A 436,405-nucleotide genomic window follows, 5' to 3' on the forward strand; every position below is an offset into this window, starting at 1 on the left:
TGCGATACACGAGGAAATGTTGCCAGTATCCTTGTCAACCTATTTTAGACATTAGCTAGCATTTAAGTTTAGTCTTAGTTTCTTATATAATTATGTAAATATGTTCATGTAAATAAAGAAGCTTTTTAAATCGAATTGAGTTACGTCACGGTTCAGTTACCTGACTTATTAAATAGAAATTTTATTTAAAAATACCTTCTGTCCATGTTTTTCTTATAAATTATCTGATGCTTTATTTCGTGCATGGTATATTTTTTTTTTTTTGTTTGCAATAAAGTTCAAATAAATAAATATTTATTAATGGGGTTAGCCGTTAGGGGCATTTTTGTTTTCTTTGTCCAAAACCAATTTATTACCAAAATTTTAATAAAAGGCATACTAAGACACACAACCTCAATTAATAACGATCGATCATATTGTTTGTTCCTCCGCACGCATCGATCAGCGCCGCGTAAACAACTGTCTCACAAGTCTCACAACTAAACAGAACGTGAAATAGAACGATTGTTTTCAAGAGGAAAGAAACGGTCGCTAGTTGATACAAAGGTGGTCCCGGTTTTCCTCTCTGAATATCAGTGGCGGCTGGTGAAAATTTTTGCTAGGCAATCTCAAAAAGAAACCTATTTGACATTAATCAATTTTAGAAAATCGATAATGGGAATATTGTCAACGGAAGATATCAAGGAAGAATCAACTTATGCTATTCTTATTTAAGTAAAACTTAAACACGACGTAACTTCTGGATAATCTTAGGAAACCGGAACAGTACAAGTATTATTATGACACAAGTGTGGAAAATAGGAAATTCAAAACGAGTGACTATACATTAAAACGTGACCTAAGGGAGTGTTTAAAAAAATCGACATGATTTGCGATGCATGTGTATGTGTAGTGTAAAATGTTTTACAACGGCTCTATTTATAGGAATAAACGTGCCGTACATAAATAAATGTGTTTATTTCTTTCCATCTTGTCCTCTCCATATTTCATGAACTATTGATTCCAGATAAAAAGTGTTAATACCTTTTTTGTAGGGAATTTTATGATGATTGCTTGTATCTCAGAATATTTTTTGCTATGTGCCACAGTTTAAGAGCTATTCGCAAAAAAAACTTAAAAAAGGGACCTTTGCACCTCCCTCCACCCGTTAGCTCCACCCCCACCCCTCAGCACTTTTGAGTATGTGGATTAGAACAGCATTTCATACAACTATGCCAAAATTCGCTTATACATGAATTTTTTTTCGTTGAGGTAGGCTTCGTTGAGTGAGTTATATAAGTTTCGACATAGGCTGGTAAAGAACTAGGGTACTTTACGTCATAGGGCGGTAAGGTAGCGCCATATTCACTTACTATACTTAAAATAAATATTTTCAATAATACATATAGTGGGGGGGAAGTTCAGGACTACGTTTTGTATGAAAAGGCGATTTTGACCGGATGACCGGGTCTCGACTTAAAAAGTTGGTAAAAGATGACGTGTTTTGGCGATTGCTAAGTGTCGCTGTCATGTTTAGTGTGATTTGTTGTTTTTCGTGCGGGTAATGGAGCGGTAAAGCGATTTTGACAGTCGATAGAAATAAATCTATTTACTACTCTTCTTAAATTTATAAAGGTACACTTAGAGTGCCTGCCTTTCCACCAGAGCATTTCTATTTAAAGTTGTACCAAGTTCTTCTTATACCCCCTTACATTTTTTGCCATTTACTCTTAAGATTTACTTTTCAACTGGACAAATGCCATTTTTTATTAAAATATATTAGATTGACACATCGTTAATTAAGAAAAATGCAGAATTAACCACTTTTTTCCTACTAAAAATCCAATTTTAAGATTCCACCAATCAGCTTAGTCGAACCCGTTCCCGCCAGCGCTAAGCTAATCGGTTTGACTAAGCTGATTGGTGGATACTGGATAATATCCAGTGGATAACAATCACGTTCACGTAGTGCATATCTGGTGGAAAGGCACACTTAGTACACCTAAGTGCGTTTTCACATTATCCGATCCGATATCGGATGTCGGACCGATATCCCATACATCACGGGCGCCATCTTGGATTTTTTCCATTGAAATCCTTCCGACATCCGATATCGGATCGGATAATGTGAAAACGGAGTAAGATGGCACATTTAGGTGTAGGTAAGTAAAATACAGTAGAGTTAGATCAAGCTAATTAATTGCATGACATGTTCAAGGATTAAGTATGAATAATGTCATCAACACAGAACTAGATTTAGATAGAAGAAACAAGTTCGTCTATTTGTATGGCGGCCGAGCGTGTCAGATTTTGTACTAAAGTTGTTACTTGCCTATGATTTTAAATATATCTCAGGCCCTAGAGTTTTCATAATTTTTGTGTTGTTGCAATTAAATATCACGTAACGAGGCATTTTTAATGTTTTTGTTGACTTCAACTTACAAAAATTGACGCTCGAAAGCTGCAAGCTGCGAGTAAAGACGGACAACTCAGTGGATTTTACTGAGTTCATTTGACACGCTAAATAGATACGTTTGCTTGATCTATGGTATATATGACATCTGTGGTCATCAATATTTTTTTTTTTCGATGATACAACACTCCGTCTTACTTTGTTCTATTTATGTCGCTGCAAAGTTAGTTTAGACAGGATCTATTATTATTATTGCTTATACTGCCAATACTCTACGGATAAGCAACACATACATAACATCTGTAAGGCCGTTTTCACATTATCCGATCCGACATCGGATCCAAGGAGGCGGAAAATCCAAGATGGCGCCTGTAATGTATGGGATATCGGTCCAACATCCGATATCGGATCGGGTAATATGAAAACGCACTAAGGCACAAATTCTTTGATTTTAATAATGAATTATATCCTTATTGACAATGCCTTTAGGTACCTGAAACGTCATCGTTACGTCAGACGTCCTTGTTCCGGAACGCGAATTACGAGCAAATACAGGAAAAAATATCATTACTTACAACATTCTCATTCCACTGAAACTCAAAGGAAAATATGAATGTTTTATACCTAGATTTCAACACCAGGAAAATCTACTATGTTTTTTCCTGTGTCTGGGCAGTGAACAGGTATGTAAAACTATCCTTGCATAATTCATCAAGTTCCGGTTATTTCCGAGACACCCCCTAACAAGGTCAGTGCTGCCGGCAGATTTCGGAATTCCATCCCTTTCTAATACACCTAGCTACTATAAGTGAGAAAGAGAAGGAATGACGTTGCGTCTTTGATGTGACTTTAAGGAAACGTCATTATGCAAATGTATATAAATACTGGAAATATTGAGAAAGATATTAACAAAGTTATCCTTAAGATTAGAAATATAAGAACGTTTAATCAGTAAATAATGACATAATTAATATTTAGATTGCCTATGAGCATTTTCATTATACTTTGTAACATTCAAGCGCGGATCCAGCTTCATGCCCAGGGGGTGGGGGGGGGGGTCACGTGGTAAAGGCCCGGGGCCCCAGGGGGGGTCACGTGGTCTATTTGTATGGCAAACTTAGGCTCCAGGGGGAGGTCATGACCCCCCCCCTCCCCCCTGGATCCGCGCATGGCAACATTGAAGAGCGAGGGCATGGATGGACAGTTGTGTGCACTTGAAGCATAAGCGCATTAAATTTTCACATTATCCGATTCGATATCGAATGTTGAGTGGATTTAAATGGCAAATGTCAAAGATGGCAGCTTAACATCAGTCCTAAAAAATTTAACTCATCATCTGTACTGAAAAACGTCGTACGATACACGTGCGAAAAGGAAATTCGTAACTCGTGTCGATTTAAAACACTCCCTTCGGTCGTGTTTTAATTTATCGCCACTCGTTTCGAACTTCCTTTTTTTCGCACTAGTATCGTAATGTACTATTTCGCCATATTGTACAACTTTAGTCGGGGAAGTGCCCTCATTTTTTAATATTCACTTAAATACTGGTACCTACCTAGCAATATTTTTAATATTCGTTGTGGTCCGGCAATAACATCATTATAAAGAGATTTCCTTAACGACCGGGTCGTTTTGGCCGACGGACTCACTAAACGGTCTATCTTGTCTATGCTTCCTTTAATCTTTCGAGTTCGAAACGAGTGGCGATGAATTAAAACACGACCGAAGGGAGCATTTTAAATTGACACGAGTTACGATCGTTACGTTTTTCAGTACAGATGGCCCTCCGAAGTTTCGACCTGGCATATAATGAACCACTTCTCGCACTAGTGCGTAAAAAAAACACCATCTGTACTGAAAATATATTAAATTTAGTTATTGTATTACGAAACTTTAAGATATAACCCCCGCACTAATATTTTTATGGGTATAGGAGGTTATTGTATTACGAAACTTTAAGATATAACCCGCACTAATATTTTTATGGGATAGGAGGCAAACGAGCAGACAGATCGCCTGATGGTAAGCGATCACTGCCGCCCATGGACAACCGAAACACCTGAAGTGTTGGAGGTGCGTTGCCGGCCTTTAAGATGGGTGTACGCTCTTTTCTTGAAGGTTTGAAGGTCGTATCGTCGTATTAGAGATAACAAGGTATCTTTACCTATCTATTAAGTCAATACAGCAGTCAAAATATATTTTAGTGTGAATAATAAGATGATGCTATGTTACAGTGTATATCATAATTCTATGAAACTGTAAAGCCTAATTTTCTCATTATTTTTACGGGTATGTCAGTCTTCAATTCCATTACGAGTTACGTCTTAGACAATTGTAATATCCAAATAATTTACTTCAGTAATCCGGTATTTCCCAGCGTCTTCAACCCAAATGCTATTTTCCTCATAAACGAGCGGTAAAACTAATTTAAATAAAATCAGAAGAAAAGCCACTTCACAGAAAAGTCGGAACTATTTCTGTGGAATGTGCGTCAATCACAAGGTCGCGCGATTCTGTGGAAAAAGCGACAGTTTTACAATAGATATGTAGGTAATAATTATTAGAGATATCTAAAATTCTAAGACTGCCAATCTTGTTGCGTCGTGTGGTACACCATCCTCAAATATTTGCAATGATTTAAACATTTATCGTGATACCATAATAGTTATTTGTTATACAAGGGGGCAAAGTTGTATTTTAACGCCGAGTGTGGAATTGAAAAACGAGCAAGTGAAAGGATTCTATAGTCGAACCACGAGCGAAGCGAGTAGTTCGAGAATAGAATCCTGAACTTGCGAGTTTTTTAACACACGAGAAGTAAAATACATTTTCAAACATGCAATGAAATATTGTCTTTACGTTCCTTAAAATGGGCTGGGAAGTATCGCTTTTTGGGCGCAACAACTCGAGAGGACTGTAAAGGGATTTCATATTATTTTTTAGGCCTAGGCCTGCAAAGTAACTTTTTTTTATAAAATATTGTCCTTTAGAGCATTTTTTTTTATTTCATTGTATGTTTGAGAAAAGCACTATACATGCCTCGGCGTGAAAACGGATTCCCGGCCTCGTATCCCTATCCGGACGCTCGCTCGGCCGTATATACCCACTTGGCCGGAAATCCTCATTTTCCCGGCCTCTGATGTAATGTACTATTGCACCCGAGTGTAACACAAAAATTTTCCCCTCACTATAGCGAGGAAACTACAAAGCAAAAAATTAGTTTATCACTGCTTCCAGTAGTTCCACAGGTGGTAAATCATCTTTATTACTAGATTCACCTACTTTTATCAATTTTAAAGCAGTTAAACTTACTTTATTCAAGGTCAAATTACTTTACCCACTAGTGGATGAAATGCGTTTTTACCCGCTGGTATTAAAGGACAAAACACGTGTTTCCGTGCTAGTGAGGGGAAAACGAAAATTTTCAAAGTCCAACGCGTAATCTAATTATTCTAATTGCCTCTATACTTTCAATAAAAGTCAACGATAGAAAACTATTAAATATACAAAAAAAAACATTATATTTACCTAGCGTGGAAAAAATTGTCTCTAGAAAATGTCGCTTCATTCAAATTCTTATGATCTTATGACGAAGACGAGACGAGACGATAACAATATGATGCGACGTTTTGATGCATTTTTTTCTAGTAACTTGTAAACGGCTTGACGGGCTAGAGCAAATCCACTTAAGAATTTAACTAAACGTACCGATCTCCTATTTTACAGCTAATAACTACAACTACAAGAATGTACTTTTTTTTTTTAGGTTGATATATGAAGCTTTTATTTAGTTACATAATCTTAACAAAAATATATAATTACAAAAAGACACCAATTACACACTTACAAACTAACACAAAACTACATAAACCAAAAAAAAAAGGAAAAAAAAACCCTACAGTCTATTCATATAGGCCTAGTAACTTTGCGCGAGGCATTGTTCCCAGGAATGTACTAAATTAGTCACAAACTGACCTAGAGCTTATCATTCTTTCAGGAAGCCGTTCCACGTTACTGAATGAGGGAAAATACTGAATGAATTCTACTGAACGAATGCTATTGAATGATATCTGTTTACTCTGAATCGGATGAGTAATTGTGTTATTGTTATAAGGTTCAAGGTCGTGATAAAAACATAGAAATATTTTATTTTTTATCATCGGGATGTGATTTTATGAAGTGACTCATATTAAGTGACTGTCTAGTAGCTGATTGTAGTTATGCTTGAATTGCGAACGTTCGATTTCGTCACAAATATGTGGCCCGCTATTTTGAAATTATGAGCTAATTAATGACTAGTTTTCAATTTTACTATAAGAATTCTAAACATCCATAATACCAACATAGTATTTTTCCCCTTACTAGCTCGGAAACACGTGTCTTGTCCTTTAATACCAGCGGGTAAAAACGCATTTTATCCACTAGTGGGTAAAGTAATTTGACCTTGAATAAAGTCTAATTAACTGCTTTGAAATTGATAAAAGTAGGTGAATCTAGTAATAAAGATGATTTACCACCTGTGGAACTACTGGAAGCAGTGATAAACGCATTTTTTGCGATGTAGTTTCCTCGCTATAGTGAGGGGAAAAGTTTTGTGTTACACTCGGGTGCAAATGTATTTTACTTCTCGTGTGTTAAAAAACTCGCAAGTTCAGGATTCTATTCTCGAACCACTCGCTTCGCTCGTGGTTCAACTATAGAATCCTTTCACTTGCTCGTTTTTCAATTCCACACTCGGCGTTAAAATACAACTTTGCCCCCTTGTATAACAAATAACTATTTTTCTTAGTCTGTTGCAATGTCCCACCGCTGGGCAAACGCTGGCCCTTAGTTTTCGGGAATAAAATTCGAATATTCTAAAGAGAATTTAAATTTTAAGGAAAAAGGTTATCAAGAAATCGAAAAATTAATTAATTTTATACTTAATAAACATTAAATTATATAAAAATATTTCATAATATGTAACGTTCATATACGAAGAGAAAAATGAGCAATAAATAAATACTTACTATACTTAGGACATTCTTACACAATGAGTAATGTCATATCGACAGTCCCACGGTAAGCTCAAGAACGCTTGTATTGTGAGTACTCAGACAACGATATATATAATATACAAATACTTATATACATAGAAGACATCCATGACTCTGGAACAAATATCTGTGTTCATCACACAAATAAATGCCCTTACCGGGATTCAAACCCAGGACCGCGTCAGGACAGGAGCATTATGTTTGTACGGAAAATAATTTTTCCCCTTCATTTGAACCTTGTCTCAGTTTAAGCATACTAGTTGCGTCATCTATGACGCTAAACAATAAAAATATAGTTAAATTTGACCCGAAATCGAGAAAAACTGGGTCATTTTCAATAACGGTCTATAAATACGCGTCTATCGGATATTTCCTTAATGGCGTGGAATCACTTTGTGGTATAGTTTATAGTTATTATTTTCCTTGACCATCATCATCATCCTCCTTGCGTTATCCCGGCATTTGCCACGGTTCATGGGAGCTAGGTCCGCTTTTGACAACTAATCCCAAGATTTGGCATAGGCACTAGTTTTACGAAAGCGACTGCCATCTGACCTTCCAACCCAAAGGGTAACTAGGCCTTATTGGAATTAGTCCGGTTTCCTTACGATGTTTTCCTTCACCGAAAAGCGACTGGCAAATATCAAATGACATTTCGCACATAAGTTCCGAAAAACTCATTGGTACGAGCCGGGGTTCGAACCCGCGACCTCCGGATTGAAAGTCGCATGCTCTTACCGCTAGGCACCATTATTTTCCTTGACCATCCTGAGAAATTGTGATCGTCATAGCGTAGCAGATTCGATATAGTTATTTATAGACGAAGTTATTTATACCTAATAATTACCTATCTCTGACAGATTTTTCGTTTGCGTATTTTCTTTAATAACAAGTATATGGCAAACAAGCATACAGCCCGCCTATTGGTAAGCAGTCACCGTAGTATGAACAGTCAAGCTCACAAACACCTTTACAAACCAACATTCCAAATAAATGTATAACACGCACAGAACTAGATTTTGATAGAAGAAACAAGTTCATCTATTTGTATAGGGGCCGAGCGTGTCGGATTGTGTACTGAAGTTGTTCTTGCCTGTGATTTTGAATATGTCTCAGGTCCTTGAATGTTTATAATTTTTGTGTAGTTACAACTGAATATCAAAGTGACGAGGCATTTTTAGGGTTCCGTACCAAAAAGGTACAACAGGAACCCTTATGGTGCGACTCTGTCCGTCTGTCTGTCCGTCTGTCACATTCCTAAATATCTCGAGGACTACTAATGCTATCAACTTGAAATTTGGAATAGTTGTGAACATTGTAAACCTTTACAAATAGAAAGTATAATTTTTTAAATATATTAATTTTAATTGTAGAAAATGGCCAAAATGAAAGGGGGGCAAACTGTAAATTTCAAGTTACTAGGTCAAGTGGGGTATCGTTGGAAAGAGCTCAAATTGAACATAAATAAACTATTTTTTATAATTTTTTTATTGTGAAAAAAAAAAGAATTTTGAAGGAAAATGTAAAAAAAAATACCGTGAAAAAATAAGTGCCTATACTTTTGTCTTCTAGTCAAGTCATTAGAGTTATATGAAAATATGAGATTATTTTTACTAGGTAGTTTGAAAGAAAGTTTGTACGGAACCCTCGGTGGGCGAGTCCGACTCGCACTTGGCCGGTTTTTTTTATTTATGTTTTTGTTGACTTCACTGACGCCTGAAAGCTGCAAGCGGCGAATAAACAACTCAGTGGATTTTACTGAGCTCATTTGACACGCTAAGTAGATACGTTTGCTTGATCTATCGTATATATCAATATGACATTTGTGGTTATACGACCTTATTGTGAGTTGTCATAGACGTGTTAATATATTTTTGGCATATTGGCAAGTTTTAAATACGACTATAAAGCCTTAAGTGGGTGATAGACGTACGAGCAATTACGCGTACTACCAGATTTCAAAACGGTTGTATCGTCGACGACTATGCGCGGCGGTTTTAAAGTAGGTAAGTAAGCGTACTTTTACGGTGACACACAATCGAAAAAGGTCATCGAGCCATAAGTACGCGTACTTGCTCGTACATCTATCACCCACTTATTTCTAGCCTAAAGACAAAACGTTTTGCGCATTGCTTTGTTCCAGTCCAATGAAGCTACATATCTCACATATCAGCCAGTCAGCGGTCTGGTTCAGTGGATTAGAACTGTCTGAATGGAGACACCTTATAGATCATACTGGATGGATCGATGCATTTGAAACATTCATAAAGGGTTAAAGTAAGATGGGTAAGGGGACGCGAAACATTTAAAAAAACTTTGAGAACCCATTATTTTTTTTGCCAGCATAAAATTTTAAAGAGAGAAGACGATTGAGCTTAGTTTTGGGGTCAGCGGTAATGGTGATATAAATAATATTATTTACCTACTCCAAATTAATGTTGCTACCTAATTCACAATGAAAATTTAGAAGTTAATTTTGGTTAAGTAAAAACAAGAGGGATTTTCGTTAAAATATCTCTCTTTCTCTCTCTCTCTCTTCCACACAATCTTCGGGTAGAATCTGTTCTTGTGCCAGACCCTGGATACAAATAGCCGTTTAACGTACTTTTTCCTGGAGGATTCAATTTGAGAACAATCAGTCAGCTGACCGTATATCGGAACAGCTGCCGGCCCCCGCTGTCCCGGTTTTGTCCGTAGACACTATAATGATGACACTATAAATGACAATCGTTGACGCTGAACGCCGATGGAGATGCAGTGTTCTAGCGTCAATACGATAACGATATTATTACTCGCGCTCGCGGTTCAATTATAATAATATTATAAGGAAATTCTTACACAGATTGACTGAGTCCCACGGTAAACTCAAGAAAGCTTGTGTTGTGGGTACTCAGGCCACGATATATATAATATATAAATACTTATATACATAGAAAACATCCATGACTCAGGAACAAATATATGTGCTCATCACACAAATAAATGCCCTTACCGGGATTCGAACCCAGGACCGCGGCGCAGCAGGCAGGATCACTACCGACTGCGCCAGACCGGTCGTCAAATATTAGAATCTTTCGCTTGCTCGGGTATCATTATTGGCACCTGCAGTTAAACAACAACTTTAAGGCCCACTTGCACCCAATCACTTAACTCAGGGTTAGTGGGCTGTCATCCGTCGAGTTCCATATAAAATGGAGGGTTAACCCTCCCATTTTCGTTGGTTCAAGTGGCCCTAAAAGGTTAAGAGGGCAACTCTTTATAAAACAAATAACACTATTTTTAATTTTGAAGTTTCTAATATAATTTAAAAAACAAATGTTTATCTCAGACCATTTAAAAATCCATAGAACTTGTTAGTAAATATCATGCATTAATAACCACATGGTATCGTTAATGAAACTTATGAATGAATGGCGTTGTTGGTAAAACGAAAAGCAATATGTGAAGCCTGGCGTCCACTAAGCGATTCGTCACTAATGCACGCACTTTCATAACAAACTCAGAAGGCGAATTAACCCTTAAGAGGATACGATACCGAAGCACGAATTCAAATTTGGGATTTTTAGGTCTTTATCGCCGTCGCGCTGACGGGGCCCGGGGGTGGAACCCACAGAGAGGCCCTGTCCTCGCGTCCGCCGCCGGCGCAAGTAGCTACTCGCGATCGAGCGCTCTCTATATTTCTCTAGTTTCGGACTTCTGGCTTTCTGCGGGCAGCCGAGCGGCACCGCCCCCGACTGCGCGATGGCAATAAACACAAAAATCACAAATTTGAATTCGTGCTTGCCTACCTTATCGTGTTAGTTCTTCATTATTAATTAATCATTTTAATTGTTGAATGTTGATTAGAACTGTTATCTGGGACATTTTTATTTTTGTCAAAGTTGTACGTCCACCCGACTTTTTTTTTAATTTGAAAATTTTTATGTGGTTTCCACTCAGAATCGTGAGCTCTTTCACTCCTAATAGGAAAAAAAAGTCTCCCAAGTTTTTTCCCATATCGTTACCATTTTTTTCATACATTTTGTATGGCAGTAACGGAATGGAAGGTTTGAAAAATGTATGGATATCTTAAGACATTGTTTTTACTTCCTATCAGGCAGGATCGAAACACCTTGAGATTCTGAATATGAATCGCGTAAAAAACACCCATGTTACAAAAAAACAGGGGTGAACAACTTTAAAAAAAATGGCTCATCTGGCCGGCAGCCATAAGGCCATAACAGATAATAGTAATTATGCGTTGAAATGAAATGAAAATGAAATATTTATTTTTCAAGTAGGCATATTACAATGAACATGTGAACGTCAAGTTTCAGTAAATAACTAATTTCGGTGTTTTTCTCAATTTCATGAGTAAAAATTACTCTAGACAATGAAATAAAACTATAGAAACGGTAATTAATCCGTTTCCATAATTTTATTTCATGAGTAACTATCGCGGTAACCGAAGACAATATTACTCTAGAAAATGTTTTGTCAAATACAGGTATTTGACAAACTCGTAATCTAGCTACATTACCTTTTATTTTTTATATTAAGTACATGTATTTGTTTCCTTAATAATATACATTTCCATATTTATACATTGAAATAGATATCATACACGAAAGGAAAAACGACACCGACGACGGTTTTTTTCCCACATTTCTAATTAACTACGCGCCTGCTTTCGAGTGCTTTAAATTTTAATAAACCAACGCATTCTTTGATTGGGGGCTCGGGCCTCTCAAGGTCAGTGCAAATGTGATGCGTAGAATAGGTTAGTACCTATTCTACGCATCACATTTGCACTGACCTTGAGAGGCCCGAGCCCCCATAATCCATTCGTATACAGACATTACTAGTGTATAGGTAGGTAGGGGCGCGGGGCGCGGGGCCGCGACTAAATCTTGTTCATTCACATCTGCTTGCATGTGTCGCGGATAGAGCGAGTACGTAAGCGGCGAGCACACATACTAACCGCGCGGAGGCCGTTTGCCAACCTGATGTGTATACCTCTATGTACCTAAATGAATTTATTAGTGTGAGAGACCCTTACGAATAACATTCAAGTTAGTGTCAAGTGATTGACTGCACATGTCAAACAAAAAACATTAGGAATTGGTCACACACGTGTTCAGTAATTATCTTTGGTAAAGGCAGTCACACACATGTTCAGTAATTATCTTTATTTTTTAATAACTCGATAACCGTAAGAGTTAAGTTTCTTAGAGACATTAAATTCATTTGATCTTCCCTTAAAGTTAACGGAATTCAATAAAAACAGTGTGTATAACAAATAACAATTTTATTTACATGATTTATTTTAACTTGCATTAATATGCTGTTCTCGAACATATTGTATCGATAAACTACCTCTCTAGTCGATCTGTGTCGATACTAACCCAACGAAGTAACTTTTCTAAGACGTCACCAGGTCACCACGCGTCCTTTTCTTTAGGGTGCTATAGAAAAGGATACCTATAGTTTTCTTTGTTCTTATTTACTGACAGACTTGTTTGACAGATTATATCAATTTATAGAGCAATCAATTTGATTAGTGAAACTAAATAATTTGTTATTCATGTTACCTACTTAAAACTGGAGTTTTAACATTTGGTTTAACAAGACGTCCTTACGAGGTTATATCAACAACAATGTGCCACAGGACTCATAATAAAACGGCTCAACATAATTTTTAAGTAAAACCGTCGCCTTTCGGGTTCTGGTGAAAGCTACTTGCGAATGTTGGATTATGTAGAAATGTGTAAGTATTTTTTAAAACTGCTTTTAATGCTTTAATAAAATTATTAGATGGCAACACAAATGAATATACGTATAACGTTAAGGTTTGAGGAGTTTCCTCAATTCCTCATGAATCCGATTACATTATAAGAAATCGAAGCTTGACAAACTTTGACTTGAAAACTCAATATGCTTAACAAACATAACTAAATAAATGTCACTGCTTTGGACTTAAATGCAAGCCTTTCTTCCAAAAATACCAAAATTCGGTTCTGATCATCATCAGCAGTTCCACTGTACCAAATGTCACTGTTCTAGACGTAAGCGCATGCTTTTCTTATAAAAAACCGGCCAAGAGCGTGTCGGGCCACGCTCAGTGTAGGGTTCCGTAGTTTTCCGTATTTTTCTCAAAAACTACTGAACCTATCAAAATCAAAATAATTTTCCTAGAAAGTCTTTATAAAGTTCTACTTTTGTGATTTTTTTCATATTTTTTAAACATATGGTTCAAAAGTTAGAGGGGGGGGGGACGCACTTGTTTTTCCTTTAGGAGCGATTATTTCCGAAAATATTAATATTATCAAAAAACGATCTTAGTGAACCCTTGTTCATTTTTAAATACCTATCCAACAATATATTACACGTTGGGGTTGGAATAAAAAAAATATCAGCCCCCACTTTACATGTAGGGGGGGGTACCCTAATAAAACATTTTTTCCATTTTTCATTTTTGCACTTTGTTGGCGTGATTGATATACAATATACATATTGGTACCAAATTTCAGCTTTCTAGTGCTAACGGTTACTGAGATTATCCGCGGACGGACGGACGGACGGACGGACGGACGGACAGACGGACAGACGGACAGACAGACATGGCGAAACTATAAGGGTTCCTAGTTGACTACGGAACCCTAAAAATGGCAAAGTCACTATAAGCGTGCCGTTCAGATTTGAGGAGTTTAGGTTCTGGCCATCATCAGCAGTTCCACTGCACCAAATGTCACTGTTCTGGACGAAAGTGCATGCTGTTCTTATTAAAATACCAAAGTCACTATAAGCGTGCCGTTCAGATTTGAGGAGTTCAGTTCTGACCATCATCAGCAATTCCACTGCACCAAATGTCACTGTTCTGGACGAAAGTGCATGCTGTTCTTATAAAAATACCAAAGTCACTATAAGCGTGCCGTTCAGATATGAAGAGTTCCGTTCTGGCCATCATCAGCAGTTCCACTGCTCCAAATGTCACTTTTCCGTACCTAAATGCATGCTGTTCCTTTAAAAACACAAAAATCAGCATATGGATGCCTTTCAGATTCGAGGAGTTCCCTCGATTTCTCCAGGATCCCATCTTCAGAACTGGGTTCTGAGAAAAATGGGACCAATCTGTATGCATATACATTCAATCAAAAAAAATTTTTTCAAAATCGGTCCAGAAGCGACGGAGATATCGAGGAACAAACATTAAAAAAAATAAAAAAAAACATACAGACGACTTGATAACCGTCCTTCTTGAGAGATGAGGCGACGGTTAAAAATAATACCAATAATAATAGGTGCGTGCTATATTTTACTCAGCAGCCGGCGTAGCCGAATGGCAATTGTTGACACCATATGCCGACAGAAATGCAGTCTAGCTCTGTCGCGCAAGTACGCAAGAGCTATAATTAGAGGTAGATAGATACAACGAAACAAATATTACGTGAGCACGTGTGCATTCGACTACGCACACTGATGAGCGGACCCAGCGCGTACGTACATTGCGCACCACCTGCACGCACACATACAAACCGCGCGGCATACAATCCACTGGTAGGCTATGTCTACAACGCCATCTAGTAATGTCTGACTTTAAACGTGCACATGACGTTGTATGTTTAGTGCGTGAAAGCTAAAACAGATGTCGCAAGATGTTGCAGTTTGATGACTATTTCGACGTAGGATACTGATAAGAGTTTTGTTGGCCACGCGTGGCTACTGGCGCCATCTAGCTCTTTGAGTGTGGATTAAATTTAGTACACAGGTCTAGAATACTTAGGACGGCGCCCATTTTTAGTATGGGGTTAGGTATCTGTACTAGTATTATTTGATCTGTGGTAAATATCAAGGTTGTTAGTTACTTATTATTCTACGGGTAGTTCTACAACTATACTTCGAGAATAGAATCTTGAACTTGCGAGTTTTTTAACACACGAGAAGTAAAATATATTTGCACCCAAGTGTAACACAAAACTTTTCCCCTCACTATAGCGAGGAAAGTAGAACGCAAAAAACGCGTTTATCACTGCTTCCAGTAGTTCCACAGGTGGTAAATCATCGTCATCGCTAGATTCAATTAAATTTTAAAGCTCAATATGCTTTATCCACTAGTGGATAAAATGAGTATATGTTATTAAAGGACAAAACACGTGTTTCCGACAACGTTAAATTAACTCATGGTGTATTTCAAACGTACCAGACTCAGACTCAGTAGGTACAGGACGTACTGACGTCGTCTAACGCCGTGGCTTGTGTGGGCGACGGTCGCGCGATGGTCGCGCGACGGCGATGCGACGCATACGAAATCAAACCTTATCGATATGGAAGTAGACGATGCGCAAGACACGGCGTAAGCACTACAAATACTAACTACTAGCGTGACAAATACGAACGTTTCCGTAAAAATACGAAGGCAAAAAGCTTTTCGCACTACATCCTGTATAGGGAACTTTACTGTTCTTAAAATAAAATATTTTATACCTTGCGCGAAATAAAGCATCAGATAATTATAAGAAAAACGGGAACAGATGTTATTTTTAAATCCAATTTCTATTTAATAAGTCAGGTAGAAATATACAAAGTAACTGAATTCAGCAAATTACGAACCAAATGTTTATTATCGTATACACATTTACAGAACCACACAATAAATACAAATTTAGGACCTTTAAGAACTGATCACTTTGTTTGAACTTTTCTTTCATAATGACCAGTTTATCTTGCTCTTGAGTACACGCGCGGCATGCATGAGTTACCGTGATTTAGTAGGCGAGTTTTAAAATAAATGCCCAACTTTTTTGTCGGAAGTGGGCTTTTATTTAGTATGCTAAATAGACAAAGTTTGTTCATGTTGGATATTATATGGTGAACATTATTCAGTTCTCCGACCGGAAAGAGTCAAATTTCAGGCCGCTGCGCTAAATTACAAATAATATGAGTCAAAATCATCATACGTATACAATCATCATCATCATCCTGTCCCGGCCAGTTTCTGCTTCAGCGTTTGGACATTGACCTATACATACACAATAATATTGTAGCATTATTGCAAGTGGACGAAAATGTTGACCGAATGGTGGCCGCTATCGGATGTAAGAAGCGCCTGGCATCCGTTGGCTCGTTGGGTGGATGGCATTCGAAAAACTGCGGGGCACTTCTGGATGAGATTAGCCCAGGACCGGGATAAGTGGCGTACACGAAGGGAGGCCTATGCTCAGCAGTGGGCGATTAATGGCTGAAATGATGATGATGAATGAATATTGTAGCTGAGGCGGAAACCGTCGGGGGCAGTATGATGACGATGATTGTATTGGTATGATGATTTTGACGACAGGCCCCGTAGCCGAATGGCATTTCTCCGACGCCAAACGAAAGCGATACGCCGCTGGCTCTGTCGCGCCATGAAGCGCGATGAGATGATATTGGCTTCGTTTCGTGATTTTGACGATTGTGCCATTCGGCTAGCCACCCTGGTCTGGCCTAGCGCGTAGTGACCCTGTCTGATAAGCCGCGGTTCCGGGTTCGAATCCCGGTAAGGGCATTTATTTGTGTGATGAGCACAGATATTTGTTCCTGAGTCATGGATGCATGGATGTCTTCTATGTATGTAAGTATGTATATCGTCGCCTGGCACCCCATAGTATGTACAAGCTTAGCTTTTTTGGGGCTAGGTTGATCTGTGTAAGATGTCCCCCAATATTTTTTTTTATTTATTTACTTTTAGTGTAGTCTTTGACATTGAAGTTTTTGAATTAAATTGAATTAAATAGTAAAGGGTACCAACATTTCAAGATCTTACGTAGGCCTGTAGGTATATTAAATTACGATTGAACTTGAACACAGATTGACTGGATTATAAGCTATAGTCGGACTATGTAGGTAGAGTTCAAAAGTCTTTTTAGATTTAAAAGTAACTTCGCTGTGACAAATTGCCTTCTCGTTTTTTTTTGTTTCTGACAAAATATACTATTAAAAATACGTGGGCTTGTTTGGAGATAAATTGTAATGCCCCGAGGACCCGAAACTGCTATGAGACAAAATTAAACGTCACGCCCTGAATAAAATATGGCGCGAGAGTTTGTAACACGTGTATAGACGCGTGGCGAATATATGTATATCTATCTATCTATATAATATCTATACATGTAGAAAGAAAAAAAAATCATTGAACTCATCGCGCGTCTTATACAGCGCGCACAAGTTGTTTGCTGACAATTCTGTGTTCAGCGTCCATATTTCCTTGTGGAACAGGCAGTGAATGGCGAAGTGTCACTGTTGGGCGACAATTGTCAATTTGTCACTATTGTGAAATAAACCACTGGTTGTCGTAACGTGACCGAAGAGCTGGCCACTTCTTCGCACAACGTATTAGGATAACGATACAGCGAGGAACCGTCCTAAATTGCCGTCAATAGAAATTGTCAACAATGTAAACAAACCATTGTATAAAATATCAATATTCAAGCACAATTTTATTATTTTAAAGGTTGAGGATCATAATGTGAGATGAATTGATTAAATAACACATGGATTTAGCCAGTATCTGATGAGTTAGATTGGAAATTAAAGACATTTTGACTACAAGGTTTGTTTACATTGTTCACAAATTCTATTGACGGCGACTTTATTTATTTATTTATTTATATGAGCCTAGAGTGTGCCACTGCTGGGCAAAGGCCTCCCTCTTCCCTTTCCACGTATCCCGGACCTGACCCGTTTCCCACTAGTTCTCATCAAAAGCGTCAAGGTCATCTCGCCAAGGTTTGTCGAGGTTTGCCGCGACCCCGGATTCGATTTGGTGAGACCCAATTGGTTGTCGTTTTAGCCCACAATAAGTCATCAGGCATACGAAAAACGTGTCTTGCCCAGTCCCACTTAAGCTTGGCGGCTGTTTCAGCTACGTCAGTTAACCGTCGTATTTAATTGATTTAATCTTTATTATTTTTTTTACTTCAAAATTAATTTTTTTGCTATAAATAAATCTGCACTTTTGAGACTGTCCTCTAAAGTTGAAAGAAAAGTGAAAATCCCGTGTTCGGTAAAAGTTGACAGGCTCAGAATAGAACAATGAAATGAAATTAGGCAGAAAATGGCGACGCATAAAAACGATGACGGTTTTTGTGGCGGTTAATTAGAGATTGCACAGAAACAAAAACAGAGGGATCACTGCAAGACAAGTGGCAAGTTTTTAGTACAGTCGCCGGCATAAAGATAATAATTTCTGTACCTTGTCGCTTTTAATCGTTTGACTATTTTGTATGACATTTCAAACAAGACGTTAATATAACAAGGTACATAAATCATCTCTTATTTATGTCGGTGACTGTACATTATGAATATTATGATAGGCACAAGTGCGGAAAAGAGGAAGTTCGAAACGAGTGGCGATAAATTAAAACATGACCGAAGGGATTATTTTAAATCGACACGAGTTACGAATGGTTTTTTAATGTAATTTAAGGGTGAAAGGTTTATGATTCAATTTTGTTAATGCATTAAAAGTACCCCACTATTTTTTTAATAATGTGGTAAATAAATATCTGGTCTAATTAAGTATTTAACCAATGGTTCACCAGTTTAATCTATAAACAAGTATCAATGCCGATCTTCATTTTGATATTTTCTCAGATTTAATTTGTCCCGCGTGTCACATACATATTATTTTCTTTGAACGAAATAAATAAGAGAGCTTTTAAAAAGTGGACCCGCTGTTATTATCGCTGTGACAGAGCGACAATGATCTAAGCCACGTATCAAATAAATTCGAAGCCGTTTTAGACACTTTAGACAGAACCTTTGTCATGTGTTTTATTAATTTTATCGTGTATTTCAATTTCAGGAATATATGTAGGTAAATATGTTTTTGGAGGGGGCTTCAGGAGAAGCCAGCCGCTCCAATTCGTAGATCTGCTACTGGAACTGGTACTGCTACGCTAACATAACTAGGTACCTACTTGTGTCATGTTTTCTATGGTACAATATTTTATCCGTATTTTATATAAAAAAAAACAAATAAGGTAGGTACGAGCAGATTGGTACCCAGGGGATAAAGTGATACCTAACACCCGATCTAAACTGAACTCTCTACTTTTCATTTATTTCAAATAGGTATTTATACCAAATAAACATGATTAGGAATAAATAAACTTCTATACTATCTGTCAAAGGATTATAAAATATTTATAATTAATCATTATTATCATTGTATAATATCAACTTCTCGGCTTTGCCTAAAGGTTGACTGGTAGAGAATGCCTTCTGTATATTCTTTGTTAAATAAATAAATCAATAAATAATTTTAATATGGTCGCAGTTCTAACCTAACCTAACCCACTTTTCTAGCACAAGTTTTTAGGGTTCCGTAGTCAACTAGGAACCCTTATAGTTTCGCCATGTCTGTCTGTCCGTCCGTCCGTCCGTCCGTCCGTCCGTCCGCGGATAATCTCAGTAACCGTTAGCACTAGAAAGCTGAAATTTGGTACCAATATGTATATCAATCACGCCAACAAAGTGCAAAAATAAAAAGTGGAAAAAAATGTTTCGTTAGGGCACCCCCCCCCCTACATGTAAAGTGGGGGCTGATATTTTTTTTCATTCCAACCCCAACGTGTGATATATCGTTGGATAGGTATTAAAAAATGAATAAGGGTTTACTAATATCGTTTTTTGATAATATTAATAGTTTCGGAAATAATCGCTCCTAAAGGAAAAAAAGTGCGTCCCCCCCCCTCTAACTTTTGAACCATATGTTTAAAAAATATGAAAAAAATCACAAAAGTAGAACTTTATGAATAATTTCTAGGAAAATTGTTTTGAACTTGATAGGTTCAGTAGTTTTTGAGAAAAATACGGAAAACTACGGAACCCTACACTGAGCGTGGCCCGACACGCTCTTGGCCGTTTTTTTTGTATGGTCGCAGTTCTAACCTAACCTAACCCACTTTTCTAGCACAAGTTTGTGTCTGAATGGTCGCAGTTCTAACCTAACCTAACCCACTTTTCTTGCTAATGTTTGTTTTTGTGAGAGTCGCAGTTCTAACCTAACCTAACCCACTTCTCTAGCACAAGTTTGTTTCTGTATGGTCGCAGTTCTAACCTAACCTAACCCACTCTTATGGTAAGGGTTTGTTTCTGTATGGTCGCAGTTCTAACCTAACCTAACCCACTTTTCTAAGCAAGTTTGTTTCCGTGGGGGTCGCATTTCTAACCTAACTTATTTTTTTTGTAATGTTTCTATAAAATTATATAAGGGGAAATGACTTTTCGATGTCGCGTAGCATCGGATTTATGAAAAGGTGGTTAGCGAAAATTTTAAGTCTTTGAAACATACATACATACAAACAATGACGCCTGTTTCTCAGAGGGGTAGGCAGAGATCACGGATTTACATTTGCTACGATCCTGGCAAACCACTTTCGCTTCACACACTTTCATAATGTTTCTCATACACGCTCGATCGTCGGCTCATCTTTGAAACAGTAGGTACCCATAAATTCAAACACAATCGCATAAAGTGGTGAAAATTAGTAATTTCTATAATAGAACATTCATCACGAAGTTTCTGCGTAGCTTAAATGTAAAATCGCAACGAACAATCCTACATCTAATTCAGTAAGTGAGACGTAAATCATATGTTCAGCGGAAAATGCTGTTTACACCAAAAATCGGGCGAATTTGGAGGTAGTGGCAGAGTATAACAACGATGTAGTGTGAACAATAGGTTACTTGCTTCCTAGTCAAATCAGCTTCTTTTTGAGAACTGTCAAAACGAATTTGAACGACTCGCTAATATGGAATTAATATGAAATCGAATTGAGCGATGCGACGTCACGGTCAATTCAGTTACTTTGGGTAAGGTGCCCAGAAGGCTGGCCGCATTGCCCCGCTGGATAGCTACACTTATCCGCTGAGCGAAATACTGGCCAGCCCTCTGGTCACCAGATGCGTCTATGAGGCGCTTGGACAGCTCCTCATAAAGGCGACGCGCACTAGGCCCCCACGGCCCCAAGGTTTCAACCCCAAACGCCGCAAATATGTAGCTACTTCCGAGGTTGGCATACTTGCGACGTTTGAGGTCTTCAGCCGAGGATGCAGCCGCCCCAGCACCAACTTTAGTGCTTGGAATATGGGACGGAGCTAGGGTGTCTACACATGTAGCATCCCAGATGAGCGGCCGACCCTTACTCCAAGGCACCAGCGTCATCCCATCAGGCCGCTTTCCATCAACCCTGGCCAGGCCGTTGGGTTCGAGGACGGCTGGCACTTTTGCGCTAGCAAGGGCCCTCCGGATGACGTCGTTGAGGCTAGCGTGGCGAGGAATTCTCCCGGCACTTCGGCTGCATGAGAGGCCGTAGTGGCCAAGACTGTCCACCGTAGCTCCACACTGGCAGCGATGATACAGTGGCCTTGAAATTAAAGCTGAGTCTAATCATGGAACAAATGTCTCAATGGTTCTCTTCAAATGGCATGTTACTAAATGTAGAAAAAACAAATATCATACATTTTAGTTTAAAAAAGAAACATAGCCCTCTAAATATAACCACAAAAAACACCACTGTACCTCAGGTAGACTCAGCTAAGTACCTAGGCTTCGTAATCGACTCCGGGCTGACTTGGTCGCCACACATCGACTATATATGCGACAAACTGTCCGCAGCGTGTTATGCACTGTCAAGACTCGCACCTACTTTATCTCCCAGTAACTTGAGGAAAGCGTACTTCGGTTACTTTCACTCCATCTTAATTCAAGGGGTAGATTTATGGGCAACGTCTACAAATCGTGACAGGGTCTTCAGAATTCAAAAGCGAGCGTTGCGCATCATAGACCGAAAACCTGTAGACCACCCCGCTAAAGACATATTCAGAATCCATCAAATCCTTACCTTACCTAGTGTTTGGCGCGCGCGGCTCTCGGCGTCGCGGGGATCCACTTATATAACCGTGTTCCTCAACTTGCACGGAGGCAAGGATGTTTGGTTTGGCAAGGCCTAACGCATTCACTGACGTTACAACGAGTAATTCTTGTATATTTATTTATTTATATATACCGGCGATTTCGGAAACAGCTCTAACGATTTCGCTGAAATTTACTTACTTACCTGGCTGGCGCGATAGCCCATAATGAGTTTAGGCCTCCAACACAAAGCACGCCTTTGACTCGGTCATGAGCGGTATCGCTCCAGCTTTCGCCGACGCCGAGCTCACGGAGGTCTACCTCCACTCTATCCGCCCAACGATATTTTGGGTGACCAGTAGGACGGCGTCCAACGTCCATTCGGTCTTCCCAAGTAGGCGCTGAAATTTGCTATGTGGGAATTTTCGGGAGTGATAAATCGATCTAGCTTAGTCTTAGGTCCCGGAAAACGCGAATTTTCGAGTTTCCATTTGTTTTTTTTTCGTATTATTAAACGCAAAATATGTTCCCTAATTTCAGAAGCCTGTCCGCAAAGTGCGTACTGCGTAGCTCCGTCGTAAGAGCGTTGCTCTGACAATCACAGGTGTCGGGGTTCAAATCCCGGCCAGAAATAAAGTTTTTTAATCATAAAGCTTCATACAAATTTGTATGGTCCTTATATCATTTAAAACACGATGTACTTAATAAAATAGAACTCTGAGCGAAGCTCAGTCGCCCAGGTACCTCTACCTACAAGCCTTAAAGTAAAAAGAGAAATAATAATTCATTATTTGCAAACTTTTGTGGTCGTGGTAGGCCCTCTGTGTTTATGTCACGTGTTTAAAACTTGCACGCGAAAAACTTTACAGTTAATAAGTACTGATTTACATTTAAACTGTATTTAAATTGGACAATAATATGATGTCAATATTTTCAACAAACGTATCTACTTAGCGTGTCAAATTACGTTGGTCTTTACTCGCAAAATTTTTGTAAGTTGACAACGTCGGCTAACAAACAAAAATGCAAATCAATAATTAAAATAACTATCATACAAAATTTTCGGCCCCTATACAAATATATGAATTTGTTTCTTCTATCTAAATTAAGTTCTGTGTATCATACACTTTTTGAGTATTATTGATACTTACATACATACAATCACGCCTGTTTCCCAGAGGGGTAGGCAGAGATCACGGATTTCCATTTACTACGATCCTGACAAACCACTTTCGCTTCAGACACTTTCATAACGTTTCTCATACACGCTCGTCGGTTTCGAGTACTTCTGATCTGGCCTTTTTGCAATATTTCCCCGATTTGAACAAGAAAAGTTCGCCTAGTCTTCCACTTCCAACTGACCCTTCCACTTTTTTTTCATATACTTTCTTCGTTACTCTCCTCTCATCCATCCTCTCTACATGCCCGAACCACCTTAACATACCCATCTCAATCTTTGTCACCACATCTACATCCACTCCACACTTCTCTCTTATCACGCTATTTCCGATCCTATCACTCACCTTCAACTTATTGATACTTATATTTTTTATTGCTGTTTTTCCAACATTCAACTATAGACGGTCAACTAAATCTTGGCACTTGACAGTCTATGATAATATACTGAATTAAGATAATAACTAAGATAATAAAATAACAAACACAAGCAAAATTAGGTAAAATTTGTGCACGAAGAGTTGACATCTCGTAATTTGAATTGCGCGCCTTTTTCTACTGACAAGATGAGTGTGTTTCAGTATAATAAATCAACATCAATATTTCCTTGTTGACCAGGCAATGAACGGGAGACAGTTGTCAGTATTGTGAAATAATCCAATGGTAAAAAGCTTTTTAGGGTTCCGTAGTCAACTAGGAACCCTTATAGTTTCGCCATGTCTGTCTGTCCGTCCGTCCGTCCGTCCGTCCGTCCGTCCGTCCGTCCGTCCGCGGATAATCTCAGTAATCGTTAGCACTAGAAAGTTGAAATTTGGTACCAATATGTATATCAATCACGCCAACAAAGTGCAAAAATAAAAAATGGAAAAAAATGTTTTATTAGGGTACCCCCCCTACATGTAAAGTGGGGGCTGATATTTTTTTTAATTCCAACCCCAACGTGTGATATATTGTTGGATAGGTATTTAAAAATGAATAAGGGTTTACTCAGATCGTTTTTTGATAATATTAATATTTTCGGAAATAATCGCTCCTAAAGGAAAAAAAAGTGCGTCCCCCCCTCTAACTTTTGAACCATATGTTTAAAAAATATGAAAAAAATCACAAAAGTAGATATTTATAAAGACTTTCAAGGAAATTTGTTTTGAACTTGATAGGTTCAGTAGTTTTTGAGAAAAATACGGAAAACTACGGAACCCTACACTGAGCGTGGCCCGACACGCTCTTGGCCGGTTTTTTTTATTATTATTATGGGATAGGAGGCAAACGAGCAGGCAGATCGCCTGATGGTGAGCGATTACTGACGCTCATGGACACCAGAAACACCAGAGGTGTTGGAGGTGCGTTGCCGGCCTTTAAGATGGGTGTACGCTCTTTTCTTGAAGATTTAAAGGTAGTATCGGTCCGGAAATACCGCAGGCGACAATTCATTCCATTGTTTAGCTGTGCGGGGCAGGAAGTTTCTGGAGAAACGCACAGTTGAGGACTGCCAGCCATCTAAATGATGGCGATGGAAATGTTGTCGCGTAGGACGATGGCGGAAAGAATCCTGAAACTTTGAATCGTCCACTGAGTTTTCACATATACAATCCAATAGCGGATGTAGGACCGATATCCCATACATTTAAGCCGCCATCTTTGATTTTTTTCTTTGAAATCCTTCCGACATCCGATATCGCAATCAGATAATTTGAAAACGCTCTAATTGTCACTATAGTCATACTTTCGCAACAAACACACAACTCATAATGAACTTTAGAAAATCAATTACGTTTAAAATGGCTCTCGTTAGTGCATGAGTGATGCCACCTGTCGGTGCTAATGAGGATTGTGTTATGTATGACTTGTATGACACGTGTCTTGTCTTAGTACTAGTCTAGTAGGCAAGGTACAGTAGGTCTGACTTCGTGCTGACCGACGAGAAATGGTGGAAAAGTACTACCTCACCCAAGCATAGATTAAATATTATATCATGTGTGTGCACGGGAAAACGGCCCACTTTGTTGATTGCTATATCCTCCTAAGGCCCAAGGTCCTACCTAATAGTACTTATTCAGTTCGATGAAATTCAAATCATATTCAATTGGAACAGAGTCGCATTTATTTTGTTTAGTTAAATTTTCATACAAAACCAAAATCAACTCTATAAATAGGTATCTGGACTAAAGGTTCATATTTCAGTGGCAAATTCTGGATTTTTCATTTGTATAGCTGGGCCTTAGGAGGATAAAGCCGCTTTGTCAGTTTATTTATCCATACTAATATTATAAATAGGAAAGTGTATGTGTCTGTTTGTTTGTCCATCTTTCACGGCAAAACAGTACGACGAATTGACGTGAATTTTTAAGTGGAGATAGTTGAAGAGATGAAGGGTTGGAGAGTGACATAGGCTACCTTTTGTCTCTTTCTAGCCCCCGCCCCCTTCCCTAAAATGGGGTGGATGGAGCATTTTGCAATTTTAGAATTGAACGAGAGCGAAGCCGCGGGCAAAAACTAATATTAAGATTAAGATACAAGTAAATCTCGCCTTAATGGCAACCGACAAAGTGGGACGTTTTATTCATAATTCATAATTCATTTATTGTCTGTAGAACATGGGTAAACACAATGATGGAGCATAACAATAAATACATAGAATGACCATAGTCTTGCCAATAGGCGTCCAAACAGTGAAACTTAAACCTACTTAATAACATAACTACATAAGGCACTGCAGCTAAGGCACTTTACTGAACTTACAGTACATATAAAGTCGTCCTACTGTAGTCCTGTTTCTACTACATGTAATATTGTAAGGGTCAGAGCCCACTTACTCACCACCCTGCCTTTGTCTCGAGCTTACGAAATGGCATTGTGTAACATGTTTCTCCGTCCAGTAATTACAAGTTAATTTATTGTCATACATCACTCGCCTACAACAAATTTGTCATTCGAAATTTAAACTACATATTTCGAAATTTAAATGTATTCGAAATTTAAACTATTTGTATTATTATTAACTATTTGTATTTTAAACTATTTGTATTGTTTGGAATTTAAACTATTTGTATTTCTTATTGTATTATTATTTACCTAGCGATTAAGCTTAACCCTTCGTATGTTTAGACACGGATCGTGCGTGGGAATTTTAATCTATTGTTTTAAATGTCAAGTTCACTATTTCAATTATCAAAATTGACAGGCCGCATACGAAGGGTTAAAAACAGTATCAATTTAAAGGGCATTTTCGCGAAAAAAGATTCAAAAACTTTTTTCTAATAGGTAAATTTAACGTTTTTCGTACCTAATCAGAATTACGAGCCCGTTTCATCCTACTAGGCGGAAAAAAGTGTCCCAAATTTATTTTTTCCACTTCGTTACCATTTTTCAAACACTTTGTACAGCGGTTACAAAGTGGAAAGTATGCAAAATAATAGAAAATTTTAGGACCATTTTTTGTCTCTCGTTTTCTAGATCGAAAGGGCTCGTGATTCTGAGTAGGAAAAACGTAAAATTTACCTACCTTAGAAAACTTTTTATGGTGATTGTAGTAGTAGTCATCATCATCATTTATAGCCCTTCGTGTACGCTACTTATCCCGTCCTGGGCTAATCTCATCCAGAAGTGCCCCGCAGTTTTTCAAATGTCGTCCACCCAACGAGCCAACGGATGCCAGGCGCTTCTTACATCCGATAGCGGCCACCATTCGGTCAACATTTTGGTCCACCTGCCATCACTCTGCCTGGCAACATGCCCCGCCCAAGTCCATTTGAGTTTGGAAATTACGTCACCCACGTCCCGCACCTTGGTGCGGCGTCGGATCTCTGGTGCGCTCCATCGCTCCATGTAGTAGTAGTAGTAACTCTTTATTGTACAAAAACACATTAAAAATAACATACATTGAGATGTGAAGTACAAAGGGGAACTTATCTTCTCGCGAAAATGCCCTAAACAGTTAAACACTCCCTCACTCTGCCAAGTAATCTTATTCAAGGGTAATAATGCTTTCAATTTGTATAGGTTAACGATGTTCATAATTATTTCACATTTCAGATCGATAGCATAAGTAGTTCTCGAGATATTAAGTAATGTAACAAACAGACAGACGGACAGAGTCGCACCCACAGACCTATCATTTCGCTTACGTTTAAAGACTGCTGAAGCGTGCAAAAGAGAAGCTATCACGTATATGATCAATTGATCATCCTATAAGTGGAAAAGAGGCAGACTACAAATGAAAAAACCTGACCGGCCGTTAGCGGCCTAGTACAATGTAAGTTAACGGATTAATCAGACCTTTCAGTGCAAATAGTTGTATTTAACGCCGAGGTGGATACAGTGGTTGAACCACGAGCGAAGCGAGTGATTTCTTGCGTTTCGATTAAACTTTTCCCTCATATAGAAAACGCAAAAAATGCAAAGTTATTCACGTTATCTTTTATCAATTTTAAAGCATAATTTCTTTATTCAAGAAAATTACTTTCCCACTAGTGGATAAAATGCGTTTTTACCTGCTGGTATTAAAGGACAAAACACGTGTTTCCGAGCTAGTGAGGGGAAAAGCAAATTATTCACGTCATCATACATAATTTCTAAATTTATTACTCCCAATGACACTTGACATTGGTCCAGTTTTGGTCTCACTTTTGATATTCGACAGTTCTTCTTTGTCATCCTACTTCTATGGTCGCACCATAAGAGTGCCTTTTGTACCTTTTTAGTACGGAACCCTATAAACAACGTTTATTAATGAAATAATGCCTTTGTTCGCATAGTTTGTTCGTCTGTTTTTCGTTGTTACCATTAAATCACAAACATTTTCTTAGGTTGCGTTATTGTTATCGTCGTGAATTTTAATTTTTCACACTTGTAACTGATTACTTTGTGGCGCTACTTTACCACTCTAGTGCAATAATTTGCATTTTTTGGCGTTGTCAAAAATGACGGGAAAAGCTAGAAACGGGAGGAAGCAAGTATTAAATATCACGGTAGGTACGATATAGCGTCTCGCGTGGCACTTAGTGCCCGAGACAGATTTACTGACTTTTTATGTTGCTTTATAACGAACGCCGGGATATTGGAGCATAGGAGCATCCTGCGGCGTTACTTGTTTCTTTAAACATGAAATAGTTCATTACGATATAAGTGTGGAAAGAGGAAGTTACGAATATCCGTTTCGCACGCGTGTCATACGACGTTTTTCAGTACAGATGGCCCTATGAAGTTTCGATCTGACAAGGTGCCGTAGCCGAATGGCATTTCTGCGACGCGAAACGAAAACGAAACGCCGCGAAAGCGCAAGAGCGATAGAGATAGATATCTACGAGCGTTTCGTTTCGTACGCTATTATGTACCAAGAAATCAACCACTTTGCGTACGCGGGCAAAAAGCACCATCTGTAAGTACTGAACAATTTATTAACATACATACTTACTTCACGCCGGTATTCCCAAACGGGATGGGCAGAGCATGTGAAACTGTGAAAGAAAACGAAATTGTGATATTGCAGTTACAGGTTGCGAGCCCATCGCCTACACCACAACGATAAGAGAGGGATCTGTCGAGTCGTCACCACATTTAATTATTTCAATATTATTTATTTATTATTATTTAGAGCCCAATGTGTCCCACTGCTGGGCAAAGGCCTCCCCCCTCCTTTTCCACTCGTCCCTGTTTGGAGCAATATCTGTCCAACCTTTCAAAAAGGAGTCCAAGTTATCCCGCCATCGCCGACAATATATTATGGCACTTTAAAATTTAAATTAGTACCTAGTGCATTTTCAAAAAATATTAACCCTTTCATTGAGTAAATTAATGCATGGAAACTTAGAAACTAATTTTCAAATAGCAAACATCGCTTTAGTATGAACTCAGTCAAGATTTTATCACACTTCTAACAATGGTGATCAAAGTATACATATATGAAAGAGGCGCGTTCCTACGCACACAGTCTAAGCTCGTGTAGGTGAACGCGTACCTACTACCATGCTTGTATGAGTGAGGTATGACAAGTCGACTGGTCGCGTTTTTGACTGTGAAGATAGACTGCGGACGGCACTTTCAGCGGGGAGCGGAGTGGCCATACTGTACGATCATCATCATCATCCTTGCGTTATCCCGGCATTTGCCACGGCTCATGGGAGCCTGGGGTCCGCTTTGACAACTAATCCCAAGATTTGGCGTAGGCACTAGTTTTACGAAAGCGACTGCCATCTCTGACCTTCCAACCCGAAGGATAACTAGACCTTATTGGAATTAGTCCGGTTTCCTCACGATGTTTTCCTTCACCGAAAAGCGACTGGAAAATATCAAATGACATTTCGCACATAAGTTCAGAAAAACTCATTCGTACGAGCCGGGTTCGAACCCGCGACCACCGGATCGAAAGTCGCACGCTCTTACCGCTAGGCCACCAAGTCCACCAACACTGCCGGCCATACTGTACGATATTAACTCTTTATTATACTGTGCTTTTATTGAAGGATTGACATTAGCAGACTAAGGCTTTGCTAAACTAGATATACGCGAACACTGAACGAAATCATGTTTAATACATACGGAATCGCAGACTGCCGCCGATGATGTAGCGAAGTCCACAGAGTATAAACACTGGCAGAGGTAAATTGCTAAGATGACATAACATTTTTTCAAGTCTTCTTTTTTATTAATTTTTAGAGTTCACATTACCACATTCACTGTGTAAAAAGTCCAAATCGCACGTCTACACTGTTTAATTACTGCATGAAACACGCACTTCTAATATTAGAAGGTTAAAAATCGAATACATATTCGTTTTATAGATTAAATGTTATTTTCTTGCTTGATGCATGCATTTGTCAAATATTTAAGTGTCATTAATTGACAAGTTAACTTTTTCTTCTTTATCTCGCCTTAACGTTGTCATGTTGTCGCCTTTGAACCCCGAAAAAGGTCATAAATCTATAAAACGGTTTTTATAGATTTATGACATTTACATCCCTTCTCTCATATTTATTGACAATGGCAGTGTAACAGTAGATGTTACTTTTATTCTTAGGCCAATAGTCCACTATCATATGTTTATCATAGAAATATGATCATATGTCTGTATGCCTCCCTTTTTCTCCAATGTGAAGAAAAAGGATGGCAAGTTGCCTATGATCATATTTCTATGATAAACATATGATAGTGGACTATCGGCCTAAGAATAAAAGTAGCATCTACTGTTACACTGCCAAGCACTGTAGTCGGGTAGCGATAACTTTTGAGGTTTCGATAATATTCATGTTGCTTATTTTTTGCATATAGTTTTTAGACTATTGATCAAATATAAAAATAATGTTTTGTGCGTTCCTAGGTACTTGCTTAGCACGAACTTTAGGTATTTCTCTTTTTAAGCAGTGTTCAGTCAAAAAAATATTCGAGAAGAAATTATTTGTATTTGTCTAAAAACAAAGTGGTTGCCGATGTATATATGGATTTTGTGCAATTTTCATCCATGGGTTTAATGATATTCAAAAAAATTCTAATATTGATCCTAAAACCCTTAAAAAAATATTAGAGTCAGTAAGTGAAGTCTTGTACGATTCAGGGCATTAAAATATCTTATTTTTTTAAAAGTGTGCGACATTCATAGATTGCTTTTATTTAAAAAAAATATTTTGTAATAAAAACCCGTTCAAATCCTCAAAAAATTTTTCATGTTCATAAGTTGACGTCTATATTATTATAATATAATATCGAGTCATCAAATTTAATTTGTGCGGTTTTGATCAATGGGTTTTCAATATTTGACGATATTTCAATAGCAAAGTATTTTAAATTTTCGCGCAGTGTGGCGCGCAACCGATAACCAATCAGGTTGGCGCGTGTCACTGGCGCGACGCCGCGCTGCCTCGCGGCGTAAGTACATACGTCTCGTGCTCAGTCATGCATAATTTAGGGTTGCCAGATGTTCGGGATTTGACGGGATTCTCCCAATTTTTTGCATGTCTTCCCAATTAAAACTTACACATATATTACTGAACTTTATTTTATTACATTATTAACGACAAGACCAATCTGTATATTTCGAAAACACGTGAAGGTATCGCATCGAAAATATGATTTCATTTTACATTTCCCTACGAAATCCTCGTAATTGCGGTAAATTCGCCTTTATCCCAATATGGGGTAAATTTGATCCAGTGTCCTATTCATACACCGTGATTAGATTTATTATTGTAACTATTAATTTCAGTTATTCGTTACACAATACAGGGTGTAATTTTTATAACGGGAAGTATTTAAGGAAGTGATTAACTGATCATAGAGCTGATGCAAAACCCAAAAAGAGTAACGTTTTTTTTTCTATATTTTCCTAGATTTCCAATTATAATGCAAATTAAACGCACGGCGGTACAGTAAATGGAGTATAAAATCTTTCGCGATTTCTTTCCCAAATTTAGTTCTGCCAGGCACTATTGTCACAAAATGGACGACAAACCAGGTGTGTATGTATACACTGTGTTTTTAATGAATTCCGTTAACTTTAAGGAAAGGTTCTTTAGGTCAAAAACAATTGTTTATCTATGAATCTATATCTTTATATATGAATTATCTATCGTTTCTTGATCAAATCAGGGAAATATTGCAAAAAGGCCAGGTCAGAAGTACTCGAAACCGACGAGCGTGTATGAGAAACGTTATGAAAGTGTGTGAAGTGAAAGTGGTTTGTCAGGATCGTAGTAAATGGAAATCCGTGATCTCTGCCTACCCCTATGTATGTATGTTATCTATGAAACCAGCGTCTTAACTTGTACGGTTATCGATCTATTTAAAAAAATAAATTTAATTACTGGACACGTGTGTGACATCCTATAAAATTTCCTAAAGTTAAATCCGTGTGAGAAACAAGAATAAAATAACATTCAACCAGTGTCTAGTAATTGACGTCACATGTCATAATAAATAGTATTCTGAAAGTATAAAGGCCGTACTACACTTTTTTTTACTACACTAATTGATTCATTAAATTTATTTTTTAATTACTTTCTTTTTCTTAGAGAAATTAATTGTAATTCACCTAAGCAAACTTCCCTTAAAGTTAACGGATATCAATAAAAACACGTCGTATACCAGGTGGTTCCCGATAATGAACCTAACTGCATGTCGAATTTCATGAAAAACGAAAAAAAAAACACGGTGTATGAGTCATACAGTCAAATTAGACTAACTTGGTTCTTGCTTAGAAATAAAGTCATACCGTTGTATAAACTACTTACGTAGGTACCTTAAAGACAATTGACAGATTTTGACAGTTTTGATTCAAAATGTCATTTTGACAGTTTTGGCCCAAAATATAGTTTTGACAGTTGATGATGATGATGATGATGATGATGATGATGATGATGATGATGATGATGAAGATGATCAAGATGATGTTTTGACAGAGTTGACCCAAAATGTCAATTTGACAATTTTGAGCACAAATGCCAAGTTGATCGTTTTAACCCAAAATGTATTAATTAAATGTATGTATTTGACATTTTTGACCCAAAATTTCATTTTTACATTTTTGGACAAAAGTGACATTTTGACATTGTTAACCCAAAGGGCAATATGACCGAATTGACACAATGCAATTTTGACAGTTTTGACCAAAATATCAATTTGACAGTGTTCCGTCGAGGAACAGAGATTTTTAGTTTTAATTTCTTTTCTTGACATAGTTAAATAGTTATTTCATTTTCATACATACAAGGCAACACAATTTTGAAAGAATACTTTTTTCCATGTATATGTAGCACAGTTTTTTGGAGCTGGCAATTACAGAAGTCCCAAAGCGACTTTCCGGTGCCCCACCACGCCACCTGGCGGATATATAGAAAAAACTCTCTCTTCGACCGTGCGAGCGCCATGATCTGCGCTCCCGTTATTACGAATTAAAAAATAGTTATCGGTGCACCGGCGCGACACAAACGTGAAAATTGACATTTTAAGTGATATTCCGACCAGTGACCTAAGCTTCCGTTTATATGTGACAATCGTTTTAGTGTGAGGATTTTCCCAAAGTGTTTCCACGTGGCCCCACAAGCGCCTCTGGACAAATGTAAGTAGCCTCACCAATTAAACGCCGCTACATATAGTTTTTTGATCCGTTCGATCCGGATTTTTCTTTCTCACGTTGTGTTGCCCGTGTATTTTGCGGTATTACGTACCCATCATTCCAATTACATACGTTTGTAGTTCAATTTTTCATTGTAATTTCCGCCATCTTTGCTCACGGCAAAATGGTACCGAATCCTACAGACGGTGTCGAAACCGACACATCGTGTATGACACAAGATTTATTCGAGCGAGATCTAATTCTCGACGAATTAAAACGAACATTACAGTTCGCAGCAACGAATATAGAACAATTTCGTTCAAGAACTTCCGATTTAACAGCGCACCAGCGAAAGTTTACCAAAATTCAAACTAAGATCGAAAAGGCATTAATTAAGTCTAATAGCTTCAACAAAGAAGCCAACATTAAGATTCGAAATGATTTCAACGATTTATATTACGCGATAGTTACGCATTTAAATAACCTAAAGGAGGTAGATGTAGAAAAGCGGCGAGCGAGCCGCATTCCTGTGCCTAGCCAACACGACACGTTTATGAACGACCGTCGAAACTTGCCTAAATTGTCGCTTCCTGAATTTCACGGTGAACCTACGGGCTGGCCCGCCTTTTTCGACTTATTTCAATCGTTGGTCCACAACAACAATGCCTACACTGACGCGGAAAAGTTTAGGTATTTACTACTTTCGGTTAAAAACGAACCATTTAATTTAATTAAATCAATTCCCATAACGGAAAGTAATTATTCAATTGCGATCGATGTTCTAAAATCCCGTTATGACAACAAACGCATTATTGCGTCACAACATCTAGATAAATTATTCGATATCGATTCTTGTTCCGCGCGCTCATCAGTTGTTGCTATGCGAAATTTGCTTAATGTTTACCACGAAAATATTAAAGCACTTGAAGTTTTGGAGTTTCCGGTTAAAGAATGGGACTTCGTTCTGTTAAATTTATTATTACGTAAAATTCCCGTTAATACGCGAAAAGAATATGAACGTTCTTTAACCAACCCAAGTGAAATACCTAAAGTCCAAACCTTAATAACATTCTTAGAGCGCGAACTTACGGCGGAACAGATGATTACAGTTTCCCATATACAGTCCACAAAAAATAATTCCTTAAGTACAACAAATAAAAATAATTTAATTTCAAATCAAATTACACCTAAACGGGTTTTAATTACGAATACGTCAGACCAAACTCGACCGTATGTCGATACGAATAAGGTTCGATCTTGCGTGAAGTGCAAAGGCTCGCATGCCCTTCACAAATGTTTGGAGTTTTTAAATTTGTCTACTAAAGATAGATTCACATTTGTTCAAACAAATAACATTTGTTATAATTGTTTATGTTCCGGACATGACTTACGTAATTGTAAATCAAGTTTTAAGTGTCGTAAGTGCAATAAGAAGCACCACACCTTAATTCATTTAGATTCGGACCTTACGCGTACGCGACCCTTCCCGGCGAACAATGAAGCCGCGGAACTAGTTGCCGTCTCGCTCGCTCTAACGGAGCAGTCGCAGCCCGGCGCGGGCGCTGTCCCGAGCCCATCAGCTGTTCACGGCGTGAATCAAAATAATCTAGGTTTAGGTATTGAGCCTCATACGGTGTTACTGTCAACTGCGTTGGTTGACCTTTATTACGAAGGTAATAAAATTGCTACAATTCGTTGTATGTTAGACGGGGGCTCACAAGCAGCTCTTATTACTGAATCGTGTATGCAACGATTAAATTTACCGCGACGAAATGTCAGCGAGCCGTTGGTAGGTGTCGGTGATTTACCGCTCAACCCTAGGGGTACCTTCGTGTGCTCAATTTCGCCCAAGGGCAAACAAAGTCCAAGTATTCCTTTGGAGGCTACTATTTTGTCAAAATTAACCCGTCAAATGCCTAGTGTACCACTAGCACCGTACGGGGAATGGCCTCATTTGCAAGGGCTCGCTCTAGCCGACCCTGAATTTCATAAACCTCAGCCGGTTGACATGATACTTGGCGAGGACATTTTAATGGATGTCATTCGCGAGGGTATAGTCAGGGGTAAACCTGGCACACCCACAGCAATCAATAGTGTATTTGGTTATTTACTAGGGGTAAAGTCAACTTTACTTCTAATATTTCGACTCCACGCCATACTTGTTTTACGTCGTTCGACAACGACAATCTCGAGAAGTTTTGGGAGCTGGAGTCAGTTCCAGAGATGCGGAGTTACACTCCCGAAGAAAAGCTATGCGAATCCTTTTTCCAAAGGACGCATACGCGCGATGAGACAGGGCGATACATAGTTGCTCTGCCATTCAAGCCCGATGCACCGCCCCTCGGCGAGTCTCGGCAAATTGCTCTAGCACGTTTCCACAAACTGGAATACCGTCTAGAACGAAACCCCCAGCTGAAGGCGGAGTATCACGCGTGCCTCCAGGAGTATGTGGATCTTAACCACATGGAGCTCGCGGACGATAACCCCGCTGGCGCGAGTTATTACATCCCGCACCACTCGGTGTCGAAGATTTCCGACACTACCCGAACTCGTGTTGTCTATGATGCTGGTTGTCGCACAACGAGTGGCTACGCGCTCAATGATGCGTTGCTAAAAGGGCCTAAGTTACACTTAGACATAGTAGATGTACTTCTAAAATTTCGAGTACATAAAGTTGCATTTTGTTCTGATATTAAACAAATGTATCGGAATATTCTTGTACGTGAGAGTGATAGGGACTTTCAGCGCATCCTGTGGCGCAAGTCGCCAGAGGAACCTCTGCGCGATTATAGGCTGCGTACCGTTACTTTTGGTATCAGTAGTTCCCCTTATCTCGCCTTGCGCACAATTAAACAGCTCGCGCATGACGAAGCCGAGCGTTTCCCGCTCGCCTCGCCAGTCCTCCTAAATGACGTGTTCGTCGACGATGTGGTGACCGGCGCAGATACCTTAGCCGAAGCCCTCAATCTGCAGCAGGAGCTGATAGGTATTTGTGCCACGGCCGGGTTCGAATTGCGAAAGTGGCAAAGTAACTCGCCAGCCATTCTCGCTGCCACGCGACCGACAGAGTTTCATGGTGAGCGGCGCGAAAATGTTCATTTTGCCGAAATGGAAAATGACAAAGGGGTCAAGGTCCTTGGACTTCAATGGAATCCAAGATCTGACGCATTTAGTTTCAAAGTTCAAAGTTCTTCGCAGGCCTGTACAAAGCGGGCGATTCTTTCCGAAATTGCAAAAATTTACGACCCCCTCGGGTTATTATCTCCGGTGACATTGTTTGCCAAACATTTAATTCAATTGCTATGGTTAGCCAAAATTTCCTGGGACTCAGAACCCCTATCGATATTATTAACTCATGGACGAGTTTTATTAACGAGCTACCGCTCCTATCGCAAATTTCTTTTCCTCGTCATATTTTCAATACTGACGACTTCGATTCAATCGAAATTCACGGATTTGCCGACGCAAGCAAAATTGCATACGCAGCATGTGTTTATATACGTCTGACGGACAACACCGGGCGAGTTCAAACCTATTTAGTCATGGCTAAAAGTCGCGTTGCACCTCTTCGGGTATGCCTTACTATACCTAGAATGGAATTGATGGGTTGTGTAATCCTATCAAAATTAATTGAAAAAGTTATGCATCTTTACGGTGGTCACATTCACCCCGATCAAGTGTACGCATGGTCTGACAGTTCCGTCGTGCTCGCGTGGCTTCAGTCACCCCCGCACGAATGGAAAACGTTTGTCTCGAACCGCACTAGTGAGATTTTGTCCCGTGTCCCGGCGCGCTGTTGGCGTCACGTCCCGTCAGCTGATAACAGCGCTGACCCGGCGTCTCGCGGTCTGCTCCCCGCCGCGCTCGTACAAAATGACTTGTGGTTCCATGGTCCTACATGGCTCCAACAAAGTCGCGACTCCTGGCCTATACCAAAACCGGTGGTAAACACGAACGAGGAAAAACGCAATACACATGACTCGGCAAGTCTTAGTTATGCATGTGTGTCCACATTGCCTCCTTCCCCGGACGACGACACTCTTATAACGCGATTTTCGTCGCTAGGTAAATTAGTTCGCGTCACGGCAGTCATATTTCGTTTCTACAATAAATGCAGGAAACATAAACAAACATTCCCAAAGTACGTCACCGTACCAGAGTACAATTTTGCATTAAATCGACTAATATTGATTACACAACAAAAAGTGTTCGAAGACGACATTAAGAGGATTTCGTCAAATAAACTTCCGTCAATTCGTTTGCGGCGTCTCACGCCCATTATAGATAGGGATGGTTTGTTACGCGTCGGCGGACGTATTCACAAATCACTTTTACCTTTTGAATCAAAACATCAATTGATTTTACCTAAAAGACATCCTCTTACAAATCTTATCATTGACGATGCGCATATAAAGGAACTACATGCCGGTTCGCAGTGCGTGCAAAACTCGCTCTTACAGCGATACTGGATTATCTCTGGTCGTGATATTGTTCGCCTCCGCGTACATCGTTGTATCAAATGCTTCCGCGCTCGACCGACTCGCTGCCAGCCGCGCATAGGAATGTTACCCTCGGTTCGGCTACGCCCCGCACGTGTGTTTAGTAAAACGTCTTGTGACTTTTGTGGGCCATTCTACGTACGCGCTAATAAGGTTCGTAATGCAAAAATAATAAAATGTTACGTTGCAGTTTTCGTATGTATGAGCGTTAAAGCTGTACATCTTGAGTTAGTTTCCGAACTTTCCACGGAAGGTTTTTTAGCTGCGTTGCGACGTTTCACGTCCCGTCGAGGATATTGTACGGATATATATACCGATTGCGGACGTAACTTTGTTGGTTGTAATAATTACCTTCAAGAGTTATATATTTTTTTACGTAATGATTCGGTCATGAGTGCCCTTAATCAACAAACTTTAAAACAAGGATTAACTTGGCATTTTCAACCACCTTATGCTAGTCATTTCGGTGGATTATTTGAAGCGGCTGTTAAGAGTTTCAAAACTCATTTACATCGCGTAATAGGTACACAAACGCAAACATATGATTGTATGCACACTTTGACGTGTCAAATCGAAGCTGTATCAAACAGTCGTCCGCTCTGCGTTCTAAGTTCGGACTCCGCGGATCCTTTACCTCTTACGCCGGCCCATTTCTTAATCGGTGAGCCCTTAACGGCCCTACCGGACGTTTCTCTGATAGACGAGAACCCTAATCGTCTTACACGTTGGCGCTGGATACAGCAAGCTGTCCAGCATTTCTGGCGTCGATGGAGTCGTGAATATCTCCATCAACTGCAACAAAGTACAAAGTGGCTTCAAGACCGCGGTCCCGCCGTTCGTGAAGGTACTGTTGTTGTGGTATGCGACGACCACCTGCCGCCGCTGCAGTGGAAACTCGCGCGCGTGCATGCTGTCCATCCGGGCAGCGATCAAGTTATTCGCGTCGTAACATTGAAAAGCGGGAACACGTTGTTCAAACGACCTGTTGTGAAGGTCTGTCCCTTACCTTTAGAATAAACTTATACAATCGTTACGACTCTTAATGTTAAGTTAAATATAAGTTTCATAAAATATTTTGGTATACTTTCGTATAGTTTCTTTTTTTTATTTCTTTTAAAAGTCACTCCGTGTCTTTTAAGGTGAGCGGCATGTTCCGTCGAGGAACAGAGATTTTTAGTTTTAATTTCTTTTCTTGACATAGTTAAATAGTTATTTCATTTTCATACATACAAGGCAACACAATTTTGAAAGAATACTTTTTTCCATGTATATGTAGCACAGTTTTTTGGAGCTGGCAATTACAGAAGTCCCAAAGCGACTTTCCGGTGCCCCACCACGCCACCTGGCGGATATATAGAAAAAACTCTCTCTTCGACCGTGCGAGCGCCATGATCTGCGCTCCCGTTATTACGAATTAAAAAATAGTTATCGGTGCACCGGCGCGACACAAACGTGAAAATTGACATTTTAAGTGATATTCCGACCAGTGACCTAAGCTTCCGTTTATATGTGACAATCGTTTTAGTGTGAGGATTTTCCCAAAGTGTTTCCACGTGGCCCCACAAGCGCCTCTGGACAAATGTAAGTAGCCTCACCAATTAAACGCCGCTACAGACAGTTTTGGCAGCAAATGACAATATCATCGTTTTAACCCATAAATACCCAAAGTGTAAAGAGAAGTCATTCCGTTGTCAACACGACAGATTACACATACCATAAAGGCAATTGACAATTTTTGACAGTTTTGATTCAAAATATCATTTTGACAGGTTTGAAATTAGACGTCAATTTGGAAGTTTTGATCAAAAATATATTTTAACAGTTCAACAGATAATCGCCAATTTGATCGTTTTAAAGCAAAATGTTAATTTGACAGTTTTGCCCCTACATTTTATTTTTACATTTTTGACCCAATGTGACATTTTGACTCTGTTGAGCCAAAATTTCAATATAACAGAATTAACACAATGTCAATTTGACAGTTTTGACTCAAAATGTGAATTTGACAGTTTTGACCAAAATGTCAATTTTAATTTTTGGACCAAAATGTCAATTTGACAGTTTTGAACTTTTGACCGAAATGTCAATTTGACAGTTTTGACCAAAATGTCAATTTGACAGTTTAGACCAAAATGTCAATTTGACAGTTTAGACAAAAATTTAAATTTGACGGTTTTGACCAAAATGTCAATTTGACACTTTTGACAGCAAATGTCAATATGATCGTTTTAACCCAAAATGTAAATTGAAGTCATTCCGTTGTATAAGATATAGTACCTTAATGGCAAATGATAGATTTTGACAGTTTTGATTCAAAATGTCATTTTGACAGGTTTGATCTCAGATGTTTGACAGTTTTGATCCAAATATATTTTGACAGTTTGGTCCCAAAATTTCATTCTGACAGTTATGACAGCAAATGTCAATAAGATTCGAGCCAAAATGTCAGTTTGATAGTTCTGACTCAAAATTACGTTTTGACAGTCTTGTCTTGACTCAACATGCTTTTTTTGACATTTTAGACTCGTAATTCCAGTTTGACATTTTTTACCCAAAATCACATTTTGACAGATTATATTATGATCAAAATGACTTTTGACAATTTGTTTGTAATAATTATATAATAAAGTTACTTTTCACTACAGATGGTGTTTTTTTTTACGCGCTAGCGCGAGAAGTATAAGTAGAGGAAGACTTCGAAGGGCCATGTGTACTGCAAGACGTTGTATGTATGATACACGTGCGAAAAAGGAAATTCATAACTCATGTCAACTTAAGATACTCCCTCCGGTCCTGTTTTAATTTATCGCCCCTCGTTTCGAACTTCCTTTTCTCCGCACTTGTATCGTAAATCGTAATTATAAAAATAAAATAATGTACAACAAAAAGCGATATAGCGGGTGGATATGAAAAATGTCATTTTGATATATTTTGACAAATGTCAAAATAAATTATACAGATTTCGATAAATGCTTTATGCCGGCCGGGACCATAATATTCATACTAATTCGTGTTACGAGTAACAAGGCACGCTAATTTTTAATGGAATTATTTTTTGCCTGAAATAATTTATATCTGGGAAACATAAATATTATTTAGTTAAAATGCTACTCTAATACCGAACACAACAGGCTTTGAATTAAATAGCTTCATTTGGGCGCACAGTTTAAATAAACTTGCGTTTTATACGCAACGCGTCGTTTGTCGATTGCCGAGAGAGGTCATTGCCCTTCCCCGCTGCCGCGCTGATACCTACACTACCCGCGCCGCGTGGATTGCGCCCGCTTGACTCGATCGTACGCAAATAAAATTAATATTAATATCGTATTATTTAGGGAGCAATTGATTAAACTTGCACAAATTCATGTATCTTATTTATCATGTCTTTTAAGTTGATGAGATGTGAACTCTAGTAACTCTAATATTTTTTTGTAATGTTAAGAATACATTTTAGCTAAATTATTGCAATTTTAATAAAGCAATTGTTTAAGACAGCACAATATCAGTTTATTGGCATATTTTAAGGAGTCAACGCGACGTTTCTTATTTTTTTTAACATGAATATTTTTTTGTATCTGTTTCACTAGGTATGACATAATACCATATCGCAATTGACAAAATTTGCACAAACTACTTATACATGTTAAAAATATCATTCTAAATCCAACACAGTTACATGTTTTATCTCGAATATTTTTTTGAGCAAATTAGGTCAAAACAAAAATTATAACGACAATTTACCAAATTACTGAAAAAGCAACTTAGGTACTTTGCACAAAACGAAATGTAAAATGTATAAATTAACAATGTATCTATTAACGAAAACAGAATCGACTTTAATATTATTTTAACTTAGGGCTCAAAATATAGCCAGCGCCGCAGGACTACTGGTACATTTCACCTTAGTGCGTTTTCAGATTATCCGATCCGATATCGGATGTCGGAAGGATTTAAAAGGCAAAAATCAAAGATGGCGGCTTCAATGTATGGGATAGCGGATGGAAGGATTTCAATGGAAAAAATCCAAGATGGCGCCTGTAATGTATGGGATATCGGTCCTACATCCGATATCGGATCGGATAATGTGAAAACGCACCGACGTTTTATAAATTCACAGCAGTTTTATCTGTCCATCTTCACACTCTGTGACCTGTGGAAGACATATTATATTTAGTGTCGGCTATCGTCTGCAAGAACACACTTCATTTATCACATCGCTGCGCTTTCCATCAAACTTTTACTGTTTATTAACTTACCTACCTACCGCTTAAAAATACTTTGAAAGTGTAGCAGTAAAAATAGTACATTAATACGATACAAGTGCGAAAAATCGGCCAAGTGCGAGTCGGACTCGCCCACCGAGGGTTCCGTACCTACAAAACTATTAGGTACTTTTACGTTACTCACATAAGTCTAAAGACTGGGCTAGGCTAGAAGTATAGGTTCTCTAATGAGCATAATTGTGTTTAGTGCCACCTCTCGACGAATTCGCGAACTAATTAGCACAGCTTGCGTGAGGTCTTTTATAATGTTAACCAAATTCAACATTTTTTATTTTATTTTAAAGAAGGTGTTTTATGTAAAATTTTGTAGCTATAAACTTTAACACCTTTATTCATAAACATACACTAAAGTTATCCAGCCGATAAAGTTCGTTTGTCCCTTTCTGTCACACCAATACGTCGGAAAGGCAACCGAACTTTATCGGCTTGATAACTTAGTGTACGTTTATGAATAACGGGGTGAGTATTACCGTACTGTAAAAATGTAATGTATACGGATTAATGAATTTAATATAGATAGGTAATTATTGATATGTGGCAAAACGAAGGATATTGTTTACACCTTCGCAATAAGTATCTAATGATATTTTTTTAATTTACCATGTTACTTCACGTACCTACTTAGGTACTTATTTTAAAAACTCTACAAATGTCTATTGAGTTTCTGTCGCAGACCACCATGTGGCTTCTGCATATTCTGCGCTGTGATAGAGTTGCCATAGTAGGTATGTATATATTGTATAATTAGGCAATAAGAGGCAAAAAACATATTGTGCTAAAATATTTAAAATACCTACAGTCATTTCCGAAACGTGTGAATTCATGTCAATACTTTCTTTTATCAGTATTACACGGAGTAGGTAAACGTTTCATGGCAGCGGCAGCGCAAACTGCAGAGAGCGCACGTGGACACCGGCGCGGCGCCACAGAATATATAATAGCACAAGTAAAGAAGGCCCACTGCTTTGATGTTTCCGAAATGCCGCCTTTTTAAATACCTACAACATTCTTACAAAGAAACAAGCCGCACGTGCGCGGCGTCCGGTGATAGGGTTACCAATGGATCCAAACGAATTCATACTCACATTAAATGTTATATTATTATATTCAAGTCTTGAGTACTTTCTAGGTATATACGCTGTATTTATATATTTTTGTTCAAGGTTCCAACATCACAAGCCTTATTGAACTTTTCCGTGGGACTTAATCAGTAGTAGATCTGTATAAGAATATCTTTTGGTATTTATTTTATTCAATATGTCTATTTAATTAAGTATTATTAGCCATTCCACCCGCGGACATCGCTTAAAAAACCTCGTGACGTAAAGTAACAATAGAAAGTGCGAACGTGCATTCCGTAAGAATGTGCGCCACCCCTGAGTAGGCCGCGAACTCGCGGCCACAGCTCGCGGCCGCCAGGATATACTTGTAGCGCGGCGATAGGATAGCGGAGTGAGCCGCCCCTGGCGGCGCCAGCGGAGGCGTCTGTGTGCGTGAGCTAGGTATGCATACAACTACAACTGCTGTAGGCACCGCCCCCCCCTCAGCGCGTCCTCTGCGGCGCGGCGATAATCACCTAGCCCTAAGGCCCTGGTTTCTCTGGCCCGTCACACGCGCCCGGCGGCGTTTGGATGTGAGCCGCATGTGCCGCTGTGCCACACGCTGTCGGTCGCGGGTGCGAATACCTACTTTAATTGCCCTTGAAAAAAATCATAAGTTATTATTGTATGAAAATATCGATTACAACTCGTGTTAGAACTGTGTAGTATTCTTAAGTATAACGTGAAATAAATTTAACATTTCTCTTTTATATATTACAAACAGAATATAATCACAATTACTATACTTCATTACCTACATGTCAAGTCTGTGCGATTATGATGCGATTAATCTATGATTTCGTTCAACAAAATGGCAGCGATAGCTTCGCGTTTGAGGAGCGCGTCCCTTCATTGAAATAATTACTTAAATAAAGATCGATTAACATAGCGTGTATACTAACCGATTAAATGTGACACGTCAATTTTATTCGATTTTCTCGTATGGCTTAAACAGCATCTTGTTGCGCAGGAAGGCATTTTTACATTTTATTTGTGTGCAGGCAGAAACATAAGTCCAATGGACTTATGTTTGTAGCGCAAAGGTTTTGCTCACAGTGTCTTCTCTAGTATTACCTCAATGAGTTCATCATTATCTTTAGTGAAGTCAGTCATTTTCCATATCAAGACGCCACCCGCCGTCCGTTGCTATTGTACAAAACGAATACAGACCATCGCGTGCGGCGTGTGACCTTCGCACGTCGAACCACCCGCCGCCGGCGACGTTTCAAAGAAACCACCCTCAAACATTTCCGAACAAAACATTCGAACGTCGTTAGTCGCGGACCCGCGTAAAAAACCACAACACGTTCTATGAACATTGGTCAAGTGCGAGTCGGTTTTCGACTTTTCCATGCAAAGAACTCATGAGCGCCTAAACGACTGTGATGGCAAAGTTAACTTTTCGCACTTTCAAGACTTTACGTATATATCTCGGAAACGATAAGAGATAGAGCAAAATGGACTTCAGATTTGGGCTGTCGTTGGCACAAATTCTATGTTTTCGTCAACAGAGACCTTTTTTTGGACCGATTTGAACAAAATTTTGCTCAGTCCACTTACAAACGGGCTTAAGCGCCTCCTTTTTAGTAGGAACTTAAGTCATTTTGGCAAATGAAAAAAAAAAATTGAACAATTTCTAAAAAGAAAAAGACAGAAATGAATTTCTTTCTACCTGTCCATCACGCTTACAAAATTTTAAGACGTTTAGTAACTGCTTGCAGCGTCAGTGAGTGAAAATCTTAATTTGAGTTTTTTTCTCGTAAGTCCGACTTACGCTTGACTGTAGATTTCTAATAGGTTTTCCTGTAATCTACAGGTAGAGGGCTATCTCGTGTATTTTTTTGAAAATTTTACGCTAAGTAGTTTCGGAGATAAGGGGGGGGGAATGGTCATTTTTTTAGGGTTCCGTAGCCAAAATGGCAAAAACGGAACCCTTATAGTTTCGTCATGTCCGTCTGTCCGTCTGTCCGTCTGTCCGTCTGTCCGTCTGTCACAGCCGATTTACTCGGAAACTATAAGTACTACAGTGATGAAATTTGATGGGAATATGTGTTGTATGAACCGCTACAAAATTATGACACTAAATAGTAAAAAAAAGAATTGGGGGTGGGGCCCCCATACATGTAACTGAGGGATGAAAATTTTTTTTTCGATGTACATACCCGTGTGGGGTATCAATGGAAAGGTCTTTTAAAATGATATAAAGTTTTCTAAAAAACATTTTTCTTAAAGTGAACGGTTTTTGAGATATCAGCTCTCAAAGTCGTAAAAAGTATGTCCCCCCCCCCTCTATTTTTATAACTACGGGGTATAAAATTCTAAAAAAAATAGAGGTGATGCATGCTAATTAACTCTTTCAACGATTTTTGGTTTGATCAAAGTATCTCTTATAGTTTTTGAGATAGGTTGATTTAACTGTAATTTTGGTTAAGTTATTGGTTTATTATATTTGCTGCTACGGAACCCTTTGTGCGCGAGCCCGACTCGCACTTGGCCGGTTTTTTTTTGTCTATTTTCTTAAATTACTTCTAAAGTACCAAAATTAAAAATTAAAAAAATATATGTTTCAAATGCTCATAAAATGCTCTTTCATTTGATATATAACACAATATAGTTTTAATAACTTTGATTTTTAATTTTCAAGTTTACCCCCCAAAAGTGACCCCTATGATTAAATTTCATTTAATTAAATTACATGTCCGTCTTTGGGCCACAGGTTTACATATGTGTACCAAATTTCAAGTAAATCGGTCCAGTAGTTTCGGAGAAATCGGCTGTAACAGAGGGACAGACAGACACACGAGTGATCCTATAAGGGTTCCGTTTTTCCTCTTTGAGGTACGGAACCCTAAAAAGGAAGTTCGACCGAAGGGACTGTTATAAATCGACACGAGTTACGAAGTTCCTTTTCGCACGTGTATCGTACGACGTTTTTCACCTACGGGTGGCCATCTGAAGTTTCGACCTGACATATAAAGAACCACTTCTCGCACTAGCGCTTAAAAAAAGCACCATCTGTACTGAAAACACTTTGAACATGTACATAGATCATAAAAGTAACATATTTACGTAACATTTAGAATGACACTCGTAGTCGTGTCAAAATAAAATATACCAAAAATTTTATTTGACAACAGTCTTAAAATAAAAACAATAATACTAATCATAAAGTAAACCTTAATCTAAAAATAAATACCTAAAGGAAACTAAAAAATATTAAAAACTAAATTAATTTTGGTAAATAAATATTTTTTTCCCTCACTAGCTCGGAAACACGTATTTTGTCCTTTAATACCAGCGGGTAAAAACGCATTTTATCCACTAGTGGGTAAAGTAATTTGACCTTGAATAAAGTCAAATTAACTGCTTTAAAATTGATAAAAGTAGGTGAATCTAGTAATAAAGATGATTTACCACCTGTGGAACTACTGGAAGCAGTGATAAACGCATGTTTTGCGTTGTAGTTTCCTCGCTATAGTGAGGGGAAAAGTTTTGTGTTACACTCGGGTGCAAATGTATTTTACTTCTCGTGTGTTAAAAAACTCGCAACTTCAGGATTCTATTCTCAAACCACTCGCTTCGCTCGTGGTTCAACTATAGACTCCTTTCACTTGCTCGTTTTTCAATTCCACACTCGGCGTTAAAATACAACTTTACCCCCTTGTATAACAAATAACTATTACTTTTACTTTTTTTTAAATAACCTCCAAACCAAAATCAAATAGTTGCCTTATCAAATTCCTAATTCGGAACCGGACTCATCTCGGAAGCTGGTTCTATTTTTAAAAGTCCGTTATTTCAATGGAATTGTAAAAGCAGCTGAATGAACGTGGTCTACATTCATGCGTTGCAAGAATGGCCGGGCTATGTCTAGGTTAGAAATGAGTACATTTCAATATTATAGAATGGGAATGAATGACAATATTTTCACCACACCAACTGGTAAAGGCTCTCTTTGCTATTCGAAAACAGATAGAAAAATTGCATTTTATCTACAAGAGTGCAAAGTAATTTCATACAAATTTTAAGCTGGCTGGTAGATTTTACCTATAAATGATGATAGAATAAATGGATGGATTTGATTTAGTTTGATGTTTTATAGTCCGTATTTTGTTCGTGTTGGTGTGGTGAAAAATTTTGTGTTTAACTCGGTGGCAAAGTTTGTTTAACTTTCGTGCCTTGAAGAAACCCTCGCAACGTTGAACATTCCACAATATTGTAATCTTTCGCTAGGGTATCAATTTTGGCACGTGCGGTTAAACAACAACTTTGCCCCCTTTGTAAAACAAATAACTATTAGGTACCTTTTACTACAGGTAACGTCGGTAAATACAATAGATTGTGTTATAAGGGAGCAGAATTACATATTTATAGCAAGGCCGTGGCCCGTGGGTAAGTTGAATCCTGAAGCAACGCATCCTATTATTTAATCCTGAGAGTAGCGAGGCATTCTATAATATAAGCCTGAGAGTAGTGAGGAATTCATGAGTTTATCGCCTAAGGTGGATTTTTTTTTTTGCTAGACGCAAGCTTAGATTCGCAATTTAAGCAGCTTTCTTGAAATTACTTTTTTAATAACATTAAACTATCAATTTTGTCAAAGCGGATCCCAGGCTCCCATGAGCTGCGGCGAATGCCGGGATAACGCAAGGATGATGATGATGATTAAACTATAAATTTTATTACAAACGAACTCAGCTCATTGTATTTTAAGAAATAATCAACACTCAAGTTTCAAGTGCGTAAAATGTACCCGTGCCGTAAAACTCATAAATCTGTAAGCGGCGCCTTAACTGCTTGGGGGGCCGTTAACTCGGCAGTTCGGGCTCAGGTGGGCCCTTAATAGCCAATAAAGACGTATGGGTCTAAAGCAAGGCAAGTTCAAGGTGAAAATGCTGACTATAGTTTTTTAAATTACTCTTATCGTATATATCTATACGAGAAGCTGTCCATACGCAGGCCACGAGGGGGCCGGCGGTCTGAGACTCGACTTCTTACTCCTAGGCACGCATCGGCAGCCTTCCGGGGCAGTTATTCCTATTCAGCGAGCCGTTGCTGGAATAATATACCTCCTCCGATCAGGAACCTGCAAAGCATTCATAGTTTCAAGTTAACTTTAAAAAAATCCATGCTTGAACACCAAATGAACGAGGAATGCCTAAGACTCTAGACGAGCTTCATTTAAAACACTCCACACGCTGCGTTACTTACCATAGTTTTTGTCCCAGTTAGCAAACGCCCTTTCACATAAAATTATTCAAGTGTAGTCACAATAAATGTTGTCTTTGTTAATATTTTTCGACTTTTCTGCCATAAAAGATTGCTATGCGTGAACTGCGGCCATATTTGTTATTTTTGCTTCTTCAGCTGACAGCTATACGTCATTAGTGTGTTGCCACAGATGCTGTTAGCTGTTGACGTTAAATTATGGTCGCGTTCACACTTAAAAATGTTTGTCATTGTTTTGTTCCCTTTATTTTAATGTATAATTTATAAACTCTGGAAATATTATCTTATTTTAAATTGTGTACTTTTTTGCAACTTTTTATCCTGTTTGTGATGTGTGTGTGCTTTCCGTGTTTTCACTCGCAATGGCCCCGACGGAAGATCAGCGTTGGCCCTCCCAGGCTAACACCATGCTGAGTCGGGACCATTTCGTGGCAATTATTATGTATGTACCAGTGGCGGGGCGTGAAAATTTTCGTTGGTAAAGCCGGAGGGGTTTTTGGAATCTGTTTTGTATGGACTTCTACAGATACTAGAAAATTTTATCGAGTTGTATCGACGCTCCGCCACTGGTATGTACCTATATTTTTGTGTTGTGTAAATAATTTCTGTTTTCACTTGTCACGAATAAATGATTTCTATTCTATTCTATTCTATTCTTTTTTTTAATACTACGTCGGTGGCAAACAAGCGTACGGCCCGCCTGATGGAAAGCGGTCACCGTAACCTATGGACGCCTGCAACTCAAAGAGTGTCACATGCGCGTTGCCACCCCATTAGAAACTTGTACATTCCCTTTTGCTGTGTTAAATACACAGTAAAAAGGAGTGCACAAGTTCCAAGGAGGGTTCGGGTTGCCGACGACTCAAAGGACAATAGACGGAAGAAGTCAGTTTTATACTTATTTATGTACGTCCTGGCAAAACAAGAGTAGAAATTAATTGGAGCGCCACCGCCTGTAAATCTTTATTTCTTTAATGCATGTGGCAACGCAAAAGTCAACTTTTGCATGATATGATAAAAAAGAGTTCAATTTTTGCTCTTCTTTGCCCTGCACGGGAAGCACGGTCGTGCGATAGACGATAAAAATATCAGGCCGTCCCTATCGCACTTACAAATAGTGCGATAGGGACGGCCTGCTATTTTATCGTCTATCGCGCGACCATGCTTCCCGTGCTGCTGAAGATCATACTTAGTAATAAAAACTAACTTTAAGAAACGTAAAAAAATTGCCTTCAAGAAAACGGGCAAAGCTAAGGCATAAACAATGGCACATTATTGAATACACTTGCATGTTAAATTGTATCTTTTAATGCATGTTAATTATAAGATGTTATGTTTTGAAAAGAAGTGGCCCGCCGAGTTTCTTGCCGATGCCGGTCCCATAATGGATACCCCCCTCCAACTGAGGGGGGACTGAAATCTTCTCGAGGCTGAGGCGTAGGGTTAGAGCCGGCGTAGCTTTATTTGACTTGACGTTCATATGCGCATTGTAATATGCCTATATATTGAAAAATAAATATTTCATTTTATTTTCTACGACGGTCTTATCTTATTGGTTATTATTTTCAATAAAAAAATCTTAAATTAAAAATCTTAAATCTTTATTTGGGTTAAATTGTGGCGTAGGCAAGAGGCTGGCAACCTGTCACTGCAATGGCACAATTTCGTTTTCTATCAACCCCTTACTTATTTGCCAAGAGTGGCACTGAAACTTGAGTAGTTTCATGTGCTCTGCCTACCCCTTCATGGGATACAGGCGTGATTGTATGTATGTATGTATGTAAAAAAAATCTTTTCTGACAGACTAATTTTAACTAAAGAAAATAGTTGAATAAAAATAACACACCTAGTTATAAGTATAATAAAACTAGCGTCTAAATCTGTTAGAGTATGCTCGGGAGTGGTCCCCGCAAGTGGCCAGTAAATATTTGCGGGCGACAAACTACGAGTAGAGGAATTAACGCCCCTCCTCGCCGTGCTAAGTTAATATATATTATCTATATGTAGCAATATTCTGATAAACTAATATTATTTTCCCCTCACTAGCTCGGAAACACGTGTTTTGTCCTTTAATACCAGCGGGTAAAAACGCATTTTATCCACTAGTGGGTAAAGTAATTTGACCTTGAATAAAGTCAAATTAACTGCTTTAAAATTGATAAAAGTAGATGAATCTAGTAATAAAGATGATTTTCCACCTGTGGAACTACTGGAAGCAGTGATAATCGCATTTTTTTGCGTAGTAGTTTCCTCGCTATAGTGAGGGGAAAAGTTTTGTGTTACACTCGGGTGCAAATGTATTTTACTTCTCGTGTGTTAAAAAACTCGCAAGTTCAGGATTCTATTCTCAAACCACTCGCTTCGCTCGTGGTTCAACTATAGAATCCTTTCACTTGCTCGTTTTTCAATTCCACACTCGGCGTTAAAATACAACTTTGCCCCCTTGTATAACAAATAACTATTTCACCACACCAACTGGTAAAGGCTTACTTTGCTATTCGAAAACAGATAGCAAAATTGCATTTTATCCACAAGAGTATTTTAACTTGATGTCTTAAGCTGCCTGGTAGAATTTCCCTACAAATGATGATTTTGAATCATAAATATTGAATAGATTGATGGGTTCTATTTAGTTTGATGTTTTATAGTTAGTATTTTGTTCGTATTCGTGTGGTGAAAAATTTTGCACTCGCTGCGCTCGCGGTTCAATATTGGAATATTTCGCTCGCTCGGGTATCAATAATGGCACGTGCGGTTAAACAACTACTTTGCCCCCTTGTAAAACAAATAACTATTAAACTTCTAATTATCTTATCCTTATAGGGGGTCTTGTACGTAACTCTAAAAGAAGTAAGCAGCAAAAACTAGTTGCGTTGGTCCCTTTACGATCAATCAAAAGCTGTAAGCGATTACATACTCTTGTTGGCAACTGTCGTAGTACAAAATAATATAATAATACACATATTTAAAAATATTTTAAGCGGGTTACTCACGTGTTAAGTCGATATAACGTTCGACATGTTTCGATCCATTTCCATTTTAAATATGTTTGAGTCTCACGGGAGTTTTATAATAATAATCAACTACTTAATCATTTTTATTCTCAAAAATATCTAATTCATAATACATTAGCAAGTGTTTCTAATAAAATCACTTCTAAATCTGCTAGAGTAATTTAGTCGTCGAAAGCCGTCCATCTTAGCCCTTCAGCAGGAGTAGCAGGACTAATGGATTGAGATTCAATATCCCGATTCCTGATGGACAGACAGAGCTAAGTATATATATGCTCTCTGTGACAATCATGTAGATGTAGCTAACCAGACAATCGGCAATGCGGCATCGCTTCACGGTTAGTATTCCAAAAATACGCACTAAGCGTTTCGCTTCAACATTTCTTTTGCGAACCGCCAAGGAGTGGAATGCCCTGCCTGAGTCTGTGTTTCCACATGAGTACAATCCTGGTCTCTTTAAAGCAAGAGTAAATAGGTATCTCATAGGTATTAAGCGTGTTCTACCGTAGACCGCATCATCACTTTACCATCAGGTGTGGTCGTGGTCAAACGTCTATTCATACTAAGAAAAAACTGTAGTTAGCTAGAAAATATAATTTCCCCTCACTAGTTCAGAAACGCGTGTTTTATTCTTTAATACCGGCGGGTAAAAACGCATTTTATCCACTAGTGGATAAAGTAATATTGACCTTCATTATAATCAAATTTTCTGCTTTAAAATTGATAAAAGCGAGTGAATCTGGCGATGAAGATGATTTATTATCTGTGGAAATATAAGTGCTGGTGGCCTAGCGGTAAGAGCGTGCAACTTTCAATCCGGAGGTCGCGGGTTCGAACCTCGGCTCGTAGGTACCAATGAGTTTTCGGAACTTATGTGCGAAATGTCATTTGATATTTGCCAGTCGCTTTTCGGTGGAGGAAAACATCGTGAGGAAACCTGACTAATTCCAATAAGGCTTAGTTACCCTTTGGGTTGGAAGGTCAGATGGCAGTCGCTTTCGTAAAACTAGTGCCTATGCCAAATCTTGGGATTAGTTGTCACAGCGGACCCCAGGCTTCCATGAGCATGACCAAATATAAAAATTATGTTATGTATGTGACGTGTAAAAGTGCCACTGTGGCCTATTTGCTAAATAAATTTTATGAATTTTGAATTTTGAGCCGTGGCGAATGCCGGAATGACGCAAGGAGGACGATGAATGACTTTGTATATAGAGCTGTCCTATTTGCTCCTAATACTTATAAGTATTATGTAAGCTTCATAAATAGGCACTCCCTAACTATTTAGCAGCGTTCCCGAAGCGTCCTAATAACTATATTAACATGAAAACTATCAAACTATGCTCCGATCGGATATAGTTAAAGCAATTACCGAGCTATCAGCGAGCTGACGCTTGTTTAGTGCGGAGCCTTCTGAACGACTTTACAGGTGACGACACGGCGACGTGAAGATTTATCAAAACTATTCCCACAGTATAGACTAGTACCTACTACGATAGTACTCTTTATTATACTGTGGTATAGAGGATAGGCAGCCAATCAAATCTTGGCACTAAAAAGGCGCGAATTTAAAATTTTCTATGGGAATTAAACCTACATTTTGAATCATTTTTTTAAGTGTATGGCTCATCGGTGATTTGAAAAATCCCTTAACACACATCTAATAAGCAAAACCTTCAATACATTGTAAGAGTTTTTTGATGACATAATGTTTAATTAATACCAATATTATGATAAAAGTAAGTAGCTTAATTAAGTAAGTATTACTAATTAGCTGTAAGATAACTTGTAAGTACAACATAATTTGTAATTTACCTACTATTAAGTAGTTGTAAGGTTGCTGCGCCCTTGCAGGGTCATATTACTCGCACATGTTATACAGAGTGGGGCCTGTATGTTTGTAATATGTTAGCAATAAATGCTTTGTTTGTTTGTTTTGTTTGTTTTTTTGAAAGTGCAAAACCATAGAATGTAGGTAATGTAGGCAATTATGTTTGTAAATTGATTAAACCTTCAAAAGATTAAAAGAGGTGCATCGTAAAGTATAAAGAAGGCTCTACGGCTGTATCCTGTGAGTAATGTTATAAAGCGGAAGATGACTGTGGTAGTATCACCACAATATTTAGGAGTGTATTTCACAGACGAGTCGCACGCTCTGAAAAACCAGTGTTTGCTTCAGAGTTAGAATACTATGCATGAATACCTCGCTAACTTGAACTTGTATTTAGCCCCCCACCACAGAATATATAATAGTACAAGTACAGAAGGCTCACTCCTTTGATGTCACAAAATATATATACCGCCATTAGAAATTCTTACCTACATTAACAAACGGACCACACGCGAGTACCCGACATTGAATTTAAATTCGCCGCACGAAGGTCGTCACCACTGAATGGGCCGCGAACTCGCGCCCGCCGGCACGTACTTGTAGCGCGGCGATAGAATCGCGGAGTGAGCCGCCCCTGCCCCCACATACGAAGTTCTCAATACTTTTGTAGGTGTGATATTGTACTTAACTTCCATATCACGCAGCAGTTATCAGAAAAGATTAATTCGTGTCTACTTATGCAATTTTTTCATGCTGGGGGATTACCGTAAAGTACTGAAGCCGTTCAATTCAGGTTGACAGAGAAGGATGGAGCTATATAACTCGTATAGATGTGTCCCTTTCTCTCGACTTAAACTGAACGGCTTTAGCATTTCATGGTAACCCCCCTGGACCGCACTCGGACAATGACGATCAAATAATATATGAAAGAGGCGCGTTCCTACGCACACAGTCTAAGCTCATGTAGGTGAACGCGTACCATGCCCATGCTTGTATGATTGAGATATGACAGGTCGCGTTCTTGACAGGCGGTAACTGTAAATGCGTTTTCACATTATCTGATCCGATATCGGATGTAGGACCGATATCCCATACATTACAGGCGCCATCTTGGATTTTTTCCATTGAAATCCTTCCGACAGATGACAGCGGGTGGGCAGCGCTTTCAGCGGGGAGCGGGAGTGGCCATACTGTACGATAGTACTGTTTATTATACTGTGCCTGAACGTGGCCTGAACTGTGCTACGCGTATCGTGGTCGGCGGGTCGCCATGATTGGTTGTGTCCTGGCCCCGTAGCCGAATGGCATTTCTCCGACGCCAAACGAAAACGAAACGTAGTCCGGCTCTGTCGCGCCAATACGCAAGAGCGATAGGGATAGATATCTACTAGCGTTTCGTTTCGTGAGCGTTTGTGCCATTCGGCTACGCACCCTGACTGCTCGGCTCCCTGACATGGCAATGTGAATACGGCCTTATGAGGGGTGATAGCTGATAGCTATCTTATCGGAAGATTGCTGGTTGCGGGCGGCAAGTATGTGTTAATACGGCATACAACATAAACATACCCAGTACCTACGCGTAACTTTTTTACATTATCCGATCCGATATCTGATCCGATGTATGACTGATCCCACACAGTTAAGTTGCCATCTTTGTTTTTGTCTTTGAAATCCTTCCTACATCCGATATCGGATCGGATAATGTGAGACGCACTAAGCCCATCACTGAGGTAGGTATGGGTAAAATTGAGTTTATATTAAACATCTAGACACGCTGCACCAACCACTTAGCTCAGGGTTAGTGGGCTGTCAACTGTCAAATTCCATATAAAATGTAGGGTTAACCCTCCATTTTCGTTGGTAGGTCTAGGTACAAGTGGCCCTAACAAAAATATCTGGATTCTGGACACGATTTTATGGTCAGTTTCATATGCTCCGCCTACCCATTTTGGGAATATCTACAGGCGTGAGTTTATGTATGTCATTGTGACCATGGTCCCTATGTCTCAAAATCCGGGCCTTGGCTAGCGCCGAGTTTCTAGTAACAAACTACTACACAGGGTGGAGGGCTTTAGTCCGTAGGCGGCTAGGAGGAAACCTCCAGCATAGCCGAGTCGGGCATGCTGTCGAACACCGGGTCGGCCGTATCCAATGAGGATTACCTCCACCTCTGAAAAAAAAAAAGGTATAAGCAGGGTGTAAGAGAGCGCGCACACGGGCAATTTTGGCAGCGACTTTTTTGTCGCTCACATCATCGGTCTATGGGCTAGTATGAAAGTGCGCACACGAAGCGATGCAACTTTTCATACAAATACGTAAGTCGCCGAGCAACTTTGTTGCCCGTGGGCGCGCACCCTAAGTAAGTAATATTAGTGTAAGGCAGGCCTGAGTGGACGCCTGGAGCGGAGCGTTCGGCGGGGCGTGCAGCGGGACGGGCGAGCGTGCGTCCACCCTATGCAGCGTCGACTCAGGACACTTGTATGAGCTTCAATTGTTTGACATGCACGCCGCACGTCCTCCCCGCTGCACGACCAATATGAGCGTAATATCCCAAAATCAAAATACCCGATTTTCGAACGGTAGGAAAAACAAAAGCATCTAAATATATATATGTTATGGACCAAGTGATAAATCGGGCACTATACATAATGCCCGGGCATTATGAATAATGCCCATTGTGAGTGGGCAGTTTGATAATAACTATTCAAATAATTAAATTGCCCGGGCATTATACATAATGCCCATCCTCTGTTGGGCAAAGTAATAATAATACATCGAATAGCTGAATTTTGCCCGGGCATTATACATAATGCCCATCCTCTGTTGGGCAAAGTAATAATAGCACACCGAATAGCTGAATTTTGCCCGGGCATTATACATAATGCCCATCCTCTGTTAGGCAAAGTTATAATAACATATCGAATAGCTGAATTTTGCCCGGGCATTATACATAATGCCCATCCTCTGTTGGGCAAAGTGATAATAACATACCGAATATCTGAATTTTGCTCGGGCATTATACATAGTGCCCATCCTCGGTTGGGCAAAGTAATAATAACACACCAAATAACTGAATTTTGCCCAAGAATAGAAATTTTTTATTTTATTTACACAAAGAAAATTACACAGTATGAGAATCAATACTAATATTATAAATGGGAAAGTGTTCCGGCGTTCAGCAGGCCGTCATAACGTTGGCGGCCTGCTGAACGCCGGAATCTGGCTACTGCAGTCTCACCTCTCGACAACCTTTCAGCACTCTTTAAGTGTTGCTCTATTGTCGCACCGTGTGTGCCTTTCAGATTTGAGGAGTTCCCTCGATTTCTCCAGGATCCATCATCAGAACTGGGTTCTGATGAAAATGAGACCAATCTGTATGCATATACATTCAATCAAAAAAAAATTCTAAATCGGTCCAGTAACGGCGGAGATAACGTGGTACAAACATTAAAAAAATACAGACGAATTGAGAACCACCTTCCTTGAGATTTAAGGGCGGCGGTTAAAAAGTATGCTTATTCAAGAAAGCGCAATTTACATTTCATTATTTGTTAGGAAACACCCTGTATACTTATTAAACTTATTATCAAATTGCCCAACAATCACGTAGCAGTATCATAATGCCCGGGCAATGTTGTCAGATGTGATCATCTGTTATGATGTTGTAGATCTGTTACAAATATGATTATCTGTGGCATGAGGTGCGGAGGCTCTCTTGCATCTTGGACTCAGCATGATGGCTGACTTACTATGTAATTATTTCTAATAATACAAATAAAACAAAGTACATAAACTACCAAGTGTTTAATTACGATATATACAATCGTAACATGGCGCTGCGGCAATAAGATCCCATAGTAAGTAACAAAAAACTATTGGGAAAAGAAAACTGGTTTGGGACGCCATATTGGGTAAAGAAAATATTCAAAATGGATATGTTAAGACCACCAACAGCACTCAATTTGACAGGAAATAATATAAAAAATGCTTTCAAAAATTGGAAACAGAAATTTCTACTGTATTTTGAGGCGAGCGGTGCAAAAGATAAATTGACGGAGAAACAACAAACGGCCTTACTGTTGCACAGCATTGGGGATGAAGGATTAGTCATTTACAACACATGGGAAGACAAAGAAAAACTGTCGTATCTGGAAATACTAAAAAAGCTTGAAGAGCATTGTAGCCCGCCCAGTAATGAAACATATAATAGACATATCTTTTTCAACAGAAAACAAAAAGAAGGGGAAAATATAGAAGAATTTGTAACAGAGTTAAAAAAACTAAGTTTAGATTGCAATTTTGATAAGTTGAAAGACGGACTAATTAGAGACCAAATAATTATAGGACTGATAGACAATGAACTTAAGGAGGAACTACGAGGGGTGATCCAAAAGTAATGATAATCAGTATGAAAGACACATAAAATGTTTAATAAAATAATTTATTTTTCTACGTAATCTCCTTCCAAGTCTACACACTTGGACCATCGTTTCTCCAGACTACGAATTCCTTTAAAAAAAAATCTTTTTCTTGACCCTCCAAAAATGCCTCCACAGCGGCCATTACCTCGCCATCATTCAAAAATTTGCTGCCTCTAAGATCTTCCTTCAGCCGTGGAAAGAGATAAAAGTCGCTGGGGGCTAGGTCTGGCGAATATGGGGGGTGTTCCAGCAATTCGAACCCTGAATCACGGATGGCAGCCATCGCAACACCGGCCTTGTGGGGCGGTGCGTTGTCCTGGTGAAACAGGATGCCAGCTCGAAGTTTACCCCGCCGCTTTTCTTTGATTGCCTCTCTCAATCTGCGTATTTGGTCAGCGTAGTAGGAGCCCGTAATAGTGGTTCCCTTTTCCAGGTATTCGATCATTATGACTCCTCAGCATCCCAAAACACTGAAGCCATGACCTTACCAGCGGAGCTTGCTACCTTGAATTTCTTCGGTGTAGGGGACGACGCTCGCTTCCAGGTCATGGATTGCTGTTTGGTCTCAGGATCGAAATGATGGATCCAAGACTCGTCCATGGTTACAAACCGACGCAAAAATGTTTCGGGATCAGTTTGAAATTTTTCAAGATTAGACTTCGAAATCTCACAACGTATTTTCTTTTGTTCAGCCGTTAACATTCTAGGCACCCAACGAGCGGAGACTTTTTTCATATGTAATTCATCAGTTAAGATTCTTTGAATGCTGCCATACGAGATGCCTGTGAGCTCAACTAGATGCCTGATAGTCATCCTTCTATCTGTTAAAACGAGATCATTAATTTTTTTACGTTTTCTCCAGTAAGGGCGACAGATGGACGGCCTTCGCGGTGTTCATCTTGAGTGGATGTTCTTCCCAAGTTAAACTCCTTTGACCAGCGTGCCACTGTAGAATACGGCGGAGCGGACTCCCCAGTGTTCCCACTAATTCAGCGTATATATCTTTAGTACACATTTTTTTCAAACAGAAGTATTTAATAACCGCTCTCACCTCAGTTTTCTCCATTTTTGCGATATTGTTCCGACTGCTCGTGAAAAAACAAATGCAACTCTCTGACAGATACATATTTTTTATTTTTATTTTTTTTTATTTACTAAGGAGTCTTTGTGGACAGTAACGGCATACCTATTTATTTTAATCCGATGCAAAAAGTATTCAGTTATCATTACTTTTGGATCACCCCTCGTACTAGGAGTGACAGATTTGACTTTAGAGAAATGCATAAACATGAGCAGAGCGGCAGAAACAACTAAGGCTCAGATGGTATCTATAAAGAACAAAAGCGAAGTTGCTAGGGTAGAGATCGGAACAGGACAGAAGAGACCAAGTAGACCAATGAAAAAGGAGCACTATAGTGAGAAACGGCAGCCCTCGAGGAGCAGAGAGAGAAAACCGAGTCAAGCAAACCACACCAACTCTAGAAGACCCTGTGGCAAATGTGGAAGACAGCATGGCTATGCAAAGTGCCCAGCGTTTAATAAGAAGTGTGTCAAGTGTGGCAAATACAACCATTTTGCAGCCATGTGTCTTAACAAAACTTGTGGTTCTGTAAGTAAAAGAGATTGGTACATGAAATTAAAGCTAAATGATGTAGAAACTATTTTTAAAATTGATACAGGTGCACAAGTTGACTTAATAAATTTGGATATTGCTCGTAGATTAAATTTGACTGTGAGTAGACCCGAGGATGAACTTACAAATTTTGATGGTTCCACAATAAAAATAGAAGGAAAATGTAAAGGTACAATTAAATATAAAGATAAAGAAAGTCACACAACTTTGTATGTTGCAAATTGTTGTAGAACAGGAGTCTTAAGCTATTATACTGGAGTGAAACTGGGAATTGTAATACCTGTAGAAAGTGTAGAGATAGGTAATGAAAATGTAAAGAGTATTGTGCAAAAATATAATAATTTGTTTTCAGGTCTAGGTGAACTTCCATATGAATATAAAATTAAATTACAAGACAATAATGTACCGATAGCTGAGCGACCCCGGAAAATACCATTTAAATTAGAAGAAAAAGTGAAATCTGAGTTGGACAAACTGGAGCAGGCAGGTGTCATAAGGAAAGTTACCGAGCCAACGGAATGGGTAAATTCAATGGTAGTTACTAAAAAACCTTGTGGAAATATTAGAATTTGCTTAGATCCTCAGAATTTAAATAAATATATAATTAGAGAACGGTATAAAATGAGCACTTTTGAGGAATTAGTAGCCAAAATGCCTTCTGCTAAATACTTTAGTGTTTTAGATGCATCAAAAGGATTTTATATGGTGAAATTAAGTGAGGACAGTCAATTATATACAACATTTAATGCTGGTAACTTTGGTAGATATTGCTACAAACGCTTACCCTTCGGTTTGAACTCGGCCCCTGAAGTATTCAGTAAATATTTTGCAGACATCTTTAAAGACATTAATGGAGTAGAACAGTATGTTGATGAGCTTATAGTATGGGGGGAAACACTTGAACAACATAATGAAAGATTAAAAATGGTGTTAGAAAAAGCAGAAAAATCAGGTGTCAAATTTAATAAAGATAAATGTCAATTTGGGGTAACAGAAGTAAAATATGTAGGACATATTTTGAGTGGTGATGGTATAAGACCTGATCCAGAGAAAGTTAGAGCTATTGTAAGTATGGAAGAGCCTAATAGTAAAAAACAATTGCAAACAATATTAGGAATTGTCACATATGTAGCAAAGTTTGTACCTAATCTGTCAGATGTAACTTTTTCATTGAGAGAACTACTTAAAAAAGATTCTGAGTTTATATGGGGTGAAAAACAGAAGAATGATTTTGAGAAACTAAAACAAGTGTTAACTTCACAACCGGTTTTAAAATACTTTGATATTGATTCTCCGATAACTTTATCAGTGGACAGTAGTAGTACAGGACTAGGCGCAGTCTTACTTCAGAATAATTCACCGGTAGCATATGCATCTAAAGCTTTAACTGACACACAGAGATCATGGGCTCAAATCGAAAAAGAACTCCTAGCCGTGGTATATGGATGTCATAAATTTCATCAGTATATTTATGGTAGACATGTACATGTAGAGTCAGATCATAAACCGTTAGAATATATTTTTAAAAAACCAATGAATGAGACTCCATTGAGGTTACAAAGGCTAAGACTTCAATTACAAGGATATGACATAGAAATTAAATATAGACCGGGTAAAGAACTTTTAGTGGCGGATGCTTTATCTAGGTCTTATGTAAATGACACCATTTGTAACAAAGAACTTGATGAAAAGGTAGAATTACATGTATGTTTAGTGAAACAAGGCATAAATTTAAGTAATGAAACATGGGATAAATTAAAAATAGAAACGCAAAAAGATCAGGATTTATGTTTATTAATAAAGTACATACAAACTTCATGGCCAACATCTAAAGAAATTCCTTTACAATTAAAATACTATCATTCAATAAAAGATGATCTATATATTTCAGATGGATTAATTTTCAAAAATACTGCAGTTCTTGTACCTAAGACATTGAGAAAGGAAATGCTTAAAAAGATTCATTACAGTCACCTAGGTATTGAGAAATGTAAAAATAGAATCAGAGGTTTGTTATTTTGGCCATTTATGATAAAAGAGTTAGAGGATTTAATTCAAAATTGTGATTTGTGTTTAAAATACCAGAAAAACCATTCCCATGAGCCACTTATGTTAAGAGAGTTGAGTAATAAACCTTGGGACATAGTAGGAGCTGATATGTTTTTCATGAATAATAAGATTTACATGTTAATTGCAGACTATTTAACTAAATATGTAGAGCTTGTAGAGTTAAAAGACCAGTGTTCAGAGTGTCATATAAAAGCATTAAAGAGTGTATTTTCCCGTTGGGGCATACCCAAAATATTGTATACTGACGATGGTTCCCAATATAGAAGTTGGCAATTTAAAGAATTTTGTAGAGAATGGGAATTTAAACATGTAGCTTCTTCTCCTTATTATGCAAGGTCTAATGGATTTATTGAAAGACAAATACAGTCTATAAAAAAGATGTTTAAAAAATGTACAGAGGAAAAGAAAGATATTTACTTGGCCTTATTAGAATATAGAAATATGCCTATTGATCAAGAGTTAGAATCTCCTAATGAGTTGCTTATTGGAAGACAAGTAACATCTTTCTTACCTACTAAGGATAAATATAAAAAAGTTGATTACAATAATGTGAAACAGAAAGTTGAGAAAAGGAGAGAAAAATATAAGTACTATCATGATAGGAAAAATAGAGGGAAAATTAATAATTTCAGTAGAGGACAAAATGTATATTTTCATGATAAAAATTATAATAAAAAACTTAAGGGACAGATTATTTCTGAAGAAGATCAGTTTAGAAACTATATGATAGACACAGGAGACTCTATAATTAGAAGAAATAGGTTCCATGTGTTTAAAGGGTCACCTGGTGAAAAACATAGATATAGAAAACATGTAACTTTTAGAATCAAGGAGAATGAGAATATGTTAAACAATGTGAATGATAATAATGTAAATGAACCTGTAATAGTTAATGAGAACTTAGGTAATGCTGATGTGATTGTTGATAATAATTGTAACATAAATAATCTTATACTTTTAAACGAGCAATTCTTGTATATTTATTTATTTATTTATTTATTTATTTATATATTTATTTATTTACACTGACGATCTCGGAAACCGCTCTAACGATTTCGCAGAAATTTGTTATGTGGGGGTTTTTGGGGGTGAAAAATCGGTCTAACTTATCCTTAGGTCCCGGAAAACGCGAATTTTCGAGTTTTCATGCGTTTTTCTTCGCGCGCCATCTCGTGTGCAGTAGTTGTACTGTTAAGACAGAATTCTTTCGGTCGATGTAAGTACTATTTATTGCAAACACTAGATGGCGACACAGGTCAAGGCTAAAACGAATAGAAAATACACTATTTGAGTTTTTGTGGCGAAATGCGCGCCATCTCGTGTGGAGTAGTTGTGTTGTTAAGGATGAGAATTCTTTCGCTCGATGTAGGTACTATTCATTTTTGAACTAGATGGCGACACATGTCAAGGATACGAAACAGAACCGAGCGAAGCTCGGTTGCCCAGATATTAACTATAATGAGGTCAAGTCACGCTCAGGAAGAGTTATTAAAAAACCTAACTATTTGAGTGACTATGAACCTTAAGAAATTTGCATACCTACTTCAGGTGTTTTAGAATACTTATTTTTAGTTAATGTAAAGAAAGAGGGATGTCAGATGTGATCATCTGTTATGATGTTGTAGATCTGTTACAAATATGATTATCTGTGGCATGAGGTGCGGAGGCTCTCTTGCATCTTGGACTCAGCATGATGGCTGACTTACTATGTAATTATTTCTAATAATACAAATAAAACAAAGTACATAAACTACCAAGTGTTTAATTACGATATATACAATCGTAATGGCCGCTGTACACACATGGCCAACAGTTCCACCAACCCCCTTGGCCATGTGTGTAGAGGGCTACTTGGCCGTAAGTTGGCAGTTGGCGCTTGCGCTTGCCGGCCAACCGATTCGTGTCGGTTTTTTGTCCACACATCAAAGGATCTTGGCGCCAATGGCCAACTGCGTTTACACGTTGGCGCTTCATTCAGTTGGTCGTCAGCCGTCAGAGAGGACAGTAGTGATATATTTACGAAAATAATAAGTTTATCTATGCCAATAATAGTGTAGATTTTAGGAAATAAAATAACCTTGCAAATGTTTAATGTATTTCCTAAAAAAGATAAATGTTCTTATCAGAATATTCAAAAAATTGTTAATATTGCAAATAATTTAATTTTACTACGGGGTTATTATTTTTTAATATTTTTTTTCTGACAACGTCTATGACCAAGAATTTCCTAGATTTTTTCATTACACGTCCATCTTTCATGAAGAGCCAATGCCAAGTGATTGGTTCGCCAATGTGTAAACAGCGGCTCTTATCTTGGCCAAGGGGTTTCACAAAGGGCTGGTGGAACCGTTGGCCATGTGTGTACAGGGGCCATAACAAATGTGATAAAAATGGTTTTCATGCAAACTTGTTAAACTTATTATCAAATTGCCCAACAATCACGTAGCAGTATCATAATGTGATAAAAATGGTGTTCATGCAAACTTGTTAAACTTATTAGGTATCAAATTGCCCAACAATCACGTAGCAGTATCATAATGCCCGGGCAATGTGATAAAAAATAACGTTTAGAAAAACCTGTTATAGTTATTTGTTATACAAGAGTGCAAAGTTGTATTTTAACGCCGAGTGTGGAATTGAAAAACGAGCAAGCGAAAGGATTCTATAGTTGAACCACGAGCGAAGCGAGTGGTTCGAGAATAGAATCCTGAGCTTGCGAGTTTTTCAACACACGAGAAGTAAAATACATTTGCACTCGTGTGTAACACAAAACTTTTCCCCTCACTATAGCGAGGAAAGAACAACGCAAAAAAACGCGTTTATCACTACTTCCAGTACTTCCACATGTGGTAAAACATCTTCATCACTAGATTAACCCACTTTTATCAATTTTAAAGCAGAAAATTTGCATTTATTCAAGGTCAAATTACTTTATCCACTAGTGGATAAAATGCGTTTTTACCCGCTGGTATTAAAAGACAAAACACGTGTTTCCGAGCTAGTGAGGGGAAAAACTTATTATCAAATTGCCCAACGATTACGTAGCAGTATCATAATGACCGGGTAATGTGATAAAAAATGGCGTTCATGCAAACTTGTTAAACTTATTATCAATTTGCCCAACGATCACGTAGCATTATCATAATGACCGGGCAATGTGATAAAAAATGGCGTCTAGACAATGATTAATCACTTTGCCCAATACAGCTAGGCATTATTCATAATGTCCGGGCATTATACATAATGCCCTTATTAATCACTTGGTCCATAACATATATACAGTATGTAAACCAACGAAAACCATTTACTGAAGCCTGTTAATATTTAAGTTACACAGAGCAACTTTTACTATGGGACCAACACCCAAAACGCGAAATAAAAATTTACTCTCCCATAGGAAATACTTACTATAAAATAAAACTACCTATGAAACTGTCAGAAGATATTTTCGTGATCTCGGGGTTTATCCCATAGTAAAAGTTTCTCAGTATCACCTGGACATTTACGGGTTACAGTAAATGGTTTTCGTTAGTTTACATACTGTATATATATATATATATATATAATTTATATAGGTATATGAGTACCTATGTATTATATAACCTATCGTTATTTATGTAAAAATAGTATGTAATTGTATGTACGTTAATATATTATATGTCTAAACTTTTGATTGATATTTCAAAATCGGTCTCTTAATGCACCGCCTACAATCTTCTCTGCTTTGCCCAAAGGTTGACTTGTAGAGAATGCCTCGTGGCATTAAGTTCGCCTTTTGTACATTAAGTTGTTCTTTTGTGCAATAAAGTTTAAATAAATAAATACCTGCCTGTGTGGTGACGGGTTAAGAATTTCACCACACCCTTTCTTCCCGTGGGAGGCTGGCAACCTGTCACTGCAATGTCACAGTTTCGGTTTCTTTCAACCCCTTATTTGCCAAGAGTGGCACTGAAACGAGTAGTTTCATGTGCTCTGCCTACCCCTTCATGGGACACAGGCGTGATTATATGTATGTATGTATAAATAAATAAATCTTCAAGAAAATCGGCCTAAATACAAAATATTCCGCCTAATGTTATACATGTTGACCCGTGCGATGAGTTGGCATAGTTTTGTCCGACTAAATCAACACAGGGTGTTTGCCTTCCACTGACCTCTACTTCTTTCAGCTAGTCAAGCTAGGCAGAAAATAGGTTAACCTTACACTTTGGGATCATCCACATATTACGTCACACCAAATTTCAGGTTTTTGGACCCCTCCCCCCCCCCTATGTCACGCTTTTTTGTATTCCTTTAACAGGGCTTGTCACATTTAGTATGACCCCCCCCCCCCTCCCCCTTACACTGTGACGTAATATATAGACTATACCACACACATACAGAGTACCTATCTGCATTCCCACTTGGTAAAAGGGGGGGGGGGTATCATTTCTTGTAGAGTCGAAACTTCGAGGAGGGTTATCTGTACTGAAAAAACATAGTACGATACACGTGCGAAAAGGAAATTCGTAACTTGTGTCGAATTTAAAACTGGAAGAGTTTCGGTTGAGTTTTAGTTTTTCGCCACTCGTTTGGAACTTCCTCTTTTCTGCACTTGTATCGTTATGTAAGTACCTACTTTTTTTCAATGTCTTTAACCCTTAAATGCATAGTGATGTATATAAGCATCATGCATTTTTGACTCTATTGACAGCATGTCAAAATTCAAATTTGAATAAATCTTTGTCAAGGTCATGCATTTAAGGATTAACAACAAAAAAAAGTGTTAAGTAACAAATGATCTACAATTAGTAATTTTATTTCACAGAAATCGCGAAGCGTCTGGTTGAGGTAACTGGTGACCGAAGAGCTGGCGACTTCCCCGCACAACATATCAGCATTGCGATACGGCGAGGAAATGTCGCCAGTATCCTTGGTACAATACCTCAAGGGCCTATTTTAGACATTAGCTAGCTTTTAAGTTTAGTCTTAGTTTCTTATATAATTATGTAAATATGTTCATGTAAATAAAGTTATTTAATCGAAAAAAAAAGTAATTTTATATAACTCTTATATTCATCAAGTTACATAATTCTTAAACTAAGTTTCTTTGATTCAAATCGTATTTATTACATTCATGAAAGTACCTGTCAGTAAATTCATAAAAGTCTTAAAAATTAGCTTAGACTTTTAATAGTTTTTCTGACTGTACTTATCCACATGTTTTTTCACGTAGGCTGTTTTTCAAGAGTTGAACTAAAATATCATTGTTCTGATTTCATTGTGTACTTAAACACAAAAATAAAGTAAATATTTAAAACTCGCCCATCACCTAATCAAACAAAAATTTGACAATCAGAAACTGAAGATATTTTGTTGTAAATGCGTTTAACTAGGGTTAACTCAACTATTTAACTAAAATAACATAAGGTAACAAAGACCTAGAAGATTTAATTAAAATACCAATGTATAAATTAAAACTTACATAAATAGTTTCAATACATTAAATTGATACACAAATAATATTACAAAAGAATGTAGTACTTTAAAAATAGGTTTGAATATATGGTTTAGATTGCTATAATATTTATTGCTTCTTTGCAAATTTTCAGCTGATAGAAGAAACAAAAAAATATGCCTCATGTAATCTAGACAGACTATATTTCCACACTCATATCTACACCTCATTTTATAAGAATGTTTTTATAATGCAAAATTATTTTTGATGCATGGTATATTTATATTAAAAACTACTGTCTTGTCTGGCAACCTCAACTTTGATTAAATGTGATTTCACCTTTATCCTTTTAGAACACTGTTTTCAATTATTATTTTTTATTTTAACTTTAGGACTATGTGTTCAATTAGCTTGAATATCAACATATCGTCACTACTTTTAAAAAATCTCGTATCTCACGCTGTTCCTCAAAGTTAAAACGCAGTAAGCCTATATGCATTCCATACATACTACAAATTTCTTTTCATTGACAGACGAAGATACAAATTTTTTTAAAAGTAGTGACAATATTATTATTATGTTTTTTTTATGGTCTGAAATCAATGGCCAACTGAAATGCTACTTTAATAAATAATTGAACTTGAACTTTTTATGCTGACTTTACAGGGTCGAAGTTATGTGTAGTGCAGTATCACAAATCTTTGTTTGATTTTATTTGTTTAATACACCGAATCTTGTCTCCTATCTTAACATTATACTTCATTAATAAACATGAACCATCCCATAAATAAAGGTCCAGAACAGTACGTAAGTGCACAGGGATGCGAAGAAGCTGTTCGTAAGCAGCGCCTGCCGGGAGATGTGGTACTTGTGCCAGCTGGGGCCCGTCTTCACCATGAACATGACGAAGAGGACCACTACGGAGAGCACGTAGAACATGAAACCGTAGAGGCTGGTCAGCCCGAGGACTCCTGGAATGGATAACGGTTAATGATTAATGGAAGAAATTATTTTTAAAAATATTAATGCATTTATTTAAGAAAAATGGTTATTTATTTCAATGTTTAACATTTTTTTGAAATATCTATTATATGTTAGGCAAATAAGTTTCAAAATAATTTTAAAAATAATTTACCAAGTACATGTATAGTATCTCAAAATGAACTAGAAAGAGAGATTAGGGTAAACCTTTAAGTGTTTTGATTACCATAATCACTATTCAATTATTCATTAATTTCGTTATATTAAATCACATAACGTTGTAGCTGAGAATATTGGAAAACTGCCTCAAATTAGCGTTATTTCAGACAAGGTGCGACATTTCGTCACTACTTTTAAAAATCTCGTATCTCACGCGGTTCCTCAAAGTTAAAACGCAGTAAGTCTATATGCATTCCATACATACTTACTACAATTTTCTTTTCATTGACAGACGAAGATACAAGTTTTTTTTTAAAGTAGTGACGATTTGCTTTCAGCATTTCAGAATTAATGTTAAAGGTCATGTAAACGAACAAAATTATAAAAGTGCGACTTTTTATATAACTTATAATCATTCAGGGTGCGTGAGAAATGCGCTAGTTCATTAAACATTACCCGCTGTAGAGCCCGAAAGGGCAGCCATCGAAGTTCTGCAATACTCAATAACAGCACCATTATTCCTGAGCGCTGCTTCACTGTACGCTATGGGCTCCGGTTTGATATCCTTCGTTTTTACAACAGTAGCCATTGTAAATATTTTTCAATTTCTTAGTTATATTAACATTAACGAAATACAGACTCGCTATCTCGCTATCAACCAATTTGGCAACTAATCGACTCAGAAATGTCAAAAATGTCAAAACTGACATTGACATTGACAGCAACGGAACATGACGTCGTCAAAAGACAATTTATTCCGGTAGCAGGGAAACACGCAAGCAATATTAATAATAAATGTTTCTGGACTTCCACTTCCCTAAAACCTTATAAATATGTCTTTAATATATAGTTGATGCTTCTCAATATACAAAATTAATTACTTTTATATTATATTCATTACAACGGTGTTTTTGAAAAACAAATGTCATTTCATTACAAGTCGACATTGTAGCGGTCTTAAATAGTTTAAAAAGAAATTTTAGCACGCTCACTCACACATGCGTTCTACACTATAGAAACGACAAAATCTGACTCACACTAATAAAACGTTTCCATGTTGGTTTTCGCGGTACTGGAGCGTCGTTGAACTTATTTTCATTTAAAATCTGTGTATTTACCATTATTTTTCTGTTTTTTTGTGCATATATTGAAGAAGTGTGTTTTTTGTGTCTATAAATATTATCATTACTTATTCGGCAATGGCTTTTCATCGTTAACAGGCCTGTGAATATATCATGGCGTGTCTGGGCCTAGTGCACTAGGCTGATTCTCGTAACAAAATAGGACTTTGCACATATCATATCGGGACGTTCTATTTTCTGGTTATTTTTTCAGTATCAGTGTTACAGGTAGGTTCAATTGTGATATTTAGAATAATCCTACGATTTTGTGTTGTTTAGCAAAAAAGGAAATTAAGTTTTTCGATGTACTCAGTTTGATAATGTACCAGACAGACCGCCTATCACCCATTTTGTCTCAGTGCTTATTACGTCCGCTGGTCGTTGAATTGGCACAATAACGCCTCGGTAAGTGTTTAAGAGCTGGTCTTATTCATGATATGCTCGTATTTATGGCTTAAGCGATTTAATTTGTGCAAATATTGAATAACCTATTTTTCGGAAATGTGAACTTCATTTTATTTCTTTTGTTTCAGTGTGCCAACCTAGCTATAGTTTGACTATTGCTACTCGACTGCCGTGATTTGTCGTTATATCACTCAATTTCATATTCCCCTAATCCATGATCAGCAGATATTGTGAAATACGAAAATTTTACATAATATATGTGAAAGTTTAAACAGCATTTTAAATGAGTGTGTTGAGCGCCTGAATTGATTTACAATGGATGAATCTGAGGAGAATATTAGTACTGACGATATCAATAATGATGACAGTCCTATGTCTGTCAAAATAAAACCCAAGAAAAGGTCACAGGTTGAGCGGGAACTTGAAACTAACTTGACAGCCCGAGTGACATCTCCTGCCACCGGTGAAGGTTCTAACACTAGCAGGTATGGCCGGGCCCGTAGACTGAAGACTACAGAAACAGATGCAGAGAAAATCATAAAGCCATTAAAAGTTGATGTTTCAAAGCAACCGCAGGCATATAAGATGCATGCATCCAATTCACCAATAAAAACAGAATCTCCTAAAAGAACTATATCAGTGGGTTCCAGCATTGAAGATCAGATAGAAAACATTTATAATGAGAACATATCTTTAAGCCGTTTTGGGTCTGAAGAGAAAGCAAAATCTCAATCCCCTGCCAAGAAGTTCAGCAAAGTTTACATCCGGAAAGATCTGATTCAAAACCGGACACAGATAATGTTGTTTTGATAAAGAATTTATTTTCGCCAAACAAATCAAGTTCTCATTTGAACAATATCCTGGAAAGGTCATCTGAGAAATACTCTTTAAACGGGCATGGAAAGGCTTTGAATGGTTTTCCGGATACTTCTTCAGTTGTTAAAACATTAGATTTTGATGGTAAAAAGAAAAACAAACCGGTTACTCCTGCACAGCCAAGTAAAAAAGAAGTCAAAATAACTAAAGAAGAAGTCAAAATAACTAAAAAAGAAGAGAAAATACCTAAAGATGGAAAAGAGAAGTCTAAAGAAGTTAAAGAAAAGGCGGTATCTAAGAATGAGTTGTTTGAGATGGAGGCGACTTGTGAGTACCAAGTCGGAGACTTGGCTTGGGCGAGGGTTGGCACATACCCATTTTGGCCTTGCATTGTCACTAGGGAGCCTTTTAGTGACACCTTTGTTAAGAAAAAATGTAAGTCACATTTTTATTACTATACTAAATGTTGTTTTATTGATCTTTTAACTTATCAAATACCTACATTTTGAACTGTTGTCACTGGTAACTAACTCCAATAATTGATAATTATATAACATCATATTATAACTACCATTATTTGTTCTCAATTTCAAATTTATAAAAAGTGTTTTTTTATTTACAATATTTATACTGGCAAATAAATTCATACTCACCTCTTTCGCCACCAATTTGACATTGGTAAGACTTTTAATACTAAATCACATTATCATGGAATGTACCTACATGTAATGAAATCTTTATGACCATTTTCTAATAAATAAAATAAATAAATATTGGGGACACCTTACACAAATCAACTTAGCCCCAAACTAAGCAAAGCTTGTACTATGGATGCTGAGCGACAATATACTTACTTAAATAGATAAATACATACATAGAAAACATACATGACTCAGGAACAAATATCTTTGCTCATCACACAAATAAATGCCCTTATCGAGATTCGAACCCAGGACCGTGGCTCAGCAGGCAGGGTCACTACCGTCTGAGCCAGACCAGTTGTCTGTGGTCGAATAATCCCTACAACCGCTCTTTCAAATATATTGGATGTGCTTCTAGTTAAAATTCAAAATTATAGAATAGTTTCCAAAAAACATCCAAAATTTTACATAATGGCTTTGTCAAAAAATTAAAACTTAGGAGGCCATCATTTAATGCAATCATAGGAGTGGTAAAAATGTATACCAGCCTTTATACTTACGGCCCGGGCACAACATTGGTCTAAGTGCAACAGCGGTGAGCGGCGGCCATACATTGAAGCAAGACACAGCAATGGGACTTTACACTTGCATGTATGGCTGCTGTTCACCGCTTTCGCGCTTAGACCAATGTCATAGCCAGGCTGTTATGCTATATGGACTGAGCTGGAACGAGGCCAAGGCAGTGGCTCAAGATAGAAAGGTGTGGAAGGATTTTGTGGAGGCCCTGTGAACCTATGGGGTGCCTTAGGAAATTCAACAACAACATACTTATGCCGATATTTTTTTTTTTTTTAATACTACGTCGGGACAGCCTGCAACTCAAACAGTGTCACATGCGCGTTGCCACCCCATTAGAAACACAGACATGACAGAAATGTTTCAATTATTCTTTATCTAAAGGAAATAGCATTGTCACTACACTGTATACATAATTACTTGAAGGAGTTATGTAATGTTAAGGTTATTTAAATGTATGTAAATATTGATTGCACATAGAATGGGCATTTTATATAAAAAAGTTAATCAACATAGATAATTGAGTTCAACCTTATGTGTATGAAAATAGATTCAATTTGCATCTCACCCTTAAATGCATAGTGATGTACATATATTTATTTATTTATCTTTACGCACAACAAAATAAGGTACAAATGGCGGACTTAATGCCTCAAGGCATATATGTAGATGCATCTTGTGTTTTTAACTCTATTGACAGCATGTAAAAATTCAAATTTGAATAAATCTATCAAGCTCATGCATTTAGGTAAAATAGCATTATTGAGCTTATTGAGAGGTTAGGTTTTGCTACAAAGACTAGTTCAATAGCTAAATATTATAATTACACTAGCCTTTGCCCGCGGCTTCGCTCGCGTTAGAAAGAGACAAAAAGTAGCCTATGTCACTCTCCATCCCTTCAACTATCTCCACTTAAAAAATCACGTCAATTTGTCGCTCCGTTTTGCCGTGAAAGACGGACAAACAAACATACACACACTTTCCCATTTATAATATTAGTATGGATGTACTAATATTTAGACAAATTTCTGTTGCATAATAAAGTTGGTTTGGCCAACATATACCCAGTAATTTTATGAACAGAAAACCCATATGGAGCATATTCCCAAACTCCTAGCTACAAATAATTTATAAGGAAAATGTGTATTCGAATGATATTTCATGTCCTAACTCAAAAAAAGGCACAAGTCTCATGCAACATGTATCTAAAAAGGCATAAGTGTTATGTGGAACTTCCACCATTTTACACCTGAGCTACCGGAGGATTGTACCAGTTATATACCCTTTTACACAAATGCCACAATGCCCTTCAAATCAAGGGTGAACAGGCATCTGGGCGCGCTCACTCCATCGTAGGCCACGTTTTTGCCTTTGACTAGTCTGTGGCCAAGAGTAAGCCCATTTATAATTAAAAAATAATAATTCATCTATCCCTGCTCATGTTGCTCATGTCCAGAAGCAGAGATCAAATAGAAATACACCAAAATCAGGCTACCATTTTTTAAGAAAAGACCATGATACTGTTTTCTATTTTTTTTTCTAAAGAAAGAATGAAAATATTTATTTATCCACACACCTCAACATAAACAGTAAGAACAAACAATAAAAAAATAAACAGACTTATGTGTGTCAGCAAAAAGGATAAAACTCAGCATTGTGCTCCAGCATGGCTGCTGCAGCGCTGATTTTCAGCTTGCTCCTTGTAATATTTGTGTTTCTAATATATTGTAATAAATATTTCAGTGTTCGGCCGCGTAGAACGCTCGGTCATCCACGTGACGTTTTTCGGCGACAACGGCCGTCGTGGGTGGATTGTAGACAACATGCTACGGAAGTACCATGGCAAGACAGAGTTCGAGGCCTGCCGCAGCAAGTTCACACCAGAGGTACTTGTTTTTTTTACTACTTAGCTACACTGGCCGCACACGCGACTATTCTGTCTAGAAGACTCCCGCGACCGTGATGTTGGAATTAGGCAGCAGCGCTCACCGTCCAGTACTAACACGTCGCCATCAAATATATCTGAGCGGCCAAGGTACTCCCAAATATCTGAACACGTCTGTATTGTCAAGGCGTTAAGTGTCTGTTTCCATATTTTTGGATTTAGGCTGAACAAAAAATACTGGAAGAGCCTCACGAAGGAGGGACTCGTAATAATTAAAAAAAAATGTTTGCTAAAATGAATTAGAAATCGGCTTGCACCTACATAATTGATGTCTTGAATCTTTGCTTACTTTTTTGAAACACACCCTTATGTTCCCATCCATTAAGTTTTATGATAAAGTTTATTTTTGATTACAATTAATTTTATGATAAATGATAAGGTAATATGCTCTAAAAGCACTAATATTACTACATCAATTTTAAATTGTAATTTCAGTCAAAGAAGAAGGATCCACGCTTTTATGCCGCGCACTTTGTCTCAGAGAAGAAACTGCCATTATGGAATGTGTCAGTTGAAGAGGCGGAAACACTCATGAAAGAGCCCAAAAGACTCCGAATTGATGCCCTTTACGATATGCTCGAAAAGGCTAGAGCCGCCAAATCTACCCCCAGCAAACGCGATAAGGGAGGGAAGCTCACACGAACAGACAGCGACGTATCTTTAAGCGAAAGCTTATACGATACACTCTTCTCTGAAGATGACGGCAAACAAGATGATAGCCGCTCGAAAAGAGCAAGAAACAAGTCTTTGGACGTCTCCGAAGTTGTCACAGCTTGCCTAGACAATATGGCGGCTAAAAGTGGCATTATACAAATTCAGAGGCAGTCACACATGGACAGGTGGCTGCAAAAGGCTAAATCTAAGACGCCAGAAAAAATCCAACCTAAGTTACATGTCAAATTAGAAAGGGAAAAGAGAAAGGATAGATCCAAAAAGAAGAAAGAAGGTAGAAGAACGCATAAAGCGAGGAAGAATGAATCTCTCGGTTCTGATACAAATTTGCTTCCATATCAAAATGAACATGATTATAGTAGTGTTAATTTTGAAAACCATAATATCAATGACAGTTCGAATAAAAATACAGACTCTGCCAGTGGACTTGACAGTACATTAGATACTAGTACAACAGTTAGCGATATTGGTGTTACTGTAAAAATAGAAAGTCTTTCTAGCAGTATGGAAGACTTTAGTCAAGATGATATCATAACATCAATAGTGAACGACGACATTGTTATGACAGATTCAGTAAGTATTAGTAAAGATGATGAAAGTATAAATAGTGAAACGAATGCTAAAGACCATAGTAATAATAAAATAGAAAATAACTATGAACATAATCTGGGCACCAGTAACAAAGATAACAGTAAATGTGTAGAAATTAGAGAAGAACTTCCATTGACTAACTCAGATTTAACAAATGCCTTGCAACCTAGACGAAGTAAAAGAAAGAGACAAACCTTTGAAGGCTTAAACAATAGCATTACTGAAAACAAAGCTAAAGAACCTAAGTTAGATTTACAAAACCAAAAACCCTGTGAGGAAACTACTCCCATTGATGTATCTAGTATTAAAAATGAAGAAATCGAATTATTAAGTGCAAATGATTTCGAAAAAATGGAAATAGTGAATGATGAACCTACTGTCGAGAATATTGAGAAGGAAACACTTCAGGACGGCTCGGTTGAACTAACAGCCTCATTTCCTGATCGGACAGAAGACCCCAGTGAACATTTAAAGAACTATGTACATAATAAAGATCAATGTGAACAAGAAAGACTGCAGAACAGTGATTTAACTCCTGAAGTTCATAAAACACACACAGGGCCAGAAAATTGTGTTGATGAAACTGTTCCAACCACCAATGTTAAGGATATTTCTACTGTCAGGCGTTCTAGACGTTCAAAAGAAAAACAAAGAACTACGCAGACAAAAAGTCATGTGAAAGGAAACGAAACCGTTGGATCAGCTAACCTTACTGTAGGTCATGATGCTACACCTATACCTGTTGCTGACAATGCACTACTTAGTACAGAAACCATCGAAATAGAAAGTAATTTATCTGAAAATAATACTGCTGATTCAACTGAGCTTATACCATGTGATAATGATATGACTAAATCTGTGCTAGACAGTGTATCTGTGGATAACAAAGATCAATGCGAAAGTTCATATCAAGAACAAGAAGCACTGAAGCACAGTGAATTAACTTCTGAAGTTCATAAAACAACACACACAGAACCGAAAAAATGTGTTAAGGAAACTATACAGACCACCAATGACAAGGATATTTGCTCTGTCAGGCGTTCCAGACGTTCAAAAGAAAAACAAAAAGCCAAGCAGACAAGTCATGTAAAAGAAAACCAAACAGTGGAATCAACTGATCTTACTGTAAGTCATAATAGTACACCAATACCTGTGGTTAACGATGCACTACCAAGTTCAGAAAACACGAAAATAAAGAGTAATTTACTAATTGAATTAGTACCACAAATTGAAATATCTGAAAACAATAGTGCTGATTCAACGGAGCATATGCCACGTGATAGTAATATAACTAAATCTGTGATAGACAATGTACATTTAAATAACTCTGAACATAAGAAAGATGAAGGCGAAAGTGCCTATCAAGAACAAGAAGCACTGAAGAACAGTGAATTAACTTCTGAAGTTCATAAAACAACACACACAGAACCGGGAAAATGTGTTAAGGAAACTATACCAACCATCAATGATAAGGGCATTTCCACTGTCAGGCGTTCTAGACGTTCAAAAGAAAAACATAAAGCCATGCAGACAGAAAGTCGTGTAAAGGAAAAAGAAACAGTTGAATCAACTAACATTACTGTAGGACATGATAGCACACATGATAGCACAGCTGTTGTTGACAATGCACTACTTAGTCCTGAAAACACGGAAGTAGAAAGTAATTTACCAATGGAATTAGTATGTAACATTGAAATACCTGAAAACAATAGTACTGATTCAAATGAGCATATGCCATGTGATAGTAATATAACTAAATCTGTGATAGACGGTGAACATTCAATTAAAGCTGACCATAACAAAGATCAATGCGAGAATTCCTATCCTGAACAAGAAGCACTGCAAAACAGTGAATTAACTTCTGAAGTTAATAAAACAAGGCACATAGAACCGAAAAAGTGTGTTGAGGAAACTGTGCCAATCGTCACTTATAAAGATATTTCCACTCTCAGGCGTTCTAGACGTTCAAAAGAAAAAAATGAAACCAAGCAGACAAAGAGTCATGTAATAGAAAACGAAACGGTTGAATCAACTGACCTTACTGTAGGTCTTGATAGTACACGTGTTACCGTTGTTGATAATGTACTACTTCGTGTAGAAAACACGGAAATAGAAAGTAATTTACCAACCGAACTAGCATTTAAAATTGAAACATCTGAAAACAATAGTGCTGATTCAACTGAGCTTATATCATGTGATACAACTAAATCTGTGATAGACTTAAAACCACCTGATTCAGAAAACGCATCAAGAGAAAATAATGAACCATGTTCCACAAATATAGAAACAGAAATTTCTCAAAACAGCAAAGCTACATCAATGAAAATCTGTGGTAGTAAACCTGAAGATGGGGATAATAATAAATCTCTTAGTTCAGGGATCACGGTAACAGAGAGTGATTTGTCAACTGTTACACTAAATGACAAAGAAGCATCTCAAAATAGGAAACTTGAATCTACTGAGCCTATGCCGAGTAATAGTAAATCTGAACCTGTGGTTGTTATTGAACCTCTAAAATTTGGAAATACGATTTGCGCAAGTAATACATCAACTGTAACAAATTTGGAAGAAACATGCAAAAACATCAAACCTATATCTACAGAGCTACCACTGTTTGATACTAAATCTCAACCTGTGGTTGTAATTGAACCACTTAAATGTGTAAACATATCAACAGAATGTAACACACCGATGATTACAAAGTTAGAAACAGAAACATCACATAATAACAGACTTCAGTCAATGGAACTAATGGCATTTCATAAAAGTTCGAAACCCGTCGTTGTTATTGAACCACTTGACATGCAAGGTCTTGAAACACAATTCATAATCAAAGGGTCGAAACCAATGGTTACAAATAGGTCGTTAGATGGTATAAATAAAAAAGGTAACTATGAAGACAAATCAAAAACCACAAATTTATCACCAGATTCGGCTCAAAATAGTGTAAGTAATGTTTTAAAAGATGTCAACAATGGAACAGAAGTGGGTAGCACAGTCGATGTTATGTTACACAACGTGAATACCAAACCAAATACTAATGTGATATTCAAAACATCTGAAGATGTTTCTAAGAAGGCTTATCAAAAGACTGAAATAAGTTTCAATGACTGCGAGAGAATGGAAGTGGATACCGCACCGGAAACCAAAGAAATTGAAGCTCCCAAACAATCTTTTGTTGAAAAAGATGACGAAGTTCCTAAAAATAATATTCAGACCAATGTTGTCATTGGAGAAGAGACATACGTATTTGATAGGACATTATCACAAGATTATGATGAAATTGATGGGGACTGTTACGATGAATATAGTCACTTACCGGTTATCATTAATGAAGAAACTGAAAAGGCCATCTTAATTCAAAGTAATTTAGTTGGTAATGAAGAAAAATCATGTCCTATGACTTTTACAAATACTTCAAACAATAGTACTGAAAACATTTCATGTGTAAGTAATCATAGTGAGCCTGAAATTGTTAAAAACGATTCAGAGATTGAAGGTAATGTACAAAGTGATTCCAAAACAGTAGACCACAGTGTTCCTACAGGTGATGTAAGTAGTACAGTGAATGAAGAAAGTAATTCTAACGAAATCTCTCAAGACAATAATGACAAGTGTGTTTTTTTAGATCAAAGTTCAAACAAAGCAGATGCACAATCAGCTGACAGTGTAGAGAAAAAACCAAAGCCGAGGTTCAAATTAAATAGAAACAGAAATCGCTCAATAACATTGAACAAAGCTGATGCTGCATTGGAAAATTCAAAAATAATCATTGCAAAAGTAAATACAGAATCAGATCATCTAAAGCCAGCATCTGCTATTTCTAATCAGAATCAAATGTTTATTAGCAGTAAGGGAACAAAGAGTGACCCAGAATTTGTTAAATATATAGAGATTCGCCAAGATGCTCTATTGGATGAACAACCTGACTTAACTCAAGATGAAATTGTAACATATTTATATAAAAATTGGCTTTATGAAGAGGAGAAGAAATCAGATATGAAAAAGATGGATGACAATGAACAGGCTAGTTTAGTTCAAGGTTGTCAAGAATCAAAAGAGACGAAGAAAAATAAGAGAAAACATAAAGTTGAAAAAACAGCCAAATCGAAGAATAAAGACATAAGGGCTATGTTAGATAAACAGAAATCGTTACCTCGTCCTTCAAATCATCCAAGGGAACCTCTCAATGACAGCGATAACAGCATAACTTCTGACAAAGGTACTAATCAAGCACTAGAGGCAAATCGTAACTATGGTTTACAAACTGTTGGAAGTAGTAAGGATTCACAGACAGAAGCGCAAACATATGTCAAAGAAACAGGTTTAACCACTATCGTACGTCCTGGGCAGTCAAAAGACGATCACGATACAGTAAACGAATTAAAACAAAATGTGAAAGATACATGTGCAGTTAAAATAGATTCTACAAATACTGCCGTCAGTAAAGTGCCTACAAGTTCTAGACGTTTACGATTACGACTTTCAAAAGACAAACAGATAGTAAAAACAGACCCCAAAAAATCTGTTATAGAAACATCTGAAACGAGTCTAAATATCATTGAAATCCCTTTTACTAATTGTCTTGATCAGCAACAAAAAGAAGACACTAAAAAGGCATTGGATGATACAGAGTTTAAGAAATATTTAGAAATCCATCAAGATGCTTTATTAGATGAACAGCCTGATTTAACGCAGGATGAACTCGTTACTTATTTGTACAAAAAATGGCTTTACGAAGGTACTAACAAATCTGAAGTGAAGCAAATTGGTGACAACCAAGAAATAGATTTAGTCAATGGCCAAGCTAGTCCTAACAACAGTAAAACTGCAAATACTGAAAACCATGAACAATCAGATATGAAAGATGAACCAGATATCGTAGAATCATTAATCACTGACTCTGAAAAATGTGACTTGGAAATGCCACCATCGATTGACAGTGAAATTTTAGGCATAAAAGATGATTTTGAAGCTGAAGAGACAATCGCTACAAAACCAGTCATATCTACTTATTCTAACGACAGTGTAACGAAAAATAAACCCACAGTTTCAACAAAAGAAAAACAAGGCACAATGAAGGCAATGAATGAGCCAGAATTTATAAAATATCTAGAAATTCATCAAGATGCTTTATTAGATGAACAGCCCGATCTAACACAAGAGGAAATTGTTACTTATTTGTATCAAAATTGGCTCTATGAAGAAGGTAATAAATCTGAAATGAAAAAAATAGATGATAACGAGCAGTCTACTTTAGTTAAAGGCTTAAATCAGTTGCCAGCGCCACAGGTAAAGAAAATTAAGAAAAAATCCAAGGCTGAAAAAGCGTTGGCATCTAAAAACGTAGACATAAGAGAAATGTTGCATAAGGAAAGTTCAAAGTCATCTTCTGGGGATTCTAAAGTTTCAAATGAAAAAGGTACTAAAGAACTCAACAATCTTCCTGAGCAGGACGAAAATGGCATAAGTCATACTAAAGATGCCCAAATCGATATACTAAATATTATTATTGATTCCAAAACGGTTAGCAGGAAAGAAGCTATCAGCCTTACAGAAAATACATCGGAGCAAGTCGGAAATTGTGATAATATATTGACGACTATTAAAGCAACCAAGTGCCATGAGGAAATCTCTTCTATTGAAACTTTAGCAATCAAACTCCCAGAAGAACCTGGAAAATTAATACCTGCTAAAGAAAAGTCTCAAGAAGAAATTCCTGGTCATCAAGAAAGCAGTAAATCAGATCAGAATATAATAAATACTGAAAACAACAAGTCCGATAATATTGAAGACATGGAGTTTGGTCTAGATGAACTTGAGAACAAAGGAGGTAAGAACTCGATAGAATCTGCACACACGAAAATAATCAACGGTTTTATTGAATATGAAGAAAATTGTAAATCTGCAACTAATGAAGTTGATCTGGAGACTGTGTCAATGAACTCCGAAGACAGCGGAGTCTCTGCTACAACACGTAGAGCACGAAAAGATAAAGCCGCGAAGAAATCTATGGACGATCCTGAATTCTTAAAATATCTGGAAGCTCGTCAAGACGCTCTGATAGAGGAACAACCTGATTTGACTCAAGATGAAATTGTAACCTACTTGTATCAGACTTGGTTTTACGAGGAGAGTACCAAGTCGGACGAGAAGAAAAGCGATGAAACTGAACAGTCCAAATTGGTGAAAGGTTTAAATCAAGAACCAATACCACAAACAAAGAAAATTAAGAAGAGATCTAAAGAAAAAGAAACAGTTGAAAAGGCGAAAAGCGTGGAAGCCAAGGAGATTCAAGTCGAAAAGTCTGAGAAGGTTTTGAAAAACGCCGATATACGCGACATGATACAAAAACCTAAACGAAAGGCAACACAATCGAAACCATATTATAACGAAGATGATTCCGATTTGGAAGAAGAAGATTTAGAAACGTTTAAAATATTTGACAGAGGCGAACAAAATGAAGATGGGGAGGTTATTGATGAAGTAGAATTGTATTTCGAACAACTAGCCAAACCGAAACCTAACGTTTTTAAAGGTTACGTCAGAGAGCGGGTTTGCGAAATATGTTTTAAAGCTAGCAACTTAGTGAAATGTAAAAGCTGCCATGGAACATATCACGTGGAATGTGTAAAGAAGGAAGTCGAAGCTACCGAAGTAATGGGACCTACGAGAGGCCGAAAGAAAAAGCGAGGTCGTAAACCAAAAGGCTACGATCCTTCATTAGACAGCCAAAGCGACGACCGTTCTCAAGGTGCTAATAACTCTGAAGAAATGAACATTTCTCTTGAAGACGAAGCAGAATCTCATATAGTAATTGACCAGGACAACTTCGAATCACTATGGGAGAATAAAATGAAGGAACTACAAACTGAAACTCAAGATGAGTACGTTAGCGATCAGGAAATAGACTGGGAGGTCGAGCCGGGGCATTGTGAAATAGTCGATCTAAAACATAAAGAAAAACCTATAGATTTTTCAGACTACAAATGTAATAACTGTGTCAAATATGAAACACCCGTCTGCTTTGTCTGTAGATCAAATAAGTCTCCTAAAGCTTTAATAGAAGTGCGTCAGAAATGCCAAGTGGCTCACTGCCACAGATACTACCATTTAGAATGTTTGGATCACTGGCCGCAGACACAGTTTAACTCTTGGGAGCCGTCGAAAACTAAAAAAAATCAGATAGAGTACATAGAAGCGTTGTCGTGCCCCAGACACGTATGCCATACTTGCGTGTCGGACGACCCTAGGGGTTGTAAGACGAGGTTCTGTGGTGACAAGCTGGCAAGATGCGTGAAGTGTCCAGCAACTTATCATTCGTATACGAAGTGCTTGCCGGCGGGTACGCAGATACTGACTGGATCGCAGATCATATGTCCAAGGCATTATGAGCATAGGTGAGTTGGCTTTTTGTTTCATTTTAGTAAAAAAATCAAGGTACTACATTCCGGTATTTGATTGCTGCCTTGAATTGTATGTAACCTGTAAGTGTAAGTAACCTCAACTGTCCGCAATGTTTGTTTGTTTAAGCGAATGCTAGTTGTGGTACTGTGTAAATGAGCCCTTAATCTCTATTCCTGATGATGTTGTGCCTTGAGTGGAGGACCCCAATTATAAAATCCTTACTGGACAAGGGATATCTTTGCAGTGGTCTCTTCAACATACTGGTTATATAATATCTACATTATTTTTTCTAGTCGAGGTTTAACATCGCTTTGTATTAGATGAGAAAATAGCTTAATATTACGCTATCTAACTAACCTAACCACAAAATTACAATTTTGAAAAAACCCCCGACTGTGACATAGCAGACCGATTTTCATGAAACATGGCTAAGAACACTCCCGACTAACTCAGCTTTCAGACAAAAAAAACTAAATCTAAATCGGTTCATCCGTTCGGGAGCTACGATGCCACAGACAGACACACACACAGACAGACAGACAAACAGACAGACAGACATACAGACAGACAGACAGACAGACAGACAGACAGACAGACAGACAGATAGATAGACGGACAGACAGACAGACAGACACGTCAAACTTATAACACCCCGTCGTTTTTGCGTCGGGGGTTAAAAATGAGGAAAAGCTCAAAAATTCACCGAATGAAAACATTTGATTTCACAGAGACAACAGGTGATGTTAATGAGGCCACATGTCGTGATAATGTGTCAGATTGCTTCTTCGAAACTTGCGAGCATTATAAGGCATCGTTCCCACTTAAGCGTCGCGTGTCTCGGGGCGCGCAACGGACGTCCGCGCCACGCCGCCTGAATGTAATTCAAAAAACGTCTCCTCAGTACATTTTGTATAGGAAGGACGTAAGACGCGCCCCCAGGCGGCGCGGCGCACGCCACGTCACCGCCACGCCGCCTGGGGCGCGTCTTACGTCCTTCCTATACAAAATGTACTGAGGAGACGTTTTTTGAATTACATTCAGGCAGCGTGGCGCGGACGTCCGTTCCGCACCCCAGGACATGCGTCTCTTAGATGTGGCCGGTCCCTAAGACTAACTAAGAAGCGAAATACCTCAATTTCATCACACAATAACTCACCTTCCCACCCACAGGCCGGGCAAGGTGCCATGCCACGTGAACACAGGCTGGTGCTTCATTTGCGCGCTCGGCGGGACGCTTATCTGCTGCGAGTACTGCCCTACTTCGTTTCACGCCGAGTGCCTCAATATCAAGCCGCCTGAAGGTAATTATACTGATAACTTTTGCTGAGTAAAAGTCGCTAAAGGCACTTGTACTTTTATATTTATACTAGCTTTTGCCCGCGGTTTCGCTTGCGTTAGAACGAGACAAAAAGTAGCCTATGTCACTCTCCATCCCTTCAACTATCTCCACTTTAAAAACTCGACAATTCGTCTAACAGACACACACACTTTCTCATTATTAATATGGATTATGTGCTAAAGGGTTATGGATTATGTGCAAAACCCAAAATTAAATTTCGTGATCAACTGATCATATGCGTTCAATGCATAAAAACCCGCAGATATCGTACAAATTACCTTGAATTTAGATAATATAAAAAAAACTAAAATATTAAAATTGTTACTGAATTTACTGACGACCGGTCTGGCCTAGCGGGCCACAGGGCTAGGGATTGCAATCCGGTCCGGCGGATCCGGTAATCCGGCCGGATCCGGTACTTTTTTCATGCTACCGGATCCGGTAATGTAATTTAATATGTTAGAATAGTGCAAAAAAATAACATTTACGCTAACATTTGAACGTAGCTCAACAGGGGATTGCAATCCGCTCTGATTTCAATCAAAAAATAATTTAATACATACGTTTTTTGCATTACTAGATTTACTAGGCCGTTTGGAAGTAAAATAATGTGCTCAAGTGACGCGTCAAACTTTCCGTCTTTGAATCTTTAGTGAAATCTGTGCAATTGTTTGCTTGGATGCAAAATGTGGAATAGTGGAGAGTGACAAAGGGCCATACGACAAAACTTTTCGTTAACATGTCACTGAGGTCGATCCTTCGCGTTTCCTGGCCAAACACTATCCGAAATCAAGACCTATTGAGTATATGCCAGCAAACACCCATTAGTGAGGAAACCGTGACACAAAAAGTACATTGGTAACTAGCACACAATTCCAAGAGTTCCCTCTAACGAAATAACGCAACCATTTCTTTCGGCTGGAAATCGCCTGCCGCTGGAAGGAGCCTTGGCTCCGGGCGCCCTGTAAACTCATGGAAGCGTTCCGTTGAGGATGAACTACGAGCGACCGGGTCGAGCTGGAGCGAGGCCACGAGGGTAGCTGAAGATAGGAAGGCATGGCGCGAGCTTGAGAAGGCCCTTTGCATCTCTGTGGTGACGTAGGACTACAAGAACAACAACGTTTTCAGCATGATATAAGAAGTATGAGGGCACATTGCTACAAAAATCATAAAAAAAACAATTCAAAGATTAAATATGAACATTTTTAAAAGGTATCCAGTAAGATTGTGGTTTCAGCAATAGCAAATAATACTAAGGTCAATTACTCTTGATGACTTTAATTTAGCTACTGTAGTTTTTTTAGTTCTTCTTTGCGTGTGAGAAAAGTTAACTGTAAAATAACACAAAACATAATTATCTCTTTTTAAATAGTTATCTCATAATGCATGTAGGTAATGTTATAATGTCCGTTCTTAATAACTTAAAAGCTCTATAGGTATGAGTATTACTGTAAAACAATACAGTAAAAATAATTTTGTTATCCTATGAAAGTTTAAAAAGAACGAAAGAATTTTATTTGCAACTTATTTTAGTAAAATTTACTTGTTACCTGGTAAAAATGTTGATTTCTAAGCTTTCAACTTTTGGTTTATTAATCGTGAAGCAAAATACCATCATATTCCTCATATTATGCTGAAAACATACAAAAAAAGTTACTATTTGGGCACTTATAATCCTCAAGGTCAATCCGGCCGGATCCGCCGGATCCGGGACCAAAATCCGGCCGGATTGGATATCAGACCGGATTGCAATCCCTAATTAGGAGAGGCCTATGTCCAGCAGTGGACGAGGATAGGCAGATAATGTTGATGATGAATATAACCTACTTTTGGTCATCCTACTTATAAATTTTAGCTTAGCAGGCAGTCCTGGGTTCGATTTTTTTTTAGGCTACCAGACTCATATCTAATTCGGCACAATAAATGATAGTCTTCTGTAATATTTGACATAATAAACCAATATTTAATGATGTTGGGTATTAAATGTGTACGATGACTACGTACTTTTAATTCAAAAATGTGAGTAATTTTTTTTTTATTTTGGTCACCGAAAACGCTGTCGGCCGTGTAGTGACGTCATAGAATTCATGACAAATCAATCACTGACATAATGACCTTTATGCCTCGTACTTAAAGCGTCAGAAAGTGATGTCGCACTGAATGACTTCATTCACAGAAAATCTATAGATGACATGGCTGATGTTGTTTTTGACTGATTAAGTAAAAGTATTCTTTAAAAATATTTTTTGCGGTTTATAAGTCATAATAAAATATAGTGATATTGGACAGTACGTAATAATATAAGACAAACTTTAAATAAAAAAGGGTGCCTTTTGTGTGATGAGCACAGATATTTGTTCCTGAGTTGTTGAATGTCCTAATGCCATTAGATACTTGCCAGTCGCCTTTTGGTGAAGGAAAACTTCGTGAGGAAACCGGACTAATTCCAATAAAGGCCTAGTTACCCTTTCGGTTGAAAGGCAGTCGCTTTCGTACAACTACTGCCTACGCCAAATCTTGAGATTAGTTATCACAGCGGACCCCAGGCTCCCACGAGCCGTGGCAAGTGCCGAGATAACGCAAGGAGGATGATGAGATTGATTGATAATAACCTAACCACAAAATTAAAATTTTGAAAAAACCCCCTACCACGACATAGTAGACCGATTTTCATTAAATATTGCTAATAACACTCCCGACTAACTTAGCTTTCAGACAAAAAAAACTAAATCTAAATCGGTTCATCCGTTCGGGAGCTACGATGCCACAGACAGACACACACAGACAGACAGACAAACAGGCAGACAGACAGACACGTCAAACTTATAACACCCCGTCGTTTTTGCGTGGGGGTTAAAAACTAACAATAATTAAGTACTTGTAAAACCTGTAATGTACATGTGAATTGCAATAAATAAATATAAATACAAATTCCAACATTTATTTGTTCCCAGATGGTGGCCAGGAATAGTTCTTCATCCCACCGAGATCCCAGACAACATTCTAGCGGTGAAACATTCGCCGTGCGAGTTTGTGGTGCGATTTTTCGGACAGTACGACCATTACTGGGTCAACAGAGGCAGAGTGTTTCCTTTCCAAGAAGGTATGATATTTTTTAACCGACTTCAAAAAAGGAGGAGGTTCTCAATTCGACTGAATTTTTTTTTTTTTTTTTTTTTTTTGTATGTATGTTACTCGATATCTCCGAGAATCGTAGACCGATTTTCAAAATTTTTTTTTTGATCGAACGGGTATAACCCCGAGATGGTCCCATTGGCACCAAGTCGTGGTCTGATGATGGGATCTTGGAGAAATCGAGGGAACTCTTCAAATGTTATAGGCACATGTAATGTTTTTTGTGTATTTTTCAAAGGTGCACCAGTATTTGCGCCTGATGGTAATAATTTTATGTGGCTGAGCTGATGATGGAAGGTCAACTCCTCAATGGTTAGGAGTTAAAGGACAATTCTTTCACTACTGTACATATATTCGGACTGATACATATAATATCACTAGGAACCACTAAAAATCAACAAATAAATTAACTTTTTAACAAAAAATAAAACCGCCTTCAAAAAAAAAGCGTGTTACAAAACACGGAGAAACTAAAAAGCCAAAAATAATAAACCTTCGAATTCAGATTTCTTATCGGATTGCAATAATCTAAACATCCAAATTATAAACAAATCAATTATTTTTGGAGTCGGGACCAGCCTGCGTATGGTTAGGTAGGGCAAACAGGAAATAGCAAGGCGACGAACAGGTCTGGTCTATATGTCTTCGGCCGGCAACCCCCTTTGTCCCGGCCTCTGTAGTAATGTACTATTTTTATATATGTACCATTTATCTTAGGAAGGCGGAGACTTTATGCACAGAAGATGCCATGTTTCCAATAATGGTAATTCACTAAGCAACCTTTTTTTTTAGGTGATTCTGGCAGAATATCTAGTCAGAAGTCCAAGATAGATGCCGCTTTCACAACTGCCATGGAACACGCGCAGAGGGCCTGTGAAATACTGAAAAGTAAGTAGTTACATAATCAGTAAATAAATATGATAGGAGACCCTTAGTGCGTTTTCACATTATCCGATCCAATATCGGATGTCGGACCGATATTACAGGCATTACAGGCGCCATCTTGGATTTTTTCCGTTGCAGTCCTTCTGATATCCGATGTAGGATCGGATAATGTGAAAACGTACTTACACACATTGATATGTCCCACGCTAAGCTCAAGATTTAATGCTTGTGTTGCACATCATATACATAATGTTTATAATAATACAAACAAATGCTTTTACTAGGATACAAACCCAGTACCGATCAACTGTAGGTAGTTTGAAAATAACAAGCACACCTAATATTCAAGCTCAAAACAATTAAATGGTCCGCATTACACGGAAATGAATGTAAATTAAAATACATTTTATTGCTTATGAATAGAAAACTATGATATATTATTAAACTTAAAGATAGGCACATATATTAAAAATTAAAAGTTTGATAAAACCCCCGACCGCGACATAGTGGACCGATTTTCATGAAACATGGCTAAGAACACTCCCGACTAACTCAGCTTTAAAACAAAAAAAAAACTAAATGGAAATCGGTTCATCCGGTCGTGAGCTACGATGCTACAGACAGACACACACAGACAGACACGTCAAACTTATAACATCCCGTTGTTTTTGCGTCGGGGGTTAAAAAAGGATCCAATCCACAAAAATCTGTCAGTCTAATTTGAATTTGCTATCAAAAGGAATCGTATCATAGGAATTTTTAGAGGATAGATCATTTTGAGCTACGTCTAACGGCCCAGCCACGACATTGGTCTAAGCGCGACAGCGGTGAGCGGCAGCCGTACGTGCGAATGAAAAGTCCCATCGCTGTGTCTCGCTCCAATGTATGGCCGCCGCTCACCGCTGTCGCGCTTAGCCCAATGTCGTGGCTGGGCCGTAAATACTCTAAATGTAGGCCGTAAGTTCAAATATCACTAGTAAATTTTAGTTATTTTTAACCCCCGACGTAAAAACGACGGGTGTTATAAGTTTGACGTCTGTCTGTGTGTATGTCTGTATGTGTGTCTATCTGTGTGTGTGTCTGTCGGTGGCATCGTAGCTCCCGAACGGATGAACGGATTTAGATTTAGTTTTTTTTTTGTCTGAAAGCTGAGTAAGTCGGGAGTGTTCTTAGCCATGTTTCATGAAAATCGGTCTACTATATCGCGGTCGGGGTTTTTTCAAGATTTTAATTTTGTGGTTAGGTTATTATAAAAGCAGGTTGTAAAGCAGAACAAAATGATGAACACAAACCATTCACAGACCGCGAGCGCGGCTCCCCGGGAGAGCGGAGCGGGAGGTTTTCTCTCGCGACGCGACACCCTGGTAGCTTACTCGTGCCATGGTTCAGATTATGGCTCTGATTGTTTTGCTTTATTTCTTTATGGTCTATTTAGGCGTGAATGTACCCAAATTTTCATAGTAGCTTAGCGGTTAGAGCGTGCGACTTTCGATCTGGAGGTCGCGGGTTCGAACCCCGGCTCGTACCAATGAGTTGAAATGTCATTTGATATTTGCCAGTCGCTTTCCGGTGAAGAAAAACATCGTGAGGAAACCGGACTAATTCCAATAAGGCCTAGTTACCCTTCGGGTTGGAAGGTCAGATGGCAGTCGATTTCGTAAAAACTAGTGCCTACGCCAAATCTTGGAATTAGTTGTCAGAGCGGACCCCAGACTCCCATGAGCCGTGGTAAATGCCGGGATAACGCAAGGAGGATGATGATGTTGTACCCTAATTTTCATAATTTGTCAAATGATTAATGCTTATGTCTTAGTCGTCCTGGAGCAGTAGTTAAGCTTGCTAGCCAGCACTTTGACTCTTAGTATTAAATATAAAAGAACTAGCTTTTACCCGCGGCTTCGCACGCGTTAGAAAGGGACAAAAAGTAGCCTATGTCACTCTCCATCCCTTCAACTGTCTCCACTTACAAAATCACGTCAATTCGTCGCTCCGTTTGGCCGTGAAAGACAGACAAACAAACAGACACACACACTTTCCCATTTATAATATTAGTATGGATAAGTTTGATGGTAACGATGTACGAATATGTATTACGTATATTATTAATTTATGACGCAAATATATTGTCTATCGTTTATATTATTAGAAACCTATCAAACCTACGAACCACCTACTATATCGAACTACGATATTGTACGAAACAATATCGTATTGAAAGTAGAAATCAATTGACTAATTTGCTGGCAACTATAACATTACGTACAATTTTCTATTCCTTTTACAATGAACAAACACAAAGTGCCAAAAATATGTAGACATACCTTAATGTACAGTCCGCGCACGAGTTCCGTGCATTCGGGGGCTGGGGTAAAGGGAGAGTGTACCCCGCGCCCGTGCGTCGCATCACACCCCACGCTCGCCCGAAAACAGTGTTGGGGACGAATTGAATGCAAATTTATCGAATCTTGTCGCTACACACTCTCCCAAACTTAGTCTCTTTTTAGTTTATTGTTGAGGTAAAAACCACATATTTTTTACTTATTCTAGTCGTAAAGTTTATTGTTACGCACCATCTGCAATTCTGCACGTTTGTGTTATTGATGTTAGCGTCATATTATTATCGTTACGTGTTTATTACCTCTCTTTTTTGTTTTGTCTAATACCTTTCGTCGGGTCTTTATCGGCGTGAGAAAGCGATGCCATCTGCTTGCAGTATGCAATTAAATAAAATATATTTTATATTTTAAGCAATATACAATTAAATAAAAAATATTTTTTTAAACACATACTAGAGGTAATCCGGTTATTATGATTAAATATATAACTATATTATAATTACACTAGTTTTATTTACTTCATTATATCAATTGTTCGTACATATAGAATTAAAAGTGGATTATTAATTTTAATTTGATTAAAATATGATCAAAATAACTTGTTCATAGTACCTAATCTGTCTGACCAAATCAATTATGTACCTAGTTATTTTTTAATATGCATAAAATTAAAATTATTTTTGCTTGGTTCTTTAATGTATGACATAAACCCATCCCCTTTCGTGTCAAATTTTAGTCAAATATGAACCGCGAATTCTTAGCTGCCAGTACGTACAGCAAGAAGGTTATTAGCCGAATAAAATCGCTGATTGGTAGTTTGTGACATTATATGCATTTCAGCTACACTTATCTGTGTGCATTAGTATAAAAGAGATGACTATTGTTTTGTTTACCAGTTTTGATTACAGGGCCTGTAAACGTATTGTCTTGTGTAAATGTAGGCGTAATTGACAACGTTTCAAAATTTTCAATGTCCCTAAATCGAAAACCATTTCGAGATATACGCTTGTAGATCACATAAATCATTTTTTAAATTTTTTTTTCCGCATTTTTAGTATAAAAAATCTTAAAAATAGTTTAAAGGGGAAGTGACGTCAAATAGCTGATTTAGAGCTGCCACTATATCAAAAAAATCTTCCAGTTGGGATGTCACTTGAGTTTGACAGTGAAACTTATAACAGTTCGTAGCAAAGATATTAAAAAAATCATGGCTTAGTCTATGATTCGTAGTCATTCACTAGTGGTTGACAGTGACACTTGACAGTCAGACATACCGGAATGTTTAAGCTGACTGTTAAAACTTTTTTTTTAGGAATGATTTTGTCGTTTTCTTAGGTGTATGAAACAACACATGTGACGTCACGAAGCTGTGTCTTGACGTTTGTAACTTACGCTCTTTCTGCTCGAAGCAGTAATAAAAAGGGAAATTCTCATTAAAATAGCAGTTTTTGGAAAAATAAAAAAATACGTGTATCTTTTAGTATTGAGTTCTTTCAAACCAAACAATAAAAAGTAGTACTCAAAAATATGAAATGTTGTCAATTGTCTATGTGTGCTAAACGGTGCCAAGAATTTGAACGGTAATGTTCTTAAAGGCGGCTTCCATGTTTATCTTAAGCCAGGTTTAGACGAGCAAGTTCTTGCTGCAATAAATTGAGCAATAACTTGCGTTTTTGTTTACACTACATGCAATTTTTGTAGCACAAGTTACATCTGCAAGCTGACAAGCAAGTTCTTGCTGGAAGATTTTGCAGGACTGTTTATATTAGCAATAACTTGTGGCAACTTTTGTTGCATCAAATCGTTGGTCTGTTTAGACTACCTGCAATTTTTCTGTCGCAAGTCTTTTTTAGAAGTTATTAGCAAGATCTTCCTGGCAAGTTCTTGCATACGTGTTTAAATGGGATAAGTGTGTTGGCGATTATACCACAAGTATTTACAAATTAAAAATGCCCGCTCATAGTAAAATGCGTACAGCTGCGGCGATAATAATAGTAGTGGGGAAGAAAACACGGAAGAATAGGAAGGGGGTAAAAGATTGGATTTTAAGACGAGATGTTATAGGAATACAACGCAATGTATTAATCGAACTACGAGAAGAACCTTCACGGTATAAAAAAATTGTAAAAACCGGCCAAGAGCGTGTCGGGCCACGCTCAGTGTAGGGTTCCGTAGTTTTCCGTATTTTTCTCAAAAACTACTGAACCTATCAAGTTCAAAACAATTTTTGCTGCCTGCTTTTTGCTGCTAGATTAGCTGCAGCAAAGCTGTTTTTAGGGTTCCGTAGTCAACTACCCTACCCTTATAGTTTCGCCATGTCTGTCTGTCCGTCCGTCCGCGGATAATCTCAGTAACCGTAAGCACCAGAAAGCTGAAATTTGGTACCAATATGTATATCAATCACGCCAACAATAAAAAATGGAAAAAAATGTTTTATTAGGGTACCCCCTCTACATGTAAAGTGGGGCCTGATATTTTTTTTCATTCCAACCCCAACATGTGATATATTGTTGGATAGGTATTTAAAAATTAATAAAGGTTTACTCAGAGCCCGACACGCTCTTGGCCGGTTTTTAGGGTTCCGTAGTCAACTAGGAACCCTTATAGTTTCGCCATGTCTGTCTGTCCGTCCGTCCGTCCGTCCGTCCGTCCGTCCGTCCGTCCGTCCGTCCGTCCGTCCGTCCGTCCGTCCGTCCGCGGATAATCTCAGTAACCGTTAGCACTAGAAAGCTGAAATTTGGTACCAATATGTATTTCAATCACGCCGACAAAGTGCAAAAATAAAAAATGGAAAAAAATGTTTTATTAGTGTACCCCCCCTACATGTAAAGTGGGGGCTGATATTTTTTTTCATTCCAACCCCAACGTGTGATATATTGTTGGATAGGTATTTAAAAATGAATAAGGGTTTACTAAGATGGTTTTTTGATAATATTAGTATTTTCGGAAATAATCGCTCCTAAAGGAAAAAAAAGTGCGTCCCCCCCCTCTAACTTTTGAACCGTATGTTTAAAAAATATGAAAAAAATCACAAAAGTAGAACTTTATAAAGACTTTCTAGGAAAATTGTTTTGAACTTAATGGGTTCAGTAGTTTTTGAGAAAAATACGGAAAACTACGGAACCCTACACTGAGCGTGGCCCGACACGCTCTTGGCCGGTTTTTTTTCCTAATTTTGTTTCGATAATCTTTACACTTTGTGTCCCATAATTATCCATGTTGCTCATAGTGCAATATCAATTTGATGACTTTGTCACGGATCTAAACTTTTCTATCCGACATGCCAGCAAGAAAACTTTATTCCGTCGACAAAATAAACACAGAAGTTATTGCAGGGATATCTAAAATGTGTTTACACGTTGTACTTGCGGCAAGTGTTGCAAGTTGTAAAACTTGCAAGAAGTCAACTTGCAGCGACTGTTTACACATGGACATTACATTGCAAAAGTATTGTTCTGCAAGTTTTATTGCTCGTCTAAACGTGCAAGTTGTACAACCTACGATAATTGCAGAAGTTACTTGCCGAGTCTATTTTTTGATGTTTACACGCAGAGCTTGCAGCAAGCTAGCAAAAGTTGAAAAAATACAGAAGTTAGCTGTTTACACGACGCAAGTCACTCGTGGAAGTCAACTTCTGCAAATTTAAGGTGGCTCGCTTAGGTTACCCGAAGCTCAGGCTGCGTTAGATGGCGTTAATCTTCAAATTACCAGTCTTATTTTTTTTGTGGAGTCGTACAGGCATTTATATACTTTCAATTATGCTTCGCGAACATTTAATATTAAAATTGACGTATTACAACAAACATTCAACTTCTCATTGTAACGTAAATCCCCTTAATGTAGATAAATTTACTATTTTACACTATTTCTAAGTACCACTCACACATACAAACAGTGTTTTTGTATTCCTTCTAGTCGATAATTTCACGCGGCGACAGCTTGTTTAAATAGCCTTGCGGTAAATACGTGCCATCGCATGATTTGCATGGAAGTACTGGGTTCGAATCCAGGACTTTTTCTCTTTTTTTTTTAATACTATGTCGGTGGCAAATAAGCATACGGTCCGCCTAATGGAAAGCGGTCACCGTAACCTATGGACGCCTGCAACTCAAAGAGTGTCGCATGCGCGTTGCCGCCCCATTAGAAACTTGTACACTCCCCTTTGCTGCGTGTGCACAGCAAAAAGGAGTGTACAAGTTCAAAGGAGGGTTTGGGTTGCCGACGACTCAAAGGACAATAGACGGAACAAATTAGTTCCGTAAGTCCTCCCGTCGTCAGCACCCCACACCCTCGTTGAGCTCTGGCAGCCTTACTCACCGGCAGAAACACAACACTATGAGACACTATTTTTTGTTTTATTATTTATACATAAATGTATATGTACCTACTCGTACAGTAGTTACTGAGCGTTTTCCACAAAAAAGATTAAAAACCTATTCTCTTACATGGTAATAATTTTTGGGTTCGTCGAACTCAGAATTTCTAACATAATTATCCTAATCTGATATTTTTAAAAATTCCAAAAAAGTATAGATAAATTTTAGTTTCTAAACTACGATTCGAATGATTTTTTTTTTCTAATTGTTTATTTTCGATGGAGCAAGGGTATTCAAATCGCTTTTGAAATCTTAAATTAGTAAATGAAAATGCAATAGTTAACTGAGTAACGTAATACTTTAAAAACTCAAGTGGACTTTTTTTATCTAAGGAGTAATTTCGATAAAATATTATATTTAGCGAGGGTATTAAAAGTTGTGTTTTATATCTCAATTTAATAAATATATAGAAAATCAAAATGACAATAAAAATATCAATAGGTTCTCTAAGATAAAATTGATACCTTCGGCTCTCCATTCTTGCTCGGTCAATAAAAAATACGAAATTTATATCCAAAAAAAATACAAAAAGTTAATAGAATCCTGGGAATCGAACGCACCTTCACGGCGTGACAGACGACTGTACACCAACGACGCCATTACATAACACACTGTTCCCGACGAAATTGGGCTATACATATATAATTAATTAAATATAAATAATAATGTCAAATCCATACTAATATTACAAATGGGAAAGGGTGTGTGTCTGTTTGTTTGTCCGTCTTTCACGGCAAAACCGGAGCGACGAATTGACGTGATTATTTAAGGGGATTTAGTTGAAGGGATGGAGAGTGACATATGTTACTTTTGTCTCTTTCTAACGCAAGCGAAGCCGCGGGCAAAAGCTAGTACAGCACGGGTAGCATGGTCACGTGATAGACGATAAAATATCAGGCCGTCCCTGTCGCACTATTAGTAAGTGCGATTATAGGGACGGCCAGATGTTTTATGATTTATCGCGCGACCATAATTGCCTGCCTGGACCAGATTATATTGATGATAATTATTATTTGTAACCATTTAGTTAATATTGTCTTCAGTTACCGCGATAGTTACTCATGAAATAAAAACTATGAAAACGGATTAAATCGCGTATAATGAGTTTAAAATTCATCCCGATGTTTCAAGCACTTTACAGCGTTCGTGGTCAACGGGTGACTGAGGAAAAATTACAATGTGCAAAAGCTACCCATATTCTTGTATTTACCCATTTAGTTGTTGAAGAAAAACATTCACACAACAATAACATAGGTCAACCAGCTCAGTAAATGCAATACTTTAGTAATACTATGCCCACACTATGACCTATGTATAATGTATTATACCAGACGTGTAATATTTTATTTTATCAACAAAGGCATAATAAAGGATTGTATTGTATTTTTGTATGAAAATAAAAAATAGGAAAGCAATATAGTAATAGTCAAATATTCCATAAAAATAAAAAATACTTAATAAATCCATAAAAGTTCAAATGATTAAAAAAAACTTCGGATTCGAACCCACGATCTTCTGCATCATAGTCAGTCGTTTGACCGAGACGCCATTTAGATTAACGTTAGCAGTGTCGAAATACACGATATGTATCTTTGTTGACAAAATGCGTCATTATTTCTGAGTCTGCTTGAGTTAACTAAACCAATATCTTTAAATAATTACTTGTCAAGAGCCAAATGTCACTGATGACAATGTCAACTAAAAATGCGCGAAATATGACGGCTCTGTGTCTGTACACAAAATTTGGCACGCACATTTACGTAAAATTAATAAAAAATTCACAAGGATTTGTCCATGATTTCTGTATGAAACAATGTATTTCATTCACTACCGCGACGACGGATAATGTATAGTAGATGTATGCGCATATTTTTATTTAGTTGTAGTGTGCGGTGACTAAATAAATGGTAGATGTTTTTTGTATGGAAAGCGAGCCACCTTAATTGCTCGTCTAAACCTGGCTTTACTTCGTTGATGTAAGGCCATTAACTTAAAACTTAACTAAATGTAATTCACTTTAAATTACACGAAATCAACCTAATACTTGCTTCTACGTTTATTTTATTCTTATATGTACGTTGTTTTTCAAGAAATGCAGCCCAACGAAGAAGAAGACTTAGACATCGCCTCTTCCCTCCTACCACCGCACTACGTCAAGCTAAAAGTGAACAAGCCAGCCGGCAGCGTCGTTAGAAGAGATGTAGATGCCAACTCGCTCACTCAGTGCGACTGCGACCCGAACCAAATGGACCCTTGCGGGATATACTCTCACTGTCTCAACAGGTAAGAAGGAGGGAGATCGACTATTATAATTTAATATCCGATGGAACGTGGATAAAGACGTAGTGGGCAAAGACTTGAGTATTTATAAACCATTTATAAACAAACTTAGATCATTGTTAATACGAAAGGCATATTATACAATACAATCGAGGAATTTTTATCAGATAGTACACTAGAATAAATAAATACTATATATGTAATAATCAATTTAATTTAACTCTTTTTTTTATAAATATCTTTTTTTATCATATTTAATTTAATTTAATTATTTAATAGTTGAGCTTTTATGATGACGAAGATAATTATTGACTGACATGTTCTTATTTTTATTATCACATATTTTGCTTATTTTCTTTATTAATATTTTATTGTGTAATGATTAATGTAGTTCTGTTTATAACATGTAAATAGCTACAATTAGTTTTAAGGTAATTGCAACGCCCTAACAGGGTATCATGTACCGACTTATTGTAACTTTACCACCTGTATATGTAATGAACATGAATGCAATAAATGATATGAATATGAATATGAGTACGTGTATACGGGGTCCATACGGGTATGCGACGCCGTCGATACGTTTCAGTGGGCAAGGTAGTCCGTATCGCGTAAATTTCGTGCCGGATACGCTCCTAGCGCGGTCATGGTATGGTACAGTCTAGAGATGGGCCGAATATGGACTTTGCCGAATACGAATATTCGGTTACGCCATGTTTTAAAAGGGGATGTTCATTAAAACTATTAAATGATTGATAATGGTTACATATCCCATACAACCATTTCGGTCGCAAAATCTTCAAATCAGTAACTAACTGTCAAATGTGACATAACGCGTGGTAATGTCGTGCAAACAATGCGACCGTATTGATGCAATAACAAAATGTAGTCGTCGTGTGCACTTGTTACGGTAACAAAATGTGTACGAATCTGTGGCTGTCAATGTCACTGTCAGAACGATTTTTAACGACACTTTATTAGTCGACGTATGCACACATAACGGTAACAACATGTGGACGAATTTGTAGCTGTCATTGTCACTGTCAGAACGGCTTCTGACAGTGACATTGACAGAATTTGTACACACATGTGTAGGTCTGATTACCGAACTGCTCCTAAACCACTGTATCCGCAAATGACAATCTGAAATACGAAGGTTTCTCAAACTGTCTTGTGAAGTTGTGGACTGGTCGCTTTGAATCATTTAAATAAGAGCGAATTAAATAATAATAAACGACGACGACCATTTAAGCACTCTTCGACATTTTACAGAAATGTGGGAAAGTTAAGAAAAGTACAGAACGATAATACAAATAGATAAGCACTTTATAGTTACTTAATGTATTAGATATATAATTTTTAATTATTATTGATAAAAAAGATGTGTAGTATTGCTTTACACAATAAAAGTAGGTATCAAATGAAATAGAGTATTTACTGTGATATTAATAGATGTCTTGTGAAGTGCATACTAGAGTAAATTCCTATACATAACGTAGTTCATTATTTTTAGGCAGAAATGGCACAGAAGTTCAGATCGCTGAAATTAATGTTGATAGTAATATTGGGTTGGCACAAAAGTAATGAGACACTTGGTTTACGTTTTATATTTTTTATTATTATTACAATACAAAAAGCTTAGTCGATGATGTAATCACCATTAGCATCTATGACTTCTTGCCAACGATCCGGCAAAGTTTGGATGCCTTTCGCCCAGAACTCTGATGGCTGTGCCTCGAAAAAGTTGTTCAACTCCACCTGTACATCATGGAAATCATTGAATTGTTTACCCCGCAAATGTCGTTTCAGGGCTCTAAACAAATGAAAGTCTGATGGTGCAAGGTCTGGAGAATAAGGTGGGTGGGGTATCGTCTCCCAGCCCAGGTTCTGCAGCTGTTGGCGAACGGTAGATGCGACATGAGGTCGAGCGTTATCATGTAGTAAAATTACAGTGGCTCGTCTTCGTCGTTTTTTCTTGATAGCAGAAGATAGTCGATTTAAAACACTCCCTTCGTTCGTGTATTAATTTATCGCTACTCGTATCGATTTTCCTCTTTTCCGCACTTGCATCTACAAGTATTTTGTTTGGGTTACAAAAAAACAAATTATTTACTCTACTACGTTTTATTTATCTCTCTTTAACATTTCAAATTTGTGGACACTTATCTCTACAAAAATCTTGACAAAAGAAGTTCAGATCGCTGAAATTAATGTTGATAGTAATATTAATGACGACTACTTCAACAAGTGTCAATTGTAAAATGCCGCAAAATACTAGTTGCTCTATAGAAGACCATAATAATATGGTCCCCGATCCTTTACAACCCAGCAGCTCGGTACGCATGTTACAATTTTTTTAATCTTCTTCAGTGAGGACAACTGAGTACGACGGCATATTTAATTGTTTATAAAGTTTGAGGATACCTGGAAAAAATGAATACAGGAAGCCATTTTGTAAATCCAATAAAGATTCACTGCTTTCGGTCACGCGTGTACGCTACGACCATTCTGCGACCGTTTGTTGACCGTTTGGTGACCGTTTGTCGACTGTTTTTTACATAGAATATTACCCAGTCTTAATCCATATTTTAACAACTTTATTGGTTTTCTAGGCATTAGTTTTATTATTTCAGTATAGTATATGCACCGAAGCACTAAAACTTCACCAATCAATACAGTTATGTTATATATGTACCAGTGGCGGGGCGTGAAAATATTCGTTGATAAAGCCGGAGGGGTTTTCGGGATCTGTTTTATATGAACTTCTACAGATACTGGAGAATTTTAGGGAACCCGTAGGGAATCGAGTTGTATCGACGCCCCGCCACTGATATGTACACAAACACCGAGTAGTCAATAATATTATTGCTGGTTAAACTGAGATAAATTGATGGCGCGTTGATAAATTTAGACTTATTTTATGAAATCACTCGAGCAATTTAATTGGCCATGGTAATTAGCCCACATTATATTACAAATGCAAACAATATCTATTTATCTTTAACAAATTCTTACGCCATTACATTTTAATGTCAAATGTTTTTATTTCTTTTTTACTTTGACGTCACTGACAGTCGCCATTTGAAAAGAATGAAATGAACGAATGATTTTGTGAAAGTAGTCGCCAAACGGTAACAATGTGTGCACGCGTAGTGCACACTTATGTCACTTCTGTGACCATTTGTGCCTGTTACCAATCGTCCCCATTTGGGTCGCCTCGACTAAACGTCGACCGTACTGCAACTAAGCATTGAGACCCGAAGACCTGTGTGTACACAAAATAGGACGATTTGCGTAGGAACGACGACCGATTATGGTTATATGGGATGTTACTACAACTATGTTTTTATGATTTAGTAGATAACTAAAACTTCGTTAAAAGTGTTAAAACCGCTCTAAACTCTTCTCAACTCTTAAACTAAGGTTTTTTTAACTTTTTTACACAATATTTTGACGCATAGGTTTCTCTCTTTTTAGCAGTTCCTTAAAAAGCTACTAAAATAGGAGCGTATTATCCAATGGTAATTTACATTTACATTAGTTAGAACGGTAGATTTACATTAGTTATTTACTTTGTTTATTCGGTAAATATTCGGCAATGTAACCGAATTATTCGGCCGAATACGAACATTGAAAAACTCGCCGAATACCGAATATTTACCGAATATTCGGCCCATCTCTAGTACAGTCTAGTGCAGACCTTTATTCACAGAGGCAACTTTTTTCTTGTAGGATGCTGCTAACGGAGTGCGGGCCGACGTGCCGCGCGGGCGAGCGCTGCAGCAACCGCGCGTTCGAGAAGCGGCAGTACCCGCGCCTGCAGGCCTACCGCACGCCGCACCGCGGCTGGGGGCTGCGCACGCTGCAGGACATCAAGCAGGGTACGTACATGTCCCGACATGTCCCGCATGCGACCGCTACAACCGCGCGTTCGAGAAGCGGCAGTACCCGCGCCTGCAGGCCTACCGCACGCCGCACCGCGGCTGGGGGCTGCGCACGCTGCAGGACATCAAGCAGGGTACGTACATGTCCCGACATGTCCCGCATGCGACCGCTACAACCGCGCGTTCGAGAAGCGGCAGTACCCGCGCCTGCAGGCCTACCGCACGCCGCACCGCGGCTGGGGGCTGCGCACGCTGCAGGACATCAAGCAGGGTACGTACATGTCCCGACATGTCCCGCATGCGACCGCTACAACCGCGCGTTCGAGAAGCGGCAGTACCCGCGCCTGCAGGCCTACCGCACGCCGCACCGCGGCTGGGGGCTGCGCACGCTGCAGGACATCAAGCAGGGTACGTACATGTCCCGACATGTCCCGCATGCGACCGCTACAACCGCGCGTTCGAGAAGCGGCAGTACCCGCGCCTGCAGGCCTACCGCACGCCGCACCGCGGCTGGGGGCTGCGCACGCTGCAGGACATCAAGCAGGGTACGTACATGTCCCGACATGTCCCGCATGCGACCGCTACAACCGCGCGTTCGAGAAGCGGCAGTACCCGCGCCTGCAGGCCTACCGCACGCCGCACCGCGGCTGGGGGCTGCGCACGCTGCAGGACATCAAGCAGGGTACGTACATGTCCCGACATGTCCCGCATGCGACCGCTACAACCGCGCGTTCGAGAAGCGGCAGTACCCGCGCCTGCAGGCCTACCGCACGCCGCACCGCGGCTGGGGGCTGCGCACGCTGCAGGACATCAAGCAGGGTACGTACATGTCCCGACATGTCCCGCATGCGACCGCTACAACCGCGCGTTCGAGAAGCGGCAGTACCCGCGCCTGCAGGCCTACCGCACGCCGCACCGCGGCTGGGGGCTGCGCACGCTGCAGGACATCAAGCAGGGTACGTACATGTCCCGACATGTCCCGCATGCGACCGCTACAACCGCGCGTTCGAGAAGCGGCAGTACCCGCGCCTGCAGGCCTACCGCACGCCGCACCGCGGCTGGGGGCTGCGCACGCTGCAGGACATCAAGCAGGGTACGTACATGTCCCGACATGTCCCGCATGCGACCGCTACAACCGCGCGTTCGAGAAGCGGCAGTACCCGCGCCTGCAGGCCTACCGCACGCCGCACCGCGGCTGGGGGCTGCGCACGCTGCAGGACATCAAGCAGGGTACGTACATGTCCCGACATGTCCCGCATGCGACCGCTACAACCGCGCGTTCGAGAAGCGGCAGTACCCGCGCCTGCAGGCCTACCGCACGCCGCACCGCGGCTGGGGGCTGCGCACGCTGCAGGACATCAAGCAGGGTACGTACATGTCCCGACATGTCCCGCATGCGACCGCTACAACCGCGCGTTCGAGAAGCGGCAGTACCCGCGCCTGCAGGCCTACCGCACGCCGCACCGCGGCTGGGGGCTGCGCACGCTGCAGGACATCAAGCAGGGTACGTACATGTCCCGACATGTCCCGCATGCGACCGCTACAACCGCGCGTTCGAGAAGCGGCAGTACCCGCGCCTGCAGGCCTACCGCACGCCGCACCGCGGCTGGGGGCTGCGCACGCTGCAGGACATCAAGCAGGGTACGTACATGTCCCGACATGTCCCGCATGCGACCGCTACAACCGCGCGTTCGAGAAGCGGCAGTACCCGCGCCTGCAGGCCTACCGCACGCCGCACCGCGGCTGGGGGCTGCGCACGCTGCAGGACATCAAGCAGGGTACGTACATGTCCCGACATGTCCCGCATGCGACCGCTACAACCGCGCGTTCGAGAAGCGGCAGTACCCGCGCCTGCAGGCCTACCGCACGCCGCACCGCGGCTGGGGGCTGCGCACGCTGCAGGACATCAAGCAGGGTACGTACATGTCCCGACATGTCCCGCATGCGACCGCTACAACCGCGCGTTCGAGAAGCGGCAGTACCCGCGCCTGCAGGCCTACCGCACGCCGCACCGCGGCTGGGGGCTGCGCACGCTGCAGGACATCAAGCAGGGTACGTACATGTCCCGACATGTCCCGCATGCGACCGCTACAACCGCGCGTTCGAGAAGCGGCAGTACCCGCGCCTGCAGGCCTACCGCACGCCGCACCGCGGCTGGGGGCTGCGCACGCTGCAGGACATCAAGCAGGGTACGTACATGTCCCGACATGTCCCGCATGCGACCGCTACAACCGCGCGTTCGAGAAGCGGCAGTACCCGCGCCTGCAGGCCTACCGCACGCCGCACCGCGGCTGGGGGCTGCGCACGCTGCAGGACATCAAGCAGGGTACGTACATGTCCCGACATGTCCCGCATGCGACCGCTACAACCGCGCGTTCGAGAAGCGGCAGTACCCGCGCCTGCAGGCCTACCGCACGCCGCACCGCGGCTGGGGGCTGCGCACGCTGCAGGACATCAAGCAGGGTACGTTGCTCTAAATTATAAGCCCGTTAGAACTCGTTTCCTCTATGTCGGGTGTAGGATCCTGATGTTAATTTGGTGTCAGCGCCTCTATTCCCACTTGTCGAGTGTCGGGTATTTCAAACGGTTCGGTCGGCGGTACGAGGGGTGCGGGCGGCGCGGTGTCGGATCCGAATAGTGTGAATAGCACCATACTTACTCTTAGGCCGTTTTCACATTATACGATCTGATATCGAATGTTGGAAGGATTTCAATAGAAAGAATCCAAGATGGCGCCTGTAATGTATGGGATATCGGTCCGACATCCGATATCGGATCGGATAATGTGAAATCAATGTGTGTAAGTACGTTTTCACATTATCCGATCCGACATCGCATATCAGAAGGATTCCAATGGAACTTGAAAATGGTGCAACTTTTACTGGGGTCATGTTAGGTTGGTTGGATTCCTCTTGGGCTGGTCTACCTCTAGTGTCACTGTGGCGTGTCCTTTTTGAGACACCGTGTCTCTCTTTGCTTGTTTTTTAATTTAATATTTTTTTTTCCCATTCAGGTCAATTCGTAATCGAATACGTGGGCGAGCTGATCGACATGGAGGAGTTCCGCAGAAGGATGTGCCGCAAGCACGAGATCCGGGACGAGAACTTCTACTTCCTCACGCTAGATAAAGAGCGCATGATCGACGCGGGGCCTAAAGGCAACCTAGCCAGGTAATAGGATTAAATAGTAGGGGGCCAAGTATTGAACCCTGAGGTACTCCAGGAATTAGGAAGTGTATAGGTTCTAGAAAAGCACCCTTTGGTACTCCAAGATAAATCATCAAATTCTATCTAATTGGACAGGAATTATAGACGCAGTCTAGCCAGGTAAAATCTATTCAAATATGCTATTTTTATGTTAAAACATTAAGGGGGGCAAATGTTGAACCCTGAGGTACTCCAGGAATCAGGAATTGTATGGCTCCTAGAATTGAACCTTGTGGCACTCCAAGATAAATCATCAAAGTCCGTCTAGTTCGATTATTTTTTAATTGGTGGTTGAACACGTGGGCGAGCTGATCAACATGGGTTCCCTACTTCCTCACGCTGGACAAGGAGCGCATGATCGTCGCGGGGCCTAAAGGCAACCGTGGTCAACGGGTGACGGACGCTGTACAGTGTTCGAAACGTCGGGATGAATTGTAAATTCGTTATACGCGATATAATCCGTTTCCGTAGTTTTATTTCATGATAGTTACGCGGTAACCAAAGACAATATTACGAAGGAAAATCTTTTCGCACTACATCTGTACGTAAAATAAAACTTTTAATTTATTATGTCAATGTAAAAGCCCTTTGCTATTGTTAGGGAATAAAAGCCAGTGTAAGGAAAAGAAAAATAATGTAAAACAGTAGGGGACCAAGAACGGAACCCTGAGGCACTCCGCGGGAAACGCTATTGCTATTAGTGCAAATTTTCACTAAGTCCTAGTTTTTCACCTATTTACCTGGAAGATGATTAGTAGAAGTCTAATTAATAACATTTATTCGTACTCTGCCTTACATGTCTCAAAACAACGTCTGCCAACCGTATCAAAAGCCTTGGACAGATCTAATGTGATTTTGCGTATGTTACAGGTTCATGAACCACTGCTGCGAGCCGAACTGCGAGACGCAGAAGTGGACGGTTCTCGGCGATGTGCGAGTCGGGCTCTTCGCGCTGTACGACATTCCTGCCGTGAGTTACTTACAGCCTAGACTCTAGAATCACACCTCGGACAATGGCGATCAAATATATCCTCGTAAGACCCAATGTACATTACAATCAAATCTTCAAGAAAAGAGCGTACACCCATCTTAAAGGCCGGCAACGCACCTCCAACACCTCTGGTGTTTCGGGTGTCCATGGGCGGCGGTGATCGCTTACCATCAGGCGACCTGTCTGCTCGTTTGCCTCCTATCCCTAAAAAAAAAAAAAAAAAAAAAAACCAATGTACACAGTTATTGCAAAAGAATTTGAATCTTTCATGAACCAAATAAAGTAGAATTTCCCTTGTTATATTACTTTTTGAAACAAACGAAAATATTATTTACTTATTAAACAAGGTTCAAATTCGAAATGGGAAATCTAACAATGGTGGGTCTTACGAGGATATGAAAGAAGCGCGTTACTACGCACACAGCCAGCTCGTGTAGGCGAACGCGTACCATGCTTGTGGGAGTGAGATAAGACAGGTACTGGTCGCGTTGACAGGCGGCAACTGTGAGGCAACCGAGACACAGTGAGCACAGGTACAGTAAGCATAAAGAGTTGCAGGTTCATGAGCCACTGTTGCGGGCCGAACTGCGAGACGTAGAAGTGGATGGTTCTCGGCGATGTGCGAGTCGGGCTCTTCGCGCTATACGACATTCCTGCCGTGAGTACTTGCTCACAACCATGGTGGTGACGCCCTTAGAGTTGGTCAAAGGCGCCTAGCTTTATCAGAGATAACATACACTAGAGAAATTTCGTCGGGTACCACGGCGGGCGGGTGGTCTAGTGGTGAGGACGTTAGCCGCGTAAGCTGAAGACCCGGGTTCGATTCCCGGCTCGGCCACCAGTGGGCCAAAAGAGATGTTGGGAGACCATTGCTGCGCTTCAAGGACTGCGCTAAGAGGGACATGGCAGCCTTTAAAATCGACTACCAAAACTGGGAGAAGCGAACGGAATGGCGAAAGCGCGTTGGAGATGGTCGCAAGTTCGTCGATAAGACCTGGTTTGCGGCACTTGCTGACAAAAGGGAAAGAAGACACCATAGCGGAACGACGCAATCGGTTGCAAGCTTCCCTTGTCAGCTATGTGGCAGAATATGTCGCTCTCGCATAGGTCTCTTTAGTCATCAAAAGCGATGTCTCTCTGACATTGCAACATAAATCGTCTGAAACAGACGCTAAGGCCAGTAGTAGTATCAAAAAATGACCCAATTTCCAGGTTTACTCACAAATATATTTTTGTTGTATTACAGAATTCCGAAGTGACGTTCAACTACAATTTGGAGTGCGCAGGCATAGAGAAGAAACGGTGTCTGTGCGGCGCCAAGAGGTGTTCCGGCTACATTGGGGCTAAACCGAAACAGGTGACTTTAAATAATAACTTACTTCGCAAATCATTCTGTTGTTTATTATAAGTAGATACGCAAATATGGTCATTTTCAGTATTTGGGACTCCCCAATTAGCGTAAGTTGTTAACAAAAATTAACTCGCTGACAGTTTTGTGACGACATTTAAGCATAAAATCTGTCTAAAAAATTACTTTTTTTTTACATTCTGAATGTAGATTATTGCTTAAACTTTATGTAATTAACACAAAAATATTTTATTGAAATTTCATGCTTACTTATCGTCACAAAACTGACAGCGAGTTAATTTTTGTTAACGACTTACGCTAATTGGGGGGTCCCAAATACTGAAAATGCCCATATACGTGTGACGTATGCGCTGATAGTTCAGTGTAGCAAAGACTTACCCCCTTATCCATAAACGTTCACTAAAGTTAACAAGCCGATAAAGTTCGTTTGTCCTTTTCCGACGTATTGGTCTAATAGAAAGGGACAAACGAACTTTATCGGCTTGATAACTTTAGTGAACGTTTATGAATAAGGGGGTTATAATATGTAACTCCGTATAGACAGCTACAGTCTAAGAAAAAAACGTACCTTAGAACCATATAGAAATAGGTACAGTCACGGACTTTAATTTTTGATCCACTTCTAGCTCATTTTATACTGGAACGTCATAGCTTAAGGTGGCTCGCTTTCCATACAAAAAACATCTACCATTTATTTAGTCACCGCACACTACAACTAAATAAAAATATGCGCATACATCTACTATACATTATCCGTCGTCGCGGTAGTGAATGAAATACATTGTTTCATACAGAAATCATGGACAAATCCTTGTGAATTTTTTATTAATTTTACGTAAATGTGCGTGCCAAATTTTGTGTACAGACACAGAGCCGTCATATTTCGCGCATTTTTAGTTGACATTGTCATCAGTGACATTTGGCTCTTGACAAGTAATTATTTAAAGATATTGGTTTAGTTAACTCAAGCAGACTCAGAAATAATGACGCATTTTGTCAACAAAGATACATATCGTGTATTTCGACACTGCTAATGTAAATCGAAATGGCGTCCTGGTCAAACGACTGACTATGATGCAGAAGATCGTGGGTTCGAATCCGAAGTTTTTTTTAATCATTTGAACTTTTATGGATTTATTAAGTATTTTTTATTTTTTTAATGGAATATTTGACTATTACTATATTGCTTTCCTATTTTTTATTTTCATACAAAAATACAATACAATCCTTTATTATGCCTTTGTTGATAAAATAAAATATTACACGTCTGGTCATAATACATTATACATAGGTCATAGTGTGGGCATAGTATTAGTAAAGTATTGCATTTACTGAGCTGGTTGACCTATGTTATTGTTGTGTGAATGTTTTTCTTCAACAACTAAATGGTTATATACAAGAATATGGGTAGCTTTTGCACATTGTAATTTTTCCTCAGTCACCCGTTGACCACGAACGCTGTAAAGTGTTTGAAACATTGGGATGAATTTTAAACTCATTATACGCGATTTAATCCGTTTTCATAGTTTTTATTTCATGAGTAACTATCGCGGTAACTGAAGACAATATTAACTAAATGGTTACAAATAATAATTATCATCAATATAATCTGGTCCAGGCAGGCAATTATGGTCGCGCGATAAATGATAAAACATCTGGCCGTCCCTATAATCGCACTCACTAATAGTGCGACAGGGACGGCCTGATATATTATCGTCTATCGCGCGAGCGCGACCATGCTACCCGTGCTGTACTAGCTTTTGCCCGCGGCTTCGCTTGCGTTAGAAAGAGACAAAAGTAGCATATGTCACTCTCCATCCCTTCAACTATCTCCACTTAAAAAACATGTCAATCCGTCGCTCCGTTTGGCCGTGAAAGACGGACAAACAAACAAACACACATTATCTTTGGTGAAACAACGAATTCTTCCACTTCAGATTATAGAGTAACCAGCTTTATACCGCTTTATACAGCTTTATACCGCTTTTGATAAACTAGCTTTTGACCGCGGCTTCGCTCACGTAAGAAAGAGACAAAAAGTAGAATCAAAAAATCACGTCAATTCGTCGCTCCGGTTTTGCCGTGAAAGACGGACAAACAAACAGACACACACCATTTCCCATTTGTAATATTAGTATGGATTTGACATTATTATTTATATTTAATTAATTATATATGTATAGCCTAATTTCGTCGGGAACAGCGTGTTATGTAATGGCGTCGTTGGTGTACAGTCGTCTGTCACGCCGTGAAGGTGCGTTCGATTCCCAGGATTCTATTAACTTTTTGTATTTTTTTGGATATAAATTTCGTATTTTTTATTGACCGAGCAAGAATGGAGAGCCGAAGGTATCAATTTTATCTTAGAGAACCTATTGATATTTTTATTGTCATTTTGATTTTCTATTTATTAAGTTGAGATATAAAACACAACTTTTAATACCCTCGCTAAATATAATATTTTATCGAAATTACTCCTTAGATAAAAAAAGTCCACTTGAGTTTTTAAAGCATAACGTTACTCAGTTAACTATTGCATTTTCATTTACTAATTTAAGATTTCAAAAGCGATTTGAATACCCTTGCTCCATCGAAAATAAACAATTAGAAAAAAAAAATCATTCGAATCGTAGTTTAGAAACTAAAATTTATCTATACTTTTATGGAATTTTTAAAAATATCAGATTAGGATAATTATGTTAGAAATTCTGAGTTCGACGAACCCAAAAATTATTACCATGTAAGAGAATAGGTTTTTAATTTTTTTTGTGGTTAACGCTCAGTAACTACTGTACGAGTACATATACATTTATGTATAATAATAAAACAAAAAATAGTGTCTCATAGTGTTGTGTTCCTGCCGGTGAGTAAGGCTGCCAGAGCTCAACGAGGGTGTGGGGTGGGACTTACGGAACTAATTTGTTCCGTCTATTGTCCTTTGAGTCGTCGGCAACCCAAACCCTCCTTTGAACTTGTACACTCCTTTTGCTGTGCACACGCAGCAAAGGGGAGTGTACAAGTTTCTAATGGGGCGGCAACGCGCATGCGACACTCTTTGAGTTGCAGGCGTCCATAGGTTACGGTGACCGCTTTCCATTAGGCGGACCGTATGCTTATTTGCCACCGACGTAGTATTAAAAAAAAAAGAGAAACAGTCCTGGATTCGAACCCAGTACTTCCATGCAAATCATGCGATGGCACGTATTTACCGCAAGGCTATTTAAACAAGCTGTCGCCGCGTGAAATTATCGACTAGAAGGAATACAAAAACACTGTTTGTATGTGTGAGTGGTACTTAGAAATAGTGTAAAATAGTAAATTTATCTACATTAAGGGGATTAATGTTACAATGAGAAGTTGAATGTTTGTTGTAATACGTCAATTTTAATATTAAATGTTCGCGAAGCATAATTGAAAGTATATAAATGCCTGTACGACTCCACAAAAAAAATAAGACTGGTAATTTGAAGATTAACGCCATCTAACGCAGCCTGAGCTTCGGGTAACCTAAGCGAGCCACCTTAACTATGCTTAACTATGAGATGTCCAATATAAATTGAGCTAGAAGTGGATCAACAATTTAAGTGTGTGACCGCACGGTGGCCTAGATGGCGTTACACCTTTTGGGAACGCTCGGCTAGATGGCGCTAATATTAATATTTGACATTTTAACACATATCAAGAATATGGGCCAAATTGTCAAAACTGAGGTTTAAAAGTTTTAAGCTTGTGTCGAGAGATGGCAGTCTATGCACTGTAATTACACATTTTACTTTGACAGTAACTCTCTATAATACTTGATCCTCTTTGAATGTATAGCCTGACAAGTTTTTATTTGACCCTCGCCACGTTGCGGAATTTCAGTTGAACTAATTTCTTTTACTGGCAAGGATTACTATTTGACACCCGTCGTCGAAAGTCATCGAATGTGAGTTATGTAAATGAGAAGTAAATATTATACATTTTCTAACGGTTTCATCGCAAATATGCCCAAAATAATATTTAAAAAAGTGAAAATAGTTATACTTAACGTGATAAATATACTAACAACAAAAGAGGATGAAGGATTTCACAGTATTTCGATAACAATGTTCCGAAATCGGTTGTTGACATGTCTGGTACTGACAATTTATAGTGCGGTTCTCCTGTACTGATTATTTGGTTTCGATTTAGCTTAATATCTTTTTTGTTCTTATTTAAGATGTCTGTAGCTCTGCCCGTAAAAAATATTTATAGAAATAAGGAGGTCACATCATTGACACCAGTATAAAACAAGGTCCCACGCAAAAATAATCGACGACTTCGATAAAGACACAAGATTTATGGATTTTGGGCTGTGCGGAGACAAGTAGCGAGTATTTAAACCTTGCTTATTAAACTTGGATTCTCTAAAACCATGTTTTCATTCTCTTCAAATATTAACGCGAAACCAGTATACGCTGTCCCCATTATATATGACGTCCGCACATTATTGCCATATGAAAGCGGTTTGTAGCGACACTCTTTCAGGGTCAAATAAAATGTTGTCAGGCTATAGTATGAAGAAAATAGTTTTAATGAAATTCCGCAACATGGCGCGCAGTCATACATTTTTGGTCAGGCTTTAATCGATAACCTTCTATTACTTGCAGGGCTTATGTTTCCGAAATAATGGTATTTTCTGTCTTCTTTAATAGCTAGCACCTCACTTCCACTCAATCAAATATCTTTGTTGGTAATGATTTAAATTGCAAGTGTTATACCAGCTTTGGAATCATTATTTGATAATCTAGTTTCTAGATAGTTCGTCACTTGCTGATTTTTGAAAATAAATCACAAATTACTTATTCGCAAAGTGTATTTTACAAACTTTTAGGTTTATAGATCTTTATTTTCTCAAAGAAATTATACATTTCACTTTAGAGAAATACATATAACTAAAACAGAAATAAAATGTTAGGTAGTAAATAAGTATAACGAGTGCACACCCGCTTTAAAAAAATAAGTTAACTAAAACTTAAATTAAATAAATTATAGTACAACGCGTGTTTTAATAATTCAACAATTACAATTATTGTGTACAAACTATGCCAGGTATATTTAATTTTTACATTTTTATCTTGCTAATAACGTCTAAGTACTTACTACACACGTAAAGTATATTTTACAGTGCATGTATCCCGTAAAAAAATCGTAAAATGTAAGTGCATGCTTAGTATTATATGTAATAACCCCATGTTATCTCAGTTACAGGAAGACAAACCAAAACTACCCAAGCGCACATACAAGAAACGTAAACCCGCCGAAGATCCCAAACCAAAACCACCTAAAATCAAAATAAAGCCGATCAAACCTCGAGAACTGACCGAAATTGAAAAAGATCTACTTATAATCAAAAACGCTACCAACGGTATGTCTAGCGATTCCGAAGGCAGCAGGGCCAGTCTGGACGATAAGAATCCTAAGGCGTTGAAAAGGAAGAGGGTAAGTTTTTCTACGGACGAGTTGGGTGCAAAGAAAGCTAAGTTGGATAGTGATGACGCCGTCTGATTTCATTTTGTGAATTTAAGGGATATCGATATACCACAGAATATAATACTACAAGTCAAGTACAGAAGACTCACTGTTTTGATGTTCACAAAATGCGTTAATAATTCTTACCTGCAAACGGACCGAGAACAGCCGATTGAGTTCTATTGCGTCGCGCGAAGGTCGTCACCACTGAATGGGTCGCGACTTCGCGGCCGCTAGCATATACTTGTAGCTCTGTGAAATAATCGAGGATTGAGCCAACCCTGGTAATACGTGAAAGGCTTAAGACGTCTAGGTACTTGTTAATAAGTGTTGAAGAAATCTAATGAAAATGAAATATTTATTTTTCAAGTAGGCATATTACAATGCGCATATGAACGTCAAATAAAGCTACGCCGGCTCTAACCCTACGCCTCAGCCTCGAGAAAATTTCAGCCCCCCTCAGTTGGGAGGGGGGGATATCCACTATGGGACCGGCATTGGCAAGAAACTCGGCGGGCCACTTCTTTTCAAAACATTAAATCTTATAATAATTAAGCCAAGGATACACTGAGCTACGGCACGTGTCGAGAGAAATAAGTGTGTTTTTGTTATATGTTATAACAATGATTGGACGGATATTTTACCATCAAACATAGATATTTCTTTGATGAAGAGTTGATGACTGTCTAAAGACAATACAGTCAGCGGTACTTTGACTACGATGGAGTCACTGTTATTTACAGTAACTTGTACAACATTCTTGAAAAACCGTGCTTCTAGTTTTATAACCTTCACTGCCTGCGCGAAGACGTGCACTTGCAATGAAATATTGGAAAACTGCACGCAAGCTATGTGCCATCTCTCACAAGGATCCGTATATTACAACGCGTGCGTGTAAGAACGTTTTCACGCACAGATGTGTACAGGCCATGTAGCCGAATGGCATTTCTGCGACGCGAAACGCCACCGAAACGCTGCGGGAATGTAGTCTGGCTCTGTCGCGCCAATACGCAAGAGCGATAGAGATAGATAGCTACGAAAGCGATATTATCGTGAGCGTTTCTGCATTCGGCTACGCAGACTGGTCGATTCATGAAAGCCGGCATGAATGGAATGAACGAAACTTTTACTATGTGAGATCCACCACTTTATTAGTGAATGTTATACACAGATAAGATAATTTCACTCACTTTCGCTCAATTTCATTCACTCATTCGTTCCATTCCTGCCAGCTCTTGTGAATCAACCTGTGCCGGAACCCACAGCATTACTTAAGATGCCAAATTCGACGTACAATCTAAAACCTGACCAGAAATATATGAGTACGCGCCATCTTGCGGAATTTCAGTAGAACTATTTTTTTCATACAATACTGAACTGTCACCCCATACATCAGAATAGGCTACTAGCCTCCTAGTCAAATCAGCTTCTTTTTAAGAACTGTCAAAACGAATTTGAACGACTTGCTAATATGGAATTAATATGAAATCGAATTGAGTGACGTCACGTTCAACTCAGTTACTTTATATATTTGTACCTGACTTATTAAAAAAAACATAAAAGACATTTATTCATGACGATCACATAACATGTACGGACATGTACAGACATCAAACATAAAACAGCAAAGAACAAAAGGACATAAGTGTTCATCACGAAATGGACCCAACTCAGCATGATGCCAGCGCTGATCTTCCGTAGGGCCCATTTGGTGATGCCACGACAGATAACACATTAATATAAAAACAAAAACAAATACAAAAGTGTAAATAGAAACTGGATTTAAAAATAGCTTCTGTCCATGTTTTTCTTATAATTATCTGATGCTTTATTTCGTGCATGGTACACAATATTTTATTTTTCCCCTCACTAGCTCGGAAACACGTGTTTTGTCCTTTAATACCAGCGGGTAAAAACGCATTTTATCCACTAGTGGCTAAAGTAATTTGACCTTAAATAAAGTCAAATTAACTGCTTTAAAATTGATAAAAGTAGATGAATCTAGTAATAAAGATGATTTACCACCTGTGGAACTACAGGAAGCAGTGATAAACGCATTTTTTGCGTTGTAGTTTCCTCGCTATAGTGAGGGGAAAATTTTTGTGTTACACTCGGGTGCAAATGTATTTTACTTCTCGTGTGTTACAAAACTCGCAAGTTCAGGATTCTATTCTCGAACCACTCGCTTCGCTCGTGGTTCAACTATAGAATCCTTTCACTTGCTCGTTTTTCAATTCCACATTCGGCGTTAAAATACAACTTTGCCCCCTTGTAACTATTAACTACAGTCAAGTTCCCTATACCAGCGCCCTCTTAACAATAGTCCTATAGTTCTGGTCAGAATTTATATTGTACGCATTTGATTAAAATAAAAATTGAATCAATGTTGTTCACTTCAAATATTTACCAACGAAGATTGTACTAAAGTTACATTATATTATATACTTTGAAGTATTATTGCCCAAAAGTACATAATGAGGACGGATTATAACCATATTGCTATTAAGATTCAATTTCCAATAAAGATTTGTCGACAGAATTTTATTATTGGGAATGTGACAAGCTACTTTTTTGTTTAATTTTGTAAATAATTCTATGGATTTTGTATATAGCTACAATTATGTTTGACACATGTAAAGAATAAAAATGTTTTTTTCCTTTGTTACTATTGTTTTGGGTGAATGTGAAGTTCACACTTATTCTGATTTTTGTTTTGTATAACTTTTGTTAGGTCATTAAATCATCTCAGTGTCAGTGATAGTTTCTCTTTAGAGTTACATGTGCTAGAATAAAATAGTACATTATGATACAAGTGCGTAAAAAAGGAAGTTCGAAACGAGTGACGATAAATTAAAACACGACCGAAGGGAGTGTTTTAAATCGACACGAATATCTTGTTCAGTACAGATGGTGTTTTTTTACGCACTAGTGTGAGAAGTGGTTCATTATAATCAGGTCGAAACTTCTGGGCCATCTGTACTGAAAACGTGCGAAAAGGAAATTCGTAACTCGTGTCGATTTAATTTATCGCCCCTCGTTCTACCTTTTTTACGCACGTGTATCGTAATGTACTATTTTTTTACCGTAACTTATTTGGTTGCATATATTGCATTGTTAATAGATTTGATTAGCTTTTCCTATTTTGTTAATTTGACATTTTTAAAAATCGAGCCGAATGTTTGTAATAGATATATAAATAAATGTACAAACTTATTAAGTTAATATTAAATTATACTAGATTTTTGGATAACTAGACTGATTGTTAAATCATAGAGTCGCTAGCGAATTCAATTTATTTTGGTACTCTTCTGTAATCTGTAAAACAGATACAGATGTATTGCGAAAAGCTTTTCCTTCGTATTTTTCGGGAAACGTTCGTATTTGTCATGCTAGCTCAGACAGTGTTAGTAAGTCTTGTATAGCCTGACAAGTTTTTATTTGACCCTCGCCACGTTGCGGATTTTCAGCTGAACTAATTTATTTTACTGGCAAGGATTAATATTTGACACCCGTCGTCAAAAGTCATTGTATGTCAGTGATGTAAACGAGAAGTAAATATTTTCAATTTTCTAACGCTTTCATCGCAAATTTGCCCAAAATAATATTGAAAAAAGTGAAAATAATTATACTTAAGGTGATAATTTACTAACAACAAAAAAGGATGAAGGATTTCACAGTATTTCGATAACAATGTTCCGAAATCGTTTGTTGACATGTCCGGTATTGACAATTTATAGTGCGGTTGTCCTGTACTGATTATTTGGTTTCGATTTAGCTTAATTTATTTTTTGTTCTTATTTAAGGTGTCTGTAGCTTTGCCGTGAAAAATATTTATAGAAATAAGAAGGCCGTTACATCATTGACACCAGTATAAAACAAAGGTCCCACGCAAAAAGAAAATAAACATCGACGACTTCGATAAAGGCACAAGATTCGTGGAAAATCTTGTCAGGCTGAGACTGACTGAAATAGCATGACACGTCCGTACGTTTCCGTAAAAATACGAAGGAAAATCTTTTCGCAATACATCTGTAATAACTAATACCGTCAAGTAAAGCATTCACTATGTCATGTTAAAAATACTAAAAGGTGATATATGACCAGTAAGTATTATGGTGATATTTCACTATGTACAAGACATTTAAATTGTGGATGATTTTTAAATAAAATATTCGAATAAGTGTGGATTTGGTTAAATAACGCATTATATGATAAACTGCCTTCTTAGCATATCTAAAGACTATAGATTAGATTTTAGTATGTACATTTATCAAATAAAGTTAAACAAATCAACTATCAGTTTTTCATTGAAAGTAGAAAAATCTAAAGCATTATGGCTATGATTATAGAGATTTTATTTTGATATTTACAATCTTGCAATATATACATATTAAGGTTATACACAATTATACATAAGAATGGAGGTTTATGGGCATTTTCAAAAGAACAATCACAAAAAATATTTTTCTGAGGTAGGTAAATCTGTTGTTTTTTCCTACTCAGAATCACGAGCTTTTCGATCCAGGACAAAAAACAAGAGACAAAAAAATATATATAAATGTTCTATTATTTTGCATACTTTCCACTTTGTAACCTCTGTACAAAGTTTTTGAAGTGGAAAAAATGAATTTGGGACGCTTTTTTCGGCCTAGTAGGATGAAAAGGGCTCGTAATTTTGAGTAGGAAAAACATTAAATTTACCAATTAAAAAAAAAGTTTTTGAATCTTTTTAGCGAAAATGCCCGTATAGGAATAATTCCGAAAACCGCCCAAAAGCTTTGTCCTTTTTCGGAAATGTCCGATAGTTTTCGGAATTACCCCAATACACCTAAAGTCAACGATAAGTCCATATTTCAGGCAGGCAATTATGGTCGCGCGATAAGTGATAAAATAGCAGGCCGTCCATATGGTGCGATAGCGCACTATTTGTAAGTGCGATAGGGACGGCCTGATATTTTATCGTCTATCGCGCGACCATGCTTCCCGTGCAGTTTAATATATATATTTACTTAAAACACCCACAGTCCTAAATACTTAAACTATCGATAGAACCAATGTCACTAGGAGAAGGTACACTAATATTTCCTCCATCTGTATCAATGTCTACAACATCCAGATTTACGCTCCCAATATCATCATCATCATCATCATTGGCCACGACATCTATTGCAGATGATTGTAGCAGCGTCCAGTAAATCATGTGTTGTGGGGAAGTTGATAGCAACGTCTTCGGTGGCTAAAGAGACCTATACCAGAGCGGCATCTTCTGCCACAGCGATCGCAGACATGATCAGAATTCAGGGGAGGAGGTCTGGCAGCGCGTAGTTTTTTCTGCCTGAGGCTTTCTAACCAATCCTCGTCATGTTTGTCTACCCCCGCTTTAAGATCACGGCGCCACTCTGGTCTCATCTCGGCCTTAGATTCCCAAAGGTGAGGTTCAATATTAAAGCAGATCAGCAATCCTTATATCTAAGCATAGGGCGCCCAACCGGCCTCTTGGCATTTGCAACTTGACTCAGCATGACTTGACGCCGGGAGTCTGGTATGATCCATTCTATGCACATGACCAAGCCAAGTGAGCCTTCTTTGCTTTAACATTGCCGTTATAGAAGAATAATTTGTTTTAGCTAGCACAGTTTGATTACTTATATGGTCTCTCCACGTCACTCCCAGTATGGATCTAAGACAACGCATATGGAAGGCATTTAGTTTTCGTTCTTGCTTTGCATAGGTTATTAGGGTCTCTGACGCGTACAGAAGAACACTCAAAACGCAAGTCTTATACACAAGAATTTTGGTGTTAATGGACAGCTTTTCGTTTCTCCAGACGCGCGAGTAAAGCTTTCCGAATGTTGTAGATGCCTTACCAATACGAGTCTCCAGCTCTTTGTCATTGGATAGCGTAGGCGTTGTAGTGGAACCAAGATAGCAGAAATGATCCACGACTTGAAGAACAGAGCTACCGAGCATTATAGATGGAGGGCGAACATCTCCTTGTACCATGACAACGGTCATTGAAAACTGACGGCAAGCACGATCAAACCTTGTAACCAGTTCCTGTAGGTCTTGCTCAGTGTTAGCGATAAGTGCAGCGTCATCGGCGTATAGGAGTTCACGTGCAATGATATCTAGACGCTTTTTCTTGGATCTTAGGAGTCTGATATTAAATAATTTCCCATCGTCTCTGGTATGTAGATGCACTCCAACATCGCAGTTTCCAAAAGCAGATATAACTAGGGCTGAAAAAAAGATTCCAAAAAGTGTTGGTGCCAGTACACATCCTTGTCTGACACCACGATTAACACAGAAGGGCGATGAGGAATCGCCATCATAGACAACGGAACCACGCATATTGTCATGAAAGGCTCGAACAATTGAGAGAAGCTTTGGCGGACATCCAATTTTCTTTAGTACCTCATAAAGGCCGTCACGACTCACCGTGTCAAAGGCTTTATTGAGATCAACAAAGGCAATATACAAAGGAATGCGTTGTTCTCGACACTTTTCCTGGATTTGGCGCAGAGAAAATATCATGTCATTCGTGGAACGACCTCCACGAAATCCACATTGTGTTTCTGGGTAAATACGGGCAGCTAGTTTTCCAAGCCTTTTCAGTACTACCTTTGCAAAAGCCTTCCCAGCAATACTGAGCAGCGATATACCCCTGTAGTTGTTACAATCGCCTCTATCGCCCTTGCCCTTGTACAGTGTGATTATATTTGCGTCTCTCATTTCCTGGGGTATTGTTTCCTTATCCCAACAACGCAGCAATAGAGCGTACAGAGGAGTGGAAACACATCCGAGTTTCACGAGTTCAGCGGGAATGTTGTCGCTGCCAGTGCTTTTGCGTAGTTTCAGGCCCCTGACTGCAGAATGAAATTCATCGCCAGATGGAAGGTCATCAAGTTCATTCATGATTTCAAAGGACGGTATATCATTCAGAGCCTCAGGTCTAATATCCACCGGCTCGGAATATAGGCTAGCATAGTGCTGTGCCCACCTCACTAACTGGTCCGACTTATTGGTGATAGGATGGCCTTCGCTGTCCTTGAATGGGGCACGTTTCCTACACGTCGGCCCTGTGGCGCATTTTATACCCTGGTACATCCCTCTAAAGTCTCCAATATTCCGGCAGTGCTGAATTTTTTCACAGAGGCTAGTCCAGAACTCGTTTGCACAGTGGCGACTGACGCGTTGGAGTTCAGATTTTGCTGATTTATAAGCTGCCTGTTTCTCACGGTTCTCTGGATCACCTAAGAGACAGATATGAGAAGCTCTTTTCTAATAACATCCAATCAATAACCAATATCAATATCATCAGGTACTGTATTATCCACAGCTGTTCTAGTGGTCGAAGTCACCCCAGAGGGTATAACCACAGGGTTCGGAATCACCCCGTTACCGTTCTCATTCGCCCCACTATCACAACACCCACAAAATATTGTACTCCAACAACTTGCACAGCCGTCGTAAAACGCTTCTATACATTTGTTTAAACTAGTACAACAAGAGAAGCAGCAGTCTATTAAGCATTTACCGGATAAGAACCAACAACGGGTCAGTATCGTAAGTTATGTCTAAACAATTTGAGCAGCAGTCTTTTGACAAGTCCTTCGGTTCCTCTTGCCTCACACAAGCTATATTTTCATTATTTAATGTAGTTGCTTCACTGCGTAATGGCTGTTGCCGTATTACTTCATTTTCACAAGTTGCTATAACAATATTTTCGTATAATGTAGTTGGTAATGCATTGCGTGGCGCTGACTGTTGCCGTATTACTTCGTTTTCACTAAGAGTTGTTATATTTTCGTTTGCATTGTATAACGTAGTTTGTGCACTTCGTAATGCTGGCTGTCTTGTTGCTTCTTCGTATGATGGCGGCTTGTCTTCAAACGAAGACTGGATCGGAGCGTTCATTTGTTTTATTTTTGTACGAACTAAAGTGACACCAGATTTGTATTGTGATTTGTGATACTGCTTATGTTTTTGCGAGGTTTTTAAACGATTAGATATGAAGAGCGGCATTCGACTTTGTTTTTTGACAACTAATGATGTGATTTGGTCATATCATAATATTAGCAAGTGAAGATAGTCAATAAAGCAGATACAACATACAACCATCAGGCCAGACGAGGAGGGTTCATAAAAGGAACTGATATGTGCATAATACATGTTTTTGTCTTCGAAAAGATCTGTTACCTACTCTTAGATGAACTTCAACACTTGGTGAAAAAAAACTACACCCTATCCTAAGTATCCTAGGCTACTGTAGTAACTTTCCACAATAAACGTCAGTGATCTAAATACCTACGGTAAGATCCTAATTAGTTGACCATCACCATCCTACGAGATATCCTTTCTTGAAGTGTCAGGTTCATTTATATCGAAAGTTATCATTTAACAAAGTCGAATTGTGCCTTGCTTGTTTATCAGATTATGAATTATAATCATTAATCATCCAAATTATTGATTAATCGAATGACGAATCATTCGTCTGTCGTGTCCTGGTGCAGATTTATTATAGCTATCACTGCTATCAACTTATTACTATTATCAGGGAACATCATTTAAGTATTCATTAGGACAACTTACGATAAAGCGATTGCTGGTGTCCGTAAATGAAAACACAATTAAAGTATAGAAGCAGCTAGTGGATTATATATATATATGATAAGATAATATTTAATCGCATTCCAATAAAATCTTATAAACATGACTCAAAGTACCTACTTGTTCCGTTTAATATGCATTTTATCTGCAAATTAATCATCCTCTCAAGTAGCTATTTAATTTCCTAGATATTCTAATTTAGTTCTGTGTTCTACTTACTACAAATACAAGCATAATCGGACTTAACAGTTCTAGAATCGCTAAAATATTGCATCACAATAAGTGACATTTGGAAATTCCACTTTGGAATCTACCCGCCAAAATAAAACTGATTTTGATATTAAGCTAATCAGTCAAAGTGACATTTTATGTGTATAACCTATTAGTGAAAACAAACTCAAGTGTGCAAAATGTTTACCATGTATAGAGGAACATAGTTTAGAAGATACCAATTCTTAATAGATGGATTATCTTGTGCAACGCCATAATACGGTCGTGTTGTTCCAAATCATACGCATTTTAGTTCATGTTAAGTATTTATGAACATGTAGTTTCGATAATAGAAGAAATAAAGTGTGACTACCTATAATAAACTTGGAACTTAACGTATACTTCTTATGGCAACTGCCACATCGATGTATTTACAACTACATCAATCATGTAAGACAGAACATTGGATCACAATAATGGAAGAACTATCTTACTGTTTCATTGATTCTAATTGGTAAGTGTGAGGTCATACGCCTGCCGAGATGGTCGGTAGCGCGAGGCTGCCTCTATTTCCGCGCCAAAAAACGGGAAATATATAACCAAGGACATAACTCTTTTGAACATGGAACAAAAACCGCGCTGTGCTTGTGTTGAATTTAAGTTTCGAGCAAATAAGTTCTACTTTTGCTTGGTTACGTTATTAGTGCACTAGTTTTTTCCATATAATTTTAGAGTTCGCAATCAGAATGGAACGCGAAAGTGATACAGATTCAAAGAATAACTCGACAGAGAGCAGATTGAAAACTAATGATGAATGTGGAGTATGTTCAACGCAAAACAATAAAGATGAGGTCATAAAACATTTAAGAAACAAAACAGATAGTGATGTGTCAAGTTCTAAGGACAGCTGTCCAAATGGTGTATCTTCAAACAGCGTTATTACAGAAGATATTGAACTAATAAGTAGAATAAAACAGCCGGCGAGAAGTTTAATGACGGCAAACGAAAGTGATAATGACATCATATCAATTTGTGTGGGTAAACAGTTGAAAGACGGCGGCACTAGTGATGTGACAAAAGAGCCAGAAACGCGAAGTTTAGTCGAAAAAAGTGAAAATAATAGTGACAGAATAACAAGTAATTTGCGTGATTTTATGAATGATAATGAAACTAGTGTTGTCAAAAATCAGATAGAAGAGCGAAGTTTAATTGCGATGACCGAAAATAATAATAATGACGTCGCAGGTAATTGTGAATATGGTGACAGTAGTGTTGTGACTAAGCAGCCGGGACGTGTTATGGTGCAAAATAGTGACGTACCTAATAAATGTTATGACAGCCAGTGTTGTAAATGTTGTCATTGTTGTAACTGTAGTTGCAATGATATTGCTTGTTTTCAAACGGCGCAGGCGTGTGCCGAATGCATAGTTTTAGTTTTTTGCGTACAAGTTTGTATGCTATGTTGTAAATCTTTACTCTTGTTATGAGTGCCAAAGTACTGTCACAGTCACAAGTACTAACATTAGATTAGGACATAGTATAAAAAGAAGGCTGCTTAAATATCTGGCACACGGCTGTAGAAATAAGTGCGCTGTTATTGCCTGTGACTCATGTGATGTGACTGTACCTCTAACCGACTGTAAATAGGCATAGATTAAATATAAGAACATCATACCATCCCATACATTTAAATTCGACCGCCTAAGAACGCGCATACTCTACACCACACATAGATGGCGCCACAAAAAAATGCCTTGATGCCATCGATTATTTGTAGATTGGCGTTAAGTGTCACTTTCGAGCCATAAATCTATGTCAAAAGTGACACAACGCCATCTACAAGTATAATCGAAAGCTACAAGATTTTTTTTGTGGCGCCATCTATGTGTGGTGTAGTGTACCTAATATGCGCGTTCTTAGGCGGTCGCATTTTAATGTATGGGATGGTATGATCTTATATTTTATCTATGAAATAGGATAGCTTGTTGGAAAATTGGGAAAACGTCCCTCATAGTCTGACAAAAAATGTAAAAAAAATAAAAAGTAGTGTCGTCATTTTCCAATCAATTTATTTAAGAAGACAGGACGACGCTAGCGCTACCCTATTTTGCAAGACTGTAACGTGAGTTTTATGGCAATATTATTGAATCTAAATTTAAAGGTTTAAAATGTCTGCATTCCCCTTGAGTGAGACTCGAACTCACGGCACGGCCCGGTATCCGGAGACCGTGAGTTCGAGTCTCACCTAAGGCAGACATTTTCTACATTTAAATATATTCCCAGCCTAGTGGCATCCATTGCAGACGTTTCTGCTAATAAAAAATTATTGAACCTAGTTCACTAATTGAATTGTAGGTAATTAGGTAGGTACTTATTTAAATAGTTCCATATAATGGGATATGTTACTTTTACTTAAAAAATAATAATAAAACAATCGTTAAATATTTAAATTGTTTATTTTATAAATACAAGTAACTCTTTAGATGCCTACAACTAGATATAGAGCACTTTTAATTTATTAATTTTCTTATTTATAACGAATATTTATGTACACGGGCACTTGTTCGAGAGACTAATAATGCGCATTAAATGCACAACGTAAAAAAGGAAGTTCGAAACGAGTAGCGATAAAATCGTCAAGAGTTACGAATTTCCTTTTCGCACGTGTATCGTACGACGTTTTTCAGTACAGATGAGCCTCCGAAGTTTCGACCTGGCATATAATGAACCACTTCTCGCACTAGTGTGTAAAAAAACACCATCTGTACTGAAAACTAAGTTACATACATACAAGTAATTGAGGAGTTATCGTAATCTACAAACTCCTTATTATTTTTATTTAAATTTGGAATTATTTATAAAACGCCTTATGTCAATTCTTTTAAAAAAACTTGTATCTTCGTCTGTCAATGAAAAGAAAATTATAGTAAGTATGTATGCAATGCATATAGACTTACTGCGTTTTAACTTCGAGGAACAGCGTGAGATACGAGATTTTTTTAAAGTAGTGACGTTATGTACAATTTAATTTGATTGCATATTACGAAACAAAATTCTTAACACGTTCACTGTCCAGTGTGCGTAGATAGTTAATGACTTATGTTGTGTTTTAGCCAATAACTATCCTGTGTCTCTTTTGTTTCCTTTATGTACAATAAAGTTTATACATACATACATATTATAGCAGTCAGTCTATGAGTATTTTTTTGTATCCGGACTCAATTAAATTGTACAATTTAGGTCTACATAGCTTTTTAATATCAATTGCAAATTGCAAATGATTGCAAATCATAGTTAAAAGATAGTTTTGAATTAATAAAAATCAACTATTTTCAAATGAAATTAAGATGAACACGAATTTGCATCATTACAAAAAGTATATTAAATTACTCATTTACGCTAGAAACGTGTTTCATAGTTCAGCATTAAAATGTCGGCAGTCAATACTTAAATATAACTTGAATGTTTTTTATACTTCACGCGTCGAATGATAATTCTTCTAAGTCACTTTTTGATAAGGTTGTTAAAACATGGGGTTGGCCGGTCGAATAATGGAACAGATGGCGCCACCTGTCTGTCTCATCTTACCACCCCATCAATCCTTAGGCACTGGTTCCACCAAAAGCGAGTAAGCGATGAGTTATCAGCGATAGAAACGAAAAAAAAGATAGGCGCTCCCGTGTAAATAAAAGAGAAAGCGAATAATTTAAAGTTCATCGCTCGGCCACACCTCGGACACTGGCAATCAAATATATGAAAGAGGCGTGTTCCTAGCACACAGTCTAAGCTCGTATAGGTGAACGCGTACCATGCTTGTATGAGTGAAATATGACAGATCGACTATTCGTGTTTTTGACAGGCGGTAACTGTGAGGTAACCGAGAGGGGGTGGGCGGCACTTTCAGCGGGGAGCGGGAGTGGCCATACTGTAGGTACGATAGTACTCTTTATTATACTGTGGCTCGGCGAAGAACTATTCGCTCGCGCTATCATCGCGTCCCTTTTATTTCCACGAGAGCACAGTATAATAAAGAGTACTATCGTATAGTATGGCCACTCCCGCTCCCCGCTGAAAGCGCCGCCCACCCAGTCTCGGTTACCTCACATTTACCGCCTGTCAAAAACCGCGAACAGTCGACCTGTCATTCCTGTCAAGTCTCAATCATACAAGCATGGTACGCGTGCACCTACAGACTGTGTGCTATAGAAACGCGCCTCTTTCATATATTTGATCGCCTGTGTCCAAGGTATGCCCAAGGCAGGTTGCTCGGCCACTTGTGCGATAAAGAATACCAGCTGCTCAAATGTTTCTCGCTAGGGGAGGGGAAAAAAACAGCAAGTCCCACACATCGTGCGTTGCATTACCACTCCGTCAAATAAAAAAGGTGGAGCATTTGGGCCGATAAAAATAAATAAATACTTTTACATGCCACTCTTATTATTGCAGTCTTTAAAGGACTTTACCGACAGGCTAAAGGCCATTTTGATAGTTGCGACATCACCTTGTAAGGCAGTCAGTGCTGGAAACTTTCCTGTCGTGGAATGCCTGTCTGGCCCTGCAAAGATCACCTGCCAAAAACCCAACATACGATTAGACGTTGCTCACTGCCTAAATGCAGCATGCAGGTGGAGCATTTGGGCCGATAAAAAAAGAATTAACGATTTTTACACCGTGTCCAATAAGTTCGAATACAGCACAAATAGCCAATAAAACAAAATGAACAAATAGTTACTACATTATTATTATATTTTATGAATGGCACTGTTATTTACTACATTCACAACAAATGTTTTGGAATAACTCCAGCATTAACTTGTTTACCAGCCTCAAACGCTTCTCAAACGGATCACACGCGGCACGCACCGTTTTCTTCACATTTCATCTCAAATACTCTCGATAACCTTTTTGAAATGATGTAGGTTTATGATTTTATAAAAATTTAGTCTTCAAAGCATGTATGACCATACAAAATAGTCTAATACGCCTAAACCTGGAGGCCTGGGTGGCCACTCATGTTTCGGATAAAAAACTGACAAATTAGTCTGAAACTACGCTAGAATACCATTTGCCGAATGTGCTGGAGGTGCGTCTTGTTGGGACACATGATACTCATTCCCAAGCATCCTTTTTAACTTTAAGGCATTTTTTCTCCAAAACCTTGGTTTTAAAGAAAAAAACGTTGATTTTAACGCTTTTATCTGTAAGTACTGAAGGTAGTTTACCTCGCTTACATACTGCATCCCACACCTGGGCCGATGGTGAGCTCTGGAACCTAAGCACATTTTCTAGTTGCCCGGAACGTTATCTATCCTCGGTACCCATAATAGTTTATTTTGGACACGTGGCGTCTGTTTTATCACATACAGATTCTCCTTATAAAAAATTACTCGTCACCTGCGTGCCGAGCAAGTATTTTGTTGGCACTTTACCTCTTTGTTTTTCTTAGACACTTCGGAAATTTCATGTACTTTGTGCTTGTATTTTATTAAGAGGAATATACTCTTTAGTTTAAATAAGAATTTGATGGCCTGTGATCCCTATATCTTTAGAACTGAGGTAAAATGTGAGTATTCGGACTTATTGGACACGGTGTACATGCGATGCGAGATACTCTTATTATTGCCGAGTCTTTAATAGTTATTGCAAAGTTGTATTTTAACGCCGAGTGTGGAATTGAAAAACGAGCAAGTGCAAGGATTCTATAGTTGAACCACGAGCGAAGCGAGTGGTTCGAGAATAGAATCCTGAACTTGCGAGTTTTTTAACACACGAGAAGTAAAATACATTTGCACCCGAGTGTAACACAAAACTTTTCCCCTCACTATAGCGAGTTAGCGAGGAAACTACAACGCAAAAAATGCGTTTATCACTGCTTCCAGTAGTTCCACAGGTGGTAAATCATTTTTATTACTAGATTCACCTACTTTTATCAATTTTAAAGCAGTTAATTTGACTTTATTCAAGGTCAAATTACTTTACCCACTACTGGATAAAATGCGTTTTTACCCGCTGGTATTAAAGGACAAAACACGTGTTTCCGAGCTAGTGAGGAGAAAAGGACTTTACCGGCAGGCTAAGGCCATTTTTAAGGTCGCAACATCACCTTGTAAGGCAGACAGTGCTGAAAACTTTCCCGTCATGGAATGCCTGCCTCGCCCTGCAAAGATCACCTGCCAAAAACCTACATAGAGGGTGAAACGCCGGAGTGGGTTTAGTGGGCCAAGTTTCCCCCTCTCGCTAGGGAAAAGAACGGCGAGTCCCATCGTGCGTTGCATTCCCACTCCGTCAAAAAAAGGTGGAGCATTTGGGCCGAAAAAAAAAAGGATTATATACTTTTACATGCGATGCGACTTTACCGACAGGCTAAAGGACATTTTGACAGTTGCGACATCACCTTGTAAGGTGCTGGAAACTTTCCCGTCGTGGAATGCCTGTCTCGCCTTGAGGTGGGTCATTTTCGCGAGAAAAGATCCACAAAAACCTTTTTTTTTTACATTAGGTAATTTTTTTTTTCAACTCAGAATCACGAGCCCTTTCCATACTATTAGATGAAAAAAAAGCGTCCCAAATTTAATTTTTCCACTTCGTTACCATTTTTCAAAGACTTATACAACGTGGAAAGTACTAGGCTTGTGTAGGACATGTACTAATAGTACAAAAGACACGATTCCCTGCACTGTACTAGACCACCGAACTACTCCCAAATGATTCTGCTCTCTAGTACATTTAGTACACTCACACACGCGCAATAGAATGAGAGCGAAAGGAGCGAAGAGCCGAGGAGTGACAATGACAGCAAAGCGATCCGTGTGATCCGATCGCAACCGAACTAAAACCGACTGACTCCGACCGAGAGCGCGCGAAAACGGCCGATCAGCTCTTGGCTAGTACGAGCAAGCGTTACTGTACGCCATATACACAATTTGTCTCTCGCTCTCTCGGTGTACTACTGTCCTAAATGTCCTAAAAGAACGAACTAGTACACTTCGGAGATTGTACTAGTTAGGAGCGATCTTTGCAGTGAACGAGCAGGCACAACTCTAGAAAGTACATATAAGTATACGAAATAATAGAAAATTTTGGGACTATTTTTTGTCCTAGATAGAAAGAACTCGTGATTTTGAGTTGGAAAAAAAAAATTTACCTACTTGCTTTAAATAAAAAATTTTGGTGATTCTTCTCGCGAAAATGCCCAGGTGATGCGCGACAACAAATATCAATATCAAGAGACCGAGGCTGAAAAAGGTGTACAGTCAACCAATTGGAACCCTAGGCCACTCTACAACTATGTCAAAATGACAAGCAGTAAGAGATTTCTTACAATCTCATTTATTACGTCACTATGACATATAGTTCTACAGTGGCCTAGGGTTCCAATTGGTTGACTGTACGTCTGGCAGTTTGGGAGCGATGATGGGCTGGCCTCGAGCGTTGATCAATTGATAAAAGACGTTGAAAAGGAAGTGTATTATACGATGAACCGGAGGGCGAGCTCAACCCCTACCATTTGTCAGATGTGTGACAATATTTTTATAGAATTGCGGCAGAATGTATTTTGTTGTCCAATATTGAATCGAGTGACTTTGGCTCGCCACAGTCGGTCACAGTATAATAAAGAGTACAGTATGGCCACTTCCGCTCCCCGCTGAAAGTGCCGCCCACCCGCTCTCGGTAACCTTAGTTACCGCCTACCAAGAACGCGACCAGTCGACCTGTGGCATGATACGCGTTCCCAGCGTACCTATACGAGCTTAGACTGCGTGCGTAGTAACGCGCCTCTTTCATATATTTGATTGCCATTGATCGAGGTGTGTCGCCGTTCAAGACAGGCACTTCAGGTCCTGTAGTAAGCGCTTTTTCGATCTTGAAGTGGGTTATTGAAAGGAGAGTCAAAGCCACAATTCTCACAACTCAAAGTCGACAATTATGTGGCCACACACATCAAGGCAAGATTTACATAACAAAATTTTCTAATATTCCATCAAACAATAAAAGAAAACAAAGAGAATTCATGTAATAATTTAGTTTTTTTTTTGTATATTGTGTGTGTTACTATGATTGTTTATTAGTTATGATTGTCTACTTTTAGGTATAATATAGTTATTATTTATATTTTGTATTTTCACATGTTGTTTTGATATTAAAGATTTTTGAATTGAATTGAAAACTTGGGTTTTGGGCGCTCCCAAGCGCTCTAAGTATTTGTCGGTCTCGAAGCGAATGTTGCTCAAGCGTCCGCAAACTATGCAGTCTGACCAGGGGCGGCTCACTCCGTGATTCTATCGCCGTGCTAAACAAGTATAAAAAAAAATAAAACGACGCGAGTTCGCGGCCTAATCAGGGGTGGCGCGCGTTCTCACGGAACGCACGTTCGCACTTTCTATTGTTATTTTACGTCGTGAGTTTTTTTTGTAAGTTTATATGCGATGTCCGCGTGTGATTGTTTAACAATGCTGTTAAATAGACATCATGAATAAAATACGTACCATAGGACATTATTACACAGATCTACTATGATTTCCCACGGAAAAGTTCAATAAGGCTTGTGATGTTGGATATTTACTGTATATATCACAAAGTTGACTTAAATATAATAGATATAATTTTATCTGAATACCTAATTAATTCGTTTTAATCCATAGGCGCCCTATCATCCGACGCTGCGCACGTGCGGCTGATTTCTTTGTAAAAAAATTGTAGGCATTTAAAAAGGCGGCATTTCGTGAACATCAAAGCAGTGGGCCTTCTGTACTTGTACTATTATATATTCTGTGGTCTGACCAAAAAGAGCAGAAATTAAAAAGTGGCAACATAGTGTCGTCCCGTTTTCACACAAATATTGATTTGAAAGGTATGACAATACAATGTTGCTACTTTTTAATTTCAACTCTTTTTGGTCAGACTGTCAGTGCGACAGAGGCCACCTGTGATGACGCCATCTATGCAAACCTTTGACCGTTGCCAACCCCATTGAAGAAATAAAGTTTTACAGTGTTTATTAAGTCCTTCAATTTACATTTCTAAATAAAATAATATGTTATCATTGAAATGTCTAAAAGTATTTAACGTGACAGCTACAGCATATAAGTGTCACAGTGATCATCATTAGACGTGTACAGTCAAGGCCACAAACATGTATACATTTCCATCATTATTCAAAATAACACAAGACTTAAAAATCTTAAAATGATCTGTACTAAATACTTGCAAATAGACAAGACGATTAAATAAACCTACCTATTAGGGATCATCCACATATAACGTCACACCAAATTTCAGGTTTTTGGACCCCTCCCCCCCTATGTCACGCTTTTTTGTATCCCTTTAACAGGGATTGTCACATTTAGTATGACCCCCCCCCCCCTTACACTGTGACGTAATATATGGATACCACTGAGTGGTTTTCAAATTACTAGCCGTCATTATTCAAAAATAGCATTACGTCGTACTCCACAGACTTTAGAACGGCGAATTCGTGATTTCGAAATTCAAAAATCGATCCCCTGTTCGTTGAGGTTTCGCGTGACGTCACGCCTTATAGGTACAAATTTTACTTAAAAGTGACGTCACAAGCCCCACTATTTTATGTATTTTTTCATTAATTAGATAAAGCGAAAAATAATATAAGAATAGATAAATGTAATTGACCGATATCCCTATTGCGACGTAAATGTATACACGTTTGTGATTCATTGTATAATAGAGAGTTCTAGCTTGAGACTAAACACCTTCTATATCGGTACAATCTACAGCTTTATAAACCAATTATGGTATTTATGGTACATAAACCATAAAGGATGATTGCAAAAACAATATATCTCTATACAGGTTATAATCTGTATAACCGGCAATATTTTCTAAGTATGGCTATGTAAAAAAGTAATAAAATATCAAAATATAGCATATTTCGTTTCAATTTAATCTTTACTACAATCATTTTACTGAAAATTACAAACAGGACATAATCGCGAAAAACTATATTATTAGAACAGTTTGTAATTTTCAATATGCGTAAAAATCGTGAATGTTCAAAAACGCGAAGTCATAGGCGTAAAATACACACGGGCGGCGAGGGACGTGGGGCGTGGAGCCCGCGCCGCGCCGCCCGAGTGTAATTTTAAAACGTCTCCTCAGTACATTTTGTATAGGAAAGACGTAAGACGCGCCGCCTGGATGCGCGGTGGCGCGGCGGCGGCGGCGTGGCGCCGCGTCGCTTGAGGCGCGTCTTACTCCTTTCCGTTTTTTTTAAATTTCACTCGGGCGGCACGACGCTGACGTCTGTTCCGCGTCTTAGTGCATCGCCTGTGTGTAGAGCTCCCCATAGATGGTACAGGGCCTCATTTATTCGACGACGCTTTTTCCGAACATATCTTCTTTATCAATCATTATCAGCGAAATAATAAAGAGTAATACTGTTTTTACAACACCCAATCAACCATAGAGGAATAAGTAAGGGAAGGGTTGTAATGTAACTCCATAAGTATACATCAGTAAATACAAGTTATTTGTAGTGACATCTAGCGTTATTCACGCATCAATCACGCGTCAAATAGCTTAAATTATCAGTACTACTACTCGACACTAAGTGCCAAGTGTTGCGTCTGCCATCATCATCGTTCTCCTCGCGTTATCCCGGCATTTGCCACGGCTCATGGGAGCCTGGGGTCCGCTTTGACAGCTAATCCCAAGATTTGGCAAAGGCACTAGTTTTTACGAAAGCGATTGCCATCTGACCTTCCAACCCGAAGGGTAAACTAGGCCTTATTGGAATTAGTCCGGTTTCCTCACGAATAGAATAGAAGAACTTTATTCAAAAACGCTTAATTTAAACTTAACTAATAATACTAACATAATAAATATTATTGTATTAAAGCTTAACTGAAATGGTCTCCACTCAGCTTCATGCCAAGGGACCCTGGAGGACCCTGACGCTGGTCTTCCGTGGAGACCCTTCCGAGAGAGCGCAGCTACAAAATATACAAAACAAATCATTTTATAGTTTTTGTATCTATATTTATATAAATTTTAATATTATTATAATTTTAATAATATTTTAATGCAACGATGTTTTCCTTCACCGAAAAGCGACTGGCAAATATCAAATGACATTTGGCACATAAATTCCGAAAAGTGTTGAGTCTGCCAAAAATGTAATATTAAAACATTTTACAAGCAGAAGGAATTGAAACAGAGTATTGATTAATACTATTGTAATATTAGCTAAAAATTGTTGAGCATTAGACTTTTTGTTCGTCGCGCCATCTATTGAAAAGTAACAGTACTGACAATTTACGCTAGATGACGCGTGATTAACGCGTGAATGGCGCTAGATATCACAAATTTTTGGCAGACGCGACACTGTTGACACCTAGTGTCGAGTAGTGGTACTGATAATTTACGCTATTTGACGCTAGATGTCACTACAAATAACTTGCATTTACTGATGTATGGTTAAAACTCTGCCCTTTACTTATTCCTCTAAGCAATCAACATAACATTAAAAACATAAACGCTCGCCTACCGTCATTCCTTAGGCGTCCCGGAGCCACTGTCCTCCGCTTTCCTCTTACTTGCATGGTGCTTCCTATCGGGCTTATACTTCTCCCACTTCTTATGATTCAACGTATCAAAGTCCTCACAATACTGAGCAATGTCCCGGAGGTACGTAGATAGGTGTAAAAGTTCTCGGTCCTTGTCTCGGTTGAGATGGGCCTGGCGGAATGGTCGGATCTTGAGACCGCTCTTTGGGTTCATGATGAAGTTCCTCCGGATGTCATCGAACATTATGGTGTTTTTTGAGCTGTATTGCGGGTATTTGCCCCATATTACGCCTAGTGGTTTTACCTGGAAAGATTTGTAAATATTTTTATTAAAAACCTGTAAAAGTCAAGTAATGGATCTTATTATAGTAAGAATTAGAAATGGGCCGAATATGGACTTTGCCGAATACAAATATTCGGCCAAACATATTCGGTTCAGCTCCTACCGAACCGAACATTCGGCCGAATATTCGGTTACGCCATATTTTTAAAGCGGATGTTCAGTAAAACTATGAAATGATTGATAAATGATAATGGTTACATATGTTACTACAACTAAGTTCTTATGATTTAGTGGATAACTAAAACTTAGTTAAAACAACTCTGAACTCTTCTCAACTCTTAAACTACGGTTTTTTTAAACATATTTTGATGTATTAATTAACTCTTTTTAGTAGTTCCTTAGAAAACTACTAAAATGGGAGCTCATTATCCAAAGAAATACGAAAAACTTCGATTAGTTATTTACTTTGTTTATTCGGTAAATATTCGGCAATGTTACCGAATTATTCGGCCGAATACGAACATTGAAAATCTTGGCGAATATGCCGAATACCGAATACTTACCGAATATTCGGCCCATCCCTAGTAAGAATCTTCTGAGATGGTTTTCTGGCTTTTGCCGTAATCTGTTTAAATAATAGCTTTTGTTTCTATTATTCGCGGCGGCTAGCTCCCGTCTCCACGGCACGCGCTAAAGTCACAGTTATGTTGGCGACTGGCTGGTGCGCGACCTCCTTCATAGTTTAAAATTATGTCACTTTCAAAAACTGTCCTCATGTTATGAAATATAATCAATCGGTGTTCAGTCTGCCTTCTGTCACGAAACTTTAAGCTTGTGTTTGTTTACCAATAATTAAAATTAGTGCATAAAGTATTACATGTTTTCAATTTCACGTCAATAATAACAGTCCACAACCCCGCTAGCTATCAGTGTAGTTAAAAAGCAACTTTTGTTTAACGGATTACGGCAAAAGCCAAAAAAACCATCTCAGAAGATTCATACTATAATAACCATCCAAATGCTAACTTTAGTTAAAACTCAAATGCAGTAAGTTACTTCTTGAATTGTTCAAGTAAAATGTTTTTATTTTTTATAAGAACAAATGACATGCTTCTTTATTTTAATATCATGATATTATGTCTGGACCGGGAACAGTGGAAATCCTTCCTGAGAGCCCTATGAGGTCCCCCTGATGAGGGACAACAGGATAAAATCATCATCATCATCATGTCTATACACATTTTGAAAACAAAAAAGAAAAATTGTAGGCATCATGTCTGTGGGAAAAAGTACAGTAAAAAAATACTTAGGTACTGGATACCGGAGGAAATACTTAGGTGGATAGTAGACCGATTTTCATGAAACATGGCTAAGATTCCCGACTTACTCAGCTTTCAGACAAAAAATAACTAAATCCAAATCGGTTCATACGTTCTGGAGCTACGATGCCACAGACAGACACACACACAGACAGACACGTCAAACTTAACACCCCGTCGTTTTTGCGTCGGGGGTTAAAAACTGATTAGTATAAATGGGTCCAAGCCATACTTACATCTATGGTACCATATTTGGCCGTATGCACCGTGATCATAGCCAAGTAGTCAAGGTAGAACATGATCTTATAATCCTGGTGCGTGGAGACACCCAATAACCTCATTTTCTCTTCTATCCATTTCATGCCGGTCGCAGACCAGATCACTATATCGTAGTCCTCATAGGCCGAGGTCAGGAATTCGTGGAGGAAGGGACGCATTAGTTCGTAACCTGGAATAGTATAATAAGTGTGAACCAAGGTAAGTTAGCAAAGATAAGTAAACATTATAATTTTACTGATTTGACGATTTTATGACATTTGCTGCAAATACAAATCACGAGTGTGCGTGAATAAAATGAAGGGACTATCATCTTGTGGCCTCAAAATCAACACGAGACTCATTCAACATGCTACACCTTGTGAAACAAAGTCCCCCGCCGCGCGTCTATCTGTGTTGATAAACTCAAAAACTACTGAACAGATATTCATGCGGTTTCATTTGATTGAAGTATGACGATATTTGGTAATCAAATCGCCAACATCGCAAATGGTTTAATCGAATATGTTGTGCATACTCATTCTCTGATATATGTCTATTAGCTATTACGGATACTATGGACTTATTATGACCATTTTTATGATTTAATTTTAGTTCTTAGGGGCGGGGCCGCTGCTTGTAATAATATACATTTCACATAATTGTTTCTCACACATGACTTTTTCTTCCTATCTAGGGGGATCAAAGTGTCACTTCTCTACTCTATTAGGATACTATCTACCTTCTTACTGCTTCTTTTACCTTAAATAAGCTACAAAAACCATGCATACCTGTTTCAGCGACTGATCTGTGGTCGAACAGTGTGTAGTCTATATCTAGGACTAGCAGCTTCTTGTCCGGCCGAGGTTCGTTCAGCACATTGATCTTGTAGTCTTTCACACGCTTGTTTATTTTAGCTAGGTATACCTGGAACATTTTTTTTAATTAGTAATAATAGACATATTACAAGGAGTTATTTTAAATACTTAACACTATAGGTATTTTACAATAGAGAAAATTCTAAATTGTCACTACTTTGAAAAAAACTTGTATCTTCATCTGTCAATAAAAGAAAATTGTTCATATGTAAATGCTCTTATCAACTAAAGCCTAGTATGAGATTTTTTTCAATAGTGACAAAATCTGTTCAAACTCATCATGAACCAATTTAAATTTGAATAGCAAAAATCTATAAAAGATATACACCATACACAGTAATATTAACATACATACATAACCTCACGCCTATATTCCCAAAAAAGTAAACAGAGCACATGAAACTGCTAAAGTTTCAGCGCTACTCTTTACTGTATATCCCACAGTTGACTACTACACAGCATGAGAGGAAAATTGATGAAATTCTTAACTTGTCACCACAAAGTCTAATAAATTACAGATATAGGGAGGTACAGTTCTAAACAAATAATATTGAGAATTCTTATAATTCATCATCATTTTCATTTTAAGAAATACTTTAATGTCTAATATAACCTAACCACAAACTTTAAATTTTGAAAAAATTTCCACGAAGTGGACCAATTTCCATCAAACATGGCTTAAGAAAACTCCCGACTAATTCAGGTTTCAAACAAAAAAAAACTAAATCTAAATCGGTTCATCCGTTCGGGACCTAGGATGCCACAGACAGGCACATACACAAACAGGCAGACAGACATGTCAAACTTATAACACCCTGTCGTTGGTTAAAAACATTTATATACCTCTTGATTCTCCACATCCACCTCCTCCTCCTCGATATCCAAGTCGTTGACCACCTCGTCTCCCCCCTCAGGCTTGGTCTGCGCCCCCTGGATGGCCTCCTCCAGCGACCCCATCATCATGATCTTGAGGTTCGGCTTCAGGTTCAACTCGGCCAGAGTGTAGTTGTCTGTTGCCACTTTGCCTGTAATTTTTTTTCGAATTTAGCGAAAAGTGATACAGAGTGGTTCCTGATGATGAACTTAACTGTGTGTGGAATTTAATGAAAACAATAAAAACATGGTGTATATGCTGTACCAGGGTTGCAGCATCTGTTCTCCATGATATCATACTTATCTAACACGGTCTTTAGTATGCCTCGCATAGATCTGACACTCTTTCATCATGAGTGGTATTATTATTATTTCGTTTTAGACAGGCAGCTGATGCTGGTGCGTCTAAATCATAGTTCACTTTGCACGATTTCACTACTTAGATAGTTTGTCTAGTCTATTTTTAAATTGATTAACACTGGTAGAGTTCACAACTTCAGAGGGTAATTTGTTCCAAGCTTGCACTATTCTGTTTGTAATGAAGTTTTTACCGATATTTGTTTTGTGCTTTGTTGTTACAAGTTTTATGTTGTGTCCTCTTGTGCGCGTGTTTGAATTTCGAGTTTTATTTGCACTACTTATATGTTGTCTAAAAGATAGCTGATTATACTAGCAACAAGGCTAGAAAACCTGCCTGGAAACGATTACTTTTCAACCATCCGGCCCGCCAGTTGTTTATCTTTGTCTTTGTTTGTAAATTGATTTTGAGGTTGTACAATAAAGAGGATTTGCATTGCATGTCAGCATAATGAGTGATTTAAAAACAAGCACGCTGAAATGTTGCACAAATTTCGAAGCAACATATTGCGCCATGTGTAATACATTGTAATCTCACACGATTCTGAGAACACACTGACGATTTAGAAAGCCGAACGGAAAGCAACATCATGTTATGTAAACCAACCTCTCCTCTCAAAAATAACATGAAGTAACTTTGATACCAATCAATTAACATTTCAGCCAGGTTTTCAGCAACAAATTTCATTCCAAAAATGCATAATTACCCTGGAACTTGACATTGAGTAATTTCTGTCGGTCCGGACGGACGCCTGTAGCATTTTCGATTGCGATCTTCAACATCGCTACGGAATCCGACGGAGAGAACTCCGGGATATTAAACTCCTTTCCATTCCATTTTACTGTTAATTTCAAAGAGCTATCGTTGAAATCACACATTTTTTCATGAAGCCAAATACGGCTAATACAGAAAAATAACGGCAAATATGACACATAAACAAAACAACTTTGACGTTAGTGCAGTACTCTTCGCATTGATTTTATCATTTTTATGACGGTAATAGTGATGTCCTCGGAGAAGAGAAATCGGTGACGTTTATGTGACCAAAGACTTTTATTAGGCTAAGTACAGACGTGATGGTAGGTGGACTAAAATGTTAACGGAATGGTGGCCGCTTACAGACGTAAGAAGCGCTTGGCATCCGTTAGCTCGTTGGGTGGACGACATCCGCAAGGTTGCGGGTCACAACTGGATGAGACTAGCTCAGGACCGGGATACATTGCGTACTAGAACTACCAGAAGAGAGGCCTATGCTCAGCAGTGGGCGATAAAGGGCTGACATGATGATGATGATGATGAAGTGCAGACGTAAGAAAATTTCGTTTCTACATGAACATTCTTTATTGACCGAGCGCTAGCGAAGGTCTACGTTTCAAATTTACATTTTAATTTTTTACATGTCCGAATGTTTCTTTAAGCTAGGAACATACTACGCGGACGTCCGTCGTAAATCGACCGCGACTGCGACCGATCAGTATGCACGGTCACAAAACATCCAGCGAGCCAGATTTCGATCGGACGTCCATGCGCTCAAGGCCACGTCGACGTCCGTCGACCGATAGTTTGCACGGTTAAGCTAGGAACACACTACGCGGACGTCCGTCGTAAATCGACCGCGGACGGGAATCTGGACAATGGAAATACACATAACCGTGCAAACTATCGGTCGACGGACGCGGACGTGGCCTTGAGCGCACGGACGTCCGATCGAAATCTGGCTCTCTGGATGTTTTGTTCCGTGCACACTGATAGGTCGCGGTCGCGGTCGTTTTACGACGGACGTCCGCGTAGTGTGTTCCGAGCTTTATGTGTATTTCCATTGTCCAGATTCCCGTCCGCGGTCGATTCACGACGGACGTCCGCGTAGTGTGTTCCTAGCTTTATAAGTTGCATTTGAGGTACCGTCATCACAATTTTATGGTTAATTTTTTTTGGGATAGATTTTGCACCTTTGGAGTTTGGACCAAAGATTTTTATTAGGCTAAGTGCAGACGTAAGAAAATTTCGTTTCTCTATACTCTGTCAAACAAGTCTGTCAGTAAATAAGAACAAAGAAAACTATATGCATCCTTTTCTTTAGGGTGATAGAGAAAAGGATACCTATAGTTTTCTTTGTTCTTATTTACTGACAGACTTGTTTGACAGAGTATAAATGAACAATTGAACATTCTTTATTGACCGAGCGCCAGCGAAGGTCTACGTTTCAAATTGGACATTTTAATTTTTTACATGCCCGAATGTTTCTTTATAAGTTGCATTTGAGGTACCGTCACTACAAATTGCTCCTTGCCCCTTGGTCACTCTTAATTAAGTTGTGTTTTATAATAACAGAGAAAGATGACCGCAAGTTGCAAAATTTATTGTTCAGTTATTCACGATTGTTTCTCCGATTTTAGTAAACATTTCAGTTAAGAACGTAATTCCTTTTCTTTATGCTACCTATAGTTTTCTTCGTTCTTATACACTGTTTGCAAAGCATTTGAAGCTAATTATACACTGGCATCGCGACTCTGTCAATACTGTCGATAAAAATATGCTCTAGGCAGGGGCAGCTCAATCCGAGAATTCTATCGCCGCGCAACAAGTACATGCCGGGCACGAGTTTGCGGCCCATTCAGTGGTGATGACACTGATGACCTTCGCGCGGTACAATAGAATTCAATGTCGGCTACTTGCGTGCGGTCCGTTTGTAGTTAAAAATATTTAGAATGGCGGCATTTTGTGAATATCTAAGGGCCTTCTGTACTTTTACTATTATACACCCTGTTTTTATTGATTTCCGTTAACTTTAAGGGAAGATTCTTTAGTTCAAATACAATCAATTTCTCTAAGAAACTCTCTTAATTCTTACGGTTATCGAATTATTAAACACAAATTAATGACTGAACACGTGTGTCATCCCTTACCACTTCCTAATGTTACTTGTTTTGACATGTGCCGTCAAAAAATTGAAAATGACTTTAATGTTATGATTTAGGTCCTCTCAATTCTCACACTAATTAATCCATTTATGAGCATTTCTTTTTTTTTTGCCAATAAAATTTTTTTGATTGTTTTAAGGAATTTTAGGTCAATTGTACTCAGAATCACGAGTACTTTCAATCTCACTGGGAGACAAAAAGTGTCCCAGAATTTCCATACATTTTTTTTTTACTTTCCTCTTTTGTTACCCCATACAACATGTACGGAAAATGGTAACAAAATAAGAAAAAAATCGTATGGGACAATTTTTTTAACTACTAGGATTGAAAAGGCTAGTAATTCTGAGTAGAAATAACATATTTTTTTTTTTAAATATCACACTTCATAAAAGTGGCAAAAAAAGATGCTCTTATTATGACTGTATGGAAACGAAAAAAAAACATTTTTTTTCGAATTTAACAAAAAGCGATATACAGGGTGGTTCCTGATGATGAACCTAACTGCATGTCGAATTGAACGGAAAACAAAAAAAAAACACGGTGTACCTATATTCTGTGCTTTAGGTGGCAATTTAAAAAAAATATATATAAAGACTTAAATAATATATCGGTCACACCGGTTTGAGAAAAAGGCGTGAAATTCTAATTTCAAATGGAAGAAAAACATTCGCAATTATATTTTTAATTTTGTCGTTTAGGGTGAGGTTGCCAACAATGAGCCACCAAAAATTTAAATCTTAATAAGTCAGTCATAATAGGTCCAAATTATTTTTTTTTTTATTCAGTGCATTTGTTATTTATCTAGCTCTAAATTTTCATCATTATTTTTTAATAAAACTGAATAGAAGTCGAGATATTTTAGTTTTTTTAAAAGATGAACAATGGCTCATTGTGTACAATCTCTGGTACAGACTGAACCGGTACTATGTATTCAATGAACCGGCCTAGTACACAATGAACCTACCATTATATAATTGCATAGTTTTTGATAAATAATTGCAAAATATACAAACTGATTTAGGTAAATATGGGGCAATTTAATAAACACAACATTTACAATGTCAAAAATGCTTATTTATTTAAACTAAGAGTAGTTTACTAATGTAATCGTCACAATATTCTTCGTTATATGAAAAATAAAGTCTTGCACTTCAAAAAACTTAAATAATATATGTATTATCATATATTTTTGTACTATATAGTAACGTTATATTAGATATATTTATATTAACTCTTAAACATGGCAAAAGTTGTACAAAATAGACCTTCCAAAGGCTAACTAGAGAATTACCTAGAGAACCTCCTGGTTCATTGAGTACTCTAGCCTTGTGGTTCAATGTGTGCTAGATATACATTTTCACTTTTTAAATTCGGTAATAAATAAACGGCACAAGAAAGCCGCATCAGTGAATGTCAAAAAGATAGAGAAATAGTCACTCCGCATAACTGATTAATTAGATAAATCAAACATAACTACATTCTGAGAAAATAAAAAACTAAATACTTAATTTTTTTCTGTTTTCTTGTCCAAAATCACAAAAAACTTCACTACACGTGCAATTTCAACGCGGACCGGCCGCCGACTGGGGAGCGAGCGGGGGAACCTTAGCGGCGCGTGCCTATGTTCGCAGTGCAGTTTGGCAACGTCGCATTTTCGAATAAAACCGTTGGTTCCTTGTGTACCACTGGTTCTCTGTTGCCCACCTTACCCTACTTCTGGTTTCGGAAACGACTTAACAGACTATAGAAAAAAAAATTGGTTGTCTGTAAAGTCGGTTTACGGACGGTAGTTTAATGTACATGTTAAATTGACATAAATAAAAGCACACACTTAAAAGTTAAACTATGGTTATTACATTAATCACCTAAGGAGTGTAGAGTCTATGAACCTTAAGAGTTTTCTGTAAAACACACCAACACTATCAGCAAATATGTCAATATCGTCTGTCTCCAACATGATGCGGTTAAGAGCAGCTCGGGCTCGAGCGGTGCGCCGGCCGCCGCGAACAGGCGCCGCCGCCGCCGCGCCGGCACCGCGCCCGGCATGCCAACCACCACATTCGCTCTTGGCACTTGCAGCCCCATTCTCTCAAGCACGGATGCGTCATCTACTCTATGGTGAAACAGTTGAAAAATGAAAAATATTTGAAAAATATTTTTTATTGCTTTAAACCATACATTACATTTCATATATAATGATAGTAACACGAAACATACTTATGTATTAGGTTTGTAACACAATTAGGTAAGGGGTTGAGCCTCTGCCTCCCGAACTAGGTCAAGCCTGTGACTCGGGAGTCAGTGATTCTTCCTACTAAGGTGTGAGCTCTTAAATTGGTAACGGTGGTAACAGCAATAGGAAAATATAACACTTTAAATATAGCACTTTGGAAAAATAACAATTAATCTTAGAGAAAAAAAAAAAAAAAAAATGAGCAATATGAAATCTTAAACAGTAGCACAGTATAATAAAGAGTACTATCGTACAGTATGGCCACTCCCGCTCCCCGCTGAAAGTGACGCCCACCCCCTCTCAGTTACCTGACAGTTACCGCCTGTCAAAAACGCGAACAATCGACCTGTCATATCTCACTCATACAAGCATGGTACGCGTTCACCTACACGAGCTTAGAATGTGTGCTAGGAACGCATCGATTTAAAAGGAACGCGCCTCTTTCATATATTTGCCTCGCTCTTTCTGGCAACATATCGGTAGTCTAAAAGCCAAAGGAGGTTTTGAGGCGCAAGTTACCTATGATGGAAGGGAATACCAGGGGAGGGAGGCGGCACAAGCTTTTGCAGATTTTTTCTCGTCTGTATTCTTGCCTAATGAACCTAGTTTGGACTATCGGAGTGCTATTCATGAGGATCGCAGTCACGATTCTCAATATATCCATATTGCTCGGTTTACCCCACTAGATATAGAAATGTCAATTAAACATTTAAAGCCTCAGAGCTCTCCGGGGCCGGACAACCTCCCGGCTTATGTATTAAAAGGTTGCAAGGAATGGCTCATTGCTCCTCTAGTGCACATATTTAACTTAGCCTATACTTTAGGGGAGTATCCAAGTCAATGGAAAGTTACGAGAGTGCGACCTATTCCGAAAGTGAGTAATTCAACTCGTGTCGAGGACCATCGACCTATTGCCATCCTGTCTTCGATAGCCAAGCTGTATGAGTCTACCATAAATAGACTAGTAGCTCCGCAAATTAAGCCTTTTCTCTGTGACTCTCAGCACGGCTTTAGGGCTCGCCGGTCGGTTGAAACGAATTTATTAACCCTGACTGACACCATCTCAGATCATTTGGATAAAGGCATACAGGTAGATGTGCTGTATTTTGACTTTAAAAAAGCCTTCGACCGAGTAGATAACGATGTGTTACTGAGTAAGCTGTGTAAAATTGGATTTTCCCCCAGCTGCTCCGCTTTTTCGCTAGCTATTTGCGTGACAGGCTACAGTACGTACAGCATGGATGCTTTGTATCAAAGACCTATCAGACTCTATCTGGCGTCAGTCAGGGATCGATTCTTGGGCCATTGCTTTTTGGAATTATGGTCAACGATTTACCATCTGTTCTTAGGTCTGCGAGAAGTTTGCTTTACGCTGACGACCTCAAAATTATTTACGGCGTGCAAAACATCTCTGACTGTTTATCTCTCCAGGATGACGTAGACCGAGTTCACTTATGGAGTGTAAAAAATAGGCTGACTTTTAATTCATCAAAATGTGCAGTCCTTACATTTAGCCGAGCTCGTAATCCCCTTATCTGTGAATATTTTCTGGATTCTGAGACTATTACTCGTGTCAATTCCATACGAGATTTAGGCGTAATCTTAGACTCCAGCCTCAACTTTCATGATCACATTACCTCATTGGTGCGCGACTGTTATAAGAGGTTGGGGTTTATTATTAGGAATTCTAGGGATTTTAATGACCCCGATACATTAAAGATCCTTTACAATTCACTAGTGAGAAGCAAAGTCGAGTCGGCCTTCGTCGTTTGGAACCCTTACGAAGCATCTTACGTCTTACTTCTAGAGAGAGTGCAAAAAGTGTTCTTACGATCCCTTTATAAAAAAATGTATGGGTACTACCCGTTTTTATATCCCACCAAATTCTTGCTGGGTGTGCTGGGTTTTCTCTCTCTGGAGGTAAGACGTAATCATGCACTTCTCACTACTGCCTGTAGCGTCCTGCGTGGGGAGTCGGACTGCCCCGAACTGGTGGAGCAAATGGTGCGTCTGTACGTCCCCTCAAAGACCAGAATTGATTTCAGACCTCGGGACCGTTGCCTACTGGCAGTCCCGGCTTCACGTACTGTAGCGCGCAGGAATTCCCCTCTGGTGCGTTCCTTGGTCCTCCTGAATGCGTTCCTCGCATCAGCCCCTCAGTGCGACTTATTTGCAAGCAGACAGGTTGTTGTGCGTGATGAGTGTCTGAAGTTCTGTGAGAGGATTGATGCAAGGCCTACTACAGTTAAAATGTAGGTAAGATAAATTGTGTTTAGATATCTTTTGTTGTTATTTACTGTTGCTGTGTTGTATGTTTTATTCTATGTAGTTAGCAGTGATTTAGTTTCGACTGTTATGCTGTTAACATGTTTTGTAAATAAATAAAATAAATAAAATAAATTTGATCGCCAGTGTCCGAGATGTGACAGTAGTAAGTAGGTATATAAAACAAAAGGTAAAAAGAAGGATCAAGACAATACAGAAAGGAAAAGAGAAGGAAGCCTACTAAATTAAATGGCATGTGTCATTATGAGTTAGGCCATAACAGTCAGTGTGTATATGTGTGTGTGTGTGTGTGTGTGTGTGTGTTTGTCTGTGTGTGTGTGTGTGTGTGTGTCGTAAGTAATGTGTAGGAGGGGGACGGGACGGGTGTATAGGGAGCTTAACACGTTGTACTTTTAGGATTATTATTTTAAGCATGATAAAAGGTTTTCGGTGTCCTGGTATGTTAGTGTTTGTAAGAAGGCACTTATTTTAAGGCTGCTTTCAAAAAAAACGTCAAAAGAATGTAAAATTGATAGTTTTAGTCGGTGAAATACTACACTTTCCTTTATCCAATAGATTTATTTAATTCAAGTTCCAGTTAGAGCATCTTATTATCTTGATTTTTATAAGACTGGATTTTTGAAAACTAACTTACTAAATTAATTATGAATTTTTCTCTAATGCACGTTTAGAAAAACGCACGTATAGAGCTGAATGAGTCGGTCTTATTTGTAAAATTTGGACAATTTTGAATATTAAAACGGGTAAATTTATAATTCGTATATCCTGTACCACAATCATTTCAGACTAGATTTTTATTTTAAGTTTTTGAAAAAGAGTAAACTAGCCTAAGGCGAATTCAATTTTTTCAGAAATTACCTAAAATTAAGTGACAATTTCTTTGAAAATCTACAACACATCGAAGTAAGTTTAGTACTAAATTAATCTGCAACGTTTACTTAAATTGCTGTTATGCCTTAGTGATTATAAATTGCTATTATTGATTTTTGCCAATTTTTTGAAAACGAGCCTTCACCGGTACAATTATTACCACTTTTGGACATTTTCTCATATTTTGTTAGACCAAGTAGAAAAAGTCCTATAATGTGATATATATTTATAAACTACTCGCAAAGCCCTTTAATTTGATACCACACACGGTATGATAGAGCGCTCGGTTGCGATTTCACTATTTTTAAAACGAAAGCCCTCTTAACAGTTGGCGGTAATGCATAATATGCAGCCACAGAGAACCTCCTATAGAGTAGCAATCTTGTATATTTTGTTCGCGATACGAGTCACCAGTGCCAGGGGTGCGAGGAGCGGGCGGGGAATGTTTATAAGCGCGCTGTGATTGGCCGTTTCAAGGACGGCGGGCAGTCGCGCCAGATGAAAGGGACTGTCCCTCTACTGACGCGTAAGTGGCCAATGTAAGTTGACCTATGCCGGCTCTGAATAAATTATAAATATGACTTTTATGTGGAATGTAATGACGTCTGTTTTTAAATTTGAGCTTCTTGTTACCTTTCCACACCATTTCACACTACAGGTGGACATCTTTAAGACATCAAAATACCCTTTTTCAATTTTTTTACTGCGAAAAACACGCGCTGCTATCGGGTCTGTTACTTGGTCGCTGAGGCACAGCGAGCGCCCGCGCTTATATCAGTGCAAATACTAGGAAGGCTGGCGACCGCGAGTCGTCTTGTAATGGATGTCTATAGGGGTTGGTCTGTGTATGCAGCAGTTTCCGTCTGGTTTCTAGAGTTTGAAGACCAACCATTCCTGTTACGAATAGAGATATGCATTAAAATAAGCATATTTTATAAATTAAAGTTTTTTTTAAAACCTACTAATTTAGGAGTTAGAGTGGTGCAAAGTTGCAAAATTTTCCCGTAGCATTACTAAGGCGCCAGAGACAGAAAGCGATATCGACATAGCCCCGCTTATTACAGAAACTGCACAGAATAGGAGCCTTCGGCCGTTTGAAGATACCTAACGAACCTAACCTATACCTATATAAAAGTCGTCATTTTGTATCCTAGACCGTTTGCGAGACACGCGTTAATTTTATTAAAGTGCTAGTGCCATTTACTAATCTTAGAACCCTAATATCTCAGTAAATATTAATGGAGAAGAAAAAGTGTATATAACAAAACATCCTTATTTAAACGTGTTCTATATGATTTATCAATATTAACATAGGTTATATTGGTAAAAAAAATCATCGTAAATTTATTAAGTCTCTGGCGCCTTAGTAAATACTATGGGAAAATTCGCAACTTCGTACTGCTCTAACTCCTAAATAAGTAGGTTTTTCAAACAACTTCATTCTATAAAAGATGCTTATTTTAATGCAATCTTTCATGTTTTTAAATTACAAACACTCAAAAATAATAAACACGGGCGCGCCATCTGTCGCAGCTGTGGTGCTTTACTCAGGCCACACGCTACAACCATACCGAGCGCATCGATCAGCCGCTTAGTTCCAACGCGCGCCAATAGATGGCGCTTAAGCTATATTGGGAAACGGGACAATGACGTCATCTTTTTCGTGCATGCTGCCCGTAGTAACGAGTTATTAGACGTTATCACGTCAAAAATCTAATTTCTATGTTCAACAGTCGTGAGTACTATGTTTTAATCGGTATTTTTTTTACCGTGCTGTCATGATGCTGTCAATGCTGTGCTGTCATTGATTGTCTGTGGTTTTTTGCAAACACTCTTTTCGTCAAGTTTTTCAAAAAGTTCAAACGACTCGCGATCGCGTAACAAGTGTTATTAGACACTTTATTAGTTCAGCTCATAGAGCTTTAGAGATTTTAAAAAGTGTGCGGTTATAAGATTATCTTTGTTATCAGCCGAAAACATGGAATGGCTCAAGGGAAGAAACATTGAACAATTTAACGGCAGCCGGTATGGAGCATGGAAAATCCGCATAAAATCTCTTCTAGAGGAACTCCAAGTATTGTTTGTAATAGAAGAGCCTCCGCCAGCATACCCGGACGCCGTGTGGTCTGCTAAAAATTCTGTTGCAAAGTGTACAATCGTAAATTTTTTGGGCGACGCGTTTTTACATGTTGCTGAAGGCAGCTGTACCGCGAAATCTATCATAGACCGCTTGGACAAGTTATATGAAAAGCGAACCTTGTGCGCGCAATTATCTTTACGACAGCAATTATTTAGTTTGAAATTGCAGCCAAACGTAAGCCTTTTGCAGCATTTTACAACATTTGATACATTAATAGCCAAACTGTTAGTTTCGGGCGCAAATTTGGACGAAATGGATAAAATTTGCTATCTGTTATTGACACTACCAGTCTCTTATGGCGAAACTATTTCTAAAATAGGACTTCTTAATGAAGATCAATTTAATCTGGCGTTTATAAAGACTGTCCTGCTGGATCATGAAGCCAAAATGGAAATGGAAGCTATTAAGAGGTTGAAAGAATCAACTGTTCCTAACAATAAAAGACCGGCAAACAATTACGGTAACGGTCCTGGTCCTAATAAACGTAGGAAGTATAACAATTATAATCAAAATAGAAACTATTATAATTCTCAAATGTATTGTAATTACTGTGGTAGAAATAATCATTATATACAAAATTGTCGCTATTACAATGGACAAATGAATGGCTACAACATGCACCCGAACCAGAACCGGAGAGTTCCCATTAACGGGTACAAAGGACATGACTTCCCAATGATGTTCTCCGCAATGTAAGTAGTTTAAACTACGTCTTGTTTATATTGTACTTATACAAGTATAAAAGTAGAATTTCTAAATTCTAATGCATTCAATTAAATAATTGGGTCAAATAAATTCTTGCTTAATTTTTTTATTTATTTCTTTATTTTTGCTTGATATAATTTTTCTTGGCCTATTAGATGACTTACAGAGAAATAAAATACTTATTGCTTACTGCTCAGAATCATGATGAAAATAATTGCTGAAATTTCGAAAAAATTGTGAAACATACTTAATTAAAGTTATAACTGTTATAAGTTACTATTTAACACACTTTATTTACTTTCAGTTGCTCCTAAAGGTAAGGGGCAGAACAACAATAACAACAACAACAACCCACGTCCGTCTGCAAATATAACCATCAAACAAGAACCAATAACGATAAAGCAGGAACCCGTAGAGATAAAACAGGAACCTGTAGCTATAAAGAAGGAACCCACATGGGAAGAACATCTACAGCGAGTTGTTAAGAAAGAACCAGAAGATAGGCCGGTGATGGATTCAGAAACAGCAAATGTGTCGACGAGTTCTAAAAGGAGTCGTAGGAGGCGGAGAACAAGGGCTAGTATTATTGCAATGTGAGTATAATAATTCTACATGGCAATCATGACCATTGATTGAGTTTTGGTTGCAACTCAAGTTTGAAACTGCTAGAAAATAATTATACTCTTATTTGAGTGTAGGTAATACAGTAATACCCCGCTTTACGCGAGTGATGCGTTCCAGGGAAAATCGCGTATATCGGGGTTACTTAATGAAGGTACTAAATTTAAAATCAAACCGATAAAAGTTTATATTTTACTTGAAAAATTACAATCAAATAGCTTGTTTAAAGAAACTTTAACATTTTACATTTAAAAAACAATAATAGAGTGCTATTTTAATTTTAAAAAAACAATCTAATGTTGTCTGAGTGGCGTTTTGCTTCCGATCCATCAAAATTTAAAAGTCGCGTTATAGCGAATCTGCGCTAAACGGGGTCGCGTAAAGCGGGGTATTACTGTATTGTTATGTATGTATAATAAATTGAAATGTAGATAAGCCTTTTGGCCCAGTTACAACCAAATCCCCTGTCCTGTATTTTCTGAACTGAGAATACCAAACCGGGCTAATTTTTAATTTTTTTCTGAAATTCAAAATTCCTTTTCTAAATTTATTTGACCCAAAAAGTCATGAAAGAGTATAATTTTTTTTTTGCTTTTTAAAAGGCTTAAGGTCTAGCGCAGGTTGTAAAATTACCGACAAACTTTGGGATAGGTTGTGTTTTTTTATTTAAGTTGGTATTTTTTCATCTGATTTGCATCAAAGTGAGGACGCTGATATTTTTCGGTAAATTCGTCGTTTGTTGTGATGATTTTACAAAAATAAACTATTAAAAAACCTCAACAGTTTTTTTTTAATATTTTAGTTTCGACAATTTTAGACAAAAGGAAAACTTTCTGTTTCAGGCACATACAAGCAGACAACGCTGGGCAGATATGTGGGAACCAGCAGGCTACTACCAGTGTCCAAAATTAAGGACATATTCTAACTGTCCAGCGTAAGATAATACGTTCCTTTTTAAAGATCTCGTACTTATTTTTAGTGCATATTCACACTATCCGATCCGATATCGGATGTAGGACCTATATCCAATAGGTTTACATAGGTATATAAATGGCGCCATCTTTGATGTTTGCCTTTGACATAAGAGTTTTTGTCGAGCTCCCGATATCTCGACGCAGTTGCATGCAACATGATCACGGAAAACTGAAGAAGGCAGGTGGATGTCAAACTTGCGTAGACAGCGCGCAATCTACCCTCTTTCGCGCGCGCCGGCTGCGTTCTTTCAGTGGAGAAAAAGGGAGGCATACAGACCTATGATCATATATAGTGGACTGTCGGCCCAACAGGCCCCGTAGCCGAATGGCACAAACGCTCACGAAACGAAACGCTCGTAGATATCTATCTCTATCGTTCTTGCGTAATGGCGCGACAGAGCCCGACTACCTTTCGCGGCGTTTCCGTTTCGCGTCGCAGAAATGCCATTCGGCTACGGCCATGCGCGGATCCAGGGGGCTTGTACCTTTCGAGAAACGGGCCCATGGTTGTGAGATAGTAAGTACAGTACAGTACCCGGCCATAAATAATGCACATCGGCTTTTCGTCTTCGTAGAGCATTGTCTCTTTCTTGCTTATGTGATGTCTCTTTCCAAAGACAGATCTGTAACTGTGTCTCTTTTGTTTCCTTTATGTACAATAAAGCTTATACATACATACATACATACAGATATGCATTATTTATCGCCGTTTACTGTAAATATAATATGCTTTATGAAAATTGTATCTGCCAACAAAGTTTATATTAAGTGTTTATGTTTAGAAGTTTTTAATTTTTTTTACTAATGGAATATGTAGGTACGCTATATATATCATGTCAATAACGATGACGCGCTAATTCGTCAAATGTAGCTTTTAACCCTTCAACCGCTGTAGTCCGTATATAAGACAAACAATATTTAGCTTATTTCGCCGAGATCTGATTAATAAACCAAATCTTCTTTATAACTTTGTACCATAGAGGTAAGAGGTAAGTTAAGGGAAGACTTGCAACTCCATACATCAGTAAATCGAGGGTTTACTGGTGAAACCCGATAGGCTAAGCAAACTGGTTTTTAAAATTCGAACTATGAGGTGTGCCAATAAAGAGTATTCTATCTATCTATTCTATCTATCTATCTATGTGTAATTTCCACAAACTTATTATTTCAAGGACAAATTATCTCTATTTATCGGGTTTCACCAGTAAACCCTCGAAATGCGAGTTATTTGTATAGGCATAGTTATAGTGACATCTAGCGACAATCGCGCGTCAATTATCATAAATTATCAGTACTGCTACTAGTCAATAGATGTCGCGACGAACGAAGAGTCTAATGCTCACCAATTTTTAGCTAATATTACAATAGTATTAATCAGTACTATGTTTTCAATTCCTTGTGCTTGTTATATAAGTTGTAAACTATTCTAATATTAAATTTTTGGCAGACGAGACACTGTTGACACCTAGTATCGAGTAATGGTGCTGATAATTCACGCTATTCGTCGCGTGATTGTCGCTAGATGTCACTATAACTATACCTATACAAATAACTAGCATTTACTGATGTATGGAGTTAAAACTAGGAATAACTAAAACTCTTCCCTTGTTATTCCTGTATGCTTTATACTACCGCCGGCGACACGAACTCGGCTCGGCGAAAAATTCAAAGCGGTTAAAAGGTTAACAGCATGAAAAAACTGACCCAAGGCACGCGCCATCGTAAATGACACAATATACAAGAAATGCATTCAGGTAGGTACAGTTTGTACAGTCAGCAACAAAAGACAAGAACTCCTTGACGATATTTGTTGCTGACTGTACTGAAACTGCTTTTATAAATTTTATAATGTTAAACCCTAAACGTAAATTGAAACGTGATATTTTATAAAACGGGTAGTTGATCCTAATATCTGCCTATGCTGATTGTTTTAAAAAAATGTTTGATTTATGATGGAATATAATTTTAATTCTTACAAAATACTTTTTTATTTTATTATACTTTATTTTACTATTATATTTTACTTTAGAACACTTTAGAACATGTGTTCCAAAAACTTGCGCCTCGTTGGGGAGAGAGGGGCTTAATCGTCGGTGATAAGAGGTTAACCAACCTTCGTTTCGCCGACGATATCGTCTTGTTCTCCTCAACTGCATCTGAGCTACGTCTTATGCTAGAAGACCTCAGCAACGCAAGCCTCGATGTTGGACTAAAGATGAATATGTCAAAGACCAAGATCATGACCAATCAAAGCACACAACGTAGGATTGAGATAAACGGAGAACACATCGCATATGTCCAGGAGTACCTTTATCTGGGCCAAATAGTCTCTTTCCAGGCGCGACAGGACAAAGAGATCCAGAGACGCACTGAAAACGCCTGGAAGAGCTATTGGTCGATGAAGCACTTGATGAAGGGAGACCTACCTCTGTCACTCAAACGTAGGCTCATGGACATGTGCGTACTTCCAGCTCTCACCTACGGTGCTCAGACTTGGTCTTTGACAAAAGCTCAGCAGTCCAAACTCGGGGTTTGCCAAAGAGCTATGGAGCGCAGCATATTAGGTGTAAAGTTAAGGGACCGGGTCCGAAACACCACGCTGCGCTCTAAGACTCAAATAATAGACGTAGCTCAAAAAGCGGCTAAGCTAAAATGGGACTGGGCTGGCCACGTCTGCCGAATGCCGGACGACTTGTGGGCCAAGATAACCACGGAATGGGAGCCCCACGAGTCAAACCGGGGAACCGGCAGACCACGTCGGCGATGGCGGGATAACTTGGACTCCTTTTTGAAAGATTGGCCAGATGTTGCTCCAAACAGGGATGAGTGGAAAAAGAGGGGGGAGGCCTTTGCCCAGCAGTGGGACACATTAGGCTCTAAATAATAATAATTTTATTATTCCCCTGGGTAGGTACCCAGATTATATAGATTATTGATTATATAGATAGCGTCTTGAGCGTTTGTGCATTTGGCTATGTAGCCAAATGCACAAACGCTCAAGACGCTATCTATATAATATGGTTAGTAAAATGCCAAATTTTATAAAATACATTTATTTATAAAATCGTGCCCCATATAATATATTGCCTCATGTTTCTTCGTTAGGGAGAAAAGTGAAGGTTCTGGCGGTTTGTAAGGTTCGAAGTTCGACTCCGGGGCATTGCTCCTTATGATCTCCTTGTAAATGAAAGCTGACCTCCTTGGCTATGTCGTCAACAGCCCCAAACAAGCTTTTTAGTTTTTACCTGTTGTCTCTGATCAAAATCAACCAACAACTGAATTTTTCATTGTCAGGATTTTTTTTCCAGATTTTCCCAAGTAACATTTTAGTGCTATAATTTTGGTTTTCGACGCCAAAAGCTACTATAGATGTCGTATAAAGGTTTTCGGCGTGACCGCCTGTCGTATAAAAGCCTCCAGTAACACCTTTTAGCTCTATAAGCTTATACCGCTAAAAGGTGTTATTAGGAAGTGATGTAAACGTTTATATCGCCATTTTATAGAGCCGCTATAGGCCTGGTCTATAACAGGATCAAATATGACTACTATAGATCTATATTATTGTATAATAGTGTTAGGAATCACTGCTATGCAATCAATTTGCGCTATTAAGGTTCCCGACAAGCCGCTATAGTTGTTGCGTTATACAGCTAAAAGGTGTTATTAGGAAGTGATGTAAACGTTTATATCACCATTTTATAGAGCCGCTATAGGCCTGGTCTATAACAGGATCAAATATGACTACTATAGAACAATATTATTATATAATGGTGTTAGAAATCACTGTTATGCAATCAATTTGCGCTATTAAGGTTCCCGACAAGCCGCTATAGTTGTTGCGTTATACAGCTAAAAGGTGTTATTAGGAAGTGATGTAAACGTTTATATCACCATTTTATAGAGCCGCTATAGGCCTGGTGTATAACAGGATCAAATATGACTACTATATAACAATATTATTATATAATGGTGTTAGAAATCACTGTTATGCAATCAATTTGCGCTATTAAGGTTCCCGACAAGCCGCTATAGTTGTTGCGTTATACAGCTAAAAGGTGTTATTAGGAAGTGATGTAAACGTTTATATCACCATTTTATAGAGCCGCTATAGGCCTGGTGTATAACAGGATCAAATATGACTACTATAGAACAATATTATTATATAATGGTGTTAGAAATCACTGTTATGCAATCAATTAGCGCTATTAAGGTTCCCGACAAGCCGCTATAGTTGTTGTGTTATACAGCTAAAAGGTGTTATTAGGAAGTGATGTAAACGTTTATATCACCATTTTATAGAGCTGCTATAGGCCTGGTCTATAACAGGATCAAATAACCTACTTAAGAACAATATTATTGTATAATAGTGTTAGGAATCACTGTTATGCTATCAATTTGCGCTATTAAGGTTCCCAACAAGCCACTTATAGTATTTTTAGTAGTCGTATTTTAACAGAAATTAAAACCTAACTATACCACTATTTTGGGATATAGTGGCTTTGGAAAACACTGCTACAGTATTTAACACTGTAGTAGTGATATGAATACCATTATAGAGCTATTTTGCTGTATAATGAAGTTTTCAGGATACGTTTATATAGCTTTGAAAAGCGTTAATAGTCGTTTTCTAATGCCTTTTATATCTCATCGCCGTATACGTCACAATGACTCTTTTATATCACAGAACTGTGGAATAATGGTTTCGGTATCTCTTTTAAAACACAATAGCGTTATAGCTGAGTTTACTATATGTTTTATAAAAAAAAAAACTGTTTAGAAGATCTTTCTATAGTAAAACATTGAAAACAAGTATTGTTTTCTATATAAAGAACTTATAAGTTAAACTGGATCATAGTTAAAGTCTCATGCAACCCTAATTGAATCCACAATGGCGGGCTTATGGCAGTGAATGCGTATGATAAGTGACATAGTCGAACTATAAAAGCGTATATTTTACTTCTTGGATCCATAGTAGAAACTATGGTGCCAATAATTTTATTGTATTAAATTATATTTATTTATTTTATTCAAAACAGGTATAAATCGAGGGCGCACTTAAAATACTCCATTAAACTAATATTCTTTTAACGGTAAAATTTCCATCGCATACCTTTTTGCAGTAATGATGGAATAATACGAAATCCAAGTTATTTTGATTGACACTAAACTTCACAAGTTCACACGCCACTTTTCATAAAGTTCCTCGTTTAGAACAGTTTTTGTTAAATATTACACACATTAAATTATTTTAGAAATTTCATTCATTCGCATTAAAAGCGACGGCAACTGCTTTTACAGAACAAAAAACCTGTATAATGGAATCTCAAATGCTACTATAGCATAAATTGATACTATAATAGCGTTACTGTGTCCTCTATGTCAACAAATTAGCACAATAGTCATCATCACATCACCATTATAGACCTTAAACGTCACGGATGATACTGCTATAGCCCTATTATATCACTAAATGGCTGCATAATTGCGCCAAATCGGCTCTACAGTACCAATATAGACTATTTATAGGACCATTTAATGTGATTTAATTTGGTGCTCTCGACCACTATAGGACCAGAAATTGTTACTTGGGTTTTAACGTAAGCAAGTAAGGATGAATGGAGGAATGCATGGATGAATAGGTAGGTAAGGAGAATCCACGGTCTTTGACGAAGGTTGAATAAACAGTAAGCGATTTGTTGCAAGATCCCAGACCCAGCACCCTGACCGTGAAAATCGAAAAATCGGGGAAAATCCATATGATTCGTATAAGACTGTAGGCAATTCTATTTAGTATAGCTGTAATGTATTATGCTTAATGAATATTACTATTATTTTACGATTTTTGTTTCATATTTCATACATATTGCGATATAAGTTTTTCATTGGATTTTTATAATATTAGGTAAAAGACAGAGACAGTCCATTTTTGGCTTCACTTTTTAACGTCTTAATTTTATAGAGCCAGGTTTCTGGGCTCTCTGGTGATTCTATGTTTTAAACACATCTTTAAAATAAAAGTTTTAAATTATGTCAAAAAAGTATTTTATAAAGGTATTTTGAAAATACCTATTTTGCATTTTGTATTTCAAATACCTTTTTGTAAAACTATTTTGTATTTTTATTTGAAATAGGTAAGAAACCAAAGTATTTGCATTTTGTAGTTAAATACATTGCACTACCTATTTTTTAACATCTCTGCAAAAGGAGTAATAATTAAAAAAGTGGCAACATCGTAGTGTCGTCCCGTTTTCTCACACATATTGATTTGAAAGTGATCACACTAAAATGTTGTCACTTTTTAATTTCTACTCTTTTTGGTCAGACTATACATTGTCAATGGTTAAAATGAGTCACATATTTGACAGCCCTATAAACATTTTCATATGGTAAATAAAATGCAAACTTTTAAAAATAAATTTTATTTAAAATCCTTCACCGTGTTTCTTCGCTAGAGGAGAAAGGTGCAGGTTCAGGCAGTTTGTCGGGTTCGAAGTTCGAATCCAGGGCATTGCTCCTTATGATCTCCTTGTAAATGAAGGCAGACTTTCTTGGAGTCCTGGTGCGTTGGTTGCTCTGGAAGTCTACTTCGTATAAGCCGAATTTTTCTCTGTAAATAACGAAAAAAATGTATTTGCAAGAGGTCATAATGGTTGTAACTGTTTAGTAGTACCTTGATAATGTTTTAAAGAAATAATCGAGGGACATTTGTGCAGACAAGCCAAAAAATATTTGGGTATCAAGTACCTACTAGGTACTATTAGTTATAAATAACACACACTGGTGAATTAATTATACGTACAAAATATTTAAGATAAAGTAAGAGGAAATAATTTAAGATAAAGGTTTCAAATAATTCTGCATCGGATATTTATCTAGGTATCTGAAGTTGTTATAATTAAAAACCTTTATTTTAAAACCAGTACAAACACACATAGGTGAAAAACCTTGTAGCTGCAATGTCTGGCTTGTATAATCAAATAAGAATGTTTGCCAACATCACAGTATAATATCTTAATTCCGTTCCCCGCTGAAAGTGCCGCCCACCCCCTCTCGGTTACCTCACAGTTACCGCCTATCAAAAACGCGACCAACCGACTGTCATATCTCACTCATCCAAGCATGGTACGCGTTCATCTACACGAGCTTAGACTGTGTGCGTGGGAATGTGCCTCTTATATATTTTATCGCCATTGTCTGAGGTGTGCCAAAATGTAAACTCACTTGTATCCATGTTTCCACTCGAAGTTATCCATCAGGCTCCAAGCAGTGTAGCCCTGGATATCGCAGCCCTCGTCTATGGCGTCCAGAAGCATGTTGAGGTAACTCCTCATGTACTGTATTCTGCTCTCGTCGAGCAGCCCAAGGCCCGTGGACCAGCCGTTTTCAGTAACTACCACTGTTGGGTTATCGTATAGTTCTTTATGTCGATTAGTAGTTTGTAGAAGCCCCAGGGAACCATCTGGAAGTATAAGTGTTGTATTTTAATTTTATTATCAGTTTTATAGACGGTCAAACAAATCTTGAACATAAACTTTCGTCCCTAAATTTTCAATATTTTTTAAGTGTTATGGTTAACATGGGATTAGATGAGATAAGATTTTCTTTATTTTTATTGAAAATTACATGATATTTTATTAGAACTTAAAAATAACACAAATTCACAAAAAGATCGTCGAATGTATACAAAATAATTTTAATCATGAAACAATAGGTAAATAAGAAAAATGGGTCGTCGAGGTTACCGCCAATATCAAGGTTTAGAAGGCACGAGCTTTATGAAGACAATTGGCCGGAAGCGCAGCAAGACGAATCATTAGTAAGCTCCACGCCCATTTCGTCTTTACACGACAGTGTAGAACCACATACGCGTTTGGAAGACAGCTTGATTTTGTTACTTCAAACAAACCTGCAACCAACTGGACTCTGCTTGCGTCCACGACGGATCCTTGACGAGTACAACGCCCATGTCTTCCATATACGACGGTGAAGGGTACATGCCGTCGATTGACGCGTCTCTGGAACACAAAGTAGCTAATGGAGTTAAGGAAACTTGGCACAAATGGAATGAGTCAAAACTTTGAGTAACACACAAAATGTTTTCATTCGCTCATTGAAACCTTTTAAGTGTAATAACAATACAATAATTGTCACTTGACCATTCAACTACAAACGTACACAGAGGAGAGAAACCATATGCAATATACGCATGTGACATTTCTTAGGATTCGGGGTGTATATCAAAGGGCCCGAGCACGCAATCAGGGTAAAGCGGAACTCGTAAACTAGCCGGTTTTTTCTATCATTTGCCGTTTTGGCACCCCTTCTATGATTTGGCGCTTAAGAGCGGCCGCTCCACTCGTTCTACCCTAGATCTGGCCCTGCATCTAGCCTTACCTATAGGCCATCTTAGTCGTATACGAATTGAGCCCGAAGAAGTCCGAAGAGCCCCGAATGAGCGCCAGCTCCTTGGCCGAGAGCTCCGGGAGGCGGGAGCGCGCGAAGCCCTGTTCCGCGCTCTTGTACGCCACGTTGTGTTTCAGCTCGTGTGGGTAGTCGCCGTCTTTCGAGAAAATGGGGTTTGCGTATTGGCCCCACTGTAAAAAAAGGGTTCAGTAAAAATTTATGGCAAGAGAGGATGGGGAAAAAGGAGGACCACTTGGCTTGGACAACATTAATACATTCACTACCAGATAAAAAACGGCGCACTACGTCAGAAACCGCTAGTTTTTTATAACCGCTCGCTTGTATGGCGGCATCTGAGCAAAGTTCACGAGTGCCCACCAGGTGGGTTCTTGGTTGCAAAGTATTAAAAAATGGACCAATGAAAATAACGCAGCCATACTGGCAAGAATGGTAAAGGAGAGGAGAGAGCATAGGTGGTCGCCGAAGTACGTTACCAAAGGCATGGCATGGCAGAGAAAGAAGAAGTCATAAATGAAAAAGGCTTGACTGCTTTTGCGAAGACGCTTTAACACAGAATAGAAATTTCTCAACTCTAAACCAGAGTGGACGATGCCAGTAATTGCACTATAAACTGCTTTGAATTTGTTTTAAGTATATGTAAGCTTTGATATATTTACAAATGAAGTTTGTTCTAGAGGTCTTCCTCTAGAATATCTAATCATTGGTAATAAAGTTTAGTCGCCCGTGTGTTTGTATGAAATGAACCAATACTTAACTAAAGCCAAAACTTAACAAGTAATTGAGTTGAATATTCGTACTTACGTCAAATTGCCTAGCATCAAACGCTGCTTGATCATCGTCCACAGTATCCGTAAACGGTTCATACCACGTACAACTAATAGAGATACCCACGGTCCCGTTCTGCATTTTCCTATACTTCTCATCGTACAAATGAAAGGTTTTGGCATGCGCCAGCAACACATTCTTCGAGCAAAGGTACTCCCCCACTCCAGTAGCATTTAAAAAAGGAGCTTTTCTATCGCTGCCATACCCTTCATAGCAAATCTGCTTCGGCTCATTTATGGTTATCCACCTTTTAACTTTATTCCCGAATTTACTGAAAAGAACATTCGCGTAATCCTGGAACCATGTCACAACGAGAGGATTCGTCCATCCACCGAGTTGCTGTAAGTTTTGAGGAAGATCCCAATGGTACATGGTCACTAGAGGTTGTATGTTATGCTCTAGCAATTTATCGATTAGATTGTTATAGTATTGTACGCCAAGTTGGTTGATTTTGTTTGGGAATCCGTTGGGTAGTATTCTAGTCCAAGAGATGGAGAATCGGTAGAAATGTAGGCCGAGTTCTGTTGCCATTTCGACGTCTCTTGTGTATTGGTGGTAGGAGTCGGCTGCCTCGTCGCCCGTGCTTTGGTCTTCGATGGGGGATTGTTCAGAGTGTGTCGCTACATCCCATATTGATACGCCTTTGCCTGGTGGGCAAAAAATCGGTGTGAAAAAGAGAACAAATATAGTTGATAGTCCAACTAGAGATGTAGTGCGAAAAGGGTTTCCTTCGTATTTTTTCGGAAACGTACATCGTTTCCGAAAAAAATTGTCATGCTAGTTCAGACAGTGTCAGTACGTCTTGTACTGAGACTGACTGAAATAGCATGACACATTCGTACGTTTCCGTAAGAATATGAAGGAAAATATTTTCAGGGTCTCTCATACTGATTAATTATTATTATTTGTTTTATGTCCACTGGACGAAGCCTGCGCTGCTGATCACGAACTATTTTTGTTGGTATGGTTTTTGGGTTTGGTTATGACTTTGACTTTTTTTTATTGTATTTTTTTTTATATGCTTAATTCATTTCTTATTTTTAATCCTTTTCCTGCCGTGGGTGTCACTGATTAATTCATTTATTATTGTATGAAAATGATGAAAAATTTTTTTTGCGAATTTAACTTAAAGTGATATACAGGGTGGTGGCAGTTGTGAATAAACGATTTCATTCATTCATTCATTCATTCCTGGTAATGAACCTAACAACGCCAACGTGTTGAATTTAACGGAAAACAAAAAAAAAACACGGTGTATTTTGTTCGTTTTTATAGGCGATAGTTCAAACTATGAACTATGAACTCGCTTTTGGTGGGACTAGTGCCTATTAAGTTTATGTGTGTGATTTTAATTGACTTACCATCTTCATCCCACGCGCCCTCAACTTGGTAGGCAGCCGTAGCAGCCCCGAATTGGAAGCCTGCTGGAAATTTCCGAACCTCACCCTTGGAAGACGCATGGCGGCCCGAGGAGATAAAAAGGAGACTGGAAAATGCAAACATTATAGAGTATAATATTGTCTTCGGTTACCGCAATAGTTACTCATGAAATATTGTAAAATCAGTTTCCATTTAATCCGTTTCCATAGTTTTATTATAGAGTCTGTTCGGCAAGTGACGAGTCATGAAATGTATTGGACCCCATACCATAGTCTGCCCAAGCCATTTAGTGATCTAGTTAACACATACTGTTATAAATAGTAGGTACATTGTGTCACGTGGTGCGGAAATCAAATATTGCACACGAGAGTAACTTAAATTTAAGATTTAAGAGTGAAGTTTCCAATATTCTTACGCCCTAACAATGTTTTTCATAACTCTTGAAATACAAGAAATAGAAAGATACGTAATAGACAAATTATTTTTTGTCCGTAATAGACAATATAAAAATAAACTCACCAGAAAAGTGCAACTGAGGCTCTCATCTCGGCTGGCTCTCGCGATGTGTATCAATTCTACTGTAGACAATAATATTATCATTATCTTGACGGGCGGGCGATTCTGCAATCTTTGCACGGATTCATCTCTTGTGTATTTCTTACCGCGGATAAAGCGTCGCGACTTCAGTCTGTACGTTATAAACAAGCGGTCCGCCTAGTGGTGGCACTGGTGGCAGACTTCGTAATCTATAGACGCTCGCAACTTCAAAGGTAACATTTGCGTTACCGACCCTAACGGCCCAGCCACGACTTTGGTCTAAGCGCGACAGCGGCGAACGGCAGCCATACGTGCGAATGAAAAGTCCCATCGCTGCGTCTCGCTCCAATGTATGGCCGCCGCTCACCGCTGTCGCGCTTAGACCAATTTCGTGGCTGAGCCGTAACAATCTGCACCCTCATTGAGCTCTGGCACAGGCAGGTACAGAACATACACGGCCACTCACTGCTTCCCGCTCAAAGTGCCCCCCACCCGCTCTCCCGTTACCTCAACAGTTACTGCCTGTCAAGAACGCGACGAGTCGACCTGTCTTATCTCACTCATGCAAGCATAGTACGCGTTCGCCTGCATGAGCTTAGACTGTGTGCGTAGAAACAAGCCTCTTTCATATATTTGATCCCCATTGTCCGAGGTGTGACAGAACACTGAGTAGGTAGGTCATGTTACTTGACTAACTTGTCTACGGGCCCTGTCTCTTCATTACTCTTTCGTCACTTATTTTTGGGGTCTTCACAGATTAACATGTCATTGCTGGTGACTGTACCAAATGAAGACAGACGCGAGATGTCGTTCCTCGTTCCTTTTTTCTCCTGAGGGAACGAGTATGTCATCTTGGCTAGACCCCTTGATTATCTAAACGGTCATGACCTGAGTGTCATTATCATTATCAATGCCCTACATTCCGCGCGTAAACAACATTGTAATAAATGTAGTTGGATCTAACAATAATATAATAACAGCCTTCAAGGTTTAGCACATGATTGGCGCGAGAGAACGTCGCAGCGAGATGGACTACACGTCCTTATGTCATTAATACAACTAGAAGAAGACGCGACGTGACAGACGGACAGAGTCGCATCATAAGGGTTCCTTTTGTACCTTTTTGGCACGGAACCCTAAAAACCAGTAATATATCTACCAAATCTTAATCATTAACCTACAGCACCTACAGCAACAAGTTATTGTGGTAAATGCTTCAAATTCAATTTGAAAGTGGAAGATTACTGTCTTGGTTAAGACTTGAACTATAAGGCCTCTCGATCTATACTCAAGCGCTCTGCAAATTGAGCCACCAAGACTTCAACAAAGCTAGCGAAATTTTCCATCACATAGGTCAATAAGACGTGTAGCGAAATCAAAGAGCATTAAACTTCTTAACTTCTCTTTCTAATTTTTCTTTTTCTTAGCGGCATCGATTGCAGACGTTTCTGACTTTCTGCTAATCAAAAAGTAAATAAGCTTCTAGCTCTATAATACAAAATAAGTAAGGTCAATGCGACCAATTGTTGTTATAGGCACCTTAAGCTTACCTACTTATTTTTCTTTGCTTTTGTTTTGAACAGGTACCTAACTAACCAAAATAGAAAATCTTTTTAGAATTCCCCAACACCAAATTTACGTTTATCTATCGGCAAGGTGTTTAAAAACATTCTCAGTCTATCCATAACACATATTGTTCAGTTTTATTTAAACACTATCTACCGATAGGCTAGCCTATCAGACATCTTAGGGCATTATCACACTTGCGATTTGCGGGCGAGTTGAAAGCGAAGCGAACGCGCAGCGAGTTCCTCGCGAGTGCGCATCGAGTTCGCCGCGAGGGTTTAGTACCGTTTCGTAACTAAAAATAGTATTAATCAGTATTCTGTTTTCAATTCCTTCTGATTGTAGTATAAGTTGTAGTGTTCTAATATTATTTTTTTGGCAGAAGAGACACTGTTGCCACCTAGTATCGAGTAGTGTTGCTGAGAATTCACGCTATTTGAGGCGTGCGAGTTATTTGTATAGGCATAGCGTTAACTATGCCTATATAAATAACTCGCATTTATTGATGTATGGAGTTAAATCTTCCCTATCTTATTCCTCTATGGTATGAACTGAAATCTAGACGCGGCGCGCGGCGAACGCTGTGAGATCGCTTCGCTTTCAAGTCGCTCGCAAATCGCAAGTGTGATAAGACCATTAGGATGATGAGCTGATGTCATAAAGTGAAACAAGCGGGTATTTTTTAATAAGTTACTTTAATCAAAGACAAAACTTTCACATTTTGTAAATACATCAATTGCTTGAGAGAATACTGGGCGACCAAAAATTCGAGTTTGTCTGAAAAAAAAATAGTTATTAGATTTATCAAGTAAGATTGATCAGTAGACCCCGTAACTTTACATGAATGAATAATGATTTATTAATGAATGATTATTAACCCTTTAATGCATAACCTTGACGAAGATTTATTCAAATTTGAATTTTGACATGCTGTTAATGACAGCATCAATGACAGAGTCAAAAATATATGATGCATATTATGCATTTAAGGGTTAAATAAAACTCTACAATCATCCTATATGCAGCGTGACGTCAAATTGTGTCATTAATACAGTTGGGTGAATCAACTTTTTCTTGCCTGTTATTGCCATGGTTACGGTCCCCTGAGTCACGCTGGTTTTACGCAAAATTATGCTACTTAAACTATGCATATATGCATTTTTCTGGTGTTAACAAGCCCTTTCTTTAATTTACCACCTACAAACATGGACTATATGCATGCTTGCATAATATCAGTAGTATCATTTTGCATGAAACCAGCGTGACTCAGGGGACTGTAACCATGGCAATAACAGGCAAGAAAAAGTTGATTCACCCAGTTACAAGATACCAGTATGATCTATCTCGCGGCGACATACTCTCGCGGAAATCATCTGCTTGCTAGCCCCGTCGCGCGTCGGTACAATAGTAGACTACATACCTATACCTTGTACTTTTGGCACTTGAAAAAAGTGTAAACAAACCGGAGCCGTCAAATTTGACAGATCCAGGGATAGTGAACCTTTTGAGGCCAGAAACCTTTTCCTGTAAAATTTAGCTTAAAACCAATATTTCGTAAAAAGTCATAATTTTTCGTTGGTACGAGCCCCAATGCAAATGATATCGTCTAGTATGAAAAAAATATTATGTCCTAACTTCGACCTCAAAATTCAGGATGAATTAGATGATTAGTAGAACATGTAACATAAAAACAAGAGAGCTTATAATGCATATTTTATTTATTCAAAACATAAATTAACAATTTTCCTCACTAGTAAACAAAAAAACATAATTTCACCAAAATGTAACACTCGCAAAAATGTTCGTCTTCAGCGTAGCCGATGCAGAAAAGAACAACTACCACTTGGTGGCGTCACCTTTTGCATCTAAAACGGCCTTAATTCCGCTGAGGAGTATACTCCTCAGGGGTTATTCCATTCCAGACACCCACAAGTTTCTCCTTAAAATCAGCTTTGGATTTAGAAGGATCTTTTCGCAACTTTTTCTTCATTTACCACTACAAAGTTTTTATGGGAGACAAGTCTGGACTGCTGGATGGCCATGATATGGTAGGAATTTGTTTTTGTTTCAGCCACTCCATCGTTGTCTTGCCAGTATGACATAAGGCACCATCTTGTTGAAAAGTAAATCCATTTATATACTTAAACTTTCTTATTCCAAGACGCTTTTGTATTTCTCTGCATTGACGGTTCCATCTATAAATTGCAGACATCCCACACCCTGTGCCGACATACAGCCCCAAATCATTTAAAGATGCTGGAAACTACACCTTGCGTTCAAGACAGTCTTTATGAAATGCATCTCCTTTTTCTTGAATGACTTTACTTCGTTCATCGCCAACTATGACCTCAAATTTGGATTTGTCGCTCCATATTATTTTTCGCCACTGATCGGCAGTCCAGTTTCTGTACTTTTGTGCAAATTTCAACCTGTTAGTTTTCTGCTTTTGAGTAAGTAATGGTTTCTGTTTAGCGGTGTGAAAACCGAAGCCCATTATTTTCATTACTGTCTTTCAGGTATCGACTGAAATGTTTATTTTGATCGCGTCATGCCATAGTTAGATAAGTTCTCCTGCTCTTGCATGACGATTTTTCCTGATGATGCTCCTCAAAATCCTGTTTTCTCTTTGGCAGTTATTCTTCGACGGCCAGATTTATTTAAACAGGAGACGGTTCCGTGTTTTAGTTGATGCTGGATGATTGTATGCGCCGTAGATCTTGGCAAAAAAAGGTCTTTGGATATTTTGGAACGTAGATTTGCCGCTATTGTTACTGGAAATTATAATTTTCCTCACTGATTCAGGCACCGACTTACCTCTTGCTATTTTGGTATAAAAATGTTGTAGAATAATTATATTTTTTACAGAATTTACCTTTTTATGTAGCCGTATATCATATCAGACGACTTATAATATTATTAATTCAATTTAAAATATTATTGTATAATATAAATCTTACTAAACTATTTTTATTTAAAATAGACGACCTCAAATATGAACTAGGCGTATTTTTTTGCTTTAGATATGTTATTTTTATGATATGATTATATTAAAACATATAACATTAGGGCATTTTGTACGGCGCAAGATTAAACTAGTTTTAATGGCTTAGTGTGTCGTGTATTCCATTTATCATCAAAGTCAATCTGGGTTTAAACACCAGTTTCGGAAATAAATATCGCACGTTGAAGTGTGACTAGACGATATCATTTGCATTGGGGCTCGTAAAGTTCGGAAGGTAAGGGGATAGTATTTTATTTTTTACATTTTCCTTCATAATTCTTTTTATTTTCTACTACAAAAAAATTATAAAAAATAGTTTTGATATGTACAATTTGAGCTCTTTCTAATGATACCCACCCCACTTGACCTAGTAACTTGACATTTACAGTTTGCCTCCTTCCATTTTAGCTATTTTCTATAATTAATATTAATATATTTTTAAAAATAATAGTTTCAGTTTGTAGAGGTTTAAAATGTTCATAATTGTTCCAAATTTCAAATCGATAGCGTAAGTAGTTCTCGAGATATTTAGAAATGTGACAGACATACAGACAGACGGACAAAGCGTCGCCATAAGGGTTCCTTTTGTACCTTTTATATTTATGTTTTTTAGGGTTCCGTACCCTAAAAAACATAAATATAACAATCATCAACACAAATATCGAACTCGGAACAGATGATGATGATGATGATTGATAACAAGCAATGGCAAATGTCAGACAGATAAAATTTATATTTTAGTGGAGTTAGGTGCGTTTTCACATTATCCGATCCGATATCGGATGTAGGACCGATATCCCATACAATACAGGCGCCATCTTGGATTTTTCCATCGAAATCCTTCCGACATCCGATATCGGATCGGATAATGTGAAACCGGAGTTACACCCAGATTAAAATGCAACCATGAGTTTTAAACTTCTGCAAAATTAGGTACTTTTTGGTTGATGATTCCCTGAAGAAAATAATAATATTCATTAAATCGTCGATCCCGTCGATCGGCGCCCTGAGGACGTTGGTGAGTGTGTGTGAGCGGTATGCGGATGCCCATGGTCTCAAGTACAATGTCTCTAAAAGTGAGCTGTTAGTCTTTAAAGGAAGAACTGTCATATTAGATGACCAATCTTTACCCCCAGTGAGACTAAATGGCACTCCTCTTAAAGTAAAGTTGTAAGAGAATTTAAGTACTTGGGACACTGGGTAACCGCATCGCTAAAAGATGACAAGGATGTCGAAAGGGAGCGTAGGGCGTTGGCAGTGAGGAGTAATATGTTGATTCGTAGGTTTGCAAGGTGTACAAATAACGTTAAAATCACCCTTTCTAAGGCGTACTGTCAATCATTTTACACTTGCAGCCTATGGATCAACTTTACTCAAAAAGCTTACAGCGCCCTACGAGTCCAATACAACAACGCTTTTAGGATGCTGTTGGGGCTGCCGCGCTATTGCAGTGCTAGCGGTATGTTCGCGGAAGCGCGCACCGACGGCTTCCACGCCATCATAAAGCGTGTGGCATCGCTGGCGCGGCGCGTGCGCGGCAGCGCCAACAGTCTCCTAGCCACGGTGGCTGACAGGGTAGATGGGGCTTTCTGGCAGTACTGGAGTAGCATACATGCTCACAATAATGTTTCAAGTTAGTATAAAATATAGAATAGAATATAGTATAGGTATAAAATATAGAATATCGAATTGTCACTAACATATAGGTTAAGAATAGCAATAAGTTACTAATACAATATGGAAATTTATTTCTGAAATAAATGATATTTTTTAATTTAATTTAATTTAATTTAATTTAATGTTAATGACGATATGTTTGTATTCGTGAAGGTGTATACGTTTCGTCAAATTAAACGAAATTACATGTTAGTGGAATGAAATGGAAAATAGTAGTGACCTCAATTATTTTTAAATAGAGAAAATAATTCAGGAACCAAACGTTACCTAATAAACAACCCTCAAATTTGACAGCTCAGGTTTGTTTACACTTTTTTCAAGTGCCAAAAGTACAAGGTATAGGGCTAGTAAAGTAAGTAATAAACGTCTAAAATCACATGTATACCTAATTGTCGGCCGAGGCGGAGCCGAGGTCAACAAACATGTGATCTGAGGCTTTCTTATTTACTGGCCAAGGTGTGTAATGTGTATACCTACTATTTTTTTGTTCGTCGGAGCCGGGAAGCGGTAACATCGTTTAGCGCAGCGGCCCGAAATTTAACGCTTCCCGGCCGGAGGACAGAAAACGTTAAAAGTTATAATTTCATTGGATGTTGGATGTTCAAAATAATACTTAGAGAGGCTGTCAAATTAGTTTGGACTTGCAATCTGCTTATAAAATGTATTGCAGAAAAGTTCTACGGAAAATCTTTCGTATATGTATGAAAGTAAGTTTGTATGTTGCTAAAATTCAATAATTACTTACTTGCGAATTCGAGTACTGCAAATTGTCCTTTACATTTTTCACAATCTTTGGTTTTTGATTCTTTTGTTTATCTTGGGGGTTCCTAAAATTAACAAGATTAGGTTAGTAAAATCAGCCCCTTTTGCACAATTTGCCTTGTCGCGCGCGAGTCCATACTTGAAGTCGCGCTTGATGTGTTATGCCGTGGCTTGCATGGGCGACCGTCGCGCGAGCGTCGCCGTCGCGTCTCATGCTTCCATATTTTACTTGAAACATACATACATACATACATACAATCACGCCTCTGTCCCATGAAGGGGTAGGCAGAGCACATGAAACTACTCAGGTTTCAGTGCCACTCTTGGCAAATAAGGGGTTGAAAGAAAACGAAACTGTGACATTGCAGTGACAGGTTGCCAGCCTCTCGCCTACGCCACAATTTAACCCATACTATACAGTTTTACTTGAAAAACATGCAAATACTACGCGATACTTAAATAATAAAACAACAGATTTAAAAGTGGAAAATGTCTGCCTTGGGTGAGACTTGAACTCACGGCCTCTGGATCGATACTCCAGCGCTCTGCCAACTGAGCCACCAAGACTTCAACCAAGCCAGCGAAATTTTCCACTACTAAGGTCAATGGGACCCGTAGCGACATCTACCGTAAGAGTGTGAGTGGAAAATTTCGCTGGCTTGGTTGAAGTCTTGGTGGCTCAGTTGGCAGAGCGCTGGAGTATCGATCCAGAGGCCGTGAGTTCAAGTCTCACCCAAGGCAGACATTTTCCACTTTTAAATTTATTCTAAGCCTAGTGGCATCGATTGCAGACGTTTCTGCTAATCAGAAGTTAAAAATAAAACAACAGATGTTTTATCGTTTATCGCGCGACCATACTTGCCTGCCTGAGCGAATGGGGCAAACGAGTCACTATAATCTATAGCTTTTGCCCACGGTTTCGTTTGCGTTAAATTCGAAAATTGCTGAATACTCCATACAAACTTGCACCCCCTATTTTAGGTAAGTAGGGGGTTAGAAAGAGACAAAAAGTAGTCTCTATCACTGTCTATCCCTTCAACTACATATAAGAAATACCGTTTTGCCGAGAAAGACGGACAAACAAGCAAACACACACACTTTCCCATTTATACTTATAATTTTAGTATTAACTGTGGTAGTAAAAGTTTACCTGCATTTGTAATACTTCAGGGCGTGGGCTTTTTCTTCAGAGATGACCGGTTTCCATTTTGGTGGTGATGGTGTTATGTTCACAGAACTGCTGTGCACCTGTAAATGCTGTAAATAATACTTATAATTATGATAATAGTTCCTCGAAATAAATACGAATAAAAGCCCGATTTGAACTTTAAGGCATGTGAAAAAATAAATTTAGACACTATTATGGATTGGATATGCCAGTGCCAAAAAACTCTCTAAACAAAAGTGTGAATTTAGCAAAAGTTAGCTTAATGTTAATAATGTTACATAAAATAGGAGTTTATTATTGTTAAAAAATGCTTCGAAATGTTTGAATTGGCAGAAAAACAAGGGTCTGAAACTCTGATCACCAAAAAATTGCCTCGGGTAAAAATGGGTCACTTTATGCCTAGGGTTGCAAATAGAAAAAAAACCAAATTTTTTTTTCAGACTTGTGAAGCGAGCACCATGGCTTTTTTTCTAAATATGTTTTTTTTTTCAGATGAACAAATAATTCGACAATAACGGTTTTTCGTGAATTGTAACGTGTTTCAAGTTTCAATAACAATAACGTACATTTTAATTCGATTAACATTCAGTATACAAACGTTTATTGGGGAATCCCCGATGCGGCGTGCAGCGTGGAGAGGCGGTGGTGTTACCAACAGAAAAAACCGGCCAAGAGCGTGTCGGGCCACGCTCAGTGTAGGGTTCCGTAGTTTTCCGTATTTTTCTCAAAAACTACTAAACCTATCAAGTTCAAAACAATTTTCCTAGAAAGTCTTTATAAAGTTCTACTTTTGTGATTTTTTTCATATTTTTTAAACATATGGTTCAAAAGTTAGAGGGGGGGGGGGCGCACTTTTTTTTCCTTTTGGAGCGATTATTTCCGAAAATATTAATATTATCAAAAACCGGCCAAGAGCGTGTCGTGCCACGCTCAGTGTAGGGTTCCGTAGTTTTCCGTATTTTTCTCAAAAACTACTGAACCTATCAAGTTCAAAACAATTTTCCTAGAAAGTCTTTATAAAGTTCTACTTTTGTGATTTTTTTCATAATTTTAAACATATGGTTCAAAAGTTAGAGGGGGGGACGCACTTTTTTTCCTTTAGGAGCGATTATTTCCGAAAATATTAATATTATCAAAAAACGATCTTAGTAAACCCTTATTCATTTTTAAATACCTATCCAACAATATATCACACGTTGGGGTTGGAATGAAAAAAAAAATCAGCCCCCACTTTGTATGTAGGGGGGGGGGGGGTACCCTAATAAAACATTTTTTTCCATTTTTTTATTTTTGCACTTTGTTGGCGTGATTGATATACATATTGGTACCAAATTTCAGCTTTCTAGTGCTAACGGTTACTGAGATTATCCGCGGACGGACGGACGGACGGACGGACGGACGGACAGACAGACATGGCGAAACTATAAGGGTTCCTAGTTGACTACGGAACCCTAAAAACGATCTTAGTAAACCCTTATTCATTTTTAAATAACTATCCAACAATATATCACACGTTGGGGTTGGAATGAAAAAAATATCAGCCCCCACTTTACATGTAGGGGGGGGTACCCTAATAAAACTTTTTTTTCCATTTTTTATTTTTGCACTTTGTTGGCGTGATTGATATACATATTGGTACCAAATTTCAGCTTTCTAGTGCTAACGGTTACTGAGATTATCCGCGGACGGACGGACGGACGGACGGACGGACAGACAGACATGGCGAAACTATAAGGGTTCCTAGTTGACTACGGAACCCTAAAAACGATCTTAGTAAACCCTTATTCATTTTTAAATACCTATCCAACAATATATCACACGTTGGGGTTGGAATGAAAAAAAAAATCAGCCCCCACTTTGTATGTAGGGGGGGGTACCCTAATAAAACATTTTTTTCCATTTTTTTATTTTTGCACTTTGTTGGCGTGATTGATATACAAATATACATATTGGTACCAAATTTCAGCTTTCTAGTGCTAACGGTTACTGAGATTATCCGCGGACGGACGGACGGACGGACGGACGGACGGACGGACGGACGGACGGACGGACAGACAGACATGGCGAAACTATAAGGGTTCCTAGTTGACTACGGAACCCTAAAAACGATCTTAGTAAACCCTTATTCATTTTTAAATAACTATCCAACAATATATCACACGTTGGGGTTGGAATGAAAAAAATATCAGCCCCCACTTTACATGTAGGGGGGGTACCCTAATAAAACTTTTTTTTCCATTTTTTATTTTTGCACTTTGTTGGCGTGATTGATATACATATTGGTACCAAATTTCAGCTTTCTAGTGCTTACGGTTACTGAGATTATCCACGGACGGACGGACGGACGGACGGACGGACGGACGGACGGACGGACGGACAGACAGACATGGCGAAACTATAAGGGTTCCTAGTTGACTACGGAACCCTAAAAAGTGATAACTATACCAACTACAGATTTCGTAAATGTTACTTTTATAAGACCAGAAATTAAAGTTATTTGATTAAATTCGTTTAATAGTTAACATTAAGTCTAAAAACCGTATAAAAGTATTAACTGCTTTGCAAATTTTGAGATTTCGTAGGTACATTAGAAAAAAACATACTCCAGAAAAAAAACTGTTTTTTTTGCAAGCCAGAAAAAAGTGATAACTATACTACAGATTTCGTAAATGTTACTTTTATAAGACCAGAAATTAAAGTTATTTGATTAAATTCGTTTAATAGTTAACATTAAGTCTAAAAACCGTATAAAAGTATTAACTGCTTTGCAAATTTTGAGATTTCGTACATTAGAAAAAAAACATACTCCAGAAAAAAAAACTGTTTTTTTCATGTTTTTTTTTAAGCCAGAAAAAAAAACCGTTTTTTTGCAACCCTATTTATGCCCTTGTTGTACTATCTACTATTTTTTTGTTCGGTACGGAGCGTAAGCGACTGACATCTTGGCTGACCCTGGGAAGACTTACTTTCTTACGACACGCGTAGCACTCCTTCAGCCTCCTAGCTTTGTTGCCTCCTGAAATAAATGAGTAATGAATTTTTAAGTAATTTAAATGTGTCGCTTAACTTCAAACTCGGGTAAATCCATTCTGCTACAAGGTTGATTATTTTTCAAATTATGTATATTTTTACAAACAATCAACCTTAAAGCAGAATGGATTTACTCGAGTTTGATTTGAAGTTAAGCGACACAACTAGTTTCAATAACATTCCAAATAGTTATTCCACATTAGGTATATTCTAAGTAGGACAACAATGATATCACAATTTCTACCGAAAATGTCTATACATTTCTATAAATCGGGTAACAAAAAGGGAAGTTCAATACAAATTCCCTAGGACGCTTAAGGGAGCCCGGTAGATTTTGCTCAGCATCATACTCTACCATCTTACCAATTTCTATCAAATTCGGAAACGTGATCCAAAATGTACAAACTTTTTCAGAATATCACGTCACAATCGCTTACCTACCCTTATATTTTTTCCCCTCACTAGCTCGGAAACACGTGTTTTGTCGTGTTACCAGCGGGTAAAAACACATTTTATCCACTAGTGGGTAAAGTAATTTGACCTTGAATAAAGTCAAATTAACTGATTTAAAATTGATAAAAGTAGGTGAATCTAGTAATAAAGATGATTTACTACCTGTGGAACCACTGGAAGCAGTGATAAAGGCATTTTTTACGTTGTAGTTTCTTCGCTATTAGTGAGGGGAAAAGTTTTGAGTTACACTCGGGTGCAAATGTATTTTACTTCTCGTGTGTTAAAGGAACTCCAAGTTCAGGATTCTATTCGGTCGAACCGCTCGCTTCGCTCGTGGTTCAACTATAGAATCCTTTCACTTGCTCGTTTTTCAATTCCACACTCGGCGTTAAAATACAACTTTGCCCCCTTGTATAACAAATAACTATTATCGTAGCTCTTTCTCTAATCGCTCTTCCAGCGAACGATATGAGCGTAGGTATTTGGTTCAGAACCCTGAATTACCCCTTATTGATGAGGTCCAGAAAGACCTGTGTGACCTTCAAGTGACTGAGTGGCATCAGATCGCACAGGATAGGAGCGAATGGCGGAATATTGTGTCGGAGGCCAAGATCCACTTCGGGTCACTGAGCCATCGCAGTAAGTAAGTAAATAAAAATATAAAATAAAATAAATCTAACCTTTCCTTACGTGACGATACATTTTGAAACTAGGCTTTTCGCTTACGGAATATTTCTGAAACATAATTATGTAAGAATATATAAGCTATTGAAGCAGAGCGTGCGCGACTTTGCAATCCAGAGATTGAGTTGCGGGTTCGATCCCCAGCTCGAGCCATTGAGTTTTTTTGGAATTTATTATACGCAAGAAAAAAATGACTAAAATAAACAAATTCGAATACCTATGATGAATGAATCGCTCTTCGGATTAGGAAGTTCTTAGCAGATTCATTACGATAACTCCTAGTTTTTTACCATTTGTTTATTTTTAAGATAATAAGAAAAAAGTAAGAAATAAATAAATTATACTATACCTTATGTTCCTTAACTTCTTTATGCCGCGAAGATGAGGTTTTTATGTCCACAGAATACACCTGGTTGTAATACTGCTCCGACTAAAAACAAATTCAATTTAAAACTAATTCATCCCGTTTGGACCAAGAATTTCACCACCCCCTTTCCTCCCGTGGGTGTAAAAGTCGACTGTTTGATATGGGTTCAATTCTGATAGGCTACTTATTAAAACCTGATGTTGGCGTTGATCTTTTGTGGAGCACAATATGTTTTGTCTTTATGGGTGAATCAACTTTTTCTTGCCTGTTATTGCCATGGTTACGGTCCCCTGAGTCACGTTGGTTTTATGAAACATTATGCTATTTAAACTATGCAAACATGCATTTTTCTGGTGTTAACAAGCCCTTTCCTATATTGGCCACCTACAAACATAGACTACATGCATGCTTGCATAATTTCAGTAGCATCATTTTGCATAAAAACCAGCGTGACTCAGGGGACCGCAACCATGGCAATAACATGCAAGAAAAAGTTGATTAATTGATCAAGTCAATGACGACGAAAAGGTTATAGGATTTGGCAGTAAGTGTCTTGAGAATTTGTTTGTGTATCTACGAGAAGCCTCACCTGTATCAAATAGTTAGACGCTGAAAGTACGCTGGCCGTATCTGTGAACGGAAGATAAAACAGATAAGATAAGATATTAGTTTAGTGACAATCACAAAATTTGCATGAAAACAACAGCAGGAAAAAAACTGTGTGCATCACCAAATTTAATATTACTAATAGTAGACCAGCTAAATAATAGTTTACTATAAAATATAGGCGGTAAACCAAATCTTGGCACTAAAAAAGGCGGCAAATTTGAAAAAAAAAAGGATGGCTCACCACTTCATAAAACGCGTGACACGCAAACGCTTCACAAAACTTGATTGAGAGCCATTTTTTTTTCAAGTTTTTTCAAATTTGTATGAAGTTTCCTCTGAGAATCGCAAGTTCTTTTAATTGTAATAGAAGAAAAAAAGTGTCCCAAGGTTTTTCCCATTCCGTTACCATTTTTTCATACAATTTGTATGGCGGTAACGGAATGGAAGGTTTGAAAAATGAATGGAAATCTAGGGACATCTTTTTTCTCGTATCAGGATCGAAATACCTCGCGATTCTGAGTAAGAATATGTAAAAAAATACCCACGTTATATAAAAGTGGGGTGGATAACTTTGAAAAAACCGGCCAAGAGCGTGTCGGGCCACGCTCAGTGTAGGGTTCCGTAGTTTTCCGTATTTTTCTCAAAAACTACTGAACTTATCAAGTTCAAAGTAATTTTCCTAGAAAGTCTTTATAAAGTTCTACTTTTGTGATTTTTTTCATAATTTTTAAACATATAGTTCAAAAGTTAGAGGGGGGGGACGCACTTTTTTTTCCTTTAGGAGCGATTATCTCCGAAAATATTAATATTATCAAAAAACAATCTTAGTAAACCCTTATTCATTTTTAAATACCTATCCAACAATATATCACACGTTGGGGTTGGAATGAAAAAAAAAGTCAACCCCCACTTTACATGTAGGGGGGGTACCCTAATAAAACATTTTTTCCATTTTTTATTTTTGCACTTTGTTGGCGTGATTGATATACATATTGGTACCAAATTTCAGCTTTCTAGTGCTAATGGTTACTGAGATTATCCGCGAACGGACGGACGGACGGACGGACGGACGGACGGACGGACAGACAGACATGGCGAAACTATAAGGGTTCCTAGTTGACTACGGAACCCTAAAAATGGCCCGTATACGGGCGAAGGTTGAATTTCCATTGAAAATTTGAATTTCGCGCCATATTTTGGTGACAAGACGTTATAATAATTATAGGCACAGAAAAAGTACCGAAACCAAACCAACCATTACGATATAGCGATGAATCCCAGTTGCTAGTAGGACAATTGTATTTATTGTCGTAAGAGTGATTACTGCCAATTATTATCATTTCCGTTTTTCTTCGCATCGGCTGAAACAATAGAAACAAAGTTAGGACATGACACTAGTTCATTACATTCAACTCGCCTGGTTAATTTATTAATTTTATTTAGCTTGGCATGTGTATTTTCATTCTTTGTAAATGACGATCCTTATTGGGAGACAATTATTTATATTTGGAATCTATTATGTAATTTTTGACGATCATGATGAGAAGATAAACATAATTTTGACATGTAGCAAATTTATAGTGTAATTTTTATCATGAAATAACGAAATCTAATCTAATCTAATCATTTATATTCATACTAGCGATTGCCCGCGGCTTCGCTCGCGTTAAATTCGAAAATTGCGGAATGCTCCGTACAAACTTCCACCCTCCTCGTTTTAGGGAAGTGGGGGTTAGAAAGAGATAAATAATAGCCTATGTCACTCTTCGTCCCTTCAACTATCTCCACTTAAAAAATCACTTCAATTCATCGCTCCGTTTTGCCGTGAAAGACGGACAAACAAACAGACACACACAGTTTCCTGTTTATAATATTAGTATGGAATCATTTATTCCATTGTAAATCATGTTCATTTGTCCAGTTTGGTTTAACCCTTTGACCACCAAGAACGTCTAAAAGCGTCGTCTGCTGTCGTGTCCACGACGCCAGCAACGACTAAATTTGCTATGGCTGTCAAAGCAATTATCCTGCTGACAGACAAGGTTTATTTTCGTTATTTACCAGTCGAGGTATTGGCGTGTAGGCCACATTTTGACGCGAGAATCAAAGCGTTCAAAAGTTCAAATACTTTTTGTTTCAAAATTTCCAAATTGATCAATGTAGGTACATTGTTCGATATCCGTAGTAAAAAAACTCAAAACAATAAAAAAAAAATCAATTCAATTTGGCAATCGAGAAGGGATCAAATGTAATCCTGTGAAGTGTGAATTCCTCCTATTTTGACACTCCTTTACCGCTAAAAAAACCTTTATAAATATAACTTATTTAGTTTACTTTTCTCTCCAACAGAGGGCTCCACCAATCCGAAGTGATGGTGCTGGCATCGGCGACCGTTTTCGCGACCGTCGTCGTCGATCTGTTCTTCTTAGGTTTCACAGTTTTCTCATCTGCATATTGAAGTGTTACGTCATCGCTGTCTGGCCAAAATAGACGTCTTTCTGTTACTTCCTCTGTGAAGATAAATTAAGAAACATGTTGAATTTTCTTACGAATCTACCTTTATATGTATGTATAGTATATATGACTACGCGCCATATTGCGGAATTTCATTAGAACTATTTTATTCATACTAAACTGAACTGTCACCATATACATCAGAATCACAGCGCCCTCCTGACAATAGTCAGCATATATTGGTCAAGTTTATATTTATTATAAAACAAAGTCGCCGCGTCTGTCTGTTGTGATGCTTCCACATTTAACTGTTATTAATGTATTTAAACATGTAAAATCAGGTAACTCAAGTAAAATTGTCGAAGATCGCTCGACGTTTCGCTTTTCATTGAGCATTTTCATTGAGCACGCGATGCCGATGGTATCCCGTCGCAGACTGCGGGCCGCAGCTCACTGCGACCGCTGACTCGGCGCGAGGGTCAACGGCGCCAGGGGCGGTGCGAAACTACCCTCACTTTCGGCACGTGAGTTACCCGATTTTACATGTTTACTATGTCAGTGTCTCACGGTAGTTTTATTATTAAAATAAAACATTGTACGAAATGGGTGGACCTATTTCGATTTTACATGTTTGTTTTCATTATCTATAAGTCCCATATTGCAAAGTTACTCATTGTCTCACTTTACATGTTTTAACGCAGGGACGTCCTACTAGCCAAAATGCAACAACTACAGAGAGAGCTCAAAACGGCCAATGAGTTGAACACAAAACTTCTTCAAGAACAGGAAGAATGTGAGCAGGAAATTGAGTCTGTTGTTCGAACAAATACAAGTCTCAAAGCCCAGCTTGCAACTCAAGATGTCGAATTCGAAGATATGCAGGGGCAGCGAGATGAATTACAGGCCATCGTTGACAGATTCAAGCAATGTCAGGAGATACACGAGCAGGCACTGCAACGCATCCAGGACCTGGAACAGCAGCTGGAGGAGTCAGAAGCAAAAATGACTTGCAAGTATTGCTCGGGCCAGGCCAGACCGACGGATAACAATTTAAGTATTTTTGCAGAACTTAATAGTTTTGAGTTAGATTTTGTTCATAATGAAACAGTGTGTTCCCCAATAGTAGAAAGTTTAACAAGTCCTGTAAAATGTCCCGCCAATGAGGTTAATAAAATTAGTATGAAGGGATCCAACAAAATCAAAAAATATCTAAAATTAAGTAGATTCATAAGGAAATCAAAACTTTTACTGAAACGCCATAATTTAGTATTCAAGAAATTTCACTCCAAGTTAAGTAATTTGGCCTTAAGTGATGAACTTTTAATTTGTCAGCATCAATTGGACCAGACAGTCGAAGAGTTGAATCATCGCTCTAATGAAATAAGAAAATTAGAACTAAAGTTAAAAGACCTCAATAATAAAGAGGAACTCTCAAGTAAAGCATTGCAGGAATACATAGCTTTTATGAATGATGTTCTAGTGCCGGGCAGCGGGTACCCGTTGCGCATGGAGTCACCGCGGCCTACGACGCGCCCCGTCGAGCCGGAGTCGCCCGCGCTGCGTGCCGCGTTGGCCGCGCCGGGGACACCCTCCCTGCGCGCCCTGTTCGCCAAGCGCCTCTCCCTCGCGTCCGAGCCGCGCCGCGACCGCGAGCCCGCCGTCCGCACCGCGGCCTCGCCGCCGTCACGGTCGCGCCTCGCGGAGCCGGCCCCGCCGCCGCCGCCGCGCGCCGTCGAGTCGGCTCCCTCGCCGCCGAGCCTCGCCAAGCTGGCTCTGGCGCTGCTGACCTACGTCGAGCCCTCTCCGTCGCCGCCCGCCACTGCGCCGCCGCCGCCGCCGGGCGCCGCACCCTGCCGTGCGCCCGCCACTGCCCCGGCACCGCCGCCGCGCCCGCGCCCGCGCGCCGCCCGCACCGTGCTGTACAGTGACGAGGCGGGCGTCGGCCTGGGCGCGCTGCTGGCGGAGCGCCTCCACCACCGAGTCATCAACGACTGTCACCCGGGGGCCACCGTCGATCGACTGATCGAATGTATCTCTGCAGGCGAGTTTGACTGCGACTCCACGCTCGTAGTTTTCATAGGGAACAGTGTCGACTGTACTAAGCGAGATATTTTAAAACTATCCGCTACTCTGTCGAAGGTCGACCGAGAAGAGGTTGCGAAGATCATTATTTGTGCGCTCCCGTACAGAATGTCTAGCAAAGTCAACAAGAGGGTGTTTCACTACAACTCTTTATTATATAATTTGGCGTTGTATAGTAGTACGATTTCGTATTTTGATACGAATAAATTTATAGATGAGTTTGTTATGCCTTATAAGAAAACCTACCTACCGAGGAGATGTTTAGTAGAATGTGCTGACCTGTTAGCGTATAACATTAAAGGCTCCGACGTGGCTAGCACGGCGTTTAATAATAATATGAAACGGTTTAATTTTTCATGCCCCGGTAGCGAGGGTTTCGAGATGAAGCCGTCTGGTGATTTGAATTTAAACTAACAGCTCCGACAACGAGTGCACCAGCCGGCTCCATTTTTATTGATCACTGCGATGCTAGTATGATAGGTGTGATACCCAGGTGCTCAAGTGGGTTTATTGGTAGCATATGGTAATTAATTAATACCAATCTGAATGCTTTAACTATTATTTATTGTAATAAATTGATACACAACAGCTTCACGTTAGTATATCTATCCCAAGAGAGGGAGGGGGGGACGGAGCAGGCGTTTAGTTACCACAACTCTCCCCCCAGCACATTTATAAAAAGAACAGAGTACTTAACCTTACCCTAATTATTACTTATAGCTAACATTTGATTAACATGGCGTTTTATGGTTCTCCCCTCCACCTGTACCATATATGTAACCCCTGGTGTCAGACACTCCTTGACCTCCCCCGCAATCCACTTTCGTTTTTTATCTCTATAATCTCTAACCATGACTTTCATTCCCACGTCAAACGTCACTTTTCGCTTTCCCCTACTGAACTCTACCAATTTTTCATTATTTATTTGCAATCTCGCACTTACAGGCTGTGGTCTAAGCAAGGAAAATCTAGTTCTTAACTCCCGCTGATACATTAGTTTCGAGGGGCTGACACCAGTTGCTCTATTTACACTTGTCCGATAATCGAATAAAAATAAGTTTATAGCTTCCTCTAGTGACTTTCCACTGGCTATTATTTTTTTTACATGGCTTTTAAAAGTCTGTACAAAACGTTCCGCGGCTCCATTCGTGGCTGGATAATAAGGTGGGGTGTAACTTATTTTGATATTTTTAGTTTTACAATAATCTTTAAATTCAGTACTTGTCCACGTTGTTCCATTATCCACCACCAAATGGAGCGGGTAACCATACCTGGAAAATAGTGTTTTAAAGACTTTCAATGTATTAGTGGCCGTTATATTAGACATTAAGTATGCTTCTGGCCACTTTGAAAAGCTATCTATTACCACTAGGAACATCTTACCACAGAAAGGTCCAAGAAAATCCGCATGTAAACGCTCCCAGACTGTATGGGCCTGTGGCCAGGGCGTTAAAGGTATCTTTTCGGGGGCCTTCCTGTTCTCTAAACAAATCATGCATGCATTTGTTATATCTGTGATATCCTTATCTATTGTTTTCCACCAAAAGTATGACCTAGCAATTTGTTTCATTCTATTTATTCCAAAATGGCTTGCATGTAACTCATTCATAACTAAATTCTGCAGGCTTTTTGGAATGATTACCCGTGTGCCCCATAGTAGGCAGCCCTGATCAATACTTAGTTCATTTTGTTTCTCATAAAAAGATTTTAATTCTTCATTTAACATTGTTTTATCAGGCCAACCATCAGTACAATATCTCATTACAGTTGATAGGGTAGTACATTTTTTTGTTTCTTGTTCCACCATTTTCCAATTTACAGTTTCAAAATTTGATAATGACAAGAATTTTAACACACTTATTTCACTACTATCTAATACTGGGTGACTAAAAGTACTATCGTCTGGTGTAGGATTGCGAGATAAGTAATCTGCTGGGTTACAATCAGTTTTTATGTGATGGATAGTGTAGTTAAACCCTGACAAGAATATAGCCCAGTGCTGTAGCCTTCGACATGCCATTTTTGGTATACCCTTTTTTGGGCCAAATATAGTAACTAGTGCAGCATTATCTGTTTGTAGTTCGAATGTTCGACCAAATAAATATTCATAAAATTTTGTTATTCCAAAGATTATTGAAAATGCCTCTTTCTCTATGGTTGGGTACTTTATTTGGGCATCTGTCAACTTTTTACTTGCATAGGCTACTGGTTTCACTACACCATCCTCAGATCTCACTGAAAGGACAGCGGCCACCCCACAGTCTGAGGCGTCGCAGCTTAAAATTACTGGCAAGTCATTGCTGTAATGAGGTAAAGTGACTGTTTTTGTTAAAGCTTCCTTTATTTTTAAGAAAGCCTTCTCGCATTCAGGGGTCCAAATAAATTTTTCATTCTTTAGACAATTATACAAAGGTTGTAGTATTGTGGCCATATTCTTCAAAAATCGATTATAATAATTTACTTTTCCTAAAAAAGAACGTAACATTTTTATGTTTTCAGGTTGGGGTGCTTTTAATAAGGGTTCAATATTTTCTTTAATCACGCGGATCCCTTCACCTGACACATGATATCCAAATACTGTTAGATGGTCTTCAAAAAACTTGCACTTTGATATTTTTAATTTCAGCTCTGCCTCTGTGAAACGTTCCAATACAGATTTTAGTCTTGAATTTACTTCTTCTATTGTTTTTCCTGCAATGAAAACATTATCTATATATACTTTCACACCTTCCAGTCCCGACAACAACTGAACAATTAGGCGCTGGAACGAGCCTGGCCCAGTACTGACACCATAGGGCAGATATAAATATTTATATATACCCTTTTCAGTCACTATTGTAGTTAGTTCTTGTGAGTCTGTATCCAGTGGTGCTTGGAGGTAGGCTTCTTTCAGATCGAGCTCACAAAAACAACTATTTCCTTCAAAATTTGACAGTATGTCATTTATTGTCGGGAGAGGAAAATGGTCTATTTCTAGGTTAGGGTTCAAAGTTATTTTGTAGTCTCCACAGAGGCGTACTGAACCATCTCCCTTCATTACTGGTACCACTGGTGTACCCCATTCGCTAAACTCCACTGGAGCAATACGGCCATTTTCTAACAGTCTATTTATTTCTGTTTCAACCTTTGATTTTAATGCAAAGGGCACATTCCTAGCAGGCAAAAATTTGGGCTTGGCATTTGGTTTTAATTTTAGTGTTATATTTGCCTTTTTAAAATTACCCCAGCCTGGTTCAAATACAATAGGAAAATCTTTTTTAATTTTGTCTACATAGGTCTGTCTATTTGAAGCAGTAGTACATACGTTAATATGTTGCTTTAGTTTTAATGGCCATAAATGTAATTTTTTTAACCAATCCTTTCCTATTACCCTAGGACACCCATCTTCTACCACTACAAGGGACATGTCCTCAAATTTTGATTCATTAAATATAACATTCAAATTTTTTAATAATCCAATTGGCCTTGAAATGGACTGGTCAAAATTCATCATAGTCAGTTTAGAGTTTTCTATGTTGATCTGCGAGAAAAATTTATTTCTGTCACTTTTATTTATTGTGGTGATGTCTGAACCTGTGTCCACTTCAAACTCAAATGGAATCCCTTCAATTTTAACTTTAAAAACATAGATGGTATTTTTTTAAATAACTTACATCCCAAATTAAGTGTCTGATACATGTCATCTAGTTCATTATTTTCACAAACATCTTCCTCTTTTTCTTCAGAGCAAACTACAGTTTTTAGGCTTGGTTTCTTTTGAGGGCATAGCCTATAAATATGTCCCTTCCTGCCACATTCCGAACAGTACTTGAAACGCAAGGTACACTGATCCTTCCAATGGCCTGTCTTGCCGCAACACAGGCACTTTGACTGTTGTTGTTGTTGTTGTCGGTTTTTTTGAGGCTGTTGGCTTGCCTTCCTACGATCCATTGAGAGCTTGAACACATCCACTGGCTTAGCTGATAGTTTAAAAGCCATCTCTGCTGTCTCCGCAACTGCTGTTAACTTTGCCAGAGACGCATCAGCCATCTTCAAAACTTCATACCTAATTGTTTCATTGTGGACGCCGTTCAACAATCTTTCCTTCAAGTGTTCGTCTACATCCGTAAAATCACAGTCTTTAGCCAATTTGCGAACAGCTAGCAGGTATTCTTTTATTGTTTCTCCTTCTTCTTGCTTCCTGTCCATGAACCTCGCTCTGTGCACTGCTAGATTTATCTTGGGGTGGTAAAATTCTTGCAGTTTTTTACATAATTCCTCGTATGTGATATTAATTGGTAGTTTTGGGGCACATAACCCTGACAAAATGTCATAAACATTACTTGTTAATTTTGTTATCAAGAGAGGAACCTTTTTGTCTTCCGAAATATCGTGTAATAACATATAACAATTCAGTTGTTCTTCGTAACTTCTCCAATTTCCACCACTAAAGTTTTCCAAACTCGTAATAGGAAGCGTTGCCTGGTGTGACATGGTGTGACCCGTGTGGCGTGTTTTCACGTATTCTCGGAGCAACTTACGCAATTCGTCGATATTTGGATTTGGGTTTGTTTGTAATCCCAATTCTTGTACAAGTTTCGACAATGTATCCTTGGTTAATTCCTGCAACCACGCTGTTTGGCCACTTGCGATCTTGCTTTTAAATTCTTCTAGTGACATTATCAATTGTAAATTTCTTCATCGATTTTCAGTTTTATCCAAAATCATGATCAATCATAAATCAATGGCGTATACCGTGCCTGTTTTACCGACAGAGTCGTGACACTGACACGGCGTTTTGATATTGCTTGAATGTTTGCTCTGCTTTACCGACTGGGTTCCTTTACTGTACTGTGTACTGTCAACCCGCTGTGTTGACTTTGACGTTTATGGATTGAGATGTTGATAACCTCTATTTGTGCAATGTTAACAATACATACAGTTTTACGTAGATTCGTAACCGCCTCGTCGCCAGTGTGATACCCAGGTGCTCAAGTGGGTTTATTGGTAGCATATGGTAATTAATTAATACCAATCTGAATGCTTTAACTATTATTTATTGTAATAAATTGATACACAACAGCTTCACGTTAGTATATCTATCCCAAGAGAGGGAGGGGGGGACGGAGCAGGCGTTTAGTTACCACAATAGGTAAAACCAATTTATTGAACCTGGTTCACCAAAATATCCAAGGATTCACTTGTAAGGAACTTGAAATTGATTTGTATTTGCAGTCGTCGAATATTGACATACTCTGTATTACTGAGCACTGGCTTAAAGAACATGAATTTATGTTTAATTTTAAGAATCATAGTATAATTAGTTCTTTTTTTAGGAAATCTAGTAACCGTGGCGGGTCATTAATAATGGTTAAGCATAACTTAAAAAGTAAAGAGCGCAGAGACATTGTTGACATGTCTGTAGAACGCCATATTGAACTTTCTTGTGTTGAGATGGACCAATTTATCATTATATGCGTGTACAGGCCCCCTTCGGCGGACTATAATGTATTTGAATCAGTAATAGATGACGTACTTAGTAGTGTTTTTAGAACCCAAAAAAGTATAATTGTGTGTGGCGATTTTAATGTCAACATACTTGAACATTCGCCATTATGTGGAAGGTTATTAAACACCTTCAAATCCTTTAACTTGGTTAACTTATTCTGCGAACCCACTCGAATCACAGCAACCAGTGCTACATGTATAGATAACATTTTTAGTAACAAGGATGCGATTAGTAAATCTGTTATTAACAACCTAAGTTCTGATCACTGTGGTCTAAAAGCTTCTTTCAATGAGAAAACAGAAGAAATTCCGCAAGATACTTTATGTAGGCCAATCTCTCAAAGGCTCCTAGATTTATTTAATCGTAATGTTACCAAACGATTATGTTGTCTTTCATGTACGCAAGAAAACCCCAATTGTTTGAGTTCTGATTTATTTAACTGCATTAAAAATGAATTTGATGTCTGTTTCACTAAAAAGAAAGTAAAAAGCAGGACCAAGACTAAATTTAGCGACTGGGCTACGCCGGATATTCATAAGACAAGACGCCAACTCTACGACTTATACGATTTAAAAGCCACTGATAAAAGGCCGGAATTTCTGGAGCATGTTCGGAATTTTTCAAAATCTTTTAAGATGATGTGTGTCGCCGCGAAAGCTAATCACTTGTCTAAAAAGATCCTAAATTCTAGTGATAAGGTTAAAACTGCCTGGCAGGTGATCGGCAATGAAACTGGGAAACGTAAAATGAAGGATCCGCACTACAAGCTACGAATTGGTGACGCTTTAGTAAGTTCCGACCGTGAAGTGGCAGATCATTTTGAGCAGTTTTTCTCGAATATACCGGTAGAAACAACAAAGTCTCTTAATTCGTCGCCAGATGTCGCTGAAGAAATTTTGAAGAGAAATGTAGCGGAATGTACAGAATTCTTCAAATTTTCGTATATCACTCCGAACATAGTTCTTAAGACTTTTAGATCACTGAATTTAAAGAAAACTGAAGATCTATGGGGCCTGTCAGTCAAAGTTTTGCATTCCATTATTGAATCTATTGCACCATATTTAGCTGAGATTTTCAACAGATGCATTGATGTTGGCACTTTTCCAGATATTATGAAACATAGCAAAATTATCCCGTTGTTTAAATCAGGAACGAAGACAGATCCTACGAACTTTAGGCCGATTTCAATACTACCTGCATTAAGCAAAGTGTTTGAGAAACTTATTTTAAATCAACTGCTGTCGCATTTCAACAGAAATAAACTGCTTGATAGCAATCAATTTGGTTTTACCAAAGGTCGATCAACCACTGACGCTGGTGCGGTACTCCTAAAGCACATCTTTGACGCTTGGGAAAAAGCTCAAGATGCTGTTGGAATTTTCTGTGATCTGTCCAAGGCATTTGATTGCGTAGATCACGAAAATTTAAAACGAAAATTAAGCCACTACGGGATAAAAGCCGGTGCCCTCGACTTAGTCTCATCATATCTGTCGGATAGGACTCAGAGAGTAGTTATTAATGGAACTCATTCGGCGGGGTCCCCGGTAGCCCTCGGAGTGCCTCAAGGTTCAATTCTTGGTCCCTTCCTCTTTTTAGTATATATTAATGACCTACCCACTCTTGTTAAAGGCAGACATGATATAGTGTTATTTGCGGATGACACTTCTCTTATATTCAAAGTGGACAGGAAGGAAAATAGCTTCGACAGTATTAATGATGCCCTATCAACTATAGTTAACTGGTTTACGGCAAACAATCTACTTTTGAACGCCAAGAAAACCAAATGCATCAAGTTTGCGTTACCTAACGTCAAGCAGATAAATAACAGCAAAATCCAAATAAAAGGTGATACGCTGGAGTTTGAAGACCAAACTGTTTTCCTGGGAGTCACTTTAGACTCAAAACTGCAATGGCACGCACATATTGCTACTTTAGCTAACAAACTTAGTTCAGCTGCCTACGCAGTAAGGAGAATCAGACAGCTAACAAACGTAGAGACGGCCAGGCTGGTATACTTTGGTTACTTCCATAGTGTTATGTCGTATGGAATTCTGTTATGGGGTAAAGCCGCAGATATTCAGACGATATTTGTGCTGCAAAAGCGAGCTGTACGTTCCATATATGGACTGGGCGCTCGAGCTTCCCTAAGAGAGAAATTCAAAGAGGTGAACATTCTTACCGTTGCCTCTCAGTACATACTTGAGAATATTATGTATGCTAGGAAAAACATCCATGAATACAAGCTTAACAGTGATATCCATAACTATAACACTAGAAACAAACATAAACTTGCCGTGCCCTTCCACCGTCTCCGTAAGGTTAGTACGTCTTTCGTTGGGAACTGTACACGTTTTTATAACAAAATCCCCATTGATGTAGTGAACTTGCCACTCGGCAAATTTAAGTCACATGTTAAGCGCTGTTTGCTAGGTAAAGCTTACTATACGGTAAATGATTTTATAAATGATAAAAATGCCTTTAAGCCAGTAGCTTGATTATGGTAGCAGAAGTTTGTAATACAACCGTACTAGTATCCAGTAAAAATGACACAGCGTAATTTTTCTCATGTGATTGTATTGTATCATTAGTTATGTTAGTAGGACGCTTAGAGACCTTATACACCTCTAAGATTTTTGTTTTCATTATATAGCGTAGTTATATAAAATTTATTTAAAGTATGATAGTACACTGACCCTTAGAGACCTTTACATCTCTAAGTCACGTTGAGCATGTAATTAGTTATGTATAGCTATACTAGGCATTGTTGCCCTCTTTAATGTCACCTACAAGCTTAATGTCGTGTTTCACTGTGTCGATTTTTCTTTTGTCAATTTGCTGTTAGCTTGAACATGTCATGCTCGCTTAAAAGTCTTTGCTTACGGTGGCGTGTTGATCGGGTCGCCACCTTCCCGAATGGAGGTTGAGGGAGGCGATGGCTGAGATACGCGTCATACTCGTGAACGGGTGCTGTTTGTGGAGACTGATCTGTTCAAGCTTACCTGGGCCACATGTTTTGTTAGATTATTTAACTTTACTTTTGAGCGGATTGCGAGACACTACATTCGGTTCTTGTAAAAATTAAACTTAAGTAAGTAATGTCTTAAGGATGACACTAGAGACCATCACGTTGTCGTTTAATTTAGTTAATTTTAGCTTTTGGACACTTAGAGACTTTATACATCTCTGAGATTTTGATTATATTTTATTTTAAAATAGACTCCTTACTTTAATGACCTTGTTGTCGTTTGATTAAGTTAATGTTAGTTTTTTGGACACTTAGAGACCTTATACATCTCTGAGATTTTGATTATATTTTTAAACTTAATTTGTAACCTTGATTGGCCCTTATTTGTAAACTTGATTTGTTCTTTAATGATTGACAACTAGAGACTTGTACATCTCTTGAAATGTGTAATTTAGCTGTTCATTTTCTGTATTTTTTATTTTTTTTTGTATTATTTGACAAAGGTTTTTACTTTTAAATATTTTAATTTTATAAAATTTGACTCTTGGAGACGCTATACATCTCCATGGATTATTTGATTAAGTATAATATTTTTACTTGTAATATTCAGTCTTTTACAACTATTGAAGTATTATAGATTTCTTTTATCTTTGTATCTGTTTGCACTTTCTTTATGTATTGATTATAGTTAGTAATAATATGACATTTAGAGACTTTATACATCTCTAATTCTATATCAGTGTATAGCTACTTTGCTTATGATTAATATTTTTAGTTAATATTTCTATTAATTTCATTTGTTTAACTTTAATGAATACTCTGTAATGTTGACATGTAAAAGTGCCCCCGTGGCCTATTTGCTGAATAAATGATTTTGTATTTTTTGTTTTGTATTTTGCTATAGACGGTCAATCAAATCATGGCACTAAGAAAAGGCGAAAAATTCAATTTTTCTATGGGAATTAATTTTTCAACTACATTTTTAATAAATTTTTAAGTATTATCATAAATTAAATATAACAAGATCATGCCATCCCATACATTAAAATGCGACCGCCTAAGATCGCGCTTACACTCCACCACACATAGATGGCGCCACAAAAAAAATGTCTTGTAGCTTTTGATTATACTTGTAGATGGCGTTAAGTGTCACTTTTGACATAGATTTACGGCTCGGAATTGACACTTAATGCCAATCTACAAATAATCGGTGGCAACAAGGTATTTTTTGTGGCGCCATCTATGTGTGGTGGAGTATAAGCGCTTTCGTAGGCGGTCGCATTTTAATGTATGGGATGGTATGATCTTGTTATATTTAATTTATGGTATATGGCTCGTCAATGATTCCGCCAACGTCAAGGTTTAGGAAGGCTCGTGTTTTATGAAGACAATCGGCCGATGAGCTCTTTACATTTGTCAAATTTCCCGCCTTTCTTAGTGCCAAGACTTGGTTGACCGTCTATTAAGGTGTAGTGATAATGATACATACATACATACATACAATCACGCCTGTGTCCCATGAAGGGGTAGGCAGAGCACATGAAACTACTCAGGTTTCAGTGCCACTCTTGGTAAATAAGGGGTTGAAAGAAAACGAAACTGTGACATTGCAGTGACAGCTTGCCAGCCTCTCGCCTACGCCACAATTTAACCCATATCCCACAGTCGCCTTCTACGACACCCACGGGAAGAAAGGAGATGGTGAAATTCTTAACCCGTCACCACACGGGCAATAATGATAGATTGTAGGTAATTATGTGTATATTAACTTACTTATAACTTTGCCCTTGACCGGTTTGGCTGGAACACGGTCCTTTGAAAAACATTCAGATATCCCATAGCTTTGTACAGCGGCATCTGTAACAAAAACATATTTACAAAATATGTTTTTAAATACATTAATAATCGGTCGTCAAATCAACTGCTTTAAAATTGACGAAAGTAAGTGAATCTAGTAATAAAGATGATTTACCACCTGTGGAACTACTGGAAGCAGTGCTAAACGCATTTTTATTTTTGCGTTGTAGTTTCCTCGCTGTAGTGAGGGAAAAGTTTTGTGTTACACTCGGTGCAAATGTATTTTACTTCTCGTGTGTTAAAAAACTCGCAAGTTCAGGATTCTATTTCGAAATTTTGTAACACTCGCTTCGCTCGTGGTTCAACTATAGAATCCTTTCACTTGCTCGTTTTTCAATTCCACACTCGGCGTTAAAATACAACTTTGCCCCCTTGTATAACAAATAACTATTATTTCCGCTACCCAAAGGTTGTCTGGTAGAGATCGCTCTTTAGCGATAAGACCGCCTGTTCTGTTGTCTGCCTCTATTTATAATCTTTTGTTTTGTCTCCACTGTATCTTTTGCTGAGGTGTGCCAATAAAGAGTATTCTATCTATCTATCTATCTATGTGTGGTGAAGGGGAAGAGACCGTCACCGTCAGACATCTAATGTTTGAATGTCACGCCCTCGCCAGACAAAGATTGAAGAACTTTGGAGCAGGTTACCTGGAACCAAAGGACTTCAAAACTGCCCATGAGCCTCATCATCGGACACATGAAGACGGACGAGAAACTCCTGGATAGCTGAAGAATCTTAGGATCATATCAGAGGGTAATTGCACAAAATATCCCGATGGGTCAAAATGTATCCGTAAGGGCCCCCGCAGATGCAAGATACTCGTGAGATAAGATAGGAAAGCACGCAATTTATGAAGCCAATTGACCGGTGAACCATACAGCTACACTTTTCAAATTTGTCGCTCCTTGTTGTGACAAAATTAGCTTGACCGTCTTTATGTAACTTACGGAACGTCGGCAAGTATTGTGTCTCGGTATTTTTCACTTCTGCAGCAGGGAAACCCGTGTAAGCCTCTCGCGTCTGGTTGAGACTGGCATTGGCATTGGCATTGCCATTGCCATCGGCATTGGCATTGGTATCGTGTTTGCCTTCGCAATTACACCAACGTTCTGGAAATATAATTAATGCTTACATCTTGCCAAAAACAAACATAAAAAACCGGCCAAGAGCGTGTCGGGCCACGCTCAGTATAGGGTTCCGTAGTTTTCCGTATTTTTCTCAAAAACTGCTGAACCTATCAAGTTCAAAACAATTTTCCTAGAAAGTATTTATAAAGTTCTACTTTTTTGATTTTTTTCATATTTTTTAAACATATGGTTCAAAAGTTAGAGGGGGGGGGACACACTTTTTTTTCCTTTAGGAGCGATTATTTCCGAAAATATGAATATTATCCAAAAACGATTTTAGTAAACCCTTATCCATTTTTAAATACCTATCCAACAATATATCACACGTTAGGATTGCAATGAAAAAAAAAAACACTCCCCACTACGTGTAGGGGTAATAAAAATAATAAAACATTTTTTCCACTTTTTATTTTTGCACTTTGTCGGCGTGATTGATATACATATTGGTACCAAATTTCAGCTTTCTAGTGCTAACGGTTACTGAGATTATCCGCGGACGGACGGACGGACAGACAGACATGGCGAAACTATAAGGGTTCCTAGTTGACTACGGAACCCTAACTAGTTGACTACGGAACCCTAAAAAGTGCACAACATACCGACTATTAAATAAAAAAAAAAAGTGGCAACATGTGTCGTCGAAGCCGCGGGCAAAATCTATAGTATTATATAATTACTAGCTTATGCCCGCGGCTTTGCTCGCTTTAAATTCCACCCCCACCCCCCATTTTAGGGTAGTGGGGTTAGAATGAGACAAAAAGTAGCCTATGTCGCTTTCCACGTTGTCGCTGTCACTTTCCATCCCTTTAACTATCTCCACTTAAAAAATCATGTTAATCATCGCTCCGTTTTGCCATGACAAACGGACAAACAAACAGACACACACACTTTCCCCATTTATAATATTATTATGAATGGATTAGGTATATCTCTGTCTGAGTGCCCACTACACAAGCTTTCTTAAGAAAACCGTGGGGCTTAGTCCATCTGTGTAATGAAGTGTTACAATATTTATCTATTAGATATTGATCGTAGAAGGAGGAAGCGGGAGAGGAAAGCCGAAGAAAAGGATGGACTGTGTGAGAGATGAGTATGAAATAAATGGTGAGGTGACGTCCGATAGAGAGGTATGGAAGAAAAAGACATGTTGCGCCAACCCCAATCAGGGGTGGCTCACTCCGCGGTTCTATCGCCGCGCTACAAGTACATGCCGGCGGCCGCGAGTTCGTGGCCCGTTCAGTGGTGACGACCTTCGCGCGGCGCAATAGAAATTCAATTCAATGTCGACTGCTCGCGAGCGGTCCGTTTGTTAGCGTAGGTGAGAATTTAGAATGGCGGCATTTTGTGAACATCAAAGGAGTGAGCCTTCTGTACTTGTACTATTAAAGAGCCCGGAAAATCCATAGCAAAACAAAAGACTGTCGCAATCAAACTAGGGTGAGAAACATTTTTTTATCGATATCGATAGTTCTAAATATGAGAAGAAAATGGCCCACCAAATGAAAAAAAATGTATAAATAATTATACAGGTACAGACAGATGAAATTTCTTCCTCGAAATCCACGTCAGTACACACAGCAGCACTTGACATCTTATTGGGTTTGTTATAGTAATAGGAGTATATAATCATTAATTTTTCAACATTCTCTGGGAGAAGACTGTTTTTTCTGCAGTGTCTATTATAAATTTACAATGATATTCTGTGCCCCAAGTAGGTAGTTGGGATAAGGGCAAGCGAATGATGAGGATCATAATTTATAATTACATTGGTATGGTATGCAGTAGAGATGGGCCGAATACGGACTTTGCCGAATACGAATATTCGGCTGAAAATTCGGTTCAGCTGTTACCAAACCGAACATTCGGCCTAATATTCGGTTTCGCCATATTTTATACTGGCTTAGAGTTAAAAACTTTTCAATGATTGGAAATGGGTACTAAGGCCTTTAATGTTCCTGTAATTTAAAGCATAAGAAAATTTTGGTTTTTGTTTCTTAAGCGTATTTTTTTTTACTTTTTTACATAATTATTGTAGGTACTTATATTTTAACGCATTTTATCTCCTTTTGGTGGTTCCTTAGAATGCTGAAATAGGATGTCATTATGCGATGAAAAACGACACAACTTACGCTACTTACTACTACGACACAACTTATATTACTATGTTTATTCGGTAAATATTCGGCAATGTAACCGAACTATTCGGCCGAATACGAACATTGAAAAACTTGCCGAATATGCCGAATACCGAATATTTACCGAATATTCGGCCCATCTCTAGTATGCAGTAATAGTAAATACCTTGCAGTTTAGCTACAGCTTCACTTTCCAACTCGGTCTTTAAACGGTCATTACATGGACAGACGCATTTTACTTGGACCCCTTTCTCTAAAGGCTTGTCGAAACTGCAATACATATTTAATTAATGCAATTTAAAGGTTAACTTTAAATCGATACTATAATGGCAAACACGACAGTAGACAAGTGGTAAAACAGTTATCATTTGTTTATTAATACACACCTTATGTAGCGATAAAAACATCTCGGGTACCGTAGAATGGAATTTATACGACGCGAAACGAAAACGAAACGCCGCGAAAGGTAGTCTGGCTCTGTCTCGCCAATACGCAAAAGCGATAGAGATATCTACGAGCGTTTCGTGAGCGTTTGGGCCATTCGGCTACAAAGACGTTTGTTATTTGTTGTGACGACGGCGCCAAAGATATTATGGCGGACATAATAGTTATTTGTTATACAAGGGGGCAAAGTTGTATTTTAACGCCGAGTGTGGAATTGAAAAACGAGCAAGTGAAAGGATTCTATAGTTGAACCACGAGCAAAGCGAGTGGTTCGAGAATAGAATCCTGAACTTGCGAGTTTTTTAACACACGAGAAAGTAAAATACATTTGCACCCGAGTGTATATCACAAAACTTTTCCCCTCATTACAGCAAGGATATTACAACGCAAAAAATGCGTTTATCACTGCTTCCAGTAGTTCCACAGGTGGTAAATCATATTTATTACTAGATTTACCTGCTTTTATCAATTTTAAAGCAGTTAATTTGACTTTATTCAAGGTCAAATTACTTTACCCACTAGTGGATAAAATGCGTTTTTAACCGCTGGTATTAAAGGACAAAACACGTGTTTCCGAGCTAGTGAGGGGAAAAGTAACTTACACACTTACCCCCTTATTCATAAACGTACACTTAAGTTATCGAGCCGATAAAGTTCGTTTGTCCCTTTCTATCACACCATAAAGTTGGAAAGGGACAAACGAACTTTATCGACTTGATAACTTCAGTGTACGTTTATGAATAAGGGGGTTAGTGTACAGCCTGAGTGCACACTCAGATAGAAGATCATTTATTGATCAAAATATAGCAATTTTTACAAATCATTTTTGGTAATATGTAAACATATTCTTATAATTCAGAGCCGTGGGGCGTGTGTCAAACAATTGAAGTTCATACAAGTGTCCTGAGTAGGGTTGTAAATAGAAAAAAAACCAAATGTTTTTTTTCAGAATTGTGAAAAAAAAACATGAAAAAAACCGAACATCATGGTTTTTTTTCTAAATATGGTTTTTTTTCAGATGAACAAATAATACGACAATAACGGTTCTTCGTGAGTTGTAACGAGTTTCAATAACAATAACGTAAATTTTAATTCAATTAACATTCAGTATAAACGTTTATTGGGGAATCCCCGATGCGGCGTGCAGCGTGGAGGCGGTGGTGTTGCCAACAGTAAATAGTGATAACCAGCGCCGGCCCTTGCACTCGATTAGGGTAGAGCGAGTTTGAGTTTCGGCGCCCTTGGGATGAAGTTTCACTATGTAGGAAAATTAATCGCGAGCGTAGCGAGCGCGAAATTTTTTTTCATAGTAATGCCATGCCGTAAACGCTGGTGGCCTAGCGGTAAGAGCGTGCGACTTTCGATCCGGAGGTCGCGGGTTCGAACCCGGCTCGTACCAATGAGTTTTTCTGAACTTATTTGATATTTGCCAGTCACTTTTCGGTGAAGGAAAACATCGCGAGGAAACCGGACTAATTCCAATAAGGCCTAGTTACCCTTCGGGTTGGAAGGTCAGGTCGCTTTCGTATAAAACTAGTGCCTACGCCAAATCTTGGGATTAGTTGCCAATGCGGACCCCAGGCTTCCATGAGTCGTGGCAAATGCCGGGATAACGTAAGGAGGATGGATGATGATGCCGTAATTTGAAGATTAACGCAATACAGAATTTATGGATTTTATCATACAGAGTACGAAAGGGACAAATGGTTGAATAGGTTGAACTTTCGTAGTCGCTCCCTAGTATAGTTACGTGTGGCTGAACGTGGATATCATGTTCATAAAATAACAAACAAAATGGAGCACTATAGTGGCCAAGTCAGGAAAGCAGATTCGGAATTTGTCCAAACTAAAAAAGAAGAAAATTATGAATTATAAGCGCGAGCGAAGCGAGCGCGAATTTTTTTCCTATTGACCTGATTTATTAAGACAACCCGCCAGCGGGGAATCCGCGACCTTTCAAGCTTTCATCGTCTGCAGAGCTGCGGTCTTTGACATATTTTGGGGCATTTTGACTTCACAGGGCGCCTAATATGTTCGGGAACATACTTTTAGGCCTTATATTTCGCCATCACTATTATTTTTATAATACTAAGAGTTAATTAAGAGATTAACTGCGGTCTCAATCGTCACCGTCGGGATGCCCACTTCGGTATTTTGCCACTAAGTGAGCTGAGTGCTTTGAAGTTCGCTCACCATCTGCTGTGACTCACAAAATTGCGCCTCTCTGAGACGTTTTGCGCCTTTGGCTTTATGAGGAACTCTGCTTTAGACTATCGGGTAGACTCACATTTTTGCATTTGGATAGCGACGTAACTTTGCCGTTCCCCGCACTACAATGTGGTTCGTCAAGGGCTAGAATCCTCCTTTTACGGCACCCTAGCAACAGCGCCCTTATGAATGGCAATGTGGTGCAACTTTCCACTTAATCTGAATTACAAATCTAGATTTTCAATAGGTGGATTCATTTTCGACTCCTCTAGCCATTTTGTGATATGTGCGCCCCCACGCAACGTATATTTTTTTGTATGAATTTTCTACATTCTCGATTTTGGCGCCCCTTTACCATGTGGCGCCTAGAGCGGCCGCTCCACTCGCTCTACCCTTAATCCGGCCCTGGTGATAACTACCAACTACATATTTCGTAAATGTTACTTTTATAAGACCAGAAATTAAAGTTATTTCATTAAATTCGTTTAATAGTTAACATTAAGTCTAAGAAACCGTATAAAAGTATTAACTAAGTACTTTCAAATTTTGAGATTTCGTACTTTAGAAAAAAAACATCGACGTTTTTTTTCTGTTTTTTTTTTCAGAGAAAAAAAACCGTTTTTTTGCAACCCTAGTCCTTAGTCGACGCTGCAGAGAATGTACGCACGCTCGCCCGCCCCGCCGCACGCCCCACCGAACGCTCCGCTCCAAGCGTCTACTCACAGCGTCTACTATTTACAGTCTTTACACTTATAGGCGTACTGTTAGCATTCCCTTGCGCCGAGAAGCTTGGCGTTTGAGTAATTTAAGTCTTTGTTTATTACATACCTACGTTGTTCAGTGTTAGGCGTAAAAAGAGTTTTTACTTAAATATCTCTAGCAATTATTATGTTTTACAAAAGCAATTGCAGCTACGGGACTATTTGAGAAACTTTGTTGTCAATTTCACCAAATGTAAAATTTAAATAACATTATCACAAAGACCCTTGTGTATGTGTGAGATACAGACAGTGCAATAAACACTATCTTCCATAAGCGAGAGCTATAAGGTATCTTTTACTGACTCTCACGAATGGACAAGCATTATTAAGTAAAATGTTCATATACTCACGAATCCTCATCCGATCCGACCACATTAACAGCAACTGAATTCATTTCGCTCATTCGTTTCGCTGGAAGCATAACCTGAAAGCATCTATTCACCAGACTATGGGAAGATGTATCTAAATTGTCCTCGTCGTATTCACAAGCACAAGTTTGGCATTCGCCTTGTTTTTTAGGCTCCACTTTCCATTCATGGACGCAAGGTGCTTCTTGCTCAATTTCTGCAGTGTTATTATTATAATATTGCGTAAATTTTGTATTATCTTCAAATTTCGCTTCATCTATCTCAGTACCATCCGAGTCTGAGTTTAAACAGACCATGTTCTGGTGTACACATTGTGGTTCATTTTCTAGTTGGTCGTTAGATTGAACTTGAATGAAATGTTTTGTGTCTTCGGAATCTGAGTCTGAATACTTCACCTCTGGAGCTTCCTCAGAAAATACAACAGACCGGCGCTTTTTCTTCTTTTTCAAGCTATGCGTTATAGTTTTCAGTCTTTCACCAAACCTAAATGCGCTATCACCGGCAACATTTTTGTCATCATCTGTAAGTGAATTGAATCGCTTTTACTTCAAACTCGTCTCAGTTACCTGGAGTAACTGAGACGTTATTGGGACCTAAACTTTATAATAAGATCCCAGTATGTATTAAAGCTGCACGCACCAACTTAGGGTTTGTTCTAAAACTAAAATCTCATTTAATCCAAAAGGCCTATTATTCAGTAGCTGAATTCTTGGATGAATAGAACAATAGAACACAAAAATTGTTTCAATGTTTTAATTGAGATCAAATGTTTTAATTGAAATCTAATTTAGTCATTGCTATATTTATTATGACACCCATCATTTTTGACATTTTGTATTCCTTTGTAAATAATATACCTATGTACCTAATTGTAAGACTGACGATGTATAATTAATACAAATAAATGAATATGAATATGAATATAACGAAACCCTGAGATCTTAAGAAACGTGCTACCCTTGGAGAACCCAACTAGCGTCAAGTGGCGCAGAGTAGGGCAAAGTGCGTTATCTGGTGTCGGAAACCAACATTCTTCTCGTTTAAGTACTGGTAGGTAGGTAAGGTATGTAACTGCAAACTTAGATAAACCCGTCAGATTTTTTTCAGTTTGCTACTAAGAAAGGCAATAAATTCGAATGGATTTATCCGAATTTCAAAATTATGCGATACAATACACCCAAATAATAGTTATTTGTTATACAAGGGGGCAAAGTTGTATTTTAACGCCGAGTGTGGAATTGAAAAACGAGCAAGTGAAAGGATTCTATAGTTGAACCACGAGCGAAGCGAGTCAACTCAACACACGAGAAGTAAAATACATTTGCACCCGAGTGTAACACTAAACTTTTCCCCTCACTATAGCGAGGAAACTACAACGCAAAAAATGCGTTTATCACTTGCTTCCAGTAGTTCCACAGGTGGTAAATCATCTTTATTACTAGATTCACCTACTTTTATGAATTTTAAAGCAGTTAATTTGACTTTATTCAAGGTAAAATTACTTTACCCACTAGTGGATAAAATGCGTTTTTACCCGCTGGTATTAAAAGACAAAACTTGTGTTTCCGAGCTAGTGAGGGGAAAAATAATAAACCAGATACAGATCTATGAAATTTCCCATACAATTTAGTTAATCAGTAATTATTAATTAAAACATAAATGGTGAGCAAAAACGTACACATAATCACAAACTCATTGGCTGACCGAATTTCTAACTCTCTAGAGACTTGTCGCTTTTCCACCGCTTTCAGTTTACGCTCCGTTAGTTTTGGTTTTATTTCAGCCCTCTGAATGTTTACTTCATTATCACTAAATATTGCTTCACGTTTTGGCTCTATTGGTTCTTCCTGCGGTAAAATAGAAATAGGAGAGATTATTTTAGTTGCGAGACGAGAGAAACTCTTCTTAATATTTTTATAATTTCACTTGCACTTATTCCAAATAAATAAAAACGATCACTTGTCATAATGACATCGTTAAAATATATCGCATTAACATGCACATTACAGGGACTACCTCTAATTCTAGTATGTAAATAATAAAAAGATAATCACTCCCGTGCAAATAAAAGAGACACGTATGTTTAATAAATCAAAATCGCTGTTATTCGCACGGGAGTGCTATAGCCAATAGCTCATAGCTTACTAGCTCGCGGTGGGACCAGTGCCTACCTCTAATTCTACTATGTAAATAATAAATATGTAAATAAACTCACTTTATTGACACCTTCAAACACGGTGGGCTCAAGACCCATCAAAATGTCAGTGTTTTCCATATCCAATATGCCACTATATTTTGCCATCCTTTTATATGATTCCTCCTCATGAAGATTGCGAGATTCCCTGTAGCTCAAAGTATCTTCATTAACATTTCTTTCAATATCAGTGTTCTCTTCTTTTTTAAATCTACGCTTTTTCCTCCTTTTATAATTCGTAAAAAAGTTATAAAAGGATGGTTCATTTTTCAGATTGATAGAAAATAAATGTGGCGAACGAGTTCTTCTTCTTCTTAGGCGAAGACTTCCCCAAAATCCAAGTTTTCGGGTATTCTGGCGTTTTGTTTGAACTGCACTAGTCTTAAGTTTACCAGAATTTTGAATTTCAACATCATTGACGTCGTTTGACTTTTTGGAAAGGTATTCATCGTTTTCGTCTACAGCCCGTATATCAAGAGTTTCTTCTTTTAAAAAATTGCTTAGTATTAGAAACTTATGGTTACAGTCATTCTCCTGTTTCGCATCTCGTGATGCTTGGTTTTCTTCAAGCGGCGTTCTGATATTTGCTGGTGCATTACTTCCATTCACTAGATCGGTAGAACTGTCTTCTACAACCTCAATTACAACACCATCAACCGATTTATTTCTAAACGCTTTACTGACAAGTGAATCAAGCCCTAAATCTACGTCACTTTTATTTTTGCGTTTTCGTTTCTTGCAAATGAACCTCTTATCATAATTGATTTTAAAATACTTTGATCCTTCTTTAACACTGTTAGTTATGGATTTCTTGATATCCAAGAAACGTTTCACATTGCGTTTGGCAAACCATAAATTTTTAGACAGTTTCGTGAAGGTATGTTCCTTGCTCTCTTGGGCACTTTGTACATATTTCAATATGGATTCAGATTTATCAAAATTGAAGTCGGTCTGTAAATCTGTATTTTGTATGTCTTCATTACTATCCGATTTCCCTGCGAAGCCTAAATTGTCATACAGAAATCGAAGTTCGTTTCCAGAAGTTTCGTATCTGTCTCTAGAATTACCATGTTGCCAATTGGCACTGCATGTATTATGTCTGACTTCAGATATTCTGTTAAAAGGCTGAAACATTTCCATGACAAGATATTCGAATGGTTTGTGTTTAATAGTAACTTTATGTTTGTTGTATGTATTATTCTCATCTTTTGCGGTAAGTAGTGTCATAATCTTAATTATTGCACCCAATTTGTCTTTGGGAAACGTTAAGCCATTAACTGTAACTACTTTATCTAAAATAATCATAGCAGCTTTTCTACTTTGGTCACAAGACATTATTTTTGCTTTATCTTCATTTTGATTAAAATTATCTGGCGTTATTTCATCATTGATATCAGTCTGATTCAATTTAAGTATAGCTTCGCTTTCGTTGATAGATTCTTCATCTACTTTAGATAGATTAAAATTATTATTGCAAAGTATTTCAATCATCCCTGATTTTGTGTAGTCTTTCTTCAAAAAATCACAACCCAAGAGTGGTGTTGATTCTTGATTACCATTCGTACATCTCGAATTCAAAAACACGCTACTGTTGCTTTTCTTGTTATGATTAGTCCGTGTGCCTTTTTCATCATCATTTATTTCGTGATCCTTGTCAATAGATTAATAGTAATTTAGATTACAAAATACGAATTACAATAGATTAATGCGATCTTCAAGCTACACAAAACTTTCATTGTATGTAGTACTTGTATTTTAGTTAAAACCTTGTCGGGTACAGTATTTATAATAGGGATTTCATAAAAGAGTTATGGATCTATGATAGTACTTACTTGCGTTCCCATGAGAGGTATATTATCATCACCGCCATCATCAGACTCGTCACTTGAATTGTCGTCAGACGCAAATCTAGGGGAAACCAATAAATCAGTTCAATTATAAGATAAGTGTCGCTTAGTATCAGCTTTACACTGACAATGATCAATTGATCACCTTTTTATTTATTTTCAGTACATTTTTTTATTTGTATAGGTATCTATTAAAACAAACGTCGAAACTAAAACTTTGGAAATAGTGACGTGATTTATCTTAGTATTAAGTCATCTTTTCATTTGTGGTTGTCACTTGATCTTGTTACTTACTTTTCTAAAGTCGCCATCAATAGAATTTGCGAATAATGCCAACAAACCTTGTAAAAATTCTCATTTCTAAAAAATGGAAATTACATCTACAATCGTCTTACTTTTCAAGGCTGACGTCGCTAAAATCTCCGTAGTCTTCAGGGGAGTAGCATATTGTGCAAAGCTGACCGATATCCATGAAACATCGAGCGCAGTAAACACCGGGACACGAGGGAGTTTCGCATCTGAAAAAGTAAAAGTGTCCGACAGTTTAACCAATCAAACAAATATTTATTCGTGATAAACTTAAAACTAACATGCTTATAATATAACATGCAATAATCATTGGTAGTCCTTACTCCATTTCCAAACTGCCTCACCAGGTTCTACCAGATATATTGTTCGAGGGAACTCCGATTCCGTTCTCTTCCACTGTCAAAAACCTCGGTATTGTTATGGACCAAACGCTTTCATGGGACCCTCAAGTCTCCGAAATAAGTCGTAAGATTTTTGCCTCTCTACATTCCCTCAAGCGTCTGCAGAACTTCCTCCCGCATCAGACTAAGGTTATGTTGGCTCAGTCTCTTTTACTTCCTCTTCTCGATTATGCCGATATTTCTTTTCTCGATCTAAGACAGGAACTGCTTGACAAACTTGAACGCCTCCAGAACGTGTGCATAAGATTTATATTCGGGCTAAAGAAATTCGACCATGTTTCCCTCTTTCGCAGTCAACTCAAGTGGCTTCCCATCCGCCGTCGCAGGGATCTGCATATTCTTTCTCTCCTATTTAATGTTCTGTTTAATCCTTCGTCTCCTCTTTATCTTTCACAAAAATTTAAATTTATGGCGGACGGTAGTGGCCATCGTCTACGTTCTAGTTCTAATCTTGCACTGGCAACACCTCATCATAAATCCCGTGCGTATAGTAAATCTTTTGCAGTGCGAGCGGTTCAACTTTGGAATGAGTTGCTTCCGTCCTTAAGGAAATCGCAGTCCGTTGCCTCGCTCAAGGGGCAGTTAAAAAAGCTGTGGCTATCGGAACATGGATGACTTGTTTGTAACTAGTTATAGATACTATATATAAATATATATTTATTTACTATATATATTGTTATATATTCTTTATATTTGATGTACCTTTTATTCCAATTTTATTTTATTATTTTTTGTTTTAGTCTCTTTTATATTTTTATGGGCTTTCCTATAAACTGTTGTACTAAGTGCTATATTTGTCTACCATTCTTCATCACATTTCACCTACTCAAAGGTTAGCTGGAAGAAATCCCTTAAAGGGATAAGTTCGCCTTTGTACTGTCTATCCTGTGTCATATTTGTGTTTTGTGTTTTGTACAATAAAGAGTTTATACATACATACATACATACATAATAAGTAAGTTTACCACGAAATGGTCCGACCTCAGCATAATGCTGACCCGGAAGACAGCGATGATCTTCCGACCAGACCGTTTGTGAGACTTCGGATGAAGTGGTCCACTAGTTAGGCAATAAAAGGACGATGATGATAATGGTACCTTTTCAGATGACGATCGAGATCTTCTTGCCGGTGTTTCGTACAACACAGGAGACAATGCGGTTCGGGTGGTCCCAATCTTAGCAAAGTCCGTAGACACTGACATCTAGGGCAAAATATTCCAATATGAAATTTTTAAAACATTTATCTACAGAAAGCTTAGGTAGAATCATAATCACGATGAATACAAATCTACAGGTCAGGCTACTAAACGGTGTACAGTCGAGTTCATAAATATGTGTACATTTCTTCACCTTAACTGGGTACAATAAGGTGAAAAAATATACACATACTTAACTGTACCATTTGCGAATCACTTATGCAGCTGCAGAGAAAAAGTACTCCATACGTCGAACTTTAGAAATGGTTTTCCATCGATTTTTCTCAGATATGTTCGTATTTATCGTGCTAGTTCTGTCAACGTTAGTGATTTTTAGAACAGAATAGAATGCATTTATTCGTTATAACAAACACACACACAAAAGAAACAAGTTACAAATAAGAAGACATAAATAAGAAGGTGTTACGAAATTTTTTACTGAAACTGATTGGAATGACATGGTAGTGAGTTTCCGTGAAGATACGATAAAAAAACAATTTGCACTACATCTGTACAGTCACCGGCTTAAATAAGTGATGATTTCTGTACCTTGTCACATTAACATCTTGTTTGATATGTTTTACGAAGTTGTCAAATGATTAAAAGCGCCATGGTACAGAAAACATCACTTATTTATGCCGGTGACTATACGATACGAACCTATTATGAAATTTAATGTGAGCGAAGAGTTTAAGTACGTACTTATCAAAAAAATTAACTACGTTAAATAATTATGAGCTATCGTATCCAGTAACTAATAATATAAAGTCAACAACTACATAAAAAACTAGTTTAATTTACTAAAATTGCTTACGGTAAACAATTATACAGCCAATTTCTAAACGTGTATTTCTCCTCCGACATGTGTTTGAATTGTCTGTGTAGTTTTCTTCTAGCGTATTTCAGGAAACAACCTGAAAAGAACCAGACTTTTATCGAGAAAGAAAAATTATGAACAGCAATAAGGCTAACATTGTATTGACCTGAATAACCTAACCACAAACTTTAAATTTTGAAAAAAAAACTCTCGAAGTAGTGGACCAATTTCCATCAAACATGGCTAAGTTCAAGTTTTTAATGGGGTGACAACGCGCATGTGACTCTGTTTGAGTTGCAGGCGTCCATAGGTTACGGTGACCGCTTTACATCAGGCGGGCCGTATACTTGTTTGCCACCGACGTAGTATAAAAAAAAAAAGAACACTCCCGACTAATTCAGCTTTCAAACAAGAAACAAACAAACAAACAATAATTTATTTGCAAAAAAACCGGCCAAGAGCGTGTCGGGCCACGCTCAGTGTAGGGTTCCGTAGTTTTCCGTATTTTTCTCAAAAACTACTGAACCTATCAAGTTCAAAACAATTTTCCTAGAAAGTCTTTATAAAGTTCTACTTTAGTGATTTTTTTCATATTTTTTATTAAACATATGGTTCAAAAGTTAGAAGGGGGAGGGGGAAACGCACTTTTTTTTTCCTTTAGGAGCGATTATTTCCGAAAATATTAATATTATCAAAAAACAATCTTAGTAAACCCTTATTCATTTTTAAATACCTATCCAACAATATATCACACGTTGGGGTTGGAATGAAAAAAAATATCAGCCCCCACTTTACATATAGCAGGGGTACCCTAATAAAACATTTTTTTCCATTTTTTATTTTTGCACTTTGTTGGCGTGATTGATATACATATTGGTACCAAATTTCAGCTTTCTAGTGCTAACGGTTACTGAGATTATCCGCGGACGGACGGACGTACGGACGGACGGACGGACGGACAGACAGACATTGCGAAACTATAAGGGTTCTTGTTGACTACGGAACCCTAAAAAAGGGTATGGTTTACAGAAAAACTTAATCTAAATCGGTTCATCCGTTCGGGAGCTACAATGCTACAGACGGACACATACACACAGACAGACCATACACACATAGAGAGACAGACACGTCACACAAACTAATACCGTCGTTTTTGCGTCTGGGGTTAAAAATTATTGGCGGCAAAAATGTGTACCCACCTTTCATCCTTTAGTAACAAATAAAACAATCTAGCTATGAAAAATAAACTCACTTCTCGTCCTAATAATGTGATAATAAAGCCAGACCGCTCTAGCCTTTGCTCGCTCCGGCTCGTAATGGCCTGAGATCACATGACGCAGTCGAAGACCATACGGCTCAAACAACGCTAGCAGCCACAACATCATAATGAGGGATCCTGTAGGGAGAATAGACATATTATGGTGTTTTATAGTAAAGCTGGAACAGTCTATGCTCGCTCCGGCTCGTAATGGCCTGAGATCACGTGACGCAGTCGAAGACCATACGGCTCAAACAGCGCTAGCAGCCACAACATCATAATGAGGGATCCTGTAGGGAGAATAGACATATTATGGTGTTTTATAGTAAAGCTGGAACAGTCTATGCTCGCTCCGGCTCGTAATGGCCTGAGATCACGTGACGCAGTCGAAGACCATACGGCTCAAACAGCGCTAGCAGCCACAACATCATAATGAGGGATCCTGTAGGGAGAATAGACATATTATGATGTTTTATAGTAAAGCTGGAACAGTCTTTGCTCGCTCCGGCTCGTAATGGCCTGAGATCACGTGACGCAGTCGAAGACCATATGGCTCAAACAGCGCTAGCAGCCACAACATCATAATGAGGGATCCTGTAGGGAGAATAGACATATTATTATGTTTTATAGTAAAGCTGGAACAGTCTATGCTCGCTCCGGCTCGTAATGGCCTGAGATCACGTGACGCAGTCGAAGGCCATATGGCTCGAACAGTGCTAGCAGCCACAACATCATAATGAGGGATCCTGTAGGGAGAATAGACATATTATGATGTTTTATAGTAAAGCTGGAACAGTCTATGCTCGCTCCGGCTCGTAATGGCCTGAGATTACGTGACGCAGTCGAAGACCATATGGCTCGAACAGTGTCAGAAGCCACAACAGCATAATGAGGGATCCTGTAGGGAGAATAGACATATTATGATGTTTTATAGTAAAGCTGGAACAGTCTATGCTCGCTCCGGCTCGTAATGGCCTGAGATTACGTGACGCAGTCGAAGACCATATGGCTCGAACAGTGTCAGAAGCCACAACAGCATAATGAGGGATCCTTTATTAGGGAGAATAGACATTAGACATTATTGATAATGATAATATAGTAAAGCTTGACCAGAGTTTTAAGCTTCACCCCGGCCCGTAATAGCCTGACATATCAACAGCTGACCGTGGACGTTGTTGGCATTACAAGGAGCATATTCAGGACCTTCATCAGCAACGACTTTAGGATATTATACCATCTTATAGTTTTGCAGATAAAACAATTGACTATAAGCAAGGACCATTTAATACTAGACTGATATAGCCCATACAAAAAAGCGTACCCCTGAAAAAAGCTTAGTTTTTGCTTTAAAACTAGATGGCGTTGTTTCGTAACCCGGGAGTGGAAAAAAACATATTTTCACACATATTTTTACTTGTTTTTATATTATACTATGAATAACTATCAAAAAACTTTATTTTAATATCAAAATATTGGCTCAAAACACAATTTTTACAAATTATATTTTTTGGTCGGCCTCGACGTAGTTGTGATCGCTTCGCTGGCTAAGTTTGTTCGCATGTTGTCTAATTATTGCCAAATAAAATGACTAGATGACGTTGGTGGACTAGGAAAATGTCACATCCGTTTCGTTGTTCATTAATATAATATACTTAGTGATAATAAACCTATATGTTGAGCTCAAATACGTTCAACAAAACGCAATCATTGTGCCAACAGATGTGACATCTGACATCAATGTCACATCACAAATGTCATTGTATGATTTATTGAATATTCATAATATATGGATATTAAATATTTTAGAATCGCAGCAGCAATGCGAGTAGAGATACAGAATTAATAACTGTATAAATTAATAATTGTATGACCAATGACCTCATACATAAAATTACCAGTTTAGGTGACAGAAGGCGAATCCAATTTGTAAACATTAAATGTGCTAAGGAAAAGAATCTTTCCGATTTTCAACGGGACACGGCTGAAGGGGCGAGCTGGTTTCGACTGCGCCCATGCATCTCAATTGTCCAGAAAGTTCATTCGAAGATCATTTTGCTTATAATAATCTGAGTAATCACAGTGAATGGTTTGACAGTATTTCAGCTAACATGTAGAGAGACTTGCTATCTTCGTCGGTCAGGCTTCGTCTTGGACACAACGCGGATAGTTAGGCCGCCAGGTGTGGCACTTAGGATTACGTTTTTATAATAAATTTATAATATTAGTATGGATTAATGATAGTTTGTATTGTTTTGGTAATATATTTTCTATTCGTATACTACTCGTTTGGTACTCGTATAAACCTAAACTGAGATAATAAATGAATAAAAGGAAATAATTAGTGAAACTCTGACATAATTAATAATTAATGAGACTAAATGCGTTTTCACATTATCCGATCCGATATCGGATGTAGGACTGATACCCCATACATTACAGGCGCTATCTTGGATTTTTTCCATTTAAATCCTTCCGACATCCGATATCGGATCGGATAATGTGAAAACGGACTAAGACAATAGATACCTTGTTAGTGTTATATACATAGATGCCTATGTATATCCCACCAAAAACATTCTGTAAAAAATAGCCGTCTCGATGGAGCTGCTTGTTTATCTCTAAAAAGTAATGAAATCTACATAAAGTTCCTTACTGCGATTTCTTTATTATTATAGTTAACTAGCCTTTGCCCGCGGCTTCGCTCGCGTTAAATTCTAAAATCTCTCCACAAATTTCCATCCTCCATTCTAAGGAAGTGGGGGGATATAAAAAGAGACAAAAAGTAGCCTATGTCACTTTCCATCCCTTCAACTATCTCCACTTAAAAAATCACGTCAATACGTCGCTCCGTTTTGCCGTGAAAGATGGACAAACAAACAGACACACACACTTTCCCATTTATAATATTAGTATGGATGTTGTGTGACTTGGCCGTTGAAGTGTAGCGGTGCTGGCGACAGATTGGTGCAATGGTGTTATGGAGCACCTGGTTATAAACTTCTTTATACCCTTGTGTATAAAGAAGTTTATAAGTTTCATATTCGATGGTCCGAGCTAAGGTTCGTAAAGCCATGAAGCCGAGCTGATAATCATTGTCGCTAAACGCCGATCGAAACGCAGTCTGAAGTGGGTGATAAACGTACGATACGAGCAGGTACCTATGCGTACTTATGGCTCGACGACCTTTTTAACCCCCGACGCAAAAACGACGGGGTGTTATAAGTTTGACGTGTCTGTCTGTCTGTCTGTCTGTCTGTCTGTTTGTCTGTCTGTGTGTGTGTCTGTCTGTGGCATCGTAGCTCCCGAACGGATGAACCGATTTCGATTTAGTTTTTTTCATTTGAAAGCTGTGTTAGTCGGGAGTGTTCTTAGCCATGTTTCATGAAAATCGGTCTACTAGGTCGCGGTCGGGGGTTTTTTCAAAATTTTAATTTTGTGGTTAGATTAGGTTATTCGATTGTGTGTCACCGTAAGTACGCGTAAAAACCGCTGCGCATAGTAGTCGACCATCCAACGCGTACTTGCTCGTACGCCTATCACCCACTTGACGTCGCGCCAACACTTTATGGAAAAAGCGGGTTTTCGACAACTACCAATAAGATTTTAGACATTCAAAAATCTTCAATAATACTCAACTGTTTCGGTCGCACTCGTTCAAATATAGGATAGGATTGGTATGAGCGAGACGGTCAGGAGATTGATTGTCAACATGATATCTATCATAAAAACCGTTCGAAATGGCCTCATTAAAATCTAAATTTTAAATATATTGAAAGTAATATTACTAATCATTGACGTCACGCTCAAAATGAAAGAGATAGAAAATTTGACAGTATGGTACTCTTTTGCATGATTGTCATAATTCAAAATAAGAACGATGGCTTGCGTTGTAAACAGGGACTGAAACATGACACGGGCCCCTAGCGTCATCTATATACTTTTCAGTGAATCACTTGTAATGCCGTTGAACTACCGCGTGCGTATTTTAAAAAAAAAAAAAGACATTTTTATTCAAATGACACTCTTAGTGACATCTAGTGACATAGATTTACGGCTGCCAACGGGGTACGGTATTTAGTATGGACTCTGCTGGTCCTTTATAATCGTCCTTGCTATAAGCATACCAATTCTCTTATGAACGGCGGATGCTGATATTGCTGATTAGGCAGATTCAGCTCAGACTCAGCTTTCCAGTAGAGACTAGCAGTAATACAAGACCTAAACTAGCTTATACCACAAGAGCTGCTCATGTAGCTTATAGATAAATGTATGATGAAAAATTTCGCTGACTTGGTTGAAGTTTTAGTGGCTCGGTGTCCGTGAGTCTCAGCTAAGGAAGTAATTTTCCATTTCTAAATTTATTCTAAGCATAAAAAAAATCTTTATTTCAGACCAAAGTCCATACAGTGAGCAAATACATTTTTAAAAACTTATTCTAATTAAATTATTTAATAGTTAACATTTATGTACTGGACAAAAAGCTGAGTGCCTTGGTAACAGCAGAGAAAATAGAATGTAACAGCCACATACACACAGTTATATGTGTAGGTGGCCACCACCGAGTGCATTCTAGTCCAGTGTATGAGGAGCTGACTATCCCAGCGATCACCGGCTGCCACGCAGGCGGCACAAAGATGCCGCGCACCGCGCGCGCAGCATGGCCTGGAAACCATCTACGTGCGCATGCGCGAACATTCCCGATGCACTAAACCAGCGCGGCAGCCGCAACAGCGCCCTGAACGCATTGTTATACAGGTTATACTGGACGCGGAGGTCACCCAGCGCCCTCTGCGTACAGCATCGATTGCATATTTTTCTGCTTGTCAAAAACCTAAATTTAAGATAATGACATACCAATCTGCGCATATCGCCGAAGATCCGGTGGATGTGGATTAGGCAGGCAGCTGACCGTCGAGGTAGTAGGCATGACGAGGGGCACACTCAAGGCCTCCAGCAGTAAGCGGACCGTCGCAGCCAGAGGACCTGAACCCGATACTAGAATCCTCTCTGTGCGGTTTGGAGCTGAAAACGAAAACTGCATATTTAGGTGAAGAAGTTGTCAATGTTTCCAGAACTTTCATATAAGCGTTTCTTCAAAAGTCTCACGTTGAAATCCAGCCAAGGAACTGGACATTTATAAAAATATAATAAAGGATGTAGTTGGCTATCATATACTTTCATATGTATGGGGAGATTAATAATTCAGTCTTAGAACAAGCTTACGTGTGTTAATATTTACTCTTTAGTACAATCAAAGACATACGTAACTCCGTATAGAAGGATAAAATCTAAGAAAAAAACGTACCTCAAAGGGCCCAAAGCCCTAGAGAAAAAGGTACGGTAGCCTAGATGGCGTTACACCTTTGGGGAACGCTCGGCTAGATGGCGCTAATATTAATATTTGACTTTTTAACACATATCAAGCTAAGAATATTAAGAATATGAGCCAAATTGGCAAAACTGAGGTTCAAAAGTTTTAAGCTTATGTCGAGAGATGGCAGTCTGTGGACTGTGATTACACATTTAACTTTGACAGGAACTCTCTATAATACTCGATCCTCTTTGGTACAATTAAAATATTTTATTCTATTCTATTCGTCTCAATACATATTTTACATGGCGCAGTCGGTAGGATCCGAAAATTTGCTCCCAAAGGGAATCTGGTTTGTATTGAACAAATTGGATTGATTTGTATGTAGTTATTCCAAATCAGATTCCCTTTAAAAATAAATTCATATTTTACATTGGCCACCAGGCAGTTTAGCACACCATAAATTTATCGTAACTTCAAGTATAGACACGCATGTTGTGCTAAACCGCCATGTATAGTCCTCACTTGCAAGGCTCGCCATGGAACCAAAGGTTCATAAGCATCTAATAACACTATTTGGACTAACATAGGTACTTATATTCTAAGGTTAGCTGGAAGAGATCCCTTAAAGGTCCTTAGCTCGCCTTTGTACATATCCATTGTAATTATTCAGTGTACTTTTAATTTGTTCTGTGCATTAAAGTGTTTAGTACTACTACTAATCCTACTACTATTCCTAATTTCTTAAAATTGGGTTTGCTCTCAAAAAAATCTTACGTTCAAAGTTTTTCTTCTCGCCATGGAACCGCACATTCATGAGGACCCAGTAAAGACTGTAGTCAGCTACCATATGGATCATCAGCTTTAGTGTTGTGATGATCATGAACACTATGGATCTGGTTAGGTACATCCGCTCTGAAGGGAGCAAGCGGATTGATGAGGTCTGAAAAAGCAGGATTTAATTAGATACTAAGATATAAATTGAAATAGATATCATACACGAAAGAAAAAACGACAAGGCCCACTGGTGGCCGAGCCGGGAATCGAACCCGGGTCTTCAGCTTACGCGGCTAACGTCTTCACCACTAGACCACCCGCCCGCCGCGGTACCCGACGAAATTTTTCTAGTGTATGTTTTCTCTGATAAGGCTAGGCGCCTTTTGACTTATAGATTAAGGAAACCTATATCTAAAAGAATGTATGGGCACTGTTTTTTTTAAAGGATATATTTAAATAAGGATAATGGGTTTAATTGTGGTATAGGTTTAAGTGTGGTGTCCCTTTCCGACGTAATGGTGTGATAGAAAGGAACAAACGAACTTTATCGGCATGATAAATTTAGTAAACGTTTATGAATAAGGGGGGGCAAGTAATTACCGCAACGTATTTCGCCCTCTCCCTAGTGTTCAAAGGCAAAACGGTTTCTCTTCCCTGCCTCTGTCTCTTCAGGTCAAGTTCGCGAAGCTCTTTCGTGACGTAGCGGTTGTCAAACCGGGACCGAGTTTTGAACATGTGGAGATAATATTTTGCTCTGAAAAAAATAATATAGGTTGTTATATTATAAGTACTTGCCGCAATAACAAGTGGAGATTGATATTGGGGGACACCTTACACAGATTAACCTAACCCCAAACTAAGTTATAATAACTATGTTATAATACTATCCTTTTATCTCACTGGGTCTCCAGTAGCATAAAAGGGATAGCAATATGATTTCAGTCTGAAGTTAGAATTGCAGCGAGCATAAGTAACTATGCTGATACGCAATAATGTGTTATCCCACATGCATTTTGCAATAAGATGTCAACTCAAAAATTTGACGATTAAAGTTGACGTTTTATTGCAAAATTCATGTGGAATAACACATTATTGCGTATTAGCATCCAGTTGCCATTGTTAGTGTACGCTCGTATTGGGCGTGCAGGCAGGGACGGGGCGTGCGGTGTGCAAATCAAACAAAGCTCATGCAAGTGTCCTGAGTCGACGCTGCATAATAATAAAAAATAATTGAGTAAAATGGGCATCAGGAACAGGCCGGTGAGCGCGCACCACGACAGCCAGGCCAGCAGCGTGTCGGCGCGGTTCCGCAGCTCGGTGACGACGCCGGCGGCCGCTTTACTGACGGGCTGGCTGCCCTGCCAGCATACTGCTATCTCTGTCATTCTTACATATATGCCCGAAGGGCATATGACACGCGTTTCCTACCTATAGTGCTATCTCTGTCGGTCCTAATTATATGACCTCGTGGCATATGAGACGCGGTTCCCACCTATATTGGCATGTATCCCGCTCTTGCACATGTCAGGCAACTCTCCCGCTCTTGTGGCTGGCTCTGTGTGTGTGTGTGCGGACATGTCGCGGTCACCTCAGTATAATGAGCATCAGGAACAGGCCGGTGAGCGCGGAAGTCCACGACAGCCAGGCCAGCAGCGTGTCGGCGCGGTTCCGCAGCTCGGTGACGACGCCGGCGGCCGCTTGGCTCACGGGCTGGCTGCCCTGTCAGCATATTGCTATTTCTGTCATTCTTACATATATGCCCGAAGGGCATGTGACACGCGTTTCCCACCTATAGTGCTATCTCTGTCGCTCCTAATTATATGCCCTCGTGGCATATGAGATGCGTTTCCCACCCATAGTGCTATCTCTGTCGCTCCTAATTATATGCCCTCGTGGCATATGAGACGCGTTTTCCACCTATATTGGCATGTAACCCGCTCTTGCACATGTCAGGCAACTCTCCCGCTCTTGTGGCTGGCTCTGTGTGTGTGTGTGTGTGCGGTCATGTCGCGGTCACCTTAGTATAATGAGCATCAGGAACAGGCCGGTGAGCGCGCAGGTCCACGACAGCCAGGCCAGCAGCGTGTCAGCGCGGTTCCGCAGCTCGGTGACAACGCCGGCGGCCGCTTGGCTGACGGGCTGGCTGCCGTTGCAGTATGCGTGGGAGCGGCGGATGTGGATGTTAGTCGCGAGGAGGGATTGGAGGCGCGTGGTGTAGTCTGTTAGTTCTGGAACAATAGGTACATTATGTAGCATAAAGTATACTATTAGAGTGGATAGGTTTTTTTTATACTACGTCGGTGGCAAACAAGCATACGGTCCGCCTGATGGAAAGCGGTCACCGTCACCTTCAGACGCTTGCAACTCAAGGAGTGTCACGTGCGCGTTGCCAATCCATTAGAAACTTGTACACTCCTTTTTGCTAATAATTTACTTTTTTTGTAAATGAGTATACTTATTAAAACCCAGAGGAACCCTTAAAGCTCGGCCACACATGCGCGTTTTGATAGCGGAGCGGTAGCAGAGCGTCAGCGGAGCGCAACGATAGCGGTGCGCCGGACGAACGCTAGCGTTGCGCCCAGCGGACGCCGGCGGGAACTAACGAGCGCGGATTGCGAGCGGAATGCGCGCGGATTGCGAGCGGAATGCCAGCTATCATTGCGCTCCGCTAACGCTACGCTATCAAAACGCTTTATGTGTGACGGAGGCTTTAAAGTTGCGCCTATAACAAAGCAAGTAAGGGCGAAGCGCTTCACGTGGTACGGTCATGTGATGCGAAGGGATGAAAGTCTTTGGTACGTGACGAGTATTACAGATGGATGTGGAAGGAGGAATTCGTAGAGGAAAGCCGAAGAAAAGGTAGATGGATTGTTTGAGAGATGCTATGACTGATGAGATGACGTCCGATAGTGAGGTATGGAAGAAAAGGACATACTGCGCCGATCCCAAGCAATCGGGATAAGGGCAAGCGAACGATAATGATGTAGCATAAAGTATACTTTTTCAAGGTTTGGTACATCGGATAGCTTGCACGGGTGCACGGAGAAGCCAAACACGTGTCTGTGAAATAAATTTCGCCGTATGCGCTTGATGAGGATGTAAAAATCTCCAACAAACTTCGAACTTCAGATTAAAGAACACATCAGCTTGGACAGTCATCACAGTCAGTCTCCCAGAGCCCAGAATTTCCAATGCCACTATTCCCACTCATTTGACAGTTCTCCTACTTTAGAAAAAGTGACCAATATAGGTACTATCGATGTAAGAAGCTGACAAAATTTGACAAATGACTCACTTTTCTTAACAATACCAACGACGCTACCCTTCGCAAACTCTCCAACAACGCAAATCGGCTCTTCAAACTGCTGGTACACAGCTTGGACAACCACTTTCCAATCCCATTGATTTGAGAGTTCCTTTCATTTCCTTAGAAAAACTGACCAACGCAACTATCCTATAGATATAAGAAGCTTTTCGGTAAAGGAAAACATCGTAAGGAAACCGGACTAATCCCAATAAGGCCAAGTTAGCCCTTTGGGTTGGAACATCAGATAGCAGTCGCTTCGTAAAACTAGTGCTTACGACAAAGCTTGGAAATTAGTTATCAAAGCGGAACCCAGGCTCTCATGAGCCAAGGTGGCTGCCGGGATAACGAGGAGGACGAGAGCTTATAATTTTAAGTTAAAATTTCACAAAGGACTTGGACTTACTTTTCTTAACAGTAGCCACGATGCTACCCTTCGCAAAATCTCCAACAACGCAAATCGGCTCTTCAAACTGCTGGTTAAAGCACACAGCTTGGACGACCAGTTTCCAATCCCACTGATTTGAGAGTTCCGGGAATTCCTTATGACAATCCTTTGTTCCCTGTTCTAGGATTTTGGTGCAGTGCTCGTATGGCGATCCTAGTTTCTCGTTGCAGGTTAGCTCGATGGAATTCAACCAGGATAGGGAAGATTGGAAGACGTGAGCTGTGTGGCAGAAAGAAAATGTTACGTTAAAATTAAAAACGGTTTAAAAATTGTAGTTAATACCTACAGTTAAGTAGTTTTTGAAGCCTTTTCATTTCATTTAATTTATTCATCATTAGCATTAGGTACCGATTGAGATGTTTTTTTCTGATTGAGATGAAATTTCTCACACAAACTTAATGAATGAATGTAAATTGGATGACACGGAGTTTGATTTTCCCTATCTGTTGTGACACACTTAGAATTTTTAGTGGGTATTGTCTTGATAGTTCGTGATAAAAAAGTAGTCAGCAGTAAAATAGTGTAACGAAAATTATTTTTTCGATAAAATTCATTCCAAAAACCGCCTTAAAAAAAGCGTGTTACAAAACACGGAGAAACTAAAAAGCCACAAATAATAAACCTTTGAATTCAGATTTCTTATCGGATTGCAATAATCTAAACATCCAAATTATAAACAAATCAATTATTTTTGTAGTCGGTACCAGACCTGTTCGTCGCCTTGCTATTTCCTGTTTGCCCCACCCAACCATACGCAGGCTGGCCCCGACTCCAAAAATAATTGATTTGTTTATAATTTGGATGTTTAGATTATTGCAATCCGATAAGAAATCTGAATTCGAAGGTTTATTATTTTTGGCTTTTTAGTTTCTCCGTGTTTTGTAACACGCTTTTTTTGAAGGCGGTTTTATTTTTTGTTAAAAAGTTAATTTATTTGTTGATTTTTAGTGGTTCCTAGTGATATTATAATGTATCAGTCCGAATATGTGTACAGTAGTGAAAGAATTATCCTTTAACTCCTAACCGGTTGAGGAGTTGACCTTCCATCATCAGCTCAGCCACATAAAATTATTACCATCAGGCGTAAATACTGGTGTACCTTTGAAAAATACACTAAGAACATTACATGTGCCTATAACATTTGAAGAGTTCCCTCGATTTCTCCAAGATCCCATCATCAGACCCCGACTTGGTGCCAATGGGACCATCTCGGGGTTAGACCCGTTCGATCAAAAAAAAATTTTGAAAATCGGTCCACGATCCTCGGAAATATCGAGTACCTAACATACATACAAAAAAAAAAAAATTCAGTCGAATTGAGAACTCCTCCTCCTTTTTTGAAGTCGGTTAAAAAAGCAGATGGCCGGATGACCTGGATACATTCTACCCAAAATGGTGGGGAAACGCCCATTCTGACAGTGTCGAGCAGAAAATGCGAGGTGTGACCTTTGTAAAGCAGTGGGGAATCCAATGATTAAGAAAGAAAGAAAGAATAGTTATTTGTTATACAAGGGGGCAAAGTCGTATTTTAACGCAGAGTGTGAAATTGAAAAACGAGCAAGTGAAAGGATTCTATAGTTGAACCACGAGCGAAGCGAGTGGTTCGAGAATAGAATCCTGAACTTGCGACTTTTTAACACACGAGAAGTAAAATACATTTGCACCCGAGTGTAACACAAAACTTTTCCGCTCACTATAGCGAGGAAACTACAACGCAAAAAATGCGTTTATCACTGCTTCCATCAGTAGTTCCACAGGTGGTAAATCATCTTTATTACTAGATTCACCTACTTTTATCAATTTTAAAGCAGTTAATGTGACTTTATTCAAGGTCAAATTGCTTGACCCACTAGTGGATAAAATGCGTTTTTACCCGCTGGTATTAAAGGACAGAACACGTGTTTCCGAGCTAGTGAGGAGAAAACGTTTATTTGGAGTATAAATTAAAAAGGGAACTCACCTATACTCATAGCCAGTCGATGTATCTTCACCATCAAATCCTTCATCTTCGTAGCCAAGTATTCGATCTTCTCTATAGTTCCATTCATCGTCTCTTTCACCAAATTCAACGGGCTTTCCTTGGATTCCCTGATCTCTTTGACACTGGATTTTATGTGTTCCTGTAGAAATGAATAAAAGTGAATTGTTAAGTATTTTGAAACAACAATTGTAAAGTTTCACATTATATGAAAGGTTTGTTATCTAAATATGTTTTCAATACAGATGGTGAGAAGTGGGTCATTATTAGGGACCGGCCACATCTAAGAGACGCATGTCCGAAGGTGCGGAACGGACGTCCGCGCCACGCCACCTCAATGTAATTCAAAAAACGTCTCCTCAGTACATTTTGTATAGGAAGGACGTAAGACGCGCCCCAGGCGGCGTGGCGGCGGCGAGGCGCGCGCCGCGCCGCTTGGCGGCGCGTCTTATTACGTCCTTCCTATACAAAATGTATATACTGAGGAGACGTTTTTTGAATTACATTGAGGTGGTGTGGCGCGGACGTCCGCTGGCTTAGTCAGGTCAAAACTTCGGAGGGCCATCTGTACTACTGAAAAACGTCGTGCGATACACGTGCGAAAAGGAAACTTAATTTATCGCCACTCGTTCCGAGCTTCCTCTTTTTTGCACTTCTATCGTAATGTACTATTGCTAAGCTTAATTTCATCTATGTTATAAGACGGAACGTAATACGCGCATAACACCTCGGGAGTCGCAGGCGTCCAAGCTTCAAGGACTGCTTACCGTCAGGCAGGCCGTATGCTTGTTTGCCATCGACAAAGTACGCAAGCAAGCAACGAGTGTAGAAATTCTCAGGATAAACGTCGCAACAATACAACTGGTTGTATCGATTTACTGCACAATTTACCTGCTTACCTACTGCTATCTAACTAGGTATTTCAGTGCGCCCCACGCGAATGGGGGTGCCTGCCCAACTGGCGCCCAAACTGCATGCGGCCAGTAGGCCGCCCGCCGGGGTGTACGTGGTGGAATGCTTATAGTGACCCTGCGACACTCCACCCAAGGCGGAGACGGAATTCGTTGGTGGTTTTAGACGGTAGTCCTACATTGGTTAGTCCGTCATCGCCACTGGTCCCCCGGACAAGGTGGCATGCGTAAATGCATTTCCCCAACGTTAAAAAAAAAAAAAAAAAAAAAAAAAAAAGGTATTTCAGTGCGTACACTAAGGCCTGCTTTTCCTTAGGGCATTTTCAAAAATTGGGACCCAAGGTAAATAAATATTATAGGATATTTTCTTACACAGATTGACTGAGTCCCAAGGTAAGCTCAAGAAGGCTTGTGGTGTTCAACTCAACAACAACTCGACAACGATATATATATATATATATATATATATATATATATATATATATATATATATATATATATATATACTTATATACATAGAAAACATCCATCCACCCGGATTCGAACCCAGGACCGCGGCTTAGCGGGCAGGGTCACTGCCGACTACGCCAGACCGGTCGTCAAAATGAGTGAAAGTTGTTAACAAAAATTCAACTCGGTGTCAGTTTTGTGACGACAATTAAGCATGTAATTTCAATAAAATATTGCTTTTGTGTTAATCACATAAACTATAAGCAATAATCTACATGTAGAACATAAAAAAATGGTTTTAGATCAATTTTATTTTTAATTGTCGTCAGAAAACTGACACGAGTTAATTTTTGTTAACAACTGTCACTAATTTTGGGTCGCAATTTCTGAAAATGCCCCTAATCGAAACATAAGATATACCTATGTACAGTTGCCTTCAAATATATCAGAGCTATCACATAATATCGGAACATCGCCTCTATTGTCAAAACTTTTGGGAGCTCCGATATCTAATGGCGACGGTGGGTACTTTACAAGCAAAGTTACAAAATTTTATTTTCATGAGGTTAATGAATGCTTCATTCAAGACAAATAGAAGTCAACCACCTCACCCTTCACTTAATTCCTACGCGTTCTGAATAAAATCCAAAATTTCTATAGCATATATACCGGGTGAAACAAAATTGGTAATACAAAATAATATTTTCTGGATCTATTCATGATTACGATCAACTTTTACTATGGGACTTATATCGAATTCGGCAAAAAAAATGAGTAAATTCTGGTATCGAGTTCATTAATATGTATGCAAATTTGCAAGGAATTAGTATGGAGAAATGGGTACATAATAATGAATCATATCAAAAGTTGGGTTCATAATTTGTATGAAGATGTAGATTTTGAAGTCATGTTTTCGAAGATGGTCCCATAGTAAAAGTTGGCTGTAGTCATGAGTAGATCCAGAAAATATTATTTTGTATTACCAATTTTGTTTCACCCGGTATAAATTTTACCACTCTCACAAATATGTATACACTTTATGTAGCTCACCTAGGCGGATTTTGTATATATTATTGTGATAAAGTACACTGACGTCACTGACCTCAGGTCATGAACCTTTTAAGTGGTGTTGATATTTATTAGTCTACTTTGAGTAGGTATTATTTATGTACGACTGTTACAATTGATACAATTGCTTTATGGGAAAATAGATAATTTTCTTTGTTTGCAAGACTACTTAGTCCGTTAAATTGAGGAAAATATTTATGCTGTACTAGGTACAGATCGAGCACTAGATTTTGTTATAAGTTAAAACTTATTACCTGCTGCTTTTGCCCAAGACTAACTAAGTTAGTAGTTATGTTTTTTTTCAATAACTTTTTCTCCCTTTCACACCCTTAAAGGGTGATTTCTGGAATAAAAGCTACCCTATATCCTTCTCCAGGAATCTGGAATACTAATCTCCGCCAGGGGCGGCTCACTCCGCGATTCTATCGCCGCGCTACAAGTACATGCTGGCGAACGCGAGTTCGCGGCCTAATCAGGGGTGGTGCGCGTTCTCACTGAACGCACGTTCGTACTTTCTATTGTTACTTTACGTAGCGAGTTTTTTTTAAGGTTCATATGTGATGTCCGCATGTGGAATGATTAATAATGCTTAGTTAAATAGACATCGTGAATATATCTTCTATTGATTAAGTCACACAAAAAAGTTCAATAAGGCTTGTGATGTTGGGACTTGAACAAAAATATATAAATACTGTATATAATATATCTAGAGTACCCAATACTTGACTACAATAGTATAATATTTTACCTGAGTATTAATTCGTTTTAATCCATAGGCAACCCTATCGTCCGACGCTGCCCACGTGCGGCTCGTTTCTTTGTTAGAATTTTGTAGGCATTTAAAAAGGCGGCATTTCGTGAACATCAAAGCAGTGAGCCTTCTGTACTTGTACTATTATATATTCTGTGTCTCCGCATAGGTACTAAAGTTAGTTCATATCACATATTATGAGATTATGACCGGCGCACGGAATTCATCTGGGCGGCAAACTAGCAGACAAGTCGCCTGATGGTAAGCGATCACTGTCGCTCATAGACACCCGAAACACAAGAAGGGTTGAAGGTGCGTTGCCGGGCTTTAAGATAGGATCAAATGAAGGTATTAGAGACATACCTGCCCACAAGCCAAGGAACCAGACAGATTATCCAAGTTCTTCAGAGTGTTGGTCGCCGGCCCAGTGAGTATGAGGACCAGCGCATAGCAGGCCAGGGTGTAACGGCCGACGCGGGAGAAGAGGCCGGGTATTAGCAGGAGGAAGAGGCATCTGAAATCGTAACAACCTTTTACCTTCACTAGCTCGCAGTGGCGGCTGGTGAAAATTTCTGCTAGGCAACACTGAGCAAAAAGAAACCTACCTTAACATTAGGTACTTTACTAGTAATCAATTTTAGGCAAGCCGGTGGGAATGGGCTTGTATGGACCAGCCGCTGCTGCTAGCTCGGAAACACGTGTTTTATCCTTTGAGGACAGAGGGTAAAAACGCATTTTATCCACTAGTGGATAAAGTAATTTGACCTTCAATATAGTCAAGTTTTCTGCTTTAAAATTGATAAAATTGGGTGAATCTAGTGATCAAGATGATTTACCACTGGAATTACTGTAGTGAGGGGAAAAGTTTTGTGTTACACACCATATGTATTTTACTTCCTGTGTGTTGAAAAACCGCCAAGTTCAGGATTTTATACTTGCTTCGCGTGTGGTTCTACATATAAAATCCTTTGACTTGCTCGCTTTTCAATTATGCTATATATATCGCTGATGTATATTCTAAAATTTAAATGAAATAAATATGAAGAGCTGACCTGGCTGTTGGACTGAAACCGATGCCCAACGTTATAGCCACAGCAATAACCCAACCCAATACAGTCCAAGCGGACAATTGGCTAACGAAGACAGTGCACAGAAAATACGTCAAAATCCCCGCGACGATACCAATCACAATTCTAAAAACATAACTCGAGTTTTCCCTCAGAAAAGTGCACGAATTCGCAAGTCTCGAACCCTCAGGGCACAACTTTCTATAAAATTGTTCGAATTTCTTCTGCGAATCTTTCTGGTACACCGTCCATTTTTGATATAAAGTGCTCCGCAGCTCTGCCTTGGAATTTATCGAATTTATTTTCTCCCTTTCATATTTCAGTCTATATTTTTCTATAGTTCGAGCTTTCCAGAGGAGAGCGAGGTACGCCATTTTGGAAGATTTTTATGCTCATTTGATATAATATTTGTTACGAGACTTCATTATTCTAAAATTTAACCATTTCGCTTCCTGAATGACAGAATATTTTATTTTCTTTTTGAGAGTTTTTGCTTGTTTACCAAGAAGGATTTCATAGAATGTCCTTCTTGTTAAGTGCCCTTTAAAAAGTTTTTATATGTAACGAAAGTATAGAACAGACCACAGGCCATGTACAGACAACAAAAAATCTTTAACTTTTTTCGTATAATTATGTAAAAGCAGTGCCAATGTAATTAAATGCAATAAAATGAGAGCAATATGCCGGTAAATATTCAGTGAGGTCCGTGCTAAATCCAACAACTTGTACACCACAGTCCACACCGTTGACAAACTCCTAGGTAGTATATTTTACTGCAGAAGCAAAACGTTGCTATTAACATTTTTGTAGGCGCTTCATCCGTATCCAAAAACTTGTAAAATAATTTTCTTGTACTAGTAAGCTATTGTTTTGCTTGTTTACAATGTACCGCGGTATATAAGTGTCAGCGTAGAACGATCCTGTTATGAATCGTGGAACGTCATGCTTTGTATTGTTTGCGAACTTAGCCGTAACTACATAGGTACCTATAGCTACATACTCGTAATCTTACAGCAAGAGGATGCGATTCATTTAGTACAATTCTTTGTAATTGTCTGAAGGATCAACCACGTATAAGAACGCAAAATTGGACAGACAGATTTCTGTCGGTTCGTTGACATCAACAAAATTGTCAATAACAAATTAAAATGAACCTGGCCCGTGCTCTGCGGATCTGCGCCGTCCGTTCATTGAAGGGACATGCGCAGAACACTGCATTGCTACAAAATCAACTTCACTTCGTAGCGTTTCTGGAAATCGTAAAGATAATTCACCATAATTCAGTAAAGGGAACGTAATGCTCCGAAGGATATCCTGAAAGTGCCACAGTTTATAAGTGAAAATCGTGATAATGTTCAGGTGATCTGCAACATGATATAAGGATTTGAGAATATACATTTTGGTTTTTTGAACGGAATTGTAAGTAAAAGTTATGTTTTATTACATAATTTTGGGTATTGATCCTTTGATTATTTTTGACTGTTACTTAGTGGATTAAGAATTGTTAGATATTATGTACCTAAGGCTAAATGAATTCAGAGAGTTTCGTTTGCTTGTGTGGGAAATTGGTCGTAGGTGACAGGTGTTTAGGAAAATGCATAGTCATTCAAATATAACTATTTCAATATTCTATTACTTACTCTTAATGTCCAGCTTACTTAATAAGAAAATGTATTTATTTAATATAGTCCCCCACTTTTAATACCGTAAAAAATCTTGAACCAATAGTTAGTTGCATTGAGGCCCCTCTTTATAACTTTAGAGAATAGTTAACAATAAAATGCCGGTAAACCGTAAAAATGCAAAAAATGCTAGGCAATAGGTAGAGCGAAAATTATTTTATTTTTCTGTTAAATTTTGTTGCTGGCCTTACCTTTGTGAGAAATGTAAAATATAATGTAAGTGTGTAAGATTCTGATTAATTAAATATTAACTGGCTAATCGAAAAAAAGTGATTTGACTAGGTGCGTAATTACTTAATAATTTAACAAAACATATTATTATAATAATTTTCTAGAATATTAATAAATTGAAATTAAGTCAATAAGAAATAAACATGAACCTTTTTAACTTTTATTAATTATGAACGTGTCCTTCATTCTAAACGTCAACTGTCAATTTGGCACTTGGCAGATTGTTTATTTATTACTATTTATTTCAATGTTATTTATTCTTACAATGGTTAATTTATTGATTTTAATTAGGATAATTGAACCATAGATTTTAATATTCAAGGAAGTATTCATGGAACCAAAACGTAAGAATGTTTTCAGCTATTTATAAATATATGATACATAGATAACATTCGTATCCACAACATGCAAAGCAATATCGTCACTACTTTTAAAAAAACTTGTATCTTCGTCTGTCAATGAAAAGAAAATAAAATTGTAGTAAGTATGTATGGAATGCATATAGACTTACTGCGTTTTAACTTTGAGGAGCAGCGTGAGATACGAGATTTTTTCATATTGTATGTGACAGCTGCATTATTATCACCAAATATTGCACATACAAATAGGAATTTATTTTAGTTTAGCATAGTATAACAAATAGTGAAGCATCATCATCATCCTCCTTGCGTTATCCCGGCATTTTGCCACGGCTCATGGGAGCCTGGGGTCCGCTTTGACAACTAATCCCAAGATTTTGGCGTAGGCACTAGTTTTTACGAAAGCGACTGCCATCTCGACGGGTTAACTAGACCTTATTGGAATTAGTCTGGTTTCCTCACAATGTTTTCCTTCACCGAAAAGCGACCGGCAAATACCACATGACATTTCGCACATTAATTCCGAAAAACTCATTGGTGCGAGCCGGGTTTTTAGGAAATGCATCTTAAAACCTCTTGTTGGTTTATAATTTATGCTCGACTTGGAGATTTATTTATTTATTTGAAAACATATTTTGATGACATTACAGATAAATCTAATGTTTCATGAAACTTAAATTTTAAAAACAGTAAATAAGAATAATAGAACTTTTGGACCTTTTGGTCATAATAAAGTTTAGCATATTTTTGTAAACTATTTTGTGTACTTGACCATACTTAGAATCTGTTGAAAAGTGGAAAAACTACTGTTTTGGGTGAGACTTCAACACATGGCACTGTGTCTTAAATGTAATCAAATAGGTACGGTCAAGCGGGATGGCTTTAAAACGCAGGGGCAACTTTAAAAATTTAGTTTTAAAGTCATACGTAATCGTCGTAATCGTTATTTTTGTATGAAAAGGTGCAACGATTTTGCAGAAATGATTAACTCGTCCCTATATTTCACGAAAATGATATACGATTTGCCCTAGTCGCTAAGAGCAAAAAGAAGTAATGCATAGATTCACCGAGGAAACCGGCCCTTTCCCTTTGTCTTTGTGGGGGGTAGTGACGTGCGATTTCATGACTATTGAGCTAAATCGGATCAGTTTCACCCAAGGAACAATTTTGTGAAGCAACATCGCCACAGGTAAAAGAGCAAAGTCGCTAGTCTTACTTATCGTTCAGGTTATCAAAGAGAAATATTGTTAGGGGAAAATGAGCATAGTTTGAAAATTATACGTCCTAGCTTTATACTTCCATAGACAATATTGTAGAGAATTTTATGAAGAATATACTTCTCTTAGACATTGTGATGATAGCTTTCACGGTTTTTATGGAAATATTAAAAAACTGAAATCAGGGATACAAAAGTGGGGGGAAAGAGGGGAAACATTGAGACCTCGGCGTGTTTCTACTTCCATATTTTCTTATAAACCTATAAGCTATATACATGCCAAGTTTCATGCTTTCTGCCAGACCGGACTGTACATCTGGTTAAGAACTCGGACTATAGCAACCATTTGTGCGCATTATTACAAAAAAAAAACTTATAAACCATACCATCATCATCAATAACAATATTAGCAATCAATTAAAAACCATGTTCCAAAGACCTAAGACCTATCAATAGTCAGCCAATAAAAAATACTAAATGACCTCACAATTCCGGGAGCCGAAGAATGCAACAGTTGTAACCCGGTGACCTAAATCTAGGACATGAATAAGTGAGTGGGAGGCAGCAGTCTTGTGCTAATATGTAGGTCAAAGGCTCCGGTGCATTCAGGATTTAATCAAGGTGGTTTGTATAAATAATAGAGTGGAGCGAAAAACCACTTTTCTGGAATTAGCAAACCTAATAGTTATCAATCAATGCCCCTTAGTCTATGAAGCCTTTGTGCAAATTTTCAGCTTTTTAAATCAACATCTTCTGCCTCCGCATTAGGGTTGAAATTTTGAAAATCTCATACAAACCTAAAAATTCAACTTTTAGATAAAAAATGTTTTTCATAACTATTAGGTTTGCTAATTCCAGAATTGATTGATAACTATTAGGTTTGCTAATTCCAGAAAAGTGTTTTTTCGCTCCACCCTAATAAATAACCTTGTTTAAAAATTGTTGTTTAGGTTCATAAATGCATAATGAAATAATAATAGACATAAGAAACTGTTACATTCAGAAATTGTATATAGGTCTTTGCAATAGGTAGGGTGCATTAGGGTAGAAATGCTCGGAAAATTCCGAAAGGGGAATCTTCATATGATGGAAATAATGGTGATTTTTATGTGACTTTCGTAATTAGACGACTTTCGGAATTACCCTAATGCACCTTACTGCAGTTAACCGCTTGATTCCCATTGTGCTGAAAATGATATACTTTTAAAAAATTTCTATTTTGCTGTGGAATTCATATAATCTGTGAAGCTGGAGCCTCTTTAAAATATAATTATATTAAAAATGCACAATGATGATATTCATCAATCATCGTGGGCGTGGAATTCAGATTACAAATCTTATTGAAAAACTCTTACAAATCACATTTTAAATGTGGCATAAAAAGAAAATTTCTAGGCGAAATTAAACTTAGGTAATTTAATAGAATCACATTTTTTAACAAGTTTGAGGCATTACAGTCATGTCTATACAAATACAAATAATTTATTAAGAAAACATACTGTACAGGATTTGTATAAAATTTTTAAGGATAAGAATTTTATACAAATCTCTGTTTCTTTTCTATTAAGATTTACTCAGTGCGCACTATCAGTGCCAATCACTCACCATTATACTACCTATATTATTGTTTAGGCTTTCTTTTATGAAAACTGAACACCAGTAGGGTTTCATTAAAATAAAAAAAACTAATCCAATTTTTTGCACCACTAACATTTTTGTAGACCATGGACAACGAGCAGCCCCACCAGGAGCTGGTGAAATGCGTCGTCGTCGGCGACACGGCCGTCGGCAAAACGCGGCTCATATGCGCCCGGGCGTGCAACAAGCATGTTTCTCTGTCTCAGCTGATGACGACCCATGTGCCCACCGTGTGGGCTATTGACCAGTACCGGATCTATAAAGATGTAAGTCTATTCATACTATGTGTGAAAAAAAATGCTGTCAGCAAGCTAGGGTCAGTTTGCTGACGCGCTTCGTTCTATAATAGTTACTGTATTTGATGTGAAGGTATGAAAAACTATAGGTATTCGCTTTTTCAATAACAAATAAGTGTTTTTAAGCACTATTATAAATTATAATCCATTGGCAAAGCTCACAAAAATGGTAGAATGTGGTAACACGACCGTCGGCAAAACGCGGCTCGTATGCGCGGGGGTGTGCAACAAGCATGTGTCGCTGTCGCTGATGACGACCCATGTGTCCACCGTGTGGGCTATTGACCAGTACCAGATCTATAAAGATGTGAGTTTTTAAAACATCTATTCACAGTATTCACACTGTGTAAAAAAATAAACTGTCAGCAAGCTAGGGTCGATTTGCTGACGCACTATGTTAGCTAAAGGTCGCGGTCTTGTATCGTATTGATCTATAAAGACGTGAGTTCTTAAAAAGGTTTTCCGTTTACACTATTTGTATCTGAAAATTTCGGTGTCAGCAATCCCGAGCTTCGATTTGCTGACGCGTTCGTTTGCTAAAGGTAGCTGTCACTGTGTTGTATTAATGTGATGGTATGTAAAATAACTAGTAGGTATTCGTTTTTAGGGTTCTGTACCAAAAAAGTACAAAAGAAATCCTTATTTAATGTCAGATGAGTGTTTAATAGGTGTGGTAAAAGATGGATGGATGGATGGATGGATGGATGGATGGATGGATGGATGGTAGGAGTGGCATTGAAACTTGAGTAGTTTCATATGCTCTGCCTACCCCTTCATGGGATACAGGCGTGATTGTATGCTATGTATGCTATGGTAAAAGATGGTAGTATGCGCGGTAGGCGACACGGCCGTCGGCAAAACAAATAATTGTGAGTGAAAGCGTGAGATTTAATGCATATTTATATTTCAGGTATTGGAAAGATCTTGGGAGGTGGTGGACGGCGTGAACGTGTCGCTTCGGCTGTGGGACACCTTCGGGGACCACGAGAAAGACAGGAGATTCGCTTACGGAAGGTATACATTTTGTTTTATCCTTTTTACAAGCTTTTATTTGCTTTCACATGTCCCATTGTCTGTAATCAAATCTTGCAAGTTAAATTAGACCTACTTCCTGGTTTCCGTCTGAGCTGAAATTTTGCACACATGTAAATATAAAAAAAAAATAACTCCACGGCCGAATTCGGCCACGGCGACTGCTGTCAGCTCCGGTGCTGTCGCTGATGTGCTCGCAAGTGGCTGACGAAACCAATCTTGGCGGTAAATGTTCGCGAACATTGCGGGCATGTGAGCACACCATTAACATAATTGTATGTTATTGCCGCTGGTGGTCTGGCTTTAATTGTGTCACGCTTGGCGTCAAGCTCTAAGCGCCGACGAGATTCAAAGTCGGTTACTTTGGCATTTATCGCAGATCGCCATTCCGTGCGCATGGCCGCCTGCTGTTCCCATCGCGATGGCTCTATGTCACATTTTTTCATGTGACGCTTAAGCACATCTTTGTACCTGAGGAATTGGCCGCCCTGTTTCCGCTTGCCTTCCTCAAGTTCAGAGTAAAAGATGTGCTTAGCCACACGCTGGTCGTTCATGCGTGAAACGTGACCGCACCACCGGAGCTGTCGTCGCATGAGGTATACCTCAATACCACCCACATTTGCTCTACGCAGCACTTCGGTATTCCGAACACGATCAGACCATCGGATCTTTAGTATCTTACGTAGGCAACTGAGGTGGAATCGATCCAGCATGCGAATATGGCGGCGATAAACGGTCCACGTTTCAGCAGAGTACAGCAGGTTCGGCAACACAACTGCCATGTATACGGAGATCTTAGTAGCCAATTTCAAGTCGTGTGAGCTGAGGACCTTGTGATCTAACCTGCCGAACGCCGCAGCCGCAGCTCCGATTCTGCTGTTAATTTCGGCATCAAGGTCGCACTTAGATGTTATCGTGCTTCCCAGATAGCGGAACTTGTCCACCTGCTTCAACTGGTCCGCGCCGAGTCTAACGATCAGTGTCTGTTGACTGGACACATCCAGCGACATCACTTCCGTCTTCTTGACACTGATTTTTAGCCCAAATCTGCGACAAGACTCGTCGAAACTGGACATGAGCTGTTGCATGCCATCCTGGGTCTCAGTCACGAAGCACAAATCGTCTGCATACATTATCTCTGTGATAACTGCGTATGAGACTTTTGTGCGTGCTTTGAATCTGGCCAGATTGAAGATATTTCCATCAGTTCGATAGCGAACGCGAACGCCTTCAGAGCATGTCATTAAGACTTCTCGGACTACCACTGAGAAATACAAGGCGAATAGAGTGGGTGCTAGGACACAACCTTGCTTCACCCCGCACGTAACGGGGAAGAAGTCCGATTGTTCACCGTCGACAGCAACGCAGCACTCCATGTCGTCGTGCAGGAGTCGAACTAGTCTTATGAACTTCTCCGTACATCCAAGCTTACCCAGGACTAACCAGAGGGCTTCACGAGGCACGCTGTCAAATGCCTTCTCGAGGTCAACAAAACACATGAACAATTGACGGCCCTGCTCTCTGCTTTTCTCTTGAAGTTGACGCACTGAGAATATAGCTTCACAGGTGCCTCGGTCTGGCCGGAAGCCGAACTGGGTCTCTGGAAGCAGCTTTTCGGATAAATCCATGAGGCGGTTTAGTAGGACTCTAGCAAAGACTTTTCCGGGGACCGATAATAGCGAAATACCACGATAAGAGTTGCAATCAGAACGGTCGCCTTTGTTCTTGTATAATGCCCTGATGCGCGAGACTTTGTAGTCATGAGGGACTTGTTCTTTTTCCCATACAAGAACAAAGAATTTCCACATAGCTGATTGCAACTCCTCTCCGCCGTATTTAATCAGTTCTCCTGGTATAAAATCGATGCCAGCCGCGCGTTTGTTTTGCTGTTGCTTGATAGCAAGAGCAACTTCGTCACCTGACAGCGGCTCATCTAGCTCGACGACTATAGGGAGTTGAGGCATTGACCTGATGTGGCTCAGATCTGCTTCTCGATCAACATTCAACAGAGTGTTGAAGTGTTCTGCCCACCGTGTCAATACCTCATCCTTACTCTTAAGTAGGTAAGCACCGTTACTAGACTTAAGTGGCACTTTTGCGGGTGGTATGGTATTCGTAAGGTTCCTGATCTCTTTATAGAACTCCCCTATTTGGTTAGTGTCGACGAGCAACTGCATGTGACAAGCCTTATCTTGCCACCATTTGTCCTTCATTTCCCTTGACAGTCTACGCAGACTCATATTGCTCTGCCGCAACTTCGCAACGTTTCGACCTTGATTGGCACTACTTTGCTGCTGCAAAAGGCGCCGGTGTTTACTAATGGCCTCTGAAAGGACTGTGTCATTTTCATCAAACCAGTCCTCATGCTTGCGAACTCTTTTGCCCAATACGGACTTAGCAGAGTCTAATATATGAGATGAAACAGTCTTCCAGATACCATCAACGTCATCCGTACTCATGTCTACTGACTTAATTTTCGTATTCAAGGCTTCAACATAAGCAACCTTGGCCTCGCGGTCAATGAGTCTGTCCACATTTAAACATACAGGCTTTGGTCTTTCACACCTGCGAGGATGTCGGAGGCGAAGACGCAGCTTCGCGATAACAAGCCTGTGGTCGGTCCAGCAGTGAGCGCCCCGCATTACACGGGTGACTTGGACCTGGGAAATGTCTCTCTGCCGCACAATTGCGTAGTCTATTAGATGCCAGTGCTTGGACCTAGGGTGCATCCACGTATTCTTGTGCTTGGCTGGAAGTCGGAACATGGTGTTCGTAATCGCCAGATGGTACTGTGCACAGAGGCTAAGCAACAGCTGTCCGTTGCTATTCATGTTACCTACGCCGTGTCTACCCAATACTTCAGGCCAAGCTTCGAAATCGCGACCAACTCTGGCATTGAAGTCACCCAGTAGAACTATCTGCTCTCTGGGAGGCACGGAATCGATGAAACGTGCAAGGTCCTCATAAAATTGTTCCTTAATGTCATCAGATTTGTCTAGCGTAGGGGCATAGACACTGATGACGTTAAGGAAGTTTTGGTCATTCAAGTGGAGGCGTAACGTGGTCACGCGGTCCGAAATGTGGATTGGACACTCCCGCAACTGCTTAGCAATCTGGTTATTGATCGCGAACCCCACTCCTGACCGTCGAGATTCAGAAGAGGGTAGTCCCTTCCAGAAAAAGGTGTACCCTCCTCCTTGCTCTACCAGTTGTCCTTCGTCGGCAAGGTGTGTTTCACTGAGAGCAGCTACATCTACATTGTAGCGACGAAGTTCCCGAGCAACAATTGCGGTCTTCCTCTCAGGACAGGCATTGGTCTCACGATCCAAGAGCGTTCGCACGTTCCACGCACCGAAAATCATGTTTGATGTTCTTTTATTCGTTTTCTTGTTTCGTCGACCGCGAATTGAAAGATGCGGAGGCAGCCACGGTTACTACCATCCTAATTATTTGGGGTGAGCATTTTTTAGGGCACCTTTTCTAGCCCCCTCCCTGGCTGAGCAGGGAAAGCAGTGCCTCCCTAAATAGGGCTGCTTTGTCGCCCCAGGTGCTGCCGGATCCTTTCTGTCTCCCCAGAGCAGAATGGAAACGACCACGGTGCTTACAACACCCCTGGAGCCGCCTGTGTGTAGACCTCAGACAAAACCCAGTCTGCATCGGACTGGACCTCTCTACTTCGGCCCATCGCCACAGGTCTTTTAGCACTATTCGGAGTCCTAATTCGGAAGCAGTCAGGTGCGCAGGAGATATTCCGGTGCACAAACGTACGCGCAAACGCAGGTGCACTCACTCGTCTTTTCCCATCTTGACCCAGTGGAACGGAGAACCGATACGACCGGAGATGAGAGCAGATGATGTGTCTGGCCGATGATATCTGTATGCCCTCTACCACCGCCCTAGGCCATCCACGTTGCCTTGTTATCCCGCCGGGTCCGCCAAGCTCGAATGCATATCTGCGTTGAGTTGCCTTCCCTACCGGAATAAACTTTATGCATTACAAATGGGAGGGTTCCACTGCTTAAGCCTGCCAAAGGCAGGTTCCCCTCACTAGTTTAGCCCGCGAACCGACGCGGTTTACCAGGGTGTGGCCGCTGCATGCATAAGTGACAGTGCAATATTATGGTGTCTTGGAGCTGATCTTATGATGGCGCAGACTGGTGGCCATAGGAACTCTGTAATGAAATGTCGTATCCTTATCGAGTAAGGGGTTTTTAGAAACGTCTCGGAGAGCAGTAGATGACTGTCGTTGAAAGAAAAGTACAGTCGGCGATAAAAGCTTGTGCTAATAATTATTTTTTTGCGAAAGAACTTATTTCTGTTGGGATTATACTGGTCCAAAGTCTGTGTAAATGATACCATCATTGATTACAATTATATGGAGCAATTTATAGATAATTGTAGCGGATTAAAAAAAGCGTAATACACTTCTTACAGTTTTCGTTTAGCCCATTGAGCTCTTCTTTGAGAAACGATTGCCTACAAAAATACCTTTAGGATATAACTTTAAAATATTTTTTGATTTAGGCACACCTCGGACACTAGCGATTAAATATATGAAAGAGGCGCGTTCCTAGCACACAGTCAAGCTCGTGTGAACGCGTACTATGCTTGTATGAGTGAAATATGACAGGTCGATTGTTCGCGTTTTTGACAGGCGGTAACTGTGAGGTAACCGAGAGGGGGTGGGCGGCACTTTCAGTGGAGAGCGGGAGTGGCCATACTGTACGATAGTATCTTTATTATACTGTGATTTAGGTACATATCTCTATATTTACCTACATTACTGCTTAACCTCGACTTTATTACGGAGAATGATTAGGATGTCTATTTTTTTTTTTCAGATCGGATGTAGTGCTTCTATGCTTCTCCATAACAAATCCCATATCTTTAAGAAATTGCGGAGCGATGTGGTATCCAGAAATAAGGTAAAATTTTTAGTAAGGTAACCTTTGGTAAACTTCTGATATCCTGATTAGAAAGAAAACAAAAATCAAGAGTTACAGTACAGTCGAGTTCATAATTTATGTGTACATTTTTTCACCTTATTGCAACGAGTTGAGGAGGTGAAGAAATGTACATATATTTCTGAACTCTACTGTACTCCATAATATTTTGAAAATACCTATTGCTTTTAGGAGATTACATCCGCATTGATGTATCTAGAGACATACTTACTCAATCTCGACACATTGAATATACTGTGGCAGAAATGTAAAATAGACTTTAACACATCTTTAATGTTATGGCAACACCTTTATTGTTATTTTTAGCCTATAGTATGATTTCAGGAGGTTCTGCCCAAATACACCGATTCTCCTAGTGGGGTGCAAGAATGACCTACGCTACATGTACAGAGATGAGACATATCTGAACTTCTGCAAAGACCGGAGCCCCTTCATCAGGTAAATTAAATCCATACTAATATTATAAATGGGAAAGTGTGTGTGTCTGTTTGTTTGTCCGTCTTTCACGTCAAAATGGAGCGACGAATTGACGTGATTTTTTAGGTGGAGATAGTTGAAGAGATGGAGAGTGACATAGGCTACTTTTTGTCTCTTTCTAACCCTCCACTTCCCAGAAATGGGTGGTCGAAGTTTGTATGGAGAATTTCGCAATTTTGGAATTTAATGCGAGCGAAGCTGCGGGCAAAAGCTAGTAAGATATAAATAACTAACCTAACCACAAAATTAAAATTTTGAAAAAACCCCCGACCGCGACGTAGTAGAACAATTTTCATGAAACATGGCTAAGAACACTTCCGACTTACTCAGATTTCAGACAAAAAACCACAGACAGACATATACACACAGACAGACAGACAAACAGGCAGACAGACACACAGAACCTTGTCTCCAACACCCGGAACCGGTTTATTTTTTACCGGTTAAAAACGGTTTATTTCGATTTTACTCCAAACTTTCTAAAGAACGGGAACGTTATGAGAAATTTATTTTCACCGTAATAGACCGGTTTTCGACGAACGGCGAGACGCACCGGCGCCGCGTAAATACCTACGTTCACGCAGCGAATATTTTTTGTTTGATTAGAACAGTAATTACCTATCATGCTAAGGAAAAAACCGGTTTATTTTGTTCTAATATAAACCGGTTAATCGAACGAAACCTTTCTGAAAGCATTCCCCTAAAAACCGGTTTAAAAATAGCGGTTTTTCGAGCGAAGACAAAATTTAAAGGTTTTGCCGCAAGTACATGATAACGGTTTGAAAATTTAACCGGTATCCGAGCCCTGCTTGTTTCAAAACTTCCAGCAAGAACTTGCAGGTGTAAATTCAGCTTAACAATATTTATTTTATCTTTCAGAACCCCTAGAAAAAGCGACCTAGTAATGCCAGACCAAGGGCGCGCCCTAGCGGCGGAATACGGCATATATTACTACGAGACGTCAGTCTTCACTTACTACGGAGTGAACGAAGTGTTTGAGAACGCGATACGCGCAGCGCTCATGGCGCGCCGGCAGCAGAGGTTTTGGATGACTAACTTGAAGAGAGTGCAGAGACCGTTGCTACAGGTAACTAACAAAAATATTAGAATATATACACCCTGTTTTTATTTAGAATAGAATAGAATAATTTATTTACCAAGAAAAGGAATAGCTACAATTTTATCATTTTCTTAATTCTTTTCTTTAATTCCGCTAACTTTAAGGGAAGGTTCTTTAGAACAAATACAATTAATTTCTCTAAGAAACAAGCGTCTTATTTTTTACGGTTATCGAGTTATTAAAAAAATTAAAATAATTACTGAACACGTGTGTGACAGCCTTTACCAATTCCTAATGTTATGTGTTTTGACATATGCCGTCAATCACTTGACACTAACTTGAATGTAATTCTTAAGGGTCTCTTACACTAATAAATTCATTTATTATGTATGGAAACGATTTTTTTTTGGGAATTTAAATAAAAGTGATATACAGGATGGTTTCTGATAATGAACCTAACGACGTGTCGAATTTAACGGGAAACAAAAAAAAAAAACAGTGTATACAGATTGTAACATCAGCCACTTAAAACCTTATAGACAGAGGTCATTTTAAGCCATTTTCACTTTAGGACTATTCCCGAAATCGCCAAAAAATATAGTTGTTTCATGTAAGGAACTAGTTCATGAGCAACCTTGCTATTTGTATCAGCCCCCAGGAGCCTAGGTTGGCCATACAAATAGACCACGACCAGGACCGGGATAAGTGGCGTACACGAAGGGAGGCATGCTCAGCAGTGGGCGATTAATGGCTGAAATGATGATGGTGATGATGAATCACGCCTGTATCCCATAAAGGGGTAGACAGAGCACATGAACTAGGTACTCGTTTCAGTGGCCCTGAGCAAAGAGGGGTTGAAATTAATCCAAATTCTATACAGTATGTAAACTAACGAAAACCATTTACAGTAACCCGTAAATGTCCAGGTGATACTGAGAAACTTTTACTATGGGACCAACACCCAAAACGCGAAATAAAAATTTACTCTCCCATAGGAAATACTTACTATAAAATAAACACTACCTATGAAACTGTCAGAAGATATTTTCGTGATTTCGGGGTTGATCCCATAGTAAAAGTTTCTCAGTATCACCTGGACATTTACGGGTTACAGTAAATGGTTTTCGTTAGTTTACATACTGTATTTAATTCTATATTTCTTGCTAGTACACAAATAAAAATCCCTAGATTCAGAATAATTATAACCAACCTAACAATGTAAAGCTTGGAATAATATTGAAATTGTGAAAATTACTGCCTTATCCAGATTCCGTGAGTCGAACCCAAACCTAAGTTCCACTTTAAATAAACGACGACCGGGTCGAACCCAAACCTAAGTTCCACTTTAAATAAACGACGACCGGGTCGAACCCAAACCTAAGTTCCACTTTAAATAAACGACGACCGGGTCGAACCCAAACCTAAGTTCCACTTTAAATAAACGACGACCGGGTCGAACCCAAACCTAAGTTCCACTTTAAATAAACGACGACCGGGTCGAACCCAAACCTAAGTTCCACTTTAAATAAACGACGACCGGGTCGAACCCAAACCTAAGTTCCACTTTAAATAAACGACGACCGGGTCGAACCCAAACCTAAGTTCCACTTTAAATAAACGACGACCGGGTCGAACCCAAACCTAAGTTCCACTTTAAATAAACGACGACCGGGTCGAACCCAAACCTAAGTTCCACTTTAAATAAACGACGACCGGGTCGAACCCAAACCTAAGTTCCACTTTAAATAAACGACGACCGGGTCGAACCCAAACCTAAGTTCCACTTTAAATAAACGACGACCGGGTCGAACCCAAACCTAAGTTCCACTTTAAATAAACGACGACCGGGTCGAACCCAAACCTAAGTTCCACTTTAAATAAACGATGACCGGGTCGAACCCAAACCTAAGTTCCACTTTAAATAAACGACGACCGGGTCGAACCCAAACCTAAGTTCCACTTTAAATAAACGACGACCGGGTCGAACCCAAACCTAAGTTCCACTTTAAATAAACGACGACCGGGTCGAACCCAAACCTAAGTTCCACTTTAAATAAACGACGACCGGGTCGAACCCAAACCTAAGTTCCACTTTAAATAAACGACGACCAGGTCGAACCCAAACCTAAGTTCCACTTTAAATAAACGACGACCGGGTCGAACCCAAACCTAAGTTCCACTTTAAATAAACGACGACCGGGTCGAACCCAAACCTAAGTTCCACTTTAAATAAACGACGACCGGGTCGAACCCAAACCTAAGTTCCACTTTAAATAAATGACGGCCGGTCTGGTCTAGCGCTAAGCCGCGGCCCTGGGTTCGAATTACGGTAAGGGCATTTATTTGACGGAAAGTTTCCAAAATTCTGAAATTTTCACATAGGAAACCTTCGGAAACTTTCCATACTTTGTATGGACAATTTGTATGGGTGGAAACTTTCCATTTCATAAATTTAAATTCCCTTTATTTTTCGTGAAAGTTTCCTGAAAATTTCAAGAAATTTAAGATTTTTTTGGAAAGTTTCCGCAACTTACACATCACTAAGCACAGGTATTTGTTCCTGAGTCATGGATGATTTCTATGTATATAAGTAAAGTAGAAGTCAGAAGTTAGAAGTCAGAAAACTATAGTTGTATGTGGCGATTTTAATATTAATTTGCTAGAAAATTCGCCTTTGTGTGGAAGGTTACTAAATACCTTTAAATCTTTTAATTTAGTAAATTTATTTTGTGAACCAACTAGAATCACGGCAACCAGTGCAACATGTATAGACAACATCTTCAGTAACGATATTGCGATTAGTAAATCTGTAATAAACACCTTGAGTTCTGACCACTGTGGACTAAAAGCCTCTTTTGGCGGGAAGATAGAGGATATTCCACAAGACACTGTGTGCAGACTGATTTCCGAAAGGCGCTTACAGTCATTCAATCGTAATATTAGGAACAACTTACCTTTTCTTTCATGTAACCGAGAGAACCCTGACTGTCTGAGTTCTGAGTTGTTTAACTGTATAAAAAAGGAATTTGATGCCTGCTTCATCCCCAAGAAGATGCAGGGCAAGGTCAAGGTTAAATTTAGCGACTGGGCTACGCCGGATATTCACGATAAGAAACGCCGGCTCTATGATTTGTATGATCTGCGAACAACTGATAAAAGGCCGGAATTTATAGAGTACGTAAAGAATTTCTCGAAATCTTTTAAAAGGATGTGTGTCGCCGCTAAAGCTGATTATTTATCCAAAAAGATCTTAAATTCCAGCGATAAAGTTAAAACTACATGGCAAGTGATCAGCAGTGAAACAGGAAAGCGAAAATAAAAGAACGGCACTACAACCTACGAGTTGCTGATACTTTAGTAAGTTCCGACCGTGAAGTGGCAGATCACTTCGAGCGATTTTTCTCGAATATACCGGCAGAGACAACAAAGTCTCTTAACTCATCGCCAATTGTCGCTGAAGAAATGCTGCAAGCTAATGTAGAAGAATGTTCAGAAATATTCACATTTTCTTATGTTACTCCGACCATAGTTATAAAAACGTTCAGATCTTTAAATTTAAAGAAAACTGAAGATCTATGGGGCTTGTCAGTTAAAGTATTACACTCAATAGTAGAATCAATCGCACCCTATTTAGCTGAGATTTTCAACAGATGTATTGAAACTGGCATTTTTCCTGATATTATGAAACACAGCAAAATTATCCCGCTGTTTAAATCAGGAACGAAATCAGACCCGACCAACTTTAGACCTATTTCAATATTACCAGCGCTAAGTAAGGTCTTTGAGAAGCTTATTCTTAATCAACTGTTGTCTCACTTTAACAGAAATAAATTGCTTGACAATAATCAATTTGGTTTTACCAGAGGTCGTTCAACTACTGATGCCGGTGTGGTACTTCTAAAACACATCTTTGACGCCTGGGAAAGAGCTCAAGATGCTGTTGGAATTTTCTGTGATCTATCAAAGGCCTTTGATTGCGTTGATCACGAGAATTTAAAGAGAAAATTGAGCCACTATGGGGTTAAAGCTGCTGCCCTTGACCTTGTTTCATCGTACCTTTCCGACAGAACTCAGCGAGTTGTTATCAATGGGACTCAATCAGCAGGTTCACCGGTAGCACTTGGAGTGCCTCAAGGTTCAATTCTCGGTCCCTTCCTGTTCTTAGTATACATTAATGATCTACCGAAACTAGTGCAAGATAAACATGATATAGTGTTATTTGCTGACGACACTTCTCTTATATTCAAAGTTGACAGAAAGGAAAGCAGCTTCGATAACATCAACGATGCACTGTCTAGCATAACAGACTGGTTTACGGCGAATAACTTACTTCTAAACGCCAAGAAAACCAAGTGCATCAGATTTGCGCTTCCGAACGTTAAGCAGGTAAATAACAGTAAGATCCAAATGAAAGGTGAAACGCTGGAATTTGAAGATCGAACGGTTTTCCTTGGAGTCACTTTGGATTCAAAACTGCAATGGCATGCACATATAGCCACTTTAGCTGGCAAACTTAGTTCTGCAGCTTACGCAGTAAGGCGAATCAGACAACTAACAAACGTAGAGACGGCCAGGCTGGTATACTTTAGCTACTTCCACAGTGTTATGTCATATGGGATCCTGTTATGGGGAAAAGCTGCAGACATTCAGGCTATTTTTGTGCTGCAAAAACGAGCAGTCCGTTCAATCTACGGATTGGGCGGTCGAGCATCTTTAAGAGAAAAATTCAAAGAGGTGAACATTCTTACCGTTGCCTCTCAATACATATACGAAAATATTATGTATGTTCGGAAAAATATTCACGAATTCAAGCTTAACAGTGACATCCATAACTATAACACAAGGAACAAACATAAACTTGCTGTGACCGCCCACCGTCTCCGTAAGGTTGGTACGTCTTTCGTCGGGAACTGTACACGTTTTTATAACAAAGTACCAACCGATATAGTGGATTTGCCATTTGACAAATTTAAGGCACGCATTAAGCGTTTGTTGTTATGTAAGGCGTACTACACTGTGAAGGATTTTATAGATGATAGGGATGCCTTTAAGGTGGTTGCTTGTCAATAGATGAATGAAGTCGTATATATTTTTTCATTTTCTCTGCATTGTGTAATTAAGCATACTAGTGTTCAATTGACGTATGAGAACATATTCTCGTCTGATTATATTGTTTTTATTTAAGTTTAGTTGTGGACACTTGGAGACCTTATACATCTCCAAGATTATGTGTTTAATGTTTAATGTTTATCTTACTTTAATTTTATTGTATAAATCTATATTTCCTTCCTTTGTAACATACGAGCACAGAATATAGTGTCTTACAGCTATGTTTTATTATTTGAATATTTAATTTAGCCTGGCAGCTTGAACATGTCATGCACACTTAAAAGTCTTTGCTGCGGTGGCGTCGTTGATCGGGTCGCCACCTTCCCGAATAAAGGTTGAGGGAGGCGATGGCTGAGATACGCGTCATACTCGTGAACGGGTGCCGTCTGTGAAGACCGGTCTGTTTAAGCTTACTGGGGCTGTTATAACTTAGTAACTTTAATTCTAATTTTTATTAAATTAGGACACTTTGTTCGGTTGTCGTTTGTTTCCTTTCTTTTAGTGAATATTTTAAATATATGATTTTGACTCATGGAGACCATATACATCTCTAAGGAGAATTAGATTAAGTAGATATACATTTTATTTTTAGTTGTGACATTTAGAGTCATTTGCACCTCTAAAGTAATTTTAGACTTTTTTTTTGTATTTGTACTTTTTATATTAAAATTTAGTGTAGTTCTTGGTTGTAATTCGACATTTAGAGACCTTCTACATCTCTAATTAATTGTATAGAGTTAACTTTAGTTAGAACTTAGAATTAGTATATAATAGTATCAATTGTAATTTCAACTCAATTTTAAATATTTTTTTAAATACCTATGTACATGTGACGTGTAAAAGTGCCCCTGTGGCCTATTTGCTGAATAAATTATTTTGATTTGATTTGATTTGATGTATAAGGTGTTCTCCCATATATTTTTATTTATTAGTTATATATTCATTGTTACAGGCGCCATTCAGACCACCGAGACCCCTAGAGCCTGATGTGGTTCCCGTGAACTCCAGCTATTTGGAGAACACATCTACGTTGTTACGTCAACAGGTGAGCTTGTTGTTGTTGTAGTCCTAAGGCACCCCAGAGGTGCAAAGGCCTTCACGAGCTCGCGCCACGCCTTCCTATCTTCAGCGACCCTTGTGGCCTCGCTCCAGCTCAACCCTCAGATCATTTTCGACGGACCGCTTCCATGAGTGGTCAGGCTGCCCGGGGCCACGACTTGCATTCTGCGGTTTCCACCGAGGTGAGCTTATACTCATGTAACAGATGGCGCCCAATATTTTTTTTGACGACCGGTACGGTCTAGCGCGTAGCGAACCTGCCTTCTAAGCTGTGGTCCCGGGTTCAAATCCCGGTCAGGTTTTTAATTTGTTTTTTGTCGTGTTTTTTTTTAAGTGGCGGTCGAGGTGGTGTAACGGTTTAGCACGTCAGCCGCGTTAGCTGGAGACCCGGGTTCGATTCCCAGCTTCGCCACCAGTGGGCTTGATCGCTTTTTCTTTAGCGTATGGTATCTATTTCAGTTTATTATTTGTATGTATTATTTAAATCGTTGTCTGAGTACCCACAACGCAAGTCTTCTTGAGCTTACAATGTGTACTCTGTCTATATGTGTCAAAAAAGTCCTGTAATATTATTTATTACAATTGGCTCTGAGCTCTGAGGAAAGCTCGGACTTTGACTCTTATTTACGGCGTTTTTACTAACTTTTTCACTGACAAAAACTGCAATTGCAGCTACGACCGTCATAGTTCGGTTTCAACCATAGAGGAATACGTAAGGGAACAGTTGTGACTCTATACATCAGTAAATGCGGGTTATTTGTATAGGCATAGTTAAGTGACATCTAGCGAGAATCACGCGTCACTCACACGTCAAAAAGCGTGAATTATCAGTACCACTACTCGATACTAGGTGGCAACCGTGTCTCGTCGGACGAAAGCTTACAACTTATATTACAAGCAGAAGGAATTGAAAACAGAATACTGATTAATACTATTGTAATATTAGCTAAAAATTGGTGAGCATTAGACTCGTCGTTCGTCGCGACATCTATTGACAAGTATCAGTACTGATAATTTACGCTAGTTGACGCGTTAATTGTGCCTATACAAATAACTCGCATTTACTGATGTATGGAGTTACAACCCTTCCCTAAAGCTTGATTTAGACGGCGTGCGAACTCGCATGCGATTTTAGTTACATAGCGGGCTGTTGAGGTTACATACAATTATGCTCACTTGCTCAGCCATCAAATACCGAAATTTAATAAAACTCGTATGCGAGTTCTGGTACCGTCTCAACTGGCACTTACTTATTCCTCTATGGTTTCAACCTTCACGGATTCCACCAAGGTTTACATTAAAAAAAAGAATTTTATTTTTATTTTCAGTATTTCTCCGACATGGTAATAATCTGTGGCGCGAAAGGGTTTCCTGTGCATCGATTCATGATGGCGGCAGCTTGTGAGGCGTTTCATAGACTTCTCACTACTGACTGCGGGCGGTCTGCTGAACTAGCTCGCTCTTCTAGTGAGAGTAGTATGGTGAGTGTATTTCCGTAGCGAGTAAGCGATGACATATCGGGCATAGAAACGAACAAGAGTCGCTCCCGTCTAAATAGAAGAGAGAGCAATTTATTGTTCATCGCTCAGCGACGAACTCTTGATTAGAGATCCACCGAATATTCGGTTACTATTCGGTATCCGGCTTATTCGGCCGATAGTGACGTACTATCCGACCGGATACCGGATGTGCTATTTTTGATTGAATGATTTTGGAGTAAACAAATTAAATGTAAAAAAAAACAGTTACGGTTATAATATTTATAATCATAGCCCTTTATTATTAAAAAAAAATAAACATTTAAACAAAAACGGACTCCGCGCGAAGTTCACTACGAAACAAGTCAAAACCTGCACGACGCGCCATACAACTAGCTCCATGTGGCTATTTCTGCTTAAATTGTAGGTATTGTAGGTAAAATTCTGCTGTCTGAATATTCGGCCGATGGTTAGGCCGAATATTCGGTATCCGGTATCCGACCAAACAACTATTCGTTGCATCTCTACTCTTGATTGCGCTATCATCGCGATATCTAAAGGCAAATTTGCATGATTTTCAAGAAGGACCATGAGATCTTTAAATCTAGGTAGAAACGCTGCTTTGTTGACATTAGTAATTTAGTGCCAACTACTTTTGGCCACTTCATCCTAAGTTGTTTTATGAAAAAGTTATTGTTACCAAAAACTGAAACACGGTTTTTCCACATCGTAAAAAAATACCGATAAATATTTCGTTTTTTTTTATAAGCTGGCACAATCAGAACGACTTATCGTTAAGAGAATAATAGGTTTTTATCACGTCACCCGTTAAACGTGAGGTTATTGTTAAATTTTGGAAAATGACGATCCTTATTGGGGGACACAATATGATGATTTATTATTAATATTATTCCTGTTATCTCTAAGTTTTTAATTTTATGACGATCATGATGGGAATTCTTCGCAAACTTATATTGTAATTTTTTTCGTGAAATAAATCATCTATCTATCTATCTATCTATCTATCGACTTCTGATAGCTGTACAAATAAATTTTCCCTGTACTTTACCTGTATTGTTGTAGGTGAGCAGTATGGGCGAAGCGACGACAGGCGACTTTAACGAAGACACAGAATATCTGATCCGACAAGATCAGGCGAAACAAATGAGGTACGGTTCGATTCATTCGTTTCTCTGTCAATGCTGACGTTGTGCCATAATATTCTAACTAGAGATGGGCCGAATACGGACTTTCGGTTCAGAATACGAACATTCGGCCGAATATTCGGTTGCGCCATATTTTAGATTCGGGCTTAGAGTTGAAGACTTCAATGATTGGTAATGGGTACATTTATCTTAATAAAAGTTCTTAATGTTCCTATAATTTAGTGCATAAGAAAATGTTGGATTTTCTTTACGTATTTTTACTTTTTTACAGTATGATTGTATTTGTATTTCAACGCATTTTTAACTCCCTTTGGTAGTTCCTTAGAATGCTCAAATAGGATGTCATTATCCGATGAATTACGAAACAACTTACGCTATTTATTTACTTTGTTTATTCGGTAAATATTCGGCAATGTCATCGAACTATTCGGCCGAATACGAATATTAAAAATCTAGCCGAATATGCCGAATAACGAATATTTACCGAATATTCGGCCTATCTCTAATTCTAACTTATGGCGTTAGCATGTTCTATACAAAACTCGTTAGTTACTGTAAATACAACTTCTGGTTTCCTATAGTTTGAAATATAGTTAAACCACGAGCGAAGCGAGTGGTTCGAGAATAGAATCCTGAACTTGCGAGTTTTTTAACACACGAGAAGTAAAATACATTTGCACCCGAGTGTAACACAAAACTTTTCCCCTCACTATAGCGAGGAAACTACAACGCAAAAAATGCGTTTATTACTGATCCCAGTAGTTCCACAGGTGGTAAATCATCTTTATTACTAGATTCACCTACTTTTATCAATTTTAAAGCAGTTAATTTGACTTTATTCAAGGTCAAATTACTTTACCCACTAGTGGATAGAATGCGTTTTTACCCGCTGGTATTAAAGGACAAAACACGTGTTTCCGAGGTAGTGAGGGGAAAAATATCAAACAGTATGGGAAATATGTGAGCGTGTTAAGTAAAACGTCCCACTTTGTCGGTTACCATTAGAGAGATTTACTTGTATCTTTATTCGAATAAACTGACGAAGCGGCTTTATATCAATCGACAAAGTGAGACGTTTTTCCGTGCACACGCACATTATGTGACATTACATTATCAAATAAAATGTACTACATTGTCGCATACCAGAAGGTAGAAATTAGTTCGTAACTGTTGACGACTAACCTGTTAACGGGTCCTTAAGCGGGAATTTGGTATATTTTTCTTGAGAATGCCACATACATCATGGCCTCCTTATTTACATAATGACTGTGCATGATAAGGATCCTGGTTTAATAATAGTACCTATTTTATGCAACAGGCGTTTAAAGGAGGTCAAAAATGACGAGTGGCGTGGGTAACAATTTGAGGCGAAGCCGAAAATAGTTACTAAGACGCCACGAGTATTTTTTGACTCAGTTAAACACCGTTGCATACAATATTTTTCTACGACCATGCACTTATTTTAAATAGTTTCCTTGAATAGGTTTCGTGAAATTCACACTTCCTGTATTTTGACGCAAAGGTTTGCACACTGTCAGCTCAGCTGCCCAAAGCCTTCCCGCGCACGCACGCAGTATCGTTATAACAATGCGTTGCCATGGTTACAGAGTCAAACAATGCATTTTCAGTTTTTTCGATACTGTGCGCATGCGCGGAAAGCCGGCGGACGCTGGTTTTGGGGAGTAGACTTTTATGTAGGGTTTTAAAGATGTATGCACGACCTTACAGGGTAAATAATAATAACAGTTCGGGAGTAGAAAAAACTGTTTTTGTTATGTCAGGCTCAGATGGCGAGTATGATGTTCAGATTTTTTTGAGGTGATTTATATTATAAACACATTTTTTTGCAGAGTATGGGATCAAATAAAACGGCGGTCGTCCTGCCAGATTCTGACCCTAAGTGACAGCTGTAAGAAACCGCCAGACCTGTATAGGGAGGTCAACCATCCCGCCATCAACTCTATAAGAGTAGTCAAGGTATTTGTAATGTATATTTGTTTGCCCGTGTGGTGATGGGTTAAGAATTTCACCAGCCCCCTTTCTTCCCGTGGGTGTCGTAGAAGTCGACTGTGGGATATGGGTTAAATTGTAGCGTAGGCGAGAGGCTGGCAACCTGTCTCTGCAGTGTCACCGTTTTGTTTTCTTTCAATTTGCCAAGAGTGGCACTGAAACTTGAGTAGTTGAATGAAGGGGTATCGGTTATTCGTCATAACGCTTACCTTGTGCCATACACAAGTTTCTCTACTTAAAAATATAATCAAACATTGTTTTAATAAGTCATGTATTAGCACTACTTATTACTTTTTTTTTACTTACGAAAGGGATATCCTTTTATTTTAGCGGTATGTCTGAAAGGGTTACCCCTTCCTTTATTGCAGTGTGACAAAATCCAGCACGCAACATCCTCGACACAAACCATAGTCACTATGAGCAAACTGATCTCACAAACAGTCATGCAAGAAATCATCAACTTTGTATACTCTGGCACTCTCGACGGAACAGCCTTCAAACAACAGGTAATAAGTTAATCCTACTGTTAGTGATGTTTTAAAGTTGGTTTCCCTTTGTCGCTTAAGCTTCGATTTCTATATATTTTTAAATAAACTTTGGCTCCATTTGGGGTCGTCTGTTAATTACGTCACACGAATTTTATGATTATATTATCCTCCCTTGTCACACAATCGTTACCAATTAGGTAACCCCTTTCCCAGTAATCAAATATTTGGTAATCTTACCCGAAATCAGATATACTAAATGAGTATTTACTTGAAAATATTAATATGAAAAGTTTTTATGACATGTAAATAACAATTTCCCTTTCTTCTCGTGGGTGTCGTAGAAGGCGACTATGGGATATGGGTTAAATTGTGGCGTAGGCGAGAGGCTGGCAACCTGTCACTGTAATGCCACAGATTCGTTTTCTTTCAACCCCTTATTTGCCAAGAGTGGCACTGAAGCTTTAGTAGTTTCATGTGTTCTGCCTACCCCTTTATGGGATACAGGCGTGATTGTATGTATGTAAATAACAATTGCACGTATACATTAATATTAAAGCAATACCAAGAGTAGTTATATAGTAACTGTACAATATTTAAAAAAAAACTTAAATTTTCGGGGTCAGGTAAAAATAAGGTAACTTCAAAAAATTATCCCCTCTCCTTTCACCCCTTATCAAAACATGTAACATTATATTCACCCCCTCCGACCCCTAAAGGTGTGATGTAATCAATGGATGTCCCCTTTTGACACGTGCTTAAGCTCTAGTAAAATTAAACTATAATTAATTATTAATAATTATTATTGACACTGTTCTGCAGTCCGCTGCAATTGGATTATTACTGGTAAACATTATTATAATAAATAACGCATAAATCATGAATTATTTAATTTTATAGTACCTATTGAACATTCAAAAACATAGTTCATTATATTTTATCGTATTTATAAGTATGTTGTTGCACTGTTTTGGTGTTGTGTTAGTTTTTTCGTTCTATTTTATTCATCACAGCTATTTTGCTATAGGTATATTAACTTGTTTATAAACTTTTAGAGACAATACAGCTGGACGGTAACCCAATTGTAACTTGCATTGGTTTCCATAAAATAACAATTGGTTACTAGTCCCCCTGTATAGGCATTTACACATTTATTTCAAGTGCGCGGGTGTTTTATGCTATAAACGCAAGCGATCACGGGTGTATGTAAAACGATAACGCGTTTACCTTCAAACCCTCTTATTCATAAACGTACTAAAGTTATCAAGCCGATAAAGTTCGTTTGTCCTTTTCTATCACACAAATACGTCGGAAAGGAACAAACGAACTTTATCGGCTTGATAACTTTAGAGTACGTTTATGAATAATATCCCTCTTAACATTCCCCCACTCATATGCTACTAGACTCATGTCGATTTTGGCACAATAAAAGATTGTCTTCTGTAGTATTTAACATAAAAAACCAATATTTATAGATTTTGGACATTAAAAGTGTATGATGACTACGTATTTTCGATTAAAAAACAGTGTAATTTTTATTTTAATTTGGCCACTGAAAACGCTGTCAGCGATGTAGTGACGTCATCGAATTCGAACTTACTTCATGTCAAAACAATCACTGACATAATGAACTTTATGCCTCATACCTAAAAGTCAGAAAATGTTGTTTTCGAACATAATGACCTGATTCACAGATCATCTTTACTGTGTTTTTTCGCCTGATTACGTAAATGAAAATTTTTAAAATATTTTTTTGGTATTACTAGGTCATAATAAAATATGGCAATATTTTATTTCGGTTAATTGGACAGTACTTAATAATATAAGCATAGCTGGGCACCGTTAATCAAATAGTTAACTTCGTTAATCGCTAATCCGTTACTAAAAAAATTAACTTCGTTAATCGTTAAAGCGATACATTTCGACAAATTTAACGTAAGTTAAAGTTAATCGTTAATCCGTTAACACGTGAAAAAAAATGAACTTTTCTTTAAATATTTAGTGGCATCAGTATCCACTATAACGTTTTATATTTCTGTAAAAGGCCTAAGTACAGCTAGCCTATTGAACTCTAGGCTGCACATGGAAGGCAGTGATCGCCTGAGCTACTGCCAAGAGCTGTGTCAGGAGAGATGCTGGCGGTGACGGGACGGGACTGTTGTGGCACTTTGGGCGGTAGAGGCTAGGAAAGCGAATGTGGTCGAAAATAGGGCTCGAATTTGCTGCCCTATCACTACAACAGTCGCCATGGTAAAGCTTAGGATTCACCTAATCAAAGTTAGTAAAAGCAAATCCACATGAAGAATACTTTTTTAGGTATTATTTCGGACTTTTAGCAATCGACATCGGTAAAACCTAGGATTTACCGGCAAATCATAGGATTTGCCGTACTTCGGGCTTTTATAGTAGCGTTCAGAACGTGTTTTTCGCAGCGCAGATAGCGCCTGTGCCCTACTAGATTAACGATTAACGGACTCGGAGAAATTTAACGGAAGTCAACGAGTCCGTTAACATTTTTTCAAGTTAACTTAAAAGTTAATCCGTTAATAGAAATGTTAACTTCGTTAATTAACGATTAACGGATTAACGAGTTAATGCCCAGCTATGAATATAAGACAGACTTTAAAAAAGGGTCAAGTAGCCTATTATGACATTTATAACTCATTATTTAATTTTTACTACATTTCATTGATCGCATGCGTTCAACACAGCGTTGATCGCGTCAAACAAATACGGTCCTCACTCTTCTTCGTCAACTGGGATAAATGTGTTTATAGAGTTCCTTCGTTTTCAAAAAAAAAAGATAAACCTACCCTTAAACGCATTTAACCAAATGAGGAGGCAAACTGACATTTTATCCCGCCAGGTGGCGCCTGTGCAAGTGCCTAGGCATGTCACTGTCATTCATATGTGTGTGTGAGAGAGAGAAAAACATATCACCTTCTCGCTCCCACGCCACGTATGAAATTCTTTATCTGTGCAATGGATTAATAAGGTGGCGCCATCTGTCATAACGTTTGAGTGTGCCTCCTCATTCACTGTCTTAAGTCATGTTTAGGTTCTACAGCCTTTGCATTTCAGACCTTCTTGTTCACCGTTCTTGTTACCGTATTTCATTTTTAAATGTTTTACTTATTTTTTATATTAAAAGTGTGATGAAAAATATCGTGTGTAACTCGGGGTGTAACAGTATTGGATACTTGTCTTAAAATTAATAATTTGACATTTTCGTTTGCAATTTTTAACATCCGCCCCTCGTTGCACAATTTACAAAAATCATTCAATTTTATCGATTGAATCAATCTGTCATGCGGAAGTACAGTCACCGGCATAAATAAGAGATGATTTCTGTACCTTGTCGCTTTTAATCATTTGACAACTTCGTATGACATTTTAAACAAGATGTTAATGTGACAAGGTACAGAAATCGTCACTTATTTATGCCGGTGACTGTACCTATAGACCTATACCATCTCATGTTTCTTACCATATTTAAATCATAAAGGTCTTCTTTATAAATATTCCTTCTCTTCAATATTTTCTTGAATCTGCATTTGCCACAGTATTTTTAACATGTAGTTTTTGTTGTCAAACTATCATTTGACGTAAATCTTAAATCAGTTTATTAGTTTTACAGGAATCATTATCATCATAGTTAAAATAGTTCTGACATGTAGGTCTCAACCAAAAGGTACCAATTGACGGTTGCCGATAAGGTTGATTTGAAATTGAAGCTTTATGGAAATAACACCTTATTGACAACCGACAAGGAGTACCCTTTTGATTGAAATCGGGACATAATTCTTATATATCTACTCTTATAACATAGCTAATTACAAAAGAAACACATTCACTGATTCATCGTCGTATAGCTGACTTTTTTTTAATGGACATTTAATTTTCAATTAAATATAAGGACATAGAAATAAATTTAGATTTTTAGTCCACGCCCTGTATGTAAAATACATGTCCCTTCCATCGCAGTGTGCTTCGTCCCTTTCTCTTATAAGTGTACTCTTTTTAACCCCCGACGCAAAAACGACGGGGTGTCTGTCTGTCTGTTTGTCTGTCTGTGTGTGAGTCTGTCTGTGGCATCGTAGCTCCCAAACGGATGAACCGATTTAGATTTCGTTTTTTTTTGTCTGAAAGTTGAGTTAGTCGGGAGTGTTCTTAGCCATGTTTCATGAAAATCGGTCAACTAAATCGCGGTCGGGGGTTTTTCAAAATTTTAATTTTGTGGTTAGGTTAGTTCGATTGTTGTAGTTTATGTATAGTCTGGTCTGAATCATTTGATATGATCGTTTCGCTTGCGCTCTTATCTGTTAAACGAAAGTTATGTTTTTATTATTCACATGATATTCTGAATATTCTCAGATTATTTCTTGATTCAGACTATACCACCATCATATACATTACTGCGTCAGAATCCTGATTATATCTCTATGGTACTTGTATTAAGGCTTGTTATTGATCAGTACCCGAAAAGCAATCTAAAATCCACTGTAATCATTGTGCAATAAAGTCTCAAATATCAAAACATCATAAAACAATAAATAGTCTGACTAATTGACCTAAAAGTGAAATACTTCCTTCAATAGGGAACTTGACTGTAGTTAAAATAAAATATTTTATACCATGCACGAAATAAAGCATCAGATGACTATAAGAAAAACATAGACAGAAGTTATTTTTAAATCCAATTACTATTTAATAAGTCAGGTAGAAATAAAGTAACTGAGTTGACCGTGACGTCACTAAATTCGATTTCATATAAATTCCATATTAGCAAGTCGTTCAAATTCGTTTTGACAGTTCATAAAAAGAAGCTGATTTGACTAGGAGGCAAGTAGCCTATTCCTTCATACATTATATACGAGGGTTTACTGGTGAAACCCAATAAGTTGAGCAAACTGGTTTTTGAAATTCGAGCTATGTGTAATATCCACAATGTTGTTATTTCAAGGACAAATTATCTCAATTTATCGGGTTTCACCAGTAAACCCTTGATTATGTCAACCTAAAACCCATCCCACCTCCATAGTAAAACCTTAGAACATTTTTTACAATGATGTTATATTGTGCAGGAAATACGCCAAGCGGCAGAGTTACTAGGCTTCCATGAGTTGACGAAGCTCACACAGTTCATACTGGACCAACATCTGCTGTTCGACAAGGTGTTCATGCAAAAGTTTCACATGGTAAGTCCAAATGTTTTATACATTTTATATTTTCCGCTGAGTTACGACCTCATGAGAAATCGCAACTCAGTGGAATAATAAAATGAGATATTTATTTTAATTTTTGCAAATAAAAAAGGTAAGATGACGACCTAATACAAATTGACCAAAATGGCTTATCAAACATGTTTATGGCAATTATAAACCGGTCTGTAAAGGGACATCTATTATTCGATCAGTATGTTAGAAAAACGTGACAGAAAGTAATATTCTATAAACAAACTGCACTGGATAACGGGATGGGAACAAAAAAATACTGAATAACTTCGAGCACAATATAGGAAACATAGTTGAACAGATAATTTCGAAAGATGATGTTTTTGTCCTCTTTTATGAAACATTTTGGGTGAAATTTTGTTTTTGTCTCCTGGGTCACTTTAAGTGGTATTTATAATTTTGTACTTAGTGCCTTTACTGATTTCGTCATTTTAAGCGTTGTCATTTTTAACCCCCGACGCAAAAACGACGGGGTGTTATAAGTTTGACGTGTCTGTCTGTCTGTCTGTTTGTCTATCTGTCTGTGTGTGTGTGTCTGTCTGTGGCACCGTAGCTCCCGAACGGATGAACCGACTTAGATTTAGGTTTTTTTTTTGTCTGAAAGCTGAGTTAGTCGGGAGTGTTCTTAGCCATGTTTCATGAAAATCGGTCTACTATATCGCGGTCGGGGATTTTTTCAAAATTTTAATTTTGTGGTTATTACAATAAGTGCTACAAATCTTCATTATATTTTTTTCAGCCGATACCTCAACGATTGCGGGAAATGTACGTCGAGCGCAATCTCTTTGCGGACATCACGTTCGACTTGGACGACGGCATACATTTGGCACATAGAGCTATACTCATGGCGCGGTGTGACCCTATGAAAGCCATGTTTCAAGGACACTTTAGGGAAAGCACTAGCAGAGTGGTAAGTGTTAAAAATATAAAGTGAGTCAACTTTTGTATCCAATCGGGTCAATAGTAGATTACATAAAGTAAGTGTCTCAGCTCAGATCACAAATAATTGGCGGCTGAGATCTGTCTGTTCGACTGAGCCGGAAACGGTAACTTCGTTTAGCGCAACGGCCTAAAATTTTACGCTTTCGCAGAGGACAGAAAATTATATAATGTCGGCAATACATATGCAAACTTTTCTCTTTCCATTTCAGATCTCATTTCCCGGTGTGAAAATGTACGCGTTTCACATCCTACTCTGCTACATTTATTGCGATAACATCCCAGTCGTGGAGCCGACTCGCTGTATCGAGTTACTGGAGCTGGCTAATCGATTATGTATGAATCGACTAGTGAACTTGGTTGAAGCGAGGGTCATTGACCGACTGCGGCATCAAGACAGGTAACTAAAATAAGTATATATATTTTTTGGTATTTCCCATACTTTTTCAAGGAAATCCTAGCTCTTTGGATCCTAATGGAAGAAAAATATGTCCCATTTTTTTTCCACTGAGTTACCATTACTCAGTAACTCAGTAGAAAAAAGTTGTTAAGGTGCGCTAAATTGTGATGTTTTTTGTTCACAGATTATGCGGGGAAGACGATCAAATTGTTGAAATAGTACTTTCGTTGTTGGAGCCTGTAAAGGTAAATGAGTTGCCCTTAGGCACTGGTCCCATCAAAAACGAGCGAAATGACACACGATGATAGCGCGAGTAGTTCGTCGCTGAGCGTAAAACGTATGTGGCTCTGGCTCTACACGACTCTTGTCTTTCCCAACAGAGTCTAATGGCAGGACATTATATGTCCTGCCATTAGACATTATATCTGCCATCATAACCCAGTGTCTTTTGGGTTACTTTCCAAACTAAATACTAAAATAAATTGGACTAATGAGAAGAAAAATCGTGGAAAATTAATTGTTTTATTTTTCAGTTGCACAACGCACACAACCTAGCCGACTGGTGCGTATGGCGACTGTGCGGTGCGTACGACCGCGTGTGTCGCGCGCGTGCGTTGCGTCACATCGGAGCCGCGTCTAGGGATTATCTTCGGAGAACCGCTGGCCGCCGGTGTGGTAGGTACAAGGCCTTACATTACAACCTAGCTTGGAGTGCGTGGTGCGTATGACCGCGTGTGTCGCGCGCGTGCGTTGCGTCGCATCGGAGCCGCGTCTAGGGATTACCTGTGGGAGAACCGCTGGCCGCCGGTGCGGTACGTACAAGGCCTTACATTACAACCTAGCTTGGAGTGCGTGGTGCGTACGACCTCCTGAGTCGCGCGCGTGCGTTGCGTCACATTGGAGCCGCGTCTAGGGATTACCTGTCGGAGAACCGCTGGCCGCCGGTGTGGTACGTACAAGGTCTTACATTACAACCTAGCATTACTTGTCGGAGAACCGCTGGCCGCCGGTGCGGTACGTACAAGGCCTTACATTACAACCTAGCTTGGGGTGCGTGGTGCGTACGACCACGTGTGTCGCGCGCGTGCGTTGCGTCACATCGGAGCCGCGTCTAGGGATTACCTGTCGGAGAACCGCTGGCCACCGGTGTGGTACAAAGCCTTAGCCAACCTAGCTTGGAGCGTTTGGTGCGTACGACCGCGTGTGTTATGCCACATCGGTGCTGCGTTTTGAGATTATCTGTTGAAGAACCGCTGGCGGCCGGTGTGGTACGTATTTACAAGGCCTTACATTACAACGTGGCAGACTGGTGTATGTGGTGCGTACGAGCGTTGCGTCACATCGTGGCTGCGTCTAGGGACTACCTGTTGGAGAACCGCTGGCTGCCGGTGTGCGGTACTTAGAAAGCCATACATCACAATCTACCTTGCGATCTGTGTTCAGTCTGTTTAATTTATTTTTATAAATTGTTTTGTGTAATCATGAAATTTTAATTATTGTAGTCAGTGGAGCCAGTTATTTTTTTGTGACTCAAGAACACACATTTTCAAATGAAGGTATATTAGTTTCATTTCATTTCAGGTATGTAAAAGAGTACGACTTCTACCAGAAGTGCGTCACAGAGCAATCTAAGGAGCAGAAGGAGATTCGGCCCGCCACGTCGGTGCAAGCGAGCCAGCAGACAGGCTGTCTTTGCTTCACCAGTATGTTCCATACTTTCCATGATTTCATTGTATAGGTGTGAGTTATAATGTAGTAAATAGGAGGTAAAATGAGCGGTAGACTTTGGGCTGTTAGGTAAACTAGTACATTTGACTTAATGTCTCTCGAGTCACTTTTTGAATATGGTCTCTCTCTTCATGATGGGCAGGAGAAGTATGATTGACTGGTTTTATAATAAGGGTTTTGCTCGAAACCCTAAAAAAGGTAGTTATTTTGCATTTATTTCTTTAAGAAAATGTTGGGTTACATATTTGAAAAAAACAGTGATTTTTTCAACTTTCACGACTATAACACATAATTTTTTTTTTTTAATTGAGACTTAATCGGGATACAAGTTTAATATGCGATTAAGTCCCGATTTTAAAAATAAGTAATTATATTTTTTAAAGTTCGTCGCATTTAAAAAATTAACGGATTCTTAAAATTTACTATACTCCATGTCCATGTGGCTTCATTTTGCGTGTCATGTAAATTTCTACCGTAGTTCTCAATGTTATATAGGTAATGGAATATTTTTTCCTGACCATCGCCTCGTCGATTTAAAATAGGCTCATATCGAATTTGGCCCAATAAATGATTGTCTGAATGAATGAATGAATGAATGCTTTATTAATAAATGATACATTTACAAGTCAGGTAGTATTTGACATAAAATAACAATATTTATAGATTTTGGGTATTAAAAGCGTATGGTGACTACGTATTTATTTTGGCCACCGAAAACGCTGTCAGCGATGTAGTGACGTCTTCGAATTCGAATCTTACTGCATGTCAAAACAATCACTGACATATTGAATTTCATACTTAAAAAGTCAGAAAATGTTGTTTTCGAACAGAATGACCTGATACACAGATAGTCTATAATTAACAGTTAACTATTATTAACAGGACTGTGTTGTTTTCGCCTGATACGTAAAAGTATACTTTAAAAATATTTTTTGCTATTTTTAAGTCATAATAAAATATGATAATATTTTATTTCGGTTAATTGGACAGTATTTAATCATATAAGACAGACTTTAAAAAAAGGTCAAGTAGCCTATTCTTAGATAGTTTTTGAATTTAAAACTTGTCATGTTACATTTTCATATTTACTTATGTAATGTAAGTATTTACAAAAATAAAACTATTCAACTTATTTGCAGGCAAGACTCGTCGCGAGAGCGACAGCGCAACACCAGAATCGAGCGCGCTGTGCCGCCGCGAGCCGCCGCACCAGCCGCTCTGACCCATGCCGTGCTGGAGGTAACTTTATTAACACACTAGCTTTTGCCCGCGGCTTCGCTCGTGTTAGAAAGAGACAAAAAGTAGCCTATGTCACTCTCCATCCCTTCAACTATCTCCACTTAAAAAATCACGTCAATTCGTCGCTCCGTTTTGCCGTGAAAGACGGACAAACAAACAGACACACACACTTTCCCATTTATAATATTAGTATGGATAGTATGGATTCACTACCAGCAAAGAGGATCGAGTATTATAGAGAGTTACTGTCAAAGTAAAAAGTGTAATCCCAATTCTGGGTGCAGAGACTCACAAAGACCTGCAGAATATAACCACCCGCGGATGGGAAAATCTCTCAGAATGGTTCTCCGCAAATGGTCTGTCGCTCAATAATGATAAGTGCTGCTACATGATATTTAAACGCGCATTCAACTCAATGGACTGTTCTCTCAATCTGCCTTTTGCTAAATCGGATACAATCCGTTTTCTTGGTATCGAACTAGACCAACATTTAAGATGGCATGACCATATAAATTATATTGTAAAACGACTAGGAAGTGCATGTTATTCACTAAAATCGATGGCTAAAATTTGCGATAAACAAACTCTGAAAACTATATATTACTCATATGTAGAGAGTATAATCAGGTATGGTATCGAAGTGTGGGGCAGCAGTACAAATGCAAATAAAATTTTACTAATGCAAAAAAAATGTATACGCTTCATTGAAGGTTATTTCCCTGAAACGCATAGGGATCTTTTTATAAAAAATAACATACTCACAGTAACCGCATTGTATATATACCAAATCTGCTTATTTGTCCACAAAAATATAGGATCATACCAATTCAAAAAAGAATGTGAAAGATATCCGCTTCGTCGTAATTTAGATCTTATGCTACCCGAATCACGTTTTGCATATTATAAGAAAAGCATCAATCATATCGCAATTAAAATATATAATTATCTTGACATGAAAATTAAAGATTCCACTAATGTTAAAGAGTTCAGTAACAATTTGAAGACATATTTAATGGATAGACCTTACTATAACTTGGACGAATACTTTGGCAAAATATTTGATTGACATAGATAATTTTATTTTAATTTTTATTGTTTTAAACTATTGAATTGAATTAATGTGACAAATTGTATCAATTTTTGTATTGTAATTTTATCATATCTATGTTCTAATTTTTATTCTTATTCATAATTTTATCGCATCGTTTTAAATTTTACACTATGAATTGTTTAATGTTATAATGTGAATTTTATTAATACCTTTTTGAGATGAATATTCCTACATACCTATTTGGTTTAGTTTAGCTTAAGATTCTATTGATACTGTGTATCCACTACTGCATGGATTTGTCCTTATTTGCAATAAAGATTTGAGTATTGAGTATTGAGTGCATAGACTGCCATCTCTCGACACAAGCTTAAAACTTTTGAACCTCAGTTTTGACAATTTGGCCCATATTCTTAGCTTGATATGTGTTAAAATGTCAAATATTAATATTAGCGCCATCTAGCTATTGGTTGAGGTCGCAGTTCTAAACTAACCAAACCGACTCTCTTGACAGCATTTAGTATGGGTGGATATTCTGATTTTAAGAAATATGCCAAATACAATTATGCTAATTAATTTTATTCATAAAAACAATCGGCGTAAACAGGATTATGCGGACTTATTTTGGGACAAACTAATATTCGAATTATTTTTGATTATGAGAAATAAGTTTTCTGCCAAATTAACATTCGGCGCAAATCGATTATGCGAAGTCTGTTTCGTCCAATTAAAGTTATGCCAAATAGAGGGAACCCCTTCATGTAATATCGATAAAATACCATTAAAAAATGTGATTAATTCATTATTATTAAGAAAATTGTATTGACTATAATTATTGCCCCAGGTCTCTCCGCTACGCTGTGTTACTACCAGTGTCAATGTGTTTTATGACAACCATACTGACTATACTCATACTTTTCCACCTTTACAACTAAACACGCGGTAGACATAGTTTACCTAGACTACGCACTCGACTCTAGCGACACAGACTGCTACAATTATGTCACCATATAGGTGTAAAATGCACTAAGTCATACAAGTTTTCGGCATTGGAAGGGTAAAACAAAATTGGGCCGTTCGGAGTAGACCAAAAAAAAATGGATAAATGAAATTTATATTGTAGTTTCTTGTCTCGTTATTCAGGGGACAAGTGTATTAGGTTTCTCTAAAAAAACCATTGTAATAGAAGGATTGGAAATTATGTAATTAATTAAAATGTCTTTAAAAGTACACATTACAAAAAATGTGGCATTCTCAAGGAAAGGTACCACATTATCGTTTAAGCATAAGGATTCTCTGTTAGATTACTCGTATGAAGTTCCGAGGCAAATTCAGTCTTTATGGTAGTAACGGTAAGCGAAGTTATTCTTGAGAACATCGCAAAAGATCGATTGAATCTTTATTAATCCCAAAAAAGGATAATAATGATTTTTGAGTGACCCAGGAGACATACATGTGGTACAAACTACAATAATAATTTGATTGGCTCAAGTAGTGAAATAGTTCCTTGATTTTTCTAGAGATTTAGTCATTTGATTTACCTTTCCACTGTCGATTTAAACGCACATAAAAGTTTAAAATAACAAAATGAGCTAATTTAACCTATTAAGAAATTATAATTGTAAACTCCGTTAATTTAATACTTTTTTAACAAAAAATAGATCTTTTTGATATAATATTCATTTCCTTGAAATCACGAGACGATTACACGTTACTTAACAACCATTATTTTGACTAGAAAAGTCATTTTTTTTTATCGCAATACCTATATTCTTACGTCGTAAACTATTGAATTTACAGACTGTTTTTGCTTTTACCTCAATTATTCTTTTTCCACTTTTATGACAGGGTCACGTAAAAACACAAATAAGTTAATAAAGTGTTACCCAAGAGACATCGCTTTCTCTGTTTTTGTTGAAATAGGTTACTTTATATTTCTAAAAGCACAGAATCTTTTTCTGCATATGTACTGAAAAAAAAGACGAACAGTTGCTTAAACTTTAAAATTCCTGTGAGTTTGAACATATTTAAACAACACACGTCGCGCGTTCAATAGAATCGGAGCATTAGACTCATACTGTTTCTACTCAGAATCATGTCCTCTTTCAATCATTATAGGACATAAAATTATCTAAAATTTTCATACAATGTTTACTTTCCACTGAGTTACGACCATCATGTTCTATAAATCTAGATATCGTAACTCAGCGGAGAAAATGTGAGACCTTTTCTTCTCCTGGGTAATTTAAAGAGCTCATAATTCTTAGTGAAAAGAGTATAAACGTTACCACATTTGAAAAATAAGTACAGCACTATAAAATGAAAATATTTCCATGTAAAACACATCACTATCGATCCTCACATACTTTACTATATTTTACAAAAGTAAAAGTGATCGTCTTGTGATTTACAATCATACTTACTTATTTCAAACCAGATTTATCATTATCACCTAACGTAGAGTAAGGATCGTCAGTAATCGAAGAAAAGTGATCATTTATGTGTGATTTTTAATCTTTAGGATAGTTTTTGCCTGCCTTCATAGTTAGCGGTTACGTATTGTAAATATTGGAGGGTAATTGTAAAAGAAAGCAGCACTATTCCGACATTGGAAAACAGTAATTGAAAAATATGTTTACACTTTACCTCATATCTTTGTTCAGAGAACGACTTGAGTAAACAAGGTACGTATGATTTAACAATAAACTCTTTGGCAATCGATATATATTATTATATCGATTGTCAAAGATATTATATCGACAATTGATCGATCTTATTCTATCGATTGTCGCTCGAGGTAAATAGTTTTTATAGAATCATCAAATGAATTTGGAGATATTCAACGCACGTTTTATGACCCCTACAATAAGGTTTATTTTTATAAATGAAGATGAGAAATATTAAACAAGTGTTACTTACAGCAATATTGGTTGTTAACCTGTTGCATTTTCTAATTCCCAATGTCCTTGAAAAAGTTCAAAACAGGAAAAAAAGCGTTAAGTGACCCAGGGGACCGTAAAAAATATGGCCAGATGAGAAAAAAAAGAGAATAAAGTCAATAAATCGGGACAATACTTAATAATGTCGGGATAATAATGTTGGTGACAGTTTAATAACCAAATTGGTGCAGTTAAAAATAAACCCTGTACAGAACGGTGTGGAGGTAGGTTTTTGCTTGGTGCTTTTTTTCCTAGATGTTATATTAAATTAAGATTTTGACATTACTATGGATTGATCGTGATAAGGAATGTATGGTGGTTTAAGGACCCATATTAATTTAAATTTTAAAGGAACCGATTCTATAAGTCTATAACGTGTTCCTTCATACAGGATGTCCCAAAAGTAGTAAAAACTGAAGTAAAATTTAGCTCATAAAAGACCAAGTGCATGTTATGACTACAATTTTCGAGACATCCTGTATTATGACCCTACCTCTTAATTATTATATTATTTACGAATTAATTATTATTGTACGATTATTATTATATTTCTAGAATGTACTGCACTTGTAGACGTAGACTAAAGTATAGATAATATAGACAAGGGAATTATTAAAATAGGATGAGCGCCATCTGTTAGATTAAGGGAGGACTAGAATGGTAAAATTTTAATTATTAATCGAAATCAATTTGATTTTAATGTCACAAAAAGGTGATGACTATCAATTTAATTGTATTTGGATGTCCCGATGTATTTGATAAAAAAATACAAGGCATTGCTGTCGAAATTATTAGTACCTAGGTACGATTTTGTGAATGTAGATTTAGATTTTTTTGTCTCTTTGTTTTTAAATTTGAAGCAACAGTATTACATTCTATTTTATTTACTGTGATATATTTTACTGTCTACATATACGAGTATTAGGTACCTATCTATGTGATAATGTACTATCGAAATTAAAATCTTGTCTAGGATTTCAGCAATAAAATTGACAGATCAACCTGATCCTACAAATAATGCCCTGTTAGTTATTAATTCATCTCTATAAATAATAACTTTTATGTAAGGTACGCTTCATTTGACTTGGCGGTAGTTGCGAGAGTAAATGTTGGTAAAAATCATGTTTTAAAAATCTACACATTCCGAATTGAATCGAAATTTTACCTATTTTTTTATAAAATAAAAATGCAGATATATTTTAAAAGCACCATTGCGGTCAAATGTCATTATTTCCTATCAGAAAACTTAAATTCTGAAATTTTAATTTAGTATCATTCACTTCAGTAATTTTTGCTTTATTTTACACTCGTTTTTACTACATTGTCTTTATATAATCAATTGTACTCGTATTTATTTATGCATTTATTATGTCGTAGTAAGCATAAGTATTACGTAGTCTGTGATAGGGTTACATTAAACTAAAACTGTGATCGGTATGGTCAAACTATGCGAATATGTAAATGTGCAGTTCATGTTATAACGTACAGTCTTGCCAAACACTTTATTTCTTTAAAAAAAGAAATATTTGCCTTTTTTCCTGATAATTGTTAGAATTGATTTACTTAAGCTTTGGTTTCAGGGGATAGCGGTGCCGTCATATAGCAGTAGGTACATACCTATACGAAGTAAGGAGACTGCCGCTATCCTAGGAAACTAGTCGTAAAGTTATTAGTCTTAATATTGTCTTCGGTACCGCGATAGTTACTCATGAAATAAAATTATGGAAACGGATTATATATCGCGTATAATGAATTTACAATTCATCCCGACGTTTCGAACACGGACGACCACGTTGACGAATGCTGTAAAGTGTTGGAAACGTCGGTATGAATTGTAAATTCATAAGCGATATAATCCGTTTCCATAGTTTTATTTTATTAGTCTTACTTTTTGTGATCAATAAGAACCGCTAACACATTACAAAAAACACTCCTAAGCAATGAAAATGTGTTAGTTTAATGTTTGTCATTCAGTTTAACCGTCGAAAAAATCCTATTGGTAATTGTCATTCCTTGGTAAAAGTTGCCTAAAGTGTATAAACTGTGATTTTTGCATTGTAAATGCTAAATATCTTTTAGGAATTGAATGTTTTCACGCCAAAGGTGTGTTATGTGTCTTAAAGAGAAGCCAAGCTAATTAAATGAGGGTAAAACACCCCAAAATATACTAAAACCCCTGTTTTGTGGATAGTTGTATAATGTGAACTGTGCATAATAATGGGTTACCATGTTACCAAATTCCTAATTAATCCATAGGATTGATACTCGTATTTTGTGGATTTTTTGGAACTAAGAGAAAGTTTTTTTTTGTACAAAAATTTTAACTGTCCTAATTTTTTTTCTGAAAAACTCTTTCAAACTAGAGTGTAAGATTGCATTAAGTATTGCATGGAAACTTAAATTTCCTTCAGTACCTACGTGAAGATTTTGATAATACCCGTCAAACTTGATCATTCATGTACAGATTGAGCCAAGCGAAAATATTTTGAAAGAGTGTATTTTGACAATTTTAATGGTTCCTATTTTTTTTGTTAGACGTGATAGTAAGAAAAACTTTCGTCGAGCAATTTTTTCAACATATTTTCGTACCACCCTGTAAGTATTTGCAGTGTGGAACGATTCTCAATCAGTTTGTCAAGTTTTGTTGTAATGTATGGGCATATTTTTATTTTGTTGTCGATTTCACTTTTTTTAATTTTTTACACTTTTTCTACTCAGAATCTCTGTGATGAATGAATGAGCTGTTTCGATTCTAATAGGAGACAAAAATGTCTCAAAATTTTCATATTTTTTTTGCTTTCCTCTTGAGTTACTATCAAACAAGTTCTATGAGAAATTGTAACTCAATGGAAATAAAAATGTACGACTTTTTTTCCCTGCGGAATCGAAGAGCTCATGATTCTGAGTACAAAAAAAGTAAAAAGTTCAACTGACAACACAATAAAAATACCCCGTATGGGAAAGACAAAAAAACCGATAAAATTGTACCTATAAAATTTGGAATTGGTCAACCCAATGAAGTGTTATGCTGTGAGATGTTTGTTAAGGTTCAGTAGATTGTTGAGAATAGCGAGGTTCCGTAGTTAGTTATAAAAAGCACCAGTTAATGAGACATGATGGAATAATGTGGCTCTCCAACCGAATCCGAACCATGGTGACTGTTTTCAACTCCGTTGTTAAGTACGTTCATGTGCTCGCGGGTGGCTCACGTATAGTTTGCCAAAAAAGAGTAAATAGAAATAAATAGGGGCGTCACTGTCTATGTAAACCGTTGTGCATGTGGGAAAATAAGAACAAAGAAAACTATACTCCTTTCTAAAAAAGGATACGTATAGTTTTCTTTGATTTTACTTACTGACAGACTTGTTTGACAGAGTATATATTGACACTTTCCTATGATGTGATGTTGCTATGACAAATCAATAGTTCCCTTTACTACTTTTTTTTTTTCAAGCTGTGGCCCATTTTTTTTTTACGAAAACCCGTGCATATACTTACCTAATTACTGCATATGTCTTTTATACATGGAACAGATGGGCCGTTTTCTCATGGAAATTCACAAATAATTAGGTACCACAGTACACACTTGTCAGTCGAGTACAGTATGTAAAATATTTACGCACAAAACAAGTTGTTTTTGTGCGCATTTTGCGATAGAATGCCACGAATTACGAATAATATCAAAAGGTTTATGTCAAGTTGTCTTATTGTGAGGTCATTAAAATTGTCTAATTAAATATATTTATTATTTTATTTTATGAAATATAAATATCTATCTGTAAACAAAAATCGTATTAGTAAGTGCGATAGGGACGGCCAGATTCTTATCACCATTTTGTTTTTTTTTGTTTTTTTTTTACCACCACATTAATCTATCTTGGAAAATGTGGTGCAATTTAAAAAGTTAAATGAACGACTTTTTCAAATAAAATTGAATCATACATTAGTGCGTTTTGTTGCAACCAAATATCGTATTATTATCATTATTACAATCTGGCAAAAATTAGTGGAAATTAATAAGTGGCAACATTGTCGTGTCGTCTCCGTTTTCTCACACATATTGATAAGCAAGGGATAACACGATGGTGTTGCCACTTTTTTTGCCAGAACCTGTATTATTTGCTTGTAATGGAATGCTCACTCATAGACCTTTATAAATCAAATTTTAGATCGTAAAGCATTAAGGTTCAGAATGGAATAAGCTGGTGCAATATTTTAATAACTTTAAAAAAAACCCATTGTAGTACAGTCGCGTCCAGTTACGTATACACACCAACGCGAACAATTATGAAGACGGCTCAAATATTAAGATAGCGTGTTCAAATATTGTTCGTATAGGTTGATTCACCCTAATATTGTGGATTCACCTGGACACGACTGTACAGTCAACCAATTGGAACCTTAGGCCACTGTAGAACTATGTCACAGTGACGTTATAAAGGTGGTTTGCCGGTAGAATACCACCTTCGAGTTAATTTATACTAAGTAGGAAGCAATACGGTTAATTTTTACACTAACAAATATTTCAATTCACGTCTCGCACATCCACGTCAATCCACTCCTCTCCACGCCACTCCGAGCCACTTTTCGTCTCGCCCTGCCGGTGGATAACTACCATCAGAGTTAATTTATACTTTAAATCGGAAGCAATACAGTTCATTTTTACACGAATAAATATCTCAATTAAAGTCCCGCACATCCCAGTCAATCTTTACTGTTTCCACCGAAGATGCGCTGGGCGAGAATTGAAAATTTGCCATACAAATTTCAATTCCCTCCCCGCTCTGCCCATTCACGCCCTGCCGGTGAAAAACCACCTTAAATCAGATTGTAAGAAATCTCTTACTGCCTACTGGTTGTCGAGTGGCCTAGGGTTCCAATTGGTTGACTGTACCTCTGAAAATATGATTTAGTAAATTGAAAATGAACACTGATGACATAGAACTGTAAGGTGTACCTAATTCATTTTTGATATCTTTGAACTTATGTTAATTAGACATTACACAAAAATACCAGAGTGTATTAAAAACTTAATATGTATCTAATAGTTTTTTTTAGCGTCGGTTGGGTCACTTTCAAAAAAGGTAATGAATTTGAAGTACAAATCTCATAATCATTATTTCGTCAAAGTATTTTAATGATAGCTAAAATGTGAAAGAAACGTGTCTGTTTGAAAGTTTTTTATTCTTAGTATTGTTTTTTTCAGTTTACTTTACAGCCACCTTTTTGGTTATGGTATCTTTTCAATACACAATACATTTATATTATTTAATTATTCGATGGCCATTTTTCAGTTACACTCCAAAATGCTCTGACAATAGGTAAGTTCTAAGTTCTAACGATTTTCACAGCCTCGCCAGTGCAGATGTTATTTTAAACGTCAAACTTTGATGAACTTATGACGTTTACTTACCCTTGCAGAGGCGGGGCTATTAAAATCACGTTTGCGTCCGTGGCCTCGACGACAAAATGGTCTCGACGGAAGATCAGCGCTGACCTTATGGTTAAGCAATAAGCTGAGGCGGGACCATTTCGTGGTAAACAATATTTATACTGTTTTTTTTTATAACCATTTGTTTGTATTTTTTTTATGTGTGTTTAAGTACCATGAATAAATGCTTTGTATTGTTGTATTGTATTGTAAAATTCCTGCAGACTTATCGTGGGGCGGTTCTATACCTACTTCGGGAATTCGTCAGCATCTTCTCCATTCCCATATAGGTAAAAACCTATATTCAGTAACTATGGTGCTATCCATACAATTTCATTGAATATTAAAACACTTTCAAACAGACCTGTAGGTACTTAAAATGCTTCAAATTCCTATAACATCACTACATTCAAAGACATCGGAAAAGATCTGTATTTTCTTACTATACCTAGGACATTACGTGTGTTTTTCAGGAAAAAGGGACCACAACGCCCTTCGAAAGTTGCAAAACTGACCAAATAGGGTTTACTGGTGAAACCCGATAAGTTGAGCAAACTGGCTTTTGAAATTTGAATTGTGTAATTTCCACAATGTTGTTATTTCAAGGACAAATTATCTCGGGTTTCACTAGTAAACCCTCGCAATGGTCTTTAGGGTTCTATACCAAAAATGTTCAACCGGAATCCTTATGGTGTGACTCTGTCTGCCTGTCACATTGCTGAATATCTCGAGAGCTACTTAGTTATTAAAGCCCGAAGCATTTCTTTTTTTTTGCCAATATTTTTTTTTTTATTGTTTTAGGGAATTTTAGGTCAATTGTACTCGAGTACTTTCAATCTCACTGGGAGGCAAAAAGTGTCCCAGAATTTCCATACGTTTTTGTTACTTTCCTCTTTTGTTACCCCAAACAACATGTACGGAGAATGGTAACAAAATAAGAAAAAATCGTATGGGACAAGTTTTTTACCTACTAGGATTGAAAAAGCTAGTAATTCTGAGTAGAAATAGCAAGTGGCAAAAAAAAAAGAAATGCTCATCTAATAGTAGGGTGACTTATGGTACCTTTTTCTGGAGAAGGCGTTAAGTATTTTAACTATGATCTCAGCACTCATTCTAAAGCAGGGTTACTGTAATGTTGATAATTGCTTCAATTACTAGTATGTACTAGAGGTTTATAGGTTTCAGTAAATCCTAATCTTGTTCAAATATTATAATTATGGTTTCATGATTCTTAATCAGTAACCTCTTGGGGAAGCATGGTCGTGCGATAGACGATAAAATATCAGGCCGTCCCTATCGCACTTACAAATAGTGCGATAGGGACGGCCTGCTATTTTATCGTCTATCGCGCGACCATGCTTCCCGTGTTGGTTTGTTACTCTGTTTCATCTCTGGGCTACAAGGCAGGCAAACATGGTCGCGCGATAAATGATAAAACATCAGGTCGTCCCTATCGCACTATTCGTAAGTTTGATAGGGACGGCCTGATGTTTTATCATTTATCTCGCGACCATACTTGCTTGCCAATATCTATATTATGATAACTTTTACATCTTTCAGCAAAACTGATCGTGATCACTATACTAAAGAATTAATTGTTTCTCTATTCTGGGGGCCGATTTTTGAGTCTCACGGCGTTCGAATTCAGAAAATTGTCACTGAAAATAAAAGGCAATTCACCGTTTTCAACCGGCATTTTAGTGACAGTGAGACTCAAAAATCGGCCCCCTGGTTCATTTACTCAAGGTTAAATTTATTATTATCTGGTACTTTTTTTCGGTTACTAACATACTTAACTAGTAAGATAAGATCTACGCCTAAAGTTCCTTACCTTTAGGTACTTCTTTTGCTACTCAGTTTTATTGGATCTTATTCTTAATCTGTGATTTACTGAAATCTATGGCCTAAGCCAATCTAGAGGATAGTTTAGGCATTCTAGTGGACTAGGGCATAACTAATGTAATTGTATTTTGCCAATCTTCACTGTCATTAAGTGACAATCTGCCATTTTTTACATACCCCTAGATTTTAATAAGTGTAATAAATGTATGTCAAATAATTGTTGTTTTAATGTTTGATATTAACTACCCATTTTAGATAACAAAATAATAAAATAAAATAAAAATCTGTCAAACTCAAACTGTCTTGCTATGTATAGAAGTGTCATGTTATCAGAGCTTTGGGGAAGACATCTCTACAAACCATGTTGTTCTGTAGAAATTCCTCAAAAAGTTGGTTCAGTGTATTTACAACTGTGTTAAAAAAAATTTTTTTCTGAAATAATATGACATGACATAGTTACAGCTGATCAAGCGTGCACCAGAGAAATAAGTATATTAAAACCTCTTTGTGACTGTATAACAGTACATACATTATTATAGCTTCTAGGGCCTATATACATAGAAAAATATAATCTTTTGTTGAATAGATGGAAACTGCAAGTATTTCAAGTAGGCAATTTGATTCTGGTCTAATGAAAAGCAAAATGTCATTAAAACATATATTTCCTTAACCTAACCTAAACTAGCACTATTTATAATGGATGTCCAAGCAGTTTTATCTCACTCTTCACTTCATCGTACAAGTCCTTGTATTCCTCATGCTCCTTCACGAGTACCATGATGCAGCCACGCATGGTGCCCATGGCAGCTCCGATGTCCTTGCGGCTCGGGGTGTAGCAGTACGGGACGTCCTTCTCTTCGCAGACGGCGGGGAGGTGGCACATGATCTCGATTGGAGATATGTCGCCGGCAAAGAAGACCATACTGTAATAATAGAAAATTTCGTATGAGAATATTTGGAAGGTACTTCTTGTTGATACTGAGTACTTAGTTGCTTATTCACTAGCATTTATATTGATTTTGTTCTAGGAACATCAGTAAAGTTGAGTTTCAAATTATATTATTGTTGACAAACACGATAATATAATTGCATTAAAAAAAAAACTGAGTTTACTACTAGATTAGCACGAAATCGAGGGCTTGAAGTGGCTAAGCATTGGCAAACCAAAATTTAGTTTTATTTGATCCCTTTACACGAAGAAGAAGAAGAAGAAGAATCACGAAATAATCTTCTTTACTCTCGTAACTATCCTGCTAGAGTTATAAGGGTCACGATTAACCATGATAACATAACCTCAAAATTACAACAATAACATTCTTTACTCACCCTTTTTCACCAAGACGTAGTTGCTTTTGCACAATTTTAAGTCCGTTCCTAATGTAATTTTTATGTCCACTGGATTTCTTGATGAGCTTGTATATTTTCTTGCTCAATTTCTTCGGCGCCATAGGCTTTGCAATGACGCTACAGTGGTCCACCTTATCGTCGTAACTTTGAGGTTCCGTCTTCACACTGGTGTCCATGTCCTCTTGTTCTACCGGTTCTTGTTTTACTTTGCCCATTTTCACGAAAAATAACTTTTAAGAGGAGTTTGAAATAAAAACACGTGCTTAGTTTACAAAAGCAACGCGCCGCGACAAAGTGCGAGCATGCATGGGGTCTGAAATGTCAAAATGACAGCAGCAGAACGTTCACTGATAGTTTCGTTCAGAAATCATAGATTATGGGAAAAGTCTGAAAGAAATAATAAATTTCCGAACGAATTTGTTCCGTTCTACGCTTGTTGTATAAAATAGAACGTTAAATTGAGTTTGATAAAGTCTCGTTGTTGATTTTTTCAATATGTATTATTATTTTTTAAGATATATTTATAGTAAGATTAGTAAGTCAAAATTAAAATTGTTGCATTTAGTCATGGTGATAAATTCACGTATAACGAGACGTATTCGATTTGACATTGACATTGTTACCATGGAAACATCGATACGCCAACAATATTTCTGTTACACGCGAAGCAGTAATTCGATTAATATGTCCGAGTCCTTAAACATTTATTAATTAGGTGTGTACTGTTCGTCGCATTGTGATTGTAGCTGTTCAAGCAACACTTGTCCTCTATGATGGTAAGTTAAACGAATACTGCATACGCCGTACAGTACTTGCGAGTGCCTGTAACTTCAATTTATCTTTTAATTTTCAGGGTCTATTGAATATACTGAAGAAGTTGCGTTCTAATCCTGAGAAAGAGTTAAGATTGCTGCTCTTAGGGCTAGACAATGCTGGTAAAACGACGCTTCTGAAGCAGCTAGCGTCTGAAGATGTGACGCATGTGACTCCTACGGCCGGGTTCAACATTAAATCGGTGTTGTCCAGTGGTTTCAAGCTCAATGTGTGGGATATCGGCGGACAGAGGAAGATTAGACCTTACTGGAGGAATTATTTTGAAAATACTGATATTTTAGTAAGTAGCTAACATGCTCTTTGTTATTAGTAGTACCAATACCATGGTGGGTTTGCGTGTTGAAATTATTAAGAATAATTTAATTTTAAATTCTTTCAAAATTGTTGCTAACATCCTTCACAAAACATAAAACCAATCATTTCATTAACAAAATACTTGAAATGTGCTAGAAAATTATTATAAATCAAAGTAAAATTTTGTGATCACTAAATTACATTTTGTGGAAAATTTGAAAAGTTTTATTACTAACACACATACTAAATAATTTCTCAACAAATCGCGAATTTGCTTTAAAAATTGCCATGTGATGAAGTCAAACTGTTGTGCAAATTGGTTTATTAGTACAGTGGTTCTACTACATTGAATGTTAACTTATCAATAGCATAAGCGTGGTCGCGCGATAAATGATAAAACATCAATGATAAACATCTAGTGTGATAGAGATGGCCTTATGTTCTATCATTTATCGCACAACTATGATTATACACCTGAACCTAATCTTTAACTATTTCAGATTTATGTAGTAGACTGCTCAGACCACCAAAGGCTGGAGGAGACAAGCCAGGAGCTGTCGGAACTGCTGCAAGATGACAAGCTCCGGAATGTACCGCTCCTAGTCTATGCTAACAAACAGGATCTGTCTACTGGTGAGCTCAAATCAACTAAGCTAAGCTTCACTCTTGCTTAAAATTATATTAAATATAAGTAAATCAAGAGACCATTGGAAGAGTAATACTTTTAAGTTACAAGCATTCCTAAGTTGATAAATATCAGTATGTTATCTTTTTGGAAAGTGATATATTTGACAGAGGTTAGAAATAAACATTTTCCATTGTTGCCATACATACACAAACAGCAAGTTCAAAATATAATGATTTGTATATTGTACAAAATTGGAACACGCCCATATCCTTAGGAGGACTGTTTGTTTATCTTAATTTTTCAAATATTCTTGGGCGTGTAACCTGCACTTGTTTTTAAGATGTGTATATTTTAGTTTTGTTGAGCCCAAGGGCTCCCTGAGAATGGTTAGTTTAGGTAAACATATTTCTAGAGTGGTCTAGTAAAGATTACAAAAAGTAACAAACTTTGTATTAAATTTCAGCGTTACCTGCGAGTGAAGTGGCTACCCATCTCGGTCTACACCTGATCAGAGACCGCACCTGGCAGATACAAGGCTGTGTGGCCACTGACGGCACAGGCGTTAAAGTAAGTTTACTATGTCTGTCACCAAATTTTATCATTCACTAAATTTTTAGTATGAGAATTTTCATAGACTGCTTTATCATTCACTAAATTTTTAGTATGAGAATTTTCATAGACTGCTGCGTGACATTGACGTGTCTCTTAACTGTGGTGGATGTAACTGGCCCTAATACTAGTCAGTTGGATATTTCACTGATTACTGTTAGCATAGATTAAATATAAGATCATACCATCCTATACATTAAAATGTGACCGCCTAAGGCGCATACACTATACCACACATAGATGGCCCCACTAAATGCCTTGTTGCCCTTGAAGAAGAAAACTTGTAATTAATTACAATAAAGGTATAAACAAAACATAGGTAAATATGTACAATTAAATTATTTATGTGATATTAATAATAATAGGTAAACTAAACAATATACATGTATGTATATAACCACAACCTGACTTGTAAATGTATCATTTATGAATAAAGCATTCATTCATTCATTCATTCCTCGATTATTTGTAGATTGGCGTTAAGTGTCACTTTTGAGCCATAAATCTATTTCAAAAGCAAAGAGGATCGAGTATTATAGAAAGTTACTGTCGAAGTAAAATGTGTAATCACAGAGCATAGACTGCCATCTCTTGACACAGGCTTAAAACTTTTGAACCTCAGTTTTGACAATTTGGCCTATATTCTTAGCTTGATATGTTATAAAATGTCAAATATTAATATTAGCGCCATATAGCTAAGCGTACCCCAAAGGTGTAATGCCATCTAGGCCACCGTACCTTTTTCTGTATGGTACGGAGGTACGTTTTTTTCTTAGACTGTATCTGTCTATACATGGTCTATACGGAGTTATTTATATATGTCTTTGGTCAAAAGTGACACTTACAGCCATCTACAAGTACAATCGAAAGCTACAAGACATTTTTTTTGTGGCGTCATCTACATATGTGTGGTGTAGTGTATGCGCGTTCTTACGGCGGTCGCATTTTAATGTATGGGATGGTATAATCTTCTTTACATTTAATCTATGCTGTTAGTTGTCATTATGAAGTCAATATTTTTTTTTGGGTGTTTCTTCAAATGTTTCATCTTTGACTTGGATAGCAATAATACTAAAATCCTGTAAGTCTTATCAAGGTTTACTTTGTTTCTGGTAGAAACTGGTGGTTTCTACATACATATAATATGTATGTTGAAGTGTAAGTGTCACTAAGCAGGTCAACACTGCGTAGCGTAGTACAGTATGAATTTTCTGAGATGAACTTTTCGGTGTTGCCCTAATCTGTTAAACAAAGGCCTTTGTTTCTATTATTCGCGGCGGTTAGCTCCCGTTTCCACAGCACGTGCTAAAGTCTCAGTGTAGTGAAAAAGCAACTATCATGATAGCAATAAGGTTCAAATTTATTAAACAGTTTGCAGTGTGCAGGTAACTTTTTTTGAAGATGACAAAACGTGTAATCTCCGAAAGGGCTTTTTATGGATTTGAACCTTATTGCTATTATCATGATAGTTGCTTTTTAACTACACTGCCGCCGAAATAACCGAATTTGAACAGAAAAAAGCGCATCTCAGGCATACTATAAGCGTACTCGCAGCCGCCGAAATGAATGAAAGAAACGCGGAGTGAGCCACCCCTGACTTATACTTGTGGATCCCTGGATTTTTTTTTGTGGTTTTAAATTTAGAACTTTCTTTTGTTCTTGTAAAAGTACCTTATGTACTCGTACGAGGGCACCCAGGAGGAGTAGCTATATTTTTCCTGTCAAATAATATTTTATTTCCTTCTAAAGTGATTTTTTTTTGTTTTAGGAAGGCATGGAATGGGTGTGCAAGAATATCCCTGTTAAAAAGTAATCAAAAAAACAATTATCAATATTAGATTTATCAATTCATAGTTGTAATGCTTTGTGATTTTCATTAGAGATAGAAAATTGACACATTTTTGATCTCATATCTCAATGGCTTAGTATTGATAAGATATTTTTTTTATAAGGTTAGTTAAAGGAAACCAAAGTTGCAGATGATCGAAAGATATGAAAGAGTTAAACTAGTATCGGTAGAACTTTTAGTAGACTAGTAGTTATATGTTTGTTAGGCCGATAATCCACTATCATATGTTTAATATTGTTTATCAATTTATCATAGTAATATGATGATATGCAACATGCCGTCCTTTTTCTTCACGTTGGAGAAAAAGGGAGGCATACCGACATTTGGTCATATTTCTATGATTATGATAGGTGTTGATTACCACTTACTATAATTGTCTTAAACAAGATAAAAGATTTGGATCTTAAGCATAGTGAGGGTTTCAAGCAGTAAGGTAGAAATTTTGCTGAGAATTAACCTAAAGGCTCCATATGCAAAAATTCATAGCTGTATAGTGAATAAGAAGGATCCGAATCTAAATTAATCACTTGATTTTAACAATTTCATTAAGAATGACATTTTTTTTTGTATCGATAATTATCTATTTAAATAAGTACATATTATCATATCTAGTCATTTCTTAATAGATAATATTTTAAACAAAATAAATGAAAAAAATCCGTCCAAAGTAAACATTGTTTTTTTTTGTGTTAATCATGAGTGAAAATCATACTGTCAAATGAGAAGATCGACCAAAATGGGTATAGGTGTTATAATTTATAATAAATAGTACAAAATTATATGGGTTGAAATGTATATATTTATAGTTTGTTTTGCAACAAATATAGCTTTGGATATGAATCTAATAGGGATGTACCGACTAGTCGGGAAAGCCGACTATCCGGCCACTTTTGTAGTCGGCGATTAGTCGGCGACTAGTCGGCAAAAAAGGCCGATTAGTCGGCACTTTATAAGTGATAGAAAAACAGTAAAAAATAAATTTTCTCGAAAGGTACAAGCCTTGTATTACAAGTGTGTTTCTTATTTGACAGTTCATTGTAATACAAGGCTTTCTTAGTCAAGTCAAAACAAAATATCTGTGATCATCGCGAAAATAAAATGTCCTACTTAAGACTATCAATTTCATAGGCAGCATCAATAACTCACTACTTACTATGCCAAATCGGTTGTTAAAAATTGAAAATGTATATAAATATTCTCATAGACCTTTGAACCTCTAAAAAATCATGAAAAACGTGAACGATGGACCAAAAATTACATTCAAAATGTGAATTTAGTCGAAAATTCTGTTTTGGCTGACTAGCCGACTAGTCGGCCGACTAATCGGTCACCCAAGCGCCGACTAGTCGGTAGTCGGCCTAGTCGGCCAAATCAATAGTCGGTACATCCCTAGTCTAATAATTCTTCACTATTTCCATAGTTGAACTTTGCCTAAGGGCCGCTTGCATTGCATCAAACCGTCTCCGTTAAAGCGTTCGTTAAATTTTATTATATGGGAAGTTCCATAGACGTCTGAGTGACGACATAGATTAAATATAACAAGATCATACCATCCCATACATTAAAATGCGACCGCCTAAGACCGCGCTTACGCTCCACCACACATAGATGGCGCCACAAAAAAATGTCTTGTAGCTTTCGATTATACTTGTAGATGGCGTTAAGTGTCACTTTTGACATAAGTAGATTTACGGCTCAGAATTGACACTTAATGCCAATCTACAAATAATCGGTGGCAACAAGGCATTTTTTGTGGCGCCATCTATGTGTGGTGGAGTGTAAGCGCGTTCGTAGGCGGTCGCATTTTAATGTATGGGATGGTATGATCTTGTTATATTTAATTTATGGTGACGATAATGTGTCTGTCAAATGTGGTTGATGCAACTAAATATACGGACGCTCATATCACACCTCGGACACTGGCGATCAAATATGAAAGAGGCGCGTTCCTAGCACACAGTCTAAGCTCGTGTAGGTGAACGCGTACTATGCTTGTATGAGTGAAATATGACAGGTCGACTGTTCGCGTTTTGACAGGCGAAACTGTAAGGTAACCGAGAGTGGGTGGGCGGCACTTTCAACGGGGAGCGGGAGTGGCCATACTTCACGATATATAAAAATAAAAAATAGCCTTTATTTCAGACGTTTTGTTACATTTCATTTTGTTGTGTTAACACACATATATTATATTTCCTAATTTTTGTCTGTATGCCTTTTGTAGGCAAAGGCCTTCCCTAACTCCTTCCATTTGTCTCTGTCTTTTGTTATTGTAGTCCAGGAACTTCCTGCTGCACGCTTTATCTCATCTTCCCATCTTGTTCTGTACGATAGTACTCTTTATTATACTGTGCTCATATTGTGCGTGTAGCGGGGAGGGGCGTGCGGCGTGCATATCATACTAATGAAGCTCATACAAGTGTCCTGACTCGACGCTGCATAGCGTGCACGGGCGGGTTCGCCCCGCTACACGCCCCGCTCATCGAAGCGTCAATTTTCATCAAACCAATTTTTAACTAAAATTACAATAGTAATCTGGGCGACCGAGCTTCGCTCGGTTCTATTTTAACACTTTCGAAACCGGGCTCTACGCGGCGCTACGACATTTTCGCTACATACGGGGAAACCCATGTAATCGGCTACGCTTCTACGAGCGGTGTGCCCGACAGTCGGGTTCTTGGTAGCGAAAGTGTTAATATATCACGTCTTTAGATAAAAAAAAACTTATAAATACAAAAACAAAAAAAAAGACAAAAAACAAAAACTTAATTTCTTGCTGGGATTCGAAACCCTGACACCTACGATCTATCTGCGTACATTAGACCGACCTCGTACGACTGAGCTAAGCGGAATCGATGCGCGCGCGGCGAAATTAACGACCATATTTTACGTTTACAAACGCGAAGGAAAAACTCATGAAAACTCGAAAATTCGCGTTTTCCGGGATCTAAGGCTACGCTAGATCGATTTTTCACCCCCGAAAACCCCCACATAACAAATTTCAACGAAATCGTTAGAGCGGTTTCCGAGATCGCCGGTATATATAAATAAATAAATAAATAAATATACAAGAATTGCTCGTTTAAAAGTATAAGATAAGATTAATCAGTATTCTGTTTTCAATTCTGCCGTGTCACGCCTATCTCATGTAACTCGAAAAACATAGTTTTGAGTAAAATCAGTTTAAAGTTTTTTTTGGTAATTCGATCTGCATTCAATACTGGTGTGGAAATATAAAGAAAAAACTACACAGTTACATTGTAGTAAGTGTAATGCTGATGTAGATGCACAAAAAAAACATATTTTTTGGATATATTTAAAATTATAGGCTATATAGTAGTTAGGTACGACAGGCTCCCCATACAAAGTCTGTTTTGCGACGTCTTGTAACTCAAGTTACAGTAGTTGGGCACGACACGTTAACTAAAATATTTTTCTCAGTTGGCTTAGATACAAGTTTATTGTTGTGGTAATGTTGTAATTCAATCAATTAATAATTATACATCGTGTTTTTTTCGTTTCCCGTTAAATTCAACACATAGTTAGGCCCATTAACAGAAAACACGCAGTATAATATAAACGCAGTCAAGTGCGAGTTGGACTCGCTCACCGAGGGTTCCGTACAAACTTTCAATAGTTGAATCATCAAAATGTTATTCATAGAACTCTACAGATTGTACTAAATGCCTCAAGACTCAATTTCCCACATAACAAGTAATATTTTAATATACAATTTTATTGGTAGACAACGTCCAAATAAAATCAAGACTATTAGGCTTCAATAGTTTACGACTTACGACATGTCGCAAGGACGCTCCTGAACCGACCTCATTATATCAGGAAAAACGCGATGTAGGAAATGAGCGTTCAACGTACAGCGACATCTATCGGCAAATTGAGTAAACTAATGCGCGCGAGCTAGTATGGAAGATGATTTTTATGGAATAATTGTTTATTGCGTGAACCGATTTTGCCTCTATTTGAAAGCAGGTAATTTCATTGTTATTTTGTTAAAAAATACAGGTACAATAAACACCCGCAAGGGTGTTGAAATTGAAAATGTTAATCTGAAAGGTTTTTTATAAATAAATAAAAAAGTTTTCAAGATACGTGTACGATTTTATTTTTCCTGTACTATTCATTATAATACCCATGTTTGGTGAAAATTTCATACATTTATGTTGGTAAACTTCGGAGATAAGGGAGGGGAACGGTATTTTTTTTTACATTTTCCTTCAAAAAACATTTTTTTTCCACAACCAAAAAATTATAAAAAATAGTTTTGATAATTGTACAATTTGAGCTCTTTCTAACGATACCCCAATTGACCTAGTTACTTGAAATTTTCAGTTTGCCCCCCTTTCATTTTGGCCATTTTCTATCATTTATATTAATTAATTAAAAAAAAAATACTTTCAACTTGTAGAGGTTCACAATGTTTATAACTATTCCAAATTTCATATCGATAGCATAAGTAGTTCTCGAGATATTTAACAATGTGACAGACGGACAGACAGACGGACAGAGTCGCACCATAAGGGTTCCTGTTGTACCTTTTTGGTACGGAACCCTAAAAATAAATTCTTTTTCGTTTTCATGCATAATAAATTAATTAATTCGTGTTAATTGTCTGACGGCACATGTCAAAACAAATAACATTAGAAAGTGGTAAATGTTGAACCACCCGTGTTCAGTAATTTAATTATTTTTTGTGAATAAGAGTTAACACAGCAGTTTCTTAAAAAAATGTATTTGATCTAATAAACAAACCTTCCCTTAAAGTTGTCGGAATTCAATAAAAGCACGTTGTATATAGTATTTGAATGTTTGATCAACTATATAGGTATGTAATCTAGACCACATCTAGATCTAGCCTTAATATGATGTTAAATTTATATTTATTACGTTCTTATAAATTACGGCATAAACTTAACAAAGGATTGTACTACTGACCTAAATTGTAGATAAACAATGCACCTTTTTTGTTAGCTGGTTGACCCAAATCTTTTGTTATCTATCCGTACTATTGTTTAGCGAAATATGGGTCAGTGACCTCCTTATTACTACTGGCCTAGTAACCCACATTCAACAATACAATGGGATGGATAGATAATAAAGAAAGGAGCAATGACTCGTAAGCTGTTGCGTTATCTGTTAAACAAAAGCCTTTGTTTCTATTATTCACGTGGCTGAGTCCCTTTTAAACGGCACGCGCTAAAGTCTCAGTGTAGTCAAAAAACAACTACCGTATAGCAATAAGGTTCAAATTTATGGAACAGTTCGCAGTATGCAGGTAACTTTTTTCGAAGATGATGACAAAACGTGTTATCTCCGAAATGACTTTTTATGGATTTGAACCTTATTACTATCATGATAGTTGCTTTTTAACCCCCGACGCAAAAACGAATGTATGTCTGTCTGTCTGTCTGTCTGTCTGTTTGTCTGTGTGTGTGTCTGTCTGTGGCATCGTAGCGCTCGAACGGATGAACCAATTTTGATTTAGTTATTTTTTTATCTGAAAGCTGAGTTAGTCGGGAGTGTTCTTAGCCATGTTTCATGAAAATCGGTCCACTAGGTCGCGGTCGGGGGTTTTTTCAAAATTTTAATTTTGTGGTTAGGTTATTAACTACACTGAGACTAAAACCGCGTGCCGTTTACGGTAGCTAGCTTCTTATCATATCGATAATATATTTGTCAATATTTAATTTTTTCAATCACTTTATTTTGCCACAAAAACTTCTATGTCTGCCTATAATATAAGGCAAAGTCTTCTATGACTGCCTATAATATAAGACTAAGTCTGTCGTGCCTAAGTACTGTAACTGAGTTCCAAATTCCTCGATGCGTAAAAGGCGTGTCGTGGCTATCTACTGTAACTGTTAGTTACGGGAGATAGCCACAGCTCACTAGGGCAAAAACGGAGTTACACGAGTTTAGTGACAAGCTCGTATGAGGAATTGGTAAGAGATTTATGATTTTTTTTTCACTTGGTAGGTAAAGACTTTCATAAAAACACGAATTAAACTTGTTACGCGTATATCATGTAACTCAAGTTACATGACATAGGTATGACACGGCAGAATTCCTTCTGTTTGTAATAGGCGGCGGAATTGAAAAAAGTCGTCTAGTTTTGAAGTTGATGTGACTGGAGAGTATACTGCTGACAAGTGGTATCTTTGTGATCGGTAGACTTTACTGAGTACGAAATAATGACTTGTCGCATTCTCAGACTGTGGGGGGGTTAACTATGACGTCACAAAGATCGCGGTCCCGGGTTTCAATTTTTTGCCAATTTGTCTAGAACCCCTTATCCAATTTTGAAAAATGAGGTGTCGATTGAAAGCGTATAGCATGCTGATTAAGATTTATTATATGTGAAAAGTATAGTTTTGTTAGTTATTTTTTAATTAATAATAATGCAAAAAATACTTTTTTTTTACTCTCTTTTTCGATTTTTGTGACTCAAAAAGGCAATGAAAACGGCCACTTAGCTAAAAAATATGTTATATAAATCATTTAACTACATTATTAAGCTATCTGTTGCTTTTTAAATTTCTACGATCGGATAATAAATAAGCAAACTACAACCACATACCTGTAGGCGGGGAGTACCGCTTGACACGCGTTCCCATACATTCGGCGTCTACCAAATTACACCTCGCGCAAAATTCGTTTCAAACAGATATACCTCTAATCTTATTCATCGTAACCTATCAATATTGGTATCATTTGAAAGTACAATTAAAGTACTTTAAGAAACAATGTCAATCATTTTCTTAAAATCAATAATCCCCAGTCTGCGGTGGTTACAAAGGAAAAAAGTGGGTATGCAATTTGACTGGTTTCCTAGGTTTGATACCCTAGACGAGTTTAAAAGGGGAGGTAAAGGTGACATATGGGTTGTTCTCTATCCTAAAAGCTATACAGAGGGTCAGGGGAGAAAAAAAGTAGGGTTTAAGTTTAGTTTTAAGTTATTTTTTCTTTTATTTGTTGATTTTATTGTGTTTAATTTTTTTGTAATTTTATCAAGGATACACGTTGGTTTCTTTTGCTGAAAATTCCCTTTTTTTATGAGAAATGTTATGAATTTCATGACATTTTCCGATAGAGACTAAAATTAACTTTCAAATAAGGCCACATAGTCATACTGATACATAGTCATACCCTTAATATTATATAAGTAAAAGTATGACTATGTGGCCTACTGATACATAGTCATACCCTTAATATTATATAAGTAAAAGTATGACTATGTGGCCTTATTTGAAAGTTAATTTTAGTCTCTATCGGAAAAAGCCATAAAATTCATAACGTTTCTCATAAAAAAGGCAACTTTTAGCAAAAGAAACCAACGTGTATCCTTGATAAAATTACAAAAAAATTAAACACAATAAAATCAACAAAAAAGGAAAAAATAACTTAAAACTAAACTTAAACCCTAGTTTTTTCTCCCCTGACCCTCTGTGTAGCTTTTAGGCCAGAGAAAAACCCATATGTCACCTTTACCTCCCCTTTTAAACTCGTCTAGGGTATCAAACCTAGGAAACCAGTCAAATTGCGTACCCACTTTTTTCCTTTGTAACCACCACAGACTGGCGATTATTGATTTAAAAAAAAATGATTGACATTGTTTTTTAAAGTACCTTAATTGTGCTTTCAAATGATATCAATATTGATAGGTTACGATGAATAAGATTAGAGGTATATCTGCTTGAAACGAATTTTGCGCGAGGTGTAATTTGGTAGACGCCGAATGTATGGGAACGCGTGTCAAGCGGTACTCCCCGCCTACAGGTATGTGGTTGTAGTTTGCTCATTTATTATCCGATCGTAGAAATTTAAAAAGCAACAGATAGCTTAATAAAGTAGTTAAATGATTTATATAACATATTTTTTAGCTAAGTGGCCGTTTTCATTGCCTTTTTGAGTCACAAAAATCAAAAAAGGGAGTAAAAAAAAGTATTTTTTGCATTATTGGTAATTAAAAAATAACTAACAAAACTATACTTTTCACATATAATAAATCTTAATCAGCATGTTATACGCTTTCAATCGACACCTCATTTTTCAAAATTGGATAAGAGGTTCTAGACAAATTGGCAAAAAATTTAAACCCGGGACCGCGATCTTTGTGACGTCATAGTTAACCCCCCCACAGTCTGAGAATGCGACAAGTCATTATTTCGTACTCAGTAAAGTCTACCAATCACAACGATACCACTTGTCAGCAGTATACTCTCCAGTCACATCAACTTTTTCCGAGACCCTCTCGCCGCTCTACTATACAAGTTGTAAACTGTTCTAATATTAAATTTTAGGCAGACGAGACACTATTGACACCTAGTATCGAGTAGTGGTACTGATAATTCACGCTATTTGACGCGTGGTTCACGCTATTTGACGCGTGATTCACGCTATTTGACGCGTGATTGACGCGTGATGTCACATAACTATGCCTATACAAATAACTCGCATTTACACTCTATGCAATTACTTAGAAACATTTTTCGTTTTTAAAATGTTGCTGAGAATTTCATTCAACTACAAATAAAAATCCAGCTAAGAAACTTGAAGATAATAACCTAATTATTAGCAGATAATTCTGAAAATGTCGATATTTCGCTAAACTTAATCTAACTTTCTTATAAACTTAGTATTTCGAAACAGAAAAGTTAATTGAAAGCAGTTATTTATCAACTTTATCAGGCAAAGATAATTTATATTAGAGACTTAGTTGTTAGAATATCTTCCAATTTACTGAATAAAACAACGTTTTCAGTCACTTGTTTATTTTATTTCACTGTATTAAACTTATTATAATATAGGACGGGATACACTGATACATATTTACACGATCACAACCGCTTATAAAATTTATAAATGATTCTAAAATGAGGTCAATCAACTTTGTTTTGTACGTCGACATGGTTACGTCTCTTGAGTCTTGAAGAACTTTTACAGTAGCCAGCACGGGTAGCATGGTCGCGCGATAGACGATAAAATATCAGGCCGTCCCTATCGCACTATTAGTAAGTGCGATAGGGATGGCCAGATGTTTTATCATTTATCGCGCGACCATAATTGCCTGCCATGTGTCGTAGCCGAATGGCATTTCTGCGACGCGAAACGAAAACGAAACGCCTCGAAAGACAGTCTGGCGCCAATACGCACGAGTTATAGAGATATATATCCACGAGCGTTGCGTTTCATGAGCGTTTCTTGAGCGTTTGTGCCATTCGGCTACGTACCCTGACCAGAAATGTATACGCGCCATGTTGCGGAATTTCATTAGAACTATTTTCATCATACTAAACTGAACTGTCACCCCATACATCAGAATAACAGCGCCATCCTGACAATAGTCGTATATTTCTGGTTAGGCTTTAGGTAGGTACTTCTTTTCTTTAGCATTTTTCAAAGACGTATGATTTTTTTACAGGATATAAATAATACAATACATTTGTATCTGTAATGAACAAAAGTTTGTAAGTATTCAATTTGACTTATGTGCCGTATCTTTTAGGTACCCAATGATTTTGTTATATGTATTACTTAACTACTAAATAAGAGTTTTTCAAAATGTCAGAGACAACGAGATAAGCTAACATCAAGAAAAAGTTGATTGACCATTTAATATGAGTACTTAACAATTAAGGTTAATCAAACAGATATGAAAAAAAGAATTACTTGTTAGAAAATGTAATGTTAAAAAGTATGTGAGAAATGAAGATTTTTAAATGAGTGTAATTACCTAAAATGTCTATAATAGAAAAAAAGGATGTGTAAAAGTTATAGCAAGAATGAAAGAAAAGAAAATATGCGATATATTAGCACCAATGTCCAGCAAAAATATAATTTACCCTTAATTACCTACTGCTAAGTAGGTAAATAATTAAAATCTATTCATTTCAGTCACATAGTAATTGTTTCCATACCTACCTATTAAAAATTAAGATTTTAGGTAAAATGGAAAATATCAATCAGCAACTTATGAAACCGTATGTAAATAATATTTTACATAGAAAAACTAAAGAAACAAAAAAATCATAGTCAACATATTTATAAATACATTATCAAAATATATTATTCTTGTAAAATTATTAAAATAATAACTATTATCGTCTCAATCTCAATGCACTGTGTCCCCTGTACTAATTTAAAAAAAAAACGAAATCTCGCAAGCGAATATCGACTCTTGTCCTATTTAATAACGTTTAAATTCGATAAGCTTTGACGGTTAATGTTGCCAACTTGCTACTTATAAAAGTCTATCAAGTTATTTTCGTCACTAGAAAAAAGCGGCAAATAAAAATAAATAAATAGTAAGCTCGAATATTTCACTCCATCGTAGGCCACGTCTTTGCCTTTGGCTAGTCTGTGGCCAAGAGTGGGCCCATTTATATATTTTTTTAAAACAAATTTAGATTTTTGCGCCTTTTCCTAATGACAAGCTTGTTTGACCGACTATGGTTTATAATTTATAATTCACTATGGTATACTTCGGTGGTCACTTTCAGTTCGTGTTCGTGGAATGAAGCGCAGTCTGCTGGGTACTTTGCCTGAAAGCAAAAATATATTAATAGTTTTAGCAAGGACGATATATAACGGGACTGACAAAGCCCATACAAAAAAGTGTACCCCTGAAATGTATGGACCTTTAGGGATAAAACTAGATGGCGCTGTTTCGCAGCCTGGAAGTGGCAAAAATCATATTTTCCCCAAAAATCTTTGTGTTTTTATTTTTTAAAAGAACAAATGACATATTTCTCTATTTTAATGTCATGAATATCATGATATCAAGTCAATACACATTATGAAAAAAAAAGACATTTGTAGGCATCATCATTGTAGATAGTATTTAATAGGTGGCGCTAATTTCGTCCCTATTCAGCCCGGCCATCCCTATTTATCCCGGTTGGCGGTACATATCACCCTCACTAACTGATATACCTAGAAAAAAATGGCAAAAAATAATATAGCCGCGAAGAATTAACTCCCCATATAGAACACGACCACAGTATAAGGATATATCAGTAGTTAATCTCCGGCAGCGGCGGCGCGGTCGTTACTACTGCGCAAGGTCACGCAGGGTTGTACAACGTTACTATAATCGACTTCGTACAATGTAAGTTGTTGTAAATCTAATAGGTACTATTAACTGTAAGTAGGTTTTAGTATAACAATACCACGTCATGACACCACATTAGTCAGTATTGAAGACACAAAAAATCATTATAAATATATTACTCTCATACGCGCAATAGTAGATTGTGTAACAATAATTGCAAAAGCGTTAATTTAAGTGTTCATTTTATATGTTTTCTCTAGAATACACCCAATCCATCACAATAAAAAAAAGATTCGTTTGAACTAGAAACGTAGGTACCTACTGTCCTACTCGTATTAGTAACTGTGTATGGCGCTATGCTAGTACCAACGCTCTTTCTACCTTTTTATCTAATAAAGATTCAAGTACGTATTTGTTTCTTAAATACTGACGAAATCATATTTACATAAAATGTTTGAATAGATGTTTGCACAATATTTAAGTAGGTACCAAACTTTCGAGCTAGATAGATCGCAGCATCTACCTAAATGTCGTTACAGATAAATCCTTATTGATTTTAATGTGTCATTCTAGCTTTAAATCTCACTTTTACGCCATTTACGTAAGCAATAATGTACCTAACACTGCAAATATATAACAACCACTTACTTTTCTGGGTGTCTAGGAATTCTAAAGAATGACATTTCCGCATTTTGAGAACTTTCCATACACCCATAAACACTACAGTAACGAAAATATGTCTTCGGTGCTGACGTCATTTTCTCCCGAACTCAACACGTCAACACAGCGCGCAAACGCGGCCCCGACTGTCCAGCCCAATAATCACCAGTTTCGCATGTTTTCGCCGCATGCGAGGGGAGGGAGGGGGACACACCGCGCGGCGTGAAGTTTGTAAGAAGAGTTATTACTGGTTTTATACTGTGACACGACTTTCGCCTTCTTCCGACAAAAAGTTTGTTAGAGTAGGTATGATTAATTATAATTAGTCAAGCTAAGTCTTAATGACAAACACCCGGGTTCAAATTTATGATGTCTAATTAAACTGCTTCCAAGAATTGTGTAACAAGAAACCTACCAAATATCTAGAACTTTCCACTTTAACATACAGTCAGCAACTAAGCTGTGAATACAAAGTGTCAAAAATATCTTAAACACATCTTAATCATCATAGTCATCGTTAGAGAGCGGATTTCATGTAGCGATTTAATATATGATTAGTGCATTTTTTTAATTACCTACATGTCATGTACATACATACATACATACAATCACGCCTTTATCCCATAAAGGGGTAGGTAGAACACATGAAACTACTAAAGCTTCCGTGCCACTCTTGGCAAATAAGGGGTTGAAAGAAAACGAAACTGTGACGTTGCAGTGACAGGTTGCCAGCCTCTCGCCTACGCCACAATTTAACCCATATCCCACAGTCGCCTTCTACGACACCCACGGGAAGAAAGGGGGTGGTGAAATTCTTAACCCGTCACCACACAGGCGCTTAACCCGTCACCACACTAGGACACTTCAACAGACATAGATTACTTACAAGCAAACAGTTCGGTTTCACAAGGGGCCGTTCCACGACCGATGCTGCTTCGGTACTCATTAAACATATATATAATTTTTGGGAAAATTCTTGTGATGCAATTGGCATATTTTGTGATCTTTCAAAAGCCTTTGATTGTGTGGATCATGGAACGCTCATTTTGAAATTAGAACACTATGGTTTGTCTATAAATGCCCTAAACTTTATGTCTTCTTACCTTAGCAATAGAACACAAACAGTAGTTGTTAACAAAACTCGCTCTAGCGGGACTGTAGTCCAATTAGGAGTGCCACAAGGCTCAATTTTAGGTCCATTCCTGTTTTTGGTTTATATAAATGATTTGCCATATATAGTAAAAAACTTTTGTGAAATAGTACTTTTTGCTGATGATACATCACTGCTTTTTAATGTTGACCGAAAATCTACGGATTACAATGTAATTAATAGCACGTTAGCTGATGTACTGCAGTGGTTTACTGTCAACAATTTACTTCTTAATTCTAAGAAAACCAAATGTATTCGATTTTCTCTGCCGAATGTTAAACCAATCGATACAAAAATACTTTTGAATGATGAATGCTTAGAGATGGTAGATACAACACTGTTCCTTGGTTTAACATTGTACAAAAATCTACAATGGAGTCCTCATATAAAGAAACTAGCAAGCAAATTAAGTTCAGCCGCATACGCCGTTAGGAGAATCAGGCAACTGACTAATGTTGAGACAGCTCGCCTAGTGTATCATAGTTATTTTCACAGTGTAATGTCATACGGTATTCTGGTTTGGGGCAAAGCAGCTGACATACAGACTATCTTTGTATTACAAAAGAGAGCCATTCGTTCTATTTACAACTTAGGAACACGTGAATCAGTAAGAGAACTCTTCAAAGAAATTAATATCTTAACTGTAGCTTCCCAATACATTTATGATAGTATAATTTATGTTGTTAAGAATTTAGACTGTTTCACTAAGAATTCTGATATCCATAATTATAACACTAGAAACAAAAATAAGCTTGCCATAAAGAAGTTTCGTGTCCGTAAAGTACAGAAGTCATTTGTTGGGCAATGCATTCATTTTTATAATAAGTTACCTGACACTGCTTTGAGATTACCCCTCCCAGCTCTTAAGAACTACTTAAAAAAAACATTGATGTTAAAGGCTTATTACAGAGTCGAGGACTATTTGACAGACAAACATGCATGGCCCGAACCAGAAACTACAAAATACGAATAGCAATTAAAATAATTGTATTATGTATAGAGGACACAGTTCAGATAAGAAAGCACATCAAATATTTTATATTTTATGTTGTGTAGGTAAATTACATATTTAATGATATTGAGATTCATATTATCTTTTTCTTCTGTGACAATTTGATATGTTTTCTCTGAAGAAGAACGACGTATTATTAAGCAATAATATAATTTATTGAAATTAATTTCCATAGAGTACCTAGTCTGTTCATATTCTTTGATGAATACTTTTGCATGTTAAATTGTATCTTGTTATTTAATGCATGTTAATTATAAGATGTAATGTTTTGAAAAGAAGTTGCCCGCCGAGTTTCTTGCCGGTCCCATAGTGGATACCCCCCACCCAACTGAGGGGGGACTGAAATCTTCTCGAGGCTGAGGCGTAGGGTTAGAGCCGGCGTAGCTTTATTTGACGTTCATATGCGCATTGTAATATGCCTACTTGAAAAATAAATATTTCATTTTCATTTCATTTCATTCATTTCATTTTCATTTTCATTTTCACACGGGCGACATGTCATGTGAATTATAATAAGGCCTTACAGTCTATTATTATTTCCTTTATTTATCTTTTCTCTTAGATTAGGCTATTTTATAATATGATTATAAAAGTAAAATACAAAACCACATAGAAAACAATACAAAATATATAAACACATTATAAAAAACCTAACCTAGGGTGCCGCCAGCAGCGGGGCAGGGCCCAAGTTACAGTCTATTATTATTACATCGCACACCGCAAACTTCGCTGACTAATTAGATTAAATTAATGTTATTTTACAAAAATAACTAATTACATCTAAAGAAAAGTAAATAAAGGATTTTGTATACAGGAAGCGAATTATTTTCATTTTTCTATTCTTTGAGTCGTAATATAAGTTTTTAGTAGAACTTAAATAAATAAACTACTTATTAAAAATTAACAAACATTTTTTTTATTTATTAATTTTATTATCATTATTAATTTTGCCCAATATTCACAAAAGCATCCAAAAAGGGTTTTACTTTTATACATTCATTGTGTGTACAAAAAATAATAAATTATGCGAGTCATATCCGTATTAATATTTAAATCGCTACATGAAATCCGCTCTCTAGTCAACGTAGCATATTTGCCGCCGGCACTAGTTTTAGCAGCAAACGAGCAGTCGAGCCGCCTGATGGGAAGCAGTCATCGCCACCCATGTACATAAGCAACATCAGGGGTGTCACTTATGCGTTGCCGACCATTGAGAACCCTAAATACCTGCTTCTTGAAAAACCCCATGTCATGGAATGTATATCCGGCAATAAATAATTTCATTCATTCATTCATTCAAAGCGCAAGGGGAACACATCTGACCTTCCTACCCAACGGGTAACTAGGCCTTATTGGAATTAGTCCAGTTTCCTCATTAGGTTTTTCTTCACCAAAAAGCGACTGGCAAATATCAAATGACATTTCGCACATAAGTTCCGAAAAACTCATTGGTACGAGCCGGGGTTGGAACCCGCGACCTCCGGATTGAAAGTCGCACGCTCTTACCGCTAGGCCGCCAGCGCTTCATGTAAGTATACACACCTACCTACAGGCAATAAAGTTCTGTATACACATTTTTGGCACTTTGATTGTATTCATAGCTTTGTTGCTGACTGTACCAAAAGTTCAGAAATGTCTCTAATGCGGTACCTACCGTATTTAAATTAGCCACAAAGGGTTTTACTCAATATTAGTTTGCTCAGTCAATCTTTGAACTTCGCACTTCCGCAGAAACAAGCGATCTTGGTTTTAAATGAATTCCTTGGAAATTATGGAAAGGGAATATAAATTGTTAGCAGAACGGTGGCTGGATATAGACGCTCTATTTGCACAGCGTTTCTATATAATATCAGTGGAAATACGAATAACTTATTGACCTGATACCACGATTCTGAAATGAACGCTTGGAGTCGAGCGTTCGGCGGGGCAGACGCGTCCTTGCGCACGCTATACAGCGTCGACTCAGGTGTTGGACATACACGCCTTTATCTGTCAACTCACCTCACAGTTGACGTCGGTTTGGATCGCGTTGTAAAGGTCCCAGAAGCCTTTTCCATTCTGGAAGCTAAGCGCGGCAGACGCCGCCATACTGGCTACCTTCGTGAGCCCTGCCTTGAAGCCGGGTAGTCCTAAAAAATATTAGCACTGTTAGAATCAGTTGTACATTGCGCCACAAGGGAGCAAAATTATATAAACATACGATTCTGGATATTGGAATTGTAAAATAAGATCCTGAGTGTAGTGAGGGACACAAGTGTAAACGCTCAAGGTGGACATTATTTTTTGTCTTCTTAGTGTAAGACCTGAGTGGACGCCCGGAGCGGAGTGTTCGGTGGGGCGAACGTGAGTACATTCTATGCAGCGTCGACTGAGGACACTTGTATGAGCTTCGATTGTTTGATATGTACGCCGCACGCTCTGCCTCGCCCAATATGAGCGTGCAGCCGTGCACTCAGGCCTTAGGCCGATAGTCATATGTTTATCATAGAAATATAATCATAGAACTGTATGCTTCCCTTTTTCTCAAACGTGAAGAAAAAGACGGCATGCTGCCTATGATCATATTTCTATGACAAACATATGATAGTGGACTATCGGCCTTACACTTAGGGTAATTTTAGATGCTAGTTTTTTAGTATACCTTCTTACCTTGTTTGTCTTTATCATGACGCCTGTTCACCAAACACATCAGATGTTCCTGGCAGTGCGGCGCAGCCACAGAATGCTTGTAAGCCCTGTAGACTCTTAGTACTGGTTCAATGATTTCTAGGTTCAGGGTGTCCGTCACACGGTCTGCGAGGGCGTTGTAGTCGCCACGGCTAGCCAGGCTGGCGGAGGTCGCTTGAGCCATCTTGAGGGTTTGCTGTGAAGGGAGTTTTCAGATTAATACCGTGATGTTATTGGGAGAACTGTCTCACATATTAGTATGTGGGTAGTAGGGTCCCAAAAAATATTTTTCTTCCATACAAAAGTGGATGTGGGTAAATATACTAATTATAAGGCTAAAAGGCTGAGGTGGTTTCAGTGTGTGATCCCTAGTACAGTCACAGTTTGACAATGAAGTGATGATTTCTGCACCTTGTCGCTTTTAATCGTTTGACAACTTCGTGTGACATTTCAAACAAGACGTTAATATGGCAAGATACAGAAATCATCACTTATTTATACCGGTGACTGTACTTTACATGGCGCAGTCTGTAGGATAAGAACCTGCGCCCCCAAAGGGAATCTGATTGCCAATCAGATTAGAAAAACAAAACAAAAAATCCTATCTATTATATAGGGATAAGGTTTATATCTGTAGGTGGCAGCCATGATGGTACCAATCAAAGGTGGATGTAGTTTCGTACGTAGTCCCATGAGCCCCCTGGATCCGAGCTTGGTTGGTACCAATAGTGGATGATCGAGAACATTTTTGTATTGTTATCAATGTTGAATCTAATTAAGAACAGCTTTACCGGACTTTGACATAGTGTGTACAGAGCTCAAAAATATCTTGAACTATTTATTACATGAACAACATAATATATCTAAATAAGTATTAGGTGGGTAAATATGGACGGGTTACTAGCCTTAAGTTTGTATTAAATTGCATGACCAACTAAATAATACATGGAGATAAGCTATTATGAATATATAGGGGAAGGTTGCTATCATTGGACCACTTCGCTGCTAGAATTCATAGATTTAATGCCAAAAAATAAAACTATTTTGGGAAGTTTTAATTTTTGACATGTATCTATGAATTACCTTATTCACAATAAAAAAAAGTATAATAAATTTAGAGAAAAATCGTGAAAAGATTTTCATAAGCTGTTGCCTTCTTTGGGCCAGAGTCGTCTTCACTGGACCACAAAGTCGCCATCAATGAACTTAGGTAATTTAGACCAATGGTCCAATCAAGGAAACTTATGGAAATTAAGCGGAGCGTGCAGCGGGGCGGGGTCGCCCGTGTGCTCGCTATGCAGTTGCTATGCAGCGTCGACTCAGGACTAGGGTTGCCAACCGTACTATATAATATAGTACTGTACTATATTTTGGCCCAGCGTACTATATTCTATATGAAGCATATATAGTACGCAAAAGTACTATATTTTTGGGGTCCATGCCAGTGGCGAATTTACACTAGGGTCAAACCGCCAGGAGCGGCGTTTCGATAATGAAAAAAATTTCGCGCTCGCTCCGCTCGCGCTTTTATTCATATTTAACCTTCACTGTACATTTCATTACTTCGTTCTGACCTGCAAATATTGCAGTTACGTATAAATCCACCGTTGTTTGCAAACATTTGTATTTTTTCCATGATATATTAAATAACGACATTTCTTAAGGGGATTCTCTACTCCGATGAGCTTCGATTTGAATCCATTGGTATTATGAATATTACGATAGTTTCTAAAGCATATCATATTAACAGAATCGTCTTTAAACAAACTAGTATCCCATAATTAGGTACCTACTTCACAGCTCATTGATTCTGTGATATTTAGCATCAAAGTTGAACTATTTTAGGACCGAAACTGGTTCTTTGGTCAAAATTTTTGCCTTAATTAGTTTAAAATTAAAATCGCTTTTGCATTTTTATAAAAGTCTAGATTTCATTGAAGTAAAAATGTTTTTAAAACAATGTCAAATTTCATAAAAAATATAAGTACTTATAATTTGCGTATTTTTTTTTAAATATGGGTCTTGTAAAAAAAGTAAGTAGGTAACTATTGAAATTAAAAGAATATTAATAGGTACGTAAGTAAAAATTGCATACCTGTCAATAAATTTAGAAAGTGATAGAAGACTCAATATTGCATATTTTTCGAAATACGCCATATATATTGTTGGTGTTCAATAAAACATTTGGTACATTACATACAATAAACAACTAGTTATATATTACGCTAAGTAAAACATTCGACAACATGAAAGTTTGCTTTTTTAAAAAAGGCCAAATGTTAAGTTGGTAAATGTGAGCTTGGCAAATAAAACAATAAGTTGGGAAATGAACATTCGGTGGAATAAAATTGCGCGAAACGTGAGTGATATTCGGCCATACAACTTTCGACGATACTTAAATAAGAGAACCAATGCAACACAAAACTTGTCAAAAATCGATGAAAACCGAATGGAGCCCCTTAGAGTGGACAGAAAGAACGATCTCTACGACTTATTGGTTATCGATTATGTGTACCGTACTATATTTTATTTCGGTGTACTATATTTTTTAGATGGAATTTTCTAAAATACTATATTTTCCTAAAAAAAAGTTGGCAACCCTACTCAGGACACTTGTATGAGCTTCAATTGTTTGACATGCACGCCGCACGCCCTCCCCGCTGCACGCCCAATATAAGCGTGCACTCAGGCCTTATTACGGTCATTACACTAAAAGATACATCACTGGGCTTTATTTAAGGATTTAAGGTAATACATAACAAATCATTTGGATTGCAGAGTACTAAAGCCATTACAGTACGTATATAATTCACGATGGCGTCCGAATGTGAAAATTTTTACCATTATTCGCATGAGAATAGGAACCAAGGTCCGTGTATTAAAGAATGACACGATTTAAACTTTATGTTTTGTAACTTTATTCGATCCGGGGTTCGAACTCCGGCTTGTACCAATGAGTTTTTCGGAACTTATGTTCAAAATATTATTTGATATTTGCAAGTCGCTTTTAGGTGAAGGAAAACCGCGTGAGGAAACTTGACTAATTCCAATAAGGTCTAATTACCCTTTGGGTTGAAAGGTCAGATGGCAGTCGCTTTCGTAAATATTAGTGCCTACGCAAAATCTAGGGATTGTCAAAAGCAGACCCCAGGTTCCCATCATGAGCCGTGGCAAATTCCGGGATAAAGTAAGGAGGATGATGATTATTAAATATTCATTAGTTAGGGCCACATAGGTCGGCAAGCCTAAAATCGACCAAAGGTCTGAACGAGCATCGATTTTTTTTAGTCTTTGTTTGTTTTATACAGAGTTATATTATCTTTACTAAATAGAACGAAACGATCCCATTACGACGGATAACAAAGGCCTGTAACATATTAGTTGGCCATAAATAAGCGACAGCCCGCAAATGGACACATTTAATGTAATAGCTGGGGAGCCAACGGTGCTAAATGTGTAAAATAGGTACTTACTCATCGAAAGGTTAGGTTAGGTTAGAAAGGAAAAATGTTTTTGGCTAAACGCACTGAAGCTACCTTCTAGTATTTTATAATACACTGAATTTTAATAGCTATGTATCTTGAATTGAATGAATGCAAAAGACAATTTGGAGGGGAAGTATTCTAGCCTGAAATTCCAATTTGTTTGAACAAAAAGCCTGACCAAAAATGTAGGTAAGGTCAATACGGGTAAGTGTGTCATAAAGCAAAGTGTGTCAGGCCTCCACAATTGGCCTTGTTACTCATTGTCACAGGCTTTGCGAGTTCATACTTTTGCTACTTGCTACTCACGATTAGAGGTCGTCGTATTCAACTCTCAATAAACACTGATCATTGTTTAATACGGTCAAAGTAAAGGTCAGACAGACTTCCCCTCTATGACACACCCGTATTGACCTTATGTATTTTGTCAAGAGGGCGTTGTTATTCTGTAGAATGTGATAGTTTAGTATAGTACCTATACATACAAAATTAAACCACAAAACAAAATTTATTGAAAAAACCCCAACAATGTGGATCGATTTTCATAAAACATGGCTAAGAATACTCCCGAGTCCCGACTATTCAGCTTTAAAAAAAAAAAAAGAAATTTAAATCGGTCGAAAGCTACGACGCCACAGATAGACACACAGAAAGACACGTCAAACTTATAACATCCCGTCGTTTTTGCGTCTGGGGTTAAAAAATAGTGTGTGTGATTATAAATTTCTGGTCAGGTGCCGTAGCCGAATGGCATTTCTGCGACGCGAAACGAAAACGAAACGCCGCGAAAGGTAGTCTGGCTTTGTCGCGCCAATACGCAAGAGCGATAGAGATAGATATCTACGAGCGTTTCGGTTGTGCCATTCGGATACGTACCCAGTAGTGTAATAGTTATTTGTTATACAAGGGGGCAAAGTTGTATTTTAACGCCGAGTGTGGAATTGAAAAACGAGCAAGTGAATGGATTCTATAGTTGAACCACGAGCGAAGCGAGTGGTTCGAGAATAGAATCCTGAACTTGCGAGTTTTTTAACACACGAGAAGTAAAATACATTTGCACCCGAGTGTAACACAAAACTTTTCCCCTCACTATAGCGAGGAAACTACAACGCAAAAAATGCGTTTATCACTGCTTCCAGTAGTTCCACAGGTGGTAAATCATCTTTATTACCAGATTCACCTACTTTTATCAATTTTTAAGCAGTTAATTTGACTTTATTCAAGGTCAAATTACTTTACCCACTAGTGGATAAAATGCGTTTTTACCCGCTGGTATTAAAGGACAAAACACGTGTTTCCGAGCTAGTGAGGGGAAAAAAAATGTATAAATTCAACGCATTTTGTTAAGCAACATAATTATTGTTACAGTAGACTGTAGGTGACACTCCGGGTCCATTTAACTTCCTAAATGAGAAAGGGTACAAAGTAACTGTAAAAGTTTTACCAAGTTTTATACTTTGACGAAGGTTTGCGAAAGGCTCTATTAACTTTCTTTGTAGGTACAGACTAGTCTACTTAAACAAAAACATGCAATGAATTCTCAAAAAAGCCTACTACTTAAGTACCTCTCCGTTTTTCGTTCCGTCTCAGTGCCAAAACCTTACTATGGAATTAAGATAAAATACTGCCAGCATATTTAATGTACTGTATTGAACCCTATTTATTCAGTAGGTACCTATGATTAAGGACGAGCTAATGTCGTCCTAATCAGGGTAAGGGTGACAATGTTCTAGAGCAAGACAAGGATAGATTGCGGGTAGGATGACCAATTAATTACTAAGTAGGAATAACGTATTTATTTCGACTTATTGGCTTTAAGAAGCGCGTGTAAGAAGTAGGAAGGAAATAGGATTAGTTTTTGTAGGTGGCTTATTGTGTCTTAAAGATAAAAGAAAGGTGAGAGAGGAGGCATGAAAAGTTTGATTTAGTTTTTTTACAGAATCTATACGTAATTACTAAAGTAATAGGGGAGTGGGTGCTGCGCTGTGTTAGGTTCTTTTTAAACAACAAAAAGAGTGGGATGCCCAGGTAGGTTTGAAGCATTCAAAGCTCTTTATGCAGAGGGTAGACTCAATGGAGCAAAAAGCTAGGGAAACTAGGCAAAAGACAACTCCAAATTACAACGGGGGTGTTCACAGGCCATTACGGGGTCAAAGGAATTTTGGACAAGATGGGACACGCTGACAACACTGATTGTCGCATGTGTGGTAAACAGGGAGAGACCGTCAGAATATCTAATGTGTGAATGTCACGCCCTCGCCAGAAAAAGAATGAAAAACTTTGGAGCAGGTTGCCTGGTGCCAAAGGACTTCAGAGAGCTACCAATGAACCTCATCATCCGATACGTAGAGATGGTCGAGAAGGTCCTGAATAGTTGAAGGATCTTAGGATCGTAGGGGGTAATTGCACAAAATATCCCGATGGGTCGAAGTGTATCCGTCCTCCGCAAATTTAAGATAAGATACGATTCTTGTTATTCAGATCTGTTGGAAATGATGCTCATGTATTGCGCAGTAGCCCAATAAGAGTGTTTTTCTATAAGTGTGCGTGGGTTCAGGAAGCTGCGAAAGGCCAGTACAAACCGACTGGCGCGACATGTCTCCTTCCTTTCTAACTATATCTGTGCTTGCAGTGAATGTACAATCAACCAAGTGGAACCATAGGCCACTGTAGAACTATGTCATAGTAACGTTATAAATCAGATGGTAAGAAATCTCTTATTGCTTGTCATGGTTATAGAGTGGCCTAGGGTTCCAATTTGTTGACTGTACAATATACCACCGTAGCTAGCTGTAGTCATACCTCGGACACTGGCGATCAAATATATGAAAGAGGCGCGGCCCTAGCACACATCTAAGCTCGTGTAGGTGAACGCGTACCATGCTTGTATGAGTGAAATATGACGGGTCGACTGTTCGCGTTTTTGACAGGCTGTAACTGTGAGGTAACCGAGATGAGGTGAGTGGCACTTTCAGCGGGGAGCGGGAGTGGCCATACTGTACGATAGTACTCTTTATTATACTGTGCTGTAGTGGTGAGTTTGCTTTACACCCCTCCGATAAAATAATAATTGATGACCGCAGGTGGTCGGGTCTTTAACTATTCACACTTGCTGGCATTGAGTTCCATACACATCTGCTCGCACCTTTAGAACCAAACCGATCTAATGCTCAAACAAATCTCTATTGAGTTGTGTCGGTTTCGTTCTAAAGGTGCGTGCTCTTTGAGGCTTGCATGTTAGTACTTAACTGTTCACGTCCATATTTTTTGCGTGTACATAATACTATTAAGTACCAGTTAATGATAATACCAATACTGACTTTCAAATAATCTATAGCTGGTTTGACGCAACATCTCATGTACCGCTTGAGAACGAGGTAATGGGTGCTATATAGCAGTCCTTGGGTATCATTCTGTATTCTGTAGCTGAGTGTACATAATACCAACCCTAACCTTTAAATAATCCACAGCTGATTTGACGTAAGACGCTACATCAGCGTCGACGTTCATATACCGCTTGAGTACAAACAGAAGCACTGTGATGGATTTCCCTGGAGCTGGTGAAGTGGGTGCTTCATCGCAGTCCTTGGGTATCCTTCTGTATTCTGTAGGTAGGTGTACATAATACCAACTCTAACCTTCCAATAATGCACAGCTGGCTTGATATACGACGCGACATTAGCATCCACGTTCAATCGTTCATGTATCGCTTGAGAACGAAGTTCAGAAGCACTGTGATGGATTTCTCGGTGGCTTTAACGTTGAAATGGATGTGGCTCTGCGCGTCTCAGCCTGTGGCTGGGTGTTCATAATACCTACCTTCAAATAATCCACAGCTGGCTTGACGTACGACGCGACATCAGCATCCACGTTCATGTATCGCTTGAGAACGAAGTTCAGAAGCACTGTGATGGATTTCTCAGGGGCTTTAACATTGAAGTGGGTGCTTCGGGGCAGGCCCTGGGCGTCCAGGAAGCTGTTGATGATGTATTCAGCGGCGCCGATGTATCTGGAATGACAAGAGAGATAGCTGTATTTTTTCTGAGCTACTTGATAGTACAGCCTGGAAGAGAAAAAGTAGAAGTGGCAACCTCGTAGTGTCGTCCCGTTTTCGTATACACATCTTCTTCTTTACAATTGATTCTGACATCATGGGTTGAAGACCAGGTCCCTCACGTCTGTTCCTCGGCATTAATTTTAACGCATGGGTTTTTGGGCACACCATCTAAAGGTGCCTTCTCTACTTCAACTTTGCCCGTTTTATTCTCTCCAGGCTATCTGGCGGGCGATGTAAATATGACCTAACTAAGTATCAATCATTGATCAAAGGGACGGCATTAAAATCTTTTATTCGATGGACACACATGAAAATCTTGATTCGATGGACACACACTATCCTTCGGGAATCTGACGCTATAGGGAACTAAACCTTTTCTACCTATCTATTGCTGTCATTTACCTACTATCAAAATATTGAACAGAATTATGATCTGGTAGATATTACGAGTCGGATAACGTTTGTCCACAATGAAACCAACTTTATTTTCTTAACTATAACATTTAAACTAGGTATTATCAAAGACATATATAACTACGTATAGTTAATAAATAAGAAAAAAACGTCACCAAGGTCACTATCATTACACCTTTGGGGTACGCTCAGCGTTTCATTTTAATACAATCAAGCTAAGAATTTTGTCAAAACTGAAAAAGTTTTAAGTCTGTGTCATCAGTCTATGTACTGTGATTACACATTTTACTTCGACAGTAACTCTCTATAATACTCGATCCTCTTTGGTATTATCCATGACAGGTTCATTCGGAATGTGTCCACGTCGTTGCATCAGAGCCAGCCTGCGTTTCGATCGCCATGTAGCGTCAACGTCTGTCACATCGGCTAATATAAGCTGGCAGGGATGGATAGGATGACACTGATGAATTTGCGGTTGTTCCGCGAACTATTGGTAAAATCTCACTAAATTATTACGCCTGTGTAATGCAATGGAATGAAATGCCTATTCGATGAAATGTGCTTAAATACGTGGTCGAACAAAATGAGTTTGGATGAAATGTTTGACCAAATAGGCATGTCATAAACAAAATGAGAATTGGATTTATAAATTGCACGATTTGCGTACAGTTGTCATCAATTTTGCCTAGTTTTGAAAGCCTCGCCGGTCAGTACCAAGTATTTTAGACGACAATCTTCGATGGTATTGACGTTGGGCTACAAAAGACATAATGAATATACAGTTTACAAATCAGTAATATAAAACAACGTTCTTCCAAACAAGTATACGGTCCGCCTGATGTAAAGCGGTCACCGTAACCTAATTGCAACTCAAACAGTTCACATGCGCGTTGCCACCCCATTAGTACGCTGTGTTAATATAAAACTGTTCCATAGAACGTAACGTTTTCACGCGTAGTGCCATAGAACGCGCGTTTTCAAGCAAAAATTCTGTTCAACCAAGTTCAACCTATCGTAAACATTCTAAGTGCAAATAAATTATTTAAGCTTGCGACATTAGTTGAAGCACGAAATAAATTCCAAACTTCTCTATTTGAAACTGTTAACGGCGAAACTTATTTTAAAATACGGAGCGGTGTTGCCATGAACAACTTTCAGGAGTCAACTCGAAACTTTTGCTCTGCAACCCAAATAGACCTGAATTTTGAATTTAATATTGCGAGCAAGGTTGAGTTGTGATGACATAGTGTATAGATAAATATAAATATAAGAAATAAAGATAAATTCTGACCATGCAGAAATAAATGACACACGCAATGTTGCGGAATTTTAAGAGGATAAAATGTTTTAAAGTTGCCACATTTTTTTTGTCGGACTGTATAAAAAAAAATCATTTATTTCGGACAATTAAAATCCATATCATATTACATTAAATTAAAATTTACAATATATAAGTATAGTCCATCTAAGCTAATTCTGCAGTGAGAGTGAAAGCTTTATTTTGAACGTTTTAATAATATCCCAGTCATTTGACATTTAATAACGACACTCTTACGTTCTGTGCTATCGAACTCAGTGCAGTTCGCTTGGACCGATTCTAAAACATTTTCAGTTGAGCGCTTCACTTTACATTTCAAATCCGAGTTGTAGTCGGTTCGTTTGAAGCTATCAACTTATATATTATTTGGTAAGGATGTGGTACCAAAAATGGTGCCAAGACAGCGATGTGAGTCACACCGCTGCGTACCAATGCTAAAGCGTTCTGTCTGATGCGATCAACTGATAATCGCGCGCGCTATCCGACCTCATCAACCCGTAGCGTTGTATGCACATATAACGGAAATATCCAGTCAAAGTTATACGGAAAGCCTTATCCTTACTTTTGACATCTTTGCTCGAAGCTGTAATCCCAACAAATCTCTGTGTAGGTTTCTATGTAAGGATTACAGTTTCGAACAACCCGATCAGCGCTACCCGTAAGTAACAGAGATGAATAATGTAACAGAGCAGGAAATACCGATTTACAGGTAAAACCATACCGAACCTCAAGTTTGATACTGAAATGTGTGTGCGAAACTTACTTCATGTGCCTGTTGGTTATACTGGAATATTAGAGCAATGCGTAGAACTAGAAAGTAAGTTACTGTGCACGCTTGTGTAAGCAAATACAGTAGAAGGTATGTAAGCCTAATTCAGCAGTTCTCAAAAAGTTTGTACATAGCCACGTTAGCAATTTTTAATTGATCCTATTTTGTTACCAACATTTAGTGATATAAGTCGACTTTCGTAAGATATAATACATACAGGATAATTGTTATAATTAAAAAAAATATAGATACTAGAGAACCTTAATGACCAACTAAAACTTAGTAAAATCTCAATTCCGCATCTAAGTACCTTTCCGTGATCCAAATTGTAAACTTGTTTTGCATAGCGACTTGCGCGTTATCGGCTACTGATGTGCCGACGGAAAGTTTCCAAAATTCTGAAATTTTCACATAGGAAAACTTCGGAAACTTTCCATACTTTGTATGGACAATTGTATGGATGGAAACTTTCCATTTCATAAATTTAAATTCCCTTTATTTTTCGTGAAAATTTCGTGAATTTTTCAAAAAATTTAAGATTTTTTTGGAAAGTTTCCGCAACTTGCACATCACTATTATCGACTCATCGCCGGCGCCGCCCGCTTTGCGCGCGGCCAGTTAGAATAAGCATTATTTTGTATAACTACCTCTTTTAGTTAAGTCATTAAGTTTCTTTGTGCGCTCTAAACTACATTTATATATTGTTGTGTATTAATCTCGTTAAGTGAATTGTATGTAATTCTTATGAGATTAAGTAAATGATCTTAAACCTAATTCATGAAATAAATCTTGGTAACAAAAAAGGAACAAAAAAACAAATTTAACTTTTTCATTAATTTTTGTACAAACTTTTCGAGAAGTGCTGAATTAATACTTATTAGATAACATAGTTTTTACATAGTATATACAACGGTTCCATAAAATAGACTGTACCTCTGATAGACCTCAGGTTTGGCGATCTGCATCACCAGATCTGTCAAGTATCTGGCGGCCGCCTTGATCCAGTGCCTCCTGAAGGAGTGGTTCTCGAAGCTCTTCATCATCAGCTCGAAGCTCAGGTTACCGTCGGGGCCGGTGAAGGCTTTTAGGGCCCGCTTCAGGCCGGATTTCTCCCAGATTACCTGGAAAATTGATAGGATTTATGTCAAAACTTGAAGTAATAAATATTGAATTGGGTAATATAATAGGAATTTGAACAAATTAACGGACACATCCGCGCCAGTTATGGTAGTACCTATAGTTGATCGATCGATTGAAACGGTTTAAGTCAGCGAAATTTCTAGCTACAGGTCCCATTGACTGTTGTCCCAATGAAAATTTCGCTGACTATGGTTGAAGTCTTTGAATCTCAGTTGGCAAAGCGTTGGGTTATCGATACAGAACTTGATTTAGATAGAAGAAACAAGTTCATCTTTTTAAACATGTCTTAGGCCCTTAGGTGTTTATAATTTTTGTGTTGTTGTAATTAAATATCACGTATTAACGAGGCATTTTTCTATGTTTTTGTTGACTTCAACTTACAAAAATGGACGTCTGAAAGCTGCAAGCTGCGAGTAAAAACGGACAACTCAGTGGATTTTAACGAGTTCATTTGACACGCTAAGTTAGTTAAATACGTTTGCTTGATCTATGGTATATATATGACATCTGTGGGTAATGGGTATCGATCAGCACGGGAAGCATAAGGATAAGACAACCGTCACTCTCACACTGACATACATGCCAAAGCGTGACGGATGCTTTATCCACGCGGACAAATGATAAAATTGGAATCATAATACGCCGGCTGGAGGCTTTTTATATCTTACCTGAGACATACATTTTAATTATATTTTGTGTCAAAATACTTCATAGAAATTCATCCGTGCCCAGAAAAGGATGACAGATAGACAGATGGACAGCATCAAAGTTTCTGGTTTTTAGCAAAAAAAAAAGACAAATTAACTTACTTTTCCCAGCTCAGACTCAGTGAAGAGGTCCCAATATAGATGCAGTTTCTCCAAGAATGGCGGCAAGAAGTCAGCATGGTCCTTGTGGCCGTCGGCTAGCTCCTTGTTGTCCTGGTTCGATAGGGAGTTCAGGGTGTTCATTACCACCTGAAATAGAAATAAAATATTAACACCATAGCCACCATAGGCTACCAGTAGGCCTACTTGACTGCCGCGAGAGTATGTCGCCGCGAGATAGAGGACCCATCTTCTTCTAACTGTATTAATGACATAAGGACAGGTAGTCTATCTCGCGGCAATTATGTGCTAACCCTGTAGGCGCACTCTAGTAGTGGTGGCCGAGTTGATATGAATGACCGGGGGCTTTCCACCTGGAGGTCGCGGGTTCTGTCTCAAACCACAAACCAATGAGTTTTTCGGAACTTGCCACTAGCTTTTCGGTGAAGGAAAACATGGTGAAGGATTTCAAGGTTGTTGTGAAGTCCCCAATCCGCATTGGGCTAACGTGTGGACTATAGCCCGAGCCCTCTGCCTGTACCCAGCAGTGAGACGTATATTTATTTATTTATATGAGCCCAGAGTGTCCCACTGCTGGGCAAAGGCCTCCCTCTTCCCTTTCCTCGTATGCCGGTCCTGACTCGTTTCCCACCAGTTTTCATCAAATCAAAGAGACGTATATAGGCTCAATTATTTATTTAGGTACTATAGCTACCAAAATCAGGCATGACTAAATACAAAATGAGCTGTGACAGACGGATGGACAGACAGACGCCCGAGTAAATCTATAAGGGTTGGGTATTTAGTCGATCGATAAAATATTTTAAACACTAAAAGGTACCAATGTTTTGTTAAAAATTAACTTAAGCTTAATCAAAGCTGAAATAGGGTACCAAGTCATCACAAATATCGTAGCCTAGGCTCTTTCTATAGCTTTTCCGTTTACACAGCAGAGTTAATGATAATTGATAACTTCTTCTTCTTTCATTGCCATGCCCTAACGGACGTCGGCGACCACCTTTGCCATTTCTATTCTGTTCTTTGCCATTCTTGCCAGTATGGCTGTCGTTATCATTGATAACGATATGAGTATAAGCGTTGCGACGTTGGAAACTGTTGAAATCACTTATGTTTCAGGATATTTCATTCAGTCTTTCTCTCATTCTCATGCTCACCGGAAGCAGCGACGCCACATTCTTATTGCCAAGCAGACCTGACGCCATGCCCAGGATGCTATCGAGGTTCAAGTCAGGTTTCTCATCAGTACTCTGCCTTTTCTGCAGCTGCTTGGGTTCAGAGTTGGAGTTCATTTGCGCAAACATGGAGATCATTGAGCCGATCATGGCTGGATCAATCTTGCCGTCTTGCCCACCAAGTAGGCTTCCGATTCCTGGAAAGAAAAAGTTCAAATGAAGGAAAGAATCAACCTGGTCGAAGGAAGTCAAAAGGAAGGCAGAACCGGCGCACATGGAAGATGCTTCACCGATAAAAGAAAAGCCTAACTCTTAAATGAATGATGATGGAGAAAAAGTAATTTTATTGTAAAAAAAAATATTTGTTTTTTATCATGCAGAAACGTCTGCGAGCGATATTATATATTTTTATGGCCAAATGGCCCCGGCAAGGCCAAAGGTCGCAGGGTCGAGTCCTGCCGGAGGTGTGAATTTTTTCATTTTTCCTTTAATTTAAAAATATGTCATTTTATTGCACTTTTGAATGATACAGAATGTAAAGGAACGTTCAATCGAAAGACTTTGTAAGACATGTGTGTAAGGTCTGAGGCAGGCGTGCAGCGTGCATGTCAAACAATAGGCTACTAGACTCATCGAATTTGGCACAATAAATGATTGTCTTCTGTAGTATTTGACATAAAAAATCAATATTTATAGGTTTTGGGTATTAAAAGTGTATGACTACGTATTTTCGATTAAATATGTGTGTCATTTATTTATTTATTTTGGCCAACGAAAACGTTGTAAGCGATGTAGTGATGTCATCGAATTCGAAACTTACTGCAGGTCAAAACAATCACTGACATAATATTGAACTTTATGCCTTCATACCATAGACCTCATACTTAAAAAGTCAGAAAATGTTGTTTTCGAGTAAAATTACCTGTGCACAGATAATCTATAGATTAACATGACTGAGTTGTTTTCGCCTGATTACGTAAAAGTACGAGTATACTTTAAAAATATTTTTTTGGCGAATTTAACTAAAAGCAACCGGGGTAAGAATTTTTGTATTTAGGGTTATCTGGGTTAGGTATTTCGTTACATTTTTAGAACGAGTCCAAATCGTTTCCACTGGACTCACAAACTTTTCTAGTTGTAACCGAGGCAGCTTTGCTTTACTGCGAAACTTATAAGCGTCTTTCTCGATTGTTATACAGCCCTGGGGGGTTGCTATTCAGTTTAGATTGAGAAAGAGGGAGGGAGCTATGTAACTGCTATAGCTGTGTCCCTTTCCTCAAACCTAAATGGAACGTCTTTCAGACTCTTTGGTACTTCATGGTAACCCCTCCTGTTTATTGTGCTATCTTATACCAATAGGAGAGAAAGGTCGTAAGTACTGTATTTTTCTATTATACATATTTCCTTTTGTATGTAATATTGGTTTAAAGTTTATTGTATGTAGTTGGTCTGACCATAGAGGAATGAGTAAGGGAAGAGATGTAACTCAATACATCAGTAAATGCGAGTTATTTGTATAGGCATAGTTAAGTGCCATCTAGCGACAATCACTGCTACTTGTCAATAAATGTCGCCACGAACGAAAAATCCAATGATCACCAATTTCTAGCTAATATTACAATAGTATTAATCAGTATTCTGTTTTCAATTCCTTCTGCTTGTAATATAAGTTGTAAACTGTTCTAATATTAAATGTTTGGCAGACGAGACACTGTGACAACTAGTATCGAGTAGTGGTACTGATAATTCACGCTATTTGACGCGTGATTGTCGCTAGATCACTTAACTATGCCTATACAAGGTGCTCGCGAGGAACCCGCATAACTTGAACCACGCGTTCCTGAGGCCAAAAGAAAGAAAAAATGTTATATGAATTTTAAAATTTTTCGCAAAAAAATTTTTTTTGTTTTATTTTCAACTTTTTTGGACGTATTTTCACATAAAAAGCAATTTTTATGCATAAAGTTGGCAATTAAAATGAGTTCCTTAATAAATTTTTCTAAAAACCAATTTTTTGGAAGTTTTTCTTGTCACATTTTGACATCTATCAATGACTACTGTGAGACTATGCTCCACAATTGCGCATCAGCGCCGTTAAGAAGACCTTTTCTACTGAGTAACAATACCGAAATATTTTTTTTTAATTGGCAATGCTGGCAAATCTGAAACTAGACGAAATCTAGAAAAGTTTATATGACATTTTAGTCTTAAAATGTGACCAAGAATATGCCGTTAAAGTTATATGGGTTCCTCGCGAGCACCTTGTATAAATAACTCGCATTTAGTGATGTATTGAGTTACAACTCTTCCCATACTTATTCCTCCATGGTCTGGATTGATTGTACCCCTTCGCGTAGTTAGTCTTAGGAAAGCGCTTTGAGGTCACTGTGGGACCTATAAATTATACAGGGTGGTTCAGGAGAGGGGAGCAGGGTCAAGCCAGTATATTCAAGTTATACTTATATAAGGAACTATTTCAATTTCGCATTTGTGAGATTAAAGTAGGAATTTCGATTTTTAGGATTCCGTACCTCAAAAAGGAAAAACGGAACGCATCACGTGTGTCTGTCAGTACGTCGTCACAGCCAATTTTCTCCGAAACTACCGAACCGATTAACTTGAAATTAGGCACACATATGTAAACCTGTGATCCAAAAACGGACATGTCATTTAAATTAAGAAAATTCAACTATATACTTTTGGGGCTAAAAGTGAAAATTTCGACGAAGAGTTCGAAACGTCGGGATGTATTTTAAATTCATTATACGCGATTTAATCCGTTTCCATAGTTTTATTTCATGAAAATTTTAAATCAAAGTTTCTAGAACTATATTGTGTTACATATCAAGTGATAGAACTTTTTATAAGTATTTCAAGTATATTTTTTTAATAATTTTGAGTTAAGTTATTTAAGAAAATAGGCAAAAAATGACCATTCCCCCCACTTATCTCCGAAACTACTAAGCGTAAAATTTTCAAAAAAATACACGAGATATTATTTAATCTATAATCTATACATATACAGGAAAACATGTAAGCGTAAGTCGGATTTAAAAGGAAAAAAAAATACGAATTTCACTCACTGCTCTGCAAGGAGTTACCAAATCTCTTGAAATTGTGTGAGCGCGTTTGAATATTACATATAAACTCATTTCTGTTTCGTTGTGTTTAAAATATCGATTATTCGCAAAAATGACTTAAGTTCCTACTCAAAAGGAGGCGATTAAGCCCAACTTGTAGTGTACGGAACCCTTGCAACGCGAGTACAACTCGCACTTGGCCGGTTTTTGCGATAGATATAGTATTTACAGATCTTAGTCAAAAATATAGTTTCATCTATAGGTATAGACTTAAATAAATCATGCAAATTTAATTTTTTTAGCTTACTCGGCTAATACGATAGTACTCTTTATTATATTTTAACGATTCGGACTAGGGTTGTAAATAGAAAAAAAACCAAATGTTTTTTTTCAGAATTATGAAAAAAAAACATGAAAAAAAACCGAGCACCATGGTTTTTTTTCTAAATATGGTTTTTTTTCAGATGAACAAATAATACGACAATAACGGTTTTTCGTGAGTTGTAACGTGTTTCGAATAACAATAACGTACATTTTAATTCAATTAACATTCAGTATACAAACGTTTATTGGGGAATCCCCGATGCTGCGTGTAGCGTGGAGAGGCGGTGGTGTTGCAAACAGTAAATAGTGATAACTACCAACTACAGATTTCATAAATGTTACTTTTATAAGACCAGAAATTAAAGTTATTTGACTAAATTCGTTTAATAGGTAACATTAAGAGGGCATTCAACGAAAACGTCGTAATAATGTAAAATTGATAGTTTTAGTCGGCAAAATGCTACACTTTCCGTCATCTAAAAGACTTATTAAGTTCAGGATTCGATTAGGACATCTTCTTAACTTACATGTTGTGAGACTGGATTTTTAAAAACTAACTCACTTAATTAATTATGATTTTTTTTCTGGTGCATGTTTAGGAAAACCCGCGAAAAGTGCTGACTTAGTCCGTCTAATTTGTAAAATTTGGATAGTTTTGAATGTTTCAAGTGGTAAATTTGTATTATGTATATCCTGTACTACAATCTTTTGAGACTACTTCTTTGTTATAAGGCTTTAGAATAGAGTAAATGAGGATATGATGAATCCAATTTGTTTCAGAAATCACCTCAGATTAAGTGTCAATTTCTTCGAAAACTTACGTGTTTTTGAAGTAGTTTTAATATAAAAATAATCTGCAACGCTTACTTAAACAGATTTTATGCAAAAGTTTTCTATTAATTGCAATTTAATATTTTTGACGATTTTTTAAAAATGCCTCCTTATTACCGGTTACGCGCGCTTGCGATGTCAGTACCGCGGCAGAGCTTGTAGAGGCAGGACGTATGTTAGTCCGCTCCGCACGCGGCTCGACGATCGCGAAGTTATTTTGTCATTGTGTGCGGCACCCGCCGTGTCCAAAACCGCACTTGTGTGCGTGTTTGGCTGTACTGTTGCATGTATACTGCGACCGAAAACTTTGATCCTTGGGTTGACGACTTTGGTAACTAACTAATTAACTTGACTAATATTTTTAGTAAGTATTATTTATTATTGAATATCATTTTAGGTTACTGACTCGTCTCAACAAAATCTTTGACAATAGATGGTACTCAGGATCTGATGATGAAGTCAGATGGTAGTCATGAGCTCTCATCAACCAGGTCTTGAAACCATTTCGTGTTTGGGCTCGTTTGATTTGCCTCAACAAGATCTTTGACAAGAGGTGATGGTACCCAGGATCTGATGATGAAGCCGGAAGGTAGTCAACAGAATTCATCAACCAGGTCTTGAAACCATTCCGTGTTTGGGCTCGTTTGGTTCGTCTCAACAAGATCTTTGACAAGAGATGGTACCCAGGATCTGATGATGAAGCTGGAAGGTAGTCAAGAGAATTCATCAACCAGGTCTTGAAACCACTCCGTGTTTGGGCTCGTTTGGTTCGTCTCAACAAGATCTTTGACAAGAGATGATACCCAGGATCTGATGGTGAAGCCGGAAGGTAGTCAAGAGTATTCAACAACCAAGTCTTGAAACTCTTCTGTGTTTGGGCTTGTTTGATTCGTCTCAACAAGATCTTTGACAAGAGATGGTACCCAGGATCTGATGATGAAGCTGGAAGCTAGTCAAGAGTATTCCACGACCAGGTCTTGAAACCACTTCTTGTTTGGGTTCGTTTGATTCGTCTCAACAAGATCTTTGACAAGAGATGGTAATCACTCTTTTATACTCTGGCGCATCCACTGTCTCAGTGTGTCAACAGTCAACTAAAGCAAGTAGGCGTAGCGTAGAGTTGTATGTCCTTACAAAAAACTAATACATAGATGTGGACCTTCCTGCTCCATGCAATTAAAACAACATAATATTTAAAAACCGGCCGAGAGCGTGTCGGGCCACGCTCAGTGCCTGCACTGAGCGTGGCCCGACACGCTCTCAGCCGGTAGATAGCCGCTCGGGTCTTCCGTAGTTTTCCATATTTTTAAAAAACTACAGAACCTATCAAGTTCAAAACAGTTTTCCTAGAAAGTTTATAAAGTTCTACTTTTGTGATTTTTAAATATTTTTTAAATATATTGTTAAAAAGTTAGAGGGGAAGGGGGACACTTTTTTTTCCTTTAGGAGCGATTATTCCCGAAAATATTAATATTATCAAAAAACGATTTCAGTAATTCATTTTTAAATACCTATCCAGCAATAAATCACACGTTAGGGTTGAAATGAAAAAAAAAATCACGCCCTACTTTACGTGTAGGGGGGTGGGTACCCTAATAAAACATTGTTTCCACTTTTTATTTTTGCACTTTGTCGGCGTGACTGATATACATATTGGTACCAAATTTCAGCTCTCAGTTCTAACGGTCACTGAGATTATCCGCGGACGGACGGACGGACGGAGGGACAGACAGACAGACATGGCGAAACTATAAGGGTTCCTAGTTGACTACGAAACCCTAAAAACACATTTTAAATATAAAAAAAACTACTTAAAATTAAAGAAAACCGATCTTAGTTCCATTATATATATTATGTACCTAGAAAACATCATCATCTTCCTTGCGTTATCCCGGCATTTGCCACGGCTCATGGGAGCCTGCGGTCCGCTTTGACAACTAATCCCAAGATTTGGCGTAGGCACTAGTTTTTACGAAAGCGACTGCCATCTGACCTTTCAACCCAAAGGGTAAACTAGACCTTATTGGAATAAGTCCGGTTTCCTCACGATGTTTTCCTTCACCGAAAAGAACCTAGAAAACATATATCATAGGCAAAATGAAATAAAACTAAGAAAACGGATTATATTCATTATACGCGAAATAATCTGATTCCATAAATTTATTTCATGAGTAACTATCGCGGTGACAGAAGACAATATTATATACACAATTTATTATATTATAAAAGGTTTTTTAAATTATTTCTTCCAAGGCTACACACGTTTTAATAGAAAAAACTGTGATAACTTTAATAATTAAACTAAAAGGTCAAGTATTTATGCACGAAATCATGTATGCAAATATGTAATTTATATGGCGGTGTTTTTACGCAAGTATCAATAATGGTTAGTCCGCAACGCTACTGACGGCGTGGCGGTACCGACCATGAATGCTATCCCTTTCGCTCTAGCCGCACGTAAGGTTGGTTCGAAGAGGATCGCACGCTATGTCTGTACCGCAGGCTACAATCGTTATGCTTCTGGTTATAGTGTGCGTCTGCACACAGGCGCACGCCAGCGCCGCCGGCGTCGAAATTCGAGCAAGCAGATTTTTTGAAAGCGCTCTTAAGTCTAAAAAACCGTATAAAAGTATTAACTACTTTGCAAATTTTGAGATTTCATACTTTAGAAAAAAAAACATACTCCAGAAAAAAAACTGTTTTTTTTTTCACGGTTTTTTTTCATGTTTTTTTTCAAGCCAGAAAAAAAACCGTTTTTTTGCAACCCTAATTCGGACACGACGCACTATGTAAGATTTGATAGGGTAACCGTACGGGCGCGAGAAAAGTTCTTCGTTCAGCGGAAAATACGGCAAGCTATAGAAATTAGTCGTCATCCCAATTTCAATCGTGACAGTGGCTGGTCGGTGCCACCTAGTTGGAAAACAGTTCTAGGCACTACGTCGGTCCCCGGTGTAAACGCACCCTTAACAAGTGACGTAATTAATAAGTGTTGTGTGCAATCCTGCTTTTGACAAAAGTAACATAGTGGGTAGCTCCGATCTCGCCACGGTGACGTCGCCCGCGCCGCCGACCCCCCCTGCGCCCGTCCTCAGCAGCCGCGCGCACCGAGTAAGCGCCCGCAGTATGCGTCGCGCTCTCGACATGTAAAGGCGGTGTCGCTACTCTTGAGAAAGGTTCTCGAAATTGAACCGAAACATGTCGAACGCTATATCGACTTAATACGTGAGTAACCCGCTTAAAATATTTTTAAATATGTATGAGTCTCACGGGAGTTTTATAGTTAAAACTCTTTATTATACTGTGCTAATACTAACTACTTAACTAAACCTACTTACATTATTAAAATGTTCGGTGGTACTAACGTACTATAAAAACATTTCTGAACTAGACAACAAAATAGATATTATCAGAACTATTTTGCTTAGTTATCATGAAGTCTTGTACATGTAGGATTGTTTTGACTAATAAATTAATATTTTTTTAAATAGGGTGATTCTTAAATGTGAAAAGTTTTCTATTACCTACTACCTGTCTACTCGTTTGCCTCCTATCCCATAAAAAAAAAAAACTACCCTATGTATTATTTGTACTACCCATAAAATTTACTATAAAATCTACAAATATAAGAGTAGCAATTAAAATGCCAGAACCTAAAGTAAAAATAACTTAATTTTGTGTAAGTGCCACATAAATGTACCTAATTGCCATCGATTACTAAATAAGAAAAATTGGTTCCTGATTACCGATTTTTCAACCGTGTATTATAGTTATTATACATATTAAGCTAAATTGGCAATGATATTTACATCATCGTCGGAGCTGTCGGAGCAAATATAATTTTAAACGTCATGAGTCATAGTATATATATATGTAGTATTTGTCTATATTTTTGCCTATGCATATGCATGTTTATTTTTCATCAAAAAGTGAACAAATATTTTATCAAAACAGCGTGTATATTTTCCTTTTCTGTGCATTGCGTTTTTAAATGGAACGGAATGTAATCACACAAACTCGCGATATTAGTTCGAAAAGTGTCAACAATTTTTTCCATAGGGAAAACATGCAGAACTGTAAAAAGCTAGACTGTTTGCCTGTTTCGTGGGATAGACTTAGTTATGTAGCAGAGTGGATAGTGACTTTAAATTAAAACTAGATGTGTTGGAACTTTGTCACTTATCATAAAGACGAAATTTGCTTGAATCTTTATATGAATAAACTGACCAAGCGTCTTTAACCCCTGGAACGCCGTTGTCAAAAAAATTTATAAGTACTGAATTAATAACTACCTGTTTTTAACCCCCGACGCAAAAACGAAGGGGTGTTATAAGTTTGACGTGTCTGTCTGTCTGTCTGTCTGTCCGTCTGTCTGTCTGTCTGTCTGTCTGTCTGTCTGTCTGTCTGTCTGTCTGTCTGTTTGTCTATCTGTGTGTGTGTCTGTCTGTGGTACCGTAGCTCCCGAACGGATGAACCGATTTTGATTTAGTTTTTTTTGTTTGAAAGCTGAGTTAGTCGGGAGTGTTCTTAGCCATGTTTCATGAAAATCGGTCCACTATGTCACGGTCGGGGGTTTTTTCAAAATTTTAATTTTTAATTTCTTCTTCTTGTAACATAAGTTGTAAACTGTTTTAATGTTACATTTTTGGCAGACGCAACGCTGTTGGTGTCGAGTAGTGGTTCTGATAATTTACGCACCTAGTGTCGAGTAGTGGTTCTGATAATTTACGCTATTTGACGCGTGATTGGCGCTAGATGTCACTACAAATAACTTGCATTTACTGATGTATAGAATTACAACTCTTCCTTTCTTATTTCTCCATGGCGATGAGCTATTGACGATAGAAACGAACATAACCACAAAATTAAAATTTTGAAAAAACCCCCGACTGTGACATGGTAGACCGATTTTCATGAAACATGGCTAAGAACACTCCCGACTTACTTAGCTTTCAGACAGAAAAAACTAAATCTAAATCGGTTCATCCGTTCGGGAGCTACGATGCCACAGACAGACACACACACAGACAGACAGACACGTCAAACTAACTATAACACCCCGTCGTTTTTGCGTCGGGGGTTAAAAAGACAGTCGCTAAGTAACCATTCAGGCTGTTCACTTTCTCCATACAATTAATGCCATTTTCCGTAGCTAGAAAGATTAACGGCTCAGCCACGACATTGGTCTAAGCGCGACAGCGCGAGCCGCCATACATTGATGGGACTTTTCATTCGCACGTATGGCTGCCGCTCGCCGCTGCCGCGCTTAGACCAATGTCGTGGCTGGGCCGTAACTCCTGTGGGATATTTTATCACAGTGACATTGACAATTGATCAATTGACACTCAACTGACTTCTGTACCTAATTATTTCTGGGTTGATTGATGCAAGCGCGGATCCAGCATCGTGCCCAGGGGGGGTCACGTGGTAAAGGCCCAGGCCCCGGGTGGGGGTCACGTGGTCTATTTGTATGGCCAACCTAGGCTCCGGGGGGGGTCATGACCCCCATGACCGGATTGGATCCGCGCATGGATTGATGAGTAAAATTGTTACTCAGCGTTAATATTTCCTTGTTTTAAACAGGCAATGAACGGCGAAGTGTTACGCCGTGTCTTGCGTGGGCGACGGTCGCGCGACGGCGATGCGACGCATACGAAATCAAATCTTATCGATATGGAAGTATGAGACGCGACGGCGACGGTCGCGCGACGGTCGCCCACGCAAGACACGGCGTTATTGTCGGGCGTCAATGAGGAGGCACACTGACATTTTATCCCCCAGGCGGCGCCTGTGCAAGTGTCTAAGCATGTCACTGTCATTCATATGTGGAAGAGAGAAAAAACATATCATCTTCTCGCTCTCACGTATGGACTAATGGGGTGGCACCATCTGTCACCTTTGAGTGTGCCTCCTCATTGTTATTATTGTGAAATTCCCGTCAACTTTGTAGCCACACTTTTAATACAACTCTCTTAATATAATTCGTAAGTTCACAGGATAATTGTTATAATTAAGAAAATATAGATAGAGAACTTTAAATAAAACTTAAAATCTCAATTCATCAACAAAATCTTGGTAACAAAATAGCAAACTAAATTTTTGTAGGACGGGAATTAAATGGTAGCCACACTCTAACTCTCTAAGTTCATGACCCGTAAGTCTTAAATTAGGTTAAAATCTAATTTAGAACAATTTAGAACTGCAGGGTTCCAAAGTAAACAAGTCTGATAAGTGATGACTTTACGGAACTTCTGTCTAATTGAAGATGTGCCTAAGTAAATAATTGTTAGGATTCAGAGAGATTCCGACCATCTAGAGAACCACATAACATTTTAAACAGTAAGTTTGTCTACGCATTTTTGATTTAGTATGTGCATCTGCATATTGAAGAAGAAATCGCTTTTAGATCCTAACATATTTATATACATAGAGAAAACATCCATGAACAAATTTAATATGTGTGTTCACCACACAAATAAATGCCCTTATCGGGGTTTGAACCCAGGACCGTCGGCTTAGTAGACAGAGTCGCTACCGGCTGCGCCAGACCGGTCATCATACAAGATTGTTATGCAGTGTTACTTTCGCATATCTGCAAATCATGGTTAGTTATTAAAATTAACTGAAAAAATAATTTTCCGAAATCTCAACATTCAATGTAACGCGTGCACTTCTTGATTGTCATGAGCTGTCTTTGCCCTCACTTGATAAGTGTGTGCTGTACATTGCTGGAAATATTTTGTTAGAAAGTTTATAAAGGCAAAATTTTAAATCCAATCTTAAATCCGTAGCCAAATAGCACTAGACCCTACTCATAGTGTTGTGTTCCTGCCGGTGAGTAAGGCTGCCAGAGCTCAACGAGGGTGCGGTGTGCTGATGACGGGGGGACTTACGGAACTGACTTATTCCTTTGAGTCGTCGGCAACCCGAACCCTCCTTGGAACTGTATTGTTGTGTATTTCACACCGCAAAAGGGAATGTACAAGTTTATAATGGGGTGGCAACGCGCATGTGACACTCTTTGAGTTGAAGGCGTCCATAGGTTACGGTGACCGCTTTCCATCATGCGGACCGTACGTTTGTAAAGGCAAAATCTTTAATAATTAATTAAATTAAGGGCATGATTAAGTTAAATAACTATGTAAGATTACGTTCCTTCAAACAAAACCCACTTGTTGGTAACACACTGTAGAGTCAAGCTACTGAATTTAATATTCATGTTCTGTGCAAACACGTCCGCAATGAAGAGGCAAAGCTAACATCAAATGTTCTCTGTATTCATAGTGTTTTCGCTAGCCATTACAGAATGGATGACCCAATTCTAACAATGCCTTTAACGGCTCAGCCACGACATTGGTCTAAGCGCGACAGCGGTGAGCGGCGGCCATACATTGGAGCGAGACACAGCGATGCAACTTTTCATTCGCACGTATGGCTGCCGCTCACCGCTGTCGCGCTTAGACCAGTGTCGTGGCTGGCCCGTAAAGATGTCATAGCGGGGCGTTTTCCAAAATAAATCTCGAATATCGAATTTCACCAGATCTGGACGTGGATGCACCAGATCTTCGCAGAATCACGAGCTGATTCGATCCTGACTTGACGATAAAAAAATGTGTCCTATTGTTTTTCCTTTTACGTCACGATTTTAAAATTAACTACAGTATGAGGTTCTTCAAAAAAGGAGTGTACAAGTTTTTAATGGGTCGTCAACGCTCATGTGACACCTCTTGAGTTGCAGGCATCCATAGGTTACGGTGACCGCTTTCCATCAGGCGTACCGTTTACCTTTTTGCCATCGACGTGGTATAAAAACAAAAAACTTACTACGTGCGTGACGTATTGGAAATTGTATGGAATTTTGTAAGGATGGTTCGGGTTGCCGACGACTCAAAGGATAATAGACGGAACAAATTAGTTCCGTAGATCCTCCCGTCACCAGCACACCGCACCCTCGTTGAGCTCTGGCAGCCTTACTCACCGGCAGGAACACAACCTTATGAATAGGGTCTAGTGCTATTTGGCTGTGGTCTTCTGTAAGGCGGAGGTACTTCCCCTGTTGGGCTCTGCTCCAGATTCGAGCGAGATGATATCCGCTGTGCTGTGCCCTATCACACAAAGCGGAATATCATTCGCTATGCCCTACTTCCTACGATGCCCCCCATCCCATTAACAACCTTCAATGCTCTAAAAAAACCAGGTACCGAAACCTTCAAATCAAGAGTGAACAGGCATCTTCTGGGCGAGCTCACTTCATCGTAGGCCACGTCTTTGCCTTTGGCTAGTCTGTGGCCAAGAGTAAGCCCATTTATAATTAAAAAAAACCGATGAATCGATGAGGTCCAGAAAGACCTATGTGACCTTCAGGTGACTGAGTGGCATCAGAGCGCACAGGATAGGAGCTAATGGCGGAGTCTACTGTCGGAGGTCAAGAACCACTTCGAGTCGCTGAGACACCTCAGTAAGTAAGGTCTAAAAAACTCTTTTTACCTGATAGAACGTCTCCAGAATTTCCTCCATCTTGACCTTGCATCAGGGATCCAACGATGCTCCCAAGTGCCCCCATGCCTTCGCCATCCCCCATATTCTGGATGAAGGAGGACGCCAGGTCCAGAAACGGGTTCTCTTCTTCTGTTCTGATGAACGGCAGTAGGCCGCAGAGGAGGAGAAGGGAGAGCTTCATTTTGTCTGAAAACGAATAAAAGTTTTTTTTAACATATGTAGATAGGCGTAATGTAGATGGCGTGACGAGCTTAACGCCTTTATGATTTTTATGAAGAATGGCGGGAGACTTCAGAAGATAGGGATACGTGGAGGAATTCGAGGGAGGCCCTCTGCTCAGCAGTGGAACAATATGGGTTCTTTAAAAAAAAATACTTAGGTCATGGTACAGTCACAGGCAATAAAATCGCTCAAAAAGAAGGCCGCGAAAATATCTGAAGGAATGGGGTTCTCAATTCGTCTGTATTTTATTTTTTTATGCTTGTTCCACTGGACTGGTCCCATTTTTATCAGAACCCAGCTCTGATGATGGGATCTTGGAGAAATTGAGGGAACAGGGAACAGCATGCACTTACGTCCAGAACAGTGACATTTGGTGCAGTGGAACTGCTGATGAAGATCGGAACGGAACTCCTTAAATCTGAACGGCATACTTATAGTGACTTTGGTATTTTTATAAGAACAGCCACTTACGTTCAGAACAGTGACATTTGGTGCAGTGGAACTGCTGATGAATATCAGAACGGAACTCCTTAAATCTGAACGGCACGCTTATAATGACTTTGGTATTTTTATGAACAGCTTGCATTTAACTTCAGAACATTGACATTTATTTGTTAAAAGATTTGCTTTCTTTGTTATGTTTGTTAAGCATCTTAAGTTTTCAAGTCAAATTTTGTCAAGCACGATTTCTTATAATCGGATATTGGATTCATGAGGAATTGAGGAAGCTCCTCAAACCTTAACGGTATACGTATTATTCATTTGTATTTCCATCAAATAATCAAATATTTATATTAAATAATATCTACACACTTCTACATAATCCAACATTCGCAAGTACCTTTCACCAGAACCCCAAAAGCGACGGTTTTTTTTCTTAAAAATTATAAGGATTTTAAGTGCAATGTTGCTTATCACCTTGGAATATATTTGACATGGTCTTATTTATAAAGCCAATAATAGCGTGTCATACCTATTTATGTGACCTTCGAAGAGTAAACATAATATAATATATACATGTTATGTATTTATTACAGGCCACTGTAACGAATACCTATATAACTGGACGAATAAAATTATCCTTATCTTTATTGCAAAATAAACTTGTAATTTTAAATTGAAATTGGTTTCAGGGGTCCTGTGTTTCACCGTAGTGACAAATTGTGACTTAGTAGGTATAGAATAGAATAGAATAAACATTTATTCGTGAACACAGACAAGACAAAGAACACATAATAACAACAAGACAGAAACACTATGTAACATAATTGCCGAAGATAAATCCTACGGCTTATACATTACCTTCTATAGTACCTTTAATTTTCATGGTGTTTATTTTAAAAAAAGGAAGTGGTATTCGTAACCGCTATTCGATACCGGTTATGCGCTTAAATGGATCACCAGCATTAATGTTACACCCTGTATGGCAATCGATTTGTTTCAATGGTGCACGTCGTATGATTGACTATAAAATACATAACTACGTAGATGAAAACAGTTTCATATTTGTTAAACTAGTTTTTCCCGCGGCTTCGCCCGCGTACTATGTAATCTTATTCAATCGTTGAACTTTGGACCTTCATTTTACCCTCAAAGGGCCGGTTGTATCAAACCGTCTGTCACCGTTAAAGCGTTCGTTAAATTTTATTGTACGGGAAGTTCCATAGACATCTGCTGCGTGACGATGATGAGTCGGTCAAATGTGGTTGATGCAACTGGCCCTTATTAGGATGTGAATATCGAAATATGTTTTCTTAAAGCTCGGCCACACATGCGCGTTTTGGTAGCGTAGGCGGAGCGGTAGCGGAGCGTTAGCAGAGCGCATCGATAGCGGTGCGCCGGACGAACGGTGGCGTTGCGCCCAGCGGACGCCGGCGGGAACTAACGAGCGCGGATTGCGAGCGGAATGCGCGCGGATTGCGAGCGGAACGCCAGCGTTCCGCCGGCGCACCGCTATCATTGCGCTCCGCTGACGCTCCGCTACGCTCCGCTACACTACTCTATCAAAACGCTTTATGAGTGGCGGAGGCTAGTGCTCCTCTAAACCTTATAAGGAACCTACGTGCCAAATTTGGAATCTCCAGGACCAGCGGTTTCGGCTGTCCGTTGATATGTCAGTCAGTTTCTTCTTTTATATATTTAGATTGAAACAAGTTTGAAAGCATGACATTCGTTCTCCTAGCTAGTCTCAACTAGTCAATGAGTCTACTGTGCAAACAGAAAATGATTTAAGTACCAATAAAATGCATGCACCCATCTTAAAGGCCAGGAATGCACCTACAACCCTTCTGGTGTTTCGGGTGTGCATAGAAATGCACGGACGAGAAGTTTCCGAAGTTGCAGACCTTTCCTCATGAGAATTTTCGGTAATTTCTGAGAATGTTCTCGAGAACGAGAATTTATCAGAATACTTAGTAACTTCGTAGTTTATACCATGATTTCGTCGGACTCAGCAAGTCAAGACGTAGTCCTGTGGTAGTGCGCTGGCTTCATATGCCGTTGTTCTCAGGTTCGATCCTGACAGCGATATTTTTTTTTATATTTTTTGACATGACCAAAGGTCAAGAAATAATAGTTCGGTACCTAATTTTAAAAAGTCAGGACTAAAACTGTGAAGTCTGAAAGTCGAAATGTTCCCTGAAGTACAGTGAGAATTTAAGCAACTTATTAGTAACTTATCACTTATCAACAAAATAGCTAACTGTAACAGAGAATATTATATGTATAAAAACATATAGTTTTATATTATGCCCACTTAAACTTTATTTCAAGTAAATTCTCTCGTTTAAACAATAAATTTCATGTTGCAGGAATGTTCTGAGAACATTCTCAAGAATGTTTCCGCTTTTTGGGAATGTTTTCCAATTTCTACATTTACTGGGTGTGCATGGGGTGCAGTGATCGCTCACCATCAAGCGACCTGTCTGCTCGTTTGTCTCCTATATTTCGCATTTAAAAAATTAGTGTCTGGAACACAGAGGCCAAGTCTAATCATTGTCTATGGCATTAATCAGTTCGTGTATCTACCGCGGCGGTCTACACGGTACTTAATTGTCCGTGACGGTAATACTTTTAATGACGTCATTAAATTAAACTTCTCATAGATAGTACGATAGGTATACTTTAAAGTTGTAAAGTATTCTTGAAAGTTGTAGAAACATAAATTAGTTTTTTTTTCATTCTGAACTCAGTGATATTTTTAAAGAACTTAAAGTTGATATTTGCATCGAGTGTGTTCTTGATTAGGCGTTGCGTATAGGTGAGAAGGTCAACTTTCTTGGATGGTGAAATAAAATTCCAAAATTACGTGCTTTTTCTTATAATGTTGAATGCTAATCTTAATCTACGTGTACATGTATCGAGGATAGATGGGTAGCAGGGGACAATATATCTAGTCTAGAGCCAATTTGGCCACAAGTCGTCTCCTTCACGATTTTCGTCGACATCTCTTCTAAATACCTAAAACAGGTATGGATGTGTTCCTCGTTCTCTCCAGATTACGAATTGACCTGTTTTAGTTTAAGGAGGGGGGGACGGGTCGAGAAAAAGGGGGGGAAAGATGGCGACCGACCATCATAGGTATTTATTCACATCTCGAGTCCTATGGCACCAATCTGTTCGTGCGAGGTGTCATTTGAAAGCTTATTAAACCTACTTTAATTGTTTTCAAATAACTATACTCATAAAAGTAACTGTTTACGAAATATTTGAAAATATGTGTTTTTTTATCGCGCATGAATTGCACAGGTACTAGTAAAAAATGTGTCTAACTCAATAAACAATAACTTTACCGCAATTGATGTTATTATAAAATTTTTGCGTCTATTCATGCTCTTTCTAAGCAGGGGTTATCCTCCAGGTCGCATAAACGGGCGCTGACCGTAGTAAAGTATTCAATATTTTTGAGGTCTTATTTTACGGATCCATATGTGAGAGGTATCGTTTGAAAGATAATTAAACTTACTATAATTGTTTACACATAACTATAGTCATAAAGGTAGCTGTTTACACAATATTTGAAAATATGTGTTTTTTATCGAGCATGAATCGCACAAGTACTGGTAAAAAATGCTTCTAAGTCACAACAATAACATTACCGCAATTGATGTTATTATAAAATTTACGCGACTATTCATGAGCTTTCTAAGAATATAAGTTTTATTGGTAAGTGATAATATGGCCATGAAATTACGAATTTTGTTTCGTAGTGGTCACTCCGCCGGTCGCATAAATGAGCGCTGACCGTAGTTAAGTATTCAATATTTTTAAGTTTCTATTTTACGGATCCATATGTAAGAGGTATCATTGGAAAGCAAATTAAACCTACTATAATTATTTTTGAATAACTATCGTTATAAAGGTAGCTGTTTACAAAATATTTGAAAACATGAGTTTTTTTTCGAGCATGAGTTGCACATATGCAGATAAAAAATGCTTCTAACTTAATAAACCATAACTTTACCGCAATTACTGTTATTATAAAATTTACGCGAAATTTCATGCGCTTTCTAAAAATATAAGTTTTATTGATGTATGATAATATACGACCAAGTAATTACGAATTTGGTTTAGCAGGGGTCACTGCGGCCTGTCACGAGTGTCACGGTATTGGGTGCTGACTGACCGTCGCCAAATTTTCTACATTACTCAGATCCTATTTTACTGATAAATTTGTGAGAGGTATCATTTGAAAGCATATTATGCGTACTACCTTTATTTCTAATACTTCAAGTCGAAACTGTAGAAGTTTACAAAATATTTGATTAGTAATATGTGTATTTTACTGTGCAAGAATAGCATTGGCATTATTAAGACACGCTTCTAGCTCAAAAAATGATTGTTTTCCGCAATTGATATAATAACAAAATAAACGGAAAATGTATGACTTACACAAAAAATAAGTTTGGTTTGTATTGCATAAACAATTAATTTTAATTTGTTCACCTCACCTACTGGGCACCATCATATAAATGGATGTCCACATTGTCCACCGTCGTTACCTTTTTTCATGATTTTTCAGACTTTATTTCACTGATCTATATTTAAAATAAATATATACTTAATTGATCAGTAAAATAAACTCTGTAAAATGATGAATATGACTATTGACCGTGCGAGGTGGGTATGGTGGACAAATTAACATAATTGTTTAAGCAAAACTAACAAAACTCTTTTTTTGTAAAGGCCATACATTTTGCGGTTCATTTCGTTATTATATCAATTGCGGAAAAATATAATTTATTGAGCTAGAAGCATGTTTCACTCGTATCAGTGCGAATACTATTCATATACAGTAAAAATACACTTATTGTCAAATATTTTGTGAACTTCTACAATTACGACTAAAATTATTAAAAAGTAACGATAGTACGCATAATATTCTTTCAAATGATACCTCTCACAAATGGATCGCTAAAATAGGATCTGAGAAATACATAAAATTAGGCGACGGTTGTGCAGCACCTATTTACGTCACGGGGTTGCAGTGACACCTGCTAAACCAAATTCGTAATTACTTGGTTGTATAATATCATACATCAATAAAACTTATATTTTTAGAAAGCACATGAAATGTCCTGTAAATCTTATAATATCATTATTTGCGGTAAAGTTATTGTTTATTGGTCATGCACCAAGATACAATCTTAAAAATTATGTAAACGGCAACGAAAATGGTCATCCATGTATATGACGGTGCGCAGTGAGTATGATGGATAAATTAACATTAATTGTTTATGCAATACTGACAAAACTTATTATTTGAAAAGGTTTAAGGTCATTTTGGCACTTATTTTGTTAGTATATCAATTGCGGATAAAATATAATTCATTGAGCTAGAAGCATGTTTTACTCACATCGGTTCCAATGCATATTTTCAAATATTTTGTTAGCTACTACAGTTACAACTAAAATTATTGAGAACTAATGATAGTACGCATAATATACTTTCAAAAGATTCCTGTTCAATAAAATAGGATCTGAAAAATATAGAAAATTTGGCGACGGTCAGCATCCATACGTGGCCGGGCGCTGTGGCCCCTACTTAACCAAATTTGTAATTACTTAGTTATATAATATCATACACCAATAAAACTTATGTTATTAGAAAGCGCATGAAATTCCGCGTAAATTATATACTAACATTAATTTCGGAAAAGTTGTTGTTTATGGATTAAGAAGCATTTTTTACCAGTAGCTACTTGTGCGACTCATGGTCTATAAAACACATATTTTCAAATATTTTCTAAACAGCTACCTTTATGACTATAGTTATTTATAAAAAAATATAGTAGATTTAATTAGCTTTGAAATGATACCTCTCGCATATGGATCCGTAAAATAGGACCTCAAAAATATTGAATGCTTTACTACGGTCAGCGCCCATTTCTGCGACCGGGCAGAGTGACTCCTGCTAAACCAAATTCGTAATTACATGGTTATATATTATCATATACCAATTAAACTTATATTTTTAGAAAGAACATGAATAGACGCAAACATTTTATAATAACATCAATTGCGGTAAAATTATTGTTTATTGAGTTAGACGTATTTTTTACTAGTACTTGTGCAATTCATGCGCGATAAAAAAACACATATTTTAAAATATTTCGTAAACGGTTACTTTTATGAGTATAGTTATTTAAAAACAATTAAAGTAGGTTTAATAAGCTTTCAAATGACACCTCGCACGAACAGATTGGTGCCATAGGAGTCGAGATGTGAATAAATATCTATGATGGTCGGCCGCCATCTTTCTCCCCCCTTTTTCTCAACCCGTCCCCCCCTCCTTAAACTAAAACAGGTCAATTCGTAATCTGGACAGAACGAGGAACACATCCAACTAATCGTGACGTAGGATGACGTCGGCGCATATCGCGCTCCGTATTGGCCGCGATAGGTATCACGCGACATGTGTGGTTACATCGCTTGGACCAGAGATGGCGTGGCAGAGTGACAAATTTGAGTCCCGAGGAAATACGTAGCGTGCGTAGCGAGTAATTTAGAATCTTGAGCGTAGTGAGGGACTTAAAAGTCACGAAATGTAAATAACTTTGGTCTCGCGTTTCATATATAACGTTTTACCACAGAATATATAATAGTACAAGTTTTACTTCAGCAGGTGTAACAGGAAGAAAAAATTTAATGCACAGAAAGTAAAGCATTCTATAACAATTAAATGAGATCGGAACAGGTTGTTAAATCCAGGTTCCTGGGGTTGAATATGTATCTATACACCGTGTTTTTCGTTAAATTCGACACGTAGCTAGGTTCATTATCAGGAACCACTCTGTATATCAGTTTTAGTTAAATTCGCAAAATAAAATTTTTCATCCTTTTCATACATATTAAACGAATGTATTAGTGTGAGACACCCTTAAGAATAACATTCAAGTTAGTGTCAAGTGATTGACGGCACATGTCAAAACAAATAATATTAGGAATTGGTAAAGACTGTGTCACACACATGTTCAGTAATTATAATTATCTTTATTTTTTTAATAACTCGATAACCGTAAGAGTTAAGACGCAAGTTTCTTAGAGAAATTAGTTGTATTTGATCCACAGATCATCCCTTAAAGTTAACGGAATTCAATAAAAACAGGTTGTATAGAAATTTGCAGTAAGCAACAAGCTATTTTACTCACTGATTTTAAGCAGCAAAATACGCTCTTTCCAGCTGCTGAGTTAAAAATGCCTTTTCAGCTTTACGAGATTTACAAAATTTATTTAAGACGCTACAGGAGCGAAAATAGCTAAAGCCTTCCCAAATGGAAAGGAGCCCCCCTTTCAATTTGGGAATTTTAGTTAAATATACTATTGTTATTTCACCAGATTTATCGAAAACAAATGTCTATTCAGAACAAATCAGTTAAAAGATATTGCCAAAAAATATTTAACAAAAAATCCAGGGTAATCAATCGTAACGAAATTTGAGAATCTGAATAACAATGAAATAATCTATGTCGGATCGTTTAGTTTTTTTGGCTAATTGTTACCAATTTTGAATACTACCTTTTTTGCGCCATAATCAAGAAGGCCGTTTTTGGAATTTTTTGATGGGCTCTGTCTTTAAAAATAAGAATATCAAAAAAATCAAAACGGTCCGACATAGAAAAAAATAATCTGGGTTAAAAAATCATTGCTCTTCAAAAACCAGGGAGGAAATAGTCGAGAGCGTTTGTATGGAGAATTTACCCCTACTGTATCATCTTAATATTTCCTTTTCCTTATACAATTACATTACTTTCCCGAACCTATCACACATCAAGATACTGAGAAAAGTGACATCAAAGTAAGAAGTTAGGTAAAAAACTCGGTATGTGATGAATAAAAGATTGGATGGATATGGTCCGTCACACTGAAATTCTAGAGATTTCATAAAAAGGAAATCTGCTTTCATTACATGAGACGTTGTTTAGCCATTTTAGGGTTCCGTAACTCGAGAGAAGGAAACAGAAACCTTTATCTATAAAAGACCCACAAATTTTTAAAATGTGTTTTTGCGGTTTAAACGTGAATTAAAATTTTGAAAAAATCCCCGACTGCGACATAGTGGACCGATTTTTATGAAACATGGCTAAGAACACTCCCGACTAACTCAGCTTTCAGACAAAAAAACTAAATCTAAATCGGTTCATCCTTTCGGTAGCTACGAGTCTACAGACAGACACACACAGACAGTCAGACAAACAGACAGACAGACAGACGGACAGACAGACAGACAGACACGTCAAACTTATAACACCACGTTTTTGCGTCGGGGGTTAAAAATAGCACACCCTCGGCGACCTGTGGGCTAGTTCACCCCAGTGACATTGGCACGACAGTTTTTTTTTCAGAGGTGGAGGTAATCCTCATGACAATTAAGTGCCTGTAACAATGTTACTCATTGTCAATATTTCCTTGTTAAGGCAATGTGATGTGTCACTGTCGTGTCGGGCGACAATTGTCACTGTTGAAAAAAGTAGAATAGGCCAAAAAAGTAGATAAAATAAGAGTTACCGCAAGAAAACTGTGACTCAGCTAAGTAGGGATAAAATTACATTCTTCTGCAATGCGTAAAATAAGCAAAAACTATGAATTATGTTCAAAGATGAGATAAAAAAGGCTTGTTGAGTGCATTTTATTTATTCATAGAACAATACAAGATTGTGTTGAATATTTACACCTTAACCTACTATTTAATATAAATTATGTTTATGATGGCGCCATTTTAGATTGCAGACAACAAATATTTATGACCATATTTAGGGTTCCGTAGTCAACTAGGAACTACTACAACTCCCCTCTGTCACAACTTTCCTAGGTCTCCCCTTACCTTTGATTAACAAAGCATGAGACTTCCCATACTTTCTACCGTCACGGCTTGTGGTCAAATCGAGCATTGTCAACTGCCCTCCATTCTAACAGTCTTTTTTTTTTTTTAATTATAAATGGGCTTACTCTTGACCCAGACGGAACAACATACCTACATGGGTACCTATGCCACTGAAACTTGAGCAGTTTCATGTGCTCTGCCCACCCGTTTCGGAAATACAAGCCCATACCACAGTATAATAGAAAGTACTAACGTACTGAAATAGAAAGTACTGTCGAAAACGCGAACAGTCGACCTGTCATATCTCACCCACACAAGCATGGTATGCGTTCACCTACATGAGCTTAGAATGTGTGCTAGGAACGCGCCTCTTTCATATATTTGATCGCCAGTGTCTGAGGTGTGCCCATACCCATAGTTTCCTCACAGGGATATGCAGAGATTGCAGAGTATACGAAACAAGCCACTCCAATTTTTCGTCGACCATGCCGTCGTATGAAAATGCATACGGATATGTTCAGCGACGATGACGCGTAAGCCGTGATCCACACACAGGCGACGCATGTCCTAAGACGCGGAACGGACGTCAGCGCCGCGCCGCCCGAGTGTAATTTAAAAAACGTCTGCTCAGTACATTTTGTATAGGAAGAACGTAAGACGCGCCTCAAAGGACGCACTCCAAGCGACGCGTCGCTCGAGGCGCGCGCCGCGTCGCTATCCTATTCAAATGTCCAATGACCTATATAATGTCCTCATCCTCATTCTCATCCTATCCGTAACATGTGTGTGGATAATCCCTAAGTCTTCATAGTAAAGAGCGATTTTTGTTCGGCTGGGGAGAGGAGCTAGGTTTGGGGAGACCCTATGCATTCTAAACAGTGTACTACAAATGTGTATAAAACGTGAGTGTGCACGGGAAAACGTCCCACTTTCTCGATTGCTATAAAGCCGCTTTATCAGTTTATTCATATCAGATTCACAGAAGTAAATCTCGCCTTAATAAAAACCGGCCAAGAGCGTGTCGGGCCACGCTCAGTGTAGGGTTCCGTAGTTTTCCGTATTTTTCTCAAAAACTGCTGAACCTATCAAGTTCAAAACAATTTTCCTAGAAAGTCTTTATAAAGTTCCACTTTTGTGATTTTTTTCATTATGTTTTAAACATATGGTTCAAAAGTTAGAGCCGGGACGCACTTTTTTTTCCTTTAGGAGCGATTATTTACGAAAATATTAATATTATAAAAAAACAATCTTAGTAAACCCTTATTCATTTACAAATACCTATTCAACAATATATCACACGTTGGGGTTGGAGTGAAAAAAAAATATCAGCCCCCACTTTACATGTAGGGGGGGTACCCTAATAAAACATTTTATTCCATTTTTTATTTCTGCACTTTGTTGGCGTGATTGATGTAAATATTGGTACCAAATTTGAGCTTTCTAGTGCTTACGGTTACTGAGATTATCCGCGGACGGACGGACGGACAGACAGACATGGCGAAACTATAAGGGTTCCTAGTTGACTACGGAACCCTAAAAAACCGACAAAGTGGGACTTTTTACTAAACACACTCACAAATAATTATGTACCAACGTAATAGCTACCTAACTCTTTTAGTCATCACACTTAATTTTCTCTCCAACATTTTAATACAAAATAATACAAAACAACTTAGCACGCAAATTGCAAAAACTCCGCGCAAGAATCTGCAAGTCATCAAATCACGACATGTAACCTAAAAATGTACCGTGAGTTATTAACGGTAAGGCTAAAATTGGTGTGTCGTGAGTCGTGAGTATACGTCAGGGTATGTAGCCAAATGCACAACGCTTACGATAACATCGTTATCGTAGCTAGCTATCTCTATCGCTCTTGTATATGAGCATATTCAGAATTTGGGACCCCCGCGTCAGTTTTGTGACGATAATTAAGCATGAAATTTCTATATAAATATTGTTTTGTGTTAATTACATAAACTTTAAGCGATAATCTACTTTCTGAATGTGAAAAAAGTAAATTTTTAGACAGATTTTATGCTTAATTGTCGCCACAAAACTGACAGCGAGTTAATTTTTAACGCCCGACGCAAAAACGACGGGGTGTTATATAAGTTTGACGAGTCTGTCTGTGTGTATGTCTGTCTGTCTGTGTCGTCGTGGCATCGTAGCTCTCGGCGCTCGGATGAACCGATTTTGATTTAGTTTTTTTTGTCTGAAAGCTGAGTTAGTCGGGAGTGTTCTTAGCCATGTTTCATGAAAATCGGTCCACTATGTCGCGGTCGGGGGTTTTTTCAAAATTTTAATTTTGTGGTTAGGTTTTGTTAACAATTTACGCTAATTGGGGTGTTCCAAATTCTGAAAATGGCCATATTGGCGCGACAGAGCCAGATTGCGTTTCGATCGGCGTCTAGCGTCAACGGTTGTCATTGGGCTAGGCCGGCTGGCGTAAAGGTAGCGGTACCGTGTGACGTCACGGGGTCGATGACCTTGCACCTGATCTTGGCACAGTAGACAGGTTTGGTGCAGCGTGATTTGATAAGAAGTAGATAAGGGAAATGGTTAGAAGGAGACTGTTGGACAATGTGTGAATTTTTACATTTTTCCTTTAATTTAAAAATATGTAATATCGCTCGCAGACGTTTCTGCATGATAAAAAACAAATCTATATTATCATCATTCTAAAATTACCTAATACCTACTTGCCCACATACATATTATTATATTATTTGGGACATTTTTTCTTTTCACAAGTCTTTACCTACTGTCTTCACACTGTGTGCTACCAATCTTACATTCCAGCACGCACCTAGAAGTCGCATTTTGTATGCAAATCGAGTTATGATTATATTTAAAGCAAGTGCTCAAATTATGACTACCTTAGTCCTGGTACCAGGTACCAGTACCTAGTGGTGTCTAACTGTACCTAGTACTTACTGTTGTATAACTATATGCTGCTAATCTTGTACCTACGTGTACGTACCTATACGTATATGATAGGAAGTTTGCTCTGCTTGCAATACTAGGGTATGAAATTGTTTTGAATTTGTTTTTTGGATATATGATGGGTCAAATGGGCTATACAGAATAAAAATGGAAACGCAAAAATTCTTCTATATTACATACATACATACAAGCCTGTATCCCATACAGGGGTATGCAGAGCACACGAAACTACTAAAGTCTCATTGCCACTTGGCAATTAAGGGGTTAAAAGAAAACGAAAATTGTGACATTGCAGTGACAAGTTGCCAGCCTCTCGCCTACGCCGCAATTTAATCCAAATTCCACAGTCGACTTCTACGACACCCACGGGAAGAAAGGGGGTGGTGAAATTCTTAACCCGTCACCACACGGGCACTTCTATATTAATAATTAAATTACGGAATATGTAATAGGTAAATATCATACAGAGAAAAGATAAGGGCATTTTCAGAATTTGGGTCCTCCAGTTTTTTGACGACAATTAAGCAAAAAATCTGTTTAAAAATACTTTTTTTCACATTCTGAATGTAGATTATCGCTTCAAGTTTATGTAATTAACACAAAAACAATATTTTTATTGAAATTTCATGCTTAATTATCGTCACAATACTGACAGTGAGTCGCGAATTCTGAAAATGCCCATAATAAGTTGGGACAGTTTTCTGTCAGCGTCACAGTAGGGTCTGATGACTCAGTCGTTCGAATCTAAGGAGGGGGTTCAAATCGAATTATGTTCGCTTCTGTACACTGTATTTATTTTGTTTTGTTGTGTTTTACCCTATCCTAAGTACAATATCCGTTTATTGTCCTTTGAGTCGTCGGCTACCCGAACCCTCCTTAGAACTTGTACACTCCTTTTTGCTGTGTACTTAACACAGCAAAAGGGAATGTACACGTTTCTAATGGGGTGGCAACGCGCATGTGACACTGTTTGAGTTGCAGGCCTCCATAGGTTACGGTGACCGCTTTACATCAGGCGGGCCGTATACTTGTTTGCCACCGACGTAGTATAAAAAAATAAAGTATTTACATAACATACAAATCCAGATCATTTTGATAACCCATTATTGCAACCAGAATAAGCACCCTCAAACAACTAGGCCTCACGTTTTGTATGCAAATCAAGTTAATACTATTATATTCAGCCGTCAGCGCCAGAACTCGAGAATTATCTCTATATTTCTACCGGCGGCGGAAAAGATTATATTACGAGATGTTTTTTATTACTTTAATACTTTTGTTTAGTTATGCATGTTAAACAGGCACGATATTTCAGCTATATTATGCTTATATGTAAATCATAGACATATCATAGACATCATAGTGGACCGATTTTCATGAAACATGGCTAAGAACACTCCCGACTAACTCAGCTTTCAAACATAGAAAAGCTAAAGCTAAATCGGTTAATCCGTTCGGGAGCTACGATGCCACAGACAGACACACACACGGACAGACAAACAGACTGATGGACAGACACATCATCAAACTTATAACACCCCGTCGTTTTTGCGTCGGGGGTTACACACACACAGGTAAGATCAGTAAGCGAAATTGCAAATATAGGGCGAACTATACTAAAATGCAAGTCAGCTCCAACTTGATTTCTCGAATAGGTATGCGATCTACAGGGGCGTTGACTACAATGCCGACTGCATGTGGACTGCACAGATTCTGCAGAGCAGTAGCGTTGCAGTTTTCAGTGCGGCTGTCTCAGCCGGCGGCCTTTGTTTTCGCATATCACGCACATGTCACAGAGATAACGGGACAAAAATCACTTAAAAATGTATTTAGTGACCATCTGATAACAACGATCTTTAGGCACTGGTCCCACCGCGAGCTAGTAAGCTATGAGCTATCGGCTGGATAAAAGAGACACGGCGATATTGATAGCTCACCGCTGGGCGAGTAACTATAAACATCGCCGTGTCTCTTTTATTTACACGGGGGTGATTATCTTTTGTTCGTTTTTATAGCCGATAGCTCATAGTTTACTAAAGTAAAATCCATAATCCTACGGACCAAATTGACAAGTAAGTGTGAAGAAATGTTGCCACAGTTTGGCCAGTGTCGTTCTTATCGATATTAAAATTATTATTACATCGTAGATTTAAGGTGCACCCAGACGGGACAATGAAATTGGCAATTTGATCGGCTAACCAATATACCAACTTTTTCTGTGATTTCGACAGATCAAAAGGTCTGTAGACCCCTAATTAGAGATATTTTTTTTATTTCAAAGCAGCAATAATATTATTCGAAAATTATATAGATATTTATGATATACTTGCCATAGCGTGACGGATACTTTATTATCGTCGGACATGGTATTTTATTTTTTACCTACAGGCTCGGAAACCTTTTAATGTCTTAAAACTAGTGGGTAAAAACGCATGGTTCCATCCACTACCTCGAAGACACATAGAACAAACCAAAATGTGTACCTCTTATTTGAAACTAATATACTTATTCTTGATTTAAACTTGTCTGTTGTATGTAATTTACAACTTATAGATATATTGTTATCGACATATACCCTTCCCTATTTTTATTTTGCTGTTCCTGGTATCACTTTACCTGTCAGTCATTTGTCAATTTAGTCCGTAGGATTATGGATTTTACTTTAGCTCGCGGTGGGACCAGTGCTTTATGATAATAATTATTATTTAAGAAAATCAAAATCAGATAGTCGGTTATTGTAGTTTGTCTACAAGGTCAATGTAACTTTCGATTTAAATGATTATTGAAAAAGATTATAAAACAAAGAAACTACCAATCGTATCAGTCTGTATGTAGCTATATGTAATCAAATAAATGTAAACAATGAGTTTTTACATTTTCCGGTACTTGAAACATTTATTAGTCAAACAAATAAATAGAAAACTGCAGATCTGTCCCTCATCGTGCTGGCTAATTTGCTTAAGGCTGCTTTCAAAAAAAACGTCAAAAGAATGTAAAATTGATAGTTTTAGTCGGTGAAATACTATACTTTCCGTTATCCAATAGATTTATTTAATTCAAGTTCCAGTTAGAGCATCTTATTATCTTGATTTTTATAAGACTGGATTTTTGAAAACTAACTCACTAAATTAATTATGAATTTTTCTCTAATGCACGTTTAGAAAAACGCACGTATAGAGCTGAATCAGTCGATCTTATTTGTAAAATTTGGACAATTTTGAATATTAAAACGGGTAAATTTATAATTCGTATATCCTGTACCACAATCATTTCAGACTAGAATTTTATTTTAAGTTTTTGAAAAAGAGTAAACTAGCCTAAGGCGAATTCAATTTTTTTCAGAAATTACTTAAAATTAAGTGACAATTTCTTTGAAAATCTACATCACATCGAAGTAAGTTTTATACTAAATTAATCTGCAACGTTTACTTAAATTGCTGTTATGCCTTAGTGATTATAAATTGCTATTATTGATTTTTGCCAATTTTTTGAAAACGAGCCTTCACCGGTACAATTATTACCACTTTTGGACATTTTCTCATATTTTGTTAGATCAAGTAGAAAAAGTCTTATAATGTGATATATATTTATAAACTACTCGCAAAGCCCTTTAATTTGATACCACACACGGTATGATCAAGCGCTCGGTTGCGATTTCACTATTTTTAACACGAAAGCCCTCTTAAATTGGCACTGGAACTTAAGCAGTTTTATGTGTTTTACCTACCCCTTTGGGAAATTCAGGAGTGATTTTATGTAGGTTATAATAGACTTCTGTAAATTTTATTGACTTCAAAAATATTCTTGCCCAAGAAACTTTTCTGTAGTTTGTTTAAATTCCGTGAAATACCTAAAGAAAAACCACATGTACCTAATTATGACAAAGAATGTCCTTGCCTACTTATTTAATACTGTCTCAGCTAAATAAACATATCGACTTATGAAATATGGACACGTAATATTTTCATCAACTGTGCACACAGGTAAGTATTTTGTTGTTGTCAATGCCGTATCTCAAAGACAATGTAATAAAATAACACGAGCATTTATTTCTTTATTCATCAGCGATAACGGAAACAGCTGTAACAATTGCGAGAGGTTTTCGGGGGTGACAAATCGATCTAGCGAAAAGCGAATATTCGAGTTTCCATACGAAATATGGTAGGTACAATGTATTATCTATAAAACATGATATATTAAAGTAGAACTCCGAGCGAAGCTATTTTATTATTATATAGAGGTATAGAAGTGTAAAAATGAAACTAACATATATAACAAATGCCCGTATTCCCAAAAGGGGTAGGCATATGTCATGAAATGACATGTTTCAATCATAGCAATAAGGGGTTAAAAAAAAACAAAATTGTGATAGGTACTTGCAGTGACACGTTGTAAGCCCACATGACAATTGAACCCATATCCCTCAGTCGATTTCTGCAACACGCACGGGAAGAAATACATAAAGAAACATGTGTAACCAGTGTAACAAATTATGTGAAATTCTTAACCCGTCACCACAGGGGGTAAGCTAAATAAATTATACGAAAATAAAGGGTCTTCTTTCAAAAACGCATCTCGTCCGATTTTGTTTCGGATCTAGAAATATTTTTCTGCACCTATGTTTTTTTTGGATGTTATATGGCTTAAAATACAAAGTACATGAAAATGAAGTTCGTGCTAAAAATATTCATATGAACGATAGGTACAGTTTTAAACAATAACTAAAAAACCTCACTTAAATTGAGTATAAAATGCAATGTAAGTATATATAAACGATTGGTCATCAAACTTTTTAGAGTTTGGTTTGTGTAATAAATTATGTGTAGGTACATAAGTACAACCAGGCTAAATAAAACAAAGTTGTAGGTAGGTGTAGGCCTATTCTATTGACATTTCGGACCTACTTTAACAGGTTAATAATAGTAGTATTTTAATAATATTTAAATATCATAGACATGGTTGATGTTTGTTTGAATGGTTGGTGATTGTTTTATTAACCATTAAACTAAAAACGTAAGCTACCCTCTTACATAGATTGGAAATAGATACTCGTATAGTTTAGCAAGGGTCGTTTGTCACAGGAGCAGACAGAAAAAATGTAGTGAGTAGGTATGTATTTCTAAGGCTCCCCCAAAAGAGATATTTATGCTACTGAAAAAAAAGTTTGAAAGACCATAACTACTCAATAAATCCGAATATAATAATATAAGAAAACAAACGTAAAAAATGTAACACATATAAATAACTCACCTTCAAAATCGCTTTTGTTTTCAAAATTACCGATCCAACGATACTGCAACTAACACAACAACTCTAAAACTGTCTATAATTATTAGGAACGTACTATCTCAATAATTATCACAATTTACGATAAAAAACGTCACTAAAACTTCATGACTCAACGAACACCGGTAGATTGCAACACGTACTTAGTCGTTAAAAACTTAGTGTTTCTACAATAAAATAGCACATAACACTGGCAGGTTGTAAACTGTAGTAGAAGTATAAATTCGAATTTTGATTTTTCGGATGCGTTGACGTCGGCACCGGCCGGTCTTCCTTTTTCGTCTAAGGCCGCTATAGTTGTCTCAGTCTTACTCGTGACACGCTCGTTTTCTAATCGAATACATTGTAAACGCTTACTAACTCAAATAAAACTGAAACCAGTATACACACTGTTTAAAAACCCATATAGTTATCATAGATCGCGAGATCAGTATGACTTGCGTACGACCATGCGCACGAGTGCTTAAGAATACGCAGTTGAAAATCCTCTTACAAGAAAATAAAAAGTACCGTTGCATCTCCCGTCTCTCTCTACCGCCGCTGCATGACTCAGTACAGTTATGCGCAACAGAGATAGAGGTATCATTATCGCTTAGGTGTAAATTCTGACAGTCAATGACCGAAGGCTTCGAAGGATCAAAATAAGAAAACTAAATGTTCTGTTATGATTTTGTTTACGAAGTCCTTTGACCTCATAGCGGAATAATTTGAACCACCTGACTTACTGGGTGAGATCCGTGTTATATTTTAAAATTAATTCCATGAATATGTTTACGGAGTTTTTTTCCGCCTGGCGAAATATTTAGCGTATTTTTAAGGTACTTATATAGGATTCTCGGAACTTGTTAGGTTTTATATTAATGTTTTTAAAATTACCCTGCTTCATTCGAATTAGAATAAATACCTGTCTGATGTCAAAAATATTTTCACCATACTAACTAGTAAAGGGTTTACTTTGCTATTCGAAAACAGTTTGCAAAATTGCATTTTACCCACCAGAGTGCAAAGTAATTTCATACAAATTTAACAGGTCTTGATGGCTGGTAGAATTTACCTATAAAGTGATGATTTTGAATCATAAATATTAGATAGATTTAGTTTGATGTTTTACTGGTGATTTTGTTTGTGTTGGTGTGGTGAAAAATGTTGTGTTTCACTCGGTTGCAAAGTTTGTTTAACCTTCGTGCCTTGAAACCCTCGCAACGCTCAAGATTCCACTTTTTGAACCACTCGATGGCTCGCTGGCGGTTCAATATTGGAATATTTCGCTTGCTCGGATAGGTATCAATATTGGCACGTGTGGTTAAACTATAACTTTGCCCCTTGTAAAACAAATAACTATTTCAAGTTTACAAAACTATTCATGGTTTCATGGCCGAGGCACGTATAGCACGTTTGCCTTTTTTTTTAGTATGAATAGGTAGACGTTTGACCACGATCACACCTGATGGTAAGTGATGATGCGGTCTACGGTGGAGCACGCTTACCTATGAGATACATGTTTACTATCGCTTTAAAGAGACCAGTAGGCCTAGCACATGATGGCCGCGAGATTATGTCGCCGCGAGATAGATGACACGTCTTCTTCTAACTGTATTAATGACATAAGGACGGGTAGTCTATCTCGCGGCGACATACTCTCGCGGAAATCATGTGCTAACCCTACTGGATTGTACTCATGCGGAAACACAGACTCAGGCAGGGCATTCCACTCCTTGGCGGTTCGCAAAATAAATGTTGAAGCGAAACGCTTAGTGCGTATTTTTGGAATATTAACCTATGTACCTCACGAGGAAATTGCCTCGCGACGTGCCACGCTCTGTGGGGACCCAACTATTATTGACGTTTCTTCAAAGACGAAGGTCAATATTGTCACTGTTATATCATATACAACATATCGTATATAGATCTAATATTTGACGGGTAATATAAACTGTAATCATTAATATATTGAAAATGCACAAACGTTTATAATAAAATCGTTGTATTTGACGTATCTTAACATTAGCCAGTAGCCAGTCTTACTACGGGGACAACACTTTCCTAACGTCGGAGGTCAGTTTTAAAACTTTATTATATCTACCTACGCGATTGTCCCGTTTGTATTCTTTTAAAGTTGGAACCGTGCTGTATTATTATTCTGTCCTAAGTTGGTATATGTTCGATGTCTATCGCTATCCTTACGTCACTCTGGAGAGATTTGGAATAAATATCTAAAGTGTATGACTTTTGCAATTGCTCTCTCAAGAGAATCTTACTTCTTATGAATATAATTAAAATGTACCTATTTAAAATGTAGGTATGTATTTTAAAAAAATTGCGACGCCTGAAACCGTATAATAGCAATGAATGTTTAATGACCATAATTGCGGCTCTGTTTTATTGTTAGTTATTCTCAGTTTAAAATTACCAAAGACTAATAAAGAAATGTGAATAGAATAGAATAGCTTTATTTGCATAGAATAAGTATTACATGGTTTATGTCTACAGATGTTATTTTGACAATTTGTGCCACAGTGCGGCGCCTTCGGATTTTAGATCGTGATACTCGTGACGTGCTACATAACAGATGTAGTGCGAAAAGGGTATCCTTCGTATTTTCCCGTATTTCTTCGTATTTTTCGTAATGGGTTGATGACGTGACATGACGGAATGATTTTTGTCATACTACTTTAGTCAATGTCAGTACCTACATCTTGTACTGAGACTGACTGAATAGCATGACACATTCGTACGTTTCCGTAACAATGCGAAGGCAAATCTTTTCGCACTACATTTCTACAACTAAGGGCCAGTTGCATCAACTACATTTGACAGACACATCATCGTCACGCAGCAGACGTCTATGGAACTTCCCAAACAATAAAATTTAACGAACGCTTTAACGGAGACAGACGGTTGGTGCAACCGGCCCTAAATCTGTAACGCCGTGGCTTGCGTGGGCGACGGCGATGCGACGCATACGAAATCAAACCTTATCGATATGGAAGTATGAGACACGACGGCGATGGTCGCGCGACGGTCGCGCGTCCGTCGCCCACGCAAGACACGGCGTAAGACAAATGTCTACCTATTTAAGGATTTCGCACTTTTGGCACAGTACCTATATAATAAAGAGCACTATTCGTACAGTATGGCCACTCCCGCTCCCCGCTGACAGTGCCGCCCACCCGCTCTCGGTTACCTCATAGTTCGGTAACTGTCAAAAACGCGAACAGTCGACCTGTCATAATCTCACTCATACAAGTTAGTATCGTGCTAGGAACACGGCTCTTTCATATAATATTTGATCGCCAGTGTCCGAGATGTGCTTTTGGTCTCACAAGGTGAGTTAATAAAAATGTCGTGGTCTGTCCAGCAAGGTATCGGACACATGCCGATACTGTCCGAACTAGAAACAATGTGTTCCGTACATATATCTACGGACAGCGACACGTTCATGTATCAGTTAGAAGATTTGGATACGGCATTTTTCTGTTTTAGCTTAGTAGTTGTTAGTTGGATAAATTAATGGGTAGGTACTATCAGCTGCAAAAATGCATGGATAAATTATGAATTAATTCATTGATGAATTCACCATACTTTTGCAGCTGATAATAAATATTGAGGACAGCTTACACAGATCAACTAGCCCAGAACTAAGCAAAGCTTGTACTATGGGTGCTAAGCGACTATATACATACTTAAATAGATAAATACATACTTAAATACATAGAAAACATCCATGACTCAGGAACAAATATCTGTGCTCATCACACAAATAAATGCCCTTACCGGGATTCGAACTCAGGACCGCGGCTTAGCAGGCAGGGTCACTACCGACTGAGCCAGACCGGTCGTCGATAGTACGTAAGGAGTCTTTATTTAGGAACTAAGTAGGTAAATCAGGCGTTACTTTGCGGAAATCCATGTTAATCATAAAACAACACCAAAAATACAAAACTCGACACGTGATTCGCCTCTCTACGAGGCATCCTCAGAAGCTGATATTGAGCGGTGCGGCGGCGTCGGGCGAGCGGCGGAACAGTGGGCAGGACGAGTGTACCTAAACTCGATTATTCTCATGCCACTGCCATTACCAATAGACCACGTTTGCTCCGGTCCCAAGGGTCTCCATCACTACGTTATCGACGAACTTTCTTTTCTGTACTCGATGTCTTTTTAAATATCTCTCATAATTTTGAATCGCAAATATGTAGACTCAGTGCAATGCGGCCGCTGCTGCTGTAATTACTCCCACGTCCGCCGTTGCTGAAACTTTGAAGCGAAGTGAGCGGCAGGACAGTCATACAGCTGAGGCTGGTATTTTCGATTGCTTGAAAAGGAAGGGGAGATAAGGTCTCAATACCGTTGGGAAGATACGTAAGCGTGTTCCAAGCAGAGGTGTATGCAATAACGCAATGTGCGAGGCTGATCAAAGAAAAACGACAAGAAGGTGACGTGGTGATATACACGGATAGCCAGGCCGCATTAAAAGCTCTAAACAGAACATCTGTTACGTCCTCGCTGGTGAGAGAATGCAGGGAAGAGCTTAATGCGGTAGGGGAGCAGAGAGAGGTCACGGTAGCATGGGTGCCGGGACATCAGGGAGTTGTAGGCAACGAGAAGGCTGACGAACTGGCAAGGGCGGGGGCGGGAATGGAATATATAGGGCCTGAACCGGCATTGCCCATGTCAGCGGAAGTCACGAAAGGAGTAATAGACAAGGTCAACGAAGCAAAGGCACAAAGGGAGTGGGAGAACGAGACTGGATGCCGACAGCCGAAGATGATGATCAAAGGCATGGATCATAGAAGAACCAGGTATCTGCTGAATCTAGGTAAGAGCAGTCTGAGAATGTTGACAGGTATAATCACTGGGCACAACACTCTCAACAGACACCTCAAGGTAATAGGAATAAGAGATGACGAATCCTGTCCACACTGTGGTATGGAGGAAACTAGCCTACACTTGTTAGCGGAATGTATTATGTATGCGGCACCGCGATATAATACATTTGGCAGAGATAGATTAGAAGCAGAAGAACTCAAGGATGTCGAACTAAAAGATGTCCTTTCCTTCTGCAGGAAAACAAGAAGATTTGAAGAAGGAAGTGTGGGAATGCTGCCGGAACAGTAACCTGTAGCTCCAACTCCAGGGAATTGGGCTGAATGAACACAACAAGTGATTGACAGCCCGCCTGCCTCCGGCCGGGCGTCCCTACACTACACATCTACATCTACATCTTGAAAAGGGTTCTTATCCAGCCTTCTATGACCGCCCTTGATGCTTCTTTCGCTTCACCTCGGGTGGTAATAGGCTACTTGCGTCCTAGTCAAATTAACTTCTTCTTAAGAACTGTCAAAACTAATTTTAACGTCTTTCTCATATGGAATTAATATGAAATCGAATTGAGTGACGTCACGGTCAACTCAGTAACTTTAACCTGACTTATTAAATAGAAATTTGATTTAAAAATAACTTCTATCCATGTTTTCCTTATATTTATCTGATGCTTTATTTCGTGAATGGTATTATTTTATTTTAAGTACAGTCAAGTTCCTTATAAAAAGGTTCTCTATTTGCGTATTGTTTCGGCGTTCTTATGATAGAGCTATGAGCTTCTTTTACACCAATAGACTATATTAAACCTTAGTGGTGGCATGGATTTCAGATGCCATCCAGATTGCCTGTATGTAGAAGTGTCGGTTTTTGATCCATATTTCGGCCAACATATCAATTCGTACAAACACAAGGTTCCCGATCCTGCTGCAGCAGTATTTAGGGAATTATTGCCGGCAGCGCGAGGGGCAGCGGCAGGGGCTGATTCAATAAATAAATAAATAATAAATATTAGGGACACCTTACACAGATCAACTTGGCCTCAAACTAAGCAAAGTTTGTACTATGGGTGCTAAGCGACGATATACATACTTAAATAGATAAATACATACTTATATACATAGAAAACATCCATGACTCAGGAACAAATATCTGTGCTCATCACACAAATAAATGCCCTTACCGGGATTCGAACCCAGGACCGTGGCTCAGCAGGCAGGGTCACTACCGACTGAGCCAGACCGGTCGTCAAATGTGAATGAGGTAACATACACAGCCCTGCACATAGCCAGGGGTGACCCTTCTTTTCGATCTGGCGTGATTCATCTTTCATTCTGCGTAGTCACCGTTACAGAGTACCAGGTAATTAAATACATAATTGGTATTTATTTATTTATTCGTATGGCTTAATTGTTCAGTCGTTTATAAAGGTATTCTAAGGTTCTGGATCCATTGGATTACGTCATTATTCAGGGTGAACAAGTCCGCAGGGTTTCCACTGTATTTGCTGATAGGGCAGTGCTGAACGATGTGCTCGATGTCCTGCACGGGAGCCCCGCAACTGCACCCTGGAGATTCTATCCATCCACGTTTGTGAAGGAATGCTCGGGTACGGCCGCAGCCGGTTCTCAACCTATTTAGTTGGCACCATTCTTTTCTAGGCAGCGAGAAGCCAGGTGGTGGCCAAAAAGTAATTGGTATCAAACTCATAGAATCCATTTTCCTGCAGCGTAATTATAAGTACCTACCTATATGGTTAAGCTTAGTCTAGGTATATTTGTAACATACCTACTATTTGCACTGAGGCACCTGCAATCTTCACATATAAGTATTTTATTTATAACTACCTATCTTACGGGAAAAATTTAAATAATATCATGTCTGTCTTTAGATGTAATTTTGGGTGTATCAGTGTTCGCGTTCCTTGAATTGGTTCAGTTGAATTGGTTCTTGTGTAGGTACTCGACTATAAATAACCTAACCACAAAATTAAAATTTTGAAAAAACTCCCGACCGCAACATAGTGGACCGATTTCATAAATAATGGCTAAGAACATCACTCCCGACTAACTCAGTTTTCAAACAAAAAAATACTAAATCTAAATCGGTTCATCCGTTTGGGAGATACGAAGCCACAGACAAGCACACACACAAACAGACAGATAGACAAACAGACAAACAAACAGGCAGACACGTCAAACTTATAATACCAGTCATTAAAAATAAAATCTTTCAAAGCAAAAAAAGAAAATAATTATATAGATTATCAACGCACACATTTTTTTTACTTCATTTTACAATAAAAATTGTAAGACTAAATTACTTACTATGAAACAGATCCTACAGATCCTAGAGTTGATTGATTTGACCGGAATAGAATACACAATATGTAGTCATAGTTACGATAACACGCAGTATCTCATAAAACAGGTTTTAAGGTACAAGCTAGAATGCAACGACAGAAGACGCGACACGTGGCAGGCTAGCAGCACACGACATGCCGTCGTCTTGGCGTCTATTTAGTTTATAATTTAGTTTAGGGCTGGGTCTAGTATCACGCGGCCCGTCCGCGCGGAGCGATCCGCGCGACCAATTTGTATGAAGTTGATGTTGTCGTCCGCGCGGACCCGTCCGCGCCACTCTAAAACGCTCCCAGGGTGGCTAGCCGAATGGCACAATCGCTCACGAAACGCTTACGAAACGAAGCGCTAGTAGATATCTATCTCTATCGCGCTTGCGTATTGGCGCGACAGAGCCAGCGGCGTATCGCTTTCGTTTGGCGTCGGAGAAATGCCATTCGGCTACGGGGCCTGAAGTTAACATATATTAGTCGAGTGCGGATCGCTCCGCGCGGTCGGTCCGCGTGACACTAAAACCAGCCTACAACTACATAACTATTTGCGGCACTTGCATTTGAAACATTTAGACCATGGTCATCAGACACTAAGCAGTTTGTGAAGAAGGTTTCCACCAAACTTGTCTGGGTGTCTGGTGACCTACGCACGGCCAATTTTCTTGCATAACGGCTGAGTTTAGCCATACAGCGAGGAAACGCGGCAAGTATCCTTGGGACGATGTAGAATACATCGATACTAATTAAATGTAAGTTCCTATAGGGCACAGCTATTACACTAAGTCGGTGGCTACAGGTAAGCTATCTGTGCCTAGAATTCATAATTATTTTGGTGACAGATCGCTAAAAAAGCGTATTCCATATCTGCTCAATGGCTTACCTGAAGCCATCCGAAGTGAAAAGCACCCAAACAAATTTAAAACTATGCTAAAAAAACATTTCCTATATATATTACAATAATTTATATTAGCTATTATTTAAGAAGTTAATTTAATTGTTTATGTAATTGAAAGACTGTTGATCCCACAGACAAACTCGTTCTGTTCCAGAGTTTTGTGGGACTATATGTTAGATATAAGTTTGTCACTGTATATTAATAACAATAAATAATAATAATAATAATAATAATAATGTGTGAGTGTTGAACTATTATATAAACTAAGACTAAACTTAAAAGCTAGCTAATATCTACTACAGGCCCTTGAGGCTTTGTACCAAGGATGCTGGCAACAGTCGCACTTATCTAATGTACAACCGATGGTCACCTTGGTTTAGCATTAGCAATGCGTTCATAAAAATACATATTTAGATAGATACGTAGTTGCATATCTCAGCGATGTGCCGTCAGCTGCAGTGTAATCTGCCGACAAGTTGCAAATTGTACCTTTACACTGAGATAAATAGTCTCGACGGAATTAACGATAATGACTTAATGACCGTTGGATCCAGGTTCAATTCTATCCGCAAATGAGTTTATTGTTTACGATGTATTCTGTCTAGTCACGGCTTGTCAGCTTAACTACAACACTATAAAACCAACTAAGTAATAGGTTTCATTGTTTAGTATCCATTCAGTAACCGACTCAGTCATGCTTACTTTAACCATCGCGGGTCTGCTGTTAACGGCCCTGTATTACTATCTCACTCGCACGTTTAACTACTGGACAAAACGTGGCGTCAAGCATGATACACCAATCCCGCTGTTTGGCACCAATGCGAAGAACTTTCTATTACGTGCTAACCCTGTCGATATGGCTAGAGAAGCATATAAGAAGTACCCAGAAGAACAGTTAATAGGATTCTTCCGAGGTTCTCGTCCAGAACTGATAATCAGAGATCCGGAGCTCGCCAAACGAATTTTGACTAGTGACTTCAACTCTTTCCACCGCCGGGGTATCGTGGATTCGTCTACAATGGAGCCTTTACAGAAACAGCAAGTTGCTGCAGACGATGATCTGTGGCGTCAGCTGAGATTCCGAATGACACCTGCCTTCTCAAGTGGAAAACTGAAAGCGATGTTCCCTTTGATCGTGGAGCGAGCGGAGATCTTACAAGCACGACTCAAGCAGATATCAGGCAGCAAACTACCTGCGGACGCTAGGGACCTCATGGCACGCTTCACTAATGATATAATCGGTTCAGCTGGCTTCGGGGTCATCTCCGATTCCCTCAACAACAACGAAGATGCCATGCGGAAGCTCGGACTCAAAATCTTCACCATCAACTTTACGCGCGTCGTAAACCAAACATTGAAGACCCTTAGCCCAACATTGTTTGGACATTTGAAGATTCTTGGACACGTGGAGAAAGATGTCGTCGACATGGTCCGGACGGTCATGCAGCAGCGGAATTATGAACCTAGCGGCAGACACGACTTTATTGATATACTTTTGGAGTGTAAGAAGAAAGGAGCTATGATAGGAGACTCCATAGTAGAGATGAATGCGGATGGGACTCCTAAGAAAGTTTCAATAGAGATGGATGAAACTATAATGGCGGCGCAGAGTTTCTTATTCTTTGCGGCTGGATTTGAAACCTCATCTTCAGTTAGCAGCTACACTTTGCATGAGCTGGCCTATAATACTCAAGTTCAAGAAAAGGTACAAGAAGAAATCGATAAAGTGTTAGCCAAATACGATAACAAGCTATGTTATGATGCGATCAGTGAAATGACTTATCTAAGATGGTGTTTGAATGAAGCAATGAGGATGTTTCCATCAGTGGGTATATTGCGTCGTCAAAGTGTGCACGCTTATACCTTCCCTGGGACAAAAGTGACCATCGACGGTGGTGTGACAGTGATTATACCTTTAGAAGCTTATCAGAATGATCCGAAGATATTCCCTGAGCCCCGAGAGTTTCGACCGGAGCGCTTTGATCTAGAAGTAATGACGCGTGAGCAAAAATTGGCGTATCTGCCGTTCGGGGGCGGACCTCGTGCTTGTATTGGTGAGTAGATTTCCTTATTTCAGTTTTAGTTACTGCTTTCAGGAAATCGACTACACCGAACTATACGTAGTAGACAAATACAAATGGCAAATAGATAAATGGAGACAAATGTTTATCTCACGTAGGTATGTACGTGTCCCTACCACATCTGCTGCGTTGAATTTCAACATATTCATTTGAATCTAACACAAGTATATGTAATTAGAGGTATGTACATACGCCTGTAATCCCAAGAGCTCATGAAATAGCTCAAGTTTACTCCACTCGTAGCAATCTAAAAGTACATTTAATACAAAAAAAACTTCGTTTTCAGGGGAGCGTCTAGGCGTGATGCAATCCATGGCTGGACTGGCGGCAGTGTTGGCACAGTACTCAGTGCGGCCGGCGGGAGGGCCAAGACATCCAACCTCGAGCCCTTTCTCAGGCGCTGTCAACTTTATTAAGGGAGGATTGCCACTTATATTTGAGAAGAGAAAGTTAGTATAAGGGAGCGAAATTCTCACGAAGAATCACGAGCATATATTATGGATTCAATTTTATTGCAAAGACCAATGGTTCTTTTCATAAATTATTTAATGAGGAAATTATTGTTCCAAAATATTATCAAAACTAAACTAAATGTGCCATAATTAAAATATAAAAACAAAACTAAATGTGCCATAGATCATAGAAGTGCAGTTTGATCTTAGCGGAGAATAAAAATGCTCTTTCTGAATAGGTAAAAAATGTGCATATTTAGCGTAACGAATGATGTAGCTTTTTTTTAAAACTATGACTTTTGACGACCGGTCTGGCTCAGTCGGTAGTGACCCTGCCTGAAATGAAATGAAATGAAATGAAATGAAATGATTTATTTGCCATTAAATGTGGTATACAATGGTGTTAAATATATAATAATTAGAGCTAAACACATTTAGGCTTTAAAAAGCCATGCAAATTGTGATATTCTAAGTCTAAGTTTAAGTCATGAACAAATTAAATTATTTTCATGGAAAATCTTAATTTGTATTTCATGTTTAGGTATATATAATTATTGTTAGCCAACAAACATGCATTATTGTGTATGTACCTACTTGTTAAAAGCTAATAAGTATAATTATAAACGTAGACTATTGTAAATTATGGATGTTAAACTAATAATCTAAAAATTCCTTCAGACTATAATAACACTTGTCAACAAGATAAGAATACAATTGACTTTTGAATTTGTTGAGTGGTAGTTCTTTAAGTTCATTAGGCAGTTTGTTAAATATTTTGACACACATAGCGTAACAATTTTTGTTTTTCATAACTGTGTTCATTCTTGGGAGCACTAGTCTGTCAGGATATCTAGTATTAAAGTGCGTTATATCTTTTTTCACGATAAACATGTCAGGGTGCAATTTGACAAAAACACAAACTTCGTATATATAAATTGAGTGCACTGTTAACAATTTTAGGTTGATAAAAGGATACACACAAGAAGTTCTACGAGGCATATTGCAGACTGCTCTGATACATTGTTTTTGCGCTACGTGGGTATTCTTTACAAACGATGAATTCCCCCAGATTAATATACCATACCTTAGACTGGATACCACAAAAGCATGGTATGCCATTATGGCAGTTTTCATATCCGTAATGCGTGTCAATCGCCATAATACATATACAAATCTATTTATTCTCGAGCACACTTTATCGATATGATTCTTCCACGTACATCGATCATCCAAAATAAAACCTAGGAATTTTGTGGTATCACATTCTACGAGCCTCTGTCCATTATATGTTATGTCTAATTTCTCCTTCTTTCCTCTTCTATTAATGAATTGTATGTACTTTGTTTTCTCAATATTAATTTTTAAATTATTGTCATTCAACCATTTAATAATATCAGCAATAGCATCGTTAATAATATTCTCATAATTTTGATTATTTATATCACTAATAACAATTGAAATATCGTCTGCAAATAAGGTACAAAAGTGACTTGTAATTAGAGGTAAGTCATTAATATATAAAAGGAACAATAAAGGTCCAAGAATAGTCCCTTGAGGTACTCCAACCTTATTACATAACATGTTTGATCTATAATTCCGCTGAGTTTTCTCATCATCTGAGCCTGCTATTTCTACTATTTGGTGTCGATTGCTAAGATAGCTCTCAATCCACAAATTTACCAGTCCCCTCATACCATAGGTTTCACATTTCTTAAGTAATAATTTATGCGATACATGGTCAAACGCTTTGGACATATCAAAGAAAATTGCAACGGTTTTATGTCTTTTATCAACATTATCAACTATATTGTTAATTAAATTAAACGTGGCTAATGTGGTAGATTTACCCTTTTGGAATCCATGCTGGTTGTCACTCAATATTCCACTTTTTTAACAAAAGATATCAACCTGGTATACATGGCTTTCTCCAAGATTTTAGCGAAAATTGGTATAAGGGTAATTGGTCTATAATTACCGGGACAGTTTTTATCTCCTGTTTTAAAAATAGGTTTTACAATGGAAATCTTTAATTTATCAGGAAATACTCCCTGTAAAAAGCTTAGATTAATTAAATATGAGAGCACAGGAGCAATAATGTCACTTGTCGACTTGACTATATGTGTAGGAATGTCGTCATAGCCAACAGAGCCGGTGGTTTTCAGTTTTTTTATGATATTAATTACTTCTATTGAGTCTATGGGAAAAATAAACATGTTAGAATTGTTGAATTTAAGGTCGTGGTCATAGTAATTAACATTATTAAACAAATTAGCATTATTATGAGTGGAGTCAATGAAAAAATTATTAAATACATTTGCAATATCACTTGGTTTATCTATTATACGGTTATTGTATGTAAGCTTATCAATCAATTTGTTCTTCTTATTGCCTTTACCAGTATTCTCATTAATGATTTCCCAGCTAGTTTTCGAGATATTTGTAGAATTATTTAGTCTTGCCTTATTAACTAACTTTCTAGATGCTAATATACATTTTTTCAACAATTTATTGTATTTATTATATTTTAATTTATTTTCAATCGTCTTGTCTTTATAAAACCTATATCTTAACTGTCTTTTAGTCTTAAGGGCCTTTCGCAATCCCTTGGTAATCCATTTAGTAGAATGTTCTGTTTTTTTAGCTTTCACTTTACAAATTGGAAAACACAATTAAATAACAATGTATACATATCGTAAAAATTATTAAAAGCAATATTAGCGTTCGGTTCAGAATACACGTCATTCCATGATAGGCATGTTAAAGTATGACGGAATTTTTCAACAAGTTCACAATTTTTAGCAAAGCATCCAATTTCCTGCTGCGCCGCGGTCCCGGGTTCGAATCCCGGTAAGGGCATTTATTTGTGTGATGAGCACATATATTTGTTCCTGAGTCATGGATGTTTTCTATGTATATAAGTATTTATATATTATATATATCGTTGTCTGAGTACCCACAACACAAGCCTTCTTGAGCTTACCGTGGGCCTCAGTCAATCTGTGTAAGAATGTCATGTAATATTTATTATTTATTTATTTATGTACTTCAGTTTCTGCTTTTCTCTATACTCTAACTCTTGTGTGATAGGATAAGTAACAGTCAAATATAGGTCTTCTTCATATGGCGCTAAATAATGTGTACTTAGATTATGAATGTAACAACACTGTTATTATTATAAATGTAATTTGAGTTTTTATATTGAAACTTTTGTTTTGGTGCAACGCACACAGCAATGCTTCTTGTGGTTTTTTCTGTAGTTATTAGTACTTAAGACTTATGTTTATTCTTGTTTTAATATTTATAATTATTGCGTGTTAGACGAATGAATGATAATTATCTATTTATCTACTTATCCAGGCAATTAGGCATTGATAAATTGCTAGTAGACAAGAATGTAGTTTCCTCATTTTGTTATTTAAATATTTTGATTAACCCACAACGCAAAAATGACGGGGTGTTATACGTTTGACGTGTCTGTCTGTCTGTCTGTCTGTCTGTCTGTGGCAACGTGGCTCCCGAACGGATGACCCGATTTAGATTTAGTTTTTTTTTGTTTGAAAGCTGACTTAGTCGGGAATGTTCTTAGCCATGTTTCATGAAAATCGGCCCACTATGTCGCGGTCGGGGATTTTTTTAAATTTTAATTTTGTGGTTAGGTTATTTATGATATAAATACGAGTGTTTATTACACGTAGACCAATTCAACTTAACACTGCGAGGAACACTGATATCTACCAAAATTACATCTAGAAACAAATATAATAATTTAGATTTTTCCCGTAAGATAGGTTAAATAGGATAGCATATCACATCCTACATCACAATATCTGTAAAGGAACCTAGGTTTTTAGGTTATTTTGTAGTGTAAATAGTATGTTTTATGTGTGTTTTTTATCGGTCTCTTGTCTTTGTTGTTCTGTGTGTGTTATCTGTCGTGGCATCACCGAATGGGCCCTACGGAAGACCACGCTGGCTTTCACCTGGCAATATGCTGTTGGGTCTATTTCGTGATGCGCACTTAATGCTCTGTTCTCTGTTTCTTGTTTTCTTGTTGCTTGTACATGTACGTACGTGTTGTGAATGTCACGAATAAATGTCTTTTATCTTTAGTTTCACGGAATCTTTACGACTGCTTCTTACTTCCATGGCTTTTGCCTGGATAGATCGAACCTAGGTTTTATTGTGCCACTCGAATAGACGGTTGTATACAGCCAATAAATGCTATGAAATGGATACTTCAGGTATTTATTTACCGTTCGGAGTATATTGTTTTTGTCTTTTTTTTAACCCCCGACGGACGAGAAAAACGACGGGGTGTTATAAGTTTGACGTATCTGTTTGTCTGTTTGTCTGTCTGTCTGTCTGTCTGTCTGTGTGTGTCATCGTAGCTTCCGAACGGATGAACCGATTTAGATTTAGTTTTTTTTTGTTTGAACCCCGACATAGTGGACCGATTTTTATGAAATATGGCTAAAAACACTCCCGACTAATTCAGCTTTCAAACAAAAAAAAAACTAAATCAAAATCGGTTCATTTCTTCAGGAGCTATGATGACACAGACAGACCCACACACACACAGACAGACAGACAGACACATCAAACTTATAACACCCCGTCGTTTTTGCGTCGAGGGTTAAATATGTCAGACTTTAGATATTCTAGATCTTGAGATCTGTCAATTCTCCGCTTCTACAGCTTGGCCATAAATGTGCAAAGAACGATAAGGTACAGCGGTACAAATCTCGAGGGGGGGGGGGGGGGGGGCAATTGTAACTAATCCATTTTTAACCCCCGAAACAAAAACGACGGGGTGTTATAAGTTTGACGTGTCTGTCTGTCTGTCTGTCTGTCTGTTTGTCTGTCTGTCTATGTGTGTGTCTGTCTGTGGCATCGTAGCTCCCGAACGGATGAACCGATTTAGATTTAGTTTTTTTGTCTGAAAGCTGAGTTAGTCGGGAGTATTCTTAGCCATGTTTCATGAAAATCGGTCTACTATGTCGCTGTAGGGGGTTTTTTCAAAATTTTAATTTTGTGGTTAGGTTAGGTTATTTCCATTATTAATGTTGAGTTCTACATGTATCCACTGAACACGCCTAAGATTTATAACCGGTGGACACTCTATTTAATAATGCAAACATCGTAAAACATGGAAAAAATGGACCAGTTACATTTGCCGCAGGATTTGCCCCGCTGTTCCTTAACGAGAACTTTCCATGATAACATTCGCAATTTAGGAAACTTCTGTTCCGTGTAGTAACATTCACCTTATTCGTAACCTCATATCATATGACAGTGTAGATCCATAATATATCAAACTCCTAAGTGACTTCAAGTGTGTCAAATCTTAACGTTCCATAGATTCAGTTCAAAACAATTGAAATTCACGACGGCGCGGGAATGCGGGTTACATAAGTTTAATATTGCAAGCTTAGAGCCATATTAAGACGATACGGTAGGGTTCAATTCTCCATACAAACGCTCTCGACTATTTCCTCCCTGATTTTTGAAGATAGAGCAATGATTTTTTCAACACAGATTGTTATTATTTTTATCTGTGTCGGACCGTTTAGATTTTTTTGATATTCTGCTTTTTAAAGATTCTAGAGCCAATCAAAAATTTCCAAAAACGGCCTTTTTCATTGTGGCACAAAAAAAGGTGTGATACTCAAGATTGGTAACAATTACCCAAAAAAACTGAACGGTCCGACATAGATTATTTCATTGTTATTCAGATTCTCAAATTTCGTTCCGATTGATTAAGTTTCGAAGGAGGAAAGAGTCGAGAGCGGTACCTTGATTTTAAAGATTTTTTTGAAATATATTTTGACTGAGTTGTTCTTAATGGACAATTTTTTTTCGATAAATCTAGTTAATAACACTTGCATATTTAACTAAAATTCCCAAGTTGAAAGGGGGGCTCCTTTCCATTTTAGCATTTTCGCTACCGTATCCTCTTAAGACGCTACGGGAGCGAAAATTCTAAAATGGAAAGGAGCCCCCCCTTTCAATTTGGTAATTTCAATTAAATATACTATAATACAATACATTTATTTTCCAAATCTGCATTACATAAAGCCCAAGTTAATAATAGAAAAACAAACAATAGAAACATACAAGAGCTTCTTAGAACAAACAGTAGCCCTCACACTAGATCTAGCCTGTATCGTGAGGACTGGAGCTTGATCCTACGATTTACCAATTAAGTGCGGAGAATACAGATCTGATAATTTTACAGGCACTACAGGCAGTTTTATAACAATATTTAGCACATATACTTACCCTGCTTAAACAGATTACTAAAGTTTTATATAAAGTACTAGTGTTATTAACTAGATTTATCGAAAAAAATATGTCCATTAAAAACAACTCAGTTAAAAGATATTGCGAAGAAATCTTTAAAATCGAAGTTCCACTCTCGACTGTTTCCTCTTTCATAACTTATTTAAACGGAACGTAATTTGAGAATCTGAATAACAATGAAATAGGTAGTCTATGTCGGACCGTTTAGATTTTTTGGCTAATTGTTACCGATCTTGAGTATCACACATTTTTTTGAGCCATATTGAAAATGGCCGTTTTCAGAATTTTTTGATAGGCTCTAGCGTCTTTTAAAATAAAAGTAGCATAAAAATCAAAACGGTCCGACATAGATAAAAATAATAATAATCTGTGTTGAAAAAATCATTGCTCTATCTTCATAAATCAGGGAGGAAATAGTCGATAGCGTTTGTATGGAGGATTGACCTGTATCGTATCGTCTTAAAATATATCTACTTCAAGAACGATATAATACGGGACTGACAAAGCCCATACAAAAAAGCGTACCCCTGAAATGTATGGGCCTTTTAAGCTTAAAAATAAATGGCGCTGTTTCGCAGCCTGGAAGCAGCCAAAATCATATTTTTGCGTGCGTTTATTTTTTATAAGAACAAATGACATGCTTCTTTATTTTAATATCATGATATCACGTCAATACACATTTTGAAAAAAAAAAAACATTTGCAGGCATCATCAGTGTAGTTACGATAGTATTTAATAGATGGCACTAAAAATCGAGGGACGATTCTTTGTATGAAGATTGTAAATCCTATATTTATAAATTTTAATGATCCTTCGTTTCGCGTCGCAGATATGCCATTCGGCTTCGGCACCAGGCTTTATCTCGTATTGTATTATTAGGGCCACTTGCACTACCCGCCTTTCATTATGCATCAGTCACATAAATTATCCAAATATACCTAGGTTGAATGGCTAAATAAAGAGCTAAGTAGGTCGTCCATAACCTAACTAGTATTAAATTCCTTCAGCCATCAATCTAGAAAGCGTCGTGATTAAAACACCCAAAACTGTATCCGTAGCGACCATCCATTCACCCACTGTCGTCGCCGGCTCTGAGCAAATTAATCATACAAATTTACAGGACGATATTCTCAGATATCGCCACCGTTTTAGAAAAAATGCTAAAATATTCATAACTTCGCTTAAATTTTGGTTTCGTTGGACGCTAAGTGGTATGAAAAATGGTTTCGTTAAAGATAAAAAATTACGGGATCCTTAAGGTATTTGAATGTATGTAAGATAGATAAGAAGATAAAGTATTATTTCTCGATAGTGACCTTGGAACATCGGCTTATTATATTTCTTTATAAATGGCTTTGCACTTTCTACTTTTTTTTCTTAACAGTTTTGCAGCTAATCTAATTAATGTATACAGAAACCCGAAAACTACCGGGGACGTCTTTTTAATGTTTGGAATGGACATAGCACTTGCCATAATTCGACCAATTTGAATTTGCTTTTTGAACTTTAATGGCGGATCCACACGCTTGGAAAACAACGAAAACATGCCAGACATCATTAAATACAAACACAGCATCCCTAGGCTTGGCCGAAAGTAAGAGTTAAGCCGACACCGATGTCACAGGCCAGTTGCTTTATCATCAGGGCCCGTAACTTTCACACCGATGACATAAATTTGACGTCACGCTGCATATAGGATGATTCAAGAGTTTTATTTAATAATTAATCATTATTCATAAATCATTTTAATCATGACTTCAAAACTAATATCTTCATATGTGAAATAATTCATACCTACTTGATACTTGAAAAGTAAATTAAATTATTTGTTTATTTTTTGTACATACATTTTATTAAACAGTTTTGTTACCATATTTCAATAAATTATAAAAACAAAACAAATTGTTTCCTTTTCGTTTCACGTATCGAGTACATATTAATTATTCCACGTATGAATAGCTTACTTTTGAAGTCATTTGTAATCGATTAAATTGATTAATGAATAATGATTAATTATTACAATAGATTTGAATCATTCTATATGTAGCGTGACGTCAAATTGATGTCATCGGCATGAAACTTACGGGCCCTGTTTATCATGGTCCTCTTTTTGTCTCTTGTCATATTATGCGTCACTTTTAAACTAACATACTTGTAACGTGACAGACATGTTGACAAATTACGTAAGAACGTGACAGACATGTTGACAAATGATAGACAGCCGTCCTAGCCCTGCTGCACTAAATAAAACAGCCAAACACTTCCACACGTTCGTGTTTGTTGTTTGGTGTTCTCTGTTTGCCATCGTGTGGAGCTACCATATCAAGAATGTACGATTTGTTTTAGCTAAATGTTTACAAAACATCAAGAAACTTCAATTTATGGCGGTTTTCCTGTATAGCTTGGAAGTGCACAGCGGAAACTTGTGATGAACATCTTAGCGGCATTTGAGACATTTTTAGTGGTCAAATTATACATTCTGTGTAATGAGGAATATCAAGTAAGTAAAGTTTAAATACAAATAATAATAAGTAAATAGATATAGGGTGAAATAAAAAGGACCGTTCAAATTTTGCATAGTGACTTTTGAGGTCATAATGAACAACTTTTATTATGGGACTAACGACTAACGCTGGAATCGCGAAAAAAATTGGCTGTTCTATAGAAATGAGCGGCCTCATAACAGTCAAATGTAAGAAATAGCCAATATTTTTTTTCGCGATTTCAGCATTGGTCCCATAATAATGATTTTAGTGACCCTGCCTGCTGAGCCGCGGTCCTGGATTCGAATCCCGGTAAGGGCATTTATTTGTGTGTTGAGCACAGATATTTGTTCCTGAGTCATGGATGTTTTCTATGTATATAAGTATACACCGTGTTTCACTTAACACTAAAAACCTGAAAACAGTTTGTTCAGAATCGAGAGTAGAATCGATTGAGCTATATCTTGATGGGGGTAATATTTTTATGTAAATTAGTATTATTAGTTATTTTTTTCGTGCCTATTCTATTGTACTTGTAATACAACATTGTGTATATCGCATTGCTAGAGGTTGTTTACCTTTTTCAGTATTTAGGAGTATTAATACTGGCTGGTTACTTGGACGATTATTTTTTCCGCTACTAGCTTCACGTTGTTTGTCAGTTTAATCAGTTTAATCTTAATGTTTATCATAAGTCATAACAAATGGAACTCGTACCTAATTACAACCTTGTCATTTTGAATAGTGGGTTTAAACTTGCTTACTGCGATTACCTGTCCAATTTGAAGTTTACTGTGACAAAGCTTTAAAGTGTTTTACAGTGACATCTTAGCTGTCTATTGGTAAACCTTATGTCGTTGCAGTAACGTACACAAATAAATAGTCTTATGATTTATGATGGTAGTTAGCAATTATTTTTTATTGAGTGTAGAGCTAAAAGTCAAGTAGAGCTGTACAGAAAATTAAAAATTCAATTAAAAAAAAAGTAACGATCAGATCAAAAGATGAATACTCTAGATGAGTTTAAAAAAATAAAAATCAGTTGGGGTGTCTGTGGTTTTGAGTGATACCGGAAACACGTTGTATATTTATCTATTTAAGTATGTATATCGTCGCTTAGCACCCATAGCTTTGCTTAGTTTGGGGCTAAGTTGATCTGTGTAAGGTGTCCCCAATATTTATTATTTTATTTATTCTAATTCTGAGCAACAGAGACACGTGTATTTTATTCATTAGTGCCATTAGTGGAAACTGTGTGGCTTATGATTTTACTATAAGTATGTGTTGTATTTGCCTGTTTGTTTCCCAAAGGTTTAAATAAATAAATATTATAGGACATCCTTACACAGATTGACTGAGTCCCACGGTAAGCTCAAGAAGGCCTGTGTTGTGGGTACTCAGACAACGATATACATAATACTTATATACATAATACTCATCTCCACGGCACATCTTTTAAGGTCGGCGCAGCGGCTGAAGCGGCCGAAAAATTAAAGAAAACGAAATACAAGGGTCTTGGCGCCGAATACAATTTTGTACCTTTTGGCGTTGAGACCCTTGGCCCGTGGGGTCCGAACGCCTTAAATTTATTTAAGGAACTATCCAAAAAACTGTCAGAGGTCAGCGGTGACCGTAGGGCTGGCAGCTTCCTCGCCCAAAGAATAAGCCTAGCGATTCAGCGAGGAAATGCTGCCAGTGTCTACGGCACCATGCCTAAGGAGTTCACCTAGTTTTTAATATTTTTAGTTTAGTTAGGTATTTGTTTTTAGATTAAGGTTTAAATTATGATTAGTATTATTGTTTTTATTTAATCTATGGTTCCAGGCAAATACATGATTGGTCATTGGTCACCTGTTGACCACTAACCCTATAAAGGGTTTGAAATTTCGGAATGTATAGTAAATTATTATATAAGTGATATAATTCGGCATCCAGCAGATAAGAAAGATTGGATTAGATGTAACTAAATAGTCGGTTTCAAACTAAGATTAATTATTTTTTGTTAGATAACCCGCTGTACTCTGTAAATGAGTTGAGGATTTGAATTTTTAATCACCGATGACATTATGATATTTTTCTCTGTTATACATATAATATTTTCTTGCTTTGTGATAATTTTATGATATTGTAACTTAATTGGAGCCGGAAGATATGAACTGGAACTAGATGATGGAACATCGTATCATAGCTGTTTTTGGGCTTCTTAGAAAAGTCTTGTAATGAACTTTGACTACGATTAGGTTTCAAGGTCTGATGATGGAGCCGGAAGATATGAACTGGAACTACATGATGGAACATAGTATCATAGCTGTTTTTGGGCTTCTTAGAAAAGTCTTGTAATGAACTTTGACTAAGATTAGGTTTCAAGGTCTGATGATGGAGCCGGAAGATATGAACTGGAACTACATGATGATGGTGCCGGAAGATATGAACAGAAAAAAGGGGGGGGGGGGGGGGGGGCTCGAGGGGGAAGCATGAAAGAAAGATCAACGTAGTATTTAAAATAAGTTGGGTTAGCGTTTTCTTGTGACCTTTCAGAGCAAACAAAGGGGCTCGGGGGCGAAGCCCCCGCATAAAAGAAAGATCAACGTTGTATTTAAAATAAGTTGGGTTAAGGTTTTCTTGTGATCCTTAAGAGTAAAGAAAAGGGGGGCTCGGGGGGCGAAGCCCCCCGCATGAAAGAAAGATCAACGTAGTATTTAAGATAAGTTGGGTTAGCGTTTTCTTGTGACCTTTAAGAGCAAACAAAAGGGGGCTCGGGGGCGAAGCCCCCGCATAAAAGAAAGATAAACGTTGTATTTAAAATAAGTTGGGTTAGGGTTTTCTTGTTACCCTTAAGAGTAACGAAAAGGGGGCTCGGGGGCGAAGCCCCCGCATAAAAGAAAGATTAACGTAGTATTTAAAATAAGTTGGGTTAGCGTTTTCTTGTGACCTTTCAGAGCAAACAAAGGGGGCTCGGGGGCGAAGCCCCCGCATGAAAGAAAGATCAACGTTGTATTTAAAATAAGTTGGTTTAGGGTTTTCTTGTGACCTTTCAGAGCAAACAAAGGGGGGCTCGGGAGTCAAGCCCCCGCATGAAAGAAAGATCAACGTAGTATTTAGAATAAGTTGGGTTAGCGTTTTCTTGTGACCTTTAAGAGCAAACAAAGGGGGCTCGGGGGCGAAGTCCCCCGCATAAAAGAAAGATCAACGTAGTATTTAAGATAAGTTGGGTTAGCGTTTTCTTGTGACCTTTAAGAGCAAACAAAGGGGGCTCGGGGGCGAAGCCCCCGCATGATAGAAAGATCAACGTAGTATTTAAGATTAGTTGGGTTAGCGTTTTCTTGTGACCTTTAAGAGCAAACAAAGGGGGGCTCGGGGGGCGAAGCCGGGCATAAAAGAAAGATAAACGTTGTATTTAAAATAAGTTGGGTTAGGGTTTTCCTGTCACCCTTAAGAGTAACGAAAAGGGGGGCTCGGGGGCGAAGCCCCCCGCATAAAAGAAAAATTAACGTAGTATTTAAAATAAGTTGGGTTAGCATTTTCTTGTGACCTTTCAGAGCAAACAAAGGGGGGATCGGGGGCGAAGCCCCCGCATGAAAGAAGGAACAACGTAGTATTTAGAATAAGTTGGGTTAGCGTTTTCTTGTGACCTTTAAGAGCAAACAAAGGGGGGCTCGGGGGGCGAAGCCCCCCGCATAAAAGAAAGATAAACGTTGTATTTAAAATAAGTTGGGTTAGGGTTTTCTTGTTACCCTTAAGAGTAACGAAAAGGGGGGCTCGGGGGGCGAAGCCCCCGCATAAAAGAAAGATTAACGTAGTATTTAAAATAAGTTGGTTCAGGGTTTTCTTGTGACCTTTCAGAGCAAACAAAGGGGGGCTCGGGGGGCCAAGCCCCCCGCATGAAAGAAAGATCAACGTAGTACTTAAGATAAGTTGGGTTAGCGTTTTCTTGTGACCTTTAAGAGCAAACAAAGGGGGGTTCGGGGGGCGAAGTCCCCCGCATGAAAGAAAGATCAACGTAGTATTTAAGATAAGTTGGGTTAGCGTTTTCTTGCGACCTTTAAGAGCAAACAAAGGGGGGCTCGGGGGGCGAAGCCGGGCATAAAAGAAAGATAAACGTAGTATTTAAAATAAGTTGGGTTAGCGTTTTCTTGTGACCTTTCAGAGCAAACAAAGGGGGGCTCGGGGGGCGAAGCCCCCGCATGAAAGAAAGAACAACGTAGTATTTAGAATAAGTTGGGTTAAGGTTTTCTTGTGATCCTTAAGGGTAAAGAAAAGGGGGGCTCGGGGGGCGAAGCCCCCCGCATAAAAGAAAGGTAAACGTTGTATTTAAAATTAGTTGGGTTAGGGTTTTCTTGTTACCCTTAAGAGTAACGAAAAGGGGGGCTCGGGGGGCGAAGCCCTCCGCATGAAAGAAAGATCAACGTTGTATTTAAAATAAGTTAGTTTAGGGTTTTCTTGTGACCTTTCAGAGCAAACAAAGGGGGGCTCGGGGGGTCAAGCCCCCCGCATGAAAGAAAGATCAACGTAGTATCTAAGATAAGTTGGGTTAGCGTTTTATTGTGACCTTTAAGAGCAAACAAAGGGGGGCTCGGGGGGCGAAGCCCCGCATAAAAGAAAGATCAACGTTGTATTTAAAATAAGTTGGGTTAGCGTTTTCTTGTGATCTTAAGAGCAAACAAAGGGGGGCTCGGGGGCGAAGCCCCCGCATGAAAGAAAGATCAACGTTGTATTTAAAATAAGTTGGTTTAGGGTTTTCTTGTGACCTTTCAGAGCAAACAAAGGGGGGCTCGGGGGGCCAAGCCCCCGCATGAAAGAAAGATCAACGTAGTATTTAGAATAAGTTGGGTTAGCGTTTTCTTGTGACCTTTAAGAGCAAACAAAGGGGGGCTCGGGGGGCGAAGCCCCCCGCATGAAAGAAAGAACAACGTAGTATTTAGAATAAGTTGGGTTAAGGTTTTCTTGTGATCCTTAAGGGTAAAGAAAAGGGGGGCTCGGGGGGCGAAGCCCCCCGCATGAAAGAAAGATTAACGTAGTATTTAAAATAAGTTGGGTTAGCGTTTTCATGTGACCTTTAAGAGCAAACAAAGGGGGGCTCGGGGGGCGAAGCCCCCGCATAAAAGAAAGATCAACGTTGTATTTAAAATAAGTTGGGTTAGCGTTTTCTTGTGATCTTTAAGAGCAAACAAAGGGGGGCTCGGGGGGCGAAGCCCCCCGCATGAAAGAAAGATCAACGTTGTATTTAAAATAAGTTGGGTTAGCGTTTTCTTGTGATCTTTAAGAGCAAACAAAGAGGGGCTCGGGGGGCGAAGCCCCCCGCATGAAAGAAAGATCAACGTTGTATTTAAAATAAGTTGGTTTAGGGTTTTCTTGTGACCTTTCAGAGCAAACAAAGGGGCTCGGGGGCGAAGCCCCCGCATGAAAGAAAGATCAACGTAGTATTTAGAATAAGTTGGGTTAGCGTTTTCTTGTGACCTTTAAGAGCAAACAAAGGGGTTCGGGGCGAAGCCCCCGCATGAAAGAAAGATCAACGTAGTATTTAAGATAAGTTGGGTTAGCGTTTTCTTGTGACCTTTAAGAGCAAACAAAGGGGGCTCGGGGGCGAAGCCTCCGCATAAAAGAAAGATCAACGTTGTATTTAAAATAAGTTGGGTAATGGTTTTCCTGTGACCCTTAAGAGCAAATAAAGGGGGGGCTCGGCAAAAAGAAATACTTAAATTTTGTTTGAATTAGTTGAAATGTGACAATATTTTCTAATCGAGTCAAACAAAATCCCACTAGCTGAGAGCTTCAAAACAATGTATGGCGAAAGTATGTGTCTCTAATGTCTTCAAAAAGTCCGCGATGGCACATGTCTATATTGTCTATCTTTTACAGATAACTTACTAGGTATAAACATTTTTATGATAATACCGTAATAAGAAGGTAGCCGCTAGTTATTATTAAGTAGCAATTAGCAATAAGTACACGTTAAGCCACAAATGGCATGTAAAATCCGCCTACTTGAAATAAATTTATGTATAAATGTTAAAAGTATTTCATTATTAATGACTAAAAAGTATAAAATAAATTAATAGTTTAAAAAACACTATAAAACACGCTTTTATAAATGCACGTAAAAGCCAAAAATAAATTATGGATCGTTCAAGTTGTCTCTATTTGTGAGCTGAAGTTTAAAAACTATGTGCTTTTAATTATAATATTTGATTGTAAAAGCGTGGGGCGCTGGAACAGGAAAGACTTTCTTGTAAACAAATACTAATCCGAACTTCCTGGCGAATGAAGTTGCATAAGAACATAACGTTTACATATGCCGCCTAAGGGTTACCAAAGAGAACCAAAGATATCTCGTCCACGAACAAGAACTCTGCATCCTGTCACTGTAGACACTTTCCCCATTTGTACTTTGATTACCGGAAAAAAGCGGCGTTCTAAGTGTCGGTGACTGTCGACTCTCCTCGCTACTAGCGCATATTTTGTCTGAGTTCGACAAACTGGTACCTACTTTGAACACTGACTTTTAATTGATTTGACTGTTTAATGTAGAACCTACTAGTGATGCTGCAATTCCAGTTAGCGCGTCAATCTGTGTAACCTCCTTCCCGTAACATAGCATAATTTGATTTAGCAGCAAGTTATACAAAAAGTCTTTCCTGTTCCAGCGCCCCACGCTTTTACAATCAAATATTATAATTAAAAGCACATATTTTTTAAACTTCAGCTCACAAATAGAGACAACTTGAACGATCCATAATTTATTTTTGGCTTTTACGTGCATTTATAAAAGCGTGTTTTATAGTGTTTTTTAAACTATTAATTTATTTTGTTTAGCTTGGCATGTGTATTTTCTTTCTTTGTAAATGACGATCCTTATTGGGAGACATAATAATTTTTATTTAGAATTTATTATGTATTTTTTGACGATCATGATGAGAAGTTAAACATAATTTTGACATGTAGCAAATTTATAGTGTAATTTTTATCATGAAATTAAGAAATCTAATCTAATCTAATCTATTAAAAATACAATTGACGAAGTAACCTTTCAGAAGTCATGTTATACCTAACGAACCCATTTATTATATTTTTTCATTGACACTTAGGCCAAAACAACTACTAACAGTTAATAAATTTTATTGACGAATTAGTATAAAAACGAATTCTCATATTTACCTCTAAGGATCATAATTCGGTGCAAAAGTTATGAATATATCTTCTTGCTCCCGTTAGAAAGAGACAAAAGTCACTCTCCATCCCTTCAACTATCTTCACTTACAAAATCACGTCAATTTGTCGCTTCGTTTTGTCGTGAAAGACGGACAAACAAACAGACACACACACTTTCCTATTTATAATATTAGTATGGATTATATGGTTAATAATCCATACTAATACTATAAATGGGAAAGTGTGTGTGTCTGTTTGTTTGTCCGTCTTTCACGGCAAAACGGAGAGATGAATTGACATGATTTTTTAAGTGGAGATAGTTGAAGGGATGGAGAGTGACATAGGCTACTTTTTGTCTCTTTCTAACGCGAGCAATGCCGCGGGCAATAGCTAGTTCTTTATAAAGAGGTCTTTCGTTTTTTCCAGGTACAAGCAAAACAAAGTATTAGTGGAGAGGCATTTGGAGGTATATATGAAAATGTAGGTATGTCTGTAGCTCAGATCTATCATTCTCTTAAACTGAATAAATATCACCATTTATGGTGATGATATGAGTTAATGAAACAAGAAATAAGCTTTACTTTACATGAAAATAAAAACAAATTATGATTTCAGGAACTGGACCATGTAGAATCTAAAGACAAAATTGTATCTTTCGAGTATGAAAGAAATAATAAGGCAATAACGAATGAAAATATTGACACAATAATGAGCATTCTTTTGGAATCAAAAAAAGCAAATGTAGCAAAAATGAAAGAAAATGATGCAAAAAATCTAAGAGAGATGGAAATTAGTAGAAGAAATAATCTTAAAACAAATGATAAAGTTGCTTCGTTGAATTATAACACAAGGTTAAACGAAAATGTTGATTATAAAAAGAAAGGTTACAGTTTAGCGGATTACAGAAACAATATCATTGATACAGAGGAAAACTTTATTTCAGTTGAATACGATCCAAAAGGTCTAAAACAGTTAGAATATAGAAGTAGAAATAATAGTGTTGAACTGCACGATAAAGTTGTTTCGATGGACTTTTACAGGAGATCAAATGGGCTGACAGAATCAAGAAGAGACAATATCAAAAAATCGCATGAAATTCCGTGGCAGTACACAAAAACACTGAAGAAATATAAAAAAGGAAAAATACAACAACACGACAAATCAATTGATATGGAGAAAAGGCGGAGAAAAATGATGAACGCAGACTTTTCTGCAGAAAGAGAGGAAAGAAAGAAACTATTTGATATTGTTGTACATATTAAAGTCTAAGGTAAATGTACCAGTATTCGACAGAGTCTCAATAGATGCCACTTTATCTTTAATTGTCAATAAATGGGACAGGTGTTATTTTGGCATCAGAGTCAAGCACTGGTACTTTTAATTTAGAAAAAGTTAAATTATTTATATTTTAAATTATTATAACAGAAGATGTATTGTATCTTAAACGATTTACATGTACTAATAATAAGTTAATCGATTCAGTAGGTGAAAATTTGCTGTGACAGATGGACAGACAGACGAGTGATCCTATAAGGGTTCCGTTTTTCCTTTTTGAGGTACGGAACCCTAAAAATGTTTAGCCCGCGCTGCCATGACGCCATGCTTTTAGAAACTGAAATACTGATAAAAAAAATCAAAGACATGAAAATGATTTTGTTTTATTTCCTCGCATGTTTAGGAAGAACTATTATTTATTTGACCTGTCGGAAATTGCAATTCCTGAAATCGCATAAATTGTTAGGTCCCGATATTTCGACGCAGTTGCATGCGTCATGATCACAGGAAACCGAAGACGGCGGGGGAACGTCAAAGTTCATATAGGTGGGTTTATATCCCGGTCAATATGTCTAATGAAACTAAACGTGAATAATTTAGTACCTATATACTATTGTCAATTAGCTATCCACTTAGGCTGTAATGTTCCCCTAATTAGTTGATTCATATCGTCATTGCAAAGCGCAAAGTATCTACTGAATAAAATTAAGTGAGACTTGATCTTTTATTGGGTAATTTTCATTTATTATGACAACTTCGCTGTGAGCATACCTGATATTGACTTCAGGCACCAGAACATGTTACACCATGCAGTCACTGTGGCTGAAATTGGTCAGGAGAAATATATATAATTAAACAAGAATACAGTCAATGCAAACTCAAATTTTATTGTTAAGTCACTTAATACGTATTTTAACATTACTGTATATCTGTACTGTGGTTTCAAGTGATCTGACCTTCCAACCCGAAGGGTAACTAGACCTTATTGGAATTAGTCCGGTTTCGTCACGATGTTTTCTTTCACCGAAAAGCGACTAGCAAATATCAAATGACATTTCGCACATAAGTTCGGAAAAACTATAGAACACAGATATTAATTATGGCTAATTTGAGTCGGGCCTTTACAATGCTAAACAAGATACGTCACGCCTACACTACAGTGTAAATAAATAATGGTTGCCCACACTTTTCCTCGCACTTTGTAATTATTGAATCGAAATGCAATCGTGAATTCGGCCTAAGGTTAGCAACCTCGCTATTGATATAAGCTATTAGGTAATAGATTTCTTCTAATATCAGTTGCTACGAGGATTCATCCGATATAATAGTCCTTTAAGGTAAACGACCAATTGTTTGACACCTTTATTCCAGTAAAGTAATTACTTCATTGTCACCGTTTGGTACGGGTAGATCTGTAATGCTAGTAAATAATCTTTGTACAGTAGTAGTAGTAGTAGTAGTAGTAGTAGTAGTAGTAGTAGTAATAGTAATCACTTTATTGTGTACAAGTTCATATATATACAATTTGTAGGAATAGAGATACAAAGGCGAGCTAATCCCTAAAAGGGATCTCTTCCATCTAAACTTGTACAGTCTTTGTAGGATTTTTATTGCTAACTGTACTACGAGTATGTATATTGTAATCTCAATGAGGGGCAAGGACTTTAGGTTCATAAATTAGTTAGGTAATAAAAAACAATGAATAAAAATTCATGTAAAACTCCTGTTTCCTTTCATAATTTTAATGACGTACTATTTTTTTTGTTTACTTTCTAAAATCATATATTCTTATTAACCTTATTGAACACACTTTTTACTTGTTTATTTGTGTTCAATTTACGTAACCTTTTTGTATTTCTTCCTTTTTTCTCTTTTCTTCCTTTGAATCCATTACTTTTTTCAGGTTGTGTGCCTTGAGATTTAGCTGGAGTATGGTTCCTTAGTTTTTCCTTTAGGTTTTTGATGACCTTATTTAAGGATTTGGGTTGTCTCTTTGCCTCGGGATAGCGTCGATGGAGTTCTTTCATGAGGTGTCTGATTACTGATTCCGTCACCGCCTTTTCTATCTCCGCGTGACGGGCAAACTGTAAAAATGTTTTTGTCATAAATATTAAGATGCATTCCTATAGGTTGATGTCGCTATACGCCACCCTAAGGCATTTAGGAATTGAGGGAAGACAGGGGAAAATTGGTCATAGCGACTTCTCCGGCAATGTAACTTGGTCGCAGGTTCGGGTCCTGCCGGGGGTGTGAATTTTTCCATTTTTCCTTTAATTTAAAAATGTGTAGTGTCGCTCGCAAACGTTTTTGTATGATAAAAACGAAGTTCTTCAAAAACATGTTTACTTTTAGGAGAAACCTTGTAAAGCGTTAAAAATGACTTACTCTGTCATGATTCAAAGTAGCGTCGTTTTGAAAATTAGACTCGACAGTCAATATCTCATTCAGCGAATCATCCTGAAATAAAAGTTTAACTTATTAAAATATTGTCTTCGGCTACCGCGATAGTTACCTACTCATGAAATAAAACTATGAAACGGATTAAATCGCGTATAATGAATTTAGAATTCATCCCGACGTTTCATTATACGCGATTTAATCCGTTTCCATAGTTTTATTTCATTGACTTATTAAAGTTATTAAGGGTGACGGAGTTGACGTAAGCTCTCATATTACCTACCTATTATAATAACATATATCGTATTGTATATTATATATATCGTTGTCTGAGTACCTGCAACACAAGCCTTCTTGACCTTACCGTGGGACACAGTTAATCCAGTTAATCTGTGTAAGAATGTCCTATAATACTTCAGTTTTCAACTCGATCACATACAGTTTTCATAAAAAACTAAGTTTGTAAACTTAAAATTACCTACCTTGATTCTTGGAAAATTTCCACAAGAAGTGCCGATGACTGAAATTAACAAGACTAAAGCTGGAAAACGTCCCATTTCCAGCTTATGCTCGATTTAGAAGTATCGGCCGTGATTTAAAATATATACCCTGCAAAATACATAAAATATAGTATAGACTTTTAAAAATGATTTAAGTACCCGTTAAACCCCATCCGAGTTTTCAATAATCGGTTATGAAATTTTGCAAAAATAATCGGTTATAATTATAACCGATTAATTCAGTTACGTTTAAAACCAATTTGTATTCCTTAATAGTAATTCCGTCTACTTAAACTCGATTCTCTTTGAATATACTAACCATTGGGGTATTTTTTATTCATAACTTAGCGAGAATAAATTATAATCTATTCAAATATTATTTTATTTTATTTCACGAGCTGTCAAACTAGCCCAAGAAAATATCTACACTGTAATAAATAAAAATTAAAACATACCTCCAAATATTTCACAGTGACCAGATTTGAGTGATTCCATTAAATTACACCGAATGCGTTTAACACAGCATGCCATTGTTCACTGGCACCGCACAAATAAATGTTTGGAAACAACTATAGTTACTTGGTCTTGTTTTCAAGATAACGAGTGCCAAAACATCTCAGTACTCACTTACATTTGCATAGTTATTTAAAAAATCTTGCGTGCGTAATTGATTAATAAAATATGCATAATGCATAATTAATTTTAGTTAATCTGATTAATTTATTGAAATAGGTAGGTAATTTCCGTTCTTTAGCCATTATTCGATATTGAGCTTATTAATAGTTATTTGTTATACAAGGGGGCAAAGTTGTATTTTAACGCCGAGTGTGGAATTGAAAAACGAGCAAGTGAAAGGATTCTATAGTTGAACCACGAGCGAAGCGAGTGGTTCGAGAATAGAATCCTGAACTTGCCAGTTTTTTAACACACGAGAAGTAAAATACATTTGCACCCGAGTGTAACACAAAACTTTTCCCCTCACTATAGCGAGGAAACTACAACGCAAAAAATGCGTTTATCACTGCTTTCAGTAGTTCCACAGCTGGTAAATCGTCTTAATTACTAGATTCACCCACTTTTATCAATTTTAAAGCTGTTAATTTGACTTTATTCAAGGTCAAATTACTTTACCCACTAGTGGATAAAATGCGTTTTTACCCGCTGGTATTAAAGGACAAAACACGTGTTTCCGAGCTAGTGAGGGGAAAACATAATTATATCAAGCATTTATATTTAAATAATGGTCCGAGTGCGAGTTTCTTTCTGTGCTCCAAGGGTTCTGTACAAACCAAATATGTAACTCCGTATAGACGGATAAAGTCTAAGAAAAAAACGTACCTCAAAACCACAATGAAAAAGGTACGGTGGCCAAGATGGCGTTACGCCTTTGGGGAAGGCTCGGCTAGATGGCACTAATAAAAATATTTTAAGCTAAGAACATGGGCCAATTGTTAAAACTGAGGTTCAAAAGTTTTAAGCCTGTGTCGAGAGATGGCAGTCTATGCACTGTGATTACACGTTTTACTTTGACAGTAACTCTCTATAATACTCGATCCTCTTTGGTATAATAACTTATAATAGCATTACCAAACAAGTATAATAACTTATTAATAAGTTGTACTTAATCACAGTATAATAAAGAGTACTATCGTACAGTATGGCCACTCCCACCCCTCGCTGAAAGTGCCGCCCACCCCCTCTCGGTTACCTCACAGTTACCGCCTGTCAAAAACGCAAACAGTCGACCTGTCATATTTCACTCATATAAGCATAGTACGCGTTTACCTATACGAGCTTAGACTGTGCTAGGATAGGAACGCGCCTCTTTCGTATATTTGATCGCCAGTGTCCGAGGTGTGACATAATACTGCATTTTGTTTTTATTGAGTTTTAAGTTATATTGTTGTATAGGCGTAATATTGTAATTTTTTTTGTTTTTGGCATAAAATAAATAATTACCCTTAAAAAAAGTATAATATAGTTAGGTAGCTTTTTTAGAATTGGGGATTATTTTTTGTTGTGTGATTGAATTTTGTTTTTTATCATGCAGAAACGTCTGCGAGCGCTACTACATTTACTTTTAAATTAAAGGAGAAGTAGTCGCAGGTTCGAGTCCTGCCGGAGATGTGAATTATTCCATTTTTACTTTAATTTAAAAATACGTGTGATTACATTGTTTTAATGTTATTATGAATACACAGAAGTATCACATTTTTCTTCGGTACATTTCACAGGTAAAGAAAGGGATGAGGACCTACCTTTGTATGGTTTTGGAATTTACAAAAAATAAGCTTTTTTAATTGATACCTATTTAACAAATACACACCATGAAAATTGTGGATAACAATTTAAAAAAATAGGTAACTATTGATTTCCATTTTCAAATTGATGGCTTAAGTACCTAGTTTTCAAAATAATATTTCGCAAGGTTACCACTATGAAGGGTTTTGTACGTTTTCGATACGGAATCCTAAAAGTTAAGTACCTAACTGATTCTATTTTTTGTCTTTCTCTCGCAAGATTGAACTAAGCGCATTCATCTTGAGCAGAAAAATAATGTAACTGAAATAGCCGAGAATTCATGCACTTTAAAACTAGATGGCGCTGCTTCGTAGTCCAGAAGTGGCAAAAATCATATTTTGACCAATAATTTTAAGGTACAGCGCGACAAATCTCGACTGGGGGGCAAATGGGTCCATTTACCAACAGTTAGGTCCATTTTTTCCATGTTTATAATGTTTGCATTATTAAATAGAGTGTCCACCAGTTATATATATGGTAGGCGTGTTCAGTGGATACTCAACATCATAGTGTAATAATGGAAAAAATGGATTAGTTCCAATTGCCCCCCACTCGAGATTTGGCCCGCTGTACCTTACGTGTTTTTATTTTTTCGTCAACTAAGTCACCAATGACGTCAACTGGACTCATAATTTTGATATTAGTACGTCAGTGACTTTTATATTTTGTGTCGTATTTTTTTAAATCATCTCTATTTCCCTAGTGCATACATACATACATAAATACAATCACGCCTGTATCCCATAAAGGGGTAGCAGAGCACATGAAACTAACTAACTAACTTAAGGCGTTGAAAGAAAACGAAATTGTGACAGTGCAGTTACAGATTGCCAGCCTCTCGCCTACGCCAAAAATAGCCCATAACACAGTCGACGTTTACGACACCCACGGGAAGAAAGGGGGTGGTGAAATAAAATTCTTAACCCGACACCACACGGGCAAATTGTTCCCCTAATACATACAATAAGCTACTTGCCTCATAGTCAAATCAGCTTCTTTTTAAGAACTGTTAAAACGAATTTCAATGTCTTGCTACTATGGGAATTAATATGAAATTGAATTGAGTGACGTCACGGTCAATTCAGTTACCTTATATATTTCTATCTGACTTGTTAAATAGAAATTGGATTAAAAATAACTTCTATCCATGTTTTACCTAATATTTATCTGATGCTTTATTTCGTGCATGGTATAAACTATTTTATTTTAAGTATCAAGTTCCCTATTATTCTCTAATTATTTTACTATTTCCCTAGTGTTTCATTGGGAACTTGGATTTCAAAGAGCTATTCGCAGTGAAACTACGATAGTTCAAGTTTTCAACAAGTTCTGCCATTTCAACTTTCCTCTGATAATATTGAATAACTTCAAAAATGCAATAACAACTTGGAGGACATTAAGTTTCGTAATTTAATGTAAACTTTGCACTTTCTGCTGACTTTAGATTTAATAGGTAGGGGAGACGGGGGAGTTTGGACTTAAGGGATATTAGGACATCTAAATACATTATTTAATCAAAATTAATAAATGAAAATAATCTTACTAGGTTGCGTAGCCGAATGGCACAAACGCTCACGAAATGAAACGCTCGTAGATATCTATCTCTACCCAGACTACCTTTCGATGCCATTCGGCTACGGGGCTAGATCGGACCTAAATAAATAAAATGTTCTGATTTGGAATGTATTGAGAACCTACTAGACAAAAATATTTTTCTAATTTATAAATACGGCTCTTATGATTTGGAGCTTAATAAATGCCATACCAAAATAATAAATCGGATTTATTTTCAAATTGCATTAAAAACATTTATAAATACAAAAACACAGATATGTATAACTTTAGTATAAATGTATAATTGTAAATAATGTTGGATACAGATTAAAAAATTATATTCATAATATCAAAAAGTTATACCTTACAGTAATCATCATCCTCCTTGCGTTATCCCGGCATTAGCCACGGATCATGGGAGCCTGGGGTCCGCTGTGACAACTAATCCCAAGACTTGGCGTAGGTACTAGTTTTTACGAAAGCCACTGTCATCTGACCTTCCAACCCAACGGGTAACTAGGCCTTATTGGAATTAGTCCGGTTTCCTCAAAATGTTTTCCTTCACCGAAAACGACTAGCAAATATCAAATGACATTAAACCAAAAGTATCGTAATATTACATATTCAAAAAAAGTGACAAAGCTAGGTGTTATGACACTCAAGACATTAAATAACCACGGTAACTAAAATGCCGTCCGGTTCGAGTCCGGCCTTCATCACATGGTAGTGTATGTGATATGTAATTTAAAAAAAAGCGCTGGTCAATGAATTTTTCGGAACTTATGTGCGAAATGTCATTTGATATTTGCCAGTCGCTTTTCGCTGAAGGAAAAGATCGCGAGGAAACCAGACTAATTCCAATAAGGCCTAGTTTACCCTTCGGGTTGAAAAGGTAAGATGGCAGTCGCTTTCGTAAAATTACTGCCTACGCTAAATCTTGACATTAGTTGTCAAAGCGGACCCCAGGCTCCCATGAGCCGTGGCAAATGCTGGTACAACGCAAGGAGGATGACACGAAAGAAAAAACGACAAGGCCCACTGGTGGCCGAGCCGGGAATCAAACCCGGGTCTTCAGCTTACGCGGCTAACGTCATTACCACTCGACCACCAGCCCGAATATCTATTTAAGTGTTTTGTATTTTCAATGTACGTAGGCCAATATGATAAATACAACGCCACTAATAAGACTTGTCTATCTATCCACGCTTAACATTGAGATTGACTCGATCAGGAACGAAATAACGAGGTGTATCGTCGTCCATCCCTCCCCTGGGCTGGTGGTGATAAGACTTGCTGGACTGAAAAAAAAAATTGTTACCCACACAAAAATAAAAAAAGCGTTTCATTAAATATAAATAAATGTCTTGGGGCACCTACACAGATTAGACTGACGCCGTGACTTGCGTGGGCGACGGTAGCGTGATGGTCGCGCGACGGTGATGCGACGCATACGAAATCAAACCTTATCGATATGGAAGTATGAGACGCGACGGCGACGGTCGCGCGACCGTCGCCCACGAAAGACACGGCGTGACAAACTAAGCAAAACTTATGGTATTGACGATATACGTATAGGTACCAAGCGCGGATCCAGCTTCGTGCCCAGGGGGGGGGGTCATCACGTGGTAAAGGCCCAGGCCCCAGAGGGGGGGTCACGTGGTCTATTTGTATGGCCAACCAAGGCTCCAGGGAGGGGTCATGACCCCCATGACCACCCCCCCCCCCTGGATCCGCGCATGATAGGTACTATCAGCTGCAAAAGTGCATGGTGAATTTATCAATGAATTAATTCATAATTTCTCCAGGACCTACTTAAATATATAGATACATCCATACAGGTGAAAAACTTAAGAAAGTCACCTGTTGTATGTGTGAGTGACGTGTTCGAATAGAGAACACATATTTAAAATTAGTAACACAAACAAAACAAACGCCTATTCGAACACGTCACTCACACATACAACAGGTGACTTTTTCACCTATACTTATGTGTATACATAGAAAACATACAACAGGTGACTTTTTCACCTATACTTATGTGTAAGTAAGTAAGTAAGTAAGTAAGTAAGTAAGTAAGTAAGTAAGTAAACACTTTAATGTACAGAAAAATAATACAGCACATAATATTTAAAATACATAGAAAACATCCATCCAACAAAATATCTATTCTGTTCTCATCACACAAATACATTTTTCCCTTCACTAGCTCGGAAACACGTGTTTTGTCCTTCAATACCAGCGGGTAAAAACGCATTTTATCCACTAGCGGGTAAAGTAATTTGACCTTGAATAAAATCAAATTAACTGCTTTAAAATTAAAGGACAAAAAATGACAAAACGTGTTTCCGAGATAGTGAGGGGAAAATAACTATTTATGCCCTTCGCGCTAGAGACCGTTCATCAAAAAGTTACGATTGTTCTAATACATACAATAAAATGAAGGATAATATGTATAAGAAAAAAAAAAAAACATGTTGCAGCCCATTTCTATGGAACAGACAAATTTTTTTCGCGATTTCAGCATTGGTCCCATAATTAAAGTTGTTCATTATGACCTCAAAAGTCACTATGCAAAGTTTGATCGGTGCTTTTTATTTCACTCTGTATGTATTATGCGATTATAGTGACCGCGCACATAATCCTTTAAGAAATTTTGCAAATCTATGTAACCTAGAAGCACATTTCCTACAATAAACAAATTAAATTTTAATTTCTTTTAGGGCCTGTATGGTGACGGGTTAAGAATTTCACCACCCCCTTTCTTCCCGTGGGTGTTATAGAAGGCGACTATGGGATATGGGTTAAATTGTGGCGTAGGCGAGAGGCTGGCAACCTGTCACTGCAATGTCACAGTTTCGTTTTCTTTCAACCCCTTATTTGCCAAGAGTGGCACTGAAGCTTTAGTAGTTTCATGTGTTCTGCCTACCCCTTTATGGGATACAGGCGTGATTGTATGTATGTATGTTCTTTTAGTCATTCTGCTTCACTGATGCGGTTTGTAGTGCATTTATAACTCGTGTCAAATTTCCCAAGGGAGATGAACAAGGGCGTACTTTGCTTAGCTACATATGAAGCCTAATTTGTTTGCGTTTCAAGGTTAGGATCATATGTTGCATGTTATATTCCAAGGTACACCCATATATGTATGACTACACGGGGCTCTACTGGTTCCTATAAAGTTTTAAAATATAGTGCATCGTTTGTGCACATTTTCGTTAGTAATAAATGTCATAATTTGGATTTTCTCAGAAACGCGTAACTTTTCAGGATCGTCATAAAACAAATCTAACCTAAGCTAACTTATCTAAAGATGACCTGAACGGAAACCCTGAAAAGTTAACCGTATCAGCATTATGACTAATGATAATCTGGCAATTACACTAATAACTTCCAATCATTGTGTCAAATAAAGGGATCTGATAACTACACATACAAAAATTCACGCCTGTGTTCAAAAAGGGTAGGCACATGAAACTTCTCAAGTTTCTGTGCAACTCTTGTGCAATTAACGCGTTGAAAGCAACCAAAATTATGATATTTCAGTGACACGCTGACGCCGCTAGCCCATTGCCCACATTACATATGAACCTAAATCCCTGAGATACCTTCTACATAAAATACACATAAATTTTGATTTTCGAATACTACGAGACAGAAGTAAGTTTAGTATTTGAGAGTAAAAAGTGTACAATATTTTCATGAAAAACCTACTTAGTTTTGTCACTTTTTTTTTTTAGTATGAATAGGTAGACGTTTGACCACGATCACACCTGATGGTAAGTGATGATGCGATCTACGGTGGAGCACGCTTACCTATGAGATACCTATTTACTCTTGCTTTAAAGAGACCTGTCAAAGTTTTTAAACGCTAATGGGATTAATATTCCTACTCAAAAAGAATTGGGAATCTTTCTTGTTTTGTGACGCTTCGACGGAAAATCCGTATAATTATACAGAGTGGGGCCTGTAACAAAGGCGAAGAATTGAACTGTAGGCTATTCTCCTTATACTGATCAACATTTGTTCAGTGACTTTTAAAAATTATGAAGTCTTTAAAGAACCCCGCAGCAAACATAGGGAAAAAGTGGTTTCAGTCAAATCGCATGAAATTTTAGTATGATGTAGAATTAAGTCTGCTGATTATTTTTTTATAAGGGCACAACTCTCTCAGACTTATACTTTCGAAAATAATTAATTTAATTGTTTTATACAAAATATATGTAAATTACCTATTTTACGTAATTCCTCCTCTTTGCTCTGTTTTGCATAGAGTTCGTAACATAGATAACTGATAAAATGAAAGTCAATGTGACAGACAGCTACATTATAAAGATGATTTATTATTTTCGATAATTACGTACTTAATTATAAGCACATTTTAATTAAGCACAACACTTATGTTAAGCATACTAGATGATGGCAGCAAGAAATCCTTGCTTTGTCTGCAATAATCTTGTCGCTCCTTGGGGTTTGAGACGTATTCCAATCGACAACCTACAGAAAGTCGATATTGCAATCCGATATCGGGAAACTATTAATAACTGTCAGTAACTGTCAGTGAGTATCATTTAGATATATTGATTTCTAAAAACACGTCGCGTAAATAGAAAAATATATACTTGATTATTTCTGAAAGTATAAGTCTGAGGGAGTTGTGCCCTTATAAAAAAATAATCAGGAGACTTAAATCTACATCATACTAAAATTTCATGCGATTTGACTGAAACCACTTTTTCCCTATGTTTGCTGCGGGGTTCTTTTTAATTTTTCATATAAAATAAATATTAGCTTCAATGTAAACCCAAAATAAATATAGGTACTTACTTTTTTATCATGATGCATAGGCCGCTTGTGCTTTTTTGTACGTCTTGTGTCTGTACCTTTTTGCATTCTGTACCCAGTGATGATGTCTTTTCTGGTCCCATGGCCTGTGTTCAGTAGTTGTCCAATGTCAGTAAGTGTGTCCAATTGTTGGCCAGCGTTAACGTTACCGCTCAGTTTATCTAAGTAATAATGCGTTATTTCATTTGCATCATAAACGTAAGGTGCGTTTTGTTCGTGTTCTTGTTCATATTTTTCGTTATTTTGATATCCAGTGTAATCTTCATAAGCGGATTGAGGATCGACATTACCATATCTTTGGTCATTTTCAGAATATATCTGATAATCATACCCGTTTGGATTATGTGCTTGGACATTATGTGGATGACTTTCTATATCTGGTAAAACATTTTGTCTTTTTTGACTTTCCGTGATTTTTGGTTCATAGACGACATTTAAGTCATCTTGCATACCATAATCTGTAAGATCTACTTTTTCTCTATTGGAATCCGGAATTCGTTTATTTAAGACATGTAAATTATTAAGATTATTAAGATTGTCTTGGATATATCCTTTAGCCATCAAATCATTCAAATCACTCACAGAAAATTGGAGATCATCACCTAAATTATTATCAGTTTCTGAAAACCTTTTCCTTCATTCTTTATATTTGGCGCATTTTGATTAAAATAATTTTGTGTATCAATTTGTTTGCCATTGATATTATTATCTCTCATATCATTGACTGCTAAATCTACCATATCATCTGTGGAATGCCTGGGATTGTCATAGTTCAGGTTCAACAAATATTCCGATATTAACTGATCTAAATCAGAAAAGCCTCTTCTGTCTTTTACTTTTATGTTTGTATTTTTTTTATTCTTTTTCAAATTATTAAATTTTCTGCGAATCGCATTAAGTGTATAATTTCGGACGTTTTTAGACAGTACGAAAGTATCTTCGTCTATTGGTCCTCCATTTGAATGCCTTGTTCCGGGTTCAATAACGGAATATTCTTTAAAATATCGATCCCTTACGTTTTTAATACGATCCTTGATTACTTGCCTGCAAAAAAATCTGTTTGTGAAAAACCACGGACAAAGTAATTTATAAACGATTAAACACGTCTAATGTCGTCTATGCCGGGAAATGTTTGAAAAGTTACCTTAACCGATGTTTTCTTTGCTCAATATTTTTAGCCATAGCCTCTATCTGAAAAATAATTGAGTATAAAATAATGAGTAGGTAAATAATGCAAAAAGACCGAGCAAAGTGATGGTGGAAGCCAAGACTCATTTTGGGACATCGCGCCAACCAATTAAGTAGTTTAAGTACCTACATGTATTAGGAAAGGTACCTAGTATAACTCTTACAAACCTCTGCCTCGTTCAATCTGAAACAAGCGAATTAGATAATAGTAATCGATTTTTTAATAGTCTGTGTGAAATAAAAGCTCCGATAATCGAATAAAAAAATATGCAATTTAAACATGCACCTGGCTGACCTGGAAAAATTGTAGTCATTTCATCATTATATATTACTAGCTTTTGCCCGCGGCTTCGCTCGCGTTAGAAAGAGACAAAAACTAGCCTATGTCACTCTCCATCCCTTCAACTACCTCCTCTTAAAAAATCACGTCAATTCGTCGCTCCGTTTTGCCGTGAAGGACGGACAAACAAACAGACACACACACTTTCCCATTTATAATATTAGTATGGATTATAGTGGAAGTAGCATTTAACACTGGCGGGATCATTAAAATATTGAAGGTAGCATATCAAAACATGAAGTATTTAATCCCGAACCCTCTTCTTGATTGTTTCCCTATCGATATTTATTAATTGAGGAACTACATCATCAGAATCATCATCACCATCTGAATGATAAAGACAAGGAATTTACCTTTCCGGGTCTGCGTCCTCTACAGTGATGATTGGCATTATCACAACTCGAGGAGTCATGCAGCTTGGGTCATTGTTACAGGTATCTGCATTATCTGCAAGTATCAAAACACTTATTTACTACCTAATTATAATCTCTTTTCGTTAATACGTTGAGCGCTATCCCGCCAATAGTACCTAGCAAAGTGTATTTAAATCCAGCTAACCGTGTTCCTTGAGTTACTACGTTATCCTAAATCCAAACAATTTAAATGTTTAGAAGTGTCGTGTGTAAGGCACTGGTCCTACCGCGAGCTAGTAAAGCGCGCGGTTGTTTTATGCGGAGATCGCAGCGTCAGACGAATGCGATCAACGGATGCGTCTACCGCGTCTGCGTTCCAAAACAAGGCACCTTTTTTTTTCTACGTGGGAGCTACACAGTGCAATGGCAAACGCATGCGCATAATCCACGCAAATTAACTGCTTTAAAATTTATAAAAGTAGCGCATGTGTCTGGATTTTTTACGTGTAGTTTCCTCGCTAGCACTCGGGTGCAAATGTATTTTACTTCTCGTGTGTTTACAAACTCGCAAGTTCAGGATTCCAATATTGCCCCCTTTATAACAAATGCGTTTAACGCTCCGTTCGCAGCGATATTTTAAATTGTTTGCGAATACCGCAGCGATTACTTGAGAAGGTATATTTGGAATTTAGTTTCAAAGTGTCTTTCAAGCCGGTGAACATGTGAGAAAAAAAATGGCAGACAGAAAAAGAGAAATAATAGCATCATTGTTATTAGAAGAAGAAGAGGAACATTTTTATATTTCTTTAATACAATCATATCGCAGTAAAGTCGACCCTCTGTACAAAACAAGAGAAATTCGAAATCATTTAATCAACAACAAAGATAAGTTTTATAATTATTTGAAAAATACATAAAATTAAAAAAACTCGCTAGACTTTTCGATTATGTCGCCTATTTCCATCCACTTTCGGTTGCGATGTTGGATATTTTTGTAATGTTCGTGTGAAAGATCATAGAGCACCGATCTATCTATAATTAAATTAATCAGGAGTTCATCATCCTCCTTTGTAAATGTCATAATTTTACGTTTCTTTAAGTTTGCCACAGTGATGCAATTAATAAATAATTAATGTCACAATTAACTGAGTTGAGATGCAATGCTAAGTGAATTATTCTTCCTAATCTTCCTCCATCAAATGCGGTTAGACGCACAAAACAACACGAATATGCGCAAGCGCTAACCGCTTGCGTTGAACGGACACGTTTCACGCAATAAACAAGGATGCTCCTTACATAAACTATGAAGATAAAATATTTTTATATGTGCGTTTGACGCGTTGCATCTCACGCTGCGCTTGCCGCTGCGTTAACCGCGCAAAACAATGATCTATAATTATATTACCTGATTTGAAATGATCTGCGTCTATCGCATTGCGTGTAACGTAGCGTTTATCGCATAAAACAGCTATAAGCTATAAGAGCTATGAGCTATCAGCTAGAAAAACGAACAAAAGATAATCACTCCCCCGGCTCGCACCAATGAGTTTTTCGGAATTTATGTGCGAAATGTCATTTGATATTTGCCAGTCGCTTTTCGGTGAAGGAAACATCGTAAGGAAACCGGACTAATTCCAATGTCTAGTTTACCCTTCGGATTGGAAGGTCAGATGGCAGTCGCTTTCGTAAAAACTACGCCACGCCTACGCCAAATCTTGGGATTACTTGTCAAAGCGGACCCCAGGCTCCCATGAGCCATGGCAAATGCCGGGATAACGAAAGGAGGATGATGACTCGCCCAGCGGTGAGCTATAAAAATCGCCGTGTCTTTTTTATATGCACGGGGGTGTTTATCTTTTGTTCGTTTTTAGCGCTCATAGCTTACTAGCTCGCGGTGGCACTGGCACCAGTGCCTTAAACGAACTATGTTTTTTGTTCGCACTGCTTGTTTCCATTTTTATTCGTAATTTTAATGTTAATTTTATTATTTCTTTTGTAACGATCGTTATACGAATAGTTATATAAGCTGAAATGAAAATTTTAACTGTGTCAAATTTGTGTAAATGGGAGAAATAAAGTAATCTAAATTAAACTGTCGACTTTCATGTTGGTTATTTTGTGTTTTCCTTTATTACTATCGTCTTTTTTATACGCTTGTGCTTTATTTTGAGTTTTTCTTTGCCTTTATTTTTTTCTTAAACTATTTAATGTATTTTTGGTCTTTAAAATTTGAATGGTCACCTTTGTGTCCCTCTTCTTTGTGTTTATTGTGATCATCTTTGTTATCATTTTCTTTGTTTTTGTCTTCTTTCGGTCTGTCATCTGGGTTTATTTGTTGTTCATCTCCCTTTTCTTTGTCATTATTTTCTTTATCTTTATTGTCGTTGTGTTCATTTGGTTGCTGTTCTTTCTCATTTTGATTGTCATCTGTATCTGGGTTTCTTCCTGGGACACAGAGACAGTCATCTTCGATGAAGCCCTCAGGACAGCCACAGGGTGTCAAACCCGCCCCATAAGACCATCTGGTCTCGTACACCGTTTCGCCCTCTTTTGGCTCATTAGAAAAGTTACAAACCACTTCTACTGCCTGAAATTCAAAAAAAGAATGTTTAAAGGAAATCCCGTGTCAATTTTGGTCCAAAACGGGTGAGTTATAATTTAGTAAGTCAAACGTGGCTACTTTACCTGCAGTGTTTAACTTTACTCTTTGGTCAGTTAATATAAATAGCTAATTTAAAGTAAAATTAGCAACTCAAATTACAAACATATCTTATATACAGTATGTAAACTAACGAAAACCAATAACTGTAACCCGTAAATGTCCAGGTGATACTGAGAAACTTTTACTATGGGACCAACACCCAAAACGCGAAATAAAAATTTACTCTCCCATAGGAAATACTTACTATAAAATAAAACTACCTATGAAACTGTCAGAAGATATTTTCGTGATTTCGGGGTTGATCCCATAGTAAAAGTTTCTCAGTATCACCTGGACATTTACGGGTTACAGTAAATGGTTTTCGTTAGTTTACATACTGTATTTTTAAGTTCTCACCTACTTTTTACCGATGATAACTTAAGGTATATAAAAATGTTACGTTACCAGACAGGGTAAAATGGCACGCATATGGGGGGGAATGAATACCGACTAGATAACAGGAATAAACATATATTAAAAGGTAGGCAGAGTACATGAATCTGCTCGTTTTATTGTCATTCTTAGCAATTACGAGGTTGAAAGAAAACGAAACTGTGACATTGCAGGATTTGCAGGCAAGTTGCCAGCCTCTCGCCACCGCTACGGTTCCTATATCCCACAGTAGACACACGGGCGAAGAAAAGGAGTGGTGAAATTCTAAACCCGTCACAGTTAAATAAACTTACATGAAAAATGATTGGGTCGTCGTCTACGGTTCTGAAGTAGTCATGGTAAGTAGACATCCCGCAGCCAACGTTTGCGGTGGATCCATAGATTGCTGTCAGATATCTGCTTTTGTAGCCACTAGAGAAGAGAGAATAACCAAAGTGAATAAACAAGAACAGAAACGTCTGCGAGGGATACTACATATTTTTAAATTAAAGGAAAAATGGAAAAATTCACACCTCCGGCGGAACTCGACCCTGCCCGAACCTGCGACCTACTGGATTGCGGTCTAGCCGCTCTCACCAACTGAGCCACGGAGGCCTTGGACTCGCCGTTTCTTTCCCCTCCTAGCAAGATGGTGGGGGGGGGGGGATTTGGTCCTACTCACGAAACATACTCCGGCGTTTCATCCTCTTTGCCATTCGTGAGGGCGCGCTCCGAATTGGAGGGAGAAACGGAGGCCTGCTGGATGTGTGCGAATTATCCCATGCCTTCCCTCAACTCAAGAGCGTCTGGACCGGCAATCCAGTGGGTCGCAGGTTCAAGTCCTGCCAAAGGTTCGAATTTTTCCTTTAAAAATAGGTTGTATTTGTTCTTTGTCTATGGTAAAAATAACAAAACAATACCCGCGAGGAAACTGTTCTATTTGCTCTTTCTTCACGTAGGGATCGTGTAATGTTTTCACAAAATCATCGATGACCATTTTCCTTTTTTCTGGCGTCAAAGTTTTGGCTGGAATGTACACAAAAATGGTGTTCATGAAACAAATAAATCTTGATTCCAAACAAAACACAACACCAATAAAAAATCACGTTGTCCAAATGTCGCTTGCGGTTGGCTACTGCAACTAAAATAACTGAGGTTACGGTCAATAGATGGCGCTGATGCATATCAGAAAACAGTGACTTTTTTTACAACAATTCTACTTTTTGATTCTCACTAATTGTAAATAAGTATGAATAAAATAGCATGAATACATAGACTGAGGACCTGAAAATTGGTGAGCAAGCATTAAATTTCTGAGGTCAATTCAGAATAAAATGATATACTTTATTCCTAACTATAAAAAGTATTTGAAAGTAGACAATCAAATAAATATACTGAAGAAAACAATGTCAATTTTTTTTTTTGCGCAAAGCGGAGGGCACACTGTGCACGGTCAATTGGGCATTTTCAGAGAAAAATGAGTGACAGTTAAGTCGCTGTCAGTTTCTAAACGACAATTTAAGAATGGAATTTCAATAAAAAGATATTATTTTTTGTGTTTAAGTATTACAAAAGCGATAATCTACATTTGGTGAAAAAAGTAGATTTACAGACTTTCTGCCTTACAAAACTGAGGGCGAGTTAACTTTTTGTTTACAACTGTCACAAGACTTGGGTCCACATTTCTGAAAATGCTTTTTTTGCCAAAGTTGAAGTAATAGTTATTTGTTATACGCTGATTTTAACGCATCGAGCAAGTGAAAGGATTCTATAGTTGAACCATCGCCATACGCCATACGCCATCTATTGACCGTAACCTCAGTTATTTTAGTTACAGTGGCCAACCGCAAGCGACATTTGGTGAACGTGATCTTTTATTGGTGTTCTGTTTTGTTTAGAAGCGCTGGTAGCCTAGTAGTAAGAGCGTGAACTTATGTGTAAATGTCGTCTAATATTTACCAGTCGCTTTTCGGTAAAGGAAAACATCGTGAGGAAACCGGACTAATCCGAATAAGGCCTAGTTACTCTTCGGGTTGGAAGGCCAGATGGCAGTCGCTTTCATAAAACTAGTGCGTACGCCAAATCTTAGGATTAGTTGTCAAAGTGGACCCCATCAGGCTCCCACGAGCCGTGGCAAATGCCGAGATAAAGCAAAGGAGGATGGTGATTATGTATAAAGATCATGCATTCATGATCTGTGTGACAATATCGTCAATATCACTTACATTTGTCAGTAAAATTTTCATTTTTCAGACTCCAATCTGGATAGTGGAATCGGAAAATGCTCACAGTCTGGCCTATCCTAGGGAACTCTTCTGCAAAATAAATAAATATTATAGGAAATTCTTTCAAGCGTGGTTTAAACTTTAACAGTAAATGAATGAACGTTAAGTGTAGAGGGAAGGGCGCGGAACAGACAAGCGCGGATCCAGCTTCGTGCCCAGGGGGGCCCAAAGGCCTCAGGGGGGAAGTCATGTGGTCCATTTTTATGGCCAACCTAGGCTCCAGGGGGGGGGGGTCATGGATCTGCGCATGGGAACAGAATGTTTGACCCTGTAATTAGTTGGGACTAAATGAGAGATAAACATATCAAATTCCACGGCCATAGCCCTGCCGCTGGGGGGGGGTCGGTTTTTTGCGTTTATCCCGGAAACTATGGGTCCTAGCGATATAACGTATTCTACAATATTAAAGCTTAATATATTTTCTACAAGTTTTACAAAGAAAGTTTGTCAATATCTTGGATATTTTTTTTATCGTATTTTACTTTTTCACTGTAGGCAGAAATTAAGACACGCGCGCTCACGTTCGTACAAAAAAATACTTGTAAGGTGCATTAGGGTAATTCTGAAAGTCGCATGAAAATCACCATTATTTCCATCATAATTATCAAGATTCCGATTCGGAATTACCCGAGCATTTCTGTCATTCGGAATTACCCTAATGCACCTTATTAAAAAAGTGTTTGAAAAAACTTTTTGCATGCATCTTACGCCTCAGTGTTTCCGCAATTATTCGATCCGTTATCTTTGACATCTTAAATCCTTCTTACATCAGATATTGGATCGGATAGTGTGAATGTGCTATATAAGAAATTTAGCATCAATTTTATTGTCTTAATATTGGGGACCGTATTACAGATGTTTTATAATATGTCGGTGGCAAACAAACATACGGTCCTCATGATGGAAAGCGGTCACCGTAACTTATGGACGCCTGCAACGCAATATAAATTTGTACACTACCTTTGGCTGTGATAAGTACACAGCCAAACTATATGACTACCCGCCATTTTGCGGAATTTCATTAGAACTATATTCTTTATTAGAGATGGGCCGAATATTCGGTAAATATTCGGTATTCATATTCGGCAAGTTTTCAATTGTTCGTATTCTGCCGAATTATTCGGTTGCATTGCCGAATATTTACCGAATAAACAAAGTAAATAACTAATGAAGATCTTACGTATTCCAGTGGATAATAAGCTCCTTTTTTAGTAGCTTTTTAAGGAACTGCTAAAAAAAGAGAAACCTATGCGTCAAAATATAAATACAATTGTTTTAAAAAAAGTAAAAAATCGTAGTTCAAGAGTTGAGAAGAATTCAGAGTTGTTTTAACTAAGTTTTATTTATCCACTAAATCATAAAAACATAGTTGTAGTAACGATTATCAATCATTTAATAGTTTTCATGAATCTCTTAAAAATATGGCGTAACCGAATATTCGGCCGAATGTTCGGTTCGGTAAGAGCTGAACCGAATGTTCGGCCGAATATTTGTATTCGGCAAAGTCCATGCCCATCTCTATAATCTTTATATTATACTGAACTGTCACCACATACATCATAATAACAGCGCCCTCTTGACAATAGTCATATATTTCAGCGTGCGTAGTACAACACACAAACGCTCACGAAACGAAACTCTCGAAATATCTATGTCTATCGCTCTTGCGTATTGGCGCGACAGAGCCAGACTAGAGAAATTTGCATTGTGAATTTAACAAGTTCGACTTGTTGCGGTTTATCCGTTTGAATCAGCCAAACGTATATTTAAAACAATATGTGTCAGGTTGTTTTTATAAAATCGACTTGTTGGTTCAAATATATTGCCGATTCAAATGACAAGTAGCTTGTTGTTCGAACAAAGAGCACGCAGGCGCTATTTTAACCAAAAAACTTGTTGAACGAACATGAAAACTGGTTGTATTTTCTCTCAGTGTACCTTTCGCGGCGTTTCGTTTTCGTTTCGCGTCGTAGAAATGACTTTCCGCCTTCTAAAGAGGGTTCAGGTTGCGGACGACTCAAAGGACTAACACCAACAAGAAACAAACACAAGGGACATAACCTAACCATATGGACTGACCTAGTGGACTGATTTTCATGAAACATGGCTAAGAACACTCCCGACTAACTCAGCTTTCAGACAAAAAAAACTAAATCAAAATCGGTTCTTCCGTTCGAGAGCTACGATGCCACAGACAGACACACACACAGACAGACAGACAAACAGACAGACAGACAAACAGACAAACAGACAGACAGACAGAAATACGATGCCACAGACAGACACACACACAGACAGACAGACAAACAGACAGACAGACAAACAGACAAACAGACAGACAGACAGAAATACACACAGACAGACACGTCAAACTTATAACACCCCTTCGTTTTTACGTCGGGGTTTAAAAATATACAAATTAATAATTATACAACCTGAAGCTCGACACAGATCACGCCGGTATGCGTCACATTGATTCGCCCAAGTTTGGGCAAACTCTGCCAGGGAGTCGTGCCAGAACTGTGGAATGAAAAAGTAAAAAAGAAATCTTTGAAATACTTATAAAAAGTTCGTCCACTTGATATGTAGCTACACAAAATCCGTTCGGGAGCTACGATGCCACAGAAATACTTATACAGATTCATATAACATCCCGCTAAAAATTTATGTGCAAACATACACAAAAAGAAAAATTATATAAGCTAAAGGAGGAGAAACAAATACTAAATGGTCTCATCTCAGCATATTGATTGGCGACTTCTAGCGCTGATCTTCCGATGGGAGCAGACTAGTATTCTGGTCAACCTAAATGTGTGAGTTAGTAATTCTTCTTTCAAAGTATGGTATTACATACTTGCTAGGTTTGAAATATATTCAAATGTTTAGTAACTATATTACTATATTCAACCTTAAACATAATAACATAAAATTATCACCATCTGAGAATTGAACCAACTTAAATGTTAAAAAATTACCCCTACTTTTATGATGTCAATCAAAAGGATGCCCAAAAAACCGGCCAAGAGCGTGTCGGGCCACGCTCAGTGTAGGATTCCGTAGTTTTCCGTATATTTCTCAAAAACTACTGAACCTATCAAGTTCAAAATAATTTTTCTAGAAAGTATTTATAAAGTTCTACTTTTGTGATTTTTTTCATATTTTTTAAACATATGGTTCAAAAGTTAGAGGGGGGGGTTACTTGGACGCACTTTTTTTCCTTTAGGAGCAATTATTTCCGAAAATATTAATATTATCAAAAAACGATCTTAGTAAACCCTTATTCATTTTTTTAAATACCTATCCAACAATATATCACACGTTGGGGTTGGAATGAAAAAAGTTCTTTACATATCAGCCCCCACTTTACATGTAGGGGCATACCACAATAAAACATTTTTTTAACCATTTTTTATTTTTGCACTTTGTTGGCGTGATTGATGTACATATTTAAAACTCAATTTAAAAAAATAATCATCAGGTACCAAATTTCAGCTTTCTAGTGCGTTAGCGTCCGCGGATAATCTCAGTAACCGTTAGGTTACTGAGATTATCCGCGGACGGACGGACGGACGGACGGACGGACGGACGGACGGACAGACAGACATGGCGAAACTATAAGGGTTCCTAGTTGACTACGGAACCCTAAAAAGAATACTTCAAATTGATCCAATCACTTACAATAACTGAATTACGCATAGGTATAGACATACACGTCATAACTTATAAAGCCCCGTCGTTTTTGCGTCGGGGGTTAAAAATTCGAATTAAACAAAAGAACATCTTACCAGCTTCCTCATGCCGTACCCCTTTGGGAGGTTAGTCCGGCCTTGAGACACATTTCGCTTCATCCTGCAAAAACGATAATAAACTTGTTTTTTTTTCCATGAAGTACAAAACCTATATACAACGCTTATTTTTTATATTACCGCACATTTAAAGCGTTATTAGTAGAATGTCTTTATTTTAAAAACATGATATCACGTCAATACACATTTATGAAAAAAATTATGAAAAAAAAAAAAATTAAAATTTAAACTGTTTATTTCAGTCATTTTTTATCAAACAAAACTCAGTGTTAGTTAATGATCAGTATTTAATAGGTGGCGCTAAAAAAATCGAAGTACGATACGATTCTTAGTATGAAGTATGTAAATCATATATAATTAAAAAATATATATTTATTTATTTATTATTATGGACCAATAAGTCTGAAATAAATTATTTCAATTCAATTCAATAAAAATAATCCTTGGTAAAACGTAGGACAAATCGATTAGTTTAAACTACCCGGCAGACGAAGTTGTCCCCTGTACCTTACGTAAAAGGATTTATCCTAAATACTTACTCGTTTAATAAATCTAATGTTAAATTTTTCTCAGCTTCAGTCATAGGGAGCATTTCACCACCGCTGCATCTTGGGCTCATTATTGTCTAAAAAATATTTAAAACATTAAATAAAAACAAAAAAATCTAGTTCTTTGCGTGGTACGAGAAAATTGACTGCTAAAACTGTAACATAACGTAAATATCACTGTAAAAATGTTTAGAACACATTATCTTATCACATTTGTTATATCTTCATTAAAAAAAATATCTAGATTTTTTATTCGTTCTTAGTTCTCTTGAACTAATACTTTATTCATCGTCTTTACGTCATTTAACATGCATAACGTCCTGTATTTTGGTGTATTTTTTGTTATTCTTTGATTTAGACCGAATCCGGTAGTTCCTAAAACAGTTAGGTGGATCATAGGCCATATGACGCAAAATAACATTATATGTTTAACATTGACTTATAAACGACTTCGTAAGGACGTAGCATACGGGTGTCAATAACAATGCTATCACAGCCGTGTCAGTACGCTGTTCACGAGTAAGAAGCGTTCAGTCTACGTAAACAATTCGTGATGCAAACTGCCGATCTAACTAGCTGAAGTGACTCATTGACGCTACGTCGCAATCGAAATGCAGTCTGGCTCTGTCGCGCCACTAGAGAAGAGAGAGAGATAGGAAGAGCTAGCTGCGATACGCTTACGAAGCGTAAGAGATACACGAACGCTTACTATAGAGGTAATATTATGGTCACCGTAGCTAGCTACAGCTACGTCTATCGCTCTTCCCTATTGGCGCAACAGAGCCAGACTGCGTTTCGATCGGAGTCTAGCATCAACGAGTGTCATTCCAACTAGGCCAGCTGATCCACCACGGCGCATCAAACGAGAATATTTAGTGAAATATATGAATTGCCATATCCTTATATTTTTCTCAGATGTTTGGAGTTTACATAATATTGTTAGTAGAAAAGATTTAGAAAAGGTTAGATAGACCCTCGGGGTATAGCTTAGCATGTTGTTTGTACTTTGTAGGCACCATTTGTTCAGTTTAGGGAGACGTGACTGGAAAAGGTAAGGTCACTTTTCTACTAATATTTATTATAAGAAAACAGTATTTCCTATGTAAACATTTGAGAACGGGACGGAATAGAGTATTTTCGGGATTGGGTTTATGGCGGGTTTATTTTTTAAACTGAAATAGATAGCATATACTAAAGAAAAAGCGATCAAGCCCACTGGTGGCGAAGCCGGGAATCTCTTTCTCTTTTAGATACCATACGGTATCTATTTCAGTCCTACTACTTAAATTGAAAACAAATCAAAAAATATTTATTACATACTTCAAGGTTTAATTTTTATTTGTTTATTTATTTCATTTATTTGGGCCATCAACTGCAATACAAGAAAATTGCTTATGCTAAATAATTCAGAGCGACTGGATTCGATGGGATTTTTTATAGGATTTTGAATAGCGTGCCAACCATTTTGGAAGCACAGATTATTATTATTATTGAGCCTATTGTGTTTCCACTGCTGGGCAAAGGCCTCCCCCTTCTTCCTCCATTCTTCGCGATCTTGAGCTACAACTGGGACCTCAAACAGATTATTTAAACAAAATTATTTCGAAAACGAAATATAACGTTTTCTAAGGAAAACACTACCTATTGGATATAATATTATATGTTAGAGCCCAATAAGGCTTAATATTATACAGAATATTTACTGTAACAAAAATAATTATTGTAGAGTCAGCATATAAAGTACCTGATCAAATACCGCTTCAGATGTAACTACCATTCTGAAATGAGATGTGTTTTATATGCAAATAATTAAACTGTGACATTTCTGACTGTACATAGTAACTTTAAAAATTACCGTTCAAACTTTATAATCAACAACCCTTATTATGGGACCAATGCTGAAATCGCAAAGAAAAATACTTGCTGTTTTATACATTTCGACTGTCATGATAACGCTCATTTCTATGGAACAGGTAATATTTTTTCCCGATTTCAGCATTGGTCCCATAATAAAAGTTGTTCATTATGACCTCAAAAGTCACTATGCAAAGTTTGAACGACATTATGCGGGGCGGCGAAACAAATGGCATTAAAAACATTCGCGAGATTAAAATTTTCTATGAACGATAAGTCTAAATTATAAATATTTTTTAAGTGTTGTTTCCGCCAACGTCAAGGTTTAGGAAGGCACGCGCTGTATGAAGACAATTGACCGGTGAACCTTACATTTTCCTTTGCCGCCATTTTTTAGTGACTGAGATTTGCTTGACCGTCTTCAGTTACTTAAAAAAATAAAGGTCTGTATAACAATTATTTACTTAATTGTTATTCCCACTGAACTAGATTTAGAGTTATTCCATTATGTGGGCAGATGACAGAAAATAAAATACATTTCATCTTTGAAAACGTTGTTTGCCCTTCCAGTTTTCGTAAATCTTTTTGTTAGGACCTTTCTGATGTACACGTGTCGAATCTCAATAGCTGAGGGTCGCACCCTATTAAATATTTTTGTACAAATTGTAAAGAAATGTCAATTTCAGGAGAAAAGTTGGATGTGAACTTGTTACAAACGCAAGTAAGGTACAGTGGGGGAAATCTCGACTGGGGGACAAATGTAACTGGTCCATTTTTTCCATGTTTTACAATGTTTTCATTATTAAATAGTGTCCACCATTTACATAATTATGGTAGACGTGTTCAGTGGATATACATATATAGAACTCAACATCATGGTACAATAATGGAAAAAATTGATTAGTTACAATTGGCCCGGGAGTCGAGATTTGCCCCGATTGAGTAGAGCGTAGTATTTGAAAGTTGTAATTTCGTTTTTAGATCACGATATGGTTGCAAATGCTCTATTAATAATCTTGAGGCTTATTATTAGTTGCTTCATCGATTTGTGCCGTGATTTTTTAACAATTATTTATTTTTCGTGTTATTATTATTTTATTCCTCATTCAGGTGCGAGGCATAAAGGTCATTATGTCAGTGATTGATTCGACATGAAGTTGGTTCGTTTTCTATGACGTCACTAGATGGACGACAGCGTTTTCGGTGGCCGAAATTTAATTAAAAATACGTACATTGTACACTTTTAATATCCAAAATCAATAAAAATTGGTTTCTTATGTTCAATATTTCAGAAGACAATCATTTATTGTGCCAAATACGAGGAGATTCGGTCTTCGGGACGAGCTCTGCGTTAGGGCGAAGGCCCGGAGCGTCCCTGAGAGGTGCATGAGTTTAGTGACCTATTCTAATCAATTCTCTAATAAAAGGTTATATATTTAAATACCTTGTCACTATACATGCACATGACATGTGTCCCGGGAAGGCATTCTCCGACTGGGGAACAGTATTTGTTTTTCCTGGCTTCTTGGTTTGTCTCGTCGAATACTAGCGAGCATCGCGTGAAGCCGAGAAAATGCAGGCATAGGAGAACCTGGATAAAATAAAATTGTTTTTATTCTCCCGAAAAATATTCAACAATTTTTTAGACAAGGGCTGAAAGCGATGACATAACATTATTTTTTTACCTTTTTTCTGTCGTTTCCGCCAGTTTGCAGATTGCCGAAACGTCAGAAATATGGCAAAATAAGGTTATATCGCGTTCGACCACCGTGTGACTTAAAAAAACCGGCCAAGACCGTTGTACAAAACGCAACCTATCAATTCAAAATTAAAATAAAGTGTTATTTTTTCATATAAACATTTCAAAAGTTAGAGGGGGGACTGGAAATTTCCGTAAGTTCATCTTAACACACACATATCCTCGTTATAATTCTAAAACATCAATTTAAGAATTTCTAATAGTAATCGACTGGTGAGTCACCAATGCAGATCGATCGACTGTCACTTTTTATCAATGCTCTGTCATTTTAAAAATCGTATAAAAATATAATCAAAATTGAATACGAATCGGGTTGCGAAATACTGAATTTAGCTTTTTAAGTTCAAAGTCCATTAAAAATCAGTGTAGAATTGTCGATGCAACTAATTATGTGCTTAGTTTAGTAATATGCTGAATGATAGCTTTTTGATATGAGAAAAGAGACTCGTACTTGGTTTTTCTTCGTTTAAGATTGACTTTGATAATTGAGTTGTTCTTCCAAATACAGTTACTTCCATAAGTATTTATAAATCTTGAATAAATACTGAATAGTTTAGGTGCAAATTAAATCTTTTATAGGGCATTGTGATGTGAATTATTATTGGGACTGACAACTTTGTTACACATTGACATTGAGCAGGAAAATCAGCAGCAGCAGAGCAGGTATACGATGAAAAATTTGAAATTATTTGTACCAAAAACTAGATTTATTTTGAAATGCTCTTTATTATAAACATAACACTTTGTACTTACCAGAAAAAGCTTACTGAAGTAGCTTCTCAAAATGTAATGGACATACTGCATATCACACAACATTATTTACAATCATTTTATAATAATTAACTTTTATTTGTAAATAATTATCTTCACGTTATTTTCATTTCCATAACTATCACTGTCGGTCATCTAGGTCTCAAAATAATAGTATTTACTAGAACATAGTGATACTGTTGCTAAAAAAACTATTTCCGTTTTAAAGACGCACGTTTTCGTTTTGTTTTGCAAAAGTAGTGATGTGAAAAGAGGTAAAATTAAGGTAATGTCACTTTTTTTTTAATAGTCTATACCTACTGGTGTCCCACTGCTGGGCAAAGGCCTCTCCCCTTAACCTCCATAATTCCCGGTTTAGTGCCTCTTCCTCCGGCCAGTTATTGAGGAAGGTGTCTATAGTTGCAAATAGAAAAAAAAACCGGCCAAGAGCGTGTCGGGCCACGCTCAGTGTAGGGTTCCGTAGTTTTTCGTATTTTTCTCAAAAACTACTTAACCTATCAAGTTCAAAACAATTTTCCTAGAAAGTCTTTATAAAGTTCTACTTTTGTGATTTTTTACCAATTTTTTAAACATATGGTTCAAAAGTTAGAGGGGGGGGGACGCACTTTTTTTTCCTTTAGGAGCGATTATTTCCGAAAATATTAATATTATCAAAAAACGATCTTAGTAAACCCTTATTCATTTTTAAATACCTATCCAACAATATATCACACGTTGGGGTTGGAATGAAAAAAAATATCAGCCCCCACTTTACATGTAGGGGGGGTACCCTAATAAAACATATTTTTCCATTTTTTATTTTTTCACTTTGTTGGCGTGATTGATATACATATTAGTACCAAATTTCAGCTTTCTAGTGCTTACGGTTACTGAGATTATCCGCGGACGGACGGACGGACGGACGGACGGACGGACAGACAGACATGGCGAAACTATAAGGGTTCCTAGTTGACTACGGAACCCTAAAAAACAAATGATGGTTTTTTCTAAGTATGGTTTTTTTTCAGACGAACAAATAATTCGATCGATAACGGTCTTTCGTGATTTGTAACGTTTCAATAACAATAACGTACATTTTAATTCGATAAACATTCAGTATAAATGTTAGTTTTATAAAACTAGAAATTAAAGTTGTTAAATTAAATTCGTTCAGTAGTTAAAATAAAGTTTAATAAACCGTATAAAAGTATTAACTGTTTTGCAAATTTTGAGACTCCATCCTTTAGAAAAAAAACATACTCCAGAATAAAACCTGTTTTTTTCTTCACGGTTTTTTTAAGCAAAAAAAAAACCGTTTTTTTGTAACCCTAAAGGTATCTAGGTCGTCCCTTTATCTCTTTTTGAACCTGCCGCGCTCTATTTGTGGCATCTACTTGGTAGCTACACTAGCCCATCAGTCAGGATGCATGCGGCAGACGTGACCAGCTCAAGGCAATTTGAGCCTATATCACAGAATATATAATAGTACAAGTACAGAAGGCCCACTGCTTTGATGTTCACGAAATGCCGCCTTTTTAAATGCCTACAAAATTCTAACAAAGAAACGAGCCGTACGTGCGCAGCGTCGGATGATAGGGTTGCCTATAGATTAAAACGAATTAATTCTTAGATAAAATGTTATACTATTTATATTCAAGTCTTGGGTACTTTCTAGGTATATATACAGTATTTATATATTTTTGTTTAAGCCTTCAGCATCACAAGCCTTATTGAACTTTTCCGTGGGACTTATGAATGAATGAATGAATGAATGAATTACTTTATTGCGATAAACATGGTATACATTAGGTGGTACATTATTATTTTTGAGTAGCAATACTTAATCAATAAGATCTGTGTAAGATTGTCCTATTTTATTCATGATGTCTATTTAACTATGCATTATTAGCCATTCCACACGTGGACATCGCATATGAACCTTAACCCTTAATTTGGCAGACATAGAAACATTAAAAATACCGTTTTTTTTTGTTGAATACTATTTTTATGGGTCATAAGGAGCCCCGAAAAAATAATGAAAAAAATCATAATCTTTCAGTTTTTCAGGAAAATTATGTTCGGTGTGGCGAACACTGCCAGCTAATCAAGAATTAAAAGTGTGAAATAATTTGCTGTATAAATGTTAAGAAACATACAAATTTTTCGTAGAAAATGAACATAAAAGTATTGTCTACACTTTGTGTGCCCTTTTTGTACTTTGTGACCCCGAAACTAGACCTCCTTCGTAATGTTGACACCGAATATCCAATACTCTTGGACACGGTAAGGGGAATGTCCTGGAATTTAGGCGTTACGTTATGTCAAATGGGGTTTTATATGCGGAAAATGCGCAAAACTTCTTACTGGGGTTCAACTAGACGAGATTATGTTTACTCAACTCGGATACCTGCTCAAGAGAGGCATCGATTTGAGACACAAGTTGCATTCTGCTTTCCAAAACCTGCTCACGATAGGCATTTGCACGACCTGTGTACTGGCTATCATCTGTGCTGTCATCCGCATAGCAGCAATAGATATTGCTAGTTTCTAGCTTATCATTGATATGAAGGATGAACAGGGTCGGTGATAGGATAGATCCTTGGGGTACACCTCCGTTAATGGGCCGGTTTTCTGAGTATTGATCGTCGATGAAAATTGAAATGCTTCACCCAGGTAGAAAGCTGGCGACCCACGTGCAAAGCCTTTCTGGGAGCCCGTACGAGGGTAGCTTGGGGAGATGCGTCTTATGATAAACTCTATCAAAAACCTTAGGTAGCGATATCTAGGCTAACTGCCCTCTCCCTCTCCCTTGTTCTCAATGGCGGTGGCCCAACTATAAGTATACCAAAAGATCACCATCGCCACGACCATGGCGGAAGCCGTATTGCCGGTCACTATAATCTGGTGTTCTTCAGGTACGCCAAGAGCTGGTTATTAACCACTTACTTCATTGCCTTGGAGAGAAGAGAGGTTCTCTCATCTGGGCCTCAATGGGCCGTCGGTGTGTAGGGTTTGTGCGATCACCCTTCTTTGCGGTTGGATGGACTGAAGCAGTCTTTCAGGATGACGAGCATTTACCTGAGCAGTATGAATGCCAAAAAACGCGAATTAAAACTGGGGATAAGCTCCGCAGCGCACGTTTTCAGCACAATAGCTGGAATACCCTCAGGCCCATTGGACTTATTGACACCGAGGGCAAAAAGTGCATGCCTAACTACACTTTGAGTGAAGCGAACCTCGGATGAGAGTATTGAGAATTTTTTACTTGGATGAATGATAATGGATGAATCTACTCTTAGAAAGTATTTTTGGGGAAGAGGGAAAAAGAAAAGGGGTCTGAATCCTCGCTGTAGGACCTTCCTGATGCACATCCATCGCGGTTCAACACGGTAACGCGGCGAGAACAGGGATAGGTACTTTTGCATCGGGATGTGCGTAATTAGGTTAGAGTTAGCTAATCATTTTTTTTTATTTAGACGTCATATTAATGTAATTTAATTTACTTTTGTGCTATAAAAATTTGGTATAAGGTCCACCGATAAGTTGGCAATGTTCGTCACACCGAACATGCAACCCTGGAATTCAAACACTGCGTAGCTGGCGGTGTTCGCCACACCGAACATGCAACAAACCTACTACTTCACTGTGAAGATGGCAGTGTTCGGTACCACGAACATGACTTTTTAAGTGTCACTGTCACTAAATTAAGACTTACACTAAACTAGAAACTCTTTAGTACGATTAATTACCTTATTGGTAACCGATAAATGTCGTTTTTATTAATGTGGCACCATAAAAATCTAATAAAATGTCATAAATAACTTGATGATACTTCGCGGTTGCCGTCTTGCCGCGATTTTGCGTGCACTGCTGACATACGAATATTGTGACAGTAATGAATTAATTTTCTACCAATTAAAACAATACAATGCTACAATTTGAGTCGAAAGAAATATAAAAAAAGACGAAAATGTGACCAGTAGATTTTTTTGAAATGTATGTTCGCCACAGCGAACACTGTCCAATTAAGGGTTAAACAAACTCGCGACGTAAAGTAACAATAGAAAGTGCGAACGTGCGTTCCGTGAGAACGCGCGCCACCCCTGATTAGGCCGCGAACTCGCGGCCGCTAGCATGTACTTGTAGCGCGGCGATACAATCGCGGAGTGAGCCGCCCCTGCCTATATATGGAATACCTGTTACTATAGGAATTTATTTTGTTTAGCTTAATGTTTTGTGTTGAGCACAGACATTTGTTCCTGAGTCATGGATGTTTTCTATGTATATCGTTATATTTTATGTGTATCGTGTATGTATTTATATTATGTATATCGTTGTCTGAGTACCTACAAATATTTAAAGTCACACACAGGTCGAACGCGATTAATTAACATTATTTTTACCTTTTTTCCCAACGTTTCGGCCAGGTTGCACTGGCCGTGGTCGCGACTAATGTTAATTAATCGCGTTCGACCTGTGTGTGACTTTAAATATGTGTACAAAGCGCGAGAACTTAAAGTGAGTACCTACAACACAAGCCTTCTTGAGTTTACCGTGGGACTCAACTTAAACAATTTGTACAGGTAAAAAAGTCCTATTACAAGTATATTTATGTAAATCGAAATAAGAAGTCATATATTAAACCGTGACCGTAATTTTTTCTTTAATATATATGACATCTTATTTCGATTTTCAATTTATATAATTATAGTAGTGTGAACTACTTAAAAACACAAATCAAAATATTTTTGGTAAAATAATTTGATTTGTTCCCATAGTTGCGTATTTATGTATTTACCTCTTTCCATCGATATCGATGCATATGCCCCACTATTTTCCCCCTATAAAACCGTCAAAGCAACATTTGAACAATGGTGTTGATGTTTCCCAAAGAAAAACCAAACATAGTTATTAAAAAGGCAACATGCAAGAAACCACACTAATGTGTTCAGTGTGTTAAGATGTATTACCCGCTACTTGGGATCACATTGATTTGTTACGTTTCTGCGGAACTCAATCGTGTACAGGTATGAATTTAAAAAGTTTTGTAAAAATATAGATTAACCCCCCTTAGTACGAACACTTAGCTAAAATTTAGTCAATTTTTTTACCCTTTATCATATATTTACAAGTGATTGATATTTATGTATACCCACATTTAAAACTTATTAACAAATATAGCTTTGTTCAATTTGATATAAATTGCATAAATATCTGGCATACTACTGAGAAACATTTTTTTGGCTTAAAATAAAGTGTAATGATAATTATTTATAGGTAAATACCTGAGCACATCTATAATATGTATTATACATTTATGTATAAAGTCAAACATTGTTAAAATCCTATCAATTTTACCTACTCAAAATTAAACAATTAGTACATATTATATTCTGTAAAACAAGTAGTGATTTTACAAATGACATACAAAAACAAGTAGGTACGAAATAAGATTAAATCAAGGATACAAAGTTAGTGATATTCTCAAATAAAGTTTTCTTAAGCAAACATCAAATTATTTTTTCGAATTAAATTTCACAGAAAAATCTTTTGAAACTAGCTGTTGTGGCGTAAATATGCAAATTCATTTTACAAAGTTTTAATAAAAATGCACTTTTCGTTAAAACGTTCTATAAAACTTGGTGAAATATGCATTTCAAATTTACCAGAACGTGCTTATTTTACATATTATCCAACTTAACCGCTGGCTTGTTAAACCAAACTAGTTTTAATAAATATTTTAAGTCAAATAGATGTAAAAGTTATTTTAGACGTCGAAAAATATACCTACTCAATACAAAATTCTATGATATCATCCTCATAATAATTATTATCTTCCAGATTCCTCAAAAATTCTTACAGAATGTGTTATCAAAATCAAAAAGCAATATGGTAAGTTTTAAACATTTATAAAAAAAAATATGACAAAATGAATAATTCTTTGACAAGTGTAGAGGCGTCTGTAAATTATCCCAAAAAATAAATCAGTAATAATGGTAAATTACTTAAAATAGATATATTTATTTTTATCTACAATAAACGTAAATACATAATACAAGGCAGGCAATTATATTGAAAATATGTGTTTTATTAGCAGGTACCAGACAAAGATACTGACGCATATTTCGACAAACCGGATAACAAAATGCTTATACCCGTGACCCCAGAGGAGATACAGGCAACAAAGAAACTATTCAAGAAACACCCAAAATCTACGATACAGAAAATAATAGCGAGGAACAAAAAGAATAAAAAAATGAAGTATAATTTCCTCACCACGAAACCCACGCCACCCCCGTCTAGTGACGATATTGAAGATTTTGATGATAGAGACGATGATCCCACCACCATGAAAGGGATGATGATGAAGAAACCTAAAAAGTGGAACAACAAGATAACCAAGTACCACAGCCAGATCCAGAAAATGCCGAACAGGATATCACCGAAAGTCAAAAGAACAAAGAGACACTTAGACAGAGACAACACGATCATATTTCAAGATTTTGACGAGTTCGAATTCCTGGATAACAAAAAAGATTACGACCTTGTTAAGACACATTTCAAAAAGTATTGGTAAAATATAAAGTCTGATATGGTAGAATAAGTGAGCAAAGTAAGTTAAGGTGCGAGTGTTAAATAAAAGAATTGAACTTGTTTTTAAAATTTATTTTATTTACAAAACAAATATTTAATAAATATTTTATAATAAAAAACTATATTAAAGAGTACGAACATCGTCATAACTTAATAGTACATAGCACTTAACATTTTAGCTGATATACATCAGCGCGATAAGAAATGTGTACAAAATTGTACAAATGGTTCAAGTGTACTTCCACAACTGCTCATGTAATAAATTCAATTGGTTCATTTTGTACCACAAAGATACATGTAAATATTTCTTAGGTATTTTTCCACATTTTAAGGTATAAACAGATAATATAACTATGTGAAACCTTCAAATTTGGTGTTTCAAAAAGCAAAAGAGACACAATCTGATTAAGTAAATGGATTGAATTGATTTTACAAGCCCAATGCTACGGATGTGATTTTCTTTTGAAGGCATAAATTGGAAACTACAAAATAATGAATAATCTGACTAATCAGATTTTCAACTAAAAAAGGAAACGACTAAGTTTTGTTTCCGTTATTTTCTTGCCAAAATTCTATATGAAAAAACATCCCTATTTTGTCTTGTCGGTTACAAAAGGTTCAGGAAAGTTCTTAAATATATTTTCTCTTGATAGTTTGATTAAACAGACAGAACAGCGATTTTTATTTATTTATTCGTATGGCTTAATTGTTCAGTCGTTTATAAAGGTATTAAGAACAGCGATGAAAGTGGCAGACATAATTCATCAGACAATTTTGTTATCATTATTTCCTATGTCTATTGCATTTCTGAAAAAGCTTCCCGATTTGAGCAAATACCCTGGAGTACACCTACTGAAGCACCGTGTCTAGGATAATACTTTTCTGCAGGATTAGCTCATAATTGGCGCGTCAGTATCTCGCCACAATATAGACCACACATCCTCTTCTATTTGTAATGACAAGGTAATTTACGTCGCGGCGAAATAATCACCATTCATGTGTTAGCCCTGCTGTAGCTCCTTCTTCTGTATCAGTCTTATGCTTGTTCAGCCTTGATGTCCTCTCCCCCCTTTTTGTTCCTGTACTCCCAGCCGTTGTAAGCGAGGTTCTGCGCGTGCGACTCGTGGTCGCGGAACGCTACGCCACCTGATCCGTAGCCGCCTCCGCCGTATTTGTGGCCCGTCTGAAATAAAGGTAAATATTAGTGCACTCTCGAAAGAGACATTATTAATTTCAGGGCACTACAGAGAAAAATGAGTTTAAATAAATGGAAAAACTAAATTTTCTACATTTTCATACTAAAACTAGGTACATGATAAATCGATAAGACAAAAAATTTTGGGTTAATCGAATATAATGTCCATTGTCCATCATTTAGTCAGAACAGATAGTCTAACATTTGTAAAAAAAAGGTAAGGTGGGGCAAGACTGAAGGGGGGAAGATAAAAAGCCACCCGTACTGCTTCAGAGTATCTCATAGCTTACGTGAAAACGCACTAAGTAGTAAAAGTAAAACAGTCCTGTTTTATTAATTTCATGCACAGATAACCCTATTTTATTAATTTCATGACGTTCATTATAATTACTTGTATTTTTGTTTGAAAAGAAATCTGCTTTAGTTTTAATGACTCTATCTTGTCAGGCTATAATTGTGGTCACTCTATTAACTAAACTTATAATAAGAAACTTAGTTCTTCAGAAAGTAAAGAAAAAAGATCACCGAGTTAATGAAGACTTTCATGCTGACATTATTTATTTATCCTTCATCTAAGTTTCTTTCCTTTAGTTACGAAGTTGTTTCACTGACTGTTTGTTTTAGGTAACAAGGTATACACGTAATTGAAGTTTTTCTTAATACCCAGTCGGTGGCAAACAAGCATACGGTCCGCCCGCGGTCCGCCGGAAGGAAGGCGGTTGCGGAAATTCATTCGCTATGACCTATCTCCTTGTGAAACAGTCAGTTTTTAGGGTTCTGTAGTCAACTAGGAACCATTATAGTTTCGCCATGTCTGTCTGTCCGTCCGTCCGTCCGTCCGTCCGTCCGTCCGTCCGTCCGTCCGTCCGTCCGTCCGTCCGTCCGTCCGTCCGTCCGTCCGTCCGTCCGTCCGTCCGTCCGTCCGTCCGTCCGTCCGTCCGTCCGCGGATAATCTCAGTAACCGTTAGCACTAGAAAGCTGAAATTTGGTACCAATATGTATATCAATCAACCCAACAAAGTAAAAAAAATAAAGTGGAAAAAAATGTTTCGTTAGGGCACCCCCCCCTACATGTACAGTGGGGACTGATTTTTTTTTCATTCCAACCCCAACGTGTGATATATCGTTGGATAGGTATTAAAAAATAAATAAGGGTTTACTAAGATCGTTTTTTGATAATATTAATATTTTCGGAAATAATCGCTCCTAAAGGAAAAAAAGTGCGTCCCCCCCCTCTAACTTTTGAACCATATGTTTAAAAAATATGAAAAAAATCACAAAAGTAGAACTTTATAAATACTTTCTAGGAAAATTATTCTCAACTTGATAAGTTTAGTAGTTTTTGAGAAAAATACGGAAAACTACGGAACCCTACACTGAGCGTGGCCCGACACGCTCTTGGCCGGTTTTTTATCCACATATTGTTATTTTTAGAAAAATGCTTAGACCATTGCTGTCATCATAGCCCGGTTCATTTAAGACTTCACCAGCTCTCATAATAGGTGAGACGCCGTAAACGAAAAATGACGACGGTACAGTGCGTTGAAGTTTCGCGTGACGTCACGCCGAGGTACAATTTTGACTTAGAAGTGACGTCACAAGCCCCCACTCCGGAACTTTGATGCTCTATATCTTTGTATTTTTTCATAAGTGGAAAAGGCGAAAAATATGTGTTCAGTATTTTTGGACGATCTAACTGACGGACTAAACAGAATGCCATTTTTTTATGTAGTCGTCATCCCTATTATAATCTTTACACCCTAGTGGGTGCTGATAGTGCGTACTACGGGGTGGTGTACTCGTTCCCGTTACATTTAATTAATATAAACATACTTAAATTCATAAAGAGTCGTAGATGATATCTACGTACTACTGGCCCAGAACCCCATTGATCCGTGCAAGGCTCAGAACCGGTTTATTTTTTACTGGTTAAAACCGGTTTATTTCGATTTTACTCAGTAAAGAACGAAAAAGTTATGAGAACTTTATTTTAACCGAAATAAACCGGTTTATTCGACGAGCGGCGAGACGCACCGGCGCCGCATATATACGTACGTTCAAGCAGCGACTTTTTGGTTAGAACAGTATATTACCTATCATGCTGCGTAATAAACCGGTTTATTTCGTTCTATACTGGTTAATCGAACGAAACCTTTATGAAAGCGTTCCCCTAAAAACCGGTTTAAAAATAGCGGTTTTTCGAGCGAAAATGAATTTTAAAGGTTTTGCCGCAAGTACATGATAACGGTTTGAAAATTTAACCGGTATCCGAGCCCTGTATCGGTGATTAGAAAAATAATTTATTGTTACTAACTTTGAATAAAATATATGTCAACAAATCAACCATCTCAATCTGTCAGTTGAAAATCCGATTATTATCTCCCAGAAATCATTAATTGTAAAACGTTTCATTCCAGAAATTGCTAAGTCGGATTCCAGTGTCTCTAGCCAAATGTACTTGAGATACGCTCTGCGTATCGTTTCATAGTTTTCTCTCTCAGTCATCATCATTCTCCTTGCGTTATCCCGGAATTTGCATGTGGTCCGCTTTAACAACTAATCCCAAGATTTGGCTTAGGTACTAGTTTTACGAAAGTATCTGCCACCTGACCTTCCAACTCGAAGGGTAAACTAGGCCTTATTAGAATTAGTCCGGTTTCCTTACGATGTTTTCCTTTACCGAAAAGCGACTGTCAAATATCAAATTATATTTCGCACATAAGTTCAGAAAAACTCATTGGTACGAGCCGGGGTTCGAACCCGCGACCACGGTCTTACCGCTAGGCCACCAGTTTTCTTTCTCTCTATTGAACTTCGTTATTGGCGCAACAGAGCCAATAGTGTATCGTTCGCCAAGGAGGGTCATTGTACGTTTTGCTAGAGGAGCCATTCGCAAAGCAACTTCCTTATTAAGAATAAATCTTCTATTTATTATGCTGACTTACAACCATTGGCCGCGCTAAGGAGACTTTTGAAAAGATAATCCGGTCATAATTTTATAGAAGAAAAACACTTTATTTACAAAATGAATTCCTTTTAAGAAGGCTTAAATTGCTAAAGATTTCAGAGAAATGTTTATTATGCTGATATCTAGGAATTTTTTAGTAAGATACTTAGGTACCGTAAAACTCCTCAAACCATACCTCGATACTGCAAACTGCAACTATGGTCCACAAGTTTAAAAAAAATTATGTACCAATGGTGCTTTTGGTTTAATCCAAGTACTTATTTTCATCCAATTTATCAATCAGTCGTCAAAATAAGTATATAGATGTTGCGTCTGTAGTACTTACCGGGTACCCATAATGTTCATATCTACCTTAAAGTGCCACCACCCTACTACCTCACACTCACAGTTACCGCTTGTCAAAAACGCGAACAGTCTACCTGTCATATTTCACTCATACAAGCATAGTACGCGTTCACCTACACGAGCTTAGACGTGTGCTAGAAACGCGCCTCTTTCATATATTTGATCGCCAGTGTCCGAGGTTGAAGGTCCATGCTAAGGTCAGGCTAATGCCAGCAGGTGAATATTGTAAACCCGGTGTAGTAGGGGCCACTGAAGGGTCATTACACGAGAATCTTCTTTACGAAATGCGGTTTCTCTAATACTTTTGAGATCGAAAAGAAAGCTATTTTGTCTCTGACAATATTTCACGACTTGGCTAAAATATATTCTCGAACTTTACGAATTTCATTGAAGCCACTGCCACTCCCATAAAAGGCAAAAGCATTTTGTAATGAACATTTTCGTGGCATGTACCTGAAAGGGAAATATGTTCAGTAGCTGATACTTACCGGGTACTCATAATGGTCATAGCTGCCTTCCCTATAAGGTCCGAGGCCAATGCCAGCAGGTGAGTATTGAGGTCCCGTGTAGTGACCGCTGGAGAAGGGGGAGCTGTTGGGCTTGCAGAACTTGAAGTAGCCGATTACGCCTGGAAATCGTCAGGATAGTTATTAGTTTTTGGAAATAACGTTAAGTATTAGTAACGTAAAGTATATTTTACTATACTTTTAGAATTTGAAGTGTGATCTTTAAGCATCAATAAGTCTAGGATATATTTGCCTACGCTCTCAATAATTTTTCTATTACGTAGGTACTTTGAAAACTTTATTGAACTCCTTTAACTGCAGAAATTCCGGAATCTAAGTCATCCTTAAAAATTAGACTACAATGAATTTAAATAGATATCATACACGAAAGAAAAAACGACAAGGCCCACTGGTGGCCGAGCCGGGAATCGAACCCGGGTCTTCAGCTTACGCGGTTAACGTCTTCACCACTAGACCATCTGTTCCGTATTTTTTTGAGTACGCACAAGTATTACATTTTTTTTATGTCTTAATTTTAAATCGATTAAAACTTAGTCGAATAGCAGATTTCAAAACGGGACAAACCTAAAACAGAACGCTTTTATCAAAGCGAGCAACACTGAAGCTCAGTGTTACCACACACACTTCTTCTAAACTGAACCTAACCGCCGCTAGCTCGCTCCTCGGAAGCTTGAGCCTATAATTATTAAAAAATACGCTGCAGCCACGAATCACAAGGAGATTTCTACGTGCCACACAGCCTGTGGACATATGTCTAAAATATCGAAGGATTGGGGGCCCCCCTGGAAGCTGGCATTCAGAACCACATCAGGTGAGTCCTATTATATTTGAAGTCTGCTAGATTTCTCACACATAATAAGTTTTCGAGCCGGATACCACTCTGGTATCTGGCATTTTATTAATTTTCTTGTGACATTTGTGCGAACTTGTAGTAAAATTTCCAATTTCTTTGTTCCGTAAGTTAGCGAGAATCTACCTCCACTTACAAATACAAATATCGAGTTTCCGATCGCGTCGGACGATATTTCTCAAAAATACCGATACGTATAGTTAGATCTCAACGAGACGATTCTAATTATATATAGTTTGATAGGGTTTTAAGCATTTTTTGCGAAATTACATTCGTTTATATTTCCGTCGAGCGGGCGGTAGGTGTGCGCGCGTCGAATCGCCCATTGCATACCTAGGTCTAATTAAAATATATTTTGTCGCAATTCCTTTCTTTCATTTTGTACAACGTACATTATATAGCATTTAGTATTTGCGTACTAAATTGTAATTTTATGGTTCTGATATAACGTATCAGAAAACCAAGTTAATCGGTGCTGTCACAATACAGTATCGAGTAAAACTGTCGCTCGTATTACGTACGGCACAGGGTTCAAATTTCTGTTGCTCGGGTTCTACCGACCGGAAATCTTATCTTTGTAATTTACTTACTTTCAATTTGCGACAAATTATATTATTACACATTTTACTAACTAACTAACTAACATTGTGCTAGTACCTAGCCATTTTAGAGATCTTAATACTTAACATAAACAACATATTTACAAGTTTAGTCATATTTTATTTCGTGACAACTTTATTATTTCTCACAGTACAATAATATTACCATGACCGCAATGGAGATTGAACAATTAACTTTCGAACGCGATTTAGCAATTAATAATATTCAAAAAATTGTAGACTGTTCAGATAATGTGGCCGAATTTCGAGTTCGAGTTAAAGAATTAGCGGCAATTAAAAAATCATTTTTCCAAGTTCAAACGAAAATTGAAAAGTTATCGGCAAAGAATGAGTCATTCAACCGCGATGATAATTTAGCTGTGAGAAATCAATTTGATTCCTTGTACTTTAAGGTTCAAGTTGCCTTAGATACGTTTAAAGAAGAGCGTAAACAAAGCCTTACGTCCGTCTGCGGCGGATTTAGTGGGGTGTCACATGCGAGTTGCTGCACTCAGCAATCTCAGCAATCACATATTCGTTTACCGCGCTTATCACTGCAAACATTCACAGGTGTTTTGACTGAATGGAATGCGTTTTATGATTTGTTTAAATCACTTGTTCATGAGAATACAACTTTATCAAATGTCGAACGTTTTAGGTATTTGTTATTGTTTTTAAAAGATGAACCGTATAATCTTATCAAGTCTATTCCTATTACGGACGTGAATTATGAGAATGCCTTACAGGTCTTAATTTCGCGTTATGAAAATAAGCGAATTATTTCAACAAAACATTTCGATAATATTTTCGACTGTGAATCGGTAAATGAGAAAAATGTACAATTAAGTTTACGTAACTTAATGAATTGCTATCATGAAAACATAACGGCCTTGAAATCTTTAGGGCTGCCAGTTGACGACTGGAGTTTTGTACTTTTAAATATTTTGCTACGCAAAATTACACCTAATATTCGTAGACGTTTTGAATTATCATTAAAAACTTCAAATGACATTCCCAACGTGTCTGAATTACTCGATTTTCTCGATAAGGAGTTAGCGGCATCCGAAGTGATGACCGCGTCCGCGCGTACGTCGAGTACCTCCGCGGGGCCCGCGTCGCGCGCGGCGCCGGCGCCCTCGCTCGCGGCCGCTGGCGGAGCGGCCGGCTCGGCCCGCCCGGCGGCGGTGACGTCATCGCGCCATGCGATGGCGGGAAAACAAGCAATGTCGCTTGCTCGATCGCACTCTGACGTGCAATATAATGCGCCGCGAAATACTAATTCGTCGTTTGCGCGTAATTCGCGTACTATGAGCGTACATGCTACTAGTGCAACGGATTATTTAAATAAATTTAAATGCGTATATTGTAAGGATAATTCACATCCTATATATAAATGTGAGAAGTTTAATTTGCTCACTTTAAATGAACGAAAACATTTCGTAGAACAAAATAAACTTTGTACCAATTGTTTATTTTCTGGCCACGAGCCTAATGACTGCAAGTCGCGCCATGCTTGCCGCGTTTGCGCTCAAAAGCACCACTCTTCATTACATGAAGACGTGCCTACTCCAAACGTCTTACTGACTACGGAGTCACCTTTTTCCCCTGAGTTACGCTCAGTAGCGGAAACCTCCACGCCCACTCCATTACATGGAGCTACGGGGCAACCTTCTGGTAAGAACTGTACAGTCTTACTCACGACTGCGCTTGTAAATTTACGACCCCTGAACCAGGGGCCTTACACGCCGCGGTCCGTTCGCGCCCTTGTGGACCAAGGAGCGCAGACCACGCTCATTTCTGAGTCGTGCGTACAGCGTCTTGGCCTGCCACGGTACTCTGTGACTGGCACTACGCTCACGAGCATTGCTGGCGATGTTCATCCTCGTGGTTACGTGTTGTGCGAGGTTACACCCCACAACAAACCCGAACCTAAACTTCAAATCGAAGCTTTTATTCTACCGAACCTTACACGCTACACTGCTAATATTCCTCAATCAATTGGAAATATACAGAGGTTCGAACACTTACAAAATCTTAATTTAGCGGACCCAGAACTGCGCTCAACGCGACCTGTTGAACTGATACTGGGTAATGATCATCTCGACAGCATACTGTTACGAGATAATATTATAGGTCCTCCGGGCACACCCGTAGCCATCAACACTGTTTTTGGTTATGTGATAGGTGGTAGAATTTCATATGACAGTATGAAATGCCTTAGTGTCAATTTGAGCACTTGTCAACTTGACACGAAATTGCAACGATTCTGGGAATTAGAATCCATACCAGATTACCCACATCTTACGAAAGATGAGTTGCGCTGTGAGTCGATTTTCGTCGAAACTCACACACGAGATGAAAATGGGAAATATACAGTTTCCCTACCTTTCAAGGAAAACGCTCCGCCTTTGGGCGATTCTCGTGCTATAGCTCTCTCACGTTTAACTAAACTAGAGGCACGCCTGTCTCGCGACCCTGCCTTACGTGAGAACTATAATAAATGTATCCAAGAATATTTAGACTTGGGACATATGGAACCAGTCAGCGACTTAGCGAGTCCTGGCACTTCTCCCTACTACCTGCCTCATCATATTATCGTTAAGTCTTCTACTACTACGAAATATCGTATCGTTTACGATGCGTCATGCAAGACTACGTCTGGTCGTTCTCTAAACGATAATCTCCTCACTGGTCAGAAATTACATCAAGACATTTCTGATATTCTTCTGAGGTATAGACTTCACAAAGTCGTTTTTACGGCTGATCTCAAAATGATGTATCGCTACATCGGTCTTTGTAAAGAACACCGAGACTTCCATCGGATTCTTTGGAGATTTTCTCCCCACGATCCTGTCAAGGAATATCGTATGTGCTCTGTCACATTCGGCGTTGCTTCCGCGCCATTTCTGGCCTTACGCACACTTCGTCAATTAGCAATTGATGAAGCTGCTAACTTTCCACTTGCCTCGCAAGTACTTCTCAACGAAGTATTCGTTGATGACGTCGTTACTGGAGCTGATACGGTTGAAGATGCTCTCACTCTTCAGCATCAGCTGACCTCCATTTGTAAAGCAGGGACGTTCGAACTCCGCAAATGGACCAGTAATAGTTCCGAGTTTCTGTCGCATCTAAACGATGATGCTTCCAATCATGATGATGCTCTTATTTTGTCAGCACTTGACACTGACACTTCGGTCAAGGTCTTAGGGCTTAAATGGAACCCTAAATCTGATACGTTTACCTACCAAACGGATAAAGTAGCTAACGGCTCACGCAAATGTACGAAACGTATAATGTTAGCGGAAATCGCTAAGATTTACGATCCTCTCGGGTTTCTCAGTCCAGTGACTGTATTTGTGAAGCATTTAATCCAACTTTTATGGGCATCAGGCTCAGGATGGGATGCTGTTCCTCCACAGAATATCAGCGACTTGTGGTTTCGGTTCATCGACGAACTGCCATTATTAAAAGACATCGCGTTACCTCGTCATGTGCTTCCCAGCACACATCAAGTGTCACTTCATGGCTTTTCAGACGCATCTGAAAAGGCATATGCTGCCTGCATCTACATTCGTGTTGTCGATCCAAACGGTGCTATTAGCACACACCTACTCATAGGTAAAACTAAAGTTGCGCCTCTGAAACGCCTAACAATACCTCGATTAGAGCTATGCGGAGCTCATCTCTTATCAAAATTGATAAAAAAGGTCCTCACTGCTTACAGCAGTAGAATATCGTTCGACCAAATCTACGCTTGGTCCGATTCCACTATAACTCTTGCCTGGCTGCGTTCGTCTCCAGACAAATGGCGGACATACGTGTCTAACCGCATAGCGGAGACAACAAGCAACGTGCCTGCCTCACAGTGGCATCACGTTCAGTCCGCAGATAACCCCGCAGACCCCGCGTCTCGTGGTGTTCTCCCATCTCAGTTGAACCATCAATTATGGTTTACGGGACCTGCTTGGCTCAGCAAAGATGAGTCTGAGTGGCCTAAGACTAACGTCATATGCCACACCGACGAAGAACGTCGTAAGCATGTTCTTCTCACTCAAATCAATGAACCTAATAGCTTAGAGTTCATTGAGCGATTCTCATCGCTTCCAAGGTTACTACGCGTCACTGCTTATGTATTACGATTCATAAACAAATGTCGTAAAATTGAGAATCCTACGACTAAACATGTAACTGTTTCTGAGACGAAACAAGCTCTCAGTCGAATAATATCACTTGTCCAAAGTGATTCCTTTCCTGAAGACATCTCTCGTCTCAAAGACGACGACCGATGTACCAAACGTCTTCAAAAACTGAAGCCTTTCTTGGACGATGCCGGACTCCTCAGGGTCGGCGGTAGAATAAATCGGGCTAATGTACCGTATGATGCCAAACATCAGATTCTGCTTCCTAAGAAACATCATTTTACAAATCTGCTTATAGATTTCTATCATAAAACACAGTTACATGTGGGACCTCAAACTTTGCAGTTTGCCCTCGCACAGACCTACTGGATCCTGTGTGCTCGCGATGCCGTACGTATGCGTACGCGACGCTGTATATCATGTATTCGCGCTCGACCTGTTGCGCCACAGCCGTCAATGGCTCAATTGCCTACTACTAGAGTTCGATCACTTCGTCCCTTCTTAAACACATCAGTTGATTTCGCGGGACACTTCTTCCTTAAATCAAGTAAACTTCGCAACGCGAAAATTTTCAAAGCATACGTGTGTGTATTCGTTTGCCAATCGACGAAGGCAACCCATTTGGAGCTAGTCCCTGATTTATCAACCGAATCCTTTCTAAACGCATTGCGTAGGTTCATATCCCGACGCGGGCATTGTAAAACTATTCGTTCCGATTGCGGACGGAACTTCGTAGGTTGTGACAGGTATCTGTCTGAACTCTATACGTTTCTACGAAACGAGTCCAATCAGACTACTATAAATAACCAGCTGACTAACATGCAAATCACCTGGCAATTTAACCCTCCGTATGCGTCGCACTTTGCCGGCCTCGTCGAACGAGCCGTAGGTAGTCTGAAACGACACTTACATCGTGTCATAGGCACACTGAAACTGACACAGGACGAATTTAACACTCTACTTTGTCAAATTGAAGCCGTCTTGAACTCAAGACCCCTGTGTCAACTTAGTAATGATCCCATTGATCCATTACCCCTTACTCCTGGACATTTCCTCATCGGGGAACCATTAACGTCTTTACCTGAATTTGACTTGTCTAACGACAATCCAAACCGCCTCGCGAGATGGCAGGTTATTCAACAAGCCGTTCAACATTTCTGGAAACGCTGGAGCGTAGAATATTTACACCAGCTACAACCAAGAGGTAAATGGTTCCACGACAATACTAACACATCCCTCCGAGAGGGTTCTGTAGTCGTGTTGATAGATAACACACTACCACCATTGCAATGGCGTCTCGCGCGCGTGCATCAATTGCATCCCGGCGCCGACGGTATTACCAGAGTCGTAACTGTACGCATCGGTAATACTCTTACTAAGCGACCTGTCGTTAAGGTCTGCCCTTTGCCTGTTGAATAGGCATTAATTAGGTAGAGCATTACATGTTTTAGCCCTAAGTTAGCATAGTTTTTTCTAGTTTTTAGATAAAATAACGCATTATTTTATGGTCGGCGGTATATGTTCCGTATTTTTTTGAGTACGCACAAGTATTACATTTTTTTTATGTCTTAATTTTAAATCGATTAAAACTTAGTCGAATAGCAGATTTCAAAACGGGACAAACCTAAAACAGAACGCTTTTATCAAAGCGAGCAACACTGAAGCTCAGTGTTACCACACACACTTCTTCTAAACTGAACCTAACCGCCGCTAGCTCGCTCCTCGGAAGCTTGAGCCTATAATTATTAAAAAATACGCTGCAGCCACGAATCACAAGGAGATTTCTACGTGCCACACAGCCTGTGGACATATGTCTAAAATATCGAAGGATTGGGGGCCCCCCTGGAAGCTGGCATTCAGAACCACATCAGGTGAGTCCTATTATATTTGAAGTCTGCTAGATTTCTCACACACCATCCGCCCGCCCCATATCTATTTAAATTTATAATTTATATATAGTAGTGTGAAAATCAAAAAGGTAATCACGGTCTATATCCCGGTCAATATAAGTCTAATGAAAATAACCGTGAATCATTCAAAACTCTTAGTATGACTACTTCAAAAAAAGAACAAATCAAAAAATATTCAATAAAATAATTTGACTTGTTTCCTAGTTGTATAGACTACAATGATTTAGATTCTCATCATCATTGAAGTTTCTTCAGATCTTGAAGGTGACATTTTATGGGCTTATTCCGAAGTATTGTCTCTTTGTATGTAAGTTTTCTGTAATATGACCAAACTGTACTGCTACCAGTAGCAAGCCAAGCCAATATACAGTGCATGTACACCTGTATAGGTAGAATGTTGGAGATTAAAATATAAAATATTGTACCTAAGACCTATTAATGTAAACTCAATTGAATATTCAGATGCAAATAAATCATTCATTCATTACAAAAATAATTACCTGGTATGATGAGAGCCATGAACCCGAGGAACTTTTTGAAGCTGGCGAGACCCAGGATGAGGGGCAGGAACAGCAGCAGCTTCAGCTTGAACAGCTTGAGGATCAACAGCATGGGGATGATAAGCTTCTTCAGCTTATGCCGACCTGGTAGAAATAAAATCTTAAATGTGACATTTTCAGACAAAATAAACACAAATCAATTATTGTAGGTGTAGGTACATGTAACTAACTATTTTGGCTCAGTCATCCAAAGTGAATCTTGGCCTTCAAAAGGAGAGATCGCCACCTGTCCCGAACTTGCGCAGCCTCTCGTTAAAATAGTTAGAAACTCACGGAAAGGAGGTGCCTTCTTATCCTCAATAACGTCGACTTCATCAGCGATCTCGTCTAGGAACCGCGGTGCGACGACGCCATTGGACGTGACGTCATCATCAAGGGTCATTTCCAGAGCAGTAGACCTCAAGAATCTGTGGATACAATAAACTGATTAGATAACTGCAAATTCTGCATTCGAAATTAATTGTTTGGAGGGTTGGATTGGCTGGGAACCTCAATTATGCAATTGAAATTGCATGGAGAAATTATTAATGAATTCATTGGTACATTCGCCATGCACTTTTTCAGCTCACTGTACATCCTCGCACAGCTAAACTGTAACAGTAACTATTGCCTGCGTTATTTTTTGACTACCCCGTACTTTCAATTTCCAGTATTTTTGTACTTTCGATATCAGTACGAACTTTTCTGATATTCTTTATATTTAATGAATAATTGCCTGGCTACACTTTAAAGATTAAACCTTGTGTAGATTTTTCTGCTATGTTATTAATCAGATATTCGTTTCCAAGAAAGGATCTCGATTTATTAACAATTATTTTCCGGGATCAAGTGTAAAGACCCGTTTTCCTTCCTGGAAAACTACCCTAAAATCTCCTGGATTTTCATAGGTATTTTATAAAATTAATTTATTAAGTAAGCCAACAAGCTAATAATTTTAAATTGCTTCTTAGAAATATAATCAGTCAAAAATCTTGAGGCACGTTTCAGTTACCTTGGTAACTTATTAGATCATGATTGATGGGTGATTTTGATTTATTTTTCTACTCAAGCACTTCAATCTGTCATTTAAAAATTGTCAGTAATTCTCCCTCACGCTAACTCATATTTTTACTTGTCGAGTGATTGCGCTTAATCTTATTTATTCTCCAATAAGGAGGGATTGCTGCAATATTTTACCAACAGAGTGCAGCACTATCAGATATCAGTTAACTATGTAAGTATTTAATTGTAATTAAGTTATACCTTAATTTTGTTCTATTTATTTTCTCTCTTTTTTGTTAAAATCTAAGTTTCGTGACGCATTGGTTTTACTGTAATGTCATGTAAACATGTTTTTACTAATAAATAAATAAATAAATAATAATAAATAATACCTACATCGAAAACTTATATAACTTCGTGTAGCAGATAAAGTCTAAGAAAAATGGCCATCGCCAATGGCCAAATTGTCAAAACTGAGGTTCAAAAGGTTTAATCCTGTGTTGAAAGATGGCAGTCTATGCACTGTAACCACAATTTTTTTAGAGTTATTCTATATATACTCGATCCGCTTTACAAACTATGTTATGTTACAAACAGTTTTTTGAGATTTTTTTCATTCTGACGCTGAATGCATCAAGACGTTTTGTTTACCATTTATATGAATTTCTTAAAAACAACAAGTAAGTAAAGTATCTATTTAAGTTTAAAATTACCAAGAAAGTGCTTAATTATTATGTCTTTCCCATCACGGAACAATGGTGTTTCGGACCTTTGGGAGGCGTGCGCGGGGCCGAAGCCAACGCGTAGAGGCCCTTTCGACACTTTAATGAAATGTAAGGGGTACACCGAGCGGATGTTGCCCTTGCCCGTATCATGGGACACACGCAGAGGCAACACCCGCCAGGGTGTAAGGACTATTTGAGAGTTAATGGAATCTAAAATGAACTGGTCTATTTTGATGAAAGTGATGGACTAAATACTGGGCTATGGATAAAAAACCGGACGCCTGCCTAATAAAACGGTATCCAATTTTATTTCCGGCAGACGGGTCGGATCTGTCAGTTCCAAAGGCATGTCTTTAACCTTCTTCGATTAATTTTACATGCCATTTGCCTTTTTATTGCATTGGTAATGGTACCTCAAAAGTATATATAAATCACTTGTTGGCGTATCAAAGAGAACCGGAAATTGAAATAAGCGAACGTGAACTCAATATTTTTTGGCAGGGTTGTCAGAAATGAACAAAAGTTAGTAAGAATCCGACTTTTTGTGGATTTTGCAACAGACTCCTCGCCTCCTAGTCAAATCAGCTTCTTTTTAAGAACTGTCAAAACGAATTTGAATGACTTGCCAATATGGAATTTATATGAAATCGAATTGAGTGACGTCACGGTCAACTCAGTTACTTTATATATTTCTACCTGACTTATTAAATGGAAATTGGATTTAAAAGTAACTTCTGTCCATGTTTTTCTTATATCATCTGATGCTTGAATATTTTATTTCAACTATAGTCAAGTTCCCTATACAAATTGGGACGTGTCATTTATGTACTTATATGGTTTTATCGAATATTTAATTCATCCGTCAATGCAAAAATATGATTAATATAAATTCTCTCTCAGTTATTTCTTGTGCTTTTGCATAACCGTTGCATTTATACTTAATCGCCTGTAGAATTTTAATTTGAATAGTTAGGAACATATGAAAGTTATTTTTAAGAAGGAATTTTTTTAAGCTTTTAAACAAAATTAGTTTTAAAGTTATGTTGCCCATGGTTATCTTGCATTTATGAAATTGAAGAGGAAGCAGGAGAGTGGTTCAATTGACCCCACATTGTCAATTGAAACACCTTAATGACATATCTTTATTAATGACTGCCGAATTAGCATGGTTAGTTCGTTCGTTTCCGTAAAAATACGAAGGAAAATAATTTCGCACTATATCTGTGCATGCGATGCGTATCCAAATACAATTACCACAAAATTAACATTTTGAAAAACCCCCGACCGCGACATAGTAGACCGATTTTCATGAAACATGGCTAAGAACACTCCCGATTAACTCAGCTTACAGACAAAAAAACTAAATCTAAATCGGTTCATCCGTTCGGTAGCTACGATGCCACAGACAGACACACACAGACAGACAGACAGACAAACAAACAGACAGATAGATAAACAGACAGACAGACAGACAGACACACACACAGACAGACACGTCAAACTTATAACACCCCGTCGTTTTTGCGTCAGGGGTTAAAACCCATTGATGTTGGTTGCTTGATTAATAATAATAATAAATAAATATTGGGGGACACCTTACACAGATCACTAGCTTCAAACTAAGCAAAGCTTGTACTGTGGATGCTAGGAAACAATTTACTTTTATAGATAAATACATACTTATATACATAGAACTTGTTTTAGATAGAAGAAACAAGTCCAGTGGATTTTATTGAATTCGTTTGACACGCTAAGTAGATACGTTTGCTTAATCTATGCTATATATGACATCTGTGCTTATATACTTACATAGAAAACATCAATCCATTTCTAGAGTTTAAACAGTAATAGCACCCACATATCGTCACTACTTTGAAAAAATCTCGTATCTCACGTTCGTCAAAGTTAAAACGCAGTAAGTCTATAAGCATTCCATACATACTTACTACAATTTTCTTTTCATTGACAGACGAAGATACAAGTTTTTTTAAAAGTAGTGACGATATCCAGACATGATGCATAGGACATGTACAAAGATGATTACTATTAAAGAGAGGAGTGGACGTAATTGTCAAAACGTCAAAATGTTAAACAGCATCCCTGTCCTGTTGGCACACCCCTGGAAATCCGGATATCCGCTTAGCATCTAAATTAAACGTACGCGGCAAACAAGGCTTCTGCCAAGCGATGTTGGGGCCGGCGGTGCCACAGGTGTGCTAAAGCAGTACCTGAGGATACATATCTAGTTTGATATTTTTTGTCAGTTCGAGTTGTACTTAGCTATTGTTTTTTCATGTATATTTTTCATTTAGAATGATTATTTACAATACTGTTACTACTTAAAAAAAAACAAATCAAAAAATATTTCATAAAATAATTTGATTTGTTCCCTACATCGATATTTACAATACGTCAAAAAATGTTTTTTTTATTTAATTTCTACTATTTTAACTGTTACTTTTATCTAGAGATCCGTTTAGGCTTCGCATGATTTACATGAAGCCTTCACTAGCCTTCACAAATCATCCCAGAGAATTATTAAATTTTAAAACCTACCTAGGTATTGTGTTGTTGTGAGTATGTTGTTTTAAATACATCACTATTGAAAGAGTCTTAAATAAATCACTATTCACTGAAGACTTTTTCACAGAAAACGGTATAAAACCAACGACAAGACTTTTACTGTTTTTCAACTGATTTCAGTCATGATACGCGTAGTATCATGGACTCATGGACGCTGGACATTCATTATTGTTATTTGCTCTGTTAGGGTCGGTTGCACCAAACCGTCTGTTACCGTCAAGACGTTAGCTAAATTTTATTATATGAGAAGTTCCATAGACCTCTGCCGCGTGACGATGATGTGTCTGTCAAACAAGCGCGGATCCAGCTTCGTGCCCAGGGGGGGGGTCACGTGGTAAAGGCCCAGGCCTCGGGGGGGGGGTTACATGTTCTATTTGTATGGCCAACCTAGGCTCCAGGAGGGGGGGGGACCCCCATGACCACCCCCAGGATCCGCGCATGCTGTCAAATGTAGTTGATGCAACTGGCCCTTAGTCTCTCTCAATGTCACAAGTAACTAAAACGTGAGAAACTAAAAGTATTTTTAAAGTAAGTTCAGTTACTGCTTTGCCTATTTTATAGCTTTTGGCATCAGCATGTGAGTTGGCAAGATAGATGAATTATTGAACGCCGCATTTGCAGTATCGTATGCTGTTTGATTCCATTTGAAAGTCAATGGGGAACGTTTACTTTGACATTGGTGTTCCTGTCACACTGGGTATTGAAAATGTACCTCGATTTAGAACACGTCAGTAGAAATGGAACTAGAGAATAATTAAATGAATGGTTGGTAATGTCTTTGTAACACTGAAGGGGCACAATGTTATTGACATCACAGTTTTTATGACTTTCTACTTATAGATTGCATGCGATAGAAATAGATGGAAGAAGATATTGAGAGAGAAAATGACGCAAAAGAGGAATACAACGCAAGGAGGATGAATATCTTTGATATCGGTCTCGCACTTTCATTCAACCGTTGTATGTACAAACCGACTTAGATTAGCTGACAATAATTTTAATTTTTTTTATAATTTTAAAGTAAAACCGGTGAGCTCTGGCATTAAGGTGATTCCGGCTTAAGACTCCACATTTATCAGATCAGCATTGATAATAGATTAATGATAGTGACCGAGGCGTTCCCGTCAGAATCCTCACTATCCCTTATTGGTGGTGGCTCTTTGGCTCGGAATTCTTCCTTCACCAGAGCAGCATTTTCTGCTTTTCATTTTTTTAGACCATTTAACAGAACTTACCTCTCAATCTTCCTCATCCCAAACTTGACCAAGGCATCCCAGTCAGAATCTTCACTACGAGGCTGCGAGCTCAGCTGTGGAGGCTCTCTGGCCAGGGCTCTGGCTTGGGACTCAACCTTCACCAGAACAGCGTTTTCAGATAGCCTGTAGAAATTTTATTGGTTAATGATCTTTCATCTTACAAAAGTGCCAACCCAGATTTCTAACATTCTTACTTTTGCTTGTACAAAAAAAATCTCGGAATTTTCGTATTATATTCATGACAAGCAAAATAACTGGACCGTATAAGGATGAAATTGGAGTTTCTTATCTATCATGGAAAGTTAAATGTCCAAAACTTTTAAAAGGTGATTTATGGTCCCGTTGACGTCATAAAAGATATGGACTATAAATAGACTTTGAAAGTCCAATCCTTGTAGCGTAAATAATATTATTTTTTAACATTTAAAATATTTTTTTAAGACGTAAATAGAACCTAAAATCATACTTAAAAATCCCAGATTAAATAAGATGATAATGATTAAATAAGAAACCTAGTGGATCTTGCTCAATCATGGAATCACCTACCAATTTTTATCAAAATCAGATCTACAAACTATTCAGGAATTGCTCATCTACATATTTATCCTAGTAACGCCCGCCATACAAAATGTTTTTTTTTTTGTTTCATTTGTTCGAAAAAAATTAGAAACAAAATAAATGCTACATGAGTTAAATTTCCATGGAAAAAATCCAAATCCAAATGAACATCTCACTGTACAATGGGCGGCAAGAGGTTATACATTTTTGAACATTGAAGATAGCAGCTGCAAAAGTGCATGGAGAATTGATCAATGAATTCATTCATGATTTCTTCACGCAATTTTGCAGTTCACTGTACTTACTGGTAAGCAGGCTTGTCGAAGAAATCATCAAAGGAGCGTAGAGCCTGTGCCTTGAAACAGTCTCCCAGGTCCCCGTTGACGCACTGCTGCGTCGCCTGCTGGATGTACGGGTCCTGGTCTTCGCCGAACCCTAGCCAGTCCAGGAACCCCCGGCCTTGAGCTTCAGGCTGGAATGGATTTATGACAGTTTAGAGAAGAATTTTCTAAAGTTTTATTTGAGGAAATAATGGATGAAGATTTGTTCGTGTTATGGACGTAATCGCTCAAGATGAAACAGATCAAGATTGGCCCAATACTACGCAAGACAGGAATAGATGGCAAGAGCTAGAGGAGGGCTTTACCCGAAAGGGGTCCTAACCAAATATTTAGGTTATAGGAAGAAAAACTTTAAATAACATAACATTAACATAGTATAGTCATTACTTCTTTTCATTTTTTAAATATTTTTTATCACTTTGGTTATGGAATAAATGGGCTTTTTATTTTATTTTTATTTATTTATTTATGGACGTAATCGCAATATGGATGAAGTGTAAGTGTGCATAAAGTAAAAATGTCTCTTGTACTTATTATTTTTTTCCCTTTAATGTAAAAGTAGGTAAGTGACACTATCGGAGACGTCATGGCAGAATGCAAGCGATATATTCCCAATGTTGGTTTTTAGTGGAAGACAATTTCCCCATTTTTTCCCGAAACCGATAGGAGATGGGTCGGGTTTGATAATCACATATCCGTGGTGCCTCTCCAAATCATAGTGGGTATGCCTCAGCATTGACATCAGCAGCATTCTTGTTCAAGTTTAATATTTGACACAATGTCAATATTTGAATTGAACTGAGATCGCTCAAAAGTGCATCAGAACGTCTGTCAAATTACACCAGCATGTCAGAACTAGCTTCTTTCGAAGGTGCTTGAGTGGTTTATTTATTTATTATTACCTATTGCTAAATATATGTCAATTTCTCTACAGGACTAAATTTATAAAATTTGTTAAAATCTTACCGATCTCCCTTGCCCTCCATTAAAGTGCAGTGACCTCCCCTCCTCTCGTTCCTCCTTGGGCGGCTGATCGGGCAGCCTAAACCCCCCATCGGCTTGCGATCGCGACGCAAGAGTGGCTAACACCACCACCGTCCACCAGCTTGCACGCATCTTAGATTGTTGATCTGAAATGAAAAAAAAAATGTTAACACATCACGATAAATTATCTTTTTTTTGGATCTCAATAAAGTGCCCCGTCGGGTTAAGAATTTCACCACCTCCTTTCTTCCCATGGGTGTCGTAGAAGTCGACTGTGAGATATGGGCGTAGGCGAGAGGCTGGCAACCTGTCACTGCAATGTCACAATTTGGATTTCTTTTAACCCCTTTTTGCCAAGAGTGGCACTGAAACTTAGTAGTTCATGTGCTTTGCCTACCCCTTTATGGGATACAGGCCTGATTATATTATGTATGTAATTGTATGTAATAAAGTGCACCTATACATACAATGTTATAGTTTCATTTTTTAAATCCGATGCTCTTGGGGGTTCGTATATCTGGTGCAAAGGTTGTCCATAGCCATCCAACGTGGTAATGCGGTAAGTTTGATGGGCACCTCTGCACCCGGTATGGATCGTGGAGGTACTTATTTTCGATTAGGTTTTAATTTTTAATTTTTATTTATTTAAGATTGTACATACGATAAGAGTAAGTATTTATTTATTAAGGAAAGTTTCTTTTTTTTTTAATGTACCTACACCACAAATATGTAAAATTCAAAATTCTTTCTCATTTTTATGTAATCGAAATCGCGAAACGAATCGGATTCTCTCTATCATGAAAATAGTAAACAAAATAGAAAATACTGATCGAACAAAAAGCGAGAGAAAAACCTTTACAAAGTCTTCTGTATCAAAGGCAAAATTCGGTACAAAATTAAAGGAAAGTTAGAAGGTTTCCCGAAGAATTTGCTTTTATCGGCTCAATAACAACAGGCAACAAAGTCTTTGAATCTCACAAAATATCCACATGGGCCTTTACCACCCAAACACTTGATATTTCGTCACTAAGTACTTTAGAAAAACTTGTATCTTCGTCTGTCAATGAAAAGAAAATTGTAGTAAGTAATGGAATATAGATTTACTGCGTTTTAACTTTGAGAAGCAGCGTGAGATACGACATTTTTTCAAAGTAGTGACGATTTGCTAACTTACATCAAGAACGATTTAATAACTGGACTGACGAAGCCAATACAAAAAAGCGTAGTCCTGAAATGTATGGGCCCTTTAGGCTTAAAACTACCTCTAGATGGCGCTGTTCGCAGCCTGGAAGTGGCCAAAATCATATTTTCCCCAAATATTTTTGCGTCTTTTTTTTTTATAAGAATAAATGACATATTTCTTCATTTTAAAATCATGATATCTCGTCAATACACATTTTGAAAAAAAAAAAATGTAGGCGTCATCAGTGTAGTTATGATAGTATATAAAAGGTGGCGCTAAAAATGGAGGTACGATTCTTAGTACGAAGTATGTAAATCCTATATAAATAATCCTTGGTAGTAGTGACATAACATTGTGTCCAAAATGTTCAAATTGAAAATTGGCTGTAACCAATCCTCTTCACACTAGTCAGGGTATAAGTGGCTACAGGGTGCGTTGCCGAATGGCACAAACGCTCACGAAACGAAACGCTCGTAGATATTTATCTCTATCGCTCTTGCGTATTGGTGCGACAGAGCCAGACTACCTTTCGCGGCGTTTCGTTTTCGTTTCGCTTCGCAGAAATGCCATTCGGCTACGTCACCTGGTATATATATTTACACAATTTTACAACACGTTCCTACCTCTTAAATTAGACACTTACAAGCAAATATCACCCAAAACCTGTGTGCACGTGACATGTGACCCTTATTTACTAAATACATAGATTGTAGAATCCCTTAGATGACTGGTATATGACGTCATCATGGCACTCCTTTTCCACGTCAATGTACGCCGGATAGCCAGTTGGCAAGGCTCGGATACCGGTTAAATTTTCAAACCGTTATCATAAATAAATAAATAAATAAATATTATAAGGACATTCTTACACAGATTGGCTGAGGCCCACGGTAAGCTCAAGAAGGCTTGTGTTGTTGGTACTCAGACAACGATATATATAATATATAAATACTTATATACATAGAAAACATCCATGACTCAGGAACAAATATCTGTGCTCATCACAGAAATAAATGCCCTTACCGGGATTCGAACCCGGGACCGCGGCGTAGCAGGCAGGGTCACTACCGACTGCGCCAGACCGGTCGTATCATGTACTTCCGGCAAAACATTTAAATTTCGTTTTCGCCCGAAAAACCGCTATTTATAGGGGAACGCTTTCTTAAAGGTTTCGTTAGATTAACCGGTTTAAAATGAAATAAACCGGTTTATTCCGCAGCATGATAGGTAATTAATACTGTTCTAACCAAACAAAAAAGTCGCGGCGCCGGCGCGTCTCGCCGCTCGTCGAAAAACCGGTTTATTAACGTTCTTTAGAAAGTTCGGAGTAAAATCGAAATAAACCGGTTTTAACCGGTAAAAAATAAACCGGTTCCCAGCCTTGCCAGTTGGTCACCAAAAATTGCATATTTTCATGAATCTAAAACTTCTTAAACTAATTTAAAAGTGGAAAATTCCAGCAGACGTTGCAGATAAATTGCAGACGTTTCTGCTTGTCAAAAAGTTAAAATTTCATAAAGTTGAAGAGAAAAGCGGTACCATAGTAATAATTGAAGATCTTGTCTCTATCAGTATACGGTATGCTTGAGAGCGTACAGTGAGCTGCAAAAGTGTATGTTATCAACTAATTCATCATCAATGTACATGATGACATAAGGTTATTTAGATCCTGCTTAACCCAATATGTATGGACATGAAGTGAACACGTGATAAAGATCCAAATCAACTAAAGTCCTTTCAAGAACAATATCTAATTTAAGAGTTTTTAATGATTCACGGTTATTTTCATTAGACTTATATAGACCGTGATTACCTTTTTGATTTTTATTTTTATTTTTGTCGAAATATCGGGAGCTCGACAAAAATCAAAAAAATCAAAAAGGTAATCACGGTCTATATCCCGGTCAATATAAGTCTAATATCTAATTTTTTTCCAAATACGAAACCTAAAAAAAATCTGGCCAAAAATGGTTATTTAAAACGTTCCGTCTTCCGTCTATATTTTTTCCTTTCTATGTCTACATACGACTATATTCCGTGAAACATGTCAACACAAGACATCGTTACACCCGGCCTTGCCAAATATTCGGCCTAAATAAATGTATCCGTGTCAAAATAGCTTTATTATTTGTAACGTCGAATATACGAAATTGGACCTCTTAAAAATATCTTTAGGAATATCCTTAAAGAATTTTTTTTTTACATTTGATAAAAACACCAAGTCGATATTTATTAACGATATTGAAAAAAAAAACATGAAGTTAAATTTAAGTTAGGCCCTTCAAAAAAAATCGACAGTCATAATGTGAGACCAGCATCCTGAGATCGGGATAAGTGGCGTCCTAAAAGAGATGCCTATGCTTAACAGTGAGCGATAAAGGGCTGATATGATAGAGATGAGGCCCTTCAACTCTTTTTACTGTAAATGAAACCAGAAATTGACAAAGGATAGTTATTACATATTAGACATGGTATTCATGCATGCTGTCTCAAATAATGTCGTTAATAATTTTAATATGCAACAATAAACATACAAATCCATCAAAGTTAATTTACCATATAATAATAATAATTAAAAAAAAATACAACAACAATCAGTCAAACAACCCCATACGAGTTATTCCAGGTGCAAAGGTTCCCAAGACGCTAGCTGCATTTCCGCGCTGGACCGCGATCGATAACCTCTGCACCAGGAATGACCCGGAGCGGGGATCGAGCCCCCTCTCCCTCAGCCGACTCCCGAGCTCCAAAAAGAAGGCCCGAGCCTCCGAGCACCAACACCCAGTGGTCTCCACCGCGAGCGGAACAAACAAACAAGTAACCCTCCAAGCACGAATATTTTTCGCGTTCCAAGTACGAATATTTTTCGCGTTCCAAGCACGAATATTTTTCGCGTTCCAAGTACGAATATTTTTCGCGTTCCAAGCACGAATATTTTTCGCGTTCCAAGTACGAATATTTTTCGCGTTCCAAGCACGAATATTTTTCGCGTTACAAATTAAATAATAGGTATAAGTACATAATGTGGGCAGTAGATAGAGAAAATTCTCATCATATTACACGTCGTAATAACATAAAAACTGAATAAGTTTATGGTTTCAACTTTTTATAACATTTATTCAATAATTATTTGTTTTACAAAGAGCAAAGTTGATGTTTAACCGCACGTGCCAATTATTGATACCCGAGCATGCGAAAGATTCCAATTCCAAGAACCGGATACCGGATGGTTCAAAAAGTGGATACTTGAGCGTTGCGAGGGTTTCAAGGCACGAAGGTTAAACAAACTTTGCCGCCGAGTGAAACACAAAATTTTTCACCACACCAACACGAACAAAATACTAACTATAAAACATCAAAATAAATCAAATCCATCAAATTTTATTGAATATTTATCATTCAAAATAATTTTATAGGTAAAATTCTACAGCCAGCATAAGACATCAAGTAAATTTTCTTATGAAATTACTTGTGGATAAAATGCAATTTTGCTATTTGTTTTCGAATAGCAAAGTAAGCCTTTACCAGTTGGTGTGGTGGAAAGTTAATTTATAAATGATAGCCCTACTAATTAACCCGTGTAGCGGTTTTCTAGAGGGGCGATATGGTTATTACAACCTCATTGCAATTATAAACAAGTACCTACCTAATTAACATAAGTACCGTATGTACCGTCAACAACACAGCTGTGAATACAGACAAAGTTCCAAAAATATGTATATAGACCTTAATGTACAGGCAATAAAGTTATATAAATTTAGGGATGTACCGACTATTGATTTGGCCGACTAGGCCAACTACCGACTAGTCGGCGCTTGGGTGGCCGATTAGTCGGCTAGTCGGCCGGAACATAATTTTCGAGTAATTTATCAAATTTTTTAAATTACATCGATCGTTTGTTGGCGCTTTTCATTATTTTTTAAAGGTTCAAAGGTCAAGGAGAATATTGATATACAATTTCCATTTTTAACAAACGGTTTGGCTTAAGTGGGTATAGGAATCCTGCCTAGGAAACCGTTAGTCCTTGGTAGGACATTTCTTTCTGTGATTACCGCTGTTGTTCTTTTGACTAACAACATAACAAATAGGTTCATAATACAACAATATCAGCTGTTAATTTATGTTTGTACTGTTTTTCTATCACTTATAATGTGCCGACTAATCGGCCTTTTTTGCCGACTAATCGCCGACTACAAATGTGGCCGGATCGGCGAGTAGTCGGTACATCCCTAGTATTTATACACATTTTTTGCACTTTGTCTGTATTGACAGCTGTGTTGTTGACTGTACAGGAAAGTGGTTAGTTTCGTTCAAGAGGAAATGGAATACAACAATGTTACTTGCATGATATAAATCGTGTCATTTACGATGGCGCTTGATTTGGTTCGTTTTGTCGCAGTTAATAGGGAGATTTGACAGCGCAACATATTACTCCTTACGCTTCACTAATGACACGAATTTTTATCAGTGAATATTTGACTGTGTAGAGAAAATGATAATCTATCTCTTTTTAGGGTTCCGTACTTTCCGTAGTCAAGTTCCCTTATAGTTTCGCCATGTCTGTCTGTCCGTCCGTCCCTCCGCGGATAAGCACTAGAAAGCTGAAATTTGGTTTCAATAAATATGTATTTATATCAATCACGCCGACAAAGTGGTAAAATTGTTTTATCGGGGTACCCCCCCTACACATAAAGTGGGGAGTGTTTTTTTCTCATTCCAACTCTAATCTGTGATATATTGTTGGATGGGTATTTAAAAATGAGTAGGGGTTTACTAGTTTACTACAATCATTTTTTGATATTTTTAATATTATCGGAAATATACCCATCGGAAATATAATCTCTCCACAAAAAAAATATGTCCCCCCACCTCTAACTTTTCAACCATAAGGTCCCTAAGTTTACAAAATATGAAAAAAAAAATACTAAAGTAGAACTTTATAAAGACTTTCTAGGAAAAATATTTTGAACTTGATAGGTTGAACAGTTTTTGAAAAAAAAAAATACGGGTATACACTCTTGGCCGGTTTTTTAATAATTTAATTGCTATATTTGATTTTACCTTTCTGCCAAACTGAACAAATATTGATATCTAAACGATATATATTATTTTAAGGCAGAAATAATGAATAAAGTAATTAATTTTCAACACAAAATTATAAACTTTATATAAATTGATCTAAAATTAAAATACCCTAAATAAAAAATAAGGCAATAAATAAAAGCCCATTCAAACTAAAATAAAAAGCCTCCTTTCGGCAATGTTCCGTAGATGCTGGCAGCATTACCTCGCAGAATCGCAGATTGAGACATTTAGTGCGTTTCTGAACAACGCCATAAATTGTTATTTAACTTTGTTTCATATATCTAATCTTAAGAGTTTTGAATGATTCACGGTTAATTTCATTAGACTTATATTGTCACAGTCTATATCCCGGTCAATATGATACCTATCTAATATTTATTTATAAAGTGTTTTTCTATATTTTTACTGATTATGGCACTTACATCATGACAAATCCTTTAACAAATCACATTATTTGATAACTTGATAACAAAACTCTTCCACGCTGCAAAACTTTCACGTATCTAGTTTAAACTATGTCTAAAATTCTAGACACACAAACACAAAATTCGACTTTATACATTCTTCTCTAAAGTCTAAAGTTGTTAGAGATAAGACTTCGAGAATGCACAGAACACGTTCAAAGTTATCTTCGTTTGCGTACAAAATGAAGTTCAAAAACTGTACGCTGTCATCTGAATGGGTAATGCAATCAATTCTAGCTTTTATTAACTATGTCTTACTTGCAAAGTGAGTTGGAAATTGTGTGTGGCTAAAGTTGATTAACCGGCTAAATTTAAAAAGACTTCTTTAAATGAAAGTGGCGAAGGGAAACGGTCTTCTTTAGCTAGTAGGTTGTTCAGACGGCTTGTATGGCCAATGAGGGAACCGCTACACATAGCTAACGGGAATATTTGAACATCGAAAGTAGAGCGAGACTGCTATATACAAAACCACAAGCAATATGAACTGTGTTTCAATGAATTTACGGATAAAATTATATTGTACGCGTCTGTTTTCGAATGCGCGGGAGTCTACTTTGACGTTACTCGCGTCACGTATTACCGTGGTCTTGTTTCTTTGACAAATGTATTGAGACTTAATTTATATTGTTATAAAGTTAGATTTATGGTGGAGACGCTGGGAGTGAATGACTTAGTAGACAAGACTAGCCGAAGTGACAATCGTTGTCGCTACGTGGCGTTCGAAAAGCAGTCTGTCTCTGTCGCGCCACTACAAAAGAGCAGGGAGAGCTAGCTAGCGAAGCATAAGCCATAGTGAATTTGGCTAGGTACCAAGGAAAACAAAAAATGGCGCGAAATCAGTCAACCGGTTAACATTATTCATGAATTGTTACGAGATTTAATCGAAGTATATTTTCGTAGAAAGACTTAAAGGAAACAGTTTTTTTTCTTGTTACAGTGCAAGTTTACGTTACATTGTTATTTTGAAAAAAAAAAATTATTTTGTTACTAGCATTATTAAACAACTCTATAGATCTATAGTAGTATCAATTTTTTGATGTTTTAATATTTAGGATATTCTTACACAGTCCCAGGTTAAGTTCAAGATGTGTTGTGGCTACTCTAGGAATAATTTTTAAGAACAAAAATAACGCCGCTTCTGTGGTACAGCGATATATATGATATACATATATGATATATGTACATAGAAAACTGACTCAGGAACAAATATCTGTGCTCATGAAACAAATAAATGCACTTAACGGGATTTGAACCCAAGGCCACGCTTAGCAGGCATGGTCACTATGTGCTATGCCGTATCGGTCGGTATAATAAAGTCGTCTTAAAACTGAAACGGGACTTAATCGCTCAAAGGCACAGTTATTACCTATTTGGATTACCCCAAATCAGCAATTCCCGTTAAGTTTGTACATTTGGATCACGTCTCCGATTTGAATAAAAATTGGTAGGCTGATAGAGTCCATGATGCTGAGCAAGATCCACTAGGTTTCCCAAAATGACCTAGATTGATTGTATGACACTTTCCTTTTTTGTTACAGAAAATGTATAGAAATCTGGTAACAAAAAAGGAAGGTTACATACAAACTACATAGGCCATTTTGGGAAACCTAGTGGATCTAGCTCAGCATTATGGACTCATCAGATCAGCCTACCAATTTTTATCAAAATTGTAGACGTGATCCAAATGTATAAACTTAACTTAACTTTTGGAATCTATTATGTAATTTTTGATGATCGTGATGAGAAGATAAACATAATTTTGACATGTAGCAAATTTATAGTGTAGGTAATTTTTATCATGAAATAAATAAATCTAATCTAATCTAATTTAACGGGAATTGCTCAAATTTACTTTTAATAGCACAATTTGACTTTGTCTGGTGACATTGATGTCCCAAACTTTCACCGAGAAGTTTTTGCATGAGGTCTTTTAAAAGTCAATGCCCCTATTTCACTACACTGACCATTGTCACATGACATTACAGATTCACAATACATTGTTCGTAAACAATAGGCGAGACGACTAAAAAAACTAATTAGTTCGTCAGTTAGATTATCAAAGAATTTTAGACACGTATTTTTTATTTTTTCTCGTAAACGATAAATGACGACAGTACAGTGCGTTGAAGTTTCGCGTGACGTCACGTCTAGGTACAATTTTTACTTAGAAGTGACGTCACAACACAAGCCCCCACTCCGGAACTTTGATACTCCATATCTTTGTATTTTTTCATTAATTAGAAAAAAACGAAAAATATGTGTTCAGTATTTTTGGACGATCTAACGGACGGACTAAACAGAATGTCATTTTTTTTATGTAGTCGTCATCCCTGTTGTACACGGTGTGACATGAGTAAACTGAATATTTTTAACACTGCATTTCGAGACCTCATTTCGAGACTAAGAGCCCATTTAGACGGCGCGAGAACTTGCATACGTTAAATTTTACTACATTGCGGTATTTGATGGATGTGCAAAATTGTATGTAACCTCAACAGCCCGCAATGTAACTAAAATCGCATGCGAGTTCACACGCCGTCTAAATTAGGCCTAAAAAGTCATATATTTTTTTCTAGAATTTCGCCTAGTTTCAAAGTTTTTATTTGTTTGATTTTACAATATTATAATGTTAGTCTCATGTCAACTGACAAGATTGTTAAATAGGCGAAAATTTTTATTATGATAGACTAGCTTTTGTCCGTGGAGGGTTAGAAAGAGACAAAAAGTAGCGTATGTCACTCTCCATCCCTTCAACTATCTCCATAGTTTTTTAATATACAATATAGGTATATATACTATTTATGAAATGTAATCATTCTTTTTAATATTTTACTAAAAAAACGAATAAAATATCTTAATCACGTCCAAGTCTAACGGCTTCATAATCCACAGAGGAATTCGATACAGCCAAGCTTTCAAACTTCAAAATTCCGCTCTATTTCTTAAAGAATTAAGTGTATTATTAAACTGGATTGAAAATAAATTGCTTGGCGAATAGGGCCTTAAAATTGTAAAGCAAAAATGAATCATTTGGTCCCATTTTGAGCGTTAATGTCCAAGCGCGATTTGAATTCTTAATTAGTGACAAAATAAAATTATCTTTGAAATTGTGGATTCGGTATCATTTAGGTCAAATATTTACCTACTTTTACTAGACAAACACGGATAAATGGGCCGATTCGAAATTTAAAATATGTCAAATATTAGCGCTCAAAACGATATGTATCAAATGTCCTACTTTTTAACCGCTGCCGCCCCAAATCTCAAGGAAGGTAGTTCTCAAGTAGTCTGTACATATGTTTTTTTTAACGTTTGTTCCACGATATCTCCGTCGTTCCTAGACCGATTTTGAAATTTTTTTTGATTGAATGTATGTGCATACAGATTGGTCCCATTTTCATCAGAACCCACTTCTGATGATGGGATCATATTCATTTATGTTTCCATCAAATAATCAAAGATTTACATTAAAAACAGTTTTAAAAAATACCTACACATTTCTACATAATCCAACATTCGCAAGTACCTTTCAACAGAACCCCAAAAGCGGCGGTCTTATTTTCTTAAAAAATATTTTTAATAAGGACCAGATAAAATCGAAATGAAATAGATACTGACGGATCAACGGATGCACACGTAATTTTGATACATCTTGTATTTGTTATTTGGGCAATTATTTACCCCTTGTGTTGGGTTTAGAATTTCACCACCCTCTTTCTTCCTGCGGGTGTCGTAGAAGTCGACTGTGGGATGTGGGATAAATGGTGCGGTAGGCAAGAAAGACGTGTCACTGCAAGATCACAATTTCGTTTTCTTTCAAATCCTAATTTGCTTAGAGTAGCACAAACTTGAGCACTTTTATGTGCTCTGCCTAACCCTTTTGCCAATACAGTATGTATAGTGATACATGTCAAAATTAAGTTGCAGACACGAGTCTGACTCATTTATGTTGTTATTATGCGTCAATGCACTCTGTTACGTAATAAGCTTTTATGACATAACCGGATTAACAATACCACATCCATTATGTAACGTTCATAATATGTTCGTGGTCTTGACCTGAAATAATGTGAGCCGAGACAGGATACTTTCTCCTAAATGACCTTGGGATGTTGTATATTAAAAGATAATAATAATTAGGCCATCAGGTACCGTAGCCGAATGGCATTTCTCCGACGCGAAACGACAACGAAACGCCGCGAAAGGTAGTCTGGCTCTGTCGTGCCAATACGCACGAGCGATAGAGATAGATATCTACAAGCGTTTCGTTTCGTGAGCGTTTCTTGAGCGTTTGTGCCATTCAACTACGTACCCTGTTACGTATAAATATCATTTGTACCTATGATAAAATGTTATAATAAATAGCCTAATTTGTAAAATTCAAATATATAATATATTTTAGTATAAAATGTTATTGTGTCTATTATCAACAAAACATATAGTTCACAATATGAAACTTCTAGTGGTATCTTATTTACCCAATAAATATTTGTCTACTAAGCCAAGAAAACAGTGGCTAAGAAAAGTAAGTCTTCTTAAGTATTTTTACAAAAAAAAAAGAGTTTTTGAATGATTCACTGTTATTTTCATTAGACTTGACATTATTCCGGTTTTACCCCACTTATTTGTAATTACACATAAGTAAATACACATAACACTTGTTCATAAATAAAATATTATGTCACTTTCTCACTCACCTAAAAACTTAAAATACTACGTTCGATGCACTATAGTTTGCAAGCAAGAGTGAGCAACCAAGCCTCAAACAAGCTTATATAATAACAACATAACTATTGCACCAACTTCTTGGATCCGTATTGTATCAACCCAACCCTGACCACAAACATAAGCATTAAACAACTGTAACTGAAGAACCATAAAGTAGAATTCCACTTGTCGTAATTTTGCTAGAACTGTAACTCGGTGTACCGTTTTGGCCAATGTTATGTAATAAGTGATTTTATGCTTAGTTCGGTTCAAATAAAGTGTGTTTTGTATTGTGGTTGATAGATATTGTAGGACCTTCGGGTTTGAATGAAGTTAGCGCAACGCAGTTTGGGATATCCCAGCGAGCGATTTGCGTGTTCGATGGTCTGGTATGGAGACGGCTTTTTCACAATGAAATATAGGCGCAGATTATTAACAAGTTACTGACGTTAAAAAACGACAAATTCATACGCTTTATTTAACTAATACTAATAAGTTTCTACGTCAAACTCAGAAGAATAGTAGGTACAGTCAACCAATTGGAACCCTAGGCCACTCTACTACTATGTCAAAATGACAAGCAGTAGGAGATTTCTTACAATCAGATTTATAACGTCACTGTGACATAGTTCTACAGTGGCCTAGGGTTCCAATTGGTTGACTGTACATGCCATACGACTATACAGGCGGGTGCGTGGCGCCCCTCGGCCACTTGTTCATTCGAATGAACGGCTAGCGGGTTGGTAGGTACTTAAGGCTGCTTTCAAAAAAAAACGTCAAAAGAATGTAAAATTGATAGTTTTAGTCGGTGAAATACTACACTTTCCGTTATCCAATAGATTTATTTAATTCAAGTTCCAGTTAGAGCATCTTATTATCTTGATTTTTATAAGACTGGATTTTTGAAAACTAACTCATTAAATTAATTATGAATTTTTCTCTAATGACGTTTAGAAAAACGCACGTATATTGAATTCAGTCGATCTTATTTGTAAAATTTGGACAATTTTGAATATTAAAACGGGTAAATTTATAATTCGTATATCCTGTACCACAATCATTTCATAGATTTTTATTTTAAGTTTTTGAAAAAGAGTAAACTAGAAAATTCAATTTTTTTCAGAAATTACCTAAAATTAAGTGACAATTTCTTTGAAAATCTACATTCAACGGCGGTTTTGTACTAAATTAACCTGCACCATTTTGCAATCCGTGATTAATGCTCTTACCAATTGAAAACGAGCTTCACGGAAGCCACGCCGTTAGACTAGAAAAAGTCCTATAATGCAAATATTTATAAACTACTCGCAAAGCCTTTAATTTGATACACACACGGTCTTGGGCTCGGTGACGTCTCATTTCATCCATTCATGTCGTCATTTTTAAATTAAATTTTTTTTTTTTAATATAAAAAAGTTTAGAATCGTTAGCAGACGTTTCTGCTTAATAAAAATTAATTTTTCTTAACCTTATATCTAAAAGTAAACACAATTATCAGTGAAGATTGTTTTTCCTTGTGCTAAACTTATTGTAACATTATTACATCGTATAGGTACCTGTACCTACTTACACAAAATTGGTATCGCTTGACACAAGTTGATATAGATCAAAGATCCGGCTTACACAATAATCTATGTCCCACAATAGTACCTATAGAACTTTTTGAATCTAACACTTTTCCAACTCCACCACTCACTGTTCAATCATCATCCTCAATGCGTTGTCCCGGCATTTGCCACGGCTCATGGGAGCCTGGGGTCCGCTTTTGACAACTAATCCCAAGATTTGGCATAGGCACTAGTTTTACGAAAGCGACTGGCATCCGACCTTCCAACCCGGAGGGTAACTAGGCCTTGTTGGAATTAGTCCGGTTTCCTCACGATGTTTTCCTTCACCGAAAAGCGATTGACAAATATCAAATAACATTTCGCACATAAGTTCCGAAAAACTCATTGGTACGAGCCGGGGTTCGAACCTGCGACCTCCGGATCGAAAGTCGCACGCTCTTACCGCTAGGCCACCAGCGCTTCTCACTGCACCACTCACTGTTCAATAATTAAACAAAAAGGAATGTACAAGTTTCTAATGGGGTGGCAACGCGCATGTGACACTGTTTGAGTTGCAGGCGTCCATAGGTTACGGTGACCGCTTTACATCAGGCGGGCCGTATACTTGTTTGCCACCGACGTAGTATTAAAAAAAAAAAAATTAAAAAAACATATCTATATATTGCTTACATAAAACTATATACCTTACACACATAATATTTCAAAGTCTTTAAAGAATCATTCCTACAACTTTTTTCCTCATAAAAAGCCGACTCCACACTCGTCGCCGTTCCCTTTCGTAATTCATTCTCAGATCAGATCGGCGAGGTCCTACGTGTGACGAAAGGGTTAGATCCGCCATTGCTGAATCACACGTGTGTACGCAGCCTTCAGTGGTTAGCAGTAGTCCTTAACTCTTTACCGCATATTGTAAATGCTTTGACACTGCAATAACTTTTAATCAGAATGTAGATCTAATTTGTAAAAAAGCACGAAAAGCTCTTGGTTTCGTCATCCGTCAATCAAAATGTTTTCATAATCCCCACGTCATTACTTTATTATATAATGCCTTTGTGCGTAGCCTGTTGGAAAGTAACCATATTATCTGGAACCCCCATGAAAAGAAATACATTCTTCTAATTGAAAAGGTTCAGAAAACATTTGTTAGATACTTGTACTGGAAGCAACATGGTTACTATCCGTACATGTATCCTACTCATTTCATATTGGGGATGGTTAGTCTTGACAGCCTTGAGGTTGACAACTTGCGGTAGTAAAATATTTTATTAAATTAATTCGTGGTTCAATCACAAATCCATGGTTATTGCAATATGTCTCTTTTAAAGTACCAACACCTTTTGTGAGAACTCTTAGGCCTCGTCCCACACCTCTTTTTGTTGTCCCCAGCACCAACTCAGTAGCTTTAGATACCAGCCCTCTGTATGTAGCACTGGGTCACATTAATAATATTCTTTTGTTTGAGCCCCAGGCTGACATATTCTCGCAGGGGGAACCGAAACTTCTAGCCACTGCTACTCGTTATTTGGAGTCGATCTCGACTCCCACAAGTATTATAATATAGTCAGAGCATTTAAGAATATTATTATGTATTAGAGATATAAGTTTATTTGATATACCTAATGTAAGTGACATTTGTCGTAATAATTTGTTATGTTTAAGCAGTGTATTATGTTCCGTAGTACTGTCTAGATTGTAAATTAAATTTAATGTATAGTTGTATAGTCCTGTGTTGTAATCTTTACCTGTAACCTATAACTTACATGTTTGGTTTATCTGTTAGTGTAAGTTGGTTCATAATAAATGAAAATGAAAATAAATGAAAATTATTCCATATTTGGCCGTTAAAAATTCTACTCTACTGACAGCTGTTACCTACAGTTCAAATTTGAACAAATATTGCATACTTACGTCACACGCGGTAAAGGTGTCGTTCCGATTTGGAGTAGGTATAGTCGTGCAAAATTCATGACAAATTTAAAATTTACTTATAAGGTACAGCACAGCGGGGCAAATCTCGACTGGGGGACAAATGTAACTGGTCCATTTTTTCCATGTTTTACAATGATTGCATTATTATGCAAACATTGTATGACGACCGGTCTGGCTCAGTCGGTAGCGACCCTCCTGCTAAGCCGCGGTCCTGGGTTCGAATCCCATTAAGGGCATTTATTTGAGTGATGAGCACAGATATCTGTTCCTGAATCATGAATGTTTTCTATGTATATAAGTATGTATTTATCTATTTAAGTATGTATATCGTCGCCTAGCACCCATAGTACAAACTTTGCTTAGTTTGGGGCTAAGTTGATCTGTGTAAGGAATCCCCAATATTTATTTATTTATTTATATTAAATACAGTGTCCACTGGTTATATATGGCAGGCGTGTTCAGTGGATACATGTAGAACTCAATATCAAAGTGTAATAATGGAAAAAATGGATTAGTTACAATTGTCCCCCCCAGTCGAGATTTGCCCCGTTGTACCTTACGGATTGTCATGCAATTTTCTCATAAAGGTTTAGGTTTAATATTTTGAAAAGTTGTGTGAAAAAAAAAGTCGGCTAAACCACGCTTGTTATGAGTCGACGTAGTGTCATACATTCTTAAACCCAATTTTTTAAATTAAGTTAAAACATTCAAGTGTCTTTATAAAATCATTCAAGGTCATAAGCAGAGGATCCGGGCCAAAGTTGACCATTTCGGCAACCTGGAGTTCATTGATCTTCATATTCTTCATCATCATGAGTGAGTTGAGTGACTCATACTTTGCAAAACAAAACTGACCGACAAACACACAAAAACATTATGCAATTTACTAGTCTAATGAACTTAAAAACTAAATGGAAAAATACACTTTATAATAATGGTGTAAGGTTTGGTTGAGAATGGTAGAGTGAGTGGCTTTCTAAAGGGGGGTAACTCTAAAACCGGATCTTGACGTAAATAGTGCGAATGTAAAGATTTGATACTTAGGGCCAATTTATAGTAGGTACATTGTGTATTTTTTTTTAACCCCCGACGCAAAAACGACGGGGTGTTATAAGTTTGACGTGTCTGTCTGTCTGTCTGTCTGTCTGTCTGTCTATCTGTCTGTCTGTGTTTGTCTGTCTGTCTGTGTGTGTGTCTGTCTGTGGCATCTTAGTTCCCGAAAGGATGAACCGATTTAGGTTTAGTTTTTTTGTCTGAAAGCTGAGTTAGTCGGGAGTGTTCTTAGCTATGTTTCATGAAAATCGGTCAACTATGTCACGGTCGGGGGTTTTTTCAAAATTTTAATTTTTATTTACGAAAACATGCTAATAGCATAACAGTCTAGACTATATCACTGCTAACTACATATAATAAAACATACAACACAGCAACAGTAAATAACAACTAAAGATATCTAAACACAATTAATCTTACATTTCAACTACGAGTATAGTATCAATCAATCAATCAATCAGTAGGCCTTGCATTGAGGGCGAAAAGTGAAGGATTACGAACGAGAGGCTGTTTGAAGCCCGACGCCGAATGCGGAGAGCTTTAATAACTCGGGTTTGTAAAAGCCGCCCGTGATATACACAATGTTTTTCATCAAACTCGAGAAGCAATAAAGTACATTAGGGTAATTCCGAATGACAGAAATGCTCTGGTAATTCCGAAAGGTGAATCTTGATATGATGGAAATAATGGCAATTTTTGTGCGACTTTCGAAATTAGACGACTTTAGGAATAACCCTAATGCACCTTACAAAATTTTAAACTAAATGTATTGAAATACCTACGCGGACATTTCGAACATTCGTCCGCAATCTTGTAATTCTTGACAGGTCGTGGAGGACTGGGGTCCCACCCAGGCATTCACTTTACCGCCCTAGGATGGTAAAATAGCTCATTGCGTATCAGTATGCAGGCATGTAATAACATCTTTTATCAGCAAGTGTGATGAAATAGTACATTACGATACAAGTGCGTAAAAAAGGAAGTTCGAAACGAGTGGCGATAAATTAAAACACGACCGAAGGGAGTGTTTTAAATCGACACGAGTTACGAATTTCCTTTTCGCACGTGTATCGTACGACGTTTTTCAGTACAGAAGAGGAAATTCCTAACTCGTGTCGATTTAAAACACTCCCTTCAGTCGTGTTTTAATTTATCGCCACTCGTTTCGAACTTACTTTTTTTACGCACTTGTGTCGTAATGTACTATAATAATGGGGAACATCGTCAGACTGAGTGACCTAGACCCAAAATAAATATAGCCCGGACTATGGCGATGTGTGTGTGTGTGTTTATGATAGTCTGTATTAATCTAATACAGATGAATCTCTTAACCCTTAACACGGCAAGACATGAAGTAATGTAACCATGTATCTCTTTGCTTGTTTTTAGGTATAGTTATAGGTCAAAACGAACCATTTTTCAGAAAAAATAAATGAAAGTATTTTGAAAGTAGGATTTTCAGGACGTCCGTTAAAACGGACTTTGCCAGGAATCTCACTGAGTGATGGCTCCAAAGGTAGTCCTAAAAAACGGACAACGCCGTCATAAGGTGTCCAAGGACAAAAATTAAATTACGTATTATAAAGTAAAAAAACCTTAAATTATTAAAATAACACACTACTAAATAATTAAAAACACTTAAACAATCATCAGTAGATTAAAAAGGACATATCATATTATGATAACCCAAAAAAATATTAAGTATATAAATGGTATACAATCAAAACATATTCATCCCTTAGCCTAAATCCCAATGTTCTTATCTAATTTATAATTTCTATGGACCAGATCATAATTCTTCTCGTTTAGTTTACTTATAAATGAGTTTCAATATTATAACTATTGGAAAAGTAAGGTAGGTAGTCAATACATATCTTCCCTTCCCAAAATACACGTTTTTTATTTGGTGATTCAAAATGCCACCTTTTATGAAAATGTTAACTAAAACCTAATTATTTTTATGCTGTTATGCCGATAGTAATATAGTAATTCACATTTAAGACATATTATGTATATCGGTAGGTATACGGAATTAAAAATAATCTCGTTTTGAACTCTGTACAACATCTGTCTGAACAAGAAATTATGTTTTCACGTCTGTCCCAATTGTAACGTGTAAAACTACCCACATTCAAAAATATTTAATAAATCTGTAAGTTTCTTACTACGGCTAGTTATAAATTACAATTATTGTAAGTATTAAGACTAAATACGTAAATATTCAAACGATTCATTGTGGTCTCACAGTCTTGACTTTCTTGTTTCTTTATTAGAGTGACGACTGAATTCTGAGCACAGGAAAAGTTAACTTTCACATCAAAAATTACATATTTCTTGATCATATTGGCATCTGGCAACATAGTGGGATCATATTGATTCTCCTTAGCCAGAAATAGAAGCTGATATATAATTTTATTGCGTATCTCCATAACATACTCCATGACTGCAGACTCTTGGTCCTTGGTGTTTGACATTAGGCATGGAAAGCTTTGCCAGAATATAAATGATTTCCTTTCCTTCCTACACATGGGAAACTTTACTTTTTTAAGTCTGTTCTGAATTTTGTGGTGAATCATCCAGCATTTTAAAGACCTAAAGGATCATAATATCTTTTTCATCAGCTTGAAGAGGTTTCATGAGTCAAAATTGTTTATACTGCTAATTAAAGGCGGATTTTGCATTTGCTAATGAAAACCCACGTTATGTAAATTTAGTATTAAAGCATAGTTTGTATTTAGGCCCAGTAATTATAAAAACAATTAAGAATTTAATAAAAAACTTATTTAACCCATTTATGGCAATGTCCGTTTTCTGTCACTATTTTGATTGCCCATAAGTCGGCACTGTCCGTTTTTTAGGACATGCTAGATGGTTACATGGTTACCAGTAATATCGGCAATGTCACAAAATTGTGACACGAAATATTTCACAATTTCTGAATATGAAAAAATACATTATTGAATCAACTTTATACACGAAACTAAATTTTAACTCGTCTAGTAACAAAATCAACAGAAATAGTACACCTGGATGAATTAGTTTATATTTTATGACGTCACAAATGCACTTCGCCGCATATTCCGAAAATTCGAAATTTCAACTGTCGCTTGCGCATAAACCGAATGTTGCCTAGTCATGCTATAAGCTCGAAGACGCAGTGTTTTTCTTCCACTTTAATGAACGTATAGCCTTTTCCAGCTAGCACTTAGTGTTTAAACTCTAGGTCACATTAAGTGACTGTACTAAAAAAGTGACAGGAAAGCTTTAAGGGTTAACGGCGGTGGTTAGTATAAGACATAAGAAATGTAATTACATTTAACTTTTACTTAGAATTGAAATTAATAATGTATAATAATTCGGCCCGCAATCAATGTAATACACTTTCGCGTTACTTTTCTACTGCCCCCGCCATTTTGTATTGAAAACTGTCTTCTACGAGGTATGTGTTGCCGACTTACCAAGTATCAAAACTATTATTTTGAATATGTAACGTTTAAATGCGGAACATGTTAGTCACAAAGCTGTTCGTCAGCTGGTTGCATTGTGATATGTGACATTTTCTGACATATGCTAATGAACATGAGTTTCCATTTCCGCACATCATACACATTTGTCATTAGTTGTTTCGAGTTCATTTGCTACTTACACTTATGTTTAGTGCCATATAATTTGCAATCCTGATGGTCCAGAAAAACAGCAGAATTGTAAATTAGATGTAGATGTAGATGTAGGGACGCCTGGCCCCGTAGCCGAATGGCAATTCTCCGACGCCAAACGAAAGCGATACGCCGCTGGCTCTGTCGCGCCAATACGCAAGCGCGATAGAGATAGATATCTACTAGCGCTTCGTTTCGTGAGCGTTTCGTGAGCGATTGTGCCATTCGCCTAGCCACCCTGGCCCCGTAGCCAAATGGCATTTCTCCGACGCCAAACGAAAGCGATACGCCGCTGGCTCTGTCGCGCCAATATGCAAGCGCGATAGAGATAGATATCTACTAGCGCTTCGTTTCGTGAGCGTTTCGTGAGCGATTGTGCCATTCGGCTAGCCACCCTGGCCGGATACAGGCGGGTTGTCGATCGCTGATGCGTTCAGCCCGGTTCCCTGGAGTTGGAGCTGCCGGTTACTGTCCCGGCTGCATTCCCACACTTCTCTCCTCAAATCTCGTCTTCCTGCAGAACAGAAGGACATCTTTAAGTTCGACATCCTTGAGTTCGTCTTCTCTCAAACTGTCTCTACCGAATGTATCATATCGCGGTGCCGCATACATGAGACATTCTGCTAGTAAGTGCAAGCTTGTCTCCTCCTTACCACAGTGTGGACAGACTGGACAGGATTCGTCACTACTGATACGTATTATCTTCATATGCCTGTTGAGTGTTGTGTTGTAGTTAAGACATCGGCTTCTTTAACCCCCGACGCAAAAATGGCGGGGTGTTTTAAGTTTGACGTGTCTGTCTGTCTGGCTGTCTGTCTGTCTTTCTGTCTGTATGTCTGTTTGTAGCATCGTAGCTCCCGAACGGATGAACCGATTTATTTGTTTTTTTTTTTGTCTGAAAGCTGAGTTCTTAGTAATTTTCATGAAAATCGGTCCACTTTTATTTTCTTTATTTTAGAGATAACAAACAGCTATACAATGTAATTATAATTACATGTAAAAGTACAATCAAAATCAACTTGAATAGCCAACGACATTATCCACGAATTACTACATCAGAAACTCATCATCATCATCCTCGCGCTATCCCGGCGTTTGCCACGGCTTATGGGAGCCTGCGGTCCGCTTAGGCAACTAATCCCAAGATTAATATATCACTATTACTAATACATCAGAAACTATGGTTGGCTTAATAGATAGGAGACAGTTAAGTATTTGATTAAGTATTTGATGGGGTTTTTTCAAAATTTTAATTTTGTGGTTAAGTTATTTTTCAGTACAGATGGTGTTTTTTTACGCACTAGTGCGAGAAGTGGTTCATTATATGCCAGGTCAAAACTTCGGAGGCTCACCTGTACTGAAAAACGTCGTACGATACACGTGCGACAAGGAAATTCGTAACTCTTATCGATTTAAAACACTCCCTTCGGTCGTGTTTTATTTTATCGCCACTCGTTACGAACTACCTTTTTTACGCACTTGTATCGTAATGTACTAATTTAGTGCAGTCGAAAATAAAATACTGGCACAGAAAGCTAGTTTTGCAGTAGGAATCGTGAAAGGAGAACTTTTTATACATGGTGTGAATACGCGATATGAAATGAAAGGGAAAATTGTTCTCTTATCTGACAGCAAAAATGTATGCAAAACGAACGTTTTGAGAGGACTTTTTTGTTACCACGCTTACTCTGTTAAGAGGGGGCGCGAAGGCAGAAAATTGGAATTGTACACTGATTTAAAGTTTCACGATTTTTACACATTATGTATCTTATAGTTGTACGAGTTTTTCGAACTACCCGCACTTGGTCCTGCGCACTTGAACGTTTTGCGCACTAGGGAATCTAGGGATGTCATCTTGTCGACACACATACTCACTCACGATATTCGGTTTTGTAACCTGTGATTTGACGACCGGTCTGGTCTGGCTCAGTCGGTAGTGACACTGCCTGCTAACCCGCGGTCCTGGGTTCGAATCCCGGTAAGGGCATTTATTTGTGTGATGAGCACAGATATTTTTGTTCCTGTCATGGATGTTTTCTATGTATATAAGTATGTATTTATCTATCTAAGTATGTATTTTGTCGCTTAGCACCCATAGTACAAGCTTTGCTTAGTTTGGGGCTAAGTTGATCTGTGTAAGATGTCCCCAATATTTATTACTTATTTATTATTATTATATTTGTTTCATGACATATACTACATGACAGGGTTCTATGTGGATCAGATAATAAAACTATAGATAATGAAAATTTTCATCATCATAAATTTAAGAGATGTTCTCTTGTCGGTGGAGTATTTTCCAGCTTTTTCTATCCTGTGCCAGCTCTCTGTCTCTTTGATACGACACAGCCCCTACTTTTTTTTTCATTTGGTCCATGTAGCTGCGTCTGAGCTTTCCTTGTCCTCTGTCACGTCCTATCCGTCCCTCCAGAATAGTTATAAAAAAGTGGTCGTGTCGTATCAAAAGTCCGATCATTTTCCTCGTCTATTTTGAATTATTTTCTGGATGATTCGTCTTTCATTAACTCTTCTTAACACCTCCTCATTCGTAATCTTATCTCTCTAACTAATTCCTTCCATTCGTCTCCAGCACATTTCAGACGCTTCCATTCTCTTCCTGTCTCTTAGGGTCATTGTCCATGTTTCACATCCATGAAGGGCTATACTCCAGATGTACACCCTGATCAGTAGTTTCTTATTTTTGCATGACAAACGGGATTTCAACAGTTGTCTTTTCTGGTTGAAAGCTTTTTGCCATAGCAATCCTCGCAACGATGTCCGGTGTGCATCTAGAATCCCCCGTAATTATGCTGCCTAAATATTTAAAAAATGAAATTTTTATACTTCTTAATTTCAATGGTCTATCTGTAGAATTTTAGGTTGTGAATCTCAATCCAATGGTTTGGCCCAAGCTATTTTAGTTCCATCTCCTTTTTTTTTTTTTTTATTGCCCAGGGGGAATCCGTTATGGATCCCACTGGCCCGGGAGAAAGCCAGTGGGTATGTCCGACTCCCACGGACTAAACCCCGTGGGGTGTTCCGACGCTCGCTTTTTGGCAGGGTTTCGGGCACTCGGTTGTAGGCTTCCGATACCCCGCCAGCGTTGCCCTTGAGGCCCGTCGTTTCAGACTATTCTGATAGCCTACTCCGCTGAAGGCACCTCGGAACACTGGAGGGCCTTCCAGCTCGGAACCTCTTCAAGCGAGTGATGGGACTCCCGACCCACCACCCGCAGGTTCCCCTTAGGGCGGCAGCATTCTGCCTGCATAGGCTCTTCGCCGCCTGCCCAGCCTCCTGCGGCGCTGAGGAAGACTATCCGCGTCGTCCTCGCGCAATCGCTCTGCTGCCTCCTTCTGCGTTATTACGGTGACGTCGGTGACACAGAAGGAGGTCACAGCAGCCCATGACTCTTCACTGTCGACCATGCGGCGGATTAGTGTCGGCAGTGTGAGGTCACCCCCTATTGCCGCGGACAGGGCTGCGCGAGGCTCCGCCCACGCAGGGCACTCTTCGCGTATGCGCTTGGCCGTGTCCACGGCTCCTCCACAGTGGTGACATGCCGTTGTCGGCTCTCGTCCCAGCATCTCGCACAGATATTTGCCGAAGCAGCCGTGTCCCGTCAGGATCTGTACGAGGTGGAAGGAGAGTGCGCCATGTCTTCGTTGGACCCATTCTTGCAGAACAGGTCGAACTGCAGCCACCAAATCCCGGCTGGGTCCTGGGATCTGTAAACGCTCCGACCATTGTGCAAATAGCACGTCTTGAGCCTCTTCCCGCCATTTACGGACTTCCGGAGGGGCTGGCCAGTATCCTTCCGCTCTTGCTCGCTGCACCCGCCAGTAGACGGTGGATTGTACCACGGCTTCCAGGTCTTAGTTCCATCTCCTGTAAGAAGGTATATTTCATAGTTCATTTACTAGTATTTATGCTAAAAACTTGTAGCAGTTGGCTAGCTGGAAGGAGAGTGCGCCATGTCTTCGTTGGACCCATTCTTGCAGAACAGGTCGAACAGCAGCCACCAAATCCCGGCTGGGTCCTGGGAGGTCCGACCATTGTGCAAATAGCACGTCTTGAGCCTTTCCCGCCATTTACGGACTTCCGGAGGGGCTGGCCAGTTTCCTTCCGCTCTTGCTCGCTGCACCCGCCAGTAGACGGTGGATTGTACCACGGCTTCCAGGTCTTAGTTCCATCTCCTGTAAGAAGGTATATTTCATAGTTCATTTACTAGTATTTATGCTAAAA

The 436,405-nt window shown here is 38.0% G+C and overlaps 19 protein-coding genes, 1 long non-coding RNA gene, 3 other non-coding genes and 1 pseudogene across 27 annotated transcripts; 12 read left to right on the plus strand and 12 right to left on the minus strand.

The window, feature by feature from the left end:
- Positions 1-67,609: 67,609 nt before the first annotated feature.
- LOC125238352 (ER membrane protein complex subunit 6) lies at positions 67,610-68,839 on the minus strand. Its single transcript, XM_048145652.1, has 2 exons — positions 68,635-68,839; positions 67,610-68,009 (listed from the first exon to the last, which is right to left on the minus strand). Exons 1-2 carry the CDS (start codon positions 68,765-68,767, stop codon positions 67,801-67,803), a joined length of 342 nt encoding a protein of 113 aa, XP_048001609.1. The 5' UTR covers positions 68,768-68,839; the 3' UTR covers positions 67,610-67,800.
- A 367-nt stretch (positions 68,840-69,206) lies between these two features.
- On the plus strand, positions 69,207-80,160 carry LOC125238255 (repetitive organellar protein-like). The gene is made up of 5 exons (XM_048145529.1): positions 69,207-69,704; positions 69,833-70,955; positions 73,481-73,623; positions 74,118-78,497; positions 78,574-80,160. Exons 2-5 carry the CDS (start codon positions 70,835-70,837, stop codon positions 78,616-78,618), a joined length of 4,689 nt encoding a protein of 1,562 aa, XP_048001486.1. The 5' UTR covers positions 69,207-69,704; positions 69,833-70,834; the 3' UTR covers positions 78,619-80,160.
- Positions 80,161-86,583: 6,423 nt separating this feature from the next.
- LOC125238212 lies at positions 86,584-113,070 on the plus strand. The gene is made up of 9 exons (XM_048145486.1): positions 86,584-86,591; positions 86,646-86,794; positions 87,619-87,714; positions 96,514-96,706; positions 100,436-103,050; positions 103,601-103,757; positions 104,664-104,763; positions 106,031-106,141; positions 111,380-113,070. Exons 1-9 carry the CDS (start codon positions 86,584-86,586, stop codon positions 111,680-111,682), a joined length of 3,732 nt encoding a protein of 1,243 aa, XP_048001443.1. The 3' UTR covers positions 111,683-113,070.
- Positions 105,551-105,622, plus strand: Trnat-cgu. Its single transcript has one exon. It is a non-coding gene; the product is annotated as a tRNA-Thr (tRNA).
- An 18,835-nt stretch (positions 113,071-131,905) lies between the features above and the next one.
- On the minus strand, positions 131,906-136,904 carry LOC125238410 (ubiquitin-like domain-containing CTD phosphatase 1). The gene is made up of 5 exons (XM_048145736.1): positions 136,679-136,904; positions 135,585-135,766; positions 134,655-134,790; positions 133,845-134,056; positions 131,906-132,310 (listed from the first exon to the last, which is right to left on the minus strand). Exons 1-5 carry the CDS (start codon positions 136,848-136,850, stop codon positions 131,990-131,992), a joined length of 1,023 nt encoding a protein of 340 aa, XP_048001693.1. The 5' UTR covers positions 136,851-136,904; the 3' UTR covers positions 131,906-131,989.
- A 9,207-nt stretch (positions 136,905-146,111) lies between these two features.
- On the plus strand, positions 146,112-149,098 carry LOC125238393. The gene is made up of 3 exons (XR_007178439.1): positions 146,112-147,114; positions 147,432-147,720; positions 148,591-149,098. It is a non-coding gene; the product is annotated as an uncharacterized LOC125238393 (long non-coding RNA).
- A 6,027-nt stretch (positions 149,099-155,125) lies between these two features.
- Positions 155,126-160,101, minus strand: LOC125238340 (annotated as a pseudogene).
- Positions 160,102-162,134: 2,033 nt separating this feature from the next.
- On the minus strand, positions 162,135-198,557 carry LOC125238278. 2 transcript variants are annotated; one of them, XM_048145564.1, is made up of 15 exons: positions 197,310-198,557; positions 196,773-196,941; positions 195,077-195,614; positions 191,480-191,583; positions 188,999-189,160; positions 187,968-188,051; positions 175,540-175,715; positions 174,461-174,566; positions 173,186-173,226; positions 172,579-172,659; positions 172,226-172,280; positions 171,029-171,078; positions 168,045-168,151; positions 166,878-166,959; positions 162,135-162,231 (listed from the first exon to the last, which is right to left on the minus strand). In XM_048145564.1, the coding sequence occupies exons 1-15, from the start codon at positions 198,513-198,515 to the stop codon at positions 162,187-162,189; spliced, it is 3,006 nt and encodes a 1,001-aa protein (XP_048001521.1). In that variant the 5' UTR covers positions 198,516-198,557; the 3' UTR covers positions 162,135-162,186. The 2 variants fall into 2 exon arrangements, with proteins under 2 accessions (XP_048001521.1, XP_048001523.1); XM_048145566.1 differs by lacking the exons at positions 162,135-162,231; positions 166,878-166,959; positions 172,226-172,280 and having other exon boundaries at positions 168,044-168,151.
- Positions 167,389-167,461, minus strand: Trnad-auc. Its single transcript has one exon. It is a non-coding gene; the product is annotated as a tRNA-Asp (tRNA).
- Positions 167,563-167,635, plus strand: Trnad-auc. The gene has a single exon. It is a non-coding gene; the product is annotated as a tRNA-Asp (tRNA).
- LOC125238279 (tropomyosin-1, isoforms 33/34-like) lies at positions 176,363-184,907 on the plus strand. Its single transcript, XM_048145567.1, has 2 exons — positions 176,363-178,221; positions 182,873-184,907. The coding sequence occupies exon 1, from the start codon at positions 176,380-176,382 to the stop codon at positions 178,153-178,155; it is 1,776 nt and encodes a 591-aa protein (XP_048001524.1). The 5' UTR covers positions 176,363-176,379; the 3' UTR covers positions 178,156-178,221; positions 182,873-184,907.
- Positions 180,063-182,465, minus strand: LOC125238280. Its single transcript, XM_048145568.1, has 2 exons — positions 181,395-182,465; positions 180,063-180,432 (listed from the first exon to the last, which is right to left on the minus strand). Coding segments are annotated over exons 1-2 (1,008 nt in total). The 5' UTR covers positions 182,401-182,465; the 3' UTR covers positions 180,063-180,430.
- Positions 198,524-219,555, minus strand: LOC125238213 (DC-STAMP domain-containing protein 2-like). Its single transcript, XM_048145487.1, has 16 exons — positions 219,551-219,555; positions 219,167-219,307; positions 218,478-218,628; positions 214,917-215,076; positions 212,915-213,175; positions 211,222-211,432; positions 209,805-209,958; positions 209,205-209,370; positions 207,971-208,138; positions 203,111-203,254; positions 201,856-201,955; positions 200,943-201,047; positions 199,531-199,653; positions 199,121-199,196; positions 198,738-198,938; positions 198,524-198,541 (listed from the first exon to the last, which is right to left on the minus strand). Exons 1-16 carry the CDS (start codon positions 219,553-219,555, stop codon positions 198,524-198,526), a joined length of 2,184 nt encoding a protein of 727 aa, XP_048001444.1.
- A 1,781-nt stretch (positions 219,556-221,336) lies between these two features.
- LOC125238395 (rho-related BTB domain-containing protein 1) lies at positions 221,337-258,189 on the plus strand. The gene is made up of 20 exons (XM_048145707.1): positions 221,337-221,438; positions 224,391-224,573; positions 225,514-225,617; positions 230,477-230,560; positions 230,924-231,037; positions 231,956-232,163; positions 238,198-238,290; positions 239,633-239,785; positions 240,866-240,951; positions 242,799-242,925; positions 243,327-243,464; positions 248,528-248,641; positions 249,417-249,587; positions 249,829-250,016; positions 250,201-250,261; positions 250,550-250,634; positions 250,920-250,965; positions 251,598-251,719; positions 252,884-252,983; positions 254,876-258,189. Exons 2-19 carry the CDS (start codon positions 224,394-224,396, stop codon positions 252,964-252,966), a joined length of 2,157 nt encoding a protein of 718 aa, XP_048001664.1. The 5' UTR covers positions 221,337-221,438; positions 224,391-224,393; the 3' UTR covers positions 252,967-252,983; positions 254,876-258,189.
- A 6,698-nt stretch (positions 258,190-264,887) lies between these two features.
- Positions 264,888-265,904, minus strand: LOC125238415 (H/ACA ribonucleoprotein complex subunit 2-like protein). The gene is made up of 2 exons (XM_048145740.1): positions 265,570-265,904; positions 264,888-265,166 (listed from the first exon to the last, which is right to left on the minus strand). The coding sequence occupies exons 1-2, from the start codon at positions 265,803-265,805 to the stop codon at positions 264,935-264,937; spliced, it is 468 nt and encodes a 155-aa protein (XP_048001697.1). The 5' UTR covers positions 265,806-265,904; the 3' UTR covers positions 264,888-264,934.
- Positions 265,905-266,247: 343 nt separating this feature from the next.
- On the plus strand, positions 266,248-270,470 carry LOC125238439 (ADP-ribosylation factor-like protein 3). The gene is made up of 5 exons (XM_048145788.1): positions 266,248-266,366; positions 266,444-266,704; positions 267,219-267,351; positions 267,810-267,913; positions 269,724-270,470. The coding sequence occupies exons 1-5, from the start codon at positions 266,361-266,363 to the stop codon at positions 269,766-269,768; spliced, it is 549 nt and encodes a 182-aa protein (XP_048001745.1). The 5' UTR covers positions 266,248-266,360; the 3' UTR covers positions 269,769-270,470.
- Positions 270,471-278,573: 8,103 nt separating this feature from the next.
- Positions 278,574-330,334, minus strand: LOC125238408. Its single transcript, XM_048145734.1, has 9 exons — positions 330,009-330,334; positions 312,260-312,457; positions 299,520-299,734; positions 298,348-298,494; positions 297,332-297,519; positions 293,660-293,849; positions 286,341-286,554; positions 285,693-285,820; positions 278,574-280,360 (listed from the first exon to the last, which is right to left on the minus strand). The coding sequence occupies exons 2-9, from the start codon at positions 312,450-312,452 to the stop codon at positions 280,280-280,282; spliced, it is 1,356 nt and encodes a 451-aa protein (XP_048001691.1). The 5' UTR covers positions 312,453-312,457; positions 330,009-330,334; the 3' UTR covers positions 278,574-280,279.
- A 3,015-nt stretch (positions 330,335-333,349) lies between these two features.
- Positions 333,350-335,162, plus strand: LOC125238214. Its single transcript, XM_048145488.1, has 3 exons — positions 333,350-333,370; positions 334,244-334,346; positions 334,426-335,162. Exons 1-3 carry the CDS (start codon positions 333,350-333,352, stop codon positions 335,160-335,162), a joined length of 861 nt encoding a protein of 286 aa, XP_048001445.1.
- A 3,675-nt stretch (positions 335,163-338,837) lies between these two features.
- On the plus strand, positions 338,838-349,317 carry LOC125238330 (cytochrome P450 6B1-like). The gene is made up of 3 exons (XM_048145633.1): positions 338,838-340,167; positions 340,481-340,643; positions 349,293-349,317. The coding sequence occupies exons 1-3, from the start codon at positions 338,970-338,972 to the stop codon at positions 349,294-349,296; spliced, it is 1,365 nt and encodes a 454-aa protein (XP_048001590.1). The 5' UTR covers positions 338,838-338,969; the 3' UTR covers positions 349,297-349,317.
- Positions 349,318-349,364: 47 nt separating this feature from the next.
- On the plus strand, positions 349,365-358,193 carry LOC125238469. Of its 2 annotated transcripts, none has more exons than XR_007178449.1 (3): positions 349,365-349,446; positions 357,005-357,062; positions 357,194-358,193. XR_007178449.1 is itself a non-coding variant. In XM_048145829.1 (3 exons), the coding sequence occupies exons 1-3, from the start codon at positions 349,375-349,377 to the stop codon at positions 357,845-357,847; spliced, it is 780 nt and encodes a 259-aa protein (XP_048001786.1). In that variant the 5' UTR covers positions 349,369-349,374; the 3' UTR covers positions 357,848-358,193. The 2 variants fall into 2 exon arrangements, 1 of the variants encoding a protein (XP_048001786.1); XM_048145829.1 differs by having other exon boundaries at positions 349,369-349,446; positions 357,005-357,058.
- Positions 358,194-358,719: 526 nt separating this feature from the next.
- On the minus strand, positions 358,720-361,287 carry LOC125238463. The gene is made up of 4 exons (XM_048145821.1): positions 361,206-361,287; positions 360,733-360,859; positions 360,239-360,310; positions 358,720-359,937 (listed from the first exon to the last, which is right to left on the minus strand). Exons 2-4 carry the CDS (start codon positions 360,805-360,807, stop codon positions 359,632-359,634), a joined length of 453 nt encoding a protein of 150 aa, XP_048001778.1. The 5' UTR covers positions 360,808-360,859; positions 361,206-361,287; the 3' UTR covers positions 358,720-359,631.
- Positions 361,288-365,638: 4,351 nt separating this feature from the next.
- LOC125238215 lies at positions 365,639-388,274 on the minus strand. The gene is made up of 14 exons (XM_048145489.1): positions 388,260-388,274; positions 384,339-384,485; positions 381,032-381,117; positions 380,472-380,535; positions 379,122-379,206; positions 376,627-376,716; positions 375,322-375,427; positions 374,716-374,833; positions 373,570-373,915; positions 371,329-371,422; positions 370,804-370,819; positions 370,592-370,638; positions 369,430-370,491; positions 365,639-365,903 (listed from the first exon to the last, which is right to left on the minus strand). Exons 1-13 carry the CDS (start codon positions 388,272-388,274, stop codon positions 370,050-370,052), a joined length of 1,656 nt encoding a protein of 551 aa, XP_048001446.1. The 3' UTR covers positions 365,639-365,903; positions 369,430-370,049.
- Positions 388,275-390,321: 2,047 nt separating this feature from the next.
- On the plus strand, positions 390,322-392,066 carry LOC125238368. 2 transcript variants are annotated; one of them, XM_048145675.1, is made up of 3 exons: positions 390,322-390,430; positions 391,245-391,295; positions 391,498-392,066. In XM_048145675.1, the coding sequence occupies exons 1-3, from the start codon at positions 390,365-390,367 to the stop codon at positions 391,978-391,980; spliced, it is 600 nt and encodes a 199-aa protein (XP_048001632.1). In that variant the 5' UTR covers positions 390,322-390,364; the 3' UTR covers positions 391,981-392,066. The 2 variants fall into 2 exon arrangements, with proteins under 2 accessions (XP_048001632.1, XP_048001633.1); XM_048145676.1 differs by having other exon boundaries at positions 390,340-390,430; positions 391,501-392,066.
- Positions 392,067-392,156: 90 nt separating this feature from the next.
- LOC125238367 lies at positions 392,157-424,016 on the minus strand. 2 transcript variants are annotated; one of them, XM_048145674.1, is made up of 8 exons: positions 423,948-424,016; positions 412,501-412,664; positions 411,499-411,665; positions 410,615-410,758; positions 405,364-405,497; positions 405,031-405,174; positions 396,994-397,133; positions 392,157-393,180 (listed from the first exon to the last, which is right to left on the minus strand). In XM_048145674.1, the coding sequence occupies exons 2-8, from the start codon at positions 412,648-412,650 to the stop codon at positions 393,034-393,036; spliced, it is 1,026 nt and encodes a 341-aa protein (XP_048001631.1). In that variant the 5' UTR covers positions 412,651-412,664; positions 423,948-424,016; the 3' UTR covers positions 392,157-393,033. The 2 variants fall into 2 exon arrangements, with proteins under 2 accessions (XP_048001631.1, XP_048001630.1); XM_048145673.1 differs by lacking the exon at positions 423,948-424,016 and adding an exon at positions 419,209-419,385.
- Between the last annotated feature and the right edge of the window lie 12,389 nt (positions 424,017-436,405).

Source organism: Leguminivora glycinivorella, chromosome 23, assembly GCF_023078275.1.
Source record: "Leguminivora glycinivorella isolate SPB_JAAS2020 chromosome 23, LegGlyc_1.1, whole genome shotgun sequence".
In the NCBI taxonomy this organism is placed as follows: domain Eukaryota; kingdom Metazoa; phylum Arthropoda; class Insecta; order Lepidoptera; family Tortricidae; genus Leguminivora; species Leguminivora glycinivorella.

Excerpts from the sequence above, each read along its gene's own strand:
- LOC125238415 (XM_048145740.1), bottom strand. The coding sequence starts at position 265,805 with ATGGGCAAAGTAAAACAAGAACCGGTAGAACAAGAGGACATGGACACC. Across the intron at positions 265,167-265,569 it reads CTACGTCTTGGTGAAAAAGG|TATGGTCTTCTTTGCCGGCG; the intron begins GTGAGTAAAGAA and ends CTATTATTACAG.
- LOC125238410 (XM_048145736.1), bottom strand. The coding sequence starts at position 136,850 with ATGTGTGATTTCAACGATAGCTCTTTGAAATTAACAGTAAAATGGAAT. Across the intron at positions 135,767-136,678 it reads ACTCAATGTCAAGTTCCAGG|GCAAAGTGGCAACAGACAAC; the intron begins GTAATTATGCAT and ends AAAAAATTACAG. Across the intron at positions 134,791-135,584 it reads TGGATGTGGAGAATCAAGAG|GTATACCTAGCTAAAATAAA; the intron begins GTATATAAATGT and ends AAAATGTTCCAG.
- LOC125238352 (XM_048145652.1), bottom strand. The coding sequence starts at position 68,767 with ATGGCTACTGTTGTAAAAACGAAGGATATCAAACCGGAGCCCATAGCG. Across the intron at positions 68,010-68,634 it reads CCTTTCGGGCTCTACAGCGG|GAGTCCTCGGGCTGACCAGC; the intron begins GTAATGTTTAAT and ends TATCCATTCCAG.
- LOC125238215 (XM_048145489.1), bottom strand. Across the intron at positions 373,916-374,715 it reads ACGACCCAATCATTTTTCAT|GCAGTAGAAGTGGTTTGTAA; the intron begins GTAAGTTTATTT and ends TTTGAATTTCAG. Across the intron at positions 371,423-373,569 it reads CAAAGAAGAGGGACACAAAG|ATAATGCAGATACCTGTAAC; the intron begins GTGACCATTCAA and ends TGATACTTGCAG.
- LOC125238280 (XM_048145568.1), bottom strand. The coding sequence starts at position 182,400 with ATGTCACTAGAAGAATTTAAAAGCAAGATCGCAAGTGGCCAAACAGCG.
- LOC125238439 (XM_048145788.1), top strand. Across the intron at positions 267,352-267,809 it reads CAAACAGGATCTGTCTACTG|CGTTACCTGCGAGTGAAGTG; the intron begins GTGAGCTCAAAT and ends ATTAAATTTCAG. Across the intron at positions 267,914-269,723 it reads CTGACGGCACAGGCGTTAAA|GAAGGCATGGAATGGGTGTG; the intron begins GTAAGTTTACTA and ends TTTTTGTTTTAG.
- LOC125238469 (XM_048145829.1), top strand. The coding sequence starts at position 349,375 with ATGAACATCTTAGCGGCATTTGAGACATTTTTAGTGGTCAAATTATAC. Across the intron at positions 349,447-357,004 it reads TGTGTAATGAGGAATATCAA|GTACAAGCAAAACAAAGTAT; the intron begins GTAAGTAAAGTT and ends CGTTTTTTCCAG. Across the intron at positions 357,059-357,193 it reads TTGGAGGTATATATGAAAAT|GAACTGGACCATGTAGAATC; the intron begins GTAGGTATGTCT and ends TTATGATTTCAG.
- LOC125238408 (XM_048145734.1), bottom strand. The coding sequence starts at position 312,452 with ATGAAGCTCTCCCTTCTCCTCCTCTGCGGCCTACTGCCGTTCATCAGA. Across the intron at positions 299,735-312,259 it reads TTCTGGAGACGTTCTATCAG|GAATCGGAAGCCTACTTGGT; the intron begins GTAAAAAGAGTT and ends TTTTCTTTCCAG. Across the intron at positions 293,850-297,331 it reads AAACCTGAGGTCTATCAGAG|ATACATCGGCGCCGCTGAAT; the intron begins GTACAGTCTATT and ends TTGTCATTCCAG.
- LOC125238368 (XM_048145675.1), top strand. The coding sequence starts at position 390,365 with ATGTATTACCCGCTACTTGGGATCACATTGATTTGTTACGTTTCTGCG. Across the intron at positions 390,431-391,244 it reads CGGAACTCAATCGTGTACAG|ATTCCTCAAAAATTCTTACA; the intron begins GTATGAATTTAA and ends ATTATCTTCCAG. Across the intron at positions 391,296-391,497 it reads CAAAATCAAAAAGCAATATG|CAGGTACCAGACAAAGATAC; the intron begins GTAAGTTTTAAA and ends GTGTTTTATTAG.
- LOC125238330 (XM_048145633.1), top strand. The coding sequence starts at position 338,970 with ATGGCTAGAGAAGCATATAAGAAGTACCCAGAAGAACAGTTAATAGGA. Across the intron at positions 340,168-340,480 it reads CGGACCTCGTGCTTGTATTG|GGGAGCGTCTAGGCGTGATG; the intron begins GTGAGTAGATTT and ends CTTCGTTTTCAG.
- LOC125238279 (XM_048145567.1), top strand. The coding sequence starts at position 176,380 with ATGCAACAACTACAGAGAGAGCTCAAAACGGCCAATGAGTTGAACACA.
- LOC125238395 (XM_048145707.1), top strand. The coding sequence starts at position 224,394 with ATGGACAACGAGCAGCCCCACCAGGAGCTGGTGAAATGCGTCGTCGTC. Across the intron at positions 243,465-248,527 it reads GAACAGCCTTCAAACAACAG|GAAATACGCCAAGCGGCAGA; the intron begins GTAATAAGTTAA and ends TATATTGTGCAG. Across the intron at positions 248,642-249,416 it reads TCATGCAAAAGTTTCACATG|CCGATACCTCAACGATTGCG; the intron begins GTAAGTCCAAAT and ends TATTTTTTTCAG.
- LOC125238213 (XM_048145487.1), bottom strand. Across the intron at positions 199,654-200,942 it reads CTCGATCGTCATCTGAAAAG|ATGCGAAACTCCCTCGTGTC; the intron begins GTACCATTATCA and ends TTACTTTTTCAG. Across the intron at positions 199,197-199,530 it reads AGCGACGTCAGCCTTGAAAA|ATTTGCGTCTGACGACAATT; the intron begins GTAAGACGATTG and ends GGTTTCCCCTAG.
- LOC125238255 (XM_048145529.1), top strand. The coding sequence starts at position 70,835 with ATGGAGGCGACTTGTGAGTACCAAGTCGGAGACTTGGCTTGGGCGAGG. Across the intron at positions 70,956-73,480 it reads CACCTTTGTTAAGAAAAAAT|TGTTCGGCCGCGTAGAACGC; the intron begins GTAAGTCACATT and ends TAAATATTTCAG. Across the intron at positions 78,498-78,573 it reads ACAGTGTTCCTACAGGTGAT|ATCAAAGTTCAAACAAAGCA; the intron begins GTAAGTAGTACA and ends GTGTTTTTTTAG.
- LOC125238367 (XM_048145674.1), bottom strand. The coding sequence starts at position 412,650 with ATGCGTGCAAGCTGGTGGACGGTGGTGGTGTTAGCCACTCTTGCGTCG. Across the intron at positions 410,759-411,498 it reads TTCGACAAGCCTGCTTACCA|GCTATCTGAAAACGCTGTTC; the intron begins GTAAGTACAGTG and ends AAATTTCTACAG. Across the intron at positions 397,134-405,030 it reads CATGGCTCTCATCATACCAG|GCGTAATCGGCTACTTCAAG; the intron begins GTAATTATTTTT and ends GACGATTTCCAG.
- LOC125238463 (XM_048145821.1), bottom strand. The coding sequence starts at position 360,807 with ATGGGACGTTTTCCAGCTTTAGTCTTGTTAATTTCAGTCATCGGCACT. Across the intron at positions 360,311-360,732 it reads GAAATTTTCCAAGAATCAAG|GATGATTCGCTGAATGAGAT; the intron begins GTAGGTAATTTT and ends CTTTTATTTCAG. Across the intron at positions 359,938-360,238 it reads CTACTTTGAATCATGACAGA|TTTGCCCGTCACGCGGAGAT; the intron begins GTAAGTCATTTT and ends ACATTTTTACAG.
- LOC125238278 (XM_048145564.1), bottom strand. The coding sequence starts at position 198,515 with ATGACACTACTTACCGCAAAAGATGAGAATAATACATACAACAAACAT. Across the intron at positions 191,584-195,076 it reads GTCGGATCGGATGAGGATTC|TTTCGACAAGCCTTTAGAGA; the intron begins GTGAGTATATGA and ends TATGTATTGCAG. Across the intron at positions 171,079-172,225 it reads GTATCGTCACGTAAGGAAAG|GAGGCAACAAAGCTAGGAGG; the intron begins GTTAGATTTATT and ends CATTTATTTCAG.
- LOC125238214 (XM_048145488.1), top strand. The coding sequence starts at position 333,350 with ATGTGCTTTTGGTCTCACAAG. Across the intron at positions 333,371-334,243 it reads TGTGCTTTTGGTCTCACAAG|ACTCAGTGCAATGCGGCCGC; the intron begins GTGAGTTAATAA and ends GCAAATATGTAG. Across the intron at positions 334,347-334,425 it reads CAGTCATACAGCTGAGGCTG|AGGTGTATGCAATAACGCAA; the intron begins GTATTTTCGATT and ends TGTTCCAAGCAG.
- LOC125238212 (XM_048145486.1), top strand. Across the intron at positions 103,051-103,600 it reads GCTGCAGGACATCAAGCAGG|GTCAATTCGTAATCGAATAC; the intron begins GTACGTTGCTCT and ends TTTCCCATTCAG. Across the intron at positions 104,764-106,030 it reads CGCTGTACGACATTCCTGCC|AATTCCGAAGTGACGTTCAA; the intron begins GTGAGTTACTTA and ends GTTGTATTACAG.